Source organism: Schistocerca cancellata, chromosome 1 (genome assembly GCF_023864275.1).
Source record: "Schistocerca cancellata isolate TAMUIC-IGC-003103 chromosome 1, iqSchCanc2.1, whole genome shotgun sequence".
NCBI classification, from domain to species: Eukaryota; Metazoa; Arthropoda; class Insecta; order Orthoptera; family Acrididae; genus Schistocerca; species Schistocerca cancellata.
In genome coordinates this window covers 234,270,822-234,847,537 of record NC_064626.1, presented here as the reverse complement: position 1 = coordinate 234,847,537, position 576,716 = coordinate 234,270,822, and the positions used below count along the sequence as shown (strand labels likewise).

The 576,716-nt window shown below is 42.9% G+C and overlaps 1 protein-coding gene across 1 annotated transcript; it reads left to right on the top strand.

Annotated features, from left to right (window-relative positions):
• The first annotated feature begins 283,548 nt into the window (after nt 1-283,548).
• On the top strand, nt 283,549-556,957 carry LOC126170045 (atrial natriuretic peptide-converting enzyme). The gene is made up of 13 exons (XM_049920692.1): nt 283,549-283,881; nt 463,954-464,107; nt 473,325-473,538; nt 483,050-483,216; nt 493,616-493,823; nt 519,672-519,913; nt 533,560-533,766; nt 533,899-534,112; nt 535,162-535,307; nt 536,157-536,328; nt 537,980-538,233; nt 554,947-555,059; nt 555,704-556,957. Exons 1-13 carry the CDS (start codon nt 283,828-283,830, stop codon nt 555,884-555,886), a joined length of 2,328 nt encoding a protein of 775 aa, XP_049776649.1. The 5' UTR covers nt 283,549-283,827; the 3' UTR covers nt 555,887-556,957.
• The last annotated feature ends 19,759 nt before the right edge of the window (nt 556,958-576,716 follow it).

The following is a 576,716-nucleotide window of genomic DNA, read 5'->3' as shown; positions in this document are numbered from 1 at the left end:
AGACAGTAGTGAAGTCCAGCTAACAGTACTGCAGCACATCGGTACTCGAGGCCCTCAGTTTCGCCTCTTTGTAGAACTCGTTCGTTCATCTCCGTACACCTTCAGGCTGATCCCCCCCATTATGGGGAACCTCGGCCGCCGTGCCGGTCCGGCCTCTGGCGACGCTCCACAGGTTTGTCCACCGCTTCAACCACAGCGACGCACGCAGGAATATTTCACTCTAAAACTGGTCAAAAACCAAAACCGCCAATTACTTTAAAATCCTTTCAAACGCGTTAATCTTCAGAGTCGATAACCTACCCGTCTTAGGGCATCCAGAATCCTCCTTTACGCTCACTCCATCTGTTTCAAAGTCAGTCGCACACCAGATGTATTGGGAAATCCATGTGCTCGTCCGTGCGCTCTAGTTTGTGACATTGGTTTCTCTCGCTTTTGTGGCTAAATTTAGATACAAACACGTACTGAATATGGAAATGAAAGATATGTACTTTATCTTACACCACACCTTTACTGTTTTATTGTTTAAATGGTATGTCTATAGACAGTATTTCTATGGGTATTTTTGTTACATCAAAATTTGAGATTTGAGTGTTTGTAGTTGCCTGTTGGGTCTTGTCGAGCTACATTTCTTTTGTAGGCATGAAATTTAGACCAAAGACAATTGTTTAATACAATAACATTGTCCATCCTCATCCATCATTTTGTTTCTTGTTCATTCAAAGTGAAATGTTAACATAGTTAAACTAGTGCAACATAAGAATTTTTTGTTTAGTTTGTTGTAGATTCTTTGGGAACAGTCAAGACATTTACCAGAGCAGCTTTTTATGGTATTCTGAAACCTCAATGCTGGAAGTAATTTCGAATGCCAAGAGCACCGATACTAAGGAATTAGATGAAATTGCTCCTGAAACTGCAAAAACGTAAACAGATTAGATGGCTGATAACCTATGTCAACATTTCTTCACAAGGTTTTGAAGAATGGTGCCGAAGTTTTGCACGTAAATTTTCACGTGTGGTGTGCAACAGAGATGTGCTACACTGACTGTTACTAAGTTCAGACGCATGCCAGACGATGGTATCACAATAAAAGTGTCTCATTTTCGCAATAGGCAATCAGCGTAAACGCCGCAAGCATAGCGTCCTTACCTCTAGACGAAAATAATAGCGACGAAGCTATAGAGAACGTCAAAGATAACGAAGAGGATGACGACCAACAGCCTGACACTAAATGAAGATATATTATGATAGTTTGCATTCCAAATGTGTATATTTTGTAAATAAACACACACTGATCACCCACAACATTATGACCACCTACCTAAGAGCCTGTATGTCCACCTTTGGCATGGATTAGAGCGACGACGCGTCGTCGCATGGAAGCAATGAAGCCTTGATAGGTCGCTGGAAGGAGTTGGCACCACATCTACACACACAAGTCACCTAATGCCCGTAAATTCCGAGGAGAGGAAAGATGAGCTTTGACGCCACGTTCAATCACATCGCAGATGTGTTCGATCCGGCTCAGATCTGGCGAGCTGGGGAGCGGGTAGGGGGGGGGGGGAGGGAGAGGCAGCACATCAATTGGAACTCGCCACTGTGTTCCTCGAACCACTCCATCACACTCCTGCCCTTCTGACACGGCGCATTGTTGCGCTGAAAGTTGTCACTGCCGTCAGGAACTATGATCGTCATGAAGGGGTGTACGTGGTCTGCAACCAGGGTGCGATACTCCTTGGCCGTCATGGTACCTTCCAAGAGCTCCACTGGACCCATGGATGTCCGAGTGAACGTTCCCCAGAGCATAATGGAGCCGCCGGCAGCTTGTCTCCCTTCTGCAGTACGGGTGTCAAGGAACTGTTCCCCTGGAGGAGACTGATTCGCACCTTCCCATCAATTAGAGAAAGAAGATATCGGGATACATCAGATCATGCAACGCTCTGCCACTGAGCCAACATCCAGCGCCAACGGTCACGTGCCCATTACAGTCGCAGTACCGAGGTCGTGGCGTTAACATTGGCACATGCATGGGTCGTCGGCTGCGATGTTCCATCTTTAGGAGTGTTCAGTGCACTGCGTATTCACAAGCACTTGTACACTTCCGAGCACTACGAATGGGGCCTCCCCGCCAACAATGCCATACGATCATTTCATTTCTAGTTCCTCCACAGATCGCCACCTGTCCTGTTTTGCCAGTCTAAATGGTTCAAATGGCTCTGAGCACTATGGGACTTAACATCTGTGGTCATCAGTCCCCTAGAACTTAGAACTACTTAAACCTAACTAACCTAAGGACATCACACACATCCATGCCCGCGGCAGGATTCGAACCTGCGACCGTAGCAGTCGCGCGGTTCCGGACTGAGCGCCTAGAACCACGAGACCACCGCGGCCGGCTTTTTGCCAGTTGTGTAATACGGGATGTCCGCCCAACCCACGACGCCTGAACCTGGTTTCTTCTTGGTTTCGCTAGGTGTTGAAGACACTCTCTACAGCACTCGTCGAACACCTGACAAGTTGTTCAGTTTCCAAAACGCTCGCCCCGAGCCTCCAGACCATCACAATCTACCCTCGTTCAAATTCATATAGATCGCACGCCTTCCCCACTCTACACACGGACAGCATGATTACTGATACTACATGCACCCTGCATGTGTATGACTAGCAATCATTCCTCATCAAGTGACGCTGCTAACGCCCTGACGGATTTACATTGATGTTAGACCGGTGGTGATAATGTTCTGGTTGTATTTCATTTGAGCCTATTTCGAAAGAAAAGCATAAATAGTTTTGACCGGTTTTTGGGTGCAAATACTCGTACGTGTGACGGCGATGACTGCTTGCGACCAGCTCCTCCATGGAGGCGCGCGTGCCAATCACGTGCCCGTGCCGTCCGGCCTCTGGTAGCTCCAGCATGACACTGTGCTCAAAGCGAGTCTCTGGTGACGGAAAAACAACCACGCCATTCGACATGGCACGGATGACAGCATGATCCACCTTGGGGGAGCGTAAAGCAGCTCTCCTGGCTGCCATAATACTACTCTTGGGCCAACAACCCCCTGTCATTAGAAAGCATTGTTCTCTCCTAAACTCCTGAGCAGCATCAGAAGGTGCTTTAAAAACTTATAAAATCAACAACTGGTAAACACCTTGGTCCTCTCCACATAGTTTAAATCTTTGCCTAACGCGGGCAAATCCGCATCATTCAAAGATTTTTCCGTCTCTGTCGAGATGTAACTTCGAGACACGGAAACGTTCAGACGTAGCAGTGACACAACGAAATACCCATACACACTGCGACCAAGAAGACCCGTCCAGCCAGTTCTAAGAAAATGTCGAAACTGCCTAAGCGACCATCAAATGAAGCCGAAACAATACCTTGGAAATAAAATCTAACTATCGGTGAACATAATCGATCCTTTGAAGAATAAGAGCTAAACCAGCGTGTTCCTAGATGCGATTGGCGGCAGGAGAATTAATGGGATGCACAACTTTGGTAAATGTTGGAACAACACCATAGCCTCGCCCCCGTAACGAAAACGAAAGTACACATTGCAGTCTCACTCTCTTATTGCGAGTTTATCTAACTTCCTCAAGAACGGTTCAACAACATGGCACTTGAACTTCTCCCGGCGAATAAAATGTTCAAACAAGTTAGCGAATTCAGCCGGGTGAAGTCTTCGACAGTTACCGATTTGGAAGAATAAACACCTCTGCATTTTCAAGACACAAAGGCGTACTGAGGGTTTCAGTTTTCTTGCAAATAGCTCTCTCGCTGATTCTGTGACATGAAAATGTCTGGATTTTCGCATACCCGTGAGTTGTTTGAAAAAATTATACACTGGTAGAAATTCAAGTTCCACATGTTTGGTGGAAGATTAGAACAATCAAACAGCGATGAGCTACTGGCGCTTCTGGATGGCTTGCGCTCTCGTATGGTATCAATAAGCTCGTAAGTTTTAGAATCTCGATTTTTCGGAAACGCTTGAAAAGCACGTCGAAAAAGAGCAGCACTTTCTTACATGTGAGTATGCGCTAAAACGGCATGAAAGACGAGCAAAGTCGGTGGTCCGTTGGGCGTCTCTCATTTATTATATGACCTTCCCTGGTAACACCTCCAACTTTCCTTAGAAATTTCATTTCTGCTGTTTGTAGCTTACGTTTATCACTTTTTCAAGGATCCTTGACTCACTGCCATATGGCAATATAGGTATAGTCATGGTTTTATAAAATTTCAATTTTGTTTCCGTCCGCATTTTTCTTTGGAATATTCTGTCATTGCAAGTACTGATTGATATTTGATAATTGTGGTCTTTTTTTCCTGATTGATATTTGATAATTGTGGTCCTTCGTATCATAGTTTGTATTGCACCCTAAAAATTAAAAGTAGAGACAGCTCAGTTGGGGTAATCTATCATTTTTGAGCGAGTCACGAGCCATGATTCTTTTCTTTATTGAGATACGAAGGTTATATTCTCTTTTCCTTAATTAATGTAGTTTATACATCGCTTCTACTAGCTCGTCTTCACTTTCCAATGAAACTCTTGGACCATCTGCATATATAAGGAAATCAACATACTTATTTCTGTTAATCTGTATATTGGCTTTACTTCCTGTCATCAGTTTTTAATCAACCTATTTTATATAATCAAGTCATTTGATATACAAGTTAAATAAGACTGGTGACAGTCTATAGCCTTAAGTCCCTTATTCATAGTGATTTTCTCAGTTCTATTGTTCTCCATTTTTATTATTTTTGTGTCCTTCAATAACATCTATAGAATGTCCAGCTTTAGTCATTACGTCCAATAGTTTCTTTTTGATCACGTAAAAACTTTTACGAAGCAATAAAAGCTGTATGTGTCTCTAAACTGACTTATCGACATTTCTCTAAAATTCTTTTTATCTACATCTGCATCCAGATACATGCTTCGCAAGTCACCGTATGGTGCATGGCGGAGGATACAACGTACTACTACTATAGTTATTTTCTTTACTGTCCCAGTCGCAAATAAAGCGAGGGAAAAACGACTACCTTTAAGCTCCGTATGAGCCCTAATTTCTCTCATTTTCTTGCTTCTTATGCAAAAAATACGTTGGTGACAGTAGAATCGATCTGCAGTTGGCCGCCTCAAATGCCGGATTTCTAAATTTTCACAATATTGCATCGCGGAAACACCATTGTCTTATTTCCAGGGATTACCATTCGAGTTCACGAAACATATCTGTAATACTTGCGTGGTGGTCGAACTTCTCGCTAACAAATCTAGCAGCACGGCTCTAAATTGTTTCGATGACTTCCTCACCGGGATTCCAAAAACTAGAGCAGTATTCAAGAATGTGTCAGACTAGCGTTCTATACGCTGTCTCCTTCTGCTCACAAAAGAAGTCGGGAATTAGTTTTCCCGACTATCGACGTGCTCAATCCATTTCATGTCGTTTTGCGTCGTGACTATGTCAAGCATCACATGACTAATGCTCTGCTCGAATATTACTGAGTTGTTTTGCCTACCCATCCGCATTCACTTACATTCTTCTACATTTAGAGCAAGCTGCCATTCACCACACCAACTAGAAATTCTCTCTAAGTCAATCTATACCGCCTTACAGTCACTCAAGAATCCCCCTTCCAGTACACCACACTTTCATCAGCCGACAGATGTAAACTGTTGTTTACACAGTCCATCAGGTCATTTATGGTAAATATACACTCATATTCAGAAAAAAACAGACAACTTGAACGACTAAAATAGGACGTTCATATTCACAGGACATGTACATTGGTATGTTCAGCAGAAATGATCAGCGTCTCAGTCACCTCAGTTCAGCATGCGCCCTGTTGCCTAGCAGGCGCAGGGTCCGCCATGGAGCCCGATAACTTGTTTCACGCGTTATGGCGTCGACGCGTGTAAGGCGCTAATGGCATCCTGTAGTATAGCCATCCATGCTGCATTTACCTGGTTCCGAAGTTCCTCTGTGGTGTTTGGCATTGGGTTTCACCATACCCCACACATTTTCATTTGGCGACAAGTCTGGTGATATAGAGGGCCAGGGCAAAAGACTTTCATCCTGTGACATCGAGAAGGCACGAGTTTGTGCGGCAACGTCTGGACCTGCATTGTCTTGCTGAAAAATGGCATATCGAGTGTTGCACAGAAAGGGTATGGCTACGGGTCGCAGGATGTCATTCACGGAGGTCACGTTGGTCACAGTGCCCTGGAAAGACACTACCTGTTCAAATTCAAATGGCTCTGAGCACTATGCGACTTAACTTCTGAGGTCATCAGTCGCCTAGAACTTAGAACTAATTAAACCTAACTAACCTAAGGACATCACACACATCCATGCCCGAGGCAGGATTCGAATCTGCGACCGTAGCGGTCGCGCGGTTCCAGACTGAAGCGCCTTTAACCGCACGGCCACACCGGCCGGCGCGCACTACCTGTGATTTGTGGTTGTACGCAGTAGCACCCCGCACCGTAAGGCCTTGAGCTGGCGCTGTATGTCTTTTGCGAATGCAGTCACTGTGATACCGCTCCCCCTGTCTGCGGCGAACCAAAATGAGGCCATCATATTCAACAAACAGATACTGGATTCGTCCGAAAACACTATCTGATGCAATTGCTGTCCGCAGTGACGTCGTTACATATACCATTGCTCTCTAGCATGTTTCTGGACATTCGACAAAGGTAGGCGGAAAAGCGAACGACGGTCACGTAACCCATGCCATAATAAACAATGACGGACTGTCACCCCTGATAGTGTACCACGTGCTACACTGTTCATTGTTGCGCGAGAGCCAAAGACAACGCAGGTATGTCCTGCAATGCCACTCGGATTAGGTATCGATCTTCTCGGCGGGTGGTCTTGGTGGTGCGACTTGACCCATCTCGTCGTGTTCTACGGCCTCTCGTGAACCGTTCTGCACACACCCGTCGCGCTGCCGAAACACTTCGCACCACACGAGCAGCAATTTCCCGGGTGGATGCATTACATTCTCCCACTTCAATAATGCGTCCTCTTTTAAACTCACTGATCTGACGGTACGCACATACGTCTGCGAGGCATCCTGGACGTCTGTTCAAGTCACACTGATCCATTACCTTCGGTTTAAAGAGACAACGATAGCCGCAGGCACATTTTACCGGTAGGTGGTGTTGCGCCGCGATATCGATGTTGACCTTGAACCCGCCGACCGACATGGTTAAAATGCTAATCATTTCTGCAGAACATTCTAATGTACATGTCCTATGAATATGAACGTCCTATCTCTAGTCGTTCAAGGTGTTCGGTTTTTTTTCTGAAAATGAGTGTATTGTCATTGTGAAAATGGCCTTCCCGGAAACTACTTTGTTCATCTAACAGGAGTGTCTAATTTCTATACACCAGATGATCAGTAGGCTCTCCCGCGATGCGCCAGTGGCGCGGTCCAAGGATCGAGAGGCAGAGAGGAAAGCGAGCGCGGCGGCTCCTTGAGCGTGTGTGCTGAGCGTCCGTGTGGTCTCCTTGACATATCGCGGCACGTTGCGACAGCGGGCTCTCCGCTCACAGCAGGTAGCCGACCCAAGGGCTGGCAGACGTTCAGCAACGGCGCGGCGATCAGCGTGGGAGGAGCCGCGAGATAGCGCAGGCTCTGCTGTGTGTGTGTGTGTGTGTGTGTGGGCGTGGGAAGCACGCTGGGCCGCCTTGCTCCCTGGACCCTTTCCTTTTATGAATCTCCCCTTGCTCCTAAGCACTTTCACTGGCGCTTCCTCTCGAACAATTGTAGAGAAAGTCGTATACTGCCGTAAGTGTCCTGCACGACGTTCATGGCTGTCATAAATATCTTATGGTCGTCTTGCAGAGAGTTCAACGAACAGGCGTAAGCGATAAACACTTGTTGACGACGTGAGTGCTTAGTTCTCTTATTGTTCCAGCTCGTGCTGCCACTACGTCTATCGCTGTACTCCGCAAGGTGCCGTATGGCGTTTGGCGGAGTGTACATAGTGCGCGCTCCATCATTTTCAAAAATGGTTCAAATGGCTCTGAGCACTATGCGACTTAACATCTGAGCTCATCAGTCCCCTAGAACTTAGAACTACTTAAACCTAACTAACCTAAGGACATCACACACACACATGCCCGAGGCAGGATTCGAACCTGCGACCGCAGCTGTCGCGCGGCTCCAGACTGAAGCGCCTATAACCGCTCGGCCACACCGGCCGGCACTATCATTTTCCCTCCGTGCTATTCCGCTCGCAGGTGGCACGCCAATTTCCGCATGGGCTCACATCCTCAACTGTTGGCGACGTCCTCACGTCGGGTATACATTAGACGAAATATAATGTTTCTTGAAGAAAGTGGTACAGTTGATGTTCAAAACTACCCCATCACTAAAAGAAATAGAGAAAGCAATAAAAAAAAAGAAGAATAAGAAAGCCTTGATGTGAAGAACTGATTAATAATGGCGGACCACAACTGGAATTACAGGTACAGTCTGTAATACAATGTGGAAGACATAAATCTTACCTGCAGACTGGAAAACCGCATTTATACGCGCCATATTTAAGAAGAATGATCCCCTTGTGTGCGACAGCTATTTAAATTTGCAACATTGTCAAAAAATATAGCATAATTTTGCGAAAGATAAGATCTGAATATGAAGGTGACAGCAAAGTACTGTTGAAACAGGTCATCAGTTCAAAATAAATGTTTAAATGCTATCTTGGCTATGAATTATTTTTTCAAACATTTCGATCTACAGATCGTCCCCTGATCACAATGTCTGTAATACATAACTACAGAGAAATCCCTTCACTCGATGTCATAAAATCCTATCGATTTCCCTATTAAACAGACTGATTTCCACAACTGGAGAAGTAATTGGCGACTGTCAATGCGGTTTCCTCAGACATATACCGACATTAGATTATTTTTTACTCAAAGACAAACAACTGAGGGGACTTTGGAAATCAGCGTAGATGTCTGTAGCGTGCTCGTAAATAAAAAGTTAAAGAATAAGTAAAACAGTAATAATATAAAAACATCAGTTGCAGTTGGTAATGCAACGATAATAATTAATTAAAAGACTATATCGCTGAAATAATTATTTAAAGAGGAGTCGCTGAAATGAATTCATTAGATATTCTTGAACTTAAATAGACGCAACAAATCCAAATCTCACCGAAGATTGCTAAAATAGCTTTCTCGACAGTAGGAAGTGACTTCGTGGAAGTTTCATAATTGACAATGTTACCTGTTTAGATGTCTGTCTCCCACATCAGTATTTAAACGTGGACAGACACATAATTTCAAACATGTAGGATTTGCTCTTAAACATTTAAAAGACAGGAATGGTTGAATGCATTCAGATTTGGAGTAACTGTAAATGAATTACACAGAAAATACAATTTACCTTATTTTTAATAGCTCCTCGCTATGATGCGGTATACAATATATTTACGTCAGTTACCGTGTTGCTACCTCAGCTGTATAATAATAACTTGAATACAAACCATTAATGTTCCACAATAATCTTTATTAGTTCGCTATGAACCGGCTTTCGGCTTCTTAGCTCATCGTCAGATAACTTAATGTTAAAAGCATTAAGTTATCTGACAATGGCCCAAGAAGCCGGAAGTAGGTTCATAGCGAACTAATAAATATGTATTATTGTGGAACATTAATTCTTTATATTGAAGTTATTAATATGTCTATGTTCCTCCAAGAACTGACGGAATATTCCATAAATATTAAATGTATTATCTTAATCCAGAACTTATGTAAAATAATATAGTCCTACAGAACTGTGGTGCATATCGTACAGTTCGCTCCGATGCCTACACCAGAAGAAAGAAGCCGACAGAGAAAGCTGATTTTTTTAATTTTTTTAAGCGAAGATCATAATTCCATCTGTGACTGCATACAAACTGTCTGTCACTCCTCTATCTCTCCAAATGCATATCTGGGCTTAGATAAAAGTAATTAATATTTGTGTTGACGGTACACGTTCAAATACTGTTTCTAGATTTCGTAAAGGCCTATGATAGCATACAATGACGGACACTACGAAATATAATGAATGAATCTGAAATACCCTCGAAGTTAATCAGATTAGATAATATGTGTACATACGAAACCTTATCTCGCATAAAGACTTCTGTAGGAGAAACTGAAATTTTTAAGGTATACATTGGACTCAAACAAGAGGACGCCATTTCACCTATTTTATTTAACCTCATCTCAAAGCAGAATGGTACAGAATTTACCAAAACTAATCCACAGAGGATCTACTGCAGGGGGGAGAACAATTTTATATTTGCCTACGCAGATGATGTAGCACTAATAAGTAGTTGCAAAAGAACGAATCAGAGTGACGCAAAATTATTACAAATTCACTGAGAAAACCAGATTATGTGTGAATGAAGAGAAGACAGAATTTCTGGTCATAATTAAGAAAATCCAGAGATAGAATCTTTTTCAAGACAGTTGACTGCTTCAACTACTTTTAGTGTAAATGACAAAATGGACAGAGAAGTATATGGGCGCTAGCAGCAGCTCAAAATAGTTTTTAGTTGTGTCAATATCTTAAGGGAAAGATCACTTGGTACTAACTTCAGAATTTACTTGTATCAAGCAACTATTGTACCGCTACTCTATACGGATGTGAAGCATAAATATTTAAAAATAAAGACGAAAAAATACTTAGCATTCAAAAGGAAAATACCGAGGAACATTTATGAGCCTACGCTTGATAAAAACAACATGGAATGGAAGATAAGAAAAAAATGAAGAACGACGGGAGATGTGCAAACACAGCAACACATCGAAGTGCTGAGTAAGAAAAGATTAAGCTGCACTGGTCACATAGCAAGAATGGCGGAGAATAGACTGCTTAGAATATCATTCTGCAGGACAATAGACTAACGAGAGAAAGAGGAAGACCCAGAGTTAGGTGGGAAGACAACAGCCGGGAGGACACAACTAGGATGAACGCCAACTCCAAATGGACAAACAGTACACTCGATAAAAGGAAATGGAAGAAGCTCGTATAGCAGCTGTATGGTTGATAAGGCCTTGCCACAGGCAAAGGAAAATTAAAAAAAGGGTTTCCTGATTCATTTATGGTTTAGTAAGGCTCTCCTCGACGCACAACAAGGTTCTTGCAGCATATCCCACAGCACTGACACTTTGATGCTGACTACATAAACTCGTTACGAATCGCACAACTATTCTTTTCTAGTCTTTCCCTTAATTTAATTTGGTGAGTATCACTGGCCGACGATCAATACTGAAAAAGTGGTCGAAAGACAGTCAGTCGTGTAAGCGCACTCTTTCGCGAGTGAAGTACACTTCCTCAGGATTTTCCTAGTAAATCTGAGTTTGGTTTGGCATCTGCCTTCCCAACGACTAGGTGTATGTGGTCATTTCACTCCGGACAAACTCCTAGATAATTAAAGTCTGTGATTGACCCCAGTGGCTAATATCCGATCACACAGTCAGAAGATATAGAATCTTATCGTCTGTTTACGACCATTAAATTACTTTTATCTTTAGGGTCATCCAAAATTTATCCTGAAATATTAAACACTAGTAAACCCCTCCCTTTTTTGAAATAATCGAACTCGTACGCATAAAACAGTGTAACGTCACGTATATGTAGGCGAGCTAATCGGCCACATAGAACTTGTACCAGGTACGGTGAGTTTGTTTGCGAAGCTGTACGATCCCAGGGCCGATAGCACGACACGGCTGGGCATGCTACCACAGCCGCTCCACGCGAGGCACGTGTGACAGCAAAGGATCGCATGTGGAGAAAATCCCGTATGGGGAATTTTGACGACGCTTCGATCGCTTAAGAAGGTCGACTATCCTCCCAGCAATGGTGGACTTTCAGACACTCTTCTTACAGCTCTCTCAAAGACTATAATAATTTACAGTCAAATATTAATGCAGCTCTAAATACAACGGCGATCTCAGAAAAATGAGGCGCATCCAGTGACACAACAGTATTTTCAAATCTTTAAAACTACAGAAGTTAATATTTCATTATGAATAAACATTTAGACAGTGGATCTCTGAATTAACAACTTTTAAACGCTTCCTGATGTTTCAACAGTCGTTATCTCAGATGATAATAGTGCACCACAGCTATTATCCCTATAAGCTGCGTAGCTGAATCTACTTTATTTTTTGATTAACGAAATTTTTAATGTCTGTTTCATTATGTAAATGTTTATCAGAACATCGTATCCTTCATAGTTAAACAGTGAATGAATACAACATGAATTTTCCCGTCATACTTGAGTAGTTACTTAATGAAAAGTTCGTCATTTTGGCAGTAACTTTATTTAAATATTGCTTGCAAAAAAAAAAAAAAAATGGTTCAATTGGCTCTGAGCACTATGGGACTTAACTTCTGATGTCATCAGTCCCCTAGAACTCAGAACTAATTAAACCTAACTAACCTAAGGACATCACACACATCCATGCCCGAGGCAGGATTCGAACCTGCGACCGTGGCGGTCGCGCGGTTCCAGACTGTAGCGCCTAGAACCGCTCGGCCACCCCGCCCGGCTATGGCTTGCAAGTGCTATTAAAAGAAAACTGTGCAGATTTACAAGTGGTCAATCGCATGTGTTAGAGGACTTCACGATTGAAAAGAGAACCAAAAGACACTCCTGTCAAGAAGGCATAAATAACTGTTTACATATACACTCCTGGAAATGGAAAAAAGAACACATTGACACCGGTGTGTCAGACCCACCATACTTGCTCCGGACACTGCGAGAGGGCTGTACAAGCAATGATCACACGCACGGCACAGCGGACACACCAGGAACCGCGGTGTTGGCCGTCGAATGGCGCTAGCTGCGCAGCATTTGTGCACCGCCGCCGTCAGTGTCAGCCAGTTTGCCGTGGCGTACGGAGCTCCATCGCAGTCTTTAACACTGGTAGCATGCCGCGACAGCGTGGACGTGAACCGTATGTGCAGTTGACGGACTTTGAGCGAGGGCGTATAGTGGGCATGCGGGAGGCCGGGTGGACGTACCGCCGAATTGCTCAACACGTGGGGCGTGAGGTCTCCACAGTACATCGATGTTGTCGCCAGTGGTCGGCGGAAGGTGCACGTGCCCGTCGACCTGGGACCGGACCGCAGCGACGCACGGATGCACGCCCAGACCGTAGGATCCTACGCAGTGCCGTAGGGGACCGCACCGCCACTTCCCAGCAAATTTGGGACACTGTTGCTCCTGGGGTATCGGCGAGGACCATTCGCAACCGTCTCCATGAAGCTGGGCTACGGTCCCGCACACCGTTAGGCCGTCTTCCGCTCACGCCCCAACATCGTGCAGCCCGCCTCCAGTGGTGTCGCGACAGGCGTGAATGGAGGGACGAATGGAGACGTGTCGTCTTCAGCGATGAGAGTCGCTTCTGCCTTGGTGCCAATGATGGTCGTATGCGTGTTTGGCGCCGTGCAGGTGAGCGCCACAATCAGGACTGCATACGACCGAGGCACACAGGGCCAACATCCGGCATCATGGTGTGGGGAGCGATCTCCTACACTGGCCGTACACCACTGGTGATCGTCGAGGGGACACTGAATAGTGCACGGTACATCCAAACCGTCATCGAACCCATCGTTCTACCTTTCCTAGACCAGCAAGGGAACTTGCTGTTCCAACAGGACAATGCACGTCCGCATGTATCCCGTGCCACCCAACGTGCTCTAGGAGGTGTAAGTCAACTACCCTGGCCAGCAAGATCTCCGGATCTGTCCCCCATTGAGCATGTTTGGGACTGGATGAAGCGTCGTCTCACGCGGTCTGCACGTCCAGCACGAACGCTGGTCCAACTGAGGCGCCAGGTGGAAATGGCATGGCAAGCCGTTCCACAGGACTACATCCAGCATCTCTACGATCGTCTCCATGGGAGAATAGCAGCCTGCATTGCTGCGAAAGGTGGATATACACTGTACTAGTGCCGACATTGTGCATGCTCTGTTGCTTGTGTCTATGTGCCTGTGGTTCTGTCAGTGTGATCATGTGATGTATCTGACCCCAGGAATGTGTCAATAAAGTTTCCCCTTCCTGGGACAATGAATGCACGGTGTTCTTATTTCAATTTCCAGGAGTGTACTTAAGGGCAATTTGTTTCATTTATCATAAGCGAGCTTGCGCACGAATGCGGTTTTACTTCGATTTATTGTAAATTATCTGAGTGTAACCGAATGTTTCAGACATTTCTTTATTTAAATATTGTTCTAATATGTTAGTTTAGTCTGGGAAATTGTCAATTTGAATGAAATAATGGCTGTAGAACTTAAAGATGATGTGTTTTGGTCGGGATGGCCTACAGCCAACGGAAAAGCACACAGTTGCGGAACACTATGGGAGTCAAGTGGAGACGGAGACTTTTGGAGCGAAGAGCTCAAGGGAGACTATGTACACTTATGTTTGTTCGTGAAGAAGACAGACCTGCCTGTAGTAGCGTGCGTGACTAAGTACTCTAGGTGATTCATTCTGGATGATAAACGGCCGCCACCATACTTTCACTTCTGAAGGGACTTACCTTTCGAAAGGTTTGAATGTGCTCCAGAACAGGACTAACTTCTGCCGCTTGATGTATGGAACTGAAACAGACAGGATATTAATCAAAATATCCGCGGGTGTGCTGCCGGTCTATAGTGTCCAACGGGCACAATATTTCGGCGATCATACATGTCGCCATCATCAGGTGAACTGACGGACTGAGCACCTGTGAACGTGCCGGCACGGAGATCCGTACGCTATGGCTGCTCAACGCCGGTCAACTGCTGTTTGTGTATGAGAAATCGGTTGGAAACTCTCCTCATGTCAGCACGTTGTAGGTGTCGCCACCGGCGCCAACCTTGTGTGAATGCTCTGAAAAGCTAATCATTTGCATATCACAGCATCTTCTTCCTGTCGGTTAAATTTCGCGTCTGTAGCACGTCGTCTTCGTGGTGTAGCAATTTTAATGGCCAGTAGTGTAGATGCCGAGATGCGGTTTACAGTGAGCTATAACGTCAGTGATTTGAACTATTTTTTTTTCTGTGGTAGCCTACTGGAAAGAGCAATCGAGGATAACTTCAGCGATATTATAACAAGATTACGGCGCTGCAAACCATTGTGCCGCCCTGAGGTGAAGGAGAAGAAGTTCTACAGCGTCTGCTTTACTGTACCAAATGTAAGCAAACCTGCAACTCCAGTACCGTTCGTGTGTTTACCTGTGCACTTGAAGTCTGTTAGTCTGTGTTCTTATGTCATCCATTTGAAGGGACGATACCGTTTATGTTATTGTGTAAAAGTCGAATAATGTGAATGTATTAGCGTGACAGCCTGTGAAAACTAGCGTACTCTAAGCGTCATGCAACGTAAGCTTTCACGGCTGGTACTGTCATTATTTAAACTTCCGGGCTATTAGGCTGTGGTCGATGTGTAAAACTTTCTTCTAGCATTTCCTCTCCGACTGCAGGAGACACCTTCAGACTCACCAGGAAGATAAAAGAATGTTTGAGGTCGGCAAAAGATATGCGACATCCTTTGGCTACGCCAGGTGTATATAAAATTTCTTGTAGTTGCGGACTGGTTTATATTGGCACCACAAAAGGAAGTGTTAAGGTTTGTCTCGTTGAATACGAAAGGAATCGCCTGGGACATACGGATAAATCGGTCATAGCGGAACATCTTTACCTATGGGACATACGGATAAATCGGTCATAGCGGAACATCTTTACCTAGAGGGTGATCATGAAGTAAAACTCGCTGAGACGAGCGTCACATCGAAAATGTCGCATTATCATGCGCATATGTATAGAGAGGCTCTTGAGATTTATAAACACCATAATCTTAACAGAAAAGAGGAAGGTGTTAAATTGGATAAAATTTGGATGTCAACCTTGCAACCTTGCAACGGAAGAATGACGATCGATTACTTTCAGTCCGGAATGTGGCATCGCTAGCGATGACCTCGTAGCCAACGTCAGGCGATAGACTGTGGTGCCCTCTACATTGCCTATATATTCAGCGCTCCCTCGAGTTCTGGTTGCTGTTCCCCATTTTACCTCTTAAGATGTCTCCCGCAGTTGGGGAGGAGACGATAAGAGCAAGATTTGTGCATCGACAACGACCTGATCCTTTTGATTTAGTCACTTGCTTTCATAAGCTCTATATAGGCATTTGGTCGTCAGTCGAAAAAGTCCATACAGTCTGGATAGAATGTCATACAATTGCTCATTGTTACTACAGGGAGATATAAAACGTCTGATCATTTAGACAAGTAAACGGGACATATGACAGGTAATTTTGATATTGCTCCAAGAGCTGTCCGGTTTCCTTTTTAGCGACCACTGATATGCGAGAAAAGATAGTGTAATGTCCCAGAAAAAAATGTTTTCACTGAATTTGTGTTATGAGAATTCACTGACGTAAATTATTTAATTATAACGTGAGATAGCAAATGTCGTTTCAGTGTACCGTGGTGTGATTTCATGGAGGTGGACTTGTAGTCAAACAAGGGAGGAATAGAAAGAAGTTACGATCAAGGTTGCCTGCGGGCAACCGTACCCATTTACGATCGCTTCGTACTGCTCAAATTCCGACGGACGGAGCCTAAAATGCAAATCAACAGCAATCAGCCCAGTGAACAGCAAAAGGTCTCTGATTTCAACTCGCACTGTTTGCAGCCGTCTTCATTAAGGCGACATTTGTGCACGTAGGTCCATACGACGTATGTTATGAATAACACGATAGCACGCAGTCTGAAGACAGTGGACGGAGGAACATCTAGGGTTCTGACACACAACACAGGGGTGCGTTGTTTGTCTCTGACGTGACGCGGATTAGCCTGACAGTCGATTCCTATACATATACAGAGATCGTGACACAAACTCATATTTGTGAGCGGAATATTCTTATTCCGAGATGGTCTGTATGATATAGGCAGAAATCTGCACTGTCGGACTTCACTACGTGTGCGTTACATAAAATCGGTCCTTTGAGTACCCGAAAATGTAGTTTGATGAATTAGTAGTTACATGTTCATACATAATTTACACTACTATACATAATTTACTTATTTGTATTCCTACACGCGAACCGATTGCGGAATACTAATAATACAGACGCAAAACTGAATAAAAATTAACGTATTGGTCTTTGTCACTGTTCATGTTACAAGTGAAACAGTTTTAAAACCCCAGTAAACGTATTTTTCCCTGTACAACACGTGTTGTGACTTTTTAATTATTCGTATTTAGAATAGGAGTTTTCCAGAAGAACTGACTGCAGATTAGCTTTAAAATTATTTTGCTGTCAGACTTGATATGTTACTGCGTAAATATTGAAAAAAATTAATATTTAAATCGTTTTTAGGGTTCCGCACCTTAATCAGTAAAAACGAAACCCTTATAGGACTACTTTCTTGTCCCTCTGTCTGTTTGTCCAACTGTTAACACCCGTTTTCCTCAGAAACGTTTAGGCATATTACCTTTAAATTTATGTCACTGAGATCTATGACCCGTTGGCTATGTAAAAAAGTTTAAGCTTCTAAGTCAATGCAGTTAAAAGAAACGGCCATTTATGTCACATGTTTTGGTACACGCAGACTCACTCATCGAAACCTGTAGGGTACTTCCCTTTGACCTAGGATCATGAAATTTGGCAAGCAACAAGCTTTCACAGTACAAGGAAGAGAAAAATTCTAAAATTGTTAATTTGTACTTTTATCACACCAAAAAATATTTTTATCATTTTTTATCCAACTGTCAGTCTGTCCTTCTGTTAAGACCCCTTTTTCTCTGGAATTGCAAGACCAAATGCGAAATTACATAAACAGATTTGAATTTAAGACATTCTTTAATGTCTTGGAACAGCAGGGGACAGACATTTTTCCAGTATCGATAACAGGCAAAAATTCTCGAGATTCTCGAATTCCGGAATGACTGAACTGTCTATATTCATAATTAAGTTTGTACAGAAAATTCAGAAGGCGAGTCCTACTTTCTCTCGGCCAATTTTTTAACCGCTGACAACTTCAATAATAAGAAACGGACATTTTTGCTTCTAATGTTGTAATGAACCCTATTTGATGGAAGCAGAGGACTGGGTATTAAGTGTCGATGCTGAACAGATTGAAACCTCTTTACTTCTTTAAACAGTTCTAAATAATAAAAAGATCAAGCTCTCCAGGATGACCTGCACCCACCGGGTAATGGGAAGATGGAAGGCGCCCTCTCGGTCCTTGTCAACTTTCCGTTCGGTCGTTGACATGTCCGTTCTTCTTCTGTAGTCCCTGCAGTTGACATACTATATGTTGGTTATAGAATATGAGCCGTGTGATAAAAAGATATTACCATCGCAAGTAAATGTGATGAATAGTGTGAGCGGGCGAGATGCCGCATAGACCTCTCACAGAAATGAAAACAATAAATAAAAGGGTGTGAAATATGTTACAATAAAGAAATTGACGGGGTCAAAACTTCCCAAACGGGACGCACAGTCGTAATTTGTGGTACATGTGTTGAGCAAAAAGAAGGTACGTACACTATGTGGTCAGAAATATCCGCACACCCCCCAAAACATACTTTTTCATATTTGGTGCATTGTGCTGCCACCTACTGACAGGTACCCAATATCAGCGACCTCAGAAGTCATTAGACATCGTGAGAGAGCAGAATGGGGCACTCCACAGAACTCACGGATTTCGAACGTGGTCAGGTGATTGGGTGTCACTTGTGTCTTACGTCTGTAAGCGAGATTTCCACCCTCCTAAACATCCCGAGGTCCACTGTTTCCGATGTGATAGTGAAGTGTATAGGCGACCTCGTCTGTTGAAGAGGGTCGTGATGTGTAATAGCCAGACATCTCTCTACACCATCACTCAGGAATTCCAAACTGAATCAGTATCCACTGCAAGTACTATGACAGGCGGGAGGTGAGAAAACTTGGATTTCATGATCGAGCAGCTCCTCATAGGCCTCACATCACGCCAGTAAATGCCAAACGACGCCTCGCTTGGTGTAAGGAACGGAAATATTGGACGATTGAACAGTGGAAAAACGTTGCATGGAGTGACGAATCACGGTACAGAATGTGGTGATCAGATGGCAGGGTGTGGGTTTGGCGAATGCCCGGTGAACATCATTGCCAGTGTGTGTAGTGCCAACAGTAAAATTCGGAGGCGGTGATGTTATGGTGTGGTCGTGTTTTTCATGGAGGGGGCTTACACCCCTTGCTTTTTGCGTGGCACTATCACAGCACAGGCCTACATTGATGTTTTAAGCACCTTCTTGCTTCCTACTGTTAAAGAACAGTTCGGGGATGTCGACTGCATCTTTCAACAGGATCGAGCACCTGTTCATAATGCATGGCCTGTGGCGGAGTGGTTACATGACAATAACATCCCTGTAATGGACTGGCCTGCACAGAGTCCTAACCTGAATCCTATAGAACGCCTTTGGGATGTTTTGGAACGCAGACTTCGTGCCAGGCCTCACCGACCATCGATTCCTCTCCTCAGTGCTGCACTCCGTGAAAAATGGGCTGCCATTCCCCAAGAAATCTTCCAGCTCCTGATTGAACGTATGAGTGAAAGAGTGGAAGCTGTCATCAAGGCTAATGGTGGGCCAACACTATACTGAATTCCAGCATTACCGATGGAGGGTGCCACGAACTTGTAAGTTATTTTCAGCCAGGTTTCCGGATACTTTGGAACATATAGTGTATGCCTGAAGGTCTCTTATACCTTGCTGTTGCAAAAGGATGTTACACCACGATGCAGGCACAAATCTGAATACAGAGAACAGACTCGTCAATGACGAAACAGACAGTTCATAATTTTGCGAGAAAAAAAATGGGCAATTTCGCTCGATGTTGAACATCTTATGTTTGGGGCGTTCACTTCTTCTATTTTGCTTCATTTTTTCACAGTTTAGTACACCTCCTTCCTGCTTTCACACCTGATCTGTGTTCAGTTTTTGACGGATTATCCACTGGGCCATTTTACTACTAAATCTGAGGGGGTTGCGATTGGGAGTTTCCCTAGGTTTGCCAACTTTTTGCAGAGAAAATATGAGATCGGGGAGGAAGCCTATAAAATAAACAATTCAAATAGTGTTTTCTACGAAGAAATTTATTTAAAATGTGCATACATGTTTTATTTTACATTATTGCTTGTATTTGTTTACAGACTTTGCTTTTTTTGCAAAGATTAATTCGACTTTACAAATGTAAAGAATTCTCTACAATTAAAATTAAAGCTCGGTTGCACATTTGTTGCGCACATCTGTCCATTTATGGTTCATTAGGGAAAAAATTCTTTCTGCCTCAGCATTTGAACCAGGAATGTTTAATACAAACCCAACTAGTTTCACCAAATTGGGAACCAGAAAACATTAACCCCCCTTCTGTTTGAATTGCCTTCTATAGATATGCTTTGCTTCAAAATATTCTTTACATTACGTTCCTCATACAAATAATCTTCATCTACATCGTCTATCTGCACTGACTCCATTATTCCTTGTAGATGCTTAAATTTTAGCTCAGAATTTAGACAAAGAGGTATCAACGACTCAATTGACATTGGCAGTTGATCTTCAGATTTGAAATTCTTTACCAAATATGTTTTCAACGACACATAAAATTCCATAAGATTATCTTCAATGGGTTTTCTGGTTATGGAACCAGCTAACTTATTTAAAACTTTATAAGTGCCACTAGCGAAATATCTGTCACTCATTCTTTGCTCAATTTTACTGATCAAAGTCTTGAGTGCCTCGTAAGTTTCCATTACAGCAACATCAGTGCGTTCTGAAAACTTAGAACAATCAAAAACAACTGCACCAACATGGGGAAAAAGTTAAATAAATCTCCAAAGTCACTTCTTTTTCAACGCCGTCAGAATAATTTAAAATGTCGTTAGAGCTTTGGGACAATCACCAGTACTTTTTGTATAACTTTTAATGGGTTCCCAATTTGTAATGACTCTTAAACTGCTTGTGTTAAAGAAAACCATCTAGTAGGTACATGTCAGAGAATTTGACTCCATTCAACATCTACAAATTCAAAAAAGGATTTTAGAACTTCCCTTCGGTTTGCAGAAATGGAGAAGTGACGATATAATTTAAGGATCAAATTTTCAAAATCAACATCTAGGGTATCACAGACATATTTCATCGCATTGTGCAAAATATGATTCGACCGGTTTGCCTTGATTATTTGTTTATTGTTATCATTTAATAGTTTAGATACTTAATTATGCTTTCCAAAATTGACGTTGGCGTTATTACCACAAAAGCACTACAGTTGTTTATATCAAGTTTGTGGGACTCCCATGAACGTTTTAACAAATTGTGAATAGCCATTGTTGTTTCACTGCTGTCTTCCATAACATCCAGAAGTTTATTTTGAATTCCAATTTCGGGATCAAAATATTTCAAAACAATCGGAAACATCTCTCTATTTTTATGGTTTGAAGCATCAGTTGCTACAGAGAATAATTTACTCGACTTATCGGGATCGTTTAAAATTGTAACAAAATCTGAAACACTTTTTGGAGCCAAAACTTCTTTCACTATTGCTTCAGCTTTAGTGTACCCAAAATACATTTTTTTGTAGCAATAGAATCACTGAATCCTTCCTTCGCGATTTTAACATTGCAGTCTAAGCTATTATAACTGTGATACACTGTGTGATACACAAATGTCAGTTCTGCTGCAACAGCTCTGTGTAATCCACTTGTGGTGGAGCTACCTCTAACAGAAAAGAAGCTGGAAATCTTGGAAGACTCCTTTATGTCTTTTTCCTTGTTTGTATGGCCTAATGATATTAAAGGTATTTATGACTACACTAAATTCATCTTTACGTAATTTTAAGTTGCACCAAACAGAGTAATACAATGGTACTACTGAACTTACTTATAGTTTACCTGTAGTTTTTGCATGCTGAGAACCGTCGGTATTGCCTCCATGTGCCTGGCACACTAAATTCTCGTTTGCAAATACAGCAGAACAATTAGCTTTCACAGGACGAATCCAGGAATATGTTTCTTCCCAACATGAACGGTAACCCACACATGTTTTTAGGTCTCTTCCTTGTGGGTGATTTCACCCTATCTTCAGCACTACTCACCTTAAATCAAGAAATGACAAACTCCGAATCTGACCACAACATCGTCCTCTAATAATGTGTCCTGAGCTTACACGAAAGGAGCTATGTGCACAACTGAAGTAACGAGTTAAATACTTGGTGCCTTTGTGGCACTGAAGTTGATATCCCTATTAGTTCTGACGAATTAAATGAGGAGAAAAGCTTTCGAAAAGTACGTATCAGTTATCAAACTAATGCGATATTAGAAGTAGATATAAGTGGCAAAGTTGACGACAATGGAGACAACAATGCAGTCAACACCGACTAATAGTACGCTGCACAGTTGGCAACGAACATCTGTAAATCGCTACGACACGAAATCCGCCGAGAGCTACCGGGAGCCACCGATGGGAAACTAATGAACCCGCATGCCAAGTTACAGCTACGCATAAGTTTACGGTCAGACGAGCGTTTATTTCACTTGCGGCACCGCCAGTGGTGGCCACATGGGCGTTTCTCTCACGTAGTGTGAATCCCCTCGGCTGTGACTATATGAGTGTTTCTTTCACGCGCGTTTGTACGGCAAGTCATGCCGCCAACATAGATCACTATTTGCTTTAGTACTGCTGCGGTGCAAGCTGCGGCAACTTTTACTGCGCACAATTAGTATCAACTGTGTGCGTGTGGGGCGAAATACATTATTTGAATTACTATCGCCAAAGATTGAAAAATACAGGATAAATTCGAAATAATGAGGGACACAGGATCTGACAAAAAAGTAGCCAATATACATGATTTCCCGGGAAATACGGGATAGTTGGCAACCCTAAGACTCCTTTGTTAGTAACAGCAGACCACAGAGCCTATCACCAGACTACAACCGAGCTATCGAAACACACAGCAGTGACCAGTTGTACCTCCTTGTTGTAGTGCCCCTACGCAATGCTCTACTCGTAATCATGGGCGATTACGAACTCAGAGCTGGCACAAGCCTGTATCACATCTCGCTGCCACGGCGGACGCCGCTAGCGCCACCGCAACACAACACGCGCATCCAGGATGTCAAACAGTTCTTGGAATAGAGGTGCAGAGATGGCGCGAATTCTAAAATGCCGGGAGAGGAGAGATATGGACGTTACTAGTCTTACGGCAGTGGACCTTTTATGACGAATATCATTACGGAATCTCTACATTCTGAAGTCGCAGTTAGACCGCCTTCAAGAGGCACCTAAAATATGACTGTTGTTAGACACCAAATATTATTTCCAGTACCTGCTTCTGTGCAATGCAAACTATCTTCCTAAGTGAAAAATAGCGCAAGAAAAATAAGCCATAAGGTATTAATGAGTGGAAATGAGCAACTCAGTATGTTAACATATAATTGCTACACCAAGAAAAAATGCAGGTGATAAACGGGTGTTCATTGGACAAATATATAATACTAGAACTGACATCTGATTACATTTTCACGCAATTTGGGTGCATAGATCCTGAGAAATCACCTCTGGCCGTAATAACGGCCTTGATACGCCTGGGCATTGAGTCGAACGGAGCTTGGATGGCGTGTACAGGTACAGCTGCCCATGCAGCTTCAACACGATACAACAGTTCATCGAGAGTAGTGACTGGCGTATTGTGACGTGCCAGTTGCTCGGCCACCATTGACCAGACGTTTTCAATTGGTGAGAGATCCGCAGAATGTGCTGGTCAGGGCAGCAGTCGAACATTTTCTGTATCCAGAAAGGCCCGTACAGGACCTGCAACATGCGGTCGTGCATTATCCTGCTGAAACGTAGGGTTTCGCAGGGATCGAATGAAGGTTAGAGCCACGGGTCGTAACACATCTGAAATGTAACGTCCACTGTTCAAAGTGCCGTCAATGCGAACAAGAGGTGACCGAGACGTGTAACCAATGGCACCCCATACCATCACGCCAGGTGATACGTCAGTATGGCGATGACGAATACACACTTCCAATGTGCGTTTTCCGCGATATCGTCAAATACGGATGCAACCATCATGATGCTGTAAACAGACCTGGATTCATCCGAAAAAATGACGTTTTGCCATTCGTGCACCCAGGTTCGTCGTTGAGTACACCATCGCAGACGTTCCTGTCTGTGGAGCAGCGTCAAAGGTAACCGCAGCCATGGTCTCCGAGCTGATAGTCCATGCTGCTGCAAACGTCGTCGAACTGTTCGTGCAGATGGTTGTTGGCTTGCGAACGTCCCCATCTGTTAACTCAGGGATCGAGACGTAGCTGCACAATCCGTTACAGCCATGCGGATAAGATGCGTGTCATCTCGACTGCTAGTGATACGAGGAGGGGGGATCCAGAACGGAGTTCCGTATTACCCTCCTGAACCCACCGATTCCATATTCTGCTAACAGTCATTGGATCTCGGCCAACGCGAGCAGCAGTGTCGCGATACGATAAACCGCAATCGCGATAGGCTACAATCCGACCTTTATCAAAGTCGGAAATGTGATGGTACACGAGGCATCACAACAACGTTTCACCAGGCAACGCCGGTCAACTGCTGTTTGTGTATGAGAAATCGGTTGGAAACTTTCCTCATTTCAGCACGTTGTAGGCGTCGCCACCGGCGCCGACCTTGTGTTAATGCTCTGAAAAGCTAATCATTTGCAGCATCTTCTTCCTGCCGGTTAAATTTCGCGTCTGTAGCACGTCATTTTTGTGGTGTAGCAATTTTAATGGCCAGTAGTGTACTTTGCAAGTTTCCAAAACGAACAGTTAAGCGAAGAGCAAAAGTTGCTGAAATCTACAAACTTCCATCAAATTTGGAACATTCTTCCATATTCACTGATTCCCGTTTATGTGGAACATCGAATGTTGGTTTTAGTTTTTGTTTAGACAACTAAATATGTTGCGTGTTTCCAAAATCAAGGGACGTCCGTTTGGAGAGAATCACATTAATTCTTTAAAAATATTGCTCATAGTTCCATCTGTTACTGTCTCTCTAAATGAATTAATTGTAGCACACGTGCTATCTGGATGTAGTAATTCCAGCTGATACCTGTTAATTAGACAGTCGTTTAAGGATTAAGAGTGGAGACGAAACTGATCCGTGTGGGACTCCGTTAATGATTTCTCTCTCCCCCCTCCCCCCCCCCCCCCAATATCCTAAATTTGTGCTGTCCTATTATTCAGCACTACTATTTAGATGACTTTCTAAAATTTGATTTCAACCTATTGTTTGTAGCGCCATTAATTCCACAAAACATTAGGTTTTCTAAGAGATCTCTTGAAAACGACTACTCCAAACTAATGTCTTCTTTCCTCAAAGAAATCAATGGTTGGACGACACGCTACGGGGTGCGGGCCTCATTCGGTAACTTGCTCAGCGTGCTTCAGTACGGTTACCGGAGGCTCTGGCTGGGTAAGTTTTTGGCAGCGACTTACAGTACATTCACGCGGGACAAAGGCAAGGCGGAGTTACACCTGACTGCACGAGTCGGCCGGGTCACGGCCGCACGCAGCAAGTAACGGCATACCAGGGCGGACTTTCCAAACTTAGTTCACAGTGACTGGAGAGCGTTTTTAGGGACCATACGTTTCAGTACTAGAGTTTAGCACTAGCAGCACCTGCGTTTCACTGCCGCAGCGATACATAATAACTTATAACCGAGATGAAAATTAAATTGATATGGGCAGATGATACTGTCAGAAGAATAGATGGTTGATGACGCAAGAAAGTACTATGCTGGATTCCAGGAGAGAAGGAAAGACTATGTCCCAATGGACAGTGGCCAGTTGACATTGGGGAAAAATTGAAGCAGCTGGTGAATGGATGTAGCTGCTGACTGTAAAGAAGGAAAGTTATTGATATGGTTTTCATTCGACTATGAATGCCGAATGGAATTCAGATAACTGACTATAATTTCTCTATAAATGTTTAGCTCAGTTTTCTGTAGCCGGTTATAGCGCATCCCAATAATCTTGGCTATCGCAGAAGGAACGTCCAGCAGCGGCCTGTGTGGCCGTGCGGTTCTAGGCGCTTCAGTCTGGAACCGCGTGACCGCTACGGTCGCAGGTTCGAATCCTGCCTCGGGCATGGATGTGTGTGATGTCCTTAGGTTAGTTAGGTTTAAGTAGTTCTAAGTTCTAGGTGACTGATGACCACAGATGTTAAGTCCCATAGTGCTCAGAGCCATTTTTTTTTCTTTGGAACGTCTAGCTTCATGTAGCCCAATCAGACGATCTCGTTGAAGCTCGGTAAAATGTTGATAATGGCGTGTTTGTGGCTTTAAAGGCATCCTGGCTAACATCAACGCACACCGTCAAATCTCAAAGGTAACTAACGCTCATGACCGTTACAGCGTGTATTTAAAGCAAACCTGATTTGCATCCTCTTAGTGGCGTTACTAGCATCACTCTCACGCGACTGGCGCGAAATTTGAAGAAGCATCATCTTTCAGATGCAGAAACACACCTACCAATTTTCGTTTATGTCGCACAACTCCTTCTTGGTGTTGTGATTTTTTTCCTGCACTGTATTTATTCGTTTTGGATTATTTTGCATGGTATTTCTTATTTACCACATTCTTTGCAATCCTGTGTTGATATGAGAGTTTGTTTTCTATTCTTTGCATATTCTGCATTCCGTCTATTCTATACTTATGCTGGCAGTCAGTCACGAACTGGATTTCTTTGCATAGTGTCAGTTTCAGTTCTTGTGAGGTAAACATATCGCTCACATTTTGCTTAAACAAAAGTAAGGAAAATGGCCACAGATTTTTGTGATATTGACACTGTTGAAATTCTGATAGTTTTACTGTTCATTTCGTGTGTTCATTAAACGCACGTCGACCCACCTCCTAGACGCGTGAATGATTCTAACTTAGGTGGACATTCTGCTGCATTTATGGGTTTTATGACAGTGGTTCATCAACACCATCAGAAACAAGCCCCGAAAACCGGTTTGTTTCGAAGAACAAGGAAGATAAAGAGTTTGCCGTCCCATTATCTCGCAGTCGTTAGCCAGTGAGCAAACGCATGAATTGGAGAAGAATATTGTAGTTTGTTATACACTCCTGGAAATTGAAATAAGAACACCGTGAATTCATTGTCCCAGGAAGGGGAAACTTTATTGACACATTCCTGGGGTCAGATACATCACATGATCACACTGACAGAACCACAGGCACATAGACACAGGCAACAGAGCATGCACAATGTCGGCACTAGTACAGTGTATATCCACCTTTCGCAGCAATGCAGGCTGCTATTCTCCCATGGAGACGATCGTAGAGATGCTGGATGTAGTCCTGTGGAACGGCTTGCCATGCCATTTCCACCTGGCGCCTCAGTTGGACCAGCGTTCGTGCTGGACGTGCGGACCGCGTGAGACGACGCTTCATCCAGTCCCAAACATGCTCAATGGGGGACAGATCCGGAGATCTTGCTGGCCAGGGTAGTTGACTTACACCTTCTAGAGCACGTTGGGTGGCACGGGATACATGCGGACGTGCATTGTCCTGTTGGAACAGCAAGTTCCCTTGCCGGTCTAGGAATGGTAGAACGATGGGTTCGATGACGGTTTGGATGTACCGTGCACTATTCAGTGTCCCCTCGACGATCACCAGTGGTGTACGGCCAGTGTAGGAGATCGCTCCCCACACCATGATGCCGGGTGTTGGCCCTGTGTGCCTCGGTCGTATGCAGTCCTGATTGTGGCGCTCACCTGCACGGCGCCAAACACGCATACGACCATCATTGGCACCAAGGCAGAAGCGACTCTCATCGCTGAAGACGACACGTCTCCATTCGTCCCTCCATTCACGCCTGTCGCGACACCACTGGAGGCGGGCTGCACGATGTTGGGGCGTGAGCGGAAGACGGCCTAACGGTGTGCGGGACCGTAGCCCAGCTTCATGGAGACGGTTGCGAATGGTCCTCGCCGATACCCCAGGAGCAACAGTGTCCCTAATTTGCTGGGAAGTGGCGGTGCGGTCCCCTACGGCACTGCGTAGGATCCAACGGTCTTGGCGTGCATCCGTGCGTCACTGCGGTCCGGTCCCAGGTCGACGGGCACGTGCACCTTCCGCCGACCACTGGCGACAACATCGATGTACTGTGGAGACCTCACGCCCCACGTGTTGAGCAATTCGGCGGTACGTCCACCCGGCCTCCCGCATGCCCACTATACGCCCTCGCTCAAAGTCCGTCAACTGCACATACGGTTCACGTCCACGCTGTCGCGGCATGCTACCAGTGTTAAAGACTGCGATGGAGCTCCGTATGCCACGGCAAACTGGCTGACACTGACGGCGGCGGTGCACAAATGCTGCGCAGCTAGCGCCATTCGACGGCCAACACCGCGGTTCCTGGTGTGTCCGCTGTGCCGTGCGTGTGATCATTGCTTGTACAGCCCTCTCGCAGTGTCCGGAGCAAGTATGGTGGGTCTGACACACCGGTGTCAATGTGTTCTTTTTTCCATTTCCAGGAGTGTATTTAAGGAACGAGTGTTGTATTCACCATAGGTCATTTAAGAAAACGATGAAAACTTAAACTGGGTAGCTGAACTGTGATACGAACGGGGCTCCTCCTGAACAGAGGTACGGTGTTTTAACTTCTGCTCCCAATTCGCTCGCTACGTAGTAAAAAAAAAATTAAGTAGTTGTAGCGTTCATGGCGTAAGTACTACACATCAGGCAACTTTCATCTCATAACACCGTTCACTTCTGGAGAGAACTGATATACTCATTACCCACTACCATATATGTTCACGCAACAGCTTACACACACGTTAAGATCACTCGCTGATTGAGTATATCAGGTCAAAATTCACTTGATAATCTTCACTGCAGCAGGAATAGAAAGGAAGGTTGCAGCTTAATTTCTTTTCATTGCGGAGGGAAGCATAGTGAGAGAGAGAGAGGGGGGGGGGGGAGAGAGAGAGAGAGAGAGAGCGGGAGAGAGAGAGGGGGGGGGGGAGGGAGAACTAGTTCAGTTACACATGGGTAGGTTAGGATCTCGGTAGCGATTTCACTAAACGAATCATTTACGGAAAAAACGAAGAAACTGAATCACAATGAACTGACAGATTTCTTTTGCAATCTTCCCGGTAGAAATAAGATTGCACCAGTGCTCCTGCAATACGGAAGTAACATTCACTCATGTTTGCTAAAGGAAATGATATATTAGAGCACGTATTGTCAGATTTTCATAGATTAATTAACTCTTTTGAATCATTTGTTGAATGTGTATTAATCATTTTTAATAAAAATTGTATGCCTCAGCGAGCTGCGTTTCGCGCTCGTCCTCTTCCGATAGACTCCCAGAGAATGCTTCAGGACCTAGCTTCTTTCTTTGGGTGCTAGCTCGATGTCTCGCGTGTTAGAAATCGGAGGTGGGCTAATCTCTTCCACCAAAAGTAGACAGATCTTTGATAAGATAGGAAATCATAGTCCTATCGCACAGGGACCAACTCGCTTCAAAACCTGAACAGGATACATCTACATCTGCATCTGCATGGATACTCTGCAAATCACATATAAATGCCTGGCAAAGGCTTCATCGAACCACCCTCACAATTCTCTATTATTCCAATCTCGTATAGCACCCGGAAAAAACGAACACCTAAATCTTCCCGTGCGAGCTCTGATTTCCCTTATTTTATCTTGGTGATCGTTCCTCCCTATGTAGGTAGGTGTCTACAAAATACGTTCTCATTCGAAGGAGAAAGTTGGTGGTTGAAATTTCGTGAGAAGATTCCGTCGCAACGAAACACGCCTTTTTCTTTAAATGACGTCCACGCCAAATCCTGTATCATGTCAGTGACAATCTCTCCCATATTTCGCGATAATACAAAACGTCTGCCCGTCTTTGAACTTTTTTTATGTTCTCCGTTAGTGCTATCTCGTAGGGATCCCACACTGCGCAACAGTATTCTAAAAGAGGGTGGAATTGGGTTGTTTGGGGGAAGAGACCAAACAGCAAGGTCATCGGTCTCATCGGAGTAGGGAAGGATGGGGAAGGAAGTCGGCCGTGCCCTTTAAAAGGACCCATCCCAGCATTTGCCTGGAGCGATTTAGGGAAATCACGGAAAAGCTAAATCAGGATGGCCGGACGCGGGATTGAACCGTCGTCCTCCCGAATGCGAGTCCAAAAGAGGGCGGACAAGCGTAGTATAGGCAGTCTGTTTAGTAGATCTGTTACATTTTCTAAGTGCCCTGTCAATAAAACGCAATTTTTGGTTAGCGTTCCCCACATTTTTATGTGTTCTTTCCAGTTTAAGTTGTTCGTAATTGGAATTCCTAAGTATTTAGTTGAATTTAAGGCCTTTGGATTTAAGTGTAACCGATGTTTTAGCACTCATGTGGATGACCTCACGCTTTTCGTTGCTTAGGGTCAACTGCCAATTTTCGCACCATACAGATATGTTTTCTAAATCGTTTTGCAGTGTGTTTTGATCCTCTGAAGACTTTAGTAGTCGATAAACGACAGCGTCATCTGCAAACAACCCTAAGACAACCGCTCAGATTGCCTTCCAAATAGTTTATATAGATAAGGAACCGCAAAGGAAGGGGCGCGTTCCGATTGTATGTATCACACTGGTGCATACGTGTCCGGTGCTGCGGTGTCATTCCTGCATCAAGGCCTTTTGATATGTGACATGACAAATTATAGTAAAAGATGAATGGACAACGACACGTTTTTCAGATATTGTTTGTGAAGCCTGTTTAATATATGATAGCGATTCTGCCTGGTTGTCAGGATAAAACAGGATGGGTAGCACTCCAGAAGGAATGATTATGACTTTTTAACTTGTGTAATGACGTATATGGGCTTAAAACTAAAGTACTACCAATATTGTCCGAAATCGTTGGCTACAAAATTTTCTCTGCGTGGCTCCACTTTTGTAAACGGCTCTCCTACTGCCTCAATAGTTTAGTTAACGAGTTTAACCGTATTTGCTTGCACATATTTGCACGTTTTCAGTGGACTGTGGGTTTTCTACTCTGCGTCAGTGTCACAGGGTAAAAATAGATCCCTTACTATTGCAGTGATCCCGTAAACTACTACACGCACAAAAGTAGGTCATTAGGGTTTTCTGTAGAATTCTTGGGGAGCTATTCGGAAATGAAACGATATTTTTTTCGAAAATTGGTTAATAATTTTTATTACAAGATTAAAACTTGCCCGAGTAATATTTTTTTTTGTTTTCTCGCTAAATGCTGCAGAATTACTCAAATTTCGTACAGAGCAATCTGGAACTAAAACCTGTCTATCAAGAGCTCTGAAAAAATTTATGTTTCTCGAAGTCGGATGCCAACATTACCGGACTTAAAATATTGTAAAATAGTGCTCGGAGCGAGCATCATAGTTTTTATGCACGGATATGCTGTAACCTAAGGTGCTCCGTTGCCGATCGTTCGGCTATCTGAAAATACGCAGGAAGCTCAGAATAAGGATACCCGGGCGATTATACGAGCAAATATTCCCGTGAGATAACGATGCATGTCGTATTCCACCGACTTCTGGCGTCTGTGGATCGATCCACGTCGAAAGTCTAGAAAATGATAAATGAAGTAGATAAACATATGCCACATGAGGTAGAAGAACTGTTTTTCGAATCATCTCCCAGTGGAGAACACGACAGCGACCTTTTTGACGCAAGCGACGAATGTGACTACGATTTAGACTGAAAAATGTAAAATATCGAATAAATACGGCAGTTTCAGCGACATCACAATGCTTTACTCGAATCCGCTAAATTTATAAGTTTTGATCCACCATTTTTAATTTTGTAATTTTGATATCGGATTCTTCAACAGCGACCCATATATTGTATAGAGTCCTCCCGTAGCTAAGTTGTCGGCTTGTCTGTCAGCTACATGCAGGACTTGCTTTTGGTTCCTGGTACTGTCTGAGGTTTTTCATTGACAGGCGGACGGGAATGGGGTACACTAATTCTCGTGATGCAAACTGAGAAACTTTTTGCGTGAGAAGTAGCGGCCCAGATGTGTAGGACAGGACAACGGGTGGTTGAGTGGTGTGCTGCCCTCATGCCCCTTCGTACCTCATTCGAATGACGCAATGGACGGAGGATGACACGACACCGGTCGGTTCTGAATGGCCGTCTGGTAGCGTGTGCTAACCTGGTTATTGTCAGATAAATGAATTGAAATCGGCAAGGTTGCGCAAGGTACGACACAAAAAAATAGTTTCTTCGAAACAATGTTCCAACACAAAACAATGGTGTGCTGCCACTTTGAAGATACACAAAAATAACACCACAGTCCCATGGATACAATACGACATCGAAATAGCCACTTAACTGGTCATCAAGATAATTGTAAACACTGTCGTCGATCACCATAAAAGAGCAAAGAACGTTTCAGGTAAAAAAAAAAAAAGTCGGCGGTAGTATATCGTGCCACCAGGCGTCCGTACGAGGGAGGAACAACAGAAATATTAATTCCCATACTACCTGCTTGCTAGCGGATGGAAAGTGGTGTTCTTGAGAGCGGGATATACATTGGGTTATTGATACAAGTGAAAGCTAGTCTCATCTTATCTGGCCTTGCGTGATGTGATTCAAGTCGATCTGAGCTGAATGGATAGTTTCGCTCCCGAAACTACATTCATTATGCGAATACTGAAAAGCTGCTCAAACAAGACTTTAGCAAAAGAAAATTTTATTAATAGCCTAAGACCGCGAACTTCCTTGAGTGTTAGGCGGCAATAGGACTGTTAGGTAACGTCCACATTGCGTTAAGAACTGACTGTACTACGTTGGTAGCATCATCAGACGAAGCAGTAGAAATGGAGAAGTGAAGACCGCTCTAGTCCCTTGCAACTAGGAAACAGCCGAGAATCGGAAACAAATAGTATTATCTATTAAGAACGTGACAGAGGTGTTCCCTAGGAACATCACCTCAGCTGCACCCTCAGTCTCTTTCTATACGTAAGAAGAAAGATGCCAACGCCTGTTCAGTGATCTGTGGATATAGTCTATCTACATCGACATCTACATTTATACTCCGCAAGCCACCCAACGGTGTGTGGCGGAGGGCACTTTACGTGCCACTGTCATTACCTCCCTTTCCTGTTCCAGCCGCGTATGGTTCGCGGGAAGAACGACTGCCGGAAAGCCTCCGTGTGCGCTCGAATCTCTCTAATTTTACATTCGTGATCTCCTCGGGAGGTATAAGTGGGGGAAGTAATATATTCGATATCTCATCCAGAAACGCACCTGGACAGCAAGCTACACCGCGGTGCAGAGCGCCTCTCTTGCAGAGTCCGCCACTTGAGTTTGCTAAACATCTCCGTAACGCTATCACGCTTACAAGGTAACCCTGTGACGAAACGCGCCGCTCTTCTTTGGATCTTCTCTATCTCCCCTGTTAATCCGACCTGGTACGGATCCCACAATAATGAGCAATACTCAAGTATAGGTCGAACGAGTGTTTTGTACGCCACCTCCTTTGCTGATGACTACATTTTTTAAGGACTCTCCCAAAGAATCTCAACCTGGCACCCGCCTTACCAACAATTAATTTTATATTATCATTGCACTTCAGATCGTTTCGTACGCATACTCCCAGATATTTTACAGAAGTAACTGCTACCAGTGTTTGTTCTGCTGTCATATAATCATACAATAAAGGATCCTTCTTTCTATGTATTCGCAATACATTACATTTGTCTATGTTAAGGGTCAGTTTCCACTCCCTGCACCAAGTGCCTATCCGCTGCAGATCTTCCTGCATTTCGCTGCAATTTTCTTATGCTGCAACTTCTCTGTATACTACAGCATCATCCGCGAATGGAACTACCGACACTATCTACTAGGTCATTTATATATATTGTGAAAAGCAATGGTCCCATAACACTCCCCTGTGGCACGTCAGGGGTTACTTTAACGTCTGTAGACGTCTCTCCATTGAGAACAACATGCTGTGTTCTGTTTGTTAAAAACTTTTCGATCCAGTCACACAGCTGGTCTGATATTCCGTAGGCTCTTACTTTATCAAGCGACTGTGCGGAACTGTATCGAACGCCTTCCGGAAGTCAAGGAAAATGGGATCTACCTGGGAGCCTGTATCTAATATTTTCTGGGTCTCATGAACAAATAAAGCGAGTTTGGTCTCACACGATCGCTGTTTCCGGAAACCATGTTGATTCCATGTTGTTCGATGAACCACCTGCATGCTGTCTCTCTACCGTTCCACTCTCGAACGGCATGCGGGAAAAACGAGCACTTAAATTTTTCTGTACGAGCCCTGTTCTCTCTTATTTTATCGTGATGATCATTTCTCCCTATGTAGGTGGGTGCCAACAGAATGTTTTCGCAATCGGAGGAGAAAACTGGTGATTGAAATTTCATGAGAAGATCCCGTCGCCTTTGTTTTAATGATTGCCACTCCAATTCACGTACCATGTCTGTGACACTATCTCCCCTATTTCGCGATAATACAAAACGAGCTGCCCTTCTTTGTACTCTTTCGATGACATCCGTCAGTCCCACCTGATGCAGATCCCACATCGCACAGCAATACTCCAGAATAGGGCGGACAAGCGTAGTGTAAGCAGTCTCTTTGGTAGACCTGTTGCACCTTCTAAGTTCAAATGGCTCTGAGCACCATGGGACTTAACATCTATGGTCATCAGTCCCCTAGAACTTAGAACTACTTAAACCTAACTAACCTAAGGACATCACACAACACCCAGTCATCACGAGCACCTTCTAAGTGTTCTGCCAATGTATCGCAGTCTTTGGTTTGCTCCACCCACAATATTATCTATGTGATCGTTCCAATTTAGGTTATCTGTAATTGCAGTCCCTAAGTATTTAGCTGAATTTACTGCCTTCAGATTTGTGTGACTTATCGCGTAATCGAAATTTAGCTGATTTCTTTTAGTACTCATGTGAATAACTTCACACTTTTCTTTATTCAGGGTCAATTGCCATTTTTCGCACCATACAGATATCTTATCTAAATCATTTTGCAAGTCGTTTTGATCATCTGATGACTTTACAAGACGGTAAATGACAGCATCATCTGCAAACAATCTTAAGACGGCTACTCAGATTGTCTCCTATGTCGTTAATATAGATCAGCAACAATAGAGAGCTTATAACACTACCTTGGGGAACGCTGGATATTACTTCTGTTTCACTCGATGACTTCCCGTCTATTACTATGAACTGTGACCTTTCTGACAGGAAATCACGAATTGAGTCCCACAACTGAGGCGATACTCCGTAGGCACGCAGTTTGGTTAGAAGACGCTTTTGAGGAACGGTGTCGAAAGCCTTCTGAAAATCTAAAAATACGGAATCAATTTGACATCCGCTGTCGATAGCTCTTACTGGTTCATGAGTATAAAGAGCTAGTTATGTTTCACAAGAACGATATTTTCTGAATTCGTTCTGACTATATGTCAATAAATCGTTTTCTTCGAGATACCTCATAATGTTCGAATACAATATATGTTCTAAAACTCTTTTATTAGTCTGCTCTGCCCACGACCTCCGACATCTGTAGTGAGGGGTGGGCGTCCAACCACACTACGTCTGGACGTGGTTTCACATTGGTTTCGCCACGTGTTGAAGACACTCACTGCAGCACTCCTCGAACACCCTACAAGTTGTTAAGTTTCCTAAATGCTCGTGCCAAGCCTCGGGGTCATCATAATCTGCCCTTGGTGAAACTCAGATCGTGTGTCTTACCCATTCTACACACGAACAGCATGCTCACTGATGATACATGCACCGTGCGTTTGTCTGACTAGCAGTCATTTCTCGATAGGCCTGGTCGGGTTTATATCGAAAGTTGGTCGGTGGTCATAATGTTCTGGCTGATCAGCGTATTATTCTTATTTATCGATTTTGTGCAATCAGTACTTTGCAAGTGATCAGATACTCAAGAAAATTATCCATAAGATATTACTGAGTGGAAATATGGAAATTTCGGGAGGGTGATTTGTTTGTTTTGAAGATAAGCAATTTAATTGTTTGAGCAGCTCAGTAATATGCTTCTTCTAGTTCAAGTTTTTGTCAATATGTGGACCCACAAATTTGGAGAATTCTACCCTTTTTACAGACTCTTGTGTATTTGCTGCATCATCTGTTGGTATGACTATTTTTTGTACAGAGCTGAATATAGTGTGTTTTCTCAAAAATTAGGGAAAACCCATTTGCAGAGAACCATTTAATAACTCTTTGAAAAACATCATCAACAATCTGTTCTGTTGCTCTCTCTCTAATGGGATTTGCTATAATACTAATATCTTGTGCTAAGTGCACCAATTCCGCTTTTTTACAGACAGATTGCAGTCACCGTCCATAGAATAATTTGAGTCTTTACGAAGTAATGTCCTGAATGAGGATAAAATATCCTTTGCAAGAGCGCTGCCGCTTGCTGCAGAAAGTTCCTTTTTTGGACCGACAGATCGCGAGCCGGAAATAAATTGAAAGCAAGATAGACCTAGACTGTGTCGTCCGAACGCACGAGGTTGGCGGCGGTTTATTGCGCAGACATACACGTGAAGACCACAACCTATGTATAATTAGAATTCACGAGAAAAGGTACTTTTGTTTGTGTATCCTGCGGGAGATCAGGTGTGGGCTTGTTGTCCTTTAAAGGAGGAACTGCTTTTGCTGATTGTATCGACCTGGCGGCGAGCACCTGCTACGAGTGACTGTGATTCCCATTTCCGCTTCGGCGCGCACTACGCTCAAACGGAAAGAATCGGCGGAACCGCAAAGTAGCCCAACGGTTCAGGGACACCTGCGACGGCAGGAGCTTCCGGTCAGCCGGCAGGAGGGTAGAGACGTTTAAAATCCAACTTGGCCGCTCCTACGGTCGGCGTTTTAAGTCTTTCACTGTAGCTTGGTACTAACGTACAGGGTGACAATTATTGAACTGTATGAAATAAAATCGTCATAACTTCTGAACTGTTTGCGTTAGGACGTGCAAGCTCCACGGTTAGCCGCGGGGCATGATGGGAATTAGTATGTGCTCAGGACTGAAGACCACAACAACAACATGTGCTGTATGGTTTGATTCAGTGACGAAGCACACGTTCATTTGGATCGATTAGTCAATAAGCAAAATTGACTCTTTTGTAGGACTGAGAATCCGCATTTCGCGATCGAGAAGTCTCTTCACCTTCGGCGGGTGACTGTTTGATGTGCAATCTCCAGTCGCGGAATAATCGATGCGATGTTCCTTCATAGCACGGTGACTGTCGAACGGTACGTGAAGGTTTTGGAAGATGATTTCATCCTCATTATTCGAAGCGACTCTGATTTTGTCAAGATGTGATTCTTGCAAGACAGAGCTCGACCCCATCGAAGTTGGAGAGTGTTTGAAAAAAATGTGTGAAATCTTATGGGACTTAACTGCTAAGGTCATCAGTCCCTAAGCTTACACACTACTTAACTTAATTATCCTAAGGACAAACACACACACCCATGCCCGAGGGAGGACTCGAACCTCCGCCGGGACCAGCCGCACAGTGCATGACTGCAGCGCCTAAGACCGCTTGGCTAATCCCGCGCGGCGAGAGTTTTTGATGTCATGGAGGAATACCTTTGGGACCGCTTTCTGTCTCTGGGTTACCCAGAGGCCACTGGCATGGGCCTCGATTGACCGCCATATTCTCCGGATGTGAACACATACGACTCCTTTCTGTGGGGCTATATTAAAGACAACTGACTAGCAATAACCCAAAACCATTGCTGAGCTGAAAACAGCCATTCAGAAGGTCATCGGCAGCATCGATGTTCCAACACTTCAGCGGGTCCTGCATAATTTCGCTATCGTCTGTGCCACATAATCGCCAATGATGGCAGGCACATCGAACATGTCATAACCTAAATCCGATTACACGTTGAATAAAGCGTGTGCACGCCGTAGATTGTAACTAATTTAAGTTTCTCTTTTTTCATATGTTTCAATAATTGTCAATCTCTACGTTCACAAGTATTATATTCTGTAAGGCACAGAGCAGTCCATGGCGATACGTAATTATGACTGTAGTCACTCTGTTTTCCGCCAAGTGGCCATGCTGTGGTTTACACAACCCCAACCAATGCGTCTCCAGAACAGTGTATAACTTGCTCAATAGCAGTCGTATATTCTTTTGCATCGGTGTTCGTCAGAAAAGGTGTTCACACTTTACTATGAATGAGTGCACCTTCCGTATCCTTGAATCGTGCCGTCGAAGCAATAATAAACTCTGCTGCAGCGGTTACGGAATCAAGAAACGTGAAACTGAACATCATTTGGTGAACTTTCATTTCATACAGACTACACACTGTGTATAATTAGAGTTCATAAGTGGACATACTTTCCTTGGTGTACCGTGTCGCGAGATCAGCAACGTAGCCCGTCGCGAAACGGTGACGTTGACAACCGTCGAAGAAGCTGCCAGTATCATTAGTGTGATCCAATGTCAACTGCAGGAAACCGCGCAGTTATCGGAAGCAAAAGTGAGTATCCGGACAGAGACATTCCAATGATCGAGATGATAGTAAGTGAACAGTGTGATTCTTTAGCATGACAACAGTTTGCTAGTTAGTGCATCGTGACTGAAGTGTTAATTATAATTTATGGCTGTTACGTTATTAATACAGTTTGTGAACAGTGCAGTCCAAGTTTGCCTGTTTCGTAGTGGAATATACGCCAGTCTGTACCAGATACTTGTCGTCATTACCTGTCTACTTGCCCAACCCGCAGCTAAGTAAATAATTACATGAATCTATTTACAGCTGGTGGTGAAGCTGGTGCTGGGTTTTCGTGGTCTTGTCTTGACTGTGGATATTATTAGTTCTCTTGGCCTGTGGCGTCGTCGCGTGTACAGATCTCGACGTAAATCGTACGTAGTATTGCCGGAGCATGCTAGCTCTTATTTTGTTTTATTTGAATAACACGGCGACGAAAGTTCAATTCAGTTATTATAATCTGGTCACAGATTAAGAACCAATGTCTCACTTCAAGAAGACGCAGCTCGTTTAAATTTGATTTAAATAGTTTATAGTCACTGCATGCGACACTAGTAAGCTGTTTATTACCCACGCGACAGAACGGGCTACTTCGACGTAATTATCTGGCCTGCATTATTGATTCTGATTTTTAATTATAGGTTTCCGAAGTTTATAGTCTTTCGTATTTTGTTTCTTGGATAGGACAAGAAGTTATCAAATTATCACAATGTTCCAGCTAGCTCGAAGTTTATGTCCGACCAGAGATTCTAACAGCCAGCAGTATTGAATTTTACACTAACACTTAAATACTCGATACTGTTGACTTTTGTAAGTATTCACACTAAAACACAGTTTACAACTTTTATTTTTTACTTGATAATTTCGTTTAAAGTTAAACATCACAAATCAGTAAAGAATCTATCTTTCTCTCTCTTTAAAGAAATTCAAGTGTCTGAACTATATATTCGGATGATGAAAATTATGCCGACTTGGCGCAGATAATACTGTTCTAAAATGAGCGGTGCACCTATTAAAATAACTTGATATATTTTCAGTGCTTCACTCTACACTACAGGTAATAGTAGCAATCACAACAACAGTAATAACAGGAATTACAGGACAGGAATCGGAATAGTAATGAGCTAATAAGCTAACAACGATGATTACAGGCACAATAGGCAAGAAACTACGGTATTACAGCTTCGTTCTCTTATATGGTTCAAATGGCTCCGAGCACTATGGGACTTAACTTCTGAGGTCATCAGTCCCCTAGAACTTAGAACTACTTAAACCTAACGAACCTAAGGACATCACACACATCCATGTCCGAGGCAGGATTCGAACCTGCGACCGTAGCAGCAGCGCGGTTTCGGACTGAAGCGCCTAGAACCGCTCGGCCACAGCGGCCGGCCGTTCTCTTATAACATAGTTATGTTCTTAGTCATTTTACTTACTTTAATTAAAAGTTTTACTTATATATTTCAAATAATGCTAATTCAAAATTATTATCAAAGAAAGAATTGCTGAAATATTTGCCTAACACTGACGTAAATACAAGAGCGCTTGTAGTAGTTGCAGCGAGCAGAAGAAAAGTGCCGAAGAGAAAACAAGTTAAATATTCTGATCCACGTACTTGTATACCTGTGTGTGTGATTTTTTGAGTTTTGACGGACGCAGAAATACATGGTCAAAATAAACGTTGCAATACTTGTTGCAGTTGTCAATACTGGAATTAGTACGCCGGCCGGTATGGCCGAGCGGTTCTAGGCGCTACAGTCTGGAACCGCGCGACCGCTACGGTCGCAGGTTCGAATCCTGCCTCGGGCATGGATGTGTGTGATGCCCTTAGTTTAGTTAGGTTTAAGTAGTTCTAAGTTCTAGGGGACTGGTGAACTCAGAAGTTAAGTCCCATAGTGCGCAGAGCCATTTGAACAATTTTTGGAAATAGTACGAAACAAAACTGATTTTAAAAAACAAAAATGATAAACACATTTCTACTCGATAAACAAAAGCGAAAACAAAACCCTACAAAAAATTTCACCGCAAACGCTACAGTTTCTTCTCGCTGTCATCTTGCGTATCACATTGTTTATGAACCAACTGGTCCTCGTCGTAATTGGAGGGATTTTGGAATGTGGTTCGGCATTTTCCTTACCATTGTCCAGGTAAGCCTGTGGGATATTGTCCCATTCCCCAACAGCGGCCTCTATGATGCGCTATGAGGTCTGTGGTGGAGGAGAACGATTGGAAACCGCTTCTTTTAGCATAGCCCATCTGAAAGCAGCTGAGGACAGGACAATATTGAGGACATTTTGTTCCGACTGATTCCATGCTCCGCTAGGGAGGTGTTCACAAGATTGTGACGATGGGGGTGTGCATTGTCGACCATCAGCTTGAATCCCGCTCCAGTATGTTCACCAAATGGAACCGCAATGTGTGCAAGGATGGCTTCCCGATACTTCAGATACCTCCCATAGCAGAAGGCTTGTTCTGCGATCATACATGTTACCACCCCCAAAGCGAGTGAACCACTTTGATAAGGGTGTCTGTCTACGATACAGTTGGGGGTGTAAACATTGTCCTTGTTGCCGCCGCATACCAATATCAGTATTTTCAGGATGGAGATCTCATCACAAACTGTCGGTGTGTTCCACTGCTGCAAATAGTGGTTTCATGCCCAAGCGACACGAGCTCCTCTCCGAAACCGATTTAGAAAAGAAGCCTTGAGAGGTCTTCCTGCACGTAGTCCCAGTTCATGGAGAGTATTTCGTATCGTTTGTGTGACTCCTGCACTCCTGTAGTCGTTTGGAAGTGCCGCCGTAGACGTGAAGCAATGTCTAGAGGTTTTCTGCTTGCTGTTATACGCTGATATTGACCTTGCACACACCTGTTGTTTTTCTTCCGCCGTCACTTGAGTGATGATTCTCAACTGATCCTGTCGCTAGGAACTTCTTTCGGATTCTAGACACATCAGTTTGACTCACTGCGAAATCCGCTGCGACGTCCACCCGTCTCATACCTGCTCAATTAGAGTAGCTATACGAACCCTCTGGACCCATGTTACTGTTGTCGCAACCATTCTGAAGAAACACAATTCTCGTAATGACACACAGCACAAGTTCTACAATGTTTACGGGTGACACGGGTGTCACAGACCACTCATACTGCACCCTCACAGAAGAAACATTTACTGTTTCCGCTAAAATTGCTTTAAATAGAAACCAGTGTATGGATATCGTAACGTATTTGTGGGTCAATCGTTCAGTATTAAAGCTATACCAATATGAAACATTCATATTGACCACTGTATCTTTTGTTTCTCTGGCCGCATACAGTGCGTTATCGAAGTACCTGTTAAATAACTTTCATTTGCAGTAGTGGTCATTAAGTTCCATATAAAATTGTCCTGATTAGAGATACCCTTTTCACTAAATGAACAGAGTCCCAAAAGATAATATTACTACGCAATTTGACTGCCCTTCAGGTGCGACTCGATACAGACACATATACTTAGCATAGCGAATATCGTTTAGTATCCGAAATGATTTGCTATTATTAATTGAGCAAATTTCTCATCACTAAGTCTAATCTTGGATCCCATAAGCATAATTTATGTTACACTTAGCAGGCAAATCATCCAATTGTGGATTCATTTATAACACTTTGATGCTATGATCTGGTAATATAACGTTTCAACAAAACACTGTATCAGTACAGCGAAACAAATGCTATTTTGGAATTCTCAGGGCAAACTTACTGTCTGGAATATGAAAATAGTTCATTGAAGTAACAGAAATTTTTCTTTGCCCGTACATTTCTTATGATGTGAGAAATAGCTTTAATCGAAAAAATGTCTTGGCTAAGTTCTTTTAGGCGAGAGTAGGCCCAGCCAATGAGGAATGAGAGCGCTGTTACAGCTCATACAGCTTCAAGCTTGAAGGGAAACAAACCCTTCTTCTGTACTTTTGTTTGTGTGTGGTATGGTCTGTTACCAAGCGTGTTATATTGAATAATACTGAGAAAGAATGAGAGCGGTGCATGAAAGAAGCCTAAAGTTTATAATCATAAAGTCATACTGAGAAATGTACAAACACTTTTTCATGTGTCTACTCGTGAGGCCAAGGTAGTTTGTATAGTTACGAAACTGGTGAGCCAACTTGGAAAAGTAATATTCCTTGGGTACAGAAGCAAGGATTCGTGATTACTCTCTTCTAACATAATGAAAAAGTATATTTCATATGATTGAACTGACGAAGGGACGAGATGTAAATGTGTATATGAGATTCTCGTTGACTTGTGATTATTACATGCCAAAGAATACAGATGTTTAACGTAGAATAATAAGATTCATATTACATGAGTTACATGGTACACACGACACTATCATACAAAGACCTGTCATGATACGTGTAAAGTGTAAGAAACCTTTGGTGAATGAAATACCGGCTTGCTAAACTCCATTACGAATCAAATACACCCTGTAAACAACGAAAACATTATTCATAACCACAGATATCACTCTGCTATTCATTCTGCTTCTGTACCCAAGGAATATTACTTTTCCAAGTTGGCTCACCAAGTTCGTAATTATAGAAATTTCCTTGGCCTCACGAGTAGACACACGAAGAAACATTTGTACATTCCTCAGTATGACTTCATGGTTATAAACTTTACGCTTCTTTCATGCATCGTTCTCGTTCTTTCTCAGTATAATTCAATATAGCCACGCTCATTGACAGACCATATCACAGAAACAAAAGTGCAGAAGAAGGCTTTGTTTCCCTTCAAGCTTGAAGCCATATGAGCTGTAACAGCGCTCTCATTCCTCATTGGCTGAGCCTACTCTCGCCTAAAAGAACTTAGCCAAGATAAACTAGTGTAGCAAAAGCAGCAGTAATTACACGGAAAATCGACCAATGGGCGTAGATATGGCAGCAAAGATAGCTCGCGAGTAGCAGACATATAATAGGTAATTGATGGAACTTAGCAGATTACAACAGACAACTTTCAAAGCGGAGAAGGCACTTGTTGTTCAGACGATATAGCTCTTGGGGTTGACTAGGGTTGCCCTGGTGGAAACAAGCTAAAGCCTAAAACTTTTATCATGTTACCAGCAGGCCAATAAGTATAAATTACCATAATTAGCTTTATCTGATGCTGTTTTTATATACTGTAACTTCCACAGATCTAAAAATGCTCACATTTCATGATCAAAACTAATCATAAATCACATACAGGGCGTGGAGACTTCATCTGTACATTAATTATGAAATTTACTGTGACTCCTGCAGATAAAGCGTGCGTTTGCTAGATTTCTATTTTATATCTGTGAAAGAGTTATCCAAAAGAAAGTCTTGAACATCACCTCATTACCCACAAGACCATTAATATACTGCGGTAGATTTTTGAGTAGCAGTGGAGCCATGCATCTTCCTCCTTTCCGTACAAACAATGAAGCTGCAGTAGACTTTATAGAAATTATTATTTATCCTAGCATTTTATTCATGTTTTGTATTATTTCTCGAGAAAAATAGAGTTATTATCAATTACAAATGACATTAATGAATTTATGTAACTTGAATTAGCTGTAAAATACCAAATTTTTAAGAGGCTCAGAATGACGTACAATTTGAATAGCATATTATTGACTCAGGTGGAAACGTCGTGCGGGAAAAATCTGACGAATATTTGACCAATAGGTGGCTCTGTAAGCGTCAGGATATGCAGACCAACAGACGCGCGGCTCACGGGTGTTCCTCAGTTTGCGTCCGAGGTGCACAACACGACTGCCTCCTGAAGGATCTGAAGGATGACAGACTGCTGGTGAAGCTCTTTTACAAGAATGATGACTGTGCGTCAGTAGTCGTGCAGAAGTTCCGGACACTGAAGGGTATGAATAAAGGCTTTGGTCCGACGTCTGCCAAGGGTCTGGAGAAAATTATTACAAAATTCGAAAAGACAGGTTCTTTTGAAGTGCAGTGTGGCAGTTGATCCTACGTTGGCAACTCACTGCTGACTCAGGCGTCTCCACACCCGTCTTCGGGCTGGAATCTCTTTGACTGGAACAGAGTTGTTTTCAGTGATGAGTCCCGCTCCGAAATGAGCTCCGATGACCAGCGAAGACGTGTCTGGAGACTTCTCAGACAGTGGTGGGATACCAATCTCTGTCGCCCGCCATTCGGCCCGACAACTAGGAGTGAATGTCTGGGTTGCCATTTCTTTTCATAGTAGGATCTCTTCGGTTGTCATGCGTGGCACCATTACAGCACAGTTGTACGTCGACGGTATTCTTCGCCCCATTACGTTTCCCTTCATGGCAAGCCACCCTGGGCTTACAATTCAGCAAGATAATCTCCGACCGTACGCGGCCACAGCTTCTGTTGCATGTCTTAATGCTTGCCAAACCATACCTTTGCCAACAAGATCTCTGGATCTCGCCCCAGGTGAGGACGTTTGGAGCATTACGGGCAGGGCCCTCCAATCATCTCCGTATTTTGACGACGTAACCCACCAATTTGGCACGATATCCGTCTAATAACTCTGTCACTCAATGAAAAGCCGAATAACTGCTTGCATAAGAGCCAGAGGTGATCCAACCGCGTTATTGATTTGCTCCATTTGTGAAGCTCTTTCTCTTCAATAGACAATTCAATTTTTCTGAAACTGTAGCCATTTGTTCGTCTCTAGATGTACATCACATCTACCGATTTCCGTCCCATTAGGGAGATTCCTTTCTAGTTTGCCGTTTTTATTTATTTATTTCTTAGAGTGTACATCCCATGCTGGAAGCTGGTTCCTCTCTCCTTCTAGCCCGGTCATTTACTAGGACAGAACCATGGGAGCAATGACAGTACAAAGCCAATAGACGTTTATACACTCTTCTCTTCCAATATTTACAAATTTCACATCTTGGCATTGTCTACAATACTGAGGAAATCTAGGTCTGTTTTCAATAACAGCAACAAATTGAATGTCCATGGTGAAGCAAAAAACATAAAATGAAGCTCCCTCTTGATACAACAGAAATAATTGAAACTGTAGCCATTTGTTCGTCTCTAGATGTACATCACATCTACCGATTTCCGTCCCATTAGGGAGATTCCTTTCTAGTTTGCCGTTTTTATTTATTTTTTTCTTAGAATGTACATCCCGTGCTGGAAGCTGGTTCCTCTCTCCTTCTAGCCCGGTCATTTACTAGGACAGAACCACGGGAGCAATGACAGTACAAAGCCAACAGACGTTTATAGACTCTTCTCTTCCAATATTTACATATTTCACATCTTGGCATTGTCTACAATACTGAGAAAATCTAGGTCTGTTTTCAATAACAGCAACAAATTGAATGTCCATGGTGAAGTAAGAAACATAAAATGAATCTCCCTGTTGATACAACAGAAATCATTACCTTTATAAAAACAGCTCTTATCAACAAGGAATTCTAAAGCTCAAAATATCAACATAAATAAAATAAATTGTCTTTTCGTCTTTAATCAAGAATATTAAATGTTTATTTGCTTGATAATCGCTTCTAATATATATATTTTTTCACATGTTAGTTCAAAGAAGTATGACAATGGCAACTTCAAAAATAAAAGACACAAGAAGAAATGCAAGCTTCGTGTGAATGAATCCTTTTTTTATGTGCAGCACCTCTAACTATGTCAATGTTGTTATTTGCAGCTGCTGTGTGTTGAGGGAGGGGGGGAGGGGGGACAGAGGGAATATGTAAAACATCAATAACGAATTGTTGCCTTATATGTTTATCGCAGTTATTTTTTGCTTCATGTGTAAATTCATTTTTAGCACACCAAGTCATTTTCATCCATCATGACACCCGTCAAATAATCAACCTATCGTGTAAGCCAAGATGTGCATACCTTTGCGGAAAATGATTGGAAGAATCGAAAGAGAAATAACAATACGAGGAATAAGCGTTTTTGATCACTTTTCCGACCTGTTAAGACTATATTCCAGTTCTATGTGCTTTCTGCAACTATTTTATGTGTATTATATACGCGCAAGCATAATATTTATGCCTTAAAACTAGTAATTTGTAACTGCAAACGTAGTTACATTAACGTGGAATTTCCCGACTTTAACAATGTGATTTTCAGAGGCCTTCGATGTGCCAGTGCATATGAGGATGTTATTATCTTAAAACGTTAACTGAAAAGTGTCGGACGTTAGCTTTGTTGTTATGATTTCCAACATGACTTTACAGGAAGTTTTGCATTGACAACTAGCGCTACAGGTGACCGGGTAACGAAACACACACGATATGCGTTCGAGCAATGCAATAGTTGGAAACTGTTCATCGCCAGCGCATGCGCAGCAAAGCCAGTTTGCAAACGTTGCTGGATGCGCTCTGACCACTACTAGAACAAAGCTGATCAATCAAGTCCATATAAGACGAGCTTAAAACCAATGCTGGCCTCAGCCGACTGAATTCCGGCGAGTAATGAGTCACACTAGTGCACTATCGTTCGTTATTGTCAATCGAGAATCGGCCAGGTCAGCCACTCCACAGTCACATCCGTGCCCTGGGCAATTGGGACCACAGGAACGAGGTCACAAAGTAGTCAGACCTGTTGCGAGCGTAAACCTGTGTTTGTGTGAACGCTGCGTAAGCCAAAAATTATCGTGGAAACGTGTACTTTAACTTATATTTTTGTAGTTTACTACTTCTTTGCTTCAGGACCTGCGTCATAAATAATTCAGAAATTTTGGGAATTTGTGGTAAGATGTTATGGGACCAAATTGCTGATGTCATCGGTCCCTAAGCTTACACACTACTTAATATAACTTAAACTAACTTACGCTAAGGACAACACACAGTCCCATGCCCGAGGGGGACTCGAACTTCCAATAGGGAGAGCCGCGCGAACCGTGACAAGGCGCCCACGACCGATCGGCTGCCCCGCGCAGCAAATAATGGTCTTTAACTGCCAAAACCGACACCCCTGAGATGTTTCTAATTTAATTTGGTGATTATGAAACGATATCCCTAAGGAGGACATCCAGCATCCCCATCAACCAGTGCCAAGCCAAATAACTGCCAGGGTGAACCAAAGCGTTATTAACTTATTCAATTTATGAAACGCTCTCTCTTGAGTAAATGATCCAGTTTTTCTGAAATTTTAAACATTTGTTTATCTGCACATGTATAGTACAACTACTGATTTCCATCGCATTCGGATAATTCCTTCCTGGCGCGTCGTTTTCTGTTTTTATTTTTTTGTTTTGCGGTATATACCTGTATCTGGGGGAGATAAAGTGCGGATATAATTTTGCTTGAATAGGGAACGTGTATTTAGAACTATAGCTTTACATAATGCGCATGGACATTGCTGTAGCCATTAAACAGGTTCGGGCTGCGTGACTCTTTTCAGAGACGAAGAGCTGTGAGTTAAATAGTAAACAGGTTTCAAAATAACATCCAAGTTATTATCTTACGTTATGGATATCGTTTAGTTGAACTGTAAACAACTGGCTTGATTTGTTTGTAGGAGGCGACAAATGTAGGTAGAAGCGACAGACATTCGCGCACTTGTCACATTACGCCTCTCAATGATAATCTGATGGAGGCCGACGCAAGACAGATACCAGAAGCACGAGAGGCCCTCTTCGTGAAAGAAGACCTAACAGTATCTTATATGGACTTCTAACTGAAAGATATCACATATAAATTGAAGGTGGAGAGGGGAAGAAAGAAAAGGAAAAAGAAGGGATCACTGCTGTCAGCTGCACTCGGACATTACGCGGAATGGGCGGCGACGAGTGAAAATGTGTATCGGACCGTGATTCGAACCTGCGATTTTCTGATTACTGGGCAGGTGCGTTAACCACTGCGCCATCCGGGATGCAGTGTTGTCACCACTGCACGGACTATCTAGGCTGGCGTCACGGATGATCCACACTCCCATAGAGCGCCACCTATCCGCACTTCCTCTCCATTTACTCCATGTTCGCTCTTCCGAGATTCCCACAGGAGGTCAGACATATCTGTGCATCCGCACTGAAGAAGGTGGATTCAGTCCGAAAGAACAGTCACCACACGTCAATATAACGAAACTTATCACACGTTGTTCTACAGAAGGACAATAAACATTGGGTGGACCGAGTAAGTAAAAGGAATATGTGCTAGTAAGCCGGCCGTCGTGGCAAAGCGGCTGTAGGCGCTTCAGTTTGGAAGCGCGAGACCGCTACGGTCGCAGGTTCGAATCCTGCCTCGGGCATGGATGTGTGTGATGTCCTTAGGTTAGTTAGGTTTAAGTTGTTCTAAGTTCTAGGGGACTGATGACCTCAGATGTTAGGTCCCATAGTGCTCAGAGCCATTTGAACCATTTTTGTACTGGTAAATAATGGAGGGTAAACACATAACACACCCGACTAGAAGTAGAGACAAGTTAGCGGGATGTCATGTATGGCGCCGAGGATTAGTTAACTTGGCGCTGGGAAGGAATAACAGAAGAAAGTTGTCTCGCAGACGAAGTTAGGTTGTTTGCAGATGACGCTGTCGTTTATCGACTAATAAAGTCATCAGAAGACCAAAACAAATTGCAAAACGATTTAGAAAAGATATATGAATGGTGCGAAAATTGGCAGTTGACCCTAAATAGCGAAAAGCGTGAGGTCATCCACATGAGTGCTAAATGTAATTCTGTAAACTTCGGTTACACGCTAAATCAGTCCAATCTAAAAGTCGTAAATTCAACCAAATACCTAGCTATTACAATTACGAACAACTTAAATTGGAAGGGACACATAGAAAATGTTGTGGGGAAGGCTAACAAAAGACTGCGTTTTATTGGCAGGACACTTAGAAAATGTAACACATCTACTAAGGAGACTGCCTACACTACGCTTGTCCGTCCTCTTTTAGAGTACTGCTGCGCGGTGTGGGATCTTTACCAGATAGGATTGACGGAATACATCGAAAAAGTTCAAAGAAGGGCAGCACGTTTTGTATTATCGCGAAATATGGGAGAGTGTGTCACAGAAATGATACAGGATTTGGGCTAAAGATCATTAAAAGAAAGGCGTTTTTCGTTGCGACGGAAGCTTCTCACGAAATTCCAATCACCAACTTTCTACTCTGAATGCGAAAATATTTTGTTGAAACCGACCAACTTAGGGAGAAACGATCACCACGATAAAATAAAGGAAACCAGAGCTCGTACGGAAAGATAAAGGTGTTCGTTCTTTTCGCGCGCTATACGAGTTTGGAATAATAGAGAATTGTGAAGGTGGATGGAAGAACCCTCTGTCAGGCACTTAAATGTGATTTGCAGAGTATCCATGTAGATGTAGAAGTTAAGCATATGTAAAACAGATTGATAATCTAGCTGATAACTATCGCGAAAAGGTAAGTGTAAGGGAGGATGAAGTGCAGGACAGAATGAAACCGGCCGGAAGACTTGTTATTATTTTATCGTTTTGGTTCTTATAGAGGGTGTTACAGAAAGGTACGGCCAAACTTTCAGCAAACATTCCTCACACACAAAGAAAGAAAATATGTTATGTGGACATGTGTCCGGAAACGCTTACTTTCCATGTTAGAGCTCATTTTATTACTTCTCTTCAAATCACATTAACCATGGAATGGAAACACACAGCAACAGAACGTACCAGCGTGACTTCGAACACTTTGTTACAGGAAATGTTCAAAACGTCCTCCTTTAGCGAGGATACATGCATCCACCCTCCGTCGCATGGAATCCCTGATGCGCTGATGCAGCCCCGGAGAATGGCGTATTGTGTCACAGCCGTCCACAATACGAGCACGAAGAGTCTCTACATTTGGTACCGGGGTTGCGTAGACAAGAGCTTTCAAATGCCCCCATAAATGAAAGTCAAGAGAGTTGAGGTCAGGAGAGCGTGGAGGCCATGGAATTGGTCCACCTCTACCAGTCCATCGGTCACCGAATCTGTTGTTCAGAAGCGTACGAACACTTCGACTGAAATGTGCAAGAGCTCCATCGTGCATGAACCACATGTTGTGTCGTACTTGTAAAATCACATGTTTTAGCAGTACAGGTAGAGTATCCCGTATGAAATCACGATAACGTGCTCCATTGAGCGTAGGTGGAAGAACATGGGGCCCAATCAAGACATCACCAACAATGCCTGCCCAAACGTTCACAGAAGATCTGTGTTGATGACGTGATTGCACAATTGCGTGCGGATTCTCGTCAGCCCACACATGTTGATTGTGGAAATTTACGATTTGATCACGTTGGAATGAAGCCTCATCCGTAAAGAGAACATTTGCACTGAAATGAGGATTGACACATTGTTGGATGAACCATTCGCAGAAGTGTACCCGTGGAGGCTAATCAGCTGCTGATAGTGCCTGCACACGCTGTACATGGTACGGAAACAACTGGTTCTCCCGTAGCACTCTCCATACAGTGACGTGGTCAGCGTTACCTTGCACAGCAGCAACTTCTCTGACGCTGACATTAGGGGGGACTTATGACCACAGCAGTTGAGTCCCATAGTGCTCAGAGCCATTTTTTTGACATTAGGGTTATCGTCAACTGCACGAAGAATTGCCTCGTCCATTGCATGTGTCCTCGTTGTTCTAGGTCTTCCCCAGTCGCGAGTCATAGGCTGGAATGTTCCGTGCTCTCTAAGACGCCGATCAATTGCTTCGAACGTCTTCCTGTCGGGACACCTTCGTTCTGAAAATCTGTCTCGATACAAATGTACCGCGCCACGGCTATTGCCCCGTGCTAATCCATACATCAAATGGGCATCTGCCAACTCCGCATTTGTAAACATTGCACTGACTGCAAAACCACGTTCGTGATGAACACTACCCTGTTGATGCTACGTACTGATGTGCTTGATGCTAGTACTGTAGAGCAATGAATCGCATGTCAACACAAGCACCGAAGTCAACATTACCTTCCTTCAATCGAGGAAGTACAGTACATACTGACGAAACTAAAATGAGCTCTAACATGGAAATTAAGCGTTTCCGGACACATGTCCAAACAACATATTTTCTTTATTTGTGTGTGAGGAATGTTACCTGAAAGTTTGGCCGTACCTTTTTGGAACACCCTGTAAAGCTTATACTATGGTCGCAGACAGTCAAACTGAAGTACCATTTCCCTGATTTAATATGAAACGGTTTTTCGACAAGAATCTTTCTTCCATTGGGTCCCCTGTAAATTACGTCAACACCATCGTGTCAGTCTCGCACTGTTGGTAACGAGTTCGAAAGATTCTTGTTTGCTGCCTCCTTGGAAGAAGTTTTACACATCTTCAGATTTGTCCCAGCAATCAGACGTCCTGTTCGGGATTAACTGAATGTCAGTTTTAATTCATATCACATATCGCATAGGTACGAGGTATGTCCACAAAGTAAGTTCCGTTTGATTATATAAAACCAACGTGTACAGATACAGAAAAAATATTTATTGTACAAAAATCTACAACTGTTAAACTACTTTTGTACACAGCTTCCAAAACTTTGTAGGCACTTGTCATAGCGTGGCACAAGTTTTTGTATGTCTTCTTCATAGAAGGTTGTCGCCTGTGTATTAAACCATATGGTAACATGTTCTTTCACCTCGTCATCATCGTTGAAGTGTTGACTACCAAGGACAGATTTTAGGTGTAAGAAGAGATGAAAGTCGCTAGGAGCGAGGTCCGGGCTGTACGGAGGATGTTCAAACGCATCCCAGTGAAATTCCTGTAAGAGTTGTTTGGTCACATTCGCCGTGTGAGGTCGGGCATTATCGCGGAAAAAAAGGAACACCTTTTGCAGTAATTCTCGGCGGTTGTTCTGTATTGCGCGGCGCAATTTCTTAATGGTCTCGCAGTTACCATGAGCATTGATTGTTTGGCCTTGTGGTAAGAAATCAATCAGCAAATTCCCTTTTCTCTCCCAAAACACGGTGCACATGACTTTTCGAGGTGTCAAGATTTGCTTAGACTTCGTTGGGGATAAAGTGTGCCTCCATTCCATTGATTGCTGTTTTGTTTCAGGGATGTCGTACGATACCCAAGTTTTATCCCCCGTAACTATCCGAGAAAGAAAACCATCTCCTTGTTCACTGTAGCGTGTCACAAACTGAAGTACACTGTCCATCGATTGTTTTTTGTGGTGTTCGGTAAGAATTTTGCGAACCCAACGTGAGCGAAGTTTTCGAAATTTCAGTTTTTCAGTGACAATTTCATGAATTAGTGATCGCGAGATACTTCGTTCTTCATCGTGCACTTGATCATGTCCTTCATTGAACTGCCCGCATCTCGTGGTCGTGCGGTAGCGTTCTCGCTTCCCACGCCCGGGTTCCCGGGTTCGATTCCCGGCGGGGTCAGGGATTTTCTCTGCCTCGTGATGGCTGGGTGTTGTGTGCTGTCCTTAGGTTAGTTAGGTTTAAGTAGTTCTAAGTTCTAGGGGACTGATGACCATAGATGTTAAGTCCCATAGTGCTCAGAGCCATTTGAACCATTTTTGAACTGTCTGACCCATCTTCTAACCATTGAATCACTCATAGTATTTTGTCCGTAAACCTCGCGGATTTACCGATGAATTTCTTTTGGTTTAACTTTCTTTGCATTTAGAAAACGAATCACAGATATGATTTCACACGGGTCGGCATTTTAAACTACGGCTGATATTATAAAGAAGCACTACAAAGCACACGTCGGCAGCAGCGATCTGAAAATGGAGTACATGTCTTCTCCTTGAGTCACAGTAACTGCCACGCATGCTCGGAACTGCGATCGTAGCGCTGCCGCGGATAGAAATAGAAACGGAACTTACTTTGTGGACGACACTCGTATAAAGGATGTTAGAGAATTATGTTGTGTCGAACAATATTGATTACTTTCTTTTATTTATGAACATATCAAAAAGTGATTCTTTTATAATCTGTCAAGTGGCAATTGTCTCTATTTCATCTTTGTTTTTGTTTTCTTATACTAGATGGAAGGAACGGAATTCAAATTCCTCTCGCTCCCTCCTGATGTAGGGATTACGTGGTTTCCCCTTCTATTCATACGAATGCCAGGCTTGTCCCTCAAAACAGGCCTACCTTCCTCCTCCTGAACTTACAGCTCTTTGTAAACACAGATTTAGAGAAAATTTCAGATGTGACATCCCACTGTAAATGATGAAGTGGTTATTTTATACTTAATCCTTGGACATTTCACGTTACCGTCATCGACGGATACACGGTTTCTGTGTTCTTTTACTTGCTAAGTTATTCTCGTTTGGGTAAGTCATCATCAGACTGAGAGAGTCAAACATGTGAGTGGGCAATGTTACGACACATATGCGACAATACTAACTTCTAGATAAGATAAATCGGCCCATGTTCTGTCTGGGTTATCTACGTTAGGAAAGCTGCCTTCACTACGCCTGTAGAGTGGTGACGGACATACATCATTTGGCCTCTTCCTAGAGGCCAATCCGGTTGGTTTCTGTGTCGGTAGATACACAAGCACAGCGCTTCCTCAGAGTGATGTAGTGCTCAAACTAAATCTCAGCCACCACCAGAAACTCAGCCTTTTGCAAGTAGGAGAAAGTAACGCAAATGTAGAAGTAGTTCTTGCCTCCAACATGCACTGGAGCCATTTAGCAGTCAGAATTTATGTGGCCACGAACTTTCAATTACATCTTGAAATGCCATCAATACTTTTATTACATTGATGTCTTTTTCGTAACCTTTTTCCTCATTACTACAACAAAGCAATTCGGATTCCTTTGACTATATGTAACACATCTACGATCTTGAAATTCAGCAGTTTGATTGGTAATCTATCACTCAGCATCGTAACACGTTACTAACGGAAATACTGATGTACAATGTGTGGCGGAGCTATAGCCAAGCCGCACTTATTAGAGTAAACGAGCAATATAAGCACGTCCTACATCAAAGTATTAAAATGCACTGATTGATTCCATAATATGCGGCAGGTTGTATACAGCAGATTCCTACAAGTTCTTGATGATTATGTAAGTATGCTGGTGCATTTGAAAATATCGTGGAATTTCGTAACGCAATCGAAGCTCTAGGTTCTACCTCTGATTATCGACTTGGCTCACGCTGCCGTTGAAATGTCAGCAATTTGCCAGTAACAAGCACCTACAACGAAGCATCCTAATTCCTAACGCGTGCCCCTCTTGGCGTAAGAATTGCAACACAGAGTGATGATCTCTCGAAATCAAACGACCGCCACTTCGTTCGTTAACTGACGCTCATCTTTTTCGAAAACCGGATGAAATTTTGTAATTGAAAGATCGTTGATGTGATAGCTCGTATCCCACTTGCGACGCAACGGCAACTTCGAATCTTATTCCTTTATTGAAACTTCCTGCAGATTTACTCTACCGACAGAGCTAAGCAACAGCCCTCACAGTTCACTTCCACCAGTAACTCACCTGCCACTTTCCAAAATTCGCAGACGTTTTCCTGCATACCTTGCGTTACTAGGAAGAAAGGATACTGAGGAGACATGCCTGTATTCGCAATATTCTCCGTGCCAGAAACACTGGGAGAATAACAGCTGTGAAGGCGGGTTGTAAGTCGTGCTTGGGTAGGTCAGCAGAGCACTTAGCTACGAAAGGCAAAGGTCCCAGGTTCTATCCACGGTCTGGCTCAAAATTTCTGTCTGCCAGGACGTTTCAATTCAGCACACACTCCGCTACAGAATGAAAGTTCATTCTGGATATTCCTTTGTCATTAGCCGCGCTTGTCCTGAGGCAAATTTGCATCTAATCTACATCTACATCTACGTGATTACTCTGCTATTCACAATAAAGTGCCAGGCAGAGGGTTCAATGAACCACCTTCAAGCTGTCTCTCTACCGTTTCACTCTCGAACGGCACGCTGGAAAAAAATGGTTCAAATGGCTCTGAGCACTATGGGACTTAACTTCTGAGGTCATCAGTCCCCTAGAACATAGAACTACTTAAACCTAACTAACCTAAGGACATCACACACATCCATGCTCGAGGCAGGATTCGAACCTGCGACCGTAGCTGTCGCGCGGTTCCACGCGGGAAAAACGAGCACTTAAATTTTTCTGTGCGAGCCATGATTTCTCTTATTTTATCGTGATGATAATTTCTCCCTATGAAGGTGGGTGCCAACAGAATGTTTTCGCAATCGGAGAAAACTGGTGATTGAAATTTCATGAAAAGATCCCGTCGCAACGAAAATCGCCTTCGTTTTAATGATTGCCACTCCAATTCACGTATCACGTCTGTGACACTCTCTCCCCTATTTCGCGATAATACAAAAAGAGCTGCCCTTCTTTGTACTTTTTCGATGTCATCCGTCAGTCCCACCTGATGCGGATCTCACACCGCACAGCAATACCCAGAATAGGACGGACAAGCGTAGTGTAAGCAGTCTCTTTGGTAGACCTGTTGCACCTTTAAAATAAAGTGTAAATGTTCTGCCAATGAATCACAGTCTTTGGTTTGCTCTACCCACAATATTATCTATGTGATCGTTCCAATTTAGGTTATTTGTAATTGTAATCCCTACGTATTTAGTTGAATTTACAGCCTTCAGATCGCGTAACTGCTGGATGGTCGTTCGTGCATGTGGACGTGTTGCAGTATGTCTCGCCGACGTATCCCACACGCGCTAGATGTGACTGACAAATACAGCCTGTCCGGTATTTACCAACTTACTTTGCAACTGCTGTCAATCTGTATATGTGGGCCAAACATGTTGGAACTTCAGAACCAGGTATGCAGAACATCTCAGACCACTGAAAAGCAATAGCACCCACTTAACATTTGCAGACCACCTGATAGCACACAATCACCACCCAACAAACATTGAAACTGACCTTCACATCCTAAAAACTATACTGGACTCGCATTCGGGAGGACGACGGTTCAATCCCGCGTCCGGCCATCCTGATTTAGGTTTTCCCTGATTTCCGTAAATCACTCCAGAGAAATGCCGGGATAGTTCCTTTGAAAGGGCACGATCGACTTCCTTCCCCTTCTTTGCCTAATCCAATGAGACCGATGACCTCGCTGTCTGGTCCACTTCCCCAAACAACCCTCCCCCCCTAAAAACTGGCAGCAGCCTATACCAAAAATTAACTATAGAAGAAAACTATCACATCCAAAAATCAATAGTCCAAGGAAAGAAAGTACTCAATGAATACACATCACTGTGTAACAAAACCCTCTTCGCCACAATTGAAGAACTATACAAATAACAACCACAACACACACCAAAACTACTCATGGGGGGAAAAAAATCTTTCTACCTACCCCCCCCCCTCCTTCCCTCTGTCCCTCCTCTACCTTTATCTCTATCTGTCTTTCTCTCTCTCTCTCTCTCTCTCTCTCTCTCTATCTTTATCTCTGTCTGTCTGTCTCTCTCTCTCTATCTGTCTATCTCTCTCCCTCTCTCTCTCTCTCTCTCTCTCTCTCTCTCTCTCTCTCTCTCTGCCCCGATACTCAACACACACACGCAAACCCACACAAACCACACACCACTGACGCCAAATACAATTCAAACTCGCGCGCCTCATCCAGCAAAACACGCTACGAAACAAATGAACAGTAAACAGCCACAACAACACGTAATGGCACCGAAAATCTCGCCCATGTTTTGAGTAATCGGATAAAGTGCATTGTCACGCGACCATAGGCTAAGAAGTAAGCCTATTTATTTCGCCAACAACACAGGATAACGTACCACAACTTCAAAACTGTAAGTTACAGACAGAAAACGTTATACAGTCTTATTTCCGTTCGTAAATGCATAACAAACAGAAAATAAATTACGTTTTGCTGTTTGCAGATGACAAGTTGTATATTGTGTAGCAGAATAGCTACCAAAATAAATGGACAACAACATCATGTAAGGTATGTTAACTAATGCTTACACCCACTTTTCGCCAATTAAGTTATAAATGCAACATCTACATAATGTTGTAAACAATACAAATGTTAATATGTAACAACAGTTTTACAGTTAAAAAGTAACAAAACTGAATCCACTGACGATAGCACAAAAGTGATGAAACATGTATGGGTGAAACAAAACAAAAAAAAGATGTCTTACATAAGGCGGAACTTCTCATCCCCGCATGAACAATATTCGCAGACGTCAGCATTTGAGAAAGGACGTGAAGTTGGTCTGAAAGAAGCCGACTGCAGTAAATGGCAAATCGGTTAACATCTGAAAAAGAGCGATGCCACTAGTCAACGAAACTGGCAGGAATGGGTGAGCCATGCACGAACGCACCGTGAAGAATGGGGGGGTCGACCTAGCGAGGCGACAGAATGTGAGAACTGAGCAATCGTGGGAGGGGCACTCAGAGCCCCGAATTCAACATTATCATCGATCCGACGTGCAACGGGTGCTTCAGTGCCAACAAGAATCATTAATAGGAGACTTACAGAAAGGGATATGAGCTAGCAGCGCCTTTTGCGCCGACTGCTATTGACCTGTGTACACCAAAAAGTCAGTTTGCAGTGCTGTCGGGCACATTCGGCCTGGAAGCTCACTGACTGGAGCAGAATTGTCTTCAGTGATGAGTCCTGCTGCGAACCTAGCCCCGATGACCAGTGAAGACGCATCTGGAGACGCCTGGACAGTGGTGGGATGCCACCCTGACTGTAGCCCGCCATACGGCCCAACAACCAGGGGTGATGGTCTGGGGTGCCATTTTATTTCATAGCAGGACCTCTTTGGTTGTCATCCGCCGCGCCCTTACTGCACAGCGGTATGACGACCATATTCTACGCACCGTTTTGATGCCCTTCATGGCAAGCCTCTTGGGCTTACATTTCAGCAAGATAATACCCGACCACACACGGAAGAGTTTACACTGGACGTCTTCGTGCTTGCCGAGCCCTACCTTGTTGAGCAAGGTCACCCGATCTCTCCCCAGTTGAGAATGTTTGGAGCATTATAGGCAGGGACCTCAAACCAGCTCGGGATTTTAACGATCCAGTTTTTCTGACATATAGTCATTTCTCTGTCGATTTAGGTACATCATATCTACAGATTTGCGTTCCATTCGGATAAATCCTACGTCGTGTGCCACTTTTTGTCTTACAGTGTATTTTATTACAAACAGTCTCCGGTAAGTACACAACAAAGAAAAAAAAAAAAAAGACGTGAGTCAGTGTTCAGCGTTCTCATTGCCCTGTGGAGGACCTGGATTCAATTCTCGATACTGACAGGGATTGTTCCTTGGTGGGAGGACTGGAACAAAGTCTGCTCAGCCTTGTAATGTCAACTTAGGAACTGCTTGAATGGGAAGTAGCGGACAAATAACGGCAGATGTGCAGACAGCCTCCACAGGTGGGGTAAAATCACCACCCCGAGATGTAACTGCGGTGCGGACTGGCAGACGATTCGTCACATCGTGGAAGATTGCCCTCTGAGACGTTTTGCAGGAGACCCCAATGAGTTTCTGACCGCGACTGAAAGTGCAATAGACTATGTCACAAATCTGGAAGTTTGTTTGTGAACTTTTGTTTGTTATATACACTATTTTAAACACTTTTATATCTACAACTATATGTTATACACTGTGACTACTCTTTATTCCTGTGTCTTATGATTTTTATGTCCTTTTTTTTTATATGATGTGTTACATGCCATAAGCTAAATAAATAAGCGGCTTCAAGGTCTGATAAGGCAACAAGTGCAGAACCCATGCTCCTCCATATCGCATCCGATGACGCCACATCGCAGAGGATGCCACGGCGCCGGTCAGCATTGCGCGGCTCGGCTCGGCTCGCGAATTTAAGTTTTTACACACGCTCAAGCAGTTTTCAAATCATTATATGTACAATTTGCTATCGTCATAGAACGACATTAAACGTTATCTCTTTAAAAATAGAAATTTTCCGTAAACTCATATAATTAAGGAAAATAAAAACTTAAAGTATCATTGAAATTCCGTTTTGAAGTCTGATGAACAACTGCAAGTTAGATAGTTATACAGGACGATTTTTTCCACCATGTGCGAACTCTAGGGATTGATGGATGAGAGGATAAGGAACACAAAAAGGTCTAACGAACTAATGCCCGAAAATGCATGGGTTGCATGCTAGAGACCATTTATTCAATCATACTTTGTTACAGAGACTGTGGTCCAATACGCGCTGTACCATGTTGCCACAGTTACGGTAAGCGTGATTTCCTCCTTGGTACTGTTTCTCATACGTCATGCCGTAGCGCCCTCTCCTGCCATAGTAATTAGTAATGTTGTGTCCGATTCACTCTTCTTCCTGTGGATGTGGAGCAGCGTGGTACACAATGGTGCCGTATTCAAATCAAGAGCTTGTCGACGCGGTGTTTACTTACTGAAAGGCAAATGGCAACGGGCGGCGGGCAGCATGGTTCTATCAGGAAACCTATCCCCGCCGACAACAACCACACCATTCAATGTTTGCAACACTGTTTCGCCGTTTGTCTGAGACAGTGTCCTTTCAGGAAGCAGGAAATCATGAAGTACGTACCCGAAACACAAGACGGAGTCGCACGGGGTAGCTGCACGGTCCGGGGTGCCTTGCGACGGTTCGAGTCCTCCCTCGGGCATGGGTGTGTGTGTTGTCTTTAGTGTAAGTTAGTTTAAGTTAGATTAAGGAGCGTGTAAGCCTAGGGACCGATACCGATGACCTCAGCATTTACCGCCGTGGCAGTACCAGGCAGTCGGCCCGCCAGTACAAGGTAAGCTAGAAGACGATTGGAACATTCTCTACGACAATTGTCACTACCCTTATCATTTACAGCGTGTGCAGGGCTTACTAGTGACAGACTTTCCACATCGGGAGCAGTTTTGTTACTGTTTTCTTCACCAGGCAACCACGATTGTGGGATTTATGTCATCCATCCTATTCATAGATGATATCACCTTTACTCGAAGTGATATCTTCAACTTTGCCGGCCGCGGTGGCCGAGCGGTTCTAGGCGCTTCAGTCCGGAACCGCGCCACTGCTACGGTCGCAGGTTCGAATCCTGCCTCGGGCATGGATGTGTGTGCTGTCCTTAGGTTAGTTAGGTTTAAGTGGTTCTAAGTTCTAGGGGACTGATGACCGTAGATGTTAAGTCCCATAGTGCTCAGAGCCATCTTCAACTTTCGTAACAGTCATCTGTGGGATAGTATGCAGAACCCCCATGGTATGGTGACAGCGAACCATCGGTACTGGTACAGCTGAAATGTGTGGGCCGGGATAATTGGCGACCGTATTTTGAGAAAAGTCTTCCTTGCAGGCCGGAACTATCAGCGTTCCTTGTGGGTAACTTTGCCTCCCCTGCTGGAAGAAGTGCCATTGATGATTGGAAGGATTATGTGGCTGCTACATGATGGTGCTCCAGCCCACTTTGCCTTTAACGTCCGGACGCAGCTCAATCGTGTATTCCCTGCTCGATGGATCGGACGGGGGGGTCCAGTTGCGTCGCCTGCTCGTTCACCGGATCTCAACCCGTGCGATTTCTGGTTATGGGGCCATCTCAAATGTATCGTGTATGCAGAGCCCATTCCAGATGTGGACACACTGAAATAGCGTATTCATGCAGCCTTTGACACTGTTCGGATACAGGCTGGTCAATGTGAACGTGAGAGACAGAATATGCTACGGCGCGTACACGCATGCGTTGAGGCACGTGGAAATCATTTTGAACACATATTGTAACTGTGGCTGCATGGTAGAGCGCGTATTAGACCGCAGTCTCTGAAACAGTATATGATTGAATAAATGGTCTCCAGCATGGAAACCATGCATTTCCGGACACAAATTCATTAGGCCTTATTTGCTCCATATCCTCTCATCGATCAGTTCTCGGAGTTTGTACACGGTGGAAAATATCATCCTTTAGAAAGGATTAATCTGGGTGAGACGTAGTAGCCGGCCGCGGTGGTCTAGCGGTTCTGGCGCTGCAGTCCGGAACCGCGGGACTGCTACGGTCGCAGGTTCGAATCCTGCCACGGGCATGGGTGTGTGTGATGTCCTTAGGTTAGTTAGGTTTAAGTAGTTCTAAGTTCTAGGGGACTTATGACCTAAGATGTTGAGTCCCATAGTGCTCAGAGCCATTTGAACCATTTTTTTGAGACGTAGTCAACAATTTTGGGTTATTGATACAGTATTCGGATAAAAAATGCTATGTCAAGATCGCTAAAATTTCTTTACCTGATAACTAGTTCCAGTTCATTGACAACCTATCTTCAGATCAGTAAAACTATTACTTGATTCCGTGTATACCAGCCAACAGGCATTACATATCGTCGTCATTTGTTCAGCTGAATCAGTCTTATTTCATGTACCTACTAAATTCATGCAGCTACTTCCTTGCTCCTGTAGCATTAGGTGTGACACACATGTCTAGTGATAGACTTTATGCAACCACGAAGACCTACTTTAGTTTGTACATGGCAACAAGTGGAACAGATGATGACGATGTATAATGAATGCCAGGGGACAGGTATAGGAATCATGTAATAGAAGTTTTATTGATCTGAAGGTGGCTTGTCAACGAGCTGGAACTAGTTATCAAATAAAGTAATTTTATCGTTCTTGACTTAAGACTTTTTATCCATCCATTTTAAGACTACAGATCTCATATCTTCCATTTGAAAATCTCAGATAACAATGTCCTGGTACAGTGTTTTCTGCCTTCGTTTCGTATACACTATTTGATCAAAAGTATCCGGACACCTATTAGTGTACATTAATATGAGGCCTCTATGATACCTTTAAGTGTGCTGGGGACACTTTCAGTAAGGCATCTGTCTATGGACGAATGGCAACCCATTCTTCCCCAAGAGCCGAAACCGAAGTAGTTGGTAATGTAAAGTGTTCATAAAAGTACAAGCTGCGTTCTGGAGCTGAATTGACGTTCTAACTCATCCCAAACGTGTTCCATCATCTACAGGTCGGGACTCTGGGCAGGCCGGTCCATTTCAGGAATCTTGCAGTCCCAAAACTGATGTCTCATAGATCTTGCTTTAGGACAATGTGCATTGTTATGCTGATACAAAGTATTATCCTCTCCAAACAGTAGCTGTGCTGTACGCGACACATAATGCTGTAAAATGTATTCATATCCTTCCGCATTTAGTATTTTGTTAAGCACAATAAGGTAACCACACTAACATTGAAAAATACCCCTGCACTGTAACACCACCTCCACCTTACTTCAATGTCACTATACGCGACTGCAGGGAACGTTCTCCAGACATTTGCCCAACCCAAACTCTTTCATCGCATGGCACAGCGTAAAGTGTGATTCATCACTCCAAGTCACTAGTTTCCAGTCATCCACTGAGCAGTGGCGTTGCTCTTTACACCAGCTCGAACACCGCTTAGTACCGACTACGGAAATACGTGGCTTATGACCGTTGTAACCCATCCTTCGTAACTCCCTGTGCGTAGTCATTGTGCCAGCTGTGCAGCTGCCAGCAGTTTGGAATTCACGAGGGGTTCCTTCCATTTTATGTGCTTTATTACAACAAATCTCTGCAATGCGCGACGTCTGTCAGCACGTGACGTCTTTCTGGTCTTGATTTTGTTGCGGTTGCTCCTTAGCATTTCCACTTCGCAGTCGTATTAAGATCAGTCTACTTGGTCAACTTTAGAAAGGTTGAAACGTCCTTATGTATTTGTCACTCAGGTGATATCAAATGACTGGTCCGCGTTCGAAGTGAGTGAACTCTCCAGACCGAACTATTCTGCTGTTACTGCTCCGCAATTTATGGTGGCGGCTTCACCTCTCGTGACACCTAATGGCCAACTCCGAATTATATAGGGGTGTCCGGAACTGATGCTGTATTTGATGTGCTTGAATAGAAGTCCAGGCTATCATGTGCAGATGTACGGGGACTATTGCCGCGTGTTTCTACTTCATAATTGAAGAAAACTTCACAACCCAAGATCACTGAAAAGGCATTTTACTGGATGGCCAGTTTCGACAGAGCTATGCTGTCATCGTAGGTCTTGGTTTGTGAAGTTTCCTTCACGTACCTTGCAGGTCGCTACCAGGTTGTCCATGTCAGGAATACACAGGGTGAATCACCTAAAACTTGCACGGCAAATGTTGCGGAAATGGAAAGCGCTAGTGATGTGCGGTTTTCACAGAATGAATTGGTATTCAGAGGCTCGTACTATTTGCCAATAAACTTATTGTAATAGTACTTATAAAGCGTATTTTTGTACAAACATACACTTTTTATGTGAAACACTGCCTAACATTAACAAACCAAAAGTAGGGTGCGTTAGAACGTCAGAGGTGTTTGTTGCAGAATTCCAATAGGAGTCGTTTACGAGATATCGCATTTTGAAAAGATCCCACAAGACACTTGTGCTGTGGTTGGAACTTTAATAGTGGCAACTACACTCCTGGAAATGGAAAAAAGAACACATTGACACCGGTGTGTCAGACCCACCATACTTGCTCCGGACACTGCGAGAGGGCTGTACAAGCAATGATCACACGCACGGCACAGCGGACACACCAGGAACCGCGGTGTTGGCCGTCGAATGGCGCTAGTTGCGCAGCATTTGTGCACCGCCGCCGTCAGTGTCAGCCAGTTTGCCGTAGCATACGGAGCTCCAACGAAGTCTTTAACACTGGTAGCATGCCGCGACAGCGTGGACGTGAACCGTATGTGCAGTTGACGGACTTTGAGCGAGGGCGTATAGTGGGCATGCGGGAGGCCGGGTGGACGTACCGCCGAATTGCTCAACACGTGGGGCGTGAGGTCTCCACAGTACATCGATGTTGTCGCCAGTGGTCGGCGGAAGGTGCATGTGCCCGTCGACCTGGGACCGGACCGCAGCGACGCACGGATGCACGCCAAGACCGTAGGATCCTACGCAGTGCCGTAGGGGTCCGCACCGCCACTTCCCAGCAAATTAGGGACACTGTTGCTCCTGGGGTACCGGCGAGGACCATTCGCAACCGTCTCTATGAAGCTGGGCTACGGTCCCGCACACCGTTAGGCCGTCTTCCGCTCACGCCCCAACATCGTGCAGCCCGCCTCCAGTGGTGTCGCGACAGGCGTGATGGAGGGACGAATGGAGACGTGTCGTCTTCAGCGATGAGAGTCGCTTCTGCCTTGGTGCCAATGATGGTCGTATGCGTGTTTGGCGCCGTGCAGGTGAGCGCCACAATCAGGACTGCATACGACCGAGGCACACAGGGCCAACACCCGGCATCATGGTGTGGGGAGCGATCTCCTACACTGGCCGTACACCACTGGTGATCGTCGAGGGGACACTGAATAGTGCACGGTACATCCAAACCGTCATCGAACCCATCGTTCTACCATTCCTAGACCGGCAAGGGAACTTGCTGTTCCAACAGGACAATGCACGTCCGCATGTATCCCGTGCCACCCAACGTGCTCTAGAAGGTGTAAGTCAACTACCCTGGCCAGCAAGATCTCCGGATCTGTCCCCCATTGAGCATGTTTGGGACTGGATGAAGCGTCGTCTCACGCGGTCTGCACGTCCAGCACGAACGCTGGTCCAACTGAGGCGCCAGGTGGAAATGGCATGGCAAGCCGTTCCACAGGACTACATCCAGCATCTCTACGATCGTCTCCATGGGAGAATAGCAGCCTGCATTGCTGCGAAAGGTGGATATACACTGTACTAGTGCCGACATTGTGCATGCTCTGTTGCCTGTGTCTATGTGCCTGTGGTTCTGTCAGTGTGATCATGTGATGTATCTGACCCCAGGAATGTGTCAATAAAGTTTCCCCTTCCTGGGACAATGAATTCACGGTGTTCTTATTTCAATTTCCAGGAGTGTATTTATTTACAACTCGTATAAAATAGATACGTGTTTCATAGTTTTACTGACCTTCAAAGTAGTCACCAGCATTGTGTATAGCCCGTTGCCAGCGATGTGGAGTCGTAGGATACTCTTAGCAGTGCCAGTTGTGTTGACACTTCGAGCGGCGTGGTCTGATGCCCGACGAATTTGTAGAAGTTCTGAATCGAATGCCGTGAAGTGTTTCCTTCAGTTTAGAAATCGAGTTGAGCTCACGAGGGCTTAAGTCAGGGGAGTGCAGTAGGTGGTATAGCACTTAGCAGCCCCATGAGTCAAACAAACCAGTAACAGCTTGCACTGTACGTGCTTGAGCATTGTCCTACAAAATGATGGTCAGGTCGTGCAGAAAGTGTCATCACTTCTGTCTCTATGCTGTTCATTTTTGGAACACAACGTACGACCAGTACAACTTTGAAACACGTATCTATTTTGTACGAGCTGTAAATAAGTAGTTGCCACTATTAAAGTTCCAACCCTTATACAGTACCTGTGGTAGCACACACTGAAGAACAACACAGCTACATGCATTAGATAATTGGATTCTGACCAATAACGAGACAGCTGACCATCACAGATTGTGTTGAAAATGGTGACCACTGGCAGATGCTACACTCTTCCAGTCTGGTATCTAACATTTCAGCGGAGATGTCCGAACAGGCTGCGCTAATACGTAGTTGCCTATCATCGGATGTAGCTGGTATGTCCTTGTAGACAGAGTCTTTCAGCTTTCCCCGAGGAAAAAGATCTACAGGCGTCTAATCTGAGGAACGGGTTGGCCTTTGCGTCCAAAGCAACTATTTGCAAACAATTCGTGAAGATGTGCTGTAGTGCTTCGTCCACTACGGGCTGGGCTGCAGTCATGTTGGTACCACAGGTTCTTCCTAGTCTGCAGAGCAACATCGTCTAGCCTCCGTAGAAGCTCGTCTCTTAGGAGTCTGCGACACTTGTGTGCCTTCAGTGTTCTGTCTATGAAATGCGGGCCTATGAGCTGATCACGTTTACAGTCCATGGACCCTGACGTTCCACCTGACGAAGCCAATGTGGATTTTTCACAGACCAATAGTGCATGTTTCGGCGTTTTACCTGGCAACGATTGGTAAATGTGGTTTCATCACTAACAGGATACGTGATGCATCTTAGTACCTGTCTTAATGCCGGCCGGAGTGGCCGTGCGGTTCTAGGCGCTACAGTCTGGAACTGGGCGACCGCTACGGTCGCAGGTTCGAATCCTGCCTCGGGCATGGATGTGTGTGATGTCCTTAGGTTAGGTAGGTTTAATTAGTTCTAAGTTCTAGGCGACTGATGACCTCAGAAGTTAAGTCGCATAGTGCTCAGAGCCATTTGAACCATTTTGAACCTGTCTTAATGCCCATATACAGAAGTTAACACAATCGTCATAATCGCTTCCATGCAACCCTTTATGGATAGATATATAATAGGGATGGACCCTGTGTCGATGGAGAATGTTTAGGACACTTGCCAGATTAATGCCACTTCCTCGTGCGATTGCGCGGGAGCTAACGTGTGCGGATCAACTGCAACAGGAGCAAGAACATTAATTTCTCCCTCTTCTCTCGTCAATTGTTTCCTTCTGTTACGTTGGCTAAGTGTTACACTACCACTTTCACGTAACTGGTTGAAGAGGCTGATGATAACTGCGGAGATGGTTCATGTCCACTGGGATATCTTGCCACATACACCGTACAAGAACGAATTGCGTTCTTCCTACACTCTCCATACATCACGAGCATGTCGGCTTTTTCTGCATTGGTAAATCATATCGTCCACTCACGACTTACTACTGGGACTGTCACACACTAACTGATTAGCGGGTCGCAATGCGCTGAAGGAATACACACAAGCGCACTGCAAGCAACCATAATATCGTACTTAGCAACTACGCAGGTTGACTGACACAAACAAATGTCGGCGTGGGAACTTTTCAAAATACGATATCTCGCAAACGACTCGCTGTAGAATTCTACAACAAACATTTCTGAGGTTCTACCTCACCCTAATTTTAGTTTGTTAATGTCAGTAGGCATTGTTACATTGAAAAAAGTGTATGGTTGTACAAAAAAATACACTTTCTGAGTATTACTACAGTCTGTTGACTGGCTAACAATACGAGCCACTGACTTCCTATTCATACTGTGAAAACAGAAAATCAGTAGCACTTTACATTTCCGCAATATTTGCGGTGCAAGTTTTAGATGATCGATCCTGTATATACTCTTTGCTGACAGCCAAAGATCACATAGCTTGTGTAAGTAGGCTGTTTAGGTTTTTATGTTGGTAACGTCAGCCGGCCGGAGTGGCCGTACGGTTGTAGGCGCTACAGTCTGGAACCGCGTGACCGCTACGGTCGCAGGTTCGAATCCTGCCTCGGGCGTGGATGTGTGTGATGTCCTTAGGTTAGTTAGGTTTAAGTAGTTCTAAGTTCTAGGGGACTGATGACCACAGATGTTAAGTCGCATAGTCCTCTGTGCCATTTGAACCATTTTTTGGTACGTCACGTAGCGCTCTGTATGAAAATCACTGGCTGTACTCTGTCCAGTCTGTGGCTAGTTGGCATTGTTGGGATATTTGCTATTGTAGTGGTAGGCAGTTGGATGTGAACAGCGCGTAGCGTTGCTCAGTTGGTGAGCCGGCAGCAGTGGTTCAAATGGTTCAAATGGCTCTGAGCACTATGGGACTTAACCTCTGAGGTCATCAGTCCCCTAGAACCTAGAACTACTTAAACCTAACTAACCTAAGGACATCACACACACCCATGCCCGAGGCAGGATTCGAACCTGCGACCGTAGCGCACACGCGGCAGCAGTGGTGGATGTGGGGAGAGAGATGGCAGAATTTTGAGAGCGGACGAGCTGGGCGTGTGTCCATCAGAAAGAGTAAATTTGTAAGACTGGATGCCATGAACTGATATATATATATATATATATATATATATATATATATATATATATATATATATATATATATATATATATATATAATGACTTTTGAACATTATTAAGGTACATTGTTTGTTCTGTATCAAAATCTTTCATTTGCTGACTATGCCTATCAGTAATTAATGCCTTCAGTAGTTAGAATCTTTTATTTAGCAGGCAGTAATGGCGCTCGCTGTATTGCAGTAGTGAGGTAAGTGATTCATGAAAGATGTAGGTTATTGTTAGTCAGAGCCATTCTTTCGTAGGGATTTTTGAAAGTCAGATTGCGTTGCGCCAAAAATATTGTGTGTGAGTTTAGTGTTGATGAGAATAAGTGAAGAGAGTAATGTCTGAGTACGTTTAGTTTTGCTCAGCTGTTTGAAAATCAAATAACGTATGAGGATTATCAGCACAGTAATTCATTAATTTTTGAAGGGGATGTTTCACTTGTATCGAGAAGCTCTGCGGCCTAACATCTCACAACACTTTCATCGAATACTAAAAAATAAGCTAGAGACCTTACAGTCTGCAGTCCTCGAGAAATTGTTTCATGGGCTGCGGGCCGCTACAACAGAGCGTCGAGTCCGCCAGTGTGGTATGCCGCACCGCATGACCTACGGCGTGCATGCAACTTTTAAGCAACGCGCACAGTCAAACCGGACTGTGGAGAGGAGCAGCGGAACGGACCACCCTGGCTGCGCGGCGTGCAGTAGGTCAGTGGAGTGCTGGTGTCGGCTGGGGCTAACGGGACGGGGCAGCCTCGCCGGAGCACGTGGGAGGCGGCAGGGCAGGGCAGAGGCAGAGGCAGCGGGAACGCTCCTACTCGCACGCTCTGAGAGGGCAGGGCCAGGCAGACATGTGAAGCCACTCCGAGCCACAGAGCGTTTCCGGGACAGCAGCTTCACACGTGGCCCTGAGCACGGGCAGCGCCAGCTGCCGGAACATTACACTCGCAGCAGCCTGCCGGCTATTCAGCTGCTCTGGCACGTGGAAGTCACTCCGTTAATGCCCAGTTTCATTACCCGCCGTTGCTCAGCAGTAAGGCCCCGTGGAGAAAGCCAGAGAAATGTGTAAACGGTACGCTTGTGTCCGTAGCTGGAGAGAAACTGTACAGGAATCTCGGACACGAGCGTATCCTGTATCACGCATTCTGGGGAGTCACTCGCTAATGATTATATCCGCGATGGCAGTTCATTAAAGATTACGTGAGGCCTACTTACCTATGTTCGAAATGTGCTTATTTTAGAGAATGAAACATGCTGATTTAATAATAAAGAAACTGAAGAAATGTATTCGCAAATTGAAAATACGATTATACATCGGCTGTGCAGATGATTAATGAGACATGGAAATCTGTGCTGGAACGGGACGCAAACCCGGATTTTCCGCTTAACGCGAATGGTCGCCTAACTTCTTCTGCTATCAGCACATCCCACCCGGTTCGCAGTTTCTACATCTACATCCATACTCCGCAAGCCACCTGACGGTGTGTGGCGGAGGGTACCTTGAGTACCTCTATCGGTTATCCCTTCTATTCCAGTCTCGTGTTGTTCGTGGAAAGAAGCATTGTCGTTATGCATTTGTGTGGGCTCTAATCTCTCTGACTTTATCCTCATGGTCTCTTCGCGAGATATACGTAGGAGGGAGCAATATACTGCTTGACTCCTCGGTGAAGGTATGTTCTCGAAACTTGAACCGAAGCCCGTACCGAGCTACTGAGCGTCTCTCCTGCAGAGTCTTCCACTGTAGTTTATCTATCATCTCCGTAACGCTTTCGCGATTACTAAATGATCCTGTAACGAAGCGCGCTACTCTCCGTTGGATCTTCTCTGTCTCTTCTATCAACCATATCTGGTACGGATCCCACACTGGTGAGCAGTATTCAAGCAGTGGGCGTATACAAATGGTTCAAATGGCTCTAAGCACTACGGGACTCAAGATCTGAGGTCATCAGTCCCCTAGACTTAGAACTACTTAAACCTAACTAACGTAAGGACATCACACACATCCATGCCCGAGGCAGGATTCGAAGCGACCGTAGCAGCAGCACGGTTCCGTACTGAAGCGCCTAGAACCGCTCGGTCGCGGGGTCGGGCCTTTGCGTATACATTGCTGCTGTTTAACGGAGCTGTAGACAGCCGGCGATGTCTGTTCCTTCAGACATACGTGCATGTCTGGAGGACATCGTGTTGGACTGTTCAGACACTGAAAAATACACAAAACCTATATTTCCGGCCAGAGCAAGGCAAAATGACGAGATTAACACTGTCTCTCCCTCTGCAGGAATCAAATCAATAATGTGCGAGCGTAAGACGTGGACACAATGACAAATGAAAGTTTGAGACGGTGCAGGAGGCGTGCACGAATAACTAAAGTGCGGAAGAGATCTGGTATTTTGTGCCTCAAATTTTGGCTCTCTTTTTACGAGTATTACCCGTTTCTGTCGATTAATGACCTGTCCTCTACGCGGACGATGTTTATTACCCGAGGACGAAACGCAATGCTGTCACGTGGATCAGAGATCACGCAGTTTATTATTTGTTTGGAGCTGGTGTTATAGGTTTCGTGGATTTTTGGAACTATTTAAACGCTCGTAATTGTGCTGTTGTGAGCAATCCCAAGTACACTTAATACTTTTCGAATTTCTTGTGAAGCATCTTCCACGATCCGCTGCGCAGCTGGATCATCCGTGACAGGAGATGAATTTGACACATCCATACGAAGATGATTGAACAGAAAACGGTACCCACACAACGGTACTAGAAGACATGCCATGAAAACGGAACGGCGGCGTTCGTGGAATATCGGCGCAGAAGTGTCCCCTCGCCCAGAACCGCTTGGCCACCTCATCCGGCTTTACGAATACATTTCTTCACTTTAATACAGGTGAAGGTCGTTGGCAGTGTCTGTCCCCTAAGACATGCCTGCATGTCTGAAGGACATTGAATTAGACTATACAGCCACTGAAAAATACAGACACTGCAAAACTGTAATAAAGAATCTGTTTTGCAGTTCCGAACTGGATAAAGGTTGTTTCTTGAACCAGCAGAATATTTATGTCATAATGTTCCTTACCGTCAGAAAACGAACTCCGCTAGATATGTTGATGCACGCCCCTAAATGACTTCGCCGGTCGTTGTGGCCGAGCGGTTCTAGACGCTTCAGTCCGGAACCACGCGGCTGCTAAGGTCGCAGGTTCGAATCCTGCCTCGGACATGGATGTGTGTGATGTCCTTAGGTTAGTTAGGTTTACGTAATTCTAAGTCTAGAGGACTGATGACCTCAGATGTTAAGTGCCAAAGTGCTCAGAGCCATTTGAACCATTAGAACCTAAATCACTTCGTAATGACATAATACATGGAATCTCGGTAGAGATCACCAATTAGCCTAGTCAATAGTTAAATAATTAGGTGAAAATTCTGCTCATTAAGACAATATATCCGATATCACTTCCTGCGTTTCAGTGCGTTCATCATCAACAGTATCTGTGTTACAATGTAATAACAAAAATCAGTACAAAGTAGTTAAATGAATATCGATAAGTTACATAAGTAAACATACAAACTTACATCGATTAATAGTTAGTTAGTTAGTTAGTTAGATTTTCCATAGATCATTTGAACGATTCTTTTATCGAAATAATGTGGAACGAGTCAGTTTAGAGGATATTTATACATGATTAGCGTCAGCATTAGTGAGCACAATAATTTTAGTATTACTCATGCAACTACACTTTTCCTTTCTTAATTTAATTTAATTTTTTAAAATTTGTTGCTGGCTACCAGTTTTTAAGTAAGTAAGGTATTAAGAAGTCCAGTTTGCATGAGACTGTCGCACAAAAAGGTACTTTTAGTCCTGCCTGTGTGGGACAGAAGCGCTAACTGACTTAGTGTGTTGCGACACCCATCATAAAACTCAGTGTCACCAAATGGCGGTAACGTATGAAACTCATCAACAACACCAACTAAGAATTGTAAAAAGATGTGATTATGAATTTGACACAGCGGTTAGTGTTTTGATGGCCTCAAACGGTGACACACATGCCTTGACCAATTTTTTTTAACGTTTTACATTTTTATATTGACGTGTTTCAATTCGCAACGAAGATGTGTACTCATAAGCATGGTTCAGAATTGCACTCCGTTACTTCTTTGGTATAACAAACAGTGTGCTGAAATCTACTTCATTAGCGAGCATGTTCTAATCTAGACGATGGCGTTCTAGCCTACAGTGTACCTAGATACAGAACCTTTACTGTGGGGGAACATGGCTGTTTAGCAACCAAAACTAGCAGTCAATTGTAAAGTAATGTATTATTGTTAAAAAGACAGTTAACATATTTTATGTCATTTCTTTAACGTTTTATAATTACGAATAAACTAGACGAAATGCTCTTATCCAAATAAAAGAAACTGAATAAAAAATTGAGAAATAGAGTTCTTTACCAAAAGTACAGCCACAGAGTACTTGTAAACGATTATTCCTGTCAAAGATAAACTACCTAATGAGCATAAAGGACATAGTCCCCTCACCTTTGCCGATGTAGCTGAGAACCTCCGAAACATTTTGTCGCTCATGACAAGCACCTCACCACGCATTCTGTATCCTACTTCCCTCTCATAAATGCACCCTCTTCCAGTTGATAAAATTCCTCCTCTTCTCAAATTCCTATAATATCTTTGCAAATACTATATATTCCGTACACTCGAAAATCATAACCCCATGTCTCCACAATCCTCCATGATCTCGGACTGGTGCTGCCCCTATACCAGCATGTCCCACCCTACCTTCCAAGCCAAACAGTTTCCTCTGCTTAAGCCAGAAATACGGCCTTCCGTCTATTAATCCTACCAGCAACATTCCTTTCTTAGATTAACTCTCCAGTTCCCACACAGCCCCCGATAATTATCAACCATTCCTCAATCCTTCCTGGTTCAGCCCCCATTATCCTTCACACTTCTGTATACTACAACAAGTCCCCTCCTCCCTTTTGCAGCCAAACCAGTTCATCGTTCTGTATTGCCCTTCTTCTTCGTATCCTGCTATCCTGTCTTCACAGAAGTCACTGGGAGCTCACCTCAAAGAAAGGACTCGCCAGATAGCAGTATTGTGTTCCACGACTTAACACCAGCCACACCATCACCATCTGATTAAGTTAAATCGCGAAAAGAAATCATTTCTATTCTTTTTAATCCTGTTATTTCAATCTTTTTAATTGGACTTAAATATGAATGTAAATGCAAACATCACTTGGCTGAAGAGCAGCAACACGGTAGCTGTCAGCCTACCTGCTCACCATCCCCCCCCCCCCCCCCATCCCGGCATTTGCCTGGTGCGATTTAGGGAAATCACGGAAAACCTAAATCAGGATGGCCGGACGCGGGATTGAACCGTCGTCCTCCCGAATGCGAGTCCAGTGTCTAACCACTGCGCCACCTAGCTCGATCACAGTTGTGTGTGTGGGGGGGGGGCAGAGGGGGGGGGGGGTTGATCGAGCTGTTTAGCATTCTCCTAAGTTCCATTAGTCTGATCTCTGGTGACCTACATAGAGTGGACACTTCCCATAAGATAATGTAAATTTTAAGGAAATAACAATGTCGCACAACATTCTATTGAATAATAATCGCAGTGGCCCAATCAGGCATAGAAATACGGGCACCACACCATACATGGATGCATTAGTGAGAGGAGGGATTACCTATCTATAACAGAAGCAAGCATTCACAACAAACAATCAGGTTTATCATCTTAGAGCATCAACATGTGAATTACCTATCAATGGACAAGTGATTATAACTCTGAAATCTAATCTTGGCACTAGTGAATGAGCATGATAAAAGCATAAATATGAGTATAAATCACGGGTACGACCAATGACTGCAAGGTTGATTAGCAGATTAGAGAAGCAACACTGAAAAATAAATATGAGCATCAATAACATCGCCAAACTGCATGATGGAGGCGACTTACTTGACTGACTGTGAAACGAAACTGTGCAATCAGGCCATTCATATCACACTCATACAGCGTGAAGGTGGAAGATGGCGGCAGTAATGGGTGGAGACTCTGGGTCCAGCTTTCCCTCAGTACTAAAGCGAAGACATCCTTCTACACAAAAGCAAGGCTCATCTGTCAGTACGTCTTTGATCACTGTCCTGCAAGAGTGTTTACTCTTTGATCGCCGAATGGCAAGGGTTCTGTCTTAACGCTATGAAACTTGGCAGTTTCCGCCAGAGTTGGAATGTCAGCAGCCAGTAGCAGAGACATTATGAGTTCCATCCAGAAACACTTGTGGAAATCAATTAAACAAGCTCCTACTCCTGTAGATTTTGCTATTATTAACCGGTGGTACTGTAGCATGGGGAGAAGAACAGGCCGGCCGAAGTGGCCGAGCAGTTCTAGGCGCTACAGTTTGGAACCACGCGACTGCTATGGTCGCAGGTTCGAATCCTGCCTCAGGCATGGATGTGTGTGATGTCCTTGGGATAGTTAGGTTTAAGTAGCTCTAAGTTCTAGGGGACTGATGACCTCAGATGTTAAGTCCCATAGTGCTCAGAGCCATTCGAACCATTTTGAGAAGAACAGGAAACCACTCCCACTGCACGGTACGATTCTGAAGCTAATGAGTGAAAAGGCTTGCACATAGACACAAGTGAACCAACCAGAAAGTCAGTTACAAGGATTTAAAATCATTGTTCTTCCATGGCATGCCTCCACCTTCCCTGAAAGGCTGCACATAGCTTGGTTTTTTGTCTTTCTTAAAAAGATTGTTCCCAGCGTCTTGAACAGCAGGTAGCTGGCCCTCTGGAGCGCGGTGATGGGTGAAGCAACTTCTGTATCGACTGCATGCACCGAAAGTCATCAGCCCTCAGCACTGAACGAGCTTATGACCTCTCCTGGACTCTTTAAAACAACTTCTACGACACCCCATTCAGATTGGAAGCTTTCAACTCTGCAAAAAAATAACAAGGCCCTTGCCATAATAAAAGAAGGGAAGAGAAGAATCAATTAGCTGGACTGTTAATGGTAGTACTGAATATTGTCTGCAGTTAGGTTGCTCCGTAAGAGCTCGACTACATTGACCAAAGGGGATGAGTATATAATATCTTGAAATATGATGCGTGACGGATTTCGGGAAAAGCTGCCACGTGATAGTTTGATTATAATTTTCATTTTCATCATGTTGGCTAAGCAGCCTTTCGTTGCTAAAACAGTACTTAATACCAACTAAAACAATAACCTGGGAACAGTTGTTGGTGTGCAAAGCCTCTGTTTATATAAGATTTTATTTTAGAAAGTAAGAAATGTAAAGATATTTCTAGTGGGCCCAATGGCAGTGCAACTTAATTTTCTTCATTGTGTATGAAATTTGAATGTCGATTTGCTTTGACGTTAGTAAAATAAAGGAGGATATTTCTTTTTATCTATTTATTTCATTTGCATGTGTGCATTGTGTTGATTGTGAGATTTTCGGAAAGGACAAAGAAATCAAATTTCCCGAAGAAGTAAAATATTTCGCATAGCAAATCAGTGACGTACAAGCACACAAATAGCTGTTACTTTCACATGAAACAGTGCAGTTCAGTTGAAAGTTGCAATAACTTCACTAATTTCATATTCAAATACACAAATGGTGCTCTTGAATCTACTGAATGACACTGTGGCAATACTGTGTTTTAATATCATCTTAATTTGTTTTGTAGGTTTGGAAATAGTTACTGTGTTGCACACGTCAGACCTAAATTTTATAGTCGCCTTTAAAAACACCACTCATGGTCGTCGTTCTGTAAAACGAAGAAAATAATGTACGGAAAACACAGACCAAGGTTGGGGGCGCTGAAATGACGTAAATGAGTGACACAGCTTGCATTCAAGTTTAGCTCCGCTTAGAATGCCCTCGCAACAGTCTGCCTCATCAGATCCTTCGAAAATCGCTTGACGAGAGGAGCTAATCCGTCTTAAATCTTGGGCAATCATGGCAGCTTCTTCATCTTAATGTATCGTCAGGTGTCGCGAATCAGTTAACCTTCACCTGACCAGCTCCTTTCTCTAAAACGTTTTATTCTTCAAATTAATTTTCTCAAGCGTTCATAACGAAGTTTCCAGTAAATGACTCGTTAATTTCGTATCGCTTTGACGGTTAAAACACACACACACACACACACACACACACACACACACACACACAGCAGATTTATGTACTGCGTAAATCTATTAGTGATGTCATATTACGAGTGCATCCATTTTCTTCCAATTTTTGCAATTGCTTTTACGTCTTTTCAATATTTTTGGAATTATAATCAAACTGAATAAGCTCATGTATTTCTTTTATGGATGTAGAACGCTGCGAGAGCTCAACACGATGTTGCGATGTTGTGTTGCCTTGCTCTTACGTTTGTCGACAGTTGCTGTTTCTTTCACGGAAATGGTGTCGTGATCACTAAATATGTCGAAATCAGACTCATTATCGCTGTCGTCAAAGTCTTCATAGAATTCATTGAGCATTTCTTAAACATCTACATCCGTCTCTCGTAAAACACGTTGCATAGAAGATCCTGCTTTCCCCGCCGTAGAGAAACTTAACTTCTCAACAAAAACACGACACGCAAAGACTATGAAATATCTAAGAGACCTCTCAAGTAGGGATGGGAAAAACCGACCGGTTGAAATCGATACCGGTACGTTAACTCTGAATAACCGTTATTTATCTGGTCTCGGTTATAACATTTTTATTTTTTAGTGATAACCGGTTATAAAAGCGATATATCAATTTGTCACACCACTGGTGTAATGACTTTCGTTTTTTAAAGAAAACTCTTTTTTTAAAAAAACGAGTTTGGTGAGAAGTTCTGTGGCTTCTGAAAGATTGGTACAGTCTTTCAATGATACTGATGAAAAGAGTCAATGTACAGATCAGCCAATTATACAACGAGTATTTATGAACTAATTGGAAAGTAAATATTGGCCAATGGATTGATTATGTATTGAAATTTCAACGATTGCCATGTAATTGTTCCTGGTAAATGTTATATTTTGCCTATTAACTAAATTATAAATTTTAATATTTTGAAAGAGCATTTTTGACCAATAAAAAAGCAACATTATTCCAATTCCCATTAGAAAGTAAAGATATGTATCTGACTAAAAACAAATATTACTTAAAGAAAAAGAACGCTACAATATCCGCCAAAAGCTTATTAATTGTCAATTTTTCCTATGAAATGATAATAGAGAAAGGAAGTTATGGCAACACTAGCAAAGTAAAAATTAACGAATCATTCAAAACCGAGTCCTCCGACCTCAGTTTTCAAAATGGTTCAAATGGCTCTGAGCACTATGGGACTTAACTTCTGAGGTCATAAGTCCCCTAGAACTTAGAACTACTTAAACCTAACTAACCTAAGGACATTACACACATCCATGCCCGAGGCAGGATTCGAACCTGCGACCTCAGCGGTCGCGTGGTTCCAGATTTTAGCGCCTAGAACCACTCGGTCACTCCGGCCAGCCCTCAGTTTTCATCCTTCGGCACTGACTATTCGTAATTACCAATTAGCGGTATGATTCTCGAATACAAGTTGTTGAGCAGGGATTTAAAAAATTAGTCAGAAGAAGAATAGTGGAATAACGGTGAATTTTCGGTAGTATTTAATCCCTCATTACTTTTCCAGAAAAGGAGCAAATTGGGACCGACAAAGGTTTCCTTTATTGCTCGTTTTATTTGAAGTTTTGATTCTATGTACCTTGGAATAAATAAACCAAAAGTCTAAAGTAGCCTTAGAATTTTTCACTCTTTGTTCGACATATGTGTTTACTGCTGGACATAATAGCAATAAAACACTGAAAATCGGTTATTCCAGAAACCGGTTGTTTAGAGCGGTTTTAACATTTAGGTTAAACTGGAGATCAATAAAACTGGCATAGCCGAAAACCGGTTGCTTTTAGCGACAATTGCCATCCCTACTCTCATGATTCAAAAATAGGAAACAAAGCGTAGAAACAATGTTCAAAATATGTGTGAATTCATAAGGGACCAAGCTACTGAGGTCATCGGTCCCTAGACTTACACACTATTTAAAATAACTTAAACTAACTTACGCTAAAAACAACACACACACACACACACACACACACACACACACACACACACACACACACACGCCCGACGGAGGACTCGAACCTCTGGCGGGAGGGGCCGCGCAGTCCGTTAAAATGGGACGTCTAACCGCGTCGGCGCAAAGGTTTTTCCATGAATAGCTTGAAGCCCAATACGAAGGTACACAGAAGTCTACACTTTGCTTTGCAGGAGTTCGAAATATCACGAGGCAAGAAATCGTAGCGGTCTTAGAGACGGTCCATACTAGTTAAGTGATAAGTCTAATTTTCATATCTTTTCTGTCGCAGAGAATGACTGTTTGATCTACGTAATCTGAACATCATGTTAAAAAAAAATATAATGTTCTTAAGTTTTTCGTTTAATGTTGGTAAACGTGTTGATACATCTGAAAGATGATGTCTATTCAGATTTTGCGCCAGTCGCATGAGGGTGGCGCGGTGTCAGCACTATGAGGGTGCAAATCAAGGTTTGCTTTAAATACACGCTGTAACGGTCGTGAGCATTTGTTACTCTTGAGACTGGACGTGGTGAGCTGATGTAGTCAAGAACGCCTTTAAGGCGACAAAGACGTCATTATCAAATCCTCACTGAGTGTGAATGGGGTCGTGTAATAGGGCTATGAGAAGCTGGATGTTACTTCTGCGATACTGCAGGAAGACTTGTCAGGAATGCAGCCTCTGTATATGATTGCTGACAGCGGAGGTCACGAGAACATACGGTCGCGAGAAGACCGGGCTGCGGACGGCCATGTAGCACTACCAAGAGGGAAGACATCGAATTTGGTATATGGCTGTGGTGCATCGTAACGCGTCCAGAGCAGCAGTTCGAACAGCAGTTGGCACCACAATGACACAACGAACTGTTATATATCGGTTACGTCAAGGAGACGTTCTGTAGCGTTCATTCCACTGACCCCAAACACCGTCAGTGATGTCAAGCGGATGCACATAATTACCGGCCAATTTCACTGACATCGATTTGTTGTAGAATCATGGAGCATATTTTGTGTTCAGATATAATGACCTTTCTAGACTCTGAGAAGCTCATCTGCAGAAACCAGCACGGTTTTAGGAAACAGAGACACGGCTGGCCCTCTTTGTGCATGATATACGACAGGCTCTAGATACCGGCTCCCAGGTTGATGCCATATTTCTCGACTTTCGAAAGGCGTTCGACTCAGTTCCGCACTGTCGCTCGCTACAAAAAGTGCGCGCTTACGGTCTATCCAATGACATATGCGGTTGGATAGAAAGTTTTCTAACAGACAGGGAGGAGTATGTCGTCCTGAACAGGCTAACTTCAACAGAAACAAGAGTAACTTCAGGTGTGCCCCAGGGCAGCGTAATAGGTCCTCTCCTTTTTACTATTTACATAAACGATCTGGTTGATGATATTGACAGCGGCCTTAGACTGTTTGCCGATGATGCTGCAGTCTACAGGAAAGTAGTATCACACGAAAGTTGTGAACAAATCAATGAGGATTTGCAGAAAATAAATGCGTGGTGTAATGACTGGCAGTTTTCTCTCAATATTAGTAAGTGTAATCTACTGCGTACAACCAGGCGAAAATCCCCATTAATGTATGGGTACAAAATAAATAACCAGTCTTTGGAAGCGGTAATATTAGTCAAGTATCTGGGTGTGACTATTCGAAATGATCTCAAATGAAATGATCAGATTACACAAGTAACGGGTAAGACGAACTCTAGATTTCGGTTTATTGGTAGAATCTTGAAGCGATGCAGTCCTTCAACAAAGGAAGTAGCTTACAATACGTTAGTTCGTCCAGTCTTAAGAATATTGTTCGTCTGTATGGGACCCTTACCAGTTGGGTCTGATTCAAGAGATTGAGAAGGTCCAAAGAAGAGCGGCAAGATTCATGACTGGTACATTTAGCCACCGCGAGAGCGTTACAAATCTCATAGAAAGTTTGAAGTGGGACACACTTGCAGATAGACGACGCCCTAAACCGAAGGGGCTGCTCTCTAAATTCCGAAATCATATCTTCACCGAGGATGTAGAGCATATGTTATTACCACCAACTTTCAAATCGCGTAATAATCATCATTCAAAGATAAGGGAAATAAGAGGTCGCACTGAGGCGTTCAGACAGTCGTTTTTCCCTCGCGCAATCTGCGAGTGGAACAGAGGGGGGGGGGGGGGGAATATGACTTTGGCGCGAATTGTGCTCCCCGCCACTCACCGCTAGGTGGCTAGCGGAGTATATATGTAGATGTAGAAGCGAGAGCTCATTGGTGGGCACGGTGGAAATCTGTTGCGTTTTATGGTTCTGCATCGATGCCAGTGGTGGGCGTGTGCAGCCATTTGAGTTGAGGACCTGCACTCGACCTGTCTGAGCGCTAGATGCGCTAGACATACTCTGGGAATTGTGTTCTGGGGTGCGATTTCGTATGACATCAGGAGCACTCTCATAGCTATCCCACGCACCCTGACCGCAAACCTGTACGTCAGTCTGGTGATTCAACCTGTTGTGCTGCCATTCATGAGCAGCATTCTAGGGAGTGGTTTGCACTAGGACAACGCTCGCCCACTTACCGCTGTTGTAAACCAACATACTGTCTACATGATGCCTTGCCCTGCCCGATCATCAGATTTGTCTCCAAACGAGCACACAAAGGGAACATCATCAATCGACGTCTCCACCGTCATCCACAAATAGCATTAACCGTCCCTTTATTGAACGCCCAAGCGCAATAGGCATGGAGTTTCATCGCACACACTCACATCCGGCATCTATATAACACAATGCATACACGTTTGCATCCTTTCATTCAACGTTCTGGCGGTTACATAACTTGCTAATGTACCGTTATTTCATATCTGCATTGGCTTATCTCGCGCCTACATTAACATCTACATCTACATGGATACTCTGCAAATCACATTTAAGTGCCTGGCAGAGGGTTCATCGAACCACCTTCACAATTCTCTATTATTTCAATCTCGTATAGCGCTCGGAAAGAATGAACACCTGTATCTTTCCGTACGAGCTCTGATTTCCCTTATTTTGTCTCCGTGATCGTTCCTCCCTATGTAGGTCGGTGTCAACAAAATATTTTCGTAATCGGAGGAAAAAGTTGGTGATTGGAAGTTCGTGAGAAGATTCCGACGCAATAAAAAACGCCTTTCTTTTAATGATTTCCAGCCCAAATCCTGCATCATTTCTGTGACACTCTCCCCCATATCTCGCGATAATACAAAACGTGCTGCCTTTCTTTGAACTTTTTCGATGTACTCCTTCATTCCTATCTGGTAAGGATCCCACAACACGCAGCAGTATTCTAAAAGAGGACGGACAAGCGTAGTGTAGGCAGTCTCCTTAGTAGATCTGTTACATTTTCTAAGTGTCCTGCCAGTAAAACGTAGTCATTGGTTACCCTTCCCCACAATATTTTCTGTGTGTTCCTTCCAATTTAAGTTGTTCGTTATTGTAATACCTAGGTATTTAGTTGAATTTACGGCTTTTAGATTAGAATGATTTATCGTGTAGCCGAAGTTTAACGAGTTCCTTTTAGCACTCATGTGGATGACCTCACATTTTTCGTTATTTAGGGTCAACTGCCAATTTTCGCACCATTCCGATAGCTTTTCTAAATCGTTTTGCAGTTAGTTTTGGCCTTCTGATGACTTTGTTGGTCCATAAACGACAGCGTCATCTGCAAACAACCGAAGACGGCTGTTCAGATTGTCTCCCAAATCGTTTATATAGAGAAGGAACAAAGGGCCTATAACGCTACCTTGGGGAACGCCTGAAATCACTTCTGTTTTACTCGATGACTTTCCGTCAATTACTACGAACTGTGACCTCTCTGACAGGAAATCACCAATATAGTCACATAACTGAGACGATATTCCGTAAGCACGCAATTTCACTAAGAGCCGCTTGTGTGGTACAGTGTTAAAAGTCTTCCGGAAATCCAGAAATACGGATTCGATCTGAAATCGCGCGTGACTGCGTGTGAGATCGCTCTCTAAGTTTTCATATATTTTTAGGTTTCAGAAACATATTTTAACGGTTTTTGTGATAATATTTACTATATAAGTGACTTATTAGTGGTTTCTTCATTCACCTCCGCCTTTCTTGTGTTGTGACCTGATATTTGTGAGTGTTTCATATCGAGCAACTTAACCTCTTATCTGTGTTTACATTCCGCGTTGACCAGTTGCAGCTGTAGCGGCGCATCGAAAGCTAAGTACTAATTAATTGTTTGTGTATAGTGGTTTATTTAGGAACTTTAGTAGTCTTCAACCGGTGTTCTTGGTGTTTTCTGGTGAAATAATTTCAGAAGAAACTTTTGGGAACTGTTTTCAGTTTCGTTACTGTGTCATTAGACGTTTGATTTTCTTTCTGTGTTAGTATTTTGTTATATTCTCACTTGCTATTGATTAATACTGTTAATAATAGTAGTTACTTCCCTTGTAGAGTAAGTTTGTGATTATTGTAGTCAGTTTTTTAACATCTTTTTATTATACTAGCGGAACTTAGGTAAAGTAGTTTTCTTGTTTCAATAACTGTAAAATTTTACCATGAGTGAGAAGTGTGGTCTTTGCCGTAGGTTCGTGAGTATTGGATTGCGGTGTGAGACTTGTTCGAAGTATTTTCACTGGGGGGAATTCAGTGGGGAAGCCAGTGGGCATTCTGGTGAGATCCTCTCCTGGAACTGCAGGTTATGTAGCAAGAGGAAGTTGATAGAGGAGCAGGAGCGTAAGATCTGTGCCCTTCAGGTACAGTTGAAAAACGCACAGGAGGAGCTAGATAGGATGAGGAGGGAGAAGGGGGTTGGGGAATGGGAGCTGGCTGTTGGCAAGAGATCTGCTAGGAGAAGGAGATTTTCAGATAGTTTTACTATTGGTGTTTGCAATAGATATGACCAACTGTCAGAGTCTAGTGGAGAGGAATCTCCAGTAGCTGTAGATGTAGGAAGTACGCAGCAGACCTCAGCAGTTACGGTGGCTAGGACAGTTGCAAAGTCTAAGAGAAAGAAGAAGGTTCTGCTGTTAGGTAGTTCTCGTGGTAGAGGTGTAGGCCAGCAGTTGCAGGAAGTGTTGGGGAGTGAGTACCAGGTCACCAGCATTGTGAAGTCTAATGCAGGATTGACTCAGGTGACTGTTAACATAGGGGGGTTATGTAGGGATTTTACTAAAGAGGATCAGGTAGTGATTGTGGTTGGGGCTGGTAATAATATTGATAGGGATGGGGAGTATGACATAGATTGTGACCTGGAAAAGATAGCCACTCAGACTGGCAACACGAATGTGCATTTCGTGGAACTGTTTCAGCGACACGATCGGCCTCACCTTGATACAGCCGTCAAGCGTAATAACATGAGACTTGGGGGTGCGCTGATGACATAAGGCATGGGTCACATTTCATTGGTGTCGGTGGAGTCTATCAGCAGGACGGGTTTCACTAGACATGGCCTGCACCTCAACAGGTATGGAAAGGGGAGGTTGGCAAAGCTTATAGGTGACAGCATAGGTGAGGTTGGTGGGATCACTCATGGGAAAATTCCTGTACTAGTGGGTGTTAGAGCTGGACCTTTTTTAGATTTAAGTCAGCTGATAGGTATTCCTGCTTAAGGGAAGTCTCTCTAACAAAGAAACCACTTTCGACAAAGCTTAGGTATCCGAGTAATGAGGGAATTAGTATATTTCATCAAAATATACAAGGTATTAGAGATAAAGTTAGTGAACTGCTTATAGATATTGACTCTGAAATTATTGGTATATCTGAACACTTCTTAAATAAGGAGATAATTCAGAGGCTTCCTTTACCAGGATACAGGTTGGCTGGCAGCTTTTCTAGAAGCTCTTAGTGGTATGGGGGAGTAGCCATGTATGTGAAAAACGGTATCCCATTTGAGTCAATTGATGTTTCAAAGTACTGCATTGAAAAGGTGTTTGAATGTTGTGCAGGTGTGGTTAAATTTAGTGGAGTTAAACTTCTAACTGTTGTTATTTATAGATCCCCAGACTCAGATTTCACTACATTTTTGCTAAAGCTAGAGGAGGTTCTTGGTTCACTTTATAGGAAATACAAAACGTTAGTTACATGTGGTGGCTTCGATATTAATTGTATAAGTGATTGTGCAAGGAAAAGGATGCTGGTAGACCTCCTTAATTCATATAATCTTATGCAAACCGTATTATTTCCAACGAGAGTGCAAGGGAACAGTAGAACAACCATAGATAACATTTTTGTTCATTCCTCATTACTAGAAGGGCATTCTGTTAGCAAAAAGGTGAATGGCCTTTGAGATCATGATGCACAAGTTTTAACTCTAAAATATTTTTGTGCTGCAACCCATGTTAAATATAGTTATCAACTTTTTAGAAAGCTGATCCAGTTTCTGTAGAGACCTTTGTAAACCTTATCAAGGAACAAGAGTGGCAAGATGTTTATAGTGCTGATACAGTAGACGATAAATATAATGCTTTCCTCAAGACTTTTCTCGTGCTCTTTGAAAGTTGCTTCCCGTTAGAACGTTCAAAACAGGGTACTAGCACAAACAGGCAGCCTGGGTGGCTGACTAGAGGGATAAGAATATCCTGTAGAACAAAGTGGCAATTATATCAAAATGTTAGAAACAGTCAAAATCTAATTGCAGCAGCCCATTGCAAACAGTATTGTAAGGTGCTTAAAAAAGTTATTAGGAAGGCAAAAAGTGTGTGGTATGCAGATAGAATAGCTAAGTCCCAGGATAAAATTAAAACCATATGGTCAGTCGTAAAGGAAGTGGCTGGCCTGCAGAGACAGGTCGAGGATATAGAATTAGTGCGTAGTGAGAATGTCCGTGTTACTGATAATTCGCATATATGTACAGTATTTAATAATCACTTTCTGAATATAGCAAGTGAACTAAATAGAAACCTAGTCCCAACAGGGTATCATATAGCGCTCGTAGAAAAAAGTGTTCCGAGACTTTTACCTGAAATGCTCCTCCATGATACTGACAAGAGGGAGATTGAGTTAATAATTAAATCACTGAAGACCAAGAACTCTCATGGATATGTCGGGGTATCTAGCAGAATACTGAAGTATTGTTCTATGTATGTTAGCCCAGTACTTAGCCATATCTGTAACTTTTCCTTTAGTAGTGGTCGGTTTCCTGACCGATTAAAGTACTCGGTTGTGAAGCCACTTTATAAAAAGGGAGACAAGGATAATGTTGACAATTATAGACCTATTTCTATGCCATCGGTGTTTGCTAAAGTTATCGAGAAGGTTGTATGTACAAGGTTACTGGAGCATTTAAATTCACATAATTTGCTGTCAAATGTACAATTTGGTTTTAGAGATTGTTTAACAACTGAAAATGCTATATTCTCTTTTCTCTGTGAGATTTTGGACGGATTAAATAAAAGGTTGCGAACGCTAGGTGTTTTCTTTGATTTAACGAAGGCTTTTGACTGTGTTGATCACAAAATATTACTGAAGAAGTTAGACCATTAGGGAGTAAGGGGAGTAGTTTACAATTGGTTCGCCTCTTACTTTAAGAACAGAAAGCAGAAGGTAATTCTCCGCAATATTGAGAGTGGTAGTGATGTTCAGTCCCAATGGGGCACTGTTAAATGGGGTGTTCCCCAAGGGTCGGTGCTGGGGCCGCTGCTGTTTCTTATTTATATAAATTATATGCCTTCCAGTATTACAGGTGATTCAAAAATATTTCTGTTTGCTGATGACACAAGCTTGGTAGTGAAGGATCTTGTGTGTAATATTGAAACATTATCAAGTAATGTAGTTAATGAAATAAGTTAGTAGCTTGTGGAAAATAATTTGATGCTAAATTACAGTAAGACTTAGTTTTTACAGTTTCTAACTCACAATTCAACAAGAACTGATATTTTGATCAGACAGAATGGGCATATTATAAGCGAGACGCAACAGTTCAAGTTCCTAGGCGTTCGGATAGATAGTAAGCTGTTGTGGAAAGCTCATGTTCAGGATCTTGTTCAGAAACTAAATGCTGCTTTATTTACCATTAGAACAGTATCTGAAATAAGTGACAGTTCAAGACGAAAAGTAGTCTACTTCGCATATTTTCATACGCTTATGTCGTATGGTATTATTTTTGGGGTTAATTCTTCTGATTCAAAAAGGGTATTTTTGGTTCAAAAACGGGCTGTTTGAGCTATATGTGGTGTAAATTCGAGAACCTCTTGTCGACCCCATTCAATAGTCTGGGAATTTTGACATTGCCCTCACAGTATATATTTTCTTTAATGTCGTTTGTTGTTAGCAATATTAGCTTATTCCCAAGAGTTAGCAGCTTTCACTCAGTTAATACTAGGCAGAAATCAAATCTGCATGTGGAATGCACTTCCTTGATTCTTGTGCAGAAAGGAGTGCACTATTCTGCTGCATCCATTTTCAATTAGCTACCACAAGAACTCAAAAATTTTAGCAGTAGCCCAAACGCTTTTAAGTCTAAACTGAAGAGATTCCTCATGGCTCACTCCTTCTATTCTGTCGAGGAGCTCCTGGAAGAGCTAAAAAATTAAGCAAATTCCAGTGTTACATTGTTGGTTTTCTTTATTTAAACTTACGAATTGTCGCCTGAATACGTTTCTTGTATTTCATTTTATCTGTTTCTACTATCGTGTTATAATTTCATGTATTGACTCGTTCCATGACCATGGAGACTTCTCCTTAATTTGGTCCCGCGGAACAATAAATAAATAAATAAAAAGTCCCTTGTCAATAGCACTCAACGCTTCATGTGAATAAAGAGATAGCCGGCCGCGGTGGTCTCGCGGTTAAGGCGCTCAGTCCGGAACCGCGGAACTGCTACGGTCGCAGGTTCGAATCCTGCCTCGGGCATGGATGTGTGTGATGTCCTTAGGTTACTTAGGTTTAAGTAGTTCTAAGTTCTAGGGGACTGATGACCACAGTAGTTAAGTCCCATAGTGCTCAGAGCCATTGGAACCATTTGAATAAAGAGATAGTTGTGTTTCACAGGAACGATGTTTTCTAAACCCATGTTGACTGTGTGTCAATAGACCGTTTTCTTCGAGGTAATTTATAATGTTCGAACACAATATACGTTCTAAAATCTTGCTGCATATCGACGTTAACGATGTGGGCTTGTAATTTAGTGGATTTCTCCACTGTGATGTTGCAGTGTTAACACTTCTATATGCTACCTAGACAAATGTATTCCCGAAATTTCATTGCTGTGCATTAATTATTTTTGGGTGTTTCGATTTTTTTCCGTCAGTGTATGTTAGCAGGCTCTGTAATAGGAATGTTTCTCCCGTCCATTATACTGGGAATAAACCTACGAACATGCTTCAGGATTGGCCGCCAAGATAGCAAGGCTGCCGGGTCTGGCATACCGAACAGTACTTTGATGGACAGCTTCTCCATTAATTTCCATGTGTGGACGATAAAGCCGTCCACGGAAAGGTCACAGTAGTGGAAGCGAAGGTCCGCCTTGTAGGAGCTGTGTCGTAACTCAACATGCTGCGGCTGCCGCTGATCACCGTATCAAAGCTTTCCGCGACAGGTTCTGCAATCTAACGGCTTCTCTCGCATGTTTATGACGGTTATAGGCGCACATCCATAAGGCTTTCTCCGTTGACCTGGGGTATGCCGATAAATATATCACAGCCTTATGGAACACAAGTCAATCTATTCTGGTTCCTATTACCTCTACGTTCCACTGAGTTTCTGCCTTTCAGGCATATTCTAATTCCCTAAAAAGTAGGCCTTATGACGAGGTCTGGCCAGTGATTTAGTTTAAAATGTTGTATACTCAAAAAGAAGCACTGCAACAACTATCAAAACTAGCCTTTTTTTATGGCTCCGAACAGCGATCTGTAAACGGACCCATTAGAGGCTGACTTCGTTGTCCGTTTGTCTGTCTGTGCGACTGTTAAAAAACCTTTTCCTCAGTAACGGTTAGACGTATTGAAAGGTGGCTACACTGAGCCACAGCGCCAAAAATCGCGCCAGAGAGAGTATTGTTTCGCCGCCTCCACTGGCTGTGCGTGTTGAGAAGTAGTGGCAGGCAGTTCTTACCGAGAGTTCTTGCCGAGAAGTTGTGGTGGACACTGATTGTAGCTGAAGTCAGAGTGATATGCGGTAGTAGTGAGTGTTGTTCCATGTTATGCAGCTATGTGATGGAAGAGATAGCAGATGTTATTCTAATGGAGATATTGTAATGATTAGAGTGCTTTTCGTCAATATAAATTAAGGTAACTAACTACTGTTCTTTATTTTCTTATTATTGTGTGTCCTGAATAATGCTTCATTACAGGTTCAGTCAACAAAGCATCTGGCGTGTGTTCTCGTATTAGAGTGTAATTTTGGTTTTCTTGCATAATTATAGTATTTGTAATTTTCTTTTATCACGTCAGTATAATTGCTACTTAAAATTCTTGTCTTGTTGAAGAAGAACCGTGCCTGATGTGCGTTGAGTCATACTACCACATACAGAACAGCTACACTAGTGCTTTGTTGGTTTCGTGGGTTTTATAGTTGCTGGGGACTTAATTAATTAATTGTGTTAATGAAAAGTTTCATTTCATTGTTTGTTGTGGTTCTATGCAGTCAGATAGCGTAACAATTAGTTGTCAGGGCCAGCCGTTTACGAGACTTGCGTAATCGGACAGACAGCTACTAAAATTAATTGCATCACATTTTTATTAAGCCCCCATGCACGTGGCGACCGCTGCTTCGGATCGTCCCTTGGAATTCTTCTGATTGTAAAAATAGTAGACCGTAGTATTGTTGTAGTAATTTGTAGTTTAGTAATTGTAGTCTATTTTGCATGTGTAGATTTGGTAATTGTCATTCTTCTAATGGTATTTTTTTTTTTTCTTTCTTCTCATAATTTTTTCTTTGTTGTCTTGTATACGCGTTTGACAATTTAGTGCAATTATTTCAATTGTTCGTTAATCGTGTTTGAGGGAAACATTTCGTGTGAATGATATTGTTGATGATAAAGTGTCATTGTGTGTAATTTTCATATAGTGACGAGTTTGTATGTTTTGTAAATGATTACGCGATCGATGAAAAAGGCAAAAATGATGAATAGTGAGAATGACGAAATTGTTAACATGGCGAACTCGCCAACAGAGGAAAACAGTATGATGGATAATGAAGTGGAAAACAATGTAATAAGTCGGGAAAATAGTCCGGAACCATTTCAAAATTTTTCTCAATCAGAAAATTCACAGAACCCGAGATTAACGACAGAAGATTCTGGAATAGTATCGAATACAGATAGCTTTATGGCTATGCAGAAGGAAGTTAGTTTTGTGGGAAATGTTAGGGGCGAAAAGAATTTCGAACAACTTAACACGGAGCAGTTGATGAGTGCAATATTAAATTTGGGATCTGAATTAAAAACAGATAGGGAAACAATGAAAACACGATTAGACTCTCTGGGATCACAAATGGGAACAATGGAAACACGGTTAGACTCACTTGGATCACAGATGGGAACAATGGAAACACGGTTTGGATCTGAATTAAAAACAGAGATGGGAACTTTGGAAACACGGTTAGATTCACGAATAGGGACATGTTTCAAAAATATGAAAGAGGAATTAAAGAAAGAAATCAGAGAAGAAGTACAACCGATTTTGAATTCTCACAATAATAGATTAATTGCAGTAGAGATTAGACAAAGGGAACAGGATAGAGAACAGGAGGAAAGAGATCGCGTGATAGTACAGAAATTTTCAGAATTAAATTTACAATGTGCACACGATAAGGAAGAAATACTTGAAAGAATCGAGAAATCCGTACCAAATGACAGAATAAATAACCTAACGCAACAATGTGAACAGTTAACTACCAAATGTGTCAATACTGAAACCCGAGTCGCGACACTTACGGAAGACGTAAATAAACAGAAAGAACAAATAGGTGATTTATCGGAAAGAGTGGAGGAGATTTCAGATAAATTGACAAATCTTAGTTTGAATGGGGACAGAGATTCAGATGACACAGCTCCATTGCCATTTTCAGAAACCGAAGAGTACCAGAGCATAAATAAACATGTTGAAAATCAGGGAAAATTTAATGAACGCGTGAAAAGGGAATTTGAGGCATTAAAAAAGCAAGTCAAACAAATTGAAGGCGAAATCGTAGGAAAAGACGGCAAAAGAAATTTAGAATCACAGATAGCAGAGGGGTTTGAAGAAAATAATTTGTTTCATTTACGGGATGCAACAAGAGAGCGCCAGGCGCGCGAACTTGACAATAATCGGCATTGGGACTGGGACAGACGCGGTAGGTCTTTGTCGCCACGAGGCGAAAACTTTGACTATAAAAACTTTTTGACTGTTCGGAAATTTAAGATCTTCCGCAATTCTAAGAATGACATACATCCATGTGCTTGGTTAGATCAATTTATGTACGCACTCCCACCAAATTGGCCATTAAGTCACAAACTGGAATTTATGTGTGGATATTTAGAAAACGAACCGGCGACGCGGATGCGCGCACTCATTAGAGATTGTAATAATCTGAATGATTTTTATCATGCATTTTTATCGGCATACTGGTCCGAAAACACACAAGACAGAGTCAAACATAGTCTGATTATGCAGCGTAATTTTAAACAGTCCGAGTTCCGCACGCCGGCAGAATACTTTGAAGACATGATTCGAAAGAATCAGTTCCTTTCCAACCCTTATAGCCCGACTGAATTAATTCGCATTTGTTTAACTAAGCTGCCACAATCCATAAGACAAATTGCTTTAGCCGGAAGATGTAAAGACGACATTGAGACCTTTAAGACTTTGTTGCAAGAACTTGAGTATGACAACGATGACGGCACTTCTTGTAACTTTTTCAGTAACAGTAATTACAATAGATTTTCAGAGAAAAGGGATAATGATCGGAACGGGCGTTATATGGGGAACTTTGAGAATGACAGACGTAACAGACAGGACAATAGATACCAGCCCTATGACAATAACAGACGTTCTAACAGAAATTACACAGACAATTATAATAACGGTAATTCGTACCGGAATGATCAATCATACGGAAACAGTAATCGGCATTATCAAGACAGAAATTATTCAAACAGTAATAGAAATTCTTACTACAGAAATAATCAGGGTAGTAGATACAACAATAATTTCAGAAGTGACAGTCGAAACTACACAAGAAGTAGCTATGCAGACAGACAGGAAAACAGAAATTTTAATAACAGACACAACCAAGAATTTGTATCTAACAGACAGGAGGGACCTAATTGGCATCCTCCACGTGACAGAACTTCAGAGAGACAAGTGCAAATCGTAGAAATGGATCCGCGAAGTGACGCGAATAATCAAAGACGTGACGCAAACAATCGACAATGACTTGTAGCTTCGGCTTCTGGCAGCAGTATAGACGGTTCAGAAAGTAAAGATACTACGACTTTACACTACGTACGCCTGGAAGACATGAGAGACATTTTGTTAGACGAAAAGGAAAATAATGTAGACGCATTTTTACATCCTGTTATTGAAGTATGTGTGGGTAAGAATAAGTTCACTGCAGTTTTAGATTCTGGGAGCCCATTGAACGTCATTAGTGAATCAGTTTTTCGTATATGTGAAAGGACTATTGTCTGTCCTGTGTTACCTATTTCTAAAACTACAATTCGAGGAGCGATTTCTGGAAAGGGTGTAGAAGTTAAACAACAGACCAACCTAAATTTCAGTTGTCAAGGATACGAATTTTCTGCTAATTTTATTATTGTTCCATTACTCAGTACACAAATTATATTAGGTATGGAGTTTCTTAACGCACATAAGGCAATTTTGAACTTTAAAGAAGGGAGTGTGAATTTGACTGTTGCCGGAATGCCGAAATGTTTGAAATTTTTCGAGTGTTTAACAAGATCTGAGTCAGATACAAAATGTTTAAGGTTTCTTACTTCTGATGTTTTCGTTGAGCATTATGACGACAATGTGTTTATTCATGACAATGACAATAGATACAGAGACGCGATGGATGATATAGTTAATAGCGAAGAACTGATTAATGAAAAGGTTAAGAAAGCTGAAGTGCCAGATGACGTTGCAAGAGAAGAGCTGCACCACATTTTGACTTCACATGCTACAGTATTTAGTCATCACACAGGAACTATACAAGGCTTACAATATTTATTTAAAGTAAAAGAACACACACCATTTCGCGGGAAAACGTACGCTATTCCTTTGGCTTACAGAGACAAGGTTAAGAATGAACTTCAGTACATGTTAGATCAGGGCATTATTGAGCCTGCAGTCAGTCCTTATACCAGCCCATTACACGTTGTTCTTAAAAAAGATGGGTCGATTCGTTTGGTTCTGGATTCCAGACAGATAAATAATATCATCATTCCTGAAACTGACCGTCCACAAAATTTAGATGAACTTCTTCAACATTTTCATGGAATTAAGGTTTTATCCACGATTGATATGCGCGCAAGTTTTTGGCAAATAGAACTCCACCCTGACTGTAGAAAATATACTGCCTTTTTAGCCTTTGGTAACTGTTACCAGTTTCGGAAATTACCGTTTGGACTTACTGTATCTTCAGCAGCATTCATTCGCAGCTTAAATGAAATTTTACCTGTTTATCTTCGTGACAATATTACTTCATATGTTGACGACATTCTTATTGCTAAACATTCTTGGAGTGAGCACAACAAAATTTTGGATTCATTGTTACGTATTTTTGCAAGAGTTGGCATTACAGTGAACTTAGAAAAATCTGAATTTGGTCATTCTCAGGTGAAATTTCTCGGTCACATTATTTCTACAGAAGGTATTCTTCCTGATCCAGAAAAATTAGACGCTATTCGTAATTATGCTGTTCCTACTACAAAACGTGATGTTCGTAGTTTTCTTGGTGTCTGTAATTTTCTTAGACGCTTTGTTAGATTGGACAATTTGGCCACACCTCGCTTATGTGAACTATCCGGAAAGAAATCTAATTGGTGTTGGGATGAGGAAGCTCAGTCAGAATTTGAACAACTTCGTGATGCCTTAGTTGCTGCCCCACTTCTTTCACACCCGGATTTATCTAAAGATTTTTGTTTGGCGACGGACTCATCATACAAAGGACTAGGTGCACATTTATTTCAAGAGATAGAAGAAAACGGCGTTGTAGTCCAGAAAACTATTGCATTTGGAAGTCGTGTTCTCTCTAAATCAGAAAAGAATTATTCGATTACGGAACTTGAAGCTTTGGCTGTTGTTTGGGCTTTTACAAAATTTCGCACATTTTTGTTTGGCAGACATACTAAGGTTTACACCGATCATCGAGCTCTTGAGTTTCTTATGTCGACAAAATTAACTCATGGCAGATTGTCACGATGGGCATTGTACTTACAGGAATTTGACTTTAGTATTGTTTACATACAGGGTTCTTCAAATATTGTTGCTGATGCTTTATCACGTGCACCTATGGGTTTGAAACAAAGTGCTGAAGAGGACTGCAAGGAAAACAATTATTGTTTGATGTATATTCAAGGTGTTGCGTTTGAGAACTTTATTTCGTCTTCGCTCCAGGACATCGCTAAGGAGCAAAATAAAGATCCAATCTGGAAGGACATTAAGGATAAGTGGAGGAGAAAGGAAAGCGTAGCGATTAGACAGCATTATTTAGTTCGCAATGACATTCTTTTCAAACGAAAATCGGTCGACAACTCTGTTTGGTTAGTTTGTATTCCTGATGAGTGGGTTAATAAGCTGATTTGGTATACGCATTTCAGTTATGCACACTTTGGTCCCAGAAAATGCTTTCATAAATTACGGGAAAATTGCTACTTTAATAATATGGAAAAACGTATTCGATTTGTTCTTGCCAAATGCAAATTATGTCAAAAGGCTAAACCGCCGACAGTTTCTCACAGAGCACCGTTGTTTCCTATCATTCCAGCAAAATTAAAGGACATGGCAGCAGTTGATTTGTTCGGTCCAGTGGTTCGATCTACTAATGGTTTTGCGTACATTTTCGTAGCAGTGGAGTTGACATCAAAATATGTGTGTTTTACACCGTTACGCAAAGCAACAGCTCGTTCAGTATCTAATGCTTTCATTAACCATTTTCTTAAAGAAATGGGTCATGTTGATAAGGTTATATCAGATAATGGATCACAGTTTCGTTCTAAAATTTGGCTTCGTACTCTACGGCGTCGTAAAATTAAACCAATTTTCATTTCACTTTTTCACCCTCAATCTAACGCTTCAGAGAGATGGATGAAGGAAATCAATAAATTGTGTCGTCTTTATTGTCATCAGAATCACAGAACGTGGGATCAGTATCTTCATATTTTTCAAAACATTCTGAATGAACTTCCTAACGACTCAACTTCTTTACCACCTATACTGATATTAAAAAACAAAGCACCGACAAATCGCATTGCTGAAATCGTTCCTTTTCCGCCTTCACGGAAACTGCGGCATTCTGAAGTTGTCAACGTGGCTCTACGAAATATTGCATCTGCGGCTGCTAGAAGAGAGAAATCAGCTAAGCGTCCTGGTCGTTTAAAAATCTTGTCAGTTGGTCAAAAGGTGTTAATTAAGTCTCATCGTTTGTCTCATAAAGGAAAAGGCTTGTGTCGGAAATTTTTTCTGCTTTATAACGGTCCATATAGAATTCGCAAAATTATACATGATAACACTGTTGAAGTAGAAACTCTTAAATCACGACGCTCTAAGGGAATACATCATATATCAAACGTCAAAATTTTTGTAGAATGACATACTTGTGAGAAACTAACAGTTGTATGTAAACACACGGAGAGTACAAGGATACCGCGCTGTGTTTTGGCGGCGGCATATACTCAAAGCAACAGTCAAGTCTGCGCGCCGCTAAAGGCAGTCGTTGACCGCAAACAATCACTTCCTATGTCACGCGCCTACAGCTGATCGAGCGCTCGGTGCGAATGCACTGACAGCCGTAAATAAATACACAGTCTAATTCTCCGACTAAATTCAGTATAAAGCTATAGTGACTTGATAAATTCTGTTATTAACATTCAGTATTTTTCAGGATACGGTTCTATAAGGTATTTAAGAACTTCAGGTAAATTCTGTGCGTGTCCGACGTTAAGACGACTTGGTATCGAGAAAATTTCAGAAAAAATGTCATTTCGAAGAAGAAAGTAATGAACTAAAAAGGTAATTATGAATTGAGTTTATTTTTCAGGTAACATATTTCCACTTAGGTACGTACCTTAGACGTAATTTGCTGCGCGATTACGTGATTCATACTTTGTGCTAATTACATGTTCTATGAAATTACTTGTGAAGCGACGTGCTTGCGTACGTTAACTGATTTTGACAATTTTTATTAATGTACTGGATTGTAACTTGTGTATATTATGCATCGCTTAGCTGCACTGCTTTTTCACTGATGTCATATTTTTAATTATGTGCCTGCTGTGCCTATTTATTTAAATTATAATTGTCACCTGATTAATTGTGCTGATGTGGTTAGGTATGTAAGTTATACTTTGTGATTTATCTGCTTGCGCCTTCATGTTTACTTATTTGCTTGCGCGTTCATGTTTATTTATTAAGATTACATAAGAACATTTATTTGCTTACGGTTATACGATGCTGATGACCTGTTTATTACGTAAGATATGTTTGCTGCTATGCGTATGGATTGCATATTTATACATTTCTGTTTGTTGTCACAACTACTCTTTAATTTTGTATATAGAAATGCTATTATACTGTGTATGAACATATAGTTTAGGTTACACTATGGTACTAGTTACAGATTGTTCGCTTGGCAGAGCCTCGTTGTAAGATTTGTGCTGCATCCAGTTGTTGACATTCTGTTCTCTACTGGTATATTTCCTCGCTATTGCTTGTTTTGCTTACGCTCAGTGCTTTATATTTTAACATAAGAAAATGAACTGCAATAATTCGACGAGCGACTTTAGTACAAGAAACGTCATAGAAGTCACATGAGCTGGAGGTTTTATGAAAGCTGTATAAATGTATGCCAATAGGAAGGAAGCTAACGACATGACATACCAACACAGTTATTACACTGCATTTTTCGTGAGCAATTGAAATAGGAAGTGACACTTGACACAAGAAATACTCCACATGTTTGCTTCTGTTTGCCATAATTCTTGAAGTGGTGTACACACTGTGAAATATTAGGATCATTCACACTCCGTAATCGTACTTAATTACTGAGAGTTATTCGAACTAAGTCTTTTAGAGGTCATGTATGCATTCTTTGTTTATAATTCATAATGAGTAGAAGATTTTGGTCAGATGGATTACACAGAGGTTGTGTGTTGACAGTGTGTCTTCGGATTGTATGGGATGAGGAGGTTTGCATTAGGATTTTATCTGTACTTATTCGAGGAGACTGACTTGAGGAAAGAGTTGTTATGGAAGTGAAATGATATTGGTGCTAAGGTTTATATGTCGACGTATTGAAGAGGTATTATTGAGGTATTGAGATTATATGAAGTTGATTGGAGCTTTAGTGGACAAGAGGTAAAGTAAGTGAGGTGCATATTTTTTTTTTTTTTGTTGTTGGTCTATATGGAACAAGGAGGATGAAGATAGCAGACTAGAATACTAAAATGGAAGGAAGATTGTCTACACACACTTTGTTAAATCACTAAGCAGTATGTACTTTTTTTTGGAGAGAGGAAGTTGCATATCTTGGCACACTGACAGTTGTTCAGTAACAGTACATTTTGATCTGGCTTGGCAAACATTGGTCTTGACATGATGACTATGACGCTGACTTAACAATTATTGACTGTTATACATTGCTGCCACTACTACTTGATACACATGATGAACATGAAATTTGACAGAAGTGGATTCAGACAGTTAACACTATACAATTACACAGTAGTACTTAATGTGGATGAAAGATGAGTGAGTGTGTTTTGTGTGTTTTCCTTTCCTAATCCTACCCACCTATCTCCTAAATATTATTTTATTTGTTTGTAGTGGCTTGCACTGACACCAATAAATATTATAGGTTTACTGATGTTTATGTACTTGTAATAGTAATATGACAATTATCTGATATCATTTGTGTGTTTGTTATAATTTGTATGTTTAGTGTAAGAGCATTGTAAAAGCATTTGTATGTGCATTCAAACTATTGTTCATGCTTGAACTGTCTGCTTAGTAATAGTGAAATTACGGACTGTTACTTGTACTTTTTCTACATGATTGGTGCCACTAGGACATGTTTAATTTCTGCTAATGAACTGTGTGATAAGTGATAGTTGTTTAATGTCATTTGTCGGTGTCTGCACCTACTCAACAATGCTGGGTGCCATTGATGAACTGTTTCTACTGAGAAATGTGACTTGTTGCTGTTTGCACCTGTTCCACAATGCTGGGTGCCACTGATGGACTGCTTCTACTGAGATGATGTGACTTGTTGCTGTTTGCACCTGTTCCACAATGCTGGGTGCCACTGATGGACTGCTTCTACTGAGATGATGTCACTTGTTGCTGTCAGCACCTGTTCCACAATGCTGGGTGCCACTGATGGACTGATTCCACTCAGATGATGTCACCTGTTGCTGTTTGCACCTGTTCCACAATGCTGGGTGCCACTGATGAACTGATTCTACTGAGATGATGTCACCTGTTGCTGTTTGCACCTACTCAACATTGCTGGGTGCCATTGATGGACTGCATCTATTGAAATAATGTCACCTGTTGGAGTCTGCACCTGTTCAACATTGCTGGGTGCCACTGATGGACTGCTTCTACTGAAATGGTGTCACCTGTTGGAGTCTGAACCTACTCCACAATGCTGGGTGCCACTGATGGACTGATTCTACTGAGATGATGTCACCTGCTGCTGTTTGCACCTACTCCACAATGCTGGGTGCCACTGATGGACTGCTTCTACTGAGATGATGTCACTTGTTGCTGTCAGCACCTATTCAACAGTGCTGGGTGCTACTGATGGAACTGTGAACTACTTGTTGTGAATATTTGTATTAACTGATTTTTTGTGTATTACTGTTATAAAACTCTTACCTGCACATATTCGTCATTGCTGACGTTATCGATTGAATTGTTTAACCACATGATATTTCTGTAAACTATTATGTAAAGTCACATGTATGAAAGAAATTGTATTGCTTAGTGTATTTTATATATTAGGCTATTGAAAGGTCAGTGCAAAGCCAAAATTTTATCTAGTTATATGATATTTACGTATTAATATGATCTTTTATTTTTGTCTGTATTTTTTTTGACGAATTTGGTGGTATTTTCACCACCAATGCTGGCAAAAATACCATCAAATTCTAGCCCGTGGAGGAAGGGCATATGAAAGGTGGCTACACTGAGCCACAGCGCCAAAAATCGCGCCAGAGAGAGTATTGTTTCGCCGCCTCCACTGGCTGTGCGTGTTGAGAAGTAGTGGCAGGCAGTTCTTACCGAGAGTTCTTGCCGAGAAGTTGTGGTGGACACTGATTGTAGCTGAAGTCAGAGTGATATGCGGTAGTAGTGAGTGTTGTTCCATGTTATGCAGCTATGTGATGGAAGAGATAGCAGATGTTATTCTAATGGAGATATTGTAATGATTAGAGTGCTTTTCGTCAATATAAATTAAGGTAACTAACTACTGTTCTTTATTTTCTTATTATTGTGTGTCCTGAATAATGCTTCATTACAGGTTCAGTCAACAAAGCATCTGGCGTGTGTTCTCGTATTAGAGTGTAATTTTGGTTTTCTTGCATAATTATAGTATTTGTAATTTTCTTTTATCACGTCAGTATAATTGCTACTTAAAATTCTTGTCTTGTTGAAGAAGAACCGTGCCTGATGTGCGTTGAGTCATACTACCACATACAGAACAGCTACACTAGTGCTTTGTTGGTTTCGTGGGTTTTATAGTTGCTGGGGACTTAATTAATTAATTGTGTTAATGAAAAGTTTCATTTCATTGTTTGTTGTGGTTCTATGCAGTCAGATAGCGTAACAATTAGTTGTCAGGGCCAGCCGTTTACGAGACTTGCGTAATCGGACAGACAGCTACTAAAATTAATTGCATCACATTTTTATTAAGCCCCCATGCAGTATCAAGTTAAAATTTATGTTACTTACTAACTTCTGCGGTCCGCTGCGGAGCTTCGAAGTCAATTCAATGGAAAGATAAGGCCATTTATGTCACCTATTTTGATACTTGCAAAAAAATGGTTCAAATGGCTCTGAGCACTATGGGACTCAACATCTTAGGTCATAAGTCCCCTAGGACTTAGAACTACTTAAACCTAACTAACCTAAGGACATCACACACACCCATGCCCGAGGCAGGATTCGAACCTGCGACCGTAGCAGTCCCGCGGTTCCGGACTGCAGCGCCAGAACCGCACGGCCACCGCGGCCGGCTGATACTTGCAAACTCACTCATTAAAACTTCAAACTCCATTACAATATTTAAACCAAGATATTGGCGTTAAGACTAATGATCAGGAACTTTAGGCTGCCACTTCTTCCCCCCCCCCCCCCTTCGCCGGCCAAATACTGACAATGGAAATTTTTCCCACCACCAGGATTCGAACCGGTTTACCCCCGGATGTGATGCGGGTTGACGGCATCGTTCACCCCAGTGCCATATTTGTCGAGGAGATGGGTCCTGCGGTTCCTCATACCTGTACCTTCGCCGGTAAACCCTACGAGAGTCTTTTGCGCACCAACGTCGGTCCAATCCCTCAGTAGCGTGGATGTGTGGGTAGCGCCATTTTTATGCAAGATGGCGCGCCTCTGCACACTGTACAACCTGTGAAGCGGCTGCTGCAGAGGCATCTCGGGAACGCTAGAAGTATCAGCTGTCACTCCCCTACAGGCTGGATACACAGATGGACATCTGGCTGCGGTGTTATCTGAAGATGCCGTGTTCAGTGCTCCGATTACGAACGTAGCTGAACTGAAGGCACGCACTGAGAAAGGCATTGTGAAGGTGACCTTGAGACACTGCGAACTGTTTTGACACATGCTATTATCTGATTTCAACTCGTAGCAGAAAACGGTGGATAGCATTTTGAACACGTCTTGTGTGAGTCTTACGACAGTTAAAAACGGGTTTCATTGTTGCTTTTTATGCTGTTTCTGACCTCAGAGCAATCAAAAACCGATTTTTCCCATCCGGTATGGTACGACCTTACTGTTACGGATGGGCTTACCTATCTAACACTGCCGCAGCCGTTGAATGGCAAACTTGCGCGGTCATGCACATTGCACAGTGCGGTTGATGTAATAAGCAACTCACACTCGAAGATCTTTAAACTTACGGACATAAGTATAGTTTTAGACGTCAAGGTGGTGTCGTTCATCCAAGAGTGGGAACGGCCTCCAGCTTGAAAGTCAGTTGCTTCACTTCACTAGCCTCCAAAGAATAGCTTTTCTAGAATGTCGCAAAAGATGCTCAGCCTTTCTCTGGAAAAATGCAGCCGCGGGTCGAAGCCCCTCACGCGACTGGCAAGCAAACGCCGATCACGGAGGTCGGAAGTTGCGTCACAGCGCAGGCCTAGGCGCGAGCCGACCCCAGGAATCCGCCCGGGCGCGACTGGCAGCGGCGCGTGAAAGTTGTGCGCGCCGTGTGCTGGCTGGCTGTCTGTGCTGCGGAAGACGCCGCAGCTGCCGGCGACCCGCTGCGACCACGTGTTGGGCAACCGGCGACGTGTGGACCAGAGACAACAGCGGAGGGGGCCGCGAGACAGCGCGGCCGGCACCAACATGTAATAAAGCCTCTGTTTAAAACTTCAACGTCTGCACGACTCTCGCTACGACTGAGTCGTTAGCAGTAGCAGAGACACCGGCATGTGTCGTAATACTTGTTTCTGTTCAGTTGTCAAAGGTTTCAGGACTTGCAATCGTCTGATTTTACTAGACGAAATACTGAGTGAACTTAAAAAAAAAAAAAAAAAAGAAATGGATTGGTTACAGTAAATAAGTCACAGCTATGGACAAGCCCATCACAGGGACTGCCAAGTAGCAAAACTCCATGAAACTTGGACGTACATAAATATAATTTCTACAATACAGTACTGTACAGAATGTAAGTGAAAGAAATACGCAATGACACAAACTCAAATGACACTTTTATTCAAAGACTGTCATTACACTGAAATCACCACAATTTACACTGAAGCGCCAGAGAAACTGGCATAAGCATGCATATTCAAATGCAGAGATATCTAAACAGGCAAAATACGGCGCTGCGCTCGGCAATGCCTATATACGACGACAAGTGACTGGCGCAGTTGTTAGATCAGTTACTCTTGCTACAATGGTAGGTTATCAAGATTTAAGTGAGTTTGAACGTGGCGTTATGCTCGGCACTCGAGCGATGTCACACAGCATCTCCGAGGTAGCGATGAAGTGGGGATATTCCCGTACGACCATTTCACGAGTGTATCGTGAATATCAGGGATCCGGTAAAACATCAAACCGCCGACATCGTTGCGGCCGGAAAAAGATCCTGCCAGAACGGGACCAACAACGACTGAAAAGAATCGTTCAACGTGACGGAAATGCAAACATTCCGCAAATTGCTGCAGATTTCAGTTCGTGCGAACCGTTCAACGAAATATCATCAGATGACCTTTCGGAGCCAAAGACCCACACGTGTACCCTTGATGACCGACGACGCAAATTCTTACGCCTCCCCTGTGACGGTCAACACCGACATCGGACTGTTCACTGGAAACATGTTAACTGGTCGGACGAGTCTCCTTTCAAATTGTATCGACCGGGTGGAAGTATACGGGTATGGAGATAACCTCATGAATCCGTGGACTCTGCATGTCAGCAGAGGACTGTTCAAGCTGGTGGAGGCTCTGTAATGGTGTGGGATGCGTGCAGTTGCAGTCATATGGGACCCCTGATATGTCTAGATAGAACTCTGACAGGTGACACGTATGTAAGCATCCTGTCTGATCACCTACTTGCATTCATGTCCCTTATGCATTTCCACGGACTTGGGTAATTCAAACAGGACAATGGGACACCCCAAACGTCCAGAATTGCTACAGACTGGCTCCAGGGACACTCTTCTGAGTTTAAACACTTCCGATAGCGACTAAACTCGCCAGACGTGAACATTATTGAACATATCTGGGATGGCTTCCAAAATGCTGTTGAGAAGAGATCACCCACTCCTAGTCTCACGGATTTATGGACAGTTCTGCAGGATTCATGACGTGAGTTCCCTTGAGCACTATTTCAGACATTAGTCGAGTCCATGCCACGTCGTGTTGCGGCACTTCTGCGTCCTCGCGGGGGCCTACACGATATTAGGCAGATGTACTAATTTCTTTGGCTCTTGTTTTTATGATGGTCCCCTGCACTTTACAAAAGGCAGGAAATGGTTCTTAATAGTGTGTGTTATCAGCACGGTTAGCGAGGTCACACGTAGGTAAGGAGTTCTTATGGCGGGGCTTTCCACTCCTCCACCAGTGCACTTGACAACTGCTTCATGTTCGTTGGTGCATGTGGACGTGCAGCAGTACGTCTCCGTAACGCATCCCACACCTGCTCGATAGAATTAAATCGGGCTAACGCACAAGCGACTCAATTCGTCGAATTTCTGCTCGTTCTAAGGCCTGTTCCATCTACTGCGGTGCAATCGATCGTTGTCATCCATAAAAATGAGATGAGGGCCGAATGGACCATTGAAAAGACGCACATGGGTAAGGAGCACAGTGTCACAGTAAAGGTGACCGGTGAGTGCATCATGTTCAAAAGTTTGGAGGACAGTACGCTGATGCAGCATTATGCCTCCTCACACCACAATACCTGGACCACCAAAACCACCATGTTCGATAATGCTGGTTGTACCATACACTGTGTGATCAACAGTATTCGGACGCCGCCAAAAACATATGTTTTTCATATTAGGGTCATTGTGCTGCCACCTACTGCCAGGTACTCCATATCAGCGGCCTCAGTAGTCATTAGACGTTGTGAGAGAGCAGAATGGGGCGCTCCTCGGAACTCACGGACTTCGACCGTGGTCAGGTGTTTGGATGTCACTTGCGTTATACGTCTGTATGCGAGATTTCCACGCTCCTAAACATCCCTATGTCCAATGTTTCCGATGTGATAGTGAAGTGGAAACGTGAAGGGTCACGTACAGCACAAAAGGGTACAGACCGACCTCTCTTGTTGACTGACTGAGACCTCCGCCAGTTGAAGAGGGTCGTAATGTGTAATACGCATACGTGTATCCAAACCATCACACAGGAATTCCAAACTGCATTAGGATCCACTGCAAGTACTATGACAGTTAGGAGGGAGATGATAAAACTTGGATTTCATGGTCGAGCGGCTTCTCATAAGCCACACATCAAGCCGGTAAATGCCAAAAGACGCCTCGCTTGGTGTAAAGAGCGAATACATTGGACAATTGAACAGTGAAAAAGCGTTGTGTGGAGTGACGAATCACGGTACAGGATGTGGCGATTCGATGGCAGGGTGTGGGTATGGCGAATACCCGGTAAACGTCACCCGCCAGCGTGTGTAGAGCCAACAGTAAAATTCGGAGGCGTTGGTGTTATGGTGTGTACTTGTTTTTCATGAAGTAGGCTTGCAACCCTTGTTGTTCTGCGTGACACTATCCCAGCACAGGCCTACATTGATGTTTTAAGCACCATCTTGCTTCCCACTGTTGAAGAGCAATTCGGAATGGTGACTGCATCTTTCAACACTATCGAGCATCTGTTCATAATGCACGGCCTGTAGCGGAGTGGTTAGACGACAATAATATCCCAGTAATGAACTGGCGTTCTCAGAGTCCTGGCCAGAATCTTATAGAACTCCTTTGGGATGTTTTGGAACGCCAATTTCGTGCCAGGCCCCAGCGACCGACTTCTATACCTCTCCTCATTGCAGCACTCCGTGAAGCATGGGCTGCCATTTCCCAAGAAACCTTCGAGCACCTGACTGAACGTATGCCTGTCATCAAGGTGAATCAGCACCATATTGAATTCCAGCATTACGGGTGGATGGCACCACGAACTTGCAAGTCATTTTCAGTCAGGTGTCCGGATACTTTTGATTACGAGACGTAGTAAAATGTAATCCACTCAGAAAACTTCTCGGACGTGTTAGTTTTGATGGTCCACGTATTGTCGAGTCGGGAGGCTTAATGTATATGGGCGTACTGACCTCGAAATCTTTGACCATGCAACTCTCATTGGTCACCTTTATTGTAATCTTTCACTCATTCCTCGTGCGCTTCTTTTCGGGAATTCATTCAGCTATGATTTCATTTTTATCGATGACAGTGAACGACCACATCGAACAGCGCAGGTAGAGGAACTCTTGAAACGATATTCGGCGAATGAATTGGTTTGGCCGGTCCGCCGACTTAAATCCCATCGAGTACGTGAGGGATGCGCTGGCGAGACGTATTGCAGCACGTCCACCTAAACAAGCGACCAACCATCAGTTGAGAACCTCGCTGCTGGAGGATTGGAGCGCTCTATCAGAAGAACTCCTTAGGAATCTTGTGGCCAGAATGGGAGCAGGTTAGCGAGCATGCATTGCCATCCGTGGAGATCGCGCAACCTATAAAGAACCACGCCTTACCTTTTGTAATGTCCAAGAGACCATGATCAAATCCACTGTCTTCTGTGTAATTATTCTCTTTGAATAAAAGGGATATTTGTGTTCGTCTCATTGCGTATCTTTTTAGAAAAACACGTACACAGAGCAATCACAGCTGCATCTAATCATTATGGGGATTCAGAAGGCGTTTCAGCTGTATTTAATCATTTAGTATCAAAGCACAACCGGTTTCGTGCCACTGAAAATCATATCTTGAGGTGACATGTAACTAAGTAATAAGAGCTAAGTAGCCCAGAACATGGAACCGAACATTCGTTGTCAGGCCAAACCAACGAGCAGCTATATCGTATATCGTCAATGAACCAAAATCAGTCACATACAGGGATCAAGTCCAAAATGGTCGGTGGTGCCACATCTCCAGTCTATTTTACAGTACACGGTCGTGTGTCATGTTCCAGGAATGCGCATTCTCAACTGATTTTGATTCATTGACGTACCGCCATTTAGCGATTTATTAGTTTGCTCTGACAACGAATGATGGGTTCCAGTTTCCGGACTATTTAGCTCCTAAGGCTTAGTTACATGTCACCTGATGTCGTGACTTTCAGTGTCACGAAACCGGTTGTGATTTGATGGTAAAAAGATTAAATACAGCTGAAGAGGCTTCAGAAACACCAAGCTATTTCTTGCGGCTACCTTCTGTACGGTACTACGTCAGTTCTTTCCATGTATGTCCAAATTTCATCGAGTTATTATACTTAGCAGTGATACATCATGATGAACATGTGAAAGTTACTTGCGTACTTATGTTATGCACACCAGTGTACTTCTCCTGTACTGCGATTACTTACCCGTATCATGACGTGTAATACCTCAGTCGATGAGAACAGAACAAAAAATTCAGAGGCATTATCTTCAGAACATCCTCGTATCGAGCTATTATTCTTGTTGGTGACGCATCATACGGGAATTACTTGCATCCTGAAGTTTCGCACACCAGTGTCCAATCTATCCTACTAAAATGGTTACAGTGTCAGTATAAATTGAACACTACACTTGCCTATGCTATTCTTGTAAGCGGAAGATTATCAGAGATGAATCCTGGAAAAGAATCGACATTTCAGTCTGTCCTCCTTTAATTAACTTCAACCTTAGGGTGGTGGTGGTGGTTGTTGGGATGTTTAAGGGGGACTAACAACCTTAGGGTTCACAATAGACTGTGACCCTGATTTTATGCCCTGTGACCTTACCCCTTTACATTACATTCGATCCACATGTGAGTAAACGCAGCCTGACTGTGATAACAAAATATTTGGAGATTCAAGGTCTTTCGCAAAGCACGAAGGGGTAAAAGGAGGATTAACCAGGTTAACCAAGACAAATTTGAAATTAGAAGCCTCACTGTAGACTTCATGCATCCGCTAACTGTAGATGAAAATAAATAGTATCTTACAGATACAATTTATGCAATGCAAATGTTTTAGCCATCTGTGTCCTACGCAACCTAATAACCTGAAAAGCCCTGATTTTTCGTGGTGGCAGAAATTATGTCGATGACTCCGTCTCTTCTAGCACATGTCTCGAAGTTTCACAGCTAATAGTCAACATTTGTAATCACCCCTTAAGGCAGATATTTCACCATATTGTGAATGGTAATTCATACTGAGAACGAAGTTCTTTTGTGAACAAATGTGGAGGTAAGCAGCAGATGGAATGATTCATTAATCACAGCCAAGGAGGAGGATAATGAATTCATAAGATCTCAACTATGCTCAAAGGTAATATAATAATCAATATTCGTGTACATGATAACATACTTCATGAACAAGCACAACTCAAGGCTCTGAGTGCCTTTACACTTCCACCAGGTACAACAGGCAAAAGAAGATCGCTGCATATTATTATTAATTCCTGAAATATGGTCGTATGAGAGGAGAGCATGCACATAAGTCATCTGAAATTTGGATCGCTAAATTAATACTGGATATTGGTCCCGACATGTTCTAAAGAAGAAGAAAGAGTCAACAAAGACCTAATATTTCTCATGTCAAATCAGACTGTAAAATGTATTGCAAACAGAAAGTAATTCCCCATTATCTGAAAGGTCACATAATTTACAGTCGCGTAAATGCAGCTCAAATGTGCAAAGCCGTCAATGGTCTCATCAATGTCGGGTGAACGTCCCCATCTCACTCTCCGAGGACTATATTACGAAGAATATCGGTATGCCCAGTCATCACGGCAGCAAGAAGGAAGAAGATCGTAGTGCGAGCCACAGGGTGTCCCAAAACGAATTCTGCTGCCTAGCATTCCTATTGGCTGGACCCAGTCAAAGCTCAGTCGAATCGTCTAGAAACCCCTTGTAGTTTCCACCCAGAGGTGTATGCACTATCAGACAGATAGGTGACTACAGATCTCTGAGGCTGACAAGTGACTATAGTAGCGTGTACGAATACGCGACACGAAAGTTCTTCGCGTGGAAGCAGATGCCTTTCACCATTAATAGCGTTAGCTTTTTATACGGCATATTCTAAGAGGTCAAGATTTGGAAGGTGTCAGAAACTGTCGTTTGAAGCAAATAAATACGATTTCATAAGATTGTATATCTTCCACATGAATGACGATAGAATGTTGGTGTGAATTTTAATTTGCTCATGGGACTAGAAAGTTATCAACAGTCAAAATAATCATTCAGTTTACAAGGCGTATTGTTTTATATGCATGCAAGTACAACAGTGGGGTACTTTGACAATAGTCGAACTTGTCCCATACTTTAGCAACTATGCCTGGAGTTAACTACATTTACAGTTGCTGCTATGACATGTCGAGTTGCTGAAAGGGGAGGCATATAGATGGAATATTTCGTCCACCTGATGGAAAAGAGCACAGACTGAGAGAAGCCAAGACAAAAAGAGCAGTCTTTTTTGACTTGGCTTCTCCAGCGACATGCTTAGTTACTCTGGTGCATGGCCTTCAAATTGTACCATGGCTGCAGACATGTACTTACAAACAAACAAACAATTATTTGGGTAACTGTAGTTCTTCCAGGTGGTAGGTAAAACTTTACTATTAATGCCTAGTATGTGCAATGTCGACTAGAACTAACTGACAGAAAGCAAGGTAGGATGGAGGGCTTAGTCCATTGTTTGGTGCATGCCTATGAAAAGTAACGATGACTGTGCGGTATCGTCCAAGGATCACAGTGCCACACCACTGTTGGCAAAGCGCATCGATACCGTAGGCATAAGCTATGTCTCACTGCAATCCGCATCGACGAATGGGAGAGGCTAATGAAGACACGCCCTCTCTCTCTCTCTCTGAGCACAACAGCGCCCTCACACAGAGGTCAATATCGAGCCGAGCATGGAAGCGCTCCGCCCCATTCGTGACCCCACCTGAAGCAGTCAACATCATCGAGTAAGATGACCTCATAGTGAAATGCTTGGCCGAAATACCCAAAATTATATGTTTCTAACGCAGAAATTCCGTCAATTGGATTCGTTTCCACGGCACTACATGGGAAAACACGAAACGCTTAATATGTTTTTAGAGAGTGGCAGCACTTGAGATTCTGGCGTGAACATTCTATTGGCCGAACGACGTGTAGTTTAAAGTATTAATTTTTTAAGGACTCACATAAAACCTTACAGGTGCTGAAAGCAGACTAAATAAAGCGTTTTGTCGTCGAAAATGTATAGCTGTTGCTAAACTTCGTTTCATTAGGATCACACAAGTGCACTGTAACGTCTGGTTTGACGACGGTTGCTTTGTCATGTCGGCATGAAGCGTAGGTGCACACACTAAATTTGACTACTGGAGTTAAAAGTTGATGCTTAAATACCGGTATTTTTTTATTAAAAGACATCTTCAGTACATTATGAGCTGCAATAGAATTATTTCATTTGCCAAAACTGATTTTCGGGTTTATAACCCACCATCAGTGATATATTATACACTTCTATAACAATGACATACTTATCAGTTAATAAGGCAGGATCTGAAATGTGTCCTGTAACATTGTACACAGTTTGTCACGTACGTTATTGCTGTCAAATTTTAATTAAACATGACATATTTCAGATCCTGTCCTATTAACTGACAAGTATGTCGTTGGTATAGAAGTGCACAGTATGCCACTGATGATGGGTTACAAACCCAAAAACCGGTTTTGGGAAATAAAACAATTCTAGTGCAGCTCGTGGTGTTCTGAATATGTCTTTTAATAAATTTCTTAAAGATGCATCAAGCATTCAAGATATATTGTTTATTGGCTAAACCGGTTTCGTCATTCTCAATAACCCTTGTTGACGGTTTACAAAAAACATGGCTCTGAGCACTATGGGACTTAACTGCTGAGGTCATCTGTCCCCAAGAACTTAGAACTACTTAAACCTAACTAACCTAAGGACATCACACACATCCATGCTCGAGGTAGGATTCGAACCTGCGACCGTAGCGGTCGCGCGGTTCCAAACTGTAGCGCCTAGAACCGCTCGGCCACACCGGCCGGCCAACGGTTTACACAATGGCTGCATCAGTATGCAGAAGGAGCGTGCATCTCCTTAGGTCGCGTACTGAAGTCCTCTAGTTTAACTCCGTCTTTATTGTTCAATCTCATCTGCCATTAAATTATTCAAATGTTCAAATGTGTGTGAAATCTTATGGGACTTAATTGCTAAGGTCATCAGTCCCTAAGCATACACAATACTTAACCTAAATTATCCTAAGGACAAACACACCCACCCACGCCCGAGGGAGGACTCGAACCTCCGCCAGGACCAGCCGCACAGTCTATGACTGCAGCGCCTAGATCGCTCGGCTAATCCCGCGCGGCATTAAATTATTATTTGTCTCCAAAAAAAAAACAAGGCAAAAACCTTTTTCCGTCTATGGGAGTTCGCCTCCCTTGACCGTAATATGCCATCGATGGTATTGTAAACACTTCACATGTCCTCTTTTAAATAAGATTTGTAGGATGCAGCAGATCTGTGCTATTACAGATTTGGAGATAATACCAATAATCGTGCTAACCTTTCTTCTTCTTCTATGAGATGACGTTACAGTAATTAATGCCTTTAAATGCGTTTTGTCCCAAGTACACATTATTTTAAATTTCATTTTTATTTAATATTTCTTTAGAATTAAAAGAAAAATAAAAAATAACATGTCTCGTCTCTGTGTTACAGATGACAACCTGACTATTTCTGAAGAGTCATATTGTAACAGAAGATACTAAATTCTGTAGTATAAGGTAAGAAGTAGTACTGGTACTACTCTAGACTTTTCTTTTTCTTTGGGAAAGTTTTGTTCACAGAGGCTATAATTTTGCAATTACAAGTTAAAGGTAGAGTTCCTGATAATGACACCTAAGGGTTAAAAAGTATGTATTTAAAAAAGCACCAAAAAAAGGAAAGCCAATTCACTTTACAACTATAGATAAAGCAACTAAGCTGAATGGACGGATGGGCCAGATGCGAGTCTATTGTCGTAACCACTGCGCCCCTTCACTCCGTGGCGCTGATCATGCTGAAGACAGCGTCAGTGTGTTTCGTTATCGAGAAAGTGTAACTATTTTCAGTCGTACTTCTTTGCTCCCTTGTGCGTAACCAGCAATTATTTGGTTGCTCTCTGTTATCACTAAATAGGAGCAACGCTTTCTTACTGCTGATAGTGTATTCTCTTGAATAACAGTTCTCACAATAATTTCTTTACAGCTTATTGTGATTTATGTGATGTTCCAAGAGCACAAAGTGTCTTATGTACCATTTAACGGTTGTTTATTTCTTATCACTAACAATTCCAGATTTTATGTATGTGCACTCTTTCCACGTGTGCCGATTATTATGTAAGGATTGCACCCTTCTTCTTTTTACTTCTTTTCAGAACTTGTCATTTAGTTAGAGTCCATTTTCAGTGTCGCTAATGGTGTTTCTCGCGCTGCATACTTTTTTTCTGTTGTATACAGACTAATAATAAATGAAATTAGATTACTTGAAAACTGCCTGGGTCATACGTAAAAGACCTCGCGAGTGTGGGCATTGTCGTCACGGAACGACAATGTTGGCTTTATCAGCAATGCGAGATGCGCGGCTGCGACGGGGCAGAGACGCCACCAAATGATTCAGTGAGTTATGTTCGGCGTATATGAATCGTTGAAGGAAGTCGAGAGCGCCTTCATACTGATTTCGCTTATATTACGACTTCGTGCATCAAAACCAAATTATGAAGAACTGGCAAAGTTTCTCTGAGATTAATTGAAATTTCTCATAGGCAGGTGCACTCTTATAATATTTGTACAGTGACTGTTGAACATACATAAATTTTGATTGTAATGTTTTGCGAGCATGAGCTTCTGGAGGTGCAAACCAAACTCACGTTAAATTATCTTTGAGAAGACTAATAATGTGATATATCGACTATTGGAGTATTCAAACGGAAAGGCAAAATTGTGTCCTATAGACTGACTATGTGTGACTTTGAACGAATAGGCATTAATTGATTATTTGAAAATAAATTCAAACATTAGTGAAATTCACTGTTAGAGCTGTTCTCGTTCCAAGAGACCCTTTCATGATAATATATAATATTTAAAACGTAGAATTTAACCCTGATCGTGTTACTTAAGGCACGAAGTTATTGTTAATATTGTTAATTGCAGCACAATTTACGAATGTGAGCTGTTACTCTTCAATCTGATGCTGAATGGTAACAAAGCATAATAGCAAAAACTGGTGGGAAGCTTACAGACCGTTCACATAGGAATAGGATGCGGCACAGAAACCAGTTGCTTTTTATTGTATTCATGCGCGACGCTACCCTGATACCTACTCCGCCCGTCCAAGAAGTTCAGAGATCGATTTGATTATTAGCGGATCAGTGACGTCAGCGCAGTAATTACAGTGGGCGCTTGAACCAGCAACTCGACACAAAAGAAACGTACATTCCACCTGTCACTTGTAAGCAGGAAGTGTTAAGTAGTGGATGTGCGGTCCTAGTTTGTCATCGTTGTTGTGTCACAAATGACAACGGAGCAACATATACAGGGTGTTTCAAAAATGACCGGTATATTTGAAACGGCAATAAAAACTAAACGAGCAGCGATAGAAATACACCGTTTGTTGCAATATGCTTGGGACAACAGTACATTTTCAGGCGGACAAACTTTCGAAATTACAGTAGTTACAATTTTCAACAACAGATGGCGCTGCAAGTGATGTGAAAGATATAGAAGACAACGCAGTCTGTGGGTGCGCCATTCTGTACGTCGTCTTTCTGCTGTAAGCGTGTGCTGTTCACAACGTGCAAGTGTGCTGTAGACAACATGGTTTATTCCTTAGAACAGAGGATTTTTCTGGTGTTGGAATTCCACCGCCTAGAACACAGTGTTGTTGCAACAAGACGAAGTTTTCAACGGAGGTTTAATGTAACCAAAGGACCGAAAAGCGATACAATAAAGGATCTGTTTGAAAAATTTCAACGGACTGGGAACGTGAATGATGAACGTGCTGGAACGGTAGGGCGACCGCGTACGGCAACCACAGAGGGCAACGCGCAGCTAGTGCAGCAGGTGATCCAACAGCGGTCTCGGGTTTCCGTTCGCCGTGTTGGAGCTGCGGTCCAAAAGACGCCAACGTCCACGTATAGTCTCATGCGCCAGAGTTTACACCTCTATCCATACAAAATTCAAACGCGGCAATCCCTCAGCGCCGCTACCATTGCTGCACGAGAGACATTCGCTAACGATATAATGCACAGGATTGATGACGGCGATATGCATGTGGGCAGCATTTGGTTTACTGACGAAGCTTATTTTTACCTGGACGGCTTCGTCAATAAACAGAACTGGCGCATATGGGGAACCGAAAAGCCCCATGTTGCAGTCCCATCGTCCCTGCATCCTCAAAAAGTACTGGTCTGGGCCGCCATTTCTTCCAAAGGAATCATTGGCCCATTTTTCAGATCCGAAACAATTACTGCATCACGCTATCTGGACATTCTTCGTGAGTTTGTGGCGGTACAAACTGCCTTAGACGACACTGCGAACACCTCGTGGTTTATGCAAGATGGTGCCCGACCACATCGCACGGCCGACGTCTTTAATTTCCTGAATGAATATTTCGATGATCGTGTGATTGCTTTGGGCTATCCGAAACATACAGGAGGCGGCGTGGATTGGCCTCCCTATTCGCCAGACATGAACTCCTGTGACTTCTTTCTGTGGGGACACTTGAAAGACCAGGTGTACTGCCAGAATCCAGAAACAATTGAACAGCTGAAGCAGTACATCTCATCTGCATGTGAAGCCATTCCGCCAGACACGTTATCAAAGGTTTCGGGTAATTTCATTCAGAGACTACGCCATATTATTGCTACGCATGGTGGATTGTGGAAAATATCGTACTATAGAGTTTCCCAGACCGCAGCGCCATCTGTTGTTGAAAATTGTTACTACTGTAATTTCGAAAGTTCGTCTGCCTGAAAATGTACTGTTGTCCCAAGCATATTGCAACAAACTGTGTATTTCTATCGCTGCTCGTTTAGTTTGTATTGCCGTTTCAAATATACCGGTCATTTTTGAAACACCCTGTATAAATACAATGTGCAAGACATCTTCCAGAATGCTTAAGGAAAGGGAGAAGAGGGTGCAAAGTTTGTCTCGCATTCCCGAACAAAAACAAAGACGAGTGGACGCCTGCCGCGACTTGATTGAAATGCAAAACATGGACTATTCTTTTCTGAAAAAAAATAATCATTACGGACTACGACGCTTAGTGTTATCAATACCAACGTACTACAAAACGTTAAAGTGAAGAAACTCAGATGAGGAGTCAAACTTTGACTCGGTACCCGACATTCAAGACATTGTGACGCGCCAGTTGAACAATATCTCAAAGGATGACTTGACGGACAGTTTCACATGGTTGAATCGATGTTCTGTGCATTGTACTCACGTGGGAGGAGACCACGTAGAAGACCTGGAGCGTTAAAACTAGCATTTTAACTTTCATATTAATCCAGTAACGATACTTTTCGGACTGACGGATTATGTGTTACAAGGTTATGGAGCGTCATACATTTTCTAATATTTAGGTTTAATCAACAATCGAGATTGCAATAAAATTTGTTTATTATGACAGGTTTCGGCTTATGTTAAAGCCACCCTCAGATTTTTTTGGCCCCCTATGGCTCATGCTGGCGGCTCCTCGGTTTTTCGCTTGAACGACGATCGCACACTGACGATCTCGGCTGTTGATTTGGCTCTGAGCACTATGGGACTTAACATCTATGGTCATCAGTCCCCTATAACTTAGAACTACTTAAACCTAAGTAACCTAAGGACATCACACAACACCCAGCCATCACGAGGCAGAGAAAATCCCTGACCCCGCCGGGAATCGAACCCGGGAACCCGGGCGTGGGAAGCGAGAACGCTACCGCACGACCACGAGATGCGGGCTGGCTGTTGATTTAACCTAAGTACAGCAGTAGGTCGCTGCGCTCCACGGACAATGTTGTCTAAACTCATGTTCTAATAGATATAGTATACTTGATAATGACCACAGTATCATAATTGGCCAGCGGATAGAAATAAAGGGAGGAAGGAAATGTAAGGTTTTAACGCCCCGTCGTCGACTGTGTCGTTAAAGTAGCAGGACCAACTCGCTTTGGGGAAGTAAATTGTCTCACGAAAAGAAAAAGAAAAAAAAGCTCAGATTGGCTGTGTTATTGCCGAGACAACGAGCCTGTACGGTACGTTCAGAATATCAGGCACAAGGAAAAAAGATATTTGGAATATTTTTTCATAAAATACAGATTACTGTGTGTTCTGCGAGACATATGTCTAAAATTATAGACTTATGGAGCAGTGATCGCGTTTAGTGCTCCTCTGTCGTATTCACTCCTTTTATAGTTAACCATATAACTTCACAAAGAAATCTCTGAACGTGCAGCTGTGGGCCTCCACAGTCCCCACCAGAATTCTCGTTTCTCTCTGTTGTCTTCTAGCGGCAGAAAAGACGCTAGTGACGTTAAAACACTGTGACCTTACAAACATTACAGGCACGGACAGAAGTCGCGTATTTCGTTTTTAGTCAGGTGTACGGAGACTTTTGGCACACAGTATACCAAAGTGAAACATAATTTACAAGGGAGTTTTGTCATAAAAATAAGTTTTTTACTAAGATGGTATCTGTTCTTTCGGATGTCCGAAAGAACAGATACCATCTTAGTAAATATATAGTTATATAGTTAAGGCTCACCGGCCACCTGCCCATCTTCTTCTGGGCAGGTGGCCGGTGAGCCTTAACTATATAACTATATATTTACTAAGATGGTATCTGTTCTTTCGGATGTCCGAAAGAACAGATACCATCTTAGTAAATATATAGTTATATAGTTAAGGCTCACCGGCCACCTGCCCATCTTCTTCTGGGCAGGTGGCCGGTGAGCCTTAACTATATAACTATATATTTACTAAGATGGTATCTGTTCTTTCGGATGTCCGAAAGAACAGATACCATCTTAGTAAATATATAGTTATATAGTTAAGGCTCACCGGCCACCTGCCCATCTTCTTCTTCTGTGCGAATGCACAAACAGTGCCCGAGCTCTTACGGGAATCGGCAACGCGCCGCGAGTAATGAGTATAATGGGCGGGGGCACTACGAATGTAGTGCGGGACAATACGTTGAGGATGTGGGTTTCGCGGGGAGCGTGCCAGAGATAAATCCCTGCAGTCGCGCTATCCTCTGTGTCCTCGGTGGCTCAGATGGATAGAGCGTCTGCCATGTAAGCAGGAGATCCCGGGGTCGAGTCCCGGTCGGGGCACACATTTTCATCTGTCCCCGTTAACGTATGTCAACGCCTGTAAGCAGCTAAGGGTGTTCATTTCATTGTAATAAAAATACGCTCCGATTAATGACTGCCCTGTTAAGAACTTTGAAAGGAACCGGAGCGAATATTTGCGGTTTGTTTCACAACGCCAACTTCACTCCAGACGACGTCGATAATGGGCCTCACTGCAGCTCTCCCACGAAGAATGACCCCAGGAAAACTTTCACCGCGTAATCCGTAGTATGCAGGCGCAAATGGTCGCTGTAATAAAACAGCATACGTAACAGCCCTTTAGGCAACGCCTGCTGCAGTTCCAGGTGCTGATGATAGCATCATAAATGTTTAACCACAATGCAGTCGGGGCAACGTTGAACTCCAGATGCTTTTCATATTCCGTCACGATTAATTTCCAGATACGATGCATTATGCATGAGAACTGTGAACGTGCAGGCGACCTACGTATTTCTTGTCAATGTATGTGTGACTCGTATGTTCAACGATTGCCTTATCTATAGAAACTGTATGAGTCACAAGACATTATTATGTAGCATACTTAGCACGGCTTTCATAGTTGAAAGTTTATAGCACAGTAGTTCTGGAGATTTCTCCTGTAGAAGGCTGTCGATTTCGAAACAACCAAGAACCTGCCAAATCTTTCTTTTTTTAGTCCTTCCCTGACGATTCACTAGCAAGTCAATATAACCCTGAGGGAAGTGGTGAACAGAGCAATATTTCCACCGTCGTCTCATAATGCAATTTCCCAAAAAACAAGAAGCTTAATCCGTCTACAAGGACAGCCTGTCTAAGTATCAACACAGGTTATGTGTTTCCTGAGGCATTGCCATGAAGTCCGCCAATACTCTACGCTGGAGCTAGACGATCAACTTCATGTTGGACCATGTGCATGATATTGAGAAGAGCATTCATTCTGAGTCTGTATATACGAACACCCATTGGTCTGGTATATACTGATACAGCTTTTTTAGCTATCGATTTAGAATTTCCGAGGTAGTTTATCGAATATAAGAACTCGATAAAATTTGAATTAATTCAGACAGGAAATGGAAATTTATGCTGATTTGATTACTGACGGTCAGTCTCGAACTCAGTTTACTACAGGCATAAAAATACGAGCAACAAACATCCGCGGCCGCTGTGGCCGAGCTGTTCTACGCGCTTCAGTCCGGAACCGCGCTGCTGCTACGGTCGCAGGTTCGGATCCTGCCTCGGGTATGGATGTGTGTGATGTCCTTAGATTAGTTAGGTTTAAGTAGTTCTAAGTCTAGGGGACTGATGACCTCAGATGTTAAGTCCCATAGTGCTTAGAGCCATTTCATTTTCAACAAACATCCAATGTCTGGAACAGAGATGATGCCGCTCCGTCCTGGATGAGGTTCTGGAAGGTACCGACAGACATGTGGAGCCACACCGACTTGAGTGCAGTGGCCAGCTGCGCTACGTTTCTCGGGTGAGGATTCATGGTGCGAAAATGCCGATCGAGGTGGTCCCAACAGTTCCCGAACGGATTTTAATCCGGCGAGTTTGGTGGCCACTCATCCTGGTGTTCTTCAAACCATGCAGGTACACTGACAGCTGTGTGACACGTCTCATTGTCCTGCTGGTAGATTCCATCGCGCCGAGGAGAAACAAACTGCATGTAGCGGTGGACATGATCCCCAAGGATAAGTGCATAATTGTGTTGATTCACTATGCCTTCCAGAAAGACGAGATCACCTAGGAAATGGCACGAAAACATTCCCCAGATTATAACGCTCCCTCCTCCGGTCTGAAACCTTTGCTTTGAGATCTTTTCACACTGTACACGCGCAAGGCCATCTGTTCGATGGAGTATGAAACGTGACTCACCTGAAAAGGTCACCTGTCGCTATTCAGTGAACGTCCAGTTGCAGTATTGGCGTGCAGATTCCAGTCTTTGTCGACGACGAACAGCAGTCAGCATGGTTGCATGAACCAGGCGCCTGCTGCGGAGACCAATACGCAGCAACGTTGGCTGAATCATCGTTGAGGAGAGACTGTTGGCAGCCCCTTGGTTCATCTGGCCGGTCGGTTGCTCTACAGTTGCACGTCTATTCGGCCGTGCGTGTCTCCGCAGCCATCTTTCACCCCTGCCATCTATAGCCTATGGTGTACCACAGATGGTTGGGCGCTGGGTTTGGGTAGCATCATTTTACCATGCTCGGTAGACTTTAACCACAGAAGCACGTGAGCAGATTGCAAACTTTGCCCTTTTGGAAATGCATCCACCCCTTACCCGAAAGCCAATGATCATGCTCTGCTTTTCCACTTTACGACTACGGCTGCATTGTTTTCCCCATCCCCCCGCTCCGCTTTATATATCCTCCACTACTAGTCCTGCCACCAGCCGTGGTTATTTCGCCTTGTAGTCCTGCCACCTGCCATCTGTCAGTGGTTATTTCGCCTTGATGCCGAACACTGGCGGTGATCACATTAATGTGACTTGACCCTGTATAAGAAGGACGTACTCCTAAGCTGAAATTGCTTGTTCTAGTAGAGTCTGATGCTTAATGAATATGAAATGAGAAACAAAGGAACATTCCTCATTCTTATGAATATTCGAAAGGAAAACAATATTACGTCTAGCTTTTCCATAGCAGTATCCAGATTTCAAGTTCTCCTTGCGCACCGTCTCAGTTCACATATATGCTTGCCATCAAGTTGATGACTGCCTATATTGATGCGTCTGTATACTTGAATCACTCTACATTCCTTTATAGCAGAGGACGATAATCGCTAGTGCCATCTTTTACACACTAATAATGGGAAGTGTTACACCATGCAGCACCAGTCCGATATTTATCAAACTTCATCAGGGTGTTCAATCATGTGACGGGTGTTGAATGGTTAAACCTCCATTATATTTAGACCTGATCTAACCTCCATCGTAAACATCAGTATGAGCTCGTATTCGTTGTGGTATGGAAGCAAAGTATCACACTGAATTTCTTGTCCTACCTGAAACGCATGCTATGTCCATTCATGAGGCCAGAGTATACAGTTTGCCATCGCATCCCGGATATGTTCTGTGTGCCAAATCAGAGGACCGGGCATGCCAGTCAAGGATCCATACACTCCTCAAGCTGTTTGTCATGTGAACTGTAGTTTGGAGTTCTGCACTATCCTTATGGAATATGCCGTTTTGTGCCCTCGTCCTGAGTGATATGGCAACAGAGCCTGCCACATACTTCAACAGTTACTAAATGTGTTGCCATATCCAATACCTCTCCACACCATAATTCCTGGCGTGCAGAATGGAAGCTTCCTGTGATCTCTTATCAAGTCGTCTACAAACACGTTGGCGTCGGTCTGAACACCGCAAACAGAGCTCAGACTAATCGTCGACTACCACACAATGCCATTCAGTGTCCCAGCTGACAGACGCTACAGCCCGTGAGTCTCTGATGGCTGTGACACTGTATCAGCGGTAAATGACGCATGGCAACTCGAGATCTCAATCCAGATTCCAGTAATATGTTCCAGATGGTTCGTGGTGACTGTCTGCGTGTAAGCTCTGCGCGAATTTCAGCTTTTGTCACCTGTCTGTTTGTCGTAATCGTTTATTTTACAGAGTATTAATGAATCCTGTAAAGGCCTTGATTTATCTGATACCGATTTCGACGCTAAGCTCTTTAGGCCCCACAATGATAAACCGATTAACCATGTGGGTAACCGGTTAATCGCCATGTTACATCTCCATGGATGACGCAATAAATTTGATAGCGATAACGAATTACTTTGGAAGCGCCAGCGTATCAGCTGACCTCTCCCGATATCTAGAGAAATGAAGGTAAACATGTCTCGATAACCGAAGACAGATTTGAACCCCATATCTCCAAAACGTCGGACCAGTGTCTTGACCACGGTGACACGTCACTCGGTTGCTACATGGACGCACGCGGAGCAGTGCAGCAAATACACCAGATACTGCAGTGGCCTACGATCACGTAAAGTTACTGTAAATAACTTGCATTTAACTTGATACACTCAAATAGTTTGAAGGTAGCAGGGATAAAATAAAGGAAAAGAAGGGTTAACTACAACTTTACAGGAAACAGACTGCAGTTATGATAGAATCGAAGGAGATGAAAATCGGGCAGTAGGACTGTAGACTATTATCGATGTTATTAAATCTGTACATTGTGCAATCAGCAAAGGAAACCGAATATAAATTTGGAGAGGGAATTATAGTTCAAGGAACAAAAATAAAAACTTTAACGTTTGCCGCTGATATTGTAATTATGCAGGGGCAGTAAACGACTAAGAGGACGAGCTGAACAGACTGGATAAAATAGAGAACAACAAAAGTGAAATAGGGGTAATGGAGAGAATGCGAATTAAATCAGACGATGCCGAGGAAACTAGATTAGGAAAGGAGACACAAGAAGTAATGGATGAGTTTTGATATTTTGACAGCTAAATAACTGAGAGGATGTAAAGAGGATGTATAATGTGTAGACGCAATACTAAGAAAAGCGTTTCTGAAAAAGATACATATCTTACTTCCTACGTAATGTTGTTAAAAACTCCTTGATATGTAGCTTTGTACGAAAGTGAAACGTAGACGATGCACAGTACGGTGAGAAAAGAATAGGTGGAAGCTTTCCCGATGTGGCGGTACAGAAGAAAGTTAACGATTGGATAGACAGATTGATTAACTGTCGAATCGGGAAAAAAATAAATTTATGGCACAATCTGGATGAAATATGGGGTCGGTTAATAGGGGTCACATCCTGAGGCATTACGAAATACTTAGAATTTATTATTTATTTTGCCATCTGAGTTACAAATTTATTTTTTTGGCATGACTAATACTGATCAGTATTAGATTACCTTCAGATATATGTAGCTGCTTAAGTAACCCATCATATCCATATGCAACTAAATATCAGAATACCGTCATCATGGACTGACCACCCTGATAGTGGAGGAAGGTGCTAAACAAGGAGGGTCTGTAGAGTCAGACCAAGAATTGACTACAGTAAGCAAGTACAAGTGGGTGTAGGTTGCAGTAATTATAGAGACATGAAGAGGCTTGTACTCTAGCGTGTAGAGCTGCATCAAACCAAGTCTATCGACTGAAGAAAACAGCAGCATGTCTTTGCATCGCTATAGTTAGCGGCCCGTACCAAGACCGCTTAAAGGTAGCCGGAGTTCCGCCGTGTGTTTGACTAAAGGTTTTGGGAGTATTAGCGGTGTTAAGTAGAGTTGTCAGACTACCGTAGACTACCATAGGTAAATGTAGAATACGGTAGTCTCCCTAGTAGCCTTGGTCAGTTACGGTCGTACCCGCTTTACCTTTACGTTGAACCGCGTGGAGTGGCTGCGTTGTTTGAGGCACTGTGTCATGGACTGCGCGGCCCCTCTCGCCGGAGGTTCGAGTCCTCCCTCGAGTATGGGTGTGTGTGTTGTTCTTAGCATAAGTTAGTTAAAGTGGTGAGTAAGTCTAGAGGTCGATGACCTCAGCAGTTTGGTCTCTCAGGAATTCACACACATTTTTTTTCTTTACGTTGAGTGCGTTGCATACCTTTGGCGTTACCTCAAAACGATCGCTTTCTTTACGTATGCGACCAGTGTCTCACAAAATTCCCCTAAAAACCGAAGGTCGTGATCTGTCTACAAACTGAGTGAAGATGTATAAAGGCCTGGGTAAGCTACGAAACTTTCTTATTGTTTTACATAGTTATCCTTCCATCTGTTACTTAAGAATAAACAATATTAACAGCAAAACTGAAACTGTCAAAGTTTAATTCAGGTTTTATTCGAAAATTGTTGATTTTGAACGTGAAATAGAGACATGTTGCTGTAAAAACAAAGAAAACAATTCGGATTTGTAATATAGTCCCAGGAAACGCCCTCAACAAAAATGAAATATAAAAAAACCACGTCCGCAGCTCGTGGTCGTGCGGTAGCGAACTCGCTTCCCACGCCCGGGTTCCCGGGTTCGATTCCCGGCGGGGTCAGGGATTTTCTCTGCCTCGTGATGACTGGGTGTTGTGTGCTGTCCTTAGGTTAGTTAGGTTTAAGTAGTTCTAAGTTCTAGGGGACTGATGACCATAGATGTTAAGTCCCATAGTGCTCAGAGCCATTTGAACCATTTTTTTAAAAAAAACACAAAACAAAAATATATCCAAACAATGCTTGAATACTTCCTCCAACTTAGGTAAAACATATCTGTTATTCATAAACAATTTTCACGTTCATCTACATCTACGTGATTACTCTGCTATTCACAATAAAGTTCCTCGCAGAGGGTTCGATGAACCATCTTAATGCTGTCTCTCTACCGTTCTACTCTCGAACGGCACGCGGGAAAAACGAGCACTTACATTTTTCTGTGCGAGCCCTGAACTCTCTTATTTTGTCGTGATGATAATTTCTCCCTATGTAGGTGGTTGCCAACAGAATGTTTTCGCAATCGGAGGAGAAAACTGGTGATTGAAATTTCGTGAGAAGATCCCGTCGCAACGAAAAACACCTTTGTTTTAATGATTGCCACTCCAATTCACGTATCATGTCTGTGATACTATCTCCCCTATTTCGCGATAATACAAAACGAGCTGCTCCTCTTTGTACTTTTTCGATGTCATCCGTTAGTCCCACCTGATGCGGATCCCACACCGCACAGCAATACTCCAGAATAGGGCGGACAAACGTGGTGTAAGCTGTCTCTGTAGTATCAGTAATAACAGGAAACTATTGCCCTGGATTATGATGAAGAAACTTCTATTGAGTGCAAACAAACAATTATCACATATTTTTTAATGTTTGTGCATGTAAACTGAACTTGCATCAGAAGTAATTGCTTTGGTTACTGAAAAGCGTGGAAGTTGCGCAATCAACTAATTTTTATTACTTATAAAATGCAAATCATGTTCTGTAAGCGTATAAAAGACACAATGAACTAACACTGAATGATGTGCCGTTCTAATTATGTGCTAAACAACAAACCGAACATTAAAAAAAAACGATTAGAAGTTGTCAGTGTCCAGTTTCTTTCTTACCCATTCGTTTGTTCCTTTTACTACCCAATTCTACCATTACTATTGGTAATCCTACGATTTACTATCTCTTTTATGTAGTGCAGCAGAAACACCGAACTGTAGTTTTGATAGAGCGCAACTGTGCCCCCACATATTAACGCTTGCGTTGTTCACCGGCGGGAGCTGCGCCCACCAGCGGACGCCCGGCGTCGCTCAGTGGCCAGCGTGGCCCACAAAGGTCCTGCCATGTCCCGCGGGTAGCGGCAGACCGCTGCAAAAAGCCCCAAGCCCGCACACAGCACACTCCACTTTCTGTGCGGTGCACGCCCGCCCAGTTTACGTGCTGTAGAACGTATACGTGATGCAATCTCGGGTTTCTGCAAGCAGTCTGCAACTTTTTCTGCCCATTGAACTCCTGCTGAACAGTTATGCTTGCGTGAGACGAGGACAAAGACGACGAAAATCAGTGAAGGATCGGTGTTCTGTTACATACTGCATGGACTGTGACATCGGACGAGTTTATACTTGATATTGTCAGGTCCACATTCTCAGCAGTCTTCAGCATGATTTAAGATCAAACCCCTAGACTGAGGAAATCAAAAACAATAAGAAAACGAACCAAAAGTTACATCTGGTAGACATCACAAGTCATTATTGGCAGGACACTTAGAAAATGTAACAGACCTACTACGGAGACTGTCTACACTACGCTTGTCCGTCCTCTTTTAGAATACTGCTGCGCGGTGTGGGGTCCTTACCAGATAGTACTGACGGAGTACATCGAAAAAGTTCAAAGAAGGGCAGCACGTTTTGTACTATCGCAAAATATGGGAGAGAGTGTCACTGAAATGATACAAGATTTGGCCTGGACATCATTAAAAGAAAGGCGTTTTTCGTTGCGATGGAATCTTCTCACGAAATTCCAATCACCAACTTTCTCTTCCGAATGCGAAAATATTTTGTTGACACCGACCTACATAGGGAGGAACGATCATCACGATAAAATAAGGGGAATATATATATATATATATATATATATATATATATATATATATATATATATATATATATATATTCATATAAGATATAAGATATATGTGTTCATTCTTTCCGCGCGCTATACGAGATTGGCATAATAGAGAATTGTGAAGGTGGTTCGATGAACCCTCTACCAGGCATTTAAATGTCATTTGCCGTGTATTCATGTAGATGTAGATGTAGAACCAATAACCTAGAGAAAAATTGTGCAACCATTTGAAGATTAAGTAACCAATTACATAGAGAAAATTGTGAGGTCATTTGAAGATTTTTTAAAAAGTTTGGTTAGTCCAAGAGATAAATCAGAGAAAAGTTATTAATGATAATGACCAAATTCCGAAAGCGGTGCTAAATGGATTGTATGACAGGTAGTAATGAAGTGTAATTATCACCTCAAAAAATAAAATTGGGTTTCTGTTTATTTGCAGGTATAGTCGATGACAGATTTCGCGAGATCCTTCGCCTTATTGTTATGCCCAGCTGTATAGCTTTACTCTCAGACAGCACAAAATGCTAGGAGACCAAGTGCTGTCATTATATTGTCTACAGTCGTGAAGATTGTCAGATTGTTTTAATGTGAGAGACTGTATGTCTGTTGATTAATTTACCTCTTACGTAGCAACTGTGTTAAAAAACTACCGAAAAAACACTATTTAGCGTCTACTGTACTAATACAAATGAATTACAGCTTATCATCTGTAGATAACAGAACGCAGCATGTCATTCTCAATGGAGAGAAGTCTTCCGAAGTAAGAGTGATTTCAGGTGTGCCGCAGGGGAGTGTCGTAGGACCGTTGCTATTCGCGATATACATAAATGACCTTGTAGATGACATCGGAAGTTCACTGAGGCTTTTTGCGGATGATGCTGTGGTATATCGAGAGGTTGTAACAGTGGAATATTGTACTGACATGCAGGAGGATCTGCAGCGAATTGACGCATGGTGCAGGGAATGGCAATTGAATCTCAATGTAGACAAGTGTAATGTGCTGGGAATACATAGAAAGAAAGATACCTTATCATTTAGCTACAATATAGCAGGTCAGCAACTGGAAGCAGTTAATGCCATAAATTATCTGGGAGTACGCATTAGGAGTGATTTAAAATGGAATGATCATATAAAGTTGATCGTCGGTAAAGCAGATGCCAGACTGAGATTCATTGGAAGAATCCTAAGGAAATGCAATCCGAAAACAAAGGAAGTAGGTTACAGTACGCTTGTTCGCCCGCTGCTTGAATGCTGCTCAGCGGTGTGGGATCCGTACCAGATAGGGTTGATAGAAGAGATAGAGAAGATCCAACGGAGAGCAGCGCGCTTCGTTACAGGATCATTTAGTAATCGCGAAAGCGTTACGGAGATGATAGATAGACTCCAGTGGAAGACTCTGCAGGAGAGACGCTCAGAAGCTCGGTACGGGTTTTTGTTGAAGTTTCGTGAACATACCTTCACCGAAGAGTCAAGCAGTACATTGCTCCCTATATCACGCGAAGAGACCATGAGGGTAAAATCAGAGAGATTAGAGCCCACACGGAGGCATACCGACAATCCTTCTTTCCACGAACAATACGAGACTGGAATAGAAGGGAGAACCGATAGAGGTACTCAAGGTACCCTTCGCCACACACCGTCAGGTGGCTTGCGGAGTATGGATGTAGATGTAGAGATGTAGGTCATGATAACGCTACAAGCAAGTATTTTTGAATTAAATAAAATATCCCAGAGTATCATGAATTAGCAGTATAACACTCACGTTTGGCTTCGAAACGCTCAGTGTCTATGTTCAGTCCATAGTCATACTGAAGTAGTGTTACAGGAAGGACTACCATGAAAGTATCTAAATGTAGGACAGAGAATACATGTATAACGAAATCCAGTTAAAAATTCTTTCAAGGCCACAATTAAGTCAGAACAATTGACAAAAGTAGAAAAAAGCATGCAAAGACAAGTGTGTAGTTCTGAAAGTTTTTCATTTTAAATCTGTAGGGTACAAAACCAAGATATCGACAAATGTTGTGGGGAAGAAGTTGTCTAAATATTTCCCTACTGATTATCGACGTGCCTGTTGGTGATTATTTCATTGAAGAGGTAAAAATCTTGACTCTAGCGACATTAGAAGCGTAAACCAACGCACTGTTCCCATGAAAAGGCGGACGCCTTACCGCTACACTAGCATGCAGATCTAGCAGAGGGTCCTCCAAATTTGTTCCAATGATGGCTAAGACGGAGAATTCGCAACATCAATGGTGAGGTAAGCAGAATTTCCAATTCAAATAATCTTCCCGGATTCAGAAACGCAAATTTGCCACTCCAGTGTCATCCCTTATGTGAGAATCATTCAGAATATTTAATCTAAATGATTAGAAAATATCGAGCAAATTTACCAGGCTAATTCTTAACCACGCCATGAAGTACATCGACGGTCACATAGTTGCAAAACGAATTCTGCAATGTTGTCAATTCTTTATTAGACCTTCAACAGTCAGAATACGTTTGCCCGGGTGATATATTTCTTGAGCTGGTTAGCTCTCGGAGTATCGCGCTTCAAAGACGCAGCAGTGGCGCCGGCTGCCACCACGTTGACTGTGAGCAGAAATATCTAGCATGGGCTAATAAGTTTTATTCACATTTCTGTATCTATAATTTGGGTCTAATGTGTAGTCATGAATAATATCCAGATGCAACCGACAACACCTGAACATCATAAATAAATGGCAGATAAAATTATTTGGATGGCTCCCCTCTTCAGCAGTTATTGTAGCTATTTTTCTTTTCCTGCGTTAAGCGAAATGCAAACTAAAAAATACATTCACTGGAAGCGAATCTCTTTTTTAACATCACCGGGCGCTATTAACATTACGAGTAAATAACATTGATTTTAGTATTAAATGCACTGAGGTGAGTCATGGAATAACGATATGCACATACTCTGATGGTGGTGGTATTGCGTGCACAAGGTATAAAAGGGCAGTGCATTGACGGGGCTGTCATTTGTATTCAGGAGATTCATGTGAAACGGTTTCCGACGTGATTATGGCCGCACGACGCGAATTAACAAATTCTAAACGCGAAATGGTAATTGGAGGTAGACGCACGGGACATTCCATTTCGGAAATCGTTAGAAACTTCATTATTCCGAGAGCCTAAGTGTCATAAGTGTGCCGAGAGTACCAACGTTTAGGCTTTACCTCTCACAACAGACAACGCAGTGGCCGACGGTCTTCACTTAACGACCGAGAGCAGCGGCGTTTGCGTAGAATTGTCAGAGCTAACAGACAAGCAACACTCCATGAAATAATCGCAGAAATCGATGTGAGATGTGCAAGGAACGTATCCGTTAGGAAAGTTCGGCGAAATTTGGTGTTAATGGGTTATGGCAGAAGACGACAGACACTAGTGCCTTTGCTAATAGCACGATATCGCCTGTAGCGCCTCTCCTGGCTCGTGGCCATATCTGTTAGACCCTTGACGACTGGGAAACCATAGCCTGGTCCCGATTTTAGCTGGTAAGGGCTGATGGTCTGGTTCAAGTGTGGCGCAGACCCCACGAAGCCATGGACCCAAGTTATCAACAAGGCACTGTGCAAGCTGGAATTTGTTCCAGCAGCTGTTGGTCAAGCTGCTGCACTACGCCGGGCAAAAGGAGGTTCGACAGGATATTAGGAGGTTTCCCATGACTTTCCTCACCTCAGTGTACTTGAAAAGAGTTTTTCTTGTGAATACTTTCATTTGCACCACCGCTAACACTTCGTCGTTCTTCGGGTGAAGAAACCATTGCATGGCAGGCAGTTTGAGAGTAATTGCGAGGTGATATTTGCGTCTGAATGTTTCCTGAACAGCCAAAACACAGACTTCTATGACCAAGGTTTCCACACCATTCATTGTTGGGAAGAATGTGTTGCATTGAAGGGTGGAAATGTAGAGAAGGGTTGTTACAAGTTTCATGATCGCTGCTCTACTTTCTCAAAGCGATAATTAAACTTTATCACTAGTCCCCGTTTGAACCATTTCGAGGTATCAAGAAATTAAAAGAGCGGGAGATGACGTCGTTTCAGTATAAATTGTTAAATCTGGAGGAAAAATAGTTTTGCTAGACTCTTTTGTACTAATGAATTGTGAAACGGAACAATTTTCTAGTTTTGAAGTTATTCTCATTTAGAAAAAGGGAGACTTATAAGACTACATTATACAGGGTGTTATTGAATTACGTGAAGATTTTTATTTGTGACTGAGGATAGTGTACTGAATAACATTAGAGCAGTATTTTCTTCATTTGCGGACTAGGAGTTGTAGATATTGGGAGTACTATGTCTGTAGGTTGGTTAGTACCTCCAAGTACATGTGACAAGAGCAAGCCTTTAATGCCAGGGCAGAAGTTCAGGTGTTGAAGTGTGGATGCACGGACGAAAAACGCTTAGTCTACAGTGACAGGCATTGTCCACTTGCAGTGTTGCAGTTGTAACTGTGCAGGAAACGTCCAGATAAGGAATCAACTAAGACAATGAAGTGGGTTCATATTACAGTACTAATGATTACGATCTGTGCATTTTTACCGCCAACATCTTGTACAGACCTAATAACCACTTTTACAAAATATTTACTAAACTAGCCACTTGGAACTTGGATTTATGTTAAGGGAAGGAAGATTCTGACTTCATGCGTGGCTACTGCATCACGTACGCCAGGTAGTGAACGAGATTATTAGACGGTGCAGTACATATACACTGAAGAACCAAAGAAACTGGTACACCTGCCCAAAATCGGGTACGGCTCCCGCGAGCACCAAGGAGTGTCGCAACACGACGTCCCATGGACTCGACTAATGTCTGAAGTAGTGATGGAGGGAACTGACACCATGAATCCTACAGAGCTGTCCACAAATCCACCAGGATACGAGGGGGTGGACATCTCTTCTGAACACGTTGCAAGACATCCCAGATATGCTCAATAATGTTCATGTCTGGGGAGTTTGGTGGCCAGTGGAAGTGTTTAAACTCAGAAGAGTGTCCCTGGAGCCACTCTGTAGCAATTCTGGACGTGTGGGGTGTCGCATTGTCCTTCTGGAATTGCCGAAGTCCATCGGAATGCACAACGGACATGAATGGATGCAGGTGATCAGACAGGATGCTTACCTACATGTCACCTGTGAGAATCGTATCTAGACGTATCAGGGGTCCCATATCACTCCAACTGCACACGCCCCACACCATTACAGAGCCTCCATCAGCTTGAACAGTCCCCTGCTGACGTCCATGTATTCATGAGGTTGTCTCCATACCCATACATGTCCATCAGCTCGATACAATTTGAAACGAGGCTCATCTGACCAGACAACATCTCTCCAGTCATCAACTGTCTGACGGGCCCAGGCGAGGCGTAAAGCTTTGTGTCGTGAGCTCATAAAGAGTACACGAGTGGGCCTTCGGCTTCGAAAGCCCATATTGATGATGTTTCGTTGAATGGTTCGCACGCTGATACTTGTTATTTGCCCATCATCGAAATCTGCAGCAATTTGCGGAAGGTTTGCACGTCTTTGACGTTGAACGTTTCTCTTCAGTCGTCGTTGTTCCGTTCTTGCAGGATCTTGTTCCGTTCGCAGTGATGTCGAAGGTTTGATGTTTTACTGGATTCCTGATATTCACGGTACACTCATGAAACGGTCGTACGGTAAAATCCCCACTTCATCGCTACCCCAGAGGTGTCCCATCGCTCGTGCACCGACCATAACACAACGTTCAAACTCACTTAAATCTTGATAACCTATCATTGTAACAGCAGTAACCGATCTAACAACTGCGCCAGGCACTTGTTGTCTCATATAGGCGCTGCCAACCACAGCGCCATATTCTGCCTGTTTACATATCACTGTATTTGAATACGCGTGCCTATATCAGTTTCTTTGGCGTTTCAGTGTATGACTTTCCACATTTACATGTGTAGTGTCTGTTCAGTCGGACATGTCCGATAGCACACAGACCACACATACAACAGGTTTGTTCGCGTGGCCATCCTCCGCAGCAAGCATAGAAATATTTGTTTTATAAATAAAGCCGCCTTTCCCTGCTGCCACTTAATTTATGTATCCCAGACGCGTTTCGTCTTTTTCTTGTTCTAAGGCATCATCAGTGGGATCTATAACAATACAGTTTTATTATTTTTAGATTATTAAACAGTTCACTTCGCGATTTCTCAAAAACTGTTTAATAACCTAAAAATAATAAAACTGTATCGTTACAGAGCCCACTGATGAAGCCTTAGAATAGAAAAAAAGGCGAAATGCGTCTGGGATAGATATATTAAGTGGCAGCAGGAATAGGTTGTTTTATTTACAAAACAAGTACCACGGATATAGTTGTACAGACGCCCTTCGACGGTCAGACGAGTATTTAAATGCAGATGCATACCATCGTTCGTCCCTTTGCGAGAATACAGTGAGGCTGCGAGCACGGAGGAAAATGAACGGGGTCACAACATTCCTAGGAAGTCAAGGCAACCGTTCGAGAGAAGCGGAGCTCGGGTTCGATTCCCTGTCTGATCACAAATTTTCAAGCGCAACTGTTGAATTTCAGTGCCCAAAGCAACTAAGTCATACAAATTTCCCTTCACTTGCTTCCCGCATTATCTGGACACTTTGAAACAAACTGTAACTCAATTTTAAAAAAATCTATACTAATAAGCCTTGAGAAAAAAGAAACTGATCCACCCCGTTTTAATAGACATAACAATATGTACATAAACGCTGCATCGTTCTTAAATTCCAAAGATTAATTTTTTTCAGAAATGAAAACAGAATCAAGTAAAGAGATCCCATACACCAAGGCTAGAGGAACTTCTCAGATACTTTAACTGCGAGAACACAGTAGGAGCACGTGTTTTTCCCGTTATTCAGCTAATTCAATCTTTGCAAGAGCAGTCTCCTTAATCTTAAACTAAAAAAAAAAAAAAAAAAAAAAATTCAGGCACTATTTCCACGCCTCTATCTCCTGCTGTCCTCAGCTTAGACTTTCTCGTGGACTCTGCTCTAGTGCTGCCTTTGTCCGTTTTCCGTCCTTTCTCCCTGAGATATGTCCTGCCCATTTTCATTTTAGAGCCTCTACTGTCTCCCTAACAGTTTACAGGCTTTTCCCATAATAAAAGCGGTGGTAATTCAGTAATACATACGAAACGAAATAAACTGATTATGTTCTTAATCTTACGAAAATACCTTTTGAAAACGGAAAGTAAAAAAGGAACTGTCAAAAGAGAATAAAAAGAAAACATAAACATCGGTAAAGTCATGTCGGTAGACCAAAAAACAATGTAGAACTTTTAATCATTATCCAAAGACGATGCTTCCCACAGCCCCTCCCGCGGTCGAGTATACCTCGTGGAATATGTGGGTGTTTATAACTTACCCGTCGGCCTGCTCTAATGTCAACTGCTCGTGTCTCCGGTACTTCCTGCAGGCTTGTTTGTTGAAGCGAGGGAGACTCTGAGGTTGGGTGACTAGGCCAGCTACTGTTTGGTTTGAGGAAGTTACAGTGGATAATCATGGTTTGTGTAGGTATATAAAGGCGTGTGGTGTCAGCAAATACACTGGCGGAAAAAAATCCAACACCAAGAAATAATCAGAGTAATGAAATTTCGGGAATATATTTGTCTAGGTAACATATTTAAATGATTAACGCCGCAAGTTCACAAGTTAATGCAAGTGCGAGAAAAGCCATTGCAAATGTAAAATGCTGGCACATTAATAACTAGTCGCCAGAATGTTGAATGCAGACATGCAAATGTGCATGTATTGTGTTGTACAGGTGCCAGATATCAGTTTGTCGGAAGAAGTTCCGCACCTCATCCGTTTGGTCAGTCAATACAGGGACGGTTAATGATCATTGTGGAAGACGATGATGTCCTGTATATGCTCGATTGGAGACAGATCACCTGTGAGTACCTGTTGCAACCTATGGTCGAGCAGGCCAAGGCAACATGTCGACAGTGTGTAGAGCATGTTGGGTTACAACAGCAGCATATGGGTGAGCATTATCCTGTTAGGAAACATTCCATGGAACGCTGTTCATGAATGGTAGCACAACACGTCAAATCACCAGACTGACGTACAAATTTGCAGACACTGTGCATGCAAAACCACGTGAGTGCCCCTGCTGTCAGAAGAAATCGTTCCCAGACCATGACTCCAGGTGTAGGTTCATTGTGTCTAGACCACAGACAGATCTGTTGCAGGGCGTTCACTAGGCCTTCTCCTGACCAACACGTGGCCATCTTTGGCATCGAGGCAAACCGGCTTTCCTCAGAAAGTGGCTCGGAGCTGTCCTTCAAGTAACCGACTTATAAAAGTTCGTTGTGTTACTGTGGTGCCAACTGCTGCTCGAATTTCAGCTGCAGACACAGTACGACGGGCCAGAACCATACGCCAAGCACGACTTTTCATTTACTATGTAAACGTAAACCTTTATGTCCTAACGGTTGGTATCTACGTCCAAACATTACTCGAGTGTTGCAAATGTGACTATACAGCACAAATAATAATACAGCGGGACGCTGACCTTTCTGACAATCAAGCTACTTATATGATAACATAGTTTTCCATTCCCAATGTGGCTGATTGTGGTGAGTCCCCAAACTATCAAAATGCTCGCCCTCGAACTGCGCCATCAGGTTGACTGACTTCTATGTGTGTTTCCACCCAATCGCCTAACTCTCGCTCTGCAGACTACGCGTCTAATGTCGGAATGCAGACGATAACCATTGTCATAAGATAAAATATGCATGAAATGATAGTGGCAGTCGCATCTGGCATCGATACACACATATCGTGTGAACACTCACACGCTCACCGCAGTGAGAGCCAAGGGACTCACCGAAATCAAGTACCCCAATGGTGAGATGCAAGGAGACTCATCAATATCAAGCATCCCGAAGGAAACAGGAAACGATTAAAAAATGGTTCAAATGGCTCTGAGCACTATGGGACTTAACAGCTGAGGTCATCAGTCCCCTAGAACTTAGAACTACTTAAACCTAATTAACCTAAGGACATCACACACATCCATGCCCGAGGAAGGATTCGAACCTGCGACGTAGCGGTCGCGCGGTTCCAGACTAGCGCCTAGAACCGCTCGGCCACCCCGGCCGGCGGAAACGATTACTTACAGGTCGTTGTTTCTGGTTCAGGTGAAACATAATTTCTAATAAGACACTGAAACGGCTAATTAGATTTTTTGTACAATCAAATTTCTAACGTAAATATCAACCGTTATCACACAAAGGTTTACATTTATATCGTAAATGAATTGTAGAATCAAATATGTCAGATCTTAATCACAAAAATAGGCACGCTTGATACTTGTCAATTACAGCGCCATCTACCACAACGATGGTTGTGTAAACCGTAAATATTTTTTGGTGTAGAATCCGAATATAATGCGAATATGCAATAAAAAGGGAGGTACTTACGGTTTACACAACCCATTGTTGTGGTAGATGGCGCTGTAAGTGACAAATATCAAGCGTGCCTATTTTTGTGCCGGTCGTTGTGGCCGAGCGGTTCTAGGCGCTTCAGTCTGGAACCGCTACGGTCGCAGGTTCGAATCCTGCCTCGGGCATGGATGTGTGTGATGTCCTTAGGTTAGTTAGGTTTAAGTAGTTCTAAGTTCTAGGGGACTGATGACCTCAGATGTTAAGTCCCATAGTGCTCAGAGCCATTTGAACCATTTGAACCTATTTTTGTGATTAAGATCCGACGTCTTTTTTTCCGAGATATTATTTGTCTTAACTTAAGACAAACACCCTGTATTATCTGAAGACTGAAGGAGATATTTGGCGTAACACATTGTGAACGCATTGCAAGCATCAGTTCTACAAATACCGCTATTAAATAGCGACGCAAATTGAGAGATCATTGCCTTTTAAACGAACACAGCAGTCACACCTGCAGTATTTCATCCAAACAATAAGAGTGACGGAAGCTGGAGAAGAGAACTCGAACGGTAACACAAATCCGCAGTTTGTCATTCGACAAGTGGTACTGGCTCATTAAATCGCTATAAGTATCTCAGCGTTACTTCTCCGCCGAAAACGTGGATGACGCCATGTTCAGTGTTGGTGTAACAATCGATATGAAAAATTGTTCGTTTCAGAGTCAATATTTTCTACAGTTATGCGAGAGACAAACGCAAGGAAGGTAGGGAAGTTCGACAGGGTAGGGCGACAGATGAAACGTATTAGAAAGCAAGTGATGAACGAGCACAACCAGACATGTCCACATCGTGACCTGTCCGAGGGATTTCACCTACGTTCGGGGTCAACGAGAAGAAAGCCCGCGCCTGCCCTCAGTAGGTCACACACACACACACACACACACACACACACGTAGGTGTCGCTGCCACCTCTTCTAGGATTCGTTCCGGTTCACAGAGGTTGTTAACCGCCCCAGCGTCTGCACGAAAAAGTCGCTCACTCCTTACAACGCCTCTGCGCTGCAGTTAAGCCTCTCAGCCGTACAAGCGAGCTACAACAAAAGTTCATCAGGAGAACCAGGAAATGCGAAAGAGGAAACGGAAGTTGTCATGGACTCTCTCTGTAGTTCCTGGGCGAGCAAAGCGACAAAAGACGAAACATCTCAACCACATTTAAACGTCGTGAAAAAAGTTTCATTCAAACATCAAACCCCAAGGAATAAGATTTTATAAAAACAGAAATGCTCTTCAGCTGAAACAGCCCCTTTAAAACAAGATAGTAAAAGTGCGACCTTATTCCCAAATCCGCAGAGTTGATCAGTTTTTCTCAAAGTCCATGTCTGAGAAGCAACCAATGCACATCAAACGACCAGTTTTTTATATTAGACTAATCAAATGAGAGACCGACCCTAACGACAGTCTTAACGAAATATCGAACACAATAACTCGCACAAAGGGGTCTTCAATCAAGAAGGTGCAATATTCGTTAGAGGTAAAACAATTCACATTTTACAAAGGTCTGAAATGGGATTTAAATAATCTGTAATCACCTAAATTATGTGAACTATTGCGTAAGATTCAGTCACTGAGCGATATTGTGGCAAGCTTGAAGAGTGTAATATATTCGTCTCTTCGCACGATTTTCTTTGATCTTAAAGGACCACATTCACTGTACGGTAGCTAGCTAACAAAATCAACTTCGACAAGTTGTCTTGATACTCGAAAAAAATAGAGATGTACACTTATCCACTTGCAAATTAACATGAACTGAACATTTGGTTCGAAATAGGCAGTAGACAGTTGCATCCACGTTGGTGCTGTGTTCTTTGACTTCTGTAAGGCAGCACCATGTTGGCTAGTGAACAAAACACTAGCTTCCGGGATATCGGACCATCAGACTGTAGTGTAGCACGAAGAACTGAGTAGGTCATTCTCAAATAATCTAACGTGAAAGACACATAGGGAGAGCCCTATACATACGTCATTATTCACGTTCTGTGTAGCTCAGTTTGTGCAGCGCCGCGAAATGATATCAAGAAGGCACTGACCTGCGCTCCAATGGAAAGAGCGGGCAGCGCCACACCTCCAAGAAGGTAGAGTTCAGCGACCCCTGTCAACGATAATTTAACCAGCCGCCCATCGCACGTCACCCGAGTTCGGTCGCAGTCTTTGAGTGTATCAGTACTGTGTTCGAACAGAATGAATTACCTCGAAGAAAACTGTCTATTGACACACAGTCATTACGGATTTAGAAAACATCGTTCTTGTGAAACACAACTAGCTCTTTAGTCGCATTAAGTGTTGAGGCTATTGACAATGGATTTCAAATGGATTCCTTATTCTGGATTTCCGGAAGGCTTTTGACACTATATCACACAAGCGAATCGTAGTGAAATTGCGTGCTTATAGAATATCGTCTCAGTTATGTGACTGGATTTGTGATTTCCTGTCAGAGAGGTCACAGTTCGTAGTAATTGACGGAAAGTCATCGAGTAAAACAGAAGTATTTATGGCGTTCGCCAAGGTATTGTTATAGGCCCTTTGCTGTTCCTTATCTGTACAAACGATTTGGGGCACAATCTGAGCAGCCGTCTTAGGTTATTTGCAGATGACACAGTCGTTTATCGACTAGTAAAGTCGTCAGAAGATCAAAACAAATTGCAAAATAATTTATAAAAGATATTTGTATGGTGCGAAAATTGGCAATTGACCCTAAATAACGAAAAGTATGAGGTCATTCACATGAGTTCTAAAAGGAATCCGTTGAACTTCGGTTACACGATAAATCAGTCAAATCTAAAGGCTGTAAATCCAACTAAATACCTAGAAATTACGATTACAAACAACTTAAATTGGAAGGAACACATAGAAAATGTTGTGAGGAAGGCTAACGAAAGACTGCTTTTTATAGGTACGACACTTCGGAAATGTGATAGATCTGCAAAAGAGACTGCCTGCACTGCGCTTCTCCGTCCGCTTCTAGAATACTGTTGCGCAGTGTGGGATCCTTACCAGACTGGATTAACAGAGTACATCGAAAAAGTTCAAAGACGGGCAGCACGTTTTGTATTATGGCGAAATAGGGGAGAGAGTGTCACTGAAATGATACAGGATTTGGGGTGGACATCATTAAAACAGAGCGGTTTTTAGTTGCGGCGGAATCTTCTCAAAAAATTTCAATCATCAACTTTCTGCTCCGAATGCGAAAATATTTTGTTGACGCCGACCTACTAGGGCGAAACGATTACCATAATAAAATAAGGGAAATCGAACCTCGCACGGAAAGATACAGGTGTTCGTTGTTTCCGCGCGCTATACGAAATTGGAATAATAGAGAACTACGAAGGTGATTCGATGAGCCCTCTGCCAGGCACTTAAATATGATTTGCAGAGTATCCATGTAGATGTAGATGTTAATCTACTGAGTAATAGGAAGATGTTTCTTAGCCTGCGTTCTGCGAGTATTAATAGTGAGTGATGTACTCGTATGTAAGACTCACGGGAAGCACAGGAATCAAGAAGTTAACTTTTTAGAAACAAAGTGTTATATTAATTAGAAAGTGTTTTGTGTAGATGATTTTAGATTCCTGCCATCGACCATCGCAACTTCTCTCCATCCTTGTTTGTATCGGTTCTGACTCCCACGGTAGCCGACACAACACACTTGGTAGATGAAGTCGTAAGCATGAAATGCAGAACGAACTGCACAAAAGGAACACGACATTATCTTCGTTACAAACTGTAAGATGGCTTGCAAGAGTAGAAATAAAAACTGGTTATTTGAAGCAGACACCGGTAGCAATTTTTTCTAACATGCATGTCTAGAGGATCGTTTTACGATTTTTCTCCTAGAAATAGATTCTCCTCTGCGTTCTTTTAGAGGCGTCATGTCATTGACTGCGCGGCCCCTCCCGACGGAGGTTTCAGTCCTACCTCGGGTATGGGTGTGTGTGTTGTTCTTAGCATAAGTTACTTTAAGCAGTGTGTAAGTCTAGGGACCGATTACCTCAGCAGTTTGATCCCTTAGGAATTCACACACACACACACACACACACACACACACATTTTGATCAGCTGCCTAAAATGTAGTTTGTTCACTAGCATGTCACACATCACTAAACTGTCTATTGAGAGTCGAAATTAGTACAAAACACCAAACGAGATAATAACTTATTGCACGCCTAATTTAAAAGTGCACTTATTTCAGAGTATACTTTCATTGGAACAAAACAGATATTTTAAAATCCGTGTGAATAGTAGTTTCAGCGAAATTAAATAATGGAGATAAAGCGATAAAATGTGATGTCATGCACAAAAAAGGCACATTGATTCGGTTGTACGTGTCGTATTATTACTTGTGTTCGAGACCACGCAGTGTAATTCTAGAGAGTGTCGCAGGGTATAGCGTGGGGAACTTCTGTTCCATTATGTATAGTGTTGCGATTTTAAACGTATTTCTCTCCATACTAACGGATGGCCATTGCCTTGTGCGAAAACGTAGGATTGTACCTTGTAATTCCAAACTGCGGTCTACCCTTCTTCGTACACCGCAGAACGTACCTAGCACTAGCTGCATTGCCTGAAGATATCTTGCCCCTAGCTTTTCATGGGAAGAAGCAGCACGAAAGTCACTCTGTCGATTGTCTGTGATTCATCCGCTTCGCTATAAAGTTCTGTCTTCAGTAAGGGTCAACTGCAATTCTGTCACTAATAAGAACTGAAAACGTGTCCTCCTCATAATGCAGTGGACTCCTAATCACTTGGAACAGAATTCAAATCTCCTTTCAGATTTATTTCTTCCGTGGTTTTCAGGAATCGAGGCGGTTCTTGGCACACTTCACTGGTGACGTCTTTCCAGTTCTTTCCCAAATGATGAGGAGAACACGGCAAGCGCCATAACCCGATTCCCCATAAGGTCCGTTCAGTGGAAAAGTCAAAATAAGCGACCGTTTCTGAGAAAACGACGGTCATGGTTTCTGACGTACTTTAGATGCCTTTCAGCGCGCGATACTTTCAGCGGACGTGATGGCACAGTGGCCAGCGTCGAGACCTCTCACTTTTTGTGCCCAGTGTTCGAATCCCGATTATTGTTTTTACATTTTTCGTTTATCTTCCGATGATCGCCGACAGTTACTATACGAATATTTCTTATCAAGTTAGGTGATTCAAGGGCATTATATTAATTATAAAATTACAACTGGGTTGACAATTAGTGTCATACATTTATTATATATTATATGCGTGTATGATATTTTCACGGGTTAAAATCTTTTTATTATTGTTATATCTCAGTCTTATTTTAATTCTGATAATTTATTCTTATGTTTATTCTTGAGGCAGATTTGGTGCATTTCCTTGGACGATAGCGATCGTATAAACATTCTAAACATAGTATCGCGAAAGCAGATTTGCCACAGTAACATTTCTTCATAAGAATCTTACTCGGAATAGAAACGTCGATAAAATTGTTGATTAATTTCACTCGTTGAATATAATTTCGCGGCAAAAGACGCATAATAGATCACATTACCGAAAACTGGTGCTTGTAGTTGATTACGAGTGAAGATAAACTACAGAAATTTTACCGAAAACGATTTCAAATAATTTTATCATTGATTTTTTTTCAAATTCAGTACACTTAGTAGACGAATAAGGCAATGTTATTTCAATATACATTGTATAACATTCGTGGAGTAATGTTCTATGGACATGGGTACATGAATGAACAACAAAAACAAAAAGAACAATGAGTTTTGAACAAGGGGCACAAAAGTGTGAGATCGTGACCTAACCATACTGCCACAGCTTCGGTTGAATTATTTTCTTGCTAAAAGGCACATAAATTGCCTCGAGAACTGTGACCTTCAGGTCCACAGAAACGGTCGAGTATCCACAAATAAGCTGAGACACGTTTTCGTTTATTGGTTCAAATGGCTCTGAGCACTATGGGACTTAACATCTGTGGTCATCAGTCCCCTAGAACTTAGAACTACTTAAACCGAACTAACCTAAGGACATCACACACATCCATGCCCGAGGCAGGATTCGAACCTGCGGCCGTAGCAGACGCGCGGTTCCGGACTGAGCGCCTAGAACCGCTAGACCACCGCGGCCGGCTTTCGTTTATTGTCACTCCTCTTGCATTGAGCGACGTTTCTGGAAAATTAGGTTATGGAATTTACCCTGTTGCCCTCGTGACCTATCAGCTAGCACTGTGTCTTCGTGGATCGCGATGTCGACAATATCTACTTCCGATTCTAAATCTACACTCCGCAAGCCAGCCAAGGGCGTGTTGCTGAAGGTACTTATAATACCATTTCCCATTTTTTTCGCGAATGGCAATTGCAAACAACAAAAGAAGGAAGGAAGGTAAGTTTTTAGCATCCCGTAGACAATGAGGTCGCGAGGGACGGAGCACCGCGCGTGGTAGTCAAGCCGTCTTGGGCGCCTTGCCACGGTTCGCGCGGCTCCTCTCTGTCGGAGGTTCGAGTCCTCCCTCGGGCATGAGGGTGTGTGTTGTCCTTAAAGTAAGTTAGTTTGAGTTAGATTAAGTAGTATGTAAGCTTAGGGACCGATGACCTCAGCAGTTTGATCACCTAAGACCCTACCACAAATTTCCAAAATTCCAGAGACGGAGCACAAGCTCGGATCAGGAAAGGATGTGCAAGGAAATCGGTCGTGTCCTTTTCAAAGGAACCATCGTAGACTTTGCCTCAAACGATTTAGGGAAATCACAGAAAACCTAAATCTGAATAGCCAGACGGGAATTTGTGCTGTTGTCTTCGCGAATGCGAGTGGGGAAAGCGATTGTCGGTGAGCTTCCATTTAGGCTCTAATTTATCTGTTTTCCTCGCCCTGGTTATTTCGTGAGAGTATTTCCCTATTCTTGTTGGCAATATTGTAACGTTCTTCATGAAATTTTTTGAAATACTTAAATGAATGCATGAACTGGGAATGCATACAAAACTGGAGTTATCGTGTAGCGTGTTATAAGTGCAAGGGTATGCGTACTCTGTGTTATTGTTAGCAAAACTTTATACGAACTGATTGGACAATGCAACTCCCAGTACCAATAAAGAAATACAGTCACTGTAAAATACACTCCTCGAAATTGAAATAAGAACACCGTGAATTCATTGTCCCAGGAAGGGGAAACTTTATTGACACATTCCTGGGGTCAGATACATCACATGATCACACTGACAGAACCACAGGCACATAGACACAGGCAACAGAGCATGCACAATGTCGGCACTAGTACAGTGTATATCCACCTTTCGCAGCAATGCAGGCTGCTATTCTCCCATGGAGACGATCGTAGAGATGCTGGATGTAGTCCTGTGGAACGGCTTGCCATGCCATTTCCACCTGGCGCCTCAGTTGGACCAGCGTTCGTGCTGGACGTGCAGACCGCGTGAGACGACGCTTCATCCAGTCCCAAACATGCTCAATGGGGGACAGATCCGGAGATCTTGCTGGCCAGGGTAGTTGACTTACACCTTCTAGAGCACGTTGGGTGGCACGGGATACATTCGGACGTGCATTGTCCTGTTGGAACAGCAAGTTCCCTTGCCGGTCTAGGAATGGTAGAACGATGGGTTCGATGACGGTTTGGATGTACCGTGCACTATTCAGTGTCCCCTCGACGATCACCAGTGGTGTACGGCCAGTGTAGGAGATCGCTCCCCACACCATGATGCCGGGTGTTGGCCCTGTGTGCCTCGGTCGTATGCAGTCCTGATTGTGGCGCTCACCTGCACGGCGCCAAACACGCATACGACCATCATTGGCACCAAGGCAGAAGCGACTCTCATCGCTGAAGACGACACGTCTCCATTCGTCCCTCCATTCACGCCTGTCGCGACACCACTGGAGGCGGGCTGCACGATGTTGGGGCGTGAGCGGAAGACGGCCTAACGGTGTGCGGGACCGTAGCCCAGCTTCATGGAGACGGTTGCGAATGGTCCTCGCCGATACCCCAGGAGCAACAGTGTCCCTAATTTGCTGGGAAGTGGCGGTGCGGTCCCCTACGGCACTGCGTAGGATCCTACGGTCTTGGCGTGCATCCGTGCGTCGCTGCGGTCCGGTCCCAGGTCGACGGGCACGTGCACCTTCCGCCGACCACTGGCGACAACATCGATGTACTGTGGAGACCTCACGCCCCACGTGTTGAGCAATTCGGCGGTACGTCCACCCGGCCTCCCGCATGCCCACTATACGCCCTCGCTCAAAGTCCGTCAACTGCACATACGGTTCACGTCCACGCTGTCGCGGCATGCTACCAGTGTTAAAGACTGCGATGGAGCTCCGTATGCCACGGCAAACTGATTGACACTGACGGCGGCGGTGCACAAATGCTGCGCAGCTAGCGCCATTCGACGGCCAACAGCGCGGTTCCTGGTGTGTCCGCTGTGCCGTGCGTGTGATCATTGCTTGTACAGCCCTCTCGCAGTGTCCGGAGCAAGTATGGTGGGTCTGACACACCGGTGTCAATGTGTTCTTTTTTCCATTTCCAGGAGTGTACATTCAGCCACTTAGGTACTGAATCCTCTGGCCCTGTTCAAAACTGGTAGTTTTGTCCCTGTGCACATAAAAAATAAATAAAATTGTCTTACCTCTAAAGCAGCAATGGTAGATCGCGTTATATTCTGCTGTCTTATGAAAAAGAATAAAATATGCTAGCTACCGACTCAGCGGTGTGCAATGCTGGCCGTAATACTTTAAAATATACATGAAAAATAAGAAAAATTCAATGTCTTTAAGAAACATATGACCCGGACAGGGAGGCGGTAATGATTTGGGTGAAATACTAACACTGACTTTTTCAGTAGTGAAGTTGTATTCCAAGTTAAATTTGGCTTTTTAAAACATCTGACAATTGAAATTACATTACTCAGAAAAATTACAGCCTTTTTATTAAATGAAAACCATTCTTTCTGACGCAGATTTGTACAGCAAGTATTATCTAACATCACTAAAAAGCATAAAGACAAATCTTGAAATTACGTATACTTGTGTTAAGAAATCTTAAAAACATTACAAAAGGGAAATATCTAACTAGCGTATACATAAAATCTGTACTTTCTGGGGTTACTCAACGTAGATATCACTGTTACCAATTATCAGCCAGCCCATTTACACTAACGTTCTGGCAAAAGGAAAGTAATAAAAAATTAACTTCTTTACGTCAACTGCGAGAAGACTTCCGCTTCGACATTTATACTTCCAATAATACTTGCACCCGTAAAGCTGCTTTGTATATCAGCACAGTAATCCTTTCGTGTCACAATTAAATTTACATTTCATCATTTCACTTTACATTCCATTATAAAATTACTCATCTGTTTTAACTACCTGTTTTACGTGGAGTGTAACTCAGAATATTGGTGCGAAAAAATTCCTACATTACAATCTAATACTTGGTGGCTTTACAGACCAGACCACAAAAGCTGCCTACTCCATCCTCTTTCGCTCACAGACTGATAGATACACACTCACTGCTATGCACCAAGCGCTCACTTACTCCAACACTACAGTCTCAGACCGGAAGCAGTATTTTTGGCTCTGCGGTCATGCAAAGTCAGCGATCCGCTTCATAGGGACCATCAGAGACATACATCGTTTACAACATAATTTAATTTTAGTTTACATTAGTATCATTACAATATTCGGTTGCCACATATAAGTGTACCCCAGTAGACTTATTTCAAAGTAAATCTCTCCGTTGTTGAAAATGCCTCTCTTGTACCGTGTGCCGTTAATAACCGAGTATCCCCTTAACTAGCCGCAGTTAAGTGAGCTGTTCGTCTCCGTCGGTAACGGACTTATGCGGCGGCGCTCGATCCTGAGGTAGCCGGTTCGAATCCCGGAGGTGATGAAATTTTCATCGTCAGTACTTGACCGATTGGTAGCGTAAGGTTCCTGATCACCAGGCTCTGTACCAATGTCGTGGAGTACATTCCAAATCCCTCTGTAGTGTCTCATGAAGTGATCATACGTGACACTGTTGAGGGGATGCGTCCGCGTTATGAGGATGTTAAACCTGGGGGTTCCTTTGGTGTTATTCGAGAAGAGCAGGCTGCGTTCTGGTACTGGATTTCACCTTCTCTCATCAGTATACAACACAAACATGACATCACATTATATGTACAAACGCTTTCACCGCGATGACTTGCAAAGCCAAGGCGGTTTCAACAAAGTGTCATCAACAGTGGCCGCGACTACAGAAAGCAAGTCTTAGCTCAAAACGGGTGAGTGACGCATACTCGCAAACGGACCTAATCTGCATCACATCACACTACTGGCCATTAAAATTGCTATACCATGAAGATGACGTGCTACAGACGCGAAATTGAACCGACAGGAAGAAGATGCTGTGATATGAAAATGATTAGCTTTTCAGAGCATTCACACAAGGTTGGCGCCGGTGGCGACACCTACAACGTGCTGACATGAGGAAAGTTTCCAACCGATTTCTCCTACACAAACAGCAGTTGACCGGCGTTGCCTCGTGAAACGTTGTTGTGTAAGCAGGAGAAATGCGTACCATCGCGTTTCCGACTTTGAGAAAGGTCGGATTGTACCTATCGGGATTACGGTTTATCGTATCGCGACATTGCTGCTCGCGTTGGTCGAGATCCAATGACTGTTAGCAGAATATGGAATCGGTGGGTTCAGGAGGGTAATACGGAACGCTGTGCTGGATCCCAACGGACTCGTATCACTAGCAGTCGAGATGACAGGCATCTTGTCCGCATGACTGTAACGGATCGTGCAGCCACGTCTCGATCCCTGAGTCAACAGATGGGGTCGTTTGCAAGACAACAAACATATGCACGAACAGTTCGACGACGTTTGCACAAGCATGGACTATCAGCTCGGAGACCATGGCTGCGGTTACCCTTGACGCTGCATCACAAACAGGAGCGCCTGCGATGGTGTACTCAACGACAAAGCTGGGTGCACGAATGGCAAAACGTCATTTCTTCGGATGTATCCAGGTTCTGTTTACAGCATCATGATGGTCGCATCCGTGTTTGGCGACATCGCGGTGAACGCACATTGGAAGCGTGTATTCGTCATCGCCATACTGGCGTATCACCCGACGTGATGGTTTGGGGTGCCATTGTTACACGTCTCGGTCACCTCTTGTTCGCATTGGCAGCACTTTGAACAGCGGACGTTACATTTCAGATGTGTTAAGACCTGTGGCTTTACCCTTATTTCGATCCCTGCGGAACCCTACATTTCATCAGGATAATGCACGACCGCATGTTGCAGGTCCTGTACTGGCCTTTCTGGATACAGAAAATGTTCGACTGCTGCCCTGGCCAGCACATTCTCCAGATTTCTCACCAACTGAAAATGTCTGGTCAATGGTAACCGAGCACCTGGCTCGTCACAATACGCCAGTCACTACTCTTGATGAACTGTGGTATCGTGTTGAAGCTGCATGGGCAGCTGTACCTGTACACACCATCCAAGCTCTGCTTGACTCAATTCCCAGGCGTGTCAAGGCCGTTATTACGGCCAGATGCGGTTATTCTGGGTACTTATTTCTCAGGATCTACGCACCCAAATTGCGTGAAAATGTAATCACATGTTAGTTCTAGTATAATTTATTGTCCAATGAATACCCGTTTATCATTTGAATTTCTTCTTAGTTTAGCAATTTTAATGGCCAGTAGTGTATCAGTTTCGTTACAGCAGCTAGAGAAGAGTATGGATACACCGTGAGAAATGCATGACTGAACATAAAGGCAGATGCTAGCGAAGCCTGCAGGTTGCACTGTTTTATTTGACAGGGAACTGAGCCTGTACAACGTCCCCATCAGGCTGAAAGTGTCAGTCGTGCGGTTCTAGGCGCCACAGTCTGGAACCGCGCGACCGCTACGATCGCAGATTCGAATCCTGTCTCGGGCATGGATGTGTGTGATGTCCTTAGAGTTAGGTTTAAGTATTTCTAAGTTCTACGGGACTGATGACCTCAGCAGTTAAGTCCCATAGTGCTCAGAGCCATTTGAACCATTTGTGAGTGCGTTAGATCGAACGTGGGCAAATAGTTGGTGCTCGTATAGTGGGTGCTTCCGCAACTAGGCTAGCCGAAATGTTCGATGTTTCAAGAGGTACCGTGTCGAAGATTTATACCGCAAACAGGGAAAGTGTAAAAACTTCATCCACTAAGTCACAACGTGGACGAAACTGTGTACTGAGTGATCGTGCCGGATGATCATTGAAGAGAATTGTGACAAAAAATAACACGAAGACGGCTACAAAAGTCAATGCACAGCTGAAAGTCGCACTCTCGAACCCTGTGAGCTCCAAAACAACACAAACGGATAACGATGATGCACAGGCCTGTAACAGGAAAAGGTGGCACTGAATCCATAAAATCTGGACCATGTAACGGTAAAAGAATTTCATTTGGTCGGATGAGTAGCTTTTCATCGTTTCCAACTTCTGGCCAGGTTTACGTCCCAAGAGAGAAAAATGGAGGGGGTTCGATGAATATTTGGGCAGCCATATCGTGGTAATCCATGGGCCCATGGTTACTCTGCGAGGTCGCATTATTGCCAAAGTTTATGTGACCATTCTCGCTAATCAGGTCCAGCTCATGGTATAGTGTCTGTTCTCCAATGGTGATGCTGTGTTCCAAGAGAATAAGGCCCATGTTCACACAGCTGACACTGTCTAGGATTGGTTTTGTGTGCCCGAGGATGAATTGTCGCCTCCCCCCTGACCATCTGGTGACCAGATACCAATGCTATTGAGTCTTTGTGGTCTTCTATGGAGAGAAGGGTGCGTCATCGCCATCCACCTGCATCATCATTACCTGAACTTGTCTTCTGAAATGAACAATGGTATAAGAATCCTTTGAAAACCATACAGGACCGAGACGAATGGAGGCTGTTTTGAATGCCAATGGTTATCCTACACCGTGTTAGACATGACAATGTGTTGTGTTTTAAGGGGTTTCCAAATTTTTGTCCGTCTCCTGTACACTTAACAATTGTACTTAAAGACAAATGTCGGACTTCGCGAACAAAGCGGAGGAAGAAAACCTCTACAATTAGGCCTCTGATCAACTCCTCCGTGTCACTTCAAATGAGTCACTGCCTGACACCTAATTTTCCGAGTATTTTTATGTAGTCATTTCATTCGTGACGCACTGGACGTTTACTCCTAGGTATTTAGCGCTTATTACTCTTCCCAATAGTTTATATCCAATATTGTAACCGAAAAGTAATGAACTGCGTTCAGGCTCAACTAGTTACTGCACCAATCGTCGATTCTCTGAAATTTCTTCCGGTTTTCGCTACCATTTCTGGGCGCTGCAGCGTTCTTTCGGCCAACAACGTCGTCTGCGAACAGCTTCACGGGACTTTCGACGTTATACATTACATCACTCATACATTCATTAATGACCGCGTAACATCTTCCTAAGCTTGTGCCTTTGTCCCGCATTGGCGCAGGATCGGTATGCGTACTAATGCATTTGGCATGGTTGATTTAAGGGGTGGTCCGATGCCCTTCGAATTGCAACCGAAGAACGCTGGAATTTGCACGACAATACCGAACTGGACGTCCACGGAGTGGAGACAGGTGGCCTTTTCAGATGACAGACGGCCTTTGGCGTGAACAGCATGAAATGTCTGTAAGCACACACCCTGGGACAATCGTTACAAGTCTCCTGGCCGGAGAAGGGAGCGTTGTGGTCTGGGAAATGTTTTTGTGGCATTCCCTGTGTGATCTTCTCATTCTGCGGGGCACCATGGATCAACACTAGCGTGCATCTATCCCTGGGGACCTGGTCCACTCCTACAAATGCAGTTTGCTTTTCCTTAGCATGATGGCATCTAGCAGCAGAACAATGCAAATTGTCACACAGCAAGCGGTGTACGTGCGTGGTTGGATGAGCACCAGGATGAGTTTACCGTACTCCTCTGTCCACAATACTCCCCAGATTTAAACCCAATCGAGAACCTGTGGGACCACCTCGAGCGGGCAGCACAAGCCATGGATCCTCAACCGAGAAATCCAGTGCAGCTGCCTACGGCACTGGAGTCGGCATGGCTCCACATTCCTGTCAGTACCTTCCAAAATCTCAGTGACATTCTTCCTGCACGTCTCGTAGCGGTCCGCACTGCAAAAGGCATTATTATTCAGGGTTTTGACACATTGCCACATTAATGTGACTGGACAGTGTATTTTGGTGCGTGAGAAACAGAGTCCTCTAATCGAGCTCCGAATTCTAAGTGTTCGTCCATATATGGAGCACCCTCTCCCTCAACATGACATAGCCTGACCACACACGAGCGCTGCAACAGTCCGACGTCTTGGATTCACTGTCATAGATGATCTCCCTACAATCCCTCTCGATGACGCCCTATAGATGTTCGATGGGAGTCATGTCGGGCGATCATAGTGACCAAATAATCCGCTAGAATTTTCCGAAATGCCTTTCATTCCAATGCCGAACAGTACTGGACCAGCGACATGGCACATTGTCATCCATCCATGTTTGGGGACATGAAGTCCACGAATGGCTGCAAGTGGTCTCCAAGTAGCTGAAAGTAGCTATTTCCAGTCAACGATCGGTTCAGTTGGACTAGAGGATCAGTCCATTCCATGTGAATACAACCCACACCGTTATGGAGCGGCTACAGCTCGTACATTGCCTTATTGACAACTTGGGTCCATGGCTTCGTAGGGTCTACACCGTACTCGAATCCTACCATTAGCTCTTACCAACTGAAATTGGGACTCATTTGACCAGACCACACTCATCCAGTCGTCTAGGGGTCATGAGCCGATGAGAGGCGCTGCAGGTAATGTCGTGCTGTTAGCTAAGGCACTCGCGTCGGTCGTCTGCTGCCATAGCTCATTAACGCCAAATTTCAACGCAGTGACCTAAGGGATACGTACCACATTTATTTCTGTGGTTATTTCACGCAGTGTTGCTTGTCTGTTAGCACTGACAGCTCTATATATACACCGCTGCTCTGTCGTTAAGCGAAGGCTGTCGAGCGCTGTGTTGTCCGTGGTGAGAGGTAATATCTGATTTTTTGTTTGTTTGTTTTCTCTTGACAACGTGGATCTCCGAAGTGGAACATACCATTCGCCTAGTTCCAGCTACCAACCCGCGTCCAAAGTCTGTTAGTTCCCGTTGTGAGGCCATAGTCACCTTGGAAACTTTTTCACATGGATCACCTGAAAAGAACTGACTGCTCCGACGTGCACTGCCCTTTTATACCTTGCGTAAGCGATAATGTCGACATCTGTATATGTGCATATTGCTATCCCACGACTGTCGTCATCTGAGTGTATGGGATGACTGTAAACACAAGAACCCTCTCCTCGCCCTCACCGCCGACATCAGCGTGTCCACCTGAGCCGGTACATCCCGCTGTGGACGCGCGCCGCTCCACGCAGTCCCGCTGCGTGCCGACAAGAAGCAGGAAGGCAGGCGGGATGTGCGTGCGGTCGCGCTGCGGTATCTGCGTCCGCAGATTGGCGCGCTCTGCGGCGGTCCCGTTGGCCGGGGTCGCCTTTGCGTCCAGTCCACGTAACGGCAGCGTACGGCGTCCGGCTAACCAGCAAACGGGACGCTGCGCTGCCATCACGGCTACTGTCCTCTCCGCTACGAGGGGGGTACCCGCTGGAGGACGTGCTAGCGCTAGCGAGTCGGCAGCGGAGCACTCAACTGTGAAACCACATCTCGACTCAAGCCGGAGGAAAACGATGTCGCTCTTCCTCAGACTTCGTCCATTCAAGAGCCGGTCAGCTTGTGACGTACTACCAGAGACCGACGGATCATTCTGGAGCTTTTCAGAAAATACATGCTAAAATGTGTGGATTGTAAAACTCCGTTTACTGATTATTAGCCTCAGCTTATTGACAACCGATTTTCAGATCAACAAAAATTATTCCTTGGTTCCATGTGTATCGGCCACCAGACATTACACGTCGTCATAATATGTCGAGCTGACTCGATCTTGTTGTCATGCACACCCTAAAATAGGTCGTCATGGTTACGTAACGTACAACCATGACGACCTACTTTAATGTGTGCGTGACAACGAGAACGATTCAGCTCAACAGATAATGACAATGTATAACGCCTGGTGGCAATATACTTTGAATTAAGTAATAATTTTTATTCATCTGAAGATAGCTCACCCAATGAGCTGAAACTGGTGATCAGTGAAGGATTTTTATACACACATTTTAACATAATAGATCATCTGTCTTCCGATTTGACAATGTCTAATAACAACAGAAATATATGGTTTCAGTCAATAGTCGCAATTTTTTATTTTGTCTTCTGACTTCTGATTTCCGCACACAGTACCATCCACGGGCCATCCTGTGACCAAATAATCCAAGCACATAGTTAAAATAATAATGTAAAACGCATTTACAAACATTTTTTTCTTTATGATAGCAAACGTATCGTACAGAGTGCAACCACAAGAAGCTTAGATAGCGTCACAGTAGTTTCCCAAGTGGGGGTGTCAAATACTCGTCGACATTGTAAAATGGTGGAAGATGTTCGAAATTCTGAGAAAAATAGGAGAAATCTGTGGGGAAAGACGGATAATATATAATATGTACAAGAACCAAGAGGGTTCAATAAGAATGGAAGACTCAGGACGAAGTTGTCGAATTAAAAAAGGTGGAAGACCGGGATGCAGTCTTTCTTCCGTCTGTTCAATCTATATAGCGAACAAGCACTGACGCAAATAAAAGTTTAAGAGCGGGATTGAGATAACTATAAGATTCGCGAAAGACTATTACTATCCTCAGTGGAAGTGAACAAGAATTACAGGACCAGTTGAATAATGTGACCAATCTAATTAGTACAGAATATGAATTGAGAATAAACCGAAGAAAGAGGAAAGTGATGAAAAGTAATAGAAATGGGATTATCGATAAACGTAACATCAAAACTCATGGCCACGATGTAGACGAAGTTAAGGAATTCTGTAATCTCGGAAGCAAAATAGCATATGACGGACGAATCAAAGAGACTTGAAAACAGACTACCACAAACGAAGAGAGCATTCCATGCCAAAAGAAGTCTATTAGAATTAACCATAGGCCTCAATTTCAGGAACAGATTCCTGAAAATGTAATTTTGGAGCGCAGCATTGTATAGTAGTGAATGCTGGACTGTAGGAAAACCGGAAAAGAAGAGGCACGAAGCGTTTGAGACGTGTTGCCCTAGTAAGACGATCAAAATTAAGTGACATGAGGTGGTTTTCCGCAGAATCGGCAAAAAAAGGAATTTATGGAAAACACTGATAAGAAGGGACAGAAAGATAAGACGTGTGTTAGACATCAGAGAATGATTTAAATGGTACTGCTGGGAGCTGCAGAGGGTAAAAACTTTAGGGGAAGACAGAGACTCGAGTATATGTAACAAATAATTGAGGACATACGGTGCAAGGGCTAATGTAACGTGAAGAGGTTAACTACAAGACAGAAATTCATGCAATGCTGCATCAGACCAATTGGGAAAATAATAACTAAAAATAACTTTATTTTTTCGAGTTGGTAGTATAAACATTACGACTACCGCTCCTACGATCTTCTGCTTAAACCTTCTGGGGCGAGAGGCCTTGATGGATACAAAACAAAATTTATCACAATCTTAAGAGATACAACACTGAAAACTAAAAATGCCTCTGAAGATATCTATCGCACACAGGGACGAAATATTCGTGAATGATTTTATGTATCGATCAAGGACTCTCACCCCGGAATATTCGACTGTAGCAGAAGCCTGCTATCAAAACCTGCTTTTTGCCGTTCAGGCGATCAATTTCTGTCGGAAGCAGGATTCAATAAAAATGCCTTCGTTCCACCAGAGTTCATATCGGCACCCTGATCACGCCAGGCGTGCTTTGGTGGACGTTTCTGTAGCTACTTCTTTGCTTTCCAGCATTGAGAACCAAAGATTCCCTTTACAACAAACAAACAAACAAAACAAAACAAAAAGATAAACAGCCTTCATGTGCTCTGTACTTGTCCTGGAGCCCGATTGCAAAATTCTTGTTGCAGTGGTACATAGTCGTAGACAAGGTGGAGCATCGTTGCATGAGAACTTTGGCTCCTTGCGAGCAGAGGTTACGACTACTTGAGCAGCGCTGACGTTCACTCTCACCTAAGTTCCGTTCTAGTTAGGTGGACAGCACTTAAGCCATGCGCTGCGCGTTTCCTGCGACAGTCGACCAAAGCTTCCCGCTCTATCAACGGAGTGGCAGATGCAGCAATCTTCCCGTTTACTTTGCTAGCTACTCTTTATTGCGAGAGCAAATCCTCGTGGCGGTTCATTCGGTACAGGACTTTGCGAAGTAACACGATCCCGATCCTACGACGTAATTGCCTCACTGTCGTCTAAGGAACTGCTGGTCGGAGTGTCCAGGTCAATTCTCTGCACTGTTATGTTAGTGAATTCTACGACCAAATCACTATCAACATACAGTCTCTTTTTAACGTCCCAAAGGCACAAAATACTGTCATTGAAGTTCTCAGCAATTACAAAGTTTCGAGATGAGAGTTCAGGTCTGTGAAGCTCACAATGCAACACCAAAATTAATCACTTCAACTTCCACGAAAACAACCGTTTTTATTACACCGTTATGACGTGTCATCGACTTACTTTAGCTATCACCTCCTCCAGCTACTAGCTTCCCTGCCACCGAATAATAAAAGTTTGTGCAAAATTGCCGAATAATCGATTTTCAGAGTCACAACTACCGATCAGTTGTTACAATATAAATGCTGCCTTGGTAAAATCACGCCTAACTCCCATAACAAAATAAGGTTCATCTGAAGAATCGTCCGCCCCGATAGTTAAATGGCCAGCGTGACGGATTGCCGTCCTACGGGCCCGGGTTCGATTCCCGGCTGGGTCGGGGATTTTCTCCGCTCAGGGACTGGGTATTGTGCTGTCTTCATCAGCATTTCATCCCCATCTGGCGCAAGACCTGCACCAAGGCGGCCGGACCTACACCGTAAGGAGCCTCCCGGCCAATAACGCCAAACGCTCATTTCCATTTCCATCTGAAGAATCTCCAAAACGCCGACAACATATAGTGTTCAGGACCATATTTTAACCTTCACTAGTGCCGACATAGGAATTCCGAGATCTCACAAATACGAACAACTCACCAAATGTGTTAAAATCGAAGTGCACAACCCTGTTTTTCAACATTATCTCCTTTCAATACGGCCGCCTTAAGCTACCTTACTGGACGACGTCGGAGCCAACGTATTACTGCATCAGTAACCACCCATCATCCACGTAGCGCGCAAACAATTCCGCATAGTCGGTCCTTCACTGCTTTCTATGGTCTTCTGTTAGCAGGCGAGGAACCCAGCGGGCACACAACTCTGAGTACCCCAACTGGTGGAAGACTGTGCCAGCGCTAAAAACAGAAACGTCCAGTTGTTGTAATCCGACGATCACCTCCAGTGAGAGTGTTCGCACGTGTCAACATTGCAAAACTCACCGCTATGTGCGACCAGCCGGCACGTGGGTGATCGGACAGGTTTCCACGACTTGTTGCGTAGATGGCAGGCGCCTTGCCTAATGACTCACCGTGCTTTCCTTCATTGACAGGTGTCCGTAAACATTCTGTAAGCGCCTGTGAATATCTGCGACGCTCTGGTTGTCCACTAAAAGAAACTCAGTAACAATTCTCTGGTTGGAACGACATTTTGAAGGACACGTATAGTGCCGACACTTATCGGAGATTCATGAAACTGTAAGGGCTGAAGCGGGAGTATTCTGTGATGTCCCACAACAAATTCCGCATTCTTTACATCGAAATTGACCGACAAAAAAGTGTGCTGCAATATTTATTGAACGCTTCTTGTACTTACATCTCTCGCCCAATGACCTAGTTTCTCGCTTTTCCATTGGTTGAGCACCTTTAATAACTGATAAGAACTCTCCACTCAGTGCTGCCACCTTTCATCGACTACATATTAACGAAACGAAAGTTTCTGCGGCGGCGCCGCGGAAAATCCTCTGAATAATCCATGCAACTTGAGCTTTCTTAAGTGTCATAGTATGCTCGGAAAATCCCTCCAACTCCGTAAAGCTGCCAACAAAGGGGAGTACAGTTTGGAACTCCCTCAAAATATCGGAGCTGGCGCTTGCGCGGTTCCCGACGGTTATATCAGTTTTTCGTCTGGCCACTCAGGCAAGCAAAATTACTCTCAGGGTTGAAATCCAAACCGAATAAAAGTTCCTTCGACAACCTTTCTTCACCTGCTTGACAAGGTTGCCTCATATTTTGAAATTTCTTTCACATCCAGTATTCCATGTTGATCCAATTGTCCCCGTAAACCTCATCCGTATAAGGATGACATTCTCTTATTGTCTGTTCTGAAGTGTTTTCCTCTCCACGCACAGTGCCTGTTCTCGATGTGTCAGTGGTTAATTAAGGATGCGATTCTTCACTTTTTCTGTCGAAGAGTTTTGACTCGAACTGCTGGGTGTACGCTGGCGGTAGTCATACATGATTCGAATAAAAAATGCAATTACATCTGCACTCATTTTATGATGATATCTGGCATAGCTTCCGACAGTGGGTAGCGTATGTCGCACACAAATAAAAAAAAAATACAAGGTGTATCAGAAAGAATCGTCCGATTTAAAAAAAATCATAACTTATGTTATTTGAGATATGTGCGTGAACGACGTACTGTTGGGAAGAGCTGACTCTCGAGTCTTACATGGTCCCCGCTAGGCAGCAGTGCGGGCCCACTTCAGTTCTAGTAGAAATGTCGAAACGGCAGAAAGCTTTTTGAGTTCTACGTTTTGCGCAGTGCGGGTCAGTAGAAACTGTTTAGCGTGACTTTCGTCCTAGGTATGGTGTGGACCCTCCTACAACTCAGAACGTTAGACGATGGCATGAACAGTTCCGAGAAACAGGTTATTTGTATGAAGGCAAATCGGCGGGCCGTCCCCGACTGTCTGATACAGCCGTCGAACGCACCCGCCACAGTTTCACAAGGATTCCGCAGAAATCCGTTCGCCGTGCATCTCGACAGCTCAACATGCCCCCGACGTCCGTCTGACGTGTGTTGCGTCGACGTTCACACATGAAACCATACAAAATTCAGCTACTGCAATCTCTTTGTGAAGGTGATAAACAACAACGTGTGGAGTTCTGTTCAAAAAATGGCTCTAAGCACTATGGAACTTAACATCTGAGGTCATCAGTCCCCTACACTTAGAACTACTTAAGCCTAACTAACCTAAGGACATCACGCACATCGATGCCCGAGGCGGGATTCAAACCTGCGACCGTAGCAGCAGCGGGGTATCGGACTGAAGCGCCTAGAACCGCTCGGTCCCAGCGGCCGGCTGGAGTTCGGTAATTTCGTTCTTGGCAAGATGGAGGATGACAATTTTCTTCCATTCTTAGTGTTTAGTGACGAGGTAAGATTTCCTTTAAATGGAGAGGTGAACCATCATAATGTGAGAATAAGGGGTACGTAACAACCACGTGAAATTGTACAACATGAGAGGGACTCTCCAAAATTTAATCTGTTTTATGCAGTTTCACGGGAAAAGGTGTATGATCCATTTTTCATTGACGAGAACACTGTTACAGGAAGGACATATCTCGATGTGGTTCAGAACTTTCTTTTTCCATAGTTGCAGACTGATTCGAACGACTTCATCTACCAACAGGATGGGGCACCGCCACACTGGTCTCTGGAAGTGTGGGAATTTTTAAATCAAAGGATACAGAACGGTGGATCGGTCGCTCTGGGACAAATTATTCAGCCTTATATTACTGTCGTCCAAGGTCACCGGACCTGAATGTATGTGATTATTCCTTGTGGGGGCTTATAAAAGACTGTTTATGTGCCTCTGTTACCAGCAACAATGAAACATCACATAACAGCAGCTGTGGAAGCTATAACTCAAGACATGCTTGGTGCAGTGTGGGAACAATCTGAATACCGTATTGGCATATGCCGTGCATCTCAATGGGGGCATATTAAACATCTATAAAAAGCTATGAAAAAAAACTTTTTGTGTTTCCAGTTCATCGAAAAACAAAATTCATTCTATATGTTTATTGGTTTCAGAAATACAGACGTGCCAAATCGGGTGATTCTTTTTGATACACCTGTATTATGATCAGCTGCTTAACAACTCGTTTGTCCACCTTCGAGCGTAATGCAATGGTGATTCTACATCGAATTGATTCGACAAATTCTAAGTAGTTTCCGGAAGTATGTGGCACCTGATGTCTACGAAAGGTCCTCTTGTTTGTGGGTGTGTAGGTGGCATCCGGTAGCCTTCCAGACGTCATCCATCGGTTATATGTGAGACAGATCTGGCGGTCAAGACATCAACGTGAGTTCGCTATCATGCTCCTCAAACTACTGCTGCACGATTCTGGCCTTGTGATACGGAAAGCTATCCCTCTGGAAGACGCCATCGTGGAAAGGGGAAACATAACTATGAAGGAATCCAGGCCGTCCGCAGTACGACAAAATGTCGTGTATGAGGTTTTGCGATCGTGATGATTATTATAAAAATTATAGCCGGTGGTGGGAGGTCGCTAATAGTCCACAGCTGTCATGGTACTTACGGTTACTACCACAGGGACGACGGTAACCTAAGTGAATGTCCTCCAGCAGCCTACGTCCATTCCATAGTGCATGTTTAGAGCAGCCGTTCTCCTGTATGACTGCGTATTCGGACACGAGCCGTTGTCGAAGATCCCGTGCACACTGCAATCGTAATTGACGATGCCACTGGTTCAGCATGGGAACACGAAGGGGTAGCCCGCAGCAGAGCATCATATTCTAAAATTTGCGATGAACGTTGTGTTCCGAATCCTTTTGCTGACACCAGCGTTATACCCTGTTGTCAGGTCTGCCACATATCGCGGTCTACCCTGCTTTACCTCCGACCTCCACTTTATAAGACGAAGCGTGGACGTCCAACACCTTGTCGCCTGTTTGTGATTCGACCAGCTTCTCTGATTTCGAGAAGCTCATTCCCAAGTGCCGGGTCTACAAAATCTGACTTTGTCAGCGATTTTCCTTTTTGCAGCCCATATCGTCGCTAGAATGTTTCCCCATTCGTCTCTGCTCCGCTTGTGGATACCGTACGTCTAAAAATTTCCGAGACTGATTTCATTCTAGGAGTATAAGTGACGTCAGTACAGTAACTGCGGTGGCTGCTTGAAGTAACAGCTGTAAACAACAAATATAAATTCGACCAGTCGGTTGAAAACAGGCAATGTTAAGTAGTGGGTACGTGACTGTAGTGTGTCGACGTTTTTCTGTCAAAAATTGCAGTGGAGCAACGAACAGAACATCGCTAAATCAAGTTTTCAAGAAGTACTTCAGAATGCTTTGAAGAAGAGGAAAGTATGCACGAAGTTTGTTCCACACACCTTGACTCACGAACAGGAAATAAAGGCACGTGAACGCCTGCCGCGAGTTTATTGGAAAGAAAAACGAGGACAACTTTCTTCTGAAGACGAGACCAGGTCTTATCAATGTGAAACTACCAGGAAACAACAAAGTGCAGATTGTTTCTCTGATGGTTCGTCAAGACCGAAGTAGAGAAACAACTGAAGGATCTGAAAGCAAAGAACTCCCCAGAGTACCTTCCAACACGCACCGTATGGTGGCTTAGGGAGTATCCATGTAGATTTAGATGTAATTGTAGGTGCGAATACGACGCACCAGTCATATGCCAAAGAAGGGCTTTTTTGACAGTTTGACATGGCTGTATGAATATTATGTGCGTTGTACTTAAGAAGAGGGAGGCTGTGTAGAACACTTGAAGCATTACAACCACCGTCTAAACTTTTCGGTATTTTGCATTGATCTGGTCTCGAAACTTTTTGAACAGACCGGGTACTTTCCTTGCTATTTCAAGTGGCCATGGACCCAACAAATCGTTGGAAGCCACATGCGAAAATATTGACCCTTGCTGTCTCTATAGCCGTTCATAATTGCGAAAGTGTTGGATTTCGCGCACGAATTGATCTCTCGATTATGTCCTATAAATATTCGATGGGATCATGTCGGCCAAATCATTCACTCGAACTGTCCAGAATGTTCTTCAAACCAATGGCGAACAAATGTGGCCCAGCCACATTACCTCATTTTTTGGGAGCATTATTTGCATGAATGACTGCAGATAGTGTCCAAGTAGCCGAGCATCTACATTTCCAAACAAGGACCAGTTCATTTGGACCGGAGGTCCCAGTCCACTCCATGCAAACACTGCATTCTTTGGGAGCATGATTTGCATGAATGACTGGAGATAGTGTCCAAGTAGCCGAACATAAACATTTGCAGTCAAGGATCGGCTCATTTGGACCGGAGGACCCAGTCCACTCCATGTAAACACAGTCCACACCATTATGGAGCCACCCCCAGCTTGCACAGTGCCTTATTGACAACTCGGGTCCACTACTTTGTGGCTCTTTTCCACGCTCTAACCCTACCATCAGCTCTTACCAACTGAAATCGTGACTCATCTAACCAGGCCACGGTTTTCCAGTCGTCTAGGGTCCAATCGCTATGGTCACGAGGTCAGGCGAGGCTCTGCAGTGATATGCTTTTAGCAAAGGCAGTAGCGTCGGTCGTCTGCTGCCATAGCCCATTAACACCAAATTTCAGCGCACTCTTCTAAAGGATATGTTCGTCGTATGTCCCACATGGAATTCTGCGGTTATTTCACGCACTGTTGTTTGTCTGTTAGCACTGACAGCTCTACGCAAACGCCGCTGCTCTCGGTCCTTAAGTGAAGGCCGTCGAACAGTGGGTAGTCCATGGCGAGAGGTAATGCCTAAAATTTGGTATTCTCGGCACACTTTGGAACTTTGGATCTCGGAATATTGAATTCCGTAACGATTTCCGAATTGGAGAGTCCCATGCGTCTATCTTCAACTGATATTCTTGTTCAAAGCCTGTTAATTACCATCATAATCACGTCGGAAACCTCTTCACATGAATCACCTGAGTACAAATGACATGCTTTTATACCTCGTGTACGCGATACTAGAGCCATCTCTACATGTTTATATTGCTATCAAATGGTTCAAATGGCTCTGAGCACTATGGGACTCAACTGCTGTGGTCATAAGTCCCCTAGAACTTAGAACTACTTAAACCTAACTAACCCAAGGACAGCACACAACACCCAGCCATCACGAGGCAGATAAAATCCCTGACCCCGCCGGGAATCGAACCCGGGAACCCGGGCGTGGGAAGCGAGATATATTGCTATCCCACGACTTCTGTCACATCAGTGCACTGTAGACCTGCGGACGCAAGCAAACATAAAGGAAATGTGAAATAATTCAAATCGTCTTGTCAGTGAAAGGGAAGAACTTTCTCCGCTATGTTTCTCGAAGAAATGTTAATCACAGGTCTTCCCTTCGTGCACTGACAGCCTGAATAACCACTCTAGCGAGAAAACAACAGAAAACACTTTTATTTTTATTTTTCGGGTAACGTCACGGTGCTATAGCAGACAAGTAAATGGTAGGTTGCGTTAGGCTTTGCTGCCTCGTGAGACTTGCTTTCCACTGTACGACGAAAACAGTTCTTGTAATTTATGTGAGAAGACGGGCGCTTTCGTTCCGTGCGTTAGTTATCGTAACCCCTGCGCACAGTGCCCTTCAGGTTATAGCCGTGTCACAAAAACTACCGCTATTGCCGTCGATTAGGGCAAATTATCCTGCCAGTCGAGTCTTCCATAAGGTCATGGCCAGCAAATTGCGTAGCGCTTTCACCAGCAATCGTCCACGCTTGTCGCTGCATTACATTTTACTTGAGTTCAGTCATACCAAGTATAAAGAAGAATTCGCTCTACCACTCGACTGATTTTGTTCAAAGAAATTGAGCTATGTCGGCAAAATAAATCTACTTTAAAAGTTGCCTCTGTCCAAGCACAGGGGTCGAGCGCCGCATGGAGTGGGGTGTATACTGTCCTCCCAAAAAGTTCCGATACTGATTTTACTCCTGGCGTGTATGAGACACCAACGCAGTAACAACGACGACAGCTTGAACTGACAGCTATAAACAACAGATGTGCTTTCGACCGTCATTTGTGAGCAACATCTCTACAACAACTGTTTAAGGAATTCTCCAGAATGTTTTAAGAAGAGAGACGTGTTACAAAGCTTATCTCGCACACCTTGACTTTCAAACAAAAGCAACGACACAGGAAATCCTGCCATGACTTGACTTAAACGCAAAACGCGCACTATTCTTTTGTGGAAAAAATCGTCAGGGGAGGCGAGAGTTGGTGTTGTGTGTCTGTACGAATTTACTACAAAATGACAAAGGGCAGAAATTCTTATGAAGGGTCGACGCTTTGACGGCATAACCGACACTTAAGCCAACGTGACGCACGAGTACCAAAGAAGGACTTTTCTAACAGTTTCACATGATACTATGAGTGTTCTGTGCGCTGTACTTAAGTGGAGGAGGATAAGTAAAACAACTTAAGCATCAAAAACACCGTATTAATGTTACCTTACCTTTTATTAATATATTCTAGAAACGTTTTGAACTGATATAGGTATGACAGTCGGCTACGTTCTTCATGATGTCATTCTGATGGTCCGACCACGGCAATAAGTGACACTGACCACGGAACGGTACCTTCTGTTGTGACGAGGTCCATTGCCGTTAAGTTACTGAAGTTACAAATGACGTCAGAGCTATGATACGTCTTAACTCCACCGTGTAACACTGGGCATTTTTTTTTTTTTTGATCATTTGTCTTCTGACTGGTTTGATGCGGCCCTCCACGAATTCCTCTCCTGTGCCATCCTCTTCATCCCAGAGTGGTACTTGCAACCTATGTCCTTAATTATTTGCTGGATGCATGCCAATCTCTGTCATCCCCCACAGTTTTTGCCTTCTACAGCTCCCTGCTCCCTCTAGCACCAAGGAAGTCATTCCCTGATGTCTTAACAGATGTCCTATCATCCTGTCCCTTCTCCTTTTCAGTGTTTTCCTCATATTCCTATCGTCTGCGTTTCTGCATAGAACCTCCTCATTCCTCACTTTGTAAGTCCACCAAATTTTCAATGTTCGTCTGTAGCACCGCATCTTAAATGCTTCGATTCTCTTCTGTTCCGGTTTTCCCACAGTCCATGTTTCACCACCATACAATGCTGTGCTCCAAACGTACATTCTCAGAAATTTCTTTCTCAAAGTAAGGCCTATGTTTGATACTAGTAGACTTCTCTTGGCCAGAAATGCCCTTTTTGCCAGTGCTAGTCTGTTTTTAATGTCCTCCTTGCTCCATTGCCCATTGGTTAGTTTGCTGCCTAGGAAGTAGAATTCTTTAACTTCATCTGCTTCGTGACCATCAGTCTTGACGTTAAGTTTCTCGCTGTTCTCATTTCTGCTACTTCTCATTACCTTCGTCTTTCTTCGATTTACTCTCAGTCCATATTCTGTACTCATTAGACTGCTCATTCCATTCAGCAGATCATGTAATTCTTCTTCACTTTCACTCAGGATAGCTATGTCATCAGCGAATCGTATCGTTGATATCCTTTCACCTTGAATTTTAATTGTATTCCTGAATCTTTCTTTTATTTCGATCATTGCTACTTCGATGTACAGATGGAACGCAGGGGTGAAAGACTACATCGCTGTCTTACACCCTTTTTAATTCGAGCACTTGGTTCATGTTCGTCCACTCTTATTATTCCCTCTTGGCTGTTCTACATATTGTATATGACCCGACTCTCCCTAAAGCTTACCAATATTTTTCTCAAAATTTTGAACATCTTGCATCATTTTACATTGTCGAACGGTTTTTCCAGGTCGACAAATCCTATGAACGTGACTTGATTTTTCTTTAGTCTTGCTTCCATTATCAACCGCAACTTCGGAATTGCCTCTCTCGTGCGTTTACATTTCCTGAAGCCAAACTGACCATCATCTAACATAACCTCAGTTTTCTTTTCCATTCTTCTGAACATTATTCTTGTAAGCAACTTGGATGCATGAGCTGTTAAGCTGATTGTGCAATAATTCTCGCACTTATCAGCTCTTGCAGTCTTCGGAATTGTGTCGATGATATTTTTCCGAAAGTCATATTGTATGGCGCCAGACTCGTACATTCTACACACTAACTTGAATAGCCGTTTTGTTGCCATTCCCCCCCACCCCCAATATTTTAAAAATTCTGGTGGAATGTTATCAATCTATTCTGCCTTATATGATCTTAAGTCCTCCAAAGGTCTCTTAAATTATGATTCTAATACTGGATCCCCTATCCCTTCTATCACATCAGACAAATCTTCGCCCTCATAGAGGCCTTCAACGTACTGTTTCCACATACCCGCTCTCTCCTCTGCATTTAACAGCGAAATTCCCGTTGCACTCTTAATTTCACGGAATGTTGTTTCGATTTTCCTATATGCTGAGTCAGTCCTTCCGACAAACATTTCTTTTTCGATCTCTTCACATTTTTCATGTAGCCATTTCGTCCTAACTTCCCTGCACTTCCTATTTATTTCATTCCTCAGCGGCTAGTATTTCCCTGAACACTTTTGTACTTCCTCCTTTCATCGATCAACTGAAGTATTTCTTCTGTTACCTATGGCTATTTCGCAGTTACCCTGTTTGTAGCTGTGTTTTTGTTTCCAACTCCTGTGATTGCCCTTTTCAAAGATGTCCATTCCTCTGTACTGCCTACTGGGCTATTCTTTATTGCTGTATCTACAGCCTTTGAGAACTTCAAGCGTATATCGTCATTCCTTTGTACCTCCGTATCCCACTTCTTTGCGTATTGATTCTTCCTGACTAATCTCTTAAACTTCAGCCTACTCTTCATCACTACTACATTGTGATCTGAGTCTACATCAACTCCTGGTACGCCTTACAATCCAGTATCTGATTTCGGAATCTCTCTAACCATGATGAAATTTTCCCGTACCACCTAGCTTTTTCCAAGTATACCTCGTCCTCTTGTGATTCTTGAACAGAGTATTCGCTGTTACGAGCTGAAATTTATTACAGAACTCAATTAGTCTCTCTCCTCTCTCATTCCTTGTCCCAAGCCCATATTCTCCTGTAACCTTTTCTTCTACTCCTTCCCCAACAACTGCATTACAGCCCCCCATGATTATTAGATTTTCATCTCCCTTTACGTACTATATTACCATTTCAATATTCTCATATACTTTCTCTATCTCTTCATCTTCAGCTTGTGTCTTCGGCATGTATAACTGAACTATGGTCGTCGGTGTCGGTTTGCTGTCGATTCTGATAAGAAGAACCCTGTCACTGAACTGTTCTCAGTAACACACTCTCTGACCTACCTCCTTATTCATAACGAATCCTACTCCCGTTATACAATTTACGCTTCTGTTGGTATTATCCTATACTCATCTGACCAGGTACTGGGGTAATGCCTAGCTTGCGCTTGTATGTGATGGAGACACTTAACATTTATAATGTCATCTCTCTTGGACGCCTATGCGCTACTTACGACAATTTTGTAAGGCCTGCGTGTTATAGGCAACTATTAATATCACCATTGTTTGCCTTGATGTTGTAACCTGTATGTGTCCTAAGATCCGATGATGGCGGCTTTAGTTTCGCCGAAACCGGTAATCATGGAATAAAAAGAATTCCTGCGATCTTGGCTACCAGTTTATTGTTTTGCAAGCACTGGTTTCCATTGCCTTCTGCGTCCGCATGCCGTTGATTACTGCTGATTCTTCCACCTTTAGGGACAGTTTCCCACCCCAATGCCAAGAGAGTGCCCTGAACCTCTGTCTGCTCCTTCGCCCTCTTTGACGAGCCCGTTGGCAGAATGAGGATGACTCCTTGTGTCAGAAGTCCACGCGTTACGGGAGGAGGACAGATACAGTTTCGCATAGTGGTATTTACAACAGTACTTACTCCAGACTTTATTCCCGAGCTTGGTAGTATTCATAGATGAATTCACGTTTACGAGAGATTAAATATTAAACCTGCATAACATGCATGTTGGGTAGATGAAAAGTGCGCAGGTAATTCAAAATCACCAGTACAGGATAGGTATTAACATCAAGACATACCATTGAGCCACGTCTACTTCCAAACAGACTAATAGAGACGATCTACCTCGTCTTTATTAGAGATGTTTTGCCTACCCTATTGAGTGTACTGCCACTAAATTTTTCGGATGGACACGTGGCTGCAACACGACGGATGTCCACGGCACTTTGATATCGATGTGCGGAATCACCTCAACGTCGCATATCCCAATCGATGGACTGGTAGTGGTGGTCCGCTTCCAAGGCCAGCTAGGTCGCCATATATGACCCTTTCTACTATCTTCTGTAGAGTAGTACGAAGACCGTGGGGTATGGAACACATGTAATGTCAGCAGAGGATTTTATTGCTCGAGTTGGAGCGACTGTAATACTTCAAAGACAAGTGCACGTACTGGCTCAGATATGTGAGGCTCAAAACCGTCGATGCAGGCTCTGGACGGAAGTAGGAGGTATGTCGTTCGAAGTTCGTTTGTAATGTAAACAGCGCAGCCTGCTATATACTTTGGGTTTATTGGCGTAATGTGGAACGCACACCCATCTCCGACTTCGACGCTCTCTAGCGCCCAAACAGTGCGTTTCGGGATATGGATTCCTCTTGAAAACCGATCAGTGTGCCTTCCCGCACAATAGACTGAGCGTTATTCGCTTTCTCTGGGACAGCCGGCTCTAGGTACTTAAAGGGGAAATGCACTATATCTTCCGAATCTCTGCGGGATTTAGCGAATAGTACGAACAGTGGGACTAATGCATGGGGTACTTCCTCGTGAGAGATTGAGAATTAGAGCCGGCTGGGAAGAGTTTCGGGATAGGCGAGACGATTAAGGCAAACCTTCTAGAGCAGTGGAGTATCCGGGTTCGAATCCCAGTGTAGCACAAATTTTCAAGCTTCACCACTGATGTATTTCAATACCTATAGGCGGGTGAAGTTCTGCTGTCTCTTGATAGGAGTTTAATTGTTGACCCAACATTACTTTTCATACTGCATTCTTTGGAGACTGTTTTCTTCAGGCAAGTTGACGAGTTCTCACTGACGACTCTTCTCCAACACGATCCACTCTCTCTCTTCTGTAGAGTTTATCCTAGCCTACAGGCTCCACTGTTTTCACGATTTGACAGATTTATTTTCCGGGCGGACGCCACTCCTGTCACCACAGTTTTCTGTTAACCTGAGAGTTGGAAGTCTTGCGCGTCATCTGTTTGTAAATCGTGTAAATTTTGCTATACGTGTTATCTTATTTTAATTGTTTGTCGTTTATCCATGACGAAACTGGGGACCAGTACAACATTTGGTAAAAGGGGTGTGGAAAATCTTGTACCAGACCAGCAGTCGTTTACCCACCTCGCCGGTTCGATCAGGGTCTTGCTCATCACCGTGTCTCGCAAGCTGGCACACGACGCGTTAAGCTTATACTAGCATGTCGTCTGGTCAACCTCTCCTGTACCAGGAGATCTTAGTCAAATGGTTCAAATGGCTCTGAGCACTATGGGACTTAACATCTATGGTCATCAGTCCCCTAGAACTTAGAACTACTTAAACCTAACTAACCTAAGGACAGCACACAACACCCATCCATCACGAGGCAGAGAAAATCCCTGACCCCGCCGGGAATCGAACCCGGGAACCCGTGCGTGGGAAGCGAGAACGCTACCGCACGACCACGAGATGCGGGCAGATCTTAGTCGAGGACCTGTCTACGGGTCGATTGAACCAGTTTGTCGTAACTTATAAAATTTTTCCTTTGCCTACTCCTTCAGTCCTTCTGACTCTGCATTCTGCTGCAACATATGTTAAATGCGTGACTAAATACCTCTGTGACGGTATGGTCTTTCATCGGCATCCAGACATAAATTGTAAATCGTGGTAAATTACGCCATCAACGTACTGAATATATGTAGAGAGTGTTCGGAATTTCCCATTACAAACGTCTAGGACATGTAGAGGACAGTGAATACATAATATTTTGAATAGGAATCCATGCCCGGAAATGTACCGTTTCCGTGCTACAACTATTTGAAAACACGTTGGTAACGCGACTACTTTTACAAGTAATTTCTTAGGCACGATACAGTACATCACTTGTTTTACAATTCCACTCATTAATAATCAAAGAAATTACTCGTGTACCCGTTGACTGGTTCTCTTCACCGTCAAGCAGTACAACCTCTTCGACTTCGGGTGTTCGGCGTCTGCTTGGAGCACCACAGTCACGACTACTGACGCTGAAGCCATCGCGTAATCGTGGCGAAAAGGGTATGCAATGGAGTCATACATTGTTTATAGCGATTTTGATAAAGGCGACCAGCACCTCTACCATTACCATGAGCTTCGCTATGCAGAAGTATCATGACGGTGTACTCTGCAAACGTGTACTCAAATACGTTGCTCTGACACTCACAGACACCTGAATGAGGATCGTACCAGGTCAGAGGGGTAGGACAGACGTCAAATGATATCAGCCGATCCCACGTAAGATCTGCCCCCCCCCCCCCTTCATGACTACCCTTCTAACATTCTGCGTGGTGTCTGTTTGTTCTATATCGTGTCATCCTACGACTTTCACGCAACGACGCTCTGAGCGTGTTTTTTAGGGAATTGACTAGTTTGAACCTGGGACCTGTTGCTGGTAAGGAGACGCCAGACCACACATGATATGTAGAGTTCAGAAGAGTTCAGTGAGACTAGCGATGATATAACCAAATACTTAATAATTTCAGCGTCAGCTCCACTGCACTCCCTGTAAAAGAATCTTAATACTAGCTAAATTTAGTGGAAGGGGTTCAAGGCATTCCTATTTTTAGTTAGCTGGTAAAATAATGTCGAAAAAGCAGTTAAGTTTACCATTGGAAATTTTATTCTACTCACAAAACATTGTTTATAAATTGCGCTATTGATGAAAGGAAATGTTTTAATACAGGATGGTAAAAACCAACTGCGTTCAACAAAAATGTGAACGAATATTCCCTGAATGGGTTTCCAAGTTCTACAATGGATCGAAGGATGACCTATGCCATATCACATCTATAATCTAGATTTAAATTAAGTTTCACAAAAGAGAAAACTATCAAAATGGTCAACAGTGACCCTCAATTATCTTTAATTATTTATCTAACTTGTCGCAAATTACAGTGGCTGATGTGGCTTCTCAATAACTATATAACAGAAAAATCATCGCGTTTCAGATTTTTACTTCAAGTGGCAAATGTGAACACCATGAGCTTTACTTGACGATCGACACTAGTTTTACGCAAAAAAGGGGGTGTAACAGATGAGACTTCTGCAGTTCTGAGTGACGCTTTATGCACTGTTATGCGGCATCGTGTGCGTTCATTACCTTGTCGGTGTTCGTCAGGGGGCGGCGGGCAGCACAGCTCCACTCACCTCGCCGTCTCGGAAGCAACTCTCTCCTAACTTCTCCTTACTACAATTTACCGAAGTTGGTTTAAAAAAAACTATCTGGCTGTGTTTGCATCTGACCAATCAGGGTCTCAATGTTAACCTTAAGCTCCGGCTACAAAAATTCTGTCTATCCAATGAGAAATGTTATACTTTTTGTGGTGGGGCAATGTTTTTAAAGTTTGCAACGTAACAGAGATGCGAAAAAGTCTCACACTAAAACTTGCAGCTGGTGTGGTCCTTTTAGTGTTATCGTAAGATCTATACTGTTCTTCTGGAGGGCTCTATCTTTTAACATGGGTTGGGGGTGGTCCTGACGAAACAGAGACGCGAAAAAGTCTCACGCTAAAACTTGCGGCTGGGGTGGTCCTTTTAGTGTTATCGTAAGATCTATACTGTTCTTCTGGAGGGCTCTATCTTTTAACATGGGTTGGGGGGTGGTCCTGACGTAACAGAGACGCGGAAAAGTCTCACGCTAAAACTTGCGGCTGGGGTGGTCCTTTTAGTGTTATCGTAAGATCTATACTGTTCTTCTGGAGGGCTCTAGCTTTTAACATGGGCTGGGGAGTGGTCCTAGCGGTTAGCTGGCGACGTGGGTGTCCGTCCCTTATCGTAGGGCCTTCCAGCTTAACACGGCTCTGCTCTTGGCTTCTGTTCTCGTTTCTCCCCTCGGAACTGTGTCTGTCTCACAGTGGGAAGGTATGACATGCATTTAGGCATTCTTGTGTTAATCTGTGGTATTCCATTTGCTCACTCGTTACTCATATTACTTTGGTTAATTTAATGTCACGATTTATTCGGAGCTATGTGACATACTACTGGATTTGCTTATCATGTCAGGGTTTTCATGGAAGGTGTTGGATTTGCCTGATGCCTTACATATCACCACCCTTCGAACTTAATTTTTGCACTGAAGTTAGGCAATGATTGAATCGTTGTCGACGTCAGTCAAAAATTATTCCGTTATCTAAATTTTGTTGCTTACTGTTCATTCCCATTATTCTGTTCTATGCTAGTTTGTATTACTAATTTATATTTTTATATTCTTCCACATTATTATCAAAAATATGTTTATATTGACAAGGGAAGAATATTTTTATTCTATTATAATTATTATTTTTAATTATTTTCTGTCTTTATTTAATTGTGAAGTTTGTTTTTTAAGAAGTTTGTTATCGAAAGTGAGGAGTCTTTCACACCGATTTTCTTAGAAATATTGTTTTTATAAATGTAGTAATTAAGTAAAATCTATTCCTAACACATTTTCTAAATATCATGTACAAGTAAAATGTTTTTGTTTCTAGACACTCATTTCAACATTGTTACACTAACAAATAAGAATTATTTCCAAGAATTGCTTTGACAAAGAAATATACATACACAAGGAATGAGATATTATCCTAACAAATGGTACAAATGTTTAAAAAAAGGGAAAACATCCAACAAGATAATTTTTTATTCTTTGTTTTTATAAGGAGAAAATAAGTAAAATATAGTTATTCTTTTATTTTTATGAGGAGAAAATAAGTGGCATATAGTTTTAGTGTTTATTATGCCTTACTTTTGTTCTTTATATACTGTCCATTTCAGAACTAATGACTTATTTTTATCGATGGTCTATTTTTTGCTTAAGTCCATAGTCAATGACTGTTATTTTGTAATTTCTTAGCTGTCTGGTGTGCTTAACTTATTTAGTTTTTCACACATTTCTTTTGCACAATTCCTACATCATATAATTTGATTTCACACATTCACACAATCCTATGAATGTTTAAGCATGAGGTTGGCGATTGTTTTTGCACGAAGGTGGTGGACTTGAGCGAGATGGATGTGGGCAAGTATTTAATCTACAGCTTCGTTCGTCATTCCTTGTTGGCTTTGCAAGTGTGTGTTGCTGTTGTGGAGGTCCCATAATGGAATGGAGCTGTGAGTGCACAATCTCATGGTTTACTGGCTTTGTATGCGTGAAAGTCATCGTTATGTGTCGCTGAAAGCGGTCGTTTTGCTTTGTAATACTTTGCAGACGACTAGTTTACAATAGGATAGGGATTTGGAAAGGTATGTCGTCTATTCTTCATCCATCTTCTTTCTTGGTCTCAATCTTGCGAATCTTCAACTTCTGTTCTTCCTGCTTTTTCTCTGCTTCTTACTTGCTTCTTGGTTCTTCTCTGGGCAGGATATGGAAATATTTATTGATAACTAGTCGCTTTGAAGTTCTCCTCCTAGTAACAGTTTGATAAATGGTTTGGGCATGTCATTTCTACTTTGTGGACGTTTTCTTCAGTTTCGTGCATCAGCGTGCTGTTTAATAGCTGTAGTGTGACTTTTACACATATTTTTTGCCAGTGGTGGCTTGCCCAAGCCGTCTTCTTGGGCCGTTTTTTGCTCGCTCCGCTGAGTCGGGGCGTCCCGGGGTTTACGAGTGGTGGAAGTCCTGTGTTTGCTTGTCAGTCCCTGCACAGGTCCCTTCCCTGTTCCGCCACTCTGTGGTTCCCTGTTTTGTCCCAGCAGGGTTCTGCCACCCTGTGGTTCAGCAGATTTACTGCCCACTTCAGCTACCCTCTGTTGGTCTCACTGTCCTTTCCCTTCTCTCGACGCTTCTGCCTTGTAGGAATCGTGTCTTGCTAATTACATCCTTTTCTTTCTTGATACTTCTCGTGTTGCAACTTGTGGGTCATTGCATCTGGTCTTTGTTGGAGTTTTTACAATGGTTCTTACAAAAAGTTTTACTTATAATCATCTAACATATGTCTAGTACCTACATTGTTTTACGCCTTCTTAAAAAGGTTTACAAATTTCGGTGCCCTTTCCATGTTACAATTCTAAGATATTTTGATTCTTAACTTCTACAAAAATCCTCAAATTGGTTTTTTTTATTTTTTGTGTAGTTTTGTGGTGTATAGCATTTTAGTATTTCATGCTGTTAGACTATCTACGCTTTATCCCTTCACCTTAATCTATGGTACTATTGGTGTTATTTTTGTTTTTATTTTTATTGAAAATACTTTCTTTTTTCCACCTTCCTCTCTCTTCATTCTTCTTTCTCCTGACGATCTTATCTGCAACATAATCTTGAAATATTGTGCTGATTATTTACCAGTAATAAAGTTAATCTTCAAACTTTTTGATATGGCTCACATGGTGAAGTCCTAAGGTTTTGCCTGTTTTTGGGTTCATTAGTTCCACAGCATTATCATGAGCAATTCGGCTAATTATGACAGGTCCTTTGTATGCAGCATAAAACTTATGTATTTTGTGTTACTGTTTGCTGGTGAGATGGTGTGTTTTTACAAATACTTTCTGACCTACTGAGAATGTTCTTTTAATTGCTGTTCTATCTTCTCTTTCTTTTCTTTTAATGGCTGCCTTTCTGATGTTGGAGAGTGCTGTTGCTATGACTTGTTTGTGTTGTTTATGTGGTACAATAGGAAATCTAACATTTTCTCTGGTTATGTTTGGGGGTTCAATATTTTTAAGTACAGTAACTGGAGGTAGTAGTGTAGTGCTATGTGGCATTTCATTTATTACTTCTTGAAAATCTTTAAGGTATATATCCATTTTTTGTGCATGGGAGGGGCCCCATAAAATCTGTTGCAGCTATTTGTTTTAATCTTGGATTATTGGAAACATAGGTGGCTTGGTTTGGAAAGTGATGTGTTTAGCCCTCATACATTTTTTGCATTTGACTAATACTGTTCTAATTTGTCTTTCCATATTAGGAAAATGTCTTTTTTGTTTTATTTTTAAAAAACATTTCTTTGGTCCAAAGTGGCCATTACTTAAATGTGTATACCATATGTACTTATTAATTAGTTCATCTGGGATATAAATTAACCATTCATTCGTTGCAACATTTCGTCTAAAAAATAAAACATTGTTTTTTACGAGATAGTGCTGTTGAATGTCTGGAAAATCCTTACTTCTCCACTTGTGTTTGATTCCTAGTATTTCAGGATCCTTGTCCTGTTCTTTGCCTATGTTTTGCAATGCTGTCGTAATGTAGTTTTCGAAAGGTACTTGTTTTATATAGTACATTGTAAACTGGTCTTCTGCTGCTTCCAAACCTATGTTATTGGATAGTTTGGCGGATAACAGAAATTCTAATGCTTTGCGGTCAGTGTATACTTTTGTTTTTCTTCCGAATAGGAAGTATCGAAAACGTTGGAAGCCCCATACAATGGCCAATGCTTCCAGTTCCGTGACTGAATAGTTTTTCTCGCTTTTTGTGAGTACCCGACTGGCAAATTCAATTCTTCTATATGATCTTAGCCCTGCCTGTTCGTATTCTTGGAATAAAACAACTCCTAAACCTGTTTTCGCGCTATCAGTGGCCATACAAAAATTTTGTGTTAGATCAGGATGTGCTAAAATCGGTGCTGTTGTTAGTGCGTTTTTCACTTTTAAAAATTCTTCATTGACTTGTTGATCCCATACCCATAGCGTGTTTTTTCCAGTCAATGCACATAGGCGTAGTGTTTCGAGAGAGTCGATCCAAATAAATTTTTTATAGAATCCGGTGAGATCTAGAAATCCTCTGAGAGTTTTCTTATTATATGGAGTACAGAATTCTTTGATTGCCGTTAGTTTTTCTGGGTCGGGCATTACCCCTTTCTCTGAAATTATGTGTCCTAGAAATTTGACTTCTCGCCTTCCAAATTTGGATTTTGTTATATTTACTGTGACCCCATGCTCTTTCATGATCTGTAAAAACTGATTTAATGTGTCGTTGTGATGTTCCCAAGAGGGTTCTGCTATAATCACATGAACATAACAAGTAATTTTTGGTAAAATTTCAGGACTGAGTATAGTATTAAATCCCCTAACAAACGCTGCTGATGATATGTTTAAACCAAATGGCAATCGTTTAAACTGGTAACATCTACCGAATACGATAAATGCTGTAAATTTTCTACATTCTGGGGCCAATTCTATTTGCCAGAAACTACTCTGTAAATCAATTGATAAAAATATCTTAGCACCATGGAAGTTTTGTATCAATTCCTCTAATTTTTCTGAGCAATCTGTCTCAGTGATTATGATTGTGTTGATCTGTCTGGAATCAAGCACTAACCTGATGCTCCCATCTCGTTTTTGTACAATATGGAGCGGGCTGTTATATGTGGAGGTAGCTGGTTCAATAATATCGTCATCTAACATTTTAGATATCTCCTGGAATACTTTATTCCTGTAGCTTAATGGGATTGTATAGGGTAGCACTCTAAATGGTTTGTGCTGTTTTACTTCAAACTTGTACTAAAAGTGTTTAATACTGCCAGTCTTAGGTAAAAAATACCTCTGCTTTATCTCATAAAATACCCTCTAATTCTCTTTTACTGTGCTCCGAAATACCTTGAACTTCTTGCAATTTTTCGTCGATTTCTTTATGGACTTGTAACATGAGTTGAGGCGATTCCCCCTTTTGTGCATACCATTCTAATTCTTCATCCTCTTTATCTCGCGTCATTCTTAATTTTTTGTTTATCACTGGTATTTCTTCTAATTTTAGCTTTCGCTCAAAGAGAAGTGTGACATTCCCGAATGTTACGCTACCTTTCCCCATATCTATTATCGCTCGTCTCTCATATAAAAAATCTGCACCTATAATCAAATCTACAGTTAGTTTAGGCATAATCACGAAGTTGGCTTCGATCTTTTGACCTTGGCACGAAAGAGTTAACCTTGTTTGTCTCGAAACTTCCGCAGCATTGTTTCTAATAGGACCTCTTACTTTAATCTGTATTTTCAGAACTGGCAATTCCTCGTTGGCATTACACTGCATGAATAAATTTTCTGAGATCGCAGTCAGTTCACTTCCGCTATCAATTACAATATTGACTGGGATATGCTTTACCATGGCCTTCACAATTGGTTGAATTTGAAAGGGTTGGTTCTGTTCTTCTTCTTCTTGCATCAACGAATCCTCCACTGAATCGTACATGAGTCTTTTTAGGAATTTCCCTTGTGAATTCGAACTTTCTGTAGGATAAGCTTCGACTGCTACTTCTCTCTCTTTTATTTCCTCTTCTCTATTTCTTCCTCCATTTACGCTTTCTTCAACATCCTCTACTTTTTCCTCATCCTCGTCTATCTTCTCCTTCCTCGTCGCTACTTCCACATAATCGCATCTAAATGCTCTAATTATCGCTTCATAACTTCCTTCATTATATACGTTGGGTTGTGTGCCCACTCGTAACTTATTTTCAACTTCTGTCGACTGCGCATTATCCTCATTGAATTCGCTTTCCCTGGTTTCCATCTCAAATAGCTCTGCAATACTCATTACTTCGTCCTTTCCTCCTACATTCGTTGTGAATGCCTCTGGTAATTCATCTTCCTCGTTAGCATTCTCCCAATTAATTTCGTCCCAACACGATATTGTTATTTTCTTGTCTTCGTTTTCATCTGGTCCCTGCGGATTTGTTTCTTCCTTCTTCTCTTCTCGTGATAAGGTATTTGCTTTTCTGTTCAAGGTGCTGCAATTGTCCTGGGTCGGTGCGTCATTCTCTTTGGTATGGGCGCTTAGCTGTCAATTCGAACGTTTATCAGGGTTTGGTGGTCTTACCTCCACCTCTTCTATCTGTATTTTCTTTTCTTGTTCAGCTTGTTGATAGTGGTTTCTTTGTTGATAATTTGTCGGTCTATTGGTTCTCCAGTACCCGTTCCGGTTGTCGTTATTCCCTCTGTAATAGTTGTTGCCGTTCCTGGGTGAATTATAGTTATTGCCATATTCTCTTCTAAATCCATAACCGGTTCTTTGTTGAAATGTATTGTCGTTTCTTGGTGCGAAGTTATCACATGGTTCGTAATTATTGTTTCTTCGTACTGTGTCTTGTGGATTCCACTGCTTTTTGCCTTCGTTTTCACGTGCGCTTCGTTTTTTTCTTGCGTCATCTTCCGAAAATATGAACTCTAGTTCCCTTAGAATACCTTTAAATGCTTCGACGTCATTGCCTACGCGACCTACTAATGATTGCTGGTATTTCAATGGTAACTTCATCGCGCATAATTTAATCAACTCTCCGTCACTGTATGGTACATCTATGCATTGATTTTTCTTTGCCATTAATTCGAAAAATTTCACGGGACTCTTCTCTCTTGAATTTTCAAAATATGGGTCTGTAATAATTCGTACTTCACTCTGTTCTGTGCTTCGCTGGACCAATATCGTGAGAGAAACTTCTCTCTGAAATCTTCGTACGATCGGCATGTCGCTGCAACATTCTGCATGGTTTCTGCGACTGTTCCTGACATGTGTGCACATATAAAGTCTAATTTCTGTGCTAGCATCCAGTGTTCTGGTAATCCTACTCGGAATTGATCAATAAAAGTTCGTGGATGTAATGAGTTTCCTTCTCGAAAATGTTGAAATTTTCTGACTGTGAGGAAATTATCGTTGTCGTACTTCGTCATAGTTCCATATGAAATTCGCGATTCTTCGCCACTTTTGTTTCTGATCATTTCTCCCGTCGTTCTTTCCGGTTGTGGTATATCCATTGGATATTGTCCACTGTAACTTTCGCCTACCCTTGCGTAGTATCGTTGGAGTGGTACGCAATAATTTTCTTCCATCGGTTGTGAACGTGTAGCTGAATGCATTGCACTGTACTCTTCGCGACCTGGCTTTCCATTGTCAGGTATTGGTTCGGTATTTTGTCTGGCTAACCTTGCCGCTTCATTGCACGATCCAGACTGTCTTGAAACATACATTTGTGGTTCGGCATGTGTTTGTGATGACGTTTGTTCATCAAGAATTTCGAAACGTGTTTGTTGCTGTGCAGGCTGTCTGATTTCACGTATGTTACTTTCCGCCTGTGATTGGACTCGCAAATGCGTAATATCTTCGTTAATTGCTTGTTTTCTGGTGCTGTTACAGATACGGATGTGGTTGCAGACTCTGTGCTTGTTCGATCCTGTTCACTACGATCTTCAATGGTTTGCAACAACTCTGTTCGCAATTTCTGAAATTGTCGCTTCGTTTGCGCTTCTATTTTGACTGTGCGGTTATCATATCTTTTCAGCGCTGCTTTTGTGATACGTTTGTGTAACACACTGTTTTCAACAACTTCACGCGCTGTACCTGCTGCTTGTCTAGTAATTTCGTTTATCTGTTTTTCTAGTTTCTTGACTTCTCCCTGGGTGTTGTTACGTAATGTTTTGATCCCGTCCTGAATGTCATTACGCAATGTTTGTACGTCCGCTTGTGCCTTGTCAGTGTCTGTTCTCAATTGATTGTGACCTGTTATTAAGTTTCCTATCACTTCTCGAGATTCTTTTGCCCCGTCTTCAATATGACTTAGGTTTAGCTGAATTTTTTTGTTTTTTTCTTTAATCGCACGCATTTGTCTCGTGGTTTCTGCATTCTGAAATGGAATTTGGTTCGCTATGTCTTTATTTTGCCTTGTCATGGTTTCCGTAATTTGTTGTAATAATTCTGCCAGATTGGTGGGTCCTATTGCGTTTTCTTCCGACGTCCTACGCTCTGTGTTTTCGCCCAAGTGTTGGTTCGCAACCGATTGCATTGAACTGTGCTGTGACACGTTTCTGCTCGCATTCCTTGTACTCTGTAGCGAGGGAGCTCTGATTACTTGTACTATGGGTTCTACGTATTCAAGACGCAAGTTAGAATCCTCATCGACTGTCTCTCTACTTTCCTGCTCCTCTGTCGTATGCTGACTTACGCTTTCTATGCCTTGACGTACGTTATCCTGTTATGGTGCGTTATATGTCCTATTTCTCGCGATACTGCGTCGTCTGTTGTACTGTCCTCTATTCTCTGTCCATTTTCATGCTGGGTCTCTACCTCAATTCTGTCAAGGTCTCGATTTGCCATTGCTACTCTTTCCGAATCCCTTATTTTCTGTTTTAAAAGCAATTCACGCGCCCTACTTCGAGTCATACGATCTCACGCGTTTCATAAACTTTTTGTTCACACGACTTGACACTTATTATACCCAAGACTAACAATCCATTCACTTAATTGTTGGGTCAGAACCAACTTGTCAACGATGTATCCGCCACCTGTGCGCTTGCAATGAGGAGAAAACTTAATTCTAACAATTTTTAAAATTCATAACTTAATTATGCTATTGTCTCTGCTAGAATGTCTCACGATCTATCGCTGCAGCTACTGTTTTCAACTATTTATGCCTTTCAAAAAAAATTTTTTTTAATTATGAAAATTTTTTAACAGGATATTTTTCTGACCTAGTTAGGCATGTGGTCGACCTTCAATCATGGTATTTTACCATCCTGGCAGGGTCGCCATTTTCTAACATTCTGTGTGGTGGCTGTTTGCTCTATATCGTGTCTCCCTACCACTTTCGCACAACGACGCTCTGAGCGTGTTTTTTAGGAAATTGACTAGTTTGAACCTGGGACCTGTTGCTGGTAAGGAGACGCCAGACCACACATGAATGTAGAGTTCAGAAGAGTTCAGTGAGACTAGCGATGATATAACCAAATACTTAATGATTTCAGCGTCAGCTCCACTGCACTCCCTGTAAAAGAATCTTAATACTAAAATACTAACTAAATTTAGTGGAAGGGGTTCAAGGCTTTCCTATTTTTAGTTAGCTGGTAAAATAACGTCGAAAAAGCACTTAAGTTTACCATTGGAAATTTTATTCTACTCACAAAACATTGTTTATAAATTGCACTATTGATAAAAGGAAATGTTTTAATACAGGATGGTAAAAACAGACTGCGTTCAACAAAAATGTGAACGAATATTCCCTGAATGGGTTTCCAAGTTCTACAATGGATTGGAGGATGACCTATGCCATATCACATCTATAATCTAGGTTTAAATTAAGTTTCAAAAGAGAAAACTATCAAAATGGTCTACAGTGACCCTCAATTATCTTTAAATACTTACCTAACTTGTCGTAAATTACAGTGGCTGATGTGGCTTCTCAATAACTATATAACAGAAAAATCATCGCGTTTCAGATTTTTACTTCAAGTGGCAAATGCGAACACCATGAGCTTTAATTGACGATCGACACTAGTATTACGCAAAAAGGGAGTGTAACAGATGAGACTTCTGCAGTTCTGAGTGAAGCTTTATGCGCTGTTATGCGGCATCGCGTGCGTTCATGACCTTGTTGGTGTTCGTCAGGGGGCGGCCGTCTCGAAAGCAACTCTCTCCTAACTTCTCCTTACTACAATTTACCGAAGTTGGTTAAAAAACTATCTGGCTGTGTTTTCATCTGACCAATCACGGTCTCAATGTTAACCTTAAGCTCCGGCTACAAAAGTTCTGTCTATCCAATGAGAAATGTTATACTTTTCGTGGTGGGGCAATCTTTTTAAAGTTTGCAACGTAACAGACGCGAAAAAGTCTCACACTAAAACTTGCAGCTGGTGTGGTCCTTTTAGTGTTATCGTAAGATCTATACTGTTCTTCTGGCGGGCTCTATCTTTTAACATGGGTTGGGGGGTGGTCCTGACGTAACAGAGACGTGGAAAAGTCTCACGCTAAAACTTGCGGCTGCGGTGGTCCTTTTAGTGTTATCGTAAGATCTATACTGTTCTTCTGGAGGGCTCTAGCTTTTAACATGGGCTGGGGTGTGGTCCTAGCGGTTAGCTGGCGACGTGGGTGTCCGTCCCTTATCGTAGGGACTTCCAGCTTAACGCGATTTTGCTCTTGGCTTCTGTTCTCGTTTCTCCCCTCGGAACTGCGTCTGTCTCACGGTGGGAAGGTATTACATGCTTTTAGGCATTCTTGTGTTAATCTGTGGTATTCCATTTGCTCACTCGTTACTCGTATTACTTTGGTTAATTTAATGTCACGATTTATTCGGAGCTATGTGACATACTACTGGATTTGCTTATCATGTCAGGGTTTCATGGAAGGTGTTGGATTTGCCTGACACCTTACACCCTGTTGCATGCCTACCTAGCAAACGTGGTTTCAAACGGCTGTAGCACGGAAACGGTACGTTTCCGGACATGAGTTCCAATCCAAAATATTGTCTACTCAGTCCCCTCTACAAACCTAGAAGTCTGTAACGGAAATTTCCGAACATCCTGAATAAGTTAGAGCGTTTGCCGGTAACTGAAATCAGCATCCACAGAAAAAAGTCCACTGCGTAACTATTACATCACATTGCGCTGTTTCTGCCCAAAAACCTAACATTACACCACTGTAGCGCATTGATCTGTACAGTAGTAACGCTGCTCCATTAAGCCATGAAGCAAAACCAACCTATTCACGCCAAGTTCAATCACTGTTATGATTGCTCATATTACTTTTCATCACTTTACATGAGTAATGCAACCATGAAATTTCGGCTAATGAAATAAAATTAGTTCTGTGATGAAATGTTTTTAGTGTACCAGGTCAAAAAAAGCTGCATGTGGACGTATTCTTGAAACTTTTAAGGTAATTTAAGGTAGCCGCGTAATATAAAGGGCGTTTTTTTAACTTGAGACAACTAATTGTCTCTAAAACGACGCATCGTAAGGAAAAAAAGTTCTATGTGAAAAGCTGAGGTTAGTAAAGGGAACATCTGTCTGTGCTACAGCTGTCCGCCTCCTAATCAGCGTCCAGTGTGAGTGGAGATAACTTTGTATTTTCAAATGGGAACTCTCCTCACCCAATTTTATTGCACATTCGCATTTTACACAAAAAAATACGTACGGTTTACTCAAACCATTGTTCCCTATTCATGGTAGAAGGCGCTGTTATCGACAAATATCAAGAGTGCCTGTTTTCGCAATTGCACATTTGACTCCACATTTCATTTACGGTGTGAACGTAAATCTTTGTGTTCTAACGGCTGATGTTTATTTCTGAAATTTACTTAGTGTGGCAAGTTTGATTGTACAGTACAAATGATTAGCTGTTTCAATGTCTGGTTACAAGCAACGTTTAGTGTGATCCTGGGACAACGACGTGGATGTAATATTTTTCTGTTCCCATCTTCATACTTGATATGGGTGTGTCTCCTTGCTCTCAACAATAAGCTACTTGTCTCTCACCATTGGGTGCTTGATTTTGGTGAGTGCCCTTGGCTCTTACCATTGAGCTGGTTGATTTCGGTGAGCATCCACGGCAGGTGCGCCTGTCTCTTGCATTGCTGGTCATCTTACCTTAGTAAGGTGGTTGTTGTTTTGTATTCCGCCGCGAGAGTTGAGGCGGTTGCATGGAAACACACACTGAAATCAGTCATCCTGATGGTGGGGATAGAGGGCGGCCACCAAAATCAAGCATTCCGATGGTTTGGGGACTCATCACAATCAGCCACGTAGGGTTAAGGAAAACTACGTTTCCATACAAGTACCTATTTGCCAGACATGTCAGTAACTAGCTGTAATATTATATGTACCACATAATCACATTTGCAACACAAATAACGTTTGAAGATCGGTATCAACCGGACGCAAAGGTTTACGTTTACATTGTAAATGAAATGTAGAATCAAATGTGTCGGCTCTTAACTGCAAAAGCAAAACTTGATATTTGTCGATTACAGTGCGATCTCCCACAAATAGGAAACAATGGTTTGAGCAAACCATACGTTGTTTTTTTTTGCGTAGAATTCGAATAAGCAGTGGAAATACAGGAGTTACCATTTGAAAAATTTCACCCCGCCCACGCAGGAGGGGTGGTTAGGAGGTGGCCAGTTACAGCACAGACAGATGACCCCTTTATTAATATTAACTTTTCGCCTAGGACTTTCTAATTTTTTAACGATTTGTCGTTTTCGATGTATGTACACTCCTGGAAATTGAAATAAGAACACCGTGAATTCATTGTCCCAGGAAGGGGAAACTTTATTGACACATTCCTGGGGTCAGATACATCACATGGTCACACTGACAGAACCACAGGCACATAGACACAGGCAACAGAGCATGCACAATGTCGGCACTAGTACAGTGTATATCCACCTTTCGCAGCAATGTAGGCTGCTATTCTCCCATGGAGACGATCGTAGAGATGCTGGATGTAGTCCTGTGGAACGGCTTGCCATGCCATTTCCACCTGGCGCCTCAGTTGGACCAGCGTTCGTGCTGGACGTGCAGACTGCGTGAGACGACGCTTCATCCAGTCCCAAACATGCTCAATGGGGGACAGATCCGGAGATCTTGCTGGCCAGGGTAGTTGACTTACACCTTCTAGAGCACGTTGGGTGGCACGGGATACATGCGGACGTGCATTGTCCTGTTGGAACAGCAAGTTCCCTTGCCGGTCTAGGAATGGTAGAACGATGGGTTCGATGACGGTTTGGATGTACCGTGCACTATTCAGTGTCCCCTCGACGATCACCAGTGGTGTACAGCCAGTGTAGGAGATCGCTCCCAACACCATGATGCCGGGTGTTGGCCCTGTGTGCCTCGGTCGTATGCAGTCCTGATTGTGGCGCTCACCTGCACGGCGCCAAACACGCATACGACCATCATTGGCACCAAGGCAGAAGCGACTCTCATCGCTGAAGACGACACGTCTCCATTCGTCCCTCCATTCACGCCTGTCGCGACACCACTGGAGGCGGGCTGCACGATGTTGGGGCGTGAGCGGAAGACGGCCTAACGGTGTGCGGGACCGTAGCCCAACTTCATGGAGACGGTTGTGAATGGTCCTCGCCGATACCCCAGGAGCAACAGTGTCCCTAATTTGCTGGGAAGTGGCGGTGCGGTCCCCTACGGCACTGCGTAGGATCCTACGGTCTTGGCGTGCATCAGTGCGTCGCTGCGGTCCGGTCCCAGGTCGACGGGCACGTGCACCTTCCGCCGACCACTGGCGACAACATCGATGTACTGTGGAGACCTCACGCCCCACGTGTTGAGCAATTCGGCGGTACGTCCACCCGGCCTCCCGCATGCCCACTATACGCCCTCGCTCAAAGTCCGTCAACTGCACATACGGTTCACGTCCACGCTGTCGCGGCATGCTACCAGTGTTAAAGACTGCGATGGAGCTCCGTATGCCACGGCAAACTGGCTGACACTGACGGCGACGGTGCACAAATGCTGCGCAGCTAGCGCCATTCGACGGCCAACACCGCGGTTCCTGGTGTGTCCGCTGTGCCGTGCGTGTGATCATTGCTTGTACAGCCCTCTCGCAGTGTCCGGAGCAAGTATGGTGGGTCTGACACACCGGTGTGAATGTGTTCTTTTTTCCATTTCCAGGAGTGCAGTTGTCTCAAATTAAAACAAGCACCCTATATATAGCACCAGAAACACTGATTGATGTTATACCTCAGTTACTTGTATTTGGCTTGCTAGATGAGCTCGAGAGTCATAAGAATAACCAACGAATGTTTTGACTTTTGAATATGACGTGGCAGAAGTCACTTTAAGTGGCACAAATATTATTGAGACGTGAAGGGCGCTGGTGTCTGATGTTGACAGTACTACATAATAAAACCTAACTTTTTTCATTTCTGGAAGTTTCTTCGAGACAGACGGAAAAACACTGCCGGCAAATCCCTCAGCAGTAAACACGGGTTAGTCCACTCCCGTGACCTGCTGCGCATTTAGCTCATTTGCTGTCGCTGTACTTGAGACTGGATTGGCAGCTGGCGTAACTAAATTACCAAGCTTGGTTTTCTCCTTATTTTTTGCTGCTATTGCGACGGAGACCTTGATTTTCTCTTGCAACTCATCTCATTTACTACATATTATTTTGCTCGTCTGCAAGCCCCTTTTCTTTGGAAGCGTCTTCAGAAGACATTCAAAACAAACACTGAAATGTTTCGCACACTATTTTGATGTGAAATTCTTATTTACGAACTTCCGTAGCAAAGTAGTGATTTCATAAGCTGTAACGACTGCGCTTCGCATTTGCTTCCTCCTTTTAAAATAGTCTATTAATTTCGGCTTTGGGCATTGTCCAGGTAGCCAGAGAACAACAAAGAAAGTCCAGCATATTCGAAACGTTATACTCAATGAGTACAGCACACTAAACTCGAAGGCAACACGAGCGTGAAGTATATTTAAATGTATTTACTTTTAAAACTGACACCAATTCCAGGGCTGGGACATAGAAACCAGCGTACTGAAACCCAGGATTTTTCCTTTTTTCTTATTTCACACAGAAAAATTTCATAATGGAAATCAGTTTTTGGGCGAATAACTGATCATTGTTAGTTACTCCACTTACATAAATTTAATGAAACTTGGAAGAATAGTTAAGCTGTTTGAATAGTTCTCAAGCTAACGGCTGGAAATAATGGGCGAAAACTGCTGATGTTTCGGTAGACAGCCTCTCAGTCATTCTGAGGACGAGGCAGTTCTTTCTTTGAGAAATACAAAGATGGTCCCCGTCGAAATATCGGTTGCTTTGAGCCAGTCACATTGTCCTGAACTATTTATAGGCTGACAAGTTCTTGTTGAGAGAAACTGTCATAATTCTTATATACAGACACTGTTTGTTCTTATTTAGCTTATAACACATCAACAGAGCAGTAGCAACATAATATAACACTGAACGGTGGTTGTCGAAGCACAGAAGACTCTCACATTTACAGGAAATCGTTTTAAGGAAACAACCGTGATTGTTTCTTTGGGAAGGGCAGAATCTATTTTCTTCCTCATTCGCGTCCAGTCAGAGCTTGTGTCTAATGCTCTCCTTGTTGACCGGGCGTTATGTCCAAATTACTTTCATTATTATTTTATACACCAGTTTGTCGTGGTACAATTAAAGCATAGTGCCTCGATTTTATTCCTCAGCACTTTAACCATGACTCTTTCGCTCGGCTGAGGACTTGCAAGTGGATTTCTCTTGGTCACCAAACTGAAGTTATTTACTGTCATTTTCAAGTACTGCGTCGATGTTGACCTAGTACTCACAGTTTGACTAATCACGAGTATTCTACTGCAGAGTAAACTAGGTTAATTGCAATCATCCTTGTAAATAATGCTGAAGAACTTATGACAATGACCAAACGCAAAAAGTTTCACCTTAAATTTAATCTCATTGTGATAATGAAAACGCGTCTGTACAATGATAACCTCTGATCAACGATATGGGCAGTCTGTGTCAGAGTGGATATGGAAGTAGAGGTAGAGAAATACAGGATCAACAACAGAGCCTTGTCGAAGTCAGTAATACAGTTTTCTTTAATTCACTGGCAGTAGTTTTTATGAGCATTTAAGTGGTTCAATGGCGCAGTGTATTGTTTACCAGCTGTTGTTTTTTCCATATTGCAATTTTACGAAACTTGAAACAGGTACCATAAGTCTTGTTAATATCTGAAAAGGGAAAATTAACGTATACTGAAGCCTTAGCGGTGGATAAGAAAATTTATTAAATTAAGTGGCGTATAGAGAAGTGCTGCATGATAGTAACGGACTACGAATTCTGTTGTAAAGAGGAACAGAAAGAAGAAAATATCATCGTCTTCTTCTGCGTCTTCTGCCGTAAGCAAAATAACAATTTACTCGTTTCCAATAGCAAATCTTGTGCGTTGGTCGTTCAGGCGGAAGTGAGAATCAGTTTCGCTTCAGATAGGGCGATGTACAAATGGAGAGGAAAATTGCCTAATGAGAGGGTGCTTCCAACTCGTCCGATGTTCTGCCTTGGGTGAAGCAATGCTGTGCCTGTTTGGTCTTCCGGACAAGCGTTTCTTCACATTGTAGAGCTGGTAAAAGTGATTACGTGTTACGCCAACCGGTAACATGGCTCTCTGCAATTTCGCAACATAAGGTGAAACATTGCGTCTACATCACGCATTTACCGTTCCGGAGAACGCAAGCTGTGCCAGTAATTTTATGTCCCTCACTTTCTCTTCCAAAACGTTTTGGGAGAACCCAGGCAACATTTTAAGACTATATTTCATCAATAATATCTTGATGTATATACTAAAACACTTTTCATGAAAACACACTCAAAAATTAAATGTGTAGTTTGTTTCTTGCTTCAAAATCACTTTGAAAGTACGTAAATTCAGATAAACGATTCTACCAAATGTTTTAAACACTCTATTTTAATTTGCAATGCATCAGATCATCATAACGGACGATTTAAAAGATTACGAACAATTTGAAGGCGCTATGAGAGGAGTCGAAATACAACAGAGCCAGTGAAAACTCTGGAATGTCAGAAACGTCAAGGGCACTCAGTTCATATGCGCTATAAGTTCAGCAGAAATAGTGTACTCTTTACCGTACAGTGTTATACGATACAGAAGGTGTTCAAAATGGCGACAGTTAGGGTCAACAAGGGCGTATCATTTGGTACAAAATGCGTAGAAGCACTGTACCAAGAGCAGCAGGTGCCGCATGGATTCCAAACCATTGTACGTACTCAGAAACAGAACATTGTCTTTGCTGAACGTAAGGCGCGTCTTCATGACATTTCAAAGCTTTCACTGATTCAGTATTACTTCCAAGACCATAAGTTCATTTTCCAAAGTTTTATTTCGACCCATCTGTAAGCTCTTTCAATTTCTGCGCGACCTTTGGTTCACCTTGTATCATCTTTCCTCAATTGCCGCACATCTCCGGTTTACTTAACTTTGTCTCTTCTGGTGTATTCTTTGCTATTAAACTACATGGCGCCCTGTTGGGAAACCTATGATGCCCTATAACTAAAATCAATGAGAAAATATCTGATGAATCGTGAGAATTGTCAAAATTCATGGTGAAACCTTCAGCTGTCATTTATTTTGGACAATTCGTTCCTAGTTTAGGTCAATGACCATTATCAAGCTTAGGTGGCATAAAACGCAGGCATGTTACACCATAATTTCAACGAAAGTAATTTGTTGTTTTAAGCCTACCATAGTATGTAAAAAATTTCCCACAATAATAACTGTTTACGATCATTTTCGTAAGGAAGCAAGTCCACATCGACAGCTAGTAACATACTGGCACATTGCATTTGGCGGCTGCAACCTTACATGAACCGTGAGAAGTAGATGGTTATTTATGTCTGATAGATTCCTCTTCTTCTTTTCATCTATTTCTCTCCCTCTCCCTCTCTCTGCCAACCTGTCTCACTATTCTCTCTCTGCTTTCGTTCTCTGTGCACCCACTAAAGCGTTTGTCTTTCACATTTATTTATCAGTATAACCTCTCTCATGAGTGACTGCTTGGTCAGTTTACCTCGAAGAGACTTATTTCAATACGTGAGCACTGCAGGTGAGACTTTCGCTCTGAAATAAGCGTAATTCGATAGAAAACCGAAATATAGACAATTAAGAGTATTTTATTTATAAGAGTGTTTACCAAGCGAAGACAAAACATGTTCTTTAAAATATGTAAAGAGTAAAGAGTGGCTGACTGTAGTGCTTTTTCTTCAAAGTCCTCCATAAAATAATTGGCCACCACACTCCAAAGTCCTCTTGTTTTTTGCGGTATGTGGATGATACATTTGGAGATGCTAATCTTCATACCATAGCCCTTACATTTCTGATCTAGCTCTGAAATATTACTTTGCAAACTTTCAATAGAATCTGCCATCACAACTAAGTCATCCGCAGGGCGAACAGGCTTAGATGGTGGGGACATGTTACACGCATGGGAGAAGCAAGGTTACCCAAGAGACTCATGGGTTCAGCAGTAGAGGGTAGGAGGAGTCGGGGTAGACCAAGGAGAAGGTACCTGGATTCAGCTAAGAATGATTTTGAAGTAATAGGCTTAACATCAGAAGAGGCACCAATGTTAGCACTGAATAGGGGATCATGGAGGAATTTTATAAGGGGGACTATGCTCCAGACTGAACGCTGAAAGGCATAATCAGTCTTAAATGATGATGATGATGATGTGGATGATACATTTGTGGTGTGGCCACATGGACTTCAGTATCTGAATTCGCTCCATCCGGATATAAACTTCACAATGGAAGTGGAAAAAGATGGTACTTTACCTTTTCTTGATGTCTTAGTACGAAGGAAAGCCGATGGAACATTGGGACACAGCGTCTACCGCAAGCCAACGCACACAGATTTATATCTGCAGGCCACAAGCTGCCGTCATCCTGCACAATGCGGTAGTGCATTACGTACGTTAGTTCATAGAGCACATGTGGTACCTGATCCTGAGAGCCTGTTGAGTGAATTACTACATTTGAAGACAGTGTCCCAACAAAACGGTTATTCTCAGAGATAGATACGTAATGCATTTAGGCCCAGGCGAGTTCAATCTGTGGAGCGGAATGAAGATACGAAGACACCCACCACTTTGGTCTTTTTGCCGTATTTTGGTGCCATGTCGTCAGGAATCGGAAGAGTCCTCGGGAGATACGGAATTAAGTGTGTTTTTCAACCATCTGCAAAACTGAGAAACCCTTTGGGTTCGGTTAAGGATGACCTTGGACTGAGGAAATGTGGTGTGTACAAGATTCCTTGTCAGTGTGGGGCAGCGTATGTAGGCCAGACATGCTGCGCAGTACAAGAACGCTGCGGTGAGCTTCAGCGTCATACACGTCTTCGTCAACCGGAAAAGTCGGCAATTGCGGAACACTGCCTGAATACAGGACATCGTATGATTTATGAAAAGACGGAAGTTTTATCCCCGGCATCATCTTTCTGGGACTGCGTCATTAAGGAAGCAATACATATCCGTACCGCCGATAATCTCATCAACAAGGATACGGGATTTCAACTGAGCACAGTCAGGAACTCTGCATTGGCTGCTATTAAATAATGAGGCGAAGATCAAGATTCTTCGCAAACAGGCCCGTCATAACACTGGCCGTTGGTGAGTAACGTCTGGCCGCACTTGACAAACGCAGCGTACAGCTCACGCGCGGGAGAGCCGCTCTGCGATATTCGGCAGCGGGAGTTTGAATAAGGGAAATCACTGCGCATGCGCAATTTCCGCATCTGCGTATTCTTCGCGCGCGTATTCTGATAACGGGACGTCGGTGTGCGGATACTGTCAGTCGTACCTATCCACGAGCAAGGTTGAACCGCCTGAAGTTTCTCCGAGGAAATATTGTGGAATATGCACAACGTGATCCGGCGGCAAACCCGTGAAGACTATTTACAAAAACAAATTTACTTGTAAACAAACACGGACACAAGAGTGAGCTTCAACCTCAAGATGAATACTGCACATTGTTCGTTTTAGTTTTGGTCTGCCATGAATCTGATGAATCTGTGTCAGGAGCTTTCAATCTATCGACTGCTCTGCAGAATAAAGAGTTCCATTTTTCGAATGCTGTTTGGCAACTGAGCCATACAGCCAACGGTTTCATTTTAGGAAGAACATTTCATTGGAAAATGCTCGTAACCTACTGCCTAGTACACAGTTTACGTGTTTGAAATTCACAGGTGCAGTGAGTGTACAGCTCAGAGCGGTCTTCGTGACTAAACGATAACTACCGAGCACAGCAAGTTGGCAGATTGCTCTTTTTTGCTTTCGTTGGCGCAACAGGTGAAGTCAGGTAGGCGGTGGGCGCCTTGCGATATACATAGAGCCAGTCAGCACGCGACACGCACGGTGGAGAGGGAAGCGCCCCCTCGGCCGACGCCTACCGTCCTCGGGGCTGTGACCCCGGGGTCCTGGGAAACGCTTCGGCCGCAGAGGTCGGCCGGCGGCGCTTTTGCCTTTCGCTGCCTCAGACAGGGCCAGCGCAGTACGCAGATTGCGTGACCGACTGCCCGCCTCGGCGCTTTCCGTCGGCTGTCCGTAACTCACTTATCCGATCTTCCCTCACGCCTCTCAGTTACACAACCCGATTCACTTCCTTGATGATTTACTTAGATTTCACGGCACGATACGCACGCCATGTTCTGACGCCCGTTAAACTGGCCGCTAGGAGAGACAGATATCAGTTTATCTTACATGTTCTCCTTGTCTAGCGTTGTAAATAAAGATAGCTTAGATTTGCCGCATCTACACCGCAGCTTCTTCCGTCAGTTAGCAGTCTGTTTTTTTTTTTTTTCTTTATTGTTATGTGAACACATTTACACGAAAGGTAGGCTGGCAGCGGCTTATCTATGCCGCTCTTCGGCCACAGATGTCACAAATAGTAGAGAATATTGCATAGAAAAACAAAAACAAACACGGTGGATAAAAGACGGTAGACAGACAAATTATAAAAACATGTAGCGGTTCACAGGCATATTGTCCGAATTAAAAACGTTTAGCACTTGTACACAAACAGAGAAGACAGAAATTAAACACGTGAACGGTGGAGCACAGATGGTGACACACTTAAGCACTAACATGAAGACACACACAAACACTGGCGACGATCTCCGGCGCACGAATATTCTCTGTTCATGTACAAAGCCGGGGACCTGCCAAAGGGATAAGGCGTGGGTAGGAGGGAGAGGGGGAAGGTGTAGATGCCAGTGGCAGAGGAGAAACGAGGGAGAGGGAAGAAGGAAGGGGGGAGGGGAAGCCTGGGGGAAAAGGAGGGAGGAAGAGGGGAGGGAGAGAAGGGAGAGAGGGTGCCCTGGGGGAAAAACACAAGGGGAGGAAGGGGAGGATGGAGGGGTAGATGGAGGGGTAGATGGAGGGATGATGGCATCATCAGGGAGGGGGAGTTGGCGGAAGCCACCTTGGGCAAGGGTACGGAGTGTGGAGAGATGGAGAGAGGGTGGGATGTGGGAGTACAGGCGCAGCAGCGGACGGGGTGGGAAAGGGTCAGAGAGACAATCGGGTGAGGGCATCAAGTTTGCGGGAGGTGTAGAGGATCCGTATCCATTCGAGGAAAAGGAGGAGGTGTGGGACCCGAATTAGGTCATACAGTATCTGTGTGGGGGAGGGGAGGCGGATGTGATAGGTGAGGCGAGCGCATGGCGTTCAAGGATTTGAAGGGATTTGTAGATGGTAGAAAGGGCGGAGATCCAGTTGGGATGTGCATAGTAGAGGATAGAGTGGATGAGGGATTTATAGGTGTGGAGGATGGTGGAGGAGTCCAGACCCCATGTGCGGCCAGAAAGGAGCTTGAGGAAGCGGAGTCAGTAGTGTGCCTTGGCTTGGATTGTCCGGAGATGGGGGGTCCAGGAGAGGCGACGGTCAAGAGTGACGCCAAGGTACCTGAGAGTGGGGGTGAGGTTGATAGGACGGCTGTAGTTGGTGATAAAGAAATGAAGGAGACAGAAGGACCTTGAGCAACCACTGGTTACACCAAGTGGTGAACCGGTCAAGCTGGGATTGGAGAAGGTGTTGGAAGCGTTGCAGGGTGGGGCGAGGGCAAGGAAGGCGGTGTCATCGGCGTACTGGAGATTGTGGACAGGGGGTGAACGCGGCGGCATGTCCGCCACGTATAGAAGGTAGAGATGAGGGGAGAGGACGGAACCTTGGGGCACACCGGCGGAGGGGTAGAAGTTGTAGGAATCCGTGTTATGGATGGTGACGTAGGAAGGAAGTGGGGAAAGAAAGGACTCGATCAGATGGACGTAGTTAATAGGAAGGGCGAAGGTTTGGAGCTTGAAGAGGAGACCGGAATGCCACACACGGTCGTAAGCAGGTTCAAGGTCGAGGGAGAGGAAGATGGCGGAGCGACGGGAGTTGAGATGTTCGGAGAGGAGGTCAGTGAGGTGAAGGAGAAGGTCACCGGCAGAGAAGGACGGTCGAAAGTCACATTGGGTAGTGGGAAGGAGGCGATGCTGGCGGAGATGCTGGTGGATGCGTCGGGTGAGGCTGGATTCCAGGACCTTGCTGAAGACCGTGGTAAGGCTGATGGGACGGTAGGAGGAGACAGTGGATAGCGGTTTATCGGGTTTGAGGAACATCAGGATCCAGGTTTTCCACAGGTCGGGGTAGAAGCCGGTGGACAAGACCACCTTACAAGTCTGGCAAGGGTGGAGAGGAAGGAGGCGGGAGCTTCACGGAGGTGATGATAGGTAACACGATCGTGACCAGGAGCAGTGTTGTGTTTCGTGCAGAGTGTAGTGATGATATCCTGAATAGTGATCGAGGCATTGAGTTATGTGTGTGTAATGTACAAGTACTGGAAGCCAGGATCCAGTGGAGGGGCAGAAGTTTCGGTTCGATCGCGGACATCAGGGAAGAGGGAGTAATCGAACTGGGGATCGTCAGGGAGGGTAAAGATATCGGAGAGGCAAGAAGCAAAATGATTGGCCTTACTGATGTTATCAGGAAAGGGAGAGGGTAGTGGGGGGGGGGGGTGGAGGTTAGATCCGGTAAGGCGGCGGATGGCTGACCAGTACTTAGACGAGTTTATAGGTAGGGTAGCATTAAGACGGGTGCATGTCTGTCGCCAGTCCCGACGTTTCTTAGCCGCGAGCAAGTTTCGGACGTGTCGTTGTAGTTGCCGATGGCGTCGTAGTGTGTCCCGGTCATGCGTGTGAAGGAAGGCACGGTAGAGACGGCGGGATTCACGGAGGAGGAGGACGTTAGCAGTCTGCTGTTGGTGACTACATCAATAAGCAATTTGCGGTAAGTAATGTAAGGCACATACATAACAGCAAATAATTTAGACCAGTGGTTCTCAAACTTACCGATAACGCGAACACCCTGTTTATTCGGAAAGCGATCTGCGGACCCTCTTGCAATGCTGCGATGGTTGCCCGGAAAGTAATGCACCACTTTTTTTTTCTCAGCCGAAAACAATGCCACGAATGCGAAACGTTATGTATGTATTATTTGAAGCCTCCTGAGCGAGCGCGCCAAGTTCCCATCACTTCCGACAGATAGCGTAGCTACAAGACAGATTCAAAATGGCGTCTGCGGATGATCTACGTTACAAGCATCGTGCCTTCATTGAATTTCTCACAGCGGAGAAAGAAACTGTGGGGAATATTCACAAACGCTTGTGCAAAGTCTGTGGAGCATCTGCCGGGTACGGAGGCTGAGGTCATCAGAAGACGGTTCGTCGGGCTGTCACACAAGACATTTTGAGGACGATGAGGAGGTGAATCACACAGTGAAGCACTGACTCCGCCCCCAGGACAAGCATTGGTACCGACAGGACATAAACGCCCTTGTTTCGCTGTGGAGGAAGGCCACAAAACGGGATGGAGATTATGTTGTGGAAAAATAGGGTGTGTAGATAAAACACCATTCTTTCGTGTTTGTAATTCTCATTATGTTCGATAAGGAATTGTTGAAGGAAAAAAGGCGGTGCATTACTTTCTGGGCAACCCTCGTATCTGAAATTTCACATTCTATTTTAAAAAAATATATACTAATTAGAATTACCGCTGACAAGGAAAAATCAAGAAAAATAATGGAATAAGTAATTTATTCTAAAGATACATGAGTGTTGCCCAGTGAACGAAATTTCAAATAAAATTACAGTAATACAATAAAAGTACAGTAACACAGGAAATATAGTAACACAGTACAGCACGGTACAGTAAATGAAAATCAATTTTTAAGGAATCCCATGTGATAAACAATTTTCTCAAAAAAAAAAAAAAATGGTTCAAATGGGTCTGAGCACTATGAACTTCTGAGGTCATCAGTCCCCTAGAACTTAGAACTACTTAAACCTAACTAACCTAAGGACATCACACACATCCATGCCCGAGGCAGGATTAGAACCTGCGACCATATCGGTCACGCGGTTCCAGGCTGTAGCGCCTAGAACCGCTCGGCCACCCCGGCCGGCAATTTTCTCAAATGTGGGGTCACTAATGTGAGGAATGAAATTCTTTGTGTTTTTATGTAATTACATTGAAATCTGGAATAAGTTTTGTGACCATCAATTTTAGGACAGATTTCACTTTAGGACGATTTCGCTTTGAGGTTTCCATACTGCAAAGAACAAAGAGATCTACTCACGTAAGAAAGTTATTGGGAAAGACTAGAAAGTTTAAGTTAGCCACTCCAACAAGTAACAAGATCTTCAATATGACCCAAGGATTACTCAGGCAACTATTAAATAAAAATATTAATAATTACAAATTAATAATGCTTCCACACAATAAAAGCCGAACAGTTAAAGTACAAAACAACACAAATACGTCGCAAGACCCTCTAACAGAAATGAAATACCAATGACACGAAAAAGTCCTAAACTAAAATGACCTCCCTGCGGTATTTGCCTTTTCCGTTACAGAGGAAGGAGCCTTAATAGAACCGGTAGTTTGCCTACGAGGGAGAAGGTTGAGCACACGCGACGGAAGTTCACAAGTAGACATTACCAATACGGGACAGCAGAACCGATGGCGGAACGGAGAGTCGTGCACCAAGCAGTCAGTAATCACTAAACCGGTAAAGCACATACAAGAGCCACCGGCCGGAACGAGTGTCACAGAAATGCTCAAATGGTTCTGAGCACTATGGGACTTAATATCTGAAGTCATCAGTCCCCTAGACGTAGAACTACTTAAACCCAACTAACCTAAGGACATCACACACATCCATGTCCGAGGCAGGATTCGAACCTGCGACCGTAGCAGCAGCGCGGTTTCGGACTGAAGCGCCTAGAACCGCTCGGCCACAGCGGCCGGCCACAGAAATGTCAAAGAACGCTCACCATTAAAACAGGTAGCAGCAAATCCCTGGCTCTATCTTTGGCCAAGCATAGAAAGCAAGCCGGGCAACTGTCCGGTCAAACTACGCATCAGATGGTCCGACCGGAATACAGGAGGCTGGCACGCCGCAATAACTGCCGCACAGCTCTATACCGTCAGCGCCAGCATAGGAGGCACGCTGCAGAAACAGGCGCACACCGAGAAAGCTAGCCACGCTGACCCAAGCCAAGTACGCTCCGCATTGTGCGCTATCCTCTCCAAGACTTCACCAACCCTCTGGCCTCTGCCAGAGAGCGCTGGCTCCCCAGATACCCAAAGATGGTGCTCAAGCTCGCCCGGTATGAGGTATAAATATCGCCTCACATGTTATTTGAAATGACCGCAAGAGTTTTAATCGAGGGTCTTTTCTTCGTTATTACGATCATCTCCATCGTCTGGTGCCGCATTTCCCCGCCTTTTTTTTTTTTTTTTTTTTTTTTTTTTTTTTTTTTTTTTTTTTTTTTTTTTTTGGCGGACACCAAGCGACGTTCGCGACGCTTCTACATGTTTTTTTTTCCAGATACAAAAAAGAAGCACATAAAGTACTGGGCCGTTATTATTAAAGTGCAGCTTCTTACAGAGCTCCATTGTGGGCTGTAATTATCGTATGGCAGCGGAACTTAAGATATTCTAATGCGTTAATGTGGAACCGATTTACGCTGCAAAAAAAAAAAAAGTTCAAATTTTGGCCACCTGGTGCTGTCACTGCAAGGAAAATCATTTCACCACATAACTCGATTACATTCTAAAAGATGGCAGAAACTGGTAGTGTCATTTTTCATTCAACATTAGAAAGAGAGCCATTAAGAAATCACTAATGCGAACAATACATACATTACAACTGGGATTGCCATGCAAAGACCACAAGAAGGTAGGGTATTATTTAGATCTGCCAGCCAAAAATAGGTTTCACAACAGCTGATTTGGCAGGGGCATGGTTAAAGATACTGTAATGAACAAAGCTCAAGTATAAGATGGCTCGAGTCTATTGCTGGTGCCGTCTTTCCATGTGTAACGAATTAGGAACTGGAAATGGGTAGAAAAGGTCAAACAAGTGAGAAAAACATCACGTTGATTTTGCTATTAACTGCTGCTTATACCATTTGTTCAATATGAGCACAAGAGAAGTCGACAAGATGCTGTAGGGCGCACGATATGCACCTGGTGGCCAAAATTGGATGCCATACGATAATTAGAGCCCACACGGGACCTCTGTGAGAAGTTGCAGTTTAATTATAACCGTCTGGTACGTACAACATGTTTTTTAAAATTTGTGGAACGACTATGAGATACAAATTTTACAAATCTACTACTCCAAGAAACAATTTGGCGATAAATTTTTTGTCTGCGGAAGATTAGAAGACATTAAAAATCTCGCAACACACCTGACACGTGTTCGTGACACACTAATGTGTCGCGACACGGCGGTTGAGAAACGCCCATCTAGTGGTTAGTGGCGGTGGCAACTGATGTGGAGATTCCGGCTTTCGCTTTCTGGTAACTATCTTAGAGTTTCACAAGCTGTAGCACAGTAGCGAGTAAAAACAGTGATCCAGGAAGTGGCGACCATGTTCAGATCCTCATAGAACTAGAATACATGTTGGAAGATCTGTTTCGTGTACCTGAGTCGTATATCGACACGCAAGCTATTGTAAAGGCAGAAGCAGGGACGTTTGGATCAGTCTTAAAGCCGCATAACATTTATTATTTGTGCTGTCATCTATGTATTTAATGTTTCCCTAAGCCTACTGTCTTGCACCAAGAGTGCTAATTTATGTGCTCTTAGATGCTTCATGTGCCATACTATACATTTCCATCTTCTCGTAAAGTTTTCCTGCATACTTCTTCCATTATTCTTTTTAGAGCTTCCTAGTATTGTATTTCACTGAACGCAACACAAAGATTATGATCTGATACTGAACTACACAGCTTCTTCACTTGCCAATTTTGTTAATTAAATATGTTCGAATTTTAAAAAATTATAAACTTCAACAGAATTATAGATGGCTTACCATCTCCTATTCCAGATGTCGGTACCATGCATTTCACGAAGTAAATCACTTGTTTTGTGAATTGGAGCAATGGGCATGTACGCGGTCCTTCGGAGTGAGTACACATATGTTAATCATAAGTGAATTTACATGGGTCCAAAAAAGGATGATTACCGGTTTTCGTGGAAGGGCGGCGCACTTTTGAAAGTAGCGTTGTTTTTTAACCTTCTGTGTAAAGCTCTGATGCGCGCAGTATTGCGATCATTGGGGATGTGTGTGTGTGTGTGTGTGTGTGTGTGTGTGTGTGTGTGTGTGTGTTTGTCGTCCACTGGCACCCAAGGCGGCATATATTAAAAGAAACAGATATGAATAAAATGGCTAAAATTGTAACCATACACCTGAGGAAGAAACGTACAAAGTGACACTAATTCACTCACTCCTATCTCACTCGTGTTGATCGACACAATGAGTCTATCTCATGTGCTGTAAGACAATGGAGGAAGGGTAAAGGGTGCTATACCTGGGAATAAAATTACAGAGGAGCTAAAACAAAGGCACTGCGTCATGTCGCTGGCTGACCACTTATCAAAAACATGAGTGAGCCAGTCACCATATTAACACATTGAGAGCATCTCCTTAAATTTTACCAAACATGTTGGAAAAGTCGCAAAACCGTAACTCCTCTCGCCGGAGGAGTAGCCATGCTTCATAGGGCTGAGGCATGTGCGAAGACGAGTAAGGAGGACCTCAGCCTGCCTGCGTCGCCGGAAGGTACGCCAGGGCCGAGTTTTGGGCTCTAGTAGACAAAACTTACTCTCTGTTACTTTCAGCCCATCGGCGCATGAGTTTGTACCTCAACAGCGATAGAATGCTTAGGGATGGCACACTGAACTAGCTGAGCAATGCGGCACACCTTGCCTCGTACATGCTCCCCTTCGTTCTTCGTAATACCCATGTGCCCTGGCACCCAGCAGAAAGATACGTCCTTCCCCAGCCTTTGTAGTTTTACGAGGACGTCCTGTCTGTCCCACATACGAAAAACGAGTGTCAACTGCGAAGGAATGCTATTGTGTTGAGGACAAGACGTACCAAAGGGTCACCAGATACCTCGAATGTATATTTAGCGAGCCCAGTAAAGATCAACTAGAAGCAAATGGAGTGATCCTGTACCTATGCTGACGGACGTTCATGAACAGCTCCATCATCAGAATTCAGTATACTTTAACTATAAATATTCGATTATAAACTCGATGTATACTACTGGCTATTAAAATTGCTACACCAAGAAGAAATGCAGATGATAAACGGGTATTCATTGGACAAAAATATTATACTAGAACTGACATGTGATTAAATTTTCACGCAATATGGGTGCATAGATCCTGAGAAATCAGTACCCAGAACAACCACCTCTAGCCGTAATAACGGCCTTGATACGCCTTGGCATTGAGTCAAACAGAGCTTGGATGGAGTGTACAGGTACAACTGCCCATCCGACTTCAACGCGATACCACAGTTGATCAAGAGTAGTGACTGGCGCATTGTGACGAGCCAGTTGCTCGGCCACCATTGACCAGACGTTTTCAATTGGTGAGAGATCTGGAGAATGTGCTGGCCAGGGCAGCAGTCGAACATTTTCTGTATCCAGAAAGGCCCGTACAGGACCTGCAACATGCGGTCGTGCATTATCCCACTGAAATGTAGGGTTTCGCAGGGATCGAATGAAGGGGAGAGCCACGGGTCGTAACACATCTGAAATGTAACGTCCACTGTTCAAAGTGCCGTCAATGCGATAAGAGGTTACCGAGACGTGTAACCAATGGCACCCCATACCATCACGCCGGGTGATACGCCAGTATGGCGATGACGAATACAAGCTTCCAATGTGCGTTCACCGCGATGTCGGCAAACACGGATGCGACCACCATGATGCTGTAAACAGAATCTGGATTCATCCGAAAAAAAATGACGTTTTGCGATTCTGCACCGAGGTTCGTCGTTGAGTACACCATCGCAGGCGCTCCTGTCTGTGATGCAGCGTCAAGGGTAATCGCAACCATGGTCTCCGAGCTGGTAGTCCATGCTGCTGCAAACGCCGTAGGTTCGAATGCTGCCTCGGGCATTCACAGATGTTAAGTCCCATAGTGCTTAGAGCCATTTGAACCATTTTTTCTACTTGAACACAATTTTGTCAATCAGTGGTGATTTACCGGTTAGTTAGCAGGACGAGTCCATCACTCTTTCAGTATCTCGTCGATTCGTTCGCATGACGCCTCGCCGCCTTCATCAGGGCAAAATCCTATATGCTATTAGGTCTCTAATTCAATGCTTCACTACTGTTATTCGAATCACGTACCATCATCTGAACTAATTAATTCCACCACTTCTTCTTTCTGCTCATCGACCCATTGCACGGTAATACCGTCGAAGGCAGTGGTATGCGTAATCGACAAGCTCTTTAAAATGGTTCACTTTCTGCGCTATTTTCAGAAGCAGCCAAGATCCGCATATATTGAGTGACATACGGCTAAGAAACAGACAAGTTCTAGTATCAGAACTTTTCCATTATGTGGAAATGGAAATTACTCGTATTTCGTGATTTACAGTACGGGTACTTTTATTTTCGGCCTCCACTTCACGCTTTATGATCCATATTACCCATTTTATATAGCTTTCACTTGCACCGCTGAGTCTACTTTTCCCATAAATTCTTCTAATTAACACGCATGCGTGGCATTCTGACAGCGAATGCGGTGTCTCCACTTGTATCTATCAAGGTCATCTCTCCGCTGTTCCTGCAATAATGTCAGTGCAGACCATTCGCTTGTCGGGATTGCTTGTATGCTCCTTCTCAAACTGATTTATACCATCGATCATTATTTTACTACTGCACTGATTTAATATCTATTATTACCATGATGACTTGATTTATAAATGCTGTACACAGTCCAAGTACGGCCATTACTGTCAAGATCCGGATTTCGGTATGAACTCCAAACAGCGAACCGCGGTAGTTACTTTGGTTTATGGGTATGTAAATATATGTAACGACGCTCTATTTCTTTATTCCCCTACAACAGTCCTGAGACGTCCAAATTTTTAAAACAACATAAATCACATATGTTAAAAGTTCACTGCACTGTTTTTATCCTATCTTCTTCTTGTAGCCAAACACATAATTCCGTTAGAAAACTGATATACTACACTTAAGCGAAGATGTTTTATTGGTTTTTCTCGAAACCTCTTTCAGCTGCCAGTCCGTTATCAGACACGTTTTACTCGTGCTTTGAATACGATCTGAAATAACAGGAGATCGATTTCATCTCTCACAGCGTCATGTACTCACTTCGACTGAATGTGTCTCTTTGTTTCTCCAATGTTTCCACTCTTCTGTGAGTAATCAAGCCATTGCGTTTTCCATAAGCCTTCAGGCGCGTTAAAAAAACACTACTTAATCTAGCTTAAACTAACTTATGCTAAGGACATCACACACACCCATTCGGACTCGAACCTCCGACGGAGGCAGTTGCGCGAACCGTGACAAGGCGCCCATAACCGCACGGCTACCCATGGCGCGTTCAGAATGAGCATACTGTTCAAAGCTGCCTATTTAGCAGGAGCACTAAAGTAGTGTGTTACCTTTATTGTGATGTCTATCTTCTGGGTTACAGCGCCGTGTCATCTCCAAAAAAATCTTAATTTCTGCGTCGCCGCTAGTGCCTGGCGGGTTATCTTAGTTGCAATTTTAGTTACTAATGTGAAATCTGGCTGTGCTAAACAGAAAAATGTCATATTTTTCAGTGTGAAGTTGGATCGCCATCTTAGCTAAGGTATTTTTGTAAACGTCACAGCTTAGGTAGAGTTGTGGAGAATTTCTATGATATTGCAACCTTTTGTACGCAGTTCCTGCAGCTTGGCTTGGAGGAATGAAGTCCAGTTGTCTTCGTAATAATCTATCTTAAATTGTATTATAAACGTGAATTGCAGAGTATCGAAGCAGTAGATAGAACATACACTCTAGGACAAAAAAAAGTGGCACACCACGGAGGAATTATCCGAATGGGACGGAGTTCGGTAGAAGTGATGTAAATGTACATAAATGATTACAATTTCAGGAAAAATTGGATGATTTTTCAAGAGAAAGAGCTTCATAGATTGAGGAAGTCAGTAACGGACTGGCCCACCTCTGGCCCTTATTGAAGCGGTTATTCGGCTTGGCATTGATTGGTGGAGTTGTTGTACGTCCTCCTGAGGGATACCGTGCCAAAATTTGTTCAATTGGCGCTTTAGAGCGTCAAACTCCGGAAAAGGTTGGAGGATCCTGCCCATAATGCTCCAAAATTTCTCAAATGTGGAGAGGTCCAGCTGCCTTACTGACCAAGGAACGGTTTGGCAAGGACGAAGACAAGCAGTACAAATTCTCGCCATGTGCCAGCGAGCCTTTCTTGCTGAAATGTAGACCCTGAATGGCATGCCATGAAGGGCATCAAAATGGGGCATAGAACATCGTCAACGTACAAAAAATGGTTCAAATGGCTCTGAGCACTATGGGACTTAACTTCTGAGGTCATCAGTCCCCTATAACTTAGAACTACTTAAACCTAACTAACCTAACGACATCACACACATCCACGCCCGAGGGAGGATTCGAACCTGCGACTGCAGCAGCAGCGCGGTTCCGGACTGAAGCGCCTGGAACGGCCCGGCCACAGCGGCCGGCATCAGGTTGGCACCCCACCGCTGTCCGGGACGTCTCCAGACACGCCTCCGCTGGTCATCGGAACCAGTTCGAAGCGGGACTCATCACTGAAGACAATTCCACTTCAGTTAATGAGATTCCAGGTCGAATGCAACGGACAGAACTGCAAACAGGCTAGTTGGTGTACAGAAGCAGGGGGCGCCGTGAGATCAGCCACCTTTCTGCGATACGCCTACTAATTGTCCTTGTGGCCACTGAAGCAACAGTTGCACGTCGGACAAATTATAATGATGAGTCCGAAGCTCTGAGTGCCTCTGTGATGACTGTTCAGCCCTCACGTTCTGTCAGCTCTTCAGGCCGACCGCTTCCTTCTTGATGCTGTGTTCGCTTATAGTTCGCCCATTCCTGCTAACATCGTAGAATAGTGGCATGCTCCTATTCAAATGTTGAGCGATTCGCTGATTACTCTAACCGGCTTCTTTGAGCCCAACAACACGTCCTCTTTCAAATGCTGACACCTTTGAATATATTATGCGCCTGTCTTCAAAACTTAGTTACTGTTCTACTGAGATAATTCGGAAATCTTGAAGGTTGTATCAGTACTATCATGGACTCTATAAAAAAGATACATGGAATTCACACAGTTTCACGTTATCTTATGGATACGATAGATGACACCATACCTGTGTATGACGTGTTCATCTAAAGTTTCCACTGTTGAAATGTGTGTGAATTCCTAAGGGGCCAAACTGCTGGATACATCGGCCCCTAGACTTACACACTACTTAAACTAACTTATGCTAAGAACAACGCACACACTCACGCCCAAGGGAGGTGTCGACCCTGCGGTGGGAGGGGCCACGCAATCCGTGACACGGCGCCTCTAACCACGCGGCCACTCAATCTGATGATGATGTATAAATTGAAGCGCGTAATTAAAGAAAGGAGTCACCACAGAACATGTGACTTGCAACTGTTCTTATAGCATCCATTAAGGCGCTGATATAACCTTCAAATCACTACCTAAAAAAAAAAAAATTAAAAAAATTAAAAAAATGGACGCATACTCCTAAAGTGACTTCACGTCTCACCTATTACGAACTTCTCAAAGACTGTGTCCTGTTTATTGTCCTTGCCGGCTGCGCAGTGAAACTGCGCTATTGTGTCACACATTTATCCATCCAACGCCGAAGTTTACAATTTTGGAAATTGTGGTATGGTCTTATGGGACCAAACTGCTGAGGTCATCCGTCCCTAAGCTTACACACTACTTAATATCAAACTAACGCACGCTAAGGACGACACACAGGCCCATGCCCGAGGGAGGACTCGAACCTCCGACGGGAGAGGGGGGGGGGGGGCGGGCGCGCGCTGTGACAAGACCGCGCGGCTTTTACAGTTTTGCATTTCCCGTCGGTACATGTATGAATATCAGTTTGTGAACATTTTTTATTTTACTTAGAGTGTACATCTACGTCTTCATCTGTACTCCGCAAGCCACCTTGCGGGGTGTGGCGGAGGGTACTTTGTGTACTATCATAACTTTCTCCCTTTCCCGTTCCAGTTGCGCATACTTCGCGAGAAGAACGATAGCCGGTAAACTCCTGTGTCGACTCGAACCTGTCTAATTTATCTTCATTGTCTTTTCGCGACGTATATTTAGGAGGAAGTAATATATTTGTTGACTCATCTTGGGAGGTACTGTCTCGGAACTTGCACAATAATCCACACCGTGATCCAGAACGCCTCTCTTTCAGCGTCTGCCACTGGAGTTGGTCGATCATCTCTGTGACTCTTTCGTACTTACTAAATGAATCTGTAACGAAACGCGTTAGCCGGCCGCGCTGGTCTAGCGGTTCTGGCGCTGCAGTCCGGAACCGCGGGACTGCTACGGTCGCAGGTTCGAATCCTGCCTCGGGCAAGGGTGTGTGTGATGTCCTTAGGTTAGTTAGGTTTAAGTAGTTCTAAGTTCTAGGGGACTTATGACCTAAGATGTTGAGTCCCATAGTGCTCAGAGCCATTTTTTGAAACGCGCTACTCTTCTTTGAATTTTCACCATTGCCTCTCAGACCGATCTAGAATGAATCCCATACTGACAAAAAACATTGAAGTACTGGTCGAACGAGTGTTTTGTAAGCTACTTCCTTTTCTGATGGACTACATCTCCTGAGAATTCTTCAAACCAATCTGTATGGCAAATTTCTTACTCGCGATTAATTTTATGTGGTCATTCCATTTCAAGTCGCTCCATACGCATAATCCTAGACATTTTATGGGAATAACTGTCTCCATTGATGTTCTGCAATCGTGTAGCATTCAAAAAAGGTTCATTCTGTCTAAGTATTTGTAATACGTCACATTCGTTTATGTTGAGAGTCAATTGGCACTCACTGCACCAAGATCGATCCCCTGCAGGTCTTTTGCATGTCGTTACTATTTCCAAGCGTCGCGACTTATTTGCATACACCAACATCAACCGCAAAAAGCCTCATTGGACTTTCGACGTTATCTACTAGGTCATTTATATATTGTGAAAAGCAATGGTCCTGCAACATTCCCCTTGGAAACGCTCAAAATTTTACGTTCGATGACTACTCTCCATTCAGAATGACATGCTGTGTTCTGTTCCCCAGAAAGTCTTCAATAAAATCGCGTAGTTAGTCTGATAATCCGTACGCTCGCATTTTGTTGATTAGGTGACAGTGCGGAACTATATCGACCGCCTTTCGGAAGTCAAAGAGCACGGTTTCTACCTGGGCGCTTGTATCTACTGTTTTCTGGGTCTCGTGGACGAACAGAGTAAGCAGGTTTCACACCATCGGTATTTTCGAAACCCATATTTATTGCTACAGAAATGACGTAATATGCGAGCATAAAACATGCTCCAAAACTCTACAACCGACTGGTGTCAGAGATACAGGATTATGGTTTAGAGCGTCTGTTGGACGACCCTTGAAAACGGGAACGACCTGTGCATTTTTTCTAACCATCAGGAACAGTTGGCTCCTCCAAACACCTACAGTACAATGCTGCTACAAGAGGGGCAAATTCTTTCGCATACTCTGTGTAGAACTGTATTAGTATGCCATCAGCTCCAGCGGCCGTCCCTCTATTGAGCGTTTTCAGTTGCTTTTCAGTGCTTATATCGATATCAGCCATTTTGTCGTTCGTGCCATAATTTAAATGTTCCCGGCATAAGAAGATTTTGAATATTTTCCGGGTATTCAGCAGGATCCACGCACCAACTAAGCGACGCCACCCGCTGAATAACTGAGAAATATTCAATATTTGTTTATTTCGTTTCACAACTGTATGTAAACCATGAACCAAAGCAAAAAAAAAACTATATTTTGTCAGTCGGTAGTTAAATTGTCAGTACTCAATTCTGGGGCCCCGTATAATGAACTCTACATACCGCATAGATAATTAGCTGAGAAAGATACTCGGCAAAGGGCAGCTTTTGGTGATACATAAAAATAATTTCTTTTAAATATTCACCGGCTGTGTGCCATCATAAAACTGGTGTGATGCAGATCACAATGAATCCCCTCCTGTGCCAAACAACCACGCGGCTACAACGGTCGCAGGTTCGAATCCTGCCTCGGGCATGGATGTGTGTAATGTCCTTAGGTTAGTTAGGTTTACGTAGTTCTAAGTCTAGGGGACTGATGACCTCAGATGTTAAGTCCCATAGTGCTTAGAGCCATTTGCACCATCCAACTGGCTGGGTACATCAGTTCGACGGCTGATTGAAGGTAACGACACACCATTTCCAACAGGACCATGCCTAGCAAAGCAATGTGGCGTTCGATCCAATCTACGGGTTTTATCTTTTTATATTCTAATCTCCACCTTCTACAATTTTTGCCCTTGCAGCTACCTCTTGTAACTGGTAGCTATTTGTTGACATCTGAATGCATCTTCTGCCACTATGTCCCTTTTTCCCACAAAAGAATTGTTCATGTTTTGCGTTTCAATCAATTCACGGCTGGCGCCGCATGTTGTTTATGTTTGGGTGTCAGAGCGTGTGGGGATAATTTCTCTCTTCTTTAAAATATTCTGGAGAACAAAACCATATTTAAATAGGCTATCAAATTTGTGATATCAAAGATCGATACCGCCCTCACCAGCGTCTCACAGTTGGCAGCGGAAACGAAGGTTTCCGACAGACACCGATAGCAGCTGCACATAGGAGGATGCTAAGTTCACCCAACCTGGATTTGATGTGACGTCATTATGACGTATATACGCTTCAGTCGATTAATACCCATATCGACTTTTACGAACGTTCGAGATTCTAAACTGTCGTCAGCTAGTTGTTTGTTTTGACACGTGCGATTCTGAAAACAGCTTAGTGTGGCAGCGTATATGTATTTCTCCAAAATAAAAGTAAAAGAGCTGGATATTAATAGAAATATTCCTGACCGTGGCCTTGAAAACACCACGGACAACACGTTTCGTAAAAAAGTGAAGTCTTCTTATGTCCCGACCAGATTAGATTGTGTGATTGTTGTACTGAATGCTTATTTATTATCAAAATTTTAGTATGGTTTCATGCAATTGGTCTTGTCAGTACATATTAGATTGTAGCAGCATACTCTTGCTGACTTTTTTTTCTTAATTTATGTTGCTGAAAGAGAACTCGTGCAAGTTCGTTAGCTAAGTAATTTATATGTCCATCCCAAGATAGTCTTTTATCAACCATAATTCCAAGTAATTTTACACTCGGACCGCAGAGACAGGTACCTTAGTGTCCAGTAATGACTGGTGTGTAGAATGATTGAATTTCGAACTTAAAAAGAAAAATATGAGGCATTGTTGAAGAAAAATCGTCGACCGGAGATGAAATACGAGAGGAAGTGGATTTCTCAATGTAATCTTAACCAAAGGATAGTGTCTAGTACTGATTGACGTATGAAATGATTGAATTCAGTGTCAAAGCATTCCATGGTGGTATGATAAACCAGACGTACTGTATATTATGTCATGTATACAACCACAATAGTTTTAGCATGTACCTGGCCATGCCAATGTCGTTTATGTCAGCAGTATAATTTGCTAAGACAAGATTATGCAAAATACGAATTGCATCACAACATGAGCGGATACCTTTAACTACGCAGAAGTCTCGGCACTTTTACTGGATGCAGCTTGCAGAAGGTGGCACCAGTAAAGGTCTCTTACTCGGAGAACCAATGTGTTTGGTCATCATATACTCAGTTCAGCTTTGGAGTCTACTGTTCACAAACGAATGGCGCAGACCACAGCGCTACCCCGTCACAACCTCTCGAAAGTTCACAAAAGTCGAATAGTCGATATACGGTTTCTATCGTTTTCGATGTAGCGTGTATACGTCATAATGACGTCACATCGTATCCAAGTCCGGTGAACATAGCATCCTCCCTGCACATAACCCGGCGGAGCCAATGATGCGCGACCGCTGAGCCGCGCCTCCAGCGGCCACCGCGATATACAGGGTGATTCAAAAAGAATACCACAGCTTTAGGAATTTAAAACTCTGCAACGACAAAAGGCAGAGCTAAGCACTATCTGTCGGCGAATTAAGGGCGCTATAAAGTTTCATTTAGTTGTACATTTGTTCGCTTGAGGCGCTGTTGACTAGGCGTCAGCGTCAGTTGATGCTAAGATGGCGACCGTTCAACAGAAAGCTTTTTGTGTTATTGAGTACGGCAGAAGTGAATCGACGACAGTTGTTCAGCGTGCATTTCGAACGAAGTATGGTGTTAAACCTCCTGATAGGTGGTGTATTAAACGTTGGTATAAACAGTTTACAGAGAATGGGTGTTTGTGCAAAGGGAAAAGTTCTGGACGGCCGAGAACGAGTGATGAAAATGTAGCACGCACCCAGCAAGCATTTGTTCGCAGCCCAGGAAAATCGACTCGCAGAGCTAGCAGAGAGCTGCAAATTCCACAATCAGCTGTATGGAGAGTCCTACGAAAAAGGTTAGTTATGAAACCTTATCGTCTGAAATTGGTTCAAGCACTGTCTGCAGCTGATAAGATTAAAAGAATCGATTTCTGTGATTTTATCCTTGCTCAAATGGAAACAGATGAATCTTTCGTTTCAAAGATTGTGTTTAGTGATGAAGCAACTTTCCACACTAACGGGAAAGTCAACCGTCACAATGTCTGTATATGGGGCACTGAGAATCCGCGGGAAACAACTCAGTATGAACGTGACTCGCCTAAGGTGAACGTCTTCTGTGCCATTTCAGCCAATAAAGTTTTTGGTCCCTTTTTCTTCGAAGGTGCTACTGTATCTGGACTACAGTATCTCGAGATGTTAGAGAATTGGCTGTTCCCTCAGCTCGAACAAGAAGCACAACAATTCATATTTCAGCAGGATGGAGCGCCACCACATTGGCACTTATCTGTCCGTAACTACCTGAACGTCAACTACCCGAGGTGATGGATCGGCCGCCAGGCAGCCCGTGACAGAGCACTTCATCACTGGCCTCCAAGAAGCCCTGATCTTACCCCCTGCGATTTTTTCTTATGGGGGTATGTTAAGGATATGGTGTTTCGGCCACCTCTCCCAGCCACCATTGATGATTTGAAACGAGAAATAACAGCAGCTATCGAAACTGTTACGCCTGATATGCTACAGAGAGTGTGGAACGAGTTGGAGTATCGGGTTGATATTGCTTGAGTGTCTGGAGGGGGCCATATTGAACATCTCTGAACTTGTTTTTGAGTGAAAAAAACCTTTTTAAATACTCTTTGTAATGATGTATAACAGAAGGTTATATTATGTTTCTTTCATTAAATACACATTTTTAAAGTTGTGGTATTCTTTTTGAATCACTCTGTAGAATGGCCGACTTCAGCTGCACGGCCCAGTCTTAGTCAGCCTTCGACACTTCGATCGTGCATCAGAGGCGGGTGCTTTTTGTAATAGATGGACTTTATTGCTGTTCGTTCTTTTGTAACGTTTCCTCTCAACGCTTGCAGAAAGCTGCAAGTTAAGTAAAACTTCTGTATACTGTATTTACGAGTTCACTAATCATTTCTGCTCCTGTCCAGGTTCCTTACGATGACAGCTGCTGCACCACTCTGTAGCCCATCTCTCCTTACTGTTGTGCACGATGTAGTATGCAGCAAAATTCTTTATACAAGATAAACTTTATTGCGTTACGTATTACAATTCTGACCACTTTCGGTTTATGGTCATTTTCAAATGCATTTTCTTCGGTTTATGAGTGTATCATACTTAAAAACTATTTAAAATTCCAAGATGCTACTCCGGGTGGGTGTAAAATGAATGTGCGCAACGGAAAATAATAAACGCTAAAATGAAGATTTGGCCCTGACTGACTACCCCCTGAAGCAGATCCTAGGATCTCTTAATTCTATAAATTACAATCTAAACATAAATGAATGTTGAAGGCACTAATCCTACTAAATGATAAACGTTATTCCTGTTTATATATTTATTGTAGATTAAAAAAAACCTTTATCTTACAAAGTTTACATTTCCTAAGTAAATTACTGATCAATCGCCCAACTCTGCTCCTTATTATGACTGTCCGGTCTAATATCAATAACACGAAATGACTGACATCAGCTACGTACTAAACACTACAAGACACTACTTTCAAAGATGATCTACAGTGGTGTGGAACCTTAGTGGAAATCGACTAACGTGATCACAGCTGTTTAGCTTTTATAGCCCTAATAAGCCGAAGCAATTTGCGATATCACCGTATATACTGCATCCAGTGAGTTGAAGTGATGATTCTCATACTCGTCTGCGACGATGGAAGAACTCCAGCCACTCTGTCAAACACTAGGACGGCAGAAGGCGGTCCTCTGACTAATATATTCTAATATTGTCTTCTCCTCTCTGTGTTCTACAGACGAGAAACGCGAACTCCCAACCACAAGGACAGAGATCAGATAGCGTCTCAACCTAAGTATAGGAAGAAGAAGTGCTCTCAATCACTGAACGCTGCATACTCAAGGACGACTACCAACCCAGAGGTGAAGTCTATAATCGTACAAGTACACAACAGTACAGTGCCTAACCGTTCTAACTATAAAATCTCGTGAGAGCAAAGGCAGAAAGTCCTTCCGTACCAACAAGAAGCTGATACTGCGCGACCGTCACACACGGGAGCTCAAAACGGAAGACCGTGTCTTTCAGCACTGGCTTCCCAGCAAGGCTTGGCTCCCCACATCGTAATTCCGCAAACGAATCATATTTCCGAAACCACGGAATATTCTCCCTCTCTACAGATTCTTCCGAACGCAGACCAACCATATTTTAGTCTTTTGTCGTCCAGAGCGGAAAGTTTGCGAGGAAAAACCTATACTCGTACAATGGTACGCTTCTGAGTAAAAATCCTTGGAAATAACCCAGCCTGTGTGGTTTACAAGGTGACGCTTCTTCGTTCCTCTCACCTGCGTCCAAGATTTTCGTAGTTTCCGAAGTATAATCCTCCCGACTCGGCTACAGGACTGGCCGGTCACGACTCTATTGTGCTCCAGCGCTTACGTGCTACGACGTCCATCTTGCTATTTCCTGTCTTTAGGCAGGACCAACACACCTGTGTGGCCTTCCACCCGGGGCTTCAGTTCTACCAGCCGTTTCATTTCCACTGGCGCTCAAACCTCTACTAGTATAGGCAATCATTCATTACACCGTTCTTATAATAAAGACACTCTGTCACCTTGCATGCAATAATCGTTAACAATTATTTACAAGACGTACGTGACAATGTCAATCTCCTTTATATATTCACATATACGATGCACAACTTATCACATGATACCTAATTGTGTTTGTAGATTACGGCAAAGTATGTGGATGAGTGCTTGTAAGGTGCGAAATTATAGCCACCTTACAATATGACAACTTATCACTGACGCATTTACATTTACAAGTGGCCACAGGCCGAAACTGGCCAGAAACGTAACGCAAAACATGGTTATAGAAAGGTCATCTTGTATATAGAATTTGACAGTCTACGGCGGATACTGAATATGGTTTTATCATTCAGAAATTACGTCGTGGCTCTATAGGCTTAAATGAAAAATCAATTCAAAAAAATGTCTTGAACATTTGATTTAGAGATGTTGCTTCATTGAGATTTGTGATACAATAACGTTCACAAACCGTAGTCGCACGTCCACTACTTAACACTGCCTGCTCACAATTGTTAGCTTGAGTTAACCTTGCTCGTACGCCGGGAACAGAGTCAGTCTAGGAACACTTGGATGGGCTGTGTAAGATTTACCATAGTAAGTGACAAGTGTGTAGTTCTCAAATTATGTATTACGCAACATTACAATTTTCCAGGCAAAAATGGACGTTAGGGACAGGTTTATTAGCAACTGGTCTAAAATATCTCCAGAAAGAGATACGTGCATCCAGTACGTCGGAGTGCATGAAGAGCACCGGACTGTCTGTAGATACACACGCATTCATAATCGCATCATTTGCACTGCATCGGACTTTTCCTTTGCGCATCCTCATCCGAAACCATAGACACTTTATTGGAATGAACTGAAATTCTGATACGTTTGGTTGGACCAACCATGTCTTTCATCCTGTTAGGATAAAAAGCCTAGAAGCTGGAAAACAGCGCCAAGAAGTTTTTCATTTAACTTTATTCAGTAGAAACCAAGTTCATGCAACATTGCATTCAAATAGTTCACAGTCATTACTATTATTATTATTAACGTTACTGTTATTATTATCACTTCTAAAAGCTTCACACACAATCGTGCTCATCCAAGTGCTACTGAAATGATTGTACAGGGTGTTTCCACGTTGATACAGGATTTCAGGGATACTGGAGGGAGGCAAATGCATCAATTTTAATCCGAAAACGAATAAGTCTAAAGTTACAAGAACAAGTTTTTTAAATAAAAGTTCAAAATTATTGTTATTAGTCTGCTGATGTTGATAAAAATCCAAGTAGATTCTTGTTTACATGCGTCAGCGTCATCCCCGACTCCGCCCTCTTATCGCCCCCACCTCTGTCATCGCACCCTCCTCTCCCACCGGCTTCTATACAGGTATGAGGTGTGACGTTCTGGATAAAGTTTTCTCGCACCCTTTCGAATAACACTAATGTTCTCCCACAATGTTCCAAGCAGCGATACCTTTTCCAGTGAACACTCTTCAGTCTTGGAACGTCTCTTTTCACATGACAACACAATAACAAATAAAGTGAGGTCACATCTGATGAACGAGCAGGCCACGAAGGAAAAACTCTATTTCCACCATACAGGGGTCTCACTCAGGTGTCTACAACCAAGATGAGCAAATTGAGCTGGTGGACATCGCGTTCTGATATCTACGCTGATGAAGGCCACTTAGTAGTGACTGGAACGTCGGTTCATCGTTGTACAATATGACCAACAAGAATTTTATGCAAATCGACACTGTCCGTGATTGCGTAGGAACATATGTGATTATTGACGTATTAAACAACGGCCGAACGCATATCTACTGCAAATCTCTGTTGATAACCTTCTAGTGAGAAGGTCTACAACGGTTAATGAACATTCCGTTTCTCATCCCAAAAAACATAAAAGTGAAGACCCAACGTATAGCATTAGCTCAATACGGCGTGAGGTTCGAACTTAGCATGACTTAAAGCTCGCGCTTTCGGTATCAAATTGTACATACCACTGAACGTGACACCTCTTGGTGTAAAGGGTTAAGAAGGTTAAAATTTTCCGTTCGAAACGCAATGTTTATTGAGAAAAAAGACCATGTAGTGATGGTAAAGTTGTTTTATCACAACGCAGCAACAGTGCGCTGCATTGCGGGAATATCGCTGACAGAAACAGCTGCGAAAAGGCCCAATGTCGATGAACGGGATAAAGAATATGATCAAGAAACTTGAAGAAACAGGTGAATCAGGTGGTCAAGTATGGAGAGGGAGGAGACACATTCCCACGGCAGTTGGTGATCAAATTGCTGTAACTGTAGTCGACCGTGCGGCATATAGCTCTAATTCTGCAGCCACTGTTCGTGTGTTTCACGAGAATCGCCGCGCACCTGGTCAACAGCTCAAAAGATTTTGCGGTGCCTTTTACACTGGTATCCCTACAAGATTCAGACTGTGCGCCTAATGAATCCCCAAGATAGGCTACAATGCCATGACTTTGCCCTTCGGCTTTTGTAAAACATGGAAATGGATGGCATGTGCCTGTGAAATAGTCTTTGGATGGACGAGGCACATTTTACTCTGCAAGATGTCGTGAATACACAGAACTGTCGCATATGGGATTCTATACCGCCATATGTTGTGCATGAAGAAATACTGCACTTAGATTATGTGACTCTGTGGTGTGGTCTCATAAGCGCCTTCATTCTCGGTTTGTTTTTCTTCGACGGTATGACACCTTGTGAGCCTGTCATGTATACAGGGTGGTCCATTGAACCTGACTGGCCCAAATATCTCACGAAATAAGCGTCAAACGAAAAAACTACAAAGAAAGAAACTTGTCTAGCTTGAAGGGGGAAACCAGATGACGCTATGGTTGGCCCGCTAGATGTCGCTGCCATAGGTCAAACGGATATCAACTGCGTTTTTTTAAATAGGAACCCCCATTTTTATTACATATTCGTTTATTACGTAAATAAATATGAATGTTTTAGTTGGACCACTTTTTTCGCTTTGTGATAGATGGCGCTGTAATAGTCACAAACGTATAAATACGTGGTATCACATAACGTTCCGCCAGTGCGGACGGTATTTACTTCGTTATACATTAACCGTGTTAAAATGGACCGTTTACCAATTGCGGAAAAGGTCGATTTCGTGTTGATGTATTGCTATGTGATCAAAATGCCCAACGGGCGTGTGCTATGTATGCTGCTCGGTATCCTGGACGACATCATCCAAGTGTCCGGACCATTCGCCGGATAGTTACATTATTTAAGTAAACAGGAAGTGTTCAGCGACATGTGAAACGTCAACCACAATCTGCAACAAATGATGATACCCAAGTACGTGTTTTAGCTGCTGTCGCGGCTAATCCGCACATCAGTAGCAGACAAATTGCGTGAGAATCGGGAATCTCAAAAACGTCGGTGTTGAGAATGCTACATCAACATCGATTGCACCAGTACCAAATTTCTATGCACCAGGAATTGCATGGCGACGACTTTGAACGTCGTGTGCAGTTCTGCTACTGGGTACAAGAGAAATTACGGGACGATGACAGATTTTTTGCACGCGTTCTATTTAGCGAGGATGCGTCATTCACCACCATACGGTAACGTAAAGCGGCATAATATGCACTATTGGGCAACGGAAAATCCACGATGACTGCGACAAGTGGAACATCAGCGACCGTGGCGGGTTAATGTATGGTGTGGCATTATGGGAGGAAGGGTAATTGGCCCCCATTTTATCGATGGCAATCTAAATGGTGCAATGTATGCTGATTTCCTACATAATCTTCTACCGATGTTACTACAAGATGTTTAATTGCATGACTCAATGGCGATGTACTTCCAACATGATGGGTGTCCGGCACATAGCTCGCGCGCGGTTTAAGCGGTATTGAACAGTATATTTCGTGACAGGTGGACTGGTTGTCGAAGCACCATACCATGGCCCGCACGTTCACCGGATCTGACGTCCCCGGATTTCTTTCTGTGGGGAACGTTGAAGGATATTTGCTATCGTGATCCACCGACCACGCCTGATAACATGCGTCAGCGTATTGTCAATGCATGTGCGGACATTACGGAAGGCGAACTACTCGCTGTTCAAAGGAACGTCGTTACACGTATTGCCTAATGCATTGAGGTTCACGGACATCATTTTGAGCATTTATTGCATTAATGTGGTATTTACAGGTAATCACGCTGTAACAGCATGCGTTCACAGAAATGATAAGTTCACAAAGGTACATGTCTCACATTAGAATAACCGAAATAAAATGTTCAAACGTACCTATGTTCTGTATTTTAATTGAAAAACCTACCTGTTACCAACTGTTTGTCTAAAATTGTTAGCCATATGTTTGAGACTATTACAGCGCCATCTATCACAAAGCGAAAAAAGTGGTCCAACTAAAACATTCATATTTCTTTACGTACTACACGAATATGTAATAAAAAATGGGGGTTCCTATTTTTAAAAAACGCCGTTGATATCCGTTGGACCTATGGCAGCGCCATCTAACGGGCCAACCATAGCGCCATCTGGTTTCCGCCTTCAAGCTAGAGAAGTTTCGTTCTTTGTAGTTCTTTCGTTTGACGCTTATTTCACGAGATATTTGGCCCGTTCACGATCAATGGACCACCCTGTATAGTGACATCTGCACGTTATAAGCACCATCTTGTGCAACATGTGATTCCAGTTCTGCAAGAACGCAACGCTGTCCAAACCACCATATCAACGCAGGTTGGGGCTGCGCCACATGTCGTTTGCTTCGAGAAATCTTCGGTAACGACCGCGTCATCTCTAGGCAATTTCAGTTGTGGCCTTCCAGATCCCATGTGACTTCTGGTCGTTGGGATATCTGAAAGATAGTATCTGGATTCTTCCTGGTTTGAAGGACAGCATGCGACAACATTTCACTTTGATTACACATGCTGTGAGCAGCTGTTGACCATACAATGTTACGGATGCAGCATGTTGTAGCTTGTGACCATATCCTAATAAACGTGCCAGAACCAACGTTCTCATGTATTTGATCGATGTTTACCTTTACCGGCACCCGTGCCATATTATGATTGCTTACAGCGTCACATTTTCACCCGGTGCCTGAAAGTGGAACAATTATTTTTTCGGCACGCTTCGCGAGCGCGCCGATTAAACAACATAACAACAATGTTTCGGTATCCTGCGATGTATAAAGTCCGCACTGCACCACTCGGAACACCGCCAATTTAATTACAACCACCCAGTATGTCTCTCGAAATCGACAGCGACCTCAAATAGGCTGGTAGTCCGCAAATGAAACTCATGCCTCTTGGAAGTCTAGAGAGCGACGGAAGCGAATCTACTCGTACTGTTGTTGGCCAACTGTTCCGTGGCGAGCCGAACGCTGTCCCCGCGTGGCGAACGCAGTTAGCGCACCGAGAGACCTCCGCAGGCGGCAAGCCCGGCTTTCACTTGTTCCGCGGCATTCCTGGAGGAAGCGCGACTCGGTTCGGAAGGCTTCCGCCGCCTCATTGTCTTCTGCTCTCATCGCAGAGCGCGGGCGCGATTTTTTCCGCTTTCTCTCCGGCTATTCGTCGTAGTACGGGGCAATGTAAACGTCTTCCTTGCCGCTTCGAAAGGAATACCGCGGCACTTCTACAGTAGCGTCGACGCGTGATAGCCTACTCAGAGTTTGCTTCGTAAGTTAGGACCGCCAAAGGTACTGTGTTTCGAAAAATGTTTCACTGGAGCATTGTCGTCCAGACACAGGGATACATTCAGAGACATTTATGAGTGAGGCAAACCAACGGGGTTAGTCAGTAGGGAGACGGCACCTGCTAGATGCTACGCCAGCTATGCGAAACAGCTGTCCGTTCTTCTAGCAGCAGATTATTGGAACTGCAGCCCGTCCTATACCAGTAACCTGATCGCGCGTGGTCAATTTTCTCAGTGGTTGAGGACAAAGTCGTGAAACAGTCGTACACTATTTCACTGTGAAAAATACATTGCTGGAAAAAAATTAGTACAAACGAAAAGACGAGCAATTAAAGGTCTTTACATAGATAGTCAGGCAGCAGTTAGAGTTGACGGTAAATTGAGTTCATGGTTCAGAGTAGTGTCAGGGGTAAGACAAGGCTGCAACCTGTCTCCACTGTTGTTCATATTATTTATGGATCATATGTTGAAAACAATAGACTGGCTGGGTGAGATTAAGATATGTGAACACAAAATAAGCAGTCTTGCATATGCGGATGACTTAGGTGTGATGGCAGATTCGATTGAAAGTTTGCATAGTAATATTTCAGAGCTAGATCAGAAATGTAAGGACTATGGTATGAAGATTAGCATCTCCAAAACGAAAGTAATGTCAGTGGGAAAGAAATATAAACGGATTGAGTGCCAAATAGGAGGAACAAAGTTAGAACAGGTGGATGGTTTCAAGTACTTAGGATGCATATTCTCACAGGATGGCAACATAGTGAAAGAACTGGAAGCGAGGTGTAGCAAAGCTAATGCAGTGAGCGCTCAGCTACGATCTACTCTCTTCTGCAAGAAGGAAGTCAGTACCAAGACTAAGTTATCTGTGCACCGTTCAATCTTTCGACCAACTTTGTTGTATGGGAGCGAAAGCTGGGTGGATTCAGGTTACCTTATCAACAAGGTTGAGGTTACGGATATGAAAGTAGCTAGGATGATTGCAGGTACTAGTAGATGGGAACAATGGCAGGAGGGTGTCCACAATGAGGAAATCAAAGAAAAACTGGGAATGAACTCTATAAATGTAGCAGTCAGGGCGAACAGGCTTAGATGGTGGGGTCATGTTACCCGCATGGGAGAAGCAAGGTTACCCAAGAGACTCATGGATTCAGCAGTAGAGGGTAGGAGGAGTCGGGGCAGACCGAGGAGAAGGTACCTGGATTCGGTTAAGAATGATTTTGAAGTAATAGGTTTAACATCAGAAGAGGCACCAATGTTAGCACTGAATAGGGGATCATGGAGGAACTGTATAAGGGGGGCTATGCTCCAGACTGAACGCTGAAAGGCATAATCAGTCTTAAATGATGATGATGATGATGATGAAAAGACGACGTGGACTTTGATCTGTTGAGCCGTCATCAGATCAAAATCCACGTCGTCTTTTCGGTTATACTAATTTTTTTTCCAGCAATGTATGCCACCTGCCGCAGTGGTAGCACCGGTTCCCGTCTGATCACCGAAGTTAAGCGCTGTGGGGCTGGACTAGCATTTGGAGGGGTGACCATCCGGTCTGCCGAGCGCTGTTGGCAAACGTGGTGCACTCAGCCCTTGTGAGGTAAACTGAGGAGCTACTTGATTGAGAAGTAGCGGCTCCGGTCTCGGAAACTGCCATTGGGCCGGGAGAGCGGTTTGCTAACCACATTCCCCTCCATATCCGCACCCAGTGACGCCTGTGGGCTAAGGATGACACGGCGGCCAGTCGGTAGCTTTGGGCCTTCATGGCCTGTGCGGGAGAAGTTTAGTTCATGTATGCCACCTGAGGGATAGTAGATTTGTTGAAAATGGTATCAGAGTCATCAACCAAGAGATAGCGTAGAGAGATAGCTAATAGAGTGCCATCTGTGTCTACCCTTTAATACGGAATGAAGTGAGAAAGCTCAGTGTGGTGCAAACGTGTGAAGCGCGTAGGCAACTATGCCCCGGAGACACATTCGTGCTTCCTACAGCTGAATGAACGAGTTTGAAAGCAGTCAAATTGTGGCCTTCGGAGTGGCGGGATGGTCCTTTAGGAGAAATGCCACACAAGCTGAACGTCGTGCATCAGTTGTGCAATGATGTTGATATCAGTGGAGGTTCTGGACGTACACGCAACATAGACAGCTGTCATTTTTTGGTGGAAAACCAGAGCGTCGCAAACATTCATAGGAGCTTGCAGAATGTCTACGGAAATTTGTCAGTGAACAAAAGCGCGGTAAGTCGTTAGGCGAAGCGTCTGTCATCAGCGCAAAAAGTTTGCACAAACCTGTCCGATCTCCCGCTTGCCGGTCGAACGCACACAGCTGTGACGCCTGTAATGCTGGGACGTGCGGACACTCTCATTCGTGGTGATCGACTGATCACAAACACTTCGATGCTCAGCTGGGCGTCTCTGTTGGTAGTGCTGACACATTCGTCCGCCAGTTGGGGCTCTCAAAAGTGCCTGCTAGCTTTCTCGCTACCTAACAGAAGACCATGAAGGGTAACGAAGGACCACCTGTGCGGTATTGTTTGCACGTTACGAGGGTGATCGTGACAATTTTTTGTCGCACCGTCTCAGGCGAAGAAACATGGGTTCATCACTTCGAACTGGAAACAATCCATGGAGTGGAGCCACACCACCTCTCGTCCGAAGAAAAAGAACAAAGCCGCACCCTCTGCCAGTAAAATCGGGCGACGGTCTTCTGGAACTCTGAAGGGGCTATTCTGTTTGATGTCCTCCCTTATGGCGCAACGATGAACTCGGAAGTATGTTTTCTTACCCTCAGGAAATTGTGTAAAATGCTGTAGCATGTTCGTTGCCACAAAAATGCAAGGCCTCAAACAAGTCGCACCCGACAGGAGGTCACAACAGTTCATTGGACTGTTATTCCTCATTCACTCTACGGCCCAGATCTCTTCTTGGCCCAATGAATGATACACTCCGCGAGAAGTAGTACATGGATGATGGGGAGGTTACTGATACAGCAAGACGTTACCTTGGTGTCGACCAGTAGAATGGTACCATGCGGGCATATGGGCCCTCCCAGTTAGGTGGTGTAAGGCAGTCGCATTGAGCGGAAATTACGTTGAAAAATTTTTGTCTGATAGCCAGGAAATAGTATGGTGTACTGGAATCCTGAATAAAACCGAACTGCTTCTAGAAAAAAAAAAAAAGTGTTGCATTACTTATTGAATGCCTCACGTACGTCGAGTCCATATTACGCTAACACATATACAAAATGTTTTCTGCGTTGAAACAAGGTTTGTTATCAAACATAACGCACAGCCGATATTTTCAGTGCAATTCAGGCACAAAGACAAAATTGGGATGAGAAATCAAACAAAATGCTATTACTTTGTAACAAGACACCAGCGACCACCGGTCCCTTGTACCAAAATACTCAGAAAATATCCCTAAACAATCTCCGCAATTTTATAAAAGACATCATATTTACGCTTTTTATACCTGGGATTCACAGTCATGTAGAACTTTATAAAACCATTATTTTGTCGATGGAGTTCTGGTTCACCCTGTATAATGTATGCCTGTATCTTAAATGTGTGTGAATTCCTAAGGGACCAAACTGCTTAGGTCATCGGTCCCTGGACTTACACACTACTTAAACTAACTTATACTAAGAACAACACGCACACCCATGCCCGACTGAGGACTCAAATCTCCGGCGGGAGCGGCCGCGCAGTCCGTGACATGACGCCTGAAACTACGCGGCCACGCCGCGTGGCGCCTGTATTTTTCGATACGTTTTTACTATATAGCATTGTTGTTCACTTTCGACATCAGATTACTTTATTACTGTGTTACGACTAAGTATTTTCTTTTCTTTTTTTGATATGTCATTTGTGATCTGAAAGTATTTCTTGCAAGTGGTTGAGCGCAAGGGTTTGCTGTATTGGTACGCGCTCTGGTATTAATAAAATAAAGGTTGATTGAAATTTACATTGCACAATCCCCATCCAAACTTGCAGCCCTCCCGAATTCTGGGCAACCACCACAAGTTTTAATCTTCATTCATGCTGGAAATGCAGCCTTGTGGAAAGATATTTCATCTCTTTTCTCCGACTAATGCTACGGTTCACTGCTGCTCTCATTCTGTGGTACACACTTCCCTTGCTCCAGACGTACGTATGTCAAATGAAAACGAAACGAATAGACAAAAGGTAAGTAAACTTTTTATTATTTCAAAAATAATAGCCGTAACTGTCAATAGACTTATCCCTCTGTGAGACAAGATGGTCACTGCCTTCATGGAAAAATGCTTGAAGTTGCCTTTGAGATCATGATTGTACCTATGCGTGCACCTCTTCGTCCGAAGCAAATCGCCGACATTTTGGCAAGGTGAAGTTTTGCTAGGAAGTCCTTACACTTCCCCTATACAGTCCCGAACTATCCCTATGCGATTCCCATATTTTTGGAGCCCTGAAGAAAGACATTCGTGGACGTCGGTATGCTTCGGGCGAAGAGCCTGATGTAGTCAAGGTTCCGTAGGCAACGGCAATCATTTTTCCATGAAGATACTGATTATCTTGTCTCATAGTGGGATAAATGTATTAACACTTACTACTACTACTCTTGAAATAATAAACAGTTTACTTACTTGTTGTCCAGTTGCTTTTTTTATTTTATTTTTACCGCTCCTTATGTATCTACATTTGTCACATTCGGTTCTTTGTATGTGACATGCACACACACAGTTACCAGAGTTTTGGACTTACACCCATGAATATCATGACTTTTTCTGGGAACTGAATAGCTCCTTGAGCGTAAAAATGAATTTTGTAAGCAAGGACAGTGTGAAACACAGTTGTGTCTGTACGTTCACGAGTGGCCAGAGGCTGCAGGCAGGCCCAGGTGACGACCAGTGTGACGACTCCCAAGAGCTTTAGATACAACTCTGCGCTGTAAAACAATCACGAACTTAATAAATATGCTGGTAAGGTTTTTCAAAAAGAGCTCATTACTTTGATTCTTTCAAAGTGGAAGACAGCAACCAACCACTATCGCTAAGGCTATTTATTTAAATAAATAGCTACATAACCGAAACTTCCTGGCGGATTAAAACTGTGTCCCCGACCGAGACTCGAACTCGGGACCTTTGCCTTTCACGACTGTAAAGAGCTTCTGTAAAGTTTGGAAGGTAGGAGGCGAGGTACTGGCAGAAGTAAAGCTGTGAATACGGGGCGTGAGTCGTGCTTCGGTAGCTCAGGTGGTAGAGCACTTACCCGCGAAAGGCAAAGGTCCCGAGTTCGAGTCTCGATCGGGCACACAGTTTTAATCTGCCAGGAAGTTTCATATCAGCGCACACTCCGCTGCAGAGTGAAAATCTCATTCTGGAAGCTACATAACCGGTTTCTAAATGACAGATTCATCTTCATTCACACCAAAATGCACCTTTGTTGAAGTTTACATAAGTTTTTGGCTCTTCATTCCCCCTTGTGGTGAAAAATTCTTGGGATAGTGGTATCGTACGGTAAAAAACGATGTTAGAAACGACCTATTTAAACGTGAATACCCTTCATAATGATCGAACTCAATCTAAACAAATATTTAAGACTGACAGGTGATATTTCATTTACGAAAATTCCGTGTAATTTTGCTGAAATGTTGTTGTCTCCCATTCACGAAGTACACTGGAGTATATGGAGCACTTGTTTGATTCGTGTATAATCACACTGCGTAAAGCACCCACCCATTCCCCTCGCTACCCCCCAACCGCCACCCACACCCACACACACCAAAAAGTTTTTGCCACATGGGAAATGCACGTAAAGGCGGCGATATCACAAATACAACATTGCCAAAGAAATTCTCTGTCAGAGATATTACAATACATACATTGATTTGACAGTAGAGCATCAGTGAGCATCAATTACAAATAAATCAACAGTGTAGCAACCAATTGATTAGGAAATGATACTTAAATAATGTTTTGTAAATATTGTGGTATACATAGGAACTTTATTTGCTATGAATGCTTACTGAATGTTAAATGCATATAACGTAACGTTTATCCCTTGTAAATTTTCACATCAATGCATGCGTTTTAATATCCCTGAGAGAGAAGTTCTTTGGCATTTTTGTATTTTTGATAACGCAATCTTTGTGTACATTTCCCACGTGGCAAAAACATGCGTGTGTGTGTGTGTGTGTGTGTGTGTGTGTGTGTATCGGTGTAGTGCTTTGCCTGATGTTATATGCAAGTCATGTAATAGCTTCATGTACTCCACAGTATTTCATTAAGACAAGCCAATAACATTCCAACAAAATTACGAGGGTTTTTCGCCGTACGTAAAGTATAATTACAATTACTCAGTCTTAAACATTTGTTTACATTGTATTCTATCGTTGTGAAGGATAGTTACGTTTAAATACCGATTCGGCGCTCTATTTACATAAATAGTCTTATTCTTTGAAAGAATCAACCTGTATTTTGTACACAACCAGGCTATCAAAATGTCAGTTTTCGATAAAATAGCTCACTGCTTTGTTTTCAATGGAGAGAAATTAGTGTAATAACATTTTATAACAAAATTTGTGGAATTAGCTCTTGTGAGTAACATATTATTACAAAGAATAAAGAGCACAAACGCTGCAGCTGACCATGACCATGACTCATCAGGCTCAAGGGAATGTAGGCTGCAGTCGTCATGCAGAAACGAAGTGACTTGCGTGGTACAGACTACTGGAGACAGCTGCATCAGTCTTCGGACTGAAGACTACAACAACAACATCCCCCACTTATACTTTACTACAGTGTGCATCTGCTTCCACAGCTTTCGCTTCCCCGTGAACTACTAAGTGCACTGTAAACAGCGACACTGACTTGCAGAATCTGTTTCTGCCTCGCTGACTGCACGCACCAATTAGTTTCAGCTGCAAGTAGCAGCAGCACTCATCCCCCGACCTACTTCTGCAGTCTTTTCACTACACGTATTTCACTGAACGCTCTCATTGACGCCACAAGACAATCTCTTTCCTTATAAGGTTTGCACACTTTCCTCTGTCCTTCTCAGCTACGTACTCGAAAACTTATTTTTAGCTCAAGTTGCTTCCCTTGTGCTATTGGTCACCATTAATATCTAAAGCCACTAAAGGTGATGTATAACGACTTAGATTTGTGCACGAGAGAAGTTGCGGACAGGCGCATATGCTTCTGAAATGCATAATTTTATAATGTTAATAACATGTCTAATTGTATTTTTTAATGTTAATAATACACTCATGTTTAGGAAAAAAAACAGAACACTTTGAACGACTAGAGACTGGACGTTCATATTCTCACGACTTTAGTAAGGTCTGCACTTTAGTCACCTCGGTTCAGCATGTGTCCTGTTGCATAGCAGGCACAGGGTCCGCCGTCGGCCCTGATAACTTGTCCCATGTCTGACTGCATCGACGCGTATAAGGCGCGAATGGCGTCCTATGCTATAGCCAGCCTACCATGCTGCATTCACCTAGTTCCAAAGTTCATCTGTGGTGGTTGGCATTGGGTCACAGCGCTGCACCCGTCGTTTCACCATACCTACACATTTCCGATTAGCGACAAGTCTGGTGATCTGACAGGCCAGGGAAAAAGGCTGACATCACGTGACATCAAGAAGGCATGTGTTCGTCAGCAACATATGGTGGTGCATTGTATTGCTGAAAAATGGCGTCTGGAGTGCTGTGCAGAAAGGGTATGGCTACGGGTCACAGGTTCTCATTCACCTAGGTCACACTGCTTGCAGTGCCCTGGAAACGCACCAACTGCGATTTGTGGTTGTACCCAATAGGACCCCACACCATAAGGCATTGACCTGGCGCTGTATGTCTTGTGCGAATGCAGTCCTTGTGATGCCGCTCCCCCTGTCCTGGCGAACCAAAATGCGGCCATCATTTTCAAACAAACAGAACCTGAATTCTTCCGTAAACACTATCTGATGCCATTCCTGCCCCCAATGTTGTCGCTCCAGTCACAATTGCCATCTAGCTTGTTTCTGCACATTAGTCAGAGGTAGGCGGAAAAGTGGACGACGCGCACGTAATCCATTCCATAATAAACGGTGACGGACTGCCACAGTGTACGATGCGTTACACTGTTCCACCATTGCGCCAGAGACGAGGAGGCCGCAGATCTGATGTGAAATAGCACTCGGATGAGGTGTCGATCTTCTCGGGGGCTCGCCATGGTGGTGCAACCTGACACGTCTCGCCGTGTTCTACGGCCTTTCGTGAACCATTCTGCACACACCCGTTGCACTGCCGAAACACTTCGTCCCACACGAGCAGAAGTTTCATGGATGGACGCATTACAATCTCTGATGCCAATAATGCGCCCTCTGTTACACTCACTGATTTGACGGTACGGTTCGCACAAACGTCTGCGAGGCATCTTAGACATCTGCTCAAGTCACACGTCTGCTCAAGTCACACAATTTCGGTTTACAGCGACAACGAGAGCTGCCGGCATATTTTACCGATAGGTGGTGTTTCGCCGCGATATCGATGTTGACCTTGAACCCGCAAGCCGACGAGATTCAAATGCTACTCATTTCTGCAGAACATACTAATGTACACGCCCTACGAATATGAATGTCCTATCTCTAGTCGTTCAAGGTGTTCTGTTTTTTCTTAATATGGCTGTAGTAATGAGATGAAGAGGGGATTGGCACAGGGAAAGATGTCGTAGCGAGCCATAACAAACTAGTCTGAGGACTGGTGAGAAAAGGTACAAGCCTCCAGATAACTAGTTATTACGAATTTATTTTCGAAACTTAAGTCATTTTATGAGATTAGGACCAGCTTGAGTTTCACGAAATGCTTTGCGACAGAGCGCTAGAGGTACGCCGACCTCAGAGGAGTAACAACGGTTTTCTCCGAGATGTCTGTGGCGGCGGTTGCGGCTCCGTCTGCGACGGCTTTGGTTTCGCGCTCGCCTACTTCCTTCTGCGTGGAAAAGGGAAATCTGTACGCGCTCTTGGAAAGACAACAGTCACCTTGTAAGAAGAAATACACTGATGAACTCAAACATGAATACATGGTTAATAGCGTGTTAGTCCACCTTTGGATCCCAATGTGGGAGCAATTCTGCGTGGGCGTTAGTAGGATTTCTGAGGTATGTGGCACCAGATGTCCATGTACAGCTCACGCAGTTCCTGTAAATTATGGCCCGGGTTCAGAACAGACGAATATGGTGGCCAAGACATAGACGTGCCCTCAACTCAATGTAGCACGATTCAGACCTGGTGAGACGGATATTTGTTCGTGTGGAAGCTGCCATCGCTTAATGGGAGATGTTTTTTTAGGTTAGAGGGTCTCGGGGAAATACAAAAAGGGCTTCAGTCTCAAAGGGTGCAGGTCGAACAAAGGAAGAACTTAGATCCCGGAACCATGGGTATAACAGTTGTAAATTGTCGTAGCTGTGTTGGGAAAGTACCAGAGCTCCAAGCGCTAATAGAAGGCACTGATGCTAAAATCGTTATAGGCGCTGAAAGCTGGCTAAAGCCGGAGATAAGTTCAGCCGAAATTTTTGCGAAGAACCTAACGGTATTCAGGAAGGATAGGCTAAACGCAGTTGGCAGTGGTGTGTTTGTTCCCGTCAGACGTAGTTTATCTTGTAGCAAAGGTGAAGTATATTCTTCCTGTGAGTTAGTATACGTAAAGGTCATTCTTGGTAACTGGAATGAAATAATAATTGGATCCTTTTACGGACCTCCCAACTCAGATGATGCAATTGCTGAAATGTACAAGGAAAACTTGAGTCTAATTTCAAACACGTACCCACCTCATACTTTTATAATTGGTGGTGACTTCAATTTATCCTCGATATGTTGGCGAAAATACATGTTGAAATCTGGAGTTACACATAAAACATTGTCCGAAATTGTGCTAAACGCATTCTCTGAAAATTTTTTCGAGCATTTAGTTCTTGAGGCCTCTCGAATAGTACACGGTTGTGAAAACACACTTGACTTCTTAGCAACAAATAATCCTGATGGATATCAAAACGGGTACAGGGATTAGTGAACATAGGGTTGCCACAGCGGAACTTTATATTGTTACTCCCAAATCATCCAAAAATAAACGAAAATATACCGATTCAAAAAAGTAGAGAAAAATTCACTTGATGCCTTCCTGAGAGACAATTCGACCCCTTCCAAATTAACAATGTACTGTTACGTGTAGACCACAGGTGGCTTGAGTTCAAAGAAATAGTACTGACAGCAATTGAGAAATTTATACCAAATAAATTAACAAACGACGGAGCCGATCCCCGTTGGTACACAAATCGGGTCAGAACACTGTTGCAGAAACAACAAAAAAAGCATGCCAAATTTAAACGAACGCAAAATCTCCAAGACTGGCGATTTTTTACAGAAACTCGAAATTTAGGGCGGATTTCAATGCGAGATGCTTATAATAATTTCCACAACGAAACTTTGTCCCGAAACCTGGCAGAAAATCCAAAGAGATTCTGGTTATATGTGAAGTAAGCTAGCGGCAAAGCATAATCAGTGCCTTCTCTGCGCGATAGAAATGGAAATACTATCGATGACAGCACTGCCAAAGATGGGTTACTAAACACAACCTTCCGAAATTCCTTCACCAAAGAACGACGAAGTAAATATTCCAGAATTCGAATCGACAACAGATGCCAGCATTAGTAACTTAGAAGTGGATATCCACGGAGTAGTGAAGCAACTTAAATGGCTTAACACAAGCAAGTCTTTCACTTAGGTTCCTTTCAGAGTACGCTCCATACTTAACAATCGTATACTACTGCTCGCTAGACGAAAGATCCGTACTCAATGACTGGAAACTTGCACAGGTCACACCAATATTCAAGATAGATAGTATGAATAATACACTAAATTACAACCCCATATCATTAACGTCGACATGCAGCAGGATTTTGGAACAAATATTGTGTTCGAACATAATGAATTACCTCGAAGAAAACGATCTATTGACAGATAGTCAAGACGGATTTAGAAAACATCGTCCTTGTGAAATACAACTAGGTCTTTACTCGCGCGAAGTGCTGAGTGCTATTGACAAGGGATTTCAAACTGATTAAGCATTTCTGGATTTCAGGAAGGCTTCTGATACTGTACCACACAAGCGGCTTCTAGTGAAATTGCGTGCTTATAGAACATCGTCTCAGTTATGTGATTGGATTCGTGATTTCCTCTCAGAGAGATCACAGTTCGTAGTAGTTGACGGAAAGTCATCGAGTAAAACAAAAGTGATTTCTGGCGTTACCAAAGGTAGTGTTATAGGCCCTTGCTGTTCCTTACCTATATAAACGATTTAGGAGACAATCTGAGCAGCTGTGTTAGGTTGTCTGCAGATAATGCTGTCGTTCATCGCCTAGTAAAGTCATCATAAGATCAAAACAAATTGCAAAACGATTAAGAAAAGATATTTGTATGGTGAAAAATTTGCTAATTGACCCTAAATAATGAAAAGTGTGAGGTCATTCACATGAGTGCTAAAATTAATCCGTTAAACTTCCGTTACACGATAAATCAGACGAATCTAAAGGCCGTAAATTCAACTAAATGCCTAGGAATTAATATTACGGCCAACTTAAATTGGAAAGAACACAGAAAATGTTATGGGGCAGGCAAACCGAAGACTACTTTTACTGGCAGAACACTTAGAAAACGTAACAGATCTACTAAAGAGACTGCCTACACTACGTTTGTCCGTCCTGTTTTAGAATACTGCTGCGCGGAGTGAGATCTTTAGCAGATAGAATTGACAGAGTACATCGAAAAAGTTCAAAGAAGGGCAGCACGTTTTGTATTATCGAGAAATATGGGAGAGAGTGCCACTGATATGCTACAGGATTGGGGATGGACATCATTAAAACAAAGGCGATTTTCGTTGCGGCGGAATCTTCTCACGAAATTTCAATCACCAACTCCGCTCCGAATGCGAAAATATTTTGTCGATGCCGGCCTACATAGGTAGAACCGATCATCACAAAAAAAGGGAAATTAGACATAGGTGTTCGTTTTTTCCGCGATCTGTTCGACATAGGAATAATAGAGGATTATTGTGGTTTGATGAACCCTCCGCCGGGCACTGAAGTATGATTTTGCAGAGTATCCATGTAGATGTAGATGTAGACGTAGATGTCAACCATGGAGGGATGCCGCTGATTCGCGATAATGTTCACGTAATTCGCAGTTGTCATGGTCTTCGAGTACTACTACAAATCCCATAGAAGACCAGGTGTAAGTCCCTCATATCACAATACTGCTCTCGCTGGTCTGTCTCCGACGAGTAGTGCATGTTTCGAGTAGCCGTTCGCCTGACTGACGGGGAACCGAACACAGCCATCAGCCTGGTGTAACAAGAAACGTGGTTCGTCCGAAAAGGAGCCCTGTTTCTAGTAACACACGGTCCATTGTCGATGATCCCGTGCCCAGTGCAATGTAATAGACTGTGCCGCTCGGTCAGCATCGGAACACGTAAGCGTCGTCTGCTACAGAGCCGGCTCGGAACATTCTGTCCCTTGTCAAAGTCGCATATGTCAGTGAATTTCCCCATTTGCTTCGAGCGTGTAACAGGTAGGATGATGATGTTTGGTTCGTGGGGCGCTCAACTGTGCGGTTATCAGAACCCATACAAATTCCCAACCTTTGCTCAGTCCAATCTCGCCACTTTCATGAATGATGGTGAAATGATGAGGACAACACAAACATCCAGTCATCTCGAGGCAGGTCAAAATCCCTTGCTGCGCCGGGAATCGAACCCGGAACCCCGTGCTCGGGAAGCGAGAACGCGACCGCGAGACCACGAGCTGCGTACTAACAGGTAGGAGTGCGGGTATTCCTATATTTGAATGAGGTGAGTGTACTGAAAAACATTACGTCAGTATTTACGTCGTTTGTAAAACTAATAATTACAGCTATTACAAGATATATGTTTTTAAGTTGGGTAGCACCTCCAAGTACATGTCGTAAGAGGAGGTCTTTAATGCTTATTTTCTCCTGGGCAGCAGGTCAAGTGTTGAAGTGCAGATGCTTGGATGCAAAACTGTTAGTCTATACTAACAGGCGTAGTTCACTTAATGGTGCAGTTACGACCATGCAAAAAACATCAGGTCGTAAAAGTTCGTGTCGCGTTTGTGGGAAGACTGTTTGATGCAGAGAAAAACGCACCAACACACTGATTTGTGTACGTATTAAGGAACCACATATAAAAATATTTGCGCTTATACTCGTTACACCCTGTATAATTTCTTTATCGTGCCACAAGCCCACAGTGCCTACAGGTAGCATTCAGTCTCGCAATGGGCACTGGTCGTCATATTTTGCCTCATCACTTCACTACATACTAGGTGCGATGGATCAGTGTGATGAAGCTGTCGCTACGAAACCTGTTACGTCACTATGAACTATTTGCACCTCTGTCTTCATAAAATGTTAGCATAATGTGTCGTGTGTAAGAAACGGAGAACTGGATGTTTGTATTGCATATAGCCACTGATTTGCACTCGAGCTAATGATTTTTAAAGTTTTTTGTTTCCAAAAAATGACAAGCCAAACTAAATTGTGAAAACTACATATTATTTGTAAGGGACATTTAACTGACTTATTAGATGTATTTAGCTTATGAAGCATACACATTCCAGTCCACAAAAGTACTTTGTACATACTATCGACATTTTATAAATGAAAGTCAGTAGATGATTTCGGTTCAAGTGGCTGCCGGATTGGCAACAAACAATCTTTTTTGGCGAGTCGTCCTTAAGTTTCGACTGTGTTCGAAGTCGCTCAAGACTCCAGACAGGTGAATCCAATTTCTCATTTTCATTAATCAGAATCATAAGAGACGTACACATTTCGGAGATTTTCTACAATGTTATTTGTTATCATGGAACGTAGAGGTTATTTTCAATAGAAACACTGACATACGGAAAGTTGTACGACCTGGAGTGTTACACTTCCTAACATTCTTTTATAAAATTAGAATTCATTGCTGAAACTTTCTGGAAAAAAACTAAATAAACAATGTTCATAACTCTGCAGAAACGTAACGCTTCTTACTTTTATTTATGTAAATAAATAGACTTTTCATTATTGGTTTGTAACTTACAAAGAGAAAACGCCTTATCTGAAACACACAGTATATAATTACTATTATTTAAGTAGTGGATTCACTATATGTGGTTTATTTTATGTAAATTGTTGCAAATAATAGCAAATATTTCTTAAAATTGAGTTTGTTATTTAGAGCTATTGCTGGCGCCACTTAAAGATAAACATTCTCCGTAATTTTCGTAATTTCATCCTGTGACTCCACCTTTGTCGCAATCTCGATTAAATTTCGGATTTTCTGGTCTTCGCTTCTACTGACATTTCTTTTTTTGAAACTGAATTTTTCCAGGAGGGTTTCCAATTCCGTCAATTTAACCGAATGCGTTTCTGTTTGAGCCTCCTCCAGTTTCTTTAGTAATCCGTGACTGGTTACTATTATCTTAACAGGAAATAATGTTTAACTAGGAGAAATAGCTATTCCACGACAAAGCATGAATGTAAATATTTCGCAAAGCAACGCGTAATGATGCTCTTCTCACCGGGCCGCTCCGACAACAATCCACAAACTGTTACACTCCGTCACTGCCGAAACTGTCTACGTGCAGACAGAAAGTATCTATTTTTCGCGTTACAAAAAACGTAGGCTACTGTAGTGGTTCTTGGGTCTCAGTTTTGCGAAAATACTTTGCGTGCATCAACTGAAATAAGTTTCTTTCTAACTTGCTTTTCCTGTCTCTGTCTAGCGTTCGTAGCAAATGTTTCTGTTCGACTCTGGCATTTGAATTCCTTCGTTCCAACGATTTTAAATTTTTTCTCGCGTAAGTGATATTTATACGGATGAGTTCATGGAATGACATTTACAGGAATATCAACAAAGAATAAAATCATCTTCACCATTACATAACTCAATTCTTATTCTATTTTTTTTATTTACAGTCCTAATGATGCAAACTTTTTGTGCAGTCAGAGACGCCATTTTATTACGTCTCTTCCTCTTTCCAGTGCGCCTATATCTTACCAATATATTTTTGTATTTTAAATTCTTTTTTGTGTTGTGAATGTAACAAAGACGTCACGAAGGAACAATCTGTGTAATCACAAATTAGCTTTACAGACTGGGTTAGGTATTTTACTCAATCGTCTGTACAGTACGAAGAAAACATCGGAAGTGCTCTTTCATGTAAGAAACATTTCTTGATCGTTGTTGACATGAAATTGTTTTGCGTAATATCCAGCGATTGATTTAATAAATCTTACCAAAAAATAAGTTGACAAAGTCTCCAGACTATTTTACCACGTTACCACATCAGGTAAATTATATACCCTCGTGGATGTGGAGATATATCTACTTACCTGCTACAGTGGGAATACGACGACGTAGTACTTGGTCTAATTGATACGTGGCCGTACAGTCTCTGTCTGGTTTCTGTGATCTTATCTATAATGGGTGCTATTTTCAAACTACCTGTTATCATAACACTCCACATACTTAAGTCTGTCTACGCATGACCGCTTAAACATGCTCATTTATACAGAATGCAGCACTGGTGTTGTGTTTCGTTCAAAACGATGTTCTGTTGTAGTGCTGTTCATATAAAAAAAATATTGGTTTATTAGAAAAAATATTACAGACTGAATAGGCTGAAGGGAAAAGTTTTTCTTTTCTTTGGGTTATTCTCAGCCGCGCTGGAATGGTGTACTATGTACTCGGTGGTTATAATGAAACCTTCTACGCTTGAGAGAGATCTCATGTCATCGTAGGACAATGAAACTTCGTGTAAACATTTGTAAGGATACGAGGAAGAGAAATAACAAATAAACCATTGAAAGAAACACATTTTAATTTCCACGTGAGAAGATAACATTTCTTAATTCCGTACCGTGTTTGCGTTCCAGATCAGAAATTTTGCGTAACATGACTACCATCTGCGTCCACCACAGTCTGGAACCGCACTAGAGATTGCTTTACTGCTGGCCGAAATAATGTTGGACCATGGAATGTTCAGCTGTCGCGACACAGCTCGTGCACTGTTTGAAGATGGCGCTTTGCCTCCAGCAGTCTCAGCCATGGCAACAACAACTTCTCCAATAATTTGTGGGGTCGGCCTCTCCCAGAAGCAATCCCCAAATCGCCAGTTAATTCGAACTTCCGAATCATGTTCTTCAACCCCGGAGTGGAAAAAGGACCTCTGTATTCCTTTAATGCGTCGATATTCGCGAAGAGCAGCAGCACATTTTGCTGTAGTTTTGGTAAACGAATTTTACGAGTGAACCCCTGCTCATCTTCTCCAGACCCATGTTTACTGTCTGTGGCTGTAATGCATACTGATGCTTGTGTATCATCCCAACGTCACCGTACCAGTAGCAGCGCCTAACGGCAAGTCATAACAGTAACCCTACTAACAAAGCAAATCCTGCAATCTGAACATCATTCCTGTAACGTTGGACACCGATGCGATGGATAATTTTCCGCCTACTAGCTAAAATAGCAGAGTTTAAGTATAACCACCAAACAAATGACCCTGTAAACAGTGTCTGCTTCAGATAAGGTAATCGGGGGAAGTGGGCGGATGCGTTTTATTTATAAGAGGGTTGATCTATCCTGTAACATTTGAAAAAAAAAAGAAAAAACAACAAAAATCTCCCAATTTATTCTATGATTGAGAAATAGGGTAAAGACTACACAGAGTGTTGAAGACGTTGAGAGGTGGCATGAGGCCCCTCTCATATTTCTATCTTACTCACCGAGCGAGGTGGCGCAGTGGTTAGCACACTGGACTCGCATTCGGGAGGACGACGGTTCAATCCCGTCTCCGGCCATCCTGATTTAGGTTTTCCGTGATTTCCCTAAATCGCTTCAGGCAAAATGCCGGGATGGTTCCTGTGAAAGGGCACGGCCGATTTCCTTCCCCATCCTTTCCTCACCCGAGCTTGAGCTCCGTCTCTAATGACCTCGTTGTCGACGGGACGTTAAACACTAATCTCCTCCTCCTCCTTCTCTGTCTTACTCTGAGTAATTCGATTTGGGGAAGTGTAGCCGAGTATGGTCATTACAAGGCTAGTATTGAAAACTCATAAGATATGAATATTTTCCTCTCTAATTGCATACGGTGAAAAGTTGCTATTCATTCACACGTGGACTTCCCACGCAGCGTCTCTCGTCATCCGGGTGGTCCGGTGACAGGCGGGTTCTCAGCAGAACCCACCTGTCACCGGACCACCCGGATGACGAGAGATGCTGCGTGGGAAGTCCGACATTCTCATAAGAGCAGGAGCGACACGCCCACAGGGGCCTGAAGGAGCGGCTGGGGCTAGAGATTTCGTTACTTCGCAGAAACTTAATGAAAATACTTTCTGACGGGCTACCAACGAGGCATGAGAATGACTTGGGTTCCCAGGCAGACTCTGCGGGCAAATTCCCGCGTTTTCTGCAAAATCATAACTGTGATTGGCTTGCTCAGGGGATAGCTCAGTGATGTAGCAAAATCGGCGCAGGAATTGGCGCCAAGTATCTCCATTGGTGGAATAGTAGTGCTTCGGCAATAGACTGGAATTTTCCGCCGGTTTTCGAGTTGCTGATTGGAACGTTTAACCAAGGCCACTGTCGTGGGGGCGGGAATGTTCTGTGTTCGGCTTGTACAGGTGCTCTTGAGAGAGGTCGGTTCTCGCCTTTCGGTCGGAGTAAGTTACAAGACTGAACTCTCGCTGCTCTAGACTGCCTGCCTTCCGTTGGCTGTCTTATATAGTTTCATTTAATTATAAGTGTTTGACGAAGTTGCTGAAGTTTCGACTTCAACGTAACTTTCCGAGTACAGTTGGCAATTGAGCGTTCTGCGTACAAGCGGCCTATGTTGTCTGCCTTGAGCAGTTTTGGCTAACGTTGACTGTATCGGAGTTACTGTGTGACTTCGCTTGTTAAAATCAATCACTGTACCGTCAGTGATTGTGTAGCGAGCCTTCTTCGTCTCCCTCAGGGGCGCATTTGTGTTGCTAGGAAGTCTTTAGTCTGGAACAACCAGACCAGGATAATTTGTTTCGCGCTATACTCGCGACATTATCATCACCACGACGGGACGTCGAAGCAACCAGCCATTGCCTCCGGTACGCCAGATCGTGTCCTTGCAGTTAAGAAAACAGCTTGATAATGTATGTCCGCAGCACCGGCAAATCAGGCAATTTTGCTATGTGATAATCAGAGCTCAGCAGAGCGCGCCTGTTCACGTCTTTTCTAACGTGGTTCTGTCTTTCGTGTTGATTGTCTGAGTTCTCGCTACTGTAGCACCAATTAATGTTGGGTTGTCTGGGTGTTTCTCTTAAGATTTGAGTTTCAAGGAATTGGTTCCACAGACCACTTGGTCATAAGTGTCACAATCTAGTTTACGGACAACTTTACCTTCACAGCATTTATTTGAGTGTTCAATTTGACGTATTGTAAATGTTTCATGTGTTTTGTTTATTATTTTGAGTTTAGTCATAATAAATCAAATTGTTATTTTGGACAGAACTTTCATTCTGTGGATCGGTAAAGCAACCCTTTCATTTCTCACTACGTTAATGAAACTTTCCTGTATCAAATTAATTTCTATCAAATTAAATTATTGCAGGTGCCAAACTCTTTTCTACTCCACTTGCAGGGTCGATTACAGTCAGTTCGCGTTTCTTCTTAATCCATGTGCAACAGCAAAAGTCGGAGTTAGAAAAGGGGGGGGGCTTAGAGCATGATTTCCATATGAAGATTCTAGAAGAAATTAGTGTTAAATACACTGCTAGCCTCGGCACCTCGCAACGTGTGAGTAAAATCGAGGTAATGCTCTAGAGATTGGTATTATTACTTATCCGATCGCGCTCAACTACACTCCAGGAAATTGAAATAAGAACACCGTGAATTCATTGTCCCAGGAAGGGGAAACTTTATTGACACATTCCTGGGGTCAGATACATCACATGATCACACTGACAGAACCACAGGCACATAGACACAGGCAACAGAGCATGCACAATGTCGGCACTAGTGCAGTGTATATCCACCTTTCGCAGCAATGCAGGCTGCTATTCTCCCATGGAGACGATCGTAGTGATGCTGGATGTAGTCCTGTGGAACGGCTTGCCATGCCATTTCCACCTGGTGCCTCAGTTGGACCAGCGTTCGTGCTGGACGTGCAGACCGCGTGAGACGACGCTTCATCCAGTCCCAAACATGCTCAATGGGGGACAGATCCGGAGATCTTGCTGGCCAGGGTAGTTGACTTACACCTTCTAGAGCACGTTGGGTGGCACGGGATACATGCGGACGTGCATTGTCCTGTTGGAACAGCAAGTTCCCTTGCCGGTCTAGGAATGGTAGAACGATGGGTTCGATGACGGTTTGGATGTACCGTGCACTATTCAGTGTCCCCTCGACGATCACCAGTGGTGTACGGCCAGTGTAGGAGGTCGCTCCCCACACCATGATGCTGGGTGTTGGCCCTGTGTGCCTCGGTCGTATGCAGTCCTGATTGTGGCGCTCACCTGCACGGCGCCAAACACGCATACGACCATCATTGGCACCAAGGCAGAAGCGACTCTCATCGCCGAAGACGACACGTCTCCATTCGTCCCTCCATTCACGCCTGTCGCGACACCACTGGAGGCGGGCTGCACGATGTTGGGGCGTGAGCGGAAGACGGCCTAACGGTGTGCGGGACCGTAGCCTAGCTTCATGGAGACGGTTGCGAATGGTCCTCGCCGATACCCCAGGAGCAACAGTGTCCCTAATTTGCTGGGAAGTGGCGGTGCGGTCCCCTACGGCACTGCGTAGGATCCTACGGTCTTGGCGTGCATCCGTGCGTCGCTGCGGTCCGGTCCCAGGTCGACGGGCACGTGCACCTTCCGCCGACCACTGGCGACAACATCGATGTACTGTGGAGACCTCACGCCCCACGTGTTGAGCAATTCGGCGGTACGTCCACCCGGCCTCCCGCATGCCCACTATACGCCCTCGCTCAAAGTCCGTCAACTGCACATACGGTTCACGTCCACGCTGTCGCGGCATGCTACCAGTGTTAAAGACTGCGATGGAGCTCCGTATGCCACGGCAAACTGGCTGACACTGACGGCGGCGGTGCACAAATGCTGCGCAGCTAGCGCCATTCGACGGCCAACACCGCGGTTCCTGGTGTGTCCGCTGTGCCGTGCGTGTGATCATTGCTTGTACAGCCCTCTCGCAGTGTCCGGAGCAAGTATGGTGGGTCTGACACACCGGTGTCAATGTGTTCTTTTTTCCATTTCCAGGAGTGTATTTAGTTCCAGGCGTCTGTAGCAACTACACAGGTGTCCCATGTGGAGTGATTGCCTTCCCAGTGCAGAAGTCGCTACATTGTGGCTGGCTGGCATTTCCACTGTTAGTTGTGTTGCCATGGCTATTGTGTGCCCCATTGCAATTTCACAGTAATGCTTGCCTGCTTTACGCAACCCATTAACTTTTAGGACTGGTTCGCACTTTCTTTTATGAGGAGTGAGCGACGGAGCCTGGACAACGTTACGCGCCATCACACACTCGCTGTTGCGAAGGCGTGTGGCATTCCAGGCAGTAAAAGCTCAATGTAATTGTGGGTCCGCTGTGCAATTAATGGCCAAGCGAAGAACATTACGCGGGAAAATACCACGGTGGACTCTCAGTCACAGCGACAACTTTTAACACAGGACGCTTGAGAATAAAATTATTTCACTTTTATTGCTTCTACAAATTTCTTATTTTCGTATTATTTAGATTTCAAGTCACTTGCTCATTTATATTACAATAATGTTACAACTAAGCAGGTGTGAACATTTGTTATATGGACCCATGGGAAGGGGAACTGGATGCCTTCCTGTTACATCTGAATAGTATTAATCCAAGAACTCAATTCACTATGGAAAAGGAAATCGATGGTCACCTGAACTTCTTAGATGTGACTGTAATCAAACGAGAGGACGGATCACTGGGTCATAAGGTTTTCAGAAAAGACACACACACTGATCGTTATCTGCAGAAAGATTCTAACCACCACCCAAGACATAAAATAGGGGTGATTAAAACATTAATAGACAGGGCGCACAAAATATGTGAACCAGCTCACTTAGATGATGAGATTGAACACCTTAGAGCGACCTTCAAGAAGAATGGGTATTCCAACAGAGAGACAGATCGTGTACTACGCCCTAGACTGACAACCAGGACGAACGAGGATCGACACCAACCCTAGGGGAAAGTGTTCTTACCATTCATCAGTAAGGTCACTCATCGCATTGGAAAAATTTTAAGCATGTACGATGTGGAAACTGTTTTTAGACCCACCACGAAAATAAAAGAATGTTTAAGATCCGCAAAAGATAAACGACATCCTCTAGCAACACCATGTGTCTATAAAATTCCGTGTAGTTGTGGAAAGGTCTGTATAGGCACAACAAAAAGAAGCGTCAACACTCATCGGGTGAACATAAAAGGAACTGCCGTCTCGGACATATTGATAAATCGGCTGTAACGGAACATGCGTTTCAGGAAGGTGATCATGAAATAAGGTTTAGTAAGACGACCGTCATTGCAAAGACGTCGCATTATTATGCGCGAATGTACAGAGAGGCCATTGAGACTTCCAAACACTACAATAATTTTAATAGAAAAGATGAAAGCATTAAGCTGGAAAAGAAATGGATGTCAACATTGCAGCCACAGCGGGACAATCGATTAATTTCAATTGAGAAAGTTGGCAATATCAAAGATCATAGCACAACCGACGTCACGTGATTGACAGCAGCACCCTCTGGATGGCTTATATATACTGCGCTCACTCGCACTCTCGTTGCAGTTCGCCCATTGTCCTCGGAGGATGGCTTCCGCAGTCGAAGGCGAAACGGCAGGGGAGAGTTTTATGTATGGACCACGGCATCTCAGCCCGGAAGTGTTAAGTGATGACAACACCTGCCGTGAAAGCCTTCATTCTGTGATCAAGGTGTGAATAGAATGAGAGCATATAATTAAAAAATTACCTCGCTTTTTTCATAACTGGAACCATAGCCATCAAATACTTGCTAAATGAAGATATATTTTCGCTGAGCGTGTAACATTATGTAGCACTTTCATTTGCTATTAGCCAGTTCCAACCGAGGTATGATCTCCATCCTATTAGAACACAGTCGTAATCAATGCTATGACAAGTATTAATTACCTGCACATTGCGCCTAACTTGTTTATAATGCAGTCACAGTCAGTTCTATGACGAGTACGAACTACTTGCACGTCGTTGAAACTGTTTACCACTTACATTTAGGTACCACATCTTTAGTGTTATTATTAATTTATTACCTGGAACTTTGTAACTAGGATCTATACAGGGGTCATTCTATGTCACGGCAACTACGGTATTTCACGGAAACGTGCGCCATCACCTTAACCGCAGTAAATACATTCAAGTCCGCGGCAAACATAACCGAAATCAACCTACAGATTGTGACTGCATGCAAGGATGGCTCGGTACCAGCACTTGAAACATGTAATGTGATGTTGGTTATGCTACAAGATGGACCCTCCCCCTCCCACTCTACTCACCAGACCTCAGTCCATGAGACTTCGACCTCATTCCACAACTGAGGAAACCATTGTTTGGAGGTGATTTGCAAACAGGGCAAATATCCTCAATGCATTTCGGTGACATGTGGCACACATTGATGACAAAGGGGTTGGCTTGTTTGTGGGAGGAAACCGAACAGCGAAGTCATCGGTCTCATCGGATTAGGGAAGGATGGGGAAGGAAGTCGTCCGTGCCCTCTCGAAGGAACCATCCCGGCATTTGCCCGGAGCGACTTAGGGAAATCACGAGAAACCTAAATCAGGATGGTCGGACGTGGGGTTGAACCGTCGTCCTCCCGAATGCGAGTCCAGTGTGCTAACCACTGCGCCACCTCGCTCGGTGATGGTAAAGCAAATGGCATTCATCGCCTTCGTCATCGTTGGCAACGCTGTGTGTATGCTTTGGAGGACTATTCTGAAGCACAGTAGTTGATTTTGATTCATATTTGTTCCAGTCATATTCGCGCCCAAAAAGTTTACACAAAGCTCCAATGTGTGTGTTACATTTCAACCTTTACCGTGACCACCTGTACTGGAACCCAACTTTATGTTGGCATTCAGATACACAGTGCCCTATCGGTTCAATGCACATAGTGGAATTATCTTGTTGTTGTATTATTGCAAGATATACCATAGTTTCCATGACATATGGAATGACCCTCGTATTTGCAATTAAATTTATGTGTTTCATTCATGTTAGTCATTTTGTGTTAAAGGTAAATGCTTGACAGTGATTGGTTTTCAAACTGACCATTAACAAATAAAAGTATTATATCAAGTTATGGAAAATGTTCTGATTTAATAAGAAGTTACTTATGAGCAATTGAATTGGAGGAACCTAATTAGTAACATCTGGCACTTATGGTACAAATGTGCCATGGCATATACTGCACAAAACACTGAAAATGAAGATACATGACCACCAACACCACCCACAGCAAAAGGAGACCACCAGAGTTGGGTCCAAAGTACACACAGGCCGTTCATGATGTCCCAGAGATGATCAGTGGGATAGAAGTCAAGATTGTTCCTCAAATTATTCTCTCAGCGGGAGTGAGAGGCTGATGCACTGATCAGATGAAAGTACAGTGGCCATCGGGATACTGTGTGTCCACAAAGAGATGTACATAACTGTACAGTAGGTTCCTGCATCGTTCGACAATGAGAGGGGAAAGCTGATGCACTAGGGTGCCATCATCCCATGTAAACATCATCCACATCCGAATACCTGCACCACTTGTCTGAAATGTACACTGAGGTGACAAAGGTCATGGGATAGCGATATGCACTTTTACAGATGGCGGTAGTGTCGTGTACACACGGTACAAAAGGAAAGTGCATTGGCAAAACTGTCATTTGTACTAAGGTGATTCAAATGAAAAGGTTTTGGGAGTGTTTATAGCCGCAGACGGGAATTAGCAGCCTTTGAACGTGGAACGGTAGTTGGAGCTAGACGCATGGGACATTCCATTTAGGAAATCGTTAGGGAATTAAATATTCTGTGATCGACACTGTCAAGAGTGGGTCGAGAATACGAAATTTCAGGCATATACCGGCTACGTCGGACATATCTGGGACAGCTTGAAGTCTCGCACACCACTGACTTACCTTACTGGCTGTAAGGGCAAGCAAAGAATTTTATTTCCCCTGGTGGCAGTTCGTTTTTGACAAACTAATTCCGCCGAGGACAGATTGTACGTAATAACTCGTTCTTAAATCAAATCCTGCTTCAAGAAAAAACATCGGAGCACGTGTGAACCGTTCAAAAATCGTGCCGAACTCTATGAATGACTGTGGAAACAACATCCTCTCTCTTTGAATAACGGATGCTGTCTTAACACGACTGAAGGTTAGGGGTGCCAGACTAAACTGACAAAATTATCGAACATTTCCTGACGAAAGGCTTTGCTGAACTGAGGACTGAGACTGATCACAGTAAAACACCTAATAAGCATTAAAAATTGTATTTATTGTTGCTAGTTTGAGCTGTCAACAAATTTCTGTTCCCTTTCATTTTTTGGTAAAAGTTGTTGCGCTTTACAAACTTCAAATTACAAGGAATGCATAATTCTGATTTTACCATATCGGCACTCAGCTTGTTTCTAGTGTCAGACCGTGAATGAGTCATGTGACTGAAGACTCTTTCTACATGGGCATTTCTGCGTTGAACCGCCATTATCCTTTTGATATATATATATATATTTTTTAAAGTCAGGTGTTTCTTCTCCGTTTAAATCGATATTCCAGGAAAACAAGTCTGTGGACATTGAAGGTTGACTTTTTAATTGTCCCAGCGTTTTATTTACTATACGGATCTCTTCGTGTAAACCATCTAAAATAGTGATTGAATGGAATCCTAAAAGCCGGCCGAAGTGGCCGTGCGGTTAAAGGCGCTGCAGTCTGGAACCGCAAGACCGCTACGGTCGCAGGTTCGAATCCTGCCTCGGGCATGGATGTTTGTGATGTCCTTAGGTTAGTTAGGTTTAAGTTGTTCTAAGTTCTAGGGTACTATTGACCTCAGACGTGGAGTCCCATAGTGCTCAGAGCCATTTGAAACATTTGAATCCTAAAATTACCGAACCACTCATTTTTTGGTGCCGAACACGGGTCTGAAATACCGCACAGCTTGCTAAAAAAACCGAGCGCTTGTCAACCCATTTGAAGGTACATCTGTAGCCATGAAAGAGTAGAAAACAAATATTATCCCAAGGTGTACTAGCATTGCCGCGACCTCAGCAGAATTCTTACAGTCTTTCAATCTATGGCTCAAATGTTTTATGGCTGCAAAGCATGTTTGTTTCCTGCCTGCCACACATTTCGGTGAATTTGTATTTATCTACATGCTAGGACAGTTCAATCACTTAACAAAGTCTGATTATACCCAATATACCATTTGATAATGGCTTAGGCCGAAATCATAATAGTAATATAAAACGAAGTTTGTGCAATCAAATGGCGAAAATATCATTCAAACATAATTCTTGTAGTTCACAGCATGGGAATGACCATGAGAACATAACCTCAACCCGGTACACAGCATCCACAAGCCAACCCCAAATCCATGAAGGTCCAGCACGACAGTAAACAGAATAGAACGGAGAATACAAGAAACAGAAGGCAGGAAACAGGACGCCTTTGTCGAGTGTTCAACGGCGGACACAAAAACCAATTTTGCCGCGCAGGCATCTGATTGGTCAGCCAATGATACTTCCAGAGCATCAACTACAGATATACCTTCATTTTACCAGCCGAAGACTGTAGTGTGCTTAGTCTACTTAGCATAAGAGAACCTACACGAAATGTTTTTGCAATAATTTAACGATTCACAAATCGTGTAAAAATGAATAATTTGAATGCTGAGTTTTAATGAATGGCTTTCAGCTGTCGACGACAGGCCATGTCATCAACGCATTGTTTATCACAACAGCTCATTTCGGTGGCGAAAATTTTTCCGAACCGAGGTACTCGTGGCACTCCCATAACATACTGACAAACGAAACGACCATCGCCAACATGACGACATGAATGAAGTGGCTCATGCGTTTCGCACACACTACCTGACCACAATCAAGTGCACTGCTACAGCGCACTTCTTGCCCATCCTTTGCTCGAATGTCGCGCTGATGTCTAGTACAAGCTCTGACGACATCCCAGCCACGTGACACGCCGAAATGTTCCTTTCGCCGTGGCGGCATGGGCGCTCTCTCTCCAAAACTTTTTTTGTCTATAATTCAATTACTCATCAGTGTAAGAACCAATATGTCCATTAATCATTAACATTACGAGAGTACAGAAAAACTATGATAATACACCATCAGCTACATCAACCTCACCTCTGACTGTTAAAGTAAGTTAATCATAATATCCATTACTGCAGTTAGGGCCATTTAGCCACTTTCCAGTGGTAGAACAGAGAAAATTTTGTGCTGTAGTACACGACTAATTTTAAGGAAAGAAACATTTGCATACGCCATCATCACATCTATGGACTGTGTATCTAACTGAAAGAATATGTCTACAATAAGCTTTAAAAGTTTTGATTGAGAAAAATTATGTTTGAAAAATTAATTGAAGATGTCAGCATTCTGGAGTGAGGAATTAAACTAGTTTGTACTGGGGTATCTTAGCTAGGTTCACTACTGATGTTTAAAATGGGTTCTGAAATGTAGTGCTCGGTCAAATTTTTTGTATCTTGAAAATTAAAATAGAGGAGCAAGTTATGTCCTGATTTGACGTCGTAGAAATTTCAATGAGTTTAGAAAGGACAGAATCATTAGAGAATGGAAGGACAATGAAACGAAATAAGTCTATTCAAACAGACCGTCTCGGAATTCGTCCACATCAGTTTGTGGAAATGGCGTGAAAGTAAAATTTGGATGTGGATTTGAAATCCGTTCCTCCCGACGGCTAGTCGATGGCCTTAACCACTGTTACTATATTAGAGACCGAACTGTTTTAATCTACTTGCACGCAGGAACAGGATCTCGTTCACCAGCGATTAGGAGGGGAATTCGTGCTTAAACTAAATCTTGGGAACCACATCTAGATCTGAAACTGGATTCTCCGAATTACGCTGCCAGTCAGACAAGGGAAACAGGCCGCAATCCGCACCGTATGACACTCTATCGTATTTGACTGTTGTACTTACAGCACTATTTATTTCGAAGAGTTAACTCTTCTTCAGCCTCAAGTCAGCGGTATGTGACGTTCCCCTTACTCTACCACTTCCCTTGTACCGTGATGTCAAGTGAGCCGCACGACCATATCTATGAAAAAAAAAAAAATTAACTGAACTTCTTCATTAAACTGTCCGAGATATACCAAGCTCGCGACCTCTTGTGGCTACTCAACGGAATCAAGCCAACAATATCCTTAAAGCGTCGTGTAACGGACACACGGCTGCACTTGCGAAAGTCTACCTTGATATTCGAGGTCTCTCTGGACAGTGACTCTGTATTTGGGCTTGTGGCATCGCCGTTGCTGTATCTTGATCAATACGAGGACAAATACGTCTGGTAGCTGCGACATCTCACGGACATCTCTGGGCTCAGCAATGAGTCTTACGATGGTTGTTTTTGACGGCGCGAGTCTGCGCAGGAGTCATTAATGTGGAGTCTTTAGAAAGTGGTCGGTCCCAAACTTCCGCTCGGAGAATCTACTATATTTTACGGTTGCATGGCTGAAGATTATTGAACAGTAATTCGCACGTACAGAATGTCGTCCAAGGTTGAAGCATCAATGAAAGATCGAGTTTTATTCGAATCTCGTGGTGTGATTTTACTACCATGATTCAATAATACTGTTACACAAAGGATATAATAAAATTATGGTCATATCTCAATCCATTGTGCTTACTGAACTTCATCCAACCGATCACTAAATAATACTAGTGGTGAAACAATCTATTATCGACAAGAGGAAGGGTAATTATCAACGAAGTGGTGCAATGCAGGAGTCTTACAGGCAGCTGGCTGTTTGCTATTGGGCTATACACATAACCTATAGCTACAGCAACTCATGGTCACAACACCAATATTAAAAAAATGATAAAAATAATATTAGTCTCTTTCGAAATATGCTAGTAACTTCAGTATCAAATAAATACAGTCAATTGGGAGTGCTCTGTTATTCTTTATATATCTTTTCATGAATGTTCAGTGTAATCTAAAAAAATGTTAATCGTTCCACACTGCCAAATTGCACTCCGTCGAAGTAATACGCTCGAAAAGACTTCTAAAACGTTTGCTATTTTTTTTTTTTTTTTTTGCATCTGCCTGCTTAATTCCGTCATCAGACTTCAGTTTTGATTGTATTTGAAAACATAGAAGTACTTACTCCTTTCTCACGTAGTATATATAACTGCATAAGGTTTTCAGTTTAGTTTCTCCTTTCTTTAAAACAACATAATTAAATTGATTTTTCGCCTGTTGTTCAACAGACACACATGTATTACACCATCCTTATTGCTGTTCGTAGGATAAAGTCAGTCTATTATTCTTCATCATACAAAACAAAACAAAAAAAAGCGTACTACACTACTGGACATTAAAACTGCTACACCAAGAAGAAATGCAGATGATAAACGGGTATTCATTGGACAAATATATTATACTAAAACTGACATGTGATTACATTTTCACGCAATTTGAGTGCATAGGTCCTGAGAAATCAGTACCCAGAACAACCACCCCTGGCCATAATAACGGCCTTGATACGCCTGGGCATTGAGTCAGACAGAGCTTGGATGACGTGTACAGGTACAGCTGCCCATGCAACTTCAACACGATACCACAGTTCATCAAGAGTAGTGACTGGCGTATTGTAATGAGCCAGTTACTCGACCACCATTGACCAGACGTTTTCAATTGGTGAGAGATCTGTAGAATGTGCTTTCTGTATCCAGAAAGGCCCCTACAGGATCTGCAACATGCGGTCGTGCATTATCCTGCTGAAATGTAGGGTTTCGCAGGGATCGAATGAAGGGTAGAGCCACGGGTCGTAACACATCTGAAATGTAACGTCCACTGATCAAAGTGCCGTCAATGCGAACAAGAGGTGACCGAGACGTGTAATCAATGGCACCCCATACAATCACGCCGGGTGATACGCCAGTATGGCGATGACGAATACACGCTTCCAATGTGCGTTCACCGCGATGTCGCCAAACACGGATGCGATCATCATGATGCTGTAAACAGAATCTGGATTCATCCGAAAAAATTACGTTTTGCCATTCGTGCACCGAGGTTCGTCGTTGAGTACACCATCGCAGGCGCTCCTGTCTGTGATGCAGCGTCAAGGGTAACCGCAGCCATGGTCTCCGAGCTGATAGTCCATGCTGCTGCAAACGTCGTCGAACTGTTCGTGCAGATGGTTGTTGTCTTGCAAACGTCCCCATCTGTTGACTCAGGGATGAAAACGTGGCTGCACGATCCGTTACAGCCATGCGGATAAGGTGCCCGTCATCTCGACTGCTAGTGATACGAGGCAGTTGGGATCCAGCACGGCGTTCCGTATTACCCTCCTGAACCCACCGATTCCATATTCTGCTAACAGTCATTGGATCTCGACCAACGCGAGCAGCAATGTCGCGTTACGATAAACTGCACTCGCGATAGGCTACGATCCGACCTTTATCAAAGTCGGAAACGGGATGGTACGCATTTCTCCTCCTTACACGAGGCATCACAACAACGTCTTACCAGGCAACGCCGGTCAACTGCTGTTTGTGTATGAGAAATCGGTTGGAAATTTTCCTCATGTCAGCACGTTGCAGGTGTCACCACCGGCGCCAACCTTGTGTGAATGCTCTGAAAAGCTAATAATTTGCATATCACAGCATGTTCTTCCTGTCTGTTAAATTTCGCGTCTGTAGCACGTCATCTTCGTGGTGTAGCAATTTTAATGGCCAATAGTGTAATTCCAGGTACAGATAATCATTATATTATTTTGCGAATAATGGTTTTGACTTGCAGAACATTTAACTTTATCAATTATATGTTAGCAGTATATCTCCTTTTAGTAAAATAACAAGACTCATTATTATAAAGAATCGTTGTATAATTTACAGTTATGCTATTATATACAATCATGGTCTTCGACAAATATTGTGCTTACATTCTAAACGCAAAGTTCTTTCTGTGTACAAATTTTGCTCTCATAATCTCAGCACATCGCTGACTCGGAAATGCTGCTTCCTGTAGACGTGCCGTTAGTTACATTCGTCTCGCCGGTTGCCTTACAGTGACAACAGATCGCGCTTCCATCGACTGTGATAAGAATAAAAAATGATATTTCACTTCGTTTCTTAGACAATATCGTATTCCCATTTTAAACAAATCTATTCTGTAGTAATGTTCCAGTACATTTACCCGTAGCTTATTCCAAAATGCTCTCGAAACTTACCATTGTTCTTATTTATATAATACACTCCTGGAAATTGAAATAAGAACACCGTGAATTCATTGTCCCAGGAAGGGGAAACTTTATTGACACATTCCTGGGGTCAGATACATCACATGATCACACTGACAGAACCACAGGCACATAGACACAGGCAACAGAGCATGCACAATGTCGGCACTAGTACAGTGTATATCCACCTTTCGCAGCAATGCAGGCTGCTATTCTCCCATGGAGACGATCGTAGAGATGCTGGATGTAGTCCTGTGGAACGGCTTGCCATGCCATTTCCACCTGGCGCCTCAGTTGGACCAGCGTTCGTGCTGGACGTGCAGACCGCGTGAGACGACGCTTCATCCAGTCCCAAACATGCTCAATGGGGGACAGATCCGGAGATCTTGCTGGCCAGGGTAGTTGACTTACACCTTCTAGAGCACGTTGGATGGCACGGGATACATGCGGACGTGCATTGTCCTGTTGGAACAGCAAGTTCCCTTGCCGGTCTAGGAATGGTAGAACGATGGGTTCGATGACGGTTTGGATGTACCGTGCACTATTCAGTGTCCCCTCGACGATCACCAGTGGTGTACGGCCAGTGTAGGAGATCGCTCCCCACACCATGATGGCGGGTGTTGGCCCTGTGTGCCTCGGTCGTATGCAGTCATGATTGTGGCGCTCACCTGCACGGCGCCAAACACGCATACGACCATCATTGGCACCAAGGCAGAAGCGACTCTCATCGCTGAAGACGACACGTCTCCATTCGTCCCTCCATTCACGCCTGTCGCGACACCACTGGAGGCGGGCTGCACGATGTTGGGGCGTGAGCGGAAGACGGCCTAACGGTGTGCGGGACCGTAGCCCAGCTTCATGGAGACGGTTGCGAATGGCCCTCGCCGATACCCCAGGAGCAACAGTGTCCCTAATTTGCTGGGAAGTGGCGGTGCGGTCCCCTACAGCACTGCGTAGGATCCTACGGTCTTGGCGTGCATCCGTGCGTCGCTGCGGTCCGGTCCCAGGTCGACGGGCACGTGCACCTTCCGCCGACCACTGGCGACAACATCGATGTACTGTGGAGACCTCACGCCCCACGTGTTGAGCAATTCGGCGGTACGTCCACCCGGCCTCCCGCATGCCCACTATACGCCCTCGCTCAAAGTCCGTCAACTGCACATACGGTTCACGTCCACGCTGTCGCGGCATGCTACCAGTGTTAAAGACTGCGATGGAGCTCCGTATGCCACGGCAAACTGGCTGACACTGACGGCGGCGGTGCACAAATGCTGCGCAGCTAGCGCCATTCGACGGCCAACACCGCGGTTCCTGGTGTGTCCGCTGTGCCGTGCGTGTGATCATTGCTTGTACAGCCCTCTCGCAGTGTCCGGAGCAAGTATGGTGGGTCTGACACACCGGTGTCAATGTGTTCTTGTTTCCATTTCCAGGAGTGTAAATCTCATTAGAGAGAAAGCAACAGAAGAGTTGGTAAATGTTATTTTCCAAAGAATTATTAAGTGGTTCTCTGAAAATGGACTCTCCCTAAATTTTTAAAAACCATAGTACATTCAGTTTTGTACAACAAATAGTCACACCAACAACTGATTCAACATATTGATGAAAACTTGAACCATAAGCAGCATTTTACTGAGCTTCTCAAATTAAGTTCAGCTTATTTTGCGCTTAGAATAATTTCTAATCTTGGAACATACGTATCAACCTCCTGACATATATTTCTTTCCACTCAATAATGTCGTACGGAATAATTTTCTAGGGTAACTCATCACTTTGAAAGAAAGTATTGATTGCACAAAAGCGAGGAGTACGTGATGTTCTCCCACGGACGTCGTGTAGGCACCTCTTCAAGGAGCTAGGCATTTTAACTGTGCCGTCAGAAAACATACATTTGCTAATGAAATTCGTCATCAATAATCTATCACAATTTGAGAAAAGTAGTGATGTATATACCCACAACAGTAGAGAGACAAATGACCCATATTAGTCATTCTTAAAGCTGTCAGTGGCTCAGAGAGGAGTTCAGTATGCATCAACAAAAATTTTTGATCAGTTGCTGTATAACATAAAATGTCTGACAGATAGCGAAGCAAGTTTTAATCTAATTTAAAATCATTTCTGCTGGACAACTTCTTCTATTGCATTGACGAATTTCTGTTTAAAAAGTGGTAGCTAGTAAAATAATAATAATAATAAAGTGTAGTTGCATTAGTGGGTGTAAGAATAATAATGTGTTCATTAACGTTAATACTAATCGTGTATACATATTCTGCAAACTGACTCGTTTCATGTAATTTTGATAAATGAGCTACGGAACATGTAACTAACTAACTAACTTAAAGAAAACATGGCAGATATGGAATGTTCCATGACAATATGAAAGATCATTCGATTACTGAAGTTATATCGTAAAGGAGGTAATATGTCTTTGCCTTTCTTTGTTTTTTGAGCTGCTTTAGACCGAGGGAAATTGTGGTGAATCTTGGTGTTCTTCACATGCACAAGTCAAAGCGATGAAAGACACGATAACTGACAGAAAAATCTACATCTACATGTACATCTACATTTATACTCCGCAAGCCACCCAACGGTGTGTGGCGGAGGGCATTTTACGTGCCAGTGTCATTACCTCCCTTTCCTGTTCCAGTCGCGTAGGGTTCGCGGGAAGAACGACTGCCGGAAAGCCTCCGTGCGCGTTCGAATTTCTCTAATTTTACATTCGTGATCTTCTCGGGAGGTATAAGTAGGGGGAAGCAATATATTCGATACCTCATCCAGAAACGCACCCTCTCGAAACCTGAACAGCAAGCTACACCGCGATGCAGAGCGTTTCTCTTGCAGAGACTGCCACTTGAGTTTGCTTAACATCTCCGTAACGCTATCACGCTTACCAAATAACCCTGTGACGAAACGCGCCGCTCTTCTTTGGATCTTCTCTATCTCCTCCGTCAAGCCGATCTGGTACGGATCCCACACTTATGAGCAATACTCAAGTATAGGTCGAACGAGTGTTTTGTAAGCCACCTCCTTTGTTGATGGACTACATTTTCTAAGGACTCTCCCAATAAATCTCAACCTGGCACCCGCCTTACCAACAATTAATTTTATATGATCATTCCGCTTCAAATCGTTCCGTACGCATACTCTCAGACATTTTACAGAAGTAACTGCTACCAGTGTTTGTTCCGCTATCATATAATCATACAATAAATGATCATTCTTTCTATGTTTTCGCAATACATTACATTTGTCTATGTTAAGGGTCAGTTGCCATTCCCTGCACCAAGTGCATATCCGCTGCAGATCTTCCTGCATTTCGCTGCAATTTTTAATACTGCAACTTCTCTGTATACAACAGCATCATCCACGAAAAGCCGCATGGAACTTCCGACACTATCTACTAGGTCATTTATATATATTGTGAAAAGCAAAGGTCCCGTAACACTCCCCTGTGGCACGCCAGAGGTTACTTTAACGTCTGTAGACGTCTCTCCATTGAGAACAACATGCTGTGTTCTGTTTGCTAAAAACTCTTCAATCCAGCCACACAGCTGGTCTGATATTCCGTAGGCTCTTACTTTGTTCATCAGGCGATAGTGCGGAACTGTATCGAACGCCTTCCGGAAGTCAAGGAAGATGGCATCTACCTGGGAGCCTGTATCTAGTATTTTCTGGGTCTCATGAACAAATAAAGCGAGTTGGGTCTCACACGATCGCTGTTTCCGCAATCCATGTTGATTCCTACAGAGTAGATTCTGGGTTTCCAGAAATGACATGATACGCGAGCAAAAAACATGTTCTAAAATTCTACAACAGATCGATGACAGAGATATAGGCCTATAGTTTTGCGCATCCGCTCGACGACCCTTCTTGAAAACGGGGACTACCTGTGCTCTTTTCCAATCATTTGGAACCTTGCGTTCCTCTTCAGACTTGCGGTACCTATAGTTCAAAAATGGTCCAAATGGCTCTGAGCACTACGGGACTTAACTTCTAAGGTCATCAGTCCCCTAGAACTTAGAACTGCTTAAACCTTACTAACCTAAGGACATCGCACACATCCATGCCCGAGGCAGGATTCGAACCTGCGACCGTAGCGGTCGCGCGATTCCAGACTGAAGCGCCTAGAACCGCTCGCCCACCCCGGCCGACCGCCTATAGTTAATTCGAACCTTAGCATTTGTAGACTGACTGTTTACTTTGCCACTGAGCAGCCGTGTGATTCCAGCTAGGAAACACGACAAAGCGCCAGCTGCAGTTAGCCGCATCAGCCGGAAGTGACGTTGTTCCGCTCGCTGGACAGCGCCACCAGGCCGCTGCATCTCTCGGCATCCCGGCACACGGGAGTGGCTCCGCCCCGAGGCACGTAGCATCAGATAAGGCGAGGAAAGCCTCACCGCCGCCTTCATGCGCGGCCGGCGTGGCGGCATCTCGTACGTCGCGTCTCGTAGCCCTCGTTAACCCACATTCCGGAAAAAGAGAGACGGGGCCGCTTCTGGAGCATCGCGCGGGGGGCTGCGGTGCCGGCCGGCCGCGCGGCTCAGCTCGTGCGCCGGCAGCAGGGGACAAAAAGAGACGGAGGAAAGCCGGCGTGTCCAGCTCCAGCCTTTCACTGGACGTACAGTCCACTCAGCACTCGGCGTTCCCGGTGACCGACTTCGAGCGTCTGTCGTGCTACTGGAGCGTGCGGCGGGGCTATATGAGGACGTCTGCCGATCCGACCGTGCCTCCGCTCGATTACCACTTTTTGTGGAGCAGCCTTTTCTCGAGAGAAAACGCGTGTCATGATATAAAACATTCTCCCACAGTTTCTATTTCATTTTTGCAGTTGGAAATGAAGTGTAATCGAATCAAGTCAGACGGCGCCGAAAAAAATTAGATTACGCTGGTGTCCAAAATTAAAACAACAAAGGGAAATTTTGAAAGGTTGCGTTTATTTTGCCAAAAACAGTAAAGACTGGTGATAGACAGTAGAAACAATGTAAAGAACATATAGCGCATACAACTGCAACATGGATAATGGTAGACAAAAATGTTCATTTTTTTCCGATGACTGGTTAATATTATCAGTATCAGTATGGTGTGTGACCGCCTCTGGCATCAATACAGGCCTGATAACGACGGAGCATGCCGTGAAAGCTGCCATCTATCTCGTGTTGAAGCAGTATCGCCCATTCTCCCTGCAGAGCTGCTCGCAGTTTTGGAGAATGGTTGGTGGATGCTGACGTGATCAAATCGGTCTCCCTAGACTCCACGGGATTCAAATCGGGAGGTTGAGGTGGTTACGCCTTGCGTGCAATAACTTCCGTTTCCAAGAAAATATCAACCACCCGTGTTACATGAGGTCGAGCTTTATCGTCCATCAGTACGAAGTCTGGACCCACGCCACCTCGCAACAACGGCACATCAGGTCCCAAGATCTCGCCATGATACCTGACAGCAGTTAAATCTTGCCGATTCACTCGTATAATTTCGAGCTTCAACATAATCCCTGTCAACACCACTAGGGATCCTCCTCAATATCGGTCTCTTCCACAGTGTTTGGGTTCTGAAATCGTGTTCTGCACTCCCTCCAGATACCAAACCGTCGAGAACCACTCTCCGGATCCAATCGGGACTCATCTGTGAAAAGAACATTAGCACACTGTTCGACCGTCCATGTGGCATGTTTATGACTCCAGACGCTCCCTTCTGTGAAGACACATCAGAAGTACATCCACAGCGGGTCTCCGAGAATGAAGGTCACTCTGCCCAAGCCTTCTGTACTCCGCTTGCCTTGATGCAACACGTCCAGTGTATGCTGCAACGTCAGACGCCAGTTGCCGTGCAGCACTAAGGCGGTACTGTCGTGCCGTTACAGCAAAAATAACGGTCCTCTCCTTCTGATGTCTTCAGGATACAGTTTCAGTTGCCACATCCGAGAAACAACAGAACGATTCACATTAACCCGTAAGATCCCATCAGTTTGAGACTGCCTCCTTCCATTCTTCCTATGGTCCTCCATCGCAGAGACTCTGGTAGGCATCTTCTCCGTGCCATACTGCACCGTCTGTGACTTTGTACACAGCGATTGTGAATGTAGGACAACCCAGAAAACACTAACCGTTTGATGGTTCCCCTGATGTCGTCGTTGGTGTGGCTGTCTGTTGATCAGAATGCCGGACATTGATTGATAGTTCCTATGATTACATCATGAATGAAACGCAGCGCTGGGAAATAGCGGTTTGTTGCTTTAATTTTGGACACTAGCGTAGAAAACCAGTAACGTCCCCACCCTCAGTTCTTTAAAGAATCAGACATTTAGAAAGCGCTAACCTGTTTTCTTTGTATACAGAGTGTAAAGGGTATAAGTGCAAATGTTTCTACTGGTTACTGAGGCCGATGTACTGAACAACGGTACATTAATATTTACTTCAGTTGCAAACTAATAATTATAGCTGTTAGGAGTAGTATGTTTTTGGGTTGGTTAGTGCCACCAAGTACATGTAGCAAGAGAAAGCCATTAAATGCTTATTTCCCACTAGGCAACAGGTCAGGTGTTGAAGTGCAGACACACGGACGCAAAACGATTAGTCTATACTGGCAAGTGTAGTCCGCTTAGTGCTGCGCCTGTAGTGATGCAGAAAACGTTAGGTCGTAAAGTCTGTAATGTGATTGTGGGGAGACTGTTTGACACTGAGGAAAAACAACCAATACATTGACGTGTGTACGTATAAAGGTACCACATTTAAAAATATCTGCTCTCATACCCATTACATCCCGTATAACTTGTACATTTTATTATTTTGTGGGGCTGTAAGCGAGAAAAAGTTTGGAAAAGGTTTGAAATTATGTTTAAAGTTTGATGGATGTCGCTGCAGATGGGGTAATATGCATTCCGTTTAGGTGAAGTTAGTTTTTCACGCATCTCAATGTTCATGACGTCACACCTTCTGAACTATGGGTATCGTACACTGATATAATTTTGCAGGTAGACTGAGTGGTATGTGTGGATACTTTCTACATATCAGGTTGCGAATGGAGTTAGAAGTAAAGAAGTAGTAAATGAGGACGTCATGCAACAGGCTGAACTTTTATTGCATGAACAGCGAAAAAGTAGTAAGTGGTAAATTTTTGTTCGGTTTATGAGTTTGGAGGGGAGGTGAACGAGGAAAAGTTTCGAAAACGTTTGAAACTATGTGTAAAGTTTGTCGGAAGTTGCTAAGTGCTCTCGTTAGCAAATACTGGATGAATACATGAGGCGCAGTCAAATGAAAACAGAAAACCAGGCACTACGCGACCATGAAATGGAGGAGGTTGCAGTGTTTCTCAAACAAATTGCTGAAGCGTAGCCTTCGTCTGATTGGCAGTACATGGGAAGACGTTATCATGTTACAGAATGATTCCGTCTGACAGCATTCCTGGCATCGACTTTATGGCGCGTCGCAGTTTCTACAAAGTGCCTTCGTAGCGCTGCGCATTGATTGTGTTTTTATACTCTAGGAACTCGACGAGCAGGGGAGTCACCCTGTTGTACGTTAACACCCTCACCCACATTCCCAGTATGATTAAGGCTACGTTTCAGGGAATTGGTTTGGAAATATTGCAGCATCCTGCGTACAGCCAAGATGTTTTACTATCTGCAGCAACCTGAGGAAATACATGGGTTGACATCGGACGAAAAAGTGCGAGGGTGGTCGCGGGCTGGATCTGTCAGTGGCCGGCCGCGTTCTACGGAACAGGAATTGATCGTCTCGTCTCCCAGAGGGATAAATGTCTTAAGGCGTATGGTAATTACTTTTGAATGGAAGAGTTCCATGGTCCCGCTGTGGCGGATATTCGGTTTTTATTCGACTGTCCCTCATAGTGTGTGTATCGTGGGCGCCATGGGGTACTCTGCCTCAAGTCATATACACAGTTTCTAGCTTTAATAGTTAACTTAGTGAGCTAAACATTTAACGTAGGATTGCCGGTATACCTCTTAATAAGTACATTATGACAGCATTTAGGTCGGTCAGTAATTATGTGAAATACTGCTTCTTCTCTTTCTTCTTCCTTTTTTACACATCTGGGCAGGGTCGGCATGGTTAATTACGGGTTTGGCGTGGTTCATTTAAGTGTGGCCGGATGTTCATCTTGTCGCCACCCCATTACCTCTCGGGACGGAATGTGTGTATCCCAACAGTCCGCGTGTAGTGTTATTTATGTGGGTGTGCGCGATTTTTTTTTTATTTTTTTTAATGTTTGCGCATAGTGTAATGGAGGCTGTGTTACAGAACACAGCATGTTGTTCTCAACGGAGAGACGTCTACAGACGTTAAAGTAACCTCTGGCGTGCCACAGGGGAGTTTTATGGGACCATTGCTTTTCACAATATATATAAATGACCTAGTAGATAGTGTCGGAAGTTCCATGCGGCTTTTCGCGGATGATGCTGTAGTATACAGAGAAGTTGCAGCATTAGAAAATTGTAGTGAAATGCAGGAAGATCTGCAGCGGATAGGCACTTGGTGCAGGGAGTGGCAACTGACCCTTAACATAGACAAATGTAATGTATTGAGAATACATAGAAAGAAGGATCCTTTATTGTACGATTATATGATAGCGGAACAAACACTGGTAGCAGTTACTTCTGTAAAATATCTGGGAGTATGCGTGTGGAACGATTTGAAGTGGAATGATCATATAAAATTAATTGTTGGTAAGGCGGGTACCAGGTTGAGATTCATTGGGAGAGTCCTTAGAAAATGTAGTCCATCAACAAAGGAGGTGGCTTACAAAACACTCGTTCGACCTATACTTGAGTATTGCTCATCAGTGTGGGATCCGTACCAGATCGGCTTGACGGAGGAGATAGAGAAGATCCAAAGAAGAGTGGCGCGTTTCGTCACAGGGTTATTTGGTAAACATGATAGCGTTACGGAGATGTTTAACAAACTCAAGTGGCAGACTCTGCAAGAGAGGCGCTCTGCATCGCGGTGTAGCTTGCTCGCCAGGTTTCGAGAGGGTGCGTTTCTGGATGAGGTATCGAATATATTGCTTCCCCCTACTTATACCTCCCGAGGAGATCACGAATGTAAAATTAGAGAGATTAGAGCGCGCACAGAGGCTTTCAGACAGTCGTTCTTCCCGCGAACCATACGAGACTGGAACAGGAAAGGGAGGTAATGACAGTGGCACGTAAAGTGCCCTCCACCACACACCCTTGGGTGGCTTGCGGAGTATAAATGTAGATGTAGATGTAGATGTAGACTTGGGTACCGGCCTGGTATTCACGAGTGGGATGTGAGAATCCGTTAGTGAACCACATCCAGGTTGGCCGGCATTCCTTCTTTAATCCACAGGACGGATTCGACTGGGGCTGACGGACCTACCCGTCCCGGAAGCAGCGCTGTAACATGCTAGCCTAACCGGGCGGGTTAATGATTATATTATTATTATTATTATTATTATTATCGTTAATTCCCCGTTAAGGAGAGCGTTAAAACACAATCAATATTCACAATGACAATATGATACATAAATTGGTACATTTCAAATTCATGGCACTTTTTTCTGTCTCTTTCTTTTCTCTTACCAAAAACCTCTCATAAATTCACTGTGTTTCTTCTTCCTCTCTTCTGTCCACTTCTTTCCTGATTTCTTCTCTTTTGGTGTTTCTTCGAATTTCTGTTTGTTGATTTTTTCTCTGTATTTGCCTCTGTTTGATATTTCTTCTGTGGAGATGTTTAGATTTTTGAGGTCTTCCATGGTTTCCTTTACCCAGTTAGTTTTCCCCTTATTCGTCACCACTATGTTAAAAATCTACTTGGTCAGCCTATTTTCATTCATCCTATGAATGTGCCCATAAAATTTTGCCCTTCTTTTTCTGATATTGTCTGTAATTGTCTCTGCCTGTTTGTACAATTTTTTTGTTGGTCTCTTTATCCAGATCCCCTGTCTCTGAACTGGCCCATAGCTCTTTCTCAGAATTTTCCTCTGTTGCTTTTCCATTTCCTTAATTTTAGTTCTTCCTCTGATTACTGTTGTTTCTGAGGCATACAAGGCTTTGTAACCCTTTCTTCATTGGCTGTTGAATTCAGTCCTGTTTTCTGCATAATCTCTCCCAGGTATTTTAAACTTTCTACTTGTGTTATCTTTCCGTACTTTCTTATCAATGGGCTTCTGTCTGTAGATTTTGTGTCCACGTACTGGGTTTTTTCATATGATATTTGTAGTCCTGTTCTGGCTGCGATTTCATGCAATATCTCTAGGGCTTCTCTGGCTTCTTTTCTGTCATTTGTAATGATGGCTATATCGTCGGCAAAGGCCAGACATTTTATGTTGACGGTTCTATTTTTCTCTTAATGATTATATGTAATACTGAAAATTAAATTTTTGTTGCTCTTGGAAGGCATTTAGACAGGCAACCTGCAACTGGGTTTGGGTCACTGTTTGGGCTGACTAGTAATAAAGATTAGAAGCTGAAACTGGTAGACGAGTTTTGCTTCAAAATAACTGACAATAAGAGAAATTGTGAAGGATACGAAATATAGACTGACTATAGCAAGAAAAGCTTTCCTGAAAAAGACAAATACAGGGTTTTCAAAAGAATCCGTCAAGTGTACGAGGGAAGTTCAATAAGTAATGCAACATAATTTCTTCTCGGCCGGTTTCTGTTGACAAAATGGGGAATGCGTTGTGGGACATAGCTGAATATTCCCGCTTCAGCGCCTATAGTTTCATGAAGTTACGGTAGGTGGAAACGTTATAGCCAGCCTTCAAAATGGCGTCTGTAACTGAGGTGTGTACAAAGCAGAGAGCTGTCGTGCGGAGGACCTGGGTTCGATTCCCAATGCCCCCAGGGATTTTTCATTTGTGGAAGAACTGGAACGAGGTACACTCATCTCTTGAGGTCAGCTGAGGAGCTACTTGACCGAATAGCAGCAGCTCCAGTTCTATGATCTTCTTATCTGTACTATTTAACCTCTACGTTTCACTGCCTCATAGGATACACTCCTCATAGGCTACAGAAAAGCTTCCTAACAAATTCCTTTTCGACATTAACATAGGATGTGTTTAAAAGAAGACTCATCAATTTTCGCTAAACTGTATCTTCCTGATATACTCCAGTACAGAGAAAAGCTTGGGATAAACTATCACTGACTTTCTTTTGGCGGAAAACCAGACCATGGCAGGTATTCGCAGGCGCTTGCAGAATGTATACGAACACCTGGCTGTGAACGAAGGGCGAGGCGTCTGTCATCATCGCAATAATGCCGCACAAAGTTGTTCGGTCTGCCGCGTGCCAGCCGGCCGTACACAGCTGTGACGCCTGCAACGGTGGAACGTGCGGACACTCTCATTCAGTCTGATCGACGGATCACAAACACCTCGCTTCGCAGCAGGATGTCTCTGTTAGTAGTGCTGGCATACTCGTCCACCAATTGGGATACTCATAAAGATGTGTGCCCACGGGATTTCTCGTCACCTAACAGAAGACCATAAAGAGCAACGACTTTCTCTGAGAAATTGCTTGTGCAGTACGAGGCCCATCGTGAGAATTTTTGTCGAACGTTGTCACAGTTGATAAAATATGGGTTCATCACTCCGAAAGGGAAACAAAACGACAATCCATGGAGTGGCACCACACCACCTCTACCCCGAAGGAAATGTTCGAAGTCACACTTGAGTATGTTAAGTCATGGCGATGGTCTTCTGGGACTGTGAAGGTGTTATTCTGTGTGATCTCCTCCCTCATGGTGCAATGATCAACACTGAAGTCTATTGTGCTATCCTCAGGAAACTGAAGAAACGACTACAGCGTATTCGTTGCCACAAAAATGCAAAAGAACTTTTCCATCTCCATTAAAACACAAGGCCTCACACACATCTGCGCACCCAGGAGGAGCTCATCAAACTTCACTGGACTGTTCTTCCCCATCCACCCTATAGCTCGGATCTCGCACCTTCTGACTTGCATCTGTCTGGTCCAATAAAGGATGCACTCCTCGAGAAGCAGTTCGTGGATAATGGGGAGGTTATTCATGCAGCAAGACGTTGGCTCCAAGGCGGACCAGCAGAGTGATACCATACTGGCATGCAGGTCCTGCCAGGAAGGTGGCGTAAGGCTGTTGCACTGATTTTTTTTCTTTATTGTAATTTCATTCCCCTGCCCCATATGGGCAGGGGAGAGATGGCAGTGGCACAGTCCACTGCTCTTCAGCCAAGTGGTTTTACAAAAATACAGAAGGGTGATTACATAAAAGGGGGACATAAAAAACACAGTAAATGGAGATGATGGGAGTTAAAATATACATTAAGATGGGGACATGCACTGGGGGACAGTTAAAAGAACACAGCTGACAAATCAAGGTGCACTTAAAAAACACTGGAGGCAAACACAAGTTGAAAGTCGGCCACAGGATAAAAATCACACAGAACATGACATTAACAAAACACTGGAAACGACATGGCCCTCATGAAGGATAAAAAATCGCTGGTAGTGACCTGCTGAGGGACTGGACACTAGAGAGGAGGGGAAAGGAGGGGAGGAAGATGCAGTGGGGGGTGCGGGCTGGGGGAGTGGGAGGAAGAGGAAAAAAGGTGGCAGGAGGCGCACCAAGGGGCAGGAGACGGGCAGGGCGGGAGATGGAGAGGTAACACAAGGCAGGAGGGAGTGCAGAGTCACTGAAGGGGAACACAGGTGTGGGACAGGGTGTAGGAGGGGGAAAGCTGCTCAGGAGAAGGGAGGAGGAGGAGAGGGAGCCCTGAGGAGGAGCAGGCAGGAGGAAGGTGTGGTTAGAGTTGGTAGGAGGGGTAGACGTCAGGGCGAAGTTCATCATCCAGGAGGGGTAGGTGCTGGCAGTTGCTTTGGGAAAGGAGGTGGAGAGTGTGGAGATGGAGATAGAGTGGGACACACCAGTAAAGGTGCGGCAACAGGCTGGGGGTGGAGAGGAATGTGGACACCAGGAAGTGTGGGGGATCGAGTCGGCGGACAATATACAAGGTGCAGTTGTGTTCAAGGAAAAGGAGAAGGTGGGGGAAGGGGATGAGATCGTAGAGGATGCCCGTGGGGGACAGAAGACGGATACGGCAGACGAGGCGGAGTGCATGGCGCTCGAGGATTTGGAGGGCGTTATAGAATCTGGGAGGGGCGGAAATCCAAGCAAGGCTGGTATAACAAAGGATGGAGCACATCAACAATTTGTAGGTGTGAAGGATGGTGGAAGGATGCAGTCCCCATGTCCAGCCGGACAGGAGTTTCAGGAGGCTGAGTTTCTATGGGCTTTGTGTTGACTTGTAAGGAGGCCATTGCACTGAACAGAGATTATGTTGAAAAATAGGGTTTTGTAGACCAAAGAGTGGAGAATAAGTGGTGTTTTGGAATTCTGAAAAAACCAACCTGTTTTCTGAAAAGAATGTATTATAATACTTATTGCACGGCCTTCACACAAGTCATGAATGAACGTAGAAATGTGGAATACATTTCTTTTAAACACATCCTATGTTAATGTCGAAAATAAATTTGTTAGGAAGCTTTTCTGTAGCCTATGAGGAGTGTAGCCTACGAGGCAGTGAAACGTAGAGGTTAAATAGTACAGATAAGAATATCATAGAACGGGAGCGGCTGCTATTCGATCAAGTAGCTCCTCAGTTGGCCTCAAGAGATCAGTGCACCACGTTCCAGTTCTCCCACAAATGAAAAATCCCTGGGGGCACTGGAAATCAAACCCAGGTCCTCCGCATGACAGCTACACATCTCAGCTACAGTGGCGGAAAATCAATAAGTACTCAATCGAACTGAAGACTAAAGGAAGGGGCAGGGTGATATGACATATTTTGAGCCGTAAAGGAATCGTCAGTTTGTTAATAGAAGCAAGGCTTGAATTAGGAAGAAGATTGAAATACACTCCTGGAAATGGAAAAAAGAACACATTGACACCGGTGTGTCAGACCCACCATACTTGCTCCGGACACTGCGAGAGGGCTGTACAAGCAATGATCACACGCACGGCACAGCGGACACACCAGGAACCGCGGTGTTGGCCGTCGAATGGCGCTAGCTGCGCAGCATTTGTGCACCGCCGCCGTCAGTGTCAGCCAGTTTGCCGTGGCATACGGAGCTCCATCGCAGTCTTTAACACTGGTAGCATGCCGCGACAGCGTGGACGTGAACCGTATGTGCAGTTGACGGACTTTGAGCGAGGGCGTATAGTGGGCATGCGGGAGGCCGGGTGGACGTACCGCCGAATTGCTCAACACGTGGGGCGTGAGGTCTCCACAGTACATCGATGTTGTCGCCAGTGGTCGGCGGAAGGTGCACGTGCCCGTCGACCTGGGACCGGACCGCAGCGACGCACGGATGCACGCCAAGACCGTAGGATCCTACGCAGTGCCGTAGGGGACCGCACCGCCACTTCCCAGCAAATTAGGGACACTGTTGCTCCTGGGGTATCGGCGAGGACCATTCGCAACCGTCTCCATGAAGCTGGGCTACGGTCCCGCACACCGTTAGGCCGTCTTCCGCTCACGCCCCAACATCGTGCAGCCCGCCTCCAGTGGTGTCGCGACAGGCGTGAATGGAGGGACGAATGGAGACGTGTCGTCTTCAGCGATGAGAGTCGCTTCTGCCTTGGTGCCAATGATGGTCGTATGCGTGTTTGGCGCCGTGCAGGTGAGCGCCACAATCAGGACTGCATACGGCCGAGGCACACAGGGCCAACACCCGGCATCATGGTGTGGGGAGCGATCTCCTACACTGGCCGTACACCACTGGTGATCGTCGAGGGGACACTGAATAGTGCACGGTACATCCAAACCGTCATCGAACCCATCGTTCTACCATTCCTAGAGCGGCAAGGGAACTTGCTGTTCCAACAGGACAATGCACGTCCGCATGTATCCCGTGCCACCCAACGTGCTGTAGAAGGTGTAAGTCAACTACCCTGGCCAGCAAGATCTCCGGATCTGTCCCCCATTGAGCATGTTTGGGACTGGATGAAGCGTCGTCTCACGCGGTCTGCACGTCCAGCACGAACGCTGGTCCAACTGAGGCGCCAGGTGGAAATGGCATGGCAAGCCGTTCCACAGGACTACATCCAGCATCTCTACGATCGTCTCCATGGGAGAATAGCAGCCTGCATTGCTGCGAAAGGTGGATATACACTGTACTAGTGCCGACATTGTGCATGCTCTGTTGCCTGTGTCTATGTGCCTGTGGTTCTGTCAGTGTGATCATGTGATGTATCTGACCCCAGGAATGTGTCAATAAAGTTTCCCCTTCCTGGGACAATGAATTCACGGTGTTCTTATTTCAATTTCCAGGAGTGTAGATGTGCGGTGCATTATTTATACTGAGATGAAAGGAGTCCAACAGAGGAAACTAGCATGAAAGCTAGATCACATCAGTCTGGGACTGATGAGGAACTCCCACAAAAAGTAAGTAACAACGTGCAATACGAAATTCCAACATCACAAGACAGTTGCTGAAGATTGTGACAATACGATTTATGTCTTCACTTAAATGTAACAAGTGGCTACAAACCTGACCGTAGATGTATTTTACGTTGCATTCGTGTAGTAAACGCTCTCTTTGTATCTGGCAAATGTAACGTTAAGCAGTGGATGCGAGAAGGGAATGTGAGAACAAGGAGCAAACATTCTGTTGTCGGTGGCCGTGAGGGCAACGTGTGTGTATAATGGCAATGCTAGGCAGTGTGTTTTTATAAACGTGTTCTGAACAGGAGGAACTTTCATTTCAACTTGTCACGAGTCATATTCAAATATTTAAAATATGTTCCCGTTACTCATTACTAAAACTGCGATAGATACAATGTCCTTCTAAATATTCAGAGATTTGATAAGTAAGAACAGAATATTCTTTGGAGAATATATAACCTCCTACAAAAAAAAAAAAAAATGGAATTTAGCTGAAGAGGAGACCTCTGACAACTCCAATAGACAAGTTCACTGACCGGGGTGCAAGAGAGAAGTTTTAAATCTTGTGGACTTATTTGTAGAATTGTCAACAATAATCTCACCAGAAAAAAGTTTTCTGCGGTGTTCAGCCACAGTCATACAGTATGTTTTGTTGGAATACACCTTCATTTGACTTTGTATTACTGTAGTTTTCTTCTGTATAACGTAGATTTCGGTTTTTACGCCATTGTCGAGTCACTTTAATAGTTACATCCTCAAATTGTTAAAGGCACGTACTAGTCTTGTTCACGCGCTTTGGGCTGACTTTACCGGATATGAAGTGTTAATGGCTAAAAACTTTTAGCATTGTACTCCGTAATGACGTGAAAGCCAAAATCTAGACTGTACAGAAAGAAAGTACAGCAATATAGGGTCAAATCGCGGGGCATTCTCTCTCTCTCTCTCTCTCTCTCTCTCTCTCTCTTTCTTTTTTTTTTCTTTTTTTTTAATTAGGCTTGCCAGATGACTGCTCGAGATTATTAATTCAAGGTCAAACAAAGTAAACTGCTTTGAAGAGACTAGGGACGATTTACATGACGTGAACAAGACAGAATAAATAACAATAAATGTTCTAGACTTTGAAGCAGTTCGTAAAGAATCACAGATTAATAGATAAACTTAAAAAGAAAACTGGAAAGAAATGAGGAATGGAAGAAAAAAATATGGCTATTGATGAAGACATTTTGGGAGAATAAGAGAGCTAAAACCAGTACACCAGCTATTAAATTTAAACGCATTCTTTCAATGGTAAAAAAAGACAAGGGGACTGTTGATATCATTGTTGTCGTCGTCAGTCCAAAGACTGGTGTTATCCAGCTCTCCACGGTAGTGTAACCTGACTCTCTTCATCTCTGCATAGCTATTGCAACCTTACACAATAACTGTCTGCCAGATGTTGTTTAAGTTGAGAGATGAAGTGCACGGAAGGCATCATGCCTTAATCAGTGATACAATACGCATTACTTGATACCATACCTGTATCAAGTCCTTTTCTTTGATATTCCGATGATTGGTCATGCCCGAAACGCGTAAATAAAACAGGGTTAGCAAGTAGACTGGTGTTGTTAGCTGACAAAAAGCGATTATGAAGATGCCCTAAGTACATTTGTTGCGCCACTATGCAGTGGATTCATAATTATTTTCGGTCTTTCAGGAATGCTTGATCTACCGTGGAAAACCCTTGTAGAAGACTGAACGCTAAACGAAACTGAATCATGGTATTACCAGGAGTTTTGTTCCCTTGCCGTCTGCCGTATTAATAGGCAAAGGAGGACAGTGCAGCAAAAGTCTTGCATGTGAAAGAAAGTGTGTCGGAGCGTCTACTTCACGCATTAGCTCGCGAGTGGTAATGTATCCCGCGTCCTTTTAAGACTTCAACTGTTGTGAAGCTACAAGAGGGGCAGAACAGCAAATAGCGGTCGACTCGTACTTGCTCGTGTGGCAATGTTCACGAGCTGGTGTGTGGATATGCATGTGTGTCTGAAGGTATGCGTGTGTGAGCATGTGTGTGTGCGTGTGTGTGTGTGTGTGTGTGTGTGTGTGTGTGAGAGTTTTATTAACTCTATGCAGATGTAGAATATAGTAATGTAATGATTGCCCTCAAATGCTTAAGTAAACTTACGAAAAATCTCAGTGCTTGTAAAAGGGACAAGCGCTGGTGGGTGAGTAAGAAACATTTCATCCAGTTACCCCACTCTAGGTCTTCCTTTATTTTCCTGAGCTATAAGAGGTCAATACTGACAGCCAGGGCAGATTCTACAAATGAGAAGGAAATATACTACAGTTTTCAGTGCAGTACCACAGTCAGAATGCTCGAAAGCTTTTCAATCCATTCTATATAACGATTCAGAGGGAGATAAATATTATTGACACAACACCCCTCCTAGTTAAACCTGAACCCATAGTAGCAAACTTAGTCCACTCACCACACTGTACGAGCTCTGTCGGGTGAAACGGGGGTGGGGGTGGGGGTGCAGGGAGGGGGGGGCAGTTCCTTACCAGTTACCAGTCGCCGTCAGATCCTTTGCTCTTAGGAGCCAAGGTTGAAAATAAACAAATAAGTCAAATTTGCTGTGGATGCGAGTAAACCGACTTAAAGTGTCCTAAATTGATTACAGAAAAACGTAGTTATTCAGTACCTGTGTGAGTGTCCGTTGATGATGAAACACTGGCGGAAACATTCTGCAGATAAACCATACTTCTGCAAATCACAGTTAATGAAAAGTTTTATAATGATATGTGATACTGCTTGAAGGTTTTCGGTTCAGGGAACAGAATAAAGTCACATGGAGCCAAGTATTGTGATTGGCCAAAAATTCACAAACAAGCAATGAAGTTCGAGCAGCTGCATTATCGTGGAGCAAATGCTTGAATTGATGGATTGTTTTTCCACAAATCCAAGTGTTCTTTTTTCGGACTACTTCACGCGAACAGCATTGTAGTTGTAAGCAGTAGGGGTGACTGTTGTACCCAGGGGATACTGTTCCTGGGAATATATGATGTTTTTTTAGTTGGTACTTCAGTGTAGTGACTGATTTTAGGGTCAAATGAAGGACTGCGCACTAGTGGCCACTTTTAGTAGTTTCTGCCCTTTTCTACAGTTCTTGTTCTTGCTAGACATGAGGTTGTGTTTTGCACAGTATTTGTAAATACACTCAAAGACGAGAAAGCGACACATCATCAGGGTATTATGCAAATTGGAAAAACGTGATAATCATACAGGTATCGACGGAAATTGCAAAATTGTAAACTTTGGCGGCGCAGTTTCACGGCGCAGCTGTCAAGGTTAGTAAAAAGGGAACATGTCGGTACCAGGGTATTGCGAATTTCATTCCGTGTACTCAGCCGAATAGTAACTATGCGTCGCAGACATGTGGGTGAACGGTATAAGCATATGTCAGCATTTAAGATAGAACGTGCAATTGATGTCAAAGAAGCCAATTAGAGTAATCGGCGAATCGCTCGACATTTGAACAGGAGCGATGCCACTATTCGACAATGTTGGCAGGAGCATGGTCAAGAAAAAATGGTTCAAATGGCTCTGAGCACTATGGGACTTAACATCTATGGTCATCAGTCCCCTAGAACTTAGAACTACTTAAACCTAACTAACCTAAGGACAGCACACAACACCCAGCCATCACGAGGCAGAGAAAATCCCTGACCCCGCCGGGAATCGAACCCGGGAACCCGGGCGTGGGAAGCGAGAACGCTACCGCACGACCACGAGATACGGGCCATGGTCAAGAGGGAAGAGGTCGATCTATAAATACGACAGAACGTGAGGACCGAGAAATTGTCAGAGAGGCACTCAGAGCCCAATATTCATCACTGTCATCGATTCGACGTGCAACAGGTGCTTCAGTGACGAAAAAGACCATTAATAGGTGACTAACAGAATGGGGGCTGCCATTTACCGAAGTACACTACTGGCCGTTAAAACTGCTACACCAAGAAGAAATGCAGATGATAAACGGGTATTCATTGGACAAATATATTATACTAGAACTGACATGTGATTACATTTTCACGAAATTTGGGTGCATAGATCCTGAGAAATCAGTACCCAGAACAACCACCTCTGGCCGTAATAACGGCCTTGATACGCCTGGGCATTGAGTCAAACAGAGCTTGGATGGCGAGTACAGGTACAACTGCCCATGCAGCTTCAACACGATACCACAGTTCATCAAGAGTAGTGACTGCCGGATTGTGACGAACCAGTTCCTCGGCCGCCATTGACCAGACGTTTCAATTGGTGAGAGATTTGGAGAATGTGCTGGCCAGGGCAGCAGTCGAACATTTTCTGTATCCAGAAAGGCCCGTACAGGACCTGCAACATGCGGTCGTGCATTATCCTGCTGAAATGTAGAATTTCGCAGGGATCGAATGAAGGGTATAGCCACGGGTCGTAACACATCTGAAATGTAACGTCCACTTTTCAAAGTGCCGTCAATGCGAACAAGAGGTGACAGAGATGTGTAACCAATGGCACCCCATACCATCACGCCGGGTGATACGCCAGTATGGCGATAACGAATACACGCTTCCAATGTGCGTTCACCGCGATGTCGCCAAACACGGATGCGACCATCACGATGCTGTAGACAGAAACTGGATTCATCAAAAAAATGTCGTTTTGCCATTCGTGCACCCAGTTTCGTCGTTGAGTACACCATCGCAGACGCTCCTGTCTTTGATGCAGCGTCAAGGGTAACCGCAGCCATGGTCTCCGAGCTGATAGTCCATGCTGCTGCAAACGTCGTCGAACTGTTCGTGCAGATGGTTGTTGTCTTGCAAACGTCCCCATCTGCTGACTCAGGGATCGAGATGTGGCTGCACGATCCGTTACAGCCATGCGGATAAGATGCCTGTCATCTCGACTGCTAGTGATACGAGGCCGTTGGGATCCAGCACGGCGTTCCGTATTACCCACTTGAACCCACCGATTCCATATTCTGCTAACAGTCATTGGATCTCGACCAACGCGAGCAGCAATGTCGCGTTACGATAAACCGCACTCGCGATAGGCTACAATCCGACCTTTATCAAAGTCGGAAACGGGATGGTACGCATTTCTCCTCCTTACACGAAGCATCACAACAACGTTTCACCAGGCAACGCCGGTCAATTGTTGTTTGTGTATGAGAAATCGGTTGGATACTTTCCTCGTGTCAGCACGTTGTAGGTGTCGCCACCGGCGCCAACCTTGTGTGAATGCTCTGAAAAGCTAATAATTTGCATATCACAGCATCTTCTTCCTGTTGGTTAAATTTCGCGTCTGTTGCACGTCATCTTCGTGGTGTAGCAATTTTAATGGCCAGTAGTGTAGGTGACTAACAGAAAGGGGGCTGCCATTTACCTAAGTTCATCAGTAAACCAGTTTGCAGTGGTGTCGAACACATTCGGCATGGAAACCCACTGACTGAGGAAGAACTGTCTTTAGCCATGAGTTCTGATTGGAACTGAGCCCCAAATACCAGTGAAGACTCATCTGTACACGGGCCGGACAACGATGGGACTCCAACCTGACTGTCGCCTGCCATACTGCCCGACAATCAGGAGTCGTAGTCTGGTGTGCCATTTCATTTCATAGGAGGACCCCTTTGCTTGTCATCCGCGGCGCCCTTCTGGCACAGCGGTACGTCGACGTTATTCTACACCCCCGTGTCGTTGCCCTTCACGGCAAGCCATCCCGGGCTTACATTTCAGGAAGACAATGCCCGTCGGCACACGGCGAGAGTTCCTACTTCTTATCTTCGTAATTTCCAAACCCTATCTTGGCCAGAAAGGTCGCCCAACCTCCCTCCGAACTGAGAAAATTTGGCGCATTATGGGCAGAGCATTCCAACCAACTCGGGAATTTGGACGTCTGAGGTGCCATTAGACAGAATTTGGCACGATATCCCTATGGAAGACATCCAATAGCTATCAGTCAATGCCAAGCCGACTAATTGTTTGCATAAGGGTCAGAGGTGGATAAACGCGTTATTGAATTACTCAATTTGTGAAGATCTTTCTCTTGAATACATCATCCAGTTTTTCTGAAATTGTAATCATTTGCCGGCCGGAGTGGCCGAGTAGTTCTAGGCGCTACAGTCTGGAACCACGCGACGGCTACGGTCTCAGGTTCGAATCCTGCCTCGGACATGGATGTGTGTGATGTCCTTAAGTTAGTTATGTTTAAGTAGTTCTAATTTTTAGGGGACTGATGACCTCACCAGTTAAGTCCCATAGTACTCAGAGCCATTTGAACCATTTTGTAATCATTTGTTTGTTGGCACATGTACGTCACATTCAGCGATTTCCATCCCATTCGGATAATTCCTGCGTGTTGCGAACCTTCTTTTTTTGTATTTTGAGTGCTAAACATTTATGCCGTATATGTGATTCATGTGTATTAAAACTGTTTGGAACGTGCTGTTAATTCTTGAGTTACAGGGTTTCATGGCAAATAAAGTCGTGCTTCGTCAGTCGTCCACTGTCTTGTAGCTGGAACCACAACAAGGTGTTTTACCATAGAATATGGGATATTTGCAAATAAACTGAGTTTCGTTAATGTCTTAAAAATGGAAACCTTGTATCTTGAAACAGAAAAAGGTCTTTTTGCATGGACTGAGCTAGGTGGCACAGTGGTTAGCACACTGGACTCGCATTTGGGAGGGCGATGGTTCACATTTAAGTTTTCCGTGATTTCCCTAAATCGCTTCAGGTACATGCCGGGATGGTTCCTTTGAAAGAGCACAGCCGATTTCCTTCCCCATCCTTGACACAATACTAGCTTGTCCTCCGTCTCTAATGACCTCGATGTCGAAGGGACGTTAAATCCAATCTTCCTTCCTTCTTCCTTCCTTTACCATGGAATGTGGGATATTTACAAATTAACTGAGTTTCATTATGTCCTAACAATTTTATCTGTCTTGAAAATGGAAAAGTGTGTTAGTTGTCAATGGCTTCAATTATAAAAACGTGTTTAACTTGTAACTGGTTTTTGATGCTACTTGTGCAAAAAAAAAAAAAAAAAAAAAAAAGTGCAAATATGTGTGAATTCCTAAGGGACCAAACTGCTGAGGTCATTGGTCCCTAGTCTTACACATTACTTAAACCAACTTATGCTAAGAACAACACACACACCCATGGCCGCGCGGGATTAGCCGAGCGGTCTTAGGCGCTGCAGTCATGGACTGTGAGGCTGGTCCCGGCGGAGGTTCGAGTTCACCCTCGGGCATGGGTGTGTGTGTTTGTCCTTAGGATAGGTTAAGTAGTGTGTAAGCTTAGGGACTGATGACCTTAGCATTTAAGTCCCATAAGATTTCACACACATTTGAACACATCCAGTCCGCCGCTCGTGGTCTCGCGGTAGCGTTCTCGCTTCCCGAGCACGGGGTCCCGGGTTCGATTCCCGGCGGGGTCAGGGATTTTCACCTGCCTCGAGATGACTGAGTGTTTGTGTTGTCCTCATCATTTCATCATCATCCAGGAAAGTGGCGAAATTGGACTGAGCAAAGGTTGGGAAATTGTACGGGCGCTGATAAGCACGCAGTTGAGCGCCCCACAAACCAAACATCATCATCATCATCATCATGAACACATCCATGCCCGAGGGAGGACTCGAACCTCCGGTGGGAGGGGACGCGTAGTTCGTGACATGGCGCCTCAAACCGCGCGGCGCTACTTCTGCTTAATTTGGTTTCACTTTCTAAGTAGAATAGTAATGTAACAGGTAGGCGTCTAAATACTGTATTGATAAGATTTTGTCCGCAGCTCGTGGTCGTGCGGTCGCGTTCTCGCTTCCCGCGCCAGGGTTCCCGGGTTCGATTCCCGGCGGGGTCAGGGATTTTCTCTGCCGCGTGATGACTGGGTGTTGTGTGATGTTCTTGGGTTAGTTCGGTTTAAGTAGTTCTAAGTTCTAGAGGACTGATGACCATAGATGTTAAGTCCCGTAGTGCTCAGAGCCATTTGAACCATTTTTTGATAAGTTTTTTCTCGTTTGGAACGCTTTTAAATTTCAACAGATTATGTTGTACCTTGGAACATTTTTTTTACATTTGGAGCAACTTGCATTCGCCGGTCTCAGTTCTTATTCTGACTTCAGCAGCTTAGGAACATATTTTGTTGTTACCCGTTTCATACAAAAAAGATTTGAAAAACTTTCATGGTATGAGCTAGTTGATATGCTAACGTCATCACCAACTTCGCTGATCGTGATTCGGCACTCGTTCATAATAATTTCTTTCACTTTTTCCACGATTTCATCGGTTAATAATGTGCTGGGTCACCCTGGGCGCTCGACATTTTCAGCGTCTTCATGGCCCTCTTCGAAGCGCATGTACCACTCGTAAACCAATTTTTATTCATAGCAGTCTCGTCAAAAGCAATGTTTAGCATTTCTAAAATTTTGCTGCACTTCATTCCATTTTTGCAGCAAAATTTAACACAAATTCTCTGACTCATTTGGTACAAAGTAATTACACTGAGGCGCCAAAGAAACTGGTATAGGCATGCGTATTCAAATACAGAGATATGTAAACAGGCAGAATACGGCGCTGCGGTCGGCAACGCCTATCTAAGACAACGAGTGTCTCGCGCAGTTGTTAGATCGGTTACTGCTGCTACAATGTCAGGTTATCAAGATGCAAGTGAGTTTGAACGTGGTGTTATAGTCGGCGCACGAGAGATAAGACACAGCATCTCCGAGGCAGCGATGAAGTGGGGATTTTCCCGTACGGCCATTTCACGAGTGTAGCGTGAATATCAGGAACCCGGTAAAATATCAAATCTCCGACGTCGCTGCGGTCGGTAAAAGATCCTACAAGAACTGGACCAACAACGGCTGAAGAGAATCGTTCAGCGTGACAGAAGTGCAACCTTTCCGCAAATTGCTGTAGCTTTCAATGCTGGGCCATCAACGAGTGTCAGCGTGTGAACCATTCAACGAAATATCATCGATATGGACTTTCGGAGCCGAAGCCCCACACTTGTACCATTGATGACTGCACGACACAAAGTTTTGCGCCTTGCCGTGGTCCAAGGTGCCTTGCCACGGTTCGCGCGGCTCCCGCCATCGAGGGTTCGATTCGTCCCTCGGGCATGGGTGGGTGTGTTGTCCTTAGCGTAAATTAAAGTTACATTAAGTTGTGTGTAAGCCTAGGGACCGATGGCCTCAGCAGTTGGGTCCCATAGCAACTTACCACAAATTTCCAAAAATTTTATACGCTTAGCCCGGGCCCGTCAACATCCATCGAATGGCTCTGAGCACTATGGGACTCAACATCTTAGGTCATAAGTCCCCTAGAACTTAGAACTACTTAAACCTAACTAACCTAAGGACATGACACACGCCCATGCCCGAGGCAGGATTCGAACCTGCGACCGTAGCAGTCCCGCGGTTCCGGACTGCAGCGCCAGAACCGCTAGACCACCGCGGCCGGCTGCCGGTCAACACCGACACGGGAATGTTGATGACTGGAAGCATGTTATCTGGCCGGCGAGTCTCGTTTCAAATTGTATCGAGCGGACGGACGTGTATCTCATGAATCCAATGATCCTGCATGTCAGTAGGGAACTGTTGAAGCTGGTGGAGGTTCTGTAATGGTATGGGGCGTGTGCAGTTGGAACGATATGGGACCCCTGATACGTCTAGACACGAGTTTGACAGGTGACATGTACGTAAGCATCCTGTCTGATCACCTGCATCCATTCATGTCCATTGTGTTTCCGACAGACTTGGGCAATTCCAGCAGGACAATGCGACACACGTCCAGAAATGCTACATAGTGGCTCCAGGAACACTCCGTGGGGTTTAAACACTTTAGCTGGTCACCAAACTGCCCGGGCATGAACATTATTGAGCATATCTGGGATGCCTTGCAATGTTCTGCTCAGAGGAGATCTCCACCTGCTTCTAATCTTAAGGATTTATGGGCACCCCTATAGGATGCATAGTGTCAGTTCCCTCCATCACTACTTCAGACGTTAGTCGAGTCCTTGCCAAGACGTGTTGCGGCACTTCTGCGCATTCGCGTTGGCCCTACACGATGTTAGGCGGGTTTACCAGTTTCTTTGGCTCTTCAGTGTAATTACCTATACTACCAAGAGACATATAACCTTTTCGACATCTGACAACAGACTAAATGTCCGATATGGTTAATAATGTGCACATGCTTTTTACATGTTTACCAACATAACAACGTAGAAGTCGCGCAATTGGGACCAATACAATACGCGAAAGCTCTAAATTCCCGTTACTTTTTCAACATGTTTCATAATTCGGTCTTTGGATGACAGTTCATACATCTCTCTTTTATGTTTGGGAATTCTTACCAGCATCAGTCGTTTTCGTCAATAGTGATATGTTTATTACGGTAACATGGTAAATTTCCTTGAGATCTGCATCTTTAGTAGTTACTAGCTTTTTTCCTCCGCCCCCTTAGGTGAGTGGTCACAGCGCATCTGACTACCACGCAGCGAGCTCGTGTTCCAAACTATTAAGTACAGTCCTCGAAAGATCAAAATTTACTAAATTCCACTGCAAACTACGAGCAACGAAAAAAAATGTCTCTGAGCACTATGGGACTTAACATCTGTGGTTCAGTCCCCTAGAACTTAGAACTACTTAAACCTAACTAACCTAAGGACATCACACACATCCATGCCCGAGGCAGGATTCGAACCTGCGACCGTAGCAGTCGCGCGGTTCCGGACTGAGCGCCTAGAACCGCTAGACCACCGCGGCCGGCGGAAACGAGCAACGGTGTGGACGGTCAGCCTACTGTCATACATTTGTATCCTGTAAAAAGTTGTACGCTAGTAACACAAAATTATAAATAAGTTGACTTTAATCATAAAATAAAAGCTCATACGCAATGACGAAAGAAGCCAACAAACCTAACTCGAAAACTTCACAAAAAGACTGAAATAGACACAAGGAAAAACATCCTAAGCCTGAAAAAGAAACGGCCTGTCAACACGAAAATATAATGAAAGAGGAAAATTTTAAAAGGAAAAGCTGTAAAGACATATAACGTAACAATTCTTAATAATATGTACTGTTTGTATGTATGTACAAAATTGAATAAAGTTTTATGAATGTTACAAAAAATTCGTTTCCCGACCGGGTCGGAGCTTCTCCCTCTCGGGGACTGGATGTTGTGTTGTCCTCATCATCATTTTATCATCATCGACACACCAGTCGCCCAGTGTGGCGCCAGCTGAAAAGAATTACAAATCGGCGGCCGATCTTTCTCAGGTGGGGACTCCGGCTCTCAATGCCATTCGGTCATTTCATCTTTTCACTGGCTTTTGTTGGTAATTAACAGTGGGTGCTTGCGGTTTGGCGTCTACGTAGTAAGCCCTTTCCCGCTGTAGCATGGTAAACGTCTTTCTCATACCCTCGTCCCTTAGATATGCTCCACTTCACCTTCATCTTCGGGTAGCCATTGATCACTGAAATGAACAACATGCGCTGCTCTTGGTGTGAACGAACGGCGTAAGTAACATAGCCGCTAAAAATCTGTTCTGACGTTCTTTAACAACGTCGTATCTCTAAGCTTAAGGCGTCTCTACAATTTGATAAAATGAACCACATAACATTTGTAACGAAAATACGTTAGTTTAATCATGAAGAGGTGACTATAAGATTAAAATTATAAATGAGCTTCACAGTTTTTTGTACTCAGTCTTAAGGTTTGTGTAGATGGGGGTGGGGAGTCAAGTACGTCGTACGAGTGTTACTTTCCTGTTCCATCCAGGAATGGAGAAAGTGGGAATCTGAATATTTCGTCATTACTGTTGTTACGTAATATATTTGATGGAACCACTAGAAATTTTCCACAGTGTATGTGAAATACTAGTCTTCTAAATTTGTATGACATTATTTCGCGTTTGTTCTGAAAGGTATCCTAATGCGTGCGTACTATCTCATCTGTATCAACCTAAGCTGCAAATTTTTCAGTCACGTCGTGTCTCTATGTTGAGATCAATGTGATGATCTCAAGTAATACGTGAGAATGGGATGGTTTGGATGATTAGAGTTCGGTGTACGTAGACAGTTGGTTCTTTAGATCGTGGTGACAGCACAGATGAACAGTGCAAAAACAAGATTTCGAATAGGTACGGAACTACTGGAGACTACAGTGTGTCAAAGGAGACCGCATATAAGACTGCTCTCGAATGACACGAGCGATCTGCAAGTGTTTCTAAGGTAATCAGAAATAAGATTTGACTCTTCGCCAATGTGGCTCAGTGGGATTTGGATGGGGCAGATGGTCTCACTCAAGAAGTCTGTGCCGTTGATGCTTAAAATAGCACGAAAAACTGAACGCTTAACTTTAGAATTGAGAACTACACTGTAGTGGAAAAATAAAATTACATAAGGTTCTCAGTGCAAGAAAGCTTTATTAAATAAAAGTTCTAATCTTACCAGATTTTGATGAGGCAATTAGCAACAGTACTTGAAAGTGTACGTCTCGAGTAGAGCAAATAAAAGGTAAACCACTGGAAACCACGAAAAGAATGAAGTGCAAATATTGGGAGCTTAGTGTTATTGAAGAATGTTAAAAATGAACTCAACAAATGAAATCAAAAGAACCGAGGAAACAATATGAAAGAAAGGTCAGACACATCTGGTATGGTATCCAGAAAGAGTTAAGTTGACACTGGGAGCAGCATTAGAAGGAATAAACAGTAGGGAAGTCCCATGCCTAGAATATGCCAAAAACAGTGTTTAGGGTATAGTGGTTATACAGGGCGTCTCAGAAATGCTACTACAAACTTCGAGGTGTTGTAGAAGATCTCTTGAGGGGCAATCAAGGATAGGAACCCGTGTCTGGAAATGTCATGCAACGACGCCACGGAGCGTCGAAGTAACAGGCGCCAGCGCCTTTGACTACACCACCCCTTCGCCTGCCAAAGTGACTTTGTACGCTGACGGACCGTAAGCGCCGGCCGTTGTGGCCGAGCGGTTCTAGGCGCTTCAGTCCGGAACCGCGCGACCGCTACAGTCGCAGGTTCGAATCCTGCCTCGGGCATGGATGTGTGTGCTGTCCTTAGGTTAGTTAGGTTTAAATACACTCCTGGAAATGGAAAAAAGAACACATTGGCACCGGTGTGTCAGACCCACCATACTTGCTCCGGACACTGCGAGAGGGCTGTACAAGCAATGATCACACGCACGGCACAGTGGACACACCAGGAACCGCGGTGTTGGCCGTCGAATGGCGCTAGCTGCGCAGCATTTGTGCACCGCCGCCGTCAGTGTCAGCCAGTTTGCCGTGGCATACGGAGCTCCATCGCAGTCTTTAACACTGGTAGCATGCCGCGACAGCGTGGACGTGAACCGTATGTGCAGTTGACGGACTTTGAGCGAGGGCGTATAGTGGGCATGCGGGAGGCCGGGTGGACGTACCGCCGAATTGCTCAACACGTGGGGCGTGAGGTCTCCACAGTACATCGATGTTGTCGCCAGTGGTCGGCGGAAGGTGCACGTGCCCGTCGACCTGGGACCGGACCGCAGCGACGCACGGATGCACGCCAAGACCGTAGGATCCTACGCAGTGCCGTAGGGGACCGCACCGCCACCTCCCAGCAAATTAGGGACACTGTTGCTCCTGGGGTATCGGCGAGGACCATTCGCAACCGTCTCCATGAAGCTGGGCTACGGTCCCGCACACCGTTAGGCCGTCTTCCGCTCACGCCCCAACATAGTGCAGCTCGCCTCCAGTGGTGTCGCGACAGGCGTGAATGGAGGGACGAATGGAGACGTGTCGTCTTCAGCGATGAGAGTCGCTTCTGCCTTGGTGCCAATGATGGTCGTATGCGTGTTTGGCGCCGTGCAGGTGAGCGCCACAATCAGGACTGCATACGACCGAGGCACACAGGGCCAACCCCCGGCATCATGGTGTGGGGAGCGATCTCCTACACTGGCCGTACACCACTGGTGATCGTCGAGGGGACACTGAATAGTGCACGGTACATCCAAACCGTCATCGAACCCATCGTTCTACCATTCCTAGACCGGCAAGGGAACTTGCTGTTCCAACAGGACAATGCACGTCCGCATGTATCCCGTGCCACCCAACGTGCTCTAGAAGGTGTAAGTCAACTACCCTGGCCAGCAAGATCTCCGGATCTGTCCCCCATTGAACATGTTTGGGACTGGATGAAGCGTCGTCTCACGCGGTCTGCACGTCCAGCACGAACGCTGGTCCAACTGAGGCGCCAGGTGGAAATGGCATGGCAAGCCGTTCCACAGGACTACATCCAGCATCTCTACGATCGTCTCCATGGGAGAATAGCAGCCTGCATTGCTGCGAATGGTGGATATACACTGTACTAGTGCCGACATTGTGCATGCTCTGTTGCCTGTGTCTATGTGCCTGTGGTTCTGTTAGTGTGATCATGTGATGTATCTGACCCCAGGAATGTGTCAATAAAGTTTCCCCTTCCTGGGACAATGAATTCACGGTGTTCTTATTTCAATTTCCAGGAGTGTAGTTCTAAGTCTAGGGGACTGATGACCTCAGATGTTAAGTCCCATTGTGCTCAGAGCCGTTTGAACCGTTTGGACCGTAAGTGGAACGTCTTGCAATGTTGTTTGTTATTCAGTGATCACGACTAACTGCCACGGTCGCCAGGGGAGAAGATGGAGCTACTTGCTGCGTAGAAAGGCCTTGTCTCCTATGAATGCGATGCTCTGTTGCCTCGGTGGATGACGGTTTCCAGCCGTAGTATTTCTCCTGGAACCCTCTAAATTCACCACTGCTTTTCGTCATGCAGGAGGAAAATGAATTGCAGATGGAAACCCGTGTCTAAAACAATCATCCACCAAGGCAACACAGCATCACAGTTACAGGAGACAGAGCCTGTTTACACAGCAGCTAGCTGGCGACTGTGACAGTCAGTCAGTCAGTGTACAAAGTCACGTTTGCTAGCGAAGGCTAGCCTAGTGGCAAGCACGAGCGCCTGTAACTTCGATGTCTTGTAGCGGCGTTGAATGACATTTCCGGACACCGACTCCTGCCTTCGATCTGTTCCTCAAGACACCTTCTACAATCCCTCGAAGTCTGTCGCAAAATTTCTGGGAAACCCTGGATGGAGATGGAATTATTAACACAAGTATGGTCTTGCGCAGTTGTCATACATGTCTGTCCTCTCGGGCACTAGTCGCGCGGCACCGTTGAGATCCTAACTTCCAATTTCTCATGACAGTCGTAATATTCTAAAAGTAACTGCAGCGTCGATAGACCACGAGTGGAATTCCGACACGTCATATAAACATTTCTCCTTGCGAGGGATAACATGATGCCATACACAACCAACATTTAAAGGCAATTTCTAAATGAGAAACACACCTCGTAATCTTTTCTTATACAGGATGATGCAGTTATTCCTACAACTGTTGTTTTATGTAACCCGCAATGTCATTGCTGGCCTTCATAAACCACGCGCGAGAATTTCATATTCTGTCGCTACATCTACATCTACTTGGATACTCTGCAAATCACATTTAAGTGCCTGCAGAGGATTCATCGAACCACCTTCAAAATTCTCTTATTCCAATCGCGTATAGCGCGCAGAAAGAATGAACACGTATATCTTTCCGTACGAGCCGAGCTCTGATTTCCCTTATTTTATCGTGGTGATCGTTCCTCCCTATGTAGGTCAGCGTCAACAAAATATTTTGGTATTCGGAGGAGAAAGTTGGTGATTGGAATTTCGTGAGAAGATTCCGTCGCAACGAAAAACGCCTTTCTTTTAATGATGTTCAGCCCAAATCCTGTGTCATTTCTGTGACACTCTCTTCCATATTTCGCGATAATACAAAACGTGCTGCCTTTCTTTGAACTTTTTCGATGTACTTCGTCAGTGCTATCTGGTAAGGGTCCCACACCGCGCAGCAGTATTTTTAAAGAGGACGGACAAACGTAGTGTAGGGAGTTTCCTTAGTAGATCTGTTACATTTTCCAAGTGTCCTGCCAATAAAACGCAGTCTTTGGTTAGCCTTCCCCACAACATTTTCTATGTGTTCCTTCCCATTTAAGTTGTTCGTAATTGTAATACCTAGGTATTTAGCTGAATTTACGGCTTTTAGATTAGACTGATTTATTGTGTAACCGAAGTTTAACGAATTGCTTCCAGCACTCATGTGGATGACCTCACACTTTTCGTTATTTAGGGTCAACTGCCACTTTTCGCACCATTCAGCTATCTTTTCTAAATCGTTTTGCAGTTTGTTTTGATCTTCTGATGACTTTATTAGTCGATAAACGACAGCGTCATCTGCAAATAACCGAACACGGCTACTCAGATTGTCTCCCAAATCGTTTATATAGATAAAGAACAGCAAAGGGCCTATAACACTACTTTGGGGAACGCCAGAAATCACTTTTACTCGATAACTTTCTGTCAATTACCACGAAGTGTGACCTCTCTGACAGAAAATCACAAATCCAGTCACATTTACTGAGATGATATCCCATACGCACACAATTTCACTACGAGCCGCTTGTGTGGTACAGCATCAAAAGCCTTCCGGAAATCCAGAAATACAGAATCGATATGAAATCCCTTGTCAACACGCGCAAACTATTAGCCCTACAGAAAAAAAGGAACAGGGCCTTTTTGTAGGAATTAATTGTAATTAAATTTTGTACCAGGATTTGTTTTCGCTATAGGCCGTAGTTTTTCCTCCTATCACGTACAAATATTTGCGACTGCACAAATTATTTCCCACATTCTGCCTTTCCTCGTCTTCATTGACTGGTCTTATTACGCCACTGACTTAGTAGAGTGCTTACAAACTGAAAAAATAGCCGTTAGTGTAACTTTTACCTGACAATTTTGTGAATTTTAACAGCAGACAATAAACAGTTGAATTCGTCACGCCTTCTGACTAAGAAATTACTGTTTTTGTAAGAGTTAAGTTGGATCGAATTGTCAACGTAATTAGTTTTAGTGTAAAGTTTACCAAAGTCGTTTTTTGCTGAATACCATTACGGGTACGATTACAGTCCAAAAAAAGTAGCAGCAGTTCGTGTAGTAGTAACTTTTATACAGTGGTAGGAGAAAGTCCCATAAAATCATACTAGAAATCCTGACTGGTAAGGGATGAGTGTGGGGCGGAGATGGTTTTGAAGGTCAGTTTTGTACGTCTTTCTTGAATAACTCTGAGAACGTGGCCTACAGCGAAAACATATCCCAGCGTAAAATTTAATTACATTAAATGTCCTGCATAAAGCTCCTTTTCATTTTTCCTGTGGGACTAACAGTTCGCGTGTAGCAAGCGAATATGAAAATCTCGCACGTGGTTTATGAAAACCAGTTAAAACATTGTGGGTTGCATAAAACGACGGCGTTAGGACCAGCTATATCGCCCTGTAAACGGAATGTGGATGACGTTGGTACCACCCGCTTTTTGCATATCGAATAATGTAGTACACTTCATGAAAATTTGACTTGTGTTGTGCGCCGTCTTCATGACGCCTCTTCGGTGCATTGGCTACTGTTGCTGACACTGACGCAGAGATCCCTGATTAGGTTCGCAGTGATTACCTCAAATTTTTCTTTCGTTGGAAGCTCTGGGAAGGGTTCCTTCCCGCTTTGTGACGCCAAACGGTAAACTGCTTGTGTAACTAAACAGCGACCAAACCTCAACGTACCTTGAGCAGCCACTTTCATAATGGAAGCCACTGAAGTGGCGTCACACCTAAATGCTTGCGTTAGGCTGCCAGCCATACGAAATTTTCTTCCTCTTACTTCCATTTTGGCCCTCTGTAAAGCGTGTTAATTAGAATCAACTTTGCTTCTTCTGAACCATATCCTTGTCCAATATTCTATAATTCTCATTCTTTGCAACCTTCTTCGTTCACCTACCCATGATTGTTATGCCCTGGGTCTAATTCTGTTCTGTAAGTCTATGACAGCCTGAAGTTTTAAATTGAAACTCACCCTGACGCAGGTATCTGTTTCCTGCATCATCATTTCTTCTAAATCCCTCTGTACCTCTTGGATCCATTGTAGTTTAGTTCTCTTGTTCACAAAAGCTACGTTTTCCGATGTCCCTGGCTCATTTTAAGGACTTTCCCGTAGAACATAGTCCTTCTTTCCTGACGACTTTCATTATATTACAGAAATCATTTCGATGCAGTCCTTCATTCGAGTAACTCCCTTAATAAGCTATAATTGAAACTTCACAAGATTCCAATTTACTGAAACGTATCAACCACTTCATTAATGATTTGCTATCGACGACGAAATCATCAGAGACAGATGACAACCTCGGCTTGTGGAAGGGTAAGGAAGAAAATCCGTCATGTGCAGTTCAAAGGAACCATCTCGGTATTAGCCTTAAGCGATTCAGGAAAATCATGCAGTTTCTAAATTGGATGACTAAAAAGGGATTTGATCTGCTCTGGTCTCGAATTCGTGTCTTGACCACTGAACGACATCGGTCGTTCCAGAATAAATATATGTGCCTAGATTGAAAATATTCCACTTTTGGAAGACCTGTACGGTCATGTAATACTGTAGCACTTAATCATTATTCACGTCCAATATCATCATCATCAATAGCATTATCCCGTTTCCGTGTAGGGTAGATGCAAATAATCTGATGATAAATCTCTAAACCTTATTTACCTTTTGGATGTTTCCGAAGTACAGCTTTCGTTGTACAGAAACGTGGAGCTGGTTTCTTGTGGACACGAGTGCCTTGTTCTGTGTTAGTGCCTAGTCGGAAACCCAGCGTCCCACTTGCGGCAGATTCGTGTTTCTGAGTCACGCGGCTACATTATTACAACTGGGGAGTGCTGCTGGGAAACGGGGATTGCATTGTCGCGTCCTCGTTCTAGAAATATTTTCAAGCACCGCTGCTGAGACTTATTCTGTTGTTAATTCTCTATCATTATGTGGAATTCCGTACTAGAAAAAAAGCTAGATTATTACTATATTGTCACTAATATAGTCTTTTGCTTTTTCGTACTAATATTTGCTTTCTGTATTAGGCCTCTTATTACCTGTTAAGGTGCCCTTGGTTTCCTTTAACATCTCTTTCTCCTTTTATCTTGAAATTTTTTGTCTTTACTGGCGATCCTTTTGGCTCAATTCTCTGCAGATGTTCATTCCATTTTATTCTGTTTTTTTTTTCCAATTTTGATTGTAAATTGTCGGCACAAGTTCGTTCCTAATATCCTCATTTCTGTTTCTAAATATAGTTTTATATCCTCCAGGTGCTCTCAGAAATTATGTTACCGCACTGTAAATATACCTTCCTTGTTTGGTATTAAAAACTATTATTCACTTCTGCTTATATATAACAGTGTGGGAAGAGCAGCTAGCCAAATTAATTTTTATAATTTTAAAGCTAGGCACCGAATGAAATCATCTGATTTATTGCCTTGTAGCAACACATAAACAAATCTAGTTTCTCACTGTAACAGATCCGAAATATTTGTATTCAGTTTTAAATATCCTCCTGAGACCTGATCTCCATTATAATGGACATAGATCTTTCTGTCCTGCTGTCAAAGATTCTGCATCTCCCTCGCAAAAATTGTGATCCATTTGAATGGGCAGCATGGTGCAGCCATCTGGAGAGAGAAACAGTCACTGTAATCACTTGGCGCTAAGTAACAGTTTTGTCTACGATATATTACTTTGACAGGTGAGCACTTTTCGCTGTTACTTTTCGAACCTTATTCCTTGAAAATACGAACCTATTGTAGACTATATCTATAAATGTTGTTTATATAGCTTTGCTGTGCAATAAATATTGATAGTAATGCATGTTTCTTTCATTATGGTAAAAAATGCTAATGTCCTGTGTAACTGACAGAGCGACATTGTGCCGAATTTTCGAGCACTGTTTCCTAGGTATCAATGGTGATTATCTTCTCTAATTTACAGTGCATTTCTTGTTGTGGTTGTTGCTAATTGGTGTTATATGAAACACTGTTATTACTTTTATAAGCAAAGTAGGTACTATGTTAATATAGTTGTTTATTGGAACAACAGTGAAGCCATGAATACGCAGGACAGCTTTGCGAAAGAAGCGGCGACACTTTATACGGAACCCACCCATCATTTTGCACGACAATGCGCGGGAGCATACAGCGCAAGCTGTGGCTGCTCTGTTCGGTCGATGGGACTGGGAAGTACTGTACCATCCACCATACTCCCCGGACTTAAGTCCTTGTGACTATGATTTGACTCCGAAGATGAAGGAACCACTTCGTGGCTTTCGCTTCAGAACTGTTCCAGAGACTGGACAGGCAGCCGACAATTTCAAAAAAAGAGACTGGTTGCAGTTTCATGAATTGACATTGAATAAACAGTCACGGGTTCTAAAACATCCGTAATGGATAAGCCTAATCTGTTATGTAGTATATAGTCAACATACCTGTTCCAGTAGTTTCTACGTGGTACTTACGTTTTAACATAAAAACTACGAAACGTTTTCCGGTTTGTTACTTTCATTTCGTACCATATTTACATATATTGGCCCTGCGTGACTGAAAATTTGTTTGACCTCAGGTATGCCAACGTGTTATTTAGGCATAAATTGATTTCTGATTGCTTTACTTTGTAGGTGTTGTGCACTTTGTAGAAGTTGGTACTTTTCAAACGTAATTACCACGAAAAGGACAGTAAAAGTACCAGTATCAAAGTGAAATCTAAATGCGAATAATCGCTTCTATAACACTATGCCGCCTTGACAGGGGGCGAGAGCAGGATCTAGGCGATGGTTAAACGATGCACAGTGGGATACTGAGAAAACTACGGAGTTGTCAGTGGTGCGTGAGCGGGTCACACATTGAAGAGGCAGAGGCGGGACACAGACTGGACGGGCCTGCACCCAACTTTCATCGGGCAAAGGGATCCTGACAGCTTTTTGGGACTGCCGTTGTGTGGTGCTAACAGATTATGCTCGTTGCGGGCAAACAGATACGGAACATACTACCCAAATCTCCTGACGAGATAACGGGACACTGACAAGACAAATCTGTCTAAGGGGGTATTTTTGCTCCAAGATAACGCCCTACTCATCCTGCATAGGATAAATTCGCACATGCTTCTTCTTTGGGCTATCAAATTTTGCCTTCCCTCTGTGTTCTCGTGACATTGCACCCAGTGTCTTCTTCTTCTGAACAAACCATTACATGGCAGGCATATTCAGAATGACGACGGGGTGACATTCGAAATCAAACGTTTCCTGAAGAGTCAAAATACATTTTGCCCCCAAAGTCTCCTCCAAGTCATCCATCATTTTTTCTACGTGATGATTATAGCTCTATAAGTAACCCTCGAAATGCGAAATGTTTCGCTGGTTTCAGTGTACTTCACGGCTTAAGTAGCACCTACTAAATAATCAATAGGTTTTTGGAATCTTACCTAGTTGGCAGTGAAAGTTTTAACGTATTACTCGTAATTAATGGTTTAGCCCATGAATAGTAATCCTCTTTTTCCATTGTCTGCATAATTTTAACCCTACGGGTTTGTGATACCCTATACACTGCTTAGATATAATGAGGAACAGTGGTGTAATTTGGGATAGATTTTCTCAAATGGTTCAAATGGCTCTGAGCACTATGGGACTTAACATCTGTGGTCATCAGTCCCCTAGAACTTAGAACTACTTAAACCTAACTAACCTAAGGACATCACACACATCCATACCCGAGGCAGGATTCGAACCTGCGACCGTAGCAGTCGCGCGGTTCCGGACTGAGCGCCTAGAACCGCTAGACCACCGCGGCCGGCAGATTTTCTCAGTATGACTGATTCGTGACGTGTTTCCAGGTGTACAGCCGAGTTGTAGATTCTGTTTTTATGCACAGAGATTATAGAAAATTCACGCATACTGACAGTCTCCACGCATCGAGCAATCACCAGCCGTCCAAAGAAGTTCCGTGCTACACTGTCTGGTCCGTAGATCTCGAATGATGTCACACAATGAGCGTCTCACTGAAGAATTACGTCATTTACGAATAGTGTTCCGGTGGAATGGACACGCAGGTCGTAAAACTGAGCGGGCGTTGTAGCAAAACTCAACAAGGCCTGAGAAGAAACTTGGGACTAAGAAAAAGAAAAGAATCGCTTATTTGCATTGTGTTGGCTAAATCTCCAGAAATACAGGGAGGTTCCTAAGGAAATATGACATCCTGTATATCTCGTACCCGGCAACAAGGACCAAATGTCTTCTTTGCAGTGTTAAAGCCGATCTAGGTCTCCGTAAGCTCGATGCGTACCTTATTCCGTACGAGCGTAACATGTCTTACAGGGGGCAGGCTACTAGATCAGTCGAGTAAAAATGGAAGGAACATCAGCTCACAGCCGAATAAAACCACCAAGCAAATCAGCTTTCACCGAGAACTGCCGCGAATAGAATAATTAAGTGAAATACGAGAAGATGTACTATAATTATTTATCGGCATTTACCTATCTATACCTGTACCTTTCTTCCGTTACTTTCAGACTGGAACGTTTCTTTTTTACTTTGGAACGACGTTATATGTTTATGTTTGCTACGCTTCAGCATAATGTCGACACCGTCAAAAGGCTTTCGCGATTGGTTGTCACAGTTGCTGGCATGTCTTCAGGGTTGACAGGCGTCAATCGGTAGTTAAGTTTTACCTCCGTTCAAAGATTATCTCTGCTGGTCACGTGTAAACTAGGCCACGACCATTTTACGCAGTATACAGGGTGGTCCACTGATCGTGACCGGGCCAAATATCTCATGAAATAAGCGTCAAATGAAAAAACTACAAAGAAAGAAACTTGTCTAGCTTGAAGGTGGAAACCAGATGGCCCTATGGTTGGCCCGTTACATGGCGCTGCCATAGGTCAAACGGATATCAACTGCGTTTTTTTAAAATAGGAACCCCCATTTTTTATTACATATTCGTGTAGTACGTAAAGAAATATGAATATTGTAGTTGAACCACTTTTTTCGCTTTGTGATAGATGGCGCTGTGATAGTCACAAACATATGGCTCACAGTTTTAGACAAACAGTTGGTAACCGGTAGGTTTTTTAAATTAAAAATACAGAACGGAGGTACGTTTGAACATTTTATTTCGGTTGTTCCAATGTGACACATGTACCTTTGTGAACTTATCATTTCTGAGAACGCATGCTGTTACAGTGTGGCCGGCCGGTGTGGCCGTGCAGTTCTAGGCGCTTCAGTCTGGAACCGCGTGACCGCTACGGTCGCAGGTTCGAATCCTGCCTCGGGCATGGATGTGTGTGATGTCCTTAGGTTAGTTAGGTTTAAGTAGTTCTAAGTTCTAGGGGACTGATGACCACAGATGTTAAGTCCCATAGTGCTCAGAGCCATTTGTTACAGTGTGATTACCTGTAAATACCAAATACCACATTAATGCAATAAGTGCTCATGCAGTGAAACATCTTGTAATAACATCGGTAGAACATTACGTAGGAAATCAGCATACATTGCACGATTTAGATTGCCATCGCAAAAATGGAGGCCAATTATCCTTCCTCCCATAATGCCCTACCATACATTAACCCGCCAAGGTCGCTGGTGTTCCACTTGTCGCAGCCATCGTGGATTTTCCGTTGCCCAATAGTGCATATTATGCCGGTTTACGTTACCGCCGTTGGTGAATGACGCTACGTCGCTAAATAGAACGCGTGCAAAAAATCTGTCATCATCCCGTAATTTCTCTTGTGCCCAGTTGCAGAACTGTACGTACTACACGAATATGTAATAAAAAATGGGGGTTCCTATTTTTAAAAAAAAACGAAGTTGATATCCGTTTGACCTATGGCAGCGCCATCTAGCGGACCTACCATAGCGCTATCTGGTTTCCCCCTTCAAGCTAGACAAGTTTCGTTCTTTGTAGTTTATTTCTTTTGATGCTTATTTCGTGAGATATTTGGTCCGGTCACTATCAATGGACCAACCTGTATACGTGGAATATGTAAAGGTGGTTGTCAAGAGGACAGTGTCATCTTAAAAGGAACGATATGGCCTGACGCGCTTCATAATGAGCTGGCACTATAGAATGTCAGCATAGGGTGAAATTGCGGTTGTGGTGAATAGATAACTTCAAAAATACTTCAGTTGGAAGATATTGTTCCTTCTAATATAATATTTCACAGTCTGGTTGGAGTCCAGCCAGAGAGTACGCGTAACAACACTGCTCTCAGTGCCTGAGGAAGACGGCTGGTTCGGCCGCCGAAATATTGCGCATAAAAATGAGATAGACAACTCCGCTAAACACCCAAAAGCACGCCATTAAGGCGTAATTGGTGCCTCCTAAGCGCCCCTTGGCGCATTCCTGTGTTGCAGGGAGCGGAGAAAGTGCGCCTGCAGCAGCCGCCGCCGTGGTGGGGCCGCTCCGCCGCCGCTGCCGCCGCGGACACGCCAGCTGCCGGCAGCGGCAGTCCCCCACAGCCCCTGGACGCGTTCGCCGAGCTGCGAGCTCCGACAGCGCCGACGCAGCTCCGCCGTCCACCGCCTGACCCCGCTGTGCTGTGCCGTGCGTGTACGTGCGTGATAGTGCGGGTTCCCTGTCGGCAGCTGGCCTAGCGTGTCATGACGCCGCCCCAGTGAAGTGAACATTTGTGGTGACCCTACTCTCTTTCCCGCGGACTAGCAGTGTCGCAGCCAAAGAACAGTGGGCGCACTAAGAGTGCCGCCACCGCCGCCGAAGCCATGACGGTCACCATAGAGCACAAGGGGAAGCGCAAGGGGTCGTGGGACTCCAAGGTAAGCGTCTGCAAATAATGTACCATTAGCCGACAACGACGGCGTGTCTACTGCATGAGTGTATGTGTGAACACGTGCGTTCTCTCTCAGTAAGTGCGGCGCGAGGAGGCGAAAAACTACTTTGATACCATGAAGCAGATTTCAGATGAATCGGACGTTCTCCATTTTATACCTACACCAAATTTTTTTCAGATCTTGCATACCGGTACTTACCTTGCTAGGTTTCGAGTGTCTTGGAGGAGCAAACGTTAGACGAGCCAGTTAAAACAATCAGGATGTTAAGGCAGAATTGAAAGTTATTCCCGAATGAGATTTTCACTCTGCAGTGGAGTGTGTGCTGATATGAAACTTCCTGGCAGATTAAAACTGTGACCGGACCGAGACTCGAACTCGAGACCATGTCTCCGCAATATCCTTTCTTTCAGGAGTGCTAGTTCTGCAAGGTTCGCAGGAGATCTTCTGTAAAGTTTGGAAGGTAGGAGACGAGGTACTGGCAGAAGTAAAGCTGGACGGGGCGTGAGTCGTGCTTGGGTAGCTCAGATGGTAGAGCACTTGCCCGCGAAAGGCAAAGGTCCCGAGTTCGAGTCTCGGTCCGGCACACAGTTTTAATCTGCCAGGAAGTTTGAAAGTTATTACTTATGGAGCATACCGCTGCGTTGATTACTCGTATCAACTGTGCGTCAGTCGATACTTGAATCCAGATACCTTTCTTTCGCAAAAAAATGGAAGGTTAGGGTCAATATCATGTCGATGACGATGTCGTTAGAGCCGCACTTTCTTTTTCGGGCACGCTGTAAAAATTGAGACCCCGTGACTGACTCACGTTCTCTCTCAACCCTCTAACCTACTACTCGTTTCTCGCCATTTCTTCCATACTCACCGTCCTTCAAGAAGACTAAACGAAATCATCTCATCTATTGGGTTGATCATAAGGTCGAAGCGTTTTTCCATAAGTTTAATAAAAAGAACAGCTACACGTAACACTTTAGTCGTCAATAACATATTCTCCTTCACTATTTACAACAGTCTGCCGACGCTCGGGTAGCTTTTCGATACTGCGGCTGTAGAAATCATCTGTTTTTCAGGCGAAGAACTCGTCGAGCCATGTCCGGAGTGCATTTTCATCCGGAAACGGAGTTCCTTGAAGGTTGTTCGACATAGAGTGGAAATGAGGAAATTCTGAGGGCACAAGATCAGGTGAATAAGGTGGGTGCGAAATAACTCCTCATCCCCACTCCAGTATAGTGTTTTTTGTCTGTGTATCAGAATGCAGGCGGCGTTATCGTGGAGAAGCGTCACTTCAAGCAGTCTTTCTGGTCGTTGTTCTTGGAATGTGTCCACAAAAAATCTCAATTTTTGATAAGTTACCAGTTAAGGTTATATTTCGGGGAAGTTATCTGTTGTACACCACACTGTCACTGTTCCACCACTTCCACAACATTACCTTTTGTGGATGTGCGCAACTCTTTGTACGGGGAGTTGCTGCTTTGTTTGGGCTCGACCATTCCTTTCTTTTCCTTATGTCTACATAAAGACACCATTTCTCCTACAGGGAAAGAATGGTGGATGTTTTTCACGAACCAATAGATGACGAGCAAGCAGAAACCACACGCGTTTTCTTTTTTTATGATTTTTGGCTTATAGCATGAGGTACCCAACACCCGATTTGAATCTTCCCCATTGCGCGTAAATGTCGCACGATGTTCGAATGATCACAGATCATCATATTTGCCAGTTCTCGAGTACACTGGCATGGATCACTGGGGATTAAAGCGTTTAAAAGATCTCCATCAAACCCCTAAGGTCTTCCTGAATGTGCAGAGTCACTAACGCCTAAACACCATCGTCCCCATACATGTCGCAAATGTTTCTGGCTGCTCCCGCCCCTCTATTGAACTCAAACAGAAGAATGCGTCGGAAATGCTGCGATTGCTCCTCTTGGCACTCCATCTTGTAGCGTCCACAGCTCCACTCATTACCTCCAGATGACAAAGTGACATTACGTAAACTCAAATAGCAACAGTGAACCACAAATAAAAAATGGAAATCGATAAATAAACCCATAGCAACCGGAATACCAGCACGCAAAACAACAACGCTATAACTTATACACCAGCCTAATACATTCTCTCTCAGTTAAGGGCGGCACGAGAAGTCGAAGAACTATTTTGACACAATGAAGCAATTTTTGTTTAACCAGTCTTTCTCTTTTTTATACCCACATTCAGTTTTTTCAAATCTGGCCTATCTGTACTTACCTTATCGGAATTCGAGTGTCTTAGAGGAGCACACGGATTTTACAGACGACACTGGATGAGGCAGTTAAAAAAAAAAAAACAGTATGTTAAGGCAGATTTGAAAGCTATTCTCTGCGGAACATGCGCTACATTGATTATTTGTAACAACTTAAAACTTAAATTTTTGTTTGGGGATCATCTATAACTGTTCTGCAACATGTTCCTGGTAAACAAATCGGCCAGTTGTAAAATACTTTTGCTGACTGAAGTCTTACACTACAGACGTTGCTATATACCACCACGGCCTCGGAGTCTTAGCCACGTCATTAGGTGTATCTCAAATCTAGAGGTAGTAAGGCGTCAGGTCCACGCCCAAGCAACTAGTAGGCAAACATCTACATTACACTGACCGTCAAATAACATCCTAGAATGTGCCAAATTGAAGCCACAATTTGGGATGTTGTATGACGGTCAACATAATATAGATGTTTGCCTACTAGTTGCTTGGGCGTGGACCTGATGCCCTGCTGCCGCTAGATTTCAAATACACTTGATAATGTGGCTAAGACTCCGAGACCGTGGTAGTGTTCAAAAAATGTTCAAATGTGTGTGAAATCTTATGGGACTTAACTGCTAAGGTGATCAGTCCCTAAGCTTACACACTACTTAACCTAAATTATCCTAATGACAAACACACACACCCTTGCCCGAGGGAGGATTCGAACTACTCGAACTTCCAGTCCCGTGGTAGTGCATAGCGACTTCTGTCGTGTAAGACTTCGATCAACAAAAGTATTTTACAGCTGTCGATCAACAAAAGTATTTTACAGCTGTGCACGATTTGCTTACCATGAACTTAAAACTGTGTCTCAGAAGGACTTTGTATCCAGATACCGTTCTTTCGCAAAAGGGTTTGGCATCCGTTAGGTTTTAGCACCCTGTCGACGACCACGTCGTTAGAGCCGCATTGTGTTTTGAGGACAGGTTGTAAAAACAGACATCCTGGTTGAATCGCGAACTGACTCAAACCTTAAACCCTCTACTGGTTTCACAGCATTTCTTCCACATTCTGCGTGTTCTGCAACAATACTAATCATCTCGTTTGCAATCACGAGATTGTCAAATAGTCATATTTTCCTTTATACTCCTACCATCAAGTAAAATTTAAAAGGTGTACAGAGATGTCGCAGACAAGTTGTCGCTTTGAACCGGTCCTTTAGGTGCACTTACGTGGCCTAGTGAAACGACCACTGGCATCGTAGGATTCGTGTCCATATTTGAGTTCTTGTCTGGCACAAATGATCAGCGACCTTCTGGCTCTATGATCAGCAAAGGATTCACACGCCCGACAAATAACACATGTTACGTTGTTAGCATAGAACGCTATTGAATTATGATATAATTTGTAATCTTTGATCATGTTCCAATTAGGAGTTTATTCCTGTAGCGCGTAGATTTGGCGTACGAATGACTTTCATTGTCTACTGAACTGCAGTGAACGACTCGGAGAAAATCTAGCAAAGAAATCCGTAGCTCTTTTCACTCGGCAGCCTAGAGAGAACATCTAAGCAGAGAAAGTAAAGACACAAACTACCGTGTTGTACGTGACAAGTCTGATTTCAGGTCAGATTAAAAATCTTAGTCGATGCTTACAACAGATTGTTGTACTGAAATTTTCATGACAAGCTGAACTAGGATTTCATCGCCGTTACAAACGTCTGTAATCACTCCAAATTACCTAACGTACGTTCACATATACATCAAAGACGTTTTCATTCCAAGACTTTTCCTCCACACTTCCACACACTTCCATCAAAACTTTTACTGTTGCAAGATCTGAAAATTGTGTTTTTCCGTAGCTGATATACGTACCATAAAATTAGGCACGTTGACTGAAGGCGTGGGATCATGTAACTGGGATACTCTTGAAGATCACATTGATATTTTCGTGCTAATCGGGAAGCATCTATTACCTGAAAGGTGACAACAAGACCTATCTTCCATACATTTATGAAGTGGGCGTTCGATGGATCTGATTTTGCCTGACCTTTTATGAGGTACGTCACTTGGATTTACAAAGCCACCAGCATCGCTCTTCTCTGCCACGTTGTCAAGCCGTTAGTTTCTTCTTTCTAGTTTTAACCTCGGTATTGCGATCCATTTTCATCAGTTTTCATATGACATAATGAATCACTGAGGTTACGGTTCATTCTTTTCCTCAGAGCAGTGAGCCAAGTTTGTGTCTCTTTCTGCGTGGAGTGTTGTTCAGTGTACGAGCAATGTTGCGTTTGGTGGCGACACGTAGTGTTGCCCTTCGGAATAGTATCAAAGAAACAACGGAGAATCAACGACCTAATCTGATGGACGTATAGTCACCAACATTCAAAGTGACCCTTCTCCGTGAGACACTGCAGAGACGTTTGAAAATGAATACAGGGCATCGACTTCACCTCTTCTGTTCGTGGACAACGTCTGCTAATGCAAAGTCATTTCACTGGCACTAGATACCTCCAGGTCGACAGCGCCTTAGCGACATTGGATAACACATTGGTAGCCGAAAGATCATTGAGAAGAGATTGCGTATTTGTTATACCTCATTGTCAGATAAGACAATATACTTTTCTATGGCGTGAATGATCCTTATGTACTCTTAAACAATTTTCCGGGTATATGATCGCGTCGTCATATTGTTGTATTGACTATCGATCCGGCACTGGTGGCAAAGGGCTTTCATCAGGGAGCAGTAAATACTCCACTCATGGTGGTTAAATTTAATCAAGGCCGAAACGTTGACTGATATAAGAAAAATGCGATGAGATCACACAATTGGAGGAAGTTGTACTGAAGACTGCAGCAGCCACGTAGGCCGATCCTCGTATGGATCCAAATCTTATGATATATTCGGGTATTGATTAATATATCTGCATCTACACCTACATCTGTACTCCGTAAGCCACATTGCGATGTGTGGCGGAGGGTACTTCGTGTTTCGCTATCACTTGCTCACTTTTCCTATTCCATTAGCGAATGGTTTGCAACAAGAGAGGTCGCTGATAAGCCTCCACGTGAGCTCGGAGCTCTCTAATTTTACCTCCCTGGTCTTTTCTCGAGACATGCGTAGATGGGAGTAATATGTCGGTTGACCCTTCTAGGAACGTATGGTCTGGGAACTGTAACAGTAAACCATACCGCGAGGCATAACACCTCTCTTTCTGTGTCTGCCACTGTGGTTGGTTGAGGGTGCCCGTGACGCTTTCGCGTTTATTAAATGAACTTGTAACGAAACACGCTGCTCTTCTCTGATTCTCCTCTGTTTCCTCTATCAGTCTTACCTGCTGTGGGTCACAGACCGACGAGCAACGTTCAATGATTGGTCGAACGAGGGTTTTGTGGGCTATGTCCTTTGTGGATGAAATACACTTCCTAAGGCTTCATCCAATGAACCTGTCTGGCGACTGGCTTATCAACGCTTTGTTTTATGTGGTCGTTCCATTGTAAATCGCTCAGTATGCGTACTCTTTGATACTGCAGATGGATCTGAGGTAGCCTCTCTTAAGCCGTTGCTGTTACACATATACCGCGCTTTTTAGGTATAATGCAACGAGGATCAAACTTGAGGAACTGTTTAAAATTCATCTACAAAGTGGAAACGAACGATCTGCAAATCGTACGTAGTCTGGCCGCTACCATGTGGGTAACATCTGGTTCGTTGATTTTAATGAAACCACGTGTTTCTTTCCTATTTAAAGGAACAGTTGAAACAACTAATGCAATAGTGTAACCCTTCTGGTCAGTTTATGTAAAGATTGAATGAGAATCTAAAATTAATGTCCTCTCTAAACTCTGTAGTTAATTATACATAAATAATGAGTTCTTCAAACAATGAACCTAAGCTGACGGAAGTCATAACTGTTGCAAACCTTTAGATACACTGCTGATGTGATCCTCAATAGCAGATATGCCACAGTTAGTGCGCTTGATCTTTTCTTATAAGGCATGAAAGCAACAACAGCTTAGGAATCTCTTACCACTTTTCCTTATATAACCCAGTAATTGAGTTTGATCACGTGTTTATTGACGAAAGTCATTTTTCAATCAGGATGTATTTTAAAATTGTTCTTCAGGCTCTACTAGGTTGACGCATGGTCCATTTTCAAGTGTGTCCATTGCAGATATGAATACGTCCTCTCGTTTCGAGGTGTGTTTTGTGGCTATATACCATGAGATCATGCACTTTCACGACCATGTTATTCACAGTTACGCATAGCACACGTATTTTGTATGACGAGACAAGAATGTATGCACATGTGTTATATGATTGCATACTTGTAAATAGGTCATACCTGAAATTAGTAGTGCTGAATAAAGTACAATTTTAAAACATGGCCCGGTGGCATGAAGTCATTCTTCAAGTTTATCGAGGCTCTGGCGCCCACCCAGAAGAAAATGAGTTTACTGATGAAAAGAAAGGTAACTTAGAAAGCACTGGGCAGGTGGGACCCACCGATGGAGTCCAGTAGCTAATCAAAACGTTTCTCGTGCCTAAACCGTTTCGACAAAGGAAAGGAGACTCAACATAAATAAGGCGTCACAGTACACAAATTTGACCGTAAAGGAAACGGACGCGTTTTTCGTGGCTGGGCGCGCCTTAAAAGCAAATAGGGCCGGCAGCGGAGGCGGTGTTGACCATTCCCTGACCCAGATACGGCTGACTCACCGGCTGTCTGCAGGTGGCGGAAACTGCATCCGCTCCTATCGGAAGGCCTGCGTTGGATTCCTTTGTTAATACTGATAAACTCTTTATTGGTATATAGGACACCCTAAACTGAGAGGCATGGTTAATTAATGTAAAGAGATCCGCTTCAGTTATACTAATTATTTATTAATTCCAAACACGACCGGTTTCGGGATGTTAAAATCCCATCTTCAGGTGTATAAATTTATTATATTAGGTAACGCATGCGGTGGGGCCAGTCAGTGCAAATGCTCCAAATCAACGCATCTTGGTGGAAATTGTCCGCCGCCGGGTAACCTCGCGTCATGCGCTACCAAATACAATAATTTTATACAACTGAAGGTGGAATTTTAACATCTCGAAACCGGTCATGGTTCGAATAAATAAAGCGGATCTGTTTAAATTAATTAACACATACTCCATGAACTGATGATTTCTGTTCCGATTAAGCAAAAGATATGCGCGCAGATTTACAGGAAACAAAGGCAACGATGTAGTGTCACTGGAAATAACTTCTTTTCCTAGACCTCTACTCCGCTGCTAATACATTATCAGTCTCATGAAGCAAATATAATTTGATCGGAATTAATTAACATATAAGAGGAAAATGGCTCTGAGTATTATGGGACTTAACTTCTGAGGTCATCAGTAGTCCCCTAGAGCTTAGAACTACTTAAACCTAACTAACCTAAGGACATCACACACATCCATACCCGGGGCAGGATTCGAACCTGCGACCGTAGCGGTCACGCGGTTCCAGACTTTAGCGCCTAGAACCGCTCGGCCACCCCGGCCGGCTGTAGGTAAGACAGTAATAACTTGATAATTAACTTCCCTTAATCATCTGGTTTGAAAACTCTACATTTGGTCTTGTTGCCGAGCCAGTAACCAATACCTTCATATTATTTATTAAATCATTACCCTACTGTTACCCTGGATTTGAGGTGCGGAAGCTCAAGCAAAATGTCCCTTTTCTTTTAATTTAGATTTGAATGCCTAAGTTATCAAGAGCAGAGTCGTAATGTAGTCATCTTTGAGTAAACTCATCGCATACATTAGTTCCTTTGTTTTCATTTTATACTCTATCTGTGGTGAAGTCAGAGTGACGAGAGGTTTAAAACGCACACCTACGCACAAGTCGGGACTCGAATGTGCTACTTGGATTGTCGCACCTCTCCAGGTTGCTTGTGACACTATCTGTTTAGTTTCGTGCTTTCAGTGTAGCGTTACTCTCTTTTTCCTCTCTTTTTGCTGGCGGTTAGGAAGAAATGTCTGAGAATATACGTATGGAGCACAGTGGTAGTGAAACATGAACTGTGGGAAGCCCGGAAGAGAGGAGAATCGAAGCATTTGAGATATGGTGCTATAGAAAGACGTTGAAGATTAGATGGACTGATAAGAAATGAGGAGGTTCTCCGCAGAATCGGAGAGAAGAGGAACATATGTAAAACATTGACATGAAGAAGGAATAGGGCGATAGGGCATATGTTAAGATATCAGGGAACTACTTCCACGGCACTAGATGGTGGTGGTGGTGGTTAGTGTTTAACGTCCCGTCGACAACGAGGTCATTAGAGACGGAGCGGCCGGCCGAAGTGGCCGTGCGGTTAAAGGCGCTACAGCCTGGAACCGCAAGACCGCTACGGTCGCAGGTTCGAATCCTGCCTCGGGCATGGATGTTTGTGATGTCCTTAGGTTAGTTAGGTTTAACTAGTTCTAAGTTCTAGGGGACTAATGACCTCAGCAGTTGAGTCCCTTAGTGCTCAGAACCATTTGAACCATTTTTTAGAGACGGAGCGCAAGCTCGGGTTAAGGAAGGATTGGGAAGGAAATCGGCCGTGCCCTTTCAAAGGAACCATCCCGGCATTTGCCTGAAACGATTTAGGGAAATCACGGAAAACCTAAATCGGGATGGCCGGAGACGGGATTGAACCGTCGTCTTCCCGAATGCGAGTCCAGTGTGCTAACCACTGCGGCACCTCGCTCGGTCACGGCACTAGAGGGAGCTCTAGAGGGTAAAAAGTATAAGGGAAGACAAAGAATGGAGCACATCGAACAGATAATTGAGGGCTTTGGGTGTAAGTGCTACTCCCTAGACTAGTCAGAAGACTGAAAATTAAACATATTAAAAGTTAATAAATAAAAAATAGGCGCTCAATTCAGCATAATAGTTTTCTGTTCACGAATAATTTTCAGTGGTCACAAACGAAAAAATATCTGGTAACCGTCGTATCGAGCAGAAACAAACTGAGAAGCGTGCTCGAATTTTTAACAGTATGCATTGCCTGCATTATTCCTACAACACTCATCAGATCCTATTATTTTTTCAAGAATTACAGCAATAGGCAACCACCCTGCCTATAAAGTATGGAAGAGTACGAATGCAGATATTTTAAATTGCATGCTTCTGCTTTACAACGAGCTACGCTGTCCAAAAACCAATCTCACATTTTCATATTTAGCTTGTCACCCACTCGTTCATTTAGAAAACGTTCGCAGTTGAAACTGCAAAGTCTACAGATTGTGAAGTTTGCAAACGTAACTGTACGTTTGAGACATTGTGTTGGAAACAGCTTGAAAACCGAGAAAACGTTATATAAAATTTAGCTTTGTCGTTCACGCAGTTCAGCGCAGAATTATCTTTGCTAACCTAGAAGTACAGTACTCTGCTCCTACAGTGGCCATGGTTTGAGACCTATGAACCTGTGAGAGACGTGTGTTGTCAGCTTGAAAAAAAAAATTTCTTCGAAAATAATAGAAGCTGATGAAATGAGTTAAAATTTGTGCCGGTACTTGAACTTGCGTCCTCTGCAATTCTATCAGATTAAAAGAGTTACTGTTCCTACCATACATTTAAGTCTCCAGTATTTGACAAACTAATAAATCATTAGAACTGTATTCTCCGAAAACACCTTGGAGAAAGCCTTATAAACGAAAACAGAGAGGAAGAATGAGGAAACATGAAACAAACAGGTGTGCCTAATTAACATATTCATTTCACACGAACGTCTGCTTGAACGAACTGAAAATTGAATATGGGAGACAGATTTTATCCTTTAATCGTTTATCGAACAACAATCGCGTGAGTAATAACGATTTAAACACAAGAGGATATAAAAATTAAAACGGCTTCTGCCCTGCTGATTTCGTACTAGTTGCATCGTTTTATTTCCTAAAACTTACGAAAAGTTATCAGAGCTAATGGATGATTTTTCGTTTCTTTCTAGGTTAGTGTACAAATCATACTTTAAGAAGTCTGCTTTTAAATATTTTACGGCCTAATTACAGCGAGAAACAATTAATTTTTTCTTATGTTTTATGCTTGTTTCAATAGTTAATCGATTAATTTTTTGTCTTATGTATTGATGTTAAAAAGTCCTTTGTCAGTAGCTGACATTTGCTCTGATATTATCTGCCGCCCGCACCGCTATACGAACTGTGCCGATATGAAATGTCAACCTGTGGTTTCCCGCACAATGCCGCATAGGTCAGTAACGGTATCAACTGAAGCACAGTAAAAACGAATGTGTCTACCTTGCAAGAACTTCAGCTATGGAATTGGCCAGTGTGTTTCTGTAGATGTACTGCATTTACTTAATCGTTGAAGGAGCATTGTCGTAGCCACATCGGGTAATGAACCACATCTTCACTAAGCGTAATCAGTAAATGCTACAGTCTTAGTTATGAACATTATTCTACTTGTGTCAAAAGACAATAAATGAACAAAAAAAGAGTCGAAAATCTAAAAAAGACCGTATGCTTACATAATGGCTATGACCATCGGCGAATTAACAGTTATCTTGCTCTGCTGAAGATGCAAGAAACTATCTGTCCTCCGATAAAACGAACAACAAACGAAGTTTTCAGTACATTATGTGTCGATTGGTTTTCTGTAAATTTAGCAAAAATCAGTATAGTCGTGATAAGTACAACAAAAGAAAGCATAGCAGGAAAAGGCATAGATAAAATGAAATGTTCCAAGTTATCATGAAAATCGTCAGGATTCATTCCCTGTAGTGTATTTATAAACCAGTTGCACGTTTCAGATCATAGCGAGATATTATGTACACGTTGGATAGATCGTGAAAAATCACTAAATAATCGATTGCATAACAACTACGACTCACGAAACCTCACCGGGAGAATTGTATTTATGACAAAAGTCCAAGCCGGGATCCTTCTTCCAGTCTTCGTTCAGTACAGGAAACTTTGTGCCTTTCATTTGAGTTGCTGAACTTTAATTTCTGACAAAAAGATGCACCTAGTGGTACTGGTCCTCTCCGAGTTCAAACAAAGGGTCGTTGCATATAGATCAGTAACTTACATTATAAGTGCCGCATTTACACAGGTTTCTGCGCTCGTCTAAGGAATAATAAGCTGACTGTCTCTTTTCGAAATGACGACGCTGTCCGCCACTGGCGAGACTAAACTACGGGATGTACGAGCTAGGACAAAAGACAGGCGTAATTGTTAGACGTGATCAGACTGACAGTCTCCCTCATCCCTTCCGACGGTCGAACAAAAAGGAGTTCCGAGGAGAAGCGCTTGTGTCAGTGAATCTGTCGCTCCGTGGAGAGGCGTCAGACGCCGCTGGCGTCGTGTTTCCCCAGAGGCGCGGCGTTGCATACAGAGCGGTGTCCGGTTTCGGGATGCGGTTTCCGTTTACGAGCTCGCTCTGGCCGCCCACCTGTGGTAAACACGGCACAAGCCAAAGCCACGAACTGTATAACGGTAAGGACATACCGGCAACACTCGGCTAGAGACTTGTCCCCCCTTCTAATGGCAACAGTTTAACATGCAATTTAAAAATGTCGGACCTCCTACCAAAACAATTGGAGAAATAATATTAATGAGCTCTGAGAAAATGGAACGGATCCAGATTTTTATTAAGTGGCCAGTCAATCTTTAAAAGAGCCTAAGAAAACTACCTACACAATTTTTTGGACTTTTTAGAGGAGAACAAAGAAAAGCTCTTCAGCTATGTGACAAAAATGTCGCAGTTGCACCGTTTCCCCGCCAAGGATTTGACGCCGCACTTTCCTTACAGGCTGAGGACAACCAGCTGTTACACGAGTAATGGATGCTCTTCCGTACAGCCCATCGTTGTCTCGTGCACCAAACGCGTCATCACCACCCACGTAGGAGTGAGGTCAGATCAAGCCAAAAATTGGGGAAAACAGTGTTTTGACACCAAATCGCAAAATGTGGTGGTGCCCGTCGTACTGAAACCTTAATCGTTGCCTTGACTACAAGCAGGACATTGTCTAACATTTCTGGCAGTATTTCATGGAGAAAGAGACGATAATTTCCTCCACCGTGCGAAGTAGGCCGAAGACGTGGCTCAGTCAGACGGTCGTGTACAATACCAGCCCAGACGTTTGAGGTAAATCTATTATGGTGAAACACACAAGTTACTTTCGATTCCCAGTCGTGGCTATTGTGATTGTTGAAAGCACGCAGATGTCAGTTGTGTATCAAAGTAAACGGACGTCGTTTTCAGCAATACCCTAAAACAATATTCATCACACGGTAGTTTGAACACGGTCGCGGAACACACCCAGTGTCTAAACCTTCATGGACCCCTCAGCGCCGTACATTTTTGTCACATAAAAAAGTGATTCTTTTTTTCTCCTCTAAACACTTAAAGTCTGTGTGCGTAGTTATTTTTAAAAGCCTATATAGTAAACATTAAGGACGTTTTTCCAAGCGACTAACAGATTTTTATATTAACAAGATAACTGATACATTGATTTTATTTGTGACAAGCCACATATTTGTGTCGTTTAGCCAGACATTCTGAGGAAAACTGCTTATATAGAGAATACTTATAATTAAACTTCTGCTACTTGAACCAATGTCGATGGAAAACTATTATCCGGGTGGGTACCCAACTTTATAGGATGGTTTCTAGACTACGCGCTGCAGTATTCGTGTTGTTAGTAGTGTCATGACTTGGCTTTAAGCGACTTAGGATTGAAATATAAGTATCAATGTGCATTGCAGTTGAAGATAGTCAACATGATCTGAACAACGTGCGCAGGGCTTTACTCGTCAAGCTGTTTTATCAAAACAACATTTACCGTTGTTTTGATAAATGCTAATGCTCGTGGCGACGCGTTAACGGAATACGGAGAAATCCTCTTTCGGCATCGGGGGGTTGAAGAACTTCATCGGGATTTAGAACTAACTGGCTGTTTGGGAAATGCTGCTGGGAGATGCCGACGGACAATTGCGCCACAAATCGTTGAAGTTAGTGTTGCCGTGGTTGAAAACGCTGGATGCGATATGCGATCTTCAATACAGCTGAACATTCCGTATTCCACAGTTCGAAAAGTGCTGCGAAGAGTTGTGAAATGGTATTTCTACTGCAGCTCACGATAGTCGTGGTTGTAAATGGTCGTCGCGTTGAGCAACATTTGTAGCCTTTACGTAAGCATGGTACGCTTTTAACCAATGTCACCCTCTCATGCAGAAATTAAAATGTGTTTGTTTCTGCGGTTTATTCGTTATTTCTCTTCCGCATTCCCTTACAAATGTTTCCACAAAGTTTCACTGTCCTCCGATAATTCGTTTCTCATGGTGGTCCTCTCAAGTAGCTTAAGTTTAATTATACTCAACCCTGATGCTCCTGGTCAGTAAGACTTTTCTGAAATATTTGTAAGGATTGTAGCCATGCATCAGAGCGAAACATGGATGATAAACAGTTTTGTCAAGAATGGAATAGAAGCTTTTGAAATGTGGTGCTACAGAAGAAAGCTGAATATTAGACGGGTAGATCACGTAACTAATGAGGAGGTAGTGAACAGAATTGGGGAGAAAGGAAATTTGTGACAACCTGGCTAGAAGAAGGGATAGGTTCGTTGGACACATGCTGAGGCATCAAGGTATCACCAACTCAGAACTGGAGGGAAGCGTGGAGCGTAAAAAGCGTGAAGGGAGACCAAGAGATGAATACAGTAAGCAGATTCACAAGGGTGTAAGTTGCAGTAGTTACTCGGAGATCAAACGTATTTTCCGGTGGAGGAATCGGTTGATTTGTCGCCTTGTTGTCAAACATCTGCGGTTCCCATTCGAAAGCCAGTTCCTTTCGGCTGGTAATAGAGTAGTTGTTCAGAATCAACCGTCATTAGAGGTCCCTTCCTTACATCCTGCTGTTGCAAACAGACGTTACAGCACGGCACAGACACAAATTTGAATACAGCGAACAGTGAAAAATGATAGTAGTAACAATAATTTGCCACGAGGGAAGTTTTGCACACTTCTCGCCTGTTCAGCAGTCTAATACTCTGACTACGTACCCACGGCTCCGTTGTTTTCTTATGCTGCTCTATATTGCACTTTTTGTGTTTCGGCTGTTCACTGTTTCTATTTTGCTTATTTTTACACTTCAGTGCACCTTCTTCCTGTTTTCGTGCCTCATCTGTGTTCAGTTTGTGGTGGTTTATCCATTGGGCCCTCTTACCACTAAATCTAATGGGGAGTTTCCCTTGTTAGAAAGAAAATATTGATTGCACAAAAGCGAGCAGTAAAAATAATACGTGGCGTTCTTCCTCAAGGAGGTAGGAGCTCAGTGTTATTGGTGTGGCAGTAAACTTGTATTTACGTCACTGACAGCAACAGGTGCTACATCACGCTGATCTGTGGTTCCTTCGCAGTGTGGCATTTCCTCTTTCGTCCGGTTGTAACAGCACGGAGAGCCTGTGGTGGCAGCGAGTCGGCAGCTGAAGAGGACGCCACGCCACGCCGGCGGGTAGGCGCAGCGGGCGAGTGCTCTGCCTGCTTTCGTACTTGTGAAGGCCGCCCGTTCTCGCGGTACAGTTAGCCGCTCGCGGCGCACCTCGCACCATCCCGCTGACCCACATGCAGGCAGCGACGCGTTCGCCTATCGGTACTTCTTTCCGCAGAGGCGTGCACAAGTTTTGAAAAAAAGAAAAAAAAGAGGAAAAAGGGGAACTGAGACAAAAGCTGAACGTGTTGACACTGCTTATCTACAGGGTGGGCAAAATGAAACGTCTGGAAAATATTTTAATCTACCTTGAGGTGGGCAACCCAACGTACATTATGTAAGTTGGGTTGCCTATCTCAAGATTGACTGAAATGTTTTCTGCGCGTTTTATTTTGTCCACCGTGTAGTTTCGCACCCAAATGGATGAAATTGCACGCCCTAAAATGCAGTGACCTTTAATTGAATTGAAGTGATATTTTTTACAGTGAACGAAATCTACACCTACAGTACTCTGCAATTATGTGTTTAATAGAGGGCTCGGACAATAAATTTCATGAATTTTATCCATAGTGGATGCTGTCGAACTCCGTGACTGTTCCTTTATCGGGTATAGAAAAATATCCGCTACCAGTCACAATAAAAGGTTATTTATTTGTCACACGACCGGTTTCGGGCTTGCGCCCATCCTCGGGTGTTTATACATTCATTTACATGCTTATACTGTTGGAGATCACTGTATAAATACAAAAAAAATTTGCTGGTGACTACACAGATACAAGTGTGACAATTGTAAGTGGTAAGGCACCATTTGGCGAAAATATATCTGTACTTACATGAAGATGAAGCACCATTATTACAGTTATGCTGTGGTGACAGTTTTGCCACTTAGTTACACACTTATTGTCATCTTCACGTGCATATTTCAGTTCTACCAAATATAGCTTCATATTTCACAATTATGATGTGCACTCGTGAAATACGAAGTGCATTCAAGTTCTAAGGCCCCCGATTTTTTTTCTAATTAACTACTCACCCTAAATCGATGAAACTGGCGTTACTTCTCGACGTAATCGCCCTGCAGACGTACACATTTTTCACAACGCTGACGCCATGATTCCATGGCAGCGGCGAAGGCTTCTTTAGGAGTCTGTTTTGACCACTGGAAAATCGCTGAGGCAATAGCAGCACGGCTGGTGAATGTGCGGCCACGGAGAGTGTCTTTCATTGTTGGAAAAAGCCAAAAGTCACTAGGAGCCATGTCACGTGAGTAGAGAGCATGAGGAATCACTTCAAAGTTGTTATCACGAAGAAACTGTTGCGTAACGTTAGCTCGATGTGCGGGTCTTGGTGAAACAGCACACGCGCAGCCCTTCCCGGACGTTTTTGTTGCAGTGGAGGAAGGAATTTGTTCTTCAAAACATTTTCGTAAGATGCACCTGTTACCGTAGTGCCCTTTGGAACGCCCTCGCTGTCCCAGAACATGGACACCATCATTTTTTCAGCACTGGCGGTTACCCGAAATTTTTTTCGTGGCAGTGAATCTGTGTGCTTCCATTGAGCTGACTGGCGCTTTGTTTCTGGATTGAAAAATGGCATCCACGTCTCATCCATTGTCACAACCGACGAAAAGAAAGTCCCATTCGTGCTGTCGTTGCGCGTCAACATTGCTTGGCAACATGCCACACGGGCAGCCGTGTGGTCGTCCGTCAGCATTCGTGGCACCCACCTGGATGACACTTTTCGCATTTTCAGGTCGTCATGCAGGACAGTGTGCACAGAACCCACAGAAATGCCAACTCTGGAGGCGATCTGTTCAACAGTCATTCGGCGATCCCCCAAAACAATTCTCTCCACTTTCTCGATCATGTCGTCAGACCGGCTAGTGCGAGCCCGAGGTTGTTTCGGTTTGTTGTCACACGATGTTCTGCCTTCATTAAACTGTCGCACCCACGAACTTTCGACACATCCATAACTCCATCACCACATGTCTCCTTCAACTGTCGATGAATTTCAATTGGTTTCACACCACGCAAATTCAGAAAACAAATGATTGCACGCTGTTCAAGTAAGAAAAACGTCGCCATTTTAAGTATTTAAAACAGTTCTCATTCTCGCCGCTGGCGGTAAAATTCCATCTGCCGTATGGTGTTGCCATCTCTGGGACGTATTGACAATGAACGCGGCCTCATTTTAAAACAATGCGCATGTTTATATCTCTTTCCAGTCCGGAGAAAAAAAATCGGAGGCCTTAGAACTTGAATGCACCTCATACACTATGTTTACCTACAAACATGTGGGCTGTGTTCAAAGATCTTAGATGTAGCAGATGTAAAGATGTTGCTCATACAGAAACTTGTAGGTTATGGTCAGAGAACTTAGCAGCCATAGGAAGTGCAAGGCTGTTGCATATATAGAAATTTAAAAAGCTATTATAGACTGCGAATTTCAGACTGTTTATCTACTACATTAAATGTATTTCCAGGTGCGGATACGAACTGCCATCAGCTGTACAAGGGAATGAAGACAGTGAAAATTTGTGTCGGATAGGGACTCGAACTCGGATTTCCGCTTTACACGAGCGATCTCCTTAACCACTTGTCGTCGTTCCTGTGTCACAATCTATACGCGTATACACATTATGTAATTCACTGTATCATTCTTCTTAACGACACTGGCACTGCAACATCGTATTCATCCGCCGATACCAGGCAGCGACTTTCAATTAAAACGTAATACGTGCAAGAGTACAGCTTGTGGCGCAGGAACGAGAACAATTGGGGCTTTGTGCATGTCCGAAGGAACTTCTCATCGTACTTCCCAACAACACGGGCACTGCAGTATCATATTTACCCGCCGATAGCGGGCAAGCGACTTTCAATTAAAATGTCTTCCCTGTTAGGGAATATACATAATGAACGTACGAGTGCAGGTTGTAGGTACATGGCTGACGACATATGGAAGTCTGGGTGTGGCTACGAATCATGCTCGGATAGCCTAATGGTAAGGGGACCGCTCGTGATAAGCGGGAAATCTGCGTTCGAGTCCGATCCGGCACAAATTTTCACTGATATCATTCCATTAAACAACTGATGGTTGCCCGTATTCGTACATGCGAACACAATTCATGTATGCCATAACGGCTATAGTCGCCGCAGTGTCTGTTCCTTCGGGCATATATACGCGTCCGAAGGAGCTTCTCATCTTACTTCTGAACAACACACGCACTGCAATATGGTATCGATGGAAATTCGGGACTGGCTGTTGCGAAACGATAGCCAAAGCGGTTAAGACGACCACTTGCGTGAAGCAGGAAATCTGGGTTCAAGTCACGATCCGGCACAAATTTTCACTGCCGTCATTTCCTCATACAGCTGATGGTTGTTCGTATTCGCAGCTGCAAAAGCATTTCATGTATTTCATAACGGCTATAGTCGCCGCAGTGCATACATGTAACACGTCCGAAGGAATATTGCATCATTCTTCTTATCAACACAGGAACTGCAATATCGTGTTTCTCTACTGTTCCATTCTCGAAAAGCATGTGGAAAAAACTCCTAAATCTTCCTGTGGGAGCTTAAATTAAGATGGTTATTTTTCCCTGTGAATGTGAGAGTCAATACATTTTGGCACTCAGAAAAGAAAGTAGGTGATCGAAATTCGTGAAAAGATCTCGCTGCAACGAAAAACGCCTCTGTTTTAATTATTGCTACTCGCTCATCATATCTGTGGCACTCTCACTTCTGTTTCGCGATAATGCAAAAAGAGCTGCCCTTCCATGAGCTTTTTCTATGTCGTCCTTCAACCCTACAGGCAATATTGCAGAAGAGGACAGACAAGCAAAATGTAGGTAATCTAGATTAATAGATTTGTTATATCTTCTACGTGTCCTGCCAGTGAAATGCATTTTTTCATTTTTCTCCCGTCCTCCCCCCCCCCCCCCCCTCCCTTTCCCTCCCACTCCAACATTTTCTGTATGATGGTTTGCCAACATTTTCTGTATGATGGTTCTAGTTTAAGCTATTTGTAATTGTAATACTGAGATATTTAGTTGTATCTACATTCTTTAAATTTATCTTATTTGTGGTGTGGCTAAAAATTTAAGAAAATATTGTTCATTACTCATGTGAAGGACCACACTCATTTTTATTTTTTCCATCTATATTTACATCTACATGACTACTCTGCAATTCACTGTTAAATGCCCGATAGAGAGTTTATCAAACGGCTTTCGCTCTATTTCTCTGCCGTTCCACAGTTGAAAAGAGTGCGGAAAAGATGTACATTTAAATCCTTCAGTGTGAGCTCTGATTTCTCTATTTTGTTGTAGTGATGGTTTCTCCCTATGTAGGTGAGTTCCAACAAAATATTTTCGCACTCGGAGGAGAATGTTGGAGATTGAAATTTCGTAAAGGACCTCGTCGCAAAACGAAAAGTGCCTTTGTTTTAATGATTACCACTCCAACTGGTGTATCATATCCGTGACTGTCCCTCCCTTATTTCGCTTTACGCTTTACTACAAGACGTGATTCCCTTCTTTGAACTTTTTCGAAGTTCTCCGTCAATCCTATGCAGCAAGGATTCCACACCCCACAGCAGTACTATAGCAGAGGACGGACAAGCTTAGCGCAGGCAGTCTCTTTAGTAGACCTGCTGCACCTTCAAAGCGTTCTTTTTGGTTTTCGCTCCCTTCAACATTATTTATGTGGTAGTTCCAATTTAAGATATTAGTAATTGTAATTCCTTGGTATTTATTTGAACTCACAGCGTGTAGATTTCTGTGATTTTTCGTGTAACCAAAATTTACTGGATTCCTTTTAGTACTCATGTGGGTGACCTCACACTCTTCATTATTTAGATTCAATTGCAACTTTTCGCACAGTACAGCTCTCAATTTCTGTTGATCCACTGTGGATGAGGAACAGCGCTGGTCAAATATCTGCCAAAGAAAATTTATGGAATTATCGATATATCTGATTGTCTATACATGGAGTGCATAGGAGCCTGAAGATGGCATTATTGAGATGCCGAAACTGTTTGTCTAAATAAACTAACTTCTCAAAACATACGGCTGTTTGGTGATTTTCTTCGTAAATACAGATATCTTGTTGCCACATTTGCGCCTTGCAGGTATCTTGTCTATATCATCTTACAGTTTTTGATCTTCTGGTCCTGCTAGATGGTAAACGACAGCAGTACCAGCAAATACTCTACGAAAGCTGCCCAGATTATCTTGTAAAGTTATTAATTAGTAAGTGATAAAACTTCCACAACGACTTTCTACGCGTTCTGGAGAGGGGAGAGAGGCGAAATTTAGCTGAGGTTATTCGAAGTGCTGCGAAGTATTTTTGAATGGTTTTGATTTTCATACAACTACTCTCCATTCATAATTGTAAATTTTCACCAGTGACCGTTTGATAGATTCCCTTACGGGAAGAACGATGTTACTGGGAGGTGTTTGTACCTCAGCACTCGCTTGCAAAAATGGCATCGTCTTTTTGTTATTGTTCTGCGTTCTCGATATGCAGCGGCGTACTAGTATAAATTTTTTTCGGTGGTCAGACTAGGTCAAATCTTAGTTGAGTTTTCGAAGGTAATCATCACCTCCTTCGTCAGGAGATGCCTGGCGGGAGCAGGCTTCTTGTTCTGCGAGGAGCCGCTGAGCTCGAGGTGGGTGGTGTAATTTTACACATCACTATTAAAATTCTCTGTCTTTGCACAAATTTTGAAAGCTACGAGAGGCGTAATATATACAAAAGAAAAACTTTTTACGTACCTTCATTATCTTGTTGTTGTTGTTGTTGGCTTCAAGTCTTGTCTAGGGGTACATTCTCGAGGTTGTGATTTTTATAGCGGTGCGGGTTCTTGAAGACGAAATAACTAATGAAGATTTGCCTGTTGCTATGAATATCTTTTTATTTTATCCCATTCTTCTATACCACACCGACTTCACAATATTCCAAAGAGTTTACAAAACAAGAGTTTACAAACTGTCTCGATAAAAGAAGGTTATTTACCACATTGTATCATTATCTTGTATATTAATCCAGAAATAAATATAATAATTAACGTTAGATTGTGCAACTAATAATATGAATTTTAAATATTCCACATACTTTCATAATTTCAAATTTAAAGGAAGAGTAATTTTAACCATTAGTACATATCGTTTGTAAAAAATTTATTTCTCTTTATACGTTTTAGCCCGAAACATAACACATCGTATACAAAAGTTCATTCAGTTAGACAGCTGATATAATGTTCACCTATACAAGAATCGATGGTATATATGGTATCGGTTATTTCTATAAAAAAAGGTACTGTTAGACGAGGACGACCCATTACAGTGCGGACACTCCTATCTCGTTGAGGACCGCCACTGTGCCGGTCAGTGAGCTTGTCTTGTGCCTCTGGGAAATGTGTCGGTCACCAAATAGTGCCACAAGAAAACGACCGATTGTTACATAGGAAAAAAATTATTTTCGAGTCATGAACATTACACAAAACATTTGTGGATTTCCCTCCGGCAAAAAGTCGTCTTATTTAATTCATGTTTTCAAAGATTTGTACAATGCATTATTTTATTAGTTCCGAGATGAGAGGGAGAGGCACAGACATTATCTAATGTTATTTGTTAGGTGTGGAATTATTTTTCGATGCTTTTAATTTCACCGAGAAAGCGGTACAGTGGTCAACATGCTCATATATTACCAACTAAAACCACGCCCGGGCACATTAGGGTATGTGAACACTGGGATATTTCCGTCAGTGACGCCTTTTGCGTTTCCTTTGTGGTACCTTGTTGAACTGCGATTTAAGTACCCGAGGACGATCCAATTCAACACACAAAAGGAGAAAATTCCAACTATCCATGGGTGGAATCCTTTAGATACCTGTGTAGGTCAAAAAAGAAGGAATGAATATCTCGTGAGTAACGAAACATCCGTGGACGCCTCCGTGATAGACTCAAATTTTGAGTGTCATGTATTCATTCTTTCTGTTCCAAACAAAACAGTCAGCCAGAGTTTCCTCCACTTGGAATATGGCAATAGCATAATCAGTGGTACAAGTATGACGGAGCACCGTGGCTTCTCGTTTCGTAGCACCAAAATAAAATTCATTGGATTAAAATTAACTTAAATGAGTCCCTTTCACCAATTTTAATACATTTTCACTCTGCAGCGCAGTGTAAGCCGTTACGTGCCTTCCGGACGAATTAAAACTGCTTGTCTTTCGCAGGATATGGTCCCATCAACAGTCGGGAAACAAATCCTAGGTTATGGTTCAGCTACCTCAGCCGTATCTATGTCCTTTCTCCAAGCATGGCGAAACAAAAGTGATATGTTGGACTTCTGGGGATTATGGTAGTTAGAAAAAAGACACTAACATGTAAGATCCCAGTCGTGCCCGGATGGCTCATCCTGCTGGAACAAAGTCTATTTAAAAAGGTCAAAGTCCCTATGCTGCTGCGGAACACGTTTTGCATTTGTCAAGCAGTTTCACAAAAAGAAGAAAATTAAGGTCTAAGACTTTACGAAGCACAAGGATTCGTCAGGAAATCGGCTGTGCCCTGTTTAGAGGAACCATTGCAGCATTCACCCTCGAATTATGTACGGAAAAGATGACAAACATAAGGGTCAACGGCCAAGTCTAAATTTCACCCCTACTCCTCTCAAATGCCGATTACGGTTCCCTGAACTGCGCGGCATCTCACTCAAGGCCAGAAAACGCTAGACAAGCCATCAGACTTCACATCTCGGCACCTCTGAACTGGAGCCAGTGTCTTATATCTGATTCCAGTGGAATTTTAATGCTAATGGCGCTGAACAGGTTTCGCCTGCACCTGTTTAAGCCGTTAGTCCCTTTCTTGGTAACAGACGGCGAGCGAACCAGTCAGAATTACAGCAGTCCCAATTAATAAACTAAACTGTTTTCTTATATTTGGAAGGAAAGTCGGGTGAAGTAAAGAACCATTAGCACACTACTTTAATAACGTTAACTTCTGGGTCGTCCACTCCTTCGCAACAGTTATGCTCAGTAAATTTGATGAATACAACTCCGAATTCGAGCAGGCAACAACGTTGTTGGCGTTAGATTCCTTAAAAACATTCTTCCTGCTCCATTTGAGTAGCCTTTAAGTGTGTGGTAATCATAATACAAAGGATGCACCTAATTTTTTTTCTTTTGTTCGAAACACCTTTCAGCCTTCCACTTTCCAAACTTCTTTTATTTGATTACGAGTTTCGGCGATTTACTACATCTTCAGGTCCCAGACCGACGTGTAGGGAGATTCCACCTCAGTTCTGGTCAAACCAGGGGCCAGCAATAGTGGTAGATTTATGCTTTCTGTAGAGATCACTTCCACCATCACCTGGTCGATGACCACATACAGTTTTACAAAAGCAGAATTAACTTTTATTACATTTTTGCAAAGTATTGGACAATGACACTTAGAGCTTTTCATTGCATTTCCACTTTCAGTAAGTTTTTCACACTATTACAGTACACTGTTGCTAATTTCCTTTGAAAACTAATTCCATATTATGCTTAACTTTCAAATAAAACACATTAATAGTGGATTTATGAACATTAATTACCTACACTACTGGCCATTAAAATTGCTACACCAAGAAGAAATGCAGATGATAAACGGGTATTCATTGGGCAAATATATTATACTAGAACTGACATGTGATTACATTTTCACGCAATTTGGGTGCAAACAACCTGAGAAATCAGTACCCGGAAAAACCACCTCTGGCCGTAGTAACGGCCTTGATACGCCTGGGCATTGAGTCAAACAGAGCTTGGATGGCGTGTACAGGTGCAGCTGCCCATGCAGCTTCAACACGATACCACAGTTCATCAAAAGTAGTGACTGGCGTATCGTGACGAGCCAGTTGAACGGCCACCATTGACCAGACGTTTTCAATTGGTGACAAATCTGGAGAATGTGCTGACCAGGGCAGCAGTCGACAGTTTCTGTATCCAGAAAGGCCCGTACAGGACCTGCAACATGCGCTAGTGCATTAACCTGCTGAAATGTAGGGTTTCGCAGGGATCGAATGAAGGGTGGAGGCACGGGTCGTAACACATCTGAAATGTAACGTCCACTTTTCAAAGTGCCGTCAATGCGAACAAGAGGTGACCGAGACGTGTAACCACCATACCATCACGCCGGGTGATACGCCAGTATGGCGATGACGAATACACGCTTCCAATGTGCGTTCACCACGATGTCGCCAAACACGGATGCGACCATCATGATGCTGTAAACAGAACCTGGATTCATCCGAAAAAATGACGTTTTGCCATTCGTGCACCCAGGTTCGCCGTTGAGTGCACTATCGCAGGCGCTCCTGGCTGTGATGCAGCGTCAAGGGTAAAGCAGCCATGGTCTCAGAGCTGATAGTCCATGCTGCTGTAAACGTCGTCGAACTGTTCGTGGAGATGGTTGTAGTCTTGCAAACGTCCCCATCTGTTGACTCAGGGATCGAGACGTGGCTGCACGATCCGTTACAGCCATGCGGATAAGATGCCTGTCATCTCGACTACTAGTGATACGAGGCCGTTGGGATCCATCACGTCGTTCCGTATTACCCTCCTGAACCGACCGATTCCGCATTCTGCTAACAGTCATTGGATCTCAACCAAAGCGGGCAGCAACGTCGCGATACGATAAACCGCAATTGCGATAGGCTACAACGAGGCATCACAACAACGTTTCACCAGGCAACGCCGGTCAATTGCTGTTTGTGTATGAGAAATCGGTTGGAACCTTTCCTCATGTCAGCACGCTGTAGGTGTCGCCATCGCCGCCAACCTTGTTTGAATGCTCTGAAAAGCTAATCATTTGCATATCACAGCATCTTCTTCCTGTCGGTTAAATTTCGCGTCTGTAGCACGTCATCTTCGTGGTGTAGCAATTTTAATGGCCAGTAGTGTATTTAAAACTTATTTTCCTCAAATTCATTATTTTGGCATTTAGAGCCGTTTTTATTTCACTTCTCCAGTTTTAGAGCGATATTCACAGTGAGCTATGGGACACTACTATATGATCATCGGCCATCGCTGCCACCTAGATTGGCTTCCGGTGAGGGATCTTCAGATCTCGTCGGAGTTACGGGGCGCGGCATTCAGCGGCACCTGCGGCTTGAGGTCGGGGGCGGCTGTCGCCTGGGCGGAACAGAGGTGGAGGTAGAGGTAGAGGTAGAGGTAGAGGTGCCCGCGTGGAATGCGGCGTGCGGCCTCGCGACTCAAATGTCACGGGATCGCAGCTCCGCCCGCTCTGCGAACAGCAGCGGCCAAGGGCGGCTCCCGGCTGCCGACTGGTCCCTGCAATTATCCTCTCCGTCGCGTTCACAGCTAATTGCCTTGCGGCTCTCTGACTGCACCGGGACGCAGGGTTTAGCGCTAACGCGAGCAGTTGTAAACCCGCCAGGGACGCCGAGTTCTCGTAGTGCGTGTTCCGCATTAGGCAGATGCCAATAACTCACACTGTATGGCTGCTTATTAGATTTCCCGTCTTTATTGATGGAAGATAATTTTCTGAGCATTCAGAGGAGTTGATGACTTCATCTCCTCGGCTGAGCTAGGTGCTGCAACAGATGGTTTTCGTCTTCTGCATTCCAACCGGACTTGATTATGAAATGCATAAATTCTTGAAAGAAGTCAACGATCCTGTTGTGTTTGTACAACGAACGGTCTTGACTGCAAACGGCAGTCTGCTACGGGTGTAATTTACACTTCATATGGATAAATAGAGTGTGTCTATTTTTTAAAATATTTGTTGTAGCAGCCTCAGTTGCAGTCACACTACATATCTAGTTTCGATCACATTTGATGATCATCTTCAGATCTGATTAATGATAGGTTGTGAATAGTCAAAATTGTTTTTTCAGAATTTATTATTACTCAAAGCTGAGGACGATCGTCAAATGTGAGCGAAACTACACTGGCGTGGAAAACTTAAGGACGACAGTAACTTTTGCCATACCAAGAAACATAGCTTGATGAAACATGGACCAGACGGACAAAGAACCGCTACAGCATACAACAGGAAGGAACTGAAAGAAATGCACCATGCGAGGAACAGAAATGACACTTTTATTCAAACATACTAATTACACTGAAGTATCAGAGATTTATGGTGTCCTCTGGACATTGCAAAAGGCTTTATAGGGTTCTTAATAGTGTGTGTGATCACCACGAACAGTAATGAATGCTCTCCAATGTCCCATGCTGGACAAAAGGGTGGTAAGGAGTTCTTGTGGTAGAGCTTTCCATTCAGAACTGAAGATCTGAGACACGATGAAGTACAGTCAGTACCACAAGGAAGTGTACGACGTTATCTGTATGACATAAGACACTGTTATAAATGCCGGCCGCTGTGACCGAGCGGTTCTCGGCGCTTCAGTCCGGAACCGCGCTGCTGCTACGGTCGCAGGTTCGAATACTGCCTCGGGCAAGGATGTGTGTGATGTCCTTAGGTTACTTAGGTTTAAGTAATTCTAAGTCTAGGAGACTGATGACCTCAGATGTTAAGTCCCATAGTGTTTAGAGCCATTTGAACGATTATAAATATAAGTTTATATGAAAATACGTGTTATTACTGACTGCACAATTACCTAATAGTTAATGCAATCCCCGCCAGTATCGATTACAGCTAGGGACCTTAGCCGTCTCTCTGGTAAATCATCCTCGTTTCCAACCTCTAAATATCGTTTGACCCATTTCGCAACGAATGTCTTTGACTTGTTAAGAATTTTAGCAGCAGCTTCATACGAAAGCTTTGGACCCTTTGGATGATTTGCGAGGAACATTGCCTCGTGACGCTTCAGATATTCTGCACTCATTTTAAACTGCAACCGACAAAGCAAAAGATTCAACTCTCACACTGTTTATCTAAGCACTGTGCAAAAGTGCATTGATTACAGATTCTAGACCAGTACCAGAGATGTTGCTGCGGACGTTACATTTAAAATTATGGCGTACACTTTCTTGTGTAACTGACTGTAATAGAAGCACATAATTTAAAATTGCAGAATCAAATTGAAATAACGGACGGGAGTATAAGTAGCAACAAAATGAAAACCAGACAAATGGAAAAAATAAGTAAACTGTTTATTTCTTGAAAAGTAATCGCCATAACTGTTAATAAATGTGAGTATCTTCATGGAAACATGTTTTCGGTTACCTACGGAAGCACGACTGCAGCCGGGCGCGGATCTCTTCGTCAGAAGCAAACCAATGGCCACGAATGCTCTTCTTTCAGGGCTCCAAAAATATTGAAATAGCAGGGGGAGAGATCGAAGCTTTATGGATGCTGTGTAAGGACTTTCCAGCGAAGCTCTTGCAGTGTAGTCGAATTTACCTCGGCAAAACGTGGGTGTGCCTGCATAATGTCCCGATCTGTCCCTATGCGATTCCCAAATTTTTGGAGTCTTGAAGAAAGACGTTCGTGGCCATAGATTTGCTTCAGGCGAAGAGGCGCACACCTGGTACAATGATGGTTTCGTAGGGATCCCAAAATATAAACATATAACACGTCAGCCTCAGTTGAAATAGAAACCAATCTTTACCTAGATTTCAGCAAAAGTAATTTGGCCTTCTTCAGAAGCTATTGACACTAAGCTAATGCAAGCCAAAGTTTGGCCATGTCAAGATAAAACTATATCACCGTAGTGCCCAGTCATAAATCTACATTAGTTAGCTGAGGAGAAACAGCAGGCCCCACTGCGCGGACGAGGTCGGTAGGCCGCGAGACTGGGTACTACGGTGCTGTAGTTTCATACTGGACATGGCCAAACTTTGGCATGCAGTAGTTTAGTGTCAATAGCTTCTGAAGAAGGCAAAAGTATTTTGGCTGAAACCTAGGTAAAGATTGGTTTCTATTTGCAACTGAGGCTGACGTGTTATATGTTTAATTATCACGGGGCTGCACGATGTTAAAAATTCTTAAACTCAAAATATGTTTCCATAAATGTGTTGACCGTCTTGTCTCATAGTTGGCTAAATGTATTAACAGCTACGGCTGTTACTTTTGAAATACTTCTTTCTATCTGTTTCGTCTTCATTTGACTGACACTTTTCTAGGTTGCCGACACCTGCCAGCATGTGCACCTCCGTGTCATGTTGGGGTTGTGAATCTACGTTCCCCCGATTTTCATTTTATACACTCCTGGAAATTGAAATAAGAACACCGTGAATTCATTGTCCCAGGAAGGGGAAACTTTATTGACACATTCCTGGGGTCAGATACATCACATGATCACACTGACAGAACCACAGGCACATAGACACAGGCAACAGAGCATGCACAATGTCGGCACTAGTACAGTGTATATCCACCTCTCGCAGCAATGCAGGCTGCTATTCTCCCATGGAGACGATCGTAGAGATGCTGGATGTAGTCCTGTGGAACGGCTTGCCATGCCATTTCCACCTGGCGCCTCAGTTGGACCAGCGTTCGTGCTGGACGTGCAGACCGCGTGAGACGACGCTTCATCCAGTCCCAAACATGCTCAATAGGGACAGATCCGGAGATCTTGCTGGCCAGGGTAGTTGACTTACACCTTCTAGAGCACGTTGGGTGGCACGGGATACATGCGGACGTGCATTGTCCTGTTGGAACAGCAAGTTCCCTTGCCGGTCTAGGAATGGTAGAACGATGGGTTCGATGACGGTTTGGATGTACCGTGCACTATTCAGTGTCCCCTCGACGATCACCAGTGGTGTACGGCCAGTGTAGGAGATCGCTCCCCACACCATGATGCCGGGTGTTGGCCCTGTGTGCCTCGGTCGTATGCAGTCCTGATTGTGGCGCTCACCTGCACGGCGCCAAACACGCATACGACCATCATTGGCACCAAGGCAGAAGCGACTCTCATCGCTGAAGACGACACGTCTCCATTCGTCCCTCCATTCACGCCTGTTGCGACACCACTGGAGGCGGGCTGCACGATGTTGGGGCGTGAGCGGAAGACGGCCTAACGGTGTGCGGGACCGTAGCCCAGCTTCATGGAGACGGTTGCGAATGGTCCTCGCCGATACCCCAGGAGCAACAGTGTCCCTAATTTGCTGGGAAGTGGCGGTGCGGTCCCCTACGGCACTGCGTAGGATCCTACGGTCTTGGCGTGCATCCGTGCGTCGCTGCGGTCCGGTCCCAGGTCGACGAGCACGTGCACCTTCCGCCGACCACTGGCGACAACATCGATGTACTGTGGAGACCTCACGCCCCACGTGTTGAGCAATTCGGCGGTACGTCCACCCGGCCTCCCGCATGCCCACTATACGCCCTCGCTCAAAGTCCGTCAACTGCACATACGGTTCACGTCCACGCTGTCGCGGCATGCTACCAGTGTTAAAGACTGCGATGGAGCTCCGTATGCCACGGCAAACTGGCTGACACTGACGGCGGCGTTGCACAAATGCTGCGCAGCTAGCGCCATTCGACGGCCAACACCGCGGTTCCTGGTGTGTCCGCTGTGCTGTGCGTGTGATCATTGCTTGTACAGCCCTCTCGCAGTGTCCGGAGCAAGTATGGTGGGTCTGACACACCGGTGTCAATGTGTTCTTTTTTCCATTTCCAGGAGTGTACATTACCGCCTGTGACATGCCGCCGAAACATGCCTCGAGAGCGGTTTCTCCCAACTGCAACGCCTGTGACGTTATCGTTGTACTGATCGACGAGTGTTCATCAGAGACAAACATAACGTCAGAAGTGCCACGAGGAATGGTGACAGGACTCTTATTGTTCTCTGTGCACAAAACGTGTATGACGGATAAAGTGAGTAGCAGTCTTCGACCGTTTGCTGGCGATGCTGTAATGTACAGGTATGTGTCGGCGGTGAGTGAATGTGGGAAGATACAGAAGGACTTAAACAAAATTTATAGTTGGTGTGATGAATGCAAGTTTGCTCTAAATATAGGAAAATGAGTAGCAAAGATAACCCTGTAATATTCGAATATATGATTGGTGGTGTGCTGTTTGACACTTTCTCGGATACTGTATATCTAGGCGTATCGTTGCAAAACGATGTGAAATGGAACGAGCACGTGATGTCGGTAGTATGGAAGGCGAACGGTCGACTTCCGTTTATTAGAAAAATTGAAGGGAAATGTAGCTCATCTGTAAAGGAGTTGACGTATACAACGTTACTGCGATCGATTCTTGATTACTGCTCGATTGTTCTTTTCGCGAAACATTTTTCAGAAAATGCAGGAAACCAGCATTTCCTGCTGATTGCAGAACTATTCTGCTGCGCCCAACGTACATTTCACTTACGGACCACGAAGGCAAGATAAAAGAAATTGGAACTAATAGAGAGGCATATAGACAGACTTTTGCCGTTGCTCCATTTGCGAGTGGAACAGCACACTGCACAAGAAAATTAAAGAATCAATTTTTCGAAATCCTGCAATTTATGCACAACATAATCAGAGAATCACTTTTTCGAAATCCTGTAATTTTGTGTCGTCTCGTTATCGCTGCAGGCTTGTACCAGGGGAAGCAAAGAGAGGATGTTATTTGGTGGCCGGTATCCTCTTTCTATAACCCAACTGCCTGCATATATTAACAGAGTTCTTTATCAACCAGGACATGAAGTTACTTATCTTAAGCTAGTCCATGTGGTGTGGTACAAGCTCTTCCTTAATAGTCCACGTTAGCCCCATTTCTGGTGAAGTGCACGTGCGCTATGTACACTACTCTGGTCGCTATGTACTGACTGACTCTGAGGCTGAGTTAGCTGCGGCTGCGACAGCGGCTGCGACTCCCACTGGGCTGCTAGTGATGACTCGACTCGTTGACTCACTGGACGACTGACTGACCGCACCGGTCCGCGGTGGCGATCTAAATACTGGCGGTCGAGAAGGCGTTGGTGGCGCGTTGCTTGCGAGTCTCTGTTTGGCCTCTCTTCTGATAGGATCGCTTGCTCCAGTGCCCACTATCGATCTTCTTGTAACCTCTTTGCCGATGGGAGTACTTGCGACAGCTTACACCAGCACACTCTAATTGTCTCCCATTGCGACGCATATGTATGAAATTTGGCTCAAAGGCGCATGCAACCTTCCTCTGTAATGGTGCAAAAGATCGGCGCAATCAGACTCCACCTTAGGACTGCCGAAGGGGTCGGCTAGCCTGCAGGTGGTAGAGCAGCTGCGAGGCTGAATGAGTGTCGAAGTTTCTGACATGTATAATTTTAATGTGCTTAACAAAGGTGCGTAGGTAACACCGAGGATGTTGCCGAGCTGGAGGAGTCTTAAAGGGATCCTTTATCGATTTATTCACGCACATGTAAATGTTGGAGATAATTGTTTTTCTAGTATAAATAGTACGTTTGACTTCCAAACACGCCGGCCGCGGTGGTCTCGCGGTTCTAGGCGCGCAGTCCGGAACCGCGCGACTGCTACGGTCGCAGGTTCGAATCCTGCCTCGGACATGGATGTGTGTGATGTCCTTAGGTTACTTAGGTTTAAGTAGTTCTAAGTTCAAGGGACTGATGACCACAGCTGTTAAGTCCCATAGTGCTCAGAGCCATTTGAACCATTTGAACCACTTCCAAACAGCAAGAAATGTCCGAGCGGTTCTAGGCGCTTCACCCCGGAACCTCGCTGCTGCTACGGTCACAGGTTCGAATCCTGCCTCAGGCATGGATGTGTGTGGTGTCCTTAGGTTAGTTACGTTTAAGTAGTTCTAAGTCTAGGGGACTGATGACCTCAGATGTTAAGTCCCATAGTGCTCAGAGCCATTTGAATCATTTGAATCAAGAAGTGATCACGTCACAGGAGGGGGCAGAACAGGATGACTGAAATAGTATAAACATCCATTGCTGTTTCAGATCGTGTTCGAATTTGAACTGCCCCTAGTGGTTTCACTTTGTACAACAGAGCCAAAATTACGGTCGCACTACACTTCAGAGGGGTCAGATCACGTTCTTTCGAGCTGAAGCCTCACGATGTCCTTAGAGTAGGTTTGGAATGCCCAGGAGGTGGTAGCAGAGTCGAACGTCGTCAAGAACGTCCTCTTGTTGCTCATCGCGTTTTGAACCTCGAAATGTGTGGGGGATCAAGGCCCCAAGAAAGGGGGCGGCAATGGTGCGTCGCAGTTGGACACAATTACGGGATTTCAAAAACGTGGTCCTGTAATTGCGTTCTCAATGTAAATTGTCTGCCGAGTTCCCGTCTTTTAAGTTCGTCGACGTGCCGATACACTGCACTGCTCGCCAAAACACTAGACGGTTTGTGGACAGGCTCTCGTGACTGCTGAGCAGTGTGGCGGACTCCCAGGTCGCCCGCAGGAACGGAAGGGCGGCCGCCTTTGCACAAAAGCGCGCACGGGAGTGCCGACGTTTCCCAGGCAGCGCGCAGTGGTGTCTGCCGAGGCGAGTGCCTCAGTGGGGCTTGCAGCGGCGGCGGCGGCCTGCGCGGATGTGGGTCACTGGGGTCGCGATGCGCCGTCTGCCGCTGGGCGTGAGCCAGCCAGCTCGGCTCACACAGGCCGCTGCAACGGGACCTGCACGCCGGCAAACTCACACTGCTCACATACACCTCCCGCCGTTAGCGGCCTCGTTGGCTGGCACGCCATGCTATCTTACACAGTGACTGGTGACAACACAGGTAGTGCTGATACCAAAACATCACAAGTTCAGATGAACGTGTTGTGCTGTTACTGATTTCCTTTCGTTGTTTATTAATAGATGTTCTCCGAAGCACTTCCCTCGCACAATGGCCCACCACTTGTCGGTATTGGAGAGTATTGGTTGTTTATTAATAAATATTCTCTGACCTTTACTTCCCTCACACACTGCCCCACCACTTGTCAGTGAAAGGGAGCGACCACGAGCCTAATGTTGCGGGCTGCGTACTTCACAGATCAACAGGCCTCTGTGACGTCACTGCTACGTCGTACGGGGCCAGCGAGATATACGGGCCCTGCAACGAACTTGTGACGTCACACTAGTCAGCTTATCCACCACACTTCACGAATGCTCGGCTCCGTGCAGGGTCCACGAAAATTGTAAATGTACCCACCAAAGGTCTTAAGTATGTCGTGTGCTGGCGAGAACTTTCATGCATTTCAGCGCGCAATCAAGAAGTATTAAACTCGTCAGAAATAGTTACTCGCTCCCTCCGGACACGGCTGCTTGCAGTCGTAAGACCTGTAGTGTCATGTGCTGTGACGTACGCGCCACGGCATGTCTTTCTCGTGTGCCTCGTCTGTCGTATCCCTTCCTTCCTTCCTCTCTCCCTCCCTCCCTTCCTTCCTTCCTTCCTTCCTTCCTTCCTTCCTTCCCACTGTAGTTCCGTGAGAGTGAAGACTCTGAGAACTGAAACTTCCTGACAGATTAAAACTGCGTGCCGAACCGAGACTCGAACTCGGGACCTTTGCCTTTCGCGGGCAGGTGCTTTCTACCAACTGAGCTACCCAAGCACGACTCACGCCCCATCCTCCCCATGCACATAAAATGAATGAAATTTGTTCACTTAATATACACTATAGATAAGGTAACATAAATAAAATTCAGCACGATTTCGAATAGTCACGCCGTGATCCTCTAAATATCCTGATTTGTTTCAGGCATATTTCACTTCATTGGTAAGCCTTAGCAAAGAGAATTGATTATGTACAAGAGATTGCAGCTTGATTGTATTGTTTCTCAAGTGTACATTAAAATCATAATCATTCAACAGAATTAGATCTCAGAATCATCTCACAAAGCTCTTCCAACATCGACAGCCGTATACTTCCACTGCTGTACCTGTGCTATCGTGCCCTTTGGGATCATCATATGTTTTTGTCCTTGTGTACGACGCTCAAAATGTTTTTTTTTTCTCCCGCCTTTTCACGGTTTTAACGGTGAGGATGGACTAAGAATTCGAGAGTCTCTTTCTGAGGCTAGGATTGTCCATGTGACAACATGGAAATCTGATAAACAAAGATCTGGCCAGATCAAAAGATATAGCAGAAAGATGTTTTCTTTCCCAGTGAGGAAGAAATATATGTATTATCGTTAGATTTTTGGGTCTCTCAGTGTAAGAGAACCGCACAGAATCGTACCTGAGGACAGGAAGCTGTTCATCGGGTGACCCCAAAGGGCTCGACGGCACAGGAACAGCCGTGAGATGTACACGGTTTTCGATGCTGGAAGAACTTTGTTAGAAGATTTTCAGATCTAGCTTTGTTGAATGATTATGACGTCAATGTCCACTTGACAAACAAAACAGTCAAGCTGCATTCACTAGTACTTAATCAATTCTCATCACCAAGGCTTACCAATGAAATAAAATATGCCTGATACAAATCAGGATAGAGGATCACGGTGTGACAATTTGATATCCTACTGAATTTCATGTTGTATTGTCTTGTCAGTCGCGTATATTACGCGACGAAATTTCCTTTATTTTGTGTGCATGCCGTAAACGTTACGTTTTAACCATTTCCTTACAGTTTATCATTATTGCAATTATTTTCATCATAATAATTACTTATTATTTTAAATTAACAAAATACACATATGTGAAATGGTAAACAATAAAACAAAAAGAAACTATAAATCTAAAACGAAAATAACAATTTAAAACATAAACAAATATAAGTAAAATAAATAATTAGAATAGTAATAAATGTTTAGATATTTTAATTAGGTATGTTGAAAATACTCCTACAACACACTGGTACAACTTATTTTCCAAAAATGGTATCTCAGAACCAGCTTTATTACACAGGCATGTATGTGGCGTGAAAGCTTCTTCAATTTATGTTGTAAAAAAAATTTTCATTTTTCAAAATTAATTAATGGTGATATATATGAGAAACATTTTTTACATATCATCGTTTCGAGGATACTCTCTCAAAACCTACAATGCAGAAATTATTTTTTGGAGTGTGTTTTACTCCTCGAAAATGAAATTGGGCACAAACAAAAAAATACTTATTCCACTATTTTGCCCCCTCTGCACACACGCCAAGCTTCATCAAGATCATTTATTGACGCTTGGGAATATTCCTTTGTTAGTATGGAAAGCTGAGAACACTCTCTTGCTGCTGTGAAGTAGCATTGACAAGGCGAAATCACTGAATGCCGGGATCTGATGGCCTTTCACGAGTCTGTGTTTTATGAGACTGCGGAGTGTGTGAGACGAAAATTAACTGACGCGGCTTATAGAACTTCAAATGTGTTCCATTAGAAGGAAATTGATGTCTGGAACAAGTTCCATGCTGATGCCCACATTTCAGACGAAAAATACACATATTTCGTCCAATGCAAACGAAGTAGTTGTATTCTTGTTTATTCCACCTAATCCATGAGAAAACGTGTTACTTCAAACTAAAACTGAGCACAGAGCAAGATCACTTTTATGTTCCTGCGATGATAAAGGGCGCTATTCATATGATCCTTTGATCATGGCAACTTGTGTTTATGGGCTAATAGCGAGTTGTGTTAGCAAACACTGTGTGAGTATAGTTCGGATATTTTGCGCTCCGATTTAAGAAAAGCTAGTTTTTCACGCATCACAGTGTCGATGGCATCACATCTTCTGAATTATGTGTCATACAGTGATATACCTTTCGAGGCACATTGAGTGATATGTGTGAACACTGTTCGAAAAATTTGTTGGGAATAGAGTTAGTAGTAAAGAAGTTATAAACTTAAACGTAATGCCTAATGCTGAAGTTTTGCTGCATGAGCAGTGAAAACATCGTAAGCGATAAACTTATTCCTTTCATTATTTTGTGGCGAGTGTCAGCGAGAAAATGTTTCGAAAAGGTTTGACATTGTGTGTCAAGTTTGTAGGAAATCGCTAAGTGCTCTCATTCTCAAACACTGGATGAATATAATGTGTCTGTAATTTCCACAAAGTGAGTTAGGCTACCTCAAGACAAACACGCAGTTTCCAACTTTAATATTTGTCTTATTGTGTGAAACCTGTACTTAAAAATAAACTTCTTAATGAGTACATTATGATAGTATTACAAACTTTTAAATAGGTCACATATTACATGAAACAGGTAAAATAAAATTTTAGTTGCCTTTGGACGCCGTTAGGCAACGTGTAACTGCGAATTGGTGACTGGATGACAATTTTACTCATATACATGAGCTATTCGGAAAGTAACTTCTGATCGACAACTGCGAAAATCAAAAGTGTTTTATTTGCAATAGCTAGCTACACCTTCCAGGTACTTCTCTACATAGCCACCGCTCCTACTTAGACATTTGTCGTATCGTTTTACCAACTTTCAGATACCCTCGTCATAGAAGGCAGCCACCTGTGCTATCCGCCAATTCGCTACGCTGGTCTACAGCTCGTTGTCTGTGCCAGAATGTTGTCTTCGTAGCCAGCGGTTCATGTCAGCAATGATGAAACGCAGGACGAGCCAATTACGGACAGTGCTATGGGCGATCAAACACTTCCTATCGGAAACCCTGCAGGAGCCTCTTCATTTCCCCTGCAGAGTGCGGCCGAGAATTTTCATGAAGAACGAAAGGCATGACAGTTATGTTACGTGGGCTGCTTAACATCAGGCGAAATCTCTCACCAGGCCTTCATACTTGGCGGGAGACACTATTTTCTGGGCATCTTCACGTGCTCACTGTGCGCACACATTACAAAGAAGGGGCAGTCTTCCACTTGCACCCCTTCATGAAGCCCCTCCCCCGACCTCTTTCCTCCCAACCACCATAAATCATCTTATGTAAGTGCCGGGACGGTCTCAGGAAAGCAGAGGTCAGAAAACCTGGACATTCTCTGCCGTTCAGATAGGGTTTGACAGCAAATGAATTTCTACGCGAATAAATACACGTGCACTCGAAAGTGCCTTGCCTTATTTTGCCGGACGTTATCATCCGGTGAGGAGACGTTACCTGCAAAAATGCGTCGTCAGCGGCACCGACTATTTTCTTGTATGCTCGTAGCTAAGATTACGTCATTACCGACGGAGGCATCAGAGGTTTTACGGCATATTTTTCTGGCTAGAGCAAAAACTGAAGACGTAAATTGGCTTTATCTGCAACCTGTTTGTGCCAACAGAAGCATTATCCTTGAATCGTCGGATGTGCTCATGTAGCTAAAATTAACGGCTCAAGTGCGAGCTGTTTTTTGTTCTCTGGTCTTCGCTAATGCACTTTGAAAGGTTGCATGGAGATGATCGAAGACTTAAAACGTGGAGCGAAATATTTAAAAGAGTACAGAAATTGAACATCAGTACATCTGTCACCAATGACATTCAAACTTCAGTCTAGAGTTATAGGCGATTTATCATCTCCTGCATCAACAAATTTTAAAAATCAATTTTGGATCAACCTTTATGAAAAGTATTGCCATATAAGATATTGAATCGAGGGGAAGGAAACACGTTGTAAATGAAATTTAGTGAAACTATATTTCAGGTGCATGGCACCCTGCTTCACCGGAGTGGGATGTACCGTTTGTAGTGTTTCGGATGTACAACAGTCTATACTAAAATTTGACCTAAACTAAATTTGTTGGCTGATGGGAATCTAGCAATTGGTTAAAATGTTGATCTCAGTATTTTAGTTACCAATAGTTGGATCAGAGCTTATAAACAAGGTAAAATATCATTAAATCTTAATTTACTGAATGGACCCATTGTCTTTCGTACGTTAATCGCTCTTTGAGGAAATTGTTCTGCAGATCTTTTGTTATGCTGCTCAGACCGTAACTTATAATTAGCCAAACTTCTTTACGTTTTCAGCTTCTTATCAAATCAATAATGTCAAAGTATGTAAGAGGTAGGGACACACAAATTACAATTTTTATTTTTTAGGAATGGAATCAGAATTGTATCCAGAAAGAGATTTTCACTCTGCAGCGGAGTATGCGCTGATATGAAACTTCCTGGCAGATTAAAACTGTGTGCCGGACCGAGACTCGAACTCGGGACCTTTGCCTTTCGCGGGCAAGTGCTCTATCAACAGAGCTACCCAAGCACGACTCACGCCCGGTCTCACAGCTTCACTTCTGCCAGTATCTCGTCTCCTACCTTCCAAACTTTACAGAAGCTCTCCTGCGAGCCTTGCAGAACTAGCACTCCTGAAAGAAAGGATACTGCGGAGACATGGCTTAGCGACAGCCTGGGGGATGTTTCCAGATTGAGAATTTCACTCTGCAGCGGAGTGTGCACTGATATGAAACTTCCTGGTAGATTAAAACTGTGTGCCCGACCGAGACTCGAACTCGGGACCTTTGCCTTTCGCGGGCAAGTGCTCTACCAAGGTCCCAGTTCCACAGTTTTAATCTGCCAGCAAGTTTCATCAGAATTGTAGGTTACATATATCAGAGTTTTTATTATATGTTAGTGACAACGATGTTATTGATATAAGAGAGATACTAACATTAATTAGTGCACCAAAAACAGTGCAAAAAGTTTTTACTCTTCTGTCTTTTTTCCTTGTTCGTCAAGTCATTGTACTCTACTGGCAGATTTTATGACTTCATTATTAATTTGTAAATATTTATTTGTGGGGTGGTGGTTATATTTTATTTTGGTCTGATTGTAATGTGTTTTCAAGCCTACATCAAAACTTGTTTTATTAAGTTCCTCCATTCGATGCCAAAGTTTATCTGCAATAGAGACGAGCCGTATAATGCCACAACCTAAACAAAAGTGTTTCAAACACGTTCCCTATGCTTGTATTCCTTAGTCATTTTCCCATCTCAATTATGTGAAAACGGCATTGATAGTTGTGCAATGTTCCACTAAAGATGCATGTGAAAGTCTTCGAAACCAAGGACAAACAAATCGAATTCTAAAGGCCAACAGCGACTGTTAAAGGCAGAGTAAAATAAAACTTGCTCAGAAGGTAGTTCATGCACCTGAAGTTAGACGGACCAATTTACATCATCTGCCCCTAGCACGGATGACTTATATTGATTTGCCTGTATTAAACTGCATAAAATATTTTCCTAGCCATTTTTATTTGCACAATTCCTCTCATGAATAATAATTCATTTCAAAAATGTGCAAATGTGTGTGAAATCCTATGGGACTTAACTGCTGAGATCATCAATCCCTAAGCTTACACACTACTTAACCTAAATTATCCTAAGAACAAACACACACACACACCCATGCCCGAGGGAGGACTCGAACCTCCGCCGGGACTAGCCGCACAGTCTATGACTGCAGCGCCTGAAACCGCTCGGCTAGTCCCGCGCGTTAATAATTCTTTTCTAGCAGACGTTTCGTCAGGGCCTGTCTGTGACTGAAACTTGTGGGTTGGCAATATTTTTGTTGTTAATATCCCTTCTTGTGTCACGATACATTATTTTTCTGTTTTAATCCAACTCGTTTGGAGATACAGCTCCGTCTTAAAGGACTACAGTGACTTTTCTTGGGCGTTACACATGCTTTAGTTTATCACGGAGCAGTAAATTAATGACGTATTGTTAGTTTTAAGCGAAAAAAATCGGGCATCATAATGTGAACAAATAATTATTGATCATTAATCATAAATAACTAATGGTAAATATATTATTATCAGTTATGTATGTTGCTTAAGTCATCTGAGATGTTTTTCGCGAAAAAGTAATAGCTATGTCGTTCATTTACTGCTAAGTGATAAACCGAAGCAGATATAACTCGCTAAAACCATCATTGCACCCCCAGACGATGGAGCTCCTCTTCCGAAAAGCTTTCGACTAAAACACGAAAATAATATATTGCGAGTTTCTTTGCCAGAAGCTTGACATGAATGACTACCTGTTGTAGCTTAAGCGGGGCCATCGCGGCGTAAGCGACGCCGTGGCAGTAGAGTGCGTGGTGTTGGGTTGTTTGGGCGTGGCCACCAGGAGTGTGTAACGACTCGTTGTGCGGGCCTTGTTCACCAGAAGACAAGCGACTCAGCCAGGATAAACACGGGGCGTGTCTGTGAGACAAGAGCCGACGTAAAGCCATGGAACTAAACTTTATCCCAGCAGCACGCGTCGACGGGCCGAGGATATCGGAAACGCCGAGTACACTTTCTACGGACGCCCCCTGTTCAAAACAGCGCTGCATTACACCCTTAACATCTTTGGTATACCATGACAAATCTGTTAATTTCCGCTGCATCCGCTTAGAAGTACTGTATCTGTTTCAGTTCCACTTTTATTTGTTAACTGGGTTGGTGCATAAGTTCGTAACTCTTTTCCAAAAGTTTAGTAAACACGAAAGATACACATAATAAAGACCTTAGTCATCAATGATACATTCTCCTTCACCATTTACGTCTACCAATGTTGACGTAACTTTTCGTTTCCGCGACTGTAAAAATCACGTGGTTTTGAGGCGAAGAACTCGTTGAGCCATGTTCGGAGCGCATTATCATCCGGAAACGAAGTTCCTTGAAGGTTGTTCGATAAAGAGCGGAAGAGGTGAAAATCTGAGGGCGCAAGATCAAGTAAATAAGGTGGGTGAGGAATGACGTCACAACCCAACTTCTGTAAAGCATATTTTGTCAGTCAGGCGTTACCGTGGAGTTGCATCAGTTCACGCACAATGCCTGGTCGTTCTTCTAGGATTGCGTCTGCAAGAAGTCTCAGCTACCGACAATAAACATTACCAGTGATGGTTACATCTGTGGGAAGCAATTCATGATACACTACAATGCCGTTGTTCCACAAGATGCATAACATTATCTTTTGAGGATGCGCAGGAAATTGCCTGCTGCTTTGTTTGGGCTCAACCATTAGTTTCTTCCCTTATGTTAGCATGAAGACACCATTTCTCGTCACCAATAACAATATAGGATAGGAATGGTTGTTCACGAGTCAATTGATGACGAGCAAGCAGAGATGCATACGGTGTATGCCCCCCACAGATTTTTGTGATTTTGGCTTAGAGCATGCAGTACCCCTACACCCGATTTTTGAAGCTTCCCCATTGCATGAAAAAGGTGGCCCAGAAACTCAAAAGACTCTGAGGTGTGACGAATGTCAAACATGGGACCACTTTTTCGAAACATCACTTCATTAATCACACGAGTTACATCATCCTGCCAGGTATGCGGGCTTAGTGCTTACCAACGTTCAGACTTCATATTCCGCTCTTTATTCTTTCATTACCTCAGCATGCAGCTAGTAAAACACGGAAGAATGCACGGTTAAATGAAAGCTTGAAGAAATAGAAATTCAACCTATGTGCGACGCTCTACAACAATTCAAGAAATCACAGAGAAGTAATACTGACCTAGTAAGTGTAGCGATATTTTTAAAAAGAAATCATCTTACTATGTATATTGCAAACCACACTGATAATCTCGAGCACACATCTCTGTGCCTGTATTACAACCAGGACCCGGAAGACCATAGCGCAGTCTGCGCGTACAACGTGTTCGACAGTTAAACAGCTGTTCTCTGGCCTTAACTGCTTGCGACAGCTGGCGTTCGATGCAGCTGCGAGGGCGTGGGCGCTCCTGCCGTGAGCCGGAGGCCCGGGTTCGACGACGGGCTGGCGCAACAAGCCACTAGCTGCCGCTCCACTAAATGCCACGCCCCCCCCCCCCCCTCCCCGCCCGCCCGCCAGCGCCGCTCTTCCAGATTGTGCTCTGCAGACGTGTAGTATACTGACCTCTCGTTCTGCAACAGACTGAAGTAATGGTGTAAGGCAACGATGATTAAGACAGCGTTATCCTCTTTGCACGTAGATTAGTGCGAAAATTCGGACGTGGCTGGCTGGCTCTGAGCACTATGGGACTTAACATCTATGGTCATCAGTCCCCTAGAACTTAGAACTACTTAAACCTAACTAACCTAAGGACAGCACACAACACCCAGCCATCACGAGGCAGAGAAAATCCCTGACCCCGCCGGGAATCGAACCCGGGAACCCGGGCGTGGGAAGCGAGAATCGGACGTGGCCTCCCCAGTCGTACTGTTTTAGATCTTCTGTTGTTTTCCTAAATCGCTTGAGACGAATGAAAGGACTGTTACGTAAGCAGTTCCTTCACTACCTTTGTTCAATACCAGCTTGTGCCCCGTCTGTAATGATTACCATCTCGATAGATTTTTAAAGTACGAAGTTCTACCTAGAACTGTTTTTGTTCCTTTCGTTTTCGTAATCTGTACGCCTAGCATTAAAAGTTAAAGTCACCCACCGCTATTTTCCATCTGTGAAGGCTAATCTCAGGAACTACTGTGGGGATTTTGATATAGTTTCCACTTAGACAGATTCACGAAGATGTAATCTATTACTGGTTCGCCAGACAAGTCGTCCGGCCGTACATAGTCAGTGCGGGTCCCTAATATCGTCTTAAGTTTCGAGTTGAGGCGTCGTAGTCGATTTATAAAAGATCGACGCTTTTGTGTTAGCAGAAGAGCCAACACCATGTTTCGAGTGGAGGCCGAAATGCACGCGTTTTAGCTCACGCAGGCTGGCGTGAGGAGGGAAGAACCATACTGACGTGAGGTCTGGAACATGACAAGGAATGAGAATGCAGAAAGCGGACGTAATTAGTTTCACACTTAACTTGAATCCATTAATGATGAACGTCGCTCTTGACGGTACATGATTCACAATATTATCTGTTCAGAATACATTCTTGAAGATAGTTCTTATAGTAACTGAAAATGGCGCCTTGCTAGGTCGTAGCAAATGACGTAGCTGAAGGCTATGCTAAACTCTCGTCTCTGCAAATGAGAGCGTATGTAGACAGTGAACCATCGCCAGCAAACTCGGCTGTACAACTGGGGCGAGTGCTAGGGAGTCTCTCTAGACTAGACCTGCCGTGTGGCGGCGCTCGGTCTGCAATCACTGATAGTGGCGACACGCGGGTCCGACGTATACTAACGGACCGCGGCCGATTTAAAGGCTACCACCTAGCAAGTGTGGTGTCTGGCGGTGACACCACAGACATTTGGGTCGCTCAGGTAAGATCTGTATTAAACTTCATAACGATTGTCTAATTCAAATGGTTCAAATGGCTCTGAGCACTATGGGACTTAAATCTGAGGTCATCAGTCCCCTAGAACTTAGAACTACTAAAACTTACCTAAGGACATCATACATATCCATACCCGAGGCAGGATTCGAACCTGCGACCGTAGCGGTCGCGCGGTTCCAGACTGTAGCGCCTAGAACCACTCGGCCACCCTGGCCGGCTGTCTAATTCGTCCTTAATATTGAATAACTACCGTGACACATTTCCGTCGACGCGGAGAAGCCATTTTGAAAGAATATTTTAAAAAACAGGAGGTATCTAAGGTCGATGACCTCTAACCCTATCATCAACAGGCTTTTTCTCCAGAATCGAGAATCTCACACCTGGCCCGTGACACCATAGCAACCGAAACGTGCAGTGCATTTGCCTCATCATACATGGAGTGTACCTAGTGCTGGAAAATCACGATCTGATCGCGACTGAATGCGCTGACACTGCAGAAGGAGGGACAGGTTATTAGGGTGTCTAGCACAGCATCCAGTAATAGTTCACTTCGCCGCTGGAAGGAGGATAAAGGAGGATAGTCGGGGTAGAGAATATATTACAGTGATTTTTGAGTGTAGCATTTAAACAGAAATGAAACGAATTTGCACAATATAGGGAAGAGGTAGAGAAGAGCAACATATCAGCCGAAAGACCAAAAAAAAAAGCAGTCATGCGTTTTTTTATAACTCGTGTTCGACTGTGACATAATGCGTCGAGCAATAGCTTTGCCTAGATCAACACAGGACCTCCCTCCGACACAAAAGTTACACTTTATCTGGAATACTAGCGTCCTCCTAACTTCAGGTTATGCAAAATAAATCTGGCCCGGAAAATATTTCATGCACACTAAGATCGGCAACCCTACTTACATCATTCTTAGTCCAGTCACACGCCGCAAGTTGGGCTCAGTTCGAAAGGGTCTCATCACTGAAGACCTGCTCCAGTGAATGACATTCCAGGCCGAAGGCGTGTCTGGAGATGCGCCGGACAGCGGTGAGGCACCAACCTGGCTGGCGCCCGCTGTACGGCCCAGCTATCAAGAGTGATGGCCTCGGGTGCTATTTCTTTTCGTAGCAGAACTCTCTGGTTGCCACCCACGCATCCTTACAGCACAGCAGCACGTCGATGATATTCTACGCCCCTTTTTGTTGCCCTTCATGCCGAGCCGTCCTGGGCTCACATTCCAGCAAGATAATGAGCAACCGCACAAAGTGACCTTGATCAGCCACTGAGAACGCTAGGAGCATCATGGGCAGGCTCCTCCAAACATCTGGGGATTCTGACGATCTGACGCGCCAACTGGACACAATTCTCCACGATATCCCTCACGAGAACATTCAACAGCGTTATTGACTTGCTCAGTTAGTGAAGCTTTTTCGCTTGAATAAATCACCTAATTTATCTGATTCTGCAATAAATTGCTTGTTCGTTCAGGTGCGTCATATCTGCCGATTTAAGTGCCAATCGGATAATTCAAAAATGGTTCAAATGGCTCTGAGCACTATGGGACTTAACAGCTATGGTCATCAGTCCCCTAGAACTTGGAACTACTTAAACCTAATTAACCTAAGGACATCACACAACACCCAGTCATCACGAGGCAGAGAAAATCCCTGACCCCGCCGGGAATCGAACCCGGCAACCCGGGCGTGGGAAGCGAGGACGCTACCGCACGACCACGAGCTGCGGACATTCGGATAATTACTTTGTGGTGCGTTGTTTTTGTTGTATTTTTTCTCTCTCTCTTAGGGTGTATTTTCGGACTAGTTTTGCCCACCTTGTGGAAACGGGGAGCGCTGTCGTAATTGTAAACGGCTGATAACAGAAAATTTTAAAAAAATTTAAAATTATAATCAAATTTTGTTGTACATATACACAGTTCGAAAATCATGATACGACATGTGAATATGAAAACAGCTGAAATGAATTCATGCGTTACGCGTATCTTTAGTGTTCATATGTTCAAATGCGTGTGAATTCCCAACTTAAACTAACTTATGCTAAAAACAACACACACACCCATGCCCGAGGGACGACTCGAATCTCCGCGCAATTAGTGACAGGGCGCCTCTAACCGCGCGGCTATCTTTAGTGATATCCACGAACGTAGGATATGTATTTTGGATGACACATAACTAGTAGAAGCCGACCTCGGGGAAGATCAGTTTGGATTCCGTAGAAATACTGGAACACGTGAGGCAATACTGACCTTACGACTTATCTTAGAAGAAAGATTAAGGAAAGGCAAACCTACGTTTCTAGCATTTGTAGACTTAGAGAAAGCTTTTGACAATGTTGACTGGAATACTCTCTTTCAAATTCTAAAGGTGGCAGGAGTAAAATACAGGGAGCGAAAGGCTATTTACAATTTGTACAGAAACCAGATGGCAGTTATAAGAGTCGAGGGACATGAAAGAGAAGCAGTGGTTGGGAAGGGAGTGAGACAGGGTTGTAGCCTCTCCCCGATGTTATTCAATCTGTATATTGAGCAAGCAGTAAAGGAACCAAAAGAAAAATTCGGAGTAGGTATTAAAATCCATGGAGAAGAAATAAAAACCTTGAGGTTTGCCGATGACATTGTAATTCTGTCAGAGACAGCAAAGGACCTGGAAGAGCAGTTGAGCGGAATGGACAGTGTCTTGAAAGGAGGATATAAGATGAACATCAACAAAAGCAAAACGAGGATAATGGAATGTAGTCGAATTAAGTCGGGTGATGCTGAGGGAATTAGATTAGGAAATGAGACACGTAAAGTAGTAAAGGAGTTTTGCTATTTGGGGAGCAAAATAACTGATGATGGTCGAAGTAGAGAGGATATAAAATGTAGACTGGCAATGGCAAGGAAAGCGTTTCTGAAGAAGAGAAATTTGTTAACATCGGGTATAGATTTAAGTGTCAGGAAGTCATTTCTGAAAGTATTTGTATGGAGTGTAGCCATGTATGGAAGTGAAACATGGACGGTAAATAGTTTGGACAAGAAGAGAATAGAAGCTTTCGAAATGTGGTGCTACAGAAGAATGCTGAAGATTAGATGGGTAGACACATAACTAATGAGGAAGTATTGAATAGGATTGGGGAGAAGAGAAGTTTGTGGCACAACTTGACCAGAAGAAGGGATCGGTTGGTAGGACATGTTCTGAGGCATCAAGGGATCACCAATTTAATATTGGAGGGCAGCGTGGAGGGTAAAAATCGTAGGGGGAGACCAAGAGATGAATACACTAAGCAGATTCAGAAGGATGTAGGTTGCAGTAGGTACTGGGAGATGAAGAAGCTTGCACAGGATAGAGTAGCATGGAGAGCTGCATCAAACCAGTCTCAGGACTGAAGACCACAACAACAACAACAACATAACGTATGGCACAGTTAGGGCGTTACTGGGTATTCATTGATCGTATAGTGGAACGATTCAAAACATTCCGAACTGCTGTGCAAAGAATGCTTTTGCAGCAATATGAAAATCGTTTTTCTGACCAGGTGAAGCTATCGAGCGATCAGGAGATACGCTTTAGACACTCTCGATGACGAGACGGCAGGGGCTGCCCCCAGCGAAGTGTACTACAATGCGTCCCAAGTCCTCGACCGCGAGAGACTGTGGCCGCCGCCTACGCACACGTCTGCGACGCAGCGCAGCACAGCTGGAACCGGACTGAGGGAAAGCTCACAACTTCTGGAAGGTGAGAACTGCGTTTCCGGGAGCGGGTAGAAGTGTCAGCGCCAGCGACACGCAGGTGCTTCATACTTGCCATCGGACTACTTGAAATTGCATTGTAACATTTGTTTATTTGGGTAATGGGACAACAAGAGAAAAAAATGGTTCAAATGGCTCTGAGCACTATGGGACTTAACATCTAAGGTCATCAGTCCCCTAGAACTTAGAACTACTTAAACCTAACTAACCTAAGGACAGCACACGACACCCAGTCATCACGAGGCAGAGAAAATCCCTGACCCCGCCGGGAATCGAACCCGGGAACCCGGGCGTGGGAAGCGAGAACGCTACCGCACGACCACGAGATGCGGGCGACAACAAAAGACGATATACACAGGTACACAAGATGGTGAGAAACTGTCGGAAAAGCTCGTAAAGTGTTGCAGAGCAGGATGTGCTGAGAAATGTTGTGGAAAAAACATGCGATATGTTGTGCCGTTTCCGAGTTAATTACACTCCTGGAAATGGAAAAAAGAACACATTGACACCGGTGTGTCAGACCCACCATACTTGCTCCGGACACTGCGAGAGGGCTGTACAAGCAATGATCACACGCACGGCACAGCGGACACACCAGGAACCGCGGTGTTGGCCGTCGAATGGCGCTAGCTGCGCAGCATTTGTGCACCGCCGCCGTCAGAGTCAGCCAGTTTGCCGTGGCATACGGAGCTCCATCGCAGTCTTTAACACTGGTAGCATGCCGCGACAGCGTGGACGTGAACCGTATGTGCAGTTGACGGACTTTGAGCGAGGGCGTATAGTGGGCACCCGGGAGGCCGGGTGGACGTACCGCCGAATTGCTCAACACGTGGGGCGTGAGGTCTCCACAGTACATCGATGTTGTCGCCAGTGGTCGGCGGAAGGTGCACGTGCCCGTCGACCTGGGACCGGACCGCGGCGACGCACGGATGCACGCCAAGACCGTAGGATCCTACGCAGTGCCGTAGGGGACCGCACCGCCACTTCCCAGCAAATTAGGGACACTGTTGCTCCTGGGGTATCGGCGAGGACCATTCGCAACCGTCTCCATGAAGCTGGGCTACGGTCCCGCTCACCGTTAGGCCGTCTTCCGCTCACGCCCCAACATCGTGCAGCCCGCCTCCAGTGGTGTCGCGACAGGCGTGAATGGAGGGACGAATGGAGACGTGTCGTCTTCAGCGATGAGAGTCGCTTCTGCCTTGGTGCCAATGATGGTCGTATGCGTGTTTGGCGCCGTGCAGGTGAGCGCCACAATCAGGACTGCATACGACCGAGGCACACAGGGCCAACACCCGGCATCATGGTGTGGGGAGCGATCTCCTACACTGGCCGTACACCACTGGTGGTCGTCGAGGGGACACTGAATAGTGCATGGTACATCCAAACCGTCATCGAACCCATCATTCTACCATTCCTAGACCGGCAAGGGAACTTGCTGTTCCAACAGGACAATGCACGTCCGCATGTATCCCGTGCCACCCAACGTGCTCTAGAAGGTGTAAGTCAACTACCCTGGCCAGCAGGATCTCCGGATAGTCTATGTGATTGCCGTAAGCTTAGTGACAACAGTGCATCCTAATTTGAGTTATACAATATAGCACTGAAGATGGTCACTCAGTGACGGAAAATCGATTTTGCGATAGTAAAAAATATACGACCAATGCTGTCTCTTTTTTCAAGTATAAGTCACTGAATTCCCGTTAATTCCGCGGAGGGGGCGATGAGCTCTGACACAACCCTCAACAACATTCAAGATATGTTCGATCGGCTTCAGATCAGGCGATTTGGGGGGGGGGGGCAGCCCATCAATTGGTACTCGCCACTGTTTTCCTCGAACCACTCCATCACACTCCTGGCCTAGTGACATGGCGCATTATCTTGCTGAACAGTGCCACAGCCATCGGGAAACATGGTCGTCACGAAGGGATGTATGTGGTCTGCAACCAATGCACGATACTTCTTGGCCGTCATGGTATCTTGCACGAGGTCCACTGGACCCATAGATGACCGCGTGAATGTTTGCCAGAACGTAATGGAGTCACCTACAGCTTGTCTCCGTCCCACAGTATAGGTGTCAAGGAGCTGTTTCCCTGGGAGACGACGCATTCGCGCCCTCCCATCGGCATGATGAAAAAAGGTATCGGGATTCATCAGACCATGCAACGCTCTGCCACAGCGACAACGTCCAGTGCCTATGGTCACGTGCCCATTTCAGTCGTAGTCATTGGCACATGCAATGGGTCGTCGGCTGCGGAGGCCCACCGTTAGGATTGTTCGGTGCACTGTGTGCTCACACACACTTGTACTCTGCCCAGCATTAAAGTCTGATGTCAGTTCCGCTACAGTTCGCCGCCTGTCCTCTTTTACCAGTCTGCCCAGACTAGGCCGTCTGATATGAGGGGTGGCCGCCCAACCCCACGACGTCTCGGCCCGGTTTCACCTTGGTTTCGGCACATGTTGAAGACACTCACCACAGGACTCCTCGAACACCCAACAAGTCGTGCTTTTTCCCGAAATGCTCCTGGCGAGCCTCTGGGTCATCACAATCTGCCCTTGGGCAAACTCAAGTAGATCGTGCGCCTTCCTCGTTCTACACACAGACACAGACCGCAAGCTCACTTCTACATGCACCGTGTGTGTGTCTGACTAGACGTCATTTCTCGCCTGGTGTCTCTACTATCGCTTGTACAGGTTTACATCGATAACAGGTCGCTGGTCGTAATTTACTGGCTGATTAGCATATTAGTACATTAGTACATATGCCTGTGCTGTCCTTGAACTACCCCATGGAGATTTTTTTCTAAAATAAATCCCGTCAGTCCGCAAAGTTTACAGAACGGATTAATACGAGAGTTATTCGAAAAGAAAGGAACGATCGGTTGCGAAATGGAAACAACACTGAAAATCCGATGAACGTTTGCACAGGTGTGCTGGGCAGTGTCTCTAGTATGCCCGTCGATCGCATTACGTCGTACTTTTTGGTTCTGAGCAAACAAGGAGCACATAAAGATACCCAAAACAATAATGTCTCCCGCCAAGTACGAGGGCCTAGTGAGAAATTTCGCCTGAAGCTATGCAGCCAACATTACTTAACTGTCGTGCGTTTTCTTCTTCAAGACGATTCCCAGCCGCATTCTGCAGGGGCAATGAAGAATGAAGTTGCTCCTGCATCGTTTTCAATTGAAAATGTTTGATTACCAACAATACAGCCCGTAATTGTCTCCTTCTGAGTTTCATCTCTGCTCACATGAACCGCTGGCTAGGAAGGCAACATTTTGGCACAGACCACGAGTTGTAGGCCAGCGTAGAGAATTGGCGGAAAGCACTGGCGGCTGTCTTGTATGATGAGGGTATTGGAAAGTTGTTACAACGCTACGACAAATGTCTTAGTCAGAACGGCAACTACGTAGAGAAGTAGCTGGATGGTGTAGCTAACTGTTAAAAATAAAACAGTTTTGATTTTCACTGTGGTTTCCATTTCGCGACCTATCGTTCCTTACTTTACGAATAGCCCTCGTAAATAATACACAAATGTTGAAATGGTACTTTTGATGTTTGAGGTGTTCTTCACAGTCTCTCCCCAATTGAGTACATCGCACAGAACGTTCATACAACCATGCGAAACTGTCAGAGAAGTCCGTGTTTGGAATGTTCAACTCGCAGATCAGATTGGCTTGAATGTCAGTTATGTTATCAAAGCGTTGACCCTTCGTGTGAAATTCTGCACTTTGTTATTTTGATATAGGTTCGTATCTGATAACACCAAGTCTCTCCACTCGTGACGAGTTTCTCCAGAAAAGAATTGTCCGCGTGTTGCATTTCAGTCAAGTCGCGGGAGGCGTCTAAGCGTCTTTTTTGTTCAGGAGTCAAGGTATGTGGGACAAACTTTGTACACACTTTTCTCTTCTTCAAAACATTGTTGTTCAGATCTTGAACACGTGATTTACAGATTCTGCTGCACCGCGACTTGCGACGCCACTACACTGACACATACGGCTGTCACATGGCCACACCTTAACACTGCCTGCTCACAACTGACAAGTCGAATGCACAGCTGTTGTTTTAAGTTGTTAGTTGAAGCTGTCACCGTAATCACTACAGTGGCGCCGCTTATATACCAGGAATAAAATCAGCCTCAAAAGTGTTTGGACTGACTGTATATGTAGTATGAACCGCATAAAAAGTAACTGTACTTTTATTTCATGAACGGTTCAAGATACCGGAACGAGGTTTTAGGCAAATTAGTACACAGAGGAACATGTAATCTTATATGGTTAATATCGTCAACCGAGATACTGAAACAAGCATTGGTTCAAATGGTTCAAATGGCTCTGAGCACTATGGGACTTAACATCTATGGTCATCAGTCCCCTAGAACTTAGAACTACTTAAACCTAACTAACCTAAGGACAGCACACAACACCCAGCCATCACGAGGTAGAGAAAATCCCTGACCCCGCCGGGAATCGAACCCGGGAACCCGGGCGTGGGAAGCGAGAACGCTACCGCACGACCACGAGATGCGGGCTAAACAAGCATTGTTTCTGTAAATGGAACAATATATGTATTTAATGGCTTTCGAAAACTCTTTAAAATATGAGCACAGTTAGACGCTTGTTAGAGTCGTCGTTGGAAAATTTCACAAAAATATTCGAGAAATGTGACAATACTGAAAGGCTAGGCCGCCGGAATCGGCTATTGCGGTGTAAACATCGCTAAGATGGACTCATGTAGCAGGTTCCACCGTTGGATCAAGCCTTTATACTGTGTATCCACAAAAGGTAAGCACTTAAACATGAGTACATACGCAAATTTGAGATATCTTTCCTAATTTCCTTGTTATATGGTAGAAGTTAGCACGCAGTTTCATTTACAACGATCGTAGCTGACCTAGTGTGTACGTTTTTACAAACTATGGCCAATAGGAAATACCTTTAATTATAGTAGCGTAGTCGTATTTTTGTGTAGTTCTATTATCTTGCGGGAGAGAGCCTGGCATGGAAGCTCCAATTGGTGGTGTTTTCATTGCAAAAGTCGATTACGGCTACCTTTACTTTCAGTTCTGATACATTTCTCGGATACTTTTGTGGGAATTTCCGATGTCAGCATTAACAAGCTTTATATCATCGCACTTATCTCTTCAAATGTCTTCCAATGCCTTTGACAATTATACCGTTACATTAAAAAAATATACTTGCTTCAGTATCTTGGCTGATAAAAGAATTTAGTGCGTTAAGAGTTTAACATGATTACGTACTCTTCTTTGCACTATCATTTGCTAAAGAAACTCGTTGCTATATCCTGAACCGTTACGAGAAAAATTGGCGTTACGTCTTACGAGACTCGCCACATACAGTGGGAAAACGGGCGACACTATAATGAATGGTTGCAAAACAGACCGGCAAATAATCAATGTACACAACTGTTTATTGTTTATTTTCCAGATGATACACCAAAACCGATTGGGTGCAACAGTCTCAAAGAAAAACACATGAAAGCTACACTTGGAAAGTTATCCATGTTGAAACATTAATACATTCGACAAAATTCGTTTTTGGGAACTGCCTGGCATGAAAGGCTGTCCAAATTCTCGCACATCACGCCAGCAGCTATTCTATCTTACTAGTAAGTCCCTCGCTCAATTACTGCTTTAATATTTGTTCTCAGAATACCCTCCATGCCTGTTACACTTTAACGATACCTCTAAAAGTTTATATTGGTCATAAACTTCCTTTCTCATTTTATAATCTTTTCCATACGTTTATGCCGAAGCACTTGCTCGTAACTGAACATTTAAAGTTTATTGGTTGCTGTCCGAGTTAAAGTTTATTGGTTGCTGTCCGAGTTATCTCACGGGTTCTGGATAAAGCAAACAGAGGCAAACAGTAGTTTTGTTTATTTAATAACAAAGCAAATATGCAGCCACATTCTGTTTTATAAAGTAAAATATTAGTATTCTTCTCAGAAAACTGCAAGCCATTCGCATAAAAAATATGATACGTGGGAGCGGAGGGAAACCCTAAAAGCCGGCCGCAGTGGCCGAGCGGTTCTAGGCGCTTCAGTCTAGAACCGCACGACCGCTACGATCGCAGGTTCGAATCCTGCATCGGGCATGGATGTGTGTTATGTCCTTAAGTTAGTTATGTTTCAGTAGTTCTAAGTCTAGGGGACTGATGACCTCAGATGTTAAGTCCCATGGTGCTCAGAGTCATTTGAACCATTTCTTTGAAAACCCTACACTTTTCAGTTATTATTGGTTTCTCCATTTGTGGATACGCAGAAAACTTCATTGGACCTAGTGAATCACTTTTCTGCATTCGATGATTCAAAGCTTGTGATTTAATTTTCTGAGTTTTCATGCAGCGCTCGTTGACTTCTTTCTTCAGCTTGTTTAGTTCCTGTTTCATTAACAGTTTCTTTCTCCGACTGCATTTCATATCTGCCAATTTTTTGTCTGTATGAGTTTCTGTCTAAAACATTCGAGAAATCTATCTGGCCTCTTTCGCGACCTGTTTTACTTTGAGTATAGGGTATATTTGTCAGACTTCTGGTAAAAATGTGAGTATGTACTGTTGCTGGGAATCTGTCGATGTGCCCAAAAACCGTTAATTTTCCCTTTCGAATGTCTCCCGTGTGGCTGCGTAATTTTTGTTGTTTTCTGGAATTTTAGTCTATAGCAGTCTTTCCTTCTGTTGGATCGAAAATCTTTCTCATAATTTTATGTTTGATCTTTATCCAGAGTTTGAGAGCCCCAGTGCCATACTGGGCTTCTGGTTTGATAACTGTGATCCATTGCCTGACTTCTGTTCAAATGGTTCAAATGTCTCTGAGCACTATGGGACTTAACATCTGAGGTCATCAGTCCCCTAGAAGTTAGAACTACTTAAACCCAACTAACCTAAGGACATCACACACGTCCATGCCCGAGGCAGGATTCGAACCTGCGACCGTAGCGGTCGCGCGGTTCCAGACTGTAGCGCCAAGAACCGCTCGGCCACACCGACCGGCGCCTGGCTTCTGTGTCGTTATAGATGACGTGAGGTCCTCAGTAGGCCTTCTAGAATTTATGTAGACGAATTCTCTGGAAAACATTTTCTCTTTCTTGGGTTCAAGAACCTTGCCGAGACACCTGAAGCACGGGATTTTCAGATTTGACGATAGTTTGTTGACTGCCTACTTAATAGCTGGTATATCCATCCTTGGCACGGATAAGAGCGGCGACGCGTTGGAAGGCCTTAGTAGGTGACGCTGGAGGGAGTTGGCATCAAATCTGCACACACAAGTCACCTAATTCCCGTAAATTTCCAGGAGAGGGGGGGGGGGGGGGCGATGAGATCTGACGCCACGTTCAGCCACATCCCAGATGTGTTCGACCGGGTTCAAATCTGGCGAGTTGGGTGTCAGCATGGCAATTGGAACTCGCCACTGGGTTCCTCGAACCACTTTATCACACTCCTGGCCTTATTACATGACGCATTATCTTGTTGAAAAATGCCACTGCCGTCGGGAAACATGATCGTCATGATCGGCTGTACGTGGTTTGCAACCAGTGTACGATACTCTCTGGCCGTCGTGTTGCCTTTCACGAGCTCCGCTGGACCCACGGTTGCCCACATGAATGTTCCATAGAGCGTAATGGAGCTGCCGCCAGCTTGTCTCCGTCCTGCAGTACAGGTGTCAAGGAGCCATTCCCATGGAAGACGACAGATTCGTACTCTCTTATCGGCATGATGAAGAAGGTATCGGGGTTCATCAGACCGTGCAACGCTCTGCCACTACGCCAACGTCCATTGCCCAATGCAGTCGTAGTTGCCGGTGTCGTTGTGTTAACATTGGTACATGTATAGATCGTCGGCTGCGAAGGCGTATCGTTAGGAGTGTTCGGCCGGCCGGGGTTGCCGAGCGGTTCTAGGCGCTACAGTCTGGAACCGCGCGTTGGCCGGCCGCTGTGGCCGTGCGGTTCTGGGTGCTAAGTCTAGAACCGCGAGACCGCTACGGTCGCAGGTTCGAATCCTGCCTCGGGCATGGATGTGTGTGCTGTCCTTAGGTTAGTTACGTTTAAGTAGTTATAAGTTCTAGAGGACTGATGACCTCAGAAGTTAAGTCCCATAGCGCTCAGACCCATTTTGGACCGCGCGACCGCTACGGTCGCAGGTTCGAATCCTGCTCGGGCATGGATGTGTGTGGTGTGCTTAGGTTAGTTAGGTTTAAGTACTTCTAAGTTCTAGGGGACTGATGACCTCAGAAGTTAAGTGCCATTGTGCTCAGAGCCATTTGAACCATTTTTTGAGGAGTGTTGGGTGCACTGTGTGTTCAGACACACTTGTACTTCGCCCAGCCTTAAACTCTGATGTTAGTTCCGCCACAGTTCGCCGCCTATCCTGTCTTACCAATCTGCTCAGTCTACGATGTCCGACATCTATAATGAGAGGTGGTCGCTCATCGCCACGATGTCTGGACGTGGTTTCACGTTGGTTTCGCCACGCGCTGAAGATACCACCTCACTCCTTGAACACCAGAAAAGTCGTGCAGTTTCCTAAATGTTTTTGCTAAGCCACCGGGCCATCACAATCTGTCCATGGTCAAACTCAGATAGATCGCACGCCTTCCCCATTCTGCACATGACAGCACGCTCACTAATACTACATACATCTTGCGTGTGCCTGCTAGCAGTCATTACTAGCTATGTGACGCTGACATCGCCTGCATGGGTTCATATCGAAAATAGGTCGGTAGTCGTAATGTTATGGCTGATCAGTGTATTTTAGCCGAACGGAATCAACTAAACTCAATACTACTTCGTGCAAATTTTTAGAAATGAATAGTACGCCATGGAACGTTCTTGAAGTAACTTGAGAAAGGCGTGTTTACCTTGTGGGCTCCGTTTCTTATTCAAAGTCTAGTTCACTCAAGAATTTATTTTCTCTAGTTCCTGAAGGGGAAACTAGCCGTTCCAGTTGTAGCCAGTGGCACGTCGCAATCAAAACTTCAAAAAATTCATGGAATAATTATATGAAAAACTAGTCGAATTTTCCGTCCTCAAAAATTCTGCCTCACAACCTACAATATTCAATTCACCAAGGTCAAACATTGAAACAACTTGGACGTGGGATCCCCACCTACTAATCATGCATTAGAAAGGTAACAATCACACACACCTACAAGGCCCTCATCTGTCCCTCTCGCATGCAACAGTTGGATGGATGACCTGTCCAAAATTTTATACTCCTAAATACTTGAGGGCCAGGTCCTCCAGCCCGCTTTCCGTATTCGTGTATCGTCCCCCACTCTTTTTTTGCACCAACGTATGGACTTATCACATCTCTTAAAACTCCTGGGATATCTTCTTCAGTCCTATATCTCCTGCAGAGTCGAAACCCAACGACCCCACCCTTGAGAACCATAACCTGCTGCGGCGCCTCTATCACCCCGTCCCATTTTTTACATCTTCACACACTACATGTCCTTTCGAAGAGTAATTTTAATCGCCTGACGTTCCTAGATCAGGAAATTATTCCTGCGATCTACCCATCCTGTCATCGATAACCTCCCACTTTCTGTCCAATCCCATCTGCATCCAAATCCCTCATCTAGCATATGTACCAGGATCCGACAGCACCAGCCTCCTACATGGCTCAATAGCAACAGACACAATTCCGTCAAGATTAAGATCGTTGTCTTTTCGCTTACAAATATAAGGTTTTTGTATTCAACAAATACTCTTGACGTCCAACGCAAATGCAGCAAAAAGATGATGATGATGATGATGATGTTTGGTTCGAGGGGTGCTCAACTGCGCGGTTATCAGCGCCCGTACAGATTCCCAACCTTTGCTCAGTCCAATTTCGCCACATTCATGAATCAGCAAAAAGACAACCTTCTACCATCGAAAGCAGTTGCTGTTATTGAGGTGGCTTGCTTTCACACAGCAACTACACAGCCTCGTCTCAGGACCAAATAGGTGTAGAAAAATTACAGTAAAAATTATAGCAACACGGATTAGAAATAATTTACAACAATTTGTTAATAGAAATGCCAAATCCGTTAATAACCATGCCGATCCAGCGATAATGCGGAAAAAAGGCAAAATAAAAAGAAGAGGAATAATATCTTTCGTACCTTGAGAGTGGAGGGGATACGTGGCAGTGTAGTTCAACGTTCACTTGAACTGGCCTGCCGATGAACACTGGTTGTTTCAACACTGGTCTAGTCCTGAATCTGGTGAAGGATGACTAACTTAACTAGTAGAATGTCCATTTGGGATTTTCTGGGCAACGATTGTAGAAGTCCTGATGTTGTCTTGAGGCATGGTTTTGATATTGTCGAACCAACTGACTTTGTGGGGCCGTGAGTTTCTTTGTATTCACATCTAGAGGAAAGATAAACCTGGGAACTCTTTAGGTGACGTAAGATGGAACCATAACATAGTCCGAATTGCTTGCACCCTCTAGGGTGTCAGACCACAACTGCAGTATGTTGCGCCTCTATGGAGGCTGGCGTTGCCGTGTGGCGCCCTCTCTGTGTACAGTTGTGTTTCTTATCTTCTGGGGGACACAGCAATGGTTATGTATCTCAGTTGTTGATGAGCCACAGAACGGCTGCTGCCAGCCAAACGCCCGAAGGGTGGTGCAGATTAAAAAGTAAATAAAAATAAAAGATGTAATTGCACTTTCCTTGTAGACATATTGCGTCTCAACTTTTTCTGGGTTAAGGATAGGAGCTGAAGTAATGAATTAAAATTGGTGCCAACGCCAGACTTGAACCCAGGTCTCGTGCTTACGTCAGTTCTATCCTTATCGAAGATAAATTTGAGATTCAGTATGTATCCAGGAAAATGTAATTACATCATATGGGATTTCCCCATTACACACGAAGCTAGGGTTCTATTCCAATACTGGACAGCCTCAGCAATACTGAAGATTTAAGAACACGAAAATCAAGCTGGGGTGAGGTATGAATTAGAGTTTGTGATAGGAAAGGCACTGGACTAGGGTAGGCCAAGCCGGAATAACACAGTGCCAGCGTAATGTATTGGATAACACATCTGCCGCGTAAGCAGGAGACCTAGGTTCAAGTCCCATCCTTTGCATAAATTTTAATTAATTACTTCAGCCTTTGTCCTTATTAAAAATTAAAAAAACAAAATAAGTTTATGATTTAACTTTGTGTTAAATTATGATTCATTGAATTTGTAAACTGCTTTAGTTTTCTACCTGTTTACTGAACTTACACTTCTTAAAAGATATAAATAAATTTACATGGATTACAGACTGAAACATTTGATTGCTTTTCTTGTGCGATAGAAGATAGACGTAAAGAAGTAACGAGGTAAGGTTAGGTAATCAGTTTTATACATAAAATTCAACCGGAAGGAAACTGTGCTTTTAAAGTTGCTGGCACCGGCGTAACTAACCTCTAGCTCTCGCAAAACATCGGAGCGCTTAACGCTTGGCCTTAGTTACGCGCTGCCTTGTAGCTCTTGTTGGAGAGAAAACGAGTGGTGGTCCTTGCGGCATGCCTAGAGTGACTGTTGGTATGGGGACGAGAACACGCACCGCGGAACGTGCGAGTAACGGTGGCGGTGAGCGGCCAGAGAAGCTACCTGTTCTGTTCACAAAGATCACGGTCACCTAGTCTGGCAGTACGCCTGTCCGCCGTCTGCTGTCTGCTGGAGCAGCCAGCAACTGCCGTCTGTCCTCCATTGAGCGCTTGGTCCGAAACGACTGTGAGTGTAAGGCTGCGGTCACAGTGGCTCCGATATCAGAGGATTCAGCCGACGACAGACATCGGCCGAAGGCGGGCCGGTCTTTTCAAATCAGTGCACCACTATGTGAGCGGTCACACTATAGCCGATCTTATCTCTCAAACGTACAAATTAGAACGACAGTCGGTGAAATTCAGATCAGTTTGTTTGATTCGGTCAAATTGACAGACGTTCCCGCACACGAAATGTGGAGCGTGTGGAACTGTTAAGTGTAGTGAGTTTGTGGCATTCTGAGGATGAAAATATCATAATCGGGATATAGTTCGGAATCTATAGACTGAAATCTAAAATGAACTGCTACGTCGTAAAGAAAAATTGATAATTAACTTGCTAACTTGATCTTTCACTTTGACACAGATAAGACAGGTACTGCATTTAAACTCACTTTTGATTCTTTTTCCTAGGTGCATACATTCTACAATTTTTTACCTGTATAACACAAACAATCTATGAAAAACTTTGACTGTAGATGAATATGTTTTCTTCGTGGCTGCTGTAAGCAGAGAACGGGTTACGTGCAGGATGAGTTGGCGGTCGGAGGTTTCCGTTTCACTGGTTCTCAGAGAACGCCAGGCGAAGTCGGAGAAAACTGCTACAACTCGCGATAAAGACTCCATCTCTCGTGGCAGCTAGAATATTTACAGTCGCCGTAAGATTTTCTGGAAACACTTTTCAGCATGAGAAGGTTGAACAACAGTGGCAGTATGATATCTTCTAACAAACTGCTCGCTTAGGGAGCGTCTTGAACATACAAGCTGACGGAGAAATACTGTGCGTCGTTCGGACCGTGATTGTAGCAGATTCGTCCAGTATTGTTCAAATGGTTCAAATGGCTCTGAGGACTATGGGGATTAACATCTGAGGTCATCAGTCCCCTACAACATGGAACTATTTAAACCTAACTAATCTAAGGACATCACACACATCCATGCCCGAGGCAGTATTCGAACCTGCGACCGTAGCGGTCGCGAGGTTCCAGACTGAAGTGCCTAGAACCGCTCGGCCGCAACGGCCGGTCCCAGTATTTTTATTTCGCGAAGAAATCACTACGCACTGTATTGTTAAACACACTAATAATTTTCATGAAGGTTCGGGGATCCAACACCGAATAAAAGTTCGTAAACGATATTTACCTTCTTTTTCACAAATTAATTTTTTTATTCTTGATAATTGCGATTACAAGTTATATCTCCATTTCACTTCAAAATTTCGTGCTTAATCGTAAGGCTCTGTTCGGCCACTTTTCGTTTTTCAAGCTTTTCAAATGGTTCAAATGGCTCTGAGCACTATGGGACTTAACATCTATGGTCATCAGTCCCCTAGAACTTAGAACTACTTAAACCTAACTAACCTAAGGACATCACACAACACCCAGTCATCACGATTCAAGCTTTTGTGCACAAAGTAGTGCTGGTGTGGTTATCGGCACGCTGGCCGTGCAAATTTGGAGATTTGTTAATAATTTTAATGCGGGTGCTCTTGCACATCAAACAGTGGGGGCAAGTTGGCGTTTGTTGCCAAAAGGCCACGCAGCAGTACGGGATGACTTGTAGCTACGATTGTTATCAGGCTTGCTTGGGCGCCTGAATGACAGGTGTTCTCAAGTTGGCAACATAAGCGATCCCAGCAGGCACATCATCAGATCCACATACATTTTTGAGGTGCTTAAGCAGGGGGATATTCACTGGTTACTCTGTTATCAGAAATGCGACGCACTTTAATTCAAAGAAGAAACAGTGATACTAAACTAATAAAATTACCAAAAATGCCGATCTTACAAGTTGAGAAAAACTGTAAAGGAATCTCTACAATTCTTCTATGAATATTATATTCGAGATGAACTGCCAGTCATTAAAAGAAAAAAAAAAGAGAGCTAAGTGCATCTTCTCAGTATTTTAGATGTGAGCTAGAATATAAACTTTTACAAGAAGCTTTAGTGTAGTAGCTTCTTAGTTCAATACAGATAGCAAGTGTCCAGTAAAATCGTTGGCTGCACTCTCTTTAGAAAATACGTTGATTTTTCACTAAAACGTGACGTTCTGGTGTTCATGCACAGCAAGTAACCTACACTGGTGGATCCTCTTGACATGAAATGAACCGATGCATTAATGGGCTGTGCCCCATCCACATACTGTACATGTTAACACAGCGCAACGCTATGACAGTGTAGCTGGCTTCACGGAACACAAGTTGTTACCTCCAAATTCCAGGCAGTTATTCACCTGTACAGGAGGTCACTGCATGGCAATGCGTGTCACAGAAAGTGCTGTTCTGGGTGTCAATTTTCAGTAACAGGTTTAAGAAAAGGAACTAAATTGGCTGCTTGGTCCCTTGCCCCATAGCGATTTCTACACTCATGCTCATAAATTAAGGATAATTGCAGAATGTGGTGCTACACAACGTGGCACAACACAAAACTGGCACTAATAGCATAGGCATATAGGGAACACACACGACACAGATCTGTAAGTCTACGGTATTGGTGATAAGTTGAGAAAACCGTCCCGAAACACGCGTGCTGCAAAACGCCACTATTTCCTGCGCATGAACCCCGACATCAATATGGAATATGATCACCATGCACACACACACAGGCCGCACAACGGGTTGGCATACTCTGGATCAGATCGTCGAGCAGCTGCCGGGGTATAGCCTCCAATTCTTGCACTAGTGCGTGTCGGAGCTCCTGAAGTGTCCTAGGGGTTCGAAGACGTGCAGCGATACGTCGACCGAGAGCATCCCAGACGTGCTCGATGGTGTTTAGGTCTGGAGAACTGGCAGGCCAATGCATTCGCCTGGTATCTTCTGTTTCAAGGCACTCCTCCACGATGGCAGCTCGGTGGGGCCGTGCGTTATCATCCATCAGGAGGAAGGTGGGACCCACTGTACCCCTGAAAAGGTGGACATACTGGTACAAAATGACGTCCCGATACACCCGACCTGTTACAGTTCCTCTGTCAAAGACATGCACGGGTGTACCTGCACCAATCATAATCCCACCCCAACCCATCAAACCACGACCTCCAGACAGGTCCCTTTCAAGGCCATTAAGGGGTTGGCGTCTGGTTCCTGGTTCACGCCAGACGAAAACCCGGCGAGAATCGCTGTTCATACTTTACCTAAACTCGTCCGTGAACATAATCTGGGACCACTGTTGCTATGACCTTGTACTGTGTTATTGACACCAGGCTTTACGGGCTCTCCTGTGACCAGGGGTCAGTGGAATGCACCTTGCAGGTCTCCAGGCGAATAAACCATGTCTGTTCCGTCGTAAGTAGACTGTGTGTCTGGAGACAACTGTTCCAGTGGCTGCGGTAAGGTCCCGAGCAAGGCTACCTGCAATACTCCGTGGCCGTCTGCGGGCACTGATGGTGAGATATCGGTCTTCTTGCGGTGTTGTGCACTGTGGACGTCCCGTACTGTAGCGGCTGGACACGTTTGCTGTCTGCTGGGATCGTTGCCATAATCTTAGGATCTCACTTTGTGGCACACGGAGGGCCCGCGCTACGACCTCCTGTGTTTGACCAGCCTCCAGTCGCTCTAGTATTGTACCCCTCATAACGTCATCAATAGGTGTTCTTTGAGCCATTTTCAACATACAGTCATCATTAGCACGTCTGAAAACGTCTACACACTTACTCGCTGCACCGTACTGTGACATGCACCAACACACCTCTGCGTATGTGCACTGCTGCCAGCGCCACCGTGCGACGACCGCAAGTCAAATGCACCGCATGGTCATACCTCGAGGTGATTTAAACCCGCAAACCGCCTACCAGAGCGTTGCTTCACCATGTATCAGCATTATCCTTAATTTATGAGCATGAATGTAGAGTCAGTTACTGAACGCACGCACCACCTGTGGTGAATAGGTACATGCAATTATGCAGGCACTGGGTCGGGTTAAAAATTAACTAGATACTAATTTGGTCATCTTCTACGATTTCCTTAGATGATTTGAAGAGTTCCTCATTAAATAACACAGCTCATTTCTTTGTTTAGGGGAGAAGGTGCTATTCTGCCGGGCCGGACGGGGACGGGGAACAAGAAAAGGAAGTACAACGTTAGATCTGAAACTGTCTAGCACGGATGAAGCAGTAGCCCTGTTAGAGATGAGCGTCTGAAGATGTGCCTTAACCGATAAACCGCCTCTCACTGGCCCGAAGTGATTTAGGTCTAGAACTGGATACGTAATCATGGTGCGCGGAAAGGATTTTGAACACTGCTTCTCCCGGTTGCGATTCCAGCTCCACCGGATCTCTATGGAGGCGGTGGACCAGCGCAGGCAGTGCCGACGTGGGGACGTGAGGAGGCTGTGATCGGAGAGCAAAGTGAGCGGCCTCGCCGCTATGCCCGGCACTAGCGCCGTTCACCTTGGCAGCCCAGCCCGGCCTGCTTTGGCAGCGCTCTGCACACGCCGCCGTTCTCGCATTGGCAGCTTAGGCTAGGCGACTGCTTGGCAAGGTGCTCCTGCACTGTCTCAACCACGTGCAGCGACGAAGCATCGATCTCCCTCACATGCGACAGAACGACGACTAGATGGCTAATATCGTAATAAGCTGCTGATGGGCGTTGATATATATCAACGGGGACAGGTGAAAATGTGTGCCCCCGACCGGAACTCGAACCCAGGATCTCCTGCTTACATGTCAGACGCTCTATCGATCTGAGCCACCGAGGGCACAGAGAATAGTGCGACTGCAGGGATTATTTCGCGCACGCCTCCCGCGAGACACACAGTCTCTCCTTATATGTCCACACACTACATTTGTAGTGTCCCTACCCAATACACTTATTACTCGTGGAAGACATTCTTACCAAGTCCCGTAAGAGTTCGGGTAATATGTGTGCATCCGCACAGAAGATGAAGGTCACTGCCGGTATTGCCAGAACTACACTCCTGGAAATTGAAATAAGAACACCGTGAATTCATTGTCCCAGGAAGGGGAAACTTTATTGACACATTCCTGGGGTCAGATACATCACATGATCACACTGACAGAACCACAGGCACATAGACACATGCAACAGAGCATGCACAATGTCGGCACTAGTACAGTGTATATCCACCTTTCGCAGCAATGCAGGCTGCTATTCTCCCATGGAGACGATCGTAGAGATGCTGGATGTAGTCCTGTGGAACGGCTTGCCATGCCATTTCCACCTGGCGCCTCAGTTGGACCAGCGTTCGTGCTGGACGTGCAGACTGCGTGAGACGACGCTTCATCCAGTCCCAAACATGCTCAATGGGGGACAGATCCGGAGATCTTGCTAGCCAGGGTAGTTGACTTACACCTTCTAGAGCACGTTGGGTGGCACAGGATACATGCGGACGTGCATTGTCCTGTTGGAACAGCACGTTCCCTTGTCGGTCTAGGAATGGTAGAACGATGGGTTCGATGACGGTTTGGATGTACCGTGCACTATTCAGTGTCCCCTCGACGATCACCAGTGGTGTACGGCCAGTGTAGGAGATCGCTCCCCACACCATGATGCCGGGTGTTGGCCCTGTGTGCCTCGGTCGTATGCAGTCCTGATTGTGGCGCTCACCTGCACGGCGCCAAACACGCATACGACCATCATTGGCACCAAGGCAGAAGCGACTCTCATCGCTGAAGACTACACGTCTCCATTCGTCCCTCCATTCACGCCTGTCGCGACACCACTGGAGGCGGGCTGCACGATGTTGGGGCGTGAGCGGAAGACGGCCTAACGGTGTGCGGGACCGTAGCCCAGCTTCATAGAGACGGTTGCGAATGGTCCTCGCCGATACCCCAGGAGCAACAGTGTCCCTAATTTGCTGGGAAGTGGCGGTGCGGTCCCCTACGGCACTGCGTAGGATCCTACGGTCTTGGCGTGCATCCGTGCGTCGCTGCGGTCCGGTCCCAGGTCGACGGGCACGTGCACCTTCCGCCGACCACTGACGACAACATCGATGTACTGTGGAGACCTCACGCCCCACGTGTTGAGCAATTCGGCGGTACGTCCACCCGGCCTCCCGCATGCCCACTATACGCCCTCGCTCAAAGTCCGTCAACTGCACATACGGTTCACATCCACGCTGTCGCGGCATGCTACCAGTGTTAAAGACTGCGATGGAGCTCCGTATGCCACGGCAAACTGGCTGACACTGACGGCGGCGGTGCACAAATGCTGCGCAGCAAGCGCCATTCGACGGCCAACACCGCGGTTCCTGGTGTGTCCGCTGTGCCGTGCGTGTGATCATTGCTTGTACAGCCCTCTCGCAGTGTCCGGAGCAAGTATGGTGGGTCTGACACACCGGTGTCAATGTGTTCTTTTTTCCATTTCCAGGAGTGTATATACTTATATGGATATGGTGTCTGTTCTTTCGGACGTGTCCGAATGTAGTGTGTGGACATAAAAGGTGAGAATGTGGGTCTCGTGGGAGGCGTGCGCGAGATAGTCCCTGTAGTCGCACTATCCTCAGTGCCCTCGGTGGCTCAGGTGGCTAGAGGGTCTGCTGTGTAAGCAGGAGATCCCAGGTTCGAGTCCCAGTTGAGGCACACATTTTCACCTGTCCCCATTAAAATCTATAACGGCCGTCAGCAGGTGATGGTATTAATATATAATTCTAATTTCGTTCTAGATGGCTGCAGATCATCAATGACCTTCCTCTTCTGTGCGGATGCACACATATTACCCGAATTCATACGGGACTTGGTAAGAATGTCTTCCACGAGTAATGAGTGTGTTGGGTAGGGACACTGCGAATGTAGTGTGTAGACCTACAAGGTGAGAATGTGGGTCCAGACACCATATCCATATAAGAATATCGTAATAAGTGAGTGTGGCATAGAAAGGAAACTGAAACCGCTCAACAGAGCGTAGGCCACTGGGCCTCACCGGATACCAGTACGATTCTAGGCAGACCATATGAAAGAACGATGTTAGGAAGAATCCCGGTAACAATTGGTAAAATTGTTGTTTATTGGAGCATATGAAAGAACGATGTTAGGAAGAATCCCGGTAACAATTGGTAAAATTGTTGTTTATTGGAGCATATGAAAGAACGATGTTAGGAAGAATCCCGGTAACACTTGGTAAAATTGTTGTTTATTGGAATACCACCTGTTTCGCGACCTAAAGTCGCGGTATCAGGAGCGACCTACGTGGTAAAGAGCAAAGTACAGTGTCATCACATTTCGTGGATATCAAAATTAATGAAAGATTGTCCAAAATATACTCACAACATTAAATGGTCATGCCGCACTGGCCTAACGGATACATTCGCCTTACGTCCCACAATGATTTCTGCGGCTATTTCGCACGTGTTGCTTGCCTGTTAGTACTGAGATCCTTACGCATGCGCCGCTGCTCTCGGTTGTTAAGTGAAGGTCGTCGGCCACTGCGTTGTCTGTAGTGAGAACCAAAGCCTGAAATTTGGTACTTTCGGCACACTCTTGACCCATCGCTCCTAGTCAAAATTTACACTGAAGAGCCAAAGAAACTGGTACACCTGCCTAATATCGTGTAGGGCCCGTGCGAGCACGCAGAAGTGTCGCAACACGACGTGACATGTACTCGACTAATGTCTGAAGTAGTGCTGGAGGGAACTGAAAATCATGAATCCTACAAGCCTGTCCATAAATCCATAAGATTACGAGGGGTGGAGATCTCTTCTGAACAGCACCTTGCGAGGCATCCCAGATGTGCTCAATCATGTTCATCTCTAAAGGCCAGCGGAAGTGTTTAAACTCAGAAGATTGTTCCTGGAGCCGGTCTGTAACAATTCTGCACGTGTGCGGTGTAACAGTGTCCTGTTTGAAATGCACATTGGTCACGAGTAGATGTAGGTGATTAGACAGTATGCTACGTACATGTCTCCTGTCAGAGTCGTATCCAGACATATCAGGGGTCCCATATAACTCCAACTGCACAGAGCCTCCAGCAGCTTAAACAGTACCGTGCTGACATGCAGGGTCCATGGATTCATGAGGTTTTCTCCATGTCCGTACATGCCCATCTGCTCGATACAATTTGAAACGAGACTCGTCCGACGAGGCAACATGTTTTCAGTCATCAACAGTACAGTGTCGATATTGACGGGCCCAGACGAGGCGTAAAACTTTGTGTCGTACAGTCATTAAGGGTACACGAGTGGGCCTTCGAAAGCCCGTAACGTTTATGTTCCGTTGAATGTTTCGCACGCTGACCCTTGTTGATGGCCCAGCATTGAAATCTGCAGCACTTTGCGGAAGGGTTGGACTTCTGTCACGTTGAACGATTCTCTTCAGTCGTTGTTGGTCCTGTCCTTGCATGATCTTTTTCCGGTCGCAATGATGTCGGAGATAAGATGCTTTACCGGATTCCTGATATTCACGGTACACTCGTGAATCGTTCGTATGGAAAAATCCGCACTTCATCGCTACCTCGGAGATGCTGTGTCGTATCACTCAAGCGCCGACTGTAACACCACATTCGAACTCACTTAAATCTCGATAACCTGCCATTGTAGCAGCAATAATCGATCTAACAACTGCGTCAGACACTTGTTTTATATAGGCGTTGAAGACCGTAGCGCCGTATTCTGCCTGTTTACGTATCTCAGTATTTGAATACGTATGCCTACACAACTTTCTTTTGCTCTTCAGTGTACTATTCAGTGAATATTGTCAATACCACGGCGAGCGAAAGGTAACGAAAACGTGCTCCATTCATTTAGGACAAATTGTTGATAGGTGAAACTTGCGGTTGCAGAGGCATGTTTTAAAAATTGCCTGTATTTGAAAAGAAAAAAGAAAAATATTTTATAGTGAGAGGACGATAAAATCTTTTAAAAGGTCCAGACTGGCGATAACAAATTGTCACTACTAACATGATTAGTAAGACACAGCCACCTAATAGTAATCTGCATAGTGCCATGAATGCTCAGTGTTAGTAGTGACAATTTTTTCCGCCAATGAGACCCTTATAAACATTTTAGCGTCCTCTGTAAAATATTTTTCTTTTTCCTTTTTAGATGCAGGCAAATTTTAAGACTTGACCTTGTGACCGCAAGTTTCACGTATCAGCAATTTGCCCTAAATGTATGAGGCACGCTTTTCGGTCGCATTGGTATTGATAGTATTCACCGAATAATAAATTTTAACTAGTGGCGATGGGTATGCCATGTATATTTTAGGCGTTCCTTTATTAATTGTAATATCCGAAAAAAGTGGTAACACTGTACTTCGCTCTTTACCATGAAGGTTGCATCTGATGATGCGGCTTTAGGCCACGAAACCGGTTTTTTTTTCAACATAATGTCTTTCAGCAACTGCGGATGCCCAAAATATAAAACAGTTTGTGAGAGTATGAGATCTTTGGAGGGGCGAAATATTCCCAACTATCGTAAAAATTCACAGGTCATTCCCATTCTCAAGAAAGGTCCTCTAACAGATGCACAAAACCATAAGCCTATATCTCTGTCGTCGGTCAGTTTTAGAATTTTGGAACATGGTTTATGCTCGCGTATTATGACTTTTCTGGAGGCCGAAAATCTCCTCTGTAGGAGCCAACATGTATTTCGGAAACAAAGATTGGGTGAAACCCAGATCGCTCCATTTATCCAGAAAGCAGTAGATACAGGCAGTAGATGTCGTGTTCCTTGACTTCTGGAGGTAATACGATACAGGTCCGCACAGTCTGCTAACGGACAAAATACGAGCGTACGGAATATCAGACCAACTGTAAGATTGAATTGAAGGGTTTCTAGCAAACAGTACACGGCATGTCATTCTGAACGGAGAGAAGTGTTGACATACGGAAGTAACTTCAAGCGTGCCCCAGGGGAGTGCTATGGGTCCATCAGTTTTCACAATATATATAAATGACCTAGTAGATATCGTCGGAAGTTGAATGAGGCGTCCCGCGGATGATGCAGCTGTACACAGAGAAGTCGCGATGCTAGAAAACTGTAGCGAAATGCAGGAAGACCTGCAAAGGATCGACGTTTGTTGCAGGAAGTAACAATTGACCCTCAACATAAACAAATGTAACGTACTGCGAATACATAGACAGAATGACCAGTTATTGTGTGATTACACGATCTCAGAACAATCACTGGAACAGTTACACTCATAAAATATCTAGGTGTATGCGTACGGAGCGATTTGAAATGGAGCGACCGCATAAAATTAATCGCGAGGAAGGTAGATGTCAGACTGACATTCATTATAAGAATTCTCAGGAAATGTTGTCCATCGACGAAGGTAGTAGCTTACAAAACACTCGTTCGACAAATACTGAAACATTGCTCGTTAGTATGGGGTCCGTATCGGATAGGAGGAGACAGAGAAGATGCAAAGGAAAGCAGCACGTTTCATTACATGTTCATTTAGTAAGCACGAAAGCGTCACAGAGATGAACAAGGAACTCAGGGGCATAAGCTTCAAGAGAGATGTTCGTCATTACCGGGTGGTTTATTGTTAAAGTCTAGCTCCAACTATCATTCCGCTTTCAGTGTCTGTTGATTACTGTCGTTCGGCCATAATCACGCCGAAAACCTTTCCAAACGAATCACCTTAATACAAATGACAGCTCCGGCAATGGAATGCCGTTTTAATTCCTTGTGTGCGCGATACTACCGCCATCTGTATATGGGCATATCGCTGTCGTATGACTTCTGCCACCTCAATGTGGGTTTTTGTCAATTGTACATGTTACGTACGAGAAAATGCTGTACTTCAGTTAACTTTGTAAGAGGCATTCCAGAGCTTAATACTTCATCACTGGGTTCAAACGTTCACGTTAGGTATTATACGAGAGCTTGCGCTGGCAGTAAAGACGTGTAATAAATGTGTAGGTGCTGAAGATGTAATGAAACTTCCTGGCAGATTAAAACTGTGTGCCGAACCGAGACTCGAACTCGGGACCTTTGCCTTTCGCGGGCAAGTGCTCCACCATCTGAGCTACCCAAGCACGACTCACGCCCCGTCCTCACAGCTTTACTTCCGCCGGTACCTCGTCTCCTACCTTCCAAAGTTCACAAACTTCCAGGAGTGCTAGTTCTGCAAGGTTCGCAGGAGAGCTTCTGTGAAGTTTGGAGGGTAGGAGACGAGCTACTGGCAGAAGTAAAGCTGTGAGGACGGGGCGTGAGTCGTGCTTGGGTAGAGCAGATGGTAGCCGGCACAGTAGCTCAGCGTGTTCGTTCAGAGAGCCGGTTGGCCTCTGTAATAAAAAAACTGAGTGGGAGGATCAACAAACGAACTTTAACGGATGTCATGTGACGTCCGCAATGACCAAACTTAACGATCAACAACGAAACAAAACAAAAAAAAGATGGTGGAGAACTTTCCCGTGAAAGGCAAAGGTCCTGAGTTCGAGTCTCGGTGTGGCACACAGTTTTAATTTGCCAGGAAGTTTCATATCAGCTCACACTCCGCTGCAGAGCGAAAATCTCATTCTGAAGATGTAATCAGCCGGCCGGAGTGGACGAGCGGTTCTAGGCGCTACAGTCGGGAACCGAGCGACCGCTACGGTCGCAGGTTCGAATCCTGCCTCGGGCATGGATGTGTGTGACCCGTAGGTTAGTTAGGTTTAAGTAGTTCTAAGTTCTAGGGGACTGATGACCTCAGAAGTTAAGTCCCGTAGTGCTCAGAGCCATTTGAACCATTTTGAAGATGTAATCATCGAAGCTTGTGCTACGAAGATAACTGCCTGAAGTGTAAATGAACGGAGTTTACTCTCATACAGTTCGAACATCATCAAAATGTTGTCGACAGAAGATCAAGTCGTTCTGCGTAGAATTTGATACTAGGTCTCATACAAGTAGGACAGAATTCATACAGCGTTGCCTAGTCAACGGTGCTGTTTTATGCAATCAGGTAACGGAAGTGTATTAAGCTGGACTTTTTGTGTGGGCAGTTTAAAGAAAGTAACAAAAACCTCGAAGTGTGCTAAATAAGATTCGAAGGATGACGAAAATAGAACACAGAGAGCGCTGTTATCCTTCAGAGATAACGATCGCGGGACCCAGCAGGTAGAAAAAGAAATCCGTATTAATAACTCGCGCACAACGGACACGACCAGACAACAAAGACAACGGTTTATGCATCAAGGTCAATAAGGGGAAGGGGGCTCGCACGAATTGCAGCTCTTAAATTTTGATTCCGTAATGTTCGGAACGCTCTTATTATTGGCTGAAGACAAGTGGAGCGCAGCGTGACCTGTTGCCGGCCGCTGGTGTACACGTGACTACTGTACGGGCAACGCCACACCGTTAATTACCGCCGGTAGCTGGGAACGTGCGCCAGCCTCTTTGCGAACAGGCGACCGTTCCGATAATAACTGTGCGGCCGTTGTTAAATGCAGGCGAGTGAGAGCGGCCTCAGGACTGCGACAGTTTTGCGATTTTGCTGCGAAAAAAGTACAGCGGAGCAGGTTAATGGACACTCCTCCAAGGACACACTCTGCGTCCCTTTAGAGCTGACTTCAGGTAACTTTCAGCTGACTTAGAGATGGCTCCCATGTTGGAACGAAAAGAAATTCCGTGTTCCACGCGTCGACGACGATGCCATTAGAGGTGGATGCTGCATTTGGGTGCGGGAATAGAAGAATACGCATCCTTTTTCTAATTCGCTCTTTATGATTTCATATTTGTTTGGACGCTAATATCCGCACTATCTGGCGCGCCTGCTTCGTAAAATAATAAACACATGAATCTGTATGCAAATTACGATACCGTAAAAGCAGTACAAATCTCAGATCAGAAATTCATACTAAGGAGCTAGCACTCTGTATAGCTGTATCAATTCCAAATCCGAATATTGCATCATCAGTTATTGGCCGACAAGTGCAGGAGAAGTGGGGGTGCACGGTTATTTGTCAACACATAATGTGTCACTGTCTAGGCTGAAACCAAAAACCCACCCTCACCGCGGTGGACAGGCAGCGAATGGCACTGTTGATGGACCGTCCGTTGGAGTCTGACTTTACCCCTGTGACCCCTCTTTGCTAGTCGGATCTCATACTTGGATACCCCATCATTGGCTGTGAAGTCAGCTCACAAGTCGGAAGAACGGTATACCACTTCCTGTACGCCCATTCCACTTAAACACTGTGTGTTTAGGATGCCTGTATATTTTACCACTTATGATGACGTTATATGACATCCGCTTAATTTCGTGGCAACACGATTCGAAACATATACTTAATGAATTTCCCGTGCGTTCATTAATGAGAATGTCTTATACATTTGGTGCTCTGCTGCTTGCAGAAATTGCAGATATGTTATATTAACAACTACGTATTTTACGTAAGCTGCTTTTTGATGAGAGTTTATTTCATCTGACTAATTTCTGGCGTTCGGCCATCTTCGGCGGTATCTGTATTACAGACAAAAAATATTTTTTCTTAATAATATGTTATTTACAGTATATGCGGTAGCGTTTTATGATCATGTGGTTCTCTGTATTATCATAATGTCACTTGCTTTTTAAGGTATGCCAAAGACGACGCTTCGTTATAATCATATAAGAAAATAATTATACGATTTGTATACACTTGTATATGCAATCAGCTTGGGAAATTTTTACGGGAATGTGCATTTGTTAGTGGCAATTGCTGTACAAAGATCACTATTTGTTATATATCGTAAACTATAATATTAATGTCACTCTAGTCTGTATTATGACTGTTAACAAAAAAATGTTCAAATGTGTGTGAAATCTTATGGGACCTAAGCTTGCACACTACTTAACCTAAATTATCCTAAGGACAAACACACACACCCATGCCCGAGGGAGGACTCGAACCTCCGCCGGGATCAGCCGTACACTCCACGACTGCATCGCCGCAGACCGCTCGGCTAATCCCGCGCAGCGTCTGTTAACAGAACAAAGAAATGTGTTGCACGTTACAGAACACTAATGACGGCAAAGTACATTATGATGCTATAGAAAACTACATACTCATAAAACACTACCGTATGTTCCATAAATATACCATATATAACAAGAAATATTTGTCTTCTGTCATACAGATGCCGCCGATGATAGGCGAACGCAGTGAAATAAACTACCCTCAAAACGCAGCTTGCCTAAGTTAAATACATAATTCCTAATGTGACATATTTCTGTCAATTAATGGTTTGGTAGAGCTAACTCAAGCACTCAAAGTCAGTAAGAAACATGCAATTCAGATTTCAAAATAGTAAAGTTTGGTTGGTTTGCATTTTAAGTTGCATTAAAGTTTTGTGACGAGTTAAAATTGTGAGTTGCGCCAGCACTCGTAGCTTTTGCGTGCAGTACGCTCCCAATTGCTCTATTAAAGCACACTCCAACCCGCCACAAGTGCTTCTCCACAATTTCCTAGCACCACAGAAGCTGTCCCCCAAAGCGGCTGCACTAGAATCACTGACAAAAAGAATGACGCATAGATGAAGCTATTCCACTAAAATCCTTAAAACACATAAGGTCAGTACGGTCTAGCACTGTTCTGTTACAGGTCCTACGATCTTGTATTCGCCCGTCTTCTGAATCAGCTAGTCCAGCCAGTTACTAACAGTGTGACAGTTCGACTGAGAATAAAGCGATTTGAAATTTGTGGCATGAGTAAAGTACTTTCAAAAAGGGAAACTAGCTTTCAGGTGCCAACAAAGAATACTAGAATCAGGCGCAGTTCTAATACTGACCCTCTGAGTTAGTAAGCTAATAATTAATCGACTGGGCTGCATAGCAAAATTGGCAATTTAATTCTCTTTGGAAGTCACTTCATAGGTTGGCCTTCATGCTTGAGTTTCCTCGAGAGACTGGACTTCATATTGGTAGCTGACAGTTAAGGTTAGGGGGTGTAATAATAATAAACGGTCTGCTGCCCCTACATGTTTACTTTTCCAGTGTTTCCGAAGCTTTCCGGAGTTAAAATGGACTGCGTCTCGGGATTACACCTGCTTCAATTTTCTATCTTGCGTCGTAGAAATAATCCCGTATCTACACGGGGTTGACATGTTAATCTGAATTTGGCAATGTTAGTGGCATAGAGTAGGTGGTTATCATTCCTGTTGCCATTTATCTCATACGCATCGCCCCTTCCCCACCCCCACCCCCTCACACACGAACACACTTAAGCACACAGAGAACGTAATTTTTGTACACTATCTGTCAGCTTCTTGACCCGCCAGGTCAGCCGAGAGCGCTACTGCGCTGCTTCCTGGACTCGGGTAGGCGCGCCGGCCCCGGATCGAATCCGCCCACCGGATTAACGACGAGGGCCAGTGTGCTGGCCATCCAGGATGTGGTTTTTAGGCGGTTTTCCACATCCCACTAGGTGAATACTGGGCTGGTCTCCACGTCTCACCTCAGTTACACGACACGCAGACATTTGCAACACGTTCGCACTATTTCAAGAGTTACATTAGACGCAGACAGCTGGGTATACCGATTCCATCGCGTGTGGTATGGGGTGTTGGCAGGAAGGGCATCTGACCACCCATTCGAATTAACCATACCAAATCCGATTGTAACAGTGCCGACCCTGTGCAAATTGCGGGACAAAGGCTCAAGCGAAAGAAGAAGAATCTGTCAGCTTCTATGTTATCCCACGTGGAAATGTGAGAACGTTTTCTAAATGTTGTCGAATCGTTCGAGTGAGGCGGGATATTGGTACCAGTCCGGTGGTCATCTAGTTGGATGGGGGAAACCTCCTACAAAACACGTCCGAGTAGGCCAGCAGACCGGCTTTCGTCATTAATCCACCGAGCGGGTTTGATTTGGGGTCAGCGCGCACCCCGAATCTCGGAAGCGGCGTGCAAACACGCACAACTGTCCGAGCCAATAAATGTCAGTTATATGACGAAAATGGAAGCAAAACTACAGTTTTAAATTGAATTATTAGGCTTCATCCACCAGTACATGTGTCCTATTTCACTAAATACCATTTTATTAACTCTTCCAAGATTAAAAAAAATACAGGGACCTCCGCAGCACAATTTATAACTAAATATTAAGCTGTGTCATCGATACTTGCAAATCGTTTTGCTCTACTTTGGCGACACATAAATTTACTAAGCTGAAGATCCTTTGCTTTAAATATACAACAGTTTCAATATTTGATCCAAGAAAGCATTACAATTTCTTGACTTATACGTGTACTAGCTGCAACATTGAGTACTACAGATCCATAGTGGTATTTTACCGGTTTGCTTTTGTAAATAACACAAACCTGAGACCTACTGGTAGATTAAATCTTTGTACCGGACCGAGACTCGAACCTGGGGCATTGCCTGTCGAAGGAGATCTTCTGTGAAGCTTGGGAGGGAGGAGAGAGGCGCTGGCGGAAGTAAAGCTGGCAATGTGGGTCGTGAGTCGTGCTTGCATTGCTCAGTCGGTACGGTCCATTGTACACGAAAGGCAAAGGTTCCGGGCTTGACTCCCTCTCCGGCACACAGTTTTTATCTGGCAGGAACTTTCATAACAAAGCATACTCCGTTGCAGCGTGAAAGATTCATTCTGGAAAGACAATCACTGCTTTGTTTGTACGTTATCTGTCATAAAGCGACTTAAATATGCATATCAAATCTCTATGATGTGAAAATTTCAAAACTGATGTAGATCTCTGCAGCACACAAGTCATCGTGCGTGTATGTCACAGCTGTCGGTCGATAAATGGCCATACTTCCTGGTCACATTGTACAATGTATACTGCAGAGATCTAAGTCAATTTTGATGTTAACCTCTTCATTCCTGAGGTGAAAGAAATTAGTAGCAAATTTTGAATTTCATAGTTTCCAGCAAACTGATAACCAAGCATGACACAAATGCAAAGGAAATATTTTTTTGGATCAAAAAAAAATTTGCATCACCTTGGTCCCGAGAGTTTCAGAACCTGTACAGAAAATTGGAATAGAGGTCGTCATAAACATCATTGCCTCCCTTTTTATTACTCATGCAAACCACACATTGCATGTTGTACCACCATACAGCGAGACCTTCAGAGGTGGTGGTCCAGATTGCTGTACACACCTGTACCTCTTATTCGTCGTGGCATACTATCCACAAGTTCATTGAGGCACTGTTGGTCCAGATTGTCCCACTCCTCAACGGCGATTCGGCGTAGATCCCTCAGAGTGGTTAGTGGGTCACGTCGTCCATAAACAGCCCTTTTCAATCTATCCCAGGCATGTTCGATAGGGTTCATGTCTGGAGAACATGCTGGCCACTCTAGTCGAGCGATGTCGTTATCCTGAAGGAATTCATTCACAAGATGTGCACGATGGGAGCTCGAATTGTCATCCATGAAGACGAATACCTCGCCAATATGCTGCCGATATGGTTGCACCATCGGTCGGAGGATGGCATTCACGTATCGTATAGCCGTTACGGCAACTTCCATGACCACCAGCGGCGTACGTCGGCCCCACATAATGCCACCCCAAAACGGCAGGGAACCCCCACCTTCATGCACTCGCTGGACTGTGTGTCTAAGGCCTTCAGCCTGACCTGGTTGCCTCCAAACACGTTTCCGACGATTGTCTGGTTGAAGGCATATGCGACACTCATCGGTCAAGAGAACGTGATGCCAATGCCGAGCAGTCAATTCGGCAGATGTTCCTATTATGGCAAAGTAGATTCTTATAATATGTCCAGGTATACACCACTGTTGACGGCATACTTGATGAAAAAGAATGTACCAGTGATGCAATTGTTCATCAGTCCGCACGAAACATAGATTTGGGGACTGTCTCTTTCACCTCGTCCACAGCGCGTGGTCTAGTGGTTAGTGTTGCCGCCTCCGGATCACGGGGTTCCGGGTTCGACTCCCCGGCGGGCGGGGATTTTCACCGTCCGGGGACTGGTGTTTGTGTTGTGCTCACCGTCATCATCATTCGGGAAACTGGCGAGACTGGAGTGTGAAGAGAGTGGGAATTTGTACGGGCGCTGGTAGCCACACCGTTGAGCGCCCCACAAACCAAGAATCATCATCAATGTCACATGTAACACGAGGATGCTGTGAACTCCACATACGAACTTTATTACGATTCAATTTTCTGGATACATGAAACGTTGCCTCTTCGGAGCAACAAAAATTTTTGCCAAAAGATCATTTAAATCTTGCCTAGCATATCCACTGCAAACTGTTCTCGCTGAGATTTGTCCGTAGGCTTTAATCTAGATGCAGCTGAATCTTGAAGGGATATGGCCGTAACGTCTTTTGCAAGATATTTTGCACTGTTAGTTGTCTCATTTCCAACTCTCTGGCTGCCTCAAGCATCGATTTTGTCGGACTCCTTACAAACGCGTGCCCTACCTTGTCCACGTTGATGTTTGACACAGATGGGCGGCCCGCCCGCTTTTTTTGGAGAAACTATCTGTTCCACAAATGACGTACACCAAGCCCGAATAGTTGGTCGGGACAGTGATAGCCTTCCATACCGTGTTCGGTAGTGTCGTTGTGATTGGGTATGGAACGTCGTCTGTATGAACCTGGGCGTCCACATTTTCTCTGATTTTCAAGTCTGTGTCAAAACTGCGTCATGTAGAAAGCAAAAAAAATTAAGTTATGACATATTGAGAACCATTTGTTAATATCTAGTATAGTTTTAAAGTTATTAAAGTCTTAAGTTGTAAAGATAATTTATGGACATGCAACTCACTGAAACGCACGTCATTTGATATGGACGTCCACAACATGGACACTGACGATTGGCAATTAAAGGGTATTTTACATTCAGCTCATGGTGTTCAGCAAGATGTCTGTTACAGACACTTTTTTACAAGCTGTAGAGTAGCAAGCATACAAAATTTTCCCATAATTTTCTAAGACAGTATGGAGATGTGTAGTTATCCTAACGCCTTAAGGTATGTAGTATACCTGTGTGTGTGTGTGTGTGTGTGTGTGTCTTTGCAAGAGAGAGATGCAACGAGGGATGTAAGGAATCGTTGCTAAGACGGAGTCGGAGCGAATGCCTTTGGCATAGCAGAACCCAAATGGTAACGGTACAGGGTTTCCTTGAGAAACTTCAGCCGTCGGCTGTGCGATGGAACGCCGCTAACCACATAACTAAATAAAAAAAATCTGACAAAAAGACAAAAGAAAGGGTCGGGCGGGACGCAGGCTACCGTGTTGCGGAACGCCTGAAATGTCAGCCGGAACGTAACATAACGGAGCGGTCAGGCCCCTCTGGTACCTGCTTGCTTGCTTGGCTCAGAATTGTAGCCGGCGTCCTCAAGGACACTGCTCTAATGGTGCCGCCGTTTGCTGCTAGCAACTAATAATTATCCCTGTACAGGCTGTTTACGAGCAGGTTGTTGGCAAAGACTCCGATCTCCAGTGGTACAAGAGTGACTATGCTACTGGACTCTGTGAATACATTATTAGCTAAATGCGAAAATTTTTCTACAGATAGTCAAAATTTCACCCACAAAATCAATCCATAGCTAACCGTCTTGTTGTAAAATGCTCTTTGGTGTGACGTATAGTAGTACAAAAATTTTACGAGCAAATATATATATTTTTTTAATATGAAAGTTCGCTCGTTTGGCTCCATAGATCGTTTATTCTATTGTACAATCATGATTTAGGCCTTTGTCACTTTTAAGTACCACAATGTTGGGCATGATCAGACTTCTGTAAACGAAGTCATCATAGAAATACATTTAAGTTTGACAGAATGAAAACGAGAACATATTCACAAAGTGTCTGGCATATCTGTCCTGTTTCTGCTAAGCACTTTATACAACCAACTTTAACATATTTCGACGATGACTAGAAGGGATACCTGGCCCCTTAGATGAGGTAACTGCACTTCGATTAAAATAATAGTTCTTTCTCGAGCGCCACGCACTCGCTACGTTGCCTGTTTTGGAAATACATGCAGAGCCTTGAATAGTGTGGCTGACTGCACGCCGGAAAACTGCCCCCCCGCCACTACAAATTGTTAATCGATGTGTAACACAAGCATTTTCCGGACGTTCGACTCTTGAAATAGCCGGTCCGTATCCTGATGGCGAAAAAGGCACATAGAGACGCTGCACTAACTGTATTTCAAGCCAAAGCAAGGCAAACTGAGGGAAAATCGTTGCCTCACCCTTTGCGTGAGTCACACGAACGGTTTGCGAGCACTATGGGACGTAGACACTATGACATATGGAATTTTTGATCGGTCTATAAGGCGTGCACGGATAGCCAAAGTGTTTAAGGCGACTGCTTGCGATTAGTGAGAAATCTGGGTTCGAGTCCCGGTCTGGCACAAAATTCCATGTATCTGTATTATACCAAACAGCTCATGTAATATCGCCAGTATTGTAACGGTAAGGAAGGAGTTGTAGTGGCGTCCTACGCCAAAGTCCAGTATGAAAATCCATACCCGTCCGCAGTGTCTCATGGATTGAGATGTAGCACCACGGTGATCCGTCCGTCATTGGGAACGTTAAGCTCGAAGGACCCGTTGGTGCGTTTCTAGAGTAGGAGGCTGTGTGTCCGTATAGAGTTCCCTCCTCGCTAATCTTATCACATTGTCATCAGTACCATAAACACGACTCAAAAACTCCTAGCACTCATTAGTCACTAGACAGATACACTTACGACACAAAGCACGCCAAAAAAGTGAAGTCTTAGAAACTGGCGACTGCTCCTACCCCTACGGCTGTTCCAACCAACAATGCCACGCAACTTTCGTTTTACTTCATCAGAGCCAACCTCCCGTTTCTCACTCCGTTTCCAAAAGCACAAGAAAATTATGTTAGCTCAAGTAGTGTTGACTTACATGTCCATGACGTGTTTAATATAAATCCACCATCCTATTACATGTTGATACGAATCTTCAATCACTGATACAGCTTCTGGTGACTTCATAAAATAGCAATTTACTATCATATACAGGGTGTAATAAGTGCAGATATTTCTATTGGTGGCTGGAGGTGAAGTATTGAACAATATTACATCAGGATTTACATCATTTCTAGACTAATAATCGTAGCTATTACAAGATGCATGTTTTTAGGTTGGTTTGCACCTCCAGATACATGTGGCAAGAGCAAACCATTAATGTTTATTTTCACCTGGGCAGCAGATCAGGTGTTGAAGAGTGGACGCAAAACGGAAAGTCTGTAGTCACAGGCGTAATCCACATAGTGGTGCAGTTACGACCGTGTAGGCAACATCAGGTGGTAAAGCCTGTGACGTGTTTGTAGGAAAACTGTTCGACACAGAGAAAAATCAATCAACACACTGATGTGTGTACGTATTTAGGTACCACATATAAAAATATCTGCACTTATACACGTTACACACTGCATATAGTCCAAAACTGTCATCGTTCGTGCTACTACTATGTCCCTGGATACATTACGTGTTCCCATCGATCTCCATATAGAGGCATGTCAAGCACTGTCGAACTTGATCGTTTTGCTGGTCCATGTGTTACGGTGTGAGGAAGTATAATGTTTCATGAACTTGATCGTTTTGCTGGCCCATGTGTTACGGTGTGGGGAAGTATAATGTTGCATGAATTGATGGTTTTGCTGGTCCATTTGTTATGGTGTGGGGAAGTGTAATGTTGCATGAACTTGATCGTTTTGCTGGTCCATGCGTAATGGTGTGGGGAAGTATAATGTCACATGAACTTGATCTTTTTGCTAGTCCATGTGTTATGGTGTGGGGAGGTATAATGTCACATGAACTTGATCGTTTTGCTGGTCCATGTGTTATGGTGTGGAGAAGTATAATGTTGCATGAACTTGACCGTTTTGCTGGTCCATGTGTTATGGTGTGGGGAAGTACAACGTTGAATGAACGTAATGGCCTCCAGTACTTCTTCCCTATGTACGTCTTTTCAAGGGTGCATTCGGCGCTGTCATCATTTTTATGAATGACTATGCGCAACTGTATCCCATTGTGCAGATGGGGGATTTTTTGCAGTAAGGGGTTATTTGGCGAATGGAGTGGCCTGCCGGTCCCCCGAATTTAATCATATCGAGCACGCGCAGGAGCCGTTGGAGAGACGTATTATAGCACTTACACAAGCACCAGCGTCCATCCAGCGGTTGTCAACCGCGCTGGTAGAGGAATGGAACGCCCTATCTCAAGAATTCCGTACCAACCTTGTAACCAGCATGGGAGCACGTTGCAGAGCATGCACTGGTGATCACATATCCTATTAAGAACCACGTCCCGCTTATTACAATGTCCAGGGGACCACCATGAATCGCGGTAACTTCAGGGTAAATATTGTCTTTGAATAAAAGCGTCATTTCTGTTCGTCTCATTGTGTATTTCTTGCAGTTACCTTCTGTACTATGCTGTAGCAGTTCTTTACATGTATGATCCAAGTGTCGTCGATCTATGTTACTTGCCAGTGACACATCATGCGAAAGTCACATCCGTCCTTAAGTTTTGCGTACCAGTGTCGTACGTAGTGACGGAAATTCCCATTACTGGCACAGACAATAGCTTGACTGTCGTTTCCTGAGTGTCTTAAATTTGCATATTCATGCTCGTAAATGCCGTTAGCTTGAATTCTATTGGAGGCTGAGCAGCACTTCTCGCTACGATCAGTTTCACTTTTGTAGACGGCGACACCTGGAGACGCTTTTCCACTGGGGGACGGTGCGCATCGGTATCATGAATCCGGTAGGCGCCTCAAAGTGCCGTGCTGCCAGCTTTCTCTTGCCGTGACGCCTACGGTGTCGGCTCCTAATTACAGTTTCGTCAGCCTCCTCCTTCGGCCTTCGCCTCTACTGCGAGTAATGGCCTTCAAACAGGTACTTCTTAAGCATCTCCTACGCGGAGCCCGATATTCGCTGCTGTTTTCTCATCGAATACTCCTTGGGACAGATTAGGCGTGGAAAACTTCCTTCGACAAAAGAAATCTATCGTCGTCAAATATTTGCATCAATTATTATTTACCAACTGGGTGTTAGTGGATAAAGTAAAATTTCCTTTTATTTTGTTTCCATTGCAGTTTTGGCTATAAAGCTATTTTCAAATGTATGAGTACGCGTAGCCCGTCAGAGTGGCTATACTTGAGTCAGAGGGCAAGAACTCTTCACGCATGTGATAGTGTAATGGTATGCCGCTGGTCGCACAAGACTTCACAATATAGTTTGTCAATGCACTTTGGCACGCTGGATCACTACTGTAATACATATACTTCCTGCCATGCCTTTGGCTGTGAAGCTTGATAATGTGGTCAGCCTTCTACCATTACACTACACCACATGTGTGAGCATACATATTCTTGCCATCTGACCCTATTACGACTATTTCGACGACTTACATTTAGAAATTTGTGGTAAGTCCCTATGGGACCAAACTACTGACGTCATTGGTCCACCTGTTTACACACTACTTGATCTAACTAACTTACGCTAAGGACAACAAACACACCCATGCCCGAGGGAGGACTCGAACCTCCGACGGGCCGACGGGGGGAGCAGCGCGAACCGTGTTAAGGCCCCCCCTGACCGCGCAGCTACTCCACGCGGCGCGACTTTTATAATACTTAGTCTGATCCAAGTGTGGCAATTCACAGAGGGTGCACTTATTCACAGATTTGAAAATGCCTTCACAACCGAAACTGCACAATAACGGAAATAAAATAAAGGGAGGTTTTATTTAATTCAAATTGTCTTTCAGACAATTTGTAGTGGCTGTGTATCTAAAATTATATTTACATAGGATTATATCATAAGTTTCTAAAACAGCACATTTCAAATGCAGCTTTCTACGGAAGTGAAACGTGGACAACTGGAATACCACAGGATGAGGAACTAAAATAGTTTTAAATTTAGTGCTACATTAGAATGTTAAACATGGAGTGGATAGTATATAATGAAGTGTTGTTAGCAAGCTAGGCGAGAATGTGAGTTGATAGAAAAAGGATTGAAGGGCAGGACTGTGCATAGCTAGTAAATTACCCAGGAACACTGGTGGGGAAAAACTGTGAGAAAAGACAGAGAGGGTGCCGTTTGGAGTGGGTGCACAAAATTGAAAAGATTGGCGCTGGATTGAAAATGGTAGAGAATGCCATCAAAGCTGTCTGCAGTAATGGATGACAGGAAAAAAACTATAAGTGACATCAAACTAAGATGGGTAGTGGCTAAGTCACTGCAATTTTATCTGAAAACAGCAGTGTACAAATCCGCATGATCAACCCAGTTTCACTCGTTCCCCTAAATTCACTCCGGAAGAGTGTCAGAACAGTTGATGCGAGAATGTACACTCGCATTCTCCCGGCGGGGTCAGGGATTTTCACCTGCCTCGAGATGACTGGGTGTTTGTGTTGTCCTCATCATTTCATCATCATCCAGGAAAGTGGCGAAATTGGACTGAGCAAAGATTGGGTAATTGTACGGGCGCTGGTGACCACGCAGTTGAGCGCCCCACAAACCAAACATCATCACTCGCATTCTCCTTCATCTTAAATTGTCGGCGTGCTCTAATGATTTCATCGTCGACGAGATGTTGGTCTTTTCTTCTTAGCAATGAGCAGCGCTTGTGATTTGTCTGCGTGCCCTGTCATTATTTATCTGTGTACCAGAGTGACATCTTGTTTCAGATTTCGAATATCTCACCTCAGATATGTGAGCGACTTGCGGATCACCCCAAAGCTACATCTTAGGATCTTACCTTTTTTACCTAGGCGATTCCCACTCTACTGTGATGAACTACTGAATTCAACCACATAAGGCCGTAATTCATACAAACAATGAAAACGTTGACAGCGATTCACAGTAATATTTAGTGCAGCGAAGTATTCTCCGGATGCGACGAAGAGTATCTTAAAGTGCACAGATGATGTTTGTCCTTACTTTTGTAAATAATCGAGAATCTACGTTACAGCAGACATTCCTATGAAGTCCGAGAGCCACTGAGAGCTTTATCTGCCACATTTTGTGATTCCGCTCTCCACAAATACTGCAAGTTGCCGCGACCGATGACCAAGCGGTTTGGTCCCTTTCCCCCCTTTTAAACCAACCAACCTATACCAACCTACAAGTTGTCACATAACAAATGCTTGACAAACATTTTCTGTAGTGCGATCCCTGCACATCCATGTCGCAGATTACCTGAGACAAGGCGTTATTTAGGCAGTAATACCTCGAAACGTTTTTAACACAAAATTTATTTTGTCGCACTTTTCTAAGACATCAACTCTCGTATCATGTTAGATTATGGAGTGGTGATTTGTAGTTGGGGCCAAGGGCCTTGCCGCTGTGGTAATGCCAGTTCTCGTCAGATCATCGAAGTTAAGCCCTATCGGGCTAGGCTAGAACTTCGATGGGTGAGCATCCGGGTTTGTCGAGTGCTGTTGGCAAGCGGAGTGCGCTCAGCTCTTATGAGGCCAATCTAGGAGCTACGTGACGCAAAAGTAGGAGCTCCGGTAACGAAAGCCGACAAAGGCAGATAGATTGGTGTGCTGACCACATGTCTCTCTATCTCAGCATCCAGTGACGCCCAAAAGGCTGAGGATGGCAGAGTGGTCGATCGATACCGTTGTGCCTACCGAAGCCTGTTCGAACGGAGTCTGAGTTTGAAATTTATCGTAGGATGAGAGCGTAGAATTCAACGTCTCGTCGACGCGATGTCTTGACCCTTCTCAGGAGCATTAAGACCTTGGCCGTGTTTTGACTGCGAGTCCGCTGTGTTGTTCACTAGGTCATTTCGCTCAATAATGTTATTTAGGTTCAGCTCACCAACGGAAGATCTTTGTTTTTATCTTCTCTAATTCCTCGCGCTGGTCCGGATAAAAATACCAGCCGATCGGCAAAAATATCCGTAAAAACCATTTTGGTGCAAAACTGCTACGAATAGTCGTTTCTCTTCCTTTTGCAACAAGAAGCCGCGATTTCTACGAGCAAGTTGCTTATCAAGTGTGTGATTTGGCCATACTCTACCACAGAACCGAGCGAGGTGGCGCAGTGGTTAGCACACTGGACTCGCATTCGGGAGGACGACGGTTCAATCCCGTCTCCGGCCATCCTGATTTAGGTTTTCCGTGATTTCCCTAAATCGCTTCAGGCAAATGCCGGGATGGTTCCTTCGAAAGGGCACGGCCGATTCCCTTCCCCATCCTTCCCTCACCCGAGCTTGTGCTCCGTCTCTAATGACCTCGTTGTCGACGGGACGTTAAACACTAATTTCCTCCTCCTCCTCCTCCTCCTCTACCACAGAAGCCAAGTTACCTAAACCACTGTTTCTGGTAGGCAGACGCATGACTGAGGGAGGGTCTCGAACCGTGAGGCCACCAAAGAGAAAGCTGCAATGCTGTCGAAGAAACTACGCAAGAACTGCAGTGCTACGTCCGCAGACGAACGAAGAACTTTATTGCTACAAAACTGAATACTCCCTGAGTGAAAGCGATCACGTAGACGATTTCGTTAACAGATAGTGCGAAAGAACACGCAAAAGGCCGCTTACGGCAAGAAACACGGGTAAACTTTGAGCACAAGAAGCGCCGTTGTTTTCTCCAAAGGTCGTTAACTAGAACGGTCGGCAATTGCAACAGACTGCTCGCTTTCTCCTCGAAGGGTCTCGGCATGTCGTCAGATTGCTTATCAAATCGAAATTATTTGCATATTAATGCAGAAATCGTGAACAAGAAGCATATTATTACGGCTTCACTGGAAGCGCCTGAGCTCCACGACGTTCCGCTTGTAGAATAATTCTGATTGGACGACCGCTCTCTACACGACAAATAAGTGGAGTATTTTTTTGTTTCCGATGTCTAATCTTCTTTCCTTACTTTCTCCAGTGAAAGAGAAAGAACATAATGAGTAATAATGCTACCCAGTGAGTCACTTTGCACGCGATTGTTATAATTGGCTGCTTTGCTTTGTATGGAGCACGTTTTCCCTCCAATCCCCAGGATAGGTAGAATATTCTGGGTATTTGTTCACTTGGTAGCATTAAATCTTGTAGCTTACAAATATTGTGTGTGAGAGAGAACAGTAAGTTCAAAAATGGCTCTGAGCACTATGGGACTTAACATCTATGGTCATCAGTCCCCTAGAACTTAGAACTACTTAAACCTAACTAACCTAAGGACAGCACACAACACCCAGCCATCACGAGGCAGAGAAAATCCCTGACCCCGCCGGTAATCGAACCCGGGAACCCGGGCGTGGGAAGCGAGAACGCTACCGCACGACCACGAGATGCGGGCAGAACAGTAAGTGTTACAAACTATTCTTCTCCATTGTCCAACCTTTGTTCTGCATCAAGCTTTAGTATTCTGCTCTTTTAGGGCTTCAGTAGATTAAATCTCCATTAAGTTTAAAGTCAAACATTTCCAATCGTTGTGATATCCTATGTTCCTCCTTTAGCCAGTTTTTGGAAAATCATTATCTCTTTCATTTCTCTCCGATTATTAACATTTATATAGATTGAGGTGATAAGAGTCATGAGATACCTCGTAATATTGTGCTGCACCTCTTTTTCCCCGGACTAGTGCAGCATCTCGACTTGGCATGGATTCAACAAGTCATTGGATCTCCCATGCATAGATATTGAACCATGTTGCTGCTATAGCTGTCCATAATTGCGAAAGTATTGCCGATGCAGGATTTTGTGCAGCAACGGATCTTTCGATTAGAACCCGTAAACCTTCGATGGGACTCGTGTCGAGCGATCCGGGAAGCCAAATCATTCGCTCGAATTGTTCAACATGTTCTTCAACACAATAGCGAACAACTGGCCCCGGTGGCACGGCACATGGTCAGCCATCAAAATTGGGATCATGTAGCCCATGAATGGCTGCAATTGTGTCCAAGTAGCCGAACACAGTCATTTCCAGTCAGTGACCCAGTACATTTCACGTAAACACAGCCCACACCGTTATGGAGCCACCACTAGCTTTCACAGTGCCCTGTTGACAACTTGGGTCCATTACTTCATGGGGTTTGCACCACACTCTAATCCTACCATCAGCTCTTACCAGTTGAAATCGGGACTCTCGTAACAAGCCCACTGTTTTACATTGCTCTAGGGTCCAACCGACACGGTAACGAGCGCAGGAGAGGTGCTGCAGGTGATGTCGTCTGTTAGCAAAGGCACTCACAACTGTCGTATGTTACTATTGCCCATTAACGCCAAATTTCGGTGCGCTGTGCTAGCGGACACGTTTGTCGCATGTTTCTGCTGTTATTTACGCATTGTTGCTTGGCTGTTATCACTGAAAACTCTACGCAAAACGATGCTGATCTTGGCCGTTAATTGGAGGCCGTCGATCACTGCGTTGTCCGTGGTGAGAGGTAACGCCTGAAATTTGGTATTCTCGGTACATTCTTGACACTGTGGATCTCGGAAGATTTAATCTCCCAACGATTTCCGAAATGAAATGTCCTATTGGTCTAGCCCCAACTAACACTCCGCTTTCAAAGTCTGTTAATTCCCGTAGTGCGGGCACAATCACGTCGGAAGCCTTTTCATGTGAATCAGCTGTGTGCAAATGACAGCCCCGCTAATGGTTCGGATGGCTCAGAGCACTATGGGACTGAACGTCTGAGGTCATCAGTCCCCTAGAACTTAGAACTACTTAAACCTAACTCACCTAAGGACATCATCACACACATCCGTGCCCGAGGCAGGATTCGAACCTGCTACGGTAGCGGTCGCTCGGTTCCAGGCTGTAGCGCCTAGAACCGCTCGGCCACTCCGGCCGGCAGCCCCGCTAATGCACTGGTCTTTTATACCTTGTGTACGCGACACTACCGCCTCTGTATATGTGCATATCGTTATCCCACGATTTTTGTCACCTCTGTTATTAGCCCACTTACCTTTGTTTCTGCGAAAAAACCTTCACAACAGTGAAAAATCCTGTAATATGCAGTCACCAACACGTACAACGCGAACCACTAAGCAACACAACTCTGCGACGAAACACGTACACTACCATCACATTGTGTTTGTTACTGGAACAGCTCAACATAGCAATGTTGTTCAGCTTTTCTAATGCATTCAGTGAACCCATATACAAGGTTCATATACTGGCCAACTCTTAAATTAATAAACCTATCAATCCCGATGTGTATCACGGTTAACGTTCAATTAACACTGCCTGGTAGAGAAACCCAATAGAGAAATGAGCAGTGCCGAATGCAAGCATACCGTCGACGTTTGCACTGTTGTGCAGATATTTTCAGTCCAGTGCAATACTAAGGTAAATGGGTGCCAGAAATCAAACGAAGCGCTGTGACGAGCCACGGGATACCACAGGTCCCTCATACCAAAATAACACGCAAAATATCCCTGACATCATCGAAATTTTACCGGTGATTTGCGGGTTCACTCCATTGGTAACACAACATACAAGCTGTCTCCGTGATAATGATAAAAACTTTGCAGCGTAACTCGGAGTGAAATTATAGTAGTTCGAGATGGAGAATCCTGGTCTGGAAATGACAGTCTAAAGATATAAATGGAAATCGGAAATTTTCAAATTTGCCGATGTTTTTATGATGAAGACAAAACCCTTAGCAGACACGTATTTGCACGAGGTAGTGTATTCACAACAGTTGTACAAAGCAGTGTACCGAGCTTGAAAGAGCCTTATAAATGCAAACAAACAGTACCTTCTCTGAGTTGGGAGTCCATGCAGATGTTTCCGCTCTTCTGTTACTGTACTGCGATAACACGTGCTACGTTTCCTTGAACCTCTGCAAAAGTCTTGGAAACATGAGTACGGTACGTCCCCTTCAGTTCATTTGTCTGTCCGTACAGGCACTTTATGTGCGAATTCCGTAACACATGCAACTTCATTTCACTAGCGCTGATCGGCTGTGCATTTCGACTTGCAAACACAGACTGTAGTCTGTCAGACCTCAATAACAAGACTGACCACGTCAGCGTACAAATCACACCATCTGCAACGTATTACTGGAATGTCCTGTCCCCACCCATCGTGATGTAGGCCTGACTGTATGTCTGGTTTGCCTACCTTACAACGTTAACAAAGAAATGCATGGTCAATAAACATATTTCCTGGCACGAACAACGATTCATAAGTTCTCGTAATCCATACGCGTTCACCTCGTAACTTTACAACCACAAGGGTTCACTTCAGATCGAGCGGCTAAGGCCGAATAAAAATAGTCTTGAAAATCGTAGACGTTGTAAGTAGGCTGTTTAGGTTTTTATGTTGGTAATGCCGCGTAGTGCTCTGTATGAAAATCACTGACTGTGCTGTGTGCAGTCTGTGGCTGGTTGGCATTGTTGCAATATTCGCTATTGTAGTGTTGGGCAGTTGGATGTGAACAGCGCGTAGTGTTGCGCAGTTGGAGGTGAGCCGCCAGCAGTGGTGGATGTGGGAAGAGAGATGGCAGAGTTTTGAGAGCGGACAATCTGGACGTGTGTCCGTCAGAAAAACGAAATTTGTGAGACTGGATGTCATGAAGTGATATATATATATATATATATATATATATATATATATATATATATATATATATATATATATTTTATGACTTTAGAACACTATTAAGGTAAATACATTGTTTGTTCTCTATCAAAATCTTTCATTTGCTAACTATGCCTATCAGTAGTTAGTGCCTTCAATAGTTAGAGTCTTTTATTTAGCTGGCAGTTTTGGCGCTCACTTTATCGCAGTAGTTCGAGTAATGAAGATTTTTGTGAGGTAAGTGATTCATGAAAGGTATAGATTATTGTTAGTCAGGGCCATTCTTCTGTGGGGATTATTGAAAGTCAGATAGCGTTGCGCTAAAATATTGTGTGTCAGTTTAGTGTTGATCAGAATAAGTAAAGACGGAAATGACTGAGTATGTTCAGTTTTTGCTCAGCGGTTTTAAAATCAAATAACGTAGAGGTTTACCAGCACAGTAATACAAAATTTTCTAAGGGGCTGTTTCAACGTGTCTGCCGTACCAGTCAAGGTCATTTATCTGTAAAATTCTGCATTTGAGTACAACGGTTTGTAACCTTACGGCCCTCGAAATTCGCTTCTGGTATCTGGTAACCGGTCATACCGAATCGTCGTCCTGCTATTAATAGGCTTGATCGACATTTGTTAAAGAAAATACACAACACATCAGTAAATGGTTTTCGATCTCGCCATATTTGTTGGTCAAATATTTGAGCCAAAATAAGACACACTATAAATTATGCAACGGATACTTTTCCAGATTTTCAAAGCCAAACGAACACTGTGAAATGGACAAAGGGGGTATCAAATCGACTAGCGTGAGGGCAAGTTTTGAAAAAAAAAATTGCTTTGAAGTAATCATGGTAGTTAAGAAAAACTCATTTAGTGATTTGAGGGAAAATTAAAGTATTTCACGATCAGTAAATGAAATATCAAAAATTTCATCTCTAATGGGCCCACCTATTTTGCGCATAAAAAGTTGCACTGCTGTGATACTTCACTGTCAGAAAGGCTTCCATCGATCCAAGTACTATATTTGGAACGTTTCGAGAAAACATTAGGAAAGCAAATGAGGTGCCAAAAAGTTCATGTCTTCAGTGCATAGTTGTTTTGCGTAAGAATTTGCACTAGTATGATATTCATTTGAAAAATAGCTTCCTTCGAATCAGGTACTAAATTTAGCACATTTCGAGAACACGAAACGCTGGGAAGACAAGTGAGGTGTCAAAGAGTTTTTTTTAAGACCTAGCTATTTTCCGGAGAAAAAGTTTCATTGGCGTGATATTTAATTACGAAAATGGTTTCCTTTGAATCAAATGCTACATTCAGGGCATTTAGAGAATAAGACGCTAGGGAAGCAATGAGGTGTCAATAACGTAATGTGAAATTATTTATGAATTGATTTGTCCTCAAGTAACAAATAAAATAGATTAGAGAAACATTTGACACTCCATTGAATGATGCTCGAAACCAGGTACAGCAAATGAAGTGCATCAAATGTTTAACTAATCTATTTTGTTTCTTACTTCGTGATAAATCAATTCAGAAACAATGTCACCGACTTTTCAACTCTTTCTTAATTTTCAAGTTTTTTGCCATGTGATGTTTCCTTTTTGATGATCAACTCTGAAACGTGCAGAGGGCTCAAACTCTGGCACAGCGCAGTATGTCACACTAATTACCAGACATTCAGAAAAGTCTACTGGCGGTAGACTAACGTATTCCTTTAAGTGGTGTAAGTAGGCTGTTTATGTTTTCTTATTGGCAACGTTACGTAGCTCTCTGTATGAAAATCACTGGCTGTGCTGTGTGCAGTCTGTGGCTAGTTTGCATTGTTGCCTGCCATTGTAGTGTTGGGCAGCTGGACGTGAACAGCGCTTAGCGTTGCGCAGTTGGAGGTGAGCCGCCAGCAGTGGTGAATGTGGGGAGAGAAATGGCGGAATTTTGAAATTTGTAAGACTGGATGTCATGAACTGCTGTATATATTATGACTTTTGATGACTATTAAGGTAAATACATTGTTTGTTCTCTATTAAAATCGTTCATTTGTTAACTATGCCTACTAGTAGTTAGTGCCTTCCGTAGTTTGAATCTTTTATTTAGCTGGCAGTAGTGGCGCTCGCTGTATTGCAGTAGTTCGAGTAACGAAGATTTTTGGTGAGGTAAGTGATTTGTGAAAGGTATAGGTTAATGTTAGTCAGGGCCATTCTTTTGTAGGGATTTCTGAAAGTCAGATTGCGTTGCACTAAAAATATTGTGTGTCAGTTTAAGCACAGTCTTGTATAATTTTTCTAAGGGGACGTTTCATATGGCGAACGGAAAAATTACATGATGTTTACTTTCTCTAGCAGGCACTAACTTGGTAACCGTACATTCTGGTAGCCTGGCGCAGACTGACTCTCACAATTAGTTACAGTTTGACTACTGGCCGTCGACGCCGACTGACTCACAGAGACCGTTGCATTACTGCTGCTAAACTTTCCGGGGTATGAGGTCGTGGTCCACGGAACCCTTCTGTTCCAAACGTTTCGTCCAGAGCTGCGCCGACAAGACTCAGCGGAGGAGTAACGCCTCTGAAGATGTCCAGCGCAGTTCCGGACGAAATGTTACGAACAGAAGAGTTTCGTGGACCACGACCTTATACTCCGAAAGATTTACTAGTAGCAATGTCAAATGTTCAAATGTGTGTGAATTGCTAAGTGACCAAACTACTGAGGTCATCGGTCCTTACACTTACAGACTACTCAAACTAACTTATGCTAACAACAACAACACACACACACAAACCCGAGGGAGGACTCGAACCTCCGGCGGGAGGGGCAGTAGCAATGAATGTCATCCAGTCGTGAAAGCCTGGATTCTATCATCATAGAAAGTTACAGTTTCACTATTGGGCAGTGACTGACTGAGGCTTTACACGCCACGCCTAATTATAAATGCGCGTAGCGTGGAAAATTACAATCTGGTAAAATTTAAGCTTACCACAAGCCACTTAATAACATAAAGGACAGGAAAGTTAAACGCAACGCGGACGCAATAGGCAGTGACTTAAGTTTACGGAACTAAAATTAGTGTAACTAAAAATGGCACAAATAATGTGTACTACTTAATGAGATTGATTTTAATGCACACGGGGATCCCCTAAGCTCGTCAAAAAGATCGAAAAAGTGGGATTTTCTAATAGCAGTAATCAACAAAAGAAAAAATTCTTTTAGCGAAAATTTGCATTTTTGGAAACAGAAGAAAGAATTTGGGAAATGAGTACGTTTTAGGATTGGAACATTGTGGAACCCGAAACTTTTGAGTACTAGTAACTCTTGAAATATGAAGAGTTTGGAAAAAGAATAACGTTTGTTGAAAAGAGGATGAAGATTTTTAAGCGAGTAATATTAATTTAGAAACAAACAAGTACTTGCTCATACCAAATTTCTACTTCAACTGCTTTACATGTATAATTAATCATTAACATTTCTTTGAAAAAAATGTTTCCATAATAACCAACTGAACTGTTGTTGTCAGTAGTCTGAAAACTACGCGCCACTATCGTATATTTACAGCTAATGAAATTATATCAGAAAAGGAAGAAAATATTGACGTTAGGATTGGTATAAGAACAAGACATTCTCTGTTATATGTTGTTTTAAGGTTAACAGAGCTAAAGGCTGCATAGCGACAGGTCACTGAAGAAATAATACCGTGTAACTATCAGTTATGACCAGCAGGTTTACAGGAGGCATACATGACGTATTAAACCTCTATTTTTTATTACGTGTCATATTTCCTAGATTCAAAGCTCCTGTGTTGTCGGCTGTTCTTCTCTTATTTGTCATCGACGGACGAATGTGCAGTTCCATTTAAGCGAATAAACACTGCGGAATGTAACAGTATGCATATTTCTGCAACATGTGGAAGTACCACAACACTTTCTGTATACCCTCACTGCTTCTCACTGCTGTAGCGCAGTATCAAAACCGACGGTCATAACATTATACAGATCTTTCCCACGAGCAGTTACGGGGCTCGACTTTCCGCATATGCACCCAGATTAATGTTTTAGTTAAAAAATGGTTCAAATGGCTCTGAGCACTATGCGACTTAACTTCTGAGGTCATTTTTCGTCTAGAACTTAGAACTAATTAAACCTAACTAACCTAAGGACATCACACACATCCATGCCCGAGGCAGGATTCGAACCTGCGACCGTAGCGGTCGCTCGGTTCCAGACTGTAGCGCCCAGAACCGCACGGCCACTCCGTCCGGCCTTAATGTTTTAGTGTTTTCCCAAAATTGCTTAAGGCGAATGTTGGGATGGTTCCTCTCAAAGGCACGACCGGACTCGTGCCGTATCCTGGTTTAACCCGAGTTCGAGTTCCGTCTCTAATGCGGCCCGTTCACCGCTAAACTTGTTTTCTTTCCTTTCTGTTACAAGCAGTCAAAGAGAAGCAGCACCGACATCCTATAAACGCAGAAACGACGACTCTTTCATCTTCAGTCTGAAATCAGTGAGTTATGTATCTGTACGGAATTTCCTCAGCAGTGTATGGTGCAAGATGCTGGAGTAGGCAGAACACAAATATGGAGAGCTCTTCGCAATATACCTTCGGAACGATCTCTGTTCTAGATTCAACAAATACTGGATAATTCACTATCAAACATCACTTCCGAACTGATTCATTAGCTTTCAATAGAAACAGTTATTTATCTACCTTCAACTGAAGAATTCAGAGTTAACTAGCTAGGTTGAGTTTATTACCCCTACTTTTGTTATTGGTATCAGTCGAAGATTCCAGATTTATTATATGTGACACGGCTGTATTATAAGTGAACAACATCACAGAAAATTTTGGAAACTTTTTCATATGCCCACATCGATTGAAGGTCTTAATTAAAACAGTTCTTGGCGTGGGGGAAGGGGAGGGGGGACTATAAATATCGATGACAAAGAAAACCATTATGAGTGTTCTGAACGCAGTCCATAAATAGAAATACAACATTGTAACGTAAATAATACATTGCTTCTACTTCCCCGAATTAGTTTTCAATATGCGAAAAATATTTGGAGAATTTCCCTACATGCTGATCTACTTTGATGTAAAAAATTAGAGCGGCATTTTTTGTTATTAAAGAAACTCGAGGAAAAGGAAGATAACACTACGAATAGTCAGAATTTCGGCATGTATAAGGTTACATTTTGCAGGGAAGTTTCTGTGTACACGGAAACAAACTGGAAAAGGGAAATTCCCCGCACCTGCTCTCTGTTCTAGATGGCGACGAGACGAGTGTGGCAGAAGTTTTAAATAGTTGTATAGTGTCTGGATTCCAACCTAAGCTGGTATCCTCGATGCTTCAGTGCGTTACTGGGTGGCAGTCACATTCTTTTTTAGTCCACTGATCAGTCATTAATATTTATCAGTTGTACTGCTACAGATTTTTTCCGTTGAATTTCTTGTTTTTATTGAAAGTCTTACCATTGGCAGTAGTACTGCAAGTGTGTGTGTGTGTGTGTGTGTGTGTGTGTGTGTGCGTAGACTTCAGAAATTTGACATTCTTTAATTCTCGTTTATTTTTTGTAGTTGTATCACACTTTTAACTTCATTCATCCAATTCATCATCACAATCATTGTGATACATAAAACGACACCCCATTAAAGATGCCTGTACCTTTCACTAACGGGATGCTACACAGGTTTCTTCCAGCACCGTAGGGTGCCAACGTGTGAGAGATAGGCTCGCCTGTGTGTGTGGCATGCAGCTTTAAAACGGGGCAGGTGAGCTGACGTGTGCGGCGGGTCCAGACGTGTTGTTCAAGGTGCTGGCTTTTGAGGTCACTGGGATCCGCGTGAAGGCGAAACTAGACGCCTCTGTTTGTCAGCTGCACTGACACACTCGTGACAACACAAATCCTGTGTCCTTTGTGATTGATCAAAACACAGGAGACAGCCAAGGTGCAAACTTTCAGCAGAGATGTTTGCGGTTGGAATTCAGTACGGTTTCAACATTATTGTTGGTTGCCATAAGCAGTCACTCGAGGTGAATGGCGGAATAATCGCAAATAGATGGCCCTGGTCCGTTCGCACATCTGAGGATCCGAGAAAATAACCAGCTTCTGTTAAACTCCTACAGAAAGATAAACGATAATAAAGGTAGCCTAAACTATCGATATTATTGATGCAGATCCGGAACCACGCATTGCTCAAGAATTTAGAAATTTTTCTCGTGTTCTCGATCCTAAGTGTACCGGCGGAAAAGAAACTCCCAACACCAAGAAAGAATTGTGCGAGATAAACGAAACTTGGTAGGCGTGTTTCTACATCTGAAAGATGATGTCTCTTCAGATTTTGTTCCAGTCGCATAAGACTGCCGTTGGTAGCGCAACATCTCACTGAGTCTGAGGGAGGTAGTGTAACAGGGCTACGGGGAGCTGGAAGTTCCTCCCGCGATATTGCAGAAATACTTGACGCGAATGCAGCCACTGTACGTGACTGCTGGCAGCGGTGGTCACGGGAAGGTGTGGGCATCGGACGGCCACGGGCTCTACGCAGAGGGAGGACCGTCGTGTCAGCCTTATGGATGTGCCGCATTATACTGCGTCAGCAGTAGCCACTCGAGAAGCAGTTGGCACTAAGGTGACACAACGAACCGTTACAGTTCAGTTACTTCAAGGTCAGATTCGAGCCAGACGCCCTGTAGCATGTACTCCACTGACTTCAAACCTTCGACATTTGTGACTTCAGTGTCGTCAAGCGAGAGCTCATTTTAGGGCGGAGAGGAGGTCTGTTGTGCTTTCTGATAAAAGCCGGTTCTGCCTCGGTGCCAGTGAAGCCAATATGTTGGTTAGGAGGAGGCCAGAGGACTTGCAACCAAGCTGTCTGCGGCCTAGACACACTAGACCTACAGCTGGAGTTATGGTCTGGAGTACCATTTCATACGACAGCAGGAGCACTCTCGCGGTTGTCCCATGCCGCCTGACTGCAAGTTTGTACGTCAGTCTGGTGGTTCAACATTTTCTGGTGCCATTCATGAACACCATTCCAGGGCTTGTATTCCAACAGGATAACGCTTCCCCACGTATCGCCTTTGCAACGCAGCATGCTCTATAGAGGGTCGACGTGTTGCCTGGGCGTGCTCGATCACCAGATCTACTTCCAGTCGAGGACATAAGGGACGTCATCGGACGACAACTCCAACATCATTCACAACCAGCATTAACCGTCCCTGTATCGACCGACCAAGTGCAACAGGCATGGAATGCCATTTCACAAACTGATATCCATGACATGTACAACACAATGCATGAACGTTTGCGTGCTTGCATTCAACATTCTGGTGCTTACACAGGTTATTAAGGGGGGTAGGACGTCAAACGGGCCGACTTGGAGCAGCAGAGGCACTAGAGGACATTTTAATTTTCACTGACTATACTTTTACAAACAGATACACAAAACTTTGACAGCATGACCAGGACGAATTTATTTAATTTATGAAAAAAATGATTGCGATGTTATATTTTAAGCTACATGTTCTAATAAAATCAAATTTTACGGTTAATTATCTCAATTTTTACCACAGTTATTATTAGATTTGGAAAGTTCTAGAGTTTCATACACCTGTAAGTATGGTTTGTATGCCGTGCAAAATTCATCGAAGAATCTCTCTTACTTATGAAGAAAAGTGTGCCTATAGCAACAAATGTAGCCAATATTAAGTGAAAAAATGATGAAATTTCACATGTAAAAAAAAAATTACTTTGTTATGTTCTTGACCTTCCACTGCTATCAGTGTGAATCCTGAATCCTTCCTGCTCATACTGACAAAGTTTTATAATTTATTTATAAAAGTATATACAGTGGAAATTAAAATGTCCTGTGGTGCATCTCGTGCTCCAAGTCGGTCCGTTTGACGTCCTACCCCTCTTAAGCATTTCACATTTGCAATGGCTTACTAATCTGTGGTCTTACAATGTTAATCACTTAAATATCATACCTAGACAAATGTTTTCCCGAAATTTCATTAATTATTTCTTGAGGTTGCTATTTTTTCCGTCAGTGTATAATATTGTCTGCCGTAAGTAATTACTCTGGGTGAATGTCAAAATAATCCCAGACAGATGGTCCCCAGTCATTTGCACATGTCAGTACCTGAGAATCCGAGAAAATAACCAGCTGCTGCTAAACACCTCACCCACGGAAAGATTCTAGAAATAATAATAATAATTACCTAAACTGTCGAGGTTATTGACGCAGATACGAATCCGCACATCACTGATGAACTTAGAAATTCTTTTCGTGCTCTCTGTCGTAAGTATATCACTTGGTGACTCAAAACAATTTGTTTTTCAACAACATCTACAATTGTGTAAGACGTTTTCAGTCACACGATAAAGTCGTTAAGAGTGTTGTTGACAAAAGCTAAGGTTCCGGGCTTGCGTTCCTGTACGGCACACTGTTTAATCTGCCGGAAAGTTTGAGTTCATTGCACACTTAGCTGCAGATTGAAAGATTCATTCTAGATAAATACATGACTGAGCTATCAGACATAGTGAAGCGTTTTCCTTCTTACAGTAATATGGAAGGGAAGACTAGTGGAACAATTGAGGAGGTGAGTTGCAATGTCTGTCAAGTGACTTTTTTAACATTTTGAGAAAAATTAGAAGAATGTGTAACTTTTGAAATGTCATACTTACAAAAGTTCATATTTGATGACTGAATTGCCATTCGTGACACCCATAAGTATGTAGAATATTCAAAGATTTGAAGACATTGTTGCCGAGAATTTTGTATATTTTATTTGCACATCGCCAGGTTCGAAACTCAAATTGAAGAGATTTTTTAGAACAATTAGAACTTTCATAATTAATAACATACTCCCTCATTTGTCCTCTGAGTTTAGGCATTAAAGTAATGGTCCTATTTTTTTTACATAAAACAAATGCTATGATTCTCTTGTACATATCTTTGTTCACACATTTCGCCATCCACATCCGTTTTCACGTTTTGAATCGCTTTACTGTATTCAGTCCCATGTTTATGGCACTGTAGACAAGTATCATTTACCCAAAACGCACCAAAATGTTTCACAAACAGTTATTGTACGTCAACCACCGTTACCTCTGCAACAGGAATAACAATTGGCAATCGACTTGGGTGCATAGAAGTCCATGTTTTGCCTTTCTTTGGGGTGCTTCTCTACATAGTCATGTTGTCGTTGTACAGATATTCGCCTGTGACCACAATTCTGCCCTTCCTGAAAACAATGCGTTCGCGTTGAGATATGTTGAAACGTAATACTGAGACACTTTTCACGTTCTTCTCAACTTTAGTCTTCCGATCATAAAATTTCCCGTCCTATCCCAGCCGAACAACTTCACCGAACTTTTTCAATAAGTTCACATATTTTTCGGCTGTATCATTTCTTCACATCGCTTCATTTCACCCTCATTGTATCCAAAAATACGATCGGGCGGAATGTAAGAGCGTCCAGGTATCGAGAACATCATTTCAACCTTTTGCAGGCGGTTAGTGACCGTACGTGAAAACAAACCCAATTATTTGACTCATCTTATAGAACTACGAAAAAGATGATTAATAGGCTTGTCAAGTGTATAAGTTATTAGCTTATCTTTTTTTGAATCGCGCGTTTTCATTCACGTGATTGTTGAGTTTCTTTCCTCGCTACGCCCGGTCCCCGTCGTGTAGCTGTTTCCGCGCTCTCCTTGGATGCGAACACACTCAGTACTCATAACTACATTGACTGGTGCTTGCTATAACACCCTAAAAGCAAGGCAGCGAAAGTGGCAGGTAGTGGACCCAAAGGTTATGATTGATGCATACACGTTGCAATTTCTGAAAGTAGAAAAGTGAAACAGTTCTGTTCACAGTATAGTACAGGATTTGAAACTCACCCTCATATTCAAAGCATTATATTACAGCACATCGTTGACTTATACAAGATTACTTTTCAATTTGCTATGGAGTTTGATATTGATGACCGGATGGCATGCATATCTCAATATGACCGAAATTGTCACGCGCAAGGTTTTGACACTCGCCACCTCAATTATGTGGATCCTCTCAGTTACTGGGCGTTAGCCCCTTGTTGGAAACGTACTTTGACCTGTCATGTACAGGGTGTTTCAAAGTGTATGTGACAAACGTCTAGGGGTCATGGGGAACTACTTTTGTTAGAGAAGGAACGTTCGCCGAAGTTTCCCGGTGACGTTAAGCGTCTTTAATAATAATCGATTATGCCCTGAGAGGCGTTAGATCGTAGGTACTCTGTAGCATTCTCATGCAATGTGTGTTGCCGAAAAGCCAGACATACGCTCCGCGTGAATGGCGGCGTGCCAAGCTTCTAGACTATGTTTCCTCTTTTTGAGGCACACGTTCTTAACGTTTTCTTGTTGAAAATCACTCTGTCAGTTTAGAAGAGTAGGCAGCTTGTAGATGCAGCACACCTGGTTAACAGACCCTACTAATCAGCGAAATCTCGTCATCGCAGGGCCGATGAATTCAATAAAACGACTCCCGGCGTCGTCGAGAAGCGTCAGCGAACATGTTGCCTCTAACACGACGTGATCTATCAGACGTTTGTCGCAAAAACTTTGAAACAACCGGTATATCTCTGACGATGGACTAATCCAGGGGATCTCAAAATGACAGAGATGGCCTCCCCCCCCCCCCCCTCTTACCACCATCAGTCATGATTCCTTGTGCTAAACATCCTCTTTCTTGCTTGCCATGAAACAAATATTTATCAAAGTGTAACACATCTAATGAATTACGGATAGCCAGTTTGAGCATCAAACAAGCTTTTTCAAACTCTGTTCTGAAAATAAGGCGCATTCATCTCACTAAAATTATGAATACGGCAGCACCATAAAATGACAAATTAAAAACTTCAACGTTACACCTTTCTGCATGTATTCTGCTTGTCTTTCACAACAGAACTCTTAATAAAAACCGGCCGGTGTGGCCAAGCGGTTCTAGGCGCTTCAGTCTGGAACCGCGTGACCGCTACGGTCGCAGGTTCGAATCCTGCCTCGGGCACGGATGTGTGTGATGTCCTTAGGTTAGTTAGGTTTAAGTAGTTCTAAGTTCTAGGGGACTGATGACCACAGATGTTAAGTCCCATAGTGCTCAGAGCCATTTGAACCATTTGAACCATCTTAATAAAATATTTGTAATAATGTTTTAGTGCTTTCCTAAATAATACAGGGAGATTCAGAAATAAAGAAAAAATTTCAGTTGCTCATTACAAACTGTGAAATATAGAAACACATAGCGCACGTCACAGGATAGTGGAAGGATCAAAGTTTTATGTTCGCACAGACGTTATACAATACACACAACATGAGCACCATGTGCTGCTCGAGAAACATCAAAACGGTTGCCCATTTCATTCCACACACGAATCAACAGGTTTAGTGAATTGACAAGTTTAACAATTCGATTTCTCAGCTCTTGAAGAATAGCTGCCATAGGTGAGACAAAGACTGTGTCTTTCATGCGCCCCCACAGAAAAAAAATCGCAAGATGTGAAGCTTGGTGACCTGCAAAACCAAAAGCAATGAATCTTGTCCACCTCTACCTCTTCCAATCCAACGTTCTCGGATGGCGTTGTTGAGATAACGCCGCATCTCAAAATGAAAGGGAGGCAGTGCGCCATCATGCATAAAAGTGAAGTTATTGGAATCTTCATGATGTTGAGGAGACAACCAATTTTGCAGCATGTCCAGGTATGACATTACTGTCATGGTTTTCTCCTCAAAAAAGAAACTTTGTAAACCGAAACGGCACAAAACACAGTCGGTTTCCGTGAGTCTCTTTCATGTTCAACGACAAAGCCAAGATTTTGTAACCCCAGATCGTTACATTATGGCGGTCTACTTTGTCCGATGTAAGAAACGTCGACTCGCACGAAAAGATGAGTCGTTTTGAAAAATTGTCCTCTGCAATTTCCCGGAAAATTGAAATGCAAAATTCGTACCTTATTTTATGGCTACCGATACGCAATGCTTAAGTATCTGCAACTTTTAAGGCTTTATATGCAGGCCCGTTTCAAAAGACGCCACACCGTTGTTTGAGAAAACTGAAGTACCTGGCCTGCCCGTCTTGTGGACTTCCGAGGGCTTCATGTGAACGCATCTCGGATACGCTCGAAATTTTCATCAGACGCGCGTGGCCGACGAGTGCTCTGCAATTTGCATATGCAACCAGCTTCCAAGAATTTTGTATACCAGTTGTAAGTGTGCTTGTGCAAAGGCGTCTTATTGAACCGGCCGTGGAGTACGCGTTGCCCTTGAACAATGGATTGGCTTCGTGCAAATTCCAACACACAGAACGATTTTCTTGGGATGTAGTCGACATAAAATACCAACGACAGCGCAGCTGTCTCAAAACTCTGAACCTTTCTCCGGCCAGTGACAAGCGCAATGTGTTTCTGTTGTAGTTGTTGTTGTGGTCTTCAGTCCTGAGACTGGTTTGATGCAGCTTCTTCTTCTCCCAGTAACTACTGCAACCTACATCCTTCTGAATCTGTTTAGTGTATTCATCTCTTGGTCTCCCTCTACGATTTTTACCCTCCACGCTGCCCTCCAATGCTAAATTTCCGATCCCTTAATGCCTCATAATATGTCCTACCAACCGATTCCTTCTTCTAGTCAAGTTGTGCCACAAATTTCTCTTCTCTCCAATTCTGTTCAATACCTCCTCATTAGTTATGTGATCTACCCATCTAACCTTCACCATTCTTCTGTAGCACCACATTTCGAAAGCTTCTATTCTCTTTTTGTCTAAACTACACTCCTGGAAATTGAAATAAGAACACCGTGAATTCATTGTCCCAGGAAGGGGAAACTTTATTGACACACTCCTGGGGTCAGATACATCACATGATCACTCTGACAGAACCACAGGCACATAGACACAGGCAACAGAGCATGCACAATGTCGGCACTAGTACAGTGTATATCCACCTTTCGCAGCAATGCAGGCTGCTATTCTCCCATGGAGACGATCGTAGAGATGCTGGATGTAGTCCTGTGGAACGGCTTGCCATGCCATTTCCACCTGGCGCCTCAGTTGGACCAGCGTTCGTGCTGGACGTGCAGACCGCGTGAGACGACGCTTCATCCAGTCCCAAACATGCTCAATGGGGGACAGATCCGGAGATCTTGCTGGCCAGGGTAGTTGACTTACACCTTCTATAGCACGTTGGGTGGCACGGGATACATGCGGACGTGCATTGTCCTGTTGGAACAGCAAGTTCCCTTGCCGGTCTAGGAATGGTAGAACGATGGGTTCGATGACGGTTTGGAAGTACCGTGCACTATTCAGTGTCCCCTCGACGATCACCAGTGGTGTACGGCCAGTGTAGGAGATCGCTCCCCACACCATGATGACGGGTGTTGGCCCTGTGTGCCTCGGTCGTATGCAGTCCTGATTGTGGCGCTCACCTGCACGGCGCCAAACACGCATACGACCATCATTAGCACCAAGGCAGAAGCGACTCTCATCGCTGAAGACGACACGTCTCCATTCGTCCCTCCATTCACGCCTGTCGCGACACCACTGGAGGCGGGCTGCACGATGTTGGGGCGTGAGCGGAAGACGGCCTAACGGTGTGCGGGACCGTAGCCCAGCTTCATGGAGACGGTTGCGAATGGTCCTCGCCGATACCCCAGGAGCAACAGTGTCCCTAATTTGCTGGGAAGTGGCGGTGCGGTCCCCTACGGCACTGCGTAGGATCCTACGGTCTTGGCGTGCATCCGTGCGTCGCTGCGGTCCGGTCCCAGGTCGACGGGCACGTGCACCTTCCGCCGACCACTGGCGACAACATCGATGTACTGTGGAGACCTCACGCCCCACGTGTTGAGCAATTCGGCGGTACGTCCACCCGGCCTCCCGCATGCCCACTATACGCCCTCGCTCAAAGTCCGTCAACTGCACATACGGTTCACGTCCACGCTGTCGCGGCATGCTACCAGTGTTAAAGACTGCGATGGAGCTCCGTATGCCACGGCAAACTGGCTGACACTGACGGCGGCGGTGCACAAATGCTGCACAGATAGCGCCATTCGACGGCCAACACCGCGGTTCCTGGTGTGTCCGCTGTGCCGTGCGTGTGATCATTGGTTGTACAGCCCTCTCGCAGTGTCCGGAGCAAGTATGGTGGGTCTGACACACCGGTGTCAATGTGTTCTTTTTTCCATTTCCAGGAGTGTATTTATCGTCCACGCTTCGCTTCCATACATGGCTACACTCCATACAAATACTTTCAGAAACGACTTCCTGACACTTAAATCTATACTCGATGTTAACAAATTTCTCTTCTTCAGAAATGCTTTCCTTGCCATTGCCAGTCTACATTTTATATCCTCTCTACTTCGACAATCATCAGTTATTTTGCTCCCCAAATAGCAAAACTCCTTTACTACTTTAAGTGTCTCATTTCCTAATCTAATTCCATGGATTTTAGTTCCTACTCCAAATTTTTCTTTTGTTTCCTTTACTGCTTGCTCAATATACAGATTGAATAACATCGGGGATAGCCTACAACCCTGTCTCACTCCCTTCCCAACCACTGCTTCCCTTTCATGCCCCTCGACTCTTATAACTGCCATCTGGTTTCCGTACAAATTGTAAATAGCCTTTCGCTCCCTGTATTTACCCCTGCCACCTTCAGAATTTGAAAGAGAGTATTCCAGTCAACATTGTCAAAAGCTTTCTCTAAGTCTACAAATGCTGGAAACGTAGGTTTGCCTTTCCTCAATCTATTTTCTAAGATAAGTCGTAGGGTCAGTATTGCCTCACGTGTTCCAACATTTCTACGGAATTCAAACTGATGTTCCCCGAGGTCGGCTTCTACCAGTTTGTCCATTCGTCTGTAAAGAATTCGCATTAGTATTTTGCAGCCGTGGCTTATTAAACTGATAGTTCGGTATCTCTTCTAATTTGTATGTAATAAACAACTGAAATCTGTTCGTTCTTTATGAATCACTCGCTGGAAGAATTAACACAATTCAGAATAAATGCTGTAAGTAACATGCAAGATGATAATTTTAAAAATAAATTTGTAATTATTTTTAACATAAATTGTGTTGCGTTATGAAGCGATCAGAAATTAGTGAAAACAGCCGCATGTCGAATGTGAGAAAACTCACCGAATGTTAAGTGTCAGTCAAAGTACTGCCTGAAGAAATAAGACTTTCATTCCGGGCGTCCTGATTTCTACATTCCACATCACCTGTTCATCTTTCGCGCGACTTGCAAACGCGAACACATCCTGTTTCGTAGCCCTATTTAACGGCTGTTTGTCAGTTGATCGTCGCCCCAGTTTCCTCTACCGCCACTCTTCATCACGACAAATCGCAATGTCTTTCGCTTAACCGATGGCGGAGAGGGAAGAGAGAGAGAGAGAGCGCTTTGCTCGGGGGCTGCTGTGACCGCCATAGCGGTGTACCTGACCGTCTGTGATCAATTAGCAACGCCGCGCGGGCGACGGGACGCTGGTTTTTGAGTAGGTGTCCCAGCTTTCCTAGCCTCGGAGGATGCGATGCCCCCGTTCCTGGATTCCCGCTCTCCATCGCGTGCACACGCGGTGTTGCTGAACCTAACAGCTGTTACTGCCGTTTCACCACCAACTTCCCCACGGAGATACCCGTTTACAGGCGATGTTCTTAGACTCATGCAGATTCTTGTAAGGTACTGTCGGGTCTTCCAATCGATTGCGTCCGCCCAAGGGCACCCTAACTAACAACATCCGTTCTCGATTTCCATCCAACATCAGGTGCCGGCCGGAGTGGCCGAGCGGTTCTAGCGTTACAGTCTGGAGCCGCGCGTCCGCTGCGGTCGCAGGTTCGAATCCTGCCTCGGGTATGTATGTGTGTGTTGTCCTTAGGTTAGTTAGGTTTAAGTAGTTCTAAGTTCTAAGGGACTGATGACCACAGCAGTTAAGTCCCATAGTGCTCAGAGCCAACATCAGGTGTGTTCCAAAAATCCATTCCAATTCCGCACCTTTATCTCTTATACACAAGAGATGTTCCAAAATCACTTCCTTCTGGGTACCTATTCCAATATGCTAACGACACCTTCTTCCTTACAGTCCATCCATTTGGATGACTTCAACTTCTGGTGTAACCAAAACTAGCTTTCCAGTTTTCCTGAAGAAACCCGGGCAGTAACTGTAGGAAAAACCATCCGAGTATTTTGTCCTTACCTGACAATCCACAACCGTCCAATCCGCCTAACTAAAACACTAAAATATCTTGGACTGACAGTCGATCACAAATAAACCTGAAATCCTAATGTAGAAACCGTAGCCCAGAGTAGAATAAAATCACAACCTACCCGAACATGGAGATCAAATGGCACCACCATTATCCAGGCATATAAAAACGTCATTCCTCCCGTACTTTCCAATGCCAACGTAGCATGAACTTCCCGTTCCTCCCATGTTTGATCACTCCCTCGGAATCCTGGAATGACATGCACTTCACCTCGCTTTACATATATTATTACATTCTTCCATTCCGTCCTGTACCGTCTTATAAAGGTCCCACACCTTCACACACTCCTAGAACACATTCGCCTCTCCTATATCTCCCGTAAACTTGAGTCCCAACACCATACACTCTCTCCTATCCTTGAGAAGCCCCTGATACTGCTCTCTATCAACACCTCTCACATTTCCTTCATCCCCAAACGCTCCGTCTTCTTTTCTAATGTCATTTCAGTGGCCTGCACTTCCATATAATTAACTCATCCCCAAACCCTATCCTTCCTTCCAGCCTTAACCAGCCCCGTCAGTCGCAAATAAATGGTCCTACTCGTGTTTTCCTTGCCCAATAGAATCCCACCCATCTTCTAAAACTACACACTACGCATCTGTGCCTTCCATCTTGGACATCTCACGTCATACTTTTCAATATAACATCTTCGCCAGTACCTCTTACATCCAAATCCCTACCCACAGATACAAGGAGACCCCATCGCATCATCCTCTTAATCAAGAGAATGCACATCGCTTCCCATAATCCTGTCGTATACGTCACCTAATTGACCTTCTTATGAATTTTATAAAGCTGTAGATTATATAGTTCAGTGGCAGAATAGCGGCAACGATGTCGCTGCCAGTCCGCCTTCAATGGAGGAATGTAAATAACCGTCCAATAAGAAAGGTGTACCGTCGAGTGGCCTAATCAGCCACAGAAAACATAATTCAGATTTATGAATGGTGGGCTCCATGTGGTTCCCAAGTTGTGCAGCGACCGTAAACCATAAAATTACCAAATATGCAGCAACCAGTCGCAAAACCATGTTTTATTTATTCACTTTTGCATAAGCGATTGGTTGCTGCATATTTGGTAATTTTATAATTCAGATTGCCCTTCAGGGTTCGAAGTACAGTTTTCGTGAAAAATATTGAAGCATGCCTGCTGCATAGTACTAGCTGTCAACGCCCTTCTGGTTACTCTTATTACTTTGTTACCTGTTTTGGGTTTCCTTTGTTATGTTGTAAGCATGTATTCATCATCGGACTCATCATTCGATCCATCACCTCTTCTCTTTAGTTGCTAGCAACTGAAATCAGCATGCATATACGAAATAAATATTTCACTTCTATTGGTCGATCACTGACTCTTCTGCTTTCTTTATTTAATATAAAGTTCCGTCTTCATCACTTTTTATTTTCATGCACCACACAAATTTACGTCTTTAGAGTTACTGCCATCATTAAAATCTGCGACACAACAATAAAGAGAAAAAATGAGAAGTAATTTTATTCAAAGGATACTACTCCACATAGATATGAAATAGAACGTATGACATTTAACCAAAGTATTTTGTAAAGTTTTTGTGTTCGGGTACAAACCATCAACTACTGCTGTCAGTTTAGACAGATAGCCTACCTTAAATAAAACAAAATATGGCTGATTGTCGGTGCTGGTTCATTACTGTTTTCATGTCAAAGCATTCCAAAATAATTGTCATTCTTAATGTACCATGGACTAACATGACAACAGATAAAATTTAACATGTGCCTACTTATTATAAAAAAAACGGAGAGCATCTTAATATTTAAATGTTTGTATTGTATGACTATGTGAAAACAACACTGCAACGTTTTTTTTTAATTAGGTTTTATAAAAGAAGGTCTTAAATGGGATGCCGTGGATCCTGGTTAAATTCCCGGTACTGGCAGCGATATTTCCATGGTGGGAGGACTGGAAATATGTCTAATCGATCTTGTCATGCCAACTGAGGAACTACTTGAGTAGGAACTAGCGGCTCCAAGATCTTGAAAGCTGATAACGCCCGGGAGAGCAGTGTGGCGACACTACAGCCTCAGTGGTTACCATACTGGTAAATCGGGAGGACGACAGTTCAAAGCCGCTTCCGGCCACCCTGGTTTAGGTTTTCTGTGATTTCACTAAATCCCTTGAGGCAAATGAAGGGATGGTTCCTGCGAAAGGAATGGGCACTTTCCTTCTCCATCCTTCCCTGATTCGAACTTGGGATCCGTCTCTGATCTGTCGACTGGGCGTTAAACACTAATCCCCTCTTCCCCCTCCATCTCTTATCCGAATGACGCCATTGATAGAGGGTGACATGGCGGACGGTCGGCAATGAAAGGTTTGTCAGGGTCCGGAACGCGGAGCTTGTAAAAACTGTAATGGTGATTTTATTATTATTACACACAGTAGGAAGTTAACTATTAAAGTTAAATTGGAAGTCATAGGCATTCTGCAGTCATTGTGTTTACTTGTGGTGTTACCAATGGAGTCGTGCTATACTTACACACTTTATCGACTTCTGGTTTCGTTTAGTGTGTTTATAAACATACAATATTAGTGTACTCCGTTGTACCTGTAGGGTAGTGTACCTAGGGACACATGAGATTTCGTGGCCGATATTTCAATCCAATGACAAATTTTAGAATCACATGAAGAAATGCGCACTCGAGACCGTCATAAGAAATTTCCGGAGTTTGCTACTGTTTTCGATGTTGTGAGACGAGAGGTTGTGTTTTGTGCGCCGTTTGTAAGTATTTTGAGTTCCACACTTTTAAACAGTGAACAGTATTTGGAAGATATTGTAAATTCTACACTTACACAATTTTATGCAGAGTAAAATCTATATCTATACATAAAAGGCTCGTGTGTGTACGTACTGACAGACTTCTCTCCATGTCCACCCACTGCCATCCACTCGTGGTTGTAGTGGTAGGTAGTCCTTGGTCTCATGCTGTTAATAACGGAGCTTGGTCGCGGTACGTGACTATGGGTGAATATTACGAGCAAAAATCCGCGAAATATGAAGCAATAAATATTCTTAGGAAAATCTATATAGTCTGTGACTTACGAACTTTGCCGTACATGTGAAAATGCGTTAATGGTTTCATTCGTGCTTGTGCGGTTTCGTCATTCAGACTTTAATAACGACGTATAATATCAAACAGATCAGTTCTAATTTCTCAGCGAGATTTCATCAGTCATATTTTACCGACGATCAACAGAGACGCAAAGAAAAAAAATCCAGATAGATTCGAAGATGTATGTGATGTGTGGACTGATAAGCCATAGTTAGTCGGCGATGCATCTATTATTTTGAAACATAAGAAGGCCTTTTATCTTGAAACATGTGATACTAGGAAATGAATTTAATATAGTAACAATTTTTCCTATCTTGAAATGGAAATCTGTGTTAGTTTCCAATAGCTTCTATTTAAAAACGTTTTTAAGTGCTTGATTTGACATCACTCCCTGATTATTGGTGTGTTGTGGAGTAATAATGTAGCACATAGATTATTAAATACAATATTGTCGAGATATTCTCGACTCCAATGCTTTAAAATTGCGATAAAATTATTGTTCCCAGATACAAGACCATATTGTACCTTCGAGCATTGTTTTCAAATTTCGAAATACCTGAATTTCCCGAACAATTTTTGTAATTTCACGACAGGACTGCAGCACACAGAAAGTGAATGCAATTAAACTTGTATTACAGGGCTAGCTAGAGGCGAAAGTCTGAAAAACGTTTCAAGGTACATCATTCTCTCCTACTACAGTAACGGAATAAAAATGCAGGGCCAAGAAGAAGTTGTGCGACATAAACGAAAGTTGATACGCTTGTTTCTGCATCTGAAAGATGATGTCTATTCAGATTTCGCGCCAGTCGCGTAAGAGTGGCGCTGGCAGCACCACAATAATGATGCAAATCATAATTGCTTTAAATACACGCTCTAGCGGTTGTGAGAGTGAGTTACTTTTGAGATTGGTCGTGATGAGCTGATGCAAGTCAAGAAAGCCTTCAAGATGACAAAGATGGCATTATCAACACCTCACTGAGTTTGAACGAGGTCGCATAAAAGGGCTACGAGAAGCGGGATGGTGCTTCAGCGATATTGCGGAATAGACTTGGCAGCATGACTGCTGGCGGCGGTGGTCACGACAAAGAACGGTTGCTAGACAACCGTGAAACGTCCCCTTAGAAAAATTATACATGACCGTGTTTAAACTGACACAATATTTTTAGCGCAACGCAATCTGACTTTCAATAATGCCTGCCGGCCGCGGTGGTCTCGCGGTTCTAGGCGCGCAGTCCGGAACCGCGCGACTGCTACGGTCGCAGGTTCGAATCCTGCCTCGGGCATGGATGTGTGTGATGTCCTTAGGTTAGTTAGGTTTAAGTAGTTCTAAGTTCTAGGGGACTGATGACCACAGCTGTTAAGTCCCATAGTGCTCAGAGCCATTTGAACCAATCAATAATGCCTACAAAAGAATGGCCCTGACTAACATTAACCTATACCTTTCACAAATCACTTACCTCACAAAAATCTTCGTTACTCGAACTACTGCAATACAACGAGCGCCACTACTGCCAGCTAAATAAAAGATACAAACTACTGAAGGCACTAACTACTGATAGGTATAGTTAGCAAATGAAAGATTTTGATAGAGAACAAACAATGTATTTACCTCAATAGTGTTCAAAAGTCATAATATATATAGCAGTTCATGACATGCAGTCTTACAAATTTCAAAACTCCGTCATCTCTCTCCCCACATCCACCAATGCTGGCGGCTCACCTCCAACTGCTCAACGCTACGCTCTGTTCACATCCAGCTGCCCAACACTACAATGGCAGACAACAATGCAAACTAGCCACAGACTGCACACAGCACAGCCAGTGATTTTTCATACAGAGCGCTACGTGGCGTTACCAATAAGAAAACCTAAACAGCGTACTTACAACCGGGCTCCGGACAACCACGTGGCACTACTGTGAGGGAAGGCCATAGTGTTCAGCGTGTGGCTCTGTCGCATCATCTGCAGCAATAATTTGGGAAGCAGTTGGCACCTCAGTGACACACGAACTCTTACACATTGTGTGCTTCAAGGACAGTTCCGAGCCTGACGCCCTGTAGCGATCATTCCGCTGACCCAAACCCACCACCATTTGCGACTCGAATGGCGTCGAGCAAGATCTCACTGGATGGCAGGATGGAGCTCTGTTACGTTTTCTGATGAAAGCCGGTTCTGCCTCGGTGCCAGTGATGACCGTGTGTTGGTTAGAAGGAGGCCAAAGGACCTGGACCCAAGCTGTCCGCGTGCTAGGCACACTGGAGCTACATCTGAAGTTATGGTCAGGGATGCGATTTCGTATTAAAGCAGGAACACTCTCGTGGTTATCTCACGCACTCTGACTGCAAGACTGTACGTCAGTCTGTGATTCGACGTGTTTTGCCATTCATGAACAGCACTGCAGGTGGTGTTTTTCAATAGGATAACGCTCGCCCACATACTGCTGTTACAACACAACATGCTCTATAAGGTGTCGACATGTTGCCTTGGCCTGCTCGATCAAGAGTTCTGTCTCCAAAAAAATGGTTCAAATGGCCCTGAGCACTATGGGACTCAACTGCTGAGGTCATTAGTCCCCTAGAACTTAGAACTAGTTAAACCTAACTAACCTATGGACATCACAAACATCCATGCCCGAGGCAGGATTCGAACCTGCGACCGTAGCGGTCTTGCGGTTTCAGGCTGCAGCGCCTTTAACCGCACGGCCACTTCGGCCGGCTTCTGTCTCCAATCGAGCACTTATGAGACATCATCGGACGACAACTCCAGCGTCATCCACAAACAGCAGTAACCGTCCCTGTAATGACCGACGAAGTACAACAGGCATGGAACTCCATCCCACAAACTGACATCCGACAGCTGTACAACACAATGCAAGCATAATTGTATGCTAGCATGCAACATTCTGGCGGCTACTCTGGTTATTAATGAATCAGAATTTCACATTTTCATTGCCTTATCTCGCGCTTACATTAACCTGTGACCTTGCAGTGTTAATCACTTAAATATATTATCGCTAAAATAAATAATTCTCGAGGTTTCATTACTCTACATTAATTATTTTTCAGTGTTGCAATTATTTTCCCGTCAGTGTATGTGCAGATGATTTCGTCCTGGACTCTCCTGAGCCGGCCAGAGTGGCCGAGCGGTTAAAGGCGCTACAGTCTGGAACCGCACGACCGCTACGGTCGCAGGTTCGAATCCTGCCTCGGGCATGGATGTGTGTGATGTCCTTAGGTTAGTTAGGTTTAAGTAGTTCTAAGTTCTAGGGGACTTATGACCACAGCAGTTGAGTCCCATAGTGCTCAGAGCCATTTTTGACTCTCCTGAAGAATCGTCAGTCTTTATTATCGGAACGTATAAGACTCAACTTTAACAATTATTGTAGCCCTCTCTTGTGCACACTCCGCAGTTATTCTGAGGCACCCTGCTAGTAAACAGACAACGACCTGTGAACGCAACCTCTCACCTGTTGTTTGGCACATTGTCGGTTTAATTTCAAGAAAAAATTTCTGAGAATATACGTTTGAAGCACAGTATTGTATGGGAGAGAATCATGAACTGTAGGAAAACCGGAAAAGAAGAGAATCGAATGGTCTCAGATGCGGTGTCACGGATGGACATTGAAAATTAAGTGAGCTCATGAGAAATGAGGAAGTTGTGCGCATAATCGATGACAATAGGAATTCGTGGAAGATCATAGCGCAGGTGGCAAGACATCAGACTATAGCTGCCATGATACTAGAGGGAGCAGTGGAGAGCAAAAACTATAGGGGAAGGCAGAGTTTGGAATATCTTTAAGAAATAGTAGAGGATGTTAGGTAAAGGTGTTACGCAAGAGAGAAAATCGTGACAAATCGCATGAAGCCATTCGGAAGATTTACAACAAAAACTGGTCGACGATAGTTGCACACTGTAGGCCTATAGCTAGGGAGATTCCGAAAATAACAAACTGGCCTGTCGATTACTTCATTTAAACGCATTACGACATCCGAAACAACTGCTGGTCTAACGTGTTTATAACGTTGTCGCACGATCTTCATTTATGCACCCACCATGGCAGTGAGGCAGACGAGACTATAGCTACAAAAATTCCGATTTTCCAATAGTTCCAGGTCGGAGTGGCCGTGCGGTTCTGGGCGCTACAGTCTGGAGCCGAGCGACCGCTACGGTCGCAGGTTCGAATCCTGCCTCGGGCATGGATGTGTGTGATGTCCTTAGGTTAGTTAGGTTTAATTAGTTCTAAGTTCTAGGCGACTGATGACCTCAGAAGTTAAGTCGCATAGTGCTCAGAGCCATTTGAACCATCTGAACCATCCAATAGTTCGAATCTGTACTCTCAAAATGGCCCGAACATTAAACGTGCCGGGAACTCCCATATCAGCGCTCACTCCGCTGCAGCAGAGCAAATTTATTCTGGAAACTTACATGTACTACCGCAAGAAGTATTTTACCACGCATGAACTCATCGCCGTCCCGCTATACCTACGTCATCTCATTCTCCGGCGTACGAGAAATGTGTGTTTGCATGTGGAGTCCGTGGAGTACTTGATCCTCAGGAGGTGTTGTTAGCGATAAGATATGTGCGGACGTGGGTTGTAGATACCTTGAGGGGCATGCGACGAGTGCTTTTACGTCTCTTGTAAATGTCGTGACGCTGCATACGACAAGAGACGCTATCGAGAAAGTGAGAGACGGAGATCTAACGACCTTGAACAACCTTTTCTTACTCTTCACCATTCTATTTAGCACCGTTCTATACACTGGTTCGTGCCCAAGATTTGGTTAGCCTGTATATTAATAGAGTGTCTTAACGTTTATGAGATGGGAATTCCTTCTATTGTCCTGCAGGGGACACTACGACCCAGGCTCGTAAACGTTTTACAACCTCGTCTGTGCTAATAGCATCCGTCTTGCACTTGTCTAGATAAAAGCAGTTACGACACAGCGCTACGACAACTGATCTGTAGTGAGTCGTGCGTAATTCGCTTTGTCATACACCGTAATCTCCCCTAAGATACATGTAACGCACTGAACATAAATAAGCTAATAGGTTCGTTACTGTTCGATTATGCTAGTGCAGATAAATCACTGGAAGCTGTAGCAGACGTAAAATAGAGAAACGTTGAGAGGGTGTTTTAAGAGCTTCAGGTGTTCTACATGCCATCAGTCCCTAAGCTTACACACTACTTAACCTAAATTATCCTAAGGACAAACACACACACCCATGCCCGAGGGAGGACTCGATCGAACCTCCGCCGGGACCAGCCAGTGTTTAGTCCGTAACTAGCTTTCATGTTGACAGAATGTGTGCTCTACAGGTTCTCGTGTCATTTAATAAAAAGTGAAACATCTACATCTACATCTACATTTATACTCCGCAAGCCACCCAACGGTGTGTGGCGGAGGGCACTTTACGTGCCACTGTCATTATCTCCCTTTCCTGTTCCAGTCGCGTATGGTTCGCGGGAAGAACGACTGTCTGAAAGCCTCTGTGCGCGCTCTAATCTCTCTAATTTTACATTCGTGATCTCCTCGGGAGGTATAAGTAGGGGGAAGCAATATATTCGATACCTCATCCAGAAACGCACCCTCTCGAAACCTGGCGAGCAAGCTACACCGCGATGCAGAGCGCCTCTCTTGCAGGGTCTGCCACTTGAGTTTGTTAAACATCTCCGTAACGCTATCACGGTTACCAAATAACCCTGTGACGAAACGCGCCGCTCTTCTTTGGATCTTCTCTATCTCCTCCGTCAACCCGATCTGGTACGGATCCCACACTGATGAGCAATACTCAAGTATAGGTCGAACGAGTGTTTTGTAAGCCACCTCCTTTGTTGATGGACTACATTTTCTAAGGACTCTCCCAATGAATCTCAACCTGGTACCCGCCTTACCAACAATTAATTTTATATGATCATTCCACTTCAAATCGTTCCGCACGCATACTCCCAGATATTTTACAGAAGTAACTGCTACCAGTGTTTGTTCCGCTATCATATAATCATACAATAAAGGAACCTTCTTTCTATGTATTCGCAATACATTACATTTGTCTATGTTAAGGGTCAGTTGCCACTCCCTGCACCAAGTGCCTATCCGCTGCAGATCTTCCTGCATTTCGCTACAATTTTCTAATGCTGCAACTTCTCTGTATACTACAGCATCATCCGCGAAAAGCCGCATGGAACTTCCGACACTATCTACTAGGTCATTTATATATATTCTGAAAAGCAATGGTCCCATAACACTCCCCTGTGGCACGCCAGAGGTTACTTTAACGTCTGTAGATGTCTCTCCATTGAGAACAACATGCTGTGTTCTGTTTGCTAAAAACTCTTCAATCCAGCCACACAGCTGGTCTGATATTCCGTAGGCTCTTACTTTGTTTATCAGGCGACAGTGCGGAACTGTATCGAACGCCTTCCGGAAGTCAAGGAAAATGGCATCTACCTGCGAGCCTGTATCTAATATTTTCTGGGTCTCATGAACAAATAAAGCGAGTTGGGTTTCACACGATCGCTGTTTCCGGAATCCATGTTGATTCCTACATAGTAGATTCTGAGTTTCCAAAAACGACATGATACTCGAGCAAAAGACATGTTCTAAAATTCTACAACAGATCGACGTCAGAGAGATAGGTCTATAGTTATGCGCATCTGCTCGACGACCCTTCTTGAAGACTGGGACTACCTGTGCTCTTTTCCAATCGCTAACTTTGACATCGTTTAGCTTCTGTTTGTCTGAGAGGTTTTGGCTGCGTTTAAACTTGGAGTGAAGCTCTCTTTGCTTTCGCAGTAGTTTCCTAACTTTGTTGTTGTACCACGGTGGGTTTTTCCCGTCCCTCACAGTTTTGCTCGGCACGTACCTGTCTAAAACGCATTTTACGATTGCCTTGAACTTTTTCCATAAACACTCAACATTGTCAGTGTCGGAACAGAAATTTTCGTTTTGATCTGTTAGGTAGTCTGAAATCTGCCTTCTATTACACTTGCTAAACAGATAAACCTTCCTCCCTTTTTTTATATTCCTATTAACTTCCATATTCAGGGATGCTGCAACGGCCTTATGATCACTGATTCCCTGTTCTGCACTTACAGAGTCGAAAAGTTCGGGTCTGTTTGTTATCAGTAGGTCCAAGATGTTATCTCCACGAGCCGGTTCTCTGTTTAATTGCTCGAGGTAATTTTCGGATAGTGCACTCAGTATAATGTCACTCGATGCTCTGTCCCTACCACCCGTCCTAAACATCTGAGTGTCCCAGTCTATATCTGGTAAATTGAAATCTCCACCTAAGACCATAACATGCTGAGAAAATTGATGTAAAATGTATTCCAAATTTTCTCTCAGTTGTTCTGCCACTAATGCTGCTGAGTCGGGGGGTCGGTAAAAGGAGCCAATTATTAACCTAGCTCGGTTGTTGAGTGTAACCTCCACCCATAATAATTCACAGGAACTATCCACTTCTACTTCACTACAGGATAAACTACTACTAACAGCGACGAACACTCCACCACCGGTTGCATGCAATCTATCCTTTCTAAACACCGTCTGTGCCTTTGTAAAAATTTCGGCAGAATTTATCTCTGGCTTCAGCCAGCTTTCTGTACCTATAACGATTTCAGCTTCGGTGCTTTCTATCAGCGCTTGAAGTTCCGGTACTTTACCAACGCAGCTTCGACAGTTTACAATTACAATACCGATTGCTGCTTGGTCCCCGCAGTTTAATTCAGCATCGGAAATCGTTCCAAGAGTTTTGGCTAGTTTTCATAGGTAGCATGTTCGTGCAACGAGTGTTTACTTCGTTGGATCAGAAGTGAGATAAAATTTAATTATGTCTCAGGAAGTGTTCATCAGCAGCTGCGTACTTGCATTAAGAATGTGTGTTTTCGTGCTGGTCATAGTGTTCGATACATAATAATTACTCTCTGATCGTTATTGCAGAGAGGACTTTTATACTGGCTCTTAGATAGGATTCATTGTGAAATCACATTTGTCTCATTTTGGTTTGATTGAAGAAATAAGACGGCATCTCAGATTTTGACACTTCGTTGTGGCATCACAGTAGTATTCCCCAAAAGCCACTGCGTAGTTCACTTTCTATTGATCACATGTTAGAAGCTGCAGCCGACAGAGAAGAAATCCAACGAGTGCATCGAGATAAGTTTACAAGAAACAAGGTTATCAAGCCTCCTCCTGATCAGCTAGAAAGAATCAAATGAAATCTGCTAAACCTCTGCTTCAAAGACTGATCAACGTAGCACTCCACATTTTAGGGGCAGACGAATGAAAACCGAATATCCACCATAATGGGATAATGGAATGGATCCATTCGAAAGTAATCACCATGCACGTTGAGACATTTATCCCACTAGGGTAAGAGACGACCAATTCCCGTTTCGTAGATCGCTGTCGACCACTGACGGATCCACAGCCGCAGCCACTCTTGCACTTCCTTGTCCAACTGAAACCGATATCCACGCATGCTTTTCTTCAGGTCGCCAAAGATGTAAAAATCAGATGGTTTTTTCAGTGTTTCCCAATCAAATCGCTGAAGCGTAGCCGTCGTCCCGTTAGCAGTGTGGGGGCGGTCGTTCCTGTGCAACAGGATAATTGCGTCCGACAACATTGCTGGACGTTTTGACTTTATGGCTCGCTGCAGTTTCTGCAAAGTGTCTTCATAACGTTGCACATTGCTTGTGGTCCCACACTCGAAGAACTCGACAAGCAGAGGATCTCTGCAGTCGAAGAAGATCATCAAGACCTTACCGGAAAGTGTGTGAACAGCTTTAGATTTCTTTGGCGGGGGAGATGTGCGATGTTTCCACCGTTGGCTTTGCCATTTGCCCTCGTGCTGTCGGAATGCTATCGGACGGGGTCATCCTGTTGCACGATAACAACCACTTCCGCCCGCCCCCACGCGGCCAATCGGAGGAAGGTTACGCTTCAGCGATTTTGGTTGGAAAACACTGCAGATACCCCGTATAGGCTGGATCTTTACATCTTTGGTGACCTGAAGAAAGACATGCATAGACGTCGCTTTCACTTGGACGAGGAATTTCCAGAGTAAGTGCGGTTCCGGCTCTGTCAGCGGCCGGCTTGCCTCCTAACACCCTGTGAGATCTATTTATTGACTCTCGGTATCACGAGCTCCGTACTGCCCTATGAAAATGCTTGAACAGTCATACCTTTCTGTCAGTCAGCTTCAGAAGTCGAATTCAAGCATTTCCATTGGCCATGCCGTGTTCCTACGAATCTCACCATACTGTAAAGCGCCGCCTGCGGGCTGGACTTGCAGAAGTTTCTTTGCAAAATGTGTTAGATAATACCGGCTATTATGGTAAAATCACTCGTTCTTGAACCAGCTGCAAAAGCGCTGATCACGACTCATTTAGAAAGATTGTTGAAGTCCAATTGATAATCTGGACAAAATCCCCAGACTTCAGATACCGGATACCAGGCCTGGCGTCCACGAAGTGAACAGGACAGCACACAGGCATGTCAGAGACGACATGTCCCAACCACCATTCGCGAATGGAACAGGGAAGGGGGGCAGAGGGGAAGTGAGTGATGGCACAGGTACCCTCACTTCACACGGTAAAGCCATTCTCTCGTGGGAAGTGAAAACATTTGTATACGAGTTGCTGGTGATGTCACATCGCGGAATTCCACGTTCCACTACATTGCAAAGTGTCAAATTAAGAATCTTTTGGCACGTGAATGGAATGTGTCATGGACTGTGAGGCTGGTCCCGGCGGAGTCCTCCCTCGGGCATGGGTGTGTGTGTTTGTCCTTAGGATAACTTAGGTTAAAGAGTGTGTACGCTTAGGGACTGATGACCTTAGCAGTTAAGTCCCATAAGATTTCACACACATTTGAACATTTTTGAAGGGAATGTAGCCTATGAGATATAGTATCGGTTGTACATCACAAGCAGAACTTAGGAGACGTCATATTATTTTATGTAACTCATATAGTGATGAAGTGCATATGTGGTGGCTTTTAAATTATAGGGTGTCTGGTATGGATATTATCTGTTTCAAAGCACCAGCGCATTGAGAATTTCTGAAAAACGCATTTTAAGTATGATTTGTTATAATAAAATGACAGGAAAACTACTTATCGGTGGTTAAAGGCTTTTCGTATTTGATGGTTTTCACATTTCAAAATTGGTTCAAATGACTCTGAGCACTATGGGACTTAACATCTGAGGTCATTAGTCCCCCAGAACTTAGAACTACTTAAACCTAACCAACCTAAGGACATCACACACATCCATGCCCGAGGACGGATTCGAACCTGTGACCGTAGCGGTCGCGCGGTTCCAGACTGAAGCGCCTAGAACCGCTCGGCCACACCGACTGGCTTTCGTATTACAGCTAGTGTGCTGTGGAAGTACACCGTTTTCGCTCTACGCCAATCACGATTTATCAAAATTGCATCGTTTAGGGGCAATTTTTCTTATTTAAATACCAAGTAGTGAAACTTGTAGTTGTAGCCTTTAGACATTGTGTACCATAGAACTTAGACACTTCTGTCATGCTGAAGTTGTAGCGTAGATGATGGCATTGCGAACTATCAAGCAAAGGGTGCAGGCTCGCGTCTATTTCCTAATTGTTAACGTCTCTTTTTTTCTAAAATATTCTGGGACATTCTTATTAATTTAATAGAAGTATTATCTTCAGTAGTCGTAATTATTTATCATAAATGACATGTATCTGCAGCGATTCTTGTTGCATATGCCAACTGAAATGTTTCCCCAGTGGCCAGAAAGCTTAACGAGACTGCCAGTCTTCGTCAGAAAGTAAACACAAGTTACACACTGGAAGTTTATATGCTATTATGAAACTTTCGTAGAACACATATACCTTTTTCTTAGTTATATGGACTGCCTGATGTTTGTAACTTGCCAGCAAATGTCTCTTCGAAAAAATTTTCTCTTCCATTCGATTGAATTTACGAAATGAGTGTCGATCTTGAAACCTGTGTTACTTCAGAGTGATGGTAGCCAGTACAACACTGAAAAAATGGATACTATGCATGCGAAAACTGACATTAGGCACTATACTTTAACTATATTCAATTTAAAACCTAAAATGTGAAGGAGATTGTATATATCACAGATCGTTGTGCAGCATACGTAGTAGTCCTCTACCAGCAATTCGTTGTACAAGCCATCGACGAGTGCAGAACCTTCTTCGCGATTTTCTCCGGCCTTCATCGACGATCGCCAACAGAGTTAACACAAGTATATTACGCGCGTCCATTTCTGTAAACAAAATGCGTGATTAGCGCGATAGATGCACCCGACAATTGCTGCTGGAGAGCGCTGCGATCGCGAATCACAATGATGAGCACATTATGTTCGTGAGATGTAACAGGCCGTTTCGGAGTATGCAGCAACCACGACAGAAGCCACCTCTGCCGTGCTTCGCGATGACAGAAAAGCGGCGCATGTGAGGACAGCTTAAGGTGGCTTGTGGAGTGTGGATGTATACGATCCAGTCGCTGCCTTGTTCGACTCACAGAAGGCGGGTGGCAGCGCCAGCAATGGAGGGTATGTGAAGCATATTGGAGGGATATGGAAAACAGTTCAGTCGTTGTCGTAATGCGGAAATGGGTTGATTTATCTAACGTCCAAAAAAGTCATGATCCTGGGCTTTCGGGGCAAGGGTGGAAGCATTTCCGAAACGGCTAAGTTTTTAAACTGTTCGCGTGCTGCCGTGGTCAAAGTATACCGAGCATGGCAAAACGTCGCTATCCAAAGCTGGTGCCGAGGCAAACATTGTGCACCACAGGCGTTAGATGACTGTGGTGAACGATGGCTGTGCAAACATGAATGTCGAATAAATCGCTGTGGCCGAGCGGTTCTAGGCGCTTCAGTCCGGAACCGCGCAGCTGCTACAGTCGCAGGTTCGAATCCTGCCTCGGGCAGGTTAGTTAAGTTTAAGTAGTTCTAAGTCTAGGGGACCGATGGCCTCAGATGTTAAGTCCCATAGTGCTTGGAACCATTTATGCCAATAAACGCGCACAGTTGACCTACTGACTGCCCACATGAACTAAGGGACTACCAACAGTGTCTCCTCAATGAGCATTCAGCGAATGTTGTTGAGTGCGAGCCTCCGCAGAAAGTGCCTGGTCATGCGGAAAATGCTGACTGCTGTATACTGAGGACGAGGCTTGAATCTGTACGGCACTATTGAAACTGGACATCCACTGAATGGCAGCAGGTGGCATTTACAGATGAATCAAGTTGTATGCTGCATCGGACAGATGGTGGTTGGCGTGTGCGGCGTGGGACCTCTGAAAGCAAACACCTTGCAATAATCGCCGGTACTGTACGGTCTGGGGAACGTTTTTGTGGCATTCCCTGGGTGATCTCGTCATTCTGTAAGGCACAACGAATCAACACAAGTATACATCTACCATTGGGGACCATGTCCACCCCCACGTGCAGTTTGTTCTTCCTCGGCGCAATGGCATCTACCTGCAGGACAACGCAACTTGCGACACAGCTCGCAGTGTACGTGCATGGTTTGAAAAGCACCGGGATAAGTTTACCGTAATCCCCTGACCACCGAATTCCCCGGATTTAAACCCAGTTGAGAATCTGAGAGACCACCACGATCGATTTCGCGCCATGGATGCTCAACCAAGAAACCTAGTGCAGCCGGTTACGGTACCGGAGTCGGTTCAAAATGATTCAAATGGCTCTGAGCACTATGGGACTTAACATCTGAGGTCATCAGTCCACTAGACTTAGAACTATTTAAACCTAACTAACCTAAGGTCATCACACACATCCATGCCCGAGGCAGGATTCGAACCTGCGACCGTAGCAGCAGCGCGGTTCCAGGCTGTAGAGCCTAGAACCGCACGGCCACCCCGGCCGGCGCTTCAGTCCAAGCTCGAATGAACAGTGGAAATGAGAATGTTACACTGAAGAGCCAAAGAAACTGGTACACCTGCCTAATATCGCGTAGGGCCCCCGCGAGTATGCAGAAGTGCCGCAACACGACTTGGCAAGGACTGGACTAATGTCTGAAGTAGCGCTGAAGGGAATTGACACCATGAATCCTGTAGGGCTGTCCATAAATTCGTAAGAGTACGAGGGGGTGGAGATCTCTTCTGAACAGCACGTTGCAAGGCATCCCAGATGTGCTCCATAATGTTCATAGATGGGGAGTGTGGTGGCCAGCAGAAGTGTTTAAACTCAGCAGAATGTTCCTCGAACCACTCTGTAGCAATTCTGGACGTTTGGGGTGTCGTATTGTCCTGCTGGAACTGCCCAAGTCAATCGGAATGCAAAATGGACATGAATGGATGCAGATGATCAGACAGGATGCTTACGTACATGTAGCATCAGAGGTCCCATATCACTCCAGCTGCACACGCCCCACACCGTTCACCAGCTTGAACAGTCCCCTGCTGAATGCACGGTCCACGGATTCATGAGGTTGTCTCCATACGCGTACACGTCCATCCGCTCGATGCAATTTGAAGTAAGACTCGTCCGACCAGACAACATGTTTCCAGTCGTCAACGCCCCGCAGCGGTCCGCTTTGGTTATTCAGACTTTCGACAGGTCGTTACATTCATGTGCCTGGACAGTGTAGATGCATGTGCACAAAAACTTGTTTTTTCAAAGAGGCGTTGTATACTTCGGGCAGCGAAACTAACTGTCGGCCTCTGCTCTGAACTGTCTTCATTGTAGAGCGTATCATCTCTTCCGGAGAACCTGTGGAGACGGAGGGCGTCTCGCAAGCGAGGGAAGGGCGTGTCGGAGAGGCACCGCGATGCCTATGACGCAACGGGCGTTGCGCAAGTGCGCGGGCCAGGAGGGCAGAGCTGTTCCCCGCGACCCTCTCAGTACGCGGCTAGTGCGGCCCCCCGGGGCGTTCTCCTCCCAAAAGGTTACTCTGCCCTGGCACGCCGTGGTCTGGCCTGGGGTTACCGGGGCCGCACGATCTCACCAGCCGTGAGAGCGACCCCACGCCGCCACACAACTCTATCGGAATTTCCGCAGCTCTGCGTCCGGATGTATGTCCTAATGGAAATTCTGAGCACTGATTCAGGCTGGTTGAGAGTATTGCTTTACTGGGCAAAGAAAAGGACGACACCATGAAACGGCCATCAGACAAAACCAGCATACAACTGTTTCCATATAGATACAATGCTCTGCAGAACTGAAGTACGAAATTAACTTTCGCACGACCTGTCACTGCCAACTAAAATAACTCGGTGAGACTTGGACCATTCACGGAAACAACTGCTATAGTATAGGTATAGTATAGTATAGGAAATACAATTACGAGCAGCTTAAATTGGAAAGACCACATAGTTAATATTATGGGGAAGGCGAAACAAAGACTGCGCTTTGTTGGCAGAACACTTAGAAGATGCGACAAACCCACTAAAGAGACAGCCTACATTACACTTGTCCGTGCTCTGCTGGAATATTGCTGCGCGGTATGGGATCCTTACCAGGTAGGATTGACGGAGGACAACGAAAAAGTGCAAAGAAAGGCAGCAAGTTTCGTATTATCGCGCAATAGAGGTGAGAGTTTCACTGATACGATACGCGAGTTGGAGTGGAAGTCACCGAAACAAAGGCGAAACTTTGAAGCGAAATCTATTTACGAAATTTCAGTTACCAACTTTCGCTTCCGAATGCGAAAATATTTTGTTGCCTACATTACACTTGTCCGTCCTCTGCTGGAATATTGCTGCGAGGTTTGGGATCCTCACTAGGTAACATTGACGGAGGACATCAAAAAAGTGCAAAGAAGAGCAGCACGTTTCGTATTATCGCGCAATAGGGGTGAGAGTGTCACTGATATGATACGCGAGTTGGAGGGGCAGTCACTGAAACAAAGGCGGTTTTCTTTGAAGCGAAATCTATTTACGAAATTTCAATCACCAACTTTCTCTTCCGAATGTGAAAATATTTTGTTGACACCCACCCACTTAGGGAGAAATGATCATCATAATAAAATAAGAGAAATCAGACCTCGAACGGAAAGACTTAGATGTTCCCTTTTCCCACGCAACGATTCCAAAGTGGCATGGTAGAGAAGTAATATGAAAATGGTCCGATGAACCCTTTGCCAGGCACTTAAGTGTGAATTGAAGAGTAACCATGTAGATGTAGATCTATATGTACAGTCCAGCACAGAAAATAACTGAAAGAAATACGGAACGAGGCGAATGGCGGTGACACTTTTATCAAAAAAATGGTTCAAATGACTCTAAGCAATTTGGGACTTAACATCTGTCATCAGTCCCCTAGACTCAGAACTACTTAAACCTAACTAACCTAAGGACATCACACATATCCATGCCCGAGGCAGGATTCGAACCTGCAACCGTAGCAGCAGTGAGGTTCCGCACTGAAGCTCCTAGAACCGCTCGGCCACAGAGCCCGGCGCCACTTTTATCAAAGACAATAATTACACAGAAGTCACGATGATCCCTGGACATTACAAAAGGTGGGACATGGTTCTTAATAGGGTGCGTGATCTTCACGGACGGTGGTCCATGCTCTGCAACGTGCTCCCATGCCGGCCACAAGACTGGCAAGGAATTCTTGTGGTAGAGCGTTCCATTCCTCATTCAGAGCGGTTGTGGTGCATGTGAACGTGCTAAATACGTCTCCAAAGCGCATGTAAAAATAGTAACAGAATCTCTACAGCAAGCTGTCTCCCATACCTCTTACATGGGTACGCGATATTTCATTTATCACATCAGTATATTTTGCTTATGTTCATTCTGGTATGAGGTCTGGCGTAATTTTTTTGGGGTGTGAATAGGAAGAAAATTCAAGTTATATTTAAACTGCAGAAAAGAGCATACGTATAATAAGCGAGAGCAGTACACGGCTCATTGCCTTGAATATTTTAAAATGCTCAGAATAATAACCGTTCCTTGTAAATAGATTTTTCGGAATTTTATCTATGTGATAAATATTGACTACTATGTTAAAAACTGTTTAATACATTATTATCAAACTAGAAACAACTATAAATGATAATTAATTGAAACCCTCACCTGCCGATTGCTGCTGTTGATATACCTCGATGGCGACAGATATAAATGTGTGCCCCGACCGGGACTCAAACGCAGACTCTCCCGCTTACATGGCAGACGCTCTGTCCATCTGAGCCACCGAGGACACAGATGAATAGCGCGACTGCAGGGACTTATCCCTTGCACGCTTCCCGTGAGACCCACATTTCCAACTATCCACAATCTACATACGTAATGTACCTAATAGATATTTGCCCATCCACTCATTACTCGCGCACACTAAGGTAACGATTCCCGTAAGAGTTCCGGTAACCTGTGCGCATTCGCACAGACGAAGGTCAATGGCCGGGTAGCCTTTAACTATATATGAAGACAGTAACTGCTCTCGAAAGAACAGATACCATTCATCTGTGTCCTCGGTGGCTCAGATGGATAGAGCGTCTGCCATGTAAATAGGAGATACCGGGTTCGAGTCCCGGTCGTGGCACACATTTTCAACTGTCAGCGTCGAGGTATGTCAACAACACCTGTCGGCAGGTGAGGGTTTCAATTGATTATCATTTATTCTAGAGAAGCTGCACGGTCATCAATGGTATCTGTTCTTTCGAGAGCAGCTGCTGTCTTCAGAGAAACAATTATAATTTGAATCCGGAAAGAAAAAATAAAATTGAAAGAGTTTATTGTACAATACCACCAAATCATATAGTAAATTATCGCAACATATAAAAGACACAGATACTATCTTCTCTTTCTAAACAAACCTAAAAGATTATTTACAAAATAAAAGTCTTTATACGGCAATGGTTCAAATGGCTCTGAGCACTATGGGACTTAACATCAGAGGTCATCAGTCCACTAGACCTTAGAACTACTTAAACCTAACGTAAGGACATCACACACATCCATGCCGGAGGCAGGATTCGAACCTGCGACTGTAGTAGTCGCGCGGTTCCCGACTGAAGCGCCGAGAACCGCTCGGCCACAGCGGCCGGCCTTTATACGGTAATGGAGTACCTGAATTGAAATAGGTCACCTAATTTATGAAGTAGTGTATTTTAAAGCTTACAGAAAAATAATTAACTAAGATTAAAAAATAAATTCAATTAGATTAAAACAACTGTGTAAGAAATTTAATTTTAAGCTTTTAACTTTTCAATGTTTTGATTGACGAAATCCATACAGTTTAAATTGTTTCATAATTAATAAAGAAACCATTCAATCAATCAATTTCACACGCGTTCGATGGGATTTGACTGGAGGGAATGAATTGGTTCGTCCATTTACCGAATACATTTTCCCTCCAAGAGCTCGTCCACCTGCGCTGTTTGATACTCTCGCACATGAGGAAAGCGTGCAGTATCACAATAATTTTGACCGGTGAGTGTACCGTGTTCGAAGTTTTGCAGATCGGTACGCCCATGCAACATTATACCACCACACACCATTACACTCCGACCACCAGAACGATGACGTTTGACAATGCTGTGCAGACTCTCAAATGGCAAGAGGTGGAAACACGTAATGCACTCAGAAACATTGTAGAACATAATCGTTCGTCTGTCGGTGGTGATCACACACGCTATTAACAAGCACGCCCCACCTTTTTTTTAAAAAAATCCACAGGACTATAATAATAAAAGTGTCGCTTCTATTCGTCTTACTGCGTATTTCTTTCAGTTACCTACTGTACTATACGGTAGCAGTTCCTTATAGGTATGGTCCAAGTTTCATAGAGCTATGTTATTTGGAACTGATATATCATACACAAATTATTAGCGTTTTGCACACTTGTGTACGCCTAAAAGCAGTGTAAATAAGTAGTTACGGAAAAAATTAATGAAACTGCATTACTTACATAGTATCGCGTGATACCACATGAAGTGGGCTACTAATTACCAGCAACCCTTTGTAAACTAAGAATAGTCTGCCTTGTACACCCTTCTCCTCTCCTAACAGCGACCAGTGATGTTTTAGGGGCGATAATAACTAAGAAATTTGAAACTGTTACAAACTCAATACACTGAAGCGCCCACCATCCCAGCTAAATCAGTCTGAGCCCTGAGGAAGGCCGTTACAACAAAGCTGAAATGTCAGTAATTTTAGTACCGCATTTTAGCATTGTAAGTATTTTGTACGGTGATGCGACAGCACACTCACAAGGCCTTTAATGAGATTGACACCAACAATGGAATCCTGTGTGTTTGTTCACGCTGTAAATGATTTTACTGTCTGTGTTGACATAGTTATAGACCTCAACGTTCATTGAAATTTGCTAATTATTCTAATCTGAGTCATTATGATCATTAGCTACGAGGTTCATCTTAAAAGTTCTGCACACTGGAAGATAGAATTGAAGAAAATAATTTATTTTACAAAAATACTTTCCAGGTCTTCAATATAATTTCGAATCTTGCTTATGACACCTTCCCACCTTTTTAGAAACTTCTGCACACCAGATAGGGCACATTCATCGTTGAGCTGTCTGATTACTCGAGTCACCTCACTGGAAGCTTCATCAGTTGTATCAAAACGTTTTTCTTAGAGTTATTACTTAAATTGGCTTGGCTCTGAGCTCTATGGGACTTAACTTCTGAGGTCATCAGTCCCCTAGAACTTAGAACTACTTAAACCTGACTAACCTAAGGACATCACACATATCCATACCCGTGGCAGGATTCGAACCTGCGACCGTAGTCGGCGCGCGGATCCAGACTGTAGGGCCTAGAACCGCTCGGCCACTCTGGCCGGCTACTTCAGTTGGAGAAACAAATCAAAGCCTGGTGGGCTCATATTACAACTGTATGGTGGGTGGGGAAGTATTTCCCATCCATATTTCCGAGCGTTTCTATTACTAGTAAGCAACATGCGGTCTTGCGTATCGTGCAAAATGAGGACATCAGTTGCAAGCGTGTTAGGACTTCTTCGACGAATTTTCAGGGGCAAAACAGTTTGCAAAAGCGGCCTGTATTACGAGACTGTTAGAGACAACCTCTAGGGTACTCTGTCGGTAGCTATGACTCCATTCATGTCGTACTCAAAGATTATCATCAGTTTCACCTATGATTGTTGGCGGCGGAATTTTTTCGTGCGTGGAGGGTCGGAAATTCCCCGTCGTGACGACTGAGACTTCAGTTATGGCCCAAAATCTCTTATCCAGGTGTCATCAAGTGCAATAAGCCTTTTAAAAAAACTTTTCTCCTTCTGTTCGATAACGTTCAAACAATGCTTCAGAGGTTCTTTTGCGACCTGGTTTCTGCTCTTCATTCAGATCATACTGAACCCATCTGGCAGCAACCTTTCTCGTCTTTTACTTTTTAGTTCTGATTCAGTAAACTGAAGTAACAGACGGTCTGGCCCCATATGCAATTCCCACACATCCTCTCTCAAAATGTCATCAACAGCAACCTGAGAGGTGTAGTCTGTTGCAGTTGATGGCCATCCACTTCTCGGGTTGTCCTCAGTGTTTAGCCGAGTAGACCACCGTGACACTGTGGTACGATCCACTACACTATTCCCACACACTTCTCTAAAAGCGTTGTAAATGTCCGTTGGACTCTTTCCACGTATAGATTCGATTTTGATGTAGGAACACTGGCCATTTCGTGTAATCTCACCCGACTCGGTTTCAGCTTCCATTTTAAAACTGTATGTCTCAAGAAACACCAAACACATAACAATTATGTGACCGACACGCCTAAAGTCTCGCTCACAACTTACATGAATTTCAACTTGATCACGTCACGGTAAAGCTCGCGTTGCGCAGTGTTCAGGACTTCTGAAATCACTCTCGTATTTAATATCCGCTACTGGATAGAGACGTTTAGACTTCCCCAAGCATCACAGTCTTGCCGTGTACATGGATGTTGGCCCCGCGTGTTTTCTAACGTCACCTTTCATTATTCGCCGTCCTTTTCTTATCTCTCAGAATCCAGTAAAGAATCATAGTCAACCAGGGAATATGTTCGATTACAACACGCGTCGCAGTGTAAATTAGTTACAGAAATCAAAGACCGCTGCGTCAGTTGACCAGCGGCTCGCTCCATAAGATACGTAGCCACGATAACGTAACACGCTCTTAATTGTGATCGCTTTCAGTCAAACATGGGCCATCTTCGCAAAACTGTGGGTAAAGAACAAAAAACGATAAATACAATATAAAATTATGATCTTTCAGAATTCAATTAAAAGTTCCATCCTCTTTTCATTGCAGCTTCTGAAGACGTCCAGTGGTGGCCGAAGCCAGTCACAGTTATCATGTTCTGTAATTGTGTCAGGAAGAAATAAAGAATTGTATAATACATGTCAGTTATTTTTCTTCATAGATAGAATATCATTTCTTACGGTAACAGATGTTACTGTGCCCTGTTTTTAAGTCCATTATGCAACCATACTTTGTCTGTTGTTGATTTCAATTCCTCTTCCCTGAAAGTGGAGTGGGTAAAGCTCTTAGCAACTGAACTGTTAATCTTCAGTTCCACTACAAAGAATTACTAAAAGAAGTAAATTTAACTTTGAAAATGGCGAAAACAATGTAAAATGATGACGCAAAATTTAGTTTACATAGCAATAAGTTTCTGTAGAGAACGTTTACAAGCGGTTCAAAATTTTCTGGAAGATTTTCTTTGTTTTTTACACCAATACTCTAAAGAAAGACTATCAGGATTCCAGTTACCTACGAAATGATTTGAATCGTGAGGAAGATGATGGGGAAGAAGAAACAAAAGGTCAGAGTTTAGAGCAGCTGCATTACGTTTTGTGAACGTTAAGATGACAATATGATTCTGTTGGTCTAGTTTACGGCATGTATTGGCATTTAATCTACGCTGTTTTGCTCTGATGCAATACCATTTACTGCTTCCGTATGCACTTACGTTCTAATGATATTGCATGTTTTCTGATTGCACTTTAGTATACGCTGGGTTTAAAATTCAAAAAGCGCGTGCAATTTTTCGCATCCTTGCTTACCAAAATACGATACGCCCAGTAGAACGGCTTTGGAATACTTTTCGAACGTTTCGCAAATTCAGGAGAGTTGGCTTACGATTAAATTACTCCGACATGCTGCCTCTACTGCAGAGTACTGGATTTCTATCCATTAAGCAATTGGGATGACCGTCCATAAACTTTTATGTCTCTTGCATTCTGGCCATGTTGTTTTCTAGCACTAGGTTTTTTTAAGCTTTAAATTTTAAGTTCTTTTTGTTACTAGCAAAACAAATGGAGAAATATCGCAATGTATAATGTGTAAAAAAAGACCAAACTTGAAAAGTAGAAATGTCTTCATCCAAATCCGCCATTACTTAAATTTTCTGGCTATTGACACTCCTATCATCTATATCATTCACAGCGAAGTATTCATTTAAAGTTTAGCAATATATTAAAGAAGATTCTCATCACAGGAACTTGATAGAGAGAATGAGATGTAATTCGGAGAAAAATATATATATATTTACAGCATTATTGACGTGACTTTCATGCAGACACCACTAATACATATTACATGTGTCCTTGCGGCATCGAGTATGTATCAAATACTGGCGGCAACCACGCTGCTTCAGCCCAGTGCTCATTGGAACTTAACGTGCATTGTTTCCACTCATGCTGTTTTCCTTCAGTTGCGGTAGAAAGTTCGTCACGTTTCCGATTCGATCTGCCTGTCGAACTGGAGCCTGTACCTTTATACAGCTAGCTGTAAAAGGAAAGAATGTTATCACAAATCTTGCTTAAGGCCATACCCGAAAGACAAGATTGTCCCATAAGCGAAAGGAGCGGTGCATATTGAAGGCTACTCCAGAATGAATGTTGAGTAATGCGGAACAGACGCGTGAGCTCAGCTGTGGTAATTACGACATATCGCCACTGTATCACTACATATACAGCTCTCATACCATGGTAGCGAAAGGCAATTTGAGTAAGAGAACCTGACGCACGTTACCACATTTGCATCGCTCGCCGGTGTTCGCAAGTTTGCATAATGGTCACGTGAACATTCTGTACACATGCACGTGATATCAGTCGTTCATTAAACATTAAAACGGCGTTCCTTATCTTGGGTGGACACTAAAACCTAATCTTCTTCTTCTTCCGCAGGTTCGTGAAACTTAGCTCAAGCTTAAAAATGGTTCAAATGGCTCTGAGCACTATGGGACTCAACATCTTAGGTCATAAGTCCCCTAGAACTTAGAACTACTTAAACCTAACTAACCTAAGGACATCACACACACCCATGCCCGAGGCAGGATTCGAACCTGCGACCGTACAGTCCTGCGGTTCCGGACTGCAGCGCCAGAACCGCACGGCCACCGCGGCCGGCTCAAGCTTAACGGTGGCTGATTTTTTTTTATGCCGATGTGCACAATGGGGCAAGTCCATATTTCACCATATTCAAGTAGCTTCCTGTTACATTCGCATTGCTGGAACAATGCTTAAAAGTCTTTGTGCGAACTGATATTTATCTAATTTTATTTTCACTTTTGCGTTTGAGAGCAGTTTGTAGGACGCTGCTTAAAATTCTCAGACTTCACCGTGTAAACCGGTTCTTGAAGATATCTAATCGAGATTTCAAATGATGCTTGATGGGCTTTTTTACAGTTATCTGTCAGTTCAGATTTTTCCAAATTTCTAGATCTCCCCTACAGTAAAAAAAAGTATATGACCACATTCTTTGTTGACCCCGCATTTTTTTTGATTGGCTTTCGGGACGTGCCCATGCAGCTCTCTAAGTGGTGGAATGTCAGTTGTGACGATACGATCGTAAGGACAACACACCACCCAGTCCCCGAGCAGAGAAAATCTCCGAACTGAAACCGCGCGCCTTCGGTTAGAGATTCGCCGCGCCACCCTGGATACCCACTCTTTTAACTTGATACGAAACCTATACATTATTTCAAGATAAGTTTCTCTCGTGTTTTACAGTAACAGGAATTCTTAAATTTTATCCATGTTGTATGGTATTTGTTAATGTCTGTGACGGTGCTGTAAATTTCTGAAATATTTTTTATGCTTCAGCTACTTTCTACTAGTATTTATTTGTACGAAGCGCAAATAAGGACAGCAGTGAGATGATTTAAACAAACATCTCCCTTAAGAGACACACTAAAATAAGGAATCTTTCTGTAAAGGGTTAGATTTCAGTATATAACCTGACTGGCACACCCAGAATATAAACCTGATCACACCTCATGTAACTGTAAAGCACCGCAAATAATCCAGACTGCAGTCAGCCAGTGTTTGGCAATACATTAACTTATTTGTAAAGTAATCAGACGTTTGAAGTTCTTTTATAGATGGAAATTCGATTTTTCAAAGACACGGAGGTAGGGGGATTACTAATCTATTCAAAGCATTTAACGTGTTATCATGCAAAGAGGTTGCCAAAGACGGGGTACTTCCTCAGTTTCGGCAGAGATGGAACAAAATCTAAGGGAATACTTAAAAACAAGCTGAAAACTATGTAAAACATTCTCGGTTTTCTTGCCGCAACGATTGCGGAAAACCTCTAGCTTTCGACTACTCGGGACGAAGACGATGGAGGTGGTCGTCGTCAAAAGCGTGATGCGGCAGTAAAGTCGTGAAGGATTTACACCAGAATGCCTTGCGAGAATCTTCTTTCTCAGAAGCTGAGAACTGTTGGATGCATTGGGTGGTGCGACTCCCCTATTGTTATCATACGAAACGAATTATTGCACGTCGGCTGTATTATTCTTTTCTACTGTTCGAGTAAACGCATCATAGTTCGGACGTCATGCCTGTTTTCATGTTTATTGCTAGAACAGGGCAACATATACATCACAATGGACGGTTCTCGTATTCTTAACAAATGTCACGATAAAAAAGTGTCAGCTACAGTCACACAAGCCATGTAACAATCCCATTGCAAAAACAGTGTGCTCTAATACAGTAAAACATACTAATGCAACCGGAATGGAGTTATAAAGTTGTTTCGCATGTAACATGAAACAAATATGCAGACGCTCCAACAAACGAAAATGAATAAACACAAAATGTTTGGCTGTACTCGGTTACCAAAATATCATCTCAGTTCACTGTGCAGACACGGCGCGACCCCGATGGGTATCTCCTACAACCAAATCTAGTCCGCGGTAAACTTGAGTATGATTGGTATAGCGGTATATGGAGTAGTGTGGGAGTGGGTTTAATGTTTTACGAAAATGTTCATTAAACCTATATTCTTCAGATTAGTTAGATGAGATCATTGTAAAGGACAGAAGGTTCTAGACAACTTCTGAGTTGCGTCACGGCAGGTTCATCCATTAAGTAAACATATTACCACTGGCGCCGACATCAACACTCTTGCTGCAGGTAGCAATAGCCGCCAGCAGCTGACGTCAAACAAGTGTTAGAGACGCCACGAAATACAAGCAAATACGACAGAAGCACATAGGTCGGAACTTTACACTCGTGCCCATGGTATTTGCTGTGGAAGAATGGGGCGAACTGGCACGATATTTGAGCCTTAGCATCGGAAGAGAAGCGGAGTTCTACTTCCCTTCCCATCACTCCGATTTAGCCAAATTCCCTAAAATACCAAAACCAACGACGGGATAATTCCTGGCCATGTTCGACGTCCTACCTTATTCTTTCCTAAACACTAATCTTCCCTCTGAAGAAAGGAAGGGTGGAATCTGCCAGCCCTGCTACGCCGAGAATACTAAAAACTCAGTATTAGTTGGAGAAGTAAGGGGATCTGGGCCAATATAGGAAATCGTACTGGTATTCGACATAAATGATCTTCCTCTGTTGTGGCCGAAGTGGTATTTAAACCATTCTCTCTCCTACCGAATACTTGTGTAGTGTGGTAATTGCGATACCTCGTTCAGATGATACCAGCTCGATTCACTTTTCGCAAGAAGTTGAAACTGTACGCTTAACGTGCATCGGAAACCCTTCCCTTCGTGATCAGCTCTTAACAAGACAGTGCATCTTCAGCGGCAGCTCCAAGCTTGCTCTACAGGAGTTGCAATCTGCTAACAAGCGTCGACTACCCTACAGAATTCACAACTTTGTGAGAAACGATAGGCTGGAGAACACGTCGCGCAACGCCCCAAGTTGGATTTTTGGATCCGAAATTCAACGGAGTGTTTGATCACTGGACTGTTCGTTGACCATCCTGACAGATTAAAGCTCTCACAATAGGAACTTTAAGAAAGATGAGAAAGTCTCAAAAGAGCTGGTCAAGCTTGTAAGACGAGGACGAAGATAAGAACAGCAGCGAAAAGAACGTTACAAGCGGACCCAGTGAAACTGAGGACTCATTACAGGGCTGTGGCACGTCTGGCTTTGGATGATGGTCTCAGGCACGCCTTTGATTCCAGCTGACCAACCATAAATAGAGTTCAAATTGTGCCAGTCATCTGTGGGTTTTCAGTGTCAAATGTATACAGGGTGTCCATATTTAAAGCTCCAGTTTCAGAACGCTGTAGAAAGAGAACCACTAATCAGTATGACATCAAATTTTAAGAGCGTATTATTGGCTCAGGGGTTAACGACAGTGATACATCACGCAAAATTTATTTTCGTCCTTAAGTTTTGAACACCAGTGTACTTTCTTTCTTTATACGATCAATAAATTTTTAACTCCACTCGCTGCCACCCATTCTCAGCTATTGTAACTCGACGAGACACGCGATTAATTACACAGAGAAAGATCTGGCCTCGGGGAACCTAGAGCTGTGCTGTGTCGACAGCCTCATCGGCGGACTTGCGGGGAACATGCAGACAGTAGCTGCTGGGCGCCCAGGGCAACTTAGCGGCTAGCGATCGCGGCTGCGATAGTGCCGGCTGTTGAGCAACGCAGTCGGAACGGCGTGGGCTGCCGGGTAGACCCACTTCGCCTCCCCCCCCTCCCCCCCCCCCCATCACTCTCAGGGACGCACGCACCTGCGGCACGACCATAAACGCAGCACACACCTGTCCCCACGCAGTCATTCCACTGCATACCCACACCGAAAGGTAAATAAAGGACTTTAAGTGAGGCATAGCAAGTGACTGATTACCTGCCTACTTCGTCGTCCTTGGCCCCCTCCAATCCGTGTACGACTGTATCCTCCGTCCTATTGAAGATATGCTCAGCCGTGGCGTTTCAATAGCCATCCATAATCATCATCATCGTCAGTGTTCTGCCAAAAGGCAGGTTTTCACATGGTAGTTCTCCAGGCTGTCCGGTCTTCTGCCATCCTCTTCAGGTCTGCATAATTTCCTCTTCTCTTTATGTCTCTATCATCTTGTATCTCCTTCTTCTTCTCAGTCTTCTCCCACAAATCAATCCTTCCAAAGCATCTGCTAGCAAGCACTCCCTTCTCAATGAATGTCCCAACCAGTTATTTTTCCCTTCTCTTGCAACCTTCAGCAGACATCTCCTCTCACCAACCCTTTCCAGTATTCTTTCATTACTCACTCTTTCCATCCAGCTTATTCCCTCCATTCTCCTCCACATCCACATCTCAAATGCTTCTAACCTTTTTTCATCCTCTCGTCGCAGCGTCCATTTTTCTGCCTCATATAGTGCCACACTCCAGTCAAAACATTTGCCAAGCCTTTTTCTTAGTCCTTTATCTAATTTTCCACATAAGAGTCTCCTCTTTCTGTCGAATGCCTCCTTCGCTATGGTAATTCGAGTTTTCACCTCCTGGTGACAACTCAAGTCTTCAGTTATTGTGCTTCCAAGATATTTAAATGCACTTACTTGGCTAATGGTAGATTGTCCTATTTTAATATTGGACAGTCTGCGTCTTGTACTGATGACCATACTCTTTGTTTTTGCTGTGTTTTGCATCCCATATTCCACACACGCTTCATTCAGATCTTTCAGCATGTTATTCACTGTCCGCTCACTTTCTGCCACTAATTTCATCAGCAAATCTTATACATTCTATACTCTTTCCACCAATACGTAATCCTCTTTTCCCATCTAAGCCTTTCGTAATAATCTCTTCAAGGTATACGTTAAACAACAGTGGGGAAAGGCAACAACCTTGTCTAACACCTCGTCCAATACTGCTTCCTTCTGACATTTCATTTCCTATCCTTATCCTTACTTTCTGGTGTAAATATATATTCTGTATCAGTCGTCTCTCTTTCCAATCTACTCCTTTCCTCTTCAAAACATCCATCAGCTTGTTCCACTGAACTCCATAATGGTACACGTTTTCTTGGAAGAGACTTTTGGACCTAAATGGATCGTTGAATCGTATTTCAGGTCGTTGTTTTATACTCATGGCCGACCTAGTAGACCAAATTATTCGTTGACACTGTCTACTGTCTACAACGCTCTTTAAATCAATCTAAAACGATTATCAACCAATGAGATGGTGCAGTGTGGCCCTGGAACATGTTATCATCGGCAGGGCATATCAACTCTATGCAGCGGTGCAAGCGGACATAATATTTCTAACTCAGTAATTCGTACAGTTTCATCAGAAGAAATCAAATGCAATGCAGTAGCAGTTATTATTGATTTTTTCCATCTTAAGCTTACTGCAATTAAAATCAATAAAATAAAAATAAACACTGTGCTGAGTGCAAAATGTTGTGGTTGGCAGGAAAGCCAACACCGTGTTACTAGAGGAGGCCGAAAGGCACGCGTTTTAGCTCAAGCAGGCTGGCGTGAGGTCTGGAACAGGACAAGGAAATTAGAATTTAGAAAAACGGACGTAGCTGGTGGAATACTTAACTTTAATCCATTAATGGTGAACGTCGCTCTTGACGGCACATGATTCACAATATCAATAGTCACTGAACATGGCGTCTTGCTAGGTCGTAGCAAATGACGTAGCTGAAGGCTATGCTAAACTATCGTCTCGGCAAATGAGAACGTAAGTAGGCAGTGAACCATCGCTAGCAAAGTCGGCTGTACAACTGGGGCGAGTGCTAGGAAGGCTCTCTAGACCTGCCGTGTGGTGGCGCTCGGTCTGCAATCACTGATAGTGGCGACACGCGGGTCCGATGTATACTAACGGACCACGGCCGATGTAAAGGCTACCACCTAGCAAATGTAGTGTCTGGCGGTGACACCACACAAAACACAAGAAACTACAGTACTATTCCTCTTGGGAAGATTTACAAAACTGGGGGCAAGTATAAAAATCATCAGTCTTGCGTAAGATGAACTGGGTTCAAAAAGAGGCGAAAAATTGCCAAGATTTTTTCGACCTCAATCTCCACTAACAACGAAGGAAAAATCAGTGGGTTGCAGAATACGTAAACGCCGGAAAAAGATGTTTTACAAACAAAAGCGAAACGCGTCTAGTGAAAAATACTTTTGTAGTAAGCGTAGGACGAAAAGACCGATGTTAATTTATTACGACAGCTTCTGTGGAAGGTGACCGAGCAGACAAACATGCATATTTTAAATCCACTCACTCTACAGCGAGCCACTGGAGACGAAGAATTCTCTTTTTTCTGCAGCTGTGTTGATCAATTTCACTATACTGCATTTAGATGAAGCCACATGTCTGAAATTTTGTCAGAATCGTCCTATAGCTACACCGCGGTTATGTGTGTATCGAAGGTAATGTTGGCACTCTTAGCGTTTGGTTATTTCGCTGCTTAACAGCAAAGTTTTCTTTCAGATGATTCGTAGACGCTGCTTTGATGTTTTTTATTTCGAGCTGTGCATGATAGGACCACACCTCTCGCTATTTATACTTCCTTTTCTTCTTTCTCGTAGAAAATCTGATGATGTCCTAAAAAGGCGAAACGCGTCATGAAACAATCATTTTCGAACCCAAGACTGTTTTTCTTCAAAATAATCTTCATATAGCTGCTGTACCTGCCAGCCTAACGGAGTGGGAAGAGTCTTTTTAGCAGAATCCCTTCGTCTACTTCGTGGTCACCAATTCTTATGTTGAATTCATTGTCAATTTCATTTCTGCCATTTCTGATTAATTTTGTGTTTCTTCGATTTACCATTATTCCATGTAGTCAGGGAATATCCCCCAACAACCTCCGAAATTTTGGCGATAGGTTTCTGGCTCAAGAGAGAGAGAGGCTCTGAGCACTATGGGACTTAACATCTGATGTCATCAGTCCCCTAGAACTTAGAACTACTTAAACCTAACCAACCTAAGGACATCACACACAGCCATGCCCGAGGCAAGATTCGAACCTGCGACCGTAGCGGTCCCTCGGTTCCAGACTGAAGCGCCTAGAACCGCTCGGCCACACCGGCCGGCCTTCTGGCTCAAAGAGGAGACTCTACTTCATCTCTCTGTAAACTAGTTCGTCACAGGAACTTTCTCTTGAGCAAGATCGTCTGGTATTTAGTGCCTGCCGGGTATCTGTATCGGCCGCGGCCATCGGACGACTGGAGAGGATAATAAAGTAATAAACGTGAGCAGCGGGGCCCTCTCGCAGCAGTTATTCACGGCCGAAACTGGCTCGGGTGTACTCTGCAGCAGAGGTTCCCGAACTTCTACTCTGACGGAATATTCTGAGAACCATGGTACCAGGAGCTTATAATTAAAGTGCAGCTATTCACGGAGATTCAGTGTGAGCTGTAATTGTTGTGTGGCAGCGAAACGTGCTAGATATGCTAATGCGTTAATGCTGAACCGATTTGCGTTGGAAAAAACATTAGTTCCAATTTTCGCCACTAGGCGCAAATCTGGCGCTATACAGCATCTCGTCAATGTTTCTGCTGCTCATATTGCACAAATTGTGAAAGTGACGGTTAGTAATAAACTTGTCTGACCTTTTCTGTCCACATACTGTTCCTAATACATTACATATGAAGGCATTTCAACATGTCTCTCTTGCATTCACAGCCCCAAATTTACACCTGGTGGCCAAAATTGGGACCTTTTTTTTCCAGCGTGAATCGGTTCCGCATTAACGCATTAGAATTCTACCAAGTTTTGCTGCTGTACGATAATTACAGCCCACACTAGACCTCTGTGAGTAGTTGCGCCGTAATCATAACCACCCAGTAATTGATGGAACATCGTTTTTATTCTGGAGGTTAATAAAACTAAAAGATATCAAAAAAGAAAGAAAAACTTGTTTTATTCAGTGATAACTTTAATTTTAAATCGTAGCTAATAAATTTTAAAAAGACACGAAAAAATGTCCAACGAAACGGCAAGTTAGTAATAATTTTCCTCCGGGGACTTAACGCACTTCCCGCAGAACACCGGTGTTCCGCGAACACAGTTTGGGACGCCCTGTTCTACAGTCGCAATCGAAATGCCGGCCGCTCACTGATGTCCTCTCCTCTCCCTTTCTCGAGACCTCCGCTAGTCTGTACCTAGCGAAAGTTAATAACTGGAGGAAAGAAGGAACACAGGGGTCAAACCTCCCACCGACGACGAGATGAAACGTTCCCTTCTTCCACGCCTCCTCCGAGCTTCGGTAGCGTCGCTTGAAGTCAAACTCGCGGCCGCGGCAAGAATCCGCGTTCTGTTTGTGATGTGCTGCGAGTGAGAGAAATTACGCGACACTGCCCCGTGGTTTTAGTCGGGAAAGTTTATAGGCGGGAACAGATTAGGCCACTGCTTTTTTTTTTGGGGGGGGGGGGGGGGGGAGGTCATCAGTCTTCTGACTAGTTTGATGCGGTCCGCCACGAATTCCTCTCCTGTGCCAACCTCTTCATCTCAGGGTAGCACTTGCAGCCCACGTCCTCAATTATTTACTGTATGTATTCTAATCTCTGTCTTCAAAAATGGTTCAAATGGCTCTAAGCACTATGGGACTTAACGTCTGAGGTCATCAGTCCCCTAGACGTAGAACTACGTAAACCTAACTAACCTAAGGACATCACACACATCCATGCCCGAGGCACGATTCTAACCTGCAACCGTAGCAGCCGCGTGGTTCTGGACTGAAGCGCCTAGATCTGCTCGGCCACAGCGGACGGCTATCTCTGTCTTCCTCCACAGTTTTTGCCCTCTACAGTTCCCTCTAGTATCATGGAAGCCATTCCATCATTTCTTAACAGATGTCCTATCATCCTGTCCCTTCTCCTTATCAGTGTTTTCCACATATTCCTATCCTCTCCGATTCTGCGCAGAACCTCCTCATTCCTTACGTTATCATCCCACCTAATTTTCAACATTCGTCTGTAGCACCACGTCTCGAATGCTTCGATTTTCTTCTGTTCCGGTTTTCCCACAGTCCATGCTATACTCCAGACGTACGTTCTCAGAAAATTCTTCCACAAATTATGGCCTATATTTGATACTAGTACTCTTTTACTCTGTTACTCTATAAAATCTAAATATCTACATTTACGTCTACATGACCACACTGCAATCCACACTTAATTTCTTGACAGAGACTTCTTCGACCCACCATCGGCTTATTTCTCTACCGTCCTACTCTCACAAAGTGCGCGGGATTAACGAACACTTAAACCGTAGGTGCACTGACTTATTTTATTATGACTATCATTTCTACCTATCCAGGTAGGGGTTAATAAAATATTTAGCATTCTGAGGAGAAAGTTGGTGGTCGAAATTTCGTAAAAAGATCTTGTTACAAGGAAAAACGCCTTTTTTTTATGATTGCCGCCCCAACTCGCGTATCATATTAACGACAACCGTCCCCCTTTTTACCGATAATACAAAACGGGCTGCCCTTCTTTGAACTTTTCTGATGTCCTCCGTCAATCGTATTCTGTAAGGATCCTGTACAGCCCAGCAGTACTTCAGAAGAGGACGGACAAGCGTAGTGCAGGCAGCCTCCCTAGTAGACCTGTTACGTCTTCTAAGTGTTCTGCCAATAAAACGCAGTCTTTGGTTAGTCTCATTGTATCATTTATGTGACTGGTCCGATTTAAGTTATTCGTAATCTGAACCCCAGGTATTTCGTTCGATTGGCGGCTTTTATATTTCTGTCATTTATTGTGTAACTAAAATTTGACGGATTTCTTTTAATACTCCCGTAGATGACCTCATATTTTTCAATATTTACAGTCATCTTTTCGCACCATACAGATCATCGTGTCTAAGTCATTTTCCAATTGCTTTTGATCTTCTGATGACTTTACTAGATGGTAAATGGCCGCATCACCTGTAAACAATCTAAGAAGGCCGCTCAGATTATCTCCTAAGTCATCTACATAGATTAAGAAGAACAGAGGACCTCTAACACTTCCTTGGGAACGTCAAATATCACTTACTCGATGATTTTCCGCCTATTAGTGCGTACTGTGAACTTTTTGACAGGGAATCACGAATTAAACTGAATCACGGATTCGGTTTAAGCCATACTCCACAGGCACGCAATTCGATTAGAAGTCTCTTGTGAGGAACTGTGTCAAAAGCCTTCTGCAAGCATAGAAATATGGAATCAAATGCGAGATCCTTTGTTGATACCACTCACTACTCTGTGCGAATAAAGAGCTAGTTGTGTTTCACAAGAACTGTATTTTCTCAATCTGTGCCGGCTCTGTGTCAATAGACCGTCGCCTGCCACGCTTTGCCCCGTGAGACCCCGGATTAAACTTCTCGCAACTCCGATGTCATAAATGATAAACACCGCCTGGATCACTACTTTTTATTTACCAACAACCGCTTTTAATCTGCGCTGCAAATCATCTTCAAGTCTAGGTATTATGCTATGAGAATACTGACAGGACAATGTGCATCGTACATTTTCGTTCTTGTTTACACATTTAAAAAATTTTAGAAAGGCAGTGCAAAATTAGCGAACATATATGAGACTTCATTTTAATGAATAAAAATAGAGATCCACTGAGGGCTCTTACTGTAAGTTAAAAAAAAGGGTGGGACAAAAAGAGGTCTTGTTACGAGAGTATTTATAACATTTGTTTTTATCTACTGTTGTGTAGCGCATCATTCACGCTGAAATATAATACATTAGCGTGTCCCTTGAATCTAAATTTTTATTAATTTTTTATTTGATTATATATGGAGAAACAGTTTTACACTGTTTTAAAGTACTCATCTGTGACCTATACGCATGTGATGTGACTGAACGAAATGTTTTTTCTCTCCACCACATCCTTGTTTTTTATGTAAGTTCCACACACCGTTGGCAAACTGCGCTTTGCGGCGCCAGGTATGTGTGAGTTGATAATATATTTTTGTTACCTCTACTGTTCATGGGAGAAGTATTCGTACTATCACACTTCTGTAAAATCATTATTATTGTAGCTTCCTGATTTTAGTCACTCCTATAGCAATGCTGACTTGCTGTGAAACTCGCAAGGAATTCCTAAAGCGTGGGGGTGTCTTAGCCAGAATGCGGTATTGCCTGAATCTTGGCACGGATAGCGCACTCCGGCAGCCAACTGCGAGGGGGCAGCGCACGGCACCGCAACGCGATTCGTACGTGCTGCGCATGCGCTCTCGCTTCCTAACATCTGCGCCAAACTGGCTGTGAATTTTTATCTGAAGGGCTCACGTCTGAAACTTATCATCCCATACATCGAATGACAGACTTTTCACCACAGAAATACGCATCTGTCACTCGTGTTTCATAATTATCTTTACAATATCGAGGCTTGTTAAGTAGCTCAGATTTTCAGCTAAGGGTGATCATTGTCGTCATAACGGTATGCAGTCATCTGCGCAGACGAAGAAATGACTCGTCCTGAGACGAGAAGTCGGGCGTGATGATCTAATGGTAAAGCACGAGCCTTGAAATCGGCAGGCTCCAGGATTGAATACTGGTCGCACCACGGAAATTTTCAGTCTGACTTTAATAAAAAAAAAAATGGTTCAAATGGCTCTGAGCACTATGGGACTCAACTGCTGAGGTCATTAGTCCCCTAGAACTTAGAACTAGTTAAACCTAACTAACCTAAGGACATCACACACATCCATGCCCGAGGCAGGATTCGAACCTGCGACCGTAGCGGTCTCGCGGTTCCAGACTGCAGCGCCAGAACCGCGCGGCCACTCCGGCCGGCTGACTTTAATCTAGCCTTCACTTCTCGACAATGTAAGTAGTCTCGAGGAATGACAGATAGTTCGGATTTTGTGTTAAACCGTAGGTCCCCTTCCCACATTGGACAACTACCGTAGGTTAGGGACACGCAAGTCGCCGAAGTGGCATCCAATAGAAATGCTTGTTCCCAGCCATTGAGCTCCATGAAATAATTATTTTAATTATTTTCGAGAAAATCTGCGTTAGCGTGGTGGTTAATCTGAATGAAGTGGTACACATGGAAAAATATCCTTTCTGTGTATTTGTGTGTGTGTGTGTGTGTGTGTGTGTGTGTGTGTGTGTGTGTGTGTGTGTTGTAGTCTTCAGTGGCAAGACTGGTTTGATGAGCTCTCCATGATAGTCTGTTCTGCGCCTTTCTACAGAACTGCTACAACCTGCGTCTACTCCTGCTTATTTCACTCAAACCTTGGCCTCCATCTACCATTTTTACCCCCGCCCCCCACTTCCCTCCTGACAACTCCTTGATGTCTCAGGATGTCTCCTATCAACCAGTAATCCACTCTTTTAGTCAAAGTGTGCCATAATTTCTTTTCTCCCGATTTCCATTCAGCATCTCGTGTTTCGTTATCCGATCTGCTAATCTAATCTTCCGGATTGTTCTGTCCTTTGCAACTAGTACGATTCGACAATACAGATTACATCTCGGTCTTGAATGATTTAGGTGTCGTTAGGATGCAAAGTTTCTTTGGCAAATAAGACATGTTCACCGTGTTACCTAATATCATGCAGTTAAGTACTCCAGCAACTAGCATTTACGCTCTGAAACAGTACTGAATACCACATATTTCACTCCCTTTACGTAGCTACAATATGTATCTTTTGCTGTTTCTACCACCGCCGAATAACTCGTTATGAGTGCGAAGAGATAGAGACTGACAGTTTCCTCTAACATGTGTAACGTATCTCGGCGAGTTTCAATAGCTAACCTAATTTTTAAAATCACCTACAACACTGCTTCATGTTTTTCCAAGTCATTTTCCTTCCATTTTTCGCAAGCCATTTTGGTTCAAGATATTCTTTTTTTCTACTTTAATGATTTGTTAGAATAAAAGAAGGCCCAGCTCACAAGAACGATACACTTGGAAGTAACATTTTTGTTAGTGTGTACTTGTTTGTAGATACTCACTTAATAACCAAATTCTCCACTATACCGGAGGCACATTTTCTGTCTGGTGGAATATTAATCAGAACCAGTTCATTCTGGCTCGAATGAAGTATTTTTATGAAATACTGGAAAGCTCTATTGAACTTTTTTCATTTCGATTTCTAATTTTGTCAGACGGAGCATCTGAAGTTACAAAGTACAGTAAATACAGATGTAGTTTGCTTGTGTTCCGTTTCGTCCAGTGGGAGAGTTGGGGGGAGGTGGGGGGGGGGGGGATGGCAAGGTTACAAGTTTTGTTCGTGGAGCAATTTGCCTCCTTTAAGCTCTGATTGTAGTAATTAACTGTTGTAGTCTACATTCCGTAGACTGATGCAAACCTCATGTCTGCAGAACTATTGCATCCTACTTTTGTTTGAACCTGCTTACTATACCTGAGTTTTGCTCCTTTCTACAGTTTTTACCTCCCACATTTCCCTCAACTACCAAAGTGTCGAGTCCTTGACGCCTCACGACGTCTCTTATCGACCTATACTTCCTTTTACACAAGTTGTATTATAAATTTCTTTTCTCCTCAATGATATTCGGCGCGTATTCTGGTCTTTCTTAGCATCACATTTCGAAGGTACTATGCTCTTCTTGTCTCAACTGTTAACAGATTACTCTTTTTCAGAAAAGCTTTTCTTGCTATTCCTAGCCTGAATTTTATATCATCTCTGCTTCGGGAAATATCAGTTATTTTGCTGTCCAAATAGCAACAGTCATCGACCATTTTTAGTGCCTCATTTCCTAAACTAATTCATCCAGAATCACTTGATTTAATTCGTCTACACTACATTATCGTATTATTTCCTTTCTTGATATTCGTCATATTACCTCTCCTTGGTTGCCATCACTGCTTGCTCAGTGTACAGATTGAGTAACATCAGGGATAGTCTACAAATCCGTTCTGCTCTCTTCTAAACTATAGTTTGCAGTGGTGGCTCTTGCTACATTTTATCGGTGTGCTACAATGTGGTGGCCTATAGCCTTTTGACCTACAAATGAAGCAATCGCAACTAAATTGAATATTTTAATTGTATATAAACTGATGTGTTTAAATCTATTTCAGTTTTAAAATTAATCTTTTAACATTACGAGAAATAAAATAAAATGAAAGAAGAAACTGTTAGTAGCAGCAGGAATCGAACCAAGGCCAACGAATTACCAGTCAGTGCTGCTAACCACTTTCTTTCATTTTCTTAATTTTGATCGTCATTGTTCTCGGCGCTTGGTCCGGGCTGACGTCACATGACATTCCTTCAAATTTTTCTGAACTACCATGATGGCAACACTCGCACACAGAACCATTTGACCGAGCACTCCTCAAAAATCTGTCGTATTCTACACTTTCACGATACGTTATACGCAATTTCCAAGAAAAATACTGACCTGGTGGTGTGAGCAACGTAGCACTCGTAGTGCCGGAAAGTATGACGTCACATCAGAACATGCGCAGTCGAAAACAGACTGCTGTGTCCCTTCTCTGAGTTGACCATAGTGCGGCTGACCATCAGTCCATCATTCGACACTGGATTCTGGTTGTTATAGAGAGAGGGCTACAAAATATGTTTTCGTCCAGTCTGTTTGCGTACTAGCTCACACTCAAAAAGAAATGGCGTAATTTTAGTGTGATTTCCGACTGCCGTTCTAAGAGCAATGGCATAATTTTAGTGTGATATTTACAGTACTGTAGCAGTTTAACAGATGATAACTGGCCGTCATTGACAGCTTTCCTTCAAATCCTTCTAATCTTATAACTGCAGTCTGCTATCTGTACAGGTGTAGGTAATATTCCAGTACCTGCTACATTCAGAATTTCGAAAATTGTATTCCAGTCAACCTTTCTTTGGCAAGTAAGACATGTTCACCGTGTTACCTAATATCATGCAGTTAAGTACTCCAGCAACTAGCATTTACGCTCTGAAACAGTACTGAATACCATAACCTACAAATGATATAAACGAAGGTTTACCTTTTCTTCAGTCGATCTTCCCAAGATAGGTCATGTGATCGGTACTGTTTAAAGATTATAGCCGGTGTTTAAAAATGATCTTGTTGTCCTCATCTTTAAGCATTTCGTAATATCGTTCGCCTTAAAGAAAGGAACATAAAAGAGGAAAAGAAGATAAAAATCGAAACTAGGAATAGCTGGCATCTTCGTACTCAGTAAGCGTTCCTTAATGCCATTGTTCCTGGCAATCGGCTGACGGGATACCGCCACAGTTTGTGTAAGAAGCGGTCTCTCTGCGGAAGAAGACGTTGAATACAATCCAAGGAAGAGGTGTTATCTCACCTCGTGACCGCCGCGAATGTTGCACCCGCTTCTTTCTCGCTTTCGAGCCGGTGAACCGACGAAAGCGCCGCTTTCCCTTTCTTCCAAACAGAGCGGCGTGCTAATGGCCCCGGTGTCACCGGACACCACTCGTCTCGCAGACAGCGATCAGATCGGAGGGCCGGGGAAAGTGTCGCCGTGCCACAGGACCGGCCGATACGCCGCCAGCCGCACTCTTACTCAGCAGAGACCAGAGCGGAAGCAAACTCTGGCCGTTCAGTCCGTAGCCGTCTGTTGGCCAGGCGTTCATAAAGCTTACCCAGGTGGCAAATCCCGATCCGCTGAATGTCACGGCGAGGCAGGCCGCGAAAGGCGTGTGCTAACGCTTCCAGGAAGGACGGTTATGGTGTAAAATCCCGTCGATGAACGGACATTACGGACCGAAGCACAGGCCGGGAATGGGGAAAGGTGGGCAAGGAAATCGGCCGTACCTATTCTATGGAATGTTGCCGGCATTCGCCTTAAGTAATTTATGGAAATCAAGGAAAATCTAAATACCGATGGCCGCCCTCCAGAATACGAGTTCAAATGGTTCTAAGCACTATGGGACTTAACATCTGAGGTCATCAGTCCACTAGACTTAGAACTACTTAAACCTAACTAACCTAAGGACATCACACACATCCATGCCCGAGGCAGGATTCGAACCTGCGGCCGTAGCAGCAGCGCGGTTCCGGACTGAAGCGCCTGGAACCGCTCTGCGACAGCGGGAATACGAGTTCAGTGTGTTATGTTTATAGGTCCTAAATATAGTTTATAGCTTTAGAAATGACATCAGTGACATCGTAAGCTGCTGTTGAAATCATTCTTTAATAAGCAGTCGGGTTCCGGTCAAAGACCATTTTCCAACACTGATAGTCATAATTACAGAAAATGCAGGTGGTAAAATATGCTTCAGAATTGTAGCAGGAGTATAAGTAATATTTACATCGTGGGTTAACAGCAAGAGCTACATTGGTATACAATGTAATTAAAAAAAAAAGACAAGACCGAGGAGGATTCACACTAATAGGGTTCCGTACAAACTGAATTATGTAAGTGAATGGTGCATCTGTAGGCCCTGATAAACGAGTTACGAAAATCTTTTGATTGCATTGGCTTAGAAATTTAAATATTTTTTACATTACCAAGAGTCCGCAGACGTTAGTTATTTGATATAAATTTCAACTTGATGCCTCGACTCATTCCTGAGAAAAAGGGGTCTTAGCAGCGGGTGGACAGACAGAGGTAAAACAAAGTAATACTGTAACTGTTCCGCTTTTACCGATTGAGGTACGGAATCTTAATAAGAATCGCATGGGTGCTAATTCCGATTTTGTGGTCTACGAAGGCGTGCTGAAAGTAATGCCTCCGGATATTTTTATTTGAAAACTCTTACAGAGTTTTAAATAAAACAAACGTTGTTAACATTATACATCTTAATTCTTCATGTGTACGTATTTATTTCTGAGCGTAGCCGCCCTGGCGGTGAACACATTTCTCCCAAAGAGAGACCAAATTGTTGATACCATCACGATAGAATGTTTTACTTTGTTCACGGAACCACAACCTCAGCTCTACTTGCACCGCTTCATCACTGTCAAAGTGAAGTCCTCGAAGGTGTTCTTTAAGTTTTGGAAACAGATGAAAATCTGATTGGGCCAATGCGGGACTGTATGGAGTGAACGCAAGGCGGCGGATTGTTGCAGGTGTCGCAGCGCTCGTGTGTGGTCTGGTATTGTCATGCTGAAGGAGAGGCCACTCCATGCGTGGACAAACTCTTCGATTTTGAAACTTGATTACAACACACTGATTCTCAGGCACCGATATACTTATACAGTCCGCCATGTTACATGCTAGAATTCGGAGCACTCTAGCGGCAGAGGGCTGCAAAAATGCAGACATGAAGAATAAATTTCAAATAACTTCCGGAAATTCAGCCAGGTAACACTTTCAGCGACCGCCGATATTTCGGCGGGAGAACACCCCGCCATTTTCAAGGCAAACTGCAACGGACAGGCGGCGTACATGGGGTGACCAGTATCCAAGCAATGTTCGGCAATAGCAGACCTACTTGGCTGCTGTAATCGTGTGTGCCGTTTATGCTCAGCACATCGGTCCTCTACGGTCCTAATCGTTTGACCAATATATGCCATGCCGCAGCTTCAAGGTTCAAAATGGTTCAAATGGCTCTGACCACTATGGGACTTAACTTGTAAGGTCATCAGTCCCCTACAACTTAAAACTACTTAAACATAACTAACCTAAGGACATCACACACTACCATTCCCGAGGCAGGATTCGAACCTGCGACCGTAGCGGTCGCGCGGTTCCAGACTGTAGCGCCTAGAACCGCTCGACCACCCCGGCCGGCCGCAGCTACAAGGAATACGATATACACCCGCCTTACGCAGTCCAAGATCATCCTTAACGGAACTCAAAAAGTGCTCTAGTTTTAGATGGAGGTCGGAAAACACATTTCACATCGTATTTCCGTAAAATACGACCGATCTTGTTGGACGTGTTTCCTACGTAAGGCAAAAAGGCAGTAGACTTAGGTGTTGACTCAGAATTATCAGCAATCGCCCGATGTATAGTTGGTCGATAGCGCAACGCACGTTCAATCTGTCTATCATTATAACCATTTTGACGAAATGTAACTTCAAGATGGGACAGCTCAGCAGGCAACGTCTCAGCGTCAGAAACGACATGTGCCCTGTGTACGAAGTACCCCATCACGCCGAGCCGGATAGTGACAACTATTAGCCTGTAAGTACAAGGTGGTGTGAGTACGTTTCCTGTAGACTGCATGTCCCAATGGGACTATCAGGACCGTGAAGGACCGATGTACTGAGCATAAACGGCACACACGATTACAGCAGCCAAGTAGATCTGTTATTGCCGAACATTGCTTGGATACTGGTCACCCCATGTTATTATATAACACCGAGATATTGGCATGCACGTCCAGCTATTGGGACAGTGTTATTAGGGAGGCAGTTGAGCTTAAATTAGCGAGCAACCTCGTTAACAGGGTTGGAGGTTTCTGTTTAAACTCTGTTTGGAATCCGGCTCTCTCCCTTGTCAAAAAACAGAGGGACAGAGTCAATACTACCTCACCTGCGAATTCATAGTCTCACTATCTATAGCTCTGACTTTGGTCATCTTTGGTGGCACTAGTGTTCAGTGTGTGTGTAATCTTTCCTGCTTCAGTCCGAGAACCGAGGTTTTAAACTGCATGTACGCCGCCTGTCCGTTGCAGTTTGCCTTGAAAATGGCGGGGTGTTCTCCCGCCGAAATATCGGCGTTCGCTGAAAGTGTTACCTGGCTGAATTCCTGGAAGTTATTTGAAAGTTGTATACGCCAGGAGAAACTCAGGTCACACATGAAGAATAAAGATGTAGAATGTTAATAAAGTTTGTTTTATTTAAGAAGCTTCTAGAGTTTCCAGACAAGAAATTCAGAGGCACACCCTCTTGGTTTCCAGTTGGCATTTGACAATGTGCTTTTTATTTGTGCTGTAAACGCAATTGTAAGCATTGCTTTAATATTTGCTACATTTTGACCCTTACTTTTGATGACATTTGAACTATATTTTTTGTAAAATGCTCTTTGGCCGAAAACAGTCGCTTGTTAAAAGATACTTTTAACAGCAGTTTACTGTGTTACACGATGCCGTTTCTGAAGTTTATCAATGCTGTACAGCGTAGCTAAAGGTACAGTCTGTGGCTTTAGATCTGATGCAGCTAGTCTGCAACACTTCTCTTTTTCGTGGCAGTAGCAGGGCAAAAGGTGGACGGCCCTTCACCCCAGACAACTTCATGACCCCAGAAAAGATCCATGGTACTCATTCCGGCAGCCAGTTGAGAGGATCTGGGGCTATCCAGAGTGAAGAACAATTCCCACCCTCATCTGGGCTTGAACCTGGAGCATAACAGGACTGAGCTGTGCCCGCTAGACAACCACTGCCACTTTTTAGAGCATAACCAGATGAAAATATTTTGGGCGCTGTGTTATCAATTATGTCGCGTCTTTGGTTAATGTACGAGTTTGTGTACACTCTGCAAGCTCTGCCTTGCCATAGTATTCGGCGAATTGGCTTTGTCAAGTGAATGTGTAGTGCTTGCAGGACTTGTTAGATCTGAAAGACGAGTGGGAATCAGATGAAAGTCTCCCTCCACCTCACCCCACAGCCCTCCCCCCAACCTAGCCACCTCACGCCCAGCTCCCAAGATACATGGGGTTTTTGTTATGATGGGTAATGGGGTGGCTCTTATTCCTATACCGACAGTCAAAGTGCAAGAACTTATCGATACCACAGACATTAGCGAGATCTCGCTGCAAACCACAAAGACGAATGGGAGAAGCTGTAGAAGACACGCCCTCTCTCTCAGTACAGCAGTGCCCTCACATAGAGGTCAATATAGAGCCAAGCATGGAAATGTTCTGCCCCAGTTTGTAACTTCAGCTGAAGCACGCAACATGACTGAATAGGACTAAAGAGTTATTCAGATTGCTGGTTGTGTTCCCCCATGAGTGGCTAGCCCAACTGCTACACATTAATGTTCCCACAATTATTTGTTGGCACCTGAAGATGAAGTTTAAGCTTCGAAACTGGTCGTGGAATAAATTAAGAGAATTACTGCCAACTGAAGAGGATATTTATTCTATAAATATGTCCTCAGTTGCTGATGTTCACTTAATCAAATATTTTGGATACTTTAATTCTCAAAAACAGCTGTAACTTCTCATGCATCCTCCGGCAAAGGATTGTATCAAATAAATATTTTTTGCCATTTATGTGATAAAGTGAACTAACATTTCATGTATTGTAGTTCATTCGTGCCATCTCCCAGAACAATCAAAGAACCCACAGTTCTGAACGATTGTAGTTCCGTCTGGTTACATCAACGAATGTGTGGAGATACTAGAACAACAGCGGGGGATTTGAATTTATTATACGTATAGACGTAAAATCCGGGCTTCTATCACGCACAGGAGAAGATGTTTAACATGTTCCCCAAAATAGGCAAAAGTACAAATACAAACACACCTTCCTATAGATAGAACGATACTTTTGGACAGCATGAATAAGGGCTAAGATGTTACACAGGTTTCTACAGGAAGCTCAGCAGTTCATTTGAGTGATTTCCAGCTCCAGGCAGTACAGCTACCAAAGAGGTTTCTTTCGTGTCGTCGCGATAGGTCAGAGAGAGGCACTGCCTTCAGAACACGTGCTCGCAGGAAGGGTATATGTTTAAGGTAAAGAGCGTCCACCTCATCGGGCTTTCTTAACAAAATTATCGTCTTAGATTTACAAGACAACGTGCCTCTCGTCGTTAGCGGCATTTAGTAAACTTATGAGAAATGTGTATAATATGGTGGGTAGTTACGGAACTGAAGAGTACCTGAAGGATAATCTAACTGCACCAGTAAGACAACCAAGTCAGCGTCCTAACATTTGTCGACCGCCGTTCCAATATCGAGAAGGACCATTCATGTAATGATTGTAAGTTCGGTGGGGTGTGGGGTGTTTCAAAAAAGCATTACTTTCTTTGAAATTACAATGAGAAAAGAGGTCGAAACAATTATGTGAAAAATAGTAGCAGACTGTAAAATTAGTAGTCGTTCTAGAAATATTTCAATTTTAATCTCGAAGTAGAAAATAAATTTGCACATTTATTTTCGAATACAGTCCTCTTCCTGTGACAACTGACCGCTGAGCTTCCAACGAGCGAAACTTCCCATTGGCATCGACTCGCTCCGTGAAAGTCTGTGTCCATGATAAACAAGATTGGGCGTTCCCTCGGCACCGAAGCAACCGTTACGTCGCTGTGGGAACACGACAGAAATTCCAACAAGGCGGAACGTGACAACGTTGGGTGAGGCCGAATTTCGACATCAGATGATCGCGCCATCGTCTCGGTGAATTTCGCTGTTGTGCTTCTTGAATGTCAGAGAAAGAAAAATAGGTTAGTAAGAATGCTTTGCCTTGATTTCACTTAAAGAAAGATCAGCAGATCTGAAAGTTTCTTCTACGTACTCATTGTATACATATCGCGGTATTTCATCGGACCAGTGTATCAGACATTCTGCAACGCAGTTTCTAGGAAAACTTATTCACTAATGCCCATATTCTGTATTAATTTCCGGAATTTTATCGGCTGTATCCTCTCCGAAGTCAAAAAACTCAGAGATATTCTGAGATATGAATTTTCATTTTACAGGCGTTGGAACTTCTTTGATTGTGAAAAGTGACACATATTCGAAAACGATGTCGGTATTGATTGGGTTACCCGAGTTAACTATTAAAATCGCTTTCATTCACAAGTTGTAGCTTATTTTCTAAAACCTTATGACTTCCTTTTCATCACGTAATAGTTACTACATACTACTATAGAAGCCCGTTCGTTTTATACTTCACTACTTAAACTTTTATCTTATCATCAATATATTTGTTTGCTTCTCTCTACAATAGTATAATTTTAACTGAAGATGTAATAATTTGCCGCCAAGACCTGCTTATAAAAAATTCGTCACTGAACAACAGTTTCGACTCGCGGGCCATCATCAGGTTCATATAACACTTACATCACACTAGACGATACAAAATTAGTGGCGTCACCGGGTTCCCGGGTTCGATTCCCGGCGGGGTCAGGAATTTTCTCTGCCTCGTGATGACTGGGTGTTGTGTGATGTCCTTAGGTTAGTTAGGTTTAAGTAGTTCTAAGTTCTAGGGGACTGATGACCATAAATGTTAAGTCCCATAGTGCTCAGAGCCATTTGAACCATTAGTGGCGTCAGATAACATGGTAATGTAGTAACTGGTAAGGTCGTAACATTAATTGCACAGTCTGATACATTTTTGGGATCGATGATGTTCAATATATATATATATATATATATATTACTATTTGACAGCAGTGAAGAATTCATGGATTTTATATTATTTGACACCATGGGATTTATATCGCCTAGTGTGATGCACAAGGGATCACCAATTTAGTATTGGAGGGCAGCGTGGAGGGTAAAAATCGTAGAGGGAGACCAAGAGATGAATACACTAAGCAGATTCAGAAGGATGTAGGTTACAGTAGGTACTGGGAGATGAAGAAGCTTGCACAGGATAGAGTAGCACGGAGAGCTGCATCAAATCAGCCTCAGGACTGAAGACCACAACAACAACAACAGTGTGATGCTATATTTTAAGAACCTGATGATAGCCCGTGGACTGCAAATGGGTTCAGTAAAAAAATTTTTGTCAGCAGCTCTTGGCGGTAAATCATGATGTTTCTCAAATATTTATGATCTGCGGAGCACCACCATCTTGAAATATAGTTTTAAGGCCTACTGTTTCTTATTTTCCAGTTTTCACATGATCCGTATTTATCTTCCATACTCTAATGCGCTGTTTTAGAAACAGCGCATGCCTCAGATGAGCATAAATGTTTAACACAAATACATTCTTTTTATTGAATGAAACTTCCGTCGCCTGGTTTTCATATCTTCCTTCATTTTCCCATTTTGTGTAGTATTCTTCCATAGGTTAAATGGAAACCTGTAATTTATCATGTAAGTAGGTCTAATGGTGATGCCGCACCGTTACTAATAGCTAGAACTCCAACAGCAAGCATTCAAAGGTGGAAGTATGGACTAAAACAAGAAAAAAAAAGGTTTAGTAAACTTGGGGTCTAAAATGCATAGCCCAAGACATGTTTCGTATTTGCTACTGTGAGACACATTTCTTCTACTGAAGCGTTTTGCTTTCCATATTTTGACAGGTTGTAGTATGGTGCAAAACAATAAAGAAATATATAGTAAATATTCGATGTAAAGTGCATACATTAACATGAACACTTGTTCGTCTTCGTAACTGTGACAGATATACTGTATTTGCTAATGATGGAGTTCTCATAGCTCTTTAGCTATTTTAGAGCCCATGTTTACTGGACATTTTTTTCGTATTTTGGTCCATACTACATCCTCCCAAAATACGATAAGCAAAGAGCTTCAGTAGACGACATGTGCTTCGCAGTATCGAAGACGAACAAGTTTCATAGTTACAAAGTATATATTTTAGAAACAATGTTTACTAGGCTTTTTTTCTAGTTTTGGCCCATACTATCTAACGTGTGGTAATTAATCGGTGGAGGTTTGTTTTTATTTTTTTTATTTTATTTTGAGCTATTCGCCAGGTCTTGAATGCCCAAGTGGTATGTACCGGCCGCCGTGTCATCGTCTGGTTTACCTGTGCAAATACACTACTGGCCATTAAAATTGCTACACCAAGAAGAAATGCAGATGATAAACGGGTATTCATTGGACAAATATATTGTACTAGAACTGACATGTGATTACATTTTCACGCAATTTGGGTGCACAGATCCTGAGAAATCAGTACCCAGAACAACCACCTCTGGCCATTATAACGGCCTTGATACGCCTGGGCATTGAATCAAACAGGGCTTGGATGGCGTGTACAGGTACAACTGCCCATGCAGCTTCAACAAGATACCACAGTTCATCAAGAGTAGTGACTGGCGTATTGTGACGAGCCAGTTGCTCGGCCACCATTGACCAGACGTTTTCAATTGATGAGAGATCTGGAGAATGTGCTGGCCAGGGCAGCGTCGAACATTTTCTGTATCCAGAAAGGCCCGTACAGTACCTGCAACATGCGGTCGTGCATTATCCTGCTGAAATGTAGGGTTTCGCAGGGATCGAATGAAGGGTAGATCCACGGGTCGTAACACATCTGAAATGTAACGTCCACTGTTCAAAGTTCCGTCAATGCGAACAAGAGGTGACCGAGACGTGTAACCAATGGCACCCCATACCATCACGACGGGTGATCGCCAGTATGGCGATGACGAATACACGCTTCCAATGTGCATTCACCGCGATGTCGTCAGACACGGATGCGACCATCATGATGTTGTAAACAGAACCTGGATTCTTTCGAAAAAAGGACGTTTTGCCATACGTGCACCCAGGTTCGTCGTTGAGTACACCATCGCAGGCGCTCCTGTCTGTGACGCAGCGTCAGAGGTAACCGCAGCCATGGTCTCCGAGCTGATAGTCCATGCTGGTGCAAACGTCGTCGAACTGTTCGTGCAGATGGTTGTTGTCTTGCAAACGTCCCCATCTGTTGACTCAGGGATCGAGACGTGGCTGCACGATCCGTTACAGCCATGCGGATAAGATGCCTGTCATCTTGACTGCTAGTGATACGAGGCCGTTGAGACCCAGCACGGCGTTCCATATTACCCTCCTGAACCCACCGATTCTGCTAACAGTCATTGGTCCTCGACCAACGCGAGCAGCAGTGCCGCGATACGATAAACCGCAATCGTGATAGGCCACAAAATGACCTTTATCAAAGTCGAAAACGTGATGGTACGCATTTCTCCTCCTTACACGCGGCATCACAACAACGTTTCACCAGGCAACGCCGGTCAACTGCTGTCTGTGTGTGAGAAATCGGTTGGATACTTTCTTCATGTCAGCACGTTGTAGGTGCCGCCACCGGCGCCAACCATATGTGAATGCTCTGAAAAGCTAATCATTTGCATATCACAGCATCTTCTTCCTGTCGGTTAAATTTCGCGTCTGTAGTACGTCATCTTCGTGGCGTAGCAATTTTAATGGCCAGTAGTGTATTCTCGGCTAGTCTTTGTATAGTGACTCGTGTCAATCTTGGCTAATTCCAGTCGCTTACTAACAAAGAGACCACCCGGCAATTGGATGTTGGTAATCTTTTATATTGATGATACGTGTTCAGAACTCAAATATCAGTTAGCGAAAGCAGTTTGGTGCAGTTCTTAAAATTCTCGAGAAAATCGAAATTGAAGTTTTCCAAGTAACATTAATTAATAAAAATGAAGTCGATTTTCAAACACAGGACACATGGTTCACTCGGTGGCATCGGAGAGTATCAGTCGCGTGATCAGTGGCTCGATGGGTCGACCTTGCTTTTTTCCGTTGAGTTCTATTACCTACATCAGATATATATTGCGTAGCATAATTCCAGTCATTTTTACGAAAAATTAATGTCTTCTTATCTGTAATGAGATATTACAAGCACAGTTCCAGTTTTCGTTGCCAACATCAATTCTTAATTATCTACATTTTATAAAAGGTTGTTAATGAATTTATCATTTTTTTAGATTTAAGCAACCTTAATTAACGATCTTTTATAACATACCAATAATTAAGAATTTATATTTGCAATGATAATTGGAATTTTGTGTGAAGTGTGTAATTAGAAATAAGAACACATAGGTACATTTGATTTTTAAAAAATTATGATGAGACATGTGTTAATTAGCATGTGATTGATGAATTTTATATTTCAATTATGTATGTATTCGAACTGGACCAAAAACATTAAACGAAAAACTAAGGACCTTAGCGAGATTTGAACCAGTGATCTGCTGGTTAGTCCATGAGCGTCCCCCGACGCTACCGAGGAAGCCACGTTACTCGTCTGAAACGACATATTCATTTCTGTGAATTAAAGTTCCTCGGAAAACTTCAAAGTATATTTTCTCTATAATTTTTGAGAGTTGCATGGAACTGCCTTTGGTGACTGATATCTGAGGTGTGGCTTAGCATAACTACCAAAAATTACAAAAATCCGATTGCCGTGTGTTCTCCTTGTAATCGATGGAAAAGTCTCTGTTGCAAAGAGCACCGTTTAAAATCCAGGAAATGTGTGTCACACCAACATATATGTGTTACCGACTAGTTCGATCCCAACAGCCCACCTCTGATTTTTGATATCACGCCAGCATTATACACAGTTGCTACAGGATTTAAGTTTTTTCCGTGAATAGAGCGATTTCTTGCTGCTTTTTCACAGTAACTTGACGATGTTAGTGGTGATGCCAGAATCGGATAAAATCGGCACTAGTTGAAAGGTGTTCAGTTATTTCCAAGCCAACTTATCGTGAACAAAAAGTATGTATTACAAGAAAATGAACAGCGATATTTATGTTAATGATAAGAACGATTTGTTCAACTTTTACTAGGTGAAATTATCTGTCCTATTTTGTTAATTAAAATGTATACAGTAACACAGTAGAGGGGGTCGAAAACATCATTTCCTTGTCTTAGAATAAATTAGCATTAAAAGCGCGCACGCACACACACACACACACACACACACACACACACACACAAAGAGAGAGAGAGAGAGACAGAGACAGAGAGAGAGGGTTTCATCAAACAACGATTTCTTTCTGGTGCATTCTCGTGTGTAGTCTCCAAGCAGTCGTATTTTAGGTTTATTTTCTTTGTAACTTAAAATGTTTTTTTTATTTTTTTTTCCAACAGTCTTATTCCATCAGCTGATTATGTTGCTGACTAATGCGTACTCCTCATCTTGGTTTTCCTTTCGTACATTTTCTTGAGAGTCACGCGCAGATAATATTGTCCACTGTCGAACTTAGTGAAGTAGTGGCTTCAAATTCGAAAATGGGCGGAAGAGCTGAGTGGGAAATCATGTAACACTCCAGTATAACCAGGACGAGAGTGTTCGCATTCCGGGAAAAGTAGCCAATTAAAGCGAATTCAGGGATGTTTCTTTCGAAAAGATTGCGGACTATATCCTCCACCACCATTTTCCGGTCCCTCTCTGATGATCACACTTTCGACTGCAAGTTAAGTCCGACTCCCCTTTCCTTTCCCCTATTACAGCTATTAACTGACGCCTGAAGCACTGTATGCAGCACTTTACGTCGATACTGCGATGTCCACCGGTACTGGGGAAGCTACTTCCTAGTTTTCTAAATGAAGTGGCGAGTGTAATAGTTTCACTTACACACGTTTCGTAATTTTTGTGCTTTTCCGACGAAAATGTCAATGACACACCTGTGAAACAAGACTAAAATCGGGTTCGAGAGGGCAACTACCGACCTAGGAAATCTTTTATTCAACTGAAATTCAACAACAACAATGTTTTACAAATGTGGATCCATAACTTAACTATCATCAGCATACTGTTCAAATTATTAGCACTGAACAAGGAATTAATAATAATGCAGTATTATGATAAAAATACTGATTAAAGAGTAAACATTTTGTGTCAAAAATGGTTCAAATGGCTCTAAGCACTATGGGACTTAACATCTGAGGTCATCAGTCCCCCTAGACTTAGATCTACGTAAACCTATCTAACCTAAGGACGTCACACACATCCATGCCCGAGGCAGGATTCGAACCTGCGACCGTAGCAGCCGCGTGGTTCCGGACTGAAGAGCCTAGAACCGCTCGGCCACAGCGGCCGGCCTAAACATTTTGTGTCCGCAGAAACATATATAAATATATATATTACATTATTTTAAATTTTCCGTGAACTGCTCTTAGATGTAAAATATAGAAATTAAACAACAGGAATGAAACAACTGCTACAGGGTTTAAACTAGATGTAGAAAATATGTTCACGATGATGGCATATTACGAGTCTAAACGCTCTGAAAATATTACTTCGTACATTTGGTTCTTTCTTATACTAATAACCTAAGATTTTCAAGTTTTCCACTGTGTGCTTAACTGCCGTGAAGGTATTTTTGCCATTCCTCGCTCTTGCCACTAGAAATGAAATGAAATGATAATATGGAGTCATTCGTCGGGAGACCCCATCTGGGGTTGTTCGACAGTCTTTTCATTTGTCGCAACTTCGCTGACACGCTCGTTGTTCATTCTGAAATGATGATCTGGACAACACAACACCCAGTCCTCGAGCGGATGAAACCTCCGATCTGGCCCGGAGTCGAACAGTGTACCCCCACATGACTGTCAGTCGCACTGAGCACTCAGTTGTGGAGGTGGACTTATTGCCTGCTCGGCAGTGTCAATGTCTCCTCGGCATGGATTTCGGACAATGCCCAAAGGCTCACGTGTCGCATGCAGTGTCATAACGGTGTGCGGCGAGGCAGAGGTAAGCACTTCACGTCGGCCCACGTGACAGGCGAGCGCTGGCAGAGACCTCTGGCGTGTTACAGGAAATGTTCGCCTGTCGCAGGACTGCCGGTCACGGCGGCATGCTCTACCGCTGTCTGGCACTACTGGACATGCCTGCGCGTGTGTTTAACGGTAGCGCGTCTCCTCACAGAAACCGGCGGTCCAGCGGTACTTTCTACTCCGGTCGTCGAGTGGCAAGCTACTTTTATACTAGTGCGTGTCAAGCAACCGTCAGAGATGCTCTGAATTTCCTATACAGTCAACTGAAATGAGGGGCAGACAAATGAAAACGGACACATGGGAAAAAAGTAAATAAACTGTTAATTGTTTCAAAAGCAATCGCCGTAGATGTCAATATATTTATCCCACGCTGAGACAAAGCGGTCGTTGCCTTATGCAGAAATGTTTGCGGTTGCGGTTGTACCCAGGCGAGCCCACATGCTGCCGAGGTTTTTTCGAGTACGCTGCAGAAATTTCGCGGGGAAGCCATTACATATCCTCAATATAATCTCGATCTTTCCACACGCGATTTCCATATTTTTGGAGCTTCGAAGAGACTTTCAAGGCCGTCGATATGCTTCGGACGAAGAAATGCACGCCTCGGTACAATCGTAGCTCTGCACACAACCGCAAACATTACTCTGAAGGCACTGACTATCTTGTGTCAGAGTAGGATAATGTATTAACAATTACGATTACTTTTGAAATGTAGCATTTACCTTTTTCCATCTGTCTCCTGTAATTACGAAACGGCAGGGGCGATTCTAGAAGTCGGTGAAAGGGGGGGGGGGGGGGGGAGGACTAATGGGGGCCGGGTGAGTGGGTGGGAAAATGGAATATCGCTTAACAAAAGGACAGTTAGGGTCCTCCGCCTATAAACTGCTAAAATTTGGTTTTGTTGAAAGTAGTTTTTGATAATTGTTTTGGAGTTGAGGGTAAATAACGTATATTAATAAATAATAAAACGCCCATTTTAAGTTAAATGATATTTATTGGTTTGGATAGTGATGAATTTGCCGCTCTTATTCTTTTGTTAAAATGTGTTCGAAATACATTGCAACCTATATTGCTACATAATTATAAAAAAGATTGAATCTGTTGGAGTAATATATTCGCTGATTTCTGAGGTCATTTTACCCAGTGTAGTACGGTATTGAATGTGTTGGAGTAATATATTCGCTGATTTCTGAAGTCATTTTACCCAGTGTAGTTTCGGGTAAGATGAGCATTTTATGTGAGTCCCTTAGTAGAACTGTAGACCTCAGAAGGTGCCTCAGGAATTTCAGCTTTATGCTTTGGTGACAAACATATCGCCTTTAACTGTAGTTTATGCAGCGGATAGTTAGATGAGAGAACAGTCTTTGACAATCTCGTTAAATCAAGTCAAAATCGCTTGTTTCACATCCCTCTTATTGTCCTCCAATTTCAATACAATCTGTGCTTATTTAACTACAGCAGAACATTCCCAGCGGACGATCTTTTCACAAGCGGTATGCTGCCGGTCAGTCGAAAAAGGTTACAAGACAGAATTAATAAAAAATAGGGAAAAATTAAGATGGTAGTTTTAATAAAAGGTGTTCTACATAGTCTCTCGCCACGCAAATATAACGGAAAGAACGCTCATACAAGCATGAGAAACTGTCAGAAGAACCATTCTTTAGGTTGGTGTTCAACTTGGCTTGAATATCTAAATGGTCAAACCGTCGAACCTCCACGTGAATATGTGTGATTTATCGTTTTGTGATAGGTTCATATTCATAACACAAAATCTCGTCTATCATAATGATTTTTTCCGGAAAAGAATTGTCCGACTTCTGCATTTCACTCAAGTCGCGGCAGGCATCCACACGCCGTTGATTTTGTTCAAAAGTTAATGAGTACGGAACAAACACTGCACACACTTTTGCCTCCTTCAAAACATTCAAGAGAATGTCATGAATTCTTGGTTCAGAGATGTTGCTCCGCTTGGTGACACATTACGGCTGCTTGTCCACTACTTAACACTGCCTCTTCGCAACTGAATAGTCTAATGTAGACCTGTTGTTCACAGTCATTAGTCCACGCTGCCACCGTAATTACTGCGTTGACGTCGTTTATACGCCAAGAATAAAATCAGTCTCTGATTTTTTTGGCGGGTGGTGTAAAACTGCCTTCAGGCGCAATACTACAGATAAGTATGTAGCAGATTGCCTTCGAGTGGTTTACTTTGTTTTGTTTTTATCCACGAACACGGCACTGAAAGGAATGGGGAAGGTCGTAAAGAGTTGCTAGCAGTAAGCCTGCCATTCTTGACGGTCACAAGGACGCTTCCGCGCTTGACGTCCGCGTAGGGAGGGTTGGCAAGAACAATGTGGCTTGCACTCACTCAACAGGAGGCCGTGTCATTCGTTAACAGACGAGAAGGCGAGTGCGATCGTAAACGCACGGCCTGAGCGAGAAGAGACAGAGGTCCATCCCATGTAGGCTTTCACGGCCGGCGTCTTCATCAGTAAACACTTCCGGGCTAAGTTGCCGTGGTCGATCTGTAGAACTTCTTCTCCCTGACGTTTCGTTCTCGACTACGGAGAACATCTTCCGAGGTGAGTCAAATTATAATTTTGACCAATTTCGTTTAGTTTAAAAATATTTTTTTAATTATTGCTCTGAATTGGCTATTATAGTCTGATCACCAGCATACATTAATATTTTTATATAATGGTCCCTATCCAGTTCTATTCCTTTGCTGTTCTTTGTTTCCTCATTCCACTTTTTAATCTCGTCGTTTATATATAAACTGAATAAAATGGGGTTAAGGCAGCAACTTCGTTTAACTGCTTGGTTAGTTGTAATACAATTCTTACTTTTTTGTTCCCTGTTTTTATTACAAATGTTGTTTTGCTGTAGAAACTTTCACGTCCCGCATCAAGCATCGCTGAATTCCATTTTCTTGTAACACTGACCAGACTTTTAGTTTTGGAATTTACCTGGAGTAATTTAGAGAAATTAGAAGTGCCGGACGGGGCGGGTGTGATAATCTTTCAAATACCTAGACATAGTCGATAAAAACTATGTGTGTCTCATTATTAAATTCTCTCATTTTACTTACCGATATATTCAAAATGAATATTTTACCTACTGTTATTTGTCCTTCATCGTCAGCCATTTAACGTCCTCTGCTGTCTAAACGCCCCTTCTAATATCTTCATGCATCGCGGTGTTCAGCTAAACGCAGTCAAGGGTCCGCTGCATGTTTTCATAACGTCACCACTTTGGCCTACTCTTACTTTCTAGAATCCAGCAGACAACTTTCTTATTGTTAGTCCATCTAGCACTCATTCGCCTGGCTACATGGCTTATTCACCTCCATTTCATTTTCACTACTGTCGGCATTGCGTCTCCCACTCTGCTTGAACGCAGATCCATTTATTCGTTTTCCAGTCTCGCGGTAGCTCCCGACACGTGTCTCTCCACTGCTCGACTAGAAACTCTGTTTTTGAATGGACTTCGCATTAAACGTCCGTTTTATATATGCTATTAAAATCCACAAAATTGTTAGGTAAAATTCACACAAACATCAATTTTACAATTTGTAAGTGGTTGACTATGCCTGTGACGTAATGAGACCAGTCAATGAAGATACCCCAAGATCCATTGTGCGAAATAATTCGTGCAGTCACAAATTTTTGTACAGTGGTAGGCGAGATATCCTGATCGACGGGGACTGAGTGGCGGGGTGAGCGTACGTTTGAAGGTCACTTGTGTTCTTTTTCTTGAATAACTCGAAAACTACGCCTTCTAGAAAAACACATCACAATACAAAATTAAATTTCCTTAAACTTCGTATAAAAAAATCCCGTTCATATTTCGTGTTGGACTAGTAGTTCGAATGTAGTGAGCAAGAGAAAATGAAAATACGCTGCGTGGGTTTTGAAGACCAGATACGGAATTGTGAGTTGCATAAAATGTCATCGGTAGGGACAGGTGAGTCACCCTTATATTTGCTTATTAGCTAAACTCCAAGTTGACCGTCCAAAAGCTATGTATACGGGGTGCGTCTGTTTGCTAGTGAAATCTGCTTCGTCATGAAGCTCACCGCCTCTCGCAGACCCAAGAAGAATCCCCGTAGCTTTCACTAAGTTCTCCGTGTGCGACGAGAGCAAAAGTCCGCTCGTCTGCCGTATGTTGCCCCGCTCTTGCGTCACTACGCCATGTGTACGTTCCTTTGCAAACGTGAAGGGTGTAATCGAACGTCGTCGCGTTGGTGTAACGCGCTCGACTCGTAACCACTAGAAACACAAATCAAATCATGATCCGACCTGCTCGGCACTTCTAATTCCTCTAAATTACTCCAGGTGAATTCCAAGGTGGTTCCTCTGACAATATTACATCCAATAGCTTGCATAATTCTTTTCAGTACTCATCGAATACTTTTGCTCTGTCTTTAACGAGTTTCAAGGGTTTCCTGGCAAAAAAGAACTAAGAGCTGAAAAAATTGATTTTCGATTGTGATTCTGTGGGTGACATTTGTGGTTGTATATCCATCGCAGTGGCTGAGGAATGTATATTCGAGGAGAAAACACTTCAATCCCGTATGATTTTGACGAAATCATTACTGGCGCAGTGGACTTCCTTAGCCCATGACTTCTTTCTACATCTTGCTCTACCTCTAAGGCTGCGTTCACAGTAACACCAACATCGGTGGATTCCGCCGACGACCGACATCGACCGAAGACGGCCGATATTTTGAAAGCAGTACGCCACTACCTGCGCGGTCACAATGTAGTCGATCTCGTCGCCCAAACGAACAGATTTCGGACGACAATCGGTAGAATTAAAATCAGTTAGTTTCCTTCGACCATATCGACCGACACGACGCGAAACATGGACTGTGAGAAACTTATCAGTTTATTCGAAGTAGGTCTTTGTGCCATCCTGAAGACAAAAGTATCATAATCGGGATATAGTTCCGAATCTGTGGACTGAAATTACAGGTTTATTGGAAACCACAAGTAGGCAAAATCTTTATCGGAAAGTATAAGTGTAAATTATAACCTCAAAAAAATAATTTGTTCAAGTGCGAAGGATGGTGTATCTTATATTTAGAGTTACTCTAATGTATCTTCTTTGGATTGTGGTAGGTGAACAATAGCTATCTACACATTATTATTACTGCTTACTCGCGTTTTGAGGCCAGTAGGGTGTGATTCTGTTTCTGTTACGCGAAGTGGTTTGCAAACGTGGTGTATTTGTTTCCACTTATCAGTGCTTCTCGTGTTCAGAGTATCATATTCTAAACTATATGTTCGTCTTTCATATTTATACCGAATGACAGTCATTGAGGGTTAATTGACATATATCTGCACAGCTTCAAATAAATTCAGTAAAGCAGAATGTTTTCAAGGTCACCACGAATCATCGGAAGACATTCCACAATATTTGACAAATGGTGATTGCATCTTTGCAATATTTAGGCCTATTTACATTCTGAAAACTACAATTTCAGAGTTCTTATATATGTTGGATGCTATTTACAACGTCCTAACGACTTATTTAAAAGCTGATTTTTTTCATCTTTGCTTCCCAAATACTACGAAATATGAAACTATATTACCTCCTTCCTCAAATCCACTGGTCAAGTGTTTAAAGAGCATTGAAGTTTCCACTACCAGAATCTGATTTTCTGAATAAATTCCTACTATTGCATTACTTTTAACTGTTTTTAGAATAAAGTAAGTTGCTGTGAAACCGTAAATCTACCTTTCATTGATTAAATACAAATTTTAGCCGTACATCGTTTAATAGAAACCATGTAAATGAAGCATTGTCTGCTCATCACCTCATTGGTAACACCATTATATACCAAACTCGCACATCCTACACCGTAGCATAAAAAACTGTACTCGTAACAACGTATATTGGAGAGATCCTTAATATGATGTATAATTGAAACTACATATTTTCGCAAGGCCACGTATAAAATATGTGAACAACATCAATTACATCATGTTAGCTTCATACGTGCCGCCGCTTCTGACGCCAATGGGTGGTAGGAGAAGGAAAGTGGCGTCAAAAAGCTAAAGATTTTTTAACTTTTGTGGCATGGCGTTTTTCCCCTTCATCTCATACAATCGTAAAATTTGTCTGGTAATACCAGTAACTGAGGGCAGAGTATACATTACACGCCACGTTCTTTTCGAGACAGATACAGCTTATTTGCATGCATTCGGCATATTTTTAATAAACAAGCCCTGTTTTGGCACTAGTCCGCAAGTCTCCAAGAGGCGTCGCGGTTTCCATTAAAATCTAACTTACTTTATATGTATAACAGATGCTAACCTAACCTAACTTCCTCGAACACTCCAAAAACTGGCGAAGGAGATAACAAGCACACTGCCCACGGTGTCGGCCGATGTCATCGGGCGACCTCTGGGGCATCGACAACGGCCGTTAGACACTGTCGCCCGAGGTCGCCCGATAACATCGGCCGACACCGTGGTCATAGTGCGTCCGATTTCCTTCCTCAGTTTTTGACAGGATCAAAAAGGTTAGGCTAGATTAGGTTAGGATCTATTCTGTGTATGAGGCAGGCTAGATTTTAACCTCTTCAGGTGGGGTGGATATCATGACGCCTCTGTGCTTGGATACGATTGTTGCATAGCTGATTCTCCTATTAAAGAGACGCCGAATGTATGTGAATGAGCTTTCCTGTCTCGTAAAGAACGTGGAGAGTGCTATGCACTCTGTCCTCAGTTACTGGAATAACCAGAGAAGTTTTACGAATATATGAGATGACTGGAGAAACGTTATGTTACATACTCGAGATAATTTGTGTTGACCTTGAAAGGCAAGTTATTAACACTCGGCTTTGCTGTATTGATTTAAAATTGTGCAGACACACGTCAATTAACCTTCAATTTCTGTCATTTGGTGCACCAGTGGAAGACAAGCATAAAGTTACCATAAGATGCTCTGAAAACCACTTCATATTGAAAGATTTATTATCGTACTGGCTTAAAACGCAAGTAAGCAGTAACAATAATTTGTAGACAACTAATGACAGCCTACCACAAAAAAGACCCAGTACAGTAGCTATAAGCATACAAGATACACCAGACTTTTCACTTGAACAAATTATTTTTTGAGGTTATGATCTATGGCTAAAATTTCTAATAAAGATTTAGCCTAATTGATGTTTCGAATGAACCTGCGATTTCAGTCAATGGATTCCGAATTATATCTCGATTATGATATTTTCCTCCTAAGGACGCCACAAACTCACTCTTTCTTGGTCCAATCTTATCAGTTTCTCACGCGCCATATTTCGTGTGCGAGAACGTCGGTCGATTTTACCGAAGAAAATAAACTGATTTGAATCTCACCGATTGTCATCCGAAGTCTGTATGTACGGCCTGTAAGGTCGGCTACAGTGTGACCGCGCACATAGTAGAGTAGTGACCTGAAAAGATCGCCCGTCACTGGCCGATGTCGGTCGTCGGCGGATTCCACCGATATCGGAGCCACCGTGACCGTAGCCTAATGGCTCGATGTCGACCTAACTTGACACCCTTTCTCCTTGCTGCTTCCTTTCCGTGTTGGATAAAACATCGTAACGCAGTTGACATTCTGCACCGAGGTTGTCGCCGAGTATCTTATCATCGTGAGTGTGCTCTCGTTCGGTAATTTTTTTTTTTTTTTGTAAAGCAGATGGCATCAAATACAGAGTAGAGCGGTAAGATAAGTATCAGCTTAAAGTAAACATTGTGACATTATTTGGCCATACTGTTCAAATGAGAGAACTCTAAGACTATCATGACGGTAGAGACAAGAAGTACGAGGACGTTATTTTCCTGGCTGTAGCAAAATGAAGACATCGATTAGCCTTATTGTTAATCAAGTTCGTTTCTCATTGTTGCCATGCTTAAAAGGCGTCCGATGTTATCTGTTGAAAAAAGGTAAGCACCGCCTTTCTGGCCACAGACGGAGTAATCAGGCCCTACCGAACGCCGTATCATCCTCTGACAATGGCGTCATCGAGATGCGGAATGGACGGGCGTTGTTTCAGCACATCACTCTCCCGACCACTGTCGGGTTGGCAGACCTGCTGCTTGTAGTTATCATTCAAAAAGCTCCTCAATAATAATGGCATCACGATGTTGGGCGGGTACCGTTTCAGTCGTCCGACCGAGGAAAAATCTCTGGCAGTACCGGGAAATACCTGGATTCTCCGCACGGCAGTCAATTGGCTGACCATTCAGCTACAGAGGCCGGCTATGTTCTCTTTTGGGATTTGTTTAACTGAAACCAAACATGTTATAAAAATGGACGGGACGGGAGTGTGTGTGTATCCACATGTCCCCTTAAAACACTGGATCGATTCCAACCAAACGTGGTACACATATTCCTTACTGTCAGGCAACAATCGCTGCTGGGGAAAGAACCACCTACCTACCATAGTTCAAGAGATATGGTGTCATAAATAATAAGATGCATGAACAATTTCCATATCACGCATGATGCTTAAATTTATTATTTCTTTGCCCCAAACTGTTCTCGACCCATTTTGTAGGCAGTACCCACACACGCCGCTGAACGTGCCTACAGAATTATATCATTGCGTGGCACATATACCAGGAAATGTAATGCCGTATACACTGAGATATATGGAAAACTCCCGCATCGTGCATGACTTTTAGATTTATTACTGCTTTGCTACTAACTCTTTTCACAACATATTTCGCAGACAGTATCCACATATGCTTCTGAATGTACCTACACATTGCATGCCACATAGGACTAGTGATACGATGTCGCAAACACTGAGATACGTGAAAAACTGCCGCACCATACATGAAGTTTTAATAAGCTTATTCTTTACTCCTAAGACACTCATACAGTCGAGTCAACTTAAGGAAAGTCCTGACACGTAGCAGCGCTTTCGACAGCTTTCAACTGTGAAGCGCAATAGGCTATAGGCGAAAATAATAGCCGTTTATAGAGCCATCAAGAGGCGTTACCGCAGAGAAGTTCACAAAACCGCGTTGCAGAGACGCGAAGCAGATCGTCCAGTGTACTGAAACTGTCCAGGGCGTTGCACTTATATATTTGTATATTCTGCATATTTCTTCGTACGACTGTTTCGTAATTTCAGAGGTATTTTCATGAATACATGGAACTGAAATTTTTTCGGTTTTACTCTAAAAACATAGCTCATTTTTTGTTTTTGTTTCTAATAGAAAATTTGCAAAATGAATATCCGGGCAATACTGGGTTTGTCAGATAGTTATGCTATAAATCTACCCCTAAGTATAAAGAACCATGTCCAACACTGTTCACTAGTAACTGAATGAACATTATGAATTCACAATGTACAGAAGAAAACAATAGAATTTGCAACGCAAATAGCTAAGGGTTGTAAGTTGCTTTATGATTTTTCCTGGAAATCCATCATGGTTGCCAAGTCACACAGAACAGAGTGGATTAATGAGCGCACTTTGGAATGGCAACTGCACTCATACTGCGTCTTAATTGAAAAACGCCGGCGCTACGTGATCGGAGGGAGGTTATAACGGAGAACAGGTTTGCCTGAAAAGAACATACACGGCTGTTCACGAAAGTAGGTTGAGTAGTGGCGTAACTAAGGTATGGCAGCTGTTTTTTGTAGTACATTTGACTAGGGTTGCAGGTCCACAGCATCTTACGAGGTGGTCTGAATGGTGTCATTGACCAACAGAAACTTTGAGTAATGTTTGTTTGTTACTATTCACCACCGAATAGAAACGTATTGCTGCATTTGAGAATGGCTGTCGCTAGTGTTGCGACCATACTAATTACCAACGAAGATGCACAGCAAGGCAAGCTGTGGATTCGCCACCGCCGAAAGGGGCAAAGACCAGTCTTCATCGGGCAAAATGATACTGAATGGTTTAGGCATAACCCTGGTGTGGTGCTAACAGATCGTGCTCACAAGGGCCACGCCTTCACCAGAGTTACTACAGAATCACCTGACGAGGTTAAAAGAAGTGTCCAGGATGAAGTGTCGTGGGAAGTTGTCCAAGAACGTATGTTTGCTCCTCGACAACGAATCAGCTCATCTGTCAAGTTTTGCTTCACCCCTACGTACTCTCTTGACACGGAACCCAGCGATTTCTTCCTCTTTCCTCAGATACAGAAACTAGTCCGGGACAGCCATTTTTGCCTGTTGTCAGTTGCGCGTTCTCTTTTCAGTCGAGTCTGCAATGGCTTTTGCTTCCTCAGCATTTTCCGAATTTCGTTGTTAAACCACAGTGATTCTTTTCCGACCTTAATACACTCCCGCGCTTCAGAAGACAACTACGCAAAAACCGGAAGACATAAAGAAGACAGACACATTACAAGTGGAGAATAAGGGCACCTTTTGTAACGCTGTGAAAGTCAATACGTGAATGTAATTCACTGACACGAATTGCCCGGGAGTGCGCGATAACAGCCCGCATTACAAATCTGTTAATGGGGTTGCCTATTTGCAGGCGCGAACTAATTCAGTGCGACAGTACTGTAGACAGTATTAACAACGCAGCTCCAAGAAGCACAACCTACAGGTGCAATCCGTAATTATAGGAACTGTGCAAACCATTAGCAGGCTTCCCCTCACCAGTGGGACATTGATACACAGCAACAATTCACAGCTAATTCTCACTGGCTCTGTGAGAACCTACCATGGGACACTTAAATTCCAGTGGTAGTGAAAGGGTCAACGGATGTCCTACCACCCTGTTCCTTCCTCTGCTCAGTGTTTTCCACACGTTCCTTTCCTCGTCGATTCTTTAGAAGATCATCTCATTTCTTGTTTTATCAGTTAATGTAATTTTCAGCTTCTTTCTAAGGCTCTCTTCTTCTCTGGCTTTCTGGGAACCCACGCGGTAGTAAAATACAATGTTGTGGTCCATTCTAGGCTTTTTCCCTCAAATTAAAGTCTAAGTTTTATACTGGCGTTCGTTTCCAAACGAACAATGCTCTCTTTGCCTGTTCTGGTCTCTTGATAAATTCTGGCTGCATCGTCCGACGTGTTGTTTCACTTCAAAGGTAGGAGGATTCCTTAAATTTTCAGGCTCCTTGGTCCTTAATTTTTATGTTGTGTTCATCGGTAATCTGGTTTCTGCTACTCCTCATTACCGTCGTTTTTGTTTTGTTTATTCTCAGACCACATTTTGTGCTCACTAGATCTTTCCATTCAACAGGTACTGCAGATCCTCCTCACATTCTCTGAGGATAGAAATGTCATCACAAAAATTTTCGTTGATATTCTTTCACAACGGATGCTAGTCACACTCCCGAAACTTCCTTTTCTTTTAGCCTTGGCTCTTCAGTGCAGAGGCTGAACAATAGCGGAGATATATTGCTTGTTTTGAATGCAAGACTTCTCTCCTGGGGTTTGTTTCTTGTTATTGCACCTTAGTTTAGATAGTGTGGGGATGCGTCTTTGCCGGCCGTAGTGGACAAGCGGTTCTAGGCGCTTCAGTCTGGAACCGCGCGACCGCTACGGTCGCAGGTTCGAATCCTGCCTCGGGCATGGATGTGTGTGATGTCCTTAGGTTGGTTAGGTTTAATTAGTTCTAAGCTGTAGGGGACTGATGATCTCCGCTGTTAAAAGTCCCATAGTGCTCAGAGCCATTTTTGATAGCGTCTTTAACAAACATACAGTTTCTTCAAAAGACACGATGGCGTTCAATCCAAACTCTGGGCTAAAGTTTGCCTTACTTTACTCCATTTTGTAACTGGAATGGTGATTTACCGAACGACGGAACTCACCACGACCACCCAGCAATCATCTTCCGGTTAATGTTGTGTACGACATTGTACACAACGGTAAGGAGAGCTCGATTGCAGACTGGTCCGGCAACTGGCATCGTAGGGAAGCTGGACAGGGGTGAAGTGATTAGCGAGCAATAAACAGAAGATTTACTTAACTTGTACGGGTTGTTCAAAAAGTCTCTCCGCAGTCTTCAAAGCTGGCGGTAAATACACAGTTTCAGTTCGTTAAACATTTAATTCAGTTTTCCCGGACACAACAGTCGTACATCGCGATACTGTGCGAGATTTGACTAACGAATTTCGAAGTACGGGTTCAGTGACAGAGGCACCGAGAAGTGGTCATCCTAGCGTTTTTTCTGAGGATAAACTACTCGATATTTCCGATAAAATGTCCATGAGTCCGAACAAGTCAGTAAGAAAACGCCCAGGAAATGATGTTAGTGTCGGAACGGCCCACACGGCTGTAAGGAAAAAATTAGAACTTTTCCCATACAAAGTGACAGTCGTGCAAGAACTGAAAAATACTGATCATGGCAAGAGACTGCATTATTGTCAATGGTTCAAAAATTTCGTTCAACAAAATGGAAGGGATATTCTTAATGAAACGTTTTTCACTGATGAGGAGTGGTTTCATTTATCCGGGTACATGAACTCGCAGAATTCTCGTATGTGGAGTACTGCAAATTCATTGTGTATTCATGAGGAACCACTTCATTCTGTGAAAATAGGAGTCTGGATTGCAGTTTCTAGACGTCGGATTGTGGGTCCCGTATTTTTCAACGAAATAATAAACGCACAACGATACTGCAGTGATATTCATTGGAGAACTTGTGTTAAGTGAAATACTGAACGGTTATTTTCAACAAGATGGTGAAACCGCACATACAGCTCTCGTTTCAATGTCACTGCTTGCTGATGTTTTTGGTGATCGCATAATTTCACAGGGACTTTGGCCTCCACGATCCCCTTACCTAACACCGCCTGACTTTTTCTTCTGGGGTGCAACGAAAGCAACTGTCTATAAAAACTGTCCAAAATCCATCGATGAATTGAAAACAGCAATATCAACTTTCACTGCTTCTGTAAAGAAATGTTGCAGCTTGTGTTTGGAAACATGATTAGACGAATGGAACTGTGTATTCAACAACAGGGAGGACACTTTCAACATTTAATGTGAACATTTGTAAGTAAAAATGAATATTCAGTAAATTAAAACTTGTATTTCACAGAGTTTCATTTCGGTATATTCACTGTGGCATACGGCACGCACGGCTAACAATCATAAGGCACTGCGGAGAGACTTTTTGAACGCCCCGTATTTCTCCAAGCATATGGAGACTCATTACAAATAAGGCAGCAAGAAACAAAGCACGGCTATCACAGCGTCAACTGGGAAGAGACTCGTGGAACTAAGCACTAACGAGGGTGTCGTAGAGGTGAGGTTCTAGATGCAGCTGGGATGAGCTGTTGCCGTCATCAGTGATGTTCCCATTGATTTGTCAGCGCTAGTCAGGTATTGTTGTTAACACAGTGGAAACATCATATCAACTGCTCGTAGCAAGTTCCTTTAGTCTGAAGATCACCTGAGGCTGGTCGTAAACGATCACAACATTGTGAAAAGCTCTTGTGATTGTGACATAACAGGGTTAAAAAGAAATATGAAACAAAGGAATAGAGTCAAACAATTACGTAATCTCCATGGACCATATATGACTTTCTCACATTCATTCTTCTGGTATTACATCCTACTGCATCATACATTAATATACAGCATCACTCCAAAAAGTTACTATACTCATTTCATTACTGGGATAAAGGCGACGTCACTGCGGTAACTTCAGGGGCAGCTTGAACTAGCAACTGTAAATAAATGTGCATTCAACCAGTCAGTTGCGAATAAGCCGTGGCAATTAGTGGGCGTCAACGTTGTTGTGTCACAAATCGCAGTGGAGGATTTAGTGTCCCTTTGGAAATATTCAAGCCGATATATTTGAAGTAAATAATAAAAGAACTCTGAATAATATTATATAGACATAAAAGACAAATTAATTATGAAAATGTATTAAATTAGTTTCAAAGAAAGACTATATTGATTGCAATGTAATAAAAAGGACATTATTTATACTAGATGAGATCGTAGTGCATAACGTTTTCGAAACTAACATTATTATGTTTGCAAGTATATATAAGAGAAAAAGATATTTAAAATCACTTCGAGTCAGATCATTTCTTTTGCTGTATGTAAGGTACGCTTGCTATTGTAAGGAGTTAGCTTTTGTTCTATTTGTTCTCGTACGTAGCGAATAATTCAAGTTTGTATTCTGTGCTTAGTGGAAATATATTTACAAAAAGTGAGTGCATTGTGTTACTTAGAATCAATGCCAACAATTCTTCCTGAATTAATAATTGCAAGAAGTTATTTAGCATTTTTTCAGTCTCTGCGAAGCGAGTAGCGTTGATCTTTTACTGGCAACAATTGGCCGCCATTTTTTTGTGTAACATATCACTACAGCCGGAGCAGAAAGAATCATTTCAAGTTATTCAGTTAACTAAAGTGCAAAGCTTCACTAATTTTATTTCGTCAAAAAATGCATACTTTCAAAGATACGATTTATTCTAGGTCAATGAACTTTGCCAAATTCAAATGGCTCTGAGCACTATGGGACTTAACATCTTAGGTCATCAGTCCCCTAGAACTTAGAACTACTTAAATCTAACTAACCTAAGGACATCACACACATCCATGCCCGAGGCAGGATTCGAACCTGCGACCGTAGTAGTCGCGCGGTTCCGGACTGAAGCGCCTAGAACCGCTTGCCCACCGCGGCCGGCGAACTTTACCTGCATTACATTTCGCCGAAAGTATAAGCATTGCCTGCAGCTCATTTGAAACATAATTTAATATTTATTTTTGGCCACCTAAAATCAATAATAATAATAATTAATAACCACAGAAAGGAAGGGATAATATAAGGAGCACCTCAAAATCAAGTGCTTAAGGGATTCTCCAGAACTTTTTGAAGAAAAGAAACGTGCGTGCAAAGTTTATGCTGCACATCTTGGCTCTCGAACGAGGTCAACACTTGGACCCGTGATTCAACTTAATTGAAATGCAAAACACTTAAAAAATTGGTGTTATCAATACGAACATACCACAGCATGACAAAGCGCAGAAATTCACATGAAGGGCCAACCATTTGACGGCGACACCGACATTCAAGCCAGCCTGAAGCTCGAGGTGTACAACATCCCAAAGAAGAACTTTTCTAAAAGTTTCATGAACGTGCATCCGCTGTCACCAACAGTAACAATAACAACAATAATTATAGTTGTAGATACAAAAAGAATGTTATAGGTGTAAAAGACAAATGTTTTCTGATATAATGAGTGCTGGGGAAAGGAAATTTGAGGTGACTGCACCAGCTAAGAATACTGGGAAATGATGAAGATCTGGCTGGAAAGAAGGATTTAAAAGGGTAACGAGTGCATACAAGTACAACGGTAATCCTTGTTGTAGGTATGTCATTAACCGTCTTCTGAAGATGGAAATGTTATTCAGTTCTCCAATACAATGCGTGAGGTTATTCCAAAGTCGTGTTCTTGCTACTGAGGATTTCGAGAAAGTCGCTGAACGATGGAGTGGGACAGAAAGAATTTTGCTCTGATGGGAATGATGTGTTTCTGCTGTGTTGTTCAGGTAAGAGTGTGAAGGTCGAGGAGATACATGAAAGCCTGTGTTCCTTGGTAAGATAGTAAGAAGACAGAGAGTCTGGAAATCTCTGCGCTTGTCTGCACACAGGCAGGATAGCAGTGCATAAGACGGTGAATTATGATCAAAGATGTAACGAACACAGGCCTTCATAACCAGTTCCAGACGACGCCTTGAGCTTTCCAGAGAAAGCTACCTTTAACAGCTCAAGCTTTTTATATTTTTGTAGGTCATGTAGAGATAGTGATGCACTCCTGCACACTGCAGATATGTGCGCAGTACAATTTAGATTTTCATCTATTGTTACCCCTAGACTCTTTGCTGAAGGAGATAAGTAGATATTTGTCCCAATTATGGTTAAAGATGCTAGGGGTTCCCGATATTTCTGGTTAATGAGTCTAGAATGACCCACCAGTACTGCCTGGGTTTTGTATGGGATGAGCTTTAGCTTTAACCCTATTCCTGCGACCATTTTGATAGTGCACACAGATCGGGTTTCAGATTATCGATAGTTGTCTTCAGTTCCATAGGTTTTGCACTTAGATACAAATGAGGGCCATCAGCGTACATGTGCTACTTGCAAAATAAATAAATAAATAAATAAAATAAAATAAAATAAAAAAATGACTGAGCACTATGCAACTTAACTTCTGAGGTCATCAGTCGCCTAGAACTTAGAACTAAGTAAACCTAACTAACCTAAGGACATCACACACATCCATGCCCGAGGCAGGATTCGAAACTGCGACCGTAGCGGTCGCTCGGTTCTAGACTGTAGCGCCTAGAACCGCAAGGCAGTCCGGCCGGCTGTGCTACTTGCAGTGGGACAAACCTGATAACATATCATTGACATACAGTGAAGAGAGTATAAGTCCTAATACCGAACCCTGGAGGACGCCTCGTACACACTGCCACTACTGTGACTTTCTGTGCCGAACATGACACATTGCTGGCGAAACATTAGGTATGAGCGAAACCATTGCAATGCGCTTTGAGAGAAAATCTGAGACAAAGAGGACAAAACTGATGACATATCATAAAATAGAACGCGTAGTTTCCTAAGGGGGAAGGTGATTCAGAACGTGTAGACACATCATTGGCTCCGTATTGTCTCGTCGAATTAGTTCACATATGCAGACTGGCAAGCCAATAAACAAATTTCCAAAGCGGGATGATCTGGCGCCTTCCCGGACAACTCGTGTCAGCGACAACAGTGACGTATTGATGTCGGTCTCGTCATAAACGGCGCCCAGGTTGAGGACATGCAGCTTGGATAGGTGCTCTGTCCACTCATATGTGTCTGTTTTCTGTGTGCCTTGCAGTTTTCTCGCAGCCGTCTTCTACAACCACAGAGGTACGTATAAAAAGACCTGTTGTCTCAAAGGCGTACACCTGCAGCTGCAATTTACGTAACGAGAGCAAAGGCGCTGTGAAAGTACTGACAGAGAAAATTAGTAAGAAGTATCCGAACGTCCCACGGACGTAGTGCGAGCGAGAGCTGACGCACTTCGCCGGACTCGCAGTGCAGAAAGTGGACCGGCTGCGGGTGCCTTCTTGCGCGTCTTTTTGCGCGTCGCCAGCTGCACTGGCCGTACCTTTCACGCCGCAGGCCGCAGAAGTCCGTTTCTGGTCCACTGAGACTTCTGGCCCGGTTTTGCGAGCTGTCGCTTATTATTTTCCATCGCGGGGGCGCCTGGAGAGAGCTCGCTGCCGGCCAGATTCAGATGCAGACGAAGATCCGCTTTCCCTGGCGACGCCTACCGCCCACGCACCCCGCCCCCGCGTGCCCCCTCCCAGGCGCCGACATACTGAGGAACTTCTGCGCAGCGGAAACTGCGCATCACTTTGTTTCTTCTCCCACCTAAGTCTGGAAACTTAATACAAACAACAGTGCGGTTTCTGAAATATCTCTATCTGCAGTGCAGGCTTTTAGTAAGCAGTCTGATGTCGCACCGTTTATTTCAGTATTGCTTTTTTCGACTGCAGACAATGTATCTATCCTTATTAAAAAGTTAGCTCGTCAGTTTTAGGAACAAATCCTTTCATAAGCGGAAGTTGCTTTGTTGTTGTGGTCTTCAGTCAGAAGACTGGTTTCTTAAAGCTCTCCATGCTACTCTACCCTGTGCAAGCCTCTTCATCTCCGAATAACTTCTGCAACCTACATCCTCCTGAATCTACTTGCTGTACTCATCTCTTGGTCTCCCTTTATGATTTTTGTTCCCTACAATTTCCTGCAGTATTAAATTGGTGATCCGCTGATGACTCAGAATGTGTCCTGTCAGCCTATCCCTTCTTCTAGCCAAGTTGTGCCACAAATTTCTTTTCTCCCCTGTTCCGTTCACTTTCTCCTCATAAGTTACGTGGTCTACCACCTAATCTTCAGCATTCTTCTGTAGTACCAAGTTTCGAAAGCTTCTATTCTCGTTTTTTTCTTAATTGTTTATTCTCCATATTTCACTTCCATACATACCTACACTCAATACAAATACTTAAAGGCTTCCTGACGCACAAAACTATATTTGATGGTAACAAATTTCTCATCTTCGGAAACTCTTTTCTTGCCATTGACTGTCTACTTTTTATATTCACTCTACTTCGGCTATCATCAGTTATTCTGCTGCCCAAACAGTGAAACTCATCTACTATTCTGTGTATCATTTACTAACCTAATTCCCTCAGTGTCACCTGATTTTAATTCGACGACATTCCATTATCTTTGTTTTGCTTTCGTTGATTTTCGTCTTATATCTTCCTTTCGATATACTGTCCACTTCGTTCAACTGCTCTTCCATCTCCTTTGCTGACTCTGACAGAAACACCATCGCCAGTCCTCAAAGATTTTATTTGTTCTCCTTGGACTTTAAATTTTTCTTTTGCTTCCTTTACTAATAGTTCAATGTACAGATTGAACAACATCGAGGATAGGCTACGTCTAACTCCATTTTTAGTCACTGCCTCCCTTTCATGCACTCGACTCTTACAACTGCCATCTGATTTCTGTACAAGCTGTAACTAGCCTTTCGCTCCCTGTACTTTATCCTTGCTACCTCCAGAATTTTAAAGAGAGTATTCCAGTCAACAGTGTCAAAAGTTTTCTTTAAGTAAACAAACGCTATAGGCGTAGGGTTTTCCTTTACCTATCTTCTAAGAGAAGTCGTACGGTCAATATTGCTTATTCCTGATAACTGAGGGGTAAACTGAATAGAAACATCAACAGCTGGAAACCTGGAGTGTGGAAGTAACAGTATCCTTTTCACCTTTAACCTTGGATTACTGAAACTACGAAAAATGTGCGATTGCATTTGGTATCTCTTCCAGGTTTCCGCCAGTCTGGACATACGAGTGACATGTGCTCCTTGAGCATCTTCATGACAAACGTTGTTGTTAACAGAGGGTGAATTAGTTATTGCCTAACTCCAGCAATTTCCAGAATCTGAAACCTCTTCCTCCTTTGCGTCCTCTTCCCTCCTACATATTCTTTTAAGACTGTTTTATAAAGCCCTTCTTATTGCTTAACATGTGTCCTTTCTAACTTTTTCCTCCTTTTCTTACACTTATCAACTGTCTCTCTTCTCCCACTCTTCTCAGTACTTCTTCATTTTCTCCCTATCCATCCAACCTTTTTTTTTCATTCTTCGCTTCGTCCACTTCTCAAAACCGCTCCAGCCTTGCAGCTGAACATTCCAAGGAAAACATTTTATCAGTCTTTTCCTCATACCTATTCCCATATTGCTGCAATAAACTCTCGTATGCTTACAAAGTGCCTCTTTCGCCAATGCTAACCTGATTTAATGTTTTTGCTGCATTTCAAGTCACTTTCTGTTCTGCTTTCTAGGTATTTTGAGCTTTGCACATATTCTAATGTTTTTTCATACAAGATTATTTACATCCATTTATTTTCTCTCAGCCCTGCTACTTTCGCAGTACGTAAAAAATAAGAATGGTAAAAAAGATTATGCACTTCTGTGCCAGTGATCACGTTGACTGTTCTTATAGTAAAACAGAACCCTACAACTACCACTCAAAATACTCAACATGTTAGTTGCAAGACAGCTTTTCAGCTGTCTTGAATCCTAACAATTTAAAATTTTCGATTTCATTTATTACGTTATGGACTTGTGTTAATTAAGTATATCATTCACGAGAGCTATGTGTCATTTTTGCTCAAGTGAAGCGACAATCAGACTTTGTAAACCGAGCACTGATGTTACCTACCATCATATTTGCCAGCTCCAAGTTCAGAACTTCATGTTACTCCATAGGGAAAAGTCCATAGGAGCGAAGGTCGGCTAATACCTGGTCATGGGACTGAACCTCTGCTTCTCTTATGACAAAATATGTGTCGATCATTATGTGCTCACGGACATTAATATCCAAATGAGATGATACCACATCCTCAGGCAGGAAGATGCGTCGTCTATAAGAACTGTGGAAGAAAGAACGCCAGATAACCAGTGCTAGCCAAATGGGCTGGCAGCAAATAAAGTCTTCTTAGATGATCATATACTATTCCATCCCCCAAGTTGATAATCTTCAATGACGAACGTCACATGGGGTGAGCGTGACGACGTTCTTTCTGTGGCGTAATGCTACGATTGCTGAAGATGATCATTTTCCATTAGCAGCTCTTGGCAGATCAGAAATACGATTCAGTTTCGTCCGTGACGCACCATTGTGCTGCCAGAGGTCCTTCAATTGCTATCACCCGTGACCTGGAGTCATAACCGATGGCTCCCTACAACATGACGCTAGGATTAACACATTGAAAAAATGGGACCTCTGCCCAAGTCGCTGTCAAACTCATCAACGCTGGTCATCCTGAGCAGTGGAGAACAGTGATTCATCGCTGAACATAGTGAAGCGCCATTCATCGGTAGTCCATGCTTCCTGGACAGGGCACCACTCCAAAAGCAGCCGTTTATGTTGTGCCGTTAACGGACAACCTCCTCATGAGACGATAACTCCCCATTTCAGTTGCTACTTGTCTCTGACCTGCGGTGCGGGATGACGCAGAATGTTGCACGGAGTCCGTTACTTGTTATCAGATAGCGGTGCAGATACAAATGGGTTACAGTGTGGTTGGTTAACAATTCGGGGATCCTCCCTCGTAGTCAAAAGCGGTCAACTGTAATCTTGACGAGGAGTATGCTTCTCCTCACGTTCTCATGCAGTCCAACATCGGGTGCTCATCACATGCGAATGCCCAACAGATCTGGATATTGCATGATTCGACCATCTGGCGAAATGGAGACCCACTGTGAGGCCCACTTCAAACCCTGTCAGGTGCTGATAATGCTGTCTCACAGGAGAATGTGTCATCCCTGAGTCGACGCTGTTCGCGCCCCGTATACACGCTTCAAGACTTGGTAACATGAACATCACTAATGCACTCTGGTGGCCGTTCTATCTCTCACAGAGAATTACAACTCTATAATCATTTACATATCCGCTGATAGTGTGTACATGAATGACGCTACACTGACATCCGTCAGTGTCTTCTGGGTGATTCACTTTTTTTTGTCAGGCAGTGTGTAACAAGGAAAACAGTGGATCTAGAACTGAGCCTTGTGGAATTCCCGGCTTCCGTTATACTATCAGAGTATCTCAGACCCAGGATTGCAGAAATGTTGTCCTCAGCGTTACAGTATACTCTGGAATTCATTATGATTTTCTATGTCCTCCATAAACTAATTTTATGCGAGAATTTTTATTTATTGTTGTTGTGGTCTTCAGTCCTGAGACTGGTTTGATGTAGCTCTCCATGCTACTCTATCCTGTGCAAGCTTCTTCATCTCCCAGTACCTACTGCAACCTACATCCTTCTGAATCTGCTTAGTGTATTCATATTCCCTCTACGATTTTTACCCTCCACGCTGGCCTCCAATACTAAATTGGTGATCCCTCGATGCCTCAGAACATGTCCTAGCAACCGATTCCTTCTTCTAGTCAAGTTGCGCCACAAACTCCTCCCCAATTCTATTCAATACCTCCTCATCAGTTATGTGATCTACTCATCTAATCTTCAGCATTCTTCTGTAGCACCACATTTCGAAAGCTTCTATTCTCTTCTTGTCCAAGCTATTTATCGTCCATGTTTCACTTCCATACGTGATTACACTCCATACAAATACTTTCAGAAACGACTTCCTGACACTTAAATCTATACTCGATGGTAACAAATTTCTCTTCTTCAGAAACGCTTTCCTTGCCATTGCCAGTCTACATTTTATATCCTCTCTACTTCAACCATCATCAGTTATTTTGCTCCCCAAATAGCAAAACTCCTTTACTTCTTTAAGTATCTCATTTCCTAATGTAATTCCCTCAGCATCACCTGACTTAATTCGACTACATTCCATTATACTCGTTTTGCTTTTGTTGATGTTCATCTTACGTTTTCTTTATATTTAAGTAACTTTCCATCAAAGTAGGTACTGGAGTTCCTTTGCTGTGCTTGCAGGTGTCGCGGTCGGAGACGCCGAGCTCGATCCTGTCGGTGGACAGCGACATCCGGTTCACGCGCAAGCTGGGCTCGCAGTACCGCTGCGGCTGCTGCGTCGTCGCCGCCTTCCTGGTGCTGCTCCTCGCCGCCGCCGTCGCCGTCTACTTCGGCTGTGAGTACTCCACTCATCCACTACATGCGACGGGCATTCTGTAACTAGTGCAACACTTTCCTTTTCTCTCTACCAGTTTCGGGCGAAAAAAAAAAAATGAAGATTTCATTGTGGCACATCGTGAAAGACTCTACTGGCCATTAAAATTGCTACACCACGAAGATGACGTGGTGCAACGCGAAATTTAGCCGACACGAAGAAGATGCTGTGATATGCAAATGATTAGCTTTTCAGAGCATTCACACATGGTTGGCGCCGGTGGCGACACCTACAACGTGCTGACATGAGGAAAGTTTCCAACCGATTTCTCATACACAAACAGCAGTTGACCGGCGTTGCCTGGTGAAACGTTGTTGTGATGCCTCGTGTAAGGAGGAGAAATGCGTACCATCACGTTTCCGACTTTGATAAAGGTCGGATTGTAGCCTATCGCGATTGCGGTTTATCGTATCGCGTCGGTCGAAATCCAATTACTGTTAGAAGAATATGGAATCTGTGGGTTCAGGAGGGTAATACGGAACGCCGTGCTGGACCCCAACGGCCTCGTATCACTAGCAGTCGAGATGACAGGCATCTTATCCGCATGGCTGTAACAGTTCGTGGAGTCACGTTTCGATTCCTGAGTCAACAGATGGGGATGTTTGCAAGGCAACAACCGTCTGCACGAACAGTTCGACGACGTTTGCAGCAGCATGGACTATCAGCTCGGAGACCATGCTGCGGGTACCCCTGACGCCTGCGATGGTGTACTCGACGACGGACCTGGGTGCACGAATGGCAAAACGTCATTTTTTCGGATGAATCCAGGTTCTGTTTACAGCATCGTGATGGTCGCATCCGTGTTTGGCGACATCGCGGTGAATGCACATTGGAAGCGTGTATTAGTCATCGCCATACTGGCGTATCACCCGGCGTGATGGTATGGGGGGTGCCATTGGTTACACGTCTTGGCCACCTCTTGTTCGCATTGACGGCTGTTTGAACAGTGGACGTTACATTTCAGATGTGTTACGACCCGTGGCTCTACCCTTCATTCGATCCCTGCGAAACCCTACATTTCAGCAGGATAATGCACGACCGCATGTTGCAGGTCCTGTACTGGCCTTTCCGGATACAGAAAATGTTTGACTGCTGCCCTGGCCAGCACATTCTCCAGATCTCTCACCAACTGAAAACGTCTGGTCAATGGTGGCCGAGCAACTGGCTCGTCACAATACGCCAGTCACTACTCTTGATGAACTGTGGTACTGTGTTGAAGCTGCATGGGTAGCTGTACCTGTACACGCCATCCAAGCTCTGTTTGACTCAATGCCCAGGCGTATCAAGGCCGTTATTACGGCCAGAGGTGGTTGTTCTGGGTACTGATTTCTCAGGATCTATGTACCCAAATTGCGTGAAAATGTTATCACATGTCAGTCCTAGTATAATATATTTGTCGAATGAATGCCTGTTTTTTCATCTGCTTTTCTTCTTGGTGTAGAATTTTAATGGCCAGCAGTGTGTACCAGCTTCAGCTTCTGTAGTTTCACGAAGTTCCGATAGGTGGCACTGCTGTACGTAGTCTTCAAAATGGCGCTTGTAGCAGTGTGCGTTCCAAGTAGAGAGCTGTCATTGAGTTTCCTCTGGCACAAAACCAGAGCATCGCACATATTCATAACCTCTTGCCGAACGTCTTCGGGGACCTGGCAGTGGACGAAGGCACAGTGGTTCGTTGGGCGAGGCTGTCATCATCGCAACAAGGTCGCGCAAGGCTGTCTGATCTCCCGCATGCCGGCTGGCCGCACGTAGCTGTGACTCCTGCAGTGTTGGAACTTGTGGACACTCCCGTTCGAGGTGATCACAGTCAACAACCTCGCTGCTCAACTGGACGTCTCTGTTGGTAGTGCTAACACACTCGTCTACCAGCTGGGGTACTCAGAGGTCTGTGCCCACGGGATGCTCACCACCTAACAGAAGACCACAAAGAGCAACGATGGACTATCTGTGTGCAATTGCTTCCGAGTTGCGAGGCTAATGCTGACAAGTTTTTGTCGAACATCTTCACAGTCATAAAACTGGCTTCATCACTTTGTGCCGGAAACGAGACGGCAATCCATGGAGTGGCGCCACACTACCTCCCTCGTGAAGAAACGGTTCAAAGCTGCACCCTCAGCTGGTAAAGTCATGGCGATGGTCTTCTGGGACTCTGAAGGGGTTATTCTGTTTGATGTCCTCCCTCATCGTACAACGAACAACTATGAAGTGCATCGTGCTACTCTCATAAAATCGAACGAACTACTTCTCCATGACAACGCAAGGCCTCACACAATTATGCGCTTCCGAGAGCAGCTCACAAAACTTCATTAGACTGTTCTTCCTCATCCACCCTGCAGCCCGTATCTCGCAACTTCTGACTTCCGTTTGGCGCAACAAAAGATGTATTCGGCGTGAAGCAATACGTGGATGATGGGAAGTTTATTGATGTAGCGAGACGTTGACTCCGACGTCGACCAGTAGAGTGGTACCATGTAGGTAATTACGTCCTCCCAGTAAGGTGGCGTAAGGACGTTGCACTGAACATAGATATCGTTAAAAAATGGGGTCTTACAGCCAAAAGAATTGGGAATAATATAGTATATCGGAACCCTGAATAAAACCAACCTGCTTTCAGAAAAAAATGTGTTACATTACTTATTGAATGCCCCTCGTACATATGCAACCACATGGCGTTATCCATTCATACACTACTGGCCATAAAAAATTGCTGCACCACGAAGATGACGTACTACAGACGCGAAATTTAACCGACAGGAAGAAGATGCTCTGATATGCAAATTATTAGCTTTCCAGAGCATTCACACAAGGTTGGCGCCGGTGGCGACACCTACAACGTGCTGACATGAGGAAAGTTTCCAACCGGTTTCTCATACACAAACAGCAGTTGACCGGCGTTGCCTGGTGAAACGTTGTAAGGAGGATAAATGCGTACCATCATGTTTCCGACTTTGATAAGGGTCGGATTGTAGCCTATCGCGATTGCGCTTTATCATATCGCGACATTGCTGTTCGTGGTGGTCGAGATCCAATGACTGTTAGCAGAATATGGAATCGGTGGGTTCAGGAGGGTAATACGGAACGCCGTGCAGGATCCCAACGGCCTCGTACCATTACCAGTCGAGATGACAGGCGTCTTATCTGAATGGCTGTAACGGATGGTGCAGCCACGTCTCGATCCCTGAGTCAACAGATGGGGACGTTTGCAAGACAACAACCATCTGCACGAACAGTTCGACGACGTTTGCAGCAGCATGGACTATCAGCTCGGAGACCATGGGTGCGGTTACCCTTGACGCTGCATCACAGACAGGAGCGCCTGCGATGGTGTACTCAACGACGAACCTGGGTGCACGAATGGCAAAACGTAATTTTTTTCGGATGAATCCAGGTTCTGTTTACAGCATCATGATGGTCGCATCCGTGTTTGGCGACATCGCGGTGAACGCACATCGGAAGCTGCAGCTGTACCTGTACACGCCATCCAAGCTCCGTTTGACTCAATGCCCAGGCGTATCAAGGCCTTTATTACGGCCAGACGTGGTTGTTCTGGGTACTGATTTCTCAGGATCTATGCACCCAAATTGCGTGAAAATGTAATCACATGTCAGTTCTAGTATAATATATTTGTCCAATGAATACCTGTTTATTATCTGCATTTCTTCTTGGTGTAGCAATTTTAATGACCAGTAGTGTATTTACACTAGGTGGCCTCATGGACCCTATCTCCATTTTATTGTGTGGTTTATTTTAAAAGTAGAACGCCCATCTACTTTGCAGTGCACGCTCCAGGTATCTTTCGTAGTATTTTTCGAAGTCAGGTAATGACCCCACAACGCAGTTCGAAAGATGCAACTTGGAGTAGTAGTTAATAATTTTCAGATCCACCAACAGCTCATTGTTTTTCAAGCGATAACTATAACATATGCCAGCACATTTTCCTTGTACAAACGAACAGAAGTTATAACTTAAAGTTCATTACACGTTTGATCTTTGTTTAGGAAGCGTGTATACGTAATCAGTCCTAGCTAGTTACAAATGGTTCAGAAAAAAAGCCTGTTGCGCTTGCGAAGATCCTACCATATCAGTAACTAATTTTCCGAGACAGATAGCGTTTTTCAGGATTCCACATTTCACATTTTGTATAAAGATCGGGGCGAAACTTGTTCAAGACTTCAATTGAACTTTCAGTTACAATTTTAAAAGACGTGGTAGGCATTCAGCTTAGTGACTGATATTTAAAAATTATACTCATATAAGACAATGGACGAATGAATAAATGGGATCTGTACGAATTATTCGACGATAAATCACGCAGTCTTAGCAAATGTTTTAATATGCTATTCTACCAGTAAAACTAAAGAAAAAAAATTATACAAACATAGGTCTGCAAATGTTTAGTTACGGAGTTCTGGAAAACTACTGACGATACACGTCTGGGACGTGTTTATTAGATTCACCAGACCAATAACAACAAAATAAATGGAAATCGTGAATTACTTTGACCTAGTACCGTTCTGCCATGGCTTCATATTAGCGAAGTTGCTAAATTCGGGAAAAATCTTTTATTTGCCGTAACTCCTTAACTAAACATTTGCGGACCTATGTTCATACGAACTTTTTTCTTTAGATTTACTTGTAGAATAACATATTAAAATATTTACATATCTCCGTGAATCACCCTGTATAATAATGATAATACCGTGCAGGCCCTACAGCAGTGTAGCAGCTGTTACATAATTACCGTTGATTTGTGCTGTCGGTTAGTTCATTTACTGTTGCATAATGAATAATGAAGCAATTCCTGATCCATTGCAGTAACTACCTACAAGTCGGAAAGGGCATTTTCATCAGTTATCGATGTGCATGTCTTAGTTTCACTATCAGGGATCCATGTGACAAAGTACAAAGTATGAGTGTGATGGAGATGATTTGCTTCCATTCGTTCGACAGGCTGTAGCCCCCACCACATTATGTCACGCATTACTGTTACTATTTGAAGAACATTGTTGTTATTGGTAACTTACATAATCAATATTACATTCTTACGAAATATTAATATCAGTAATGAGGTTTTAAAAACAATATATATTACTCATGGCATGGCCGATTCCCATAAGGCTGCGGTCACAGTGACTACGATATCAGTGGATTCCGCCGACGACCGACATCGGCCATAGATGGCCGATCTTTTCAAATCAGTACGCCACTACGTATGCGGTCACGCCATAGCCGATCTAATCTCCCGAACGTACAGGCTTCGGACGACAAGCGGTGAAATTCAAATCAGTTTGTTTTCATCGGTCAAATCGACCGACGTTTTCCCACACGAAATATGGAGAGTGAGAACCTGGTAAGTGTAGTCCAAGAAAGCCGGAGTTTATGGCATCCCGTGGATGAAAATATCATAATCGGGGTATAGCTCGGACTCTATGGACTGGAATCTCGGGTTTATTCGAAACCTCAAATAGACAAAATCTTTATTGGAAATTTTAGGCATAGATTATAACCTCAAAAATAATTTGTTCAAGTGAAAAGAGTGGCGTATCTTTTATGCTTATAGCTAGTGTACTAGGTTAGGTTGAAAATGGTTCAAATGGCTCTGAGCACTATGGGACTTAACTTCTGAGGTCATCAGTCCCCTAGAACTTAGAACTACTCAAACCTAACTAACCTAAGGACATCACACACATCCATGTCCGAGGCAGGATTCGAACCTGCGACCATAGCAACAGCGCGGTTCCGGACTGAAGCGCCTAGAACCGCTAGGCCACTCCGGCTGGCCTATATACAGGGTGGTCCATTGATCGTGACCGGGCCAAATATCTCACGAAATAACCATCAAACGAAAAAACTACAAAGTACGGAACTCGTCTAGCTTAAAGGGGGAAACCAGATGGCGCTATAGTTGGCCTTCTAGATGGCGCTGCCATAGGTCAAACGGATATCAACTCCGTTTTTTTAAATAGGATCCCCCATTTTTTATTACATATTCGTGTAGTACGTAAAGAAATATGAATGTTTTAGTTGGACCACTTTTTTCGCTTTGTGGCAGATGGCGCTGTAATAGTCACAAGCATATGGCTCGCAATTTTAGACGAACAGTTGGTAACCTAAATACAGAACGTAGGTACGTTTGAACATTTTATTTCGATTGTTCCAATGTGAACCTTTGTGAACTTATCATTTCTGAGAACACGTGCTGTTACAACGTTATTGCCTGTATATTCCACATTAATGCAATAAATTCTAAAAATGGAGAATTCGCATCCGACAGGAGGTGTGTTAGGGTAGTCCGAGCAGTTGTGATGGCCACCGTGTCCGGATGGCGAAGTAATCAGCACATATATATATATGGTGTCTGTCCTTTCGGATATATCGGGTGATCAAAAAGTCGGTTTAAATTTGAAAACTAAATAAATCACGGAATAATGTAGATAGAGGGGCACAAATTGAGACACATGCTTGGAATGACATGGGGTTTTATTAGAACCAAAAAAATACAAACGTTCAAAAAATGTCCGACAGATGGCGCTTCATCTGATCAGAATAGCAATAATTAGCATAACAAAGTAAGACGAAGCAAAGATGATGATCTTTACAGGAAATGCTCAATATGTCCACCATCATTCCTCAACAATAGCTGTAGTCGAGGAATAATGTTCTGAACAGCACTGTAAAGCATGTCCGGAGTTATGGTGAGGCATTGGGCGTCGGATGTTGTCTTTCAGCATTCCTAGAGATGTCGGTCGATCACGATACACTTGCGACTTCAGGTAACGCCAAAGCCAATAATCGCACGGACTGAGGTCTGGGGACCTGGGAGGCAAAGCATGACGAAAGTGGCGGCTGAGCACACGATCATCACCAAACGACGCGCGCAAGAGATGTTTCACGCGTCTAGCAATATTTTTTTTTTGTTCTAATAAAACTCCATGTCATTCCAAGCATGTGTGTCAATTTTTACCTCTCTATCTACATTATTCCGTGGTTTATTAAGTTTTCAAATTTATACTGACTTTTTGATCACCTGATATATACAGGGTGGTCCATTGATCGTGACCGGGCCAAATATATCACGAAATAAGCGTCAAACGAAAAAACTACAAAGAACGAAACTTGTCTAGCTTGAAGGGGGAAACCAGATGCCGCTATGCTTGTCCCGCTAGATGGCGCTGCCATAGGTCAAACGGATATCAACTGCGTTTTTTAAAAATAGGATCTCCCATTTTTTATTACATATTCGTGTAGTACGTAAAGAAATATGAATGTTTTATGTATATATGTGGTGTCTGTCCTTTCGGATGACGGCTTCAGTGCAGATGCATTCTAAGATCGAACTTATACGCAAAATACGAGACGTCGCGATTAATGAGGCTAATTAGCAGGGGCACTACGTTAGTAGTTGTGGTATAACTGGAGAATTCGCATCCGACAGGAGGCGTGCTAGGGTAGTCCACGCAGTTGTGGTGGCCACCGTGTCCGGATGGCGAAGTAGTCAGCACGTCTGTCTAGTTGCTTACTAGTCTAGTTACTGTCTAGTTGCTTACTAGACAGACGTGCTGACTACTTCACCATCCGGACACGGTGGCCACCACAACTGCGTGGACTACCCTAGCACGCCTCCTGTCGGATGCGAATTCTCCAGTTCGAATCTCGGTCCGGCACAGATTTTCTACTTGCCCGATTGACATATTAACAGCCTTTGTCTTTAATTCTTTTGTGTCTTACATAGAATTTAGTTTAGCCGTCGAAACACAATCGAGCCTTAAGTTTTTGCCCCTCACAAAATTTCACTTTACGCCTCAGGGGGTAATTAGCCCCAGGTGGGGAACGACTGGTCTAGAGTGAAGAATCAGTATGTGGGAAGCTGCTGGTAGAACGCCACACATTCACTCCCAGGATTCCTCAAGCCAAGCGCCGAGCTACAGTGTTCGTACGATATTTACAGCAGTGCAGCAGCCTGTGAAGGACGATGCAAGTTCACCAGACTTGGATACGATGTGACGACATTATGACGTATACACGCTACATCGAAAACGATAGAAAACGTATATCGACTATTCGACTTTTGTGAACTTTCGAGAGGTTATGACAGGGTAGCGATGTACTCTGCGCCATTCGTTTCAATGTGTTTTGCGTTCCTTGCGTTTAAATCGTGTATTGTACTGTGTTTGTGTCCTGTGCGTTGTTTTTCGTTTGCTCGTCTCTAATCATGTGTTCAGCATGCGAGAGACTAATGAGAGAAAAGCTGAAAGAGTTCAGCATCGATGACGACGGGCAATTGCTTGGTTACTGTGAATATCAAGCAGAAATTGATATACTTCTGACCCAGCTGAAGTGCGACGGTTATTCGTACTCGGTGAGAAGAAGCACTCAGCAGCCAAAATCTTTAGATGCGTCAAGACACTAACCTTTGGTTGAGATTACATTGAGAAATCCACTTCCCCTCGTATTTCATCTCCGGTCGACGATTTTGTTCAACAATGCCTCATATTTTTCTTGTTTAGGTTCGAAATTCAATCATTCTACACACCAGTCATTACACTAAGGTACCTGTCTCTGCGGTCCAAGTGTAAAATTACTTGGAATTATGGTTGATAAAAGACTATCTTGGGATGGACATATAAATTACTTAGCTAACAAACTTGCACGCGTTCTCTTTCAGCTATATAAATTAAGAAAAAAAAGTCAGCAAGAGTATGCTGCTACAATCTAATATGTACTGACAAGACCAATTGTAGGAAACCATACTAAAATATTGATGATAAATAAATATTATTTTCGGCGTAAGCGTTCAATACAACAATCACACAATCTAATCTGGTCGGGACATAAGAGGACTTCACTTTTTTACGAAACGTGTTGTCCGTGGTGTTTTCAAGGCTACGGTCAGGAATATTTCTATTAATATCCAGCTCTTTTACTTTTATTTTGGCGAAATACATATACGCTGCTACACTGAGCTGTTATCAGAATCGCACGTGTCAAAACAAACCACTAGCTGACGACAGTTTAGAATCTCGAACGTTCGTAAAAGTCGATAGGTGTGTTAATCGACTAAAGCGTATATACGTCATAATGACGTCACATCATATCCAGGTTGGGTGAATTTAGCAACCTCCGCCTGTGAAGGAGAGCGGACGGCAATGGAGAGCTGACGCTGTGTGTTTGTGTGTTGCAGACACGCTGCTGGCGTCGGAGGGCCCCGCGGAGCAGGTGTTCGTCTGCTCAATGCGAGTGGCGCGCGGCGACGCCTTCCAGCCGCCGCTGGCCGACCCGGCGAGCGAGGCGTTCCGGGTGCGCGCGCGCTCCTACCGAGAGTCGCTCAACATGGCGCTGCGCCGCAGCCCGCTGCACTCAGCCTTCCTCGGCACCGAGGTGCTCGCCTTCGACGGGTCAGTACGCTATCTCCTCTCTCCTCTGCACGCTTGCACCGCCGACAGGTTGGATTTTCAAGGGAAGTGTGGGATTTAATATTTCCATTTGTACCGTTCTTTCGAACTTAGGCACGAGTCTTTGCCCCTCCCCCCCCCCCCCATAAAGAAGCTCCCTTATCTTCCCATCCTTTAACCCTCGCCATACCAAAGGGGGAGGAGGGGTGTACTTTTTTGACCACCCTGAGAAACTATTGTAATCTAGTCAGTCACTTTACATTTTAAAATTTTGAAAATGCACTGAGGCGCCAAAGAAACTAGTATAGGCATGCGTATTCAAACACAGAGATATGTACACATGCAGACTACCGGCTCTGTGGTCGGCAACGCTTGTATAAGACAACAAGTGGCTGGCGCAGTTGTTAGATCGGTTACTGCCACTACAAAGGCAGGTTATCAAGATTAAGTGAGTTTGAATGGGGTGTTATAGTCGGCGCACGAGCGATAGGGCAAAGCATCTGCGAAGAAGCGACGTACTGGGGATTTTCCCATACGACCATTTCACGAGTGTACCGTGAATATCAGGAATCAGGTGAAACATCAATTTTCCGACTTCGCTGCGGCCGGAAAAAGATCCTGCAAGAAGGGGACCAACGACGACTGAAGAAAAAAAAAATGGTTCAAATGGCTCTGAGCACTATGGTACTTAACATCTGTGGTCATCAGTCCCTTAGAACTTAAAACTACTTAAACCTAACTAACCTAAGGACATCACACACATCCATGTCCGAGGCATCTAAACGATCGACGTTACGATCCCTCTGGTGGGATCTTCATTAGGACCTTCTGGAGTCCACTACTGTTCTAGCAGTAGTGGACACCAGAAGATCCTGAGAAGGATCCCAGCAGAGGGGTCGAAACATAGATCATTTAGAAGAAATTTAACGCGGCCTAATAACCCAGAACATTTTAACTTCATCATTGATATGGGCTTTCGGAGCCGAAGCACGACACAAATCCTAACGCCTCACCTAGGCCCATCAACACCGACATTGGACTGTTGATGGCTGGAAACATGTTGTCTGCTCGGAGCTGGCCGCGGTGGCCGAGCGGTTCTAGGCGCTACAATCTGGAACCGCGCGACCGCTACGGTCGCAGGTTCGAATCCTGCCTTGGGCATGGATGTGTGTGATGTCCATAGGTTAGTTAGGTTTAAGTAGTTCTAAGTTCTAGGGGACTTATGACCTTAGCAGTTAAGTCCCATAGTGCTCAGAGCCATTTTTTGTCTGCTCGGACGAGTCTCACTTCAGATTGCGTCGAGCGGATGGCCGTGTACGGGTATGGAGACAGCCTCATGAATCCATGGACCCTGCATTCAGCAGGGAACTGTTCAAGCTGGTGAATGGTGTGGGGCGTGTGCAGCTAGAGTGAAATGGGACCTCTAATGCGTCTAGATACGACTCTGATAGATAACATGTATGTAAGCATCCTGTCTGATCACCTGCATCCATTCATGTCCATTTTGTATTCCGACGGACTTGGGCAGTTCCAGCAGGACAATACGACACCCTACACGTCCAGAATTGCTACAGAGTGGTTCGAGGAACACACTGCTGAGTTTAAACACTTCCGCTGGCCACCACACTCCCCAGATATGAACATTATGAAGCACATCTGGGATGCCTTGCAACGTGCTGTTCAGAAGAGATCTCCACCCCCTAGTATTCTTATGAATTTATGGACAGCCTTGCAGGATTCATGGCGTCAATTCCCCTCAGCAAGACTTTAGACATTAGTCTAGTCCATGCCACGTCGTGTTGTGGAACTTCTGCGTGCTCGCGGGGACTCTACACGATATTAGGCAGGTGTACCAGTTTCTTTGGTTCTTCAGTGTAACCTTCTCATTTCCACTGTTCTTTCGAACTTCGACTGAAGCTCCCTCATCTCCCCATGCTTCTGTCCCCTTTGACCCTCGCAATACCAAAGGGATGAGTGGGTAGAGGGTAGGGGTAGTACTTTGTGCCCACTTAAGGAAGCTATTGTAATCTACTGAGCCACTTATATATATATATATATATATATATATATATATATATATATATATATATATATATATATATATATATATATATGTGTGTGTGTGTGTGTGTGTGTGTGAGGCCCGAGAGAACTGACAACACATAGATATCTACATAATTAAGGAGAGAATGGCCAATGACCTCTTCAGTGTCGAAGCACATCAGGCTCGAACTCTTACGGAAACGGCGAAAAGGCATGAGTAATGAGGGTGTTGGGCAAGGGGCACTGCATTAGTAGGGAGTGGAGAATTTGGGTCTGACAGGAGGCACGCTAGCGTAATCTGTGCAGATCCAATGACCACTGTGTCTCGATGACACAGTTGTGAATGTATCTGCATAATAAGCGGAAGATCTGGTTTCGAATCCCTGTCCGGGCAAAAATTTTCAACTTTCCGCATCGATTTAAACCAATGCTCGTTTGCAGCCAGTGTCTATAGTTCCTTTTTGCCATAAGTATTTATAGTTTCTATTTAATTTTTCTACTTGTTTCCATAAATGTTTTAAAATTTTTCAGTTACATTTAATCCAAAAATTTAAGTCTCAGTAGTAGATGACACTTTCTCCAATGATTGTCATGTTCAGTATTTTCAGTTTCAGCACCTTACTTACACGTCAGTTTCTCTTAAAGAGATTTTCATTTTCCGATCCATACTAACACATCAGTACATCTTTCAAAAGATTGTTCTTAATATAGTCAACAGTAATTAGGTTTATTAATTTTTTTGTAGGCGTAAACCTAAGAATTTGACTGAGTCATCTCTTCTAGATCTTGTTTCTTATGAACAATCTTAATCTGCTCACATTTTGACTGTTTGGTTTTGAATTGCACCATGCACTTAGACACGTTTAGACTCAACCCATTTAGCTGAAACCAAGTTTCTAAGTCGACAGCTCATGGTCTCTCAGTAGTGTTCTTACTTCCTGAGCACGGGGTCCCAGGTTCGATTCCCAGCGGCGTCAGAGATTTTCACCTACCTCAAGATGACTGGGTGTTGTGTCATCTTCATCATCGTCATTCATCCGCATTACGGTCTGAGGAAGGCAATGACAAACCACCTCGATTAGGACCTAGCGTAGTATGGCAGTGCGGGTCTCCTGCATTGTTCCCCTACACTCTGTCAAGAAGCATGGGACTTCATTTCCATTTTCATTTCCAACTTTCTAAGATACTGAGTGTACTGATCACAGATTTGGGAATTTTTGCTGAATCCTCATTTTTAACTAAGACAGAAGTACCATCTGTGAACAGAACTGATGTGGGGTTAATATTTAATGGTTACTCATTAATATAGGAGAGAAATATGACTGGGTCTAATATAGAGCCTTGTGCAACTCTCTGAGATATTTTTTTCAGTCAGAAAAATAATCTGCACCATTTAAAGAGATGCTAACTCCATGCTTTCCGTTTGATAAGTAGAATTTACTCCACTGTAGGGCACTGACCTGATGCCATACTTTTCAAGCTTGTACATAAGCAATGCGTGGTTTACAGAAGCAAATGCCTTTGTGAGGTCGTAGAAAATTCCTGTCACCTTATTGCTCTTGTCTAATGATGTACTTATTTTCTCAAAGAACTGTTCACAGCACCTATGGTGTTTTTCCCTTGTCAAAAACCAGATTGATTATTTAGCGTAATAGAATGTTTTGCAATGAAATTTTAGATTTGAGCAACAACAAGTTTTTCAGATATGTTAGATATGACTGGTAGAATTGAGGTAGGATGATGGTCTCTCATGATCCGTTCTTGAAGAGTGGTTTGACTTCAGCATATTTCAGTATCTCTGGGAAACAGCCATCTTCAAAACATTGATTTATTATTTGAGCTAGAGGCTCTGGAATTTTGTTGTGTACTGCTTCAATAACTTTGGTGCTTATTCCATCGTAGCTTGCAGATTTTTGTTTTTTAATGCTAGGATTGCATTTTCTACATCCTTCACAGAAACGTTTAAAAATTTAGTACAGTTTTCCGAGTTTTCATTTAGGGCAAAGGGACTGACATCAGAATTTGCAACATTTACAAAGAAATCGTTAAAGCACTCTGGTATATGAGTAGGATTTACAATGGTATTTACTTCAGTGTCAATTTTTGAAATTTCTTGGTTACAGGCTTTAACATCTAACTCAGATTTAATGGCTGATCACACAGCCTTTATTTTATTTTTATGATTTAAAATTAGCCTGTTATTTGCCAATTGTTTTGTTGCCTGGACAACTCTTTTAAATATGGTTTTACAGAGTCTAACATATTCAATGAAATCAATATGTTTATTATGTTTTAATTCTCTGTGCATTTGCCTTTTCCTTACACTGGAAATTTTTATGGCCTGGGTAATCCACTTTCATTTGTCATTTTATTGCTGCAGAATCTCGGTGGAAATAATTAAAGACACCAAGAAAACTACTTAGGAATTTCTCAAATTTTCATCACTTGAGTTAGAATGATCAAAAGGCCATTTTTTTCTCTTTTAGCTTATTACTAAATATTTGCAAGTTTTCTTTGCTAAAGTTCCTTGTCATATCGGTTGTTATACTTGAAATGTTTCTGCTTGCCTGTAGCATTTCAATGAACAATGATCTGATATATCTAGATATATGCAAACTTTATGAACATTGTCATGGAGGTTGCTGATTGGCCATTGTCCCTGGTAGATTCAAAGTAGTTCAATTTGAAACCATATTTCTTTACTAAGTCAGTGAATCTTGAAATGTAACTACTATCACACTTGGTATCATTATTTAAGTCAGCAGCTATTACATTTTATCTGTACAAAGATCTTCTACCATAATTTGAAGCTCAGATAAGAATAGTTCTGTGTTGATCTCCCTAGGATTCTGTATACTGAGATTACTATAACATTTACTAGTGAGTCTATTATTTCTACACAACAGCTCTCCAACAGATATTTTTCATTTCAATAATTAAAACAATTTCTGGTTTCATAATTTATACCACTATGTAAAGGTATATACACTCCTGGAAATTGAAATAAGAACACCGTGAATTCATTGTACCAGGAAGGGGAAACTTTATTGACACATTCCTGGGGTCAGATACATCACATGATCACACTGACAGAACCACAGGCACATAGACACAGGCAACAGAGCATGCACAATGTCGGCACTAGTACAGTGTATATCCACCTTTCGCAGCAATGCAGGCTGCTATTCCCCCATGGAGACGATCGTAGAGATGCTGGATGTAGTCCTGTGGAACGGCTTGCCATGCCATTTCCACCTGGCGCCTCAGTTGGACCAGCGTTTGTGCTGGACGTGCAGACCGCGTGAGACGACGCTTCATCCAGTCCCAAACATGCTCAATGGGGGACAGATCCGGAGATCTTGCTGGCCAGGGCAGTTGACTTACACTTTCTAGAGCACGTTGGGTGGCACGGGATACATGCGGACGTGCATTGTCCTGTTGGAACAGCAAGTTCCCTTGCCGGTCTAGGAATGGTAGAACGATGGGTTCGATGACGGTTTGGATGTACCGTGCACTATTCAGTGTCCCCTCGACGATCACCAGTGGTGTACGGCCAGTGTAGGAGATCGCTCCCCACACCATGATGCCGGGTGTTGGCCCTGTGTGCCTCGGTCATATGCAGTCCTGATTGTGGCGCTCACCTGCACGGCGCCAAACACGCATATGACCATCATTGGCACCAAGGCAGAAGCGACTCTCATCGCTGAAGACGACACGTCTCCATTCGTCCCTCCATTCACGCCTGTCGCGACACCACTGGAGGCGGGCTGCACGATGTTGGGGCGTGAGCGGAAGACGGCCTAACGGTGTGCGGGACCGTAGCCCAGCTTCATGGAGACGGTTGCGAATGGTCCTCGCCGATACCCCAGGAGCAACAGTGTCCCTAATTTGCTGGGAAGTGGCGGTGCGGTCCCCTACGGCACTGCGTAGGATCCTACGGTCTTGGCGTGCATCCGTGCGTCGCTGCGGTCCGGTCCCAGGTCGACGGGCACGTGCACCTTCCGCCGACCACTGGCGACAACATCGATGTACTGTGGAGACCTCACACCCCACGTGTTGAGCAATTCGGCGGTACGTCCACCCGGCCTCCCGCATGCCCACTATACGCCCTCGCTCAAAGTCCGTCAACTGCACATAGGGTTCACGTCCACGCTGTCGCGGCATGCTACCAGTGTTAAAGACTGCGATGGAGCTCCGTATGCCACGGCAAACTGGCTGACACTGACGGCGGCAGTGCACAAATGCTGCGCAGCTAGCGCCATTCGACGGCCAACACCGCGGTTCCTGGTGTGTCCGCTGTGCCGTGCGTGTGATCATTGCTTGTACAGCCCTCTCGCAGTGTCCGGAGCAAGTATGGTGGGTCTGACACACCGGTGTCGATGTGTTCTTTTTTCCATTTCCAGGAGTGTATGATCCTCCACGTGACTTGTTTCTTCTGAAAAAGTTACTTGCTAAACTGAAGTTCGCTGTTTTGTTTAATTTTAATTGAGTCCTCAGTAAACTAGTGCTCATTTAGACAAACAACTCTAGTATTTGCACATTCTGACAGAATGATTTCCAATTCGTCTATTTTGGAGCTTTTATTGTTTGAAGCATCAGTCTTCCATTTATAGTCCAGTGCCTAACATATCTGCATTGACTATTACTTATAGGCTTCAGCACAGGTTTTGCCAGATGATGATTTGGTTTTGAATTTCTTAATTCTACACAATTTTTTTACTCCCATCAGTACTTTGTTTCCCTTATTTTTTATAACATGGCAGGTATCTATGAACATCTTACTGAATTTTTTTGAGCCCAACCTTTTCACATGTAGACCATCTTTGGCAAGACACTTTGCACTTAGAAATTTGTTGGGTTCTAACTGCCAGTTTATTGCACTGTTCTTTAATGGTGCCGTTTATTCTCTGCACACAGCTGTCACTCTCCTGTACACGGTGCCACCGATTACTATTCTGGAGCCGGCCGGAATGGACGAGCGGTTCTAGGCCCTACATTCTGTAACCGCGCGACCGCTGGTTCGAATCCTGCCTCGGGCATGGATGTGTGTGATGTCCTTAAGTTAGTTAGGTTTAAGTAGTTCTCAGTTCTAGGGGACTGATGACCTCAGAAGTTAAGTCCCATAGTGCTCAGAGCCACTATTCTGGAATTCGTGTAGAGGTTTCTGGCAGTTGGAATAAGGTTCCTTGTGTGGTTTCAAATTTCTTCTTCACTGTTGTTTCGAAGGGAATTTGTTCCCACATGGATAAAAAGACGTTATGGATTGCTGTTACGCGTATCTGCTGCGCACTCTCTGGAGTTTAAGACATTGTTTAGATGTTTATGCAATATATGTGTCATGATTCCTGGTCGAACGTCGATTTCGGAGTTTGGAACGCCATGTTTTTCAACAATAAGTCACTTACAACAAAGAATTCACTTTCTATCTTACTATAACGCACCTTTTTGTCCTTATTCTGCGTAACAATGGTCCACTTATATTTGTTTAGTTCTTCCGTATTTTCAGTGTGTTTTTCTTTCGCAATGGCGACTGAATTTTTTCGCTGTATGTCAGCTGTATCACTCACCGTATTTTCCGATGTAGGTCCATTTAATATTAGAGTTTTTACCCATACACTACGTTTTTCACGTTCCAATGCCATATTTTCCTGCATTGGCAACGTCAGTTCTGCTGTCAGAGCGTCAATGTCACTCTAAAGAACACGAATAATTTCGCCTTCAGAACTTAATGCGGATGTTAATGTCGCATTTTCGTCATGTCCCCGATTTAAAGCCAATGAGGACTGCCCTACTTACGCAGAGATGAAGAGGCTTGCACAGAACTAGCTAGTGTGGAGAGTTACATCAACTCAGTCTTTGGAAAGAAGCAGTAAGAATATTGTGTAAACTAAGTAACTCCACATCTCGCGTAGCCTATTGAAGCCTCTTGCACTTCTTACTTTTATTTCCCAGTACATTTATTCCACAAGTCGCTTTAGTTTGGTTAACGGATACATTGACATGTTAAGTAATCCTCAAAGTTCTCTTTTTTCATGTGATCAGTGGAAAACGATAAATGAATAAATTAGTCCATGGTATTCTTTTTAATTAGTCATTGTTTCTTGTGTCATGAGGGTGTACCTTTGCACTTGACTCTAGTTCTCTGCTATCTTTTATTACCACATTGTTGTTTTATACACTAATGGAAAATGAAGAATTAACACCTGCAATGACGTTATGTCTTTTGAGCTTCATTCTAGAGAGTTAAACATTTTAGACATGCAAAGATTGCAACAAAGAGCACAGCTTGTGTAATTGAATTTTAATGACAATATAAGGGATAGGACAGGTGGCTACTCACAGTAGAGATGGCACATTGAGTGCAGACAGGCACAATGAAAAGACAGTTACAAATGCAGCTATTGGCCAAAGTCTTCCTCAGCAAAGAAAACATTCACACAAGCAAGCACACCTCACAAACACTCTGTTACCACCACCAGCAGCTCAGATCGGTCAGGGCTGCCATTGGTGGCAGTCGAGTTTGCGTGCAGTGGGATTACTTGTATGAATGTGTTTATGTTTTCTTTGCTGATGAAGGCCTTGGCCAATAGACGCAAGTGTAATGTCTTTTCGTTGTGCCTGTCTGCACTCAATGGGTCATCTTTACAGTGAGTAGTAGTCTTTAGAATGTTGTTATTCCAACTTGGAGTTTCCATTGTTTAATTGAATTTTAGTGATTTTGTGTTGTGATCAAGTTGAAGGCTAGAGAGTCATTCCAAAGAAATGCCCAGCATGTTGGACAAGCAATTGCAGATATGTTTCAAAGTTGGTCATGGTTTTACAAGAAAAATATTCATGTTTTGTCATGGTATTAGATGGCAGCAGCAAACAAGTTTGTACCTCAACTGTTGTACTTGGTTGTCAGCCACTGCTGACTGCATGGTGAACACAATACATACTAGTGCCAAAATTATATCCAGCTTACACTACTGTCAGGAAAATTCTTAGCAATGTGATGAAAGTCACCTTCAATTGAACAGTTAAAAATGTAGGCAAGACTGTTGTCTGAACCCCCAGGTATTATGACATGATCATCTTTAGCAAGATTTTTCTCTAGAGAGCACAAATCACATATATCATTGCTGAACCTTACACATGATAAGCTGGCAATCTGATATACATTTACTACCAAAAAATTATAATGTGGATTCCAGTTCATTTGACAGCCATGAAAGCCTGACTTATTTGATAACTTATAAAGCTAAGTACATTTTAAAAAGATTGCCCATAATGACCTCATCAATCATTTGATCATTACATTGAAAGATTCTTCCTTGTGTGTGGTTTCCTCCACTTACTACTTGTGATTAACTTTGGCCATGGTTTCAGTCTCAGCACATTAGATGTTGCATTTGATTGTTAAGGTTTTACAGAATATCCATTTGGAGAGTATAAATATATTATTATATGAAACTTTTTCATTTCTATATAGGATGGAGTCAAAGGATTTGGTGGTTCATTTTAACCTTCATTTTGATCCATACTGGATGAATATCGATGTACCGTTGGTGGTGGAAGCCCTTAAGCAAGGTGTTGTCAATCCTGAATCAGTATACTTCTCCAACTACACAATTGACCCAGGCAGCCTGGAAGTTAAAGGTAATGTATTATTTGTTTGTTTCTCTCTATATTCTTATACGTTTTGACAAGGAAGGTATGTGATAAATTTTAAAGAGGGAGACATACTTCATACATCAATAGTAGTTTGTAAAATTTATTATTTGAAATATGTGTTAGCAGGTGCAATCATTCCAGAGGTTTTTGTATTGGTGTGATGAACATCAGCAGTCCACCTGGATAAATGGCCATTGCCAAACTGTGGCCAAGAACAAAGTAGACTAGTCTGTGGCAAAATATGCAGCTGATCCATAACACACTTGATTTGAAGGATCCTTTCCTCCACCACCAGATGTTCTGAATTGCGCAGATGGGAATTAACCTTACAACACTTTGTCCTCTCCCATAACTAACCTGGCCTTAACCCTCTCTCCCCACCAATACGCTACTATACCTTCCCTTCCTCGTCGTCTCCAAATTGCTGTTTGCATCCCACAGGATAGCTGCATTCCGGCCCGAGATGCTGGAGTTGGCAGTCATGTGTGCATCAGGTATGCTTGCTTGTGTGTATGAATTGTGTGTGTCTCTCTTTGACTGATGGAGGCTGCAGCTGAAAGCTTTATATAAGTGTCTTTTAATTGTGCCTGTCTGCAACTTAATGTGTCATTTTTACTATAAGTAGCAATCCATCTTTTCCTACATTGTTGATATTTTTTCCATTTGGTCAGAAATATTTAGAAATGAAATTTCATCATGTTTGGATAATGCTAACCCATGCCAACTTGAAAATAAAGTTGGGTACTAAGTATGCTCTTGGAACACGTAATGAAACATAAAATTAATAAGATATAAAATAAATTTTATTTAACCATAATTTTTATTTATTTATATTAGTTTAGATGTAATTTCTGTGTTTTGAATCTACTCAAGACCGTTTCTTTTCAGTGTTTCATATTTTCAGTCAGGGTGTAACTTTCAGACCCACTGCCAAACCCAATTCTTTTGTTTTTCATTTATAGTTAGCAGCCCATAAAAGTTTTGTTAACTTAACAGATTTTCCAGCTGTGTCATTAACCGGTACTCACCAACTAACTGTCAACTTTACTAATAAAAAGAAAATATGGGCACATGTCTAGTTGCAGATGAGAGACTAGCATCTCCACTTTTAATTGATATGGAAGTGTTTATTGTTTTATTTGGGAAGAAGATACAACTGAACAACAAAAAGAGAATCAAAGTGTAAGCTTAATATGGAATTGAAAGTACATTGAACCTTGTATAATTTGGCAAAAATTTCCAGGTAGGAAGAAACATATCTTTTCCATGTGCAAATTCTCCCTGTCTGAGGTTGTTACCATTTTGAATTTGATAAGCACATTGTTATCACCATCATCTTCATCATCATCATCGAAGTGCAATGAGAGTGGTAATTACTTTCATAAGTACCTAAGGTGCCTGCTAAATTTATTCAGGTCTGTTTTAGGCAGTTCTGCACTTTTCATTTCATACCATTTCAATGATTGTAAGCAGTCCTGTATTTATGCATGGGCCACATGGGCCCTGACCCAGGACAATAAATTCGTAGGGGTAGAAAAATTTTGAGCAAAAAATTTACGTACATTAGAAAAAGGGGGGCAGCAATGGTTGCCAGAATTCTTATTAGTGAAAGGGAAATCGCAGGTAGACACCTGGAGATGTGTATCATGCTGTTGGCAGCTGCCTTGTGATGTTTTTGTGTGATTAGGCACAGATCCATCAGATTTAGAAACAGAAGCTCTGATGAAGTGTGGTATCAAATTGGAGCTTTTATTGTTGTTTGTATGTATTTCCCACTGTTTTATTAATATGGTGAAGTTCTGAGATAAAGTAAACATCAGTATTCCAGAATGAGATTTTCACTCTGTAGCGGAGTGTGCGCTGATATGAAACTTCCTGGCAGATTAAAACTGTGTGCCTGACCGAGACTCAAACTTGGGACCTTTGCCTTTCACGGGCAAGTGCTCTACCATCTGAGCTACCGAAGCAGAAGCTCTCCTGCGAACCAGGAGAGCTTCTGTAAAGTGTGGAAGGTAGGAGACGAGATACTGGCAGAAGTAAAGCTGTGAGATCGGGCGTGAGTCGTGCTTCGGTAGCTCAGATGGTAGAGCACTTGCCTGCGAAAGGCAATAGTCTCGAGTTCGAGTCTCAGTCGGGCACACAGTTTTAATCTGCCAGAAAGTTTCAAACGTCAATATTGATGGTAGAAAATGTTTGAGTGTCACAGGCTACAGAAAATTAGTTGAACAAAAGAGGAGGAGGGAAAATGAAGTTTTAGATCAAATGTCAAAGTTAACTCATTTCTCATTAACAAAGGACTAGATTATGTAGCTGCAAATTCTTCATCTCCTGATAACTTGAAACCCATAAATGATTTACAGTGGAGTGGGATTATCATGACAAGATTCACGTAAGTGAATCTGAAACTGACAACCAACATACGAAGGACTTCACAGCAAGTGAACTGTAGCTAGGCCTCAGGAAGTTTCATCAGATTTTACAGTTGATGAAGATCCCTTCTTTTGGGAAATCAGGGAAAAACATTAGATTAAATAGTACAAAATGGAATTAAACAGTATAGAAACTTTGATTTCATAAAGTCAGAGTGTGCAATGAAGGTCGGATTCCAAGAGTTTGTTTGACAGGAAATTGTTGAATGAGACATTGTGCAACACAACTATTTGATTTCCTCTCCCAGTCAGGTGTCACTTTTCTGTCACCATGTAAACTGTTTGGGGATTCATCCCAATTCAGTACAAGTTGCTTTAGTGATTGGAAACACGATAATCAAAGGGTAACTGAATATGAAAAATTCCAGTGCATGTCGCGATTGTGTTGTAAGTTTCAAAGAAAGTGGAAATACTCTATGTAGAATCGATAAACAATTTATTACTCAGTCACAAGAGAAGTTAAGTATTGGAGGAATGTACTACAAAGGGTAATGGCTATAGTGGAAAAACTTTCTTCAAGGGGCTTGCCATTTCATGCACTTGAAGAACAGTTTGGTTCCTTAAGAGATGGTAATTTTATGATGTGTTTAGATCTGACAGCTGAGTATGATACATTCTTAGCAGGTCAGATACCTAAGTAAGGAAACCTGAGTAACGGAAACACCTATTATTTAGCAATTAGCACTTATGAAGTAATTATAAATAATGTGGGGAAGACTGTCACAAAAGAGATCATAGAGGAGTTAGTTGATGCAAAATATTTCTCTGTTATTCTGGATGCTACCACTGATGTTCCACACTGATCAGTCAAGTTTCATTTCATGATATGTGAATAAAGATGGTGTGCCACAAGAATGTTTGTAGAGTTTATGAGAAATGCTGGGCGTACTGGAAAAGAATTGACCGATGCAGTAGTTAAGCTTCTCAACTCCCATGAATTAGATATTATCAACTGTCATGACCAAAGTTATGCTAATCCTGCAAATATGGTGGGAATCTACTCTAGCCTGCAAGCCCAAATCAAGTCCTTCAATCCATTGGCATTTTTCATCCCCTGTTCCACTCATTCCCTGAATCTGGTGGACCAAGTGTAGCCACATGCTGTTACATAGCTACCACATTTTCTGACCTGCTACAAAAAATATACAATTTTTTGCACCTCAATGGAACTCTGAAAAATTCTACAGTCAAATTTTGAAGGTGGAAACTTTAAAGTTTCTCTGCATTACAAGATAGTCATCTCAAGAAGCAGCCTGAAAAAGCATAAATACTAACTGAGACAAAGTCAGTAAAGCTTTCAGGTGCATTACTGAAGAGAAAAGCAAGAAAGCTATGATTAAATTAGAACCAACAGGGATATTGCAAAAGCTTAGCTCTAAAGATATGGCATTCATGGCTACAATGGGAGGAGTATTTTGGAACATTTCAGTGTAGTGAGTACAACACTACAGTCAGAAGAAGTTGACATACCTGCAGTAGTGAAACTTTATACTTCACTTCTAACTTTCATAGATGAGATTGATAGTGTCTTTTGAAGTGTACAAAAAGTTGGGGGAGAGTGAAACAGGTGACTATACAACTTGTACAAATCAATGAAAGTGAAGAAAAACCTGCGAAGAAACAAAAGAAGTTCCTTGGTGATGGATTCTCAATCAGAAATTGAAACTGTCATTTCCAAATCTGGTGGTGACTTATGGAGACCTATTATTTTACTCTATTGTACAGACTATCCAGAGAGCCTAATAAGCACCTTGGTGTCTACAAAGAGTGTTGTAAAAAGTTCTCATTCTTGCCCAGTTTGATGGAAATATACCCTGATAAAGTCTATGACACTTCAAAACAATTGCAGCATGTTTACTCAGTCAGAGGAGTCTTCTGGAACAGAATATATCTATCTCGAAAGCTTTGTTTTGAGTGCTAAATATGAGAAGTCCTCCTTTGCCTGTCTTAAATAAAATGCTAAGAGAGAAATATCTGTTTGATATTCCTCCAAACATCAGAATTGTGCTTCAAATTTATTTGAGCATACCACAAACTGCTCTGCTGAATCATCATACTCAGTTTTTTGGAATGGTTAAGAACTACTTGTGTGCTTCTCAAACTTAGGAGCATTTGAATCACCTTGGTGTACTAACAATAGAAAACGGTCTGACTGTGAAACTAGACTTTGAGGATGCGATAAATGTGTTTGCAGATAACATGACAAGAAGAAAGCCCTTGAACTACTGACACTCTTTGTTGATGCACTTTTTTCCCCTACTGAGTTATACTTTCTGTGTATGTCTGTGTGGCTAATAACACTATTATGCTTCCGAATTTTGGACATGCTGCAACCAATTTTTATACTCTGAACTCAAAGTTGGTTACCATAATTCCATACAATTTTTTTTGAAGGTTTCCTAAGTTTGTAGTTGGGGGAGGGGCAGGACAAAAAAATTATTGAGCCTTTTGGCATAACATTACCTAAATATGGGGCTTATTGTACGAACTTTTGATTCTGATTAGGTGCTTTGACAGCTGCACTTCACAAGAGGTATGGTTTAACATAAATTACTTCAATAAGCTATGAAACAGCTTTTAAAGCAGTTTCATCTCCCACGCACAGTTTTAGTTCTTATCATAATCAGAACATTTTTAGACAATAAATTGCTCCTGCCACTCACTTTGCTTGAGGCACTGCAAACAGAGATCAGATTTTTAATTTCTTATTCATATCTTCTCCAAGGAATATAACAGAGAGCTCTATGAGTTCATAATTAATCACTCCTCAATAGACATTTTTGTAGTTCATTAGCACAAAATTCAAGAATGTCTTTGAACTCTGAAGCATTAAAATGATTTCCAAGTAGTTCTTGCAACACTGAACATATAGATTCACTTCTTGTTTCTTATAAAACAAAATGGAAAGAACTTGTTGAACTGAGGTTAATTTGTAACTAGTTATCTGATGTTTCACTGTCCCTCTTAAAAACACACAAACCTTGCCACTATGCCATAATGTTTCTGTAATGCCACATGCACAATTGAAAGCTAGAAATGCACTGACTAAAGATGTATATAGGGTCAAGTATGAGTGCAGCCCTCCCCCCATGAACCATGGACCTTGCCGTTGGTGGGGAGGCGCGTGTGCCTCAGCGATACAGATAGCTGTACCGTAGGTGCAACCACAACGGAGGGGTATCTGTTGAGAGGCCAGACAAACGTGTGGTTCCTGAAGAGGGGCAGCAGCCTTTTCAGTAGTTGCAAGGGCAACAGTCTGGATGATTGACTGATCTGGCCTTGTAACAGTAACCAAACGGCCTTGCTGTGCTGGTACTGCGAACGGCTGAAAGCAAGGGGAAACTACGGCCGTAATTTTTCCCGAGGGCATGCAGCTTTACTGTATGATTAAATGATGATAGCGTCCTCTTGGGTAAAATATTCCGGAGGTAAAATAGTCCCCCATTCGGATCTCCGGGCGGGGACTACTCAAGAGGATGTCGTTATCAGGAGAAAGAAAACTGGCGTTGTACGGATCGGAGTGTGGAATGTCAGATCATTTAATCGGGCAGGTAGGTTAGAAAATTTAAAAAGGGAAATGGATAGGTTAAAGTTAGATATAGTGGGAATTAGTGAAGTTCGGTGGCAGGAGGAACAAGACTTCTGGTCAGGTGCCTACAGGGTTATAAACACAAAATCAAATAGGGGTAATGCAGGAGTAGGTTTAATAATGAATAGGAAAATAGGAATGCGGGTAAGCTACTACAAACAGCATAGTGAACGCATTATTGTGGCCAAGATAGATACGAAGCCCACACCTACTACAGTAGTACAAGTTTATATGCCAACTAGCTCTGCAGATGACGAAGAAATTGAAGAAATGTATGATGAAATAAAAGAAATTATTCAGATAGTGAAGGGTGACGAAAATTTAATAGTCATGAGTGACTGGAATTCGTTAGTAGGAAAAGGGAGAGAAGGAAACGTAGTAGGTGAATATGGATTGGGGCTACGAAATGAAAGAGGAAACCGCCTGGTAGAATTTTGCACAGAGCACAACTTAATCATAACTAACACTTGATTTAAGAATCATGAAAGAAGGTTGTATACATGGAAGAACCCTGGAGATACTAAAAGGTATCAGATAGATTATATAATGGTAAGACAGAGATTTAGGAACCAGGTTTTAAATTGTAAGACATTTCCAGGGGCAGATGTGGACTCTGACCACAATCTATTGGTTATGACCTGTAGATTAAAACTGAAGAAACTGCAAAAAGGTGGGAACTTAAGGAGATGGGACCTGGATAAACTGAAAGAACCAGAGGTTGTACAGAGTTTCAGGGAGAGCATAAGGGAACAATTGACAGAAATGGGGGAAAGAAGTACAGTAGAAGAAGAATGGGTAGCTCTGAGGGTTGAAGTAGTGAAGGCAGCAGAGGATCAAGTAGGTAAAAAGACATGGGCTAGTAGAAATCCTTGGGTAACAGAAGAAATATTGAACTTAATTGATGAAAGGAGAAAATATAAAAATGCAGTAAATGAAGCAGGCAAAAAGGAATACAAACGTCTCAAAAATGAGATCGACAGGAAGTGCAAAATGGCTAAGCAGGGATGACTAGAGGACAAATGTAAAGATGTAGAGGCTTATCTCACAAGGGGTAAGATAGATACTGCCTACAGGAAAATTAAAGAGACCTTTGGAGAAAAGAGAACCACTTGTATGAATATCAAGAGCTCAGATGGAAACCCAGTTCTAAGCAAAGAAGGGAAAGCAAAAAGGTGGAAGGAGTATATAGAGGGTCTATACAAGGGCGACGTACTTGAGGAAAATATTCTGGAAATGGAAGAGAATGTAGATGAAGACGAAATGGGAGATAGAATACTGCGTGTAGAGTTTGACAGAGCACTGAGTCGAAACAAGGCCCCGGGGGTAGACAACATTCCATTAGAACTACTGACGGCCTTGGGAGAGCCTGTCCTGACAAAACTCTACCATCTGGTGAGCAAGATGTATGAGACAGGCGAAATACCCTCAGACTTCAAGAAGAATATAATAATTCCAATCCCAAAGAAAGCAGGTGTTGACAGATGTGAAAATTACCGAACAATCAGTTTAATAAGCCACAGCTGCAAAATACTAACATGAATTCTTTACAGACGAATGGAAAAACTAGCAGAAGCCGACCTCGGGGAAGATCAGTTTGGATTCCGTAGAAATACTGGAACACGTGAGGCAATACTGACCTTACGACTTATCGTAGAAGAAAGAATAAGGAAAGGCAAATCTACGTTTATAGCATTTGTAGACTTAGAGAAAGCTTTTGACAATGTTGACTGGAATACTCTCTTTCAAATTCTAAAGGTGGCAGGGGTAAAATACAGGGAGCAAAAGGCTATTTATAATTTGTACAGAAACCAGATGGCAGTTATAAGAGTCGAGGGACATGAAAGGGAAGGAGTCATTGGGAGTGAGACAGGGTTGTAGCCTCTCCCCGAAATTATTCAATCTGTATATTGAGCAAGCAGTAAAGCAAACAAAAGAAAAATTTGGAGTAGGTATTAAAATCCATGGAGAAGAAATACAAACTTTGAGGTTCGCCGATGACATTGTAATTCTGTCAGAGACAGGAAAGGACTTGAAGAGCAGTTGAATGGAATGGATAGCGTCTTGAAAGGAGGATATAAGATGAACATCAACAAAAGCAAAATGAGGATAATGGAATGTAGTCAAATTAAGTCAGGTGATGCTGAGGGCATTAGATTAGGAAATGAGACACTTAAAGTAGTGAAGGAGTTTTGCTATTTGGGGAGCAAAATAACTGATGATGGTCGAAGTAGAGAGGATATAAAATGTAGACTGGCAATGGCAAGGAAAGCGTTTCTGAAGAAGAGAAATTTCTTAACATCGAGTACAGATTTAAGTGTCAGGAAGTCATTTCTGAAAGTATTTGTATGGAGTGTAGCCATGTATGGAAGTGAAACATGGACGATAAATAGTTTGGACAAGAAGAGAATAGATGGTTTCGAAATGTGGTGCTACAGAAGAATGCTAAAGATTAGATGGGTAGATCACATAACTAATGAGGAAGTATTGAATAGGATTGGGGAGAAGAGAAGTTTGTGGCACAACCTGACCAGAAGAAGGGATCGGTTGGTAGGTCATGTTCTGAGGCATCAAGGGATCACCAATTTAGTATTGGAGGGCAGCGTGGAGGGTAAAAATCGTAGAGGGAGACCAAGAGATGAATACACTAAGCAGATTCAGAAGGATGTAGGTTGCAGTAGGTACTGGGAGATGAAGAAGCTTGCGCAGGATAGAGTAGCATGGAGAACTGCATCAAACCAGTCTCAGGACTGAAGACCACAACAGCATGAGTGCAGCATCATGTGCAACAAGCTGGAACATGTTCAAATTCGAATTAGCATAAGATTACAGGATCCAGATGACACAGCTTATGAAACAGCTATTGAAATTGAATAAGTTGTGCTCGGCAGCATGTTCTGTCACTAGGTGGTCAACTCTGACCTCAGCGGAGGCCATTCATTTGGGTGGATAGTTGGCTGGTGGCCACAAAAGAACATAAATCACAGCAGAGTTGATATGATATATGACGTGACTGTTTTCACAAGTGGCACTGCCTCTGGTAGGATAGGTCATTCCTGTGACAGAACCTGCATTGTGCATGTGCTAAGCATGCGTGCATAGGGCAAGTTTCACACCTTGGTCTTACACACAGATATATCACAAGAATGGACCATGACATTTCACAGATTGGGTGGACAGCAGATTACCGCTTTGGGAGAGGTGGGAAGAATTGTTGGTAGGACATTCCACGTGTCCTGGACTGATGGTAGGTAGCTTGGACCCCAGGTTAACTTTTTCCATTAAAGGGCATGTGTGAATATGGCAAGAGATCTCTTTGCAGACTAGTTTGGAGAGCTGTGTCTGTCTGTGAAAGCCTTAGTAAGAACTTTAAAACATGAAGCAAAACATTGCTCATACTGTAGATTCAACATTCACAGGTGACTACACTGTATGGAAGATACTTTTTAGTGTGGAAGCAATAGTAGCTGTCAAATTAGAGATACTGTTGGTGTTTAGTGGGCTTGACATGGACACAGGTTTTTATGGAGCCATCAGAGAGGTCCATGTCTGGGAAGGTTGCTGGGCTGAGTAAGATTAGATGAAGCTAATAGGAGAAAAAATACTGAGGCTGTGGAGCCATGAAGATAGTGTGTGTTGGCCAGATCATGAAGATATCATCCAGGTTCAGTTTATGATAATATCATCAGTGAACCAGAACCAGTTAAGGAATTTAGCATATTGGTGGTGCAGGAAAATTTTTCTCTGGATGGCCCCTAAATAGGTTGCCATATACACCTGTGACTTCTGGAATGTGATAATTGAGGTAGTGCTTATAAGAAGAAGATGTAGACAATTGGTGGATACTTTCTGTTAGGTAATCAATGTGGTACATAACAACAGTGGTGGAGCCTTTGTCTTCAGGGAATGTGATCAAATTTGGGTCAATCTGAAGGTTATGTATGGGTTATCTCACCTCCACCAAGAGGGTTTTGTTCTTGGAAGAAGGACTGGGTAAACAAGGTGAGGCCAGATTAATAGTAAGGAATTCATATGAGCAGATGACTAGTGGATGGATGGGCACTAGTGGGGGAGATCAGATCTTTGGCCAGATCACCATGACGGAATTTGTGTTTGGGGCTGAAGGTGACATATTTGGAAAGGACTGAAGCATTTGTGAAATTGAGATTTTTGCTCAACAGATTGACAACAATGTTTTTAAGTTCTGATTGTTGTGATGTGTTGTGAGGGAGTACTGGTAGGATGTGGCAGATGTAATAAGTTAATAAGGCAGGGCCTGGGTGCTAAGAGGGATTGGTTTGGTTTAGTGTGCACTATAATTATTCATATTATATATATTCAGACATTGGAACTGTATTTTTTTTTACAGAAAGTACTGCAGCACTGACATCTACCACAACACCCACAACTGCGAGTCTGCCAGTATTACCACCATCCACAACCCCTGCACCTCCAAGAAGATGTGCAGCACTTGAACTAGAGTACTGCTCAAAGATGCCTTACAACAGAACATCTTATCCAAACATCTTTGGGCATAAGTCGATACAAGAGGTGCGTGACAACATCATCGTTTTCAGGTAAAATATTGTCAAGTTGTTATACTTCTTAATTTATTTTTGTTAATGGCACAAAGAGGAAGCTGAGTTTGCAAAGTGTGTAAGGAACGTGGCAGGAGAGGGAAACAGGAATATTGCAGACTAAATCATTCCTGTGGAAATTAATAGGCACAACATTCACTTAGATTGCCAGACATTGGAATTCATTAAGCTTACCACATATATAATTTATAGTGACTAGACTAACTGAAATGAACTCATAATATCACTTATCTAAATAATACCCCCTTACACTGAAGAGAAGCAAAAACTTATCTTGGTTGCCATACAAAAAAATGAGATGTTAAATCCTGAGCTTTCAAAGTGGTTCATGCATCAAAATAAAAACAGGAAATAGAAAACATAAATGGATCATGCACAATGATAGGAAAAATAGTCCATAAAATGATGGGCTGGCTCGACTGCTTCATAAATCAGATGACTTCAGCATGTCTAGTACAAATTTCCAAGAACAAATAGTGTGCAATCATTTTCGAGCCATCCAGACATTTGAGGTGCTGTATAAATAAATACACCATGTGATCAAAAGTATCTGAACACCCCCAAAAACATATGTTTTTCATATTAGGTGCATAATGCTGCCAGGTAATCCATATCAGCAACCTCAGTAGTCATTAGACATCATGAGAGAGCAGAATGGGGCACACCGTGGAACCCACGGACTTCAAACATGGTCAGGTGATTGGGTGCCACTTGTTTCACATGTCTGTGGGGCTTCTCATAAGCCACACATCATGCTGGTAAATGCCGAATGACACCTCGCTTGACGTAAGGAGTGTAAACATTGGATGATTGAACAGTGGAAAAATGTTGTGTGGAGTTATGAATCATGGTGCACAATGTGGCGATCCGATGCCAGGGTGTGGGTATGGCAAGTGCCTGGTGAACGTCATCTGCCAATGTGTCTAGTGCCAACAGTAAAATTCAGAGGTGGTGGTGTTTTTCATGGAGGAGTCTTGCACGCCTTGTTGTTTTGCATGGCACTATCACAGCACAGGCCTATATTGATGTTTCAAGCACAACCTTCCTTCTCACTGTTGAAGAGCAATTTGGACATGACAATTGCATTTCTCAACCCGATTGAGCAACTATTCATAATGCACGGCCTGTGGCAGAGTGGTTACACGACAATAACATACCTGTAATGGACTGGCCTGCACAGAGTCGTGACCCGAATCCTATAGAACACCTTTGGGATGTTTTGGAATGCTGACTTCGTGCCAGGCCTCACCAACCGACATCAATACCTCTCCTCAGTGCAGCATTCAGTGAAGAATGGGCTGCCATTCCCCAAGAAACCTTCCAGCACCTGATTGAACATATGCCTGCGGGAGTGGAAGCTGTCATCAAGGCTAAGGGTGGGCCAACACCATACTGAATTACTGAATTCCAGCATTACTGATGGAGGGCACCACGAACTTGTAAGCCATTTTCAGCCAGGTGACCGGGTACTTTTGATCACATATTGTATTCATTAGGCTACCTGCCATTAGGAACATGGATGCCCTCATAGCTGTGATATGACTTTCAAATAATAGAGCTCAGCAATCAGTCATCCTTTTCTTGCAGGTTTTATTCAGGAAATCTAGTTTTTGGCTAGTGCCTAGCCATTATCAATGCACCATTTCATAGTATCAATGTCTGTTCTAGTACAACATGCCATTATTATACTCCCCTGTTGGTTGGGTGTCTGCCACAGTTCCACTCCTGGAAATGGAAAAAAGAACACATTGACACTGGTGTGTCAGACCCACCATACTTGCTCCGGACACTGCGAGAGGGCTGTACAAGCAATGATCACACGCACGGCACAGCGGACACACCAGGAACCGCGGTGTTGGCCGTCGAATGGCGCTAGCTGCACAGCATTTGTGCACCGCCGCCGTCAGTGTCAGCCAGTTTGCCGAGGCATACGGAGCTCCATCGCAGTCTTTAACACTGGTAGCATGCCGCGACAGCGTGGACGTGAACCGTATGTGCAGTTGACGGACTTTGAGCGAGGGCGTATAGTGGGCATGCGGGAGGCCGGGTGGACGTACCGCCGAATTGCTCAACACGTGGGGCGTGAGGTCTCCACAGTACATTGATGTTGTCGCCAGTGGTCGGCGGAAGGTGCACGTGCCCGTCGACCTGGGACCGGACCACAGCGACGCACGGATGCACGCCAAGACCGTAGGATCCTACGCAGTGCCGTAGGGGACCGCACCGCCACTTCCCAGCAAATTAGGGACACTGTTGCTCCTGGGGTATCGGCGAGGACCATTCGCAACCGTCTCCATGAAGCTGGGCTATGGTCCCGCACACCGTTAGGCCGTCTTCCGCTCACGCCCCAACATCGTGCAGCCCGCCTCCAGTGGTGTCGCGACAGGCGTGAATGGAGGGACGAATGGAGACGTGTCGTCTTCAGCGATGAGAGTCACTTCTGCCTTGGTGCCAATGATGGTCGTATGCGTGTTTGGCGCCGTGCAGGTGAGCGCCACAATCAGGACTGCATATGACCGAGGCACACAGGGCCAACACCCGGCATCATGGTGTGGGGAGCGATCTCCTACACTGGCCGTACACCACTGGTGATCGTCGAGGGGACACTGAATAGTGCACGGTACATCCAAACCATCATTGAACCCATCGTTCTACCATTCCTAGACCGGCAAGGGAACTTGCTGTTCCAACAGGACAATGCACGTCCGCATGTATCCCGTGCCACCCAACGTGCTCTAGAAGGTGTAAGTCAACTACCCTGGCCAGCAAGATCTCCGGATCTGTCCCCCATTGAGCATGTTTGGGACTGGATGAAGCGTCGTCTCACGTGGTCTGCACGTCCAGCACGAACGCTGGTTCAACTGAGGCGCCAGGTGGAAATGGCATGGTAAGCCGTTCCACAGGACTACATCCAGCATCTCTACGATCGTCTCCCTGGGAGAATAGCAGCCTGCATTGCTGCGAAAGGTGGATATACACTGTACTAGTGCCGACATTGTGCATGCTCTGTTGCCTGTTTCTATGTGCCTGTGGTTCTGTCAGTGTGATCATGTGATGTATCTGACCCCAGGAATGTGTCAATAAAGTTTCCCCTTCCTGGGACAATGAATTCACGGTGTTCTTATTTCAATTTCCAGGAGTGTATTTCAAGACTACTGTATAATCATTATACAGTAGTGTTGAAAGAACTGTGACAGACACCTGAACAACAGAGGACTGATGTATTAGAACATGCACTGATGCTATGAAATGGTGCATTGATAATGGCTAGATACTATTAGAAATCTAGAATTTTATGAATAAATCCTGCAAGAAAAGGATGACTGATTGCTGTGCTCTATCATTTGATAGTCAAACATTTTTATGATTACATACTGAACTTCTTCCTTCCCTTGGCTAAAGCAGAGTTATATACAGTGTACATTAATTTGATGTATATTTATGTATATGAAAAAGATTATTAGCTGCAAACTGTGTTTATAAGAATATAAATGTACTTCATGGTTGTAGTATGTGTGTCCATTTGTCTAAAAAGATTTGTACTAGGTGACTAGGGTGGAAATTAAATTTGTCTATTGTACATATTCCTGAGAAATGAATGCTTTTGTGCCCTCAATTATTATTTGTTTCAGAATATCGTCTAGAGTCTTTAATGACTGAAACTAAAAAGTAAATTAGTGTTCTGGTACTTTCATTTCCAAAATCCACTGCTATCTCATAAAGTATAAATCATTATACTTTGATACTTGAAAAAATTGATAACATTTGACTTTCATTTAATGTTAATATGCTTGCATAAATTTAATATTTCCATTTTATTCATTTATTTTTCCCATTTTGTGGTCTGAAGCTGAAGTATCTCAATTAGGTTTGAATATTTTGGAAAGTATTTTCAGTATAAAAAAAAGAAGCTTGAATGGGCTCCCAGTCTGCATAGAGTCAAATATTAATTATTGGATTTGGCAATGTTAGTGGCAGAAGGCGGGCAGATGCCCTTTCCATCACCACCCCTTTCACCCACCTACCAGGATGGAATTTGTGTACTGCTACTGTACATCTAGTGTTATCCCATGGGAAAGTGTGCAAATGTTTTATAAGTGTTTGTGAATCATGTAACTGAGACAGGATGGAAAAAATGGCTCTGAGCACTATGGGACTCAACTGCTGAGGTCATTAGTCCCCTAGAACTTAGAACTAGTTAAACCTAACTAACCTAAGGACATCACACACATCCATGCCCGAGGCAGGATTCGAACCTGCGACCGTAGCGGTCTCGCGGTTCCAGACTGCAGCGCCAGAACCGTGCGGCCACTTTGGCCGGCAGACAGGATGGAGGTATGAGACCAGTATTCACCTAGTAAGATGTGGGAAGCTGCCTAAAAACCAAATTCAGACTGGCTGGCACACTGACCTTCATTGTTAACCCACTGGGCAGATTTGGACCAGGGTTGGTGCACCTCACTGAATCCCAGAAGTGGTTTGCTAAATGCATGCCTATCCAGAAGGGTCCTCCAAAAGAGATTATGAAGCATATGTTTCATTCTAAAACTAATGCCATGGAGAATACAGTTTTGTCCCCTATTGTAAACATGTTGTATTGTGGGTAATTATATGTGCTCATTTGATAGAGCAGCCTCATAATACTTGGGTATAGGAATACAAAATGGAATGATCATATAGGCTCAATGGTAGGTTAGACATGTAGCAAACTTTGGTTTACTGATGGGATACTGGGAAAACGGAGTCAGTCTACAAAAGGATGCTGCTTATAAATCACATGTGTCTCATCTTACAAATTGCTCAAGTACGCATGCCCCACACCAGATAAGACTAACAGATGATATTGAATGCATACAGTAAAGATCAGCTTCAACAATCACAGGTTTCTTTAGTCTTGCTGGAGTGTCATAGAGATGATGAAAAAATTAAACTGGCAGACAGATGTAAACTGCCCTGCAAAAGCCTACTTACAAAAGCTTTGAAGAACCAGCATTAAATGAAGAGTCTAGAGCTCATTTGTATCATACCATCACACAGAGACTGGAAGGACAGTATTAAACTAATTACAGCATGCACAGAGTTATTTGAGCCACATGCCTGACACCATGTAGCCTCATGCCTAATTCCATGTGCATGGCCTGGCAGTGAACCATCCATCACTAACTAAGTAGCAGTCAATGTGTTAAGCAGTCATTCTCTCTGAACTCCATACTCTATTGGAATGCGAAAAAACCCTAACACATGGCACCTTGCTAAGTACGAAGTGTTACCCGAAATATCTGAAAGTTTCATTGTAAAAATCAGAAAACTATACTTACTTCCTAATGTCCTCCAGCACCTTCAAACCAGTCACCTTGTGCATGTATGCAACTAACCTAGCAGTGTTCCCATTTTTGGAAGCACTCCTGTAAGTCCACAGCGTGAAGGGTGTCCAGGACCAGTTGCGATTCCACTCGGATGTCTTCAGATGAGTCAAAACATCACCCTTTTGATGCGATTTTTATCTTTGGGAGCAGGTGGAACTTGCACAGGTCTAGGTCTGGTGAGTAGCATGGTGAAGGACTGTTACCAAGTACTTTTTGGCCAGGAATTCCTTCAATGTGAGCAAGGTGCGTTGTCATGGTGCACCAACCAGTCTTCCTTTTTCCACAACTCTGGGAATTTGCACTAAACATTTTCCCTCAGTCACCTCAAAATATCACAGTGGAACTGCCTGTTGACAGCCTGACTAGGTGGAACAAACTCCTTATACACTATTCCTCAAAAGTTAATAAAAATTATCAGCTTTGACTTCATGCTGCTGCGAACTTGTCGAGGTATTTTCGGCCATTTTCCATTGTGATGATTCCTGCTTCATTTCATGGTAATAATCATAGACACAAGGTTCATCACCTTTTATGACTCTGGATAAGAATTTAGGACACACTCAAACTTTTTGTTGCAGCTCAATGCATGTATGAATTCAGTTTTCATTCGTCGAAGCTGAGAAGGTGAGGGACAGACTTCATTGCAATTTGTCTTAGGTTCAGTTCATCAGCTAGAATTTGTTTATGTGTACTTTATGACAGCCCAAGTCTGTTACAAACATCGCAAATTGTTTGCCTACGGTCTTTGTCAATCACATCACATGCTTTCATGATCATTTCCGGTGTTGTACAACTTGACAGTCAATCAGAATGTTTGTCATCTTATGCAGATTCTCAGCCTTCCTTGAAGCAATTTAACCACTCAAATGCTCTTGCTTGACTCAGTGCACTCTCACAAAATGCCTCTGTCAGCATGCAGTGGGTTTAAGTTGCAAAATCTGATGCAAAACTGTAACTCCTTCACATTTTCACAATTTTGAGAAGCACTGAAACATGTCCTGACAATATTATGAAAAGGACAAATTGCTACTCACCATATAGCGGAAATATTAAGTTGCAGGCAGGCACAACAAAAAGACTGCTAAACAAGTAAGCTTTTGGCCAACAAGTTTTCTTCTGATTTAGACAAAAAACACACACACACACACACACACACACACACACATATTCATGCAAAAGCAGCTCTCATACATATGACCACTGTCTCTGGCTGCTAAGGCCAGACTGCAAGCAACTGCACATGATCCAGGAAGCAATCTGGATGGGGTCGGGGATGGGGAGTAAGGAAGAGGCTGGGAGGGAACGGGATAGTAGGTAGTAGTTAGGGATGATAAAGCGCTGCCTTTGGGAGCATACAGGGATGAGGTGGAGAGAGGGTAGGGCAGCTAGATGCAGATGGGAGGTTAGTTTTACAGTGGAAACACTCTTTTGCCACTAACCCTATAAATCAGACTCAACCAAAGACTAATTTTGAACCCTGCCTGATTCAGTTCACTCCTCCATCCAACTATGGTCCATCCCCATTGCCACCCCCCCCCCCCCCCCAATCACCTCTGATTAACTTTCCAGAATTTCTTAATCTCAAACCTTGCCTCATCATCATATCCCAAATCCCTCAACATGCAAGCTAACCTACATTCACATAAAGAATCACTATCCACTACATAAAAACTGATCCCGACCTTATAATCCTACCTGGTGACAAAGGATACACCACTGTTGTTTTGAACTGCAAGGATTACCTTGTGGAGGGACTCTGCCAGCTGTCAGATTTGCCCACCTACAGACCCTTCCACAGTGAACCCCTTCCAGAAATCTAGCAGGGTCTCCAGTCTTTCCTCAAATCTTTAGGCCCATCCCAGAACCTCTCCCCGGAGTCTATCTCTTTCCTCACCCCTACCACTCCCTGCACTCCTACCTTTTACATGCTTTCTAAAGCCCATAAACCTAACCATCCAGGATACCCCATGTGTCTAGTTACTGTGGTGCAACTGAAAGAATCTCTGCTCTCATGCACCAACATCTACTGCCTTGCCACCTCCCTTTACACTAACATCCCTAATGCCCATGATCTTGCTGCTACTGAATGCCCGACAGATTCCAAACATACAGACTCCTTTCTGGTCGCCATGACCAACTATATCTTTACCCACAATTACTTCTCTTTTGATGGGTGCCCACATGGCACATACTATCGGTTTATTGCAGGATTCTCGAACATATTCTCAGTTTGAATATAATGAATTTCCTTGAGACAGAGAAGTTACTGTCCATGCATCAGCACGGCTTTAGAAAGCATTGCTCCTGCGAAATGCAACTCGCCCTCTTTTCACATGATATCTTGCGAACCATGGATGAAGGGTATCAGACGGATGCCATATTCCTTGACTTCCGGAAAGCGTTTGACTTGGTGCCCCACTGCAGACTCCTAACTAAGGTACGAGCATATGGGATTGGTTCCCAAATATGTGAGTGGCTTGAAGACTTTTTAAGTAATAGAACCCAGTATGTTGTCCTCGATGGTGAGTGTTCATCGGAGGTGAGGATATCTTCTGGAGTGCCCCAGGGAAGTGTGGTAGGTCCGCTGTTGTTTTATATCTACATAAATGATCTTTTGGATAGGGTGGATAGCAATGTGCGGCTGTTTGCTGATGATGCTGTGGTGTACGGGAAGGTGTCGTCATTGAGTGACTGTAGGAGGATACAAGATGACTTGGACAGGATTTGTGATTGGTGTAAAGAATGGCAGCTAACTCTAAATATTGATAAATGTAAATTAATGCAGATGAATAGGAAAAAGAATCCCATAATGTTTGAATACTCCATTAGTAGTGTAACGCTTGACACAGTCACGTTGATTAAATATTTGGGCGTAACGTTGCAGAACGATACGAAGTGGGACAAGCATGTAATGGCAGTTGTGGGGAAGGCGGATAGTCGTCTTCGGTTCATTGGTAGAATTTTGGGTAGATGTGGTTCATCTGTAAAGGAAACCACTTATAAAACACTAATACGACCTATTCTTGAGTACTTCTCGAGTGTTTGGGATCCCTATCAGGTCAGATTGAGGGAGGACATAGAAGTAATTAGGAGGCGGGCTGCTAGATTTGTTACTGGTAGGTTTGATCATCACTCGAGTGTTACGGAAATGCTTCTGGAACTCGGATGGGAGTCTCTGGAGGAAAGGAGGCATTCTTTTCATGAATTGCTACTGAGGAAATTTAGAGAAGCAGCATTTGAGGCTGACTGCCATACAATTTTACTGCCGCCAACTTATATTTTGCGGAAAGACCACAAAGATAAGATAAGAGAGGTTAGGGCTCGTACAGAGGCATACAGGCAGTCATTTTTCCCTCGTTCTGTTTGGGAGTGGAATAGGGAGAGAAGATGTTAGTTGTGGTACGAGGTACCCTCCACCATGCACCGTATGGTGGATTGCAGAGTATGTATGTAGATGTAGATGTAGATGCCAACCTATTCATGGGTCATCTAGAGGAACCCTTCCTAAACATACAGAATCCCAAACCCCTTGCCTGGTTCAGATTCATTGATGACATCTTCATGATCAGGATCAAAGATGAGGACACCCTGTCCACATTCCTCCAGAGCATCAACACCTTCTCCCCCATTCACTTCACCTGGTCCTCCTCAACTCAACAATCCACCTCAGAGATGTCTCCATCAGTATGTCTGTCCATATCAAACCTAGCAACCATCAGCAATACCTCCACTTCAACAGCTGCCACCCATTCCATACGAAGAAGTCCCTTCCATACAGTCTAGCCAACCATGGCCATTGCACCTATAATGACAAGCAGTCCCTCTCAAAACAAACCAGGCATCTCACTGAGGCCTTCACTGACCGTTATTACCCTGTGAATGTACAGAAACAGATTATATTATATTATTTTGAGCTTTTCCTCATTACAGATGCTTATCTCCAACATAATAATTTGCTCAGAAATGACAATACAAAGAATAAACGTTCTTAAACTATATTTTCAAAATATTCCTCCAGGTGTTTCGATCTTGTGTGTCCTTTTCCTCTGCGCCCATTCTCCTCATTGTGTGCTGTACATTTTGGAGCCAGGTGGTCATAGGGTGTCCTTTTCTTTTTCACCCTTCCGGTTCCCCCTCCAGTATCAATTTTGGTATTCTGGTTTTCTCCATTCGTCGTACATGCCCGTACCACTGTAATTTCTTCCTATCCATTACGTCATATACTCTTTCTTTTATTTCCATTCTCCTTATTATTTCAGTGTTTCTTATCTTTTCTTTCCTGGAGATCCTTGGCGATATTCTCCAGAAGTCCATCTCTAGAGCTTGTAATTTTTTAATGTGCTTCAGGTTTATTGTCCAGGTCTCCGTTCCATACAGAACTACACTCTCTAATATGTATTTGTATATTAATTTTTTAGTTCTGTTCATTACATTCCTGCTCCATAAGACTGAGTTAAGCATCCCAGTGACCTTCTGTCCGCTACTAATTCTTTTATTGATTTCTGACTCCGATTTTCCCTTGATTTCTAAAATGGATTCCAAATAACAGAAAGTGTTTATCTTTTTGACTTTCTTTCCTTCAATGTATAGCTCATCTGAATCATTAGTCAAGTATTCTGTTTTTTGGTAATTAACCTTCAAACCCCAAGTTTTGTATGCTACTGCTAGTTGATTGCACATATAGTTGGCATCCTCCCCATGCCTTATCTCTCCCATCACCCACCACCTCCCAAAGTCCACTGTCTGGCCACAGAGGAGCATTCCCCTCATGACTCAGTACCACCCAGGACTGGAGCAACTGAATCACATTCTCAGCCAGGATTCTGACTACCTCTCATTGTACCCTGAAATGAGAAATGTCCTGCCTACTATCCTTCCCACCCCTCTCACAGTGATATTCCACCATCCACCAAATCTATACAATGTCCTCGTCCATCCCTACAAAACCTATGATCCCAACCCCTTGCCTCATGATATCTCTGATATCACACCACCACCTACTCCAGTCTGGTCACAAGCATCTCCTATCGCATCATAGGCAAGGATACTTGTTAAACCAATCTTGCGATCTACAAGCTAAGCTGTAACCACTGTGCTGCATTCTATTTGGGCATGACAACAAGAAGCTGTCTGCCCATGTGAATGGCCACTGACAAACTGTGGCCAAGAAATGTCTGGACCACCCAGTTGCCGAGCACACTTCACAACATGATGTTTTCCAGTCTAACTTGCTGACTGCACCTCACTACTCTACCCTCTCTCCACCTCATCCATGTATGCTCCCACAACCAACATTTTGGCCTTCAACACCCCTATCCTGTTAACCCTCCCCCTCCCGGCCTCATACTTTTCCCCACCACCCAGATTGCTTCTCCCATCACACACAGTTGCATGCAGTCTGGCCTTGTCAGCCAGAGACAGTGGTCATGTGTGTGAGAGTTGCTTTTGCATGAGTGTGTGTGTGTTTTTTTGTCTAAATCAGAAGAAGACTTTTTGGCTAAAAGCTTACATGTTTAGTAGTCTGTGTGTTGTGCCTCTCTGTGACTCAACATTTCTACTATATAGAAGTAGCAACCTATCCTTTTCATACTCTTGCACCAAAGATGATGCAACTTTGTGCTGCAGTAACTAAGACATGTACCTCAAGACATCTAGTGTCAGAATGTCATAGTGCTACTGGTTTGACTGGCACACTGAAGTTCTTGGATATTTTGGCTAGCACCTCATATTTATTTATTTTCATTTGGTGTAGGAAATCATCTTTAGTACGTTGTTTGTACATATGATATAGGACATGTACCATGTGCCATACCCTCCAGCGTTTTTTACAGAGTATTTATGCAGGTGTGGTCTGGTGTGATATTCATTCCAAGGATATTTAGAGAGAGTACCAGGAAAAGCTTCCAATTGACAGATCTTTCTGCAGCTGCTCAAGAGACCACTATATTAGAAGTACGTGGACTAAGATGGTATTCGTTTGTGTTCCACTGGTGGCAGTTGGACAAGTTCAATGTCAGTAACAATAGTTTTCAGCTACATAATTCAGAGTGCAAACAAAAGAAGAAATTAGAGTGATGAAGGAAGTGTCTATATAAGGAAAACTACATGAACTGCTTCAAGACTCCAAAGCAGTCAAAGCTTTTAAAGTCATTTGCATTGGTGGTTGACGTTTCCTGAAACTAACATTTGAAAAAACCTTTTATTGTGACAAAATCATCAACAAATTACAGGTTTCAGCAGTTTATTGTTAAGATACTATTGTAATTTTTTCAGACTGTATTTCATTTTTATGTGACACTAATATTTGCAGTAAACAATTTTTCTCCATAAACAATTTTTAACCTCCTCTGTCCTGAGAAAATTTTTATTTAAATTTTTTTTATATTTGCTGTCATAAATTGCTTCTTAGCAATACTAGAAAAATTGCATTTAGTTTTATCAATGCATTATTTATTTAAATTATCCACCTGCTTATCTGGGTGGTAACGTGCTCGCCTCCCATGCAAGCAGGCCCGGGTTCGATTCCCGGCCGGGTTGGAGATTTTCTCCGTTCGGGGACTGGGTGTTCTGTTGTCCTCATCATCATTTCATTCTCATCTCTGGCACGTAAGTTGCCCAGTCTGGCATAGACTGAAATAAGACTTGCACTTGGCGGCAAACTTCCCCTGATGGGGCCTTCTGGCCAACAATGCCACATGCTCATTTCCATTTTTTATTTGAATTACTACAAAAATACATTTTATTGTTACAAAATTATACCTAGGTATACCTACTGAACAAAAGAAAAGTAGATTAGAAAAAAAATTCAAAATACAGTAGGTCTATCATAATCATTTACTTCTGAAGACAAATTTAATTCGTTTAGTCTTCACGGCTCATGATAAAGCTTGAAGTAGTTGCATGTATCTTTCAGGCAGAGGAAAACTTTGCAGGTGGAGCATCTTGTGTGTGCCTTATTAGCTGAACACCCCGGAAATCAACAGCGATTTTTGGTAACGTATTGAGGAAATTCTGGTAAATGTAGAACATTTTTGGTTTGAAGAGCATCAGGAGGGTGATCAACTCTAGATTTTGAATGATTTGGTGCTGGATTTTCGAAGACAGGATCATCATCAGATATCACTTCAGGTTTGCATGTATGTCATAGGGATTCCTCATGCTTTTCTCTAAGCTGGAGGCAGTCTAGAACGTCATTCTTCAATGTATCCAAGACAGCTTGATCACGTCTGTATTCTAGCCATGAGGCACAAATAGCAAAATCAATGAAGTGCGTAATCACTCTTACCGTCCACTTCCTAGTTCTGGCACTTATTCTATAATAGCTGATCAACCTGTCGACAAAGTCAACTCTTCTTGTATTTGAATTGTAGGTGCTTACAATTGCGGGATGGTCCACTTGAATGGACTTTTTTTCTTTCCTGCACCAGCAGCGATATTTATCAACTGGATTTACTCCTTCTCTACTGGACATGACAATAACAGGGCGATTGTTGAACCACTTCACTACACAAACTTGGCCACCACTTCTCACTGACTGATCAATGGATCCCCTACCATTTTTCTTCATATCCTTGTCCAATGATAGTTTGGAAGCTTTTGGAATTCTGTAGTTCTGTAATGTTCCAGTAGTGTGACACTCAGCTACACTGTGCTGTGCAATTTGTCTAAAAGCAACTCCAATGTGAAATAATGGTCCATGTAAATGGTCACTCCAGGAGGAACAGTGGCTGACATTTTTATAACAGCTTTTCCACCTACATCCAAATTTTCATATTTAGTGTCAGTCACTTTAGGATCTCCTTTTTTCCCCTGGTAAAAGAAGAAATCTAAAGGAAGGTCATCAGTTGCAGCCAGTACAAAATTCTTTAGTCCACAAGGGCTAGGTTTCGATTTTATGACTTGTCTTGCTGTACTGTGACTCCAAAATGGTATCATACGTTCATCAACAGAAACGTTAGTGGGCCTGGGGTTCAATCTGCAACCATTCCATACATTTTCAAGAATAGGTTGTGTTTTCCAAAATTTATTATTTTGTTTTACTTTGAGGGACACTTCATCATCATCAAGTTGCAGATGTTTTCTAATTGTAAAATATCTGTCACGGCAAATTTATTTTAGCAATACCTTCCACCCTAATCTTTTTGGTCCAATACATCCTAATCCTAGGATAGCACAAGTATGACATCATCACTGTTGCAGCGATAAACCTTTTCATTTCATCTACAATACATTTCAGATCTCTCACAGCATATTTAAGATATCTTCTGTTTGTGTATTCGGTAAGGGTGCTAAAAATATTTTCTGGTACACACTTACTCACATAGTCATGAGGTAGTAAGTTCACACCGACTGCCACTTGTTCCTCAAGTCCAGGTGCAGGTGGTAAGGGGGAAAAACCCAGTCTCCTTCCAAAATGCCCTCTCGGTGGTAGACTGACTAGAGCAGATTCTTTCAGACCTGCTATCATTCCTTTCTTCATCTTCATCACCAGCTTCATGGGCGCTAATGACCATAGAAGTTTTGCGCCCTACAACCACAAAAAAAAAAAAAAAAAAAAAAAATCACCATCTTCATTAGCTATATCTAATTCCTGTTCATTATTTACATGGTAATCTGGATCTGTGCAGATATCATCATCATCATCATCATCACCACCACCATCACCAGAGAGCTCCAATTCACTAACATCTCCATCAAATAATTGATTTACAAAATCTTCAAATGCCATTGAATCTGAAAAAAATTGAAATTAGGCCTAAAAATTGTAAAATTGTTCACCTGTGCGTTACAATTTCCTGAAACGTAATTAATATTAATCTAATATTCACCACAGAATATAAAATGCACAATTGAAATATTATTTTTGTAAAAAAGATGAAATATATTTTGTTGACAAATCACATTATTCATTAAGTGCTGATGTCCCCTACAGAGCGCACTCGAATTTCAATACATTTCTCAAAGACTATTGTAAAATTAGTAAAATTATAATTTTAAATAATTATTCTCCGACTATTCATTTGCATTATCTCATATAAATTATATTAATTAAAATAGGCTAAAGTAGTAATAAAATACTTAGAAAGAGCCTCTCCTCTGAAAACATGCTTTCTTCTGTCAGCCATTTTCTATAGTGCCTGGCAACAATGCAATTCAACTCCACGATGATGAAGTGCTGTTGCATGAAGTGCTGCCATCTCTGAACTTCCTTCAAAAACACTTTTCAGTGTTTCCAATATAATACAAGCTTGGGGAAAAGTTTTTAAACAATACTATATGTTATGTCCCCCTTAAGGGACACCAGGACTGAGGAGGTTAAAGACAATCAACTTCTCCAAGTGTAGTTCACTAAATTTCATTAAACTGTAACAACAGAGTTATTTCATCTTTTTATTCCAACTTTTCCTCCACATTTTAGTGTTCAATAATTTTATAGAAATTGAAAATAAATCAAATGTTTTCTCTGGTGGTGTATGTGACTGAGCTGTCAGCTCGTAAGATTCTTCCCTGAGCAGCACTCTTATTAATTGAGCACAGTGAAATAATGTCATTTAGTACCATAAAACCAGAGAACAAATAACTTTATTATGTCACAAAGTGTGTCCAAGCACTCTAAGTGCATTTTCTACACAACTTTCGAACAGCCTTAATTATACAACCCATTTTCTCCACTTTGCCTGCATCCACAGACCCTCAAAAAAAAAATTTTTTTTTTTTTTTTGGGGGGGGGGGGGGGGGGGGGGGAGCCCACCCAATAATTTAAAAAAATTATGCTTTGTAAAATCACAAAATTATGTTGGAATTTTTTATTGTCCTTGTTTGACGATAGTTACCTGTTAAAATACGTTCAGTAATGAGTTAAAATAAATAATTTTTATGGTAGTAAGCAGGTTAACTGAAAACAAGTGGTGTGAATCATGGTACTGTTATGGTGCTGAGGGCACACTTAGAATTTGTCCTAGTGCGCAAACCTTCGGGTAACGTCTGGCGCCAGTGGCTGTGGCAGCAGCAACATCAAAAGGACTGGAGTAGAAGCTCCTGGAACCCTTCACCTCACATCGCCTTGACGCTTCAAGACATTGTGACACTGTGGCTATACAAAGCCCACCCTGCTGCCGCAGTCATTCAGTGTGGATAATTTCATTCAGAATTAAGTTTGCAATGGATAAATTTGTTACCAAAAATGCATGCTTGGAAGTTGATGATACTGCAAGTCAACCTCCAACAATTATTGTGTTGTCAGTTTCTTCATCATCTTCAGGCAAGAACCACACACAGCTGAAACGTGGATAATCTTTGTTGAACAGATATACATGGCTAGAATATGAAGCATCTACTGAAAAAGTTTCTTGCAAATCCTGCAAAGAGGCAGATGCTAAAAATCTATTACAATTTTCTTCAAAAAAAGAAGTTGCATTTACTTCCGTAGGGTTTTCTAACTGGAAAAGATCTTTGAAGAAATTCTGTCTTCATGAAAATATGTTTACACTTAAAGAAGGTGTTCTGAAACTAAATCCTATCAGTAAATGAAGTGTGGCCTCCCAGTTGAATGAACAGTTAGATAGTGATACGAAGAAAGGCCATTTAGCTCTTGAGACAATTTTTACTACCATGCAATCTCTATGCCGACAAGTACTAACAATTAGAGGGCACGGAGATGGAAACTCAGTTTTTTTTCAATTGTTGGAACTCCAAAATAATGGCATACCTGACTTTAAAGATTGGCTAGGGCATTCGGAGTATAAGTGGACGTTCCAGGATATTCAAAATGAGATAATTGATCTACTAGGAAAGTCTGTGTTGATAAAAGTATTGGCATCAATCAAGAGGATTGAACATTTTTCTATTATAGTTGACAAAACAAGTGATTCTTTGATTCATGAACAAGTGTCATTTTGTATTCATACTGTCGATGATTCTTTAATCATCAACGAAGACTTTATTGGCTTATATGAGACCCCCCAACACTGAATCACAAACTCTGTTTAGTATTTTAAAAGCCCTTTTGCTTGTCTCTATTTCTCAATGGATAACTTAAGAGGACAGTGCTATGATGGTGGCTTGAATATGAGAGGTAAGTTCAAAGGACTAAAAAAGTTAGCTTGGGATACACAACCAAAAGCATGTTATGTGCACTGCAGTGCTCACCACAGTTTAGACTTGGCAGTTGTAGACAGTCTCTGCCATCTTACGTCTATGAGCGATATTATGGCTTTACCAAGGACTTAATAAACACTGTAAAGGGAATTCAACAATAGGATGGGACTTTTCAGAAGCATGCCCTGTGAGAGCGCCAACGACCAAGCTGGTCTATGACCCCTTTGCTCAACTTGATGGACTATGCAAGCTTCTTGTATCTTGAGAATATTGGAAACTTTGAAGAACTTCTAGAGTTTTTTTGAAACATTTTCTGCAGAGAACAAAACAGAGGCAGGTTACAAATGTGCAGACAACCTTGAGTCAATGTTACAATTCAAGACTTATTTCTTTTTATGTCTATATTGCCATGTCAATGAAAAAATTCCAATGCCCTCATCTAAGTGTTGCTGATCTGGGAAAAATATATGAGGGCTTGATTCACATATTGAATGGAAGGCGTGATAGTTTTGAACACTTTTCAGAATTGTGTGTGTGTGTTCACAAGTTGATGATCCTTTGCTTCCTCGGAATCGAAGTATACCAAAGAAGTATGAAAACAATGAAGCCAGCTCACTGCACACTTTCAAAACTCCAAAGGAATACTACAAAGCTATTTACATTGAAGTTTGTGAAATGGTGCAATCTTGCATTACTGAGGGGTTTGCTTCAACTGTCGAAGCTGCGTTGATAAAGTACCGGAACTTCAAGTGCTGATAGAAAGCACCGAAGCTGAAATTGTTATAGGTACGAAAAGCTGACTGAAGCCAGAGATAAATTCTGCCGAAATTTTTACAAAGGCACAGGCGGTGTTTAGAAAGGATAGATTGCATGCAACCGGTGGTGGCATGTTTGTCGCTGTTAGTAGTAGTTTGTCCTGTAGTGAAGTAGAAGTGGATAGTTCCTGTGAATTATTATGGGTGGAGGTTACACTCAACAACTGAGCTAGGTTAATAATTGGCTCCTTTTACCAATCTCCCGACTCAGGAGCATTAGTGGCAGAACAACTGAGAGAAAATCTAGAATACACTTCACATAAATTTTCTCAGCATGTTATAGTCTTAGGTGAAGATTTCAATTTACCAGATATAGACTAGGACACTCAGATGGTTAGGACGGGTGGTAGGGACAGAGCATCGAGTGACATTATACAGAGTACACTATCCGAAAATTACCTCGAGCTATTAAACAGAGAACCGACTCATGGAGATAACATCTTGGACCTACTGATAACAAACAGACCCGAACTTTTCGACTCTGTAAGCGCAGAACAGGGAATCAGTGATCATAAGGCTGTTGCAGCTTCCCTGATTATGGAAGTAAATAGGAATATAAAAAAAGGGAGGAAGGTTTATCTGTTTAGCAAGAGTTGTAGAAGGCAGATTTCAGACTACCTAACAGATCAAAATGAAAATTTCTGTTCCGACCCTGACAATGTTGAGTGTTTATGGAAAAAGTTGAATGCAATCGTAAAATGTGTTTTTGACAGGTACGTGCCGAGTAAAACTGTGAGGGATGGGAAAAACCCACCGTGGTTCAACAACAAAGTTAGGAAACTACTGAAAAAGCAAAGAGAGCTTCACTACAAGTTTAAACGCAGCCAAAACCTCTCAGACAAACAGAAGCTAAACAATGTCAAAATTAGTGTAAGGAGGGCTATGCGTGAAGCGTTCAGTGAATTCAAAAGTAAAATTCTATGTACCAACTTGACAGAAAATCCTAGGAAGTTCTGGTCTTACGTTAAATCAGTAAGTGGCTCAAAACAGCATATCCAGAAACTCTGGGATGATGATGGCATTGAAACAGAGGATGACACGTGTAAAGATGAAATACTAAACACCTTTTTCCAAAGCTGTTTCACAGAGGAAGACCGCTCTGCAGTTCCTTCTCTAAATCCTCGCACAAATGAAAAAATGGCTGACATCGAAATAAGTGTCCAAGGAATAGAAAAGCAACAGAAATCACTCAACAGAGGAAAGTCCACTGGACCTGACGGGATATCAATTCGATTCTACACAGAGTACGTGAAAGAACTTACCCTCCTCCTAACAGCCGTGTACTGCAAGTCTCTAGAGGAACGGAAGGTTCCAAATGATTGGAAAAGAGCACAGATAGTCCCAGTCTTCAAGAAGGGTCATCGAGCAGATGCGCAAAACTATAGACCTATATCTCTGACATTGATCTGTTGTACAATTTTAGAACATGTTTTTTGCCCGGGTGTCATATCATTTCGGGAAACCCAGAATTGACTCTGTAGTAATCAACATGGATTCCGGAAACAGCGATCGTGTGAGACCCAACTCGCTTTATTTGTTCATGAGACCCATAAAATATTAGATACAAGCTCCCAGGTAGATGCCATTTTCCTTGACTTCCAGAAGGCGTTCGATACAGTTCCGCACTGTCGTCTGATAAACAAAGTAAGAGCCTACAGAATATCAGACTAGCTGTGTGGCTGGATTGAAGAGTTTTTAGCAAACAGAACACATCATTTTGTTCTCAATGGAGAGACATCTACAGACATTAAAGTAACCTCTGGCATGCCACAGGAGAGTGTTATGGGACCATTGCTTTTTGCATTATATATAAATGACCTAGTAGGTAGTGTCAGAAGTTCCATGCGGCTTTTTGCGGATGATGCTGTAGTATACAAAGAAGTTGCAGCATTAGAAAATTGCAGCGAAATGCAGGAAGATCTGCAGCAGATAGGCACTCGGTGCAGGGAGTGGCAACTGACCCTTAACATAGACAAATGTAATGTATTGTGAATACGTAGAAAGAAGGATCCTTTATTGTATGATTATATGATAGCGGAACAAATACTGGTAGCAGTTACTTCTGTAAAATATCTGGGAGTATGCGTGTGGAACGATTTGAAGTGGAATGATCATATAAAATTAATTGTTGGTAAGGCGGGTGCCAAGTTGAGATTCATTGGGAGAGTCCTAAGAAAATGTAGTCCATCATCAAAGGAGGTGGCTTATGAAACACTCGTTTGACCCATACTTGAGTATTGCTCATCAGTGTGGGATCCTTACCAGGTCGGGTTGACAGAGGAGATAGAGAAGATCCAAAGAAGAGTGGCGCGTTTTGTCACAGGGTTATTTGGTAAGCGTGATAGCGTTATGGAGATGTTTAGCAAACTCAAGTGGCAGACTCTGCAAGAGAGGCTCTCTGCATCGCGGTGTAGCTTGCTGTGCAGGTTTCGAGAGGGTGCGTTTCTGGATGAGGTATCAAATATATTGCTTCCCCCTACTTATACCTCCAGAGGAGATCAAGAATGTAAAATTAGAGAGATTCGAGCACGCACGGAGGCTTTCTGGCAGTTGTTCTTCCCGCGAACCGTACGCGACTGGAACAGGAAAGGGAGGTAATGACAGTGGCACGTAAAGTGCCCTCCGCCACACACTGTTGGGTGGCTTGCGGAGTATAAATGTAGATGTAGATGTAGAGTCACACAGGTCATTGCAGTTGAACAAGAGTGCTTGTTTTTAGTAAACAGAGGTGAAAAAAATTTGGAAAAATCAACTGAGTTTTTTCAAATATGACCTAGACATTGAGAGACAGTGCTTACACTTGAATATGTCAGCCAATATCACTAATAAAAACAGCTGGTCTTAAAAATACATGTGTGATGTAAGAAAGTACATTACACAGGAGCCTGCAGTTGTAGAAATGTTATGTGAATTAGTGAAGTGCATTAAGCTTCACCAAGTAGTTCCAATCATGACAGCAACAGCAGAATGGTCATTTAGCACCCTTAGATGTCTGAAGTCATATCTCCGATCCACTATGGGACAGAAGCGATTGAACACCTTGGCTGTTCTCCATGCCCACCGAGATGTTTTGGATGAATTGGATATCCAGCCAGTCGTCAACAGCTTCATATTCAGTAATCCATTCAGACGGTCGACATTTGCACCTTTCTAAAGACACTCTAGCCCTAATAATGCCATTTTGAGCAATATTAAAAATCATCATAAATAGCGAATTAAATACATACATAACGTAAAATTTTCAGTTTCGAAATATTAATACCAGTTTAATACTGTATTAGTATATTTCTATAGCACTGTAGTACTACAGCACCCCCCCCTCCCATGAACGATGGACCTTGCCGTTGGTGGGGAGGCTTGCGTGCCTCAATGATACAGATAGCTGTACCGTAAGTGCAACCACAACGGAGGGGTATCTGTTGAGAGGCCAGACAAACATGTGGTTCCTGAAGAGGGGCAGCAGCCTTTTCAGTAGTTGCAGGGGCAACAGTCTGGACGATCGACTGATCTGGCCCTGTAACACTAACCAAAACGGCCTTGCTGTAGTGAAGTTCGGTGGCAGGAGGAACAAGATGTTTGGTCAGGTGAATACGGGGTTACAAATTGTTGTTGTTGTTATGGTCTTCAGTCCTGAGACTGGTTTGATGCAGCTCTCCATGCTACTCTATCCTGTGCAAGCTTCTTCATCTCCCAGTACCTACTGCAAGCTACATCCTTCTGAATCTGCTTAGTGTATTCATCTCTTGGTCTCCCCCTACGATTTTTACCCTCCACGCTGCCCTCCAATACTAAATTGGTGATCCCTTGATGCCTCAGAACATGTCCTACCAACCGATCCCTTCTTCTGGTCAAGTTGTGCCACAAACTTCTCTTCTCCCCAATCCTATTCAATACTTCCTCATTAGTTATGTGATCTACCCATCTAATCTTCAGCATTCTTCTGTAGCACCACATTTTGAAAGCTTCTATTCTCTTCTTGTCCAAACTATTTACCGTCCATGTTTCACTTCCATACATGGCTACACTCCATACAAATACTTTCAGAAATGACTTCCTGACACTTAAATCTATACTCGATGTTAACAAATTTCTCTTCTTCAGAAACAAATACAAAATCAAATAGGGGTAATGCGGGAGTAGGTTTAATAATGAATAAAAAAATAGGAGTGCGGGTAAGCTACTACAAACAGCATAGTGAACGCATTATTGTGGCCAAGATAGACACGAATCCCACACCTACTACAGTAGTACAAGTTTATATGCCAACTAGCTCTGCAGATGATGAGGAAATTGATGAAATGTATGATGAGATAAAAGAAATTATTCAGGTAGTGAAGGGAGATGAAAATTTAATAGTCATGGGTGACTGGAATTTGACAGTAGGAAAAGGGAGAGAAGAAAACATAGTAGGTGAATATGGATTGGGGGTAAGAAATGAAAAAGAAAGCCGTCTGGTAGAATTTTGCACAGAGCATAACTTAATCGTAGCTAACACTGGGTTCAAGAATCATAAAAGAAGGTTGTATACATGGAAGAATCCTGGAGATACTAGAAGGTATCAGATAGATTATATAATGGTAAGACAGAGATTTAAGTATCAGGAACTCGTTTGTGAAAGTATTTGTATGGAGTGTAGCCATGTATGGAAATGAAACATGGATGATAAATAGTTTAGACAAGAAGAGAATAGAAGCTTTCGAAATGTGGTGCTACAGAAGAATTCTGAAGATTAGATGGGTAGATCTAATGAGGAGGTATTGAATAGAATTGGGGAGAAGAGGAGTTTGTGGCATATCTTAACTAGAAGAAGGGATCAGTTGGTAGGACATGTTCTGAGGCATCAAGGGATCACCAATTTGGTACTGGAGGGCAGCGTGGAGGGTAAAAATCATAGAGGGAGACCAAGAGATGAATACACTAAGCAGATTCAGAAGGATGTAGGCTGCAGTAGCTTGCACAGGATAGAGTAGCATGGAGAGCTGCATCAAACCAGTCTCAGGACTGAAGACCACAACAACAACAACATATAGCACTGTATTAATTATCTTCAAATACTTAAATATTTTTAGGGTATAAGACCTAATTAAAGCCCGCTATTTACATACTTTTTAAGTGGAAGTATTAGGCATACTGTATTAATTTTATTAACTGTATTAAAGCATTAACTTTGAGATGTTGTTTTTATTTAATGAACCCTGAGCCTTATTCTTTGTGAGCAAAAATTAGCTATTTTACTTATTAATCAAAGTTCTATTACTGTGTGACAGCAATATTTTATGTTTTATTCTTTTAATGACAGTTTAGGATATATTTAAATATAATTTCAGTCTTTTCAGAGCTACATATTCACTGCTCTGTAATAGTCTATAAATATGATAATTACTGTAAATTAAATTAGCTTTTTACGAAAATACCATGCATGTTTATTTATTTTTTTTTATTTTTATTTTTTCCAAATGCCAAAAAATGGGTCAGGCTTGTCAAGTTTCCCGGAGTGTCGAGTAACCAAGGGACCAGTTTTCGGGGTTCTAATGTTGATCATATGACTCTAAAATGCTTAAATAAACTTTAAAACTCCCTATTTTTCATCTAAAATTTAGAAAATTTCCTGCAACAAGACTTCCCAGTATGGCCCCCCCCCCCCCCCCCCCAATATTTTTTATAATTCGGCACCCCTGTCTGCATCGCATTTAGTTTCTGTTAATACTGTAATGGATAGGCACATAGCCGAGACTAAAAACACTGCTGAGCTCAGAAATAGCAGAAAATAGAATATATAGCACCATCCAACAATATTTCCCCAGTCAGGCAGAAGTGCCAGCATAAAATTTGTATATATTTATAAACAAGGATTTGTCCAAAAACCGTGTAATATTCTCAGTCTTGTTCACCTGTCTGTTGATGATTCATCTTCTCAGCTATATGTACCTTTACTGCTTCCATAATTTTTATGCATTTATATGCTGCAACTTGGTAAATAGACAGTGTTCTCTACTCACGTTTGATTTTAATTGGCATTAATGTTACTATGCTTTCTCTCTCTCTCTCTCTCTCTCTCTCTCTCTCTCTCTCTCTCTCTCTCTCTCTCACACACACACACACACACACACACACACACACTTACTTGTAAACAGTTATATGTTATTGTTAATAAACAGACAAACATGCTTAAAATGCAGTTGCTATTTTGAAATAGATAATGTTATTGTTGACAATCGTAGATTTTCCAATGTTATTGTTGACACATTTGTAAGTTGCAAAATGGGAAATCCTCATTGTTTGTTTGCTGTATGATTTAAATCTCAAGTAATAAGAAAAACACAATAAATGAAGGTGATCATCAAATTTTCTTCAAGAAAACTTGGTTTCTGTTCTTCAGGAGCTATTCATCAAATCAAATAAGTCACTCCAGCCCTATAGTTTTTTAAGATACCGTATATATCTTAACAGATACTTTCATAAAAGAGTATGTTTAGGTGATACTGCTGCATCACCTGAACATACTCTTTTACAAAAATACACCACTCATACCAATATAATTTTCCCTTGACACTGTTAAGTCGGTATGCCCAACATACTGACCATTACTATTTTAGTTTAAAGAATCAGCAATACATTTCCCTTAGAATAATTTACAGAAATTCGAGTTCATACAGAATATGTGCAAAAAGAACACAAACTAGAACAGACTATAACAATGAGTAAAACTTTTATATTAATGCACAGTCTGGGTGCACTTTGCCCATTAATAACAAATGCAGGCAGAACATAATATTCATGAATTGCTCACATTCCTATATTTTCTTTTTGAAAAAATAATTCCTCTTACTTGTTTGACGTTATGTAGATTTATTAATTCAATATTGTGAAACGTCTATAATATTCATATCACACACGTTTAAGAAAGTGAGTAACAACATGTTGATGAGAAGACATTTTAACTTACAAGTTCTGTTTAATTGAGGCATAAGATACAGAATTGTCCTGACTGGTGTCAGAATGAAAGTGAGAAAAGCGTGAGTTTATCATTCTTATTAGATCGGGGTACTCAAAGCAGTTGTCTGGAATAGGGTTCCCATGCAGAGATACGTGCAACAACCCCTTCTGTTCTGGATTTGTTGTGTTTTCTTGATATCTGATAGCTTTCAAAAAGGCAGATACACCAACAGAAGTAATCAGATTATATGCCAGGTTCAGGTGATTAAGATGTAAATTGCCTGTACACCAGAGTGCAAGATATCTGGGTTTCACTTCTTGAATGAATGGATGACAATCTTCAAAATTCATTGGACTTTCAGACTGAGAATACTGAGAGGAGGAGGCTTCTTCTGAAGAAGCTGTTACCTCTTTTAGCTTCAAATGAGAGTTGCTAATTGCAGCAGAACTGCTCTTTGATACTTGGGAGTGAAGTCTTTTTTGTATGAAAAAGCTACTTTGTTGCTTTTCCCTCTTTTTGCGTTCTAGTAAAGCCTTTGAGTTTTCTTGAGATGACTCACGTCCTTGTAAAAGCTTTGATTTGGATTCTTCTGTGACTTTTTTCTCCATTAAATATCGAAAATTCCTTTGTCGCCTAAGAACAACCTCTTCATGTGTCAATGGGAATTCTTTCAGAATGTCTGCTATGTATATTGCCCCATTGTCATCAATTTTATTTCCTGCAAGAGATAAAGATATCAAAGTTCTGTTAGTTCGCAAAGCATTTGCAAGAAATTGGATTCCTTTTGATGTTATGTGATTTGCAGTGAGATTTAAAACTTCAAGTGTGTCTATTCTTGGGGGATCTCGATAGCCAAGTTCATTTGCAAGAAGCTGTATACCATTGTCATTGATACTACACTGTCTTAATGATAAAATCTGTAAGCTATTGTCAGCCTGTAACAACACATGATAAGCTTGTTGAGGTATAGGATTTAAATCCAGAACAAGCTCCTTAATAGTTTTGGTTTCTTCCAAAATCTGTGCAATGAGTTTGATCATGTCAGCAGTTAGCTTGCAATTCACAATCATTAAAATAGATAAATCAGTATGTATTTGCAAGCAGCGGCCTATAGCTTTTAGCAAATTTAAGTGCATCCCAAAATTTTCAAGTAGGATTTGTTTTACTGTGTCCTGTTTGCCTGTATTCTCACAAATAAGTTTCATAATAGGATTGATGTCTTTACAACTTTGGGGTAATTTTTCATCCATCTCCACATCAGTTTGTTCTGGTATTTCTTGTTTACTGCTTCTTATGTTATTTCCTATTATGATATCTGGTATTATAGGTGATTTTTCTTCAATGCAGAAATTTGTAAATTCGTCTGTAAAGCTCAGTAGAAATGCTGATGCTGCAGGCACTTTTTCTTCATTTTTAGCAGAAGCTTGGTTAATTTCAGATGGTGCAGTCTTTCTGTCTTTTTTAGGTGGCATCTGAGGAGATCAAAGCTTATGAAGCTCTACTGTCCAACACCACTCAGCATAGAAACTCTTACTTCACTTATTGTATTCTTTAAAGCCACAGAATAAACATAAGCATACAACATTTTCTCTTGTAAATTCATTTGTTTCAGAGAACTTATAGATGCTGAATGTCATCGCTTAGCTTATGACTTCGTGTGCCAAGTTTTGCAGCCAGCATGTGTAGTTAGAAATCTTGCATATGAAGAGGACAAGATGATTTTGCCATGCCGGAATTTCTGCCAGGATTTCTGGGCTGGTTGTGGTGGGAGGCTATCCAGTGTTTTGCAAGATGCATTAGACTGTAAAATGTTCCCTGAATTCACTGGCCTTGGGTCCTGCAATCTTAAACCAGGTATACTAAAGGAAGTATTAATTACCTACATTTAAAAGCAATCCTTTGTTTCCATATTTTTGCGTGTGTTTCCTTGTATTTGGTGACTCAGCCAATGGCACTCTGCATTTCATTTATTTCTTAATGAATTACTGTTCTTCCCAGAATTAATAAAAGACTGCATATATGTTAAGAAACAACATACTTGATAAAAGAGCAGGATCTAGTGTTCACAAAAGAAAAAACAGGCTACAGTGATCTGTAAAGCTGATGCTCTGATTAGCATGTGGTCTGCATATTTTAGCTCACACTTTATACTTTGATGAAAAGTTGCTATCATAAATGTTTCACTTATTTTAGAACAACATGCAGCAAAGAGCTTAGGTACTTAACTATCAATAGGGAGAAAATGGGAAGGAGCATCAGTTGGATTTTCATTAGTGCATCATCTGATTGTCAAAGTTTGGTACATCTCACTTTATCTTTGTGTAATATCCATTTAATTCATATCACATAATTCTATAAATATTTTTGTATTACCTTTTACATTATTATTTTCATCTACTTCATTTTAATCAATTATATTAATTATTATACTGATTTCACAATGCATTAAGATGACAATAAAGTACATGTTCTAAAATTGCTCGTCAAATAGGAAAAGTTAATAAGAAAAATCTTACAATGAAGACAGACATATGCATTAGAAGAGGTACATGTGTGAGTTTTGGTGCTGTGTTATTAGGAAGAAATATTATCACAAGCATTATCTCCATAACATGTTACACAATCTCACCTATTATGGCCAATAATCATTGTCATATGTTTTATTAATAATTAAAGTTATCTTTTGCAAATGGCTGTCTTCCTTCATGAGGCCTGTTCATGCCACCATAGTTTACATTGCCATTTTTATTGCTCATGGGAACACCTTAAGTTCTTCTTAGGTTGGATCTTTTATACACAGTATAGTCTCATACATCCACTGGAATTCTAATTTCACCCTTGGTTTTTCTTATCCAGATTTTACTATCATAATAGATTTTTGGCTGTGATACACTATGAAATCCCATATGAATGAAAATTGGCTACAGTACCTTACTGGTACAAGAAACACACATCAATGGACACATTAAATCAAACTCTGTGTAGGAATTTCTATGCATCCAGGTGGATAATAAACTGAGGTGGCACAATCATATGAATAAATTGATGGAAAAACTCAATTCTGTGTGCTTTGCATTCTATGAGTTGGGACTATTTGTGTACTTTGCATATTTTTGGGCAAAACACTTGAATATGTAAAATCAGGTTAACACTAATGTTCATTTTAAACACATTTCAAGTTTTCCAATAGATAGAAAGCTAATACTGTTCTCCGAAACCTGACATTTTCACAATGCTTGGTATGAATTAATAGACAAAACAATCTGCAACCAGCAATGGAGTGTGAGACGTTGACTTTTGTCTGCTCGGTTGCTGGTACTGTCAGAGAAATCATTAAACAAACATCAGCCAAAGATCTCAAAACAAATTCCAACAAGAAGTGATTTTGAAAGCCTCAACAGTTTTATAGTAACTTTTGCTGTCTCATTAAAAAAGACAATAGCACCCTTGATATACTATTACATCTACATCTGTATACATATTCCACAAGCCACTCTGTGGTGCATGGTGAAGGTTACCTTGTACCATTACTATTCATTTCCTTTCCTGATCCATTCAAAAATGGAAGGGGAAAAAATAACTGTCTGTATCTTCAACATGAGCCTTAATTTCTTTTGTCTTTGGGATCCTTACACAAAAACCATTTTACAGCCAGTTGCAAATGTTGGTTCTCTAAATTTTCTCAGTAATGTTTCATGAAAAGAATGTCTTCTTTCCTGCAGGGATTCATGTGTGAGTTCATAGAGCATTTCTGCAATACTTGCTTATTGATCAAAGCTAGTGGTTGCAAACCTAGCAGTATGCTTCTGAATTACTTCAATGTCATCCTTTAGTACAATCTGGTGAGGATCCCAAACATTCAAGCAGTACTCGAGCATGGTTTGCACTAGTGTTCTATACATGGTCTCCTTCATAGATGAGCTACACTTTTCCAAAATTCTCCCAATAAACTGAAGTTGACCATCCGCATTCCCTACTACCATCCTTGCATGTTCATTCCATTTCATATCACTTTGCTACATCACAGCTGGATATTTAAACAATATGACTGTGTCAAAGAAAACACCATTAATACTGTATTCAAACATTACAGAATTTTTTTCCAACTCATCTTCATTAATTTACATTTTCCTACATTTACGACAAGTTCCCATTCATTAAACCAAATATAAATTGTGCCTGAGCCATCTTGTATTCTTCTATTCAAAAATCTTACTTTCCCGAATACTTGTCATAAGCAAATAGTTGCAGATTGCTGCTCATTGTAGTCATCAGATTATTTATGTTTAAAGAACACTTAAATGTCCGTGTCACACTTTCCTATTGATGATACCTTTGTCCCTGATGAACACTCACTGTCAAGGATAATGTACTGAGTAGTTAAGAAATCTCTGAGTCCATAACATATCCAAGAACCTTTTCCATATGCTCTGACCTTTGTTAACAGTCTGCAGGGTAGCAAGGTTGTTGAATATATTGCAGAGACACTGATATCATTAAAGAAAATGTGGAATGGCACATTCTTAGTTGTAGATGAGCTAATCAAGTAATGAGCTTTGGGGTGCCAAATGTCCTGGGATATACATTCTAAATACAGAATTTGACACTTTGTTCAATTACAGCATTTGAGTTATAAGTTACAGTGATATTATAGACACTGATACTGAAGAGATGCAGCTGAAGTCAGATGTTAATGAACAAAGTGTATCATGAGCTTGAAAAGATATGTACCCAAGTAGCAGAACTCACTGCACCTGAATCCATACATTTCAAAGTCAGATCATTTATTTCCAATGCCACACAATGTCCTGTGCTGCAATATTTCATCTCTGACTATCCTTCCTTTTCTTGCTTTTTTTTCTCATGGTGGCACTTTGATATCAACCTGGCTACTCCTTATGTTCAGCTTTCCTTTCTTTGACTATTCTTTCTGGGAGTTTTTTCTGTAGTGTGGACTGACTGGAGAAGAACACTTTTAATAGTGCCTAAAGATCATCTGCATGCAATACACCTCTTATTTGCACTTTAAAATCAATGTCATTATGTACGCTTTTGGCCAACACCCTGAAAAAAACAGACATCCCATTGTTGATGCCTGTGCTGCTAGCTCCTCATGCATTCCAAGGATTGGATGCCTGTTTTCCTGGGGCATCAGGACTCCCAGCAATGGCCATCATGCTACATTGTCCATGCTGTGCTGGGAGGCACCTATGGAGAGAACCCTTGATCAGGGTAGATGGCATCAAGGCAGACTTTTCACACGGGAAATGTATTAAATTACACCAGAACAATGGCCGTACTGATGGCCATCCCTTCAGGCAGGAATCAAAACTTGTGGAAAGTTACAACCATACCGCTTTCCCTACCATATCTACCCCATGCAAAGAAGAACAAGTCAGATGTCTAGGGATGAAATAATTTATCCAGTACTTGTTGTTAGTAGGTACTCAAAATGATGAGGATGCTTTTATTGTAATAAAGCCATTCTGTTTTGTGGAGCACATTAAAGATACATCCCACTGCATTGCAAACCTAAAATGTGGTAACTGTAGATGATCAGTCAACAAAGATAGTCCTTGGAGACTTTTGCCTTTGTATCAATTGCACAGAGCACCATCCTCCACATTCACCTTTTTGCCCAGTCGACAAGAAACAGAAAAAAATACAGGAAAATACACTTGTTGTACACTGAGAGGCCTGACACCAACCAGTGGCTGAAGGAAACACGAGCTGTGGGTCCCAGGTGTGCTTGCTCTTCATCTGTCACTGTGCTTGTCGTGAACAGGCCCTCACAAAAATCCTAGCCACCAAAGGCTGCAGAAGAGAAGGAGGAGGAGGAGGAGGAGGAGGAGGAGGAGAATCAGCACAAGGCTACTCTGGTGACCCAGGAGGTGCCAAGATCCCCCCATGGTATCGTATTCTTGACCAATGCTCACTGGTGTGGCCCCACTCCCATTGGTGATGGGCAGTGATCCTGGGGTGTGACCACTCCTCCTGACCCCTTCTCACCTAATGTGGACACCCATAACAAAGTCATTTGGTGGAACTGTAATGGATATTATCATCACCGGCCAGAACTACAACACCTTATTCCCCCTCTTCTGCAATTTGCATTTCTCTACAAGAAACACACTTCACTGACAACCATTACCAAGCGGTCTGTGGTCATTATGCATTCTGTCAGAACTGTGCTTACCCCAAGAGGGCATCTGGAGAGGTCAGTACTCTGGTTCACATAGATGTGGTGAATGAATGGATCGTCCTTTACACCATGTTGGAAGCAAGTGTGATCACCATTTGCAATGTTTATACATCTCCAGGCAGGCTACTTACTTCCCTTAAGTTGATCATCTTAATCCAACAGCTTTGCTGCCTTTTCTCCTACTTGGGGATTTCAAATTGTGCACTACCACCTGTGGGGGAATTCCACTTTGTCTGGTTGGAGCCTTCTACTTGACCAGCTTCTTACCAGCCATGAGCTGTGTCCCCTCAATGATGGGACTCATTTCCACTTCAGATTTTGATCTAATGATTCTTCCCTCAGTCTCATGACTCCACTGCATTGGTCACTACATGACAATCTATGACTCATTACTACATGGTTGCTTCAAAGTGGCAACTGGCAGTTGTATGTGTTGTACCATACGAAATTACACTCACCAGCACAACAGTGGGTTCAACAGTTTGCTTCAGTAGGAGATTGAGCAGAACTATAACAAAATATTAGTTCACTTTTTTACAATGTAGGTATGAAGATATACTTAACTTCATACAACCCATTTCCACAGGAATGTTGTGAGTATTTACAACTGTCTCTAGATATTAAAGTATCACTTGATACAGACAAATAAGATTTTTCAACAGACATGATGTTCACATCAAGTTCTGCCTAAGAAATGCAATATATGGGTCACCTATCTAAGGTGATACCCTCCCCTCGATCATTGGCTGTGAACTAGGGCTGAGTGAACCTCTGCTCAGCCATAAGTAGACCATCGATTGCAGCAGCGTATCAAAGCTCAACCTGATCACCCATTCTGCCAGAACTTCTATTCCTCCTCTTACAGCTTCCCACCACCGTCAGCTTGTGCCAAGGAAGACCAAAGACATTGCAATAGCTGTTCAGGATCACTCAAGAGCACTGCAGTATTTCAAGTGACATCTTTCACAGACAAACCATACCACATTTTAGCACCTTTGTGCTAAGGCTCAATATCTAATTAAACACAATAAGAAAGAATGCTGGGAATGCTATGTCTTCTCCCTGGATATGTATGCCTCTTTGTCCCAGGCTTGGGCCAAGCTCCATAGTCTTCTGGACTGATAAAGATCAACAACTGTTCCGCATCTTGTCCAGGTGATCTTTGTACCTATGCATCAGACCTAGCTTGAGCACCTTTTGACCCACTTTCTGACAGCATCGACATCCTCTTCTTATCCAGCTGCCTTTATACTACACAGACAACAAGCTGAAGAAGTCCTATGTTTCACCCTCTGTCGAATTGAATCAAATAATGCATCTTTCACTGACTGCTTCAGGCTCCTACCTCATCTCATGATACAGCCCCAGGTTGTGATTCAATTCATAATCAGATAATTCAATGTCTGAATGTTACTCAAAGGCTACATCTATCAAGGTCTTCAACCACATTTGGTATGAAGGTGTCTTCCCTTCGCAATAGTTAGATAGTATCATTGTCCCAGACCATAGCCCAAAAAAACCCAGTTTCTCTCAACAGCTAGCGGCTGATTTACCTCGCCAATGTGCTCTGCAAACTGCTTGAAAGGATTGTTGCCTGCAAAGTATACTGGGTTCTCAAGTCTTGTCATTTTTCCCCCTATCACTGTTGTTTACTGGAGGGATGCTCCACAATCAATGACCTGTTCTGATTGGAAATAGCAAACTGGTAGGCTTTTTCTAAATGACACAACACCTTGCTCCAGTCTTTTTTTTATCTACATAAGGCATACAACACTGCTTGATGCCATTACATTTTACTTACCCTCCATGACAGGGGCTTTTGAGGATCCCTACCAATTTTTATTTATTAGTTTTTACACTTTAGTTGTTCCAGGTTTGAGTTGGTATTTTACTCAGCTCCCAACAGGTCCAAGAGAACAGTACCCCATAAGGTTCTGTCCTGAGTGCCAAAATCTTCCCCATTGCCACTAATGAGAAAGTGACATCTGTTGAGGCTTTGGGTCATCCCTGCATTGTATGTTGACAACTTTCACATTTGGAATAGCTTCCATTCGGCACCTTGGCTGAAAGTCTGCTCCAAGATGCAATCTGATGGGCTTTTGTGTGGACACTTTCCCTAGATTTCCTTCTCTCCTGCAAAAATGCGGGTCGTCTTTCTGTCACCACACCGTGTCCACCCTGTCCTCAAACTCTACTTTGGTATCCAGTGCTTGGAAGTTGTTGTAAAGAACCCATTTTTTGTGCCTTCTTTTTGATAAAAGGCTTGCTTGGTCCTCTCTCTGATTCATTGCAGCTAATTGAGGTTAAGTTTGGTGTTGATTTAACAAATTTGTTTCAACATGTGCTGACTTACACTTACTTTTTATTCAATGGTCAGTACTACAAACAGACTGATGGAGTTGCAATGGGAAGCCCTTTGTCACCTATTGTGGCCAATTTGTTTATGGAGGACTTCGAGGAATGTGCATTGGAGTCAGCAACCTTGAAACCTGTGTGTTTTTTCAGATATGTAGATGATACTTTTGTTGTTTGGCTTCATGATAGTGAGAATTTAAACCGGTTTTTGGAACACCTTAATTCAACCCACCCAAATATTCAGTTCACTATGGAGGTGGGAAAGAATGGATGCCTTCCCTTCCTTGATGTGTTGGTCAGAAGGAAGACTGATGGTACGTTGGGACGTCCTGTTTATAGGAAGCCTACTCACACTGACTTGTATCTGCAAGCTGATAGTTGTCACCATCCAGCTCAGTGTGAAGGAGTACTTCATACCTTGGTTCACAGGGCCCACATTATCTCAGGCCCTGAAAGTTTGGCAAATGAGCTATCACATCTCGAAGTCACCTTTTGTCAGAATGGTTATAGTGGGAGGCAGATCAAACGTAAGTTGCTTTATCAGCCTTCTGTGCAATGGGTGAGTGACGATAGCAACGAAGTGGCACATAAGTCTATGGCCTTTTTGCCTTACGCAGGAAGCATTTCCAACAGGATTGGCCATATTTTGCAGAAATATGATGTGAAATGTGTTTTTCGACCACCTTCTAAGATTGAGGCCCTGTTGGCGTCTGTAAAAGATGATCTTGGTTTGCGTAAGGCTGGTGTCTATTGTATTCCTTGCAGTTGTGGCATGTCATATATTGGTCAGACAATCAGGACTGTGGAAGACTGGTGTATTGAATGTAAGCGTCAGACATGCTTACAACAGCCGAGCAAATCCGCTATTGCAGAACATTGCCTTGACACCAGTCATCTTATGGAATACAACAACACGGAGAGTCTGGCTTGCACGTCCAGCTATTGGAATAGTGTTATTAAGGAAGCTGTTGAAATCAAACTATCAAGCAACCTATAAAGAGAGATTGTGGATTTTGTTTAAATGCTGCTTGGAATTCGGCTCTGTCTCTCGTCAAAAAACAGAGGGACAAAATTAGTGCTACCTCACCTGTTGATTAATAGTCACTATCGATATTTCTGATGTTGGTTATCTTTGTGTTGAACTTTTTCTGTGTGTGGTATCTTCCTTGTTTTTCCTCTGTGAATCGAGGTATTAAATTCCCTTGCACTTTGCTTCCTCCTTGCATTTGTGCCTTGAGAATGGCAGGGTGTGCTCCTGTCGAAATATTGGCGGTGGTCGATGACGTCATCTGGCAGCAAACTGGTAAGTTATTTGAATGTCATGGGTATTGTCGGTGTCACCAACTGCCCTTCCATGCTCACTGGGCAGTCTAGAGGACAGCCATTGAACTGTACATTGCTTTTGGAAACAAGCACCTGTTAATACTACCAGCATTTCACTGCACACCCTGGTGTAAATCAACCCATTCCTGCACCAGTTCTCTCACCCACCCTGATGCACAGTGACCCTGCATAGGCTGGGTCACTACAGTTGGTGGCATTAACTGGTCGTTACACTTTCTACCATGACATGTTGTGTCGAGAAGTGTGTGTCCAACATCCAAGTGCTACAGTTTGGTGGGGGAAGTGATTTTTGGATAACTTTCAGCATCCAAACACTGTAGTTTGGTGTTGAATAGTAAATATTGTGTATTCTGGTAATTACTTATGGGCAGTGGTACTTAGCATATCTTCAGTTCAGCAGTACAAGCTCAGCTCACTGTTGCATGGTGTCATGTGACAAGTTTCACTTTGGTTATGTTTGATTCTGTGTCTGTTCTCAACTGTTAGATTTAATTTGTGTAAGTATTAGACAGATTATGTTTGAGGTTATCTTTGTGAAGACACATGAACCTGTGGACTTACCATGATTCAAGATTAATGATAGACCCGATAATATAGTACCAGTACGGTTTCACTTTTAAAGTCTTGCAGGGCACAAGTTGCCTTACACTAAGGTCATACCACCCACATGTTTTATGTGTAGGTCAAATAGCTCACAACTGTTTGGAGTATAAATGGTTGATGATAAACCAAAAAAATTGATGTGTATTTGGATGCATTAGTTGGTTATTTTTGTTTCTTGGTATTAATTACAGTAGAAACATGTGCTACTACTATTGTGGAGTCTTTTGATGCTCTAACGGAGCAAGTGCAGGTGTTAACAGGCAAAAACTCTCGCCAAAAACAGGACCATGAGGAACTCCTTAGTAGATCTGAGGCTTTAGAAGCCATTCAGTTTCAATCACAGTCTGTGTGTGGGAAAAATAAGGCAGAGTTCAGGATATCTTATGTAAGTCTGCAGGCTCTCATGGCCATTGTCACTGAAGTTAAAATCTTCTGGGTAATTGGGCCATGTCATATTTCCTCTAAAATAATTGATGTTTTGACCTCTCTGCTGGGATCTGTTCTAACAGTAGTGGACACCAGAAGATCCTGGGGAAGATCCCAGCAGAGGGGTCGAAACATTGATTATTTTAGAGGAAATATGATGTGGCCTAATAACTCAGAAGATTTTAACATCAGTATATCTTCTTCTTTCGAGCCAGCTAACAACAAAAAAATTTCTCAGTATTCATTACTGATATTACAGCTGCTGCTGCAATGAACGGTTGGTCAGACGAAGTAACCCTTTGTGTGACTAATTTGTGTTTAACAGGGGAAGCAAAATGTCTGTGTTATATCATGTGACCATCAGTAAAGCCCAGTCATCCCATCATTTGGTTGCTGGACCATGCCAGCATTACGAAACAGCACATGGTTTTTTCACAAGAAGCTCAACACTTTCTTTCAAATGTAATGAGTCAGTGGGTGTATTTTCAGACAGGATTCGCAAAGTCAATGTGCAGATGCTTTTGCCTACTGTTGAGGCCAGTAAGTTGTTATTACTTGATGCAGAAAACAGAGTGTCAGACATTTTCTTGCATGGAATATCTGCAGAAATTTGAGATTTCTAATGATTTAATAGCAGCTCTTAGAATTGCAGTGCAGTTGAAAGAGATAGATTTTGCCACAAAGCAACAGGCAGATCTCTGTGTATTTTCTTTGGAGGTCAAATGTTACATGTGTGGATGTAAGGGCCTTATATGGAAACAGTGTCGGCAACCAGAGCATTACTCATGTGGGAAAGTGTGGGCCACCGCCCATTTATTTGAAATATCCTTTCTTTGAAAGTTTGCAAAATAATATTTCAGAGCTAGATCAGAAATGTAAGGACTATGGTATGAAGATTAGCATCTCCAAAACGAAAGTAATGGCAGTGGGAAAGAAATATAAACGGATTGAGTGTCAAATAGGAGGAACAAAGCTCGAACAGGTGGACGGTTTCAAGTACTTAGGATGCATATTCTCACAGGACGGCAACATAGTGAAAGAACTGGAAGCGAGGTGTAGCAAAGCTAATGCAGTGAGCGCTCAGCTACGATCTACTCTCTTCTGCAAAAAGGAAGTCAGTACCAAGATTAGTTATCTGTGCACCGCTCAATCTTTCGACCAACTTTGTTGTATGGGAGCGAAAGCTGGGTGGATTCAGGTTACCTTATCAACAAGGTTGAGGTTATGGATATGAAAGTAGCTAGGATGATTGCAGGTACTAGTAGATGGGAACAATGGCAGGAGGGTGTCCACAATGAGGAAATCAAAGAAAAACTGGGAATGAACTCTATAGATGCAGCAGTCAGGGCGAACAGGCTTACATGGTGGGGTCATGGGAGAAGCAAGGCTACCCAAGAGTCATGGGTTCAGCAGTAGAGGGTAGGAGGAGTCGGGGCAGACCAAGGAGAAGGTACCTGGATTCGGTTAAGAATGATTTTGAAGTAATAAGTTTAACATCAGAAGAGGCACCAATGTTAGCACTGAATAGGGGATCATGGAGGAATTTTATAAGGGGGGCTATGCTCCAGACTGAACGCTGAAAGGCATAATCAGTCTTAAATGATGATGATGATGATGATGATGATGATGATCCTTTCTTGAATAAACATTATTCAATAAAATTCTCTGTTGTCTTCATCAATTACAGATGTTAGAATAGATGCCTTGTTATTAAATTATTCATATAACTTTTACTTTGTATTTCTGTGTATTTTATTAACTCACAATTCTAGCCAATTCATAGACTATTTGACTGCAGGATCACAGCCACAGGTTATTATTTGCAGCAAATTAGCTGCAGGGCATGAAAGCAGACATGTGCGGCTTGACCCTATGACTACACTGAGCTGCTCTTTTTTAAACATAGCAATGCACAGAACAAATACCTAAAGCCATCAGTCTTTTAATATGCTCACAACCATCACTGAAACTGATTCAGTGGGAAGTAGATGACAATCTGCATTCTACTGACAACTTTACAGTCTAGCAACAACTAGCTGATTGTGCAGTTCGCAAACGGAAGTCACCAAAGTCAATGGTTGGCAGGTTGAACTGACACTAAATCTCGATATACTGCATTCAAAAATTATAAAATGATTCATAATGTGTGGGTCACATAATGATTGTAACGCACCAAGCCAATGAGGCATCCATTTCAGTCTCATTCCAGTCCATTTCAAAAAGAATAGGAACCTGCTTGTTTCAACAAACATGCAAATAGTTCATCTGCAATGGAACACTGACAAACACTCCTAACACTCAGTATGGATTCAGGTAAAAGCTGTTGAAAATGGTTTTTCACAATACTCAGCGTCTTTGAAGCAAAACCATCTGTTGACGCCCTACTGATTTACCTGATCCAGTGTCTCACTGGATTCTAATAGAAATATGTGGTGGTGTGACAGTCAAGATACGGAGCTCACTCTTACAGAATCTTATCTTGACAACAGGGAGTAGAAGGTACACTTTAATGGCATGAGCTCTACACTCCTAGATGTTTCAAGAGGTGTGCCTCAAGGTTTCATGTAGGGGCCCTTACTGTTTATAATCTATATTGATGATCTACCTAGCATCATGTTATGTAAATCTGTTCTGTATGCTGATGGTACCACTTTCATTGTAACTAGAAATGACATAGAGGACCTAAAGGAACAAAGCAAAGTCAACCTAATCATTTCTAGTACCCAGTTTAAAGACAATGAATTAACTGAAAACCAGAGTCACACTGAAAATGTATTTTATAACAATGAAAACAATCAATATTTAACAAAATAATTTAATTGGATAGATAAAAAAAATCTCTTCACCAAGCAGCTGCAGAAAACACACACACACACACACACACACACACACACACACACACACACGCACACACAAGAAAGTTATAATTAGGCAAGCTTTCAGAGCCAGTTGCTCCTCCTTCGGGCAGAAGGTTTGAAGAGGAAGGAAGATGGCTGAAGGAAAAGGACTGGAGATGTCTAGAAAAAGGGGTAGATTTCGGGAAGGTCATCCGGATCTGCAGGTCAGGGGAGACCTACTGCACAGGATGAGAAGCAAAGCCTGATTGTTGCAGACTGCTTTGGACAAGATTTGAAAACCTGGGAGCTTGAAGTTGGAAGACAGGGTAACATGCAAGACAGAGATTAGCTTAAGTATTGTGCATGAGATAATAAGAGTGAAAAGCTAAGTGCATTGTACATAACAGAGGTGGGAGGGGGCAGTAAAAAATAGACAGATAAGACAATGAAAGATGTATAAAACTAAAAGAGAGTACTATGTATTTTTTTATTTATGCAGTACCAACAACAACTTTAATTCTTTCAAACTTTGGGTGTAAACTTGCATTCCAAATTGACTTGCACCTCCACACAGATTCTATATGCACTAAATTATCAAAAGTCATATATCTGTTAGATAAACTTAAAGCATGTGTGAGTGAAAAAATTATGCTTAGTTCTTATCACACAGTTTTCCAGAGCAACATAACTTAAGCATATTGCTTTGAGGCAGCTCCACTGGTACAAAAAGAGTTTTCATGTGACAGAAAAAGACTATCAGATGTGTAGACAGTGTTTTCAAAATAACATATCTTGTAGACTACTTTTCAAGAAACTCTGTGTCATGACAGTCACTCATTATTTATACTTAGTCACCTAGTCTACATGAAAGAAAACCAAGAGAGCAAAAAATTACGGCAATCTTTTCATTGTCACAATACACATCACAAAGAAAAGATTGACCAATCTTTTACAAGACTAAGCAAGACTCACAATAGCTATACATACTTTGGAGTAAAACTGTTCAATGCATTTCTGCCAGAAGAATATATTACCTCATTAAAAACCTTCATAATTGTTCTGCAAAACTGGCTTAAGAAGAAGGCTTTCTATGCCATAAAGAAATTTTTACTATGCAAAAGAAGATCTAAAATTTTTACTTATTCTCATTGTGTGCAACTCTATGATTTAACTATTATCTTTATTATTGAGTATATTGATATATATCATTCAATTTGTACAAATTTTTAACGTCAACAGCATGCAAAACTCTCGAAGATGAAAACAAATAAATAAAGAAAAGAATAATAACAGACATTTTGGTTTGTAATGTAATTCAAAAACAGTTTGTGTTATTTAACTGCAAAATGTTACACTCATCATATCATTTAAAAAACCTGTACCCACCATATCAATCTCTCAAATGGTTTGTCCCACATCTTATTGTCCTATGAACAAAAAATTATGATAAAGGACCAATAAAGTGCATACCATTATCTGGACCTGTTGTTTGCACTTGGTGCTGACATTGAGTTTTTCAGTTCACACCATGTTTAAGAGGGTGAAGTAGTTTTTTTAACAATGAAAATCTTTAAAACAGCCCTACCTTCATGCAGATGAAGGGAGATGAAAGGAAAAAAACAATAATAAATAAGCCACTAAAACAAGATAATACAGCTAGTATATTACTGACAAATCACTGATATTCATATAATTATGAGAATAATAAGCTGCTTCTTTTTTCCATTCTGAAGGTTGTGTCCAGGATCTACACTCTCTGGGATTATCATCCAGAATATGTGATGGTGTTGTTGACTGTACAGATATGTCAGATGAAACAGACTGTAGCTATTGCTCAAAAGGTCTAATACACTGTGGTATTGGAAAAGCTTGTATTTCCGCTGATAAAGTTTGTGATGGTAAAAAAGATTGCCCAAATGGGAGTGATGAACGTCATTGTTGTAAGTATTTAGAAATAAATTTTATGCATAAATGTTCAGAAATTACTTTATTGTGTTGCGCAGTTCATGTAGTCCAAACTGCATTGTGCGGCTTAGTCTTGTAATTTACATTAGTCGTGTTTTTCATTTCAGTAACAGTTGCACCTAGCTTGTCTGTAGTTGAAACAACTCTTGCCTCCACAACACACTTGTCACACTATTTCTCAGAAGGTTATCTCCTACTCAAAGAAAAAGGGCAAACTGGAAAGCTGTGCACAGAAAATTTAAATACTACAGTCCCAGAGCCAAACAGACAAGCCACCCTAAATAATATTGCATCTTCAATGTGTCACCGACTGTCATATCAGTAAGTATTGACTTTCTCTGTGGAAAACTGTAGCCTATGTAGTATACTATTAGAATTTTGAAAGAATCCAATCTAAAATTCTGCACAAACAGTTGATACGTTCCTGAAATGTCACATATGTAACATGAAAGGTTGTTGTTCACTGATAACCCATTTCACAAGGACATCTTGTTGGCATGGAAATTCAGCATACATTTTGCTATGAGGCTGAAAAATTGTGATCAACACTTTACCAAGATTTGTTCTGTAGTACATTATGTTTTCCATGTTTCATTCAGTGTTTGTAGTTGCAACATTTCCCAAAGCAGAAAACTTTGCAGGGGCTTTAGATACAGACATACTGCTTCTGTGATTAAAATAAAATTTCCATGTTACTTGTTCATAACTTTCTGCAACAGAACCACCGACATCACAAAAAAAAGAATGCAGTTTCTATGAACTTCCTTGACGCTACAGAGAAAATGAGGACTGAACAAGTGAAGAATGGCAGTAAAAATGTCAGAGGAAAGCATACTCAGATGTAGCCCCTAGTCAAATGACACACAAATGCATTACAAATAAGAAATGCCAAAAGAAGAAGCAACAGACATTTTTACACATCAGAAAATCTACAAAGTCAAGCTTTCCTGATAAATAAAAGTTATTGTCATACAAGCTGAAAATTTGGGCTAAGAAATTGCAGACACTATCCTAATTCCCTTCAGAAAACTTATGTGTTTCTACTTTGTATTTTTAAACCTCACTGATAAATGGAATGTAACAGTTCTTTTATTATTTCTGTAATTAATGTAATGGTATAAATCATATGACACAATAATAATACCACAGAATAAATTAACTGCAAAGGCAAAGGTCCCAAATTCAAGTTCCAGTTCTGCACACAGTTTTGATGTGCCAGGAAGTTTCAAATTAACTGTGTTATAAAATGAACACTTGCATCTTACTTCCTAAAAATGTAAAGTGTAGGTTAAAATAGTTTTTGTGGAACATGATGAGTACTCTGTACTGTAGCAATATCCATTGTCTAACACAACTTTCAATTTATGTAGAACAGTGAACACTGTGAGAATAGAGGAAGATAAAGAACACAGTGAAAGATATGTTTACATGCAGGACCCTGCATCTGCAGACATAACTTTTGTACCAGCACCATGCCCAAAAAGAGAAGTTCTGTATATTGGATGTGGTGACCTTGGTAAGTAACAGATAAATGCTAAGATATAAGTTATCAAAACAAACACACACACACACACACACACACACACACACACACACACACACACACAAACAAAATGACAACAGCACGAACAAGAATAATATTCATATGGAGTAATTAAAATCCATTTTTGTTGCACGGATGATTATAACAAACAGCCTCTACAAAGATTTCATAGCTTTAAAGTTGGAATGTTAGTACAGAAAGGAATCAGACATGTAGCTACATAGTTTAGAAAAACTAGTTGTTGCATATAAACAGTCTTCTGGATAATTTACTGCAGTTTAAGAGTATCTAAGGAGATGCTGATGGACAAGTCACTCTACTCACAGGGGCTCTTAAAACTATTGTTTTGATTACTACATAACTCATGTTAGCAATAATATAATATGACAATATTTCATTCGATTAACGTATTTTAGTCTATAATGATTAATTAAAATGTACGTCGTCAGTTATTTTCCCAAATCTTAGAGCCTTCTCTCTTAGAGATTGTTGCAACAATCATTCTCAACATTTAATGCAAAATTGTTATATTTTTCTGATTCACAAAGTGCATTGCTGCTGAGTATCTAAACTCACACATATGAGTCGATTTACTCAAGAAAATATACTTTTAAAAAAAGCTATGATATATTCCTGTTTCAAAGACATTTCTGTTGTATTTACTTTACTGTAACACCCACCCAGGACAGATTTGTCCCCATAGTGTTATCATCATTGCATGAGCTGCATCAGATCAAGGTAATTGTTAACAATTTAATCTTAATGTTATGATAACAACTTGTAAAAGATTACTAGTACCATGAAACTTCTTTTTCCTTCTAGACTGTGGGACCCAACCAGCAAGAGGAACTTATGGCATTGATGGTCTCAGTAAGACAGCAGCTCACGGTGACTGGCCTTGGCATGCTGCACTTCTTAAGGATGGAGTCCATGTCTGTGATGGGACACTTGTGTCTCCACTGTGGGTGCTGACAACTACATCCTGTTTCCAGGGGTATGTCACCCAGATAATGTATTGCACAGTTGAGAAATAAATTTTACTGGTAGTAATATTAAACCTCTAGAGAAGATTACATGGGGTATTCACTGTGTCAGAAAGAAACATTGTACACATTTGGAGGTTTCTAATTCACTCAAGATTTATTGTTGCAACCGCAAATGAAATGATTACATTTAGAGATCAACAGCACAGGCGATCTGGGGTACCAGGTATTGACCCGTGCTGAAACATCTGTATTAGTACATGATGTAGCTCCATGGGCGGCAATGCAGCTGCTGACTCTGGCATTCAGTAAATCATACAGATGGTGAATATTGTTCTGTGATACATTATGCCATGCCTGCTTGACCTGTTCACATAGTTCTGTATAAGTTGTTGGTTGACAAGTCACACAAGTCACTTTTCACCCCATCATACCCCGCATGTGCTCAATTGGAGACCTTACTACCAAGGGAAACTGCTGTACATCTTGTAGAGAACATTGTTTCATGCACTGTGTATCTGTGTGTGTGTGTGTGTGTGTGTGTGTGTGTGTGTGTGTGTGTGTGTGTGAGCATTATTCTACTGGAACAACACATCATCTTCTTGCCTCAAGAAGGAATGGGTCAAATAACATTCTGCATGTACTGAGCACTGGTTAGTGTTCCCTCCAAAAACACCAAAGGTGAACAAAAGTTGTAGCTTATCACACTCCAGCCCCAATAAGGCCTGGGATGGGGTCACCATGTCTTGGATGAATACACTCTAAAAAGACAACATTCACCGGGTCTAAGTCGTACCTCCCAATGGCCATCACACGTGTGCGTCAGAATCTGCTTTCATTGGTGAAGACCACAACAAGCCATTCCATCACTTCCAAGTGATCTTCTGACAGCAATGGTCAAACCATGCACATTAATGCTGGGGTGTGAGTGAAAGACAGGCTAGGTGTGTGCATGTCCATAGTCCCACTGTTAATAAACATTTCACAACACTTCTTGTTGACAAGTCTGGGCTCATAAGCTCTCTTATCTGTACTGTAGTAGCTGTACAAACTTCCACTGATGCCCTTATGATATGACGATCCTCACGGGTGTCTGAGCTGTATGTACATTCAGAACCTTGTCTGTGTGTGTGAGAACGTTCACGTGATCTCTTATACCAGCATAATAGCACAACTGATGCAGCACATCCAACTTGTGTGGCAGATCTCTGAAAGGATGATCCTACCACTCAGAAAGCCATAATTTGACTCCTTTGAAACTCACTCTGTTCACTGCAGGAAGCATGATGCATCTCTGTGGCATGATTGCCTGCTTGCTTCACACATTTGCATCACACTGAGCATTCTGGCTGTGAGCATCCCCTATTAAAGGGTAGACACAAATGACACTCTGGTAGCTATGCCGCTACGCTGTCTATTGGCAGACAATATTGAAACCATTATCAGTAGATCTACTACCCCCTGATGGTACATGCCACTATTGGATCAAAATTGATGTCATCTTTCCACATGTACAATTTCTTTTCCAACAGTGTATTGGTGAAGCTAACTATGTCTGAAATGTTGTTATTGAGATAGTAGCTGAAATGAACTTTCTCTGTTCTTACATATTACTTTTATTTATTGTATTTTTCATCTGATGCTGAGAAAATTGTTTCACAGGCAGGCAAAGGCACAGTGGACTGTACGGCTAGGAAGCATTCGTCTGTCTGCATCTACACCTTGGCAACAAGAGCAACCAATAGTGGGCATGATGAAGTCTCCAGTGGAAGGGAGCTCAGTAGCTATGGTGAAACTTGCAGAAGCAATAAATATGTCAGACTTCGTTAAGCCAATATGTCTGCCTAATGAAGGCAGTACTTTGCTACCCTATGCTAATACAACATACTGCAACACTCTTGGATGGGCAAAGAACCGTAAGTTATGTTTTTGCTTTGTTTTCTGTCAAAGACAGCAACATACGATAGCTAATAAAGATGTAATCATCATTATTAAAAAGTATTCTCTGAAACATTAGCCAAGCAAATATTTTAAATGAAGTGAAATTATATCAGTAAATAATGGAAAGCAGTAAACATGGCAGTCAACATGTAAACTTGTGAAACAAAGAGCAATTGGCAGCTGTGAAATGATGATTCATAAAATAAGCACAAATGGTTGATTGTAACTGTTTGTGCAATACATGAAACAATAACCAATCAGCAAAATCATTAGCACACAATAATATCTTAAAATCCTGTTTCAAGAGAGAGGAGAGTAGTGAAAGAAGTTAAGCAGTAGGTTCACACACATAGAGTGAGTGTTGTCTGAAGACTTTTTGTTACTTAATATGAATAGGAATAGATAAAATGGCTGTAAGTATTGCACAGATAAAAAAAATATTAAAATCAGTAGGAAACATTCTAAAGAAAAATTGAATCACAAATTTTTTAACCACAAATAATCCTATCTTTGAATTCCATCTGCAAACTTCAGCCCTGCTGAAAATAATATTGGTGTCAAGAGGTGCTAGTAGTATTACATCAGGTCTGATACTGTCATACCTTTCAAAAGTATGATGATGCCATTTTAGCAGTGGAAATCTACCACATGCACCAGAGTGATGGAGTATGGTTTACACTGTAGAATGTCATTCTAGGCGTTTTGATAGCACTGAAGATGCAACCTTAATAAAGAAATATAAGGACACCTTTTTGTCATATCAAACCACTGCAGTTTTTTTGTGACAAAACATTATATGAGCAAATGATTAAGCCTTCAGAGGATTTACTTTTGCCTTTACTGTTAGTTGCTAGTTGCACACTTCCATTAATGGTGTGCTTACATTTTACATTTTCTCATAGTTTTTGTAAGGGCACTGATAACTACAATGTTCGAGAACATTAAAAAGGCAACAACAATAGTTCAACATAAATGAAAATTCCATGTACAACTTTCGCATTTGGTTTTACTCTGTGTGTCATATCACAAACCTTGGTAAATCAATCCAACATTGACAACTTCTAGGAACTCATCCAAAAGGTACTTTCCAATGAGACATATACATAAGAATACTGTAACAGAGGATTCTCATATTAAACTAGATTAGTGGAGGCAAAAATAAATAAATAAATAATTACAGCTGTGGAAACAGACAGATAAAAGCAACATATAACCTGAAGAGAAGGGAATGAGAAAGTGCAGTACATAAGACATGTTGAAATACACAAATACAGTGAAAACAAATTATCTTTTAAACTAAACCAAACACTGAAATCAGCTGTCATGATAATTTGTCCAGTATCTTAGTCATGATTATTGCTGTTTTTGTTCTTCATAAATAGGGCTTATCTAAAGACTACAGTGCCAGCTTTTAGTTCCATCATATTATCATCAATGTAGAATTCATTTACAATAAACAAAATTGCCCTAAAATGCTTAGTGTATAGTCAGTTGCAGGGTGTGAGGCTTAATTTTGAGCACTCAAAACTAAAAGATTTTTTCAGTAGATGCTAACAAGAAAATGCAATAAGCATTGGGATTTCATTGATGTCGGAGATAAAGGAATAGGCCACTTAATACCTCCAAACATGAGATGCATAGCTGTAAAAGTGTATATGTGTGGGGTGGGATGAGGGAGATAATGAAAATCAGAAGGGTACAGAGTTCTGCACTTAACAACTTTTGATAAAAAAGTATGACACATTATACTAGTTTGATACTATGACCTACCCACCTGCTCATGTAGTGTAACTTGCAGCACACCAGCTTGCAACTCAGGAGGTGAGGCAGTCCTGTATCGAATGCACATGGGCTGGTTGTTGTTGTGATCTTCAGTCCTGAAACTGGTTTGATGCAGCTCTCCATGATACCCTATCCTGTGCAAGCTTCTTCATCTCCCAGTACTTACTGCAACCTACATCCTTCTGAATCTGCTTAGTGTATTCATCTCTTGGTCTCCCTCTACGATTTTTACCCTCCACGCTGCCCTCCAATGCTAAATTTGTGATCCCTTGATGCCTCAGAACATGTCCTACCAACTGATCCCTTCTTTTTGTCAAGTTGTACCACATACTCCTCTTCTCTCCAGTTCTACTCAGTGCCTCCTCATTCGTTATGTGATCTACCCATCTAATCTTCAGCATTCTTCTGTAGCACCACATTTTGAAAGCTTCTATTCTCTTCTGGTCTACACTGTTTATCATCCATGTTTCACTTCTATACAAGGCTATACTCCATACAAATACTTTCAGAAAAGACTTCCTGACAGTTAAATCTATACTCGATGTTAACAAATTTCTCTTCTTCAGAAACGCTTTCCTTGTCTTGTCATTGCCAGTCTACATTTTATATTCTGTCTACTTTGACCATCATGAGTTATTTTGCTCCCCAAATAGCAAAACTCGTCTACTAATTTAAGTGTCTCATTTCCTAATCTAATTCCCTCAGCATCACCCGACTTAATTCGACTACATTCCATTATCCTCATTTTGCTTTTGTTGATGTTCATCTTATATCCTCCTTTCAAGACACTATCCATTCTGTTCAACTGCTCTTCCAAGTCCTTTCCTGTCTCTGACAGAATTACAATGTCATCGGCGAACCTCAAAGTTTGTATTTCTTCTCCATGGATTTTAATACCTACTCCAAATTTTTCTTTTGTTTCCTTTACTGCTTGCTCAATATACAGATTGAATAACATCGGGGAGAGGCTACAACCCTGTCTCACTCCCTTCCCAACCACTGCTTCCATTTCATGCCCCTTGAGTCTTATAACTGCCATCTGGTTTCTGTACAAATTGTAAATAGCCTTTCGCTCCCTGTATTTTACCCCTGCCACCTTAAGAATTTGAAAGAGAGTATTCCAGTCAACATTGTTAAAAGCTTTCTCTAAGTCTACAAATGCTAGAAACATAGGTTTGCCTTTCCTTAATCTTTCTTCTAAGATAAGTCGTAAGGTGAGTATTGCCTCCAAAATGTGTGTGGTTTTTCAGTGGTTTCCCATGCTCATATAGGCAAATGTCGGGCCGCTCCACAAATTCTACCTCAGAGAATACATACTGATACAATTAAAATGCAATAACACATGGAACAAAGTTTACACTGCTCACAGGAGCTGCAGAGTTAAACAATGAAATAAAATTTGCCATTTCCTGTGAAGCAGATCCCAAACTAGATGGGATAAATACTACGAAAAAGAAAGAAAGATGAAAGTTTAATACAATGATCATAACTATAAACTATCTAAAAATCTGCGTTCACTTAATAATACCTAGGTAGGGGTCAAGAGATGACCTCTATGGTGGGTGGGTGGAGGGGGGGGGGGGGGGGGGGGGAAGAGAATCAGCCGCTGGTAAGACAGGATGGATTGCCTTTTCCTCACCTGGACATGGGTTGTTGAGGTGGTGGTGACTGGAGATGTATAGGGGATCATCACTAAAACATCCCTGGTTAATAAAGCCTTTTCTTCTTGACTGGTACAGGGATGGAATCATAGAGGGAGAGAAGGCTGTTGTCCTCTGTGACATGACAGAGGCGGCCCCTCGCTCCTTGGCCGCCTCATGACCACAGCTTACAATACATTGGGATAGATGGTGCTTAAACTGGAGCACCTGGCATGACTGAAGACAATGATGTGTGCTTGCCCTGAGCAGTGGCCAGCAATAATGTAGGCCTGCACAGGCAGGAAAAGAATGACAGTGCAGCTGAGTAGCTAGATTGCCCAGACTCGAACCTGCGGCAAATCAGAAAGATGGTTGCTAGGAGCAAAAAATCTCCCAATGAGCGACACAAAAGTATTAAAGTCCACATAAACTAGCTCATGCAGAATGGTGTTTTCTCCCATGGCAGCAGCACTTTAGCCAGGAAATTATAACAGGCCGGAGCACCTGGCTGTAATATTATGCAATGATAACTTCATTTGTTCTGTTTCCGTGTCCAAACAGCTCTTACAAATGCCCTGCTACAGCTGTAATGTGCCCCAACTTCAACTTTCAGTGGCAGTGCCTGGCATAGTCTCCAGTATCAGCATACTGAATAAACGTTTTTGTATTCTGAATATGCCCTCTTGCTCCATAGCGCCTGGCCTTTGAACTGACAGGTGCTTCTCCCCTGGTTAGTTTGTTACATCAGGCTAGGTTCTGCCACAACATTCCTCCCTCCCTTGAAAATATCCAGTCTCTTGACTGGAACCTGGTTACATTTATGGACGCCATAGATCTTAACACTGTTCCATGGGCAGACAGAAAAAGAAGAATATTCTCCACTTTTCTTTACATTAATTTAGTGTAAGCTACATGGTCCATTGTCCACCTACTCACTTAAGTCTTATTTTGAATCATCATGTAACAAACAAGAAAAATAAAATTATGAAACATTCTGATTTCTCATGTTCAGTATTTATCCTTATTTTTCAGGTGGTTTCTGAACTCACTATTTCAGGACATAATCATGAGTTTTGTCTTTGCGATGAAAGTTTTGCTCCATAGCGCCTGGCCTTTGAACTGACAGGTGCTTCTCCCCTGGTTAGTTTGTTACATCAGGCTAGGTTCTGCCACAACATTCCTCCCTCCCTTGAAAATATCCAGTCTCTTGACTGGAACCTGTTTACATTTATGGACGCCATAGATCTTAACACTGTTCCATGGGCAGACAGAAAAAGAAGAATATTCTCCACTTTTCTTTACATTAATTTAGTGTAAGCTACATGGTCCATTGTCCACCTACTCACTTAAGTCTTATTTTGAATCATCATGTAACAAACAAGAAAAATAAAATTATGAAACATTCTGATTTCTCATGTTCAGTATTTATCCTTATTTTTCAGGTGGTTTCTGAACTCACTATTTCAGGACATAATCATGAGTTTTGTCTTTGCGATGAAAGTTTTGCTTATATTTTCTCAGAAAACACATTCTTAAAACTATTCTCATACAAATCCTTATATGATTCAATGATACATAGATATTGGTTAATAGTTCCAATTATTCCCTTTACTTTAAAGCTAATTATAGATTCTTCTTGCAATGCTGTATTTCGTTGTGTTTTGTCCACAGGTTAGTGGGTTTGTCCCTCATGACAGGGGAACATTGTGCACAATGTGTCATTGGCAGCTGTCTCTCAGCTGAAACAATGTCTCCCTGAGTTAAATGGTGCACTGTGAAAAACAAATACACAATATCTTCTCTTACACTCAGTGCCTACAACATAGCAAGTATCATCAACTTTACATATTTCCTGATCACCAGGCACACTTTCCTGAAGGGGCTGAGCCTTGTCGATCTGATCACTAGCCACGCATCCATATTTGCTCTTTCTTCTCTTCCGAGGAGATGGCACCATCACAGGTGTTGATGAATCTCTATCCTTCAGAAATAAATGCATCTGTATCACATCAGTATCTACAACATATTGAACATAAATAAGATCATCTATAACTTCCTGTGCATCCTCCACTAAACCCACAATGAACTTACCACCTGCAGTTACACTCTGTGAAGGGGAAAAGAAAATCATTGGCACATGTATTTCCCTGCACATCTCGTCTAGTCTCCTCAGCCCATTATTGCCCAGCAGGGTAGATACTACTGCACCTACATTAAGATCACACATATTATTTACACCCTCACTTACTTCAGTACAGCCCATAGTAATACTCTGAACTACAGCTAATTCAGACTTACATTTCCACAAGATATTAGAGCTGATAAAGCCACACTATTCTCTTTAATTTCTGCAGCTACTTTGCATGTCTACAACAAAAACTATTAATTTCTTTCTCCTCTCTTTCCACTGGAGTGTCCTTTCCACAAATGGCAGCCACTGAAGTTGAAAAACTTCTGTCATTAGAATGTAGCAGTCAGAAAATGGCCCTTACTGTGGTGTGAGAATTGGTTACTGGCCAGTCAGGATGGAGTACTAATTCCATTACTGGATGTGGGCTGTGGAGGTGGTGGCAACTTGAATTGTAAAGCAGACTTCCACAAAATATCCCTGGTTAAGAAAGTTTCTATCTATGACAGTTACAGGGATGAAATGATAGCTGGAGAGGATGTTGTCCTCTGTTAAAGTACTGGCCACAGATGACTGAGACAGATCCTTGCTACTCAGCCACTTCATAGCCACAGTGTATGACACACTGGATGGATCGTGTTTTACTGCAAAGCATGGCATGACTCAAGACAAGGGTTGTCTATGCCCTGGGCAATGGTCAGCAACGACATAGGTTTGCAGATGCCAGAGAACAACAACAGTGTAGCTGGACAGCTAGGTGTCCAGATTTGAAATCACAGCACGCTAGGAAGGAGGTCGTTAGCAGCAGGAAGTCAACCGGGACGTAACACACCAATGCAAAGTTCCCAGGTTGACTCAATACAGATTAGCTCAGGCAAAAGCCTGCAGCTACTGGTGGTGAAGTCCATGAATGGCAGCTGGCTGCTTCATCTTGTGCTGTCAGTGGTCTCAGTCTCAAGTTATTGGCTGGCGTATACTGCTTCACTGGGCATATTGTACTCAACTGGATACCACTGTGCACAATGAACATCTGAAAGTTCTAAATTAGGTTGTATACATTTGAGTCAGGCTGGCTAGTGTTCTCCCCCACAGCGGCACTTCGGCCCATCAATCATAATAGGCTGGAGTGCCAGGTGCAGCTGTTAGGCTATGATGACATCATTCACCCCTGCTTTCCCATCCCGTAAGCTCTCCCAGACACGTTGCCACTGCTAGAAAAGTGTCTCAACTTCAGCTTTTGAAGGTGGTGTCTGGCATATCACACAGCATCAGCATACTCAGTAATTGTCTTTGTGTCCTGAGTAGGCTATCTTGCTCCATAGCACCTGGCCATTAGGCTGATGGGCACTTCTCCGTCATTCTGCTGATTTGGCACTGGGCAGTTCATTACACCAAAAAGGTTGGGGCCTAACACTTGGTTCAACTCCAACAAAAACAACAAACTGGCTGATGAGTCTCAGTTGTTTCAGACAAAAGGTTCCTTCTTCAAGCACTAAAGCAGGAAGAAAATGACACACAAAGATAATAGGGGTTTACCGATGCCTCTTCTTCAGTCTTCTTCTTGTTTCTTGTTTATCCTGGCTTCTTTGAGATCTCTTGTGAAGAGACACAATACAACATGTTCAGTAGTGCTGTGGGACACCCAATGAAGTTACACAACAGTTAGTAATTTAACTTTTGAAACTGCCGGTTTATTGGTATTTCTCGATATTTTGAATAAATTTTCGGTTCATTTTTGTCAAAATCAGCACTTGTCTCAAAATTAATTTACAGCTTTGTGCATTTTGCAACTATTGTACACGGTTCGTTGGACAGCTTGATCATGCACTAGCGTGTAACATATTTCAAATCAAGCGCACAGGTTTCAGTTTTCCCTAATGGGCTAAACAAATATTTTGTAATAACATGATGTATATATCTCACATAAAGTCTAAATAAAACTGGATTTGTCTCCATTTGGGTCAAAATCACAAAAAATAAAATTAACTGCACAGGTCAGCGAACTGTACACGCCCACATTTTGCACTCTAAGTGATAACTCGTCTCAGAGTAAAAGCCACACATAAATTCACACTTTTTCATGCACACAAAATTCAAAACACCTTTATATTAAACAGATAAATTATGGACTGCAATTACTATTAAACATTTTCTGTTCTGAATAAACTTCAGGAACTTGTATTTGAAAATCAATAACATTTTATCGCCTGGAAGAAACTATTAGTTTGCTAAAACGGATTCAGATTACAGTCAACTCGTGTCTAGACAATGACGTCATGAATCGATACTTGCTTGGAATGAACAAAATACCTATATTGAAAAATACTGTCTGTTGAGTAATTTACTGACTTTTATAACAAATTTGGTACCCCTTGCTTCGCTACACTGCCCCCCAATCTGTAATGTCACGATAAGATCAAAGACATTACAGGTTTGTGTACTGTGCTGTTATACATTAGTTCAGCCATCCCAAGATTCAAACCACAAGTTGTAACATACACCTTACACCACATTTACTTCACTATTTGGTGAGAAGCTCTTTCAACTGGCTGCACAAGGCAGGGATTGCAGCCAGTTCCAATAGAAAATGGATAGAGCTGTGACCTCCACCGAGCCATACACGCAGCTATAGTCGGCTCAGTCATCTTCTTCTTTCTTGTTCTTCAAACTCGCTGCGTACAGTGTTGGGTTTTGTCAACAGAAAAATGAAGTGAATGTGTAATTCTTCTAGTTATTCGGCGAACGTGTTTCGTAATTTGTTTAATAAAGATTATTTCCTTGAAATTTGGATTACAGCATCTGTTGTTTGTTTCATGGCTTACTGCAGTTTGGCAATATTCTCATCGATGTGTGCATCGTGATATACTGCTGTGTTGAAAAGGTTTCATTCATCAACCGTCAAGTGTTGGTTTATTGTTATAAAAAGCGTGCTATGGATTTGCTTGTGCATTTTTCCCTTATTGTGCAGATTTGCATCTTCATCATAAATACTATGAGTATTGTTCACCTGTGCTTGTTTTGGTGTTTCCCTGCTTCTCCCCCCCCCCCCCCTCCAACCCACCCCCCACCTCCATATTATACATCGTCATTCAATATTGAAGTTCGTTCCATCACATAATTGTCCTCAGTTTTATTAGAGAATAGTCTTTCCATCTTCTTACCACCATACCTTCATGTGATTTGTATTCATTTCCCTTACCATAATGGTTATGGATTTATCATGAAATTCAAATAATTATTTTTGTATATTTTGTATCACGCTTTCATTGTCTTCAGCACATGATTTTCTTTTATTATGTTTTCAGATTATAATGTCGATCAGACAGTTACATCAGCTTCCTTTTCATTCATTTCTCATATTTCCTTTAGCTTTGAACGTGTCCATTACACATACATGAAATATACTTTCTACCATTAATACATATAAAATTCCTTCAACAATTCATAAACATAAAATACTTGTGCCTCTAGCATAGCATTCTTTTAATGTTAACCAATTATCTTGAAGTCAGTTAATCTTGCTTTCTCTTGTTCTTCAATCTATTAACTGCTTCTTTTCAGAAAGTCTTTTCTGTGAACTTTTTCATTTTAATCTTCTTAAATTATATTATCATGATATGTTTGCCATAACACATACATTATATTTAATAATAATTGAATAAAATAATCTTCTTAACTATATATAAAATAATGAACAAAATAATACATCTTGTAGCTCATCCTGTGGCTCAAGTCTAATATCAGTGTCCTGTTAGTAAATACTCTTCTCATTCTCTTTTCCTTTATTTTCTCTTCATAAATGGTACATGTCTTCTCATTGATAATATTTCTTTACCTTTGTGTGGTGGAATAAACCTTTTATCACATCAGAATCACAATCAGCAAGTATACAACTTCCTTCATGGGGAATTCGTATTATTCTGTATGCTCCAGTATATGAATACTGCTATTTCTTATTTAACCTTTTCTTTATCGAGGCCTTTGGATGGTTTCTCAACAATATTTCTTCTCCAACATCATAGGTTATTACCTTCCTCACATTTTTATTGAATTTTGCCTTTGATAATTGAGCTTGAAGTTGTAGATTTAAGTAAACTTTTTTCAAAATGTCCTCTTTAGTGACATTGTCTTCATCAGTTTGTGGCCATCCCTTTAGCCAGTCTTGAGAATCATCACTTGGTTAGGCGAATATCCTGCAGAAGTATGAGGCAAGTGTTTAATATTGTATTCCTTCATAGTCTCTCTCCAGATTCTGCTGGTGTAATAGACAACATTGTCTGTCAATATCATCTTCGGTTTTCCAAACTCTATTACGAAATCACTGACAAATTTCTTTAACATAGGTCACACATGTAGGTTTCTCAAAGGATACAATTTCACATACTTCAAAAAAATATCATAGAATGCCAAAATATACTTAAATCTTCCACAAGTAGTAGGACATGGTCCACATACATCACAAGATGTCAATGTTAAAGGTTGGTGTGGTATGATTGGATGTAATTCAATTTTTCGGCAATAGTTGATGGGTTTAGTTTTCTGGCAAATCTTACATTTCTTTGTAATGTTACTAGCTAAGCATTCTAAATTCGGATGGTAGCAATATTGGGCTAATTTGGCTTTGCATTTTAAAGATTCAAAGTATCCCCACTTCAGATGTGTCTACCACAGTAAAGATTCCAGATGTTCCTTTGGAATGCATACTTTCCATGGTTCGGCATGAGTTTTTCTTCAAAATAATATATTAGATTGTAAAGTATATAGACTACCTGAATGATTCGTAGCTCCTTGGCTGATTACATCTTGAGCAGGTTTCCAATAAGGATCTTGTTCTTGCAACTGCAACATATTGTGACACAACTTTGAAATTTGTTTCTCACAAAAAGCAATAGACAGATTCATTACTTTTAAATCTAAAGTCTGTTCCTCAAATTCTTCATCATCCTGTCTTCTAGGCAAATGAGATAGAGCATCAGGTACAATGTTGTCTTTCCCTTTTATATATTGCACTGAAATGTTACATTCTTGAAGTAACATTGCCCATCTGGTTAACCTTGAGTGAAACATTCTTCCCGTTAAAATAAAAGACAAAGCTTTATGGTCACAAAATATGGTTATTCTTTTTCCATAGACAAAATATCTAAACTTTTTAAGCGCCCATTCCACAGCTAGTACCTCTAACTTTATGGTACAGTATGCCCTTTTACTTACAGAGAGCACATTCTGCGAATCCTATAACCTAATGGTATTCATATCTTGTGGATCATCCATTTGGAAAAGCATAGCACCTAGGCTGGTTTCAGAAGCAACAGTGGCAATGTAAAAATCCTGTTCAAGTGTCGGACGATGAACAACTGGGCATTAACTAAAGTGTCTCGGATTTTGCCAAACACTTAACTACACTCAGGGATCCATTTCCACATGATGTTCTTTCATAATAAATGTAATAAACATTCTTGGATGATTAATTGATTAGGCAAAAATTTGCGGAAAAGTGAGGCTAATCCCATGAAAGGTTTTAATTCCTTTTTATTTTTAGGATAGGGACACCTTTGATAGCACTCATTTTCTTAGGATTCAGCATTATTATATACGGCATAATTATATGTCTTATGAACTTCAGTTGACTTCTGGCAAATCTAGATTTCATTAAATTTACTGTTACTCCATAATCTAAGAATTTCACAAATACTTTTTAAAGCAGATCGAGATCCCATGTTTCAATAGCGATTATTAGGTAACTTTATCGACCAAATCTCATCCAAGTACAGTGTCTAGTGCCGATATAAATACATCTCCACTGATATTTAGTCCAAATGGCATAACAGTGAATTGGTAACCTCTGCCCAGAAAAATAAAAGCAGTATACTTTTGAGATTCAATAGAGATTTTCAATTCCCAGTATGAACTTCTCATATTAAGGAATGTCAGGAAACGGGCACCACAGAATTTCTGAATTAATTCATCCAAACCTCAGGTCTTGTCCATACTAATATGATTATCTTGTTTATCCGTCTGGTGTCTAGAACTAATCTGATGTCACCATTGGCTTTGAGGACCGCCAAAAGAGGGCTACAATATTCAGAATGAGAGGGCTCTATAATTCCCCACTCTAACATTTTGTTAATTTCTTTCTTGACTACCTCTCTCTTTGATGAAGGAACAGAGTAGGAAGTGCGACAAAAAGATTCGGGTGGATACGTCTTAATGTCATATTCAAAACCTCTGATTATTCTGGGTCGTTTGCTAAATACGGGCAAATAATTACTTAACAAGCAACACAAATCATCTTGTTGACTTGGAGATAAGTATTTGGATTCAGAGATTTTCTCCTGAAGTGTAACTTATTTCTTCTCCAATATATTGAATATAGAAAATATCATCAACTAAATTACAGTCAATACCAATATAGCTAACCATTAACTTCATTCAATACTGATCCAGGACTATTTTGCCCTTTATCACAGAGACTGTCAAAAATGTCACCTTCGGAGTCTAAGGTACATGTTCCTTCTTTTAAAAAAAAATCTAGACCCCAAACACATGGTATGGTCATTCTTGAAACAATTAAGAAGGTACTTTCTATTGAAGACCTCCGCATCATAATGTTGACTTGTGCCTACTTTGAGACCTTTTGCACTTTCACACTAAATGCTCCAGATACAGTACATCCAGTAACAGGAAATGTAAGCACTTTTGCTCCTCGACTAATTTGTATAAAACAATCCTGCATCATTACGCTAGTAGTTGCTCCAGTATCAATCAAAATTTCAGCACCAATACCATTTATTACTGCTTGAACTACTGCCTGCAAAATTCATCCACTTTATTCGAAATGTAAGGTGTTTCTTCAGTCAGTTCCTCCCTTACGTCCAAATCATCATTATACCTCAGTACATTCACTTTAAAATGATGCCTGCCCTTCTCATCACCTCCAGTCATCCTAGGAAGGCTTTTGGTGACCGGTTCTAGTTTAATCTTTTGGTAGATGTCCTATTTGGTGGTTCATGTACTTCAACAATACGTACAGCATGGTTGGAAGTTGGTAGATGTTCTCTTTGCAACTTTATTGCTCTGTTACCGAGTGGTATCGGTCATTGTGGTCACTGTGCTTGTTGAGTTACATTTGTATCGACCCATCGAACTTCAGGTGTCAAAGGGTCTTTCCAAGGTTGCATACTATCGTCTTCTGGGTATATATCACATCTGCGTGAATTACCACACTGATTATTTGAATCAGTATGTCTGCATTTACGATTTGACTTTCTATACTACTCTGATTCACCTGATTATTATTATTTCCAAAGGTTTCTTTAGTATAATAGGTGTTACATTTATATTGATTATTATTGGCTTTACTACAGCCATAAGATGTCGCTTGTCCTCCTTCGTGTAGTATAGGTTTAGTATTTCTATCTCGGTTGTCATTATTGTTTATATTATTATTATTATCTTTTGAGGTAGACATTTGATTATTACTCCATACTCGGGCATCTTCTAGTATCATATCGATCGAATCGACTACAGAGAAACTGTTCCATGTCATAGTCAGAGACATTTATAAGTTTCTCACGTATATGAATAGGTAATCTTCCTTTCAAAATATGTATCACTTCTCTATGGAAAACAGGACCACTCCAGCACCTCATTTTATTAATGTATTTCTCGAAATACTGTCTTAATGAACTTTGTTTACTATTAAAAAACTCCGGTTGATACACCTCCTTCTGTAGCCTCTCTTGTTTGCTACTCGACCAGTATTTTGCTAAGAAAAGTTGTTCAACTCTGTGCATGTATTACAATTCTCACTCGCTTCTGCATCCCACAGTGCTGCTTCACCTGTGATCTTGGACACAATAAATTGAAGTCTATCATGTTCAGACCAACTGCGAGGAAAAATTCACTTAAAATTGTAGATGAAAATTTTTGGATGGATGTTGTCTTTTTCAGTCAAAAAGGTAGGAAACTGTCTGCTTTTGAATATGCTTGTCTCAACTTTCAAAGAAGACAAGCACCCTCTTTGGACAAAAGTGTCCTTTTCATTTCCATAACAGTCACTAAATTTATCGGACATATTCCCACAACAGTTACATTTTACTTCACTACATGGTTTATTGTTCCTAAGCCTGTCTTTGGAATAGTTGTCTTTAGTCAATACATTTTGTAAAGATTTTTGTTCTAATTTTGACAATTTACAGTTTGTTTCACTTTTCCACGTAGGTAATTCTTCAATTATTGTATCTTTAATAGCCTGAAACTCACTCGTAAATATCTTGATAAGTTCATCATTTCCCATCTGTTTTTCCTTAACTACCTCAGCTTGTTTCAACTCGAGAGTGGTATTGACTTTCTCTTGGATTTCCTTATTTTTTAACTTCTATCCACTCAGAAAGACCATTATCTAATTGTTTAGTTTGGTCCTTTAAATATTTATCTATGCCCTTGCAAGTGTCTGTTTCAAATTCTGACATCTTTTTAGACAGATCCTCAATTTGCACATTAGTCTTCAAGTAACTACGTTCAGAGTTACAGATTTTATCCGACAAATCACTATGCCCCTTTGAAATAGTTTCATATTTATTCTCCATCTCATTAATTTTACCCATAAATTCAGTGTATAGGTTAGTCATATCCATGGAAACTTTTATTTCTAATTCATTAAATTAAGTATTTAATCGTTCTTCCCACTCTACTTTTAAGTTATCTAATTTCTCATTTAATTGTCTATTATCATCTTTAAGTGACATGATTTGATTTTCAAGTGACTCAAACTTGTCAAATTTTTCATTTAGTGAACCCATATTTTCCATTTGAGCATTGAATTTTTCAGTTTGGGATACACACTTCTCATCTAAATGTCGCATATTCTCAGTTAACTGACATTGCGTACTCGCCATGAATTTAATAATAATATCATCTTTAAGCTCTGTAACATTAGATGTAAGATTCACACTTCCCTGTGAAACTTTGGTATTTATAGACTCCTGTATATTACTATTTCTACTTGTACTCGGGTCTGCTTCTACTGTCATCTCCACATCAATAATATTACTATCACTTAAATTATGTGATTGCTGTCCTACATTTATTACATTTGGGACTCTTTCAAGATTTTCCTCACTCAAATTGTGCGATTGCTGGTCCATAATTGGTTCCTTAGTTACCTCCTCATGAGGATTATATCCACTTTTGCTCCCCTCAGCCATCACTTCCAAACTCTTTGCATAATCTCGTGCTCTCCTTGTTCAGGTGTACATTTTTCCTAGTATCTTTATACACAGTTAAAATATCAATATCAACACAACACACAATTGTTTGTTAACAACATATATGGACAACTGCGCTCTATTCAAAGGTGACTGTTTATGATAAAATCAAAATATACTTTCACTGACTGTAGAACTATTCTTTTCTACTATGTCTATCCTACTCATACCTGTGAGTATCCCACATTAGCTGTGAGTACTTATCCTTTCCAACAGATCGACATTCGTGTCTTGGGCCTGAAGTAGTTAGTATATCCTTTTCAGGCCCCAAGTTGCGGCACCAAGTATTTACCAATGCCTCTTCTTTAGTCTGCTTCTTGTTTCTTGTTTATCCCAGCTTCTTGAGATCTCTTGTGAAGAGAGACAATACAACACATTCAGTAGTGGTGTGGGACAATCAATGATGTTACACAACAGTTAGTAATTTAACTTTTGAAACCGCCAGTTTATTGGCATTTCTCGATATTTTGAATAAACTTTAGATTCATTTTTGTCAAAATCAGTACTTGTCTCAAAATTAATTTCCAACTTCATGCATTAAGTCCAAGTGCATTTGCAACTATTGTACGCAATTCACTGGACAGCTCAATCACGCATTAGCATGTAACATATTTCAAATCGAGCGTGCAGGTTTCAGTTTTCCCTAAAAAATGACTCTTTTGTAATAACGTGATGTGTCTATCTCACGTTAAGTCAAAATGAAACTGTATTTGTCTCCATTTGGGTCAAAATCACAAAAAATAAAATTAACCGCGCAGGTCAGCGAACTGTACACGTGCACCTTTTGCACTCTAAGTGATAACTTGACTCAGAGTAAAAGCCGCACAAAAATTCACACTTTTTCATGCACACAAAATTCAAAACACCTTTATATTAAACAGAGAAAATTATGGCCTGCAATTACTATTAAACATTTCCCATTCTGAATAAACTTCAATAACTCGTGTTTCAAAATCAATAAAATTTTATTGCCTGAAATAAACTATCAGTTTGCTAAAACAGATTCATTTTACAGTCAACTCGTGTCTAGGCAATGACGTCATGAATCGATAATTGTTTGGAATGAATGAAATACCTGTACTGAAAAATACTACCCGTTGAGTAATTTACTGACTTTTATATAAAAAAAATTTGGTACCCTGTTCATAACTAAAGGGGCAGCAAATGGAAGTAAAATCTACTCACAATTCAAGCAAGAGGGAAAGATGAGAAATAATGCCACATTTTACAGTTACAAGATGTGGGTTGAAAGTAATTGGTTGTGGAAATTAATAACATTTCTCGACAGCAGCTAAGATGACTTTCATGTGTGGCTTTAGCACATTGATAGAAAGCTGTTTATGCATGACGGAGGGCAGGCACTGCTTAACAATCCACTGGATTTGAAATATTTTCACGATACAGTATACCTACAACAATAATTCTTCCCTTCATATGCAGACATTTAACTTTTAAATCTACAACAGGACAGCTGTGAAGAATTTTTTTTGTCCATGGGAAAGTTGACATCTACTACTTTTTCCATTTCCTCTTTCATAACACAGCTGAATTACTGGCAATTAGTTTCAGAGTTTCAGTTGTAGTATTTAAAGAAGTACAACAACAAATGAAGATGTTTCATTTTTTGCAGTGTTTGTACACTGTGTGGTGATATCCTTCAAATCACTACATGGGTACTCTTCTATTTTGCATCAATATGCTGAATGCATGACAAAAATATTGTATCTTATCACTACTAATAGAGGCACAAATATACAGTAATATACATACAATGGATAAAGAAGAAGTTGTCAGAATCTAAAGTAATTTGTACAGCATCTTTTTCAACAATGTTCTGAATAACAAAACATTCTAAAGACTTTTCACTTGCAGGAGAACAACTGCAACGAATTGAAATCAAGATTACCCCAATGGACCGTTGTATGAACATCAGCTTTCCAACTGTTAACAGTGTCTGTACAGAGTCTTTTGCAAAAGACTGTAATGTGAGTATTTAATACCTGTCAGTACTTTTTTCCAACTGTATATTATGTATATTGTAATTACTGAGATGTATCTTAAATCCTTGCCATAGAACATCTGGCACATTCATTATCAGCAAATAAAAAACAGATAGAATTTAAAAAATGATAAGTTTTATTATTAAACAAATTATCAACTGGGAAAATCATCAATCATATCATATTCTTCTATAAGAACAAAAAAATAAGGGGCAGAAAAAGCAAATCTGCACTCTCTGTTCTTTCTTTGATGATAAACTGCCTCAGGAAGTTGGCAGTGCAATCTGGAGAAAACATGTTACACACCATATATGAGTAAAATGTGTTCTTGATGTTTCAGATGTATGTGTTAATGTCTTCTCTTGATTTTGGATATATATTATGAGTATTATTTTTTCTTCTTTTATTCTTTCACATTTATTGCTTTTTAAGTGATACTTTTTCTCACTTGAATTTTAGTGTTCCTATTCTTCTTATTTTTTGGAGCACATTTCTTACTTGCTGTTTCTATTTATGGTAAACTTTTTCCAGTTGCAGTTTGTGTATATTTTTCATTGTTGTCTTTGGAAAAACTGCAGTATCTTCCTTCAGTCTGTTTCACTGTAAACATAAATTTTTCATTATTTCAGGAAGAAGAAGTAGCTGGAAGCCCTATGGTATGCTTGTCTTCAGACAGCAAACGTTGGATTCTTATGGGCCTAAGCAATTGGAGAATAGCATGTGCTGCCTCTGGAATGGAGCGACCACGATTATATGATAAAATTACTTCAAACATTGACTGGATATTTAAAACAATGCAGACTGTCACGTGAGTTGTGCAGGTGCATCGACAGCAAGACTGTCTTCATTTCCAGAAGACTGCAATTTCTTTTTAAAATAAATTTACATGAGATCTCCAAAAACATGAACGATACTGTGTGAATAATAACTGAACAATCAGAGAAGTTTTCTTAGATAAAATTTATAGCTTACAGCTAAAAAACGTGTAAATCTATTCCATGCTCATTAAAATCAAGATTAGCCCCAATGAAGGAATATAGGAGCATAAAATCTCAAGAATTTAAGTACTACACATTTGGTACTGGGGCATACCTGAATTTAAACCTTAATGGAAATGCAGTTTGTAGTGGTGTACAATACTGATCATAATCTGCAGCCTATGAAAGCCAAAACTATATAACTAGGCATAAAACTGCTGTTAGCACATTTATAAGCTATAGGCTACACCCTAAAAGAATAAAACTTTTGTTACAAAGTTACTCATTCTTTAACTGTCAAGATGAATTTTCATTATTTGTAAATGAAATAAGTAGTTATCAGCTGCAGATGTAAAAAGTATATCTTCTGAATTCTGTCTATTGTGACCATGACAGAAGTATGCCACAGCCATGTATATCACCATGTTCATTCCTCCACAGCAAAGATCTGAAAAATTAACTATTTATAACCTCACAAAGTTAGTAAATACTTTTGTCAAATTTGAAAAAGAGCCAACATTAAACTATGTCAGGTGGCTTTAAGAACAAAAGTTAGTAGTAATCAGTACATGTAATGAAAATTGAATGCAAATATTTTCATTTCAGTATTCTGGATGTTACTGTTGTTCTTGTTTACAGTTACATATTGAGATATATAACGTTGTTTCAATGTAAACAGCATACAATATCTAATTTTAACTGAGAGAAGAGAGAATTAAAGACAGTATATGTTTTTATATAGACAAAGTACTTTTGATTATGTAAGCATTGAAAAATGTTGACGTAAGTACCATTGTCTGTCATGTAAATACAATTCATTGTTTATATCATGATATCATCATACATTTTGTTCCATTTCATCAGTTATCATTAATGACATCAAACTCTATGTAATTGTATATTACAAATAAAAAGAATTGTTGCTTGTTAAAAAAATTATTCCTTGTGACTTAAAAGAGCATTCCTTTTCATCATAATGTCTAGTCTTATGAAAACACCTATGAGTTTCCAATTAAATGGATATTATGTGTAATTTAATTTTTCTGGGGACCAGGGGAGGAGCTAAATGTCATTGCTCTAAAACGAAATGTGCACTAGTTGAAATAGCACAGAGGAAATGTTCCATTCCTCTGTAAGAAAAACTCCAGTATGGTCAGGTAGTTAGTTTAAAAAGAAATAAAAAATGAAAGGCTTGTCACATAAGAAGATTGATAATATTTTGATCCTCAAATAGACCAGAACAATTTGTTAAAAACAGCAACTGTCCCTCTACAATCAAGGAAGAGGAGAACCCTAAACTTGCACAACATTCTGTCCAATTCCACAGTGTAGAATCAGGAAATGCTTCAGACTGCAATGGGTACATGAACCCAGTCATTAGTGTACCCTGGCAGGGTTTTCATAAAAATGCCATCTCAGCTTTTCTACGGTCATTGCCATATTCATCTTAGATGCTGCGATAGTGAATGGAATTTGAGATCCTGCAGTGTTGAGCGGGTTAGCAGATGAACACCATGTTTGATTGTTTTTGTCACGATGAGATACACAAAATTCCAACTCCTACATATATAGAGCAGCCTGAACAGCAAACACAATATCATTGAGGTTTTAGAGCCTGATGTATAGCTTCTCCTTCAGGCAATTACATATGGTATACATCATCAAGATAATGTTTGGTCAACACTGGAAAGAATGTGCACGATTTCCACCAGGAATGGCAGATACAATTGATTCTCAGGATGATATGTTTGTCCAACATGTCATCCATGAAATATATCCAAACAGTTGGATGGCAAATCAAACAATGGAAAATCCAGTATGGAATGTAACAATATTATGAAAAGGATAGTTATTTCCTGACAGATTTTTGTTGTGTCTATCTGGGACTCAGCATCTCCACTATATGGTGAGTAGCAATTGGCTGGCAACTTGTTTGTCACAGCCTCCAGCAAAAATTGTTCCACTGTTGAAGTTTTGTGGACTCTAATAGAAATTGTGTGTAGGGATATTTCTCAGGAACACAAAGTCCTCTTTGGTATTATACTACAATGTTTAGAGGCTCTAAGACATATGGACTGCTCAAAGTGAGTCCTGTAAACTTAAACATGTACCTGATTTGTGACACAATTTTCATTTTAGTTTCCCTGTCTTTATGTTGAAACTTTCATAAATACTATTGTACTACTCAATAGATGCTTATTAAAAATAAATTTTTACTAATAATATGTATTTTGTTATTGAAATATCTTAATTTATGTTAAAAATTACCTCTTGCCATTGCGGTACATGTACTAAAACATCTAAATATTTTTTGTTCATGAGAACCAAGCACAGTGTGTTGTTTTCTGTCCATTCCTGGCACGAACTAAAATTCATAAAGAAAACAAAGTTCATCGAGAGCACCCAATAATAAGAATAAGGGAGTCCATTTACAAGAAAGGACCGAAATTCCAATAATCAGAATGGCACAATTGATAGTACCTCGTGCAGCAAACTGTACTACACTGAACCATGGCCGCCTGCTTGGCACCACTATTATGAGCAGCTTAGCCCATGTGACATGCCTCACATGTACCTGGGGGCAATTATCAACCACAAGCTGCTGTGCCTCTGAGTTGCTGTCAATATCAGCTGTTGGCAGGAATATAAAATCCCCCCCCCCCCCCCCCCCTCACAACTACCTTGAGGGAACAAAAAGGTTCCTGCTTATGCCGGTGGGGGAAAGGGGACGGGAGTGTATAGAGTGGCAGTGCCAGTGGATACAGGAACAGTAGCTCGGGATTGATTAGCTCCGGCCAATAGAGGACACTGAGGGCAACAGATGTGGTGGCACACCATAGTCGGCGAATGGACTATGTTTATATAACAGGAGTGAAGGAAGGATGGGATGGAGGGAACAGATTCATGTCCTTAGGCTTTCTAACCATGATCCCTTCAACAACCTTCTGGCAGACAGGAGTCGAGATCATACCAGGGTGCAGGTGAAGGCAAGAAGCATGCCTTATGGGAGTCCCAGTGTCTGGCCCAGAGATTGGAGGAGGCGGCAGTGGTGGGGGCACAGATTGTGACTGTATCTGCAGCTAGAGTTGGTTGTGATTGTGGGTTGAACAGACATGCCAGGCCGCAACATCAAATGACTATTCCATGGCCAACAACCATCCCTGAGGTCAACCCCAGCTGAATGTGTTTGCCGGGAAAGAGGTGCCACATGCTTAAGCCAATTTGTATGCAGGTTAGGCACATGACATGACATGCAGGAGGTCTAACAGGGTATGATGCATTGGAAGCTGAGTGAAATGGGTCAATGGTAAGATGTTTGATGCCGTTACAGCAACAGAAGGCCTGGAACTACATTGACATAAATTGGGAGGCCTGTTATCCAAATCCAGGGTGCATGGCACTCACTTGATGGCAATGCTCATCGAGAGAACACTGAGGGTAGCAGGAAAGGCAGTGGATGGATAATGATGTTTGGTTTGTGGGGCACTCAACTGCACGATCATCAGTGCCCATACAAAGTCCCAATCTTTACACAGTCCAATCTAGCCATTTTCATGAATGATGATGAAATGATGAGGACAACACAAACATCCAGTCTCTGGGCAGAGAAAATCCCCAGCCCGGCCAGGAATTGAACTGGGGACCCCATGATCCAGAGACACCAATGCTAGCCGCTAGACCATGAGCTGCAGATACAATGGATGGAATTCACATAAGGGAAGTTTGAGATGGTGTCCACTACTCCCTGAAACAGCCCTGCAGAATCAATGTAGACCCTCTTCCAAGGGTGACTGGGATAGGGCCATGGTGAAAAACATTATGCAGAGGCCACTTGACTGAGTGGCAACCATGACAGGAGTGGCATGTATGTTGAATGTTGGCATCAATGCCGAGCCAGTGGACATGCCACCGGGTCAAATCTTGCATCTACATCATCCACCATACAAAGCATGAAGGAGCTGGATGATGTGGGGCCAGAGTGGTGCTGGAATGATGAACCAGCATTCAGATTCTTCTGTAGCCAATGTTAAGATGTTCTTTGTGGTATTAAGCTGGTAGTGCAGGGTGAAACAAATTTATTTATTTATTTATTTATTGATCCAGTAAATCCTTACAGATTGTCAGATGTCATTTGCATGACGCCCCCCCACCCCCCCCCACACACACACAGGTTACATATAACTTACACATTTATTTTAATAGTACAATAAATTCATTATATTTGATCTTTCTTTAGCATCAGAAGCAATTTTTGCATATTCTTGCTTCATGTCTGTTGTACTTCACATGGGCTAAGAATTCTACCACTAAATAGAAGCAGTGCTCTAATAAGAATGCCCTTAGGGATTTGTGAGACAGAGAAAATGAGAAAGACTGGATCAGAAACATGCTTTGGTCATCGCTTTTGTGTTGCAGACAAAATTTTCTAGTTATCTTGCATGTGGTCAGTGGGAATTCATCCAGTGTTTGTTGTAGAAGTTGATACAGAGCAAAACAAACTGTTTCCTGGCAATCAAGTGAGTGGGAGGTGGGACAGGGAATTTGCGTGTGATGAAAGTGGATTTTATAGTGGTACCCAGTTAAAAACAATGCCCAGCACTGCAGGCTCTGCGCAGTTTTTCCATGAGTTTAAATTTGAAGCCTGAACACCTGAATAAAGTGTTTGTGCTCACTTAACACATGAAGTTTCTTGATCCTAAACATAATTGCTAAAGCCTCCTTCACAGATTGTGAATAGTTGAGCTGCACCACAGTCAAAATTTTGGAGGTGAAGGCAATTGGCCAGTCAGAACCATCCAACAATTTATGGGACAAAACCACCACAATTTCATACTGGGTTGTGTCTGTCACCAGTGGCAATGGCAGGCCCATGTAGATGACATCATACATGGTATTGAGACAGTATTTTAGCCGCTGAAAAGTGTGTTGACAGGAAGCCGAGCACACAGATTTGACACACTTCTTGGACAGCTGATTTATGGGGTGTACAATTCATACCACTTGGGGAATAAACATGGCGTAGTACGTGATTTTACCAAGTAATGGCCACAACTATTTAAAATTAGTGAGGGTTGGCATATTAGTGATCACTTTGACATAAGCACGTGTGAGTGTGATACCATTATGACCTAGAATGTGCCTCAGGATCTGATGATCAGGGCAAAGAAACGGCACTGTACCGACTGATAACATAAGCCATTTTCCTGGAGCCATTTGAAAAGGGATTTGAGCTTACTACAGCGTTCTGCATGAGTCAGCCAGATAACAATGATATTATCCAAATAATTAAGACAGTGCAGAATACATTAAATCAACTATTCTAACTACTTTTGGAAAATGGCAGGTGCACTAGCAAAGTCAAATGGCATACTTAAGGCTAGCAGCTGCCATGATGTATCTTCAAATGGCAGCTGTAGATATGCTCCCTTTAGATCCAGCTCTGAAAAATCATCTCCCCTGACCATTTAGTTACCAGCTCCCCCAGACAAGGCATAGGACTGAAATCAGTATTGGACTGGATATTTATAGTGGACTTAAAATCACCACAAATGTGTAAACACCCATTAGACTTCTTAAGGTCAACCATAGGTGTCACCCAATGACTAACTGAAACCAGAGAAATGATGCCTTGGTCCTAAAACTACATGAATTCTGCTTGAACAGCCTCTCTAACAGCAAATGGTAATGGGAAAGTTCAACAAAATTTTGGCACTGTTGATGGCTTCAAAGAGATATAAGCAGTCTTCAGACACTACATTGACTTTGTCTACTACTTTGAAACTAAAACTGGTTAAGCTGAAAATATTAGTAGCAGATGGGAAGCACACAACTAAGAATGTTAGTAGACATTCAACATTTTTATATTTACCTGCCAGTGACAAATCCCCAAGAAGAGCAATGGTTTTGTAGCAGTAAGAGATGATGTGGTGTTGGACCTGCCATGATAAATGAAAGCCAAGCTGCTGACAAATGACCTCACTGATTAATGACACAGCAGTGCCTGTACCCAGCTGGAATTTCACAGATCAACAGGAAAGTGGCAAGCCCAACATAAGCTTTTATGATAGCAGGGGAGTTGCCTGATCTGGAGTCATGATGGTGTGACTGACGTGCTGTCCCCATGATAGCTGGGCCAGTGGGCTGCTTGTTGACACACTGCTGTGAGGTGCCCCATTTGCTGCAAGCCCAACAGTCTGCTTGTGCAATGCAGGCAGCTACATCTGGAATGCCGGTTGCTGCAGTCAGGGAATGACTGGAACTTATTCCTCTTGTAAAAAGCATATTGGAACACCACAGAGGAAGGGCGCTTTAGATCTGTCTGATTAACATTACAAAAAAGGTTACTTGACACTGGGCGGCAGAACAATGTCTCTTACAAGACACAGGCGATCTAGATGCACATGATTGTGGGTGACACGTAGAGCCAAAAAAAGATAATGTTGAGACGAAATAATCAGGTGACAATCATTAGGTGACTGCTGCCCACAGAGGAGATGATTTAGATTTGATACTTGAACTTCAGAGGACAGAGATCCTCTAAAGACAATGTCTAGGGTCCCAGAGTATTTGGAATTTCTGCACCACTTTGTATAAACAATGACTAGAAGACAAACATCATGGGAACAGCCTCCAGGCTGTGGCTAAGATATATCTCCATAACATCCCTTCTTGTAGGAGCACTAGTCCTGCAAGAAGCTTTGGTAATAGGATATGAGGTTCTGGCAGAAGCAAGGCTGTGAGGACAGGTCATAAGTCATGCTTGGGTAGTCAGTAGAGCACTTGCAACCAAAGGCAAAGGCCTTGAGTTCATATCTCAGGCTGGCACAGAGTTTTAATCTGCCAGGAACTTTACAGAGCAGTGCACTTTGCTGGCTACTGGACATGCTATAAACAAAACAGTACCATTAAAAACAATTAAGGTAGACTTCCCAGCTCTCTGAAGCTTTGTCAAAGGCTGCAAATGCCTGTGTGACCACTGACTAAGGTAGTTGTCACTGCTGAGACATGATGTATAGTAGCACAACATGTTTTTGTTGCAATTGCTGCCATTGTACCTGGTGCTGCTGCAGTGACAACTGTTGCTACTGCCATTCCTCTGGAGCTGCAAACTTTTGTTGTTGAAGATGGTGCTGCAAAAGTTCCAGAAACTTGGGATTCATAACACTGGAACTGAATGTGTTTGTGTTGCCAAAAACATGACAGAATTAAGACCTCATTGCCACATTCCTATCTGCTCCCAATACATATGCGTTATCTGTAAATGAAATCATGTTTGTCAAGAGCAGAAAACTGAATGAACAACAGTAATGAGAAAAAAGGAGTCCAGGTAATAGGCAGGGTTGAAGCTCAATGAGCAGAATAGCTCGATTGATAGAAGCTCATGCAATGAACTGTACAAGACTGAGCCATGGCTGCCTCCCTCACCTTACTGCTGTCAATGGCTTGGCCCACACGACATGCCATGTATGCCCATGGTGGTGTTCATTGGCAGGATGTAAATGTGTTTAGAGACACATTTCTGAAGCCTGTTATATAGGAGATCCCTTCTATAAAATTTCAACACACACACACACACACACACACACACACACACACACACACACACAAAATTGTGCTGGCACTTGCTCACACACTGGTAAAGTACACATGAGAACAGTTGCCCAGGACAGTAGGCCAGCTTGCAATATTAGCCTGGGTTTATGAAAACAAAATGATGCAATTAACATTTATTATATAAAAATATCAATTAACAATAGGAACCACTTAACTGCAAAACTATTTCTTAAGAAATCTGTAGTATCCATGTCTTTGTATCCAATCAACCTTAACAAGGTCGTTAATGTCAGGTTGAAAGCCAGATAGCTGTCTCCGGACACTGAAGTCAATATTTCTTAACCTGTTCCTTCATGAATTTTTTAATTTAAACTTATTCACAAGATACTTTATCACACCAGTAGGTAGTAACAAGAGGTACTTATTCACTGAAACAGGAAAATCAACAAGTAAAGAAAGCCAAAAACTTGCATCATTTTGGCTCTTTAACATTCTTTTCACAGCTCTCTCTGGCGATATTAATATATCAGTCTCTCATTTTCTGCAGAAGTGACTTCTTGTATGTCACTCATATATACACAAAACAGAGCCCTACTGGAACATCTTTATGTATCAGTTTTTTGAACATATTTATAAAAACTTTGTTGTAAACCATGCAACTGCTGTTGAAGATGGATAGAGAGCTCATGTTAACATTGAAACTTCTTGGGAGATTAAAACTATGCAGTGAGTTCAAACTTAGACTCAGAATCGTAGTGTTTTGGAAGCAAATGCCTTGCCAACTGAGCTATCCAGGCACAACTCACTACCCACCTTCACAGCTTAACTACAACCAGCACCTCTCTTTCCTACTTTCAGTAGCATTGTTTTCAAAAATGCAAGTAAAATGTGGAGAATGAAAAACAAATCATAGGAGTAATTTTGTCCTCCATTTGAAATATTGTTCAGCTTAGTTATTTGCATGTTCCTTGGATCATACGTGCAACCTTTCACTGTTACATAGACTGAGTCAGTTTTACAATTATAGTATGCCTTTTCAATGAAAAATTTGGCAAGGTGTCAACCACTTACACAATACTCTAAAGCTACCATTCTTATGTTAATAAGGGAGTAAACATACCAGGAGACTCTCATCAGTACGCCTACCTGTCTAAACAGCTGTCTATGAGATGTTATAGAGTTAACACCGTACACTATCTTCATTACAAACTTTATGTGCAACTAACGCTTTCTCCCTCAATGACAAGTTACCCCAGAATATGGTGTCATCAGACATTAGTGAAAAAGAATAGAAAACATAAGTCAACTTTTTGACATTTTCATCTCCAAAAATTTGATATTATCCATAATGCAAAAGTTTTATAGCTTAGATATTTAAGAAGATATGTAAAATGTGACTTGTGATTCTGGTTCTCATCAATACCTATGAATTTAGAATATTCTGTTTCATTTATTTATTTACCCTCATGCATTATTTCTAATCATGTAGTTAGGTTTTGTGCAGTACATAATTGTGTATATTGTGTTTTATCCAAGTTCAATAATTTTTTATATATAGATTTTAAATTTTTTTTTTACATTTTCAAGTATTGTAACTTCTCCTTCGAGCTTGATTATAATACTTGCATCATCAGCAAAGAGAACCATATCTGCTTTTTGAAAATATGGTTGCAGGTTATTTACGTAAACAAGAAGAAGATCAGACCCAATATTGATCACTGTACTGTTTTTCCTCATTCTGAAGATGCTGTTTTCACTGTGTACATTCTCTGGTGTTCTTAATGGGACACACTGTATCCTTCTTAGTTAAACTGGATGAAAGCCCATTAACAGCAAGATATTTTGAGCTGCTCAAAGAGAAATCTGTTCGTAACGTATGATTATAATTATGATTATGACTATGATGAGGGTGAAACCTGGTTCTGGAATGTAGCCTACTCCTCACGAATAGCACAAAGGGGGCCACCAAGCTTAAGGCTCCCATCTGATGGACAGATCAGCATCAACAGTGTCACATGCCCTCACTTCATGAGACACTGTGGAGAGGTTTGGAATTTAAACCAGGACATGGTGCAAAGTCTGATGATCAGGAACTTGCCAGCCAAATATTGGCAGTGAAAACTTTTTCCACCACCAGGATTCAAACTGGATTACCCCAGGGTCGTGTGCCAAGTGGGCATTAACAACTTCAGCCCCAGAGGCATACTGTGAACTGCACAATCAAATGGTTTTGACAAGTCACAGAAAATAAGAGTGGGTTGTATTTTGTAATTTAAATTTTGTATAATCTGATTCATTAACTGAAAAATGGCATGTTCTGCGGAGGGACCCTTTTGAATTCCAAACTGAGAATGACTAAGTTTTTTATTTTGAGAGGTATGTTATGGATCTCACACCTCATAAGTTTTCCAATGCTCCTGAGCAGGAGGTAAGTAGTGAAATTGCCTGGTAATTGTTTAATCTGTGTAACTATCTATTTTGTAAAGGAGTCTGCCAGTAACATATTTCAGTCTGTCTGGAAGTATCCTCTGTAATAGCGATGTACTATACTTGTGACCTAATATTTTCAATACAAGTGACAAGCAGGATTCTAGTAATTTGCTTGAGGTATTATTAACTCAGAAAGAGTTTTTGCTTTTGAAGGAGTTCACAGCATCCTTAATTTCAAATGTATTGTGTTTCAACTATAACTGCTTCTCCATTTTGGAGCCAGCTTTAATGTAGTAAAAAAATGCGAGTACGTCCAATAAGTGAAATGAAATTTAGGAGTCAAGTGAAGTCATACACACAGTAATGAAGCTAGATTTTCCCCTAAAAACTTTGGAACACATCAATAATTGTTGATGTGCACATTCCTTGTGTTTGCCATTCAAGTACTCTTAAGTATAAAGCCAAATTTCAGTTAACTTTACCACTACAATTACTTACAGACAGCTCCTCTGTCTATTAAACAGTGATTCCACAACAACAAAAGTACTTTGAAACTTTTTCTGGGCCTTGGTGACATAACTGGTCACATAAACAAAGAATGCCAAAGGCATACAAGGAATGTTTCCTCTATAAATTACTAAACATAAATTTGATGATTAGTTGGTATGGCTAGACAAGACATTCAAATTTAGTTTCTGAATAACTTGTTATTTTAAAGCCAGCTTAAGAGCAACATTATTATTATTATTATTATTATTATGGTATTTCTGTGTGCAATTGTGCTCCTTGTACAAAAGTCATGTGGATCTCTAGGAGTTTTGTGTCCCCAAACCTAGAGCAAAACAAATGTGAAAAAACAGAAATAAGTGGCTATAGTGCAGAAAGTTAAAGTGGAATTTCATTTGACTAAACTTGAATATGTTTTTCCAGTAATGTGATTTGCCTTATTATGACCTATACAAAAAACAGAAGTGAAAATTATAAAGTTCATATTAGAGAAAGCTATACTTAATGAAACAGAAAAGGAAAAGTTGACATTACCTTCACTTTTCATCTTTTCACTTCTTTTTTCTTTCTGCTTACCTCTCCACAAAAGTTAAACATACGAGCACTTTTAACTACAGAAAAAATGGTGGCTGACCTGTACTAAGCAGCTTGCCTGTCATAGTCAGGAACGTGAACAAGGGGCAACATGGCACACCCAAAGCGGGATGTCAGCGGTGCAACTAACAGGTTACCACTGGTGGTGTTAGCAGATAAGGAAGTACTACTGGTGGCAGTTTTAATTGTTGCTGATTTGGCAGGAGTATTTGAAAGGAAGGCATGTTGATGGTATTGCCTTGCCTTGTTTCGTCCACAGGAGGTGTTGCGAGGTTGGTGGAGGTATAAGCTGGTGCAGTGATGGTGAGTTTACTGCCTGCTGAAAAACTGGAGGTGAGTCCTGCTGTGTCAGCTGCTGGTGGGACAGGAGTGGCATGCATGAAACAGTGTGCGCAATAGTGCTTGCACATCACCACCTGTCCTTGTAGGGGTTGGTGGTCATAAGGTCAGTATTGCGTAACATAATGGATATGTCTTCAGGCAGAAAATTGTGGAGATTCACACACACTTGGGAATTGACTATGGGTGCGTAGGAGGTGGAGGGGTGGGGAATGTCTGTTCTGACAAATCTGCTGAAGTCCACCAGAGAAGTGCGTAGAGCTGTTCGAAGAATGGCCACACTTATGAGTGAAGTTCTGGGGCCAACGCAGTGGGTATGACTTTCCCAATGTCAGATGTCTGAAATAGAAGAAAATGTACGTGAGTGTGCACATGAAGTCCTGGCATCTAAAGAAGGAAGGCTCAGTCCATTTATTATACAGTGGGACTATCTGTGTCTCAGTGAGTTTGTGTGGACATGCAGTAATTCACGGTGCAGCTGATGTGGATGTGACGTCACTAGAACTGGGAGGCAGTGCCATCTGAGTTTGCTGAGGATTGGTCATGGAAAACACTTTCTAGAAGTCCATAGTTGGTTTTGGTGCTGGATGTTGGTGATGCAAATGCAAAGCATGGAGCTGGACCAGAAGTGAATGGGTTGTGATACCCGGAGTGGCTGTAATACGACTGATGTCATAGTCCGTCTCACAGAACTTATATTTAGCTGCAATGATCAGAACAGGATCCATAAAGAGAATGGCACCTGAAGGCATCAAGAAATCTTTCAAAAAAATTAGAATAGGATTTGGAAAATTAGAAATCACACGTATGAAAGTTGATGTAAACCTTGATCCTTCAGGCTGTTGGCAGATGGATGATGAAATGGAAAAACTGATTGGTATGGTACGGGCAATTGTTGTTCAACTGTAACAGTACTGTGGGAGGCATGTGTATGGTTCAGGTCGTTATGTGAGTGTCATAATGTTCATACTCACTATCACTGGAACATGTGATGTTTTGTCCTGTGCAAAACCCGAAGACACTTAGATTAACATTTGTCACAGAGGCAGGTGGACATTGTTTCTTGTGACTTTCTGCTGCACCTTTGTCTCAAATACCAGGAATAGATTTATTTGGTGCCAAATCTGGAATGTTTTGTTGTGAAGCCATTTGGTAAATTAAGGCACTGTCGCTATGTCATATCCACCAAGCCTTGGTAGATATTTTAGCAATTTTGCACATGAGATCTTCATGGAATTCGTAAGAACTTGTTAAGAGGTGTTGTTGATGTTGCCGAAGAAATGGTGAGGTTGTACCATTTGTAACAGCAGAATTCTTGATGGCGTAACCAGTATGGATGATTTTCAACTTAACAGCAAAATTGTGGCGTGACTCGGAAATTTGGAGTCACCACTGTGGGAAATGGGGTACCAGCGGTGTGACAGTAGAAAAGTGACACATCATAGAGATATGACTTTCACGTTATTTATTAGTAAGCACTTATACATAACATGTGTAAGTGTTACAAGTGTACAGAGCATACTAACTCCCTCTGCTTTGTGGGGCAGTGATCCTCATTTACTGAGGCGGGGATGTTCACCTCCACTGCTTTGTGGGGTAGTGATCCTCATTTACTGAGGCAGGGATGTTACACCACCACAACTTGAAAAAAATGGTGACTCCCATGATTGCAATGAAGAATATGTTACTCAAAACAACAGTTCGAAAACTTCATCATTGTAAAATTTCTGAGTTCCATTGTTACCGTAAACATTAACTTCTGGTTTGGTAGTGAGGTCAGTAACAGTCTTAAGAGTCATGAAATGCTGTGTCCATTTTACAGACCAGAATGCTGAAACCATGGAACATGAGGTTAGGATAGGGCATTACTTCAAGAGCTTCTAGTTTTTATGAAGGAATGTGCAGCAGTGTAGGCAGTGTGTGTTTCTACAGCAATGTAAATTTGTTCTTTAGGGCCTTACAGAAGTGAATTTCAGAGAAATCAGTGGGACAGCTTTGTACAGATGCTCATATATACAGCTTTGGAGTACAGCTTTGTCAAAGCTGGTTCAACATAAGATCAATAGATGTCAGGAGCGTGCATACATGCTACAATTAAAATTGACAATGGCGTGCTTTAGGCATTGAATTACTTGATGAAAACCATTAAGTAATGTCCACTGAAAGGGAGAGTTAGCAATTTTTGTTTAGAAAATATTAGTTGCCGCACTCAACTGAAGATATAATAAATTGCTGTATGCATATCACTATCTTGCAGAAGTAGAGACATATTGGTGGTACAAATACATCATCTTTAGGCAACATGTAGGTTGCCTAGCTGTATTCCTGTTGTTACCATGGTTAGTTAGCTTAAACATCGGAGATAATGTACATGTAATCTTTGAGTCACCTGTAATAGTGTCAGTTACATACGTCAGATGTTGCGCATATGACTGCAAGTACGTATAGTGAGTAGAGACTCGGTACTGGGAAGAAGGGCAACATTAACCATGGGCTACAGGGCTTACCTTCCACACCAGTGCGACATCCTTTGCAGTGACACACCAAATTTTCCTAGAACGAAGCACAAGAAAGATCTTCCCTTGTCCTTAAGAAGGCACTAACATCTCCTCCAGTCTAGCATTGTATGATGAGACTGCAGAGATAGAACTTAAAACCAAAATTAACTGTTTTGAATATGGTCAGTTATAACACAAATTCATGAAGGTTCTGAAAAGATGACAGCTTATGTTTCCTGAGCACTCTCAAAGTTCAAGATGAACCAGTCTACAACTGAGAAAGAGTGCCTTGCAATTCAAATTGTTCAAATCTGTGTGAATTACTAAGGGACCAAACTGCTGAGGTCATCGGTCCCTAGACTTACACACTACTTAAACTAACTTATGCTAAGAACAACACACACACCCATGTCTGAGGGAGGACTTGAACCTCCAGTGGGAGGAGCCACGCAATCAGTGGCACAGCGCCTCTAACCGCGCAGCCTCTCCGCGCTGCCTGCCTTGTGATTGTTTGGGACATTAACAAGTTCTGTCCATATTTATTTGGCATATGTTTCACTATCATGACAGACCGCTGTTCTCTATGTTGTCTGACTAGACTGAAGGATCTGTTGGGTCAACTGGCAAAATGAGCAATGAGGCTTCATGGTTAAGAAGGTGCAGTGATATACAAAAGTGCTTGCAAACATTCAAATGCTGACTGCCTGTAAAGGAAACCTGAGGCAGAAAACAGAAGTGGTGATGAAATCTAAGTCATTGATTCATTGCTCTGTTGCTGAACAGAGGAAAGATCCAGCATTGCTGTAAACCAAAGAAGCCTTGAAAAACAAGCAACCAACCAAAGGAGAATTCCAGTTAATTTTGAAGCATAGTGTATGAGAAATCATGTTTCATTGGGGCGGAAATGGTTGCTCGTCATCCCACCTCATCTACAACCAGCTATCCTGAAGCATTTCCAAGACACTCCAACATCTGGTCACCTGGGATTTGTAGACAGACAGAATCAGACACAAGTTTCTCTGGCCAGGTCTGTACTGATCCATTAGGCACTATGTATGCCACTGTAAGGAATGCCAATGATGGAAGTACACACGGAAATTATCTATAGAGGATGTGGTCACAATCCCACCTGCACCAGTGCCATTCCACCGAACTGGAATCGATCTCTTGGGGGTGACTCCTGAAGTGACAAAAAGAAATCAATGGATAATCGTCTGCACAGATTACCTCACCACTTCACAGTCACAAAAGCTGCGCCAACTACCAAAGCACTGCAAATTCCAAAGTTCTTTATAGGAGACATCATTTTGAAGCACAGAGCACCCATGTGATGACCTCGATCATGTAAAAGATACCCAGTCGAAACTAGTATTAGAAGTAATTTTACCAGGCAACATCAATCCCAGAATGACAACTGTCTACCATCCACAGATGAAGGGTTTTACAGAATGCTTTAATAAGACATTCACAAATGTGCTCTTGATATATGTTATGTTAAACAAAGAGAATGGGATACAATATAGCCTGACATTTACATACAACACAGCAAAGTAACACACAATACAGGCTTCACACTGTGCTTTTTGCTCCATGGTTGAGTGGCTAAAATGACAATGGATACACTGTTCCCATTTCAACCAGACGAGGACTACACCTTATCACCTGAACTGAAGATGCAAGGTAGCTGGCTCACATATGAACCCTTGGCATCGAGGAGAAAGACCCCAGAGCGCTATAATGCCAAGCAGTAGCCCCCAGGATACAGCCTGGGAGAGTCGGTATGGATTTTTACACCTTTCAGAATGTGTGGCTATCAGAAAAGTTACTAAAGCAACACTTTGTGCAGTATTGTATCCTTTGACACTTGCCATATGTCACATATGAAGTTGGTTATGACCCTTCATCAAGACTTAAGTGCAGTGATGTCATCCATGTCCTCCGTATGAAACTCTACAGTCCTGAGGTGCAGGTCAATGAGGAGAGGTTCTAGGAAACTGAAGGCCTACTTGATGATTGTGAAGCTTTGATGGGAGAGCCTAAGTTCGATGGTGGTCATAGTGAAGAGGATTTAACAACACAACCAGTACACAAAGATTGGTCCACAATGCCATATAAAGGACCACTGACAAGGTCTAGGTCCAGCAGGTTGCAATTGGCTCCAGTGAGAATTCCCAATCAGTGGTTAATTGTTTGTCCAGGCAAAAGTGCATTGCTCTGAGTTGTGCTGCACACAGCGTGGTGAAACTGTTAACAAGCTGACATGATGCTGCAGGTTGCCAATTCTAACTTGACCTCAAGCAATTATTTGTTACTCAGTATTTAACAGTTCTGGTAGGTTCTTGCAATATCTTATGTTTGTATATTCTGGAATATTCAGTGTATGTATAAACACCAGCATTCTGAAATATTCAAATTTTGTATAAATAGTTGCACTCTTCATCCAGTATGTAAATTCTGTTCTGGCTGTATGCTTGTGTTCAAATAAGCATACTTTTAGTGGGAAATGTATATCAATGATGACCCTGCTTTGATATATGGATTTGATTTTGGTTACAACATGACAATATTTTTGTAAAATTAAATACTTTGTGAAACAATGTTGTTGTGAAGTATTTTCAAATTATAACACTGATTATCTTTAAGGTACCAATGGGTTAAAATTGCTACAGCCATACAAACACTAAGATTAAATTTCGGTAACTAAAACACTGTAAACAGCAGCATTTAAACCATTAATTTGAACAGCAATTTAATAACGAGATGTTATACATGTGCAACACTTACCAACAAAGCCCACTTATCTTGGCAGCAGGACAGTAACAAGACATAAAAAAGCTGATGTACAACTGGGTATTCTTTTCATTCCTTTCAAGCAATACAACCTTTCAAGCAATTAATACATCTTACATCTATGTTATATGTAGTTTGTCCATGGAATACGATACTGATTTCCCAGTTTTTTATGCAGAAATTCTAAGTATCCTTTTGCTTTGAATGTTTGCAGTGTCACAAGGCACTTGGAAACTCATTTAGTATTAAGCTACTTAACTGTCAGTTAAAAGTTTATCAATAATATTATGAAAATGATAGACTGCTACTCACCATAAAGATGACACATTGAGTTTCAGACAGGTCCAATGAAAAGACTTGTTACACACTGAGCTTTTGGCCAAAGCCTTCTTCAGAAAGGAAATACACACACACACTGACACAAGCAAACACACCTCACACACACGACCACTCTCTCCACCCTGAATGCGACTGTGTTGAATGGAAGTAGCAATCCAGATTGGGACGGGATAGTGGAGTATGGGTGGGGGAAGAGAGGTGAATGCTGCCTGGCGGAACCTTTCCATAATATTGTTGATATTCCAACCTGGAATTTCCATTGTTTGATTCTGCTTAACAGCTTTCCTCCCATCCCACAACCACTGAAGTTTTCCTTTGTTGCTATTCTCTAAAGCATTACTCTATTTAATGTTGATTCTTTCTCTTCCTTCATGGGTTTTATCATTGCCTTCCAAAATGCACTCACACTGACATCTGAACCACATTGTATCAACAGTCTCATCTACACACAACACATGGCTACTTGACTGCACAGGTTGTTGATGCAGTATCTCATGCACCAATTTCTTCCCACTGATAATTATGAGGGCCTTTTAATAACCTCCCCATTATTTTCATGCAGCTCCCCATGAAGTGAAGTGCATCCTTTACTGGGCCAAACAGACAGAAGTCGGAAGATGTGAGTTCCGGGCTATAGGTTGGATGAGGAAGAACGGTCCAATGAAGTTTTGTGATGATGATGTTTGGTTTGTGGGGCGCTCAACTGTGTGGTTATCAGCGCCCGTACAATTACCCAATCTTTGCTCAGTCCAATTTCACCACTTTCCTGGATGATGATGAAATGATGAGGACAACACAAACACCCAGTCATCTCGAGGCAGGTGAAAATCCCTGACCCCGCCGGGAATCGAACCCAGGACCCCGTGCTCGGGAAGCGAGAACGCTACCGCGAGACCACGAGCGGCGGACGAAGTTTTGTGAGCTCCTTTTGGGTACATATCCTTGTGTGAGGCCTTGCATGTCATGGAGAAGTTCATTTGCATTTTTATCAGATGAACATGTTGAAGTCATTTCTTCATTACAGGAATCACAGCTGTTTGTGGCCAGCCTGCATACAGGAGATCTGACAGGTTTGTGTGACCTTGTTGTGATTATGACAGACATCTCGGCCAAAGGTCCAGTATGCTTTTGTTCACTGCAAGGTCTCCATAGAAATTCTGCAAGTGCCTATGAATATCTGTGATGCCCTGGTTTCTGCCAAAAGAAATTCATTGACAGCTCTCCACTTGGACTGTATCTTTGTTACAGATGCCATTTTGAAAGCTACATATAGCGCCGTTACCTATTGGAACTGCATGAAACTATAGTGGCTGAAGTGAGAATATTCCACAATGTCCCACAACAAATTCCACATTTTTTCAACCCAAAACTGGCAGAGATAAAGAAAGTGTTGCATTACTTACTGAACACCCCTTGTACAGTTATTCCTATTGATCACATTTCTTCACTCATCCTCACGTATTTTCTCATGTTATTTCCCACACTTACCTGTGTCAGACAAACTTGTGAAACTCAACCCAGCCAATCTCAACTCTCCACACTCCTTCTCTCTCTTCCCTTATCCCAACATATGCATACTCCCACACCACATCCATTCCACCCCTTTCCCCCCACATTCTTCTATGTTTTTTACCTATTTCTGCATATTTTTATTTGTGCATGTTTTACCTACTTGTGCATATTTTTGTGCATCTGTGGGTATTTTTATTGGTCTTCTTTTGTTACCCAGCTTCCTTCATAACCACCTAATGCCTTCATTTGTCCATTTCCTATGTCATTTCCCATTTCCCCAATGCCACCCTGCCCTAAATGGACTACTGCTCCATCCTACTGTATCTGTTCAGAAAAGTAACCACTCCCCTGGCTGAAACCAGTCCCACATCATTTTCCTTAATTCTGCCTAAACCATGGAACCCCCCCAATGGCCTAACTATAAAAATTGCTTTTCCTGGATACCACTCCTCCTTTCACAATGACCTTCATCCTTTCATATTCTGCCAGTCTCTGTGCCTCACAAATCTGGTACTGTAAAAACACATCTCCATGGCACAGGCATCCCAGAACCACCTCTGCTCCCTACACAAGATACTGCTATAGTGCAATCTCTGCTACATACATCACATATCTGAAACTGAATCTCTTACACTACAGCATGTGGAAGAGCATTCCAGACACTAGCTCCATAAGTCATCCACCCTGCTGACATCCTACTGCCACCTTGAGGCACCACTGTCGAACTTCTATCCTACACACAGTGTTCCTACTCATCAACTCCTCCCAACATCCAGACCCTGAATAACTGACTTTTCCAACACACCACAAAATCCAGAGCTGAAACAATACCAGAACACTGTTGTCAACCTATCCAGCAAAGTCCTCAGCCCCACATAAGTTTCGGTCCTAGCCAGAGGCATTACCTTCAGCCCTACACCCAAATTTAACCATGTTGGACTTGTCAAAGATCTGTTATCCTTTTCCCAATACCTGCAATAAAACACTTATTTGCCGACAATTCCTCCAATCAAAGCCAATCTAATCACAACATTGAACCCTGCAACTCCCATTCATTCCACCATCCACTGTGATCCTCTTTCCTCTTCTCCCACCTAACCACCCTCTGGTCACCTGCCAGGAATTTCTTACCTCCAACTTGGCCTCACCTGCCTTCCAATGCTTGTCTTCAATGGCTGCTTCACAACCGAGGCCATCTCCATCTTTCCGTCCACCATCAGCTTTTCTGAACTGCAAGGATGGGAATTATCTTTACAACGTAGTCTCTCCTCTCGAAATCATCCTAGCTTCAATTTATGGTAACCTACTATTCCCACACCCTCCACCCAACAGTTCCTGCCTATTTGTCCTGTCACCTCCTCCCAATTCATGTCCCCCCAACCTATTAATTTGCTGCTCTCTGCCAACATGCCCATTCCCTACCCACTCAAGAGTGCTGCTTCTGTTTGACACAGCTGCATTCTGGTTGGAGACAACAGTCATGTGTGCATGAGGTATGCTTCCTCGTGTGATGTATTTCTGTTTCCTTTCTGAAGAAGGCTTTGACAGAAAGCTGAATGTGTAACTGTCTTTTCACTGTGCCTCTCTGCAACTCAGTGTGTCATCTTTACGAGGAGTAACATTTATCCTCATAATATTGTTGATATTCCAACCTAGACTTTCCACTGTTTTGATTTAGTTAAAGCTTATGCAAGTCAACAAATCATGCTAAAACTTTAAATTAATTATTATTTTCCCCCTTTTTCAGTAGTTTACTTGGATAGACTGGCAGTATACTGAAAAAACAATTACATTTGTGGATCTGTTGTATAAAAATGTACACGTCAGGTCAGGTATCATCACATAAGATCTCTGCAATTGAGTAATATGTAACCATGTGTAGCTGGTACACCATCAAAAAAGCACTTTAAGGATAGTATTGTCTTTATTTTGTGTGCAATTTTGTATGAAAGGTGAGGGCATAAAAGATGTCACTCAAGTCAATTTTACTGTCAATGGTAAGAATGAAAGTGTGGAGTAAGTTCTTACACAGGTCTGCAAACTGCACTCTCAAAGAGAATATACCTGCTGAAACTGGTAAATTGATGGTATTATTCTATATT

What these genes read in the sequence shown, in the direction of transcription:
- LOC126170045 (XM_049920692.1), top strand. Translation starts at nt 283,828, where the DNA reads ATGACGGTCACCATAGAGCACAAGGGGAAGCGCAAGGGGTCGTGGGAC. An exon ending in AGGCAGCCTGGAAGTTAAAG is followed by an intron (nt 483,217 to 493,615) that starts GTAATGTATTAT and finishes TTTTTTTTACAG; the next exon opens with AAAGTACTGCAGCACTGACA. An exon ending in CTTTTGCAAAAGACTGTAAT is followed by an intron (nt 555,060 to 555,703) that starts GTGAGTATTTAA and finishes TCATTATTTCAG; the next exon opens with GAAGAAGAAGTAGCTGGAAG.